A 576,716-nucleotide genomic window follows, 5' to 3' on the forward strand; every position below is an offset into this window, starting at 1 on the left:
TACTGTGGAATGTGTGCTGGCTCTCAGAAGTTGAGATGGCAACTGTATATGTCCTTCTTTATGTCCGAAAAGGCAGCGGAAAACATTCCGTACCAAATCCCCCGAACAAGACGGCATTGTGGGAACACAATCCCACTCTTTGTGACCGTTCGTTCTGTCAAGTTCACTTCTCAGGACTTAAAAACATGAGCAGGATTAAGACCTGCAACCTCTAGGTGCACAAACTTTCATTTGAAGGAGCTGCTTTTCCACGTAGGAAGCATACTTCCTTCTCTGTTGCCAATATACATGGGAACTGTCTGAAATCTAACTTGACAGAGATCATAACTATTGCAAAGCGCACTCGGTTGTGAATACGCAGGGACGGGATCGCCCTGCGATGATTTTGATTCATAATTCATAATACTGACCTAGGTCTTCTGCAGGAAAGATTCTGTCTTTGGCATACTTCAAAGCCTTTCTGCATGATTACTGTAGACTGACACCAAGATGTCGAGCTAAGTGAGAATAAAATGGAAAAAACATAATAAAAACTGACTTGGCTTGGGTATGTACACGTTAGCGGCCTAAAACACAGCAAGGTCGTGCCCCCCTCCTGCATTTCAAGTCACATTTTTACAACACTACACACACCAGAGTTAGGATGGGAATGTTTTAACCTGATGTGCATTACTTGTATTTCACTAGTCCTGCAAGACCTACCGTACATTGGCTCCCAGTACGATTCCAAGCACAATTCAAAGTGTTGGTGCTGACCTTTAAAGCCCTAAATAGCCTCGGCCCAGTATGCCAGAAGGAGCATTGTTATGTATTGAAGTTCTCACCCTGGCCAAAAGGAGTATTGTGTATGTAGTTTTCACTCAGGTCCACATCAGTTACTTTGGGCGGGAAACCCTGGGTTATTGTCGCTACAATGTTGACAGCCGGCTGCCTATAAAAGCAGGCCGGCTGAGCTGTTTGCTGTTCAGTTCTCTTCTGGCCTGTGAATAAACAAGAGCTGTTTGAAGAATCGCTATGTCGTCTGATATGTTCACCCACAACTTAACAAGCGTCTCCATCCACATTGTTCAGCCTGGACATTGAGGTCCAGCGCCAAAGGCCTTCTGGCAGTTCCCTCACTGCGAGAAATGAGATTACAGGGAACCAGGCAGAGGGCCTTCTCGGTAGTGGCGCCAGCCCTGTGGAACGCCCTCAGATGTCAAAGAAATAAACAACTATCTGATGTTTAAAAGACATCTGAAGGCAGCCCTGTTTAGGGAAGTTTTTAATGTTTGATATTTTATCCCATTATTATTATTATTATTATTCTGTTGGGGGCTTCCCAGAGTGGCTGGGAAAACCTAGCGAGATGGGCGGGGTATAAATAAATAGATGATGATGATGATGATGATGATGATGATGATGTATAGCTTCTATGCCCCTGCGACTGGTCCCAAACTCCAATTCACAAAGCTGTCAATCATGGAAGCACAATGGCTGCTTCAAACGTACACACCTGTGAAACAAATATGGCTTAGGTTTTCCTCTCAGTTGAAGCAGGCTTGATGGAAAACACATCAAACCACAGTATTTCTCAAGAAACTACAGGATAGCTCTCCATCACTCTGTGTAATCAGATAAAAAGGCAGCAGTGGGAACATGCTGGACCCAGAGTAAATGTTAATATGTATACAGCCTTAAAACCACCAAGAAGAGAATTAATGCATTGAACTTTCTACATACATGTCTTTATATTTTTGCCTCCCTTTATGTGTTAAAAATATAGCTATTACAAACTGACCATTAATGGCATTATAAGGACCAGAAATATGTTAACAGCTTTTGATGATATAGCATTAACTTGCAAGGTTAACCAGGAAAAAAAACACCTGTGGGTTTGGACATTGAAAGCCAAATGTAACATCGGGTTTACCTCAAATATCTATGTGGCTTTAGAATTTCTGGTGCACAATGGCAAATTCAGTGTGTAAGGAATTGACAACTTAATATTGGTTTGATTCCATTCTCGATCAATATCCGTAAGGTTTGTTTCAGTTTGGCTCTTTAGTAACCCAGATTCATTATCTCCTTTCTCAGATAGAGATATTTATATAAACTTTTCTCACATTACATTTTTTTACATGGAAGTGGCCTGTTTCCTCAGGAACATGAGAAGTAATCTAAAATTCACAGTGAATCTAAGGCCTGTAATATTTTAATCCTTCCAGTTCCACAGAGAAGCACAACTGTGCTAGAAAACAAATAGTTCCTATAGCCATTTATAGTGATATAGCCGGCGTAGAAGCCTGTTTGAGGCCTGCAGCCTCCGTCCAAAAGACAACAACATCACTCATTTTGTCCACCTACCAGAGCTATTTATGTTTTTCTTCCTTTTAAAAAACAGCTTCTGCCTTTATGCATACCACACAACCAGCTGTGACTGAAGCTAGGGCAATTTCAATTTAGGAGGCGCTGTCTGAAGAGAAAATGTGGAAACTCCCACATGATAAAAGGGCCTTGCGGGGAGGGTGCAGGTCAGCTAGAGCCTCCTGTCTTCCTCTGCCTTCTGAAATCCTTTCCACGGGGCAGTTTGTTGAGGCAAGATGTACTGGAGCAAGTTTTGGGTCTTCTTTGCCTGGCTTTCTTTGCCTGTCCCCCTCTTTTTCTCTCCACCCATCCTAAGATCTTTCTCATGCTGCAATTTGTTGCCGATTGCCTTGACGGAGAGGCCAAACTCACCTGGAGAAGGTGATCTTCACCTGCCAGGTTTGCCTGAAAATGGTCAGAGAGTCATGGACATGTTGTTGTTGTTTAGTCATTTAGTCGTGTCTGACTCTTTGTGACCCCATGGACCAGAGCACGCCAGGCACTCCTGTCTTCCACTACCTCCCACAGTTTGGCTAAACTCATGTTGGTAGCTTCGAGAACACTGTCCAACCATCTCATCCTCTGTTGTCCCCTTCTCCTTGTGCCCTCCATCTTTCCCAACATCAGGGTCTTTTCCAGGGAGTCTTACCTTCTCATGAGGTGGCCAAAGTATTGGAGCCTCAGCTTCAGGATCTGTCCTTCCAGTGAGCACTCACGGCTGATTTCCTTAAGAATAGATAGGTTTGATCTTCTTACAGTCCATGGGACTCTCAAGAGTCTCCTCCAGCACCAAGTCATGGACATAGCCAGGATTTTTGTTGGGTGGGGGGTGGCAGCCCAAGAGCCAAAGTTGTTGTTGAGCTTTTTTTTAGGAGATCACCCCCCTAAAGTTGTTGAGAGAATCATCTGTGGACCCACCCCAATCACTCCTTATGTTGTGATTCATCAAATGTGACTGCTCCACCATAATTTTTTTTAGTCGAGAGTGATGGAGACAATCCACACGATTATACGGAACAATCTTAAATTTGCAAAGGAAAATATCCTTTCGGATTATATACCCAACACATGGAATCTAACAAAGGGACAATACAGTATGAATGGACTCTCCAAGCCCTTACTATGGCAGAAAGACTGGTATGGAAGAACTGGAAAAATAAAAAATGCAGCGCCCTTAAACGAATGGATAGAAGATATGTACAAACTTAGTTGGTCTCTTAGGTGCTACTGGAAGGAATCTTTTTTTATTATGCACAAACTTGTTACACATGAACAAGTTGTGTACAAACGTCCACTTGCCATGGAGAAATTTAACGATATTTGAAATTCATTTGTAGGTTAAGATCTGGTGAACTACAATAACAATCCCTCCCTTTGTAATTTACACTATCTGTTGTTGTTGTTGTTGTTGTTGTTGTTGTTGTTGTTGTTGTTTTTCTACGTGGGTACTATTTCTTGTTTCTTCTTATTTCTTGTGTCTTCTTTTACTCTGTACACTTGTAATTTTTTTTATCAATAAAGAATATACTTCAAAAAGTGTAGCTGCTCCAATATCATAATGCAGATGTACCCTGCTTGACCAGAGATTTCTTACCCATACATCCCATGGCTGTGTAAGCCTTTTCTTGTAGACACTGCATGCTATTTAGTCTACTTCTTTACTTCAGTGACTCTGCAGTGGATCGGACTTTGCCTTGCATTAAATCATCCGCTCACTAGGTTTATCTTATGCTGCGATTATTATTTTTTTCCAACAGGAGAAGATTAGTCACAGTGGAGGAATAGAATTTTTAAGCACAAAAGTGCTGAATAACGCAACATCTGTTCCATTTTAGTGTATTGCCAATAAAATCATTTCTCGGTTTTTCTTTGCTACGTTTTCTACTAATCTCCATTAGGTTCTTCCTTTGGGTCATTTGTTGTACATTCCAGCGGTTTGGGTAGCTTACTTGGCCAGTGGAAGACTAGAATACCACATTCTGTGCTGAACCAAGGCAGCTGTGGCCCTTCAGAAGATATTCCAGTGCTTCAGCAGATCTGTCACCTTGGGCAAAATGTTTTATGACATTAAGAATTACAGGGATGAGTACTCTCGAAACAGAAAAAAGGATCAAAGAGCGCAAGTCGCTGATTTATCTGGTTAGTTCTGGTAAGCGCCTTTCCAAAACCTTGCTTACCGTTTGGTAGGAACTGCAGCTGATCAGAATAAACATATACTGTTCCATTCATTTGGAAGGGTGAATGCTGCATTGATATCCATTAAGAGAAGGAGGTTACTGAAAATATGTACTCCTACCGTCTCCCACCCCCCTGGTCATGCCATACTTGAGGCTGGAAGAAGCAAATTAAATAAAGATTTAAAATAATCATATTCAGGGACTCATGTCAGTGTGGTGTGGCAGAGAGACCATTGGATTAGGATGTGGGATCTTTTACTTACTGGGTGGCCTTGGGTATATCCTGCTCAAGCTAACTCACTTTCCAGGGCTGTGTTTCTTTGTCTTCTCATTCTGTCCCAAATGTTTTAGTTTTTTATTTATTTTAAAAACCCTATAAAATGCTTGGTAATACATCAGCCAATGGTTTGCATCAGATAATCAGGAGAACAAAGAAATAGAACAATTAAGACAAAATGAAGAACATGCCCTCCCCAAAAAAGGAACCAAAATTAGCTTTGGGTTTCCGAGATCAAATGGTACTAGGTTCCAGTGAGTCAGTGCTCTGATTCAGTTGTAATGAGAATAAGCAACTATGAGCTCATGCATTTCACCTCCTTTTCATCCTGTTTTTCATGTGAGAGGGAGAAATGTAAAGCTTCCGATCATGGTTAGAAACAAACCACAGTCTCTCATTTCATCTGAAAATAGGAAACTGTGGTTTGCACACACTGGTTAGTTGGCAAACCAGAATTTCAAGCCAGAATAATAGTTTCATGTTGTCTGAATCAAACAGATGTTGCAAAACATCTGTTAAGTCCGCTTACCTTCTTTTAGGTACAGTAGCATTGCGGGGTGGCCGTCGACTTCCCTGGCACTGGTCTGACGTGGGCTTGGTGGTGGACGTTTGAATCCAAGTCTGCTGCTGAATTGGCCAATGGCGAGCAGGCTTGGGGACAGGTGCTTGGCCAGGGGCAGATCCAACTGGGGTGCAGGCTTCACTTGGGTCCACTCCTGGAGTTTAGCCAGGATAGGTTTGGGAATTATTGGCGGATAGATAATTAGGTCTCTGCAGCTTATTGGAACAATGCGTTCCTCAATAATATTGCCATCGTGAGGAAATCAGACATGAGGACACCTGTAAGACAGCAGACACAATGTGGTCCATATTTTAACATTCCACTTACATCAGTTTATCAGTCAACAGGCAAGCACTTTTGCACTGGTTTGATGGGATTCTGTTTGGACTACTAGAGCAATGCTTCACCCTCCCAGAAGTGATATCATTTTTAATGTATCTTCTTTACCTGAATCAAAGAGATGTTGAATGAAGTCAGAAATAGGGGGCCTCAGTGAAGCTGAGAAGCTACCTCCAATTTTGTGACTGTGTGAGAGAGAGACTGAAAGAGAGAAAGGTGGAATCTAGACACATATAAAAAACGCTGTGAAAATGCTTAAAAAATTTTTTTTGAAAAATATATTGAATTTTCCATAGCTCATCATCGCCATCTTGTGTCACATTTGTGTAATGCACTTTACAACACAATTAAAGTGTTTTATTTGCAACTGTATTTGCAACTTGGGAAAAGTCTGAAGCAGATTTGTATGTGAAAGGACTTGTGACTTGGCTTGTGTCCCTTCTCTCCCCCAACCCCACTCATTTATCTCACACACTCAAGCCAGAAGATGTCAAAAGGTAGCTTTCTGCAGGACTATGGTTCTCCTCCATGGTCTTCTTTGGGTAGAACAGGCATAGCCAACATGTGTATTTTAAAACACACACACACACACACACACACACACACACACACACACACATATTTTTGTTAAAGATTTATTAGTTTACAAAAATATGTGCATTGTCTTTTTCAAGCTGCGTTTTCTACAGATCAGTTTCATTTGTTGTGAGACATTAGTGTTACATACAGCGTTAGGTTAGGAAGAAAAGAGGGAGAAAGAGGGGAAGGGGGAATGGTGAGTGGGGTGGGGTGACAATGCTTCTATTTTTCTGTTTAGCGTATGTGTGGGGTTTTGTGTCAGCGTCACTTGTGTGGGTTCTCTTACTATTCACTTGTTGTATTTCCTTGGTGGTGAGAGAGGTTGGGGGTGGCCTAGAGTGTGGTTGGTTGTCTTTAGGTGGCTGTAAGGAGATTTGTTTTTGTGTGTGAGCGGGGCATGTGTGTGTGTGGTTTTGGATCAGGTTAGCCAAATTGATTCGTATGCTGTCAACAGATTCTTGTTGTTATCTTTTTGAGCTGTGTATATGATAAAGGGGAACCAAACTGGGATGAAGGTGTCTTCTTCTATTTGTCCCCGTGTCAGTTTCAGTTTATTGGTTAGTTTTTTCTAATAAGGCTGTTTCCCATACTATTTGATACCATTGGTAGCCAACATTCAAGACTCCCAGAGGTTTAGTTTGTTATTTTATTGGTCCTTAAAGCTGCCAAGATTCTATCTAGGAATTTTTAGTCCACAAAACTTGACGTAGTAAAATCTATTATCCTTTAAACAGTTGTTTTTTGTGGCAACAGCCCTCTGGAATTCGTCTCAGGAGTCAAATTGTAATTCTAGGGGACTTTTCTCCTACTTTCAGATGCTTCTAAAATGCTCCTGTCTGTTTAACAAATACACAAATAGTTCTAACATATACAGTGGTACCTCGGGTTACATATGCTTCAGGTTACACACTCTGCTAACCCAGAAATAGTGCTTCAGGTTAAGAACTTTGCTTCAGGATGAGAACAGAAATCATGCGGCGGCAGCGCGGCGGCAGCAGGAGGCCCCATTAGCTAAAGTGGTGCTTCAGGTTAAGAACAGTTTCAGGTTAAGAACGGACCTCCGGAACGAATTAAGTACTTAACCCGAGGTACCACTGTATTCTGTGAATCTCGTGAGGGGAACCTGCAGCCCACATGCAGCCCATGAAGCTCATTTCACAGAGCCCTTGGCATCATCCACCTCTCTGGGCAATGTGAGTTTTGCTTTTCTGGTGGGTTTTGCTTCCATTGCCTCTGTGTGTGTGCAGAGGTATAAAAGCGGAGTAGAGATGAGGTGGCCCAAAGACAGAAAGAGCCATGCAGTCCTGCAGTGCCCACGTTTGGCTCAGGATGTAAAGGTAAAGGACCCCTGGACGGTTCAGCCCGGTCAAAGGCAACTATGGGGTTGTGGTGCTCATCTCGCTTTCAGGCCAAGGGAGCCGGCGTTTGTCCACAGACAGCTTTCCGGGTCATGCAACCCGCATGACTAAACTGCTTCTGGCGCAACGCGACACCATGACAGAAGCCAGAGCATACAGAAATGGCATTTATCTTCCCGTTGCAGTGGTACCTATTTATCTACTTGCACTGGCATGCTTTCAAACTGCTAGGTTGGCAGGAGCTGGGACAGAGCAACGGGAGCTCACTCCGTTGCGGGGATTCGAACCGCCGACCTTCCGATCAGCAAGCCCAAGAAGCTCAGTGGTTGCCGCCCCTGGTGGATTTTCATAAGGAGTCAGTAAACCCTTCATAGCAAAATATTCCCTTCCCCTGCTGGAAAGAGAGAGAGAGAGAGAAAGAGCCCTTTCCTACATCCGATTTGTATGTTGGTTAACTCTATATTTTTAAGTCTCCTGCTGCAAATATTGTTAAAGATATAATTTAGCTCTTATCATCCTCAATATGCATCAATGTAAATATACATAGAGAAAGAACACTGGGATGAATGACCTTGACACTGTTCACAACAATAGTTTTCTGCTGGTGGTATTTACACACACACACACACACACACACACACACACACACACACACACACACACCAAAGCCAGTTCTGAAGAGGAGAGTTTGCTCTGGTGTGATATATTATCTTACCACATGAGGGCAGCTTCAAACAATATTTTGGTTTTTACAGACTTGAGGTTGTTCCCTTAACAATGGAAAAAACGGCGGCGCAAAGCACCCTATTCTATGAGTGTTGCAATTGCAGATCAGATCCACCAGCAAAATCAGCAAAGTTACATAACCTGAGAACAAGCCCACGTTGTGTGCATCATGGAATTTACAGGGGAGAGAATCACCATGGAAACAAATGTGTTGCTCAGTTATGGCTGAAATGTTATCTGCAACACTGGATTGTGCCTGAGTTGCAGGATGTTGCCCACAATTGCCGCCACGAACAGAGGACTTGCTTTTGTTTACTAAAGAAGTCGTCAAGCAAATAACCTTAGAAATTCTTCATGTTTATCTTCCAGGGAAAAATAATAACCCAGTGGATCACTTGGCAGCTGAAAGTAGTGAGCATATAGGCATCAAAACCTTTTCTTTTTCTCTCCTACACTGCCATCTAGTGTGGTGTGTTCTCTGGTCCTAATTTTGTAAAAGGACCTGAAATTTTAACAAGATCTGTGCACTGAGTCTCAAGAAGCATGCAAACCCTGTTCCGGACTTTTTAGGTCAGAACATTTTTAGGGTACAATTGCCATTGTCAAAACCCAGGATTCCCTGAGTGCATCACTAAGAATGGCTGTGCATGAAATATTTTTGATATTCAACAAAGTCCTGGAGATTTCCCCTGTCCTGCTGAGTCAGCAGATACAAATAACCATTGTAGGAATACATGGGGAGTGCACTTAAACCTCCCTTGTCCAGTTTTCTATATTCCGTTTGACAGTAGAAAAATAGACACACATCTGAACTCTTTTGCAAACATGCATGCATACATATTTTTTGGTACTGTATGATTTATATCCCAATTATATCATGTTTTTGGTCAAAGAATGGAAACGTCATTCAACTGAAAAGGGAAGCAAATTTGATTTATGCTGCTAATATGTTTTTGATCGTATATTTGAAATTACAAATCTAAATCACACACCTTGTGGAAAAGACATTCACGTCTCCCTGAGGGAGGACTCAAAACTCCATATCCTGTTGTAAGATGGAATCTATGCATGAAGGATAGTGTCCAAAACACTTTATTTAGGACCAGCTCAAACATCAGGCATGAGAAAAGCCCACCAGAGATCTGTGTCCTCATTGGCCTCATGACCTGGTCTCCAGAGCCTTTTGTAAGACCTGGACCGGAATATCTCCAAGCCTCAGTGAATGGGAACACATGTTGCCATCCATCCATCTTGAGAGACAATGGAGTACGCCTCTGGAGGGTGAAGTCAAACGGCTGCGTTAGCAGCACCAGCTAACCACCCCAGGGCACTGTGCTGGTCCCGTGGGATAACCATGAGGCGAGGTCTGAGTCCAGTCCAAGGTTGAGAGTGCAGTATGGAGGCAGTCCGTCAAAGCTGAAGCTGGGTCCAAGGCAGGGAGTTGGGTGAGGTCAGGAGCTCCGGCAGGACAGGGTGCAGGCAGGAACTGGCTACCAATAATGTTGCTCCCGCAGCTTGGGACTGGGGCTGGCCGGCTTTTATCTGCCCCGAGGCATAGGGCGGCCCCGGTCCACGGGTGACTCGCCTCTCCTGGCCTGGAGGCGAGCACTCCTCCTGCAGGAACTTAGTTCCCTCCACCTCTCTGCCCTGAGCCTCTGCAGCTCAAGAGAGGATGGAGGGTTACCAGACCCAGAGGCAACCTCTTCTTCCCCTGACGGGGCTGGGAGTGGAGCACCTGCAGGCAATGGGTCCTCCATCACCTCAGGGGCCAGAGCAGACTCAGCTGGTGCCTGCACCTGAGGATCCAGCACAGGTGAGGACCCTTCAGGCTCAAGCCCCAGCCCCGGCTCAGCTGGTTCTGGAGGCGGGGAATCCTGTGCAGACTGGGATTCCTCAGGTTCAGCCTCTGAGTCCGAATCCCATGCTATCACAGTCACAAGCCTGGGCTGCCCAGAGGACAAGACCCCCTTCTTGGCAGAGCAATTCAATTGGCACCAGCTTGGCTGCAGGAGTTGCTGGAAGGAGGTGTACAAGGCGCCATCCACCATCTTAGAGACTCTGCTTCAGATTTGTGTAGGGTGTAGTCCTTAGCCTTTTCTTCTCCCTATCCTGCAAGGCAGCGGAGGTTTAGGATCAGAGTTTTGCTTCACCTAGATGGGCTACCTTCCCAGGTTGACAAGCCCCATCTGCGCCTCACTTCCCTCTACAGCATGTGAAGAAACCGCCTTCTTGACTGTTGGGCCCACTACTGGTCTTGTCCACACAATCTGCCAGAGCCTGTCTTCACATGCAAGGGAAGTCCCTAAATCACCAAGGGTTTGAGACCCATCGGTTCCCATCGCACGCTGGCAGCTTCTTGGAGCCACAGTCGAGAGCTGAGTGCCGAGAAAGGCAGGCGTGCATTTTCTAAACAAACCGGAACTATTTTAATGCAGCCAGACTTGCCAAATGACCTGCACTGCTTCAGTCGAAAAGGTAAGTGAGTCCACAATATTGAAAGGGAGCGGTTGACCTGGGTTGGTTCCGGATTGCTGAGCTGCAATGCATTCTAGGCGGCAGCTCTCGTCAGAATTTGAAGGCTAATGTGTGCCTAACACCCCTGGGATTTCATGGATCAGGGTTATGCTCCAAGTCTGTTTGATCCAGGCTGAGCCAGGCAGTCAGTAAAGCGCTCTAAGTTGCTAATTGGCATATTGTGCTTAACAATATATGTTTCCCCTTGCTATCCAATTAGCTCCTCTAGTGTCAAATGCATATGAGGTTTTCCAAAGAAAATGGCCAGTCATTCCCCAAGTTAAGTATTCGGTGTACTTTGAAACATGCCAGGAATGGTTACATAACAGAGTTAATAGCTGGTTTAATTCTAGGGGCTGTCTCCAAAGGAGCAGTTCTGTCATTCTGAATATTATCATCAGTGTAGCGTGATCCTCCCGCTTCATAGAAAAGGCTATGCAGACTATGGGGAGAGATGCTCCTGGATTAATTGGGGTTAGCAGCCCAGCACCACCAGTTCTTAGAATATTATAAGGACACGCCCCAAGTATAAATAGCACAAATGGGTAGCAATTCAGCTAGCGCTGTCAATGTGCCTCTCTCATTCAAACCCATGCAAGCCATGAGATAGGAAGCTACCCACAACCAACGCTTTCTGAATTTTAGCCAAGCTTAGGTTTAGGCTTGCCAACTGACCTTATAAATGGCCTATTTATTTATTGGCATTATTTATATCCTGCCTCTCTGTCCAACAACAGGCCATCAAGGGAGCAGGCAATAAGCAAAAACTGAGTCGTAATAACACACTCATGTAATATTTCTAAAAGGCAGTGGTGACTTATAAAAGATCAGGGAGATGATGGCAGCAAATGTCCTCTCCATAGGACTTGGATGTTGTTGCTGCCACTGGTGTGGCTGTATCAAATGCTACTCTGCAACACATTGGGCAAAAGATTCCTGCATTGTAGGGGGTTGGACTCGATGATTCTTTGATGTTCTGTGGAGACCATAAGGTACACACTGACTTTTGCAATTAAAAGTTTGTTTTGTTCACTTTCAGCATTTGTGTGTGTCCCCGTAGTACAAAAACGATGTGAATGCAAAATAACGTGTAATTTAAAAAAATAATAATAATCAAAATTCAACAAATACAACTAAAACAGAGCACAGAGCACCCCCAAGATTAAAAACATGGAGGTAAAAACCAAGAGGCTCAGTTTAGAAGGTCTGGGTGAACAGGTGTTATCTGTGCTTTGCATATTTACAAAGACTTTTTGTAACGTTAGTATTATGAAAAAGAGGTGCTTCCCCAATAAGCATCAGTCACAGTGCAATTCTATGCATGCTCTTCAGAAAGAAGTCCCAGGGAACTTGGTGAAATTTACTTCTTAGCAAGTGCGCATAGGAGGATACTCGTTGTATGAATACAATTAGTGTGTCTCATTTCTCTAGTGTAAAATAGCATCCGTGAGCAGGAGAAGCTGGGTTAGGACAGGTTCTCTCTTAAGGAACCAGTTCTGCAAGGAGGCATTTTCCCTCCTCATCCCTCCAGTCATCTTATAAATATCAGGTTGATGCAATTCACACGGCATCTACCTTCAGCTCACCCCGGTCCTGTGGCCATCTGCACTGCACGGATGACAGGGCAACTGCAGTACTCTCTTTAGGCACAGCTTGCAAGCCAACAGCTGGTGAGGTTGGCATCAGCTTCTTCCTTGCCAAATTGTCTTTCGCTTTACAGGTGGAGATTTTCAGGCTCCTGCATCTTCTCATGAAAGCAAAGGTTCAACCAGCAAAATTTGATTTCTCTGTCATTGTTTCCTATTAACATATAGGTATGAAAAGGTGGGGAAAGATTAATGGCAAATGACTGTGTGGTTGCAGCTCAGAAATGACTTACCTGTTGTATTTGCAAATACTGTTAAAACTAATCAAGAAAAAAATCAATTATTATTTTTTGCTGGTTTTCTTTCTTTTAATTTTGCTTGTAAACTAAAATGCGTACACTGACCATGGAAAATGTGATGGTAAACCTAATGTGTTACACCTTGTCATGTATGAATATACAAACAAGACTGTTATGGTCTGGTTGGTTTATTTGTATTACCCGTCCTAGCTGTAGTTTCTCTATAAAATCCAATAGAAATAAACAATGATGATGATGATGATGATGATGATGATGATGATGATAGAAACCACTGAAATCACATACTTGTAGAGTAGTCCTATTGATGTTACTGTCGTTGTTCCAGAATAAGTAGCTTTGCAGACTACCATTAAGCCATTATTATTATTATTATTATTATTATTATTATTATTATTATACCCTGAACATCTGACTGGGTTGCCCCAGCAACTTTGGGCAGCTTCCAACACATATAAAAACATAATAAATGCTTTTGTTTCATAGACTCATTGAACTGTAGAATTGGAAGGGACCCAGGGGGTCATGTAGTCCAACCCCCTGCAATGCAGGAATCTCAGTATGTGGCCCCCAATCCAATCTGAAACCACACCAGTCGCTGCTTAGCTTTGCAGATGTATTACCAGTTTTATTGCTGCACCACCATTTAATTTACTTTTGGGTTGCAGTCTGCTCTCAGCCCCATCCAAACTGTCAAATGATGGGGGGAAACCACACATACACACAGAGAGAGAGTGCTCGTAAACAATTTGCATACAGTGCATACATAATAACTATGCTTGGGGTTATTTTCATCATCATCATAGACTTCTATTGCGCCAGCCATAGGCCATGGCATCATTCAGAAAAATAACAAAAGGAAAAACAGCAATAACCATAAAAATCTTCAGGCACCACACATACAATATAAACCACCGTCACAACTACTAAGGTTGTTTGTTGCATAAAATAGAATAGCAGAAGATTCTCTAGTAAAATGTGCCAAATTAAATATCCAAATCCCCTTTGCAGTTGACCGCTATTTTATCTAGTTCTTTCCTCCTGTTCTTCTTAGCTGCCAAAGTACAGAGTGCTACTTTATAAGTTACAAAGACTTGGGGTTGTTGGAACAGCAGCAACTAAGGTTATGTTGTGTTAGCGTATTTCACAAAAGCATGTCAGAGGACTATTTCCTAAAACAGTTGCTGATCAGCGTAATCAGTTCTCATAGGAAATAAGGGTGTTCGTGAGAGATTAGTTTATTAGATTGCGGTCCCTTTGACATCCTGAAGCTGCCAAGCTTCATTTACAATAAGCTTTCACAAAGAACAGCTCAAACACTGGTCACGGTTTGTGTAAGTCGGGGAGGGGAGGGCCAGTTATTTTACAGGTTGCATCATTTGGCTGAAATAGTTAGCAACAATTTTTTTTCATTACCCACTTGAGCTGCAATTCCATGCATGTATTTGTGAGTAAGCCCCACTGAATCAACATGCCTCGAATCACTCTCCATATAAGTAAGGGACGCGGGTGGCGCTGTGGGTTAAACCACAGAGCCTAAGACTTGCCGATCAGAAGGTCGGCGGTTCGAATCCCCGTGATGGGGTGAGCTCCCGTTGTTCAATCCCAGCTCCTGCCAACCTAGCAGTTCGAAAGCACGTCAAAGTGCAAGTAGATAAATAGGTACCGCTCCAGTGGGAAGGTAAACACCGTTTCTGTGTGCCTGCTCTGGTTCGCCAGAAGCGGCTTAGTCATGCTGGCCACATGACCCGGAAGCTGTCTGCGGACAAACGCCAGCTCCCTCGGCCAGTAAAGCGAGATGAGCGCCGCAACCCCAGAGTCGGCCACGACTGGACCTAATGGTCAGGGGTCCCTTTACCTTTAAGTACTGAGAGCCAGTGTTGAGCAAAGTTGAGAGTATCAAACTAGGAAGCACTAGGTTTAAACTCCCATTGTACCAGTGGTTCCCAACCTTTTTTTGGCCATGCCCCACCTAAGCATCTCTAAAATCCTGACACCGCCCCCTCCGCCGGTGACATATAATTCTTATTATTCAAATAGTGAACTCCTATTCATGCGGAGGAAGCCCAAAAGGCCATTCATTGTTAATAACTCATTCTCAAATTGCCTCCCTTAAAAATCAAATTGCCCCCCTGTGAGGTGTGTGCCCCACATTGGGAACCATGGCATTAAACTGTGAATTGACTTGATGACAGTAGTAGAAATAGCACAGAGCCTTGTGGCACCTTAAGAACTAGCCACTTCATTATGACATAAGCTTTTGTGGAAAGAATTGATTTCACTGGATGCCTGTTATCAGTTGGCAGTTGTGTGTGTGTACACACACACAGACATGGGTGTAAAGAAGAAAAATGAAAATGTTGGTAGTGAAATGCAATAGTTGGAGCTAATTTCTCAGCCCAATTAGCCTACCTTGCAGGGTTGTTAGGCGGATAAAAGGGAGGTGGGTTTGGAGAACCATGTTTATTTCCTTGAGTTTTTGGAGGAAGTACAGTGGTACCTCGGGTTAAGTACTTAATTCGTTCCGGAGGTCCGTTCTTAACCTGAAACTGTTCTTAACCTGAAGCACCACTTTAGCTAATGGGGCCTCCCGCTGCTGCCACGCCGCCAGAGCACGATTTCTGTTCTCATCCTGAAGCAAAGTTCTTAACCCGAGGTACAATTTCTGGGTTAGCGGAGTCTGTAACCTGAAGCGTATGTAACCTGAAGCGTATGTAACCCGAGGTACCACTGTATATAGATGCAAGAAGTGAAATCTATTTTGCGACAAAGCTGATTATAGGCTGGGTGTTTTGTTGTGTTTGTTAATCATGTGGTTCCGTGCAAGAGCTCAAACCTTTTAATGAAAGATGCGCAGGTGTGTGTTAGATGTTGGTGCTATCAAATCTGGCTTTGCCACTGGGTGTGTGGAATGCAGAAACAATTGAAAATCTGACAGGTGTGCTGAGATGAAGCATATTCCAATCTCTAAGAGGCATGCTGATACAACAGGCTTTGGCTTGGAGCCAGAAGCTGCAAGCTGGACGAAGCTGGAACACACAGTATCAAAGCATCACGTGAATATTTGTCCCTTTGCTCCCTAATGGAAGCTAAATTGCAAAGCATTTCAGCCAAGCAGCTGAAGTTCTAAATTAAGCGGAATAAACCCTCTTTGGGATTTCACATTTATTTATATTTTATTCCAGTGCAAACAAATTAAAATTAGACTAGGCAAGTCTCTGGACACACGCCCATAACACAGCTTATGTGTCTTTAAATACTGCAGCAAGACATAAGGCAGGGTTCTTGTTTGGGGTTTGTTTATTTTTTTCATCTCCAGGATGCCTCTCCCAGACAAAAAAAAAAACACAACCCAAACAAACCACAAACAAAAACACAACTCCATCTGTTCAGTTTTAAAAGGAACTGATGACTTGAATTTGACCCTACTTAGTCCTATGGAAGGACTTAGATATAATTATTTGGGCTTAACTAGTTTGTGGATTTCAGCCCAGAGCAGATTCTGGGATGTAGCCAAAAGGAGATGCTCAGCTGACTCCCGCTCTGCTTTTTACACTTCTAGGTAAACAGACAAAGAGGGAAAGTGGGCTGCTTCCCTAGAGATAGGTGTGCAAGTCCTAAACAGAAGCCAGTATGTGGCAAGAGCTAGAGAAGCTGAACTTACTGGGGAAATCTCTTCCTCCTCCGGTTCTGCTTAACCGTGTGAGGATAAAATATAGGTGGAGGAGGTACAGGATCCTGAGCTCCTCAGAGGAGGTACAAAATAAAAACACTGCATGTTTACTTGCTCATCTCATCACAGAAGAGATGCACAGTCTTATCACTGTATTTTACCTCAGGTGGGCATCACACATCAACTGCTTGATGGATCAACAATGCTGGAGCTGGCTTATTACCTACAGCTATTCTGATCCAGAGATAATCCGCTGCATGTGGAATAGGTGCCATGTAGACGAAGAACAGCTGTGTAGTGAATCCCAGTAAGTGGGATAAAAGGTCTGATCCAGTTATGCTGGGATTGCACATGTGGAAAGGTAGATGGGCTGCATGAATAGGGAAGAGGGTCTACTGGACATACCCACATGGCCATGGCCATAATGTAAGCAGAAGACACGGGTGGCGCTATGGTCTAAACCACTGAGCCTCCTGGGCTTGCTGATCAGAAGGTCGGCGGTTCGAATCCTGCGACGGAGTGAGCTCCCGTTGCTCTGTCCCAGTTCCTGCCAACCTAGCAGTTCGAAAGCACGCCAGTGCAAGTAGATAAATAGGTACTGTTCGGCAGGAAAGTAAATGGCGTTTCTGTGCGCTCTGGCTTCCATCACGGTGTTCCTTTGCGCCAGAAGCAGTTTAGTCATGCTGGCCGCATGACCCAGAAAGCTGTCTGTGGTCAAACGCCGCAACCCCATAGTCTCCTTTTACTAGACTTAACCATCCAGGGGTCCTTTACCTTTACCTACATGGCCATAGCCATAATGTAAGCAGAAATGTTTACCCAGTGTCTGCTTTTTCAACTTACGTCTCTGTACAGATGCAAATGGGTTTGCATAAATAATGTCTGCGCTTCCAGAATTTGTAATAAGTCACAATAAATGTTTCCATTTGCCTTTCTCCATTCTCCCCCACCCACATCATTTGTCCACAAGACCACCCCTGGCTGGATCATGACCAATGGGGAATGCTTTCTTCCAGGTAGTGACAGGTGTGAATGACAGTGCCATTAATGCAAGTATTCCAACCCATTCCCCCTTCATTAGCAACATCAAAGATGCATCCAGTTTAGAAACTGTTCTTGATTTGTCTCAGTCTGGAGAAATCCTGCTAAGGCAGTATGGGTGAAGCTACTACTGTCTGCTGGAGGACGACAGAAGACTTGACACTGTGTAAAGACTTCTGCATAATCAAATAGCTTGAGTTATAGCAAGCTGTTTATAAAGGAATAAAACACATGCAGACAAGTTTAGCCCACAGGCCTCAGTAAACTCAAAGACATAGGTTTAAAAAAGAGCCTTGCAACCAGACAATTGGGGTTGTGCAAACTGCTACAGCCTCTGAAAATCAACACAATCACAGCACAGTGAGAAATGTAGTGAGCATTCAGCCTACATGGCAAAGGAAGGCTTGTTTTCAGCTCCCGTACAAGTATAGATTGATTTCTTTCTCTCATTCACATATTGTGTACACACTCCCATTTACTCTGCACCCAGTGCCTTTCCATCACTACGCAGGTGGTGCCGGGGTCTAAACCACTGAGCCTCTTGGGCTTGCCGATCAGAAGGTCGGCGGTTTGAATCATGCGACGGGGTGAGCTCCCGTTGCTCTGTCCCAGCTCCTGCCAACCTATCAGTTCGAAAGCACGACAAAGTGCAAGTAGATAAATAGGTACCGCTCCCGCGGGAAGGTAAACAGCATTTCTGTGTGCTCTGGTTTCCGTCACGGTGTTCCGTTGCACCAGAAGAGGTTTAGTCATGCTGGCCACAGGACCTGGAATGGTGCTGTGGACAAATGCCGGCTCCCTCGGCCTGAAAGCAAGATGAGTGCCGCAACCCCATAGTCAAGTTTGACTGGACTTAACCATCCAGGGGCCTTTACCTTTTACCACTAGTTTAGGAAGTAGTGCACACAGGACATTAGCCACAATCCATATCTATCCTATTGTTTCTTATGAAATAAGAACCTTGGTTTACAAATGTAATCTGTTCCAGAAGTCCGTTCTTAAACTGAAACCGTTCTTAAACTGAGGCGCGCTTTCCCTAATGAGGCCTCCCGCTGCCGGTGCCCTTCCACCGTTCGGCTTCTTAGACTGAGGTAAAATTTCTTAGACTGAGGTAAAATTTGTAAACCGGGACACTACTTCCGGTTTTGCGGAGTTCGTAAATCGAATAGTTCGTAAACAGGGCTGTTCTTAAGCCGAGGTACCACTGTACTGTGTTTTGATGCGTTTCCCCCCAAACTAGCCTGGGTGTGAATTGGAAAAAAAGAACCAGCTAGCCTGTAATGTGTACACAGCTACACTGAACTTCCTTCCATCACAGAGTAAGTTCATTTGCTGGGAGTAATGTTCTCTGTCCCACCTCATCTTTCCAGGCTTCATGTAGAACTGTGGAGTTGGAAGGGACCCTGAGGGTCATCTAGCCCAACCCCAAGCAGTGTAAGAATATTTAGCCTAATGTGGGGCTAGAACCCAATAACCCTGAGATTAAGGGTCTAATGCTTAGTTCACAACATTTCCAGCTTTCACATTGTGTTTAAGGTGGTACTGGGCTGAAGCAGTCGACCCAGACCTTTTTCTTTTTCTTTTTGTTACTCTGTGGCTGGGAGAAGGAAGACTTACCTCAGAGATGAAATGTCCAAGAGTTTTTGATGATCCAAAAGAAGAAGAAGCTTTGCTCTCACTTCAAGCAGCTCAGCTTCCCTCAGTAACCTGCCAGCATTCCCTTTGCAATTTGGGATCGAGTGCCCCATGGGAAAAACATGAAGTCACGGGGCTGTGTTTTCCTCCAATGATGCCCCTGAGAACTGTGTTATGTCCCCATGGGGCATTCTGTCCCAAAGTACCAAGCAGCCAGTCTCCGCATGAAGTGAGGGCAAAGCTTTTTGATTCTTGACAAAAGGCAAACCCACAACCACTTCACCTTATGGTGAATTTACATCCAACCTGAAAGCTTTTCATACTTGCCTAGAAGTCACCAATACCTGCCCTTCCCCATTGCTGGGGAAACATATACAGTGGTACCTCGGGTTACATAGGCTTCAGGTTACATACGCTTCAGGTTACAGACTCCGCTAACCCAGAAATAGTGCTTCAAGTTAAGAACTTTGTTTCAGGATGAGAACAGAAATCGTGCTCCGGCGGCACGGCGGCAGCAGGAGGCCCCATTAGCTAAAGTGGTGCTTCAGGTTAAGAACAGTTTCAGGTTAAGAACGGACCTCCGGAACGAATTAAGTACTTAACCCGAGGTACCACTGTATTTAGCTCAGCATTCGCTTTAAGAAGCTTAACCCTTCCAGTGTGGCCTGTGAAAGCTCACTTTCTTCCCCGCATTATTTTCACATTACTGTCCCCATTTTGGGGGTATCCCCCCCCCCTTATGGTGATAACTACATGGGTGAACTCAAGCAGCCAGGAATCACGTGGTGAACATGACGACATCATGTGATACTACAGAGCCAACAAGACAGGGCTAGATGGCAATGCTATGAAGCCAGTTAAGAACGAGGGCAATCTTTTCTGGAGCAGCACTGCCCTCATTCTGAATGTGTGAACACATTTCCCCACCCCCTTCAGAGCAACCTTCCCCCCCACCCCCAAAAAAGAATCAGGTAGAGTAGGAACATTTTTGCTGTTGCTCCAGTAATTTATCAGACAGATTTATTTGAACATGAACATGTTATGCATTGTTAGGGCTATGAGAAAAGGACTGTAAAATGTCTCTTAAAATAAAACACACGAATACATGTTAAAGATTAAATGCTTTGTTTAGCCCTCAAAAGAGAGTGTGTTTTGGAAAAAAGAAAAAGAAAAAAGGACTTTGCTGTTTGATACATTGAGCAGAAGTATCATGGAATTATCTGGTGCTGAAACACTTATCACCAGAAGATGGCAGCTGCAATATATGCTATAGAACTGATTAAACATCTCAACTCTACTTCCATACAAGGAACACAGGAAGCTTGAAAAAACAAAAACTTAAACCAATGAGTCTCTCCCCTTAACTTCCTTTACATAGGGTGCAGTTCTAAGGGAGTAAACCATATAGAAGACAGTGGGACTTTTTTCTGAGTAAACATGGACTGTACTGTGCTGCATAACCTCAACACATGTCAAAACTATGCTACAAGTTTACAAGGCTCCTGCTAATCTCTGGAAAAATAAAATATTCCTGTTTAGTCCCAAAGCAGAGAAGGGGCAGCCACATTTCCTTGTTACAATGGACATACAATAAATGTTTATCTTTTACTCTTCTGTTGAAACCCCCCCAATAATGCTGGAAAAGTCTAATATTTCTAAAATGTCTAATTCTCATTATTATTCTTAGTAAAGTCTTCCAGCCAGAACTAATCATAGGCACTATGCAATACAGGTGATTGCAAGGTTTTAACTTCCCATTCCCTGCTATTCAACTCCCTGTGAATCAGACAAAAATATTAATTATGTAATTTTAAAAAGGTAAGGGTTCCCCTAGCCACTCTGGGTGGCTTCAAACAAATATAAAAAATTATAAACCATTAAACCTTTTTTTAAAAAAACAAAAAACAAAAAAACCCTACGCAGCGCTCCCTTCAAATGTCGTCTAAAGGTTGTATACAGTGGTACCTAGGGTTATAAACACTTCGGGTTACAAACTCCACTAACCCAGAAGTAGTACCTCGGGTTAAGAACTTTACCTCAGGATGAGAACAGAAATTGCGTGCCAGCGGCATAGCAGCAGCAGGAGACCCCATTAGGTAAAGTGGTACCTCAGGTTAAGAACGGTTTCAGGTTAAGAACAGTCCTCCGGAACGAATTAAGTTCTTAACCAGAGGTACCACTGTAGTTCCTTATCTCCTTGGCTCGGGGGTTGCATAACACCATACCCTCCAACATTTCTTTGATGAAAATAGGGACGTCCTAAGGAAAATCAGGACATTCCGGGATCAAATCAGAAATGGGGACAGCTTCTGTAAGTCCGTGACTGTCCCTGGAAAATAGGGACACTTGGAGGGTCTGTAGCTGTGGAGCTATCCCCAGGCAAAAATGTGGTCCCTATAGCTGTACATCATCCACACCCTTGGCATATGCTAGTACAGTCGTACCTTGGTTTTCTAACAGCTTAGTTCTCGAACATTTTGGCTCCTGAACGCTGCAAACACGGAAGTGATTGTTCCGGTTTGCAAATATTTTTGAAAGCCAAACGTCCGATGGGGCGTCCGCGGCTTCCGATTGGCTCCAGGAGCTTCCTGCAGCCAATCAGAAGCCACGCTTTGATTTCCGAACGTTTTGGAAGTCGAACGGACTTCTGGAATGGATTCTGTTTGACTTCCAAGGTATAACTGTATATACCTAGTATATACCTGCCATATACTAACTCCCCCTCACCCCCCGCAAGCCAGCAGATTCTGAGTGAATTTAGTTTCTGTGGACTAGGTCTAGATCAGCTTAAAACTAGGTTGTAGATCAGGCTGGTAAAATAAAACTCCCATGTCCAGGTATTATTTACTTTCTATGGACATGTAACTGAAAGATTAATATAATATAATATATTTACAGTAACTTCTTTATTACTTTCCCTTCAAAAGGCATTGGTTTTCTCACATTCAGCTGTCAATCACAACACTTTATAGTGCCTGACATGGGGAATGCCTTGGGCCTTTTATCTAAGCAGACAAAGCTGTGAGCTCATGGTCAGTCACAATGCTTTTCTTTCTGAATCCATTTATTGAAAACCCATTAGGCTAAAAGGTTCAAAATACTGAGCAGAGAGGGCATGACAAGCCTCTAGAAAAGAAAACCAGTGCAGATATTGCATTGATCTAAAAGGCAATTGAACATGAAGAAAAATAATAGGCATTTAAATTTAAACAATATGCTGGACATAAATCAGGTCAAACTTTCAGTTCAGTATAAATACATTAAATCTGAAGGGTTATTTATAGCCTTCTTATGAACCTTCTTTAAGAAGGCGGCGTGTATTCTATACCTACCTTCAAAAAGAATGCATGACGTTATAAGCACACAAATACATAAATAAATGGCCTTAGTAGAACAGTCAAAATGTTACACACAACTCCAAAAATGCCCCCCAAAAACATTATTATTTAGAGACAAGGTTCCATTTAAAAGTGGACCCATGTTTACCAAAACATATCATTCCCCATTTAGAAACCGAAACAGAGGATATGCTGAGCTCCCAGCTGTTGCTATGATGTCCTTCCTCTCCACACTTACTGATCAGCTAGTAAAAAAAGTCCTTGAGAGAAATTAAAGAGAATGCAACAAGCTGTTTCCGTTGCTTGTCAGCAGCAACGGTGAAAACAAAGTCCACTGGGTAGTCTAGGACGGCTGGAAACAAAGAATAACTGGCTCCTGTACCAATGGACACAATCAATGACACCTACAAAATTCCCATTTCTGCACAGTTATTAAGATACATAAGATCTTTCTTCCTTTGCATCTGTCCCCTCCGGCTCAGGACAGCAATACCTCAAGACCGCCTCCTTCCATATGAACCTACCGGGTCCCTAAGATAATCTTCTGAGGCCCTCCTTCATGTGCCGCCTCCTCAAGAGGTCCAGGGGGTGGCAACACGAGAAGGGGCCTTCTCTGCAGTGGCTCCCTGTCTGTGGAATGCTCTCCCCAGGGAAGTTCACCTGGCGCCTTCATTATACACCTTTAGGGGCCAGGCGAAAAGGTTCCTTTTTAACCAGGCCTTTGGTTGATCTGATTTACATCCTGTGCCCTTTAAAAATGTGGCTCTTTTTTGGGGGGGGGGGTATTACAGTGGTACCTCAGGTTAAGAACTTAATTCGTTTTGGAGGTCCGTTCTTAACCTGAAACTGTTCTTAACCTGAAGCACCACTTTAGCTAATGGGGCCTCCTGCTGCCGCCACGCTGCTGGAGCACAATTTCTGTTCTCATCCTGAAGCAAAGTTCTTAACCTGAGGTACTATTTCTGGGTTAGTTGAGTCTGTAACCTGAAGCTTCTGTAACCTGAAGCGTATGTAACCCAAGGTACCACTGTATTAGGTTATTGTTTTTATTCTTATTATGTAATTTGTAGCTTTATATCTTGATTTTATTCTGTGAACCGCCCTGAAACCCCAGAGTATAGGACAGTATATAACAACAAACAACAACAATTCTGTAGTCTACTTGGAGGAGGTCTTCTTTGGGAGTGTGCAGCCACATTCACTATTTACCAGGGTTTTTTCAGCTGGAACTCACCGGAACTCAGTTCCAGCACCTCTCAGGTGGGCACCATTGTCATGATAAGAGAGGTGTTGTGATAAGTGAGGTGTTCATGGTGAGCTCTGGCAACCTCTTTTTCTAGAAAAATAGTACTGCTCTTTACTCAATCACTCTTATATTTTTTGAAGGGGCACTGCTGCAGAGACAGCTTTTCCTCAGCACTTGAAGGCAGGAAAGAGCAATGCGATGGTCACTTGCACCCGAGGGGGTCTACCTGAAGAGCTCACTTGGTGGATGGAGTCAATTTGCTTAGATCAGGGATGCGGTTGGTTGCTGGCATCCATCTGTCTTGGGAGAAAATGGAAGAGTGTGCCTTAGGGGTTGAAGTCACACCACTGGTGAGCTCCAGTGCCTGCTGTGGTTGTAGAGACTGATACAGGAGAGAGAGGGTTTGTTACAGGTGGAGCAAATGAAGGCGTTTGGTTTTGCTGCTACAGGTACACCATGACGTTTCTTCTCTCTGAGTTCCTCCCAGCAGTCATTCTTCCTCTGGTCACTGATGTGGCTACACAATGGGACTTTCTGTCTGTCCCCAGGTATTGCGATCATCTGCAAGGGATTCCTATATGGCAGAGTTAATGTTGGAATTGTGGGAATGTTCAGGGAGGCAGGAGAGGATATATTGTTTATTAATATCCTTCCTAACTTGTGGTAGCAAGTTCTGTAACTTAGCAGAGTTTTAACATTCCCCTTTAAACGCAGAGCTGGTAGCTGGTTGCAAGCTTGTTTAAGCTTCTCAATATAGATTCCTGGTAAGATCCCTTATTTCCCTCTTAAAATAATAAACATGCCACAATCTTATTTAAGATATATAAAAGTAGTTTACTCACATCATCAGTTCACATCCCTGAAGTTGGATCCCTGAAGGCAGACTTAGTAACAGATATATATATACATGTGAGTCTATCCCATATGGAGATTGTCCCTTTGTCCTTCGTTGGCTGAAACCCAATAGACCATCTCTAGCTAAAAAGCTGCTCCAATGACATAGTCAAAGAGAGAGAGAGAAAGAGAGAGAGAGAGAGAGAAAGAAAGAAAGAGAGATGGCTGCGTGCCTTGTGCTTTTGTTACCTGCACACCCACCTCTAGTCACATGCAAGGAGGAAACAGGAAGTTTTCGACTGGCTGGTCCAAACATCCCCCTGCATGTCCACTCTAGGAAAACAAGGGATGTTGTACTTGACTGCTACTTATGTATCACATCCCACAGGAATGGGGAAGCTATGATCATCCAAATAATCATTCTTGACTATTAACTATCCTGATTAGGGATATTATTATTATTATTATTATTATTATTATTATTATTATTATTATTATATTCATCAAAAACTCAGGGTGGTTCACAAGATAAAAACACAAGATAAAAGCACAAATAAATAGTCAAAACTTGGTTTATCCCACCTTTCAACATTTAATGAAATCTTACAAATCAAACTTCACCAAAAACCTTACATCTTTGCTGCTATATATATTTTTAAAGTTATCAGGTTTCCCCATCCCATTTCTCTTTGGTCTGCTGGAGTCTTTCTGGGGACAGTGATACTGGAGAAAATGGAGAGGGGTCTTGTCACTCATGTTTGCCCTTTTTAAGGCAGATTCAGCATCCATAGATTGTGATCTGGCTGCATTTGGTGTTGTTGGCAGCAGTCTGAGTTCACATCTTCAATTGGCTTCTAGAGATCCTGATCGTCAATGATATCTAATTTTCTAGTGGATAGTTATCTTCCAGTTATATGCTAATCAAGTTACTTAAATGTTAATTGATAATTAAAAATGTGATTACATCTTTATTGTAGGTGTAGTTTGGTTTCATTCTTTACCAACTCCACTCCCAATCTGCATATTCATAAGCCTCAGTGGGTGCTCTTTGAAAAGTCAAGTGAGTTTAATAAACATGACAAAAACTGGCTTATTAAATCCAAATGAAAGCTTTAGGCACATAATTTAAACTCTTTTAAACTCTTGGGTTATACTCTAGCATAGATAGATTATTTTTAGAACCAAGCTCCACTGAAAGGCTCAAACGAAGATCACAGCATGAAACATAGAGTATTGCTAAGAGCAGTAATCCACCATTGTCAATTAATGTTAATGCTTAGTGAAACACTAATTTGCAGATGTAATAGGACAAAAATCTTCTCTCCAATACACTAGTTTTATTATGGCCATATTATAGGACCCCCAAAGTGTTTATTGGTCAAGACAGTGTTTCTATCATTCCATAAGCTTTATTTGCTTGGCTGAAGTAACACTGGAAACAGTTATGGGTAAAAAACTATGAAGACTATCAATATAAACCACTACTTTAGGGTTTGTTTTTGTTTTATTTTTTTAAAAAAACAACCTGATTCTGAAATACTATACAACAGTATGTTTCCCAGCATAATTCAAAGTGTTGGTGCTGACCTTTAAAGCCCTAAACGGCCTCGGCCCAGGATACCTGAAGGAGTGTCTCCAACCCCATCATTCAGCCCAGACACTGAGGTCCAGCTCCGAGGGCCTTCTGTTGGTTCCCTCACTGTGAGAAGTGAGGTGACAGGGAACCAGGCAGAGGGCCTTCTCGGTAGTGGCACCCGCCCTGTGGAACGCCCTCCCATCAGATGTCAAGGAAATAAACAACTATCTGACTTTTAGACGACATCTGAAAGCAGCCCTGTTTAGGGAAGTTTTTAATGTTTGATCTTTTATCGTGCTTTTAATATTCTGTTGGGAGCCACCCAGAGTGGCTGGGAAGACCCAGCCAGATGAATGGAGTATAAATAAATTATTATTATTATTATTATTATTATTATTATTATTATTATTATTATTATTATGCCATGCCCTTATCAGTTCCAGAGTCTATCCTGCAGAATCCATGTGGATTTTTCATCCTAGCATATTCTGGGGCTAGTGAATGTTACCACTTTGGCGTAAGGACCAGTTTTATGCTGGCTGGGAAATAAGAGGTCTGGAGGGAGAATATGTCAAGCTGAGACTGCACATTTGCCATCAAGAATCTTCATACCGCATAATCATGCCCTGTCCCCAAACCCCTTGGCCTGCCTCATGCTGTGGTATTTGCCTAGGCTGCTGTTGACAAACCTATAAGTACAGTACTGTAGATGTCTCTCAGGTTCACCAGGATAAACATTTGGCAGACTTCCTGGTGTTAGGATAAAGCTCATAATGTTCCTGGCTGCCTTCATCTCAGCAAAATGTGCCAACTCTTTGTGATCTCATTGCCCAAAGTTCTTCATTTCGTTTCTCACCTCTCTTTTCCGAATTCTGATAAACTTTTCTGCCGCAGAAGAATACATCTCAGAGAACTCATGTCAGGATGAAAAATCTATGTTGATTCTACAGAGCACACCAAGGACTTGGCAGTAATGTTGTCTAGGTGTGATATTTCTTGCAGAATCCATATGGTGCTTATTGCTCAGTGTAACATTGTCCACATGTATCCCCCATGGGGGGAAAGAACAACTCCTAACTTTTTGTTGCATGTTATTTTTAGTTGTCTAGGAAATGTTCCTTGACAAAGGCTGTGGGCATACTATACATTTAAAGCACATTCAAAGCACATTTCCCCCCTCAGAGAATTCTGGGCACTGCAGTTTACCCCTCCCAGAGTTATAGTTCCCAGCAACCTTTAACAAACTACAGTGCCCAGAATCCTTTGAGGGAAATAATGTGTTTTGAATGTGCTTTAAATGTATAAAAGTAAAGGTAAAGGGACCCCTGACCATTAGGTCCAGTCGTGGCCGACTCTGGGGTTGCGGCACTCATCTTGCTTTACTGGCCGAGGGAGCCGGCATACAGCTTCCGGGTCATGTGGCCAGCATGACTAAGCCGCTTCTGGCGAACCAGAGCAGCGCAAGGAAACGCCGTTTACCTTCCCGCCGGAGCGGTACCTATTTATCTACTTGCACTTTGATGTGCTTTCGAACTGCTAGGTTGGCAGGAGCAGGGACTGAGCAACGGGAGCTCACCCCGTCGCGGGGATTCAAACCGCCGACCTTCTGATTGGAAAGTCCTAGGCTCTGTGGTTTAACCTACAGTGCCACCCGTATCCCCTGCTTTAAATGTATAGTGTGTATATAAAGATTCTATATGCCAGGAGTGGAGAATCTCTGATACTCCAGATTGTTTGTTTCTATTTGATTTTTATTTGAGCTTCTTCAAGAACTAATGGTGACATACACCATTCTCCATCTCCCCATTTTATTCTCACAACAACCCTCTGAGGTAGGTTAGACTGAGAGAGAATAACAGGCTCAAGGTCACCCAGTGAGTATATTTTTCAAGTGTGGATCTGAAACCTGGTTTTCCAGGTCCTAGTTCAAGACCTACCATTACAGAGACTGTTCACGCGTTCATCTGACGGATGTGTCGCTTAGCCTTCATATCTGTCTCTCAAATTTCAGAAGTTTGCAGTAACATCAACCTCTCCCCTGCTCTTAGGATTCTAAAATGGGTTTCTGTTCCTTCAATAATGTGACTAGGATTTCATTGAAAGTGTTTATAGTTCTTTTAAATTGCAAACACGTCCATCATCAGACCGTTCCTGCAAGGTGGATAGTATCCCAGAAAATAACAGAAAACCGAGACCAGCCTTAGGAAACCCACAATGAATGTACCTATGAGCTGCTTGATGAACAAACCAAGATTCATATGCCAGACTCCAAATTCCTTATAGGAACATGCTGACTTTATCCTTTGGTTAGGTTTAATCAGATTTTTATAGCTCTCCAAAGGTAAATCAAATCCTATCAAATCTCATCAAATTTTTAAAAGAGTAGACAATCCCAATGTCTCCATTCTTAATAGGTTTGTTTGTCTCAAGGCACTTTGAGAGTTGGTGAGCACATGATGGGTGCTATATTCATCTACACAATCACTGAACAACCCATTACTTTTTAAATAGCTTTGGGATTCCATGAGTGTGAAAGGCGCTACATAAAACCAAGTTCTATTATAGTCAATTTACTTGTTGTCTGTAAGTCACAACCAGTGAAATGGGGAAAATTGTAAGTTAAAGGGACATAAAAACCATGAAGGTCTCTATTCATCAGGATTAGTGCAGCATTTCTCAAGTGTTTGTCAGGGGAATTCATGTAGACGCCTCAGGAGGGCTGGTTTAGCATTCCTCTTCACAGCAATTTTTGGGGGGCAGAATTGCTTTATATTCTACACAAGGAAGGTGCTAATAGAGCATTAAGATTATATGGGGAAAACAGTGGAGAAGTTCTTTAAAACACCAGCAAACCACAGTTAAAGAACAAAGTAGAGAACAGGGGCTCAGAAACTAAAACTCCTAACAGCCTCCTGTTCCAAACCACTGAAAATAATTTGAGGGCATTCCATTGTATGGCATGTTGTTAATTATAGTGTTCTTCAGGGTTGAGTGTCCTATCGCAGTGCCTTGAATCCATTTGTTTCCCTGGCTGATAATAAATGTTAACGATTAGCATACTGTCTAGCATTTTGCTTCAAACACTGGCAGATACATGAGGCAGGCCACACTGAGGGGTGGCAGTAGATCTGGAAGCTTTATAGCAGCCAGTGGGGTGGGATTGGCTCTATGATATCACCTTATTCCCTAGTCCAGGTTTATGGGATATTCCAGTTTGAACTACCTAGTAGTGGTGCAAAAAGCAGGAGACCAGTGCTTGACCTGTATGATTTCCATTTCAAGTGCTAGTAAGAATTCTTCTTTGGCAATTACTCGTAGCCGAGTAAGATTGTCTTCTGTAAACACAGTTTTAACAGTGGGTCCGTAAGTGACTGTGGAGGCCAATTCTACACGTCCTTCCACAGTGGGGACATAGGTTTCTGGGCAGGAGTTGATCACAGCGTGGATTTGCCAAGCATGCCTTCCACTTAGCACTTTTCTCCCTTGCATCCTGAGTTTGAGTGTCTTCAAAGTCCATGACACCTTTGATAAAGGCTGTTACCCAACTGGAGTGATCTCAGGCCATTGTTTCTCAGTTGTTTATACTACATTTTTAAAGATTTTCCTAGAGAGAGTCTTTAAACCTCTTTTGTTGACCACCAGCATTATGCATTGCATTTTAAAGTTCGGAATGGAGTACAGTAGTACCTCGGGTTAAGAACTTAATTCGTTCTGGAGGTCCATTCTTAACCTGAAACTGTTCTTAACCTGAGGTATCACTTTAGCTAATGGGGCCTCCCGCTGCCGCTGCACCGCCACTGTTCAATTTCTGTTCTCATCTTTAAGCAAAGTTCTTAACCCGAGGTACTATTTCTGGGTTAGCGGAGTCTATAACCTGAAGCATCTGTAACCCGAGGTACCACTGTAGTTGCTTTGGAAGACAATAATCAGGCATCCACACAACATGACCAGTCCAACAAAGTTGATGTTGAAGAATCATCGCTTCGGCACTGGTGATCTTTGCCTCTTCCAGTACAGTGGCATTAGTTCATCTGTCTTCCCAAGTGATGTCTAAAAAATTTTCGGAGACACCATTGATGGAATCAGTAAGAATTACACCCAGGCTATGTACACACTATGCCTTTCAAGCACATTCAAAGCACATTCTTCCACGCAAAGAGTTCTGGGCACCGTAGTCACAGAGTTACAATCTCCAGCAACCCCTAACAAACTACAGCACCCATAATTCTTTAAGAGAAATAATTTACTTCAAATATGCTTTAAAGGTATGATGTGTACACAGTCCCGGTATGTTACATGGCTGACTTGAAAAGTGCACTCGGGTATTCTGTTAGAGCTATATTCTGTGGGATGAGGTATGGTTCCTAAAGAGACCATTTGGCTCCTTGAAGCCAAAACCCCCCTGTACTTCCAGGTGTCAGCAAAAACCATCCTTGCCAAATCCATTTCAGTTCTGCACTGTAAATGCCTATGGTTTCCTTGGCAAACTGTTTTTGCTCCATCATCTCTGTTAGCCTGGTTCACATCTACCCAAAGAGGTAAACCTTATTCCTGCTGTTAGAGCCAGCAACAAGGGTTGATATGGTTGGTGTCAGGAGCTCAAGCCAGAAGCAGGTCAGCAATAAAACCCTGTGGTGTTAGTGAAGTTAACTCTTTATTCAAAGAAACCAAAACAGCTCAGTCCTAGTGGTCACAGCAATCTTCTCAGTAGGTCTTGCCCCAGTGAGGCAGTTGCTAGGACTGAAGGTCCCTGTCTTCCCACTGCTCTCTAAGATTCCTTCCTCAGGTCTTTCTCCAGCACCCTGAGCCTCCTTCATCTTGTCTCTCTTTGCTCCACCCTCTTCATTCTTCTCTGTATTCTAGGAGACTAGGGGGAAGGGGAGCTGGTCAGGAGGGGAAGACTCTGCTGTGGCTTCTTCAGCAGCCTTCCCCCATTCCTCTCCAGCCTCTGCTTCTGCCACTGTTTCTGGACTGCCTTCTGCCACAGCCTCTTCCTGCTCACTAAACCCTGTTACCTCGTCAGCTTCCTACACCTCCTCCTCCCAATCTCCTCCCTCTTCTCTCTCTGACCAATCATTGGCATCCCATTGCCAATCCCCTGGCTCTGAGCCTTCTTCTCCTGGGGGTTCCCCAGCTGGTGCCACCTACCACATCTCTGCATCCAGCCAATCCACAAAAGATGGACATTTACTGAAGTCTCACTCCTCAACAGATGTTCCACTGGTAATAGCCTCCTGCACTTGCTGCAGAGAGTAGGTAAACCTACTGCAGGAGGAAGGCTCATGGAGGATGTCTTGCCCAAAGGCCCTCCAAAATCTGGAGCTAACACTGACTGTTCTCTTGAGTGTTCTGGCAGGAAGAGAGGACTGGTTGACTGGGGCAAATGGGCTACTGCCCCACTAACCTCAATCTGCCCCCACCTGCCTGTCTTCTTACTTATAACTAATCCTGGCTCTCAGCTTCTTTCTCCATAGTGTCTCCTTCAGAGGAGGATGAGCACGAAACTAGAATTAGTCGGTTCTGACAGGTCAAGTTGGTTATGATACACTGGGCAAAGGATTTGGGACATAATATTCAGGTGACAGATTGGGAAAGGCTATGGAAATCAGATCTGAAATTTACGGCATGTTGTACATTGAAATAAAATTACGTATTATGAAAATGATGTACCCATGGTATTTGACTCCCACTAAATTAGCAAAAATGTATAAGACAAGTTCAAATATCTGCTGCAAAGGTAAAGAAAAAGAAGGTACCTTTTATTATATGTGGTGGACTTGTAAGGTACTAAAAGCTTTTTGGGAGATGATATATAAAGAAATGGGGGGGAAATGCTGAAGTAACTTTTGTTAAGAAACCAGAAGCCTTTTTATTAGGAATTATAGGTGCCAACATACCAAAGGAGCAGAAAATACTTTTCGTGTATGGAACAGTAGCCACTCGGATGTTATTAGTCCAGAGTTGGAAAGAAGACAAAGTTCCTACCAGAGAAGAATGACCAACCAAGCTGATAGACTATGCCGAGTTGGCAAAGCTGACTGCAAAACTCAGAAACCAAGAGGATAAAAACTTTAACTAAAAGAATGGGGAAAATATGTAAGCTACTTAGGAGACCACTGTAAGCGGATGGAAACAAGAGCAGGATTTTGATTCACTTGTAGTGTAAAAATTATTGTGGACAATATGGTTTGATATAAAAATAGTACGGATGAATATGCAGTTGCAGGTGTTTATAATTAAACTCCAAGGGGGGCGGGGAAGTCCCAAGATTTGGAGAATCTCTATATATAGATATGTATTATTAGTTTGTGTTTATTTGTACTTTGTATTTGTAAAACAAAACAAAAAAATATCACAAAAATAAGTAAATAATAGAATTAGTTGGTTCTGCCTGTCGGTGGCTCTAGCTCAGGCTACCATTGGTTTTGGCCCCACCTACTGCTGGGCTCGGGACGCGGGTGGCGCTGTGGGTAAAAGCCTCAGTGCCTAGGGCTTGCCGATCGAAAGGTCGGCGGTTCGAATCCCCGCGGCGGGGTGCGCTCCCGTTGCTCGGTCCCAGCGCCTGCCAACCTAGCAGTTCGAAAGCACCCCCGGGTGCAAGTAGATAAATAGGGACCGCTTACTAGCGGGAAGGTAAACGGCGTTTCCGTGTGCGGCTCTGGCTCACCAGATGCAGCTTGTCACGCTGGCCACGTGACCCGGAAGTGTCTCCGGACAGTGCTGGCCCCTGGCCTCTTGAGTGAGATGGGCGCACAACCCTAGAGTCTGGCAAGACTGGCCCGTACGGGCAGGGGTACCTTTACCTTTACCTTACTGCTGGGCTCCTTGCTTTCAGAGCCCCCAGTCCCAATGGGCACCACTGATAAGAGAAGGAAAGGCCTTACTTTTCTGAGTCTTCTGTAAGCTACAGAACAGACCACGGAAGAATACTGGTCCTCTCTGACCAACTTATGAGAAGGGTCTAAAGAAGATCTATGTGATATATTAAGATTGAATTTCTCTCTCCTCCCACCCTTTTCATTCCTTGACATACTAACACAGAATGCTATTCCCAACTCTGCCACATAGAAAGCTTTCACGTCATGCAGACTTATTCAGCCAGATGGCCTGTGGGGTTCTCTTAATGCAGGAGCCCTGAGTGAGCTTGGAATGTGACACTCACAATAAGAAGGCTATAATTTTCATATTGTATCTCCTTGCCAATTGTAAATCAGTCATTTTAAAGATGCTTTCCATTCTTGTTTCCCTTCAGGCACCTATTTCTCCCTGGGAAAAAGAAAGGAAAATATGTGGTTTATGGCTAACGGCAGGGCTGAAATGACATGTGTAATAGCATCAGCAGGCAACAAATGGGTCCCTAAAGTGGCAATATGGTGCCTTTTGTTTTGTTTTAAGACTTCACAATGAAGGGCCATTTGTCTTTTCAACCCTCCATTTGAATAGTTATAGCAAATTCAGGAAATAATATTAGGTGTGTTCAGTAAGCGGGACTGCACATTATATGATCCAGGGAGTATGGCGAGATAGGCAATAGAGTGGGAATGTGCAGAATACTAAAGGACAGATGAATGTTGCCTTGTTATGCAATGTTTGCTGCTGTAAATGTGAACGTCCTATAACAATAATTTAGCGCTGAGAGCTAGAAATGAGATTTGTATTTCCTGCTGGATGTTTCCTTTGAAAGCCTCGCTGGTTCTGGCTATCAGATTTCCTTAGGAGGAGATGGAATATTAAAACTGTTTGGAAATAAAACTGGAATAAGCCAAGATCATATTCTCTGTTTGTTGAAACAGGCTGAGTTTCAACAGCACAGATATGGAAGCGTACAGAGAAAGGGCAGTGCTAGCTGATGAGATACGTTCTTTGTTCTTTTGCAAAAAGGTCCTAATGTACTTATCAAATTAGTTCCTCCTGCTCTAAAACCTGTCAACCTGACTTCATCCTGGAACAGAGTCTATGAACTGTCATTTTGTGGAATGCACTCATTCAGCAGAACGATGCCATGTCTTGTCATATCCATACCAAATTTGGTTGTTTATGTCTCATTTTCACTTTTGGTGCTGCAAGAAGGAAGAGTTTTAGGTCTTCTAACTGAAGTCCTGTTCAAATTAAAAGTCAAAATGGTAGTAGAAGACTGCCAGTGATGGGCTGGATGAGAGTCAATATACTGAATATGAATCCAAATAAGACAAAGGTGTCATGGAAAGATGGTTGCCAGGTCTAGGACTTACCTATTTTCATGAACTACAACGGTATTGTTGCAGGAAATGTAGAGCTTCTTATTAGCACAATCAATTATCTGAGAACTACTCTATCATTTACTACAAAAACTGTTTCGGGTTCATAATTTACTTCCATTTCAGCTTGTGCTAAGTAGCTACACGACTTCACATTTCCCTCTCTCTCTCTGTCTCTCTCTTTCCTTTGGGAAACCGCAACAGTTTAATGAAACCCCTCGTCAAAAGAAGCAATCTTCCTTATCCTGTCATCCTTCAAACTGGCTACGTTTACCTTTTGCAGACAGCCTAGTCTATCTCTGTTTGAAAGTTTTGCAGTGGGAAGTGAAGAACAGAAGAGGACGGAGCTTCCTTGCTGGATAGGGGGAAAGAGTCTTCTCTTCTTCCCTCTCAGCGTGGAAATGGGGTCAGCTGCAGAAGATGGAAGAGAACTCTATGTTCCTCCTCTAGCAGCTCACTTGCTTTCCCTTACGAATGAGGAGAAAGGGATCTCTCTTCCCTGAAGAAGAAGAAGAAGAAGAAGAAGAAGAAGAAGAAGAAGAAGAAGAGGAGGAGGAGGAGGAGGAGGAGGAGGAGGAGGAGGAGTTTGGATTTAATATCCCACTTTATCACTACCCGAAGGAGTCTCAAAGCGGCTAACATTCTCCTTTCCCTTCCTCTCCCACAACAAACACTCTGTGAGGACGCGAACCTGGTTCACCAGATTATGAGTCTACCGCTCTTAACCACTACACCACACTGGCTCTCTTTCAATTTTCCCACAATGCCCTGGAAAACCTGACATGGTGTCCCCTGGAGAGAGAGCCAGTGTGGTGTAGTGGTTAAGAGCGGTAGTCTCGTAATCTGGGTAAGCGGGTTCGCTTCCCCGCTCCTCCACATGCAGCTGCTGGGTGACCTTGGGCTAGTCACACTTCTCTGAAGTCTCTCAGCCCCACTCACCTCACAGAGTGTTTGTTGTGGGGGAGGAAGGGAAAGGAGAATGTTAGCCGCTTTGTGACTCCTTCGGCTAGTGACAAAGAGGGATATCAAATCCAAACCCTTCTTCTTCTTCTGGAAGCATTGTACCCACCATTTTAAATTTCCCTACAATGTTTCAGGGGGGCACCATGTCACAGGTGCCTGGGGCGTGCTGACATCACTGCAGCATGCGCGTGTGCGGTTGGCATGCCCCATGGCGTGCGCATGCGGGCGTGTAGAACTTTGGAGAGCCCGGCCTCTGCATTAAAAATTTCTGGGTACCCGGGCCCACATGGCCCCCCCATAGATGGTGCCTATGCCATGCCAGGTTTTCCAGGGCATTGTGGGAAAATTAAAATGCTAGTCAGGTGGACAAGGATTCTGGGTACTGCCCCTGGCCCTTATCCATTGCTGTATTCCTCCTAAAATCTAATCTGAAGAATTGTATTTCTTATTTTGTTACCATGGTTTGGTGTCTGAAAGGAGTAACTGGGAACTTTGTGATTTCCTGTTTTCCTTGGAATCAATATTAATTATTATTATTATTATTATTATTATTATTATTATTATTATTATTATTATTTCATTATGTTCACCTGATTCCACATCTTGTGTTTTTAAGGGACTTCCTATGCAACCTATTGCTGGGCTATATAATTTCACCCACATTGTTCTTGTTTGTGTTGCACACCAATGAATATTTTAATTGGTTGTTATGGCATTGTTCTGTATTCACAGATCTAGTTAGTATCCTGGTTGGTTTTCACCAATACCCAAATACTGCCTCTTGTGTAAGAAATCACAGAAACATTCATGTAAAACTAGGTCTGAGTCTATTAGTGTGTTATCAACACATTACCAAGCTTTCAACAGCCAATCTATCCTGTGTTCCTTAGACAACCTTGACCTTTACTTCCTTGCAATGTGAATAATATTACATCACATCTAAAAAGAACAATGTAATCATCTTTTCTATTTGCGGCACTAAGACAGTCAACAGTATTTGATACAATCAGCATGTGTCTTGATACCGAAGGCACATGGTGACATGTCTAACTGAATGTAGTTATTCGGCTGTCATGAAATGCACCTTATAGTGATAAACTTCAGCCATAAAATTGGAAGACTATCACATAAACATGTTTCATGAAGAAATACACTAAGAGAATTCACTGCTAGTTTATTGTTAGAAAACTGCATTCTATTTATTATGGCGCAATTTTTACAGTAAGCCAGTACTCGAAAACTCATTACATTTTACAGTGAAGTAATTACTGGGCTCTGATTCCTTTATTTCAACCAACAATGGTATCTAATTATTGCACAATAAATTGAAATGCTGAGATTGTGGAACTGTGAAAAGGCACAGCACAGCAGGCACAGCCTTTAGCTCATATAGAATGCTTAGCCTATTTAACCATAATCTTACTTGGTTGTTACACATACAGATGCTCACAAAAGGTTTTCTCTCCTTCTGTTTCTAGCTTGCCTGGGGGCAAGGGTAGCAACCCTTTTGCTAATGAGATCCACCTTTCCTTTGGGTGAAAGTGGTCAGGGGCCTCGTACCAGCATGGCAAAAACTCAAAGTGGGCTGGCCAAAATATACATGCACAGCCCATACGTATGCGCACACACCTACATAACATGTTCACACACAGGCACACCCAGAATGTGTTGCCTTTTACCGTGTCTAGTTAACTTCTACTATAGAGGTGGTAATAATAATAATAATAATAATAATAATAATAATAATAATAATAATAATATATGCCCCACCCATCTGGCTGGGTTTCCCCAGCCCCTCTGAGCGGCTTCCAGAACATATGTTGTTGTTGTTGTTTAGTCGTTTAGTCATGTCCGACTCTTCGTGACCCCATGGACCAGAGCACGCCAGGCACTTCTGTCCTCCACTGCCTCCCACAGTTTGATCAAATTCATGCTGGTAGCTTCAAGAACACCATCCAACCATCTCATCCTCTGTCGTCCCCTTCTCCTTGTGCCCTCCATCTTTCCCAACATCAGGGTCTTTTCCAGGGAGTCTTCTCTTCTCATGAGGTGGCCAAAGTATTGGAGCCTCAGCTTCAGGATCTGTCCTTCCAGTGAGCACTCAGGGCTGATTTCCTTAAGAATGGATAGGTTTGATCTTCTTGAGGTCCATGGGACTCTCAAGAGTCTCCTCCAGCACCATAATTCAAAAGCATCAATTCTTCGGCGATCAGCCTTCTTTATGGTCCATCCAGAACATATAAAAACATAATAAAACGTCAAACATCAAAACCTTCCCAATACATGACTGCCTTCAGATGTCTTCTAAAAGTTGTGACATTCTTTATCTCCTTGACATCTGATGGGAGGGCGTTCCACAGGGAGGGTGCCACTGCCAAGAAGCCCCTCTGCCTGGTTCCCTGTAGCTTCACTTATCACAGTGAGGGAACCACCAGAAGGTCCTCAGAGGTGTCCAGGCTGAACAATGGGGGTGGTGATGTTCCTTCAGATCATCAGTGGGACAGATGAGCAGTACATGGAAATGATGAGGGAGAATGGGGTGTGGCCTAGTGTATGACTTACAGAGGACATCAGAGTCCATTTGACCTATGGACCAGAGGTACTCCATTTCTGTCTTAGCTCCTGATGATTCTTGAGTAACTCCAACTCATTTAATTCAAGGGATGAACTAGAATTTGAACAGAATTCTTCTCCTTGGGGTTTTACTTCTGTTTCTGGATGTAATGTGATCACAGCGTTCTTATCTTAGGGGGCAGTAGCAGACATGGCAACAGAAACATTTCCATTGGGGCAGAGACACTCCACAGTGACCTGCAGTAAGTCAAAGTATGCACCAGCTCAACAGAAAATGGCAATCCATTTGGGGGGAGGGGGTCTTGCATGGTTTCATATGGATGGAGCTGTTCCATGAACCCATATGGCCTCTGACAATTTGGAAGCAGGTTGCAGCCGATCTGGGTGTTGCCAGGAAGTTCAGCTGGTGGGAAGATGTGGAGAAAGCCTTGTGCTACTTCCCAGTGGCCACCCCACATACAGCGGTTCTCGCAGGCTGTCACAATCCAGGGTGTGGGTGGCAAGAGTCCTGGACCAACACGTTGAGACCTGGTTATGAGCGGTGGTGCTGGTAGCAGTCCAACTGGTGGGTTCACTGTCAGGAACAAGTCAAATGGAGGTCAGGGACCAGAGAAGGCCAGGATGCAAGATAACTGGAACTCTGGAACTGGAACTGGCTACAGCATGGCATGAAACCACATTGCTGTGGCAAGTCAAAGCTGACATGCAGCCTTATATAGTCCTCCTGAGCTTGCCTCTAGGTGCAGCGCATCACCTCATCTGACCATGCCTGCCAGCCAACACTTAATTCCCCCAAGGCAAGCCTGGCCAGGGCCTGGTCCCTGCAAATCCTCACAGTGCTCAGGGCCTGGCTCCTGCAAATACTCATGGTGCGCATTACACAAGCCAAGGCATTCTAAGACATGCGACCAGCAGGAAATTGTGGAGCCAGCCTTGGATAACTGCGCATTTTTTTAAAAAAGTGAATAAAACAAGAGAAAGAAAAGGAAAACCCTTGGTCACCTCAAAATGTGAATTAAAGTGAACTGTAACCTGCTCCCGAACATTTCAGAGATATCTCTGGCCCTTCCCATGAATTTCCAGGAAGGTTTCATTTTCCTCCCACTTGCCCAATTCATATGCAAAAGACAATGGCAGTGTGGTGAGTTGGAGGCATGGAGCCATCCATTCGACACTGGCATCACTGCAGCTCCCCAAATGGGCCTAGGCAGGGGTAGCAAGGTAGGGGGCTGTCTGGACACTGGCAGAGCCAATCTAGCAATCCCAAGGTGCAGCCAACCTCAGCACTATGCTGCCCTGTCCAGGTAAACTGCAGGATGGTGGCTCTATGAGTTTGACGCTGTTCCACCCTCTCCCTCCCTCCAGTTGCTCTACCAATCTGTGCACCCGTTATAGCTGCACAGAGTCTAGTTGCACAAGGATTTATAGCCCAGTAATAAGAAGCCAGGCTACTGTCCCTTCCACCGCCTCCTGCTTACAGCATTTTGTAAAAATTTAAGACATTTTCTCTAAGGTCTTTTCAGCAAATCAAATAGCTTGAAAGGACAAAATTTGAAACAGCTCAAGGTCTTAAGGAGTTGCTTTCAGGACGCTAATTGCCATATCTGGATTCGACATCTTAATACATGTGGATTCCAATGACCAAATTCTCCAAGAAGTGAGCAAGATTTTATCTGGAAGATTCACTGAACCTTGGCACTGAAGATTAATATTACTGAAGCGGGATTTCTCCCATCCAAGGCTTGACATTAATAAAATAATTAAACTACAAGCCCCACTGGAAGGGGGGCGGGTAGGAATCATTTTTTAAATTTATCTGATGGCTGGCGATTTTTGCTCTTTCAGCTACCGAAATTGAAATCTGATGCTGCCGATGAACTGGAAAGTTTCATGAATCCCAATAAAGCCCACGACTAAGCTCAGTCACTCTCGGTTCCTAGAAAGGGTATCTTGTTTGATATGCCTTCATTTCTTTATTGGTGATCCATGCACCCTTATTACTGGGCCAAGGCTGGCTCCTGCATTAAGCTTCTGTGACTATCCAACCCCACTATGTTGGTTTTCTTGAATCTTAGGGATAGAAAATGGGAATGCATGTGCTAAACTGCGTGCGCTAGAATTTGCACAGCCCTGAAAATATGGATGTTCCTTCTACTGGTCCCTTGTCTTTACTGGATCTCACTTCAATTGGCTCACCTGCAGAGGGTCACCAATTTTTCGACCTTTCCGGCTTCTGTAATTGCGCCTTCAACAGCGGTGTGATATGCAGAAATTAGTAGGTGACAATTTTCGTAGCATGGGGACACTTTATTACTTCCTAATTGCTGCATACCAAGTTCCTGTCAAATGCAACACAAGCTGATCAAGCAGTTAGACTACAGCAGGGGTAGGCAACCTAAGGCCCGGGGGCCGGATGTGGCCCAATCACCTTCTCAATTTGGCCCGCAGATGGTCTGGGAATCAGTGTGTTTTTACATGAGTAGAATGTGTCCTTTTATTTAAAATGCATCTCTGGGTTATTTGTGGGGACTATATTTCTTCAAAATATAGTCCGGCCCACCACATGGTCTGAGGGACGGTGGAACGGCCCACGGTTGAAAAAGGTTGCTGACCCCTGGACTACAGTCTAAGTTTAGGAATAGGGGGAAAATAGGGTGTCCTCTCCATATTGTTGAAACAGCACACTCAATCTGCTCATGTTTTCACGGAGCGGCTTCCCAAACACATTTGACCGAGGTGGCAATAGAAAAGAACATTCTAGAAGGACAGGGATAGGAAACATTCCCCCCGCCCCCATGATGGGGGGATAACATGTAGGGGCCAAGGCTGTAGTGGGGTGGACCAGAGCCAGCAATAGGCAAGGCCAGAGACAAAAATGTGGCCGGGGCAACCCAGCCAGAAGGGAGGGGTATAAATGACAAAAATATTATTATTATTTAAAATGGTAGGCCAAACCCCTTATGCTACACACACACACAGAGAGAGAGAGAGAGAGAGAGAGAGAGAGAGAGAGAGAGAGCGCTCCCTTCTCTCTATTGCGACCCATCTGCCAGCATAGGAAGCTGACTTGCACTAAGTCTGAACATTGGTCAAAAAATCATAGTGTTGGGACCCCAGCGGTCATCTCGTCTAACCCCCAGCAATACAGGAATCTCAGCTAAAGTATCCATGAAAGTTGGCCACCCAACCTCTGCTTAAAAGCCTCCAAGGAAGGAGAGCCCACAACCTCCCCAGGAAGACCGTTCTACTGTCAAACAGCTCTTACTGTCAGAAACTTTTTTCCTGATGTTTAGTAGGAATCTCCTTTCTTGTTCCTTGAACTTGGTCCATCTAGTTCAGTATTGTCTACACGGAGTGGCAGCAGCTCCTGTGGTCTCAGGCCACAGTCCCTCTCAGTCCTACCTTGAGGTGCCAGGAATGATCCTGGGATCTTATGCAAATGTTTATCCATGAAGCTTTTTCTATCCAAGCAGGTTGCCAAGGCAGATCAGTCTTGCTAGAGCACTTGCTTTCTTACAGAGGGTTTGTTCCCTCTTCTTTCTATTGCTCCATCTGTTTTGGCACACACACCACGTTCCCCCCCCCCCCCCCGCCCTATGAAATTAGGCTAAGGGACGTATTAAATTAAGCCGAAAGCTTCGGTTACCCATCCCTGCTGTAAGGTCCTGAATGGCCATTTGGACTTCTCTAAGAGGTATGGAAATTTAAGGCTGATTGGATATCAACCTTTCGTGTCTTTGGACAAATAGAAACACTTTTCAGCTGTTGTAAAACCTCTTATATTGCTGAATTCTCTTTCACGTCCTTTTCATTTGTTCAGAGCTGCTTAAAAAAATAATGTCCTATTTTTAGAGAACAAAGCAGGAGGAAAATAGACCATGTGCTTGTATGACTCCTAAACAATTAAAGGCTCATAGATGAATGCATTCGTTTACAAATCTAGTGAAATTTAATCAGGATCCACACAGTGATGTCTTAGTAAAAAAAAAAAAGTGACTTAGTTCATTGATAAATCACATGCTTTGAATGTAGGAGGGGAGGAGGTTAAGTCTATAGCATTTCACATCAAAGGATGTTATGGAAATACCAATGATAAATACAAAAGAACTTATATCGATTTGCAGGAACATTGTCTTGATTAGCAGGAATATTTGCCTTTTAAGAAATAAATAGAGAGAGAGGCATTCAATGAATATTGGAGTAAACTAGGAAAAGGTTTCAGTCTTCTGAGACTGAAAGCAGCTTCGAACATGCTGCAAACCGATAGTACATACACCATAGGTTTGTGGTTTGTTTCATTTAGATTGTCCTTCACATGCCCTCCTTGTCCCACTCACATGTGGAAAACTGGCATACTAGGAATAGCACATCTGGTTTTCCCGACATGCTAGCTTTCCCTCTATAGCAGGATTTTGACACAGGGAACTATTTAAACATGTGATCACCCAGCCCATGAAGGAAGTGCACCACTTGCATGTTCTGCAAGTCTAAATTGGACCGGAGCCTCGCGGGTGCCAGGTATTAAATTGGGCTACAATGCTGTCAAGTGCCAGAGAAATGTACCCCAAGAATGTCAGTCGTTTCCTGTATCACCATTTACAGCACAGCGTCTGGAAAACTAAACAACAGCAAAGACCACATTCCATTTGCCAATGTTGAAAATAAATTTCCTGTGAACATCAGATAATGACAAGCGATCAGAGTTAGGATGGGGGAGAGCAATGCTTCCTCAATAGCATCCTTTGATACTTTTGACACGATCACCTCTTTAAGCTGCACCAACATGTCAGGATTCTGGAAATGTCTTTCGTTCACTACCCTATAAAAGACGTATGGCAAAAATCAAGGAATGCCTGCGTAAGTAATTTTATTTTTTATGATTCGCGTCCCAAAAGGTCCTGAACTGTCAGATTTATTGTCTATCCAGTTTTATGACTTCAAGTTGTATTTATTCTTTGATGTTTACCATCAGCCCTGTCTACATGAGCTCTTGCTCAGTAGGCTCCCATATTGCTAAATCATTCTTTAAGCTTTAGCAGTGTTGCTTCTGTTCGGCATCAATCCCTCGAGACGTGCCATTAACATGAATCATTTTTGAAAGTACATAGTGCAATATGAACTTCTTGTTGAGTCCATCACTCATTGTGATGGAAGGAAGTGATGACCTTCACAGAAGTACCACATTACGACTAAATATCCCAGGACACTACCATCATTGGCCTGAGCTTCTACAGACAACCACATAGTGCAAATATCCTCTGGAACAAGGGTAGGCAAACTAAGGCCCGGGGGCCGGATCTAGCCCAATCGCCTTCTAAATCCGGCCTGCAGACGGTCCGGGAATCAGTGTGTTTTTACATGAGCAGAATGTGTGCTTTTGTTTAAAATGCATCTGTGGGTTATTTGTGGGGCATAGGAATTCGTTCTCCCCCCCCCTTCAAAATATAGTCCGGCCCCCCACAAGGTCTGAGGGGGACCAGCCCCCTGCTGAAAAAGATGGCTGACTGGAAGATTCCTCTTTTCTCATGAGTCTCTGCAGCAAACATAGCAGAGAAAATGTAATGGTAATAGTAATTTGAAGCCTCAGAAAGTCCATAGTATTTCATTTTAAAAATATATTTATTGAGTTTTATTAAAGATGCAGGACAAGAATTAGAGTTAACACAAGGTGTGTGGGGATTAATGGACCAACCAATCCCCCAATTAAAACACGAACAACTCAGGTGGATAACCCAGCTTCAATAAAACTAAGTTCAGTAACATTACTTCCCCAGTCATCCAGGTCACACCCACAACATACCTTTAAAGAATGTTGCGGTGTGGATGTGACCCAATACATGATGTGTAGCACATCAGTAAAACATTAATTTCACTAAAACAGCAGCACTTACTACCCCTAGCTTCCTCAGCTTATGAATCTTTATCAAGAAAGTATTGTGTACTTATATTGCCTTGTGGCATTTTCTGTTTCTTCAGGGAACTTCACATGGTGGCAGGAGACGAGGATCATAGGATGGTTGACGCTTTTCTACCCTGGTCTCCCGAATCTAACACATGAGCTTATTACTTCCTACATTTTAGCAATGGGGAAAGATTTGGGGCTCAGCTTTCACATAAACCTTTATACGATCACGCTCAAGATGCAGATAACGAGAAGGTGGTATCTAACACCTACAAAACTACATGAAATGCAACCACGAAGCAGTCTGTCTTGCCCAATGCAGGGTGCTTATTTTGAAATGAGATTCAAGCAATACAAAAAACAAGTGAGTGAGCAGATTAAAGATTTTATTCTAAACAGCAAGCAATATATACATACCAAGCAAGCACTTCAATCTGCCACTTGGAAGCCCTCAAGAAGAGGCGAAGTGACTCCCCCAGGTAGCCTCAGTTTGCACGGCCCCACGGCCGATCAGCCCATGCACAAGCTTCTCAAAAACTCTGCCTAAAACCATCCGATATAGCTAGCCTGTGTGGCTTGCCCGACTGGCTACATGCAGATCATTCATTACTGGCTATGTGCAGATTATTCATTAGCCACCCCCTCCCAATGCACCATTTTCAAAAAACAATGTCCAACATCACAGAAGGTACCTAGCACTATCACTTCCTTTCAACTGATTAGGGCGTTAAAGGCTGTTCGTCATGCCATCAAAGAACCTAAGGAACAGAGGCAGGAAAGGTAACCATGTCAGATCACTAACTCCTCGAAATACAATTTATCTTCCAGATATATTGCCCATAGATTGTCCAAAGTTTTGGAGCAGTGTGGGGAGGTGGGTACATTATTTCTGACATAGTGGGAGTGCCCAGCACCCAAAACTTCTGAGACCCGATGTTGGCAAAATGTGTGAAAGTTTTGAAGCATACAATCAATAAAGACCCCCCTCCCTCAAACCTGTGCTATTGCACAGTATTGACAGTGGCCATCTGCTGTATTTGCATGGAATTCTAATGTATTTGCTTTTCCTGGTGGCTAAAATAGCTTGGGCAGGTTAGAGAGGGGAGTGGCATATCATGGGTTGCCAGTGCCTGGGGCCACATGGTTGGGGGGAGGAAAACAGACGCATGTGCATTCAACTGCTGCTGCACATCACACATGCAACGTAATTAAATATGAACTAATCTTGTAGTGAAACTATTGCTTGTTCTACATCCCTACTCCATCCTCCTGTATGAGGCATGCTTCGGTTATTTATTTTGCCTGATCCTGGAGCTAAGGATGAAAAAAAGTAATGAAACACGCAATTATAGAATATGGCACTTTATCAGGGATCTTTTCACTTTCAGCATCATTCTTTCAATGACAGGCAGATCTGTCTTGCCATCCTATCATAATGAATAAAGGACACAATGACTATATCATATAGGACTGGACAAAGATTTGGATTTGACATGTTGAAGGTATTTTACCAGAGTGGGGGGCTGACGTGTGAACATTTCAAAATCAACCAGGACACGGAGGGCATTCTGCAATGTATCCCTAGATAAATTATTCAAATCTGCATCTATGAATAAGCTTGGGAGATGTTCTGGCACCCCAGGACTGCCCTGGAATTAACTCTTTCGCTTCTGTTTGTAAATTTCCATGGCAAATTACTGAGTGGTTTCTGACACCACAAAAACGGGTTTTTGTTTGTTTATTTGTAATGTGATTACGGTGTTATACAGAGGCTACTGCTTCCAAACAACTTCTTAGTACATTAGCTACTATGGCAACTAATCACCTTATTCTTTAGTTATGCAAAGGCACATTCTGCCAATAAAAGAGAATGTGGCAGGCTATCTCCTTAACCATTTTTGCAATCCTCTTCTAAGGACTTGGGTAAGAAATCCAAATCATACTGATGGTGATGATGATAATAATGTAATAGATGCATTTTTTAAAAGGCATCCATGAGTCTCAACAGGCTCAGGCTCACTGTGGCTCCTTACCCATAATTACATTTTCCCCCACACAGTATCCGTAATCATCCATACACGTACAGTTGCCTTGTTTGTAAGGGTTCATGGGTTCTCAACAGGATCCTCCTCCTTATACATTATGCTGGCATTACTGCTTCAAATGACATTTATAACCATTGACTACAATGGCAACAAAGCACCTATACTTGGTCAACTTTTTAGTTATGAAAAGGCCCGTTCTCCTAACAGAAGGGAATATTCCAGGCTAGCTACTTAACAGAAGAAACCCAATGCTGATTCCTTGCATAATGAAAGTTTATTTAAGATGTTTAAGTGTAAGTACAAAAACAATGTATGATTCACCCCACAAACAGGAAGGAAAATCCTACATTTGCAAGCTGGATAGGACAAAGGAAGGGAATATTGGTTAAATACAGGGTGTCAAAGTAGAAATTTGCAAATCCCTACCCAGAAGCATTTTGATTTATTCAAAATGCTTACCAATATGAGAAATATTTTTTCTACCTGATCACTTGGGAATGTGGCATTTAAAGGTCACAAATAATAATAATAATAAACCTTTCATGACACCTACTGTCAACGGCAGTATTGACTGATAATGATTATATATTGTTAAAAGCATCACATCAAAAGAAAATAAAAAGTGTTTTGTCACCAATGTTTGCTGCACCTTGTATAAAGAACAAAGATAACATTTCCAGTATTTATTCTACTGTCTGCTCAGGTATGTGAACAGCCGTATCAAAGCTTCAATCTTTCCAGCAATGTTTTCTTTATAGATATTACAGCCTTGAGTTGAGATTTTAACTAGAAGGTACAGTAAATTTTAGTGCTTACTTCTGAAGATGGTATTATCCCTAAGGCAATGTGGTGAGAAAGGGAAATGAGAGAGAAATGTGCCAAATGTTATCCTAGGTATCTACTTTTTACAGTTTTGAGCCTCTGTCATCAACTATTTTTAGATTAGCCACAGGCGATGACAATAGAAGACATACATACAAATGGATATGCTGAATAAACTTTCTGATAAAAAGAGCATTCTAAAATCCAACAAGACATATCTTGTTTGAACATGTTATCTTAAAATAACATATCTCATTTTTTAGGGATACAGTGTTCCATCAATAGGTTAATTGATTTGAAACCTTTTCGTCACATAAATAGGACTGTCTTAATCCCTCCTCCTTTGACCAAACTGCGGGAGGCAGTGGAAGACAGGAGTGCCTGGCGTGCTCTGGTCCATGGGGTCACGAAGAGTCGGACACGACTAAACAACTAAACAACAACAACAATCCCTCCTCCCCTATTTCTTGCAAAGGAAGGCCTCTTTAAACATGGTGCCTTCTTGCGAGAAAAGTATGCTTTTCTTTCTGAAATACTGCTTCCCTAAGATGCAAATTTAATACACTAATTACTTGATTAAAGCTGCAATCCTAAGGTGGAAGGAAGAACTGACCGAAGCTGCCTCATCCAATTCTCTGCTCAACACATGAGGGCATTCCTCTATACTATTTTTGTGTGTGTTTCATCTTCTTTCGATATATAAAACTGCAGGTTCTTACAATAATCCTGACGTTTTTACCTGTTTATGATTTATCTGCAAATATTCAAGAAACCATTTCCATTCTTTTATTTTATTTTTTTAAATTGTTATCTTGATTTCTTATTCTTCCGGTAAGTTTCGCCATTTCTGTATATTCCCTAACTTTTTGCACCCATTCTTCCTTTACTGGGACTTCTGCTTCTTTCCATTTTGGGGCAAGTAACATTCTTGCCGCTGTAGTAGCATACATGAATAAGTTTCTATACGTTTTAGGTAGTTCTGTCCCCATAATTCCCAAAAGAAAAGCTTCTGGGATTTTGTTTTTACAAAGGTTATAATAACCTGCAAGCAGGATTTGAGCACAAAAGCAGTCTACTCCTCTTTTAAAACCATCTAGGCTGGTGGCTACCACTGTCCCCAGTGGGAGCGAGTTCCACAGTTTCACAATGCCCTGAGTGAAGAAGTACTTCCTTTCATGTCTCCGAAATATTTCAATGTTCAGCTTCACTGGAAGTCAACAAGTTCCAACGTTCTGAGAAAGGGAGAGAAGTTTTTCCTCTATCCATTTTATCCACGCCACGCATAATTTTTTTACAAAATTCTCTCATGTCAACCTTTACTTGCCTTTTTTCTCTGAACTAAAAAGGTTGATAGAATTACCATATTTTTCGCTCCATAAGACACACTTTTTTCCTCCTAAAAAGTAAGGAGAAATGTCTGTGCGTCTTATGGAGCGAATGCATGGTCCCTGGAGCTGAATTGCCCAGGGGAGAAAATCAGATCGTGCTTTTCTTTTTAGAAAGAGGGAAGGGGGTGTTGAAACGAAGCTGCTGAGCAGCTGATTGGCAAGTGATATATAAAGAGAGGGAGATAAGGGACGCTAGTGATAAAGGAGGCTGCCTGGGAGTGGGGACGTAAAAGCACATGGATCCTCAGGATTTTTGCATTAGGTCACCCCAAATTCACTATCAGATCACATAGCATGCCCATGGCTACAGCCTGTACCAAAAAAACCCCCACATCCACTGTTTTGTGGGGCTGCAATGGCGCAAAAACGTGGTTACAAAGCACGGATCCACATGGATCCTTGGGATTTTTGCATTGGGCTACCCCAAACTCGTGGCTATCATGTCTGTGGCCACAGCATGAACCACAAAAATCATACATCCACTGTTTTTGTTCAGAATATTTTTTTCTTGTTTTCCTCCTCTAAAAACTAGGTGCAGCTTATGGTCAGGTGCATCTTATGGAGCAAAAAATACGGTAAACAACCACATGGACTAACAACCCTGTTTTGCAGGAAGCACCCACTGAAAACCGGTTCTGGACAGTTGCAGAACTTTCAAAGTCATGGCGGAGGGTGACATCAGGGGCGGGGGCTGCAGGAGGACAAATCAGCAAAAAAATAAGAATGCCTCCCCATTTTTTCTACTAGCACAGGCATCCACTGGCTCGAAAGCCCTTCGGCAAGTGCTGGAGCCCCAGTTGGATTCCACCCAATTACTTTTAGCTGCTGTTTTAAAATCTTCTGGCCCTGCTATTTATATCCCTGTAAACTTAATTGCTGTTTGTGGTTGCTTGAATTTTTGTGACTGTAAGCTGTGTTTGGTTTTTTTTGGGGGGGGTGGGGGTGGGGGATGGGATAGCAGCAGTACAATCCAATAAATAAAATACATTTAACTAAAACAACATATGGAAATAGGAAAGTTACACAGGTGCAAGGTTCCTTTGGGAGAGGAAACAACATCTCTGTATATTTCTTCTCTGTGTGCCTCTATATCTTGCCTACGTTAGCCTTGCAAAGGCACAATTCCTATACCACTCACCTGTAGCAGAACTGCCATGATAGCCCTCTAGAGCACTCTAAACATGGAATAAGTGCCCAATCAGGTCTCATATGTTCAGCAATATATGTCCCCTTTTCTCCCTCTCTTTATATACTGTATATGAAAGTGTGATCAGAGAAGATGCATTAAACTTAGGAATGCATTAATTTCCTCTTAATTCAGACAATGGTGGACCATTATTATTATTATTTTGTTAAAGTGGAAGAGGAGTCTTTCTTGCTCAAGATTTGTAAGGTGTAATTACATTGATACATGAACCATGTCAGCAAGAGCAGTGGAATTCAGTGTATTTTTATGTGAAATGCACTGTTTTATTGCATTAATTCACATTTAATGTGTACACAGTAATAACCATAAAATATGATGATCACAATGTTATATATTTTCCTCAGGACCTTCATTTAGAAACCTTCCAAAAGAATCCATGTAAATTAAAATATCAGCCAATTGACCTGGAGGATGTACAGTTAAAGGAGAAAGCTGTATAATATCTTTTACAAGCAGCACACTCTTCCTCATACAATGTCCCTGTTTCTGGCTGGTAAAATATTACATTTCCCCCTTTTTGTACAACATACAGTTATGGAGAATTTTGGGATTTTGAGAAAAACGTACCTCTGTGGAACGCAACTGTTTTAATCATGAGCTGTCAGCAGCAGGAACTGTCAAAATTCCAAACTGGCTTGATTATAATGTAAAAGTTGATTACAGAAATAAAATAGGGAGATGGGGAAAGGATGGATTGGGAATAAAAAAACACAAAACAAAGACATTCCACGTTCCATTCATTTCATTGGAATTTACTTCCAATAAGCCTTGCTTAGGGTTAGGACCTCAGTTACGAGCTGCTTTTGCACATCATGCCAAGAATGCAATTTTGCACAAAACTTGTTTATATTTGTTGCTTTCCCCACTTAGGAGACTCAAGAAGAGGTCACCCTGGTGGCGGAGCATCTGTTTGCATTCAGAATTCCAGGTTCAATCTCTGGTATTGCAGGTACAGCTGGGAGCAAACCCTGTCTTAAACCCTGGAGAGCTCATGCCATTCAGCATAGAAAATGCTGAGCTAGTTGGATCAATGGTTTGACTCGGTATAAGGAAACTTTATGTCTTCCTAGGCATCTTCCCTAGAGATGCTGTGAGCTCTCACCTGATGACAGCAAGGGAATTCATTTTTCTGGACCCATCCTGTTCCACAATGGCTTTTGGACACTGCTCAAAGGTATCCAACATGCCCTTCAGATGTTGCTAGACTACAACTCCCATCACATTGACCATTGGCCATACTAGCTAGGACTGTAGTCCAACAATATTGATTACCCCATATCCAATGAAGACAAAATGGACATAGACACATCAAAGAAGAGTCGTAAATTTAAACAGGGAAAACAGGTAGAGAGAAAAATGGGACTCCACATCGCCACCTGGTGGCAAAATGTTATATTGCATATACAACGCCTATAAATTGCTTTTCCTTACGAGTCCTAGGTTTCAAAGAAAATGTTGTATCATTGCATCCTTAATCATGGCATACAGCTGAATCTAAAACCATCTGAAAGAACAGTCGTGGTTTGTAAATACTATTAAAGCCATGCTTTTACATGGAGCTAGCTGAAGAGACAGTTCTCTTGATGCTCATTGTTAGTTAAAGTGGCTCAACATGATAACCTTTATCTAAAGCCCATTGCAACGGGCTTCCCTCTTGTCCTACAGATATTTTGAACTACATTTTGACTGTTGTTCACACTGGGTGGGACTGATGAAAGCTGTACAGTGGTACCTTGGTTCTCAAACTTAATCCGTTCTGGAAATCCGTTCGACTTCCGAAACTGTTCAAAAACCAAGGTGCGGCTTCCGATTGGCTGCAAGAGCTTCCTGCACTCAAACGGAAGCCACGTTGGATGCTCAGCTTCCGAAAAACGTTTGCAAACCGGAACACTTACTTCTGGGTTTGCGGCATTCAGAAGCCGATTTGTTCGGCAACTAAGTCGTTTGAGAACCAAGGTACCACTGTAGTCCAAAACAGCTGAAGGGCACTGTGTCGGGGAAGATTCTCCTCTCACCCTTAAATTATACTGCCAAAATGAAGAAAGCTTAGGAAAAGCCTGAAGTCAATTTTTCTGCAGAAAGACTTGGGGTGTGCGTGTGTCAGATAAATTCTCATACGGGATACAAATGTGAAGTGTGAAACAGGGTAGGCTCTGACTGGTGGATCTGAAGGTTTTAGTAAACAACAACAACAACACATAAGTAGATCCCACAAGCCTGAAGTCTGCCTACCCTTATAGTAGGTGATATTCTCTGGCAATAAAATAAAATCTGATTTAACTCTTCCAGCAGCTTATCACACATGTAAACAACATACACACAGCAAATTTTTATGTATCTATCTGATCTAGTCACTTCTCTATGTAATGTTTCCACCAAATCAAACATCAAAAAATAAATATTGATTTAATGGCAATAACCATGATATTCCACAGGGGGCCCCTCACTGCTTCACTCTGTAATCACTCACTTTTTGTTCTTTTGTAGAATCTGATATTCAGGTATCTGACCTGAAACTTAGATAAAGTAATATTTATTAATTGTGCATAGCTTGAACACCCATTCATTTAGTGCACAGCCCTCTGCTTCAATGTATTATTTGGATAGATACCTGGAACAATTGTGAAGCAAAACATTATGCACATGAATAAGACTGCAGGGCAACAGCATGGCATTCTCCAAAGCAAAGCAGTATTCATTGTCTCTTCTTCTAAATTCTGTTTCATTGAAGTTTATGACTTGCTCTTGTTTTCAGCTGATTAAATATATTCTTGGAAATCTGAGAGATTATATTGACAAATAGCCCTGTATGCAGGCTAAGTGGCAAGATCGAGAAGAGAATGAGCTGACATGAGATGACAAATAAAAAAATTAAGTGCACCACTGTGTGCAACTCTTAGCCACCACTTGCCACTGGGTGTGTGTCTGTGTGCCTGAAAATAGGACTACATTTGCTTTGGCTAAGGTGTTCTTTGTGATTTATGGCCACATTCTTCACAAGTACACAAATTAACAGGGAAGATGAAAGTCCGTTGGCAGGAGATTTGTAGAGCTGCTGATTCTCAATGTTAAGTCCATTGGGAAGTACATCATGGAAGCCATAAATTTAAAGTAACCATAAAAGAGGAAAGCAGCTGGAATAATAGACTGTTTCAAAATGACCACATTACAGATTTGACTGTGCAGGAAATAAAATGCAGTGGCTCTTCACATCTTTTCTGGGGATTCAACTCAGATATGCCTACTGACATTTGCAGACGTTCCTTCAAAGTGATGTGGGAACTGAATCAGAATGTTAAATATTATCACTCCTTAAACAGGAAATGTAGTTAGTAACCAAAACTCAGATTTTTCAGAGTTTCAGATTTTAATTTATTTGGTATGGTGTGTAATGTACAACGTTCAGTAGTTTAACAAGGTTTCCAGCACTGCTTCACTGAATTTTCAGCAGTCCCCATAGCCTAGTAGCCCACCACTCAATGCATAAAAAAGAACTGTGTGAATTGACTTACAAGTGAGAGCCCTGAACTCCAATATTTCTTGTTCTAATTAAGGCTGCAATTCTATACAGTTACTTGGGAGTAAGTCCCAAGTCTCATGTGGCTTACTTCTGTATAGGCTTACTTATAAAAGAACTACATTGTCAACATTCTGACTGCTTCCTAGTCAGGTAAAGGTAAAGGTAAAATACCCCTGGACGGTTAAGTCCAATCAAAAGCAACTATGGAGTTGTGGAGCTCATCTTACTTTTAGGCCAAGGGAGCCAGTGTTTGTCAACAGACAGATTTCTGGGTCTTGTGGCCAGCATGACCAAACCACTTCTGGCGCAATGGAACACCGTGATGGAAACCAGAGGGCAAGGAAATGCCATTTACCTTCCTGCTACAGTGGTATCTATTTATCTACTTGCACTGGTGTGCTTTCAAACTGCTAGGTTGGCAGGAGCTGGGACAGAGCAATGGGAGCTCACTCTGTTGCAGGGATTCAAATTGCTAACCTTCTGATCAGCAAGTCCAAGAGGCTCAGTGGTTTAGACCACAGCACCACCTGCATCCCACTGGGATCCTACTGAACTGGGATGTTATACAGTGTCACACATGCATTACTATACTTTCTTGTTGATTATTGTACTGAAGTGCACTGTACAGGGAGCTACTGTTGAAGAGTGTCTAGAGTTACAGTTAGTGCAGCCTATCTGTTGGTTGAAAGCTCACAAAGACCAGTTCTTTGGATTTGGACTGGTTTACTATGCTTTCCTGTGCATATTTTAAGGTGTTAGTTATCAGCTGCAAAACTTTACAACAGAAGCAATAAAGCTGCTAGCACATTTGCAAAGCTAAGCGGCGTCCGGCACGGTTTCAAATTGGATGGGGGACCTTCGTGTTGAGATTCCTGCATTGCTGTGGGTTGGACTTTGGGGTCCCTTTCAATTCTACAAGCCTTTGATTCTGATTGTCTAGTGTTTCTCCAGGAATGCCTTCACCCATATAAGCTCCACCATTTATTAAGACTTACAGAGAGGCTGGGCCTGGGAAAATGAAACAAATATTACAAAGACCCCAAAAGTCTGGTAGCATTGCCCTGGGAGCTTATCACCTTGAGTAGTTGCCTGGCAATACAATCGATAAAATTTAAAATGAACATCGCAAACAATGTATGTGGAAGTAGTAAATTTATAATTTTTCCATAGTCTGTGGCCCTATATGTTATTACATTTTGCTGATATTGTTTAGTTTGTTCAAAACTTTAGAATTCATTTATTGCAGTAGATGGATGTGAATTATTTTACTGTCCTTTGCTGATATTATACTAGCTCATATTACATGAGAAAAAGATTCCTAAGTTTTGTTGATTGCTTATTTTTATTTTGAATTGTTATTGCACGATGACATACTTTTGTTGCATATTTTGTCATTTATGTGGGTCATTTTTGGGGTGTATGGGGTCTTAGGGGAGGGGTAGTACTTCTGTTGGGGGACCTGTCATGCTCCTTCTGGGGTAGTTTGCCTAAAGTTGCTCCCCACCCTGTACTCAGCTCCTAGAAGCTGTCAGCCACACCCCGGGAATGGCTTTGACCGGCCAGCTAAACCTGGTGAGGGTAGCCAATGGGTCTCAGACTCTCTGTGAATTAGGGACTTCTCCTGCATGCGAAGACAGGCTCTGGCAGATTAGGCAGACGAGACCAGCAGTAGGTCTAATGGTCAAGAAGGCAGTTTCTGCACATGTTGTAGAGAGAAGTGAGGGGCAGGTGGGGCTCGTCAACCTGAGATGGTTGGATGGCTCCTTGTACACCTCCTTTCGGTAACTCCTGCAGCCAGCCTGATGCCAGACGTATTGCTCTGCTTTCCTTTGGACCACATCAGTGAGGCTGAGAGCAGGGTCTTGTTCTTGGGGCAACCCAGGACCTCCATGCACAATGCCCAGGCTTGTGCCCTGAGGTCACTTCGGTGTTGCTAACCAGCAGACTTCACCCCTGGAGGTGCACTCCATTGACTCTTGAGACTGACAGATGCCAATAGCAACAACAAAATGTGGGTTTTAGACTACTTTGAGTACAGTAATGTTGAAAGGCAGCATACAAATTAAAAATGGAAAGAAAACCAACAATAACTGTAATGGTAGTTCACTAACGTAACAGATAGCAAGTCTGCATAGATACTATTGTCTTCATTAACCCAGCGCCCTCCAGATTTTCTGGACTACAGCTCCCATCAGCGCTAGTCCACTGTGCACCAGGTTGGCAAAGGTTGCCTTATCCCTTCCGCAACCCTCATAGCCCACAGATAGCCAAGTGAGCTTTTATAACTATTTTGTCCTAACGAAAACACTAGCACATTATTCCTCCTGTATTACTTCATGACAAAAGAATTGACCTGCATTACTCAAAGCACAGGCCATTAAAAGATTACATGCCAGCCACTAGCATCTTACCAGTCAAAAGTGATTTACCATTAATGAATGTGTGCCTTGATGAATACTTCTGTAAGACTCACAGCTGTTGTTTATTAAGTATCATTTATAAAGCATTACATGACAGTAAGCTATAAGGGATCTATATACACATGCTTGTAATACCAAAAGTAATGGTTGATCACTTAAAAACAAGCATTCGTTGTAGCTTTAATTTTTGGTAAGACACTCAGTTTTTAAGCAGCACAAGTGGGTACTTCATGCTGTACCATACATTTGGATATTTATACATTTAGAGAATTTCTGCTTGCCCTTCATCACAAGCAACTTCAAGCCAAGCCACAATAAATCAGTTTTAAAATAGGCTGAAGAACGCCCCTTCTGGAACCTTGGAAAAATACAAAATCTTTAGCTGGTTAAAAGAAGGGCTGTCTACTACACGTGACTTCAATCACATATAAGATTTCAATCCGTCAAGTTTCGTTTAAGGATAAACCTTTAAGAAGTGGGAAGGAGAGACATAAAGATGTATCGATGGTTAGCAGCTATATAGCAGATTGGACAACAAAACAGGTCACAGTCATGATGAGATGTATCACATTTCCCTTGAAAGTACAGTAATTACTTATAAATGTACATGTGTACATACTAATTACCATATGTAGATTATATGCAAATCTGGGCCATCTGCTTTGGTGATGCATTTCCTCTTTTTAAATTATGTTCCTTAGCCAGCTGTGGGGTATCACTGTGTTACATCGCCAGTGCCTTAACCCTCAGTCTCATTGCCTTCATTCTTTCTACACTTATATCTGCCTTTTTATAAAGGCTGTGATTATGCAATAAGCTCTTTTGCTCAAAGCTATGCCTGCAAGAATAGACACCTCCGCACCTCCGGTCTTTGTTGCTTGAGTTATATGTTGCCTTGAAGCAGGCTAGAGATTTCAGGCTTTTAGGTAGGCTACGGTTGATAGTTCAGTTGTTGCGCAATGAGCTTTTTGTCTTGGACCACTTTCAATGTGCCTTTGATGGTAGATACACATACCTTTCACACATGAAAAGATGAAACTCTAGCTCCGTCCCTGAAAATTCTCCTCAAAAGGAAACTGAATAGGTAGGACCTCACTGAGTAAGTTGACCCTGTTTGTTTGTCTTGACCTGTTCCTGTATGTAGCGGTTGAGCATTTTCAATGTTTTCATCTCCACCAGCAACAGATTCTGTCGAAAAAAACAGTCAAATCCCCAAGGTTAAAATTGCATGCTGAATTGGTTTTGACGTGTGTGCATTAGAAACACATATTTCTCACGAATTGAGGCCATCTGGCAAGTGTCTCTTATTGTACGGCAATTCTGTCAGGGAGCTGGATTGTTGCAAATTTTATGTAACCGTCCAGGAAAATGAAGAAATGTCTGGAAAGAACTTCCATTTTGGTTATCAAATGCAGCAGCCACCCGGAAACCCACAGAAAACTATTAAGGAATTCTATGTAGGATACACAAGAGTAGCCGCCCAGAGTGGCTGGGGAAACCCGGCCAGATGGGCGGGGTATAAATAAATATTTATTTTTATTAATATTATTATTATTGATTATTGTTATCTGCGAAGGTGAAAACAAGATGGTAGATACATTTGCCCTGCACAGTTCCTTCAGGCTATTTTGAAATCTTCATTAAAAAAAAACCCTACACAAATGACATGCAAATGTTTTATTATGTATTTTCTCTCTTCATTGTTTTTGAAAGCTAAGATAATAACCCGGGCGAATATTTTTACCTTATCAACCACGTGCCTAAATCTATGAAGCCAGCATGGAGCAGAGCAATACGAAAGAAACATTTAGCAGCTAGTTGCAATATAAACATTTAGCAGTTAGTCTCAAACGGGGTTACCTTAGTGCAGACAGAATAGGGGTGAACTCGGTTACAAACAACCACAAAAGCTTATTAATCAAACCCTCTCCTCTCCAGGTTTTTCCCTCCCTTTTTTATCCACATCAGACTGAATGGAAGTCAGAGGCACATCTTCTCCCTGAATGACAGGCCTCTCTTGTTTCTTTTATTGTTTGATACCAAGGTGCAAGTAGAGCACTTTTTGCTCTGGGCCTGAGGTGAATGAAGCCTTTTATTAGTATTGGAGAGCTTCATCCACGTCCCTTCGTCCTCGCTTCTCTTGTTTGTTTTCCCCATGAGACACACTCTCTCTCATTTTATTTTAAGACATCCCTTCCCTCCATGTCCCCTATTCAAATACACACACGCACACGACAACTCAGCAAAACCCGATCCGTTTTCAAAATTATGACCAGGCCATCACTTTTTGTGACCAGGCCATTTTGCTGGTATTCTAGGAAGATATTACAACAGCCCAGCCATGGCTGGAAAGATGGTTCTCAGAGGCAATACAATACAATACAATACAATACAATACAATACAATACAATACAATACAATACAATACAATACAATACAATACAATACAAATCCCTTTATTGGCATTACAAGTTAAGACATTTCAAATCCATGGGATAAATTTAAAAGGGACAGGTGTGAGGCTGTTGAAGGTCACAAGGCACTTGATTGTTCTGCTTCACCCTGTCGGCAATAGAATATAGATCGGCAACAGGTGGTTTTTATTGTATAACGTATACATATTTGTCTGTTCCGAAGTACATTTATATGTACAGAAGCTTTGTGCATAAAGCAGGCCATACATTTAAATCAACTGGCGCATCCATATCTGGTTGTTCAATAGTCATAGAGTTCTGGTCACAATATCTCAGAAACAAGCAAATCCATACGATGCTAGTCATATTCAGAATACACCCATTTATCCAGCTTACTAAAATATACTCCATTGAAACAGAAAAAGATGGGGGGGGGGGGGGAGTCAGCACAGCTTATCAAAGTAAATAGTTTGTGGTGTATTGGTTCAAATGTTGGACTAAGACCTGAGAGAGCAAGGTTCAAATCTATGAAGCTCAATGGATGACCTTAGGCCAGTCACATCCTCTCAGCTTAGTTTACCTCACAGGATTGTTGTGGGGATTAAATGAGTCCAGGAGGAGACCATGTATGCCACCTTGAGCTCTTTGGAGAAAAAAAAAAGGTAGGATATTAATGCAATGAATGAATGATTACATGCCCTGCAAGTGTCCTGGAAAAACTGGGACATCCGGTGTTTTTTAACGTGAGGGAACAGCGGCCATTTTGGTCATCGCAATCTCACACAAATTCGCAGTGTGATTCCTCTCCCTGCCCCCCCAAAATGCCTTTTTTGAGGCTGCGATCTTGTGCGGTGCCCTGAAATGTGTGTTTTGGGGGGCCATGCCCCCCAAAAGTCCTTCTTGGGGGCAGGGTAGGTGTGTGAAATCATGCGAGATTGTGGTAACCAAAATGGCTGCCATGCTCCCACAAGAAATGGTAAGATGGTGACTCAGATTTTGGCTTCAAAGTGTTGGAGGGTGTGAGTATTATATATCTGAAGTTTTACAAAAGAGAGGAATACAAAGTGGACACCCCCAAAATAAAATAGAATCTATATCAGTATTTCAGATCCAAAATGAACTATGGGCAAATATATAGAAAAATGTTGTGGTGGGTGCTTTCCCACTGAGTCAAGGGAGCTAAATTTATCCAGGATGTTTGGGAGAGACTAAAAAACCACAATCACAGAAGCTAAGCTGAAAGGTACACTGCAGATCAGGAAAAGTACCACCAAGGCCAACAGGATACTTGCATGGTTAGCAAGCAGAGGAAAGATATTAGAGGAAGGAAGCCTTCCTTCAGAAAATTGAAGTCTTATCCAAATGAGAAAATAAGTTTATATTTGAGTTTATTTACAAATATGTAAGCTGAACAACTGAACACTCAAAAATAACCCTATCATGAGTTGGGGCTCTGACGTTTAAGAACCAACAGCCCATTCTGTGACCTTATAGTGGACATCTGAAAGCTATAGCTCTGTAAGGGATGTCCTAACAACTCTGGGCACTCTTAACAAACCATAGTTCCCAGAATTATTTGAGGGGGGGAATTAAAGCATAAATGTGCTTAAATGTATGCTGTGGATGTAATGGCTTTAAAGACTATCCTATGCATCAGTAATACTCTCTTCCTTGCTTATATGCTATGCTGAGGAATTTCAAGCTGAATATTCTATTGTATTATATTATATTCTGTTCTGTTCTGTTCTATTCTGTTCTGTTCTTTCTTCTATCTGGTCACTACAAAAATTTCATAACTTAAGAAACAGTGCCTGAGCTAGCTTTTCAGTTCCTCCCTACCAGTCCCTTTTCCTTTTGTGTTATGCATACACACACACACACACACACACACACACACACACACACAGTAAACCTGAGGGTAGGTATTGCATTATCACTTCCATTCACTTTTTGTGGCTGAAGAGTAGGATAGAATCCATCAACATCATTGTCTTGTTAGATCAAACCAATGTTTCCTCTAGTCGGTATTCTATTTTCTGACAGCAGCTAGCCAAATACCAATAAAAACAGTCTGCAAATGTCCCAGATTTGGGCGGGGGAGAGATTAAAAGTTATTGCTTCTGTCCTGCCTGCCATTCATTTGTTTGTTTGAACCCAGGGCATTTACAGAATATGGGTTGCACCCAAGTGGTTCAGTTCAGATCCCTTTGAGGAATGGCAGTTCTCATCAAACATAAACATTTTCATTTTAATACCAGAAATTAAATGATTAGGCAGCTCAATTAACTTCTATTGTTACAACTAGAACATAGGGATAATAACAATAATTTAGCTTATTTGAGGCATGGGCCAGGGCCCATTGCAGACTAACCTGGGATCACCAAATTAATTTCACTTCAGACATTTGCTCGTAGAGATGAGAAGCGCAAGTAAGTGATTTCACCATTATGAATCCCTGTAGTGCTCTTATCTTTGTAAAAGCCCCTTTTATTCGCAGCTCTACACTAAGAACTTGAGTGTGACATCCAAAAGTATAGCAAAAGAAGTTAAACAAGAAATAATTGATCAAAGGAGCTTTTGCCAAGGATGTTAGAAAGTGGCGTAATCACTTGTTTCCACAGAATCAGATATTAGCATATTCATTTGCAGGCTAGTTTTTAAATCACCACAATAGGTATATATTAAAATAATTGTTAATCTTGCAGGAATACAGTGAAATTGCCCTTAAATACACACTTCGGGAGCAAATTTCCTTTGAGGGCACTACACAGCAATATTTTGACAACTTAATTGATTCACAGATCCACACTGGCGTCAATTCCATTGGCAATTTTTACTTTAATTATTCACAAGGCGCCAATTGCCTTAAGAAGTTGGTAGTTTAATTCCATGTTTCTATATAATCTTAATTACAGTTTTTAAATAATCACAGAACCCAGACTGGGAAAGAAGCGAGATAGGAATCTTCCCCATACCAACCAAATTTTTTAGATCAGCAGCTGGGGGAGAGACCAGGGTTAGGAAATCTGGTTTGGCATGACTGGAAGTGTGATGGAAAACGAAGAAAGAAGAAAACACATTACATCATATCAAATATTGGCCATTAGTCTCAGCTAGCAAAGGGGTCATCAAATTTGGCACTGTGCACATGTGTCAGGGGGAGAGAGAGCATAGAGAATTTACTTCTGTCCCGCTTTTATTTATGTGTGTGTGTAGAAAGGGTTTAAGCTGGAGTGGGGGTCCTTTCTTAGCCCAGGGGCCACATTCCTTTCTGCAGAACCTTCTGAGGGCCATCTATCAATGAAGGGTGAAGCCAGAGGCAAAGTGGGTGGAGCAACAAACGAAAATGGAACCTTTGCACAGTATTTTAGCCCCACCCATTCCTCTGTGTCCACCATCCAGACGAGTAGTAGGCATTGTCAGTACTTAGGAACACAGTCTATCTGGGCAAAAACACTCAGGGAGGGTGCAGAGCAGAGCCGGGGAGTGGTATGACCTGGAGAGAGAGATCCAAGGGCCAGGGGGAGAGGTTGAGAGGGCCGCTATTAGTCTTTGGGCTTGAGATTCTCCACTATGGGGGTTGAGTGTTGATCCCAAAGCCCACTCACCTATCAGCTGCACTGCCCTAATTTCTCCACTCTGTCTCCACCCCCTCCTGTCAATCATTATCAAGGGGTGGGGCCAGACTGCTGATTCAAATCTGGCCTTGTCACTAAAACACCTGATCTTGAGAAGGGAGCATTTAAAACACCCCCAACCTGTGTTTGTGATGGAGGTGTGGAAGAAATAGAAAAACGAACAGGAGTAATAATAATAATAATAATAAATATTCAATTTATTATTAATTTATTATAAATATTCAATTTATTATAAATATTCAATTTATATACCACCCTTTATCCAAAGATCCCAGGGTGTTGTACAACATTAAAAACACATTACAGTACATCAATGTTAAAAACATAATAAAAAGCCAACTGACAGACAACATAATAAAATGCTGTCGACTACTTACATTTTCCTTTTGGAGCATTTTGCGTGGAAGGACTGAAATTTGCAAGATGCAGCACAAGAGTAGACCAGTCCCTAGCTTCATCTGGAAGACTAAGTGTTAACTTGTGGAACTTCCCGCTGTTGGAGTAGCAGAAAATGGCTAGTGCAAGAGGGGAAAGTGAAGCGCCTCAAGTAGAAGGCTGTAAACTTTCTTAGGGTGCCTAGGAGAGGGGTGGGGAACCTGTGTGGCACTCCAGAAATTGTTGGAACTCCCAACTTACATCAGCCTCAGATAGTCTGGTCAGTGGCCAGAGATGATGGGAGCTGGTGTACAACATCATCTAGAGCAGAGGTCAGCAAACTTTTTCAGCAGGGGGCCGGTCCACTGTCCCTCAGACCTTGTGGGGGGCTGGACTATATTTTGGAGAGAAAAAAATGAACGAATTTGTATGCCCCACAAATAACCCAGAGATGCATTTTAAATAAAATCATTTAATAAAATTTAAATAAAATATATTTTCTTCAAAATACAGTCCGGCCCCCCACAAGGTCTGAGGGACTGTGGACTGGCCCCCTGCTGGAAAAGTTTGCTGACCCCTGATTCCAATTCTTGGTTGTCCACCATGGGAAGGATCGGATTCCCTGAACCTTGACATTTATTCTCCCTCTTCTTACTTGTGTAAGAATGCAAAAACACCTATTTCAGCAGAGTTAAAAATCACCATTCAGGAGACAGTTCTACATTTCACGTTAAAACTCACACACCGCACCTGTTTTCCAGATGGGCGGGAGCAAACAGGGCCTCTAAAACACTGCTCTACTAGTAATTACACTGCAAAAAGCTGGTGGCCGGCCTCCCTGTCAGTCCGACAAATGCGCAGCATCTATATGAATGAAAGCGTACAGTCTCCCAGTGGCACTCTTTCAGACCTGGCCTATCTATTACAGGGTAAAGATTTCCCGTCAAGGCTGCAGCACCGCTTGAACCGCTATTATACTATCTACATAAAGTTAGAAAGACATTATGACTGAGAAGTTCACGGTAACTCTTACTGGCACATCCACACAAGTGTCTAATGCTGACATGTGTTTATTGCACTTAATAATGTTTACATAATGCTACCTTGAACCCATTATGGCTGTCAAAGATCTGATTCATCTGTTTTTCCTCTGTTGTGTTTATCTGTAGAGACTCTGCAGCCACCAAACCAAGATAAACTGCATCGAGATGATGAACGAGTCCTGGATAGGGTGGAAGGCTATGAACCTGTTTTATGTACTGGGAGACATGCAGTACGATCCTATGCATGTAAGTACCACTGAGTTCAATGAGGCTTACTCCTAGGTAAGTAGTTATAGGATTGCTGCCTAAATATCAAACTACATTTGCTGGAAGTTACAAACGTCCCTTAGACCCGTGTAGTAGTGTGAATAACATGCTCTGGAAGGTAGGAAATATAGTCGTAGCTTGGTTCTCGAACATAATCTGTTCCGGAAGTCCGTTCGACTTCCAAAAACGTTTGCAACCAAGGCACAGCTTCCAATTGGCTGCAGGAGCTTCCTGCAGTCAAGCAGCAGAAGCCGTGTCAGACGTTCGGGTTCCAAAGAACGTTCAGAAACTGAAACACTTCCGGGTTTTCGGCATTCGGGAGCCAAAATGTACGAGTACCAAGGCATTCAAGAACCAAGTTATGACTGTATCCAGATATAGTTCTGCACTATGGTGTTCAAATACAATTGCAAAACTAGGAAACCTGTCAAAACCAGGGCAATGCTTGCACCTACTGTGCTTTTTTTTTTGCTTTGCTATACTATTTAAAAATACAAAATACATAGGAATAATGGTCTGGTGCAGCAACCAGCAGGGACTGGCCCAGTCAAACCTAGGGAGATGGCAAAGCCTGTAATCTAAAGGTGGTCAAAGTTGTGCTTTCTGAAATTGTTAACTCAAACTCCCATCATCCCTGACTAATAGCAACGCTAGCTGGAGCTGATGGGAGAAGTAGTCCATGATATTTTGATTGCACCATGTAGGCGACTCCTGCTTTAATGATTCCTGTGTGTAAGAGTTCCAGTCAAGAGGTTTTGCTGGGCTAGAACAAATTAGTTCAATCCAATGCAAAAGAAATAGCCAAAGTAACACCAATTTTTTTTTTTAAAGGATGTGGAGGTTCTAGGAAATGATAGAGCTGTTACCGTAGCTTATAATTGGTTCTGAGAAAACTGGTGGAACGCACAATTAAAAACTGAATTACCAAGCATACAGAAGAACAATTATTGCTGAAGAATAATCAGCATGGCTTCTGCAGGGATAAGTGCTGTCTACTTAACTGTTTAGCATTATTTGACAGTGTCAGTAAGCATGAGAGATCCAGTAGACATTGTGACTTTCAAGAAGTTTTCAATAGTCTCTTATAAAAGACTCCTGAGTAAGCTTAGGAGTCATGGGATAAGAGGACAGGTCAGTAACTAGTAACTAAAGGAAGCTGAGAGTAGAACTAAACAGAGTTCTCCCAATGGATGGATGTGACAAGGGTATTGGCTTTGGTACTTTTTAAGTTGTTCATAAATAACCTAGAGTAGGAGTGAGCAGTGAAATGGTTAAGTTGTTCAGGGTGGGAAGAAAAAAAATATATTGTGTGGAGCTCCCAAAGGACTTCTGCATTATGGGACTTCAAGTAACAAATGCTATTCACTGGTGATTGATCAGAAAAGGGATTTGAGTTTGTGACCAGGCTTCATTTGTCCGATCGGGATGAAGGTAAATGTCAACTCAGTATGCAGCGGCTGTGAAAAAGGAAAATTCCATGTTGGGGATAATTAGGAGAGTGACTGAAAATAAAACTGCAAATATCATGCCACTGTACAAATCCATAGTTTGGCCAGGCTAGGAATACTGTGTACAATTCTGTTTGCTGCACCTCAGAAAGAACATTGTAGAGCTGGAAGATTCAGAAAAAGGCCAACCAAAACAATCATGAATCTAGGATAACATCCCTATGAGGAAAGGTTGAAACATTTTGAGTTTTTTAGTTTAGAAAAAAGGCAAGTGAAGGGGAACATGGAAAAAGGTGAAGAAAACATTTCATGGTCTAGAGAAAGTGAACAGAAATACATGTTCCCCTCATTTTCATACTGGAACCCAGGGTCATCCAATGAAATGAAATGCTGGAAGATTTGGGAAGATTTAGCGCACATTTTTTAAACTATGGAATTCACTCTCACAAGATGTAGTGATGTAACCTGCATGGCTACAAATGAGGATTTGACAAATTCATGGACGATAAGGCTCTCTATTAGCCATGATGTCTGTGTACTATCTCCAGTATCAGAGTTAGTACACCGGGGAGCACAAATGAGGAAAGTGCTGTTGAGCTCAGAACCTGCCTGTGGGCTTCTCAAAGGCATCCTTTGATGGGATACAAGAATAACTTTTCTTATGTGCTTAATACTCTCTGCCCGGAAATCACAAAATCAAAGTGTTGGAAGGGGCCCTGAGGGTCATCTAGTCCAACCCCCTGTGATTCAGGAATCTCAGCTATGTCATACATGACAGGTGCTAGCAGTGTTGATGATGCAGAGCTGCAGCAGCTGGTGATAACAGCAGTGAAGAGACTGTAGTGCCCTTGGGGCTGGACTTTGGGCATTAAGTGCAGGAGCACAGGCCCCCAAACTCCGGAGTTGGCTTATTACATCTCAAACAGGGCTAGATTAACCATTAAGCAAAATGAGCATGTGCTTAGGGCATCAAGGGAAAGGGGGGCACCACATAAATTTTCCTTTTCCACATTTACCATGGGCAGCCATGGTGCAGCTAAACAAAAATAAAATTATTGTTACAAATATACAAAAATAAACATGATTTTCCATCCAATTGTAGGTTTCAGATCAAAAAATGAAATTTTATTTTGCCATTTATTCTTGTTTATATTTTGAACTAGATATACACGGGGTGCACCCAAATCTCTTAAGTGCTTAGGGGTTCTAAATGTCTTAATCCGGCCCTTGATTTTGAAGCGAAATAATATGCATCACCATGGTTGGAGTGACTGAAAAGCCATTGGCTCCAGTCTAAGATTACCTGACCGCACCACTGTGGGGCCTTGGAGAGTGTCTTGTCTAAATCTGGGGCATTTTCGAAATTCCGGTGCAGTAATTAACCAAGCAACCTGCTCTTCGGTGTTCGCAAATCTTATTGCTAAGTGTTTTCTTTTGGAACGATGCATGACTTTTGAAACGCGAAGTTACAGCATCTGTATTTTTGGGGTCCGCTGAAATGAAAGGCGGGTTCTGAATAACAAACCTGGAGCGGGCACTGCCTCCTACCTTCCCTTTCCCACCGCCCCAGCCCAGCCCATGTTTCCTTCTTCAACGTGGGCAGGGCAGAAGCCGAGAGAGAGACGCCGCTCTGCGTCGCGCGGGCCAGCCTGCAAATGCGTTGCCCAAGCGTTGCAAGGCAGCAGCTCCGACAGCACCACGGCGGCGGCGGCGGGAGAGGCAAATCGGGAGCTGGGAGAGCGCGCCGGTGGGCGTGGCGGAGCGGCACGTGGACCGGCGCGGGCAGCGGCGCGGGGATACCGGGCGCTGCTATTCCTCCGGGTCGGGAAGAAGCGCCGAGCGCTGCTTTGACAGGAGGCGATCGCCGCGGCGCCCGGCAGCAGAAGCGCGCGCGCATACAAACACACACACACACCCCTCGCCAAGGTAAAGGCCGTGCTCATGCCGTCTCCATTGTAGTCGCGTGTGCTCCTACCTCTCCATCCCTCTGCATGGCATACTAGTATGCACGGGTAAGCAAGGCGCTGGGCGAAGCAGCCGAGGAGCCGGCGGAGGGGGCTGCTCCTGCCATCAGGTGCATCATCCTTCGCGCTCATGCTCAAAATCCCGGCTCTCGAGGACTTTCTCCTGCAAATCGCACATCCTTCAGGGGAGATGCGCGCAGTCGGCGGGGTTCGCACTCATCCATACGGCTGCTTTTGCCGCGGCCGCTGTTTCGGCTTTAAAGCATCCCTCCCCCTTTTGTTGGTTTGTTTGCTTGCTTTCCAGTCTCTTCTGCAGTCGAGCGTGCCGCGGGGGGGGGGCAGCGGAGGGGTGCGATCTTGCAAGCCACCCAACTCATGTGAAAAGTCACTCCGAGGAGTTGGTCGACTTTAGCCACGGGGCTGGAGTTGCGCTGGGGGGGGGGGGGCTGCTGGCATTGCTTTTGTGAGGAGCTGTGGCTTGCAAGGGCGAGCGGCTTTGCTTGCAAGCCTGGCGTGGTAGGGCCGGTTCGTAGCGCTACTGTTGCTGCTGCTGCTGCTTTTCCCCGGGGCAGAGGGAGCCTCGCTCTTTCCCCGCCCCCTTTCTGTGCCAGCAGCGCAAGGGTCTAGCTAGAATAAAGTTTGCATCGGGTTCAGGTGGCAGTGCCCTGCCAGGCTCCGGCGACTTTTGGACAGCAGGCAGGTTGTGCATCTGGAATGAATCTCGATAACCTTTCAAAGTGTTTCGAAAGTGGAGAGGTGCTGCAGGAGCGAGTCCATTCGCGCGTAAAAGTCTTTCCAGGTTTCTAAGTCCTCGTGCTTTTTGGTAGCCGTTAGTGCGTTTAAAATTTGGGACGAGTTCAGAAGCGGTGCTGTTCAGAAGTTTGGCTGTTGGCTCAAGAGCAGGTGGCTCCTTTTCACCATGATAGCAGATTGCTGCTGCTGCTGTTATTTTTATTATTATATCTCTCCCTAAATAACGATGACGGTGATCCATTTTTGCATTGGTGCATCTCTTTGTGCGCGCCCCAAATGTGGGTTTGCAAATGGCCAGGGGTGCTTAATGGGCAGTGAAGCAGCCGGAATCCATCAAAATGATAAAAGAGTTAACCCGAGAGGGAAGGGTCACGGGCTGAGAAGAACTGTGGCGAGTGGCATTTTTAGCTGCCATCAGCAAAACCAGTTTTGTGTGCATGTGAGCTCACTTTTGGCAGCTTACGGGGGGAAAGTTGCAATTTCTGCTTAAGGGCGAGGGGGAGTAGAGGTAATAAAAATGCAACCGGATGAAGCTGTTGCCCTGCCTTGTGGGCACTGGAGCTCAAACTATATGCTGTGCTGGTGGAAGCGGTAGTGTGATCGATTTATTATTATTATTATTATTATTTGCAGCAGAGCTACATCCGAGAACAGGCTAAAAGGAGATTTGGAGACTTTAGCTCTTTTGCTGGGTTTTAGATAATCTTGTGTGACAAATGTCTCTGTTTCCCCCAGTGCCTGTGCTATGCTTCTGAGCATCAGGACAGAAGTGAAAAGCGTGGCCCCTGCAGTTAAGAAGTATCCGAGAGGAAGTTTTTAAATGAAGCTTTAAACAGGATTAAATGGCTTGTGTAAGTGCTGAATGCTGCTAAAGTGCCTGGGAAGCCATAAAATAGCCAGCCAAAAACAAAGTAAAAATAATTGTTAACAAGAAAGCGAAAGCTTTGCAAGGACTTAGGTAATGAACACATAACAATTGATGATACGATGCAGTAATTATTTTCGTATTTACACCATTAACGATTGTAATTTAACGTTAATGCCTTGGTATTTTATTCCTTCTCATTTGCAGACAAAAGCACATCTGAGACATCATCAGGGAGTAATTTGATATTCTAAAGTCATGAATAGAAAACACTAAACTATGCTCAGAAGTCTGACAACATAAAGCGGGAAACAAAATAACCTCATTTGCTCTTTATTATCCGTCTTTTATAATTCTGTTTACTATCGTTTGCATAAATGAATAGCTAAATTGTATGCTAACCCCATTTCTGTGGATAAAAGAATCCTTGATGCACACAGATTTGTTGGAGAACTAATAGGCTCTTCCTTGGAAAGTCAAGCAAAAAGCCCCAGTTTTAGATTAGGTTGAACGTTTTATGGAATGAAATTCAGCCAGAATGCAAATTTGATCTACCCTGCAGCAGCTATGTGTCCAATTTTGATCAGCTTCTGATTGAAATTAAATCAGGAACTTCACATCCTTCTGGCCTTTATCTGTTCACTTTGCAAAAGGAAAATGGAGTTTTATTGCCAAAGCTTGTATTTAACATCATTATCTACCTTTTGATATTGGTCTTGAATGCGTTGCTTTAGAATGATAATGGTTTTTGTGTGTGTGAGGGGTGAGAGGGATGAAATACTACTGTTTTAAACTCCTGGCTGCTATTTAATAAATTAAAAGTAAGGAAAGTGGGTACGATGTTCGTTTTATGTGCTGAAGAGTTATGGGGGAAAGAAAAAGGGAAACCACTCCACAATCTTTAATGCAATCAGATTGAAACATACCTTTGCATTTATTGATTATGGTGGACGGCAAATCTACAAAAACTGTACACAATTTTTCGGGTTTATCTCCTCACATCTCTTTGACCTCCCCCATAACATTTAAAGTTGGCAGTAGTACCTTTTCTAAGAACATTATCTGCTGATGCAAAGATGTAAGCTTTTCACTTCCACAGAGCTATGTTTGAAGAAGAATGCTTGTGACCGTGTTTAGATAAATTCCCAGGGACCAATTTTTGTTGTTCATGATACAGGATGCAGTCTGTTAAACAGCTAAAGAGGTCGAACAAAAGTTGGATAAGGTCTGCACCTGTGTTCCTGTGCATAACACCTGTGTCCATCTGTAGAGATAAGTGGTCCCATTGGTGGTGTCAGGACAGGACTTTGAGGCAGAAATCCAGGGCCCCAGTCAGCAGCAGTTCAGTAAGGCCCCCCCCCCCCATGCAGTATGTTGCCCCTAAAGAGGAGTATGTCACCAGAAGGCCTTAAGTCCAGAGCCTAAAATTGCATTATAGCAGCATTGGTGGTCCCACATTTGCGCACTTTGCTGCAATTGGAAACTCTTCTGTCACATCCTGGGCTAGTTAGTTGTTTCAGGGCTCCAGCTCATTCCCCACTGTGTCCACTACTGTCTCTGTCTGTCTCTCTCTCAGTTTCTCTCTGGACTCAGCTATAGAGCTACAAATAAAACGTTTTAAGTGTGCTGTAAAGTGCAGTATGCAAATGTGACACCAGATGGTGATGGTGAGCTATGGCAAATTCAATATATTTTTCAAAACGTTTTTTTTAAAAACGCATTTTCACAGCGTTTTTATATGTGTGTTGATTCCACCTCTCTCCCTCTGTGTGTGTGTGTGTGTGTGTGTGCGCGCGCGCATGTGTACGTGGTACGGCTCAGTGATACCTGGTTTTCAACACTGCGATATATCACCAGCTAAACATCACAATATATCAGTTTATCACAATGTCTGAAATAAGGCTGGAACTATGTAGAAGCGAACAGTAGGGCTGGGTTAGAAAATCAATGTACCACCTTCAGGATCCACAACAGTGATGGGTCTATCCTAAGTAGTACAAGGACTGGCTGAAAAGTTCTCTGCCTAAAAGTTTGATCATTTTTCTGGGACAGTGTGAGGTTCTCATCCGTGATCTGTATTGGTGCCATCAGAGGAGTAGCTTGGGGGGGGGGGACGACGACACTGGGCACCACACTGAGGGGGGTGGCACTTACCATGCCTGAGCCAGGTGTCTCTTCTGGGAGTGATGTGGTGACTTGGGCACCTGCAGTTGCAGGTCCTGGTGTGAATGTGATTGCATTGATAATGGCAAGGAAGGCAGCAGTGTTTCTTGATACCAGTTGCTGGAAGCTACAGGAGGGGGGAGTCTTGTGCTTGAATCCTGCTTATGTGTTTTTCACCAGCCGTTTGGTTGGCTACTGTGAGAACAGGAGGCTCTCCTTGCATTCTTAAGGGAAGATGATGGCTTTGTTTTCACTGCAAGGGGCTGGTGAAGAAGGAAAGGCACCCCATTTCCCAAAGCAACCAGGCCCACCAACTACATTTCCCATGGTGCTCTTGATTTTGGTTTGGTTCTAATGGTGCTCTTGCCTTTGTTCTTATATCACTTGTTACTTGACTCTCAGGCGCTCTGACATAAGTGACAGCATAGAACCTTGATATGTCTTTAAATGTACTAGTCCAAATTTAAAAACCCCTCTTTGGCAAATGATTCCATAAGTCTGTTGTAAGAGCCAAAGTAAGGAGTGTACTTTGCTGTAACATTAAAATCCATTAGAGTATGAATGCACTTTATAAAAGAGGCATAAACAAGAATCATTGTTTTTCTTGTTTTCCAGAAAAGATCAATTGAAACTGGGCATTAGCTACAGATCATACATCTTTTATTCTTAATGGGTTAAATACATGAAGTTGCATTTATTCTGTATTTGGACTTGATGTCCTTTTTCATAGAATCATAGAATTGTAGTTGGAAGGGACCCCAAGGGTCATCTAGTCCAACCCCCTGCAATTCAGGAATCTAAACTGGATCATACATGACAGATGGCCATCCAACCTCTGCTTAAAACCCTCCAAGGAAGGAGAGGCCACTACCTCTCATGGGAATCTATCCCCCTGTCGAACATCACTTACTGGCATAAAGTTCTTCCTGATGTTTTTGCTGATTAAGGCTGAGATCCTGGACACACAAGAAAATCAGCTCAGTTGGACTTACTTCAGAGTAAATATGCATAGGACTGCACTGTGAAAATACTATCCATGCAGCATCCTAAAGAGATGTGTATAGAAAATCATTGCACTGTCTTCAGGATCCATGACAGTGATGGGTCTATGCTAAGCAGTACAAGGACTGACTGAACCTTATTTACATTAACGACACATCTCGACTCTAAGACAAAAATGGGGCAGGTCCTTATATGAGAGATGTTGTCTGCAGACGCAGCCTTGACAGCACACTCTGAGGAAGTGCTACAGAGATTAATCAACCATTTTGCCCAAGCCTTCAGGGCGTAGAGTCTTACCATCAGCCTGGCAGGGATCGACTTCCTAGGTCAAGACATCGCCAGCATTCCACACATTGGCATTGGTGATCATACACTTGAGGTGGTAAGACAATTTTGTCTACCTGAGTTCCACCATAACCGGCAGCCTCTCCATTGATGCTGAGCTGGACAAACATATTGGCAAGGCAGCTATGGCAATGACTCACCTCTCCAAAAGAGTATGGGAGAATGTGATGCTAATGTCCAATACCAAGATGAAGTTCTACCAGGCTTGAGCATGCTGCTTTATGGTAGTGGGCAACTTAGACCAGCCAGGAGCGACGCCTCAACGCCTTCTGCGTGTGCTGTGTCAGAAAGACTTTGGGCATCACATGGCAGGACAGAGTCTGAAACAAAGATGTGCTCTCTCTTGCCCACATTCCCAGCATGTTCACACTCCTGCCTCAGCGATGTCTTGCTTGGTCATGTACACAGAATGGAGGAAGGTGGGATCTCCAAGGACATGCTCTACGGGGAGCTGGCTTCAGGCACCAGGTCTGTTGGCAGACCAACTCTGTGTTACAAAGATGTCTTCAAACATGACGTGAAGGCTGGCAACCCCAACCCCACTGTGTTGAGTCAGGCTGTGCATCCATAGCAGTGACCAGAGGATGAATAACTGGTGGGAGGAGCACAGAGAGAAGAAACACCATGGTGCATCTGCAGCAGCACAACTGGACGTGCTCATTTGGCCCAGCTGCAACAAAACGTGTCTCTCCTGTATTGGTCTTTACAGCCATGGAGGAGCTGTAACCTTCCAACAGTTTGACTACTTCACCCACGAAGGCGTACTATTGTCTCCCAAGACAGACAGATGCCAACAGCAACAACATATCCATCCAACTGTAAAGGAAAGGATGGTTGTATTTGCATTAATTTCAGAAGTTTCAACGTTACCTTTTCTTGCTGGTAAGCTACCCCTATATTATTATCTAATATCATGACATTGGAAGCAATAATACAGGGCTGAACCATATTTGCATCAAGGACACAAGTAAAGGCTCTTAAATAATAGGAAACAGTTTTGTGGCAGTTTTGGATCTTCTGAAGAAGTTTCCATAGAAACAACAAGGCACATGAGAAGCTGCCATTGATCCAGCATTGGCTACAGTGAGTGGCAGCAACTCTCCTGGGCTTCGTACACAGTCCTTTTTTCAAGCTGTATGGTTGGAAGAGATTGAAGATGCAGGGACTGTGCCTGGCACCTGTTGCATACGGGTCTGTAAAGGAATCACACTTTTAATTAAATCTTACATTTAATATTTTTGGAAATGAAGTGTTTCAAGGTGGTGTGCTTCTGTTCGGCCCTGCCCTCTGTTAGGATACTCCATGCCATTTCCCCTCCCCTGTGGTTTTTCCTCTCTCTCCCACCAAGCAGTCAGTTAGTGGTCTGTGTCTACTGGCATGCTAAGTGTAGGTTTGGGTGATATATCAATATATCATCCCAAACCAGCTTAAAGTCCATATCTTTATAACGGTTTCATAATTTTTGACCTGGCAATATAATGAATTGTGTGTGTGTGTGTGTGTGTGTGTGTGTGTGTGTGTGTTATCCAAAAATCATGACATCGGAAAAATTTGAAGCCAGCCAATGCCTCTACATAGCTCCATCCTTATTTCAGATATTGTGGTAAATCGGTATATTGAGATGATTAGCTGGTGATATATCATGACGTTGAAAACCAGATATTGCCCAGCCCTAATGCTGAGTCCTCATTGGACTGTTTTGGAAGGGGTTTCCCTTGTGAATCCACCTGCCTCTGAATATTTCGTTGGCATTTCCACGAAATACCATTTGAGTTCCCCCAAGCCTGCCAGTATTTTCCACTTGCATGTAGATGGGGTGCTGTTTTGGATACACAAAGGCCAGCACTTGAAAACTGAGTTCACATTTAGTATATATGATGATTGCCAGATAATGAAATTATACTCAAATATTTTGTCATAATTTTTGCTTTACCTAATGGCCATGTATCCGCAAAAAAACTGCTTCATTTGGAGCCAGGATTAGTAGGAGTACATTATGTATGTGGTTGCGTTCCTTGCCTATACAGCTTAACGGACGTCTGCACAGGTGCAGGATCAGTGCTAATATATACACAAGTGTCTCAATACGTTCGGCTTTTATACTTGTATTTCCCCACAACTTTTGCAGCCCAGGATACTTTTAAATTAAAGAGCATTTTCTAAATCTGAAATTTCAAAAGGCAGTAAATAAGTTTTCACAAGACAGAAAGGGCAAGAGACAAAGTGATTTATAGTACTTTGGTGATTGACTGTGTAATTTTACTGCCAAGCATCAAGGTCACACAAACAAGAGAGGAACAAGAAATTCACAGTAATTCTATGGTTGCCTTCACTCAGGTTACTGTTGCTGATACTACAGTACTTCCACTTCTGAAAATAAGCACTGGCAGGGGCAGTCAGGGGTCCCAAAGCAGAGGTATTTCATACTATCTCGTACCTGATCCTTTTGACTGGAATGAACTTGGAACCTTTTCCACAGAAAGCATGCATTCCTTCTGATACTGGCTTGCATTTTTTTCCACTGTCAGGAGAATTTCACTGGACTTCTTGCTTGTGATACGTGTCCCATCGACATGATTTGTTCAGAGCTAATTACTTTGAAAACATGGTGCATCTCCTATCTCAGGCTTGTTTTGCCTTAAGTGATCTCTCTAGGGATGGTGATCCAGGATAGCATTGCAAATCAGAGTGCAAGACACTCAGCCACAGCATAGGCTAACAAACACCTTTCCTTGGATGCAGGGCTTAGGGAAGAAAATTGGGATCAAAAGACTATATGTGCATTCTGTACATTTTAATCAAACATAGTACCAATAAAAAACAAACAATGGGCATCATTATTTGTATCCAAAGCAAATAATAATAGTAATAATCCAAAATTGAATAGTATAAATAAACCTAATACAGTATCAACAAACTGAACAAATGCAGCTCATGAAATATCGCAGAGCACATAAAAATGCTGATAAACTGAACAGTCAAAATAACAAGCTATAACAAAACCCAAACAGGTTTTGACTGTGGTCTTCCTCAGCGGTCTCATGAAAGCTGCTTGGCAAAGCAAGTTATAACTCAACAGATAATAAACCAAATGTTATCATGAGCAAATCGCAAAGTAGCATCACCAGTTAGAGCTATAAATGATAACACTCAGTGGGCCTTTGAGTGCACCATATAAGTGAATAATACAGTGTTTGATCTAATGGGTACACATGGTATAACCTGGCTACTGAGCCTTCATATTGTGCGGCCTTGAACTGTCATGAGAGGTAAGAACAGTCCAAGGCCTCATGATCTGAAGGCTCACTAGCCAGATTATTTTTAAAAACCTGCCTTGGTCAGAACACCAACATTTAATGTTTGTTGTTGTTCCAACAATCATGGTCATATCAACCACCAAGAAAGAATGTACATCCTAGACTATATACATAAATACAAAATGAAAACACAATATCAATATATTTATACCTGTATCTGTATCTGTTCATCTAGCTATCTAATCTAGCTATATTAAAATACAAACATACAAGTAGGTTTTTATATTTCATTCCCAGTTAAATCTTTACAGTCCACTCTATTATCCTCAATGAACATTTTCAGTTTTTGGACAGAAGCTGCAGATCTTTCAACTTTGTCACAAATTTGTCAAAACCACACAGCAAATACGTGATTTTCACTTGATCATCCCCACCAGGTATGTTACATACAACATTTATACCTTGTGTACCAGTGGTACCTCTGGTTATGAATGCTTCTAGTTACAAACTCCGCTAACCCGGAAGTAGCTGCTCCTGGTTGCAAACTTTGCCCCAGGATGTGAATAGATATCATGTGCTGGAGGTGTGTGCGCAGTTGGAGGCCCCATTAGCAAAAATGCGCCTCAGGATAAGAATGGTTTCAGCTTAAGAACGGACCTCCGGAACAAATTAAGTCCACTGTACATATGTGTATGGATTTTTGTATCTTATATGTATTTCATAAACACACACACACATTTCATTACATCTTTTCTTTGTCAAAATTTATTTCCATTTTACATTACAGTACTTGGATTCAGGATGTGTCATTGGGTCACCTGTAGTGACTAGAAATGGTCAGAGCCACTGGCAGGGGCAGAGGAGTGTTGAGGGAGCGCACGGCCCCCAGCAGCATGATCCTGGTGGGGTGCCATCACGGCTGCCCCCCCGGCCCGTACTGAGCGCCACACCCCCAGGACATGCACACACTCTTGTGGGTGGGGCGGCGCACCCCCAGGACCCACGCCACGGCCCTGTGGGTGGTGCGCCATGCCCCCGGGACGTGCGCCAGCCACGCCCCCACCTGCTCTCCACCCCCCGGTGCCGGAGCATGAAGCGCCGCCACTGGTCAGAGCCTCTGATATTGAGGCATTTCTCCCTAACTTGAGTAAAAAATGACATCTGTTGTCTATGATCAGTTCAAACTGACTTCTGCCAGTTATTGAACCAATGTTTTCATACCAAAACCCTCTGTTGTTCGTAACCTACTTGTGCTGTTCAAGACTAACAATGACCCAGAGTCAGAGGATTGTCTTTGCTCTGGACATAGTCTTTTGAAGGAACTCCTATTCTCTTCTGTTGCCCTGAGGTTGTCATAGGAAGCCAATTCTTAACTAGTTGTTTGCATTTGCTGCCTTTTGCAAAATAGCTTGAAATCTGCTTTTGCTAGAGTTTGTTTGAGGGTACGTGTCTGACTGTATGTGATCTGTTGGTGAGTAATTTTTTTAAAAGGACAATGTGTTAATGTTCAAATTCAACTTAATGTTTTGCATGTTTCTGTACAGCAAAAAATAAAATAAAAATTTGACCTGCGTGCTAGCAAGCCCTGATCAAATTAAAGGCCAGGCAGTAGAAGTGTGAAAAGAGAGAGGATGCAGATATTCAGAACAACTTCCAACCTTCAGGAACCCTACACTTAAAATTGCTTCACTATTTGTGACTATGCACTGCTGTGAGCAGTTCTTCCAAATGCTGTCTCTGGCAAAACAACAACAACTCACCTTTCTGCAAGACCAGCAGACCAGAATGTAGAAAGCCAGCTGCAAGCAGTGTTTTTGTACTTTGCAACTTATGCACCTTTAACTCATGTGCTTTCAAAAGCTTTACATACTTAGCAAAAAGATTTTAAACAATAGGAAAGGGAGCGGATGTCCAGGGGGAAAAAAATCTTTAGCAATTTCACCTGCCGTTGAACCTGGTGGGTTTTGACTACATGTGACTTTGGCTTTAGGCGCTATCTCTGGAATGTAACCCTAGCATAAGTTCGAGAGTTGCAAGTTGTACTGTACTCAGATAGTACTCAGCCATCATGACTAGTAACTACTGATAGCCTTATTTGCCATAAATTGGCTTAATTTCCTTAAAATAGTCTTAGGTTTGTGGCCATTACTACAAAATGAAGCATCTCAGGGATAGAGAAGGACAGAGGCAGCCTGGGGTCTGGATGCTGAGCCACCTGGCCAGTTGTTGCTTGATGGCATTGGGCCAAGGCCAGCCTCATCACTGTGCCACCTCCAGACTGGTGCCTGCTCCCCGCCTTCTGCCCTGCCCATCGTTAGTGGCAGGTCTGCAGATTCAAGAGTGGCTATACCATTCTGTCACCCACCACTGCTTACTTGTGGTTAGGATTGTGCCTTCACCTTCTTTCTAAACTAAAAATGTCAAGAGTTGTAACTTTTCCCCCATAGGGTAGTTCCTCCAGCCCCTTCAAGACCTTCTGCCGCTGAAGCCACCCTGGTTACTCTTCAGCAATTCTGGTTCTTCTTGGCAATCCTCACAGAATTCTAGCCCAATGGTTGCCATTAATCTGATTTGAACTGATTTTATAATGAACTGATTTTAGAATGTTGTACCATTTCACTGTTGTTAGCCGCTCTGAGCCCGGCTTCGGGTGGGGAGGGCGGGATATAAATAAAATTTTATTTTTATTTTTTATTATTCTTCCGCGAGACTCCTATTTCTATATCCTTTCTAATTTTACATTTAATAGCGCCTTCTACCAGTTTTCCTAAAATAGTTTGCTGAGCTCATTGTCCTGCTTTCAATGTATGATACGTTCATAAAATAGATTTTATTATAAAATGAAACACACACTGGTTAATTAGAGTTTTTCCCCTCCCCCCATATACCCAGTTGTTGAATTCATACTGTCATCCTTACATTTCCAGGACATAATTACTGTACAAAGAAAGGGAACATGTTACAAATTAACTCATTCAAACTCAGTGCCTCCTTTAGCCATTTTCATGGGACAGGAGGTGATTACTAGGAGTTTGTTTTTACTATGATTCTGTATGATGATGGAGGCTGGGAATGTCAACCACATTGTTGTTTTCTTTAACTTCCTTCCTCTTTTTCTAGGTGGAAGTCATGTCAAGTGCCATCTTCCCAGCTCCTTTCCCTCTCTTTTTCAGTTGCTATGGTGCAATGAGAGGTAAGCTAAGCTTTAAAATATTTCTAAAAGAAGAATCAAGTTATGGACCTGGTGGACATGTAACATTCTGGCTTATGTTGCCATGGTTAAGCAATCAGGAGCTGGCCTTGCATGCTGACTCCTCTTCTTTTGGAGCCTATATGGTCCCCACTCTCTCTAAAGAGGGCATTTGGCACTGTCATTAAACATAATTAAGGCCAACCAAGGTTCCTCCTTAAGAAGGTACCAGAATTGGATGCTAATTTGTATCCAGGGCTTTTTTCCAGGGGGTACTCAAGAGTATGCAATAATGGCACCTCTCTTTTTTTGTTAAAAAGTGTGACACTTACTGTAACAACTTCATGGTGAGTACTGGCACCTATTTTTCTAAACAAAAGCACTGTTTGTGTCTATGTAGACTTAACCATGGCTAAAGTTTTATGTTGGTGTAACGGTTAACACAATTAAGGAGTAGGGTGGCGGTGGAATTAATGCTATGGAAGGGAGGTTTGGAAGTATGTAATTTCATGGCTTTCTCCGACTTGCTTAACCATGGTTAGGTTATGTGAACCAGCCCAGTACTCTGCTGTATGCAACACTGCTTGAGCTATTTTAGCTATGTTAATCAGCAGTAAAGGGATGTTCTTCAAGTGAGCAATTGTAAGGGTATTCTCAGCAATTGAACCGAGACGTACAATTGTCAGTGCCACGAAATTCTGCTTTCTGTTGCACGAGGGAAGGAGGATTTGCCTAGGAACAATTCATTGGCTATGACAGTGGTGCGCATTAAGCATTTCTTAATATTGAGCTGTGCCTGGCTTCATGTCAAAGGTGAGAAGAAGCACAAGGGCTCAAATTTCCCTCGAAGTCATTTTGTCTAAGAATCAAGGTACACACTCAAGTAATTGTGTGAAAATAATGAACATGCTTATTTTTTTTTAAAAAAATCAGAACTGGATTATGCTGGTGGGGGAGGACACCTAAGTAGGATCGGGATGAATATCATTGCCCAAAACTATCAGCCGTGGGAGGGAAGGTCCTATATGTGTGCAGTTTGACCTTAAGAAGCCCTTTCCTAACGTGTTGGAGCTTGGTTCGAATATGCAGGAGTGGCGGAAAATATAAACTGATGTACTTGGCCACTATTGCGGGGGGGGGGGGGATCTGTGGCTCTTTGGCTGTTGTTGGAGTTTGACCACAACAGTCTTAACAAGCATGGCCAGTAGTTAAGAATGACCCCTTTGCTACTGTTTTAAAATTCAGATAAGTCCTGGTTTTGTCCACAGTTATGCTTGAGAGTGAGTCTTTTGGAGATGGAAGGACTATATACCGTATTTTTTGCTCTATAAGACTCACTTTTTCCCTCCTAAAAAGTAAGGGGAAATGTGTGTGCGTCTTTTGGAGCGAGTGCTGGCTGCGCAGCTATCCCAGAAGCCAGAACAGCAAGAGGGATCGCTGCTTACGCTGCGCAGCGATCCCTCTTGCTGTTCTGGCTTCTGGGATTCATAATATTTTTTTCCTTGTTTTCCTTCTCCAAAAACTAGGTGCGTCTTATGGTCTGGTGCGTCTTATAGAGCGAAAAATACGGTAATTTTTATTTGATTGGCTGCATTCTCAGATCCACATTGCACTGCCCTAATTCTTTTTCTTGTGGCGTACAAAGATACGCAGACCGCCAGATGTATCCCTTTCTCTCTCACCTTGTCTCATCTTGTGTGTTTTCCTTCCACCAGCTTCTTGACAAGCTTACATGGAAAGATCTGTATTTGGTCTCTTGCAATATAGCACAGGGAACCTGAGTTTTCCCTCTCAGAGATAGGATTCCTAAGTGTGAATTCATACATTACATTATTCACACGATCACTTTGATAACTCGAATGTGTGGAAGTGCTGTCAACAGTGTGTCAGGTGAGAAGTCATTAGTCACAATTACCTCTTATCACTCCCAGGCCTTTATCTGTTCTGCATGTCAGGCATCATGCAACATGTGATGACAGTCGCAAACTGAACTTTTGAACTCGCCTCCAGTTTGCCGCTGTGGCATGTCCAGCATCCCCAAAGCACTTAGCCTTCCTGCTGCATCTGTCGTTGTGTCCTAAAAATTACTGTAACAACTAGCTGAAGAAGTTTATCTCATGTCCATTAGGTCCCTCCCTCAAAGTGTGACTTGGAAAATGCAAAAGAGTGCCTTTGGCCACAAACTTTTCAGCTTATTCAATAAGCCTATGACTATTTAGTCAAAAGAAAACAGTAGATTTTTGAGGTGGGTAAAATGGCTGAGAAACTGCCCTTGTTGATTTTGTAGATGTAGATTTCTTAGTATAAAAAAGTTGGCTTCAGTTCTAAACTATTTAAATATTGTGAACCCTTTATTTCTTTAATTATTTTTAAAATCATGGTTGGCAAACCTTATTTGGAAATGGCAGTCAGTCAACCTTTTGGAATTTCCAGCTCTCCCCAAACTGATAAATTGTGTGACCTGGGGAAATTTCAAGATTAGATTAGAGGTACATTTATTGGAGAAAATGTAACTGATCTCACACACGATCAATTACAATTAAGATAATTCCACTGGGTATATTTATAAATGTACATAAATGTACCATTGTGAGTATATCAGGCTGGATTATATTAACTGTCACTTAGAACCAAATTCTGAGGAATCCTGAGTGGCAGGAATTCTTTATATAGATTGTGTCCTTTCTCTAGCCAACAGGTGTAGAAATAAGGACACTTTAAAAAAAAGAAAGCTAAAATTATATACCAACTGAAATCCACAGAAACACGTAATCAAGGAGCTGGCAGCATGGTTGGAAAAATGTGCCTTAGCACCGTTGCAGGTGCCTTAACACCACATCAGCTACCTGACTAATTCAGAAATAGACATTTTGTCCAGTGAAAAGTTAACATCAAGTGCAGGAACACATAATTCAGTTAATATGCTCTTCAATGTTTATGTGAGGTTGACAGAGGGAGAGTGTGTATTTGTGCAACTAGTATCCCAAATAAACATATTTTAAGCACTGGTGGGAGATTGTGATTAGACTCTCCCATGGTTTTTATTTTGCTCATTAGGAGACCCCTAGGGCATCTTTGAGGTTTGCGGATCTGATGCTCTAGGAGAGAACGTTTAATCCATTACTCCCATGCTTTCCCCTTGATATAAATCCTGCCTTCTGCAGCTGCTATTTTCTGGTCAGGCCGAAAAAACAAGGGCAGATTACCCTGTAAAGCTACTAACAACTGCTGGGCAGGGGGAGTGATTTGCATCTGAGAAAGGGTTAAATACTCTTCTGCATAGTACCATATCCTAAAACTACTTGTGGCTGCTAATGAACAAAAATGAAATAAAAATGTGGGGAATCTTAAATCTGGATCTTTCACATCACATCTGGCTTGGCCTGAAGAATAAGTAAGCAAATTTTGTTGGGGATTTGCCACTCTTTGAGAATATTTGGCTAGGAGAAATCTGAATGTCTCCTGTTCTCATCACACAGAATCAATTATAAGGAATCATTTTTAATGTATTTTTAATAACCTACGACTAGTAGCTCTCTAGGAGGGACGCGGGTGGCGCTGTGGGTAAAACCTCAGCGCCTAGGACTTGCTGATCGCATGGTCGGCGGTTCGAATCCCCGCGGCGGGGTGCGCTCCTGTCGTTCTGTCCCAGCGCCTGCCAACCTAGCAGTTCGAAAGCACCCCCGGGTGCAAGTAGATAAATAGGGACCGCTTACCAGCGGGAAGGTAAACGGCGTTCCGTGTGCTGCGCTGGCTCGCCAGAGCAGCTTCGTCACGCTGGCCACGTGACCCGGAAGTGTCTGCGGACAGCTCTGGCTCCCGGCCTATAGAGTGAGATGAGCGCACAACCCTAGAGTCTGGCAAGACTGGCCCGTACGGGCAAGGGTACCTTTACCTTTTAGTAGCTCTCTAGTCTTTTTTCTTAAGACTATCAAGGCTGATGCCACTGTCTGTCAACTGGAAATGCGTAGAACTTCAGCTATATGAAATTAAGATGAAATTCTCTTGCCTAATTTATGAATCAAAAGAACGTATGTGTTTTATGTAGATTTTGGGTTAGGCTGGGAGTGGTCTTGCAGGTTTTCTTTTCTCTGGCAGCAAACTTGAATAGGCGCAAAACTGTTGTTTATGTTTCCTGACATCTGGATTTTTATCATTCAGTTAAAAATATTTGGCGGTCTTACTTAAATACCATATGCCCTTTTATAATGAAAGAAGTATATGCTTGAATGCTGAAGTAACTTTGTCTCCACATTTTGAGATGAATTGGTAGGAAACTGTAAAACCAAGGAAGGGAAAGAGACATTCAGTTCCAGCTCTCTCTAGTTTTCCTGTTCTCTTCTTCACTTTTGGTTTGGGAAGGGGACCCAGAGGCTAGTTTGGGTTGTGTCACTTCTGTAATTATAACTATGCTGGCTTCAGTGGGAGTAACATCAAACAATAGTCTTGATGATGGTTCAGTTAATTCACTTTCAGAAGTTCAATAATTCATCTTCGAAGTGTCAGCAGCTGGCTCTTGTTAATGGCAAGCCTTTCATTTCTGTTAAATCAATTGTGAATAATAGAAGCTTTCAGAGAAAAAATGATGAAGTAAGCATTGATTTCCAAATTGGGTGTCTGATCTGGAACATTAATAAAACACAGGGCAGGCAGACAACAAGTACCTAATACACTCTGATCACCTAAGCAGTAATCAAAGAAAAATCAATGATTTTTGTGTATGGTGCTAGGTCTTCTAACACTTCACCTTCTTCCATTCATCATTGTGTCTATAGCATCAATTTTATAATTGTTCTGACTTGTTTTTTATTATATAAAAAAAAGTTTTATAGTTTGCATCATAGCAAGCCATTTATCACAATGGATCTGGCAAATCCTGGTCATCCCGCCTCATAACACTACTGGAAAACTCCATTTCTTGTTTATATGCATTAGGACTCTACATAAAGGCCTTAATTGGTATCAAAATGCTTCCAAGTGAAATTAAATGCTCTTTAAAATATCCTTAATGGATTTTATGGCTTTTTGAATTGCCAGCCTCCGGGTACCATTTTGTATGTTCTATGTATATGTTTCTATTACCCTCTTCCCCCAGGCTTTAAGGAGATTTTGAATTGCTCAAGGTATCCGTAATGTATGTATGATGCGATTATAAATATCTGTAACCTTTGAAGTGCAGGTGTAGTTGAGAATTGTTTGAAAAGGCTGTAGGAAAGCATAGTTGCTATGAAATGTTGAGACTGGGCAATGCAGAAAATTAGCAGGAGTACCCCACATCCACTGGCCTGCAAAACTGATGTGGGCCAAGACTGATCTCAAAAAAGTACACCACACTTTGTTCATATTGCACAAAAGACCCACAAGCACTTTATTACAGGGGCCAGAAAACTGAGGGGGGGGGGAGAGAGAGAGAAGGCCCCCTCTTCCAATTTCCCAGCTATTCCTTGTAGATTTCAATCTGTAGTCAAGGATTTAAAAAATAGTGTGCAAACATTTTTCATGGGACAAGCATGTACAAAGTGCTCAGCATAATATCCGCAGGCCAAAAACTTCCAGTACACCTTTTAACTTTTTGACTCTGGCTAGAGCTATTGCTTTTGTCACACATCCTTTCATGTTTCTTGCACAGTCCTGTTTGCCCCCCCCCATCTCGTCTGCCTTCTGAGGGGTAAGATGGAAAACCCCACTTGCTTTAGCTAGCAGAGGAGTGACTTGTGACAACATGTGGATTTTTTTTTTTTAAAGATAGAAGAACATGACTTGACGCTTAAAGCATTGGTCTTTCTAATCAACATTGCATAAAACAGAAGCGGAAAACATGTGGATCTCTGTATATTATTGGATTCTAGGTCCCCTAAACCCCAGTCAACATGGCCAGTAGTCAGAGGTGAGTTGAACAACTTGGGTATCTGAAGGAACATCTCTCTCCGCACCCAGGGGCATAGGAAGGGGGGTGCGGCCTGGCCCGGGTGTCAACCTTGAGAGGGCCGACAAAATGGCACACTGCGAGGCCTGGCCTGCAGCTTGCCCAAGCCACGCATCTCTCCTGGGAGTGGCTCGGGGCCCTGTGCTGCATGGGGTAGCATGGGGCTTACATCCGCCAGGTGGACTCCGTGGGCAGCTCACTGCGCCGCCTCCCTGGGCAGATTGCCGTGGTGCCCTTGTGTGTGGATCGCCCCGCTCCCGCCGCTCCCGGTACCGGAGCAACTGGCTACGCCCCTCCCACACCCCAAGTCCTACCCAGATTCTGAGGTCAACTGCAGAGGCTCTTCAGAGTGCTATCATTGGCAGAGTTCCAGAACTCAAAGACTTCCAGAGATTGCTCCTACTCTGTACATTTTCTGGCACCAACAGAATGCCTTGCTCTTTCAGCAGGCATTTGGATGACAGTATGTTCAGACAGAAGGATTTGAAAGTTTGTGGTTCAAAATCGTATTTGTGGTATAAAAGGTGGTGTAAAATTTAAAAGTGAAATGAAATGGAAAAAAAAAAACAAAATGAAAAAGCAGCCGGTCCCTGGTGGACCCCCTGGCCAGCTTAGCCATCAGAAGCCCGGGGCAAGTGTACTGGGTTGCCCCCCTCCCTGTATGGGCCTGTTGTGGTGGGATATAAACAGTAGCGGACAGTGGGGTGGGGCGGTGATGCTCACCTGAGCTCATGATGGTTGAGTCGCTGCAACTTACAGGCCAGGAGAGGGAGAGTGGCAAGGTGGTGGGGAGGCTGGCACAGTGCAAACATGGTGACAACCCTACCAAGCCATCCACTATTGGATGTAAATAGAATGAATGAATGAATGAATGAATGAATGAATGAATGAATAAAAATCTAGAAGGTTGTGAGTTGTCTGCCCTCATTGCATATAGTATTCAGTTTTGAAGATTCTGAGCTTTAATTGGCGAGCGCATGGTTTCGCCAAACCAAACAATTCTGCTGTTGTTTTAATACAAATCCTCAAGCGGGTATTTATAAATGCATTTTACATCCATTAAGAAAGTTAAATGTTAGCACACCGTTACTTTAGGAACTACAAAGGAGACTCTGAAGGGCATAACTGCTTGTTATATATGCAGTGCAATACTACTGGAAGCGTCGTAGCACAGTTACTATTAGACTGAAATATGGCTGAGTTTGGGGATTCTGCTGAAGTTTTCGTTTTGGAAAAGGAATAGTTTTCATAGAAATATCAAAGAATAAAGCCATATGCTGGGTAAAAAGTGGAAGCGTTTTATTTATCAGTGTGTGCAGTTTTTGCAGAAGTATTCAAAGTATATTACAGACATCTGCTAGCAACCCGCACTAACAATAAATTCAAGAGTAAGGCAACATTCGTGGAGGATAATAAAAGATGGAAATAAAGTTTTATCTTTGGAATAAGCTGATTTCACCTTCCATCCCAATCTTAACCTTCCAGAGCTTCTCCACATAACCTTAAAGAAGAAATGTGCTGAGAATAACGTGTATTTATGAGCAATCAGGCTGATTTGTTGGAATGTGGTCCTTTTTTTGGCAGGAGGGAAGGAACCTAGGATGTTGGAAGCTTTTGCTGTAGATTCTGGATGTAGTGTTTAATTTCATGCCTTGAGTCCTTTATTTACTCTTGAAGTTTCATTTTTCTGTAGCCTGACTCTTTCTCCTGGAGAAACGTCTCATCTTCATTAGAGCAGAGGGCAAACGGGCAAGTTCATAATTGCCTTTCCTAAACTCTTCATTTTTTTGTTTGGTATCCATCAACTTGGGTGTCCTAGTGCAGAATTCACTGACAAAGCGGGTGTCCTGCTGGTGTTGTTTTATTTTCATTTTTGCAGCGAATTTCCATGCTCCCTTTCCACACCAAAGTCTTGACTTAAAATCAGTTGGACAGAACAACTCTTCACTATATAGCATAGTTGGTGACGAGTAAGGTTGTTTCTTAATAATATATATATTTTATACTGGATGAAATTAATCAAAGCATAGCCATTTCTGGACTTGAGAGCCTCCTTGGCATTGCATGTGCTGACCACTTCTTCCAGCGGGCTTGATTATGCCACGATGGCGACAGGCTTCGCTAACATTAGGTGTCGGGAGCTTTCCCCCCACAGTTAAAGGTAAAGGTAAAGGGACCCCTGACCATTAGGTCCATCCTTGACCGACGGGTTGCGGCGCTCATCTTGCTTTATTGGCCGAGGGAGCTGGCGTACAGCTTCCGGGTCATGTGGCCAGCATGACTAAGCCACTTCTGGCGAACCAGAGTAGTGCACAAAAACACCATTTACCTTCCTGCCGGAGTGGTACCTATTTATCTACTTGCACTTTGACGTGCTTTCGAACTGCTAGGTTGGCAGGAGCAGGGACCGAGCAACGGGAGCTTACCCCGTCACGGGGATTCGAACCGCCGACCTTCTGATCAGCAAGTCCTAGGCTCTGTGGTTTAACCCACAGTGCCACCTGGGTCCCCCCCCCCAGTTAATCCTAGACAATTTCTAGAGCAGGGGTGGCTAACATTTTTTTTCCTACATCCCATCTTGGCCAACACTTCAAGGGCCACATGCAAGTATTTGGTGTAGTCACCACACACTCTTGCTTTTCTAGGCCTAGAGCGCACCAACATACAAAGACCACACCTCTCTTCCTCAGCTGATTCAATCAAATCAGCTGGACAAGGGTTATCACTCTCTCCATTCATTGTATGATCAAACTGATGACTTTGGGTGATAAGTCTTGTAAGATAGTATTTCCCAAACATTAAAAAAATGTGGTTATAGTTATACTTGACTTTCCTTATGTAGACTAGATTTCTGTTCATCTTGACCAGGGGTCAGCAAACTTTTTCAGCAGGGGGCCGGTCCACTGTCCCTTAGACCTTGTGGGGGGCCGGACTGTTTTTTTTTTGGGGGGGGATGAACGAATTCCTATGCCCCACAAATAACCCAGAGATGCATTTTAAATAAAAGCACACATTCTACTCATGTAAAAGGATTTAGAAGGTGATTGGGACGGATCCAGCCCCCAGGCCTTAGTTTGCCTACCCATGATCTTGACAATACACTTTCAGCTAAAAATGGCTGATTCTTAATAAATGTACTGATGTCTTTTATTGATAAGCAGATTACACACAAGACGGATTTTAGGTATCCACAGCAAAAAAAGAAAGGAAGGAAAGAAATTAAATCCAAGTTATTTACATTTCTATCTCACGAAGGGCCCAGGTAGCTACGGAGTATGAAACAAGTAAAGTTGTTGTTTGTTTGGTTTATTTGATAAATTCACGTCCTGCCTTTTAGAAAATTTCCCAGAAGGTGACAAACAACTATATGAAGTTAAACAAACTTCTAAGAATGATTTATAAAACATTCCAGTGAAATGCAAAAAATACGCAAAAATACTCATTGGTAAAATGTGAAAAAACTGGCAACTGTCAAGATGACCAAAATATAGCTAACAACACCTAAAACCTCTAAGAAAAGGTATGTCTCCAGGTGTTTCCTGAAAGCTGCAGTGTTGTGACTTGATAGATCTTGGTGGGCAATGAATGCCAGAATTTTGGAGCTTCTGCAGCAAAGGTCTTCACTGCTGACCTCAGAGTGTGGGCAGGTTGATATAGGTGTGAAGAACTGACCCACAACATTTAAAATTATAGTGGTTGCAACCAACACTGCTTGACCGTGCGGCACCCAGAGTATTCGTGCAGCTGCATTCTGGCCCTGCTGGATTTCTTACGGATTTTTAGAAGCGGTGTGCGAATTTCCCCTATTTCTTTAAATACATCAATCCTTGTAGTTGCATCTCTTAATAGCTTTATTAAATCTCGGGGAAAGCAATAGCCAACCCAATATCCTCTTAGTAACAGTGCGGATTTCCTTCTTTAATTGTTTGATGAAATTAGTGTCACTATGGAGCAATAAAGTTGGATAGTCAGTTGAAGTGGAATTTGATTAGCTTGGTTTTTTGCAGCTTGCAAACGCAAGCTCCTGATAAATGTTTAACTAGTGGTCAAAAGTTCTGTCTGGAGGCTGTTCTATTAAGCCCAGATCCATATATATTCCAGCCCCCCCCCCCCCTTCTCCACACACTTACCTTCCTAACCACAAAATCAGTATGGTAGTCTGCACTTTATTAATTTGGCTGCAGGCAACTATTGCAAACAAGGCGCTATCATTTTCTGTTGCTCAGCATGTGCAAACAAAGCGTTATCTCCTTGTCAGTCAGCAGGGAGCAAATAGGAGTATTTCTATAAGTATGAAACAGTTACAGAAGCATCAGATACTGCAGGGGTAACTAACACGGTGCCTTCCATATGTTATTGAATTCAAAGTCCTATGTCCCAGCCAGCAAGGTCCGGAATGATGGAAGCACTATGCTGAAGGAGACCCTGTTGCCTACCAAGCAGCACTACTAAATTATCATCTATTTACTGAATTGTTAAAACTCTGTTTTGTGTACAAATTTGACTGAGGTTTGTAGGCATTGGGTTTTTAAAATAAATTTTAATTAATTGTCCTTGTGTGTGTAGAATATATATATAATGCAGGACGGTCCAACATGTGGCCTGAGGACCACGTGTGGCCCTCAAGGCCTTTCTCAGTGGCCCTCATCCACATTTGGCCCCCTCCCTTGCAGGCCTTGCATTGCCTTCCCAAAGCTGGGGGGGGGGGGGGGCGGAGCTATGAGAAGGAGGCATGAGGCTCCAACAGGGTCCTAGAGCCCTCCTACCTCCTTTCCAGAGCCTAGTTAGCACTTTCCCAGCTTTGAGAAGGAGGTAGGAGGGCTGTAGGACCCTGCCAGAGCCTCATGCCTCCGTCCCAAAGCCTGCACTTAATCCGGCTTTGGGAAGGCAGCACAACAGTTGTGGGGGGCATCACATTTTGGCCTTGCTCTCTCCCTGCCCCCCCCCCAGCATGACAAGGTTGTGTGCGGTCCATGTCTAAGAGCTCTTGCGATGCATTTGGTATGAAAACTTGGACCGCCCTGATATAGAATATTCAGTTCTACAAGGATGAGACCTTTAGGTAAACACCAGTAATATTTCTGGTGCTATTGATTTTCATACGTGACTTGTAAGAGTGTAAACAGCATCCTATGGAATTTGATTGTAAATGGACAAACCGGTAGCGTTCCTGGTTTTCTTAGCTTTTAATATGCAGTCTTATGACTTCATTTAAGGAATCGTTTCAAGGATTAGTAAATTAAGGTACTACTTTGTGTATTAGATTTTCTAGCAGTTCTTAATGTATCAGGCAGGAGGGAGCGGGCTGATTACAAAGGGGAAAGCTCTTATTTAAAGATTAAGACCCCTCTAGCAAGCCGTGAAACAAATGGACAGGTAGGAAAGAAGGTTAAAGCTAGTGAGGTGTGTTGCTTATTTATTTATCACCACATTTTTATACTGCTTCCTGCAGCAGCCTCGAGTTCGTGTTCAAAGTCAAAAGTACATCAATAACAATATTGCATTAATAATAAAAGGGTAAAGGGACCCCTGACAATTAAGTCCAGTCGCGAATGACTCTGGGGTTGCAGCGCTCATCTCGCTTTACTGGCTGAGGGAGCTGGCGTTTGTCCGCTTCCGCAGACAGCTTCCGGGTCATGTGGCCAGCATGACTAAGTTGCTTCTGGCAAAACCAGAGCAGTGCACGGAAATGCCATTTACCTTCCTGCTGGAGAGGTACCAATTTATCTACTTGCACTTTGACGTGCTTTCGAACTGCTAGGATGGCAGAAGCAGGGACTGAACAATGGGAGCTCACCCCACCGCGGGGATTCGAACTGCCGACCTTTCGATCGGCAAGCCCAAGTGGTTTAACCCACAGCGCCACCCATGTCCCTCCATTAATAATCATAATAATAAAAACATGATCCAATATAAAACAAAGATAGCTGAAGGCAGGCTGGGAGAAATTAGTATCTCCTATTGGAAATGAGCACTAGCAAAGGCACTAGATACATCAATTGCACTCAGTTAGGGATCTGGGTTTTAAAAAGCTCCCTAACAAATAATTTGCTTAGTGACATCTTCTTTTGCACCCATCGCTTTGGGTAAAACTGAATTTGAAAGGGCTTTGTCTTCACAACACCTTATTATAAGTGTCTTTGTCTTACAGGGCTAGGTCAAGCCACACATCATAGATAGAGTAAAGAAATCAGCATTGCCCAGTGACTTGGAAGGTGCGAAACCTCCAGTGGGCTAGTATGCAGAGTCTTTACCAAGGAATTTCTGTAAGAAGACAGCTTGATGAGTCTGTTTTCGCCTGGCAATTGCTTAGGTTAGGACACAGGGGACTCTGATTAATGACCATCTTCCCCCCCTTCCTTTCTTTTTTTTTTAAGGAGGCACATGTGTCCTAAATGAAAGAAAGATTAAAGTAATTTATTATGAATTATTCAGATATATATCAGTTCTGCCATTCTGAAAGAGTGAAGTGTAATAAATCTGCCTTATAAGAATAAGAGCTCTCAAATATAAGAACGCTAAATAATACCATAAAAACTGCTTACCACCCTTGTTTTGATTTGGAGGTTTTTTTGTTTTCACCCTGACTGTAGCTTTGGCAGTCTTAATTAAATGGCAAACTGGAAATACTTTTTAATCCAAATAAGGATTTTTTCTCCTGAAACCTTGTGCCGTTAGTGCATTTACAGTGCAGGGCATTTTTTAGCAGTGTAAGCTGTTTCCCCCCTCCCCCCCCCCCCCCCCCCGTCCAGTCAGACAGCAACCATAATAAATTGAAATAAAATTCACTATTGATTAATGTTCCATATGTCACGTACAGGGCAAGTCTCATCTATTAAGTGCAGTTTGCCAAGGCAGCAATATTAGTAGCATTTGAATGTTTTTCTTATTAAGGAGAAAAATGGTCAGCAGCATCACTACAGTGTCTGCACCAAAGGCCATGCTAAATGCAAACTGCCTGCAGCACATTTGAAATCCTCACTCTTCTCAGGAAGGGGGATACAATAAAAGAGGCAAAATTATCCATTTTCTGAATTAGAATAACCCATTGTAGCTTGCAGGATGAAAGGGAGAAACTGATTACAACATAATGGAATGTACCGTATTAATCTCTTTGAAATATGACCTCACTCGGCCTTTTCCATTTTACAATTGATTCTCTCACTCCCTTAATGAACTTATGTGTTCATGAGTCTTTCTTGGAAGTATGCACATGAAGTATTACGATAGCGAAGAAAAGAAGAAGAAGAAGAAGAAGAAGAAGAAGAAGAAGAAGAAGAAGAAGAAGAAGAGGAAATTAGCCCAGAAGCTGTGAAGAGACTATCATTCATAGTTTTAGAGAATGTTAATGTGGCAGCCCTGTTTTTGGGTTTCGGCTACAATGCCATGAAAACTTTTATTGCACGTGATATAGCTTCTATTCAGATATCTGAAGGTAACAATTATAAATGAGATTTACAAAAAATGTTCATTGCTAAACATACCAGGGAAGGGGGAAAATGGCTGGGCAAAAGCGTTTGCAGACTGGATATATGTGTAACATCTAACCTCTCAGCATACTTAAAAGTGCTAAAAAATGGAAATTAGAAAAAAAGAATGGTTGCAAAAGATACTTTCAGTATTTAACTCGAAAAGATGGGCTGTGTATTCCTGGTTTAAATATTTTACTGTAGCCCTTTATAGGTAAGGTAAAGGTAAAGGACCCCTGGACGGTTCAGTCCAGTCAAAGGCGGCTATGGGGTTGCGGCGCTCATCTCGCTTTCAGGCCAAGGGAGCCGGTGTTTGTCCACAGAGCTGCCATTTGTCCACAGACAGCTTTCCAGGTCATGTGGCCAGCATGACTAAACCACTTCTGGCGCAACGGAACACCATGATGGAAACCAGAGCGCATGGAAACGCCGTTTACCTTCCTGCCACAGTGGTACCTACTTCTCTACTTGCACTGGAGTGCTTTTTGAACTGCTAGGTTGGCAGGAGCTAGGACAGAGCAACAGGAGCTCACCCTGTTGCGGGGATTCAAACCGCCAACCTTCTGATCAGCAAGCCCAAGAGGTTCAGTGGTTTAGACCACAGCGCCACCTGCATCCCCACTGTAGCCCTTTATAACCTCATGTTAAATGGCATAGTCTAGACTAGAGCAGTGCAAGGGAACCTTTTGCTTGTGAGACTGTTTTCTCCAAACCACGCCCTCCCTGTCCCACCTGACATACGTGATATCAGTGAGGATGCAGGTAAAGGTGTAGACTTCACATTGAAGTGCATTTCCAAGCAGTTTCAAAATATGGTTATAATAAGTTTCAATAAGGTGGTTACCAAACTTATTAGGAAGCTTTCATCTTTGTGATTTTCATTTATCAGGTGTAAACCAAAGCTAATACTTCAGTCTCATTCCTCGATGAAGCTGTCTAGTCTTGAGCAAATAGATTGCTTTTTTAAAAAAACTAACTGTATTTATTGAGATTTTGGAAGTGATAAGTGTCAACGCAGAAGCATAAGGGAGAATGTAAGACAAAAAGGCTATGGAACTGCAGGAAATAATGTTGTGAGAACAAACACATACTTGTCTCTGTAGCTTTTATGTTTAAAGTTCAGTCTGCTGGCAAAAGTGCTGGGTGGGGGGTGGGAGAGAAGGAATTAATTTCCTTTCCCTTCCTGAACTTTTCTATTTGTTTCTGTCTGTCCTATTCTTTTGTGATATAATTTATTTATTTGTTTTGCTTTTAAGTAGTTCAGGACAGAAATGATCATTTTTTTATCCAGGACTTAGAAAAACGTTCCCACAGGAGTTTGTTCCGAAGCCCTAAGCCTGATTATTTTAGAATGGCTAAAGAAAGTAAGGGCAAACCAATGCAGAAGGGAAAAGGGAGGGGGAAGCGAGAGAAATCCCGTGGAAAAACCATCAAGAAAAGAGAATGGAATGTAAATGCAGTGTTCTAATAAAGGATATTTCTGAGCTACTGGAGCGGATTCTCAGTAAGGAATGAATTCAGTTTGGTGCACAAAAGAATGTTCCAAATGGACGAGAATGAACTTGTGTCGAGTGCATTCGATAGCTGCAATTTGAAAGAAGTCGTGTGTTGTTTGAAGCAGCCTGTTTCTTGCCTCTTGGGTCAATTGGAGCAGATAGAACCAGAGGATCTTATTTTAAGAAGTGATCTTAATCCAATGATTTGCTGGGGTTCTCTGGTGCATATTGGCCTCTGTCATCTGCCTGGGCAGTTTTTAGTTAGCATCTTTCGTTGCTGAGGACCAGAGAAAGGAGATCAGTCTAAATGAGTGTGGCAGGAGCAAGGACCACCAGTTGAGGGAGAGTGGGGTCCCTTCTTTGCTGGGTGCTGGTTTAGGGTTGCAACTTTGAATGATGTACACTGAGGAGAGGTCCTTGCTGCCACTTAGCAGTGAGAAGGATGGGTAGAACTCCTTGTTGGCTGGCTGAAGCCATATGTTACAGAGAGACACAGGTTTGGTGCTTTAGGATGCCTCTATCCAATGCTGTGCTGCTAGGAAGGACAAGCCCTGCTTAGGATATGGATGCTTTCCAGTCCCTCCATCTAGGTTCAGGTTGTATATATGTGTAAATAAACCACATATCATGAAGACACTACAGTCTCTGTTGTGCCTCATTATCCCAAAAGGGAATACAGACACTAGTAAGCGTGCCCGATACCTCTGGAATCTTGCACCACGTGGCGGAGATTGGGGTGACGTGTAACAATATAATTGAAGATTTGTAGCGATAAGCTCTTTCTGTATTTTATCAATCACATTGAAAACATGTTAAATCATTCAATTGTTGCCCATACAGTATATGGAAACAGCCGCCAAATGTTAAAATATATTGCTTTTTTAAAAAAATTAATACATTTTCAGGTTTTTACTGTTAGTGAACTTAGCAGCAATAGACAAGAATCTGTTTTATTGAACAGTATCTTTTTACAGTATTTTTTCTTGTCTACTGCTTGGCTTGGCGAGCCAATATTCTGCAGGCTCACTTTTCCCATAAAAAGAACAGAATCTGAACGAGTGTGTATAAGCCATCCTTTGGGGCAAAACACCCCTTTTCTGTGGCTGTTTGTGGCCATAGTTTCTCCCCTCTGCTCCTTTTTGTTTCTGCTTGAATGATCCCAGCCAAGCAGGGGTCATTAATTGGATGTGACGATGTTTCAGTGCTGTGAAGAACATCAGAGTCTGCTGTGTACTGACTCCTCTAAGGGTAAAGAAACCTCATTTAGAATGAGGGCAGCATTTTTTATTGGGAACATGGGTGATTCTAGCCAATTAGGAGTCGCTAACAATCAGACACTTTCATTGTCCTTTCCAGCAGCTCCTGAAAAAATTACTGACAAAAGTGTTTTGTATCAGGGTTAACCTAATACAGGTACTTCACTTTCATATTAAAAGATAAAAATTCTTTGGAATGGGATATTTATTTTATTCGAGCAAAATATATGTTATTTTGGTAGGCGGAGTATTAAGTGGTACCCATTCACTTAAATGGACCAAAGTAAAGGGTTATGGAGGGCAGACAGCTTGGCTGTAGCTGATGTTTGCCGGGACTGACCTCAAGCTCGTGGGCAATGGCCAGCCGTGAGCAGGGGCTGCACCAGAACCAGAAGTAACAGGGCTGCCTAGGAGACAGAGGGATGGTTTGGGGCTTATTGACTGTGCAGGGTGCCCCTGGCCCCATAGAAAGTAAAATCCATTGGGAGGTAAAGAAGAAAGAAGAAGTGGGGAGCCTGTAGCCTTCCAGAGGTTGCTGCGATCCAACTAGACTGCAGGCTAGCCTGTGTCAGGCATGATGGGTGTTGTAGTCCAGCCATATCTGGAGTCTCCCAAACACCCTGCCCCTGACTCTGGGGCTGCTGTGGCAGAGCAGCAGCCAGGAAATAGGGTCCGCCATTGTATCTCCTTTCAACAAGAAAACAAAGCACTAACTAAACCTGAGTCTTTCCAGGATACTGGCGTAACTGCATGGATTCTTTTGATGTGGCTCCATGAGGAACCAACATTCTGTTTTCATGTAGCTTGGTTTTAGCAAGGGACGCCCATGGCATGAGCATTACAAGGTAGCCCATTTTCCTCCAGAGGTCTGTGTGCAAAACCGATCAAAGCTTCTGAGGATCTCTGTGCTAGACCAGTGTTTCCCAACCGGTGTTCCGCGGCACACTAGTGTGCCGCGAGACGTTGCCTCGTGTGCCGTGGGAGGGAGGCGGGCGCTTTCTCGTTCGCGCCCTGCAGCGAGAAGGGCAGTGCAGCGCCGCAGAAGAGGCCCAGGAGGCAGCAGGCGCCCAGCGCGCGCCCGAGTCCCGCCCAGCTCGCCATGTCCGCCCGCAGCATTGGCGACCCGAGCCAGGCTCCGCGCGCGACGCCCGTCTTATGGCACGCGCCTCTGCCGAACGCTCAGCCCCGGCGCGAGCGGCTTAGCAACGCCGTCCAATCAGGGCGCATCTCGGCTGGGCGGCCGCGGCATTCTGGGAAATGTAGTCCTCGGGCAGCAGCGGCATTCTGAGAAGGCGCGCTTCTTCGCCGCTGCGCCTTTTCTTCCTCATTCCTTCTTTGCTGGCAACGCAAAAAGAGGCGGAGGAGGAAGAGCTGCTGGAAATGCCTGCGTGGGCATCGGTGCGCGCAGGAGATTTAGGCCGGGTGGGGTTGTTAGAGTCAAGATTTTATTTTGTTTATGTCCATCTTGCTGTTCGTGATACTAAACTACTCTTTATAGATCTCGTTATAACTTGTGTGGGGATTGCTTAATTTCGTTGTGGGCGCTTTGATACGGTTTCTTATGAGTGCATTTGGGTAATTATGTAAATATTGCCATGTCGTAAGCCGCCTCGAGCATGGTTTTTAACTATGGAAACAGCATGCAAATGACGATGATATCTAGGGAGGTTTCAAAGGCTTTGTAAACAGAGTGAAGGAAAGAAATCCAGATGTGATTGTTACGCATTGTTTTTTGCACCGTGAGGCCCTCGTAGCCAAGACTTTACCAGCAGACCTAGTTCATGTGTTGGATGATGTTGTGCGCATGGTAAACAGGCCCAGGTTGCGCACTGAATAAAGTATTTTATAATTTTTCATATTTCTGTTTACTTACTATTTCATAATAAAGTAATTATAAAATACTATCTTTGTGTTTATTTGATTCCTATTAAAGAGAGTTACTTTATATATAGTCAATATAGGCACAGAGTTAATTTTTTAAACATTTTCTAATGGTGGTGTGCCTCGAGATTTTTTTCATGAAACAAGTGTGCCTTTGCCCAAAAAAGGTTGGGAAACACTGTGCTAGACAATATTCTGACCACACTGCCAATTTAGCTCGCATCATCCTTTCCTCTGTGCCTCCTTTTCCTCCCTTTTTCTGATGCCTGAGGCTGCTCTGTGCTGAAAGGTAATAGCGTGTAACAGTTTTCCCTGACACTAACTAACATGTTCCATTTCTTTTCACAACTGTCAGGTTTCCAGATTCATTAAACTCGTACAGCAGGCACATGTTGCTCATTTGGGGGTTGCTACAAGACTCCCGTTATGTTGCTTGCTTATTCCAATGCTCACAGATTTTAAACAAGTGGGTGTCCTCTTTGTTTACAAATGGTGAAAGATGCTTAACTGAGAATGATCCAAAAGACTGATTCAAATAACTATGGGGTGACTTTTGGCTTCTTTTTAAAAAATGAATATTAGATGCAGGGACTTCTGATACCTGTACTGATTTTAGAGTTGCTGAAGTTACCACAAGGAGTTATTCATTTGGATTTATATACCCAGTTGTTTTGTTAATGGTAATGTGATTTCTTGGAGTTATCTTGTGGCAATGACTCTGTGGCAACTGATACTGTCTCACCGCATCCCCAGCGCGGCTGATCTTTCTGGGCACATGATGGCTAGGCAGCCAGCCATGCTATAAACTCAGTCACAGATATGGCCAGAACCTCTCCCTGAAGTTACTTTATAACTTTAGGAAAGGCAGCATCGTAGTTTTGGAATTTGCTTTAACTGAAGATATAGTAGACTGGATCCAGTCTTTTGATGGAAGATCTTCCTTCATTGGAGGGAGTATTTGGAGCTCAGATTTGGTATGCAGTCATAAAACATTCTGGGAGAAATTAACGTAATGCCATGGCAATAATTCGGTTAGCAGAAGCATTTCATCTTGCTGAAGTGAAGGATTCCCCCTCCCCCTGGGTGTGCTGATTTGAGGGTTCTGTTCACCTGACTCCTACTCAGAGTAGATCCATTGAAACCAATGGACTCAATTTAGTCATGACTGACTTACATCCATTGATTTCAGTGCATGTAATCTGCATATGACTTAATTGGATACAACCCCAATGTATTCATAATCCCCCTGGTGGTGGTGTTTTGCTTGTACTTTCCTGTTTCGTGTAATGACAACTTTGGGGCAAATTTTCATTATTGTGTCCCCGTTTCCTTAGTTAATTCCCTTTTCTGCGGCATTTTGAAACAATATCCCTTTAGGTCTGACATCTTGCCAAAAATTATCCTAGATTTCCCACACTGATGGTGAGCCATATGTTAGTACTAATTATATAAATGAGATATTGTGTAAAATGGAACTCGCTTAAACACTTAGCATTCATTTGTATAATTCCTTAAAGCGCTATCTCAGATAAGAGCTGGAGGTGGAAAAGGAGAAGTACAGATTTTGAGCAGATGCGAATAGCTTTTCACGGCTATCCATTGTCTTTATTTGTCTAAGTATGTGAAGTGCTGATTCTTCAAATGCTTTCTTTCAGACAACAAAACTACCAGCATAAGAATTGCTGTTTGTGCCCAGAGAAATACTGAAGACTCATTAAAGCCTTTCCAATTGATTAAAAAAAAAGAGCATCCCTTAGCATTGTAGCTGGTGTAGATACTATGGCAATCGTGTACTGTCTTGTCTTTTACATAATGAAAGAAGCAATTGCTTTGCCCTGTGTGTGCATTTGGAGGGGTGGGCATGTGGAATAGCCATACTATTAATAATAGCAACCACTAAATAAGAAAACTAAAATAGAGAGCTATTCTCTCCTTATTTATATTACCTTTCTTATTTAAAACTGGAGCAGAGATGGGGAGCTCACAACCTCCAGAAGAAGTACATTTAATTTAAGCAAAAGAAAAGAAAATTATGCTCTTAATTACACTTACAGTCATACCTCAGGTTACAGACGCTTCAGGTTGCACGTTTTCGGGTTGCGCACTGTGCTGAACCCGGAAGTACTGGAACGGGTTACTTCCGGGTTTCAGCGCTCGCGCATGCGCAGAAGCACTAAATTATGCTTTGCGCATGCGCAGAAGTGCCGAATCGCGACCCGCATGGATCACGTTCACAACCCGAGCGTCCACTGTATAAGCTCTGTGCGGGTAGGATGAAGTGGGGTATAAATAGATTCCCAAAGCAGAAGGACTAACTAGATGGTGGAGTATTGCTTTAGTGGAGTGTGGGTGATAACTTCTCTTAAAAGCTAGATGATTGCTTTTCTGCTAGAGTGGTAGTTGTGTGGGCAGCCCTGTGTTTAAAGATTAAGGACTCTGATTAAAAATAGTCTTTAAAAGTTCACAAAATGATAAAAGCATGTGGGCCTGAAAGTTGTGCTGCTGATTATTGGTTCACGTCCCAGGTACTATCCAATACGCACTTGTGAAATTTTTTTCCCAGCCATATTCTGCAGCAGCTGGAGAAAGCATTTGCTAGAGAAAGGGTATTATTTTCCAAGAGGTAATCTATTGTGGCTTGAAAATTATCGCCAGGGAAAATGATGTTCCAGGATAAATTTGCTGCTACTCTGCAGTAAAATATTACCACTGGCAACCAGAAATAATGGGGGCTACCAAACACAGCCATAATTGGTGCCCCCTCCCGCTGCTGTCCAAAGATGGATTATTTGAACTAGGCGTATTATTTGAACTAGCTAAACATAGTTCACCTGTCATGTACGGTAGCCACAAGCACTCAGTAAATCTCTTTATTTTGCTATCGGCCCAGGACAGCACAGCAAAAACAAGGGCAGCCTGTCATGCTGTATTCACCTTCATGGGTTAATAGGACATGCAGGCCTGGCTAAGTGCCCACCAGTTATTCTAGGCAGTGAAATCCAGGCTTGTAACTTAGGTTCTAGGGGTGGGCGTTTATCTTTCTTTATTACTGGAATGCTTATTTATTGTGTGAGTCCCACAATATGGCTCTCCTTTTCTTTTTAATGAAGAGAACTGCTGTGAAGAATCACGTTCCTGTGTGGCTTCTGGTTAAGAATCTGTTCTCTGCAAGTCATTCGCTACCTCTGTCTTGTCACATGTGGATTATTTTCTTTTTATTACTCTGCCCTTTGGTGGGTGTTTTGTTTTTTAGCCTCGCCTCCCCGTGCACTTCAGAAGTAGTTTGTGTAGACAGTGAAATTAGCCATGCCTTCATCAAGATCAATTTATAATATCCTGTTATATAATGGCACATGTTGAGCCATTAGTGCTGTTGAAGGTTGAAGGACATGCTGTAATGAGTCATTGGTTAAAAGCAATGATGTAAATGGAATCTTCAAGGAACTTCAAGAAATTCATATTTAATTACATCTGACAGGATGCTCTATTGCTTTACATTGGTGTAAATCCCATAAATGTCAGTTGAACTTATTTCCAGGGCGTGTGTTTACCATCGCAAAGGTAAGGGAGTAGGGATCTGGGGTGATATAATTTAAAATGTGGTCTCAGTATCCTTCAGCAAGCACCTTACCTCTCTGTTTAAAAATGTGCTTTTCTGAAGTCTGAGGGAATCTTCCAACCAACTAAGTACCACTGGGGGTGTAAATGACAGATTAGACAAGCTGAAATTATTTTAAAGTTTTATTAAAATACAACTATAACATACAATGAATAAGCAACATACCCATAGATACTGGTTCTTACATGGTCTAGAACCAGGTCTATGTTCTCCCTGTTGGCTTTTTTCTTTTTGCATTCCTGGATCATTCATACCATAACTTTTTATCACTTTTGATTTTCTCCATTCAGAGTAGAGTAATAATGATATGCCTCTTGTCTTTGTCCATGGAGTTTTCTTGGCAGGGATACTGGAGTGGTTTGCTGGTTCCTGCTCCAGGTGGATCACGTTTGGTCAAAACTCTCCACTATGACCTGCCCATCTTGGGTGCCCTGCTCGGCATAGTTATTCAACTGAGTTATTCAAGCCCCTTCGCCATGGCAAGGCAGTGATCCATGAAGGGGAGTGATCCATGAAGAGGATGATTATCAATAATGATAATTTATTCTTTATACCCCCACCATCTGGGGTATAAACTTCCCTAAACAGGGCTGCCTTCAGATGTCTTCTAAAAGTCAGATAGTTCTTTATCTCTTTGACATCTGAGGGGAGGGCGTTCCACAGGGTGGGTGCCACTACCGAGAAGGCCCTCCTGCTGGCTCCCTGTAACCTCACGTCTCGCATTGAGGGAACCGCCAGAAGGCCCTCGGAGCTGGACCTCAGTGAACAATGGGGGTGGAGATGCTCCTTCAGGTAGACTGGGCCGAGGCCGTTTAGGGCTTTAAAGGTCAGCACCATCACTTTGAATTGTGCTCAGAAACCTACTGGGAGCCAATGTAGGTCTTTCAGGACCAGTGTTATGTGGTCTCGGTGGCCACTCCCATTCACCAGTCTAGCTGCCGCATTCTGAATTAGTTGTAGTTTCCGGGTCATCTTCAACTGTAGCCCCACGTAGAGTGCAGAGAGTAGAGAGTCTCTTTTGTGATAGTCTCCATCTGCACTATATATTTAAAGTAGTATCATGCCACTTTAAACAGTCATGGTTTCCCCCAGAGAATCATGGGAATTGTAGTTTGTTAACTCAGTGTTGTTAGGGGGGTCTCTGTTCCCCCCACAGACCTACAGTTCTCAGAGTGGTTTAACAATGAATATACAGAGGCAAGGGAAAACAGTGTAGTTGGACATGCACTCTGGAATTTAAGAAGGCTGATTTCAAAAAGTTTAAGGAACTATTAGGTAAGATCCCATTATCTCAAATACTCAAAAAGAAGGGAGTGCAAGGTGGATGGGGGTTTCTTAAAGGTGAAATATTGCAGATACAAAGGCAGACAATTCCAACAAGAAAGAAAAAATGGGAGGCAGTGACTACACTATTATAGCTTTTGCTATTTTTATCTTTTTATTTATTTGTGATTTGTATTTTGTTTTATTAATTGTAAGTTTCCTTGATAATATTCTGTGTTGGGAGGTTATTAATTATTAAATTGTTTTTAAAAAATTCTAAGCATTTGAGGAGGGAAATGTCATTTAAGGATGATAATCTTTATTTGCTTCCACTGCAGTTGCCATGGAGTGATTCTTAGTTGGCTTTGTAAGCATGGCATGGAGAACCTTTGGCCCTCCAGATATTACTGAACCACAACACCCATAATCCCTGACGATTGACCATGCTTGCTGGGGCTGATGGGAGTTGTATTTCAGTCAATGGATCCTCACACCTGCTGCAAGCAATTAACAGCAGTTTGAATTTGTCCATTATCTTTTATCTTTATTAATTCTGATTCCTTTGTCTGCTGTAGCATTAAATCTATATCAGGGGTAGGAAACTGGAAGCCTGCCAGATGGTGTTAGACTCCAGCTCCTATCAGCTCTAGCTAATACTCAGTTGACTGAATCATGCCCCAAATATGTTGAAAGCACATACTCGGCTTTCAAATGTTAAAACAAAGAATAGCAGAAGGAGCTCAAAATTACAACATTTACCAGCTTCTTTTTTAGGCAAATCCAGTTGTCTTGCAAAATTCACACTAGGGTGCTATCATTGGTGATCATGCCCAGCATGGCCTCTTCTGACTTCTAGTGGATATCCAAAGGCTTTTCCTGCCCTGCTTCCAGAAATCCTTTTAACAGCAGGTGCCAGAGACTGAACCCTGGGGCTCTGCACATGCAAAGTAGCATACTTTTCCGTGTATGAGACATATGTTTTTTTATTCCAAAATCATGTTCAAAATCAGGGGTCGTCTTATACATGGGTGGTGCATTGTGGGGCAGCGGGGCAGGTTGCTGCTGTGAGTTGTAGATTGTTATTGGTGGCAGCTGCAAGGACTGTTGTTGATTGGCTGTCACTGCGGCAATAGGGCGGTCAATTTGCTGTTTTTTTGGTGATGGGACAGAGGATAGCAACACATGTGAGCGGCCTTGTCGGTTTGGCTCAACAACTCTTGTTCCCCCCAAAAAGCTCAAGAACTGTGGGCAATCCTCCCCCCAAAAGCTCAACAACTTTGGGGAATCTCTCCCCCCAGTTTCTTAATTTTGAGTCCCCAAAAATAGGAGCGTGTTATACGTGGGGGTGTGTTATACACAGAAAAGTACGGTATATGTTTTCTGACTGAGTTTTTCCACCTGTCTCCTGACTGTGGTTGGCGCGGTGAAAAGTGAGATTTGAACCCACCACCCAGTCAGTGCCACAACAGCAAAGTCTTGTGACCAAGCTACACCTGCTGAAAAAGCACAGCCTCTCATTCTCTTCTGGCAGAGGAAACACAGCTGGTGCTTGAAGCAGTGGCTGCAAAAGCAGCATACGGTGTTCAGCTGTTGACTATCTCTCAGAAAAGATTGTCCGTTGTTTCAACCAAAGCGGAACACAGATTGTAAAGGATCCAGGTAAATCAGCTTCAGCAGCTGAACTTCTAGCACGTTCTCGAGAATCTTGTCCAAGGATGGAGAACCAGAGGCTCCTGGAAAATGCTGTCTCTCTGCGTGTGTCTTACAAGTTCCCCTTTTAATGGCATAGGAATTTATACCCGCCATGCAAAGTAGCATCAATCACTTCAGACCAAGTCAGTCTTTCTGAATTAGCCCTGATTGGTTAGGATGGATAACATCAAGCCAGCTTGTCATTGGTTGAACCTTTCCTGGAAGCTTTAATCTGCCATCCTTCATTGCCTCATGCAAAATGGATTAGGCAAAGTGCAAAGCATAGACTGGTTACAAGGAAACTTGGGAGGGTCGTGGTGAAAGTGAAATCACGGTGAGTTCTTTTTCGAGTTTCTAATCTAGCATTTGAAGGAGGTGTTGTGTGTACATGGTGTATCAACAGCTTGCACACTTCACCACTGATAAGATGCGCAGGTTTCTCCATTGCAAGTTACGTTACGTTGCAGAGAGAGAGAAAAGGGAATTATTTCCCTCTTCCTTTCCCTCTGTTTGCTCACCCTTACAGAGAAGTCGGAGCATCTAATTCCTACAACATAATAAATCACATCTGAGTTTGGCTTGAGCTCTTCTAAACTTGCTTTGTAAAAATCCTTGACCAGCAGAGGGCTTCTTTCCCTGGAAATGATCTTTCCTGATGGAGAGTCTGAGGAAAAGGTGTACATGCATGGTAACATTTCTCTCCCTATCTCTTTTTGGTTTTCATGCCCTTTGATCACTGGTTATCATTTCTCAATATGAAGGGCAGGGAACCTGTGGCCCTCCAAATGTTGGATTCCCATCTCCCACCAACACCCAGTCAGCATGGCCAGTTATCAAGGATTATGAGATTTGTAGTCCTGCAACCTCATGGAGGCTACAGCTTCCCCATCCCTGCTCAAAGCTATGGGATTAGGCCTAATGGAGCACAAAAATCAGAATATTGTGATGCAATGTTCAGTGTTGCTGATGTACCTTCATTTGCCATGACCTTTCTGTATGGCCTATGAACTATGGATAATTCTGTTCCTAACAAGGTGATGTTTGATCTATCATACTTTAGAGCTTTCAAAGATCAGCACAGAATACATGAAAACTTTTCACAGTTGGCCCTAAGCTTTGTCTAATAGGATAAAAACCCTAGAGTTGTTACCCTGCACATTCAAGTTGTAAGGAGTCAGTGTGTTCTAGCAGGTTTAAGTATGATGTTTGGGAGACTGGGATTCAAATAATGGTTGCCTTCTTTGAGTGACCTGGGAAAAGCCTTCTCTTTTGTCTGCAAAATGGGATTCTGAATTGCCAACTTCACAAGATCATTATGAGGGCAAATGTGCAGCAGTAATATAAAAGTTCTGCACGCTACATAAATGTTCCATCATCATGCAGCAGTAGAATGTGTAAGTTTTTAATTAATACTTTTAATTAGTTTTGGAGAACATTTTTCTTTGCAATTATAGTAACAATGAGCTCCTTCTTTGTGTATTCCTTTATATCGGGTGCCACTTATCCGCAGGGCGAGCTTGCAGTCATGTAAATGCATCAGGGCAGCTACGCTGCAGTGCATATTCATGTCATTTTCAAGAACAAGCAATTTGTACTTCTGCCACTCTGCCGGTGAATAACATCGGACATTCTCACAGTATGTGACAGAGATGGAGAGCAGTTTCCTAATGGCACATCACAAGACGGCCTGGTTATAGATGTGCTGGCTTTATTGATTTGGCACATGGGTGGACTCCAGCATTGCTATGGACCCCTACTGACTTCTAGAGTACTCCAGTTGGGCACAGCAGTTTGCCAGTATTATTAGTTTCCAGCTCAAAGGCTGAGAGTGCACTTCCATCATGTTCATGAAGCTGCAAACATAGGGTTAAGATCGCTCATCTATTTAGTCCATCTGGTGTAGCATTCCATCTCTGGGGTCTACACTAACTCTACGTCATTGGTGCTTTGGTTGTAAAAATACCTTTGTAAGGTACAGACAGAGTCCTTGTTTCTGTGCATTTGATGCATACACATGCACATTGCAGTAAGCAAGCATAGGGCAGACTTCAAACCGGAGGTTCAAAAAGCTGTTTGAAAGCCCTTTTGCAGACAGCCCTGAGGTTTATGGAGCAGTGTGAGGCTGTTTGCAAAAGAGCTTTCAAACAGCCCTGCGCTTTGAAGCCCCAACAGTTGGGGTTTCAAAGTGCAACATCGCCTGACATCATAGCCTTTCCATGTGGCTTTCCAGGGTTGAAAATAAGGATAAGGATCTGGCCACTGGTCAGGAAACTTTCCCCACCCCTGGGTGGTAAAGCATGGCTATAGCCACCCGTAGCGTTCAGGTAGACTGTTAGTTTCCTTATAGGCACACAGTTTGCAGCTGGAAAAAACATACACACAATGCTATTTAATTTTTTGCATCTGAGTTAGAGTGTCACATGTGAAAACCAGTTCTAACCTTTATTGACCTGATCAAAACCAAACAAGCTATAACCACAACCAAAGCGGAGGCTTGGGAAGGACTCTTCTGGAACTTTTACTTTTAACCTGTTTACTTGTATCTGCCCCCCCCCCCCAATGATCGCAAGGTGAGTAGGTGATCCTATTTTGATGCATTTTTTAAAAGCACACCTACTCCTCTATATTTGTCTCATCAATTCTGAGCAATTGCTATTTTCTTAGGGCAACTTTTTTAAAGAAAGCATTTTTATCTCACCTAATCTCTGAAGAGGACAGGGTGGTGGACACTTAACTATCAAAGCCAAATGTACATTTGGGCTAGTGAGGCGGTGGGTAGAACAATAGGTTTGGTGAAAAGGCCTGTTTATTGTAATTTTCCTTCCAGTTTGAAATTGATTTAACAACAACAACAACAACAACAATTTATTCTTTATACCTCGCCCATCTGGCTGGGCCTCCCCAGCCACTCTGGGCGGCTTCCACAGAAAGCAAAAATACACTAAAATATCACACATTAAAAACTTCCCTGAACAGGGCTGCCTTAAGATGTCTTCTGAATGTCAGGTAGTTGTTGTTCTCTTTGATATCTGGTGGGAGGGCGTTCCACAGGGCGGGCGCCACTACCGAGAAGGCCCTCTGCTTGGTTCCCTGTAGCTTTGCTTCTTGCAATGAGGGAACCGCCAGAAGGCCCTCGGCGCTGGACCTCAGTGTCCGGGTAGAACGATGGGTGTGGAGACGCTCCTTCAGGTATACTGGGCCGAGGCCGTTTAGGGCTTTAAAGGTCAGCACCAACACTTTGAATTGTGCTCGGAAACGTACTGGGAGCCAATGTAGGTCTTTCAAGACCGGTGTTATATGGTCTCGGTGGCCGCCCCCAGTCACCAGTCTAGCTGCCACATTCTAGATTAGTTGTAGTTTCCGAGTCACCTTCAAAGGTAGCCCCACGTAGGGCGCATTGCAGTAGTCCAAGCGGGAGATAACCAGAGCATGCACCACTCTGGCAAGACACATGGCAGATAGGGTCTCAGCCTACGTACCAGATGGAGCTGGTAAACAGCTGCCCTGGACACAGATTTGACCTGTGCCTCCATGGACAGCTGTGAGTCCAAAATGACTCCCAGGCTGCGCACCTGGTCCTTCAGGGGCACAGTTACCCCATTCAGAACCAGGGAATCCTCCACACCTGCCCGCCTCCTGTCCCCCCAAAACAGTACTTCTGTCTTGTCAGGATTCAACCTCAATCTGTTAGCCGCCATCCATCCTCCAACCGCCTCCAGACACTCACACAGGACCTTCACTGCCTTCACTGGTTCTGATTTAAAAGAGAGGTAGAGCTGGGTATCATCTGCATACTGATGAACACCCAGCTCTTTTATCAACTTCCTAGATCTTAAATTCCACATGTGTTTGGAATAATTTATTCCTTTGGAATATATGAAATAATTTTCAAATGAATCATGCCACTGGCTGAGTAAATAAGGAACAACAATAGCATATGTATTAACGATGGTGTTGTCAAAGTTCAGCCAATAGCTAACACCCTAAGGAGTCAGTTCCAAGTTTATAAAACTAACTTACATTTTTAAAACAGACAAATGAATGTTAGCATGTTGGTGAGCTTTCCCCACTTGAGATGAAAGTGTTAAAAACTCAAGCTACCCCCAAGGAGAGAGCGACAAACGGTAGCAGCTAACATGTCATAGCCCGAGGAAGCCAGAGGAGCAGTCAGAATGTTTTGTAATAAAAGTGTAAAGCCGTTAAAATAGCTTCAGAAAGCTTTCTGTGATGTCCAAGGATGCAAAAGGATTGCCAGTTAGACGGAGCACCATGGATCTTGTGAATTACCATCTTCTTTTAGTGGAGTGTGGAGGGCAGGGTGGGGGAAAGATGGATAACAAAGTCGACAAGTAAATACATGCTACATAAATATGCATAAATCCATTACCATCTGCCATGTTGTCCAATTTGAGAAGGTTGTCTTTCAGTGTCTGCCACATAAATCAGTTTAAATCAGGTTTGTCTGGGGTGGTGGCTGAAGTGCTAGTAAATAATACACAGAGTACTGTTGTTTACTCCCCCCCCCCGCAAACATGTATTTAGTCAAGATTTACTTTGTTGTTTACTCACGAAAATGGAATCTGCGGGTTTCGATCATGAAAGTACGTTACCATGAATTGTTGTTGGCTAGCCATTTTGCTAAACAATCTAATATAATTTATACGGCATGTAGAAAATTATGATTGTAAATAATTGGCTTTTAAAGTGCTGCTTCTATGATTTGCATACCTGTTCTGTTCGATTCCCCCATTGCCATAATATTTTATAGCAGCCCATTAATACGTTAAGGAGCGTGTCTGGGCAGAATCCAAATAAATGAGTCATCTCCCTTGATACGTTGCTTTATATGTGTCGTAAGGAGAGCGGAAGAAGCACACATTTCTAAGTTCCAGTCCCAAACATTGTGGATACAGTCCAAAAGCCTGAATTTTCAGTTCAGTCCTTCAACAGCTTTCAGGACTGTGTATGTTGTGATTTTCTCAATTGGCTTAGACCATGGGTAGGCAAACTAAGGCCCAGGGGCCAGATCTGGCCCAACTGCCTTCTAAATCCGGCCTGCGGATGGTCTGGGAATCAGCTTTTTTTTACATGAGTAGAATGTGTCCTTTTAGTAGAATGCATCTCTGGGTTATTTGAGGGGCATATAAATTCGTTCACCCCCCCCCCAAATATAGTCCATCCCCACCCCCACCCCAGGTCTGAGGGACAGTGGACTGGCCCCCAGCTGAAAAAGTTTGCTGGCCCCTGCCTTAGATTTAGCTGATCACTTAATAATCACTGCTTCCCAGGCAATCTGAATTGGAAAATAAAAAGAGCCTGTTAGAGCATGTCTGTGGCCTGTCTAGTCCAACATCCTGTTTTCACAGTTGCCATCCAGATGCCTGTGGGATGCCCACAAGGAGGAGGACCCAAGCGCAAGAGCCCTCTCCTCTCCTGAAGTTTCCAGCAACTGTATTCAGAAACATACTGCCTCTAAAGCACAGTCATTATGGCTAATAGCCAGTGATAACCTTCCCCGCCTCTCAGCTATGCAAGCTCTGCTGCCCCTTTGCATCATGTGAGCCAGAGTGACAGCGGGGCTTGGTTGACCAGGTGCTCCCCATTTCTGGGTACCTGGCACTATGCACGTGCGTGGTTGCATGCAAATAGAACACACATAAGTGGGGAGTTGCCTATACAGTGGTACCTCGGGTTAGGAACTTAATTCGTTCTGGAGGTCCGTTCTTAACCTGAAACTGTTCTTAACCTGAGGTACCACTTTAGCTAATGGGGCCTCCTGCTGCTGCTGCGCCTTCGCCACACGATTTCTGTTCTCATCCTGAAGCAAAGTTCTTAACCTGAGGTACTATTTCTGGGTTAGCAGAGTCTGTAACCTAAAGCGTCTTTAACCCGAGGTACCACTGTACTCCAAAGCTCCACATGACACCACTCAGCAGTCACATGTAGATGTTAAACAGCATGGGAGATAGAATCAAGCCCACATTGAAGGCTCCATGGGGCCGAAGAGCACTCCTGAAGCATCACCCTATGGAAATGACCATCCAAGTTGGACTGGAACCACTGCAAAGCGGTGCCGCCAACACTGCTAACTCAGGACCGCCACTACATAAGGATGCCATGGTTGACAGTACTGAAAGCCACTGAGAGGTTGAGAATTAACAGGGACACAGACATAAGTCATCATAGGGTGACCAAAGCAAAACTGAGCATAAACCCTGACCGACATAGATCTAGAAAATAGTGTTTCCTCTGGGGAGAGCATTTCACAAGCATTTCCCTGTTGGACCACAAGGTGCCTACTCCTTATTTTAATGAAGCATAACTAGGTAACATGATGCACATTTTAAGGGAACAGCATGATTTAAATTCACTAGGCTATATCTGACTTCCCAGTATGCCATTTCCTGGGTTGGTATGAAAGATGTTCAGTTATATTTGTACAGTTATTGAATACTTTCTGATGTATTTAAAAACCTGGATTTTATTTCTACTACTGTTGAAGACTTTTCTCTGTGATTTATTGCCTTATCTAGCATGCATTTGTTCCCTTGCGTAAGATCACCATTTGGAATACAGATTATAAAGTTAAGAGCTTTAATTTTCTGCCCCTCGATTTCTACAGATATAAAATAAAGGCTTCTGATTTTTAGCATAGCTCATAGTGATGTTGTAGATTATCATACGTACAGCACATTGAGAAGCCTAAGTAGATGGTGCTAGATGAGTGTGGAAATAATTGTCCATACTATGAATTTAATTTAGCAGAACTCAAGGGCATCTGAAGATGTTTCCTTGAGCTAATATCTGAAAAGAAAAAAGCCCCCCTTATAAATTAGGTCATTTGTTATTATTTTATAGCTTGAATGGCAGGGAACAGGAACAAAAAAATTGCCCTTAAACCAATTTGAATGTTACTCAAGATAAATAAAAGGCTGAGGCAGTTGCTGACCGGCTCTTGACAAACAACTGAAGCCAAAAATGGCCATTGAGTTGTCGCTTAAGGACTTAATGGAGGAGATCGTTCAAATCAAAGAAACAGTAAACAAGGTAGATGGAATTTTACCCACGTTCAAATTAAGATAGCCCAGATGAAAGTCAGTGTAAATGAAATTAAAGGGAAAGGGGAATGAAGTTGAAAGATCAGCTGTTATATGTGAAAGGATGAATTGCTTATTGAATCACGTTTCTAGAACAATCCTTGGAAGGCAAAGGGAACAGGAGTGGTGCAGAATTGAGTGAAAAATGTGGCCATCTGAATTCATTGAAAAGTGGAGTATAAACATAGGGATAAAGTAAAATATGCTACCCCTAAATAAGCTCAAAATGATAGGGTTGGTTCTCCATGAAAATGAACAGGAAATAGCTGATTTTGAAAGAGACAGTGCACAGAGCACATGCAGATCTTTATTACCTACAGATGGAAAGCAGCCCTGTGCCTAGTTATGCTTAAGCAGGTTCACTGAAATAAGTGGTAAGAGAATGTTTATATTGAAGACTGCAGACGAGAACCCCAGACTAAAGTCAAATGTATAAGGCTGCAGTCCCATAGACACACACCTGGGGAATAAATCCCACTAAACTCAATGGGACTTCCTTCTAAGTAGATGTGTATAGGATTGCGCTCTAATTTTGTTGAAATGCCAACAACTGGAATAGAGATCTTGGGTAAACTGGTTTTGCAAGGATTCCGATTCACCATATGTATATGGATCTCTTGAAATTGCCCCTGCATGGACATAGCATAGGCCAACGTGAACTGAAGTTCAGAAGTTAGGCCAGGGACTGGGAATCTTTTTCAGCCTGAGGACCAAATGCCAGTGGTGGATAGGGCCAAAGGCAAAAAGTAAGTGGAGCAACAGAAGTGACATTGTACAGTAATCTACATTGCAGCCACACGAAAGCCCGAGGTTCAGCTAAGTGCATGAATGGACATCTCTCCATCTTCCATTCAGGCAAGCAAGGACACATTCCAACTCTGCAAAATCATTTGAGGAATGTGTGGGACATGGCGTGGCCTTCAGAGAGTCCCGAGGTTCAGACAGAGACCTGGAGGGTTACAGGTGAGTTTCCCCACCCCAGAGTTGCACCATAGCATTCTGCATTTCTTTCAAAAATGGTTTTGGATTTATCCCAAATTCTGTTTTACACCAGATTGATGTTGATCAGACATGATGCTCAACATGACTAGAGGCAAGAAAAGGAAATAAGGATTTCTTTTTAACTCCTCAGTGTGGCAAACTGTTTTCTGTATGCAAGCTCACCATGCAGATCGACCTTTAGTGCAAAAATTTGTTTCCCTGCTGCTGCCAAGATAAAATGGTTTTTCATTAAATATATATCCCATGTTAACTTTTTCTTGGCTGCGCCATGAGAGCTTGTTGAAAAAGCAGGGTATAAATCCCTCAGATAATTAACTAAATGGATAGCCATAATTAAGCTATTGCGGTTCCTGATATTGTTTCTGGTTGGCTACTTGATTTTGAGTGCATGTTGATGGAGGGTCTGTGTTTATTGAAGAGTGTCAGGCAATAGCTTCCCTTCTTCCTGATATGGTACATTGATTTGTATATGATTGTATACTTATCCGTGGTCCAAAACATACAATGATAGGCTTTTCTGTTTTTAAAGCGAACTTGGCCAGTGTTTTAATCTTAAAAAAAATAAATACCTCCCTCTCTCTGTGTTCAGTTTATGACGTGTGGCTGTTCCAGCTCTGCTACTTTGCTTTGTGCTTCGCACAGTAGCTACAGTGGCTGCGTTAATTAAATAGATATGTCAAAGCAATGAAGCTAGTGCCTGCTGCTATTGGATATAGGCAGTGAGAGTTACAGCAAATGGATCCATACAGATCTATTAGCCATATAACACCAGTGCAGTGTAAAGGGAAAGAAGAAAGGGCAGAAACTGGATGGTGGTTCTCGAAGCTAATCAGTTTTAATGCAAAGCAAAAAGAAAAGGGGTGTGGGAGTGTTTCTCTGGCTGTGGTCATGTAGAAGGGTGAATGGATAGTAATAGCCTAAGATGAGGAAATGAGTAGAATATAAATGTTAGGGCTGAGCACAATGCCTCATTTGAGTGCCTTGTTCATAAGCAATAAATTCTGGGAGGCTATTTTGAATTATGGGTAGGGTCAAAATTTGAACATGAGGCTCAAAGCTGCCCTCACATTGCAGTGGCTGGTGACAGATGCTATTACCCCCTTAAAGCTTCTTGAGGGGCTTTTGAAGAAAATAATGGTGGCCTTCAGCCAGCTGCTACAGGGAGGTACTTTGGGGGGCAAAGAAAGAGCCCAAACTTTGGTCCTCTAACCCTTGGGATTTTCTGGGAGGGGCGATTGTTACCTTTCCATGTGCCTCCCTCCCAAATTTGAGCTGATTTTGACTCAGTAGCAATTTTATGGCTCTGAAGAGGGTAATTTGCATTGGGGAATGTTCAGATGCTCTTCAGAGCGATCTAATTTAGCATGTTTATCCTACTTATATATGATAAAAGGTAAAGGACCCCTAACAGTCAAGTCCAGTCGCGTAATACTCTGGGGTTGCGGCACTCGCTTTACAGGTCGAGGGAGCCGGTGTTTGTCCGCAGACAGTTTTTCCGGGTCATGTGGCCAGCATGACTAAGCCGCTTCTGGCAAGCCAGAGCAGCGCATGGAAACGCCGTTTACCTTCCCGCCAGAGCGGTACCTATTTATCTACTTGCACTTGACGTGCTTTCGAACTGGTAGGTTGGCAGGAGCAGGGACCAAGCGACGGGAGCTCACCCCGTCATCGCGGGGATTCAAACCGCCGACCTTCTGATCGGCAAGTCCTAGGCTCTGTGGTTTAACCCACAGTGCCACCCGCGTCCCTTATATATGGTAAAAACAGCTAAAAAGTTTGAAATCCAGTGTACAGCAGCTGTGCAAAAACCATGCTAGGGAATTATTAGGGGTGGAAATTTAAATTGTCAGTGTCATAATGCTTCCATTGGGTTGGTTGCACTTTGAATACTGTGTACAGTTGTCATTGCCACACCTGAAAAATAATAACGTAGAGCTAGAAATGCTGCAGAAAAGGTCAATCAAAATAGTGGGGTGGAGAAAGTGGACGGAGAGAAGGTTTCCTCCTTTTCTCCTAACCCCCTCAGTGAGTTGGGGACCTGCAGGCGAAGACAAGCTCTGACAGATTGAGCAGACGAGACGAACTGTGGGTCCAGTGGTCAAGAAGGCAGTTTCTGCATGTGCTGTAGAGGGAAGTGAGGGGCAGAAGGGGCTCATCAACTTGGGAAGGTAGCCCATCTAGGAGAAGGAAAACTCTGATCCTAAAGTTCTGCTGCCTTACAGGATATCTTTGGGAGAAGAAAAGGTTAAGGAGTAATCCAGAGTAGAGTCCCTAAGGCGGTTGGGTGGGCCTCCTTCTGGCAACTCCTGCAGTCCAACTAGTGCCAAACATATTGCTCTGCTTTCCTTTGGACCACATCAGTGATGCTGAGAGAGGCTCTTGTCGTTTGGGGAGCTCAGGACCTCCATATACACTGGGACGTCACTTGACTGCTGCAAACAGTGCACTGTTTGCACTGACTTCAGTCCGGAGGTGCATTCCATTGTCTCTCAAGACAGACAGAATTTGATCCTTGCAGAGGCAGAAGCTCTCAGTATGCTCATACTTCCAACACTGATGTCCTGTTCTGCATAGGTTTCTGTGCATGTTGTGTAACAACTTGAGTTTGTTTAAAGGAGGTGCTGGGCCAAGACGTCTGTTGGTTGTTTCCATTGTCTGCGACACATTCTTTAAAAATGTATACTCTTATAGATACTATTTATTTGAACAGAGTTTGTGTAGGAACATTCCCCATGGGTTGTATCCACTGCTTGCATTCTTGAGGCGCTAAAATAAATAATGAAAACTGCCATCGGGCCAGGATTTGTTATTGATTCTTTTTTTAAAAAAAAAAAAAAAAGCTAAAGATATCTGGTACTTTTAGAGATCACTGTCTTCACTGTGTCATGCACACTTATGCCTGCTTTTGCAATAAATAAACAACCAAAGCTTTCTTTAAGGCCCAGAGGATGAAAATGATGTAACATTCATTGGCCATAACATTTTGAATACGGAGCTGCTGTCCTCAGACTTTGCGGCCTAATAAAATAGTAAATGAGGAATCAAAATGAGAGAGTGTGGTGTGTCAGATATTCTTTAGGAACCTCCATACCACGTGTTAATTCACTTCTGATTTTGAATGGACATTTATTTTTCTTTAATAACAGGTAATGAATTAAAAAATAGCTGCATTTTTTAAAAAAAATATATGATTATTTGTCTTCCCAATGATTTTGTACTGTATTTTGCGAGTTTAAGTAAGAGACCCATCATGCTCCTAACCTCTCAATATTGGAATCCACTTCAAAGTCCATAAAAGTTTAGCTACCAGTGAATTCTAAAATAATGCTCCAGTTATAGGATGATTTTTTTTAAAAAAATAGCAGCAGGGTGCTATAAGGCAGAGTTTGTGACTGTTTTACTTATGGAGCTGAATCTCTTCCAGCCGTTGGCAAGTTTACCTGCTGATTCGCAGCCTAAGCCAATCCCGCCAGATGCCGCTGTGCTGCAGTGCTGGTTCAGAGATGTGAACACGAACTGGAAGGGTTGTACCGTCCGAAACCCTGCTGATTAATTCTTATAAAAAGCTGAAGGAAATTGCAGCGTGTGCCCTGTGACCCGACCCAAGTCAGTGTGAGTCACCAAGGGAGCCCTGATTAATCAGAGTGATCTGCTCAATATGAGAGGCAATACTCCAGTGCAGAATATTGTACTCGCTGCTATGCACGCTATGTCATTTGTACAGCGTGACAGTATCGCAGCAGTGAGGAGAGAGGGGGGGGGAAAGCAATTGAAAGGTGAGGCCATAGGAAGAGATCAGAGACTATGATGATGATGGTGGAGATGGCAATGATGGTGGTGATGCACAAAGGAGCGGGCATTTTAATGCTTCCGTGTGTAAAAAAACACACGTGAATTTATACATGAATAACAGCATTCACATTCTCAGCTCTTGGAAAACAAAGGCAGGCTAGTCTCCATATAGTGGTACCTTGGTTTAAGAACAGCTTAGTTTATGAATAACTTGGATTAAGAACGCTGCAAACCCGGAAATAGGTGTTTTGGTTTGTGAACTGTGCTTTGGAAGCAGAACATGTTCCGCTTTCTGTTGAGTGTGTTCCATTTGTAAATTGAGTCCCCCGCTGCTACGAGAAAGCACGCCTTGGTTTAATAATGCTTTGGTTTAAAAATGAACTTCTGGAACGGATTAAGTTTGTAAACCTGTACATGAAATGAAGTTATTGAGGGCAGAGCTATTTTTTTAGAGAAAGAGGTGCCAGAACTTCCTCGCTCACATGGCATGGCAGTGGTGTCTGAGAGGTGTCAGAACTGAGTTCCGGCGAGTTCCAGCTGAATAAAATCCCTGAGCGAGTGAGGGTTGTGCAAACAAGCTCCATGTGTAAAATGGCATGATAAATAATCAAAATTGGGCGCAATCTGCCGTATAGTGCTTGATTTGTTCAAAACCATAGTGACATCCCATAAGTCTCTGGAGATCTTGATCAAATTCATATAAAGCAGATCCTGACATATTTTTATCAACAGTACAGTGGTACCTCTGGATGCGAACAGGATCCGTTCCAGAGCCCTGTTCGCATCCTGAGTAGAATGTAATGCGGGTCGCGTTTTGCCGCTTCTGTGCATGCATGTGACATCATTTTGAGCGTCTGCGCATGTGCTAGTGGCGAAACCCAGAAGTAACACGCTCCATTACTTCCGGGTTGCCACGGAGCGTAACCTGAAAACGCTCAACCTGAAGCATATTTAACCCCAGGTATGACTGTATTACTGAGTTTTAATGCTTCAGCCAATATGTGGAATGTTCTAAGGCATCTAGTAAGTTCAGTCGTACCTTGGTTTTTGAATAGCTTAGTTTACGAACAACTTGGAACTCGAACGTCGCAAACCCAGAAGTAGGTGTTCTGGTTTGCGAACTTTGCCTCAGAAGCCAAACATCCGGCGTGACTTCTGCAGCTTCTGATTGGCTGCAGGACTCTCCTGCAGCCAATCAGAAGCTGCACCTTGGTTTCAGAAGTCAAACGGACTTCCAGAATGCATTCTGTTTGAAAACCAAGGTGTGAGTGTAAAAGGTTAAACAGACAAGATAAAAGAAAAAGTTACTGAGTATTCCAGTTGGTGAATGACAGAATGGATACTATGACAGTACTTACGGTAAGTAATTAATACCAGGATATTAGCTACCGTGCTTTACACAGAAATGTATCAAAAATGTCCTACTGCTGGACTAGAAATTTACTGGTCAGTCTTATACATATAAGCAGGAAACTGTTGTAAAGATTGTGGAGCATAAGAAGCATTAAAATAGGCTTCTTCTCTTTAATTTGTGACTACGAAACTTTACATGGGGATTGGTTGCAGTTCAAGTGTGTTTGCTCAGTCATGATCAGAGATGATGAGTAGTGGTCAGTTTTCTGGATTTGTAATGAATACATTTTCAAGTATGGTTTTTCTCAAGTATTTCCAATCCCCTACCTTTTGGTAACTGTCTTTTTGGGGGGCTGGGTGGGTGGCAGTTAACAAAAGTGATAGAAGACCTACCCAGCCCTTTTTCTTTCTGCACATGGAAGTTTGGAGATTCAAAAGTGATGTGATAGCTAATCAATTCTAATTCTTCAGCCAATGATTTGGTTACAACATTAAGTCTTGAGTGGCTTCTCTTTCTCACACTGCTTTTTCAGCTTTGGTAGAGCTGCATAATAGTAGTATGTTCTCCATCCTTCACGTGTGCCAGACAGTTGTGTGTGATGCCATTTAATTGTTTGTTGCATCTCCTTTGCCAAATTATATGTGAATAATAAATGGCAAGCAATCTTCTGTACAACAAGCTGTCTGCTTCTGGGAGACACAATTCCGGGAAAGTCAGGTTCTAATACGCAGTACTTCAGTTTTGAAATCCGCACTCTGCTTATTGCAGCGCTTCAAACCGTTCTGATTTCAGTATGGACTGTTTGCATTGTGAAATACTTACATGACGAGTATATAGTAATCATATTAGAATTTCCTAAACATAGGCAGTATGAAGATAACTGCATCAATGGTACATTGTTGGCCTTACATAAGAATGTAAGAAATGATAGGATAGCTGGCAGGATAGCTCAGTTGGTTAGAGTGTGGGGCTGATAATAGTAGGCTCAGGTTGTATATATGTGTAAATAAACCATATCTCATAAAGACACCACAGTCTCTGCTGTGCCTCATTTCCAAAGGAAACATGGATTCTCATTAAGTGCCTGTATCCTTGGAATCTTGCACTGCTCAGAGATTGGGGTGTCTTGATATAATAGATGGTTTATTTACGCATCTGTTTAAGTTATATATATGAAGGGGGAATGTAAGTTGAGTGGCTGATGTGCACAACAACCTGCCTTTGTGCACATTTACCAGGCCTCTTCCCTAAAGAGGGAATTGTGCACATTTCCTTGGGAAATGTGGCATATGTCGACTGAATTTTGTACATTCTCTGGTTATTATGCATAATCCCCAACAGGTCTTGGGGAATGTGCATATTGTGACTGCATTTTGTGCAGCTATGCAGCTGTCATTTATGCACCATGCAAACAACACTTGGTTATCTTGGGCTTCAGTTTGATTGTGCTCATTGCTTTCTTAAAAAATTATTTGTTTCTTTTAATACTGCTGCTTTTATTATTTGTTGTTGAATCACTATTTATTGCTTGCCCTTTCTTTTTACGACCATTTAAACGAATGCCAGTTTAGTCATTATTAATAGAAAAGTGAGGTAGAAATATTTAAAAATAAAGTCAGTACCCTTTGGATGATAAATTTCCTAATAAAACTGGCTAAGAGACTATTAGCAAGTATATAGATCTTGAATTGCCTCAGCATTTAAGTTTAGAATACTGCTCTGATGCTTTCACTGTTTGCTGCTTAACCCCCATAGCCAGCAATGACACACTTTCATTTACATATGTGTATGTTTACACTCACAAGTAAAATGGATGAATAGATTCTGTAGATGGAATGAAAGAACCCTGCTAGTTTAGATTGAAATGGCTGTCACTGACATTAATTTAGATGTAGTATTGGGAAGACTCTTAAAGGTCAGGTTTCCCCTGGAGCGTTAGTTTACCCAGGACATTTTTACAGATGATGTGCTAAAGATGTAATGCATCTAATAACTATGTCTTGGGCTTCGTCTGCTTGATTCATCAAATGTTCCTCTTCAAAACTGAACAATGTACGATTGTGCCACATGTGAAATGCAGAACCAAAGCTTTCTACAGCCAACTTGGTACTTCGTTATAGACACACATTTAAATAAAAAGATTTTGAGAAATCATTAAGATAAAAAATGATTTAGTGGCGGACGTGTTCTTTAAAAATAGGGTTAACTTGTTGCTCGAGGAAGCGGAAGTTGTTGATGGCTGGTGTTTGCTCACAGTGGACATAAGTGAAGGGTTTTTTGTTGAACAAACAAGCAAAATGGCTACAGGCACAGGATGTGGCCTGCAGCCAAAGCCTGGTTTGTTTGTTTTCATGTAGAATCATAGCGCCTAAGTGCTCTGTTGTTTCAAGAAAGAAAAAGAGAAGACAGAGATTTGTTTATGACTTCATGCCAAAAAAAATGCCGAACATATTTTTAAAAATCTCAATTCATTAAGTGACTAAAGAATACTGTGGAAACTTGATGGCTCTGGTCAGCAGTTAGTTTTAGAGGAGGACCACCCATGGGATTAGTCCCACGCCTGAAAGCGGGAGAATAGAATGGTGGGCTAGATGGGACTTTGGCCTGATTCAACATGACTCTTCTGATATTCTTAGTGCATTGCCAGCAAGTCATATTGCTAGAACTACCAAGCAGTCTATGTGCATTACTTGATTTTAGGATGGCAGCTGAGGTCAGGGTGAGGAGACAGCACTTCCTGGATTAATGACTTAGCCCAAGAGTGCCAGTTCCTTATCCCTTCTATGTGTTCTTAAGAGTATTATTATTATTATTATTATTATTATTATTATTATTATTATTATTATTATTTTCACAGGATGGTTCTGCAAATGCCACTATGGTGAAATTGTATGCACCCTTGTGCTTTCCAGTAGGAAGCTTGGTACATAGTAGGCATATCCTGAGTTCAGCCTGTTGCTCTCTTGTACTCAATATATTACCAGTTCTGGCATCCCAACCAGATCTATTGAATTCATCTCTGATGATCTCTGATTTGATGTGCCATTCATTATTTGAATGGTTTCCATTGTATTGCAGATTGTTAGGTCAGATACATACCAAAGTGTGTCAACCCATGTCTTCCAAGCCCTGAAGGATGAAGATGGCAATAATTCTTCTTCTAATAAGACAGTGTGCTAGAATTTGCTGTCTGGAAGTTTTGAACGGGACCATGCAGTTCACACCAATCCATGGTTTAGTGTGAAGCAGCAACAGGACTGGGAGAGAAGCGATTGAGCGTGATATTTTCCTTCAAGTACCTGCATGCTCTCTCTTTCCTGCTCAGTCATGGTTTGGCTTAGCATGATGTGTGAACCAGGCCACTGTGCTGAAAGCCAGAGTTGGAGCTGGGCTGAGTTTGCACAGATACTGCTAGCTGCCTCCCGCCATTCATCCTATTCCCATGGAGGAGGTACAAGCTTCAATTACTACAAAAGAATTGCAACCCTTGGGCTGATTTCATTCCCTGTGAAGCATTCTTTGTGCACAGCCCATTCTGAGAAATGTGAAGTAAAATACAAACTGGCCTTTGTGTTTGATCCTAGAATTACTTTCTGTGTGTGTTGGCAGTAAAACAACATCCCTTTCAGAAGACCTCAAGGCAGTTGTTCAGCCATGACCCGTGATTCAAAAACTCTTTTAAATATTGAGATTGTTTCAAAATAAAAGGCATTTGAATTTATGATTGATTTCGGAGTAGGCACATTTAAACACCAAGCAAGAGTAAAAGCCTGCCTTGTTCAAATATTGAACTGGTGTTGAAGTTAAATTACTTGAACGCAGAGCTGCCTCATGGGAAATTGTATTCTCATTTCAGCCTCTTGTGTTCTCTTACATATTGAATGATACTTTAGTTGACAAAAGAACCCTGCCGTGTTATCTCTGTATGAGAAGGAGTTTGGCCTGTAATAAAATTAAATAATAAAAGGGACAACTTTAGTGAGTTGAAATGATTAAATCAAATCCAATATTTTGAAAGCCAAAAATTGCCTTACAAGGGTGCAATTTGGGTGCAGGAAACCACAGTAAAAGTTGTCTTATGTTGAAAGAGCTGTGTTTGGGGGAAGTGATTTAAATAATAATTGTTTTGAATTTGTTGTTTTTTTAAACTGAAATTTCTATCTTAGGTTCCCATTCTGTACAATTATAGAATGCAATACGATAGGGTGAATGAGAATTGTCTTTCATAATGTGCGTGTTTGTATGTGTGGTGGGGTGGAGGAAGTAGCTCACACCATTTATCAAACTCTAATAAACCAGAAACTGATTGTGGATATTTAGAAGTCTTATCAGTGGATACCTAAATCATGAATATTTCCCTTTAATATTTGTTTTATTGGTTTTTCTTTCTTTTTTTAAAAAAAATACATATATTGGAGTTTGTGAGTGGTATGGGATAGCAAGAAGCATATATAAATATTGTTCCATTGGGTCTGTATAAAAATGTCTTGTGTTTGGAATCAAGCAAGCAAAATCTGGCTGAAGGCTAAAATCACAGTGTTTATGTTTTATGGACAGGTTTATTTTCCATTTTCCTGTCACTCAAGAACATATTTATTTAATTGTCTATAGTTTAACAGTGATTTCTGTATGTGATCAGCTTACATTTTTTCCATCTCAAGAAGGACAGGTGACAAACTCAACACTTTGTTATTCAGCCTGATACTGTACCATGTGTGATGATGCATTTTAGCCTGAATTTTTGTTAAATGAAAACAAAATATCCCAATAAGGGGAGCTGCTTCAAACTTCATTTTAATTGAAACTACTAATATTCAGCTAAACAAAATAAAGGGCCAGGTGGCTACTTGCTCTTGTAGGGAAGTCTTGCTGTTTGTATTTTTAAGGATGATGTTCAGTGTCGTGGTGCTTGTTTTCCCCTCTCTGAAGATTTGCTAAAAGGTGTATGCTTTAAAGTTTATGGGTTGCTTATATACAGCTGACCCTTGGAAGCACTGCTGTTTTTAAAACAAAAGATGGGGATGTGTAACATTAACTTACTCGTCAAAAGAGCTTTATTCATAATTATTTTCTTGAACTGGTTGGAACTCACAAATAAACTGCTTGATGGTTATATGTGCTTTCTTGAAAACACCATGACTCTTTTTGATGTGCAGAACCATTTTGAAACTTGTAATATTGTACTGAAACCTTTGTACCGAATTACTGTGAATCTAGCGTCATTTTTCCAAGTAGTAACTATCTCTGCGTAGTTGACAAAACTTCTAGGATGGAGTTCCCAGACATCCTTTGCTAGGTATTGGGGTGGGGGAGACTTTCCCTTTGCTGCCTCCCCTCCAGACCCTGGAAGCTTCTCAAGTAAAGGTACTAATATGGTGAGCATCTGTTGCTTCCCTGTACTGATGTTAATTTTCGTCCCAGGTGTGCTATGTGTGTGTTCAGTCTAGGAAGAGGGCATGGGAATCCTGCCAAGCACTTTAGTTTTTCTTGGCATTTTGCCTAAGTGATGCATTTTTCCAGTTCATGAAATGAATTTCAACTTGTAACCTGTGGCACTTGGGGGTTTGAAGGTGTCAGGTGTGCCTTAAGAATAGCTCAACAAACCTGGGATCTATATGTTAAGAGTATCTCTCCTTTCTTTTCTTTTAATTATTCCCTGGCTAACAAACAGCCTAGAAAGCCAACTAGCGTGAACTCTTCAACACCTCTCCAGATTCAACAAAACTGACATTTATAGCTTTATTGTAGCGGAGACATGGCATTTCGATTGAGATTGTTTGGACTGTAGAGTGTCAGTATAAATAGCTATGATTGACTTTTGTATGGAGCACATCTGGAAGCAATTTCTGGCATTCCAGCTAGATTAAAGCATGTTTAAAAGAATTTCATCAGACCTTTTTTTTCTTCCTGGTTGTGGTGAATAAAGTTTCAAAGAAGTTTTAGCTGCTGTTCCTATTAATGCAGACCATAGTGGAGTCAAATTCAGGGCAAATGAAAAAAGCAACTCCCCGCCGTAGCAGCAAACTGCATATTAGAGGACCATGTTTAAGGAAAGTAAAATAAAACATCTGGTACAAAGAAACTGTTATTCACTATAAGTACCAATGAAATAGACCAAGATTAAGAAGCTAGGGGGACCTATTTAAAAGAGAGAGAGAGAGAGACATATTGATTACAACTTACAAGTGGTTAGTGGCTGAGGATGGGAGTGGAGGAAGGGATAAACATCAATTAAAAAAAGGGAAATAGTTTTTTTTTAGGTGTCAGCGTAACATTAGAGTAAATTGAATAAACTAATCCAAAGTTAGTTGAAAATTAAAGCAGAATTTCACCATTATTGTATTCAATCTGCTTCCCAATGAAGTGAATGACAAAATCTGGATTGATCCCATTGTAGGCAGTTTCCCAGAGATTTTCTGTTCCTTCAGTTGTACTGAATTTTTCACAAACGGATATTAATACTGTCATTGGTAGGAACCTAAAGAATTAGTTTAAGCACAATCAAGGGCTTTGGATATGACCATTTCTGTGAACTGTGGTCTCCCATGTCATGTCACCACAATACTTTTGAAAGCTCCCTCATATTTGAAAGCAGTTTGCCATGTGGTTTGTGGGAAGATGTGTAGAGGTTGCAGATACATAAATCCATGGCTTCCTGAAGGTTTGGGAACTGGTCACCTAAGAGGTTTTTTTTAAAGTCACCAGCCAACATGTGGTTATACGCATCCCATTTCAGATGCTATAAATTACGCTAGAAAAGAAAGTTCAGTGTTTATAAGATTCTGTGCATATCAGAAAATAATTAGTTTGCAAATTGTACTGGAATGCTAGGATTCCTAGCAGAGCAATCTATATGCTAACCAGAACACTTATTTCTCATACTGAGGCTGCAAACCACAGCACATGTATTATGATGTAAGTTCTATTGGGCTCAGTGGGTCTTGCAGATTAAACTAGGGATGTGTAAAACTAGAAAAGCCTCCAGAGCCCAAGTGAGTGCTCCGCTTGCACTGTCTGAATTGTTTTCTGTGCCCTTACACACCCACACACCCACCAGCCACCCCTACCACCCCCCAGTGTTAAACATACACTGCCTCTGCATGCCCACCCTCCCACTTCTCAAGAGCAAAGCGGCAACAGTGGCCATGAGAGGCAAAGGGAGTCTTTGTTTTCACTCCATCTGCCTCTTTCACCCCATGACCACACTGAGCGTGTTGGATTCTGGGAGGGTAGTTTGTTTAGAGTCCAGTTTCTGCAGTGCTTAAACTACAGCTCCCAGAATCTCCTGCCTTTTGCATCTCATTGCTGCCGCAATCACCGCCACAGGACAGGGGAACAGGAGGTAGTGTATGATGCACAATGCAAGGTGACAGAAATTACTTGCCTGGTGGTGAGAGGGCTCTGGGCTTCTTCTTCTGAATGTTTGGGTGTTGACTGCTGCGGAGAAGATGTTCAGGGGTATGAAGGCTTGCATCCCATTTAGAATCAGTTTGTCCAAACTCCCCATGGTTTTTTTATTCTGACTGGCAGGGGTGGCACATCCCATTTGACTGCTTGAGGTGAAACAGGAAATCTTGCCACCTGCCCTCCCTGCCCTGCTGCCTCCGCTTCTGATTTTGGGTGAGATATTGCCCTCTGCCCGTGCTACTTCTCCCAACACAAGTGCCAGTGCCAGAGGCAGCAGGGTAGGTGGGGCACCCATCACAGCTGTCAACCTTCCCTTTTTTTGGTGGGAAATTCCCTTATTCCAGCGCCGTTTCCCGCTGCTTCCCGCTGCTATCTTGGATTGTTAGATATCCTATAGACTGTCCCCAGGACAGGTGAGACTGCTGATCCCTTATTTTCAAATCTGAAAGTTGACAGCTATGGCACCCATGGGGGTCTCGGGGGCTTCCACCACCTTTTTCTTCTGGCCTGCTAATATATTTCTTGCAAATAATCTATTTTAAATAAATCAGTCAGCAGCATATATCTATTTACTGTGTTGAGCCTCGGCATTCTGAAAGTGTGCTTCACGCTTACCTAGGAAAGCTTACTATTTCCTTTTGTGTTAGAAAAATCATGATGGATTGGAACATGGCAAACAGCCATGATTCACAGCAGAGAACAGGTTCCAGCTAATTCTGAATTATGTTGGCTCTGCAGTGATAACGGGAATTGGAAGAAAAAACAACAACAAGGCCTTGTTTTCTTACTGTAAGCTGGCCTCAATTACTATCTCGAGCCATATTGGTGTTAAAAATGTGTAAGACTTTTGGACAATTGCACTGCAGAGGAATTCACAACTCACAATGGTTTGTATGGTGAGTGTGAATTCAGAAGCCTTGAACAGTTGCTTCCTTCCACCTTCTCAGGTTTTCTGCTGCTGCAGGCATCCCTCTCAAAGGTACAGATCTAAGCCAAGAAGGCAAGGAAAAGCAGGCTTCCAGACCCTCTCCCACCCCAACCAGAAGCTGCTAATGGACGATCTCCAGTTATACAAATGGGAGATAGCCCTTTGGGAAATATCCAAATAAACGCACTAAAGTATCAGTAACAACAATTCTTCGCATGAACCAAAGATTCATGCTTTCCCTACACAGATAGAAAACACAGCAATAATTTGGTCTTAGTAACATCACTAACAGAAGGAAAATATTATCACTGTGATGAGTCATTAATATTGTCAAATCTCATTCCAGACGCTCCTGTTCTCTACTCAGCCTTCAGCCTACTTGCAGTATCTTCTTGCATAGGTGCCAACTCTATGGGGCTGAGGACGCCTCAGCACCACCACCCCCACACCCACAGTAGCCAATCAAAGTATCAGCCCCAGTCTTGAGTGGCAGGGCCTTGCTGGGCTTCCCTGTGGCAGTGGCGGGCCTCGCGGGCTCCTCCCAACATGTGTGTCGTGTGCTGAGCGCGTGTGTGACATCACGCTCACGTGATTAGCCCCCGCCCCCCCAAAAAGTTGGATGGAACTTTACGCTTCTGCTTTCTTGGTTTCTGACCTGCCTCAATTCTTTTGATCCCTTTGGTGGTCTGCTCTGATATCATGCAGTGGTTGCAATGACAGGGATTTTGGACCCCTCACTATGGGCTTCACTGACTTTGAAGTCATATGGGGCTGAGTAGCCTGAAACCAGGCAGCAAGAGCGTCAGATTCCTTAGAAACGGACATGGAATTGCAGGCTCCATTTCACAGACATTTGAAAGCTACCTTGTTAATTTAGGACTAGGACCAAATTGCCCAATTGGCTAGCTTGGGCAAATGTTTCTTTGATTTTTGAAGTTGAGGGGAACTCCAGAAGTCACAAGCAGTGGAAAACAGATTGTAGCCCCCCCCCCTCCCCAAGCCACCACTACTTCCTGGTATGAGAACAAAATTTGGCACACTCCCTTTTTAGGGTGGGAAGTGAATTAAGGGGCTTTGTTTGCTCCCTCTGAATTGAAATAACATGCAATTTCATGAAGCGTTCCGTATTTTTCAAGAGATGTAAAACAGGGCATGAAGCAAACCCACAGGTGCAAGAAGCAAACCAATTTAACTTCAACAATTCAAATTGTGTATGTTTCCAGCTGATCTCTTCATGGGCCCTTGTATAGCTCTGTATACAAATTTATTGCTTGTTTTGCAACTGCTTTGACAAATGCGGCTTTGAATTGCTGTCTTAATTCGTTGTTTTAATATGGTATAATGAATTTGTTTCATAAGCTGCTTTGAGTATTCATTTGAATTGAAGGGCTGGATAGATGTATTGATAATAACAATGACGATAAGAAGGAGTTTAGGAGAATTTCTCTGGAAATTGCTAGACTATGCGTCTAAGGTTATATGCAATACATTATTTTGGAGAGTTTATTGAATGTAGATTTTTCTATCGTTCATTAAGGGCCACTTACCCGAGGGATTGTGGGGCTCTATATCTGCCTTCTTGTAGCTTAAGGCCTTCAGAGACCCTTTTCTGGGTGTTCTTGTCATCTGAGCTGAGGTGGGAAGCAGCAAGAGAATCTTCTCTGAGGAAGTGTTTGGTTATGGAATAGTTTCCTGCAGAAGGTTCACATAATTCTCACATTGACTTCTGAGCCCCAAGCAAACCCTTATTTATTTCTGGGGTCCAAGACTGACCTGAAATATATTACTGCCTGAGACAAAAAAACAAGATTTCCTTCCCCACCGTCATTCTATTTGCAGAAGCCAACCTGTTGAGTTGTTCTTAAAACACTGGTGACAGGCCTGTTAGCATATTTTCTCAAATAACACAGTTGGAGTCCAGAGAGAAAAGAAACCTGATAACACTAAGGAAAAGTTAGAAGAAATGGTGTATAATTTGAGAAGAAACTGAGAGGTTTTGTTTTGCTTACTTCAGGCCTTGTACAGAGTAGGAAGACATGCAACCATACATACACTGGAAAGCACCCTCAGAATTACATAGCCAGTCAGAATAGATATCAGCAAATATCATGCAATGCTGCCTGGTTGCTAAACAACATTTCCACTTCTTCCTGCCCTTGACTAGTTGACTTTAACACTAACATAAAAAGGTAAAGGGACCCCTGGCCATTAGGTCCAGTCGTAGCCGACTCTGGGGTTGCGGCACTCATCTCGCTTTATTGGCTGAGGGAGCCGGCATACAGCTTCCGGGTCATGTGGCCAGCATGACTAAGCCGCTTCTGGCGAACCAGAGCAGCGCACGGAAACGCCATTTACCTTCCCGCCAGAGTGGTACCTATTTATCTACTTGCACTTTGACGTGCTTTCGAACTGCTAGGTTGGCAGGAGCAGGGACCGAGCAACGGGAGCTCACCCCGTCACGGGGATTCGAACTGCCGACCTTCTGATCGTCAAGTCCTAGGCTCTGTGGTTTAACCCACAGTGCCACCTGCGTCCCTAACACTAACATAATTAACCCTTAAATTGCATATGGATTTAACTCTGCTGTTGCACTTGCAACAAGGCACCTGAGGGCAGCAGACTGGTTTGATGATGAGGACAGGCTGTGAACAGCACTCATAGCTCTAGCCTCCAACATCTTGCCACCAATCCCTGCTCCCAGTGCCTGCCCCCTCAGGCAGTTGCCTAAGGGTAGGGCTTAGTTTTACTATACTTTATATGCTGTTTACATTTTAATTATTTTGATATTGTTGCTCTTTATTGCTCCTGTTTTACATATTAATAATTGTATAGTGGCCCCGGGAAAGAGGCAGTTTTCTCCACTGTGGAGGTCTGTCTCTGTGTTATCGCCAGATGAAATTCCACAGGTACAGATGAACAAGCCATTCTCTGAAGATGAGGTGTCATAAATATCCCTTTTGGAAACTGCAGGTTTAGGGGCTGGCTTTAATGAATTAAATAAGTAAGTCTGGTTCTTTCAGAACGCCAAGCCTGATTTGAATCCTGCCATTTCTGCATCCCCAGCTCCCACTCCCCCACTTTCAGGCAGCTCTGGGATGCTCTGACAACCTTCCAAATTTTTATGATTAAAAATGCAAAGAGTTTTCACAGCATTGGCCTGGTCTGTGGCCATTAGGAGGCTGCAAAGTCTTGAAAGTGTATCTGGCACTCTGCCTGGCATATTTATTGCTACTTATAAATTAGACGCTTGTGTAGGAATGCAATTTTTATGTAGGCTTTGTCTAAATGAGCCTAATAATAGATGACCAAATAGGGTTGTTATGGGCCTGCTAAATAATTATACTGCACCAAGGCTGCTTGTGAAACTAACAACAGGGGGGAGGAGAGCTATTACAAATCATGCTGAAAAGAGCACCTTGTCAAAACTTTCCACAAACAAAAGTGTATAAAAATGACAAATGCGAAATTGTGGAACGCTAATTGATGACACACCATTGCAAGACTAAAAATATCTTGACTCTTTTTGTTTAGTGCTACGTTAAACAGCAAATGTTGGTGTTGTGTGCACAAGTTAAAAAATTGTTCTAGGAACAACGGCGGCAATCATTAAAGTTTTCCCTGTCTTATTCAGAAATTGCTGATTGTGCCATATATAATGAAAAATGGAGCATGCTTCTTCCATAAAGGGAAGATAGGTACATACTTTCTACTGGCTCACAGTATAATCTGAGTGCCTAGCTCCACTTTGCAGCTTTTAACATTACTAGTGAAATACAATCAGATATTAGTTATAGCATTTGACTCTTAAATTGCAGGGTTGTGGGTTTGAGCCCCACGCTGGGCAAAAAGATTCCTGCATTGCAGGGGGTTGGACTAGATGACCCACGTCCCTTCGAGCTCTACAATTCTATGATTACCAAGTCATTGTGGCTGATTTAAAACTTCTGTTTCATAGAGTTGTAACAAGGAACTTTGTAACTGTTACACAATGAAAATCAATTCTGATCTAGTGAAATCTAGTATTTATCACACATGGCATTGTATAAATATACATATATGTGAATGATAACAAGAGACTGAAGATAGCAATGCATGTGCTGGCTCTTGCAGTGTATGTGTGGATGATACAGATCAGAAGTAATTTTCAATTAATTTAATACAAACCATATGTACAAAGTGCAGTTGAAGATTATTGATGCTCTACAGTCTTTATAGACTTCCTAATTTCTTTTTAAATTAAAGTTTGAGTGCAATGAAATACTTTAAAGCAAATTAATATTAATCAAGAGAAGATGAAGCTTTTTTGTGGAGAGCATCAAATAGGTCAAAACTGCTTTTCATATTGTGCAAAGATTGATCTTTCGGTCAATATTAATTGATTAATTTGTAAATGTCCCAGGTAAACTATTTGTGAAATTTAAAGAATAAGTCAGATGTGAACCTTATTATTAGGGCAACAGTTATTCTATCATGGGGTTGAATCAATAGGAGCTTATGCAATCATAATAATATTTATATCCAGCTACGCGATACAAAATTCTTTGCTGCAAAATATACATTTCAGTGCTGTATCTCTCATTGTATTTCTTCCATTATGATATGCAGTGCTTAACAAACAGATGCTTGCTATGGACATGCTAAATAATTGCTGCAAGATGTACATTTCAGTGCATGGCAACACATGTAGGATCAGGAGAGACGTGAGGAACTTTCTGCAAAGAAATTACTGCAAGTTGAAACCCCCCTTCATAGAAGAAGCCAACAGCTTCATAAAAAGACATTGACCCTTTTACTGGTCAGATGTCATACGTGTGTCATACGTGTGGAGGAAAACTCTGTGTTGCAGAGTTCAGCAGAGTTCCAAAAAAAAAAAAAAAGACCAGAGGCAATAGTACTTCATCCTGCAGAGCTTTCACTTGTGCTGAAGGCAGACATGGCGTAATGGTTATCAAATCCAATACAATCAGGATTGACTCAGTCCATACAGAGCTGCAGCACTTACAAAACTTACAACAAGCCTAAACCTTAACACTATACAGAAACAGAAGCACCACACCAGAAGGGAGGCTAATAGAGAAAAGAACCAGGCTCCTTCTGGCCTATATTTATAATCAGATTCTGCAGAATAGATAAGAGAACTACTTCAATGCAGCTTCCCAGAAGGTATAACCCAAACAATCATGATTCCTTCTTTCCCTGCTTCTCTCATACAAAGAAGCCTCTAGTAGCTTCTAGAATGCTCCTGTATTAATCCAAATAGAGAATAATCTTTACACAAAAGATCAATACTTTCTGCACTAAGAAGGTGTCCACCACCAAGGGGAAGTGATGGCTGTAGCAAGGTAGAGACCAGTAGACTTGGGATTCTGGAACAGCCATCACTTCCCCTTGGTGGTGGACATTCCAATGGTTTAGGACACAGTGCCCCCTTTTAGCAAAATGTTCCTTTTAGCAAGTATGGGCCCGTGCTGGGACACTGCTGCATTTTGGGAGGTTGTGTCCTGCACTCCTGACTGTGTGCTTAATGGAGCTCCTAGGAGCATTGGCAGCTTCCCTTTGCTTGTACTCTTCACTGCTTGAGCGTGTAGGAGAAGATGAAACCTCGGCTATTCATTTGTTTAAGTATGAGTGTAATGCTCCGTCTCCAGGGTTTATATCCAACTGAACTTGGAGTAGACCCATTCAAAGGAATAGACCTAGGTTAGTCATGACCATTCATTTCAGTGGGTCTGCTGATATTGGATGCAATCCCAGGTGTGCAGGAGATGGAAAACGCAGTGTTTACTAATAAAAATAGGATATGATAGAAGACCAGCTAATACCAAGGAGACAAATAACATTCCCCCCCCCCTTTAAAGTGGAAGGCCATGTTGAGCTTGTTGTTGTTTAGTTGTTTAGTCGTGTCCAACTCTTCATCAACCCCTGGACCAGAGCACGCCAGGCACTCCTGTCTTCCACTGCCTCCCGCAGTTTGGCTAAACTCATGCTGGTAGCTTCGAGAACACTATCCAACCATCTCGTCCTCTGTCGTCCCCTTCTCCTTGCCAAATAAATAATAATAACAATAAAATGGTTGTAATGAGGGTGGGAAGGAAATAGCTGAAATTATTTAGGTGGGTGTTTAGCCTGAAGGCCCTTCTTTAAGAAAAAACACACTGAAAAGTGACAGATTTTATTGGATGTACTGTAATTGAGTTGGATGCAAACATGTCCTAAACGTTGAGCCCATACTTCAGTACTTTGTGGAACGCCAGTTTAAGGCTAACCCTTGTTCAATAGCTGTTTGAGACCACTTCAATAGCTGTTAAAAGAAATTCAGCCCGAAACTGTGTGGCTGTAGACATCTTTTCTTAAAGGAGGTAAATGGCAAGGTGGGACTGCATTCTTCTGAGTAAGCCTCAATTTCCCCCGCTTTGTCTTCAGTGCAACTGCTCCCTGGGAATGTTGTCTTTTTTCTCTGTTCCATGCACCTGGAGGGGTTACGTTCAGGTTGAAGATATTGAGCACTGTAGGGTTTCAGGTTTTGTGTTAATGGGAAATGTATAATCTGCACGTCTTTGAAAACCTGAAGGGCATTCCTAGGGCACGTGAACAAGTGACTTAGGGCAGAAGTGCTTTTAAATGATGCAAAATTAATAAAATAATCTTGTACTTGGTTCAGGCAACCATTTACTGAGCAGAAAGAACAATTAAATAGGAAATAAAATTGAATGGCCTTTTAAGTAATCAATGTGAACTTCTGCACTAAATTACTGAAGAGTGAAAATATACTGTGTCATCAGTCTTTAAATATTCTGCCCATTAAAAGGTTATGCACTAACCTCTGCTCCATAATCCTTTGGATTATTACTATTAATTTCTTTTTCTGCTAGGATCACTGGACATATGACTCTACTAAACTGATGTGTGATTTTAATAAAACAAGGTTTCGATACCATGCATGCTTGCTTGGTGTTATGTCCCATACCATTGATTAGGCTGTAATCCTGCTCTCAATTAATGTGTGCTCAAAACCATTTAATTCACTGGGATTAAGCATGTATAAGAGGATATAGAATTGCTGTTTTAGGTGCCAGTCCAGAAGAACATCTCTAGAGCTTCTCAGTTTATCTTCTCAAACAAGCTCTATGCCATATTATGAGTGGTTATTTATATGTGCATTTCTGTGTTTGAGTGTTATATAGGAAAGTATAATAAAGTTTGGCCCCTGGTACATAGATTCCTTAGTAAAAAGAAAGCGCTGCATGCATGTAGTTTGTATGCAGTGGTAAAAGAGTTCTATTGGAGTTTAACCCATTGAAGTGGATTCAGATATAACCTTTCATTTTACGATTAAATGAGAAAACCTGTTTGGAGGAACCAAAGGACACAGTGCTGCCATTATCACCATCAGCCCAGTTGCAAAATGTTGTGCAGCTAGAAGTAGATATGAAGATCCACTCAATATAGAAAGCAGAAGAGTGATACGCAACAGGTTTGGGATGTGTATGTGTATGTGTACATAGTTTTTGAAGAATAAGTGTCCTTTGAACAGAGAAAGATTCCTGGCTTGTTGCTCTAGGCCAGGGGTCTGCAACCTTTAAGACAAAAAGAGCCACTTGGACCCGTTTCCAAAGGGGGGGGGGGAAACTGGGAGCCGCAAAACCATTGCGACATTTAAAACAAATATATCTCCGGAGCCGCGATCTGACAGCGGGCGGGAAGGTGACATCGCACGCACCGCCCCCATGCGACGTCACAGCCAGTACAGCGCCTGCCACAGTGGGGAGTGTCGGGGCGCACAATGCGCCTCCTCCCCTCGCTAGTATCTGCCCCGGAGCCGCGGGCAAAGGTGTAAAAGAGCCACATGCGGCTCCGGAGCCGCGGGTTGCAGACCCCTGCTCTAGGCTGTGATTACAATTAGCTGAATCAGCTGTCCTTAGAATGCATTTAATTCGGTATTCTTTCATCTTGTTAGTTTCCATTATAACAATTGGCAGCAAGCTTTTTGTGTGAGGGTTCTGTTCCTGACCCCCGGACGCATTGACAGAGCACGCATAAGCCCGTTTACGCCGCTCCCTTCACCCTGTTTTGGGGCCACTTCCGGGTCGGCAGCAACGAGTATGTGTGATCGCGTGTCAGTCGGATGCATGTAAAATGGTTGCTGCCTGTATTCACATTTCACCAAATCTTGGTATTAGTTTATTATTTCTTTTCAGCCTTTCCAGGATACATAGCATGCCACGATGGCTTACCAGTCACATCAAAATTCATTTTTGAAAAACGCAGGAAATAGTATCAACATATCAGAAGTCGTTTCCACAGGGCAGCTGACGGTAGATGGCTTCATGAGAGGAAAGGGAGAGTCCAGGTGGAACAGGAGGAGGTTATTTGCTTCCATTGCTCCCCTGGAATCCTTCTCACAGGGCACTTGGTGGCTGGTGCCCTCTTGTTGCGTAAGGGGTCAGTCCCACCAGAGCAGACTTTTCATGGGGGGGGGGGGGATGTGTTCCTTTATTTGAAAACTTGTGAGATGTTCCAGGGATGGAATTTCCTTTGGAAAGTGAGCTCACTCGATTATGTTTTATAGTGTTTCAGTTTTTTAAATTTTATTTCAAGTTTATTTACATACAAGTTTAGCATAAATGGTGGTCAGACGTTTAAGCGCTTCTGCAAGCAATAAATCCACTTGTCATATGTCTGGATCCCCAGAGGGGGAACCCCTCACCCACAAAAGTGCCCTTTCCCCTCCAGCTCTTGATTCAGGCCTTGCTTCTTGTCTCTTTTTCATTCTAACCCCCCCCCCCCCCAATGGTTCTGCTTTTTCTTGACATGAACACACTCTGAACTTGACCCGTCCAACTTGGGAGTCACTTTCAGCATTATTTAGAGAAGCTGCATTAAAATAAACTTGGTGAAGATGAAACACATTCTTCAAAGTGCTTCTTATATTGCGAAGGAGTTGCCAACAATTTCCTAACAATTACGGACCATTTACATGTTACCTCCTTGACAAAATATGTGACTGATAATCTTGACCCTTAAGAATTTAAGTAGTCACTGGCTTGGTTCACATGGCATGGCAAGTCATGACTTACCACATGTAGATTTCAACATGCAGGCTCCTAAAGAGAAACTCTTTTCTTCTTCTTCTTCTTCTTCTTCTTCTTCTTCTTCTTCTTCTCCTCCTCCTCCTCCTCCTCCTCCTCCTCCTCCTCCTCCTCCCCTCCCCATTACCTGATTCCTCCCCAGTCTTTTTTATTCCCATGCTGTGCTAAACTAAGGTTTGACCTAGCACAATGTCTAAAACTGGACTCATTATTAACCTTACTCTCCTTACTATTGCTGAGCTGTAGACAACCTTCCTGAACCTCTGAAGGTCCAACTCCTTCACAGTATGTAATCACATGTTTTTGGGCCTGAGGACTTACAATAAGCCCCCTTTTCTGTGTTCAATCACCATATTTCCTACAATCACACCATCTTATTCCATATGACTCTTTTCTTTGTACTACTTGGCTTGTTGCACCATTCATATATTACACTGAATGATCTCCTATACCACTATTCTATTGTTGTGTATGGGCAAAGGATTGCTACTGAAAATGCATAAACATATAACATATTCTAGTGAGAAGATGTGAACATGTTGTATCAAGGAGGAGGAATGTATCATATGGAAGGACAAAAGAAACTCGTATGTGGTCTTGGTGGGTGTCACAGTCTAATATAGAAAAGATAACCACTCATTCCGTTTCTTCATTTTTTCTTTGGCAGAGAAATGCACTGAAAACTATTTCTAATGACTGTTAATTATGACAAATCAGTTTTACGTCTATTTAATGTTAAGCTTGATTTAGCATTAAATCCTTCCAGACCTCTGTCGGTCCACCTCACAATGTCTCATGAAGCTCCTGTAGAAAAAAGGAGTTTGTGTATTTCCCCTTTTCTCCATACACTGATGTTTTCCCATTTGTATGGCTATAAATCTTCTCTATGAGGGGCTATACAATTGATTACACCCCAGGGGTTAAATTGGGTCTCCTGTGATTGCAAAAAGGCAAGACTAACTGGCTTGTGACCATTGCATTTATCAGCAAGGCTTAAAAATCTGTGGCAAGTGGGGGGACCTTCTGCTCACCCTGTTATTGATGTGTTGCAAGGCATGTCTCCTCATTCCTCTTTTGCTGCGGGGTTCTTTCTCTCCATCCTCCCCATGTTGCATGGAGACTACCTCATCAATCACTATTCTGCTTTTGGGACTTTCACATCAATCACTGGTCTGCTACAGGGTGCTCCTCAGCTCTGTACTTCCCTGATGGGCAGGTCCTAATTACCAATACTTTTTTTGATGTGCTTCTGAAAGGCCGGGTGGCTTGTAATTTAAAATATCCTTTCTGTGGTTTAGCATAATTGCTATCGACTTCTTTCAGGGTTTCCCCCTCCTTACTTTCCCAAATCAACAAGAAAACTGTTAGGATCCTGAGAAATTGGCTTCTCTGTGTTATTATGAGAAAAAGGCCCTGCCCCGAGGCTCGTGGAAAATATTACCAGCCCTCTCAAAAGTCAAAGTTCAAGACGCTAAAATTATTTATGATGGTTAAATAAAAAAGGTTGCCTTTTCTATTTTTCTATACGTAAATAACGTAACAGAGAATCATAACACATTTAAAACAATGGAAATACAGAGTGTGATGATGTTTGATTATGAATTCCAAAACATCAAGGACAAAGCCCATCTCATCCAATTTATTCCTCACATACTTTTACATAATAGATTAATTTGACCATTGCACTAATGTCTCCAACTTTAGGTGATCAATCCATTATTGATGACAGTTTGTTTCTCAATCACCATTTCTAAGAATCATTCCAGCTGCAGTCAAAAGATTGGGTTTAAATCTGGCATGGGCAGACTTCAGGCTTGTGGGATCTACAAGGAAAGATTCCATTTGTCACTATTGATAAAAGTTTAGAATAAAGATGCTTAAATGAGTGGGAACACAATAGGAGTTGAGAAAGTGGATAGAGAGTAGATATTATTCTGTGAACCACCCTGAGATCTCCGGGTATAGGGCGGTGGTATAATAATAATAATAATAATAATAATAATAATAATAATAATAATAATAATAATTTTTTACCTCTACTAGAAGCCAGAGTCATTCCATGAACCTCAATGGTAGAGGATTCAGGAAAAAGAAGAGGACGTACCCCTTAACCCAGAAAATCTTTAAACCTCTGCAAATTGTGGTGATGGCCACTAGATTGGATGGCTTTAAGGGGGGAGTGGACCAATTCATTGAGAACAAGGCTATCAAGGGCTACTAGTCATGATAGCTGTATGTTACCTTCAGAATCAGAAGACCCCTCTGAACAGCAGTCCCTGCTGAACAGTGACAGAGGGCTATTCCCCCAGATCCTGTTTGTGCACCCCACGATGCCAATTTAGTAGGCTACTGTGGGAAGCACCATGCTCAGCTAGGTAGGCATTTGGTTTGATCCAGGTGAGCTCATCTTTCGTTTTTCGCTAAAGGGCTCATTAACCAGAGCCAGGTGCAAAATGATGGCTCAAGAAGTGAAGCTAATTGCGTGAGGGCTATGACAGGATTCTAGAGTTCTTCCGCCTCCTCCCCAAAGTCCTGTAAGTGCTTACCTGGTTTTGAGGAGGAGCTGAGAGGGCTCCAGGACCCTCTTTCCCAAAGTCTGGTGCCTCGCTTACCTGGCTGTGGGAAGGCTGGAGGTAAGGGAGTCAAATTTTGGCCTCACACAGGGCACTATATTACCAAGTTCCGCCCTGGCCAAGTACACCCATAAGCTTATATATTAAAGTGACTTGCATATAAGTACAAATATACACATATATTCTTACAGAACAGGGATTATAATAGCCTGGTTTTTGGGGTGGGGTGGGGAGCCTTTTTATTGTAATTGTAAAATTGTTGCGAGTCAGAAGCCCTTGCTGATCTATTGCAGATCATTCAGTCATATAGCTCTAGATCCTGATCTGCCCTATTCCTGACCCTGGGCTAGATTACTTCTAAATATTTGACTTCTGCTACTTTATTTAAGTATGGCTCATGTAGGAGCTCTGCTGGAAACTTTCCCTTTGTTTTTATTGAATTTCCTTTATGGGGTTTTGCTTATTTAGAATATGGGATGTTGCTGCCACTAAAATTCCAGGTGGAAAACGTGCCTCGAAGATGTGTTCCATAGCAATCGCTGGAAAGAGTTTATCGCTTCCATCTTGGGTGCTGCAAGCACTCTGGAAAATAGTTCTACAACTTGTAAAGTATCTAATATTGGGTGAAAAGTTGAAGGTCAAGTGCTACACTCAGAAAAATGGGAGGCTAACGGCAGAACGCATTACGAATCAGCTATAGTAAGCACTCATTGGCCATGAATCCAAAACCTTGTTCATCACTTCAGACAATGAGATGTTGTCAATTCATAAGGGAATCTGCTTATGTGACTAAATAATTAATTAGGATTTACTGCTATTTTTATTCAAGCAATAAGAAGGGCTTTTCGACTACTGTAGCACCAACATCCTGTGTTGCAAACTTAGGAAATGTCCACGGTCCGCTTGTATAACCTAACGATGATCAATGGCCTCCCACTGACGGAAGCACTGTTTGCACATTTTAACAAGGTATGAGACATGGGAACGCAAGTCTCTCAACGGTATGATACGATATTTGAAAATTTTCCATGCCTGATTATCTAGACTGGGAAAGTGAGGTTTTCTTTTTCATCACAGGATGACAGAGATTTATAGCCACCTCTGATATTATTTGAGTTGTCAGGAGACATCAGTTACTCAAATACCAAACATTTGCTGGTCCTTTTTCTCTCTCCTAAGGAAGGATTGCTAGGGGCTGAGCCATCTATGCAGATCCTTTAGGTTTATTACCAAGAATGCTTACACAGCCATGATTCATACTCCTAGATTGACTTTTTAATGAGATCAAGTGCAAATGTTATGGGGGTTTTGGGCTTCCCATGTACTTTCTCCAGAGGCAAGATGCATTTTAAAGCAGCTATGAGGAACATGTGGCCTTCCAGATATTGTTTTATTCCATCAGGCTCACCCAGCATGGCCAATGGTCAGGGATGATGGCAATAGAAGTCCACAAAGACCTTGAGGGTGCCAAGTTCTCCATTCCTGGTTTGAAGCTTTTTGTGTTTGGTGTCAAGTCTGAATCTGAAATCAAGGTACTGGCTTGCCATGAAGCAGGAAGAAGAATCTATTATCACGGGAACCGTTCTCCTCTTGCATGGTATTAGTCAACATGTATCTTAAGAAATGTGGACGCGTTGCCTTCCCTGTCTCCTCTGGCTATCTGGAATAAGCCCATCATTCAGTTACATGAATTCAGTAAGGAACAAAAAGGCCCATAAACTCTAGGAGGGAAAAACAAAGGCCAGAGATGACATTAAGCATATTGAAGGCACGGTTACTCCTATATCACCTCAGGGCAGGACAACCAAGCATGTTGTGGCAATTTTTTCCACAAAATCCTGACACTTCAATGATGGGTTACGGAGTAAGGCTTGTCATCCATAATGGCGCAGGGAAAATATTCTTGCCTTAGGGTGAAATAAACTTCTTTGCCTGACAGATTCAGTTTATAGCTGCAGATGCGGAGGTTAACAAATTCTGTCCTTCGCGCCCTTGGTATGCGGCTCTGGGCCTCTCTTTGGGCGTGTGATACCTTTTAAACGACGCACCCTTTAATATGAAGAACTTTCATAATACAGAAGGAAAATGTATCAACGGGATGCGAAAGGACAAAAGGTTGCTGGTTTTTTCTGGTATAAAACTTGGATTCTCTCAATAGCGCTCACATTTCCTGTTGACCCTTTTGCTCGAGGCAAAAGGGTTTAATTAATAACTTTCAATAAGCGTTTTATATGAGCTGATAGTTTTAAAAACCCAGTATTTGACTTCCTCTCTCCTGTTCTAATCATACCGTTGCCTGTTAATCACATAGGGGAGACTGATCCATTAGGGCAATTGGGGGCACTGCCCCACCGACCTCGGCCAACCATCTCCCCTGTATGCCTTCATTTCAGTTCTTTCTTACAAACAGGGACATAGTGTGGAGGGTGCCAGCGGGGCCGGGGCCCTGGGCGCACAATTTCTGAGGGGGGTGCAAACCAGGTGCCCCCAGCCCTGCCCAGCCCAATGCTCCTCTCTGCCCGCCAGCTGGGCTCCCCCCTGGGCTCAACGCTGCTAGTAAGCAGTCTAGGTTTATGGCATGGCCCATCAGCTTCCTTCTCAGTGCTGCTGCCTTTGTAGAATTCAGCAGGCCCTACTACCAGTCTCAATGGGCACTAGCCATCTAATAACATTCAATACAATGATCAAAACAAAGGTCCAGCACAGCCAATGCTACACCATGTTTTAGACTCGCGAGAACAAGCTTTGGTGATCCTCAGGTTCTCACACTGCCCCCTGTTCTGCTCCTTCACGTTAGGAAAGGACATCAAAAGTTTCACATTCAGCTAACGGGCAGCTTCTCAGTTATGTTTGATGTTGGAAAATCATGTGGTGTTGTAAGTATAATTAGTGAACACATTAGGATCTGAAAGCATGGCTTGATGTCTTTTCATTGGATTTTTCTGAGGAGCAATTTAAATGGGAGGTTCTCAGTCTTTCTAGAATCATGTTCCACTGGCAGCCATGTAGCTCCCATAACGTTAGATCACAGATTCCCAAAGTGATCAATATTGACCCCTTGGGGTTGATGGGACTGTGTAGGGGTGAATAAAAGACTTAGGGGCCAATGGGGAATTGAAAAGGACATGGGGTGCACAAAAAATTAATTAGCCTCAGAAATAAAGGGCTTGAGGGGAGAGACTCCATCAGGCAAGGCCTCTTTCCACCTGCCTTGCCCCACCCTCCAGTCTCTGCTTCTCAATTTGTATTGTATTATTTTATGTACTGTGGCTTGCAGTTGTTTTACTGATTATAGTTTAGAAATTATTTATTGTAACTGTTGAGTGGATTTCTGTTTAACTTTTATATGTTATTATTATTTAATACTATTCTAATGATTGTTGAATATTACTTTTTGATGTAGGTTGCATATTTTAAAGTTATGTTTTATTATCACATTTTTGTATTGCATTAGATTGTTGTAATACGTACATTTTTTGATTCTTCAGCTTGTAAACCGCCTTGAGTATTGTAAGATGGAAAGACGGTATACAAATTAAAAATGATGATGATGATGATATATAGAGTGCACCTCTCTTGCCAGTTAGGAACCTCTGTATTTAGTAAGAAAATTCCATTCCAATTATAGTGCATCATGCTTATCCATTGCATTAGAGAATATTACAAAAGTATGGTGTCATTATTATTTTCACTTGTTTTACTTCTCTATTTTTATGTGGGGATGGTGATGAATGAATGTTGAATATATATACTGGTATTTCTTGACTTTATTTCATTTATGTTTCTAAGAATTTGAGTTGAGCCGATGACAACTTTATAAGCTCATCTGAGGGGTCAATGAACTTAAAAGTTTGGGAAACCCTGGTTCAGTGGCAGCTGAATGTTCAATCCACCCATATATCGGATTGTCATTCCTTCACGGAGAAACTCCTGTCATATTTCTGTTCCTTGCTTTATTTTACACATCACACAGATGTTATAGCATTGTTTGTAGAAAATCTGCACTAAATTGTGTTCAGTGTCACTGACAGAATCATCTAGGCATGAAAATTGGTATACAGTTTGAGGAAGCTAAACTCAATAGCGCCATACAACCATAAATCGAAACTATCTGTTCCTTGGTTGTCAAGCAACAAGTGACATGTTTTCTTTTCCCTGAAACTGTACAGCTACATTTTCCTTCTGGAACGCCATGATTAGCTCTGGTTGTCAGTATTATACTTGCCCCTAAAAAAAGAAGTAAGGAGTGGAATAAGATCACTGTCTGTGCATTTAAAATGGAAGCAGTGACTCCATTGATACAAGTTGGTGGCTTTTCACCTGTTTTTGCTACCCCTTAGCTGAATATCCCGTTGGATATTTTTGAGAGCAATGTATTGTGTCTGAATATTTTCCTGTTTTATAATACACATCTCCTTCCTTTAAAACGGCAAGGATTTGTTTTTTTAAAGTATGCTTAATGCTTTTGGGATTCTCAATATCTTTTTCATGCAAAATCCCTACTTACACTGCAGTTAGTTAACATTTTGCATCCAATAACATCCCCCCCCCCCACTGCCCTGGTTGTAACTCTTCCGCTTATTACAGAAGCTGGAATTTTGTACCTGTTTCCGAATCATAGTTGTTTATAGTGCCACCAAAAAAGAGCTGACCTTTGACGTCATTGGGAAGTTGACATAGTCACATTCTTAAAATATGGTCTCCTGTTTACTGCTGTGTTCATCAGAGAAAACTGGAGCGAAGGATACAATGAAACCAATACGAAAAAGCCCAGCGTGCAAATGCTTTACAGTATTTAAGGGACATGTGGCTTTACAATTTATCACATCCCTAATAGCATTTCAATAACTTCTCATCAGTTATTCAACAATAACAGCATTTTGGGCAGCATGCTGGTGTCCAGCTTCATGCACTTCCCTACTATACCAAAAGGCCAGTTATTTTAAGTTACATGAAACATTTCTCTGCACCCCCAGATATTGTATTTATCAACCATTTCAGGCCCTCTGTTTCCTGATTGATGCTGACCTGATACAGGGTCTACTCAGTGTTTTTCTTTACTTTTAAAAAGTACTGTTTTTTAAAAATAAAAAACACATTTATTTACATTTTATACAATTTTTTTTACAAAGTAATAATCATAAATAAATAAGAATAAAAATGTGCACCCCACCACCGAGACCATTCCATTGTAAATATTCAACCTGCCAAAATTTCAACACCTCTTACGATGGTTTGACCACTTTCCGTTTTAACAGTACAAATTCTAAAAACACTCTCCATATCTCCTCAAAATCATTTCTCCTGCATATTCCCTGTCTTACCTTAATGACACATGTTAATTTATCATTAATAGTTATATCCCACACCTCTTTATACAATTCTTCTATTTTATATCCTGCTTGCCCCTTCCACTTCCTAGCTATAATAATTTGTGCAGCTGTCAATAAATTTGTGAGCAAGTCCTTCATAGCCTGTGAACCTTCCACACCATCATAAATTGATTCTAATGCTACCTCTGGACTTTTTTGGTCCGCTTTAACCCAGCGATTTCTGTTATCTCATTAAACACCTTTTGCCATTTTTAATTTTTTTTTATATAGTACTGTTTTAACATTTTGATGTTTGAAGCCCTGGGCTTCTCTGGGAGGAAGGGCAAGATAAAAAAATGTCCTGAGTAAATATTACTCAACAGGATTAGCAATCATTGTATATATACATTCTGTTCAGGTGTTACTTGCCCTCACAAGATCAGGGAGAATGGGGAAGGTGTTTGCTGCTATGTGCTGAAGGACCAGTATCTGCATCAGAGAGCTCCTATTGTGTTGAAATAGGCAGGGTTCAAATGGTGTGGAGAACCTTTGTGAGTGCAGCAGAAACTTTGTTTCAAATATTTGCTCTTCAACTCATGGAGGGTGGTAGGGTTGGACAAGGTGATGCACAGTGGCGGGACTTGGAGTCTTAAATTTCAGTGGCACCCTGTGCGACGCCAAAATCCTGCGCCCCCTGCCTCTCGCCTTTTAAAATATGATGCACAGATATCCATACAGTCGTATCTCAGCTCCTGAATGCTTTGGGAGTTGAACGTTCAAGCTCCTGAATGGTCGAAAACCGGAAGTGACTGTTCTGGTTTTCAAACGTACTTTTGGAAGCTGAACGTCCGACGAGGCTTCTGCGGCTTCCAATTTCCTTCAGCCAATCAAAAGCCGCACTTTGGAAGTCGAACGGACTTCCGGAACAGATTCTGTTCGACTTAAGAGGTACGGCTGTATATTACCTTTGTTTTATTGATTTTAACTGTGCAAATACTTACAAATTGCCTCAGAGGCCCAAAGGTGCTGTGAATGTGTGTGTTTGTGCGTATACTATTTATAACCAGGGCTTTTTTCAGCCGGAACTCACCAGAATTCAGTCCTGGCACCTGTCAGGTGGCTGCCATTGCCATTATCAGAGAACAGGGGAGGCATTAATAGTGAGTCTGGCACCTCTTTTTCTAGAAAAATAGCACTGCCTATAACTAAAATATCAAGGTGGGGTAGGTAATAAAGTTCTATGTTATATCTTGACTTCAGTGCCTCATCTTTCATGGTATCCTCATATGTAAGTTTTAGAAATTCGAAGGGCTTTCGAATATGGAGTAAAGACCACACTCAAAGATAATAATGACTGGAATATGAATTGCTGAATAGGGTTCCTCGGAGGTCAGCCCTCTGTTCAGCTCATTGTGTATTTTGGATGAAAGAGTTGACAAATACACAATGAGCTGATAGGCTGCAAAATTATCTCAATAAAGTGGAAAGGATGAGGAATCATTTTAATAACCACCATGGCCTACAGGTCATATACCCTTAACAAAGATCGGCAGGCCCTCTTGGTCTTGCTACTTAATTGGGAAGGGTACTTTTCCCTGTAGATGTTAGTGTCAGAATGGTCTCTCTTCCTCAAAAAGGAGAACTTGACGTACCCTCATCTAATGTTGTATATAATGACAAAGACCAGATCTTTCAAAACCTTTCTAGTCTGTTTCCCCCCCTGTAATTAGATAAGTAAGTTGCCAACTGCAGTTTTGTAAAAAGGTAAAGGTACCCCTTCCCGTACGGGCCAGTCTTGCCAGACTCTAGGGTTGTGCGCCCATCTCACTCAAGAGGCCGGGGGCCAGCGCTGTCCGGAGACACTTCCGGGTCACGTGGCCAGCGTGACAAAGCTGCATCTGGCGAGCCAGCGCAGCACACGGAACGCCGTTTACCTTCCCGCTGGTAAGCGGTCCCTATTTATCTACTTGCACCCGAAGGTGCTTTCGAACTGCTAGGTTGGCAGGCGCTGGGACCGAACGACGGGAGCGCACCCCGTCGCGGGGATTCGAACCGCCGACCTTTCGATCGGCAAGTCCTAGGCGCTGATGCTTTAATCCACAGCGCCACCCGTGTCCCCGTGCAGTTTTGTAGAAGTGGCTAAAAGTGACAATGAGGAAAAAATTAATCTCACTGAAGCTAAAAGTGGACCCCTATGCACACTTTGTTGGGAATCATTCTCATTGAACACTGGGATTTACTTTCAAGTAAACATGCATAGAAGCAGGCAGCACATATCCCTTTATAAAGACTTGCTGAATAGAGAATATACTACTTTTATTCTCTAAAAACATGCAAAACATTCTGTCATTCTATTATGGTCAGTTCATGGCTGTATTATGGGATGAGTACTTAACAATCTGCAGGATTAAAGCATAACGTTATATTAGCAGGCAAGTGAACTGAAGTTGTACAGTAAGTATACTCAGTGCAAAAATCTGTGCTAGGAATGTTATTCGGCTTTCAGCAAATGATTTAAATGACAGCTAAAAAATGGTAGCAGTTCCAACCTATTTTATCATGCTTACTAAGAACTCGTTATTATGATTAAAGATGTGCTAGGCACAACATGCCAACTGCTTGCTGGTAGCAGAAAATACCTGCTGTTCCTGGGTTATTATCAGCCTTCTTTGGGGGCGGGGGGATCACATCCTTCTTTTGCAGCGCAGTGAAACCTCTGGCATTTCTTTGCATCTTTAATTCAACATCTCCCCCACCCCCGTCCGAGTGTATTCCAGTTTCAGCACGTTGCAAAACGGCAGCCTGTAGGTAAACGGGCATTGCAAGCATCCTCCATGAAGGAACAAGCTTGGGGTGCTCCTTGATCTAATTCTGTCGCTGGAGGTGATGGCCTGGGGTGCCTTTGCCAACGGTGGTTGGCAAGGCAGCTCTGACTGTTACTGGATTGGGATAGTTTGACCAAAGTTGTCCTTGCATTGGTAAACTCACAGTTGGGTTGCTACTATGCGCTCTACGTGGGACTAGCTTTTTTATAAATCAAGTGGTATCTTACGCATTCGTAGATATAAGATTACTACTGTCAACAATGATAAAAGTTCAAAGGTGTGCTCTTTGTGAACTAGCTCATAGCCTCTTTAAAAATTGCTCCTTTTAAAACAATATTTAAAGGAAAAGTCCACTTTCCTTAACTGTTCCCTAACTAAACTGTTTCACCAGGAATTTAAAGCACATTTTAAGAAACAATTTCGGATTTTGGGTTAAGGGGAACCTTATTAGAAGAAATATGTTCCAATTTCTTAACCATGATCCAGGAGGGAACCACCAGTGTGTGTGTGTGTGTGTGTAATTATTTTTTCTGTTTTACAATTTCAAATAAACATTTTACATACTTAAAATATCAATGACTTGCCTTCTTCTCTTTCCTTGGTTCATTTTGCATATCTTTTATCCCTGCATATTTTACAGAAACAATTCCAATTGGTTTTCCATTATTACATCCATCAAAGATGATTTACACTGTTGAATTTATCTTAACTCATTTTCAGCTGTACACAGTTATTTCCCATATATTCAATAAATGTTTTCCAATCTTTTTTAAACGTATGTTCTTCTTGCTCTCTTATTCTATGTTATGTCTGCAAGTTGTGCATATTCTGTCAACTTAAGCTGCCAATCTTTTTTAGTTGGGACCTCACTCACTTTCCAAGGAACCACCATTAATCGTCCTGCCCAGATCAGCATCCCAATAGTTTGGTTCATGTTTGCCACTTAACCAATTAAATTGCAATTATATATTTCTATTTCTATTTGCTTTTCCTTGTAGGTCTTTTTTGTATCTGTGTGCCATTCTTCACCTAAGGGTGGGCGGCACCTTCCATCGCCAGTTATTCCTTGGGCTTTCTGAGTACAATGTACTTTATGTGCCAGGTACCCCCCCCCCTACAGGAGGTTTTTCCATGGGCTAATTTAGTTGTCACTCCAAACCTGGTAAAAGGATAGCAAGATGGATCATTAGCCAGTAGCATGTCTTGGCCGGCTGTGTGGTGTATTCTTATCTTGTAGGAGTTTTTGAATAATAGTCTTCCACATCTTAATAGAAGTATTTTTACAGTGAAACTGGCTGGTTCTTTTGGAGTTCTCATTTTCCGAGAGGATGAAAGTTGTCTGTGGATACCAGATCAATATAAAAACAAATAGACTATTACATTCCCTGGTAGATCCCTTTGGGAGAAGAGATGGATGCTCTCGAAATTTAATATTCTTGTACACAAAGTTCATCAACGTGGTGGCTCTCTGCAGCTGAAATGAGCTGCTGTGGGTATTAACGTAGTGAAAACAGATTTTAAAAGTAAGGATGCTTTTGTTCAATGCAGTCTCTGGATGAGATGTAAAAAATACTTGCTGTTGCAAAAGGGATTTATCTTAGATTTAAGATTTATTTATTTACTCACTTTTCTTTCTTTCTTTCTTTCTTTCTTTCTTTCTTTCTTTCTTTCTTTCTTTCTTTCCTTCCTTCCTTCCTGGATTTCAAAGTGTTCTAAATGTAGGTTTCCACGCAGTCTCCCATCCAAGCACTGACCAGGCCAGCACCTGCATAGCTTCACTAAGGTGCCTTTAGATCACATTATGAAATTTATTGGTTCAGAGGAACATGTCTCAGACGACGACAATCTGACGCAACGAAATTAATTAGGTATTGCTTTTAAAAATAAATCAATCACTGGCTACCAATTAGTTTCCAGGCCCAATTCAAAGTGCTGGTTTCGACCTATAATCCCTAAAACGACTCAAGGACTGCGTCTCCTCGTATGAACCAACTCAGATCCTGCAAACATATTCTGAGATCCTTCTTAGTGTGCCTTCTTCACGTGAGGTCCGGAGGGTAGCAACATGAGAACAGGCCTTTTCTGCAATGGCTCCCCATTTGTGGAATGCTCTCCCCAAGCAGGCTTGTCTGACGCTTTTGTTACATATATTCAGGTGCCACGCAAAAATATTACTCTTCTCCCAGGCCTTTGGCTTATTAAACAATCCATGGGAAATCACTGTATAAGGCGCGACAGATATGTGCACAATTGTGCATATGCGCAAAGCACCAAACCCAAAATTAACCCAGAAACGTCATAAAAGACATCACTAAAATGGCGGGGTGGGGGGTTTGCAGGCTATTTCAATTGCACATGATTTCATGCAAGCACGCAATGACCCGAAACACAACCCCACACAAATCGGGGCTTGCCTTTATGGTTTTTAAACTGTGTGTGTGGAGGGGGTGTTGTTGTTTTTCTTTGTTATTATGGTATTTGTTTTTGTGCTTTTCTATTGCAAAGTACCCTGTGATTTTCAGACTAAAGCTGGTCTAGAAATTTAATAATAATAACAATGTTGATGATGTTGATAAATGAGGTAAGGGGATTTTACTCACACTCAGAATACACTAATTGAAATCAGTTAATTTAAACAGCGTAAGTCCAGTGAGTTCACTGGGTTTACTCTGATTTAGCTGGCTATCACTCTAGGATTTCACCCATCCCTACTCCAATATGACATTTATAAATAAATCAATCTCATTATTTTAAGAACCATATAATGCATACAGCAGTCCAGAAGTACTTCATAGAATGAAGAATGGGAACATGGTTAAACAGGATATGCTGGCTGATAGGAGTATGAGCCACAATGGAGATTCAATTGTGATATGCCCGTTTACTAGAAGACAGAACTATCTATTCTCAGTATTAAAAGCATTTGGAATTAGTTTCTTGAAATATGTACTAGCACTGGAGAAAAAGAATGATTTATGGGGCCACACTGAAAATATACCTTTCTGTGGGGTTAAATGTGCTCTCAAAATGCTTCGTATTCACATTTTTTTAAAAAAAGCATGTAGGAAGGAAAGCTCATTTGCACAGGCAAGTCATATACCCCGATCTCTTTGAAACATCTTGCCTGTAAAAGCTCATTTCATTTAATAAAAATGGTTTAAACTGCATTTAATGGTCTCTAGTGCGCTTGTGTTAATAGTGTGTCACACTTTGATTATCTGAAAGCCACTAATTATGAATCTGAGTTATGTTTTCACCCTTTTTAGTTTCAGACTGCTGTACAGAAAAATTGCAATGAGCAGTTAAACAGCGATAATTATTATATAATTTCCCGAAAGTGACTGCAACTGCAGCACTATGGCCATGGAACCCGGTTGGACAGCATTGTTCTGTTAGGGGGACCCTAATGTTCCGAGGCGGTTTTACTTATGATAGAGTCAAATGCAAGCCTGTGATTCTAACTACACTTAAGCCATGCTCTGCTATGAATACACAATGTTTAAAAATGAGAATTGGGACAGGCCTGTGCAAGCCCTTTCCTCAGTGTCTCCATATGCATTGGCTCTACCAGCTCAGTCTCCAGTCATCTCATGTTGAACAGTGAAGGCCTGCAGGGGGCTTTTGCTCGCATTCGCTTGAACCTCTAGTATACGTCTTGGTCCGATCAGGGACCATGATAATGCAGGTCTCCTGGTCGTGGGCAGGGTTCCATTCCCATTGAAGCGATCATGACCAAAAGCCCCCTGCAGGTCTTTCCTGGTCAATATGGAAAGGTCATTGTGGGTTGGATTTGAACGCATGCCGTGTCCATGTACCTATTTTTAAATGAGTGTTCAGGCAAATTCAGCTTTATTCATGAGTAACATCATTATCATCACCACCATCATTCATTATCCATCCCTAAGGTCCCAGGACAGGTTACAACATAAAAACACAGTATTAAAAACAGTTTAGAACAACTTACAAATGGTTTGTTTGCCTTATTTAAAAAGGATATTGTACTTCTGGAAAGGTGCATAAAAAGGGAACCAAACATATCAGATATTCAGGGGTGGAAAGGCACCTAAAGAGCAGCGCATGGTTTATAAAATTGAGCATGGTGTGGAGAAAGTGAATGGAAAAGCTTTCCTCTTTCTCCCATAGTACTAAATCCCATGGTCATACAATAAACTGATTGGCAGGAAACTCAGCCCACACATTCCCCCCTTCTCCCTTTACATAATGCCTGTTTAATAAGTTACTACTTCTTTCACAGAAACCACAGAGACCACAGAAATAGGTGGTCTCTACAATATATAAAAAATACTTCTCCAAGACACTGCAGACTCTCACTACGATTAAAAACCAATGGGAATATGGCATTGGATATGAATTAAACCCTACCAAGTTGTCTATGGACTATGGTCTAAACCACCATTTAAATCCAAAAGAAGAGAACTCATTTTACAACTTAGGTATAGATGGTACCTAACACTACAGAAGGTGGCTCTGATTCACTCAGAAATCTCATGTAAATGCTGGAGAGGCTGCACTAACCTCCACATGAGGTGGGAATGCCCCAGAGTTCAATCTTTTTGGATATCGCTGCTGCAAGAAATTTCCAAAATAATAGAAGCAACTCCAGAACTAGCCCTATTAAATATCTTCCCAGACAACAACAACACCACACACACATTTGACAGGGAACTCTTAAGTCACTTACTCTCAGCAGCTAGAAATATTGTAACTAGACACTGGAAGGACCTTTCAGGAGTGAACATAAACTACTGGTGCCAAAATGTATGGGAAACTGCCCTATTAGAGAAGTTAACCAACAAACTCAAACTAGCACGGGGACAAGCAAAGGAGGACACCTTCACCCCAATATGGTTCCTCTTTATCACATTAACAGCACAAGCCCTTGCAATAGAACAAAATAAAAATACCTCCTATCTCTCTTCCCCACTCTCCCACTCCCTTTTCCCCAAAACCACAATATGTCTATGACATAAGTGTCTCTCACTAAATGTAAACAAACTGTGAAAAGGATTCTATGAATTGAAGTGGAGACGGTAGATGTACCCTTCCCTGTTTATCGGTTTGTTTTGTAACACAAAAACTCTTTAATAAAAACTCATTTTTTAAAGAAAAGAAACCATAACCCCTGTTCAGGCATTATTTCTCATTCAAGTGTTAGTGAAAGCAGGTACACTTTAAATCCATATTTAGAGTACTAAATAATTGGCCCTATTTTCAGAAGTGCTGAGCTCTTGCAGTTTCTATTGATTTGAAACGGATGTGGAGTTCTTAAAGTTTGACATTTTGTCTTTAAGTGACAGCTCGTCCCTGGAAAAGATTAAAAATAAAGACTTCCCGGCTGAGCTTTGTGCTCAGTTGACCTTTGCCAGGAGGGAAAAACCCCAGAATGACACTGTGCTGATTTAATAATAACACTAGCACTAATTTTAACATGAAGTACCTGAACAACTTGTTGATGTTCATGCTTTATAGATTTCTGTAAAGGACAACAACATTAGTTAGAATAACAAATTGCTTATTTGTTTATAACAATTTTTATTAAAGATTTCCCTCGTTCACAAAAGCACATGCATTGTCTCTTTAGGTTGCGTTTTCTACATAGCAGTTACATCATCATCATCATCATTTATTATTTATACCCCACCCATCTTGCTGGGTTTCCCACATTTCACATTTGTTGTGAGACATTGGTGTTATATGCAGTATAGGGTTGGGAAGAAAAGAGGGGTGGGGTGGGAGAGGGGGTGGGGTGGTAAAGCTTATGTGTGGGGTTTTTGTGTTAGGTTCTCTTTTTATTTGCTTGTTGTGTTTCCTTGGTGGTGAGAGAGGTTGGGGTGGCGTAGGGTGTGGTTGATTGTCTTTGGTTGGTTGCAATGGGATTTGTTTGTGCGTGTGTGAGGAGGGGGGTTGTTGGGTTAAGTTAGCCATATTGAATTGTATGCTGTCGGGGGGTTCATGTTGTTGTCTTGTTGGGCTGTGTATGTAATAAAGGGGAGCCATACTGGGGTGAAGGCGTCTTCTTCTATTTGTCCCTGTGTCAGTTTCAGTTTATTGGTTAATTTTTCTAGTAAGGCTGTTTCCCATACTATTTGGTACCATTGGTCCATGCTTACTCCTGACAGGTCTCTCCAGTGTCTGGTTATGATGTTTCTGGCTGCTGAAAGTAGGTGAGTTATGAGTTCTTTGTGGTGTAAGTGGGCATTATTGTCTTGGAAGATATTTGTTAGGCTAATTCTGGGGTGATTTCTAATACTTGCTTGGTTATTTTACATATTTCTCGTATGGTTGTTGTCCAGAATAGTTGGATTTTGGGGCACTCCCACCACATGTGGAGGTATGTGCCTGTGAAGGTGCACCCTCTTCAACATTTTGATGAGGTTCCTGGGCGTATTAGCACTAGTTTTCTTGGTGTTAGGTACCACCTGTAGGTGAGTTTCAGACTGAGTTTTTTTTCTTTTCGTTGATATGGATTTAAAGGGGGGTTTAGACCACATTCTGGTCCATTGAGTGGGGTAAATCTCATAGCCTATGTCATCCTCCCATTGTTTTTTGATTGTGTCTAGGGAGTTCGTGGGATTTTGGAGTAGTATTTTGTATATTGTGGATACCATCCCTCATCCCTTTGTTGTTAGGAGAAGGTTTTCGAAGGTTGTCAGGGGCCTAGTTGCTGTTGATTTTACTACTGGATTGTTTAAGAGAGCATGTAATTGGTGATGTGTTAACCAGGGCATTTGGGTGTCTTCTAGTTTGTCTTGTATTTCTTGTGTTGATAAAGGTTTGTTATTTTTGTAGAAGTCTATTAGGTGATATAAGCCTTTGGTTTTAATCTGGAGGTTTTGGGCTGCGTGGTGGAATAATGGGTGGTACACCAGGGGAATTAGTGGGGATGGGGTTGGGGATAGTTTGCCTATTACTGTTATCCATGCTTTGAGCTTGGTCTGTGTGTACCTGTTAAGTGTTGTGGGAATTTTCCTTAGTTTGTTTAGGAGGAGAGGGTATGCTGTGGTGCAGGCATTTTCAATTGTGTCCCTCTCTAGGTGCATCCATTGTTTTGTTTCATCTTCTAGTATATATGGGATTATATGGCGTATTTGGTTGGCAAATCAACAAAACAATGATCAGCATTCTATACTCTAAACAACGCATCTATGAATATGGAGGGGAAAACTCCATACTATTAGCAAACAGATGTAGGAAAAAAGCACTCAAAACAAGAATATACTGCATCACCAAAAAAGATGGCAGCATAACATTCTCCCCCAAAGAAATAACATCAGAATTTGCAGAATTTTACTCCAACCTATGCACCTCCCATAGCCCATCTGAGAATGAAACCAGAAAATTCCTAGCAAGACTGACCATGCCTAGCTTAACTGATGAGGAACAGGGATTCATGGACATTTCCCAGAGGAAATAGATACGGTCCTCAAAAACTTGAAACCACACAAAGCCCCAAGCCCAGATGGCTTCACAGCAGAATTCTATAGGAAATTCAAAGAACCCCTGATGCCCTACATGACCCGCCTATTCAATGGCATCATGAAAGGGGGGTCCATCCCCAAAATGTGGTCTGGGATTTTGATGTTACCTATGTTTGTTGACTCAACCAAGGGAGTCAGGCCTTGTGTGAGCGGAATGCTATCTAGTCTGGGCATTGTGGCATGGTGCCCAGACTAGAATGTGTGGCCGGTGTGTCCCAGGTTTCTCCTCGCCCCATATGTCATAAATGCCGCTGCTTGTTAGTATTTTTAGCAGTTTGTAAGAGTGTCTAATTGTTTGGGGTTTCCCTCAGAGGAAGGTTGTTCCTGGGGGTTGTGGGGTGGATGTCTTTCAGAGAGTTGCCTCTCATGTTTAGGTTGAGGTCACCTCCCAGGATTGCTTCCCCTTCAGAAAAGGAGAGGAATTTGTTTAGTGTTTTCTGCATGAACTCTAGTTGTTTTGAGTTTGGGGCATATATGGAGCCAATTGTCAGTTTAGTTTTGCCTTCTAATATCCCTTTGGTGAAGATGAATCTGCCTCTTTTGTCTTTAAGCACTGTAGTGGCTTTAAAATTCAGGTCTCAGTACTGAGTATTATGGCTACTGTGTGAGCCTTTCCTGAGCTAGGTGCAACCCATTGTTGGTTGAAGCGGGGTTTGCTTAGGAGTTTGCTTCCTTTGGGTGGATTATGTATTTCCTGTAGGAAGACTATGCGTAGTTTCATGGTGTTTACATGCAAGGTTCTCTTTCGATAGGGTTTCCCAACCCCCTCACGTTGAGTGTGATTGTCTTTAAACTAGCCATTCTGCATGCCTACTTTATAGAAAGATTCCCTGTCTACCTGTCTGGGTTGTCCTGTCTCTCACCTTTATATTGTCTATTGAACCTAGTTTGTTGCGATGACCTAAAGTGTGATGGGCAGGGAAAGAGGGAGATTGGAGTTAGAGTTGGGCTGGGGAGGGGGGTAGATTACAGAAAGTAGCCTATAAGTAGTTATATAGGTGTTTGTTTGGGGGTTTTGGACCGTTTGACTTCTAACTGGTTGGTCCTATGTCTTGGCTGGTGTGGAAGGCCTTGATTAGGAATGGGCTTTTTACCCCTTTCGCTTGCGATGGGTGTGTGTGTGTGTGTGTGTGTCCGTGACACACCGTTGTGCTTGTATTGGGTGCAAGGTTTATAAACAATGTTGTCCATATAGTTACCAAAATTTTTGGCTTGTTGGGATATTAGGATAGGGGTATGGGTATTGGCATTCTCTGGCGCCACCATTATATTAGTTGTGTGTCAGATTGTAGCCTGTTTATTGGTTGTTCTTTTTTTTTTTTTTTTTTAGATTGGGGGGTATTGTTTTTGTTTTTTTGTTTTTCTTTTACCTGCGTGTGTTGTTTGTTGCATTTGTGTGCTGAAAATACTTCTCTTTTTATTTGTGTGCTTAATTTTTTGTGCTATGAGTAGAGTCAGTGGGGCGGTGGTGTGGGTGTGGCGGGATCATAGCAAGTGAGCTTATGAGTATACTTGTGAGATTATGAGTTAGAGCATGCATTCTTAGTTGTAAAGGGGTTTGTGCGGTTCAAGTGTGTTTTTCCTTATTTGCTTTGCTATATAACATTTCCATAGTTGGAGACAGGAGTGTGTGTAGGTGTGTGCAGCTGGGGGTGGGACGCAGGGTGGAACTGAACATTAGAATCCCCAATATCAGTCCAGCAAAGTTTGGGGGTTACATTTATTGGTAATCAGAGGGGCTAGTTGTTTCACATATATTTTTTTACTTTCCTCTCAGGCAAGGATTGTTATCTTACTGTTGTGAATGTGTTGTTTTTGTTGTTAAGTGCATTTTTAGTTGCTTTTTCACAAATTGCCCCTCAGTTGTTGAACGTTTTGGAAGTCGAACGGTCTTCTGGAATGGATTACGTTCAACAACCGAGGTTCCACTGTATCTAACTATCCAGTTAATGCCATATGGAAGGTATGGAGTTGGTGCAACTTACTCCAGTGATTTTGTTTGGACAACCCATAGCCCAGAGTCCAGTTGTGTGGACTCAGCCCCCCAAAGAGGGGGAGTTTCAAGCCACTGAGTTTCAGTGTGCTTCAGATAGCTATTTCTTAGGCTGTGCTCACATAAACAGAGACTAGGCTGTGTACACATAAATGGTGACAAACTCTAACTGCGCTATGACACACTTTTACTCATTCATTGCTTTCCACAACTTGGTTTATGCATTGGAAAAGGCAGTTGTCTGTGGTCCCGAACCATGATCATGCCTTATTCTGACATCTTGAAACAGCCCTCTGGCCACTGCCAGTAGTGTATGGTTGGTCTTTAATTCCATATGTTCTTTCCATCACCAACATTGCCACAGGCATTAAAAGGAGTTCTGGTTTCAGGATGAAAGCAGAGTAGGGGCAGTTTCTTGTGTGATTCAAGCCAGATTTATTCTTCCAGTTTTCAGGCACATTAAATCCACTTGCAGTTTTGCAAAATTGGCAAAGAATAATTGACCTGTTCTTAAAATAGGATAAAAGCTATCACACTCATTCTCTTTATTTTGCATTTCATATCCCTGGAGTTTTCTCCACTACCATTTTTAAAATATATATATAGTAGTAAATTCTAAACAAGTCTTAAAATCATCATATGGTCACACAAACAAATTGGGAGTGTGAACCACGAGGCATGTTTCATTTTTTTGGAAGAATATGAGTCTATTGCATAAATTCTTCTTGGAAAACAGACAGTGATCAGGAAAGTTGTGTGCACATATGAAAGAATTCCTTTGGAAATTTTCTTAATGCTCCTAATAAAACTTCATAGCATCTAAGAATTTAAGGAAAGATAAATCTTTTCAGTTGCTTTCTTTCAACAGTGTGGAAAGGAGGCGTGTTGGGAAAGAGAAGCGACAAGGCCCTGATTTTCTTTTTTGCTGATTTCTGTTTCAGTTAATTCTGCAGTAATTGGATGCATTGTGTCTAATTCTTCATAAATCAACAGCACATTATCACAATATTGACAGTGGCTTTCCTAGCCCCATTGTCTCTATCAAGAGTTATATTCTGCTTCAAAACAATTTGCTGTGAACACCCTTGTTTGTTTGCCACACAAGTCTTTGTTCTGGCTGAAAACTTTGATTTATCACTGTATATAATTGATGGCTGTGGGGTAGGTGGACTATAGCTATCGCTCCTCCTCTTTTAATCTAGCTTTGCCTAGAAATCCATGTCATGGAGCATTCTCAAGGGAACCAGGCTGGGAAATTTTCTGTATGTCCAATGGGAGCCCATTAATCATAGTGAAGAGTCTCTTACTGGCTGTATCCATGTTTGTGAAAGGAAAGTAGAGACCACCTCAGAAGGACTTATCAGGAGAATAGATGTTAAAGCTAATGTATTCATTGTGAAATCACAAAAAAACCTTTTATGCATCCCTAACGTATCACAACATATTTTTGGAATGGATTTCAGTCTTCTTAAAGGCTTTGAACTCAGTAAAAGACTATAATATCTGAGATCAGAACCCAAAGGGATGGAAAATACTATTATTGATTAAGAAGAAGAAACTAAACCACTACTGCTTTCTGTTGTGGAGAAAATAAAATATATAATAATGAAAACAGCACAGGTACTCAATTCTGATAAACTAGCGATATATCAATGCAAACAAGTAAAATTATTTAGATTATTGTGAAGACATTTGATTACATGGTTAATTTGAAATTGATAATATGATCAGTTAGTAATCAGAATAAACTCCAGAAACTAGATTGGGATGTTGGGTAATGAATAAATTAATATTTCTCCTTATTATATTTCTGGTCCTTCATCCTCATTCCGTTTCCCCCTGCAATAATCCTGGCTGTGATCCAGACAGTTGCATGATTAATGTGTATTGGGCCATTGGACTATTTCACAGCAATCCCCTGCTCCCCACTTGGCAAGCTAGATTTGAAGCTTGAAGTACTGAGGCAGCTGTGAAACACACAAGCAAGAATCTAAAGCTTCTGCATGTGTGGCAGTGTTCGTCGCACTTAAATAGATGTTCAGTATCTTCATTCATTCCACATCTTACAAATGGGACGCTAAGACTGAGAGAGCATGATTTGCCCAGGACTACACCTTAAGATTTTGCATGAGCAATGGTGTCAATGTTAGAGAGAAGTCTAACACTGCTGTCTTGTGCTCTTCAACATTTCTCTGCTGAAAATAGGGACGTCAATAATAATAATAATAATAATAATAATAATAATAATAATAAGGTGGTACCTCGGGTTACAACCTAGCAGTTAGAAAGCACGTCAAAGTGCAAGTAAATAAATAGGTACTGCTCCAGCGGGAAGGTAAACGGCGTTTCCGTGCACTGCTCTGGTTCGCCAGAAGCAGCTTAATCATGCTGGCCACATGACCTGGAAGCTGTACGCCAGTTCCCTCGGCCAATAAAGCGAGATGAGCGCTGCAACCCCAGAGTTGGCTACGACTGGACCTAATGGTCAGGGGTCCCTTTACCTTTACCTTACCTCGGGTTACATACGCTTCAGGTTGCAGATGCTTCAGGTTACAAACACTTCAGGTTACAGACTCCGCTAACCCAGAAATAGTACCTCGGGTTAAAATCTTTGCTTCAGGATGAGAACAGAAATCATGCAGTGGTGGTGCGGCAGCAGCAGTGGGAGGCCCCATTAGCTAAGGTGGTGCTTCAGGTTAAGAACAGTTTCAGGTTAAGAACAGACCTCCAGAACGAATTAAGTTCTTAACCCGAGGTACCACTGTAATAGTAATAAAAATACCCAACCCATTTTATTGGGTTGCCTCATCCACTCTGGGCAGCTTCCAACATATATAAAAACATAATAGAACAATAAACATTAAAAAAATTCCCTATACAGTTCCACCTTCAGATGGCTTCTAAAGGTTGTATAGTAACTTATCTCTTTAGCTTAGGGGTCACATAACTCCATACCCTTCCAACATTTCTCCAGTGAAAATAAAAGCAGGATGTTCTAGGATCAAATCAGAATCTGAGACAGCTTCTGTAAATCTGGGACTGTCCCTGGAAAATAGGGACACTTGGAGGGCCTGCTACCTAGGCCCCATTCCTATATTCATCTTATATTGTGGTAAAGTTGCCACAAGGCAGTTTTTCACCAGCAGTGGATGTTTCTTCAGAATCTGCTGCCCCTCAAAGGTGAGAGCCAATAAGTTGCATGTCTCAGAAGTAATCAGCAGCAACGTTATCCAGAATGTGGAAAAATGTGGGAATCAAGCCTTCCTATTGCTAATTAAGCGCTAAGTCTGGCCATCCATTTTAACAGCAAATAAATGATTTCTTGGCTCCGCAGAGCTTTTCAGTGGGCTTAAGTCTTTACCCTAGTACTGCCAGGTTGGCTGACAACCTCGGTATAACGTGCTGATTTATCTGAATTCATTTCCATCAATGACCTCACCATAATGCTAAGTAATGTCATACGTTTGTGACATTGCAACAGCTGTGCTCCACCTTAAGCATTTTTACGCTTGCTCTGTAAATCTTAGAATCGGCCTGCAGTTGCCTTGCATTTAAAGTGGACTTGTAAGGAATATTTTATAAGAAAAATTTGCCCACCGGGGAGAAGTAAAAGAAGCGAATAGACGCTCATATACAGCTTAGTCACTGGCAGTCCGGTTCCTATCCCATATAAATAACCATGAACCATGGGAAGGAAGAGCAATCATAATACAGCATAACAACGACAATTTTGTTTACTAAACAAACAGCTTTAGTAGCTAAATTTAGTGCAGAGCTAAAGAAGAACCAGGGCTTATTTTCTCATGAATCACCAATGCAGAAGTATACTAAATACGTTTGTTTTACAGTGAATTACTTTGCTTCATAAAACCTTGTTAACAAAGGCTGAGTACATGGAACACTAACAAAGAATAATTCTACTTTGCCATTTTTGCAGCTGGGTCCTCGAAAGCTTTTGCAAGGATTGCTCAGGTGAACTACCTATAATACCCCCAAGGTGGTTGTAGGGCCTCACGAGAGTGGTGTTTTATGGTGAGTGTATTCCGCAACATGTCCTTCACACAATAATAGTGCATTAGTGATAGATTTATTCTGCTTTAACTATTCTGCAATGCTTTCCTCATGGTGCCACATTTCTGGTATTAAAAGTTACGGTGGGCGGACTGTGTGAACTACAGGATTTCTTCACACAGTTGAAACCACTCTGAAGAGACTTGCAGAGAACCCAGCTCAGAGAGTTAGGTGTCCCATTGTGAGTGTTACCAAACAGGAAGGTAAAGGTAAGGTAAAGGACCCCTGGATGGTTAAGTTCGGTCAAAGGGGTGGTCTTGTGGACAAATGATGTGGGTGGGGGAGAATGGAGAAAGGCAAACGGAAACATTTATTGCGACTTATTACAACTTCTGGAAGCGCAGACATTAGTTACGCAAACCCATTTGCATCTGTACAGAGACGTAAGTTGAAAAAGCAGATACTGGTAGATAGTTCTGCTTACATTATGGACATTGCCATGTAGGTAAAGGTAAAGGACCCCTGGACGGTTAAGTCCAGTAAAAGGAGACTATGGGGTTGCGGCGTTTGTCCACAGACAGCTTTCCAGGTCACGTGGCCAGCATGACTAAACCACTTCTGGTGCAACGGAACACCGTGACGGAAACCAGAGCACACGGAAACGCCGTTTACCTTCCTGCTGCAGCAGTACCTATTTATCTACTTGCACTGGCATGCATTTGATCTGCTAGGTTGGCAAGAGCTGGGACAGAGCAACGGGAGCTCACTCCGTTGCGTGGATGTGAACCGCCAACCTTCTGATTGGCAGGTCCAAGGGGCTCAGTGGTTTAGACCGCAGTGCCACCCACAATCTCTGAAGGAACTTACTCCTTTAGAAAGATTTTTAGCAGCAGCAACATGGATGGAGCATGGTCTGGTTGGTGGAGAGCGGCATAGCCAATGGGCTGTGGCTCATGTAGGAGTCAGGCTAGCAAGCGTAGATGTAGCCGATTAGATTGCTACTTGGGAAAAAATTCCCTTCAAATCGGTTTCGGCCTCTCTGAAGGAAATTGCTTTTTAAATTCTGCAAATGCGGTACTTAACACTAGCCAGACTGGCTCGTATCAACTTCACTCACACTCAGATTTATTGGAGCATGGCTATCGGGTCACACCAGCACATTGGGGGGCGGGAGCTAAAAAAAGGGGCCACATTTTGGGAGTCAGTATTTGGGGACGTTCCTGCCATAACAGGACAAAACATTGTTAAATCTTTGGAGCTAGCTTTTATGCAACCTATCCTTGGGCGATAAGCCAAACCTTCATTTCAAACATCTTATAGGTCATCTCTTGTAGGCAGCTAGGTTTGTAGTTGCAGTCTATTGTTGGAAACTTCTCAAAGGAGTCTATAGTATAAGAAAGCATGGCAGTTAGCTGTGATAGAAAAAATAGCTAGCAAATGGAAGCTTGCGTGGGGTTTGAAATCAAAGGACACATTCACAACGGATTGGGATGCCTTTATTATGTATAGAGAAGACACAGCGGAACCTCACTCAACACTACAATATTTTCTGGCTAGTGTAATTTTAAACTAGGATTGGTTTATTCATTTGGATAAGTGACTGGAATTGTGTTGTTCTAAGGGTGCTGGCCTCACCGTAATCTGTAATCTCATCTCCTGGGGAGGAGTGGGGTGGTGGTTTTTGTTTGTTTTTACTGGTCTTTGATAATCTGTAACACTGAAAACGATATAAATATTATTTTTTAAGAATAAGAAGTTGTGGCGTTTCAGTAGGAGGTTGTGGGGCATGCACTGATTGAAAACAAACTTTTGAGGGCAGAAATAGCATAAAAAGTGGAGTTGTGTTATGAGCATAAATAATCACAAATTCACAATAAAAATCTGGGGTCTGGAAGGGCCCCTAGATCTTCTGCATCAGCGATACTGATGTTCTTCAAAGGAAGTCCTCTAGGAGAGGGGTAGAGTTTGAAAAAAACAGAAAGTGTGGCCTTACGTCCTAGTTTACAGAGGGCGATCCTCTGTTTTAATGAGTTGAAGTCTGGTTTAAAGGTTTAAAGAAACCTAAGGAGAGAGAGCAGAGACCTTGATGTTCCCCACCAACACTTAACACTTGGACAGCAGATGTCTCATGGATAGCTCAGTTGGTGGAGCGTAGTGATGATAGCGCCAAGGTTCTAGGTACAGTCCCTGTACAGGACAGCTGCATATTCCTGCACTGCAGGTGGTTGGACTAGATGATCCTCAGGGTCCCTTCTAACTCTACAATTCTATGATCACATGGATCACCTGGTTATAGTATTCTCCATTATGGTGAGATATGTTATATTCTTATTTAAATTATAGCGATCATTTCCAAATCTGCATCTATATGTATAATTCAGCTTGTGCTAACTTTATGCAAAACTCTGTGCACATTTGCCTTTTTTGTGATTTATAAGTGGCAGTCCTAGAATCAAATAAGGGCACTGGGTTATAGTGTTGCTTCAGGAGGCAGCTCCATTCCACTACATTTTCTTTGCAGATCAAATGAATCCTATTCCCCCACCCCTAGAAAAGTCAGCTCAGTGGGCTGTGATGGTTACTTTTTAATAAGACAGAAACAAAAAATGAACAGCATTTTCTTTGTGATAAGCTCTGGATATTATAAAGTTCTGTGAAATGAGGGTAATTAATTTCTTTAGAATTGGCACATTAATACTACAGCTCCCCGAGGTAACAAAAAAATAAAACCCAATTAACCTGGGCTAACAATGCTTTTAAGCTGACATGTCACAGGGTACAGGTCCAGCCTTGTTGCTGGCATGGAGCACTGAAAAAGCCTCTCTAAAGAGAGTTGCTGCAAAAAGTAATTAAATTCTATAAGGGCAGCCTTATCGATTGCACAAAATATGAACACATGCGTAGCAACAGAATATGAATGCATACTTCAGCACATTAAGAATCTTTGACAGTTATTGGAGAAGAATAAAAAAATGAGAAAATAACATGGTTTGACATTTATGTGGATCATTCAAGAAGATCAAAGTAAACGATCTTATAATGGCAAAGAATATATATATATATATATATATATATATATATATATTTGCTTTCGTAGATTTTCACGGGTACAGGAATGCAGGTTTTGGTGTCCTCGGGTATCTTCCCGTGTAAAAGTTGGGGTGTCTAGGCGACGTTTCGACGAGGTCTCACTCGTCATCTTCAGGCTGGTGCTTTCGGCTTCTTGTTACTGGAACAGAGCAGGATCTCAGTGTTTGAGTTCCTATAAATACTGTTGAGGAGGTATGGTGTATAGCCTCCAATGTTCTGGGCAGAGAGGAAGTTCCCAGGCTAGTGTGCCTTTTCTTCTTTTGTTCCTTAATTGCTTGAGGGATATCTTGAGTGATTTCTTGAGTGATATCCTGAGTACCACTTAGGTGGGTCATTAGGTGTGGATTAGTTGCTAAAGCCTTTGTGTCTTGACCTCTTGAACTTTGTGAAGAGTTTTTCTGAGAAGATGGGTGTACTACATTTAGTTGTGCTCTGGCTTGGCTTCGTGTATAGGGGCGAGCTGTGGTTTTGTGGCCTGTGCCAGCCAGATCTGTGTAGGGATTGCAGGGGGGTGCAGCATCCGGAGGTGCCACCATGGTTTGGCTACTGGATGGTGTCTGTAATTTATCTGTGGAGAGGGTCTGGGTTTGGGTCTGGTGTGGTTGATTGGTGATGGCGTTCTGTGTGCCTCTGGATCTGGTGTCAGTTTTTGTGGGGAGGGCTAATTTCCAGATGTCTGGCAAGCGGGATGTGTCGTCACGCTTGTTCATGTTGTGAGGGTGTTTCTCTATCTCGATGGCTTCCATGATTATTCTCTTGTGGTGATGTTCCATGTTAGAGAGCAATTTGGAATCTGCAAAATTAATTTCGTGTCCTGTTTCTTTCATGTGTTGGAAGAGAGAGGAAGTTTTTTCTTCTTTTTTGACGGCATTCTTGTGTTCTGCGATACGTGCATTTATTCGTCTGTTTGTTTGTCCAATGTACGTGGCTGGGCAGACTTTGCAGGGTATTTCATAGACCCCTTGGTTTTCCAACTGGATTTTATCCTTGGGGTTTCTGAGGATATTGGCTATTTTTTGGTTGGCGCAAAAGGCCAAGACTCTCATCTCCAGAACCAAACGCCTGGCTGACAAAGACCACTTGACAACTGAGTTACAGAATCTCTCAAATGTGTTAATTGCCAATGGATACCAGCAAAACAGGGTTACGAAGCTAATCCAAAAAGAAACACCCCCCAAAAACCAAGACACAGAAGAAAACAATGGCATGGCCCTCCTTCCTTATATCAAGGGCACTACAGATAAAATTAGCAAAATCCTCCACAAACACAATATCAAAACAGCCTTTTGCGCCAACCAAAAAATAGCCAATATCCTCAGAAACCCCAAGGATAAAATCCAGTTGGAAAACCAAGGGGTCTATGAAATACCCTGCAAAGTCTGCCCAGCCACGTACATTGGACAAACAAACAGACGAATAAATGCACGTATCGCAGAACACAAGAATGCCGTCAAAAAAGAAGAAAAAACTTCCTCTCTCTTCCAACACATGAAAGAAACAGGACACGAAATTAATTTTGCAGATTCCAAATTGCTCTCTAACATGGAACATCACCACAAGAGAATAATCATGGAAGCCATCGAGATAGAGAAACACCCTCACAACATGAACAAGCGTGACGACACATCCCGCTTGCCAGACATCTGGAAATTAGCCCTCCCCACAAAAACTGACACCAGATCCAGAGGCACACAGAACGCCATCACCAATCAACCACACCAGACCCAAACCCAGACCCTCTCCACAGATAAATTACAGACACCATCCAGTAGCCAAACCATGGTGGCACCTCCGGATGCTGCACCCCCCTGCAATCCCTACACAGATCTGGCTGGCACAGGCCACAAAACCACAGCTCGCCCCTATACACGAAGCCAAGCCAGAGCACAACTAAATGTAGTACACCCATCTTCTCAGAAAAACTCTTCACAAAGTTCAAGAGGTCAAGACACAAAGGCTTTAGCAACTAATCCACACCTAATGACCCACCTAAGTGGTACTCAGGATATCACTCAAGAAATCACTCAAGATATCCCTCAAGCAATTAAGGAACAAAAGAAGAAAAGGCACACTAGCCTGGGAACTTCCTCTCTGCCCAGAACATTGGAGGCTATACACCATACCTCCTCAACAGTATTTATAGGAACTCAAACACTGAGATCCTGCTCTGTTCCAGTAACAAGAAGCCGAAAGCACCAGCCTGAAGATGACGAGTGAGACCTCGTCGAAACGTCGCCTAGACACCCCAACTTTTACACGGGAAGATACCCGAGGACACCAAAACCTGCATTCCTGTACCCGTGAAAATCTACGAAAGCAAATATATATATATATATATATATATATGAAATATGGTTGCTGTTGCATACACAATATAATAGCTGAATATAAAAAATCAATTATTATACAATTTTTGTTGATGGGCTTCCATATTATTCTCTAGGTGGTTGGTTAGGATGGGGAAAACATTTGGCAACTAGGAGCATTAGACTTTGAGGAGTTCCCCTAATGTTACCCATCTTGTCCCCAGAGAAGTCTGCAGTTTTGTGAACATTGCCCGTGGAACATCCTTAAAGAACATTGGAAGATGCTTGCTTGGCGCTTGAACTTACTGATCCATTTCAGCCCCCTGATATGCTTAATTCACTGTGCTTTAAAAACCTTTTAATCTCAAATGGATTTGCTTCTGCCCCGACCCCCAGTCCTGAAACTGCTTGCTATAGAGTAGTTCGAATGAATCCTACAGATAAGCAGGCAAAGAGTTATTCTGTGTTTTAGAATTAGCACAGCCATTTTGCTAGATAAGAGGCGGCAGAATGAAAAGTTGCTTAATTTTGTGTACAGGTGCTATCTTGCAAGACTCGAAAGCATGGATGGCCTCCAACTATAGATTTGCTGGCCTCTTAACTGCCCAGGCAGAATGCCCAATTAGTCACGGATGATAATAGTTGCAGTTAAGTGACACCTAGAAAACCAAAGAATGAATCCTCGTTCTTGATCTATTCTAAAAAGCTCTACTACTGTACTGTATGGATCGCAATGGAAGTGGAATCTTTCTGTGTGAATATATTTGTTATGTACTGAGCTTGGATCCTAGAACAATAGGCAGGGAGGATCCTAGAATGGAACAACCTGATTGGCCTGCAGGAGCAGCCCAATCAGGCTCCAGGGGGGAAGCAGAATCAGCCAATCACACTGGACCTGTTGCGTAAATAATGTATATAAAGCCAGAGGGTTGGGGGGAAATTCATTCGCTGTCCTTATGAGCTGCAATAAAGAGCATGAAATCACTACACAACTCCAAGTATATTTCAATATTATTTTCCCAACTTTGAACTGAATGCTAAATCTCCTCTAGGGAGTTCCATATGCATATTGGACTACCCAAATGTTTTTCCCAAATTGAGGCAAGTGGCAACAAGTTGTTGAGTTAGCTTGCACATGAGCAAGTGATAGCGTATGCATCGTTGTTTATTAGATCATTCCTTCTCCATGCTGAATTTTTAAAAAAGAATCTGGCTTTTCTGGCAGCTATAGAAGATGGTTTGTGTGCATCTAGATCTGGATTGTGGGTGATTACCCTTTGACTAACGGTGGGTATCAGCCATTGAAAGAATGGGCTCAAGGAAGCTACTATGATTTCAGTGGGTCTATGGACTCAGTCTGATTTCATCCTGTCTGTAGGAAATAGTATGCGATAGATAAACATCAACAAATTGCAGTATTGTTAAATAGCATTTTGTCTCCAGATTTTCTTGCTTAAATTATAAAATGCAAGCAATGCTGATTAGCACACCCCCCCCAACATATTCAATATAAATTGCATTGAATTATCTTTAATGTTGTAAAATATCTAGTTTCTTGGATACATTCCAGGGCAGCCAAACTGCATTAAGAGATATAATATACAGGATGGTTTTGAATGTCATTATTTAATTGGCAAATAGATTTTTCTCTTGCCATCAATGGCAAAAGAAGACATTTGATACCAGGGGCTGGATTAAATGTTTTATCAATTTCTCGTGTTTAGGGATCTTTATGGAACAACAAGTTTGTCCCTTGGGCAAGCCCTTGTCAACTGCAATAAAGAGATCCTCACAAGTGAGCGAGATGCATTTTTGCAGGATTTACTGTGAGACTGAGATTCTCTGCATTGGCTGGGTGCTTTCAGCAGCTGCTCTCTTGGGTGTTTTGCATCCAAAGGATTTTTTTAAAATATAATTTTCTTGCCACCGTGGATTTACAAGCAGCTTTCCTTTTCATGGAAGGAGGTGAGTATCTGATGAATACAGATGCTATAGCAGCGACATAGGGGTTTTTATTTTACAATAAATACTCTGCAGCCTTGAACTCATAATCAAGTACTTCCTAGTTTGATTCAAGATGCGGTCTCTGCTGTAGCGTAGAGAAAATGTAATGCTTACAGATAGCAAGACTGCTCGACTTTATTTAGCTCACTTTCTGTATTCCCTGTGCACCCAACAGGAATCAGGGCATGCAGTTAAATCCTACTGAGGTGTTTTTCTTAAGGAGTTTATCTGTTGCATCTTTAAAAAGGCCAGGTGAATTTAGTTAGGATGTGTAGTATTAGATTAAGGTGTATAGGAAGCATAGCTCTTATTCGTAGCTAACTTTGATTGGTATTATTATTAGTTTTAAGTCTTTCTTTTCTTAAATAGTCTTCCTCCTCCAGTTGTATGTATGGAATTAATCACATTCAGAGGTCATTAAACTTGTGTATTTCATGAGCTGGGATTACATTTGGGAATTATACCAGAAATATATGCTTTCGAGTTTAAAGGAAATATCACTACTGGGAACTGGGAGCATTATTGAAGTTGTAAAAACAGGCATACTTGGCGTGTGGAATTCACTGCCACAATATGTGCTTATAACCACTGATAGGCTGAAAAGGAGAAAATTCATGGAGGGTAGGTCTAGCATTGGCTGTTAGCTATTATAGCTGTTTGCATCCTCCATTGCCAAAGGCAATGCATCTTTTTGAACATGAGGACAAATTGCTGTCATTGTGCTGTCAGCGGCTCTCGGCTGGTTGCCCAGGAAATTATAAGGCCAAGGAAAAGTTTCTTGCTGTCCTTTTTCTTTTTGATCTTTACAGAGAGAGGCTATAGACGCCAGCCTCTTGGATAATGGCGTTATCCCGAGTGAATCTCCACCACCCTGGCCTCTTCCACTTTTTCATTTTATGGGTTCTGCTACGAGCCCTCTGTCTTCGAGCTCTTTGCTCTCCTACTTTTAAGGATCGCCGGGTTCTGGGAGATGGTGGGTCTGGAGTGCTTTCTAGTGACAATGTGTCCAGCTCTGCCTGCTCTTCCTTTCCCATTATTTCCCAACTTTTCCCCTCAACTACCTCTGAGCTGTGACCTCCCGCAAACCACTCTTGTAAATCTTCTTTTTCCTCCTTCCCAGCCCCTGAAAATAGTGAAGGCAGGAAAGGCTTCAAAGCTTCAAAGGAACCACCTCCTAGGTTCCTTTGGCCCTCCCAATAAAATATTTGAGCAACGGGACAGAGCAACAGGAGCTCACCCCATCGCGGGGATTCGAACCGCCGACCTTCTGATCGGCAAGCCCTAGGCTCAGTGGTTTAGACCACAGCACCACTTGCATCCCTGAGGAGAAACTAGCCCACTGCAAAAAGTACATTCAACATTTGTTATTTGACCCATTTTGCCTCTGGCCCCCCCTGCCCCTGGTGTGTGGCCCCTGGAAAGTTGCTAAGAAGGGAAGGGTTGCCTTTGGCTGGAAAATGCCCACCTATAGTATAAAGTCTATTCTGCGAGCTGGGCATCTCCTTATGCTCTTCTTTTTAAGCTGTGACCCTATATTCTTGACAATAAATGTCATGGAGCATAATAGGGCATTCAATCATGAGCACATGCCTTTATGCCATGTGTGTTCCTGCTATGTTCCCTGTAATGTGTGAGAACTATTTTTGAACATGTTTGTGCATAAACCCACACAGCATGCTCACTCAGTATTCCTTTTGTATAACAAAAAGTTTTTGACAGTGTATTGAAGCATCTGTAAAGAAGGGGGCTAATAACTAAAAGGCCCCACTAAACTTTATCTTCTTCATCATAATACAGACGGTGATATCTCAGTTTAAAAAACCGAGATATGAACAGCATGATGGCCAGTCCCAATTGTTTTGCTTCTCCCTTCACCTGAGCCGACATACAAATCAGGAAGTTTTTCATTAACTTTAGTTTCCTGTTTCATCCAAATTGAGAAACTGTGGTTATGAACTTTGGAACAAACCACTCTATATAATAAACCAACTTCAAACCATGTCTTAATATCCTGCTTTCTTCTGTACTTTCCCTGCTTAATATCCTGTTTTCTTCCGTAGTTTCTATATTGTACAGACAATATAGGCAACTATAGTTAATGGAAGACTTCTGGTTCAATTGCTTGTTTGCATGAAGGAAAGATCAAACTGGCTGTGAGCCTTATTAACTTCTTGCCTTATTTAGCTGAAATATATTTGTCTGAACATCCAGTCACACTCGAGTTCCCTAGGACTGCTGTAGAGATTTTTAAAAAAATAACTTTTTGTAATATTTCTTCATCAAACTGGATAGTCTGTACTCATTATTCTAGTAGGCATACACTGGGGAGGGGGAAGCAAAATAGAATCATAGAATCCTAGAGTTGGAAGGGACCCAAGAGTCATTTAGTCCAATCCCCTGCAATGCAGGAATCTCTGCTATAGCATCCATGACAGATGGCCATCCAACCTCTGCTTAAAAACCTCCAAGGAAGGAGACTCCGCCACTTTTCGTGGGAGTCTGTTCCACTGCCGAACAGCTCTTACTGTCAGAAAGTTTTTCCTGAATGTTTAGTTAGAATCTACTTTTCTTGTGACCTGAAGCCCTTGGTTCGAATCCTGCCCTACAGAGCAGGAGAAAACAAGTGTGTTCCCTCTTCCATGTGACAGCCCTTAAGATATTGTGAGACTGCAGTCAAGTGCAGAGCTACTGGAGTTTGAGGAAATTATTGGGTGTTGGAGAAGTGTTCTGTAAGTTCAGGGAAGGGGTACTGGGTTTTGTATGAGAACCAAGCTGGTAAGAAGTAGCGTGGGCGAAGATGGATTGATGAACGGAACAGAAGTGCAGGGCAAGGCTGTTTTATCGAAAGGTTATCACTGCCACGTTAGCGAGTGGATGGATATGGATTTCGCTTATATTGTTAACCACCCACACAGTACAGTTCAATATCCCTCTCTGTTCTTGTTAGCATTTGCTGGGGTCACCGCTGAACACACTTTTGAGCAGTTCCTCCTCTGTGCGAGCTGGAAACATATTTCTTTTCAGGGTTATTCAAGCATGCATCCTTATATTCTTTCCCGTGAACATATTTATTGTGACTACTGAAAAGTTATCGTTCTCTAAAATGTGTTAAGCCTTCCCCGCTGCCTCTCTCAGGGACATACAGGTATAGAAACTGTTGCTTCAAAAAGACGTTGCTTGGAAATATGGTTGCTGTTGCTTTTCTCTCCCCCTGGAAACCTTGTACTGTTCTCATTCTTTCCCAACGTTTTGTTCCCCCCCCCCCTTTTTCTTTTTTGAAGATTCGACACTGCAACTTTTGTCCTTGGCGAGGCCGAAAAAACAAAACAAATGGTGGAGGGCCTTGAAATGTTTACCCTCGTTCCTTTTAAAATGCTTTTTAAAAAAATCAAATATAAACAACAAATTATAGACTGCATTGTTTTTGTACACCTGCGGAGATTTTTGTTTTAAAAATGAGTCCATTCTTACAAAAACGATGGTTTGCCCATTTCCCACACCGGTGCTTTAATCATTTTTTGAGTATTGTAAGATGGCATGGGGAAGAAAATGCAAATAGGCTGTAGAAATGGAAAACGACAACAGCCCTATGATCTTAAATAGCAAATTTGTGCTATTAGTAGTAATTAGTATTACAACCAATTGATTCTAAATTCTTATTAATTAAGTTGAACAACACTTTATATTCATTTACAAATTACGTTCATGTAATACAGGGTGTATTGTTGCTATAATTGAGGTCAGGTCACCTGAATTTAGTGCAGTTAAAGTATCACTAGCTCTTTGTATTAGTTTTATATCCAGGTGCTTTAGTACTGCCTGATTCTTTGATTCAGTAAATCACTCTGAATAAACAACCATTTTTTAATGGGAGAACATAACAAAATTGCATTGTGTACATGGCTGCGGTGCTTCTCATCAGAATGAGCCCCCAGTTCTGTTTATTATTGTAGAATTCTGTTTGTTTCTATTCTTGTTAAAGGCGAATGGCTCTGTCCAGAATTTCCATGTTGTAGAATATCCCTATGGAGATGGTGTACACCATGTGCCTCATTTTTTTATATATATACAGCTAATAAGATCCTAAATGTGCATTCTGGCTTCTTGGAGACATATTGTAAAAATAAACCATCCAAATGAGTGCTTTGCCGACTGCTTGTGTAGAAGTGTGGAAACAAAGTAATAAATTCCATTTCCACCCCTGAAAATTAATATTGACAGACAGCATTACAAAGGTAAATGGCAAATATCAAAACAAACAAACAATTGCATAGCAGGATTGCTATTTCTTTCCTTTTTCTGTTCAGTATACCATTTCCTTGCAAATTACACTAAAGCTGAACATTTGCAAAATCACCTTGGTACAGGATTTGTCCTTTCAACCTATTCCCATAGCTGCACCTTCCAGCCCCAATTGCTGCCTTGCTTCTTAGTTCTTGCTGTCTTTTTATACTTTCTTTGGTATATTTGGTTCATAAAATCACAGCCAGAAGTGCAAGCGTTATTATAATAAAACAAGTCATGCCTACCTTACATTTTGTGTCATCACCTAGGATATTGTGTGCTCAGTATTATCACTTGTACCATAAGAAGGAAATTAGAGCATGTATTTTCCACATGGAGAAATCAAATGTAATCTAAATGCAAACCACGAGTTTTATTGCATGGCAGCCTTTGATAGCCGTGCTGCTATTACTAATTCCACTATGACAAGAGTACATTGTAGTCCAGAAGTTTCCAACACTTTTTTGTTTTTGTTTTTTATTGCTTGGTTTTGGTGGTTTTTGTGTGTGTGTTTTTGCCTTTTAGCTTTGCAAAATCAACAGAATTTGGTCCTAATAAGTGAAAGAGTATTTGGCAATCATTTGCTCAAAAAGCATCAGCGTTGTGGCCCAACGCTGTGAAAAGTAGGCAGGAAGACTACCGTAAATTATTTGGTACCATACTAGCTGACCAAAAGGCATGAGAGCTTTTATGTCAATTAAGGTCTGGTGTCCTGCCAACATGAGATGATATTCTTAAATAGATTACTTACTTCATTTCCAAGTTTTCCTCCACACTGTGGCTCAATTAAACTAAATATATCAGTGTGGCGTAATGACCAATTAATGTATTGTCATGTGTTTGCGAGATACACACAGAGAAAGAGCTTTTATGGATGTCTTCTTTTATGCAAAAACAGAAGATAATTGTTGTTGTAAATTACTGCTGAATAATTAACATAAGAGGTCTCTGGTATTGCTTCCCCTGTCCTGTTTTAGAAGAGGTAGCTAATCAATGTTAGTGTGTTTCGTAAGGTTGTACAATTTTTGGTGAGCATTATCTCAAAATACGAAACACCTGTAGACTACCTCTTGACAAATTCATTAGTCTGATGCAATTCATTGGTATAGTTTTTTTTCCTGTAGATGCTTGCTTTTATTTACTTATTCATAAAAATCTTTATAGGCTTCCTTTTTCGGGCATGGCTGGCTCACCGAAGTGTCTTGCACATTATAAAAACACAGTGCAGATTAAAATGATCAAGTTAGCAGTATTAACAATAATTTAAAAACATTGTTAAATAGATAAGACAATATAAATCTCAGCAGTTAAAAAAAAAATCACCAAAGAAGGAAATAAATCATGTCACAAATGAGGCTCTTTTGGGTGGGAGTATTGTAGCCTCTGATCCTGGGACAGCAGGACCCAGAAAGAATGGATCTCCAAGAATTTCGGACCATCATTCTTTTCTATTTGCTTCTTTCCCATCCTCCCTCTGTGACTGGCAGTTTCATTCCACCTCTCTTTTTAGCTTTGTAGATTCCTCTGACTCCACTGCAGCTACTTCATGCACAAAAGGGAACAAAAATGCTCCAAATAATTAGGGCCTTTCTTCAGTTCAGATCCAGCATCAGCACCTATTATCTTGCAGAAGATTCTGGAGCCTCATGGCTCAAGAAAGGTCCATAGCTTACGTCTGCTCTGGGATCACTTAAAAACAACAACAACAACAAAAACAACAACCCAAAGTGTGGGGCACACCAGCGTTGTGCAATTTCTGGTTGCCATCTTGGTTTTCCTTCCTCTTTTATGACAATTTATTAATTTTCCAAAAAAATACATTAAAAATAAACATAAAAACAACAATATATAAAGAAAAAGAAAAAGAGAGGAAAAAGATGGGAAAAAACAGAACAAAAAAAATCATAATCAAAGATTTTAAACCATAATTTTTGCTTGATTTCCTCCCCCTCTTGGTTTCATTGTTTAATTTTTTGTTCACACACATCCTTATAACCTTAATAATCAATTTTTTTAGACCCTGTTCATCTTAATACAAGTGAGTTTTTAAAAGTTATACTGACGTAAAAGTCTATACACAAAGCTTAAAAAATGGGCATTAAACCTTTACCCCTTTTTTATTATTCAAAGTCCTCTTTCTGTCTTGCACTGTATGTTAACTAGTTTATCCTGTATATTTCAGTAGTTTAGTTTGCCAGCCATCTTGGTTTTCCTTCCAGTGGTCTAGAAGTTTAGTTCTTCCAAAGCCCTGTTCGTACTTACTGGCATACCCTCCTTCACTGCGCTTTGGGAGAAAATTGTTAGGCCCAGTTTTGGCAGAAAAACTGCTTTGGTCAGCCTTTATGATGACCTCTGTCAGACCCACAAGCCCTGAAGCTGGCCTCATTTAAACATATATATAACATTATTACCTGGGCTGCCAAGTGAAGTGTCATGTCAGGTGATTGTCACCACTATCATCCTTCTAAGTGCTTCTGAACTCTGCCCCTGCGGTACACTACATCACTGGGTGGGAGCCAGAGGCACTGGGATAATGAATATGGCGACTGAAGCTGCTAGGCCTAGTGGGTTTTTTCACCATTCAAGTGAAGGATCATGCCTCAGTTGTAGAGCACAAGCTTTGCTTGCAAAAGGTGCCAGACTCAATCGCTGATATCTCCAGGTAGGACTGGGAGAGACTTGGTGTTTAAAACCCTACATACAGTGGTGCCTCGCAAGACGAAATTAATTCGTTCCGCAAGTTTTTTCTTCTTGCGAGTTTTTCGTCTTGCGAAGCACGGTTTCCCATAGGAATGCATTGAAAATCAATCAATGCGTTCCTATGGAAACCGACTTCAGACCAGGTCTGGGGACAGTCTGTCCCCCGACCTCTTCTGAAGGCTGGGGGGGGACGACAAGGGCTTTTCTTCCCACCCCCAGCATTTAAAAAAACCCCGGGACAGCAGAGGACTTCTCCGCTGTCCGGGGCGATCTTAAAATGCTGGCGGGCGGCAGCGAAGCCTCCGGGGCGATTTAAAATCCCCGGGAAGGCAGGCAGGGGGGAGCAAAGACTTTCGCCCCCCGTCGGCCTTCAGAAGAGGTCCTGGACCTCTTCTGAAGGCCGGCGGGGGGCGAAAGTCTTTGCTCCCCCCCGCCTGCCTTCAAAAGCCGTCCGGGATAGCGGAGAAACGAAGGCTGGCGGCGGGAGGAGGTCTCTCTGCCCCGCCGCCAGCCTTCGGAGGAGGTCCGAGGACAGTGGGGAAGACGCGCTGCGCTTCCCCGCTGTCCCGGAGATTTCCCTATGGGCTTTCGTCTTGTGAAGGAAGCCCATAGGGAAATTCGTTTTGCGAAGCGCCTCCAAAACGGACAACCCTTTCGTCTAGCGGGTTTTCCGTCTTGCGAGGCGTTCGTCTTGCGGGGCACCACTGTAATACGAACATAAGATTACCCACTGGATCAGATCAATGGCCCATTTAGTCTAGCATCCTACTCTCACAGTAGCCACCCAGAGGCTTGTGGGAAACTCTTAAGCAGGACCCAAACACAAGAGGACTCTCCCCCTCCTGTGGTTTCTAGCAACTGGTGTTCAGAAACATTGCAATAAACCTTGGAGAGTTGCTGCTCATCAATGTGGATAATATTGAGATAAGTGGGTCAGTGGTCGGATTCAGTATAAGACAGCTTCCTGCGTTCCTGCTCCCCATGCCCTTTAACCCCTTGGGGCCCAGTACAGTGTGCCCCTGAGTAGTTGGCTTATTCTCATGTGTATATGTAGTTCATGTAAATAAGAGGTAATGAGATTTGGTAATACAGGGTGAGTTCTTTAAAAGAGGACCTGTGGATACAGAGTACACATGTTCCATGGGGCCTCTTTTAAAAGACTCACCCTGTATATTTACAGTGGTATAATAATAATAATAATAATAATAATAATAATAATAATAATAATAATAATAATAATTTATTATTTGTACCCCGCCCATCTGGCTGGGCTTCCCCAGCCACTCTGGGTGGCTTCCAAAAAATATATTAAAATCCTCTAATACATCAAACATTAAAAGCTTCCCTAAACAGGGCTTCCTTCAGATGTCTTCTAAAAGTCTGGTAGTTGTTGTTCTCTTTGACATCTGGTGGAAGGGCATTCCACAGGGAGGGCGCCATTACCAAGAAGGCCCTCCAGTTAGCAGCTTAATTCGTTCCAGAGGTCCGTTCTTAAGCCGAAACTGTTCTTAACATGAGGCGCGTTTTCGCTAATGGGGCCTTCCTCTGCTGCCACGCCGCTGGCGCGCGACTTCCACTCGCATCCTGGGGCAAAGTTCGCAACAAGGGGCATCTACTTCCAGGTTAGCAGAGCTTGTTACCCGAAGCATTCGCAAGGAGGACAGTACGTAACCCAAGGTTCCATTGTATGTAGGGTTGGCTTTTATGAAATTGAAAGCACTGTTATAAATATCTCAAATCTTAAGCATAAATTAGATCAGTTGCCAAGGCTATCTAAATAATAGGCCATTCAAAATATCACACTGTTCGCTTACTCTTGCATTTTACAAATTGAAGCATATGGAGCTATTTTCATGCAAACAAATGTGTGTTGCATCCAGATTGCCATAGAGATAATGGATTGACTCCCCCCCCCCCCCAACGACGATCTAAGAATCAATGCAATTATATTTAGCCAACTTATTGGTTTATTTGTACATGTTTATACTGCTTAATATAATAAATATATATATAAGGAGTTAGCATAAAGCGTTAATATTTATTGTACAAAAAAATCCTTAAAAATGAGATAAAGCCACAACAGAACTGTGTTTCAGAAATAAAACTGAGCAGTGTGCAAAACAAAACGAAAGATTAAGGGAAGCCTGGATAAACATACAGTGGTTTTGTTTTGTTTTTTTTAATAGAAATTTAAAGGTCATTACTGTCTCCATGAATTATCCGAGAGAGGGCATTCCAGAGGGTGGGTGCTTTTGTTGAGAAGGCATGATCACCAAGTGATAGTCTACACTGGTCATGTAAAATCTTTAATATGTGAATGGTCAGCAGAGTCTCCTCAGAAGACCTTGAAGATGGGCTGGGTCCATACCACAAGGGAGGCAGACTCCTAGGTTATCCTGATCCCCACATGGTTTACAGCTTCAAATGCCAATAAAACCTTCAACTTGGCTCTTTAGTAATAGGTAGCCAGGAATGGAGAAATATGTGTAAAGCACGGTTAGCCCCACATACAGTGAATTACAGTAGTCTACTTTCTCCAACGGAAAAGTTAGAGGAACCAGCTAAACACCCCAAGCAAAAGCAATTTCCGTCTCTGTGACTGTGATTGTACATTTTCCATTATTTTGGGGAAAGAATTCAAGCCAAACCAGTAATTGGTTGCTATTTACATTAGTGTTGATGTGGAAACATACAACTCTTTCCCACACTACCTCCTTTCATGCATTTATGTCTTGGCTCCCTGAAGTACGTGTTTTTGGTTCTATTTTTTTCTTAGCTATTGTTTTAAAAATGTATAGTGGGCTTCTGAAGAAAGCTAGTACTTCAAATTATATATATATATAAAACAAATTCCTATGTACTTATATTAGAATCATAGAGTTGGAAGGGACCTTGAGTATAATCTAGTCCAACCTCTGCAATGCAGGACTGTGCAACTGTCCCTTATGGGAATCAAATCTGTAACCTTGGTGGTATCAGCACCACGTTCTAGTCAACTGAGCGGTCTTAATTTCTTCAGTACTTGCTGGTCCAACATGTTGGATTTGCTCAGGCTGAAATCTAATATACTCATAAACTAGGCTGACAGCCTTCAAAGAATGTATTTCTAATAATAGGCAAGGCAATGTGGTGCATTCCAGATGTTTTGTGCTGCAACTCTATGAGCCCCATTTGGCTTTGTCAGGAACATTGGGAATTGTACTCCAAAACAACTAGAGGGCACCATGCTTGTATCCTCTCTCTCTCTCTCTCTCTCTCTCTCTCTCTCTCTCTGTGTGTGTGTGTGTGTTTGTGTGTGTGTGTGAGAGAGAGAGAGAGAGAGAGAGAGAGTTTTACAAGTTTAAATGAGTCCTCACCCCTTTCTAGGATTGGTTGAATTTCCTCACTTCCATTTTGTGAGTTCCGTTGATTTGTTGGAGGTTTCAACGCTTCCTGTCTTCCGATGGTTCATAGAAAATTGCCCTTAGTGTGTTCACAGTTCAATTTGTAGGTTTTTCCACGTGTTGTTAATCTTTCCCCTTTCAGATAAGCCACATGCACAAACCATTGTGCTCAGTAAAGTATCCGACATTTTGCTGTTCTCGATGTCATCATCGTTCCTTTAATAGCAGCTTCTGTTTCTTCCTAGTACTCATCTAGTTCCCCGTTGAAAAATATTTCTGACTTACTTGTCACCATTGCCATATTTTAGCATTTAGCATTGCACATTTTTTCCACTTTGGGGCATGCAATTGCACTTCCTTTACAGGTTCTCTTTCAGTTGATTAACTTGCAGGTATTTCTCTAGGTAGTTGCCTTTTCATGGACCCTTTCCTCGGTGATGTCAGGTGACCACAGCAGCACTCCACATAGTGCCAGGATGCTGGGCATAGCTTGCCCTTCTAATTTCCTATAATGCTGATGTAGCATTTTCTTCAACTGATTCGGCAAATAAAATGGCCGCTGGACTTAGCGAACCAGCAGCACTTGGAGCACGAGGCCATGTCTAGAGTGGTGAAGCCTTAGCAGATTCCCAAATCTGCCAGGTGCTGTTGACCCCAGCCATTATCTAGATGACATTTAGGCCTGCTTAATACATCATGCTGTAGAAATGGGATTTTGAAACCCGTGCTTAGTGCATTTTTGTCTTTATAGCCAAACTGATAGGATTTTGCAATGGTTGTAGATGATTCAGAACTACTACATTTTCCTAGTGTATTATTTGCATGTTGCAATTGTTTTATTGGCTCCCTGTTAGGCAAATTATTGATTGTTAAATGGCTGTTTTACTTGCCATAATTTTCTCTCCTTGCAGTTAATGGTTGTTCTCTCCTAACATTACTTCCTTATTGCTCCTTCAATGAGAAACAAGAGAGGTGTGTGTATGGAGAGAGAGAACGGGTTTTATAATAAATTCTCATACTCACTACTAACCCACTGATATCTCCAGCTCACCCTGCAGAATGATTACATTGATGGAAATGCCCAAGAGCAAATAAATGAAGGTCCTGGAACTGGAAATTGAAAAATGTATAGGATTGCACTGTTAATTTTTAATATGATAAATACATTAGAACATAACAAAAAAAATTCCTTCCAGTAGCACCTTAAAGACCAACTAAGTTAGTTCTTGGTATGAGCTTTCGTGTGCATGCACACTTCTTCAGATACACACATTAGAACATATTAAGGATGAAAACAACTGTCTACTAAAGTTTTTGTTACAAAATATTTTTTCTATAAATAAAAACTGGAAATATTAAAATAACTGCTGGGGGAGGTGAGATGAAGGCTAATGCTAAAAAGTAACCTAGGAAATGGGCAAGAAGGTAGGGTAGAAAAAATGAAAACGAGGAAAATGGGAAAATTTGGACCCTTCACTATTGGCTAAACTCTGCCCTTGACCTTAAATTCAGGGTTCAGATCTTAGCAGATAGTCAATAACATATTTTGAATTTGGTTTCTCAGCCTTTTATTACATAGATATGGTAATTTCTGCCTTTGAGGGGAGCTATGAACTGAGCCGAGCCACTGTGTCTAATGGGAAATATTATTTTGGTACTCTAACCACACAGTTAACTGGATTTTAGAGTTTACACATACATGGAATTCAGCTGTAAAGACTCTCCTCCCTGGAAGAGAGGGGCGTGGTTGTGGGCGGGAGCCCGAGCTCCGCCCCTAGCAGGGGGCATTAGCCCCCTGCCTCCTCCTCTCACCTGGCTGGCGCCCACGCCCCTCGGCAGGCACCCAACCAGGTGCCTCCGAGGGGGCGTGTACAGCAGCCTTTTGCTGCAGCGCCAGCCTCTCCTCGGCTTCATTCTTCTCCGTCGTTTCGTCGCGAGTCACCCACCCTCCACTCCCTTTGAGCTCAGGGTCTTAGTTCATTGGCCTTGCTATGGACCTTAGGTTGGTCGCCCTGGTTGTCCAGGGGGCCTGGTAGGAATTTTTCCATTTAGCATTAGGCTTTTTGGTTTTTTCGCCTACCTCATAGCAATCGTCACAACTTTTGTGGTATTGGTGGGTAGGTTAGGCATTGGAATAATGTGTTGTGGTGTGTCGAAGGGCTAGGTGTGGCCATCGCCTATGCCTTCAATTTTTGGGTATTCCGTTAAAGGAATCTGGTGGTCATGTACTCTGTCCGATGCCTGCTTGGCGGGAGGCCATGGCACAACCCTCGGTGACATCAGGGGAGAGCCTATAGTTGGATTAGCATCAACAGGCTCCACCTACTGGTGAATAAACCCCCTTGTTTTAGACATCCAATGCCTAAGCCAATACCTTTTCACTGCTGTAATCAATAAAGTTGTGGCCTTTTCTTGCCCATTAACCTTACATCACGTGTCCTTGCGTATTCATTTCACATGGCGGGGGTCGGGTCCTCGAACCACAAATTCCACTTACGATCCACACATTTTGTGATGATCTTTGATCCATGTTGCACAGGAGTAATGAGTAGTTGGAAAATGATGCAATGCATTGGTGTGGCACAGGACAAGGAACCCGCTATGGGGCAACCTGCGTGCATGCCAGGGCAACCTTCAGAGATCTGCTTGGCATTTAGATCTATTGTACTCCTGTGGACTCCACTAGCAGCCTGAGTATGTGGCTGGGGCTAATGACATAAAACCACACCCTTAGAATCCCTTATGAGCCTTCTCCCTAAGTAGGCTATGGAGCCTGCCAAATATTTTCCTGCCAAACTTAATATAGCTGCAACCAATTCAGCCAACTAGATGTTGTCTGGCTGTAAGAAGTAGACTCCATCTGCCTGAATGCTGGTGACAGATCGCCATCACCCATACACCTCCAGGAAGCATCATACAACTGTATTCACATTCTGCCTGGCTTCATCTACCTTAGCTGGGTCAATTGCCCATAGCCATTCTCTCCATTCCAGGAGACTAGACCACCAGACACTCATCTCTTGAAAGGGTTTCAATCTAGGCTTGACAGCACTGTGCTTTGAGGTTTAGACCTTTCTTCTCTCTCAGATTATCCTTGCCTCCTTTCTGTGTGAGTGGCGCCCCCAGCATGTAGCAGAAAAGAATGGGGCCCATGCTCATTAGGGACTAAACCAAAACTTTGAGAGATACCTACAAAGAACCCTGGAGAACCGCCTAAATGTATAATATAAAGGCACAGGTAGATGGTCCATGTAGGCCTCCAGGTCTTTTAAGGGACAAGACTGCCACCCTGGCTCCACCCTGGGGCATACCTCTTCTTTGCTTGTCTGTCTTTGAGCACTTGATGCACAAGGATATTCCTACCTAGATGGCTATATCTCACCCATCAATTCTGTCAGTTTTGATAAACCAAGTTTTCTGCTCAATTTTACAGATCCCACTCTCACCCCCAAGATGTAATGTGTGAGCTCTGTCAATCCTGACCCTCCTCTATAGCCCACTATTGGATATACATAACTATTGGCAGTTATATGTGCCAACCTTTCCTAGCAAACCAAAGCCAACTTGCACAATCGATCGGACACATTAAGCACATGGGATTAGCAGATATGTGCAAAGACCTGCATATGGTTTCATTTACTATGTACTCGGCTCACAACTTGGCCCTGATTTTGTGTACCAGTGCGGTGAAGTGGAAAGTGTTTTTCAGAACATTGCTTTCCTAGCATAGCTTGTGGTTAGGGATGATGGGAATTATAGTTCAACAACTTCTGGGGGACTTCAGGTTCTCCACTCCTGGAGCAATGTAATTCAGAAAACAAGATTGACTTGTCTGTGTGTGTTACAGTTTACGTAATTGCAGCCATACAGTAAAATCACAGTCTTGTATGTTAGAAGGAGATAGCCTGGTCTCTGTTGAGGTCATTATAGTGCATTCCCTTGCAGGGTGTTTTTTGGAAGTGACTGCACAGGAAATCCACCACTTATCCGTTACGTAAACACAATCTAGCTCTGCTGTATCTGACTTCTTGGGGCTCTGCAAACAGTAAAATTGTTAACCCATCGCTTGACCTGTACATTTATCTTTTCTTTCCAGACTATGCTGGGCCATGGATGACTAATCCAAGAAATATGGAATGCAAACAGAAAGAGCTAGGGGCAGTGTAAGATGCACAGACATTTCTTAGTAGATAGTGATTGCATAGTAGAGTTTCCCTTGCAAAGCAAAGGACGAAATACTTCCCATAAAACTCTTTTATGAAGTTCTTAATGTGGGAAAGTTTATTGTTTCCTTTAAGTAGGATGCAAAATGTCCAGGATGACTTTGTTTTGTTTTAATCCAATTAAATGTGGTGAAGTCTCCAGTCTGGTGCATCCTGCAAACATGGCTAGGGCTTGAAGTACTCACATGACTGTCTTGCAGGTTTTGCGTACTTTAGGAAACCAATTCATCTCTCCCCTTCTGTGGCAATGCAGTAAAGGGGCAGGGCTGGCACCAGCTGTTGACATGGTGAGGTGCCTGCTGGAATGAGGAAGGAGAGTTAGGTGAACTGTAGTAAGCCTTGCAAAGAAATCCACAACAGTTACCAGCATGCACAATTATATGCTAGCCTTGTAGGAAGGTGGTCCACCATATACACTCCAACATTCCTTGGATGAAAATAGGGACATTCTCACTCCCCCCAACTGACCTCCCCTGCCCCGTTTTTTGTTTCCCCTTCCCCCCTCCACAGAGCTTTTCCTATTAGAAGATAGGCGAGTGCCACCAACACTTCACCAACGGGACACAGCACACACATCCTCCATTGTCCTGAGAAAACCCCTTAATCCCGATGCTATGCTGCGCTGCGCTATGCTATGCTATGGTAGATTTACAAAAAAACCCACCAATAAATAAATTTTAGCAAGGGGCAAGATTAGATACGAACAGACATACAAAGCTTTATCTTAAACAGGCAGACAGACAGACAGACCCCTTGTATTCTGCTCCCCCTTTCTTCCCACCCAAAGCAGCCCTGTTCTCTGCCTGCCCTTCGGAGCTGGTGTATTACATGGAGCTGGGCCATGGCGGTGGCAGCCTCTCCTCCTCCTTGCCCTCTCTTCAGCAGCTGCAATGAGCTGCCCAAGGGAGGAGGCCAGCAGCAGTGGCCATGGAAAGGCAATGGGATGCTCCCTTTGCAGCCACAGCCATCATTGCTGCCAGTCAGGACAAGCACCGATTCATCCTCCTCCCTGAGCTGGCAACAGAATAGGGACATCCCGGTATAAAATCAGAAGGCTTTTGTAATTCCTGGACTGACCCTGGGAAATTGGGACACTTGGAGGGTATGCCACCACCAACTGGCAGGAACAGTGCTTGGCACAACTATGACACATTTCTCGGTCAGTTGCAAAGGTCCATGCTGTCCCCACACCCCTGAATACTTGCCATATATGCCCTGTTTTGAAAGAAGGCCGGGGGGGGGGGTGAGTAAGCATCTACTGAAGCTCCTTCTGCTTGTCTGCTGCCTAAGGAAAGAGGCAGGTTAGAAGAAAAGCTGCCATCATGTGGCCTGAGGGAGACCCACTAGGGACTCTTTCCCTGGAGACTCCCCAAACCCACAAGCCAGCATTGTGATGGGGAAACGTGCAAGTTCTCAACTTTCTCATCTCTCCTTTCATTGCTCACAAAACAGGGGGGGAAAGGGATGCACAAGCTGCTTGTGCATCTGTTTGGTGTGTGTGTGTGCTTCCTGCAAAGTTACTTACCGAAAGACTGTTGAATGGAAAAGCATTTTGTCTTTAATACACACTTATTACAATTTAGAAGCAACGCATATACAAAAGCAAATTTGAGCTAGGGAGCTTCAAGACCCACCCCCCTTGCCTTCAGTTTTGCTTGCACGCTTCACTCTTCTGCCGCCTGTGCAATGAGAAAAAGCTTACTTTGGGGGGTAGGATGGGGTATACAGGGTTGCTCTTTAGAACTAATTCCTCTCCTTTTCCCTCAAGAATTTGTAATGTGACAAAGATGTAGCGAGACAGGCAGCTTCTTTTTCTGCAGGGTATAAAGGGGATTAAGCTTCAAATTTCTGCTGGGCTTCATGGCAGTTGTGGTTCAGTCTGGCAGGAAAAGATGCTCACAACATCAGTATGCTGGTGGTGCCTTCTTCAGTTTACAGGCATAGGGAAAGGAAAAGACATCTTTGAAGAAGGTTCTGTCTGCTCCTCCACCTTGGCCTCTGAGGAAACTGAGTCCTTTGCATGCTTCTTGAGGGTTTATGAAAAGTAAAACAGAACAGTTGATTGGTTGGGGGGCAAGCAGAGGGTTATTCCTACCTCCCCAGTACTTCTATAAGCACATAAATACTTTGATTTTTAATTTTTAGATCTACTTCTGATTATTGTCTATTGGCATCTGAAAGATGGCTGAAATATAGTCCCAGTAAAGGTAAAGGACACCTGGATGGTTACGTCCAGTCAAAGGCGACTATGGGGTTGTGGCACTCATCTCGCTTTCAGGCCGAGGGAGCCGGCGTTTGTCCACAGACAGCTTTCCGTATCATGTGGCCAGCATGACTAAACCGCTTCTGGCACATCGAGACACTGTGACGGAAACAAGTGCTCGTGGAAATGCCGTTTACCTTCCCGCTGCAGCGGTGCCTATTTATCTACTTGCACTGGTGTGCTTTCGAACTGCTAGGTTGGCAGGAGCTGGGACAGAGCAACAGGAGCTCACTCCATCGTGGTGGGGATTCGAACCGCTAACCTTCTGATCGGCAAGCCCAAGGGGCTCAGTGGTTTAGACCACAGTGCCATCTGCGTCCCATTTCAGCAAGTAGTTTTGCTTGAGCTAGGGAACTTCTTCTATCCTATCTTACCCTGTCTTCATGTGCCCCACCTCCCCAAAATCTGCTTTGGGGGACTTGGGGGAACTCCAGAGCAGTTTTGGATGTTGGGGAGGGGGCAGAGGGAAAGTTCTATTACATAAGTGGAAGCCCTTGCATAAATGGGACAACTTCATTGGATAAAACTATCAGACTCATTGTGCTGTTTGTGGAATCTTATATGTCGGACCATTATTGAGTACATTACGTCTTAGCTTTACTCGAATGGCTTGGCTCCCGAACAAATCGGCTCCCGAATGCCACAAACCCGGAAGTGAGTGTTCCGGTTTGCAGACCTTTTTCAGAAGCTGAACATCCGTGACTTCCAGTTGAGTGCAGGAAGCTCCTGCAGCTATTCGGAGGCCACACCTTGGTTTTCGAACGCTTTTGGGAGTTCAACAGACTTCTGGAATAGATTAAGTTTGAGAACCACTTTATGAGATTTAGCACATCTTTACATCTCAGTCTTCTGTCTTTTCAAATTATTTTAAAATACAAATTAAATCTATGTATAAAAACCGTTTTGATTAGCAGTCATTAAATCCTTGATCAGCATCTGCGTGTGCCTTCATCATTGCATTTTTGCAGCTTAAGTATAGCCTCATGTTTTGTGTCTGGATGTCACATGGTTAAGTATGTATTTTTCTGGCACAGCATATCTCAGGGCTAAGGAGCAAACTCAGATAAATTAGTGTCATTTTGCCTGTCATTTTTCATGTTAGGTTTGCTGATTTTTTAGTATGCCGTTTTCTGTGATGCAATCAATTTGAAGCATAAGCACTTTGGAAAGATTTTAATCTTAGGCAAGCAAATTTAAAAAAACAACAACCACCCACCTTAGCAAGTGTCAATAATTTTGACAAAAAATAAATTTCTTAGTACTTGCAAAGATGCTTCATGGTTCACAAATGCCAAACTGCTGTAACCATGTCAGAGTGCCAGAATCAGAACTGCTGGCCCAACCATTAGGTAGAGTGGGGCAGCTGCCTAATGCAGCTGGGTTTGGTTGTCATGAATGGGAAGCAAAGGGTTGTTTATTATTGTTGTTACTGTTATTGCTACTATTATATTTTTGTGAAGCAGTTATTAGAGTTTCTGTCCTGCCTTGAGATTGGGACAGAATTTGCTCTTGTGCCTTACGCAGCAGAATGTATTGGATCAGTCTTGATTATATAAGTGTACTTAAAATATTTAGCACATGCTCCTCTGCTTTGGTAATTTATCCATTTGGAGTCTATGTGAACTGCAGGCTTGCCTTCTGTAAAATAATTCATGATATTGCCTCCCTTTTAATTCGTATAATCCAGGCACATCCAACAGGTAGATCGTGATCTACCGATAGATCACTGGACATCTGTAGTAGATCACTGATAGATCACTGGCTCCCCTCAAAGAAGCTCAACAACTTTGGCTCCTCTAAAAAAACCCCACATTTTTGCCCTGCACCCCCCAAAAGGGGGCATCACTGCCAGTTTTTAACTCTGCGAGTAGATCGCAGTCTCTTGGGAGTTGGCCACCCCTGTTGCATTAGGGTGGAGAAGGGAGGTTTTTAGCATATTTAAAACCAGCTATTGTTCTGATTTTATGGGACGCGGGTGGCGCTGTGGGTAAAAGCCTCAGCGCCTAGGGCTTGCCGATCGAAAGGTCGGCGGTTCGAATCCCCGCGGCGGGGTGCGCTCCCGTTGCTCGGTCCCAGCGCCTGCCAACCTAGCAGTTCGAAAGCACCCCTGGGTGCAAGTAGATAAATAGGGACCGCTTACTAGAGGGAAGGTAAACGGCGTTTCCGTGTGCGGCTCTGGCTCGCCAGAGCAGCGATGTCACGCTGGCCACGTGACCTGGAAGTGTCTTCGGACAGCGCTGGCCCCCGGCCTCTTGAGTGAGATGGGCGCACAACCCCAGAGTCTGACAAGACTGGCCCGTACGGGCAGGGGTACCTTTACCTTTATTGTTCTGATTTGTAATAGGGCTTATTACAAATGATTTTGACATCTTAAAAAAATGAAACCATCACTTTTCTTATTTAAAAAAATGTTAAGTACTTGTATAAGTACTAACTTTCAGGCTAGTTAGTACATATTTGATCCTTGTAGTCTTAGTTCAAATGCACATTCTCTCCTTTTAGCCTGAGATTTTGTTTTGGTTATTTATAGTAGCTTTTATTTGAGAATGAGAAAAATACCCACTTGTTATTTTTTCTTCAAGAAGCACATATCTCCTTCCAGATGCCTGCATCTCTTTGAGACAAAAGGGTATGTTAAGTTCCATCTATAAACAGAATCTGCTAATTAAGAGTTATTACTTAGGAGATTGGTACAGACCTTTCAGAATTAGATGTGTGTTCCTCTCAGATATCCATTAGCCGCTAATAAGATAATGCAGATGGACCATTCAGTTTCCTGTTTCCTTCTATTGTACCTTTTGAGCCATATATGGACCAATGGGATGGGCTGAACAATAACTGGATGTCCTTCTCCTCCCTTAACAGCCCTCAAAGAATGTTTGTTATTAGATTGCTCTTTCTGTTTAGTTTCATTGAGCTATGCTAATAAAGGAAACATAACACTCTGAAGGACAATATCCAACCCCCGTTCCTTTTTTTACCCTTTCCCACCATAATTAGCTTATCCAGTTACTTCATTTCGAACAATAAAAACAGTATGCAATCTCACAGAATCAAATATGATTTGTGGAGAAACTGACAACGTAATTTCTTCATCACATGGAACATTAAATACAACGTAAATATTGTTTGGTTTATTGTTTATCCACAAAAGGCACATCTGTTTCCATAAAGTTGATTGTGAACTATCATAGCCATGGTTGTTGGGGATAAATTGTGGCCACTGGAGAAAAAGTGATAAGCTCTACACCCGGAATGGGGAAGCTTTTTTTACCTTCAGGATCTGTCTTGTGGACCAAATTTGACAGGAGAGCAGGGGCACCCATTTGTCAAAATCCCTTGCACTCTATTCTCTGAAGCTTAAAAGGGAAGCAAGAAGTAGACTTGCAAAACCTTTCCCAAGTCTTCCTGCACTTCCCTTTTAAGTCTTCAAGTCTGGGGACTTAAAGGTGGAGGGGGGGTGGACTGTCAAGGCATTGCGAGTCTCCCCCATTCCCTTTGAGTCTTCAATCTTGAAGACTTGATGTGGGATGGTGATGTGGGAGGAGACTTGCAAAGCCTTTTCTGAGTCTCCCTATGCTTCTCTTTTAAAACTTAAAAGGGACTTAAAGGAGGAGGGGGAAGACTTGCCCCCGCTCTCCCAACTGAGCAAGCAGCACTGGGAGTGCCTTAAAGCATTTCCAAAAGCCTCTTTGAAGTGATTCTCTTGCATGTGAGCTGCTTCAAATAGCACTTTTGCACAGGGATGGAGATGATGAATGGATTAAATCCTGCTGCCTTGGCTGTGTGGTCTTATTCCCTACTGGGAACAGGATCACACAGCCAATCCAAGATTAAACACTGCCCTCTTGTCCATCAGCTGATGGGCCAGTTTGGGGGAAATGGCCCTCTGGTGGGCCTAGGTTGGTCCATGGGTCAGAGGTTCCCCATCCCTGCTCTACATTATCTTTCTTTCATGGTATCTGAAGAAGTGTGCATGCACACGAAAGCTCATACCAGTAACAAACTTAGTTGGTCCCTAAGGTGGAAGGAATTTTTAAATATTGTCTTTCTAGTTAAGGCTTCAAATTACTCGTGTGAGAATAGTCCTGCAAGGAGTGGTTCATTACCATTCTCCTATTTATAGCCTTCTGTGTCTTTGAGTGCAAAGATCTGAAATGTAGACTGTTTTTGAGTACCAGGTAGCAAGGTCAATAGTCCAGTTAATCCACAGGATACCAACTAGGAATGCAATGTCTTCTGCACTAACTGACTTGTGCCAGTTGACACAGCACCAACCTTCTGCAGAGGCCCAGGCTGTATTCAAGCCTCATTTTCCTCACAGACACCATACCCTCTTTTCCTTATAGTGTCTGTACTTACTTTCCGTTGAATCAGCCTCTTGCAGTAAGGCACTGCATCGGAGAGAATGGGAATGAGGGAAGAGATTACCAGCTTCAGAACACGGTAGAAACATTTACCAAGTGAAATAGCGTATTGCACGCCCTTTGTCTATGTTTCTCTGGTTTTATGGAAATACTGAAGAAGAGTACTAATATTTTGCTGTTTCTTGTTGGCGAAAAATATATACGAGTCACTAGTGTCGTCCCCCCCCCCCTTTTGCTTTTGGGTTTTTATTTCGTTGTTGTTTCTCTGTTACTACACTTTTTTTATAAATTATGCATAAAATCTCCTGGAAAATAACATTACATTCAGAACCATCTTTGGTGCAGTGGTGTGGAAAAGAACAGCTCATTTGCTGCTGCTCAAGGAGTTTATTAATTTAATTTATAGTCATTTGCTGCCGTCTCTGCTGCCCGTCTTTATTTTCAGAGATATCTGTGTAGGCACGGTATCATTTAAATTCCGTCCACATCCACCTACAATTCCCCAGAATTGGAATCTGTAACTCCCCAGGATCATAGCAATACTGATGGAAGGGAACATTAGGCCGTTCCCCTTGCTCCAGAGAAGTGGGCTGTATACTTAACTTTATGGCAGACACTTAGCCATGCCTGTCATTTTAAACCTCCAGAGAAATAGACCTCACAGCTTCCATGAGTAATTTATGTTCTTGAGCAATTGTTCTTACGCCGCTATTACAATCCTTGTAAAAAGCCCCATTTAATTCAATATAATGTTCTTTGGCGGAAGTGTGCTTACAACTGTAGGAAGTTTATTCAGTTACGCAATCCACTTTTTATGTCCCCAAAGAGTAATCATCGCCTCTTGACCTAAGTGAGATGTCACTTGCGACTTTGTCTTTTGACAGTGCTGAAGTATGTCTAGTCCGAAACAACCCTTGAGAAGTACAAATAGAGCATCATGCCAAACTGGACCAGAAAGCAGCAGATGTTAATAAGTAACCCAGGATCTATTAGTCATCAGAGTCTAGCAAGGTTGTAAAAGTGCTGACTCAGTGCTTGGATCTGGTTATAATAGGTTGGATGAGGGCCAATAAGCTTAAACTCAATTTCAGTAACATGAAGGTCCAATATGTAGGATGGATGTCTGGTTGAGGGAGATGGTGTGGAGGAGTATAGAGAGAGGAGCTGTTCAGCCTTTCCCATAACTTGGGGCCAGTCAGGTCTGTGTCCCAAGGTTTCTGCATCATTATGGCATTCTGGATACTTTACTGTTCCAGCCCAAACACAATGATTCATGTCATCAGAGATGCAAGTCTTCTTTAAACTGATCTGGTTTACCCTTTTTTTTTACCTTGTAGAGCAGGCTGAAGAATCGACTTGTTGGGTGGAGCAAGCCTCTTTTGAAATTTGAACCACTCAGACTCTGGAGATACTGGTGTCACCAGGTGAGAGGGGAAGACATTTGCTACTTAATTACTTTTTAAAAATATATAATTGTTTTTTCTATGCTATGCATACTGTATAAAGTCACAAAATTGAAACTTAATATAACAAGACATACAGAAACGAACAACCCTCCCCTCTATGCCAGAACCCTGGTAAGTAATCTTATGTATAGTCACAGTTGCCTCTTTCATTCTCACTTCCTTACTTATCACAGAATGAAATGATGTCTTAATTCTGAATTGAAGAGGCAGGCCTATTCATTCTGCACCTAGAAAACAAGTCAGTCTGTGAATGTTGCCCTCCAGCATTTGTGATTGGTGTGGAAAGAGTTACAGAGAAGAGCTTGTACATTTGGTAAAAACTGGTTGCACCCAAAGTCAGCACCAGGTTTGAGGTGACCCTAAGAATGGTGACCCCTGGGACCACCCAGTCCCCTATTCCAGGAAACTTACCAGGTGCAATAAGCAGGAGTCCTTTCTTTTATATTTTTACTTGGGTGGTAGCTGATTGCCACCTTCTTTCCCCCAGAATAAATCTGGGCTCTGACGTAGCAGAATCCAGAGGCATTCTGGGGCGATGAAAATGGTGGGTAGCTGCAGGCACAGTAAAGAGTTAAAAAGAAAGAAAAGGGAATGTTGGTGTCTGATGTCATTCTCATTGGACTTCCTGGGACCTGGCATCTGCCCATCCATGCTAGGTCCTGAATCTAAGCCTTCTTGCACTTTCTATTTTCGAGACTGTAAGGGGAGGGGGTCTGGAAACATTCTCTTTAGTATGGTTTTCTTCCACTTTAAGACTTGATTGTGTATCCAATACTGACAAAGGGTAAGTACAAAAGTCTACTCATAGTCTGACTTCCATTTCCCTCATTCCACATAGTGCAGAAGTTGGAAGCATTCGCATACTGACTGCTGAACATAAGCAACTGCTGGGCCAGACTGCTGTTAATCATGCCGTGTTAGCGCTTGCTTTCAAGAGGGGTCCTCCAATTAGTTGTAAATTTGAGAAGCCTTTTTTGAATTATATCTTAACACAGGTAAGAATTTGAGATCATCTCTTTTGATCTCTTATTTGTGCTTTGACAGCACAAGTTTAAAACATGCTACCTTGGTGCTTTGTACTGAATGTGGAGAAAAGGAAAGAGAGACAATATTTTTAAAATTCAGATGTGCAGGAGGTGCTGCCTGCATAGATCATAACCCAGGGACATTTCTCCTCCCTCTGAAGTAGCTGAAAAAGCCACTGGCTATGCACATTTTGATAATTTGTGCTTAGCTCTGCATGTTTGTGGCTAACAGAAATGCAGTTGGAAATATGATTGTTTCACAAGCAGCATTTTTTATTTATTTCAGGACTTCTTGATCATTCAGAATAGGTGACCTTGATGTAAATTTCATTGATTAAATGCCACAAGCCACATTTCTTACTCGGGCAACTGCACTGAATGTAGAGATGACTTTGTTTGGTATGCTATCTTTCCACCACATACCTGCTTTGCTTTTTAGGTACCAAGGTGTGGTGAAATTATGGTTAGAGCATGGCCTTCTCCTATGCCAAGTTAGCAAGGATCATTTCATTTCTATTATCAAGTGAAATTGCTTTATATGTAGATTTACTCCACTCTCTTCATTTGTTTTGAATGTGTGTAGGTTGTCATCTCAGTCTCATTGATTTAATGAGGCTACCAATCAACATTTTAAAATGTTAAGTCTCCTACTACTCTTTAGTTGCCAGGAAGATCCATTAATAGTTTTCCCATCTGCTCCTCAAAGGTAGACAACAAGCATCTTTTTAGAATTCTGTTATTTAGCTGGACCTCTCCGGCCTTGTTTTAGTGAACAGGCTCAACCCCACATGTTTTCACTGACCAGCTGCTAGGATTGCAGACCCTCCAATTGTCCCTATTTTCCAGGGACAATCCTGGATTTATAGAAGCTGTCCTCGTTTCTGATTTGATCCCAGAATGTCCTGCTTTTCCTTGTTGTTTAGTCTTTTAGATGTGCCCGACTCTTCATGACCCCATAGACCAGAGCACGCCAGGCACTCCTGTCTTCCACTGCCTCCCGCACTTTGGTCAAACTCATGCTGGTAGCTTCAAGAACACTGTCCAACCATCTCGTCCTCTGTCGTCCCCTTCTCCTTGTGCCCTCCATCTTTCCCAACATCAGGGTCTTTTCCAGGGAGTCTTCTCTTCTCATGAGGTGGCCAAAGTATTGGAGCCTCAGTTTCAGAACCTGTCCTTCCAGTGAGCACTCAGGGCTGATTTCCTTAAGAATGGATAGGTTTGATCTTCTTGCAGTCCATGGGACTCTCAAGAGTCTCATCCAGCACCGTAATTCAAAAGCTTTTCCTTAGGACGTCTCTGTATTTTCATCGGAGAAATGTTGGAGGGTATGGTTATGTGACACCACACCCACTGAGTGAAGGAGAGAAGTAACTATACAACTTTTAGAAGACATCTGAAGGCAGCCCTGTGTGGGGAATTATTTTTTTTTTAATTATGTTTTCATATATGCTGGAATCTGCCCAGAGTGGCTGGAGCAACCCAGTCAAATAGGCAGGGTATAAATAATAAATGTATTCTTATTCTTGTGGAATAGGGCATCCCTATTTTCATTGGAGAAACGCTGGTGGGTATGGAACTGTTTAATATACATCCTAGGTAATCCAGGCAAGTTCAAGTTCTTCAGGTAGCGGGTGCTGCTGGTTTAATCCTCCAGCTAATCTTTGGTTTGCGTTTCCTTCCGATTCCTCTTGGCACCTGGCCTGCTTGTCTTCCTAGAACTGTGCCTGCTTACCTGGCTGATCAACCTGGTTAACCTGCCTATCTTTGCTCTCACATTGCTTGCTGTTTGGAAGTCTGGCTTGGAAGTCTGCTGGAGTCCCTGGGATCTCACCACACATTCTGCCCCAGAGTGTGGACAATGGGGAGGCAAGGCTAGTGAAGACCCAACAGTGAGGCATGGCCTCTCGCTCTCTCTTCCCCTCATATTAGCATTAATTGTATGAGCAAGTAACAACTGAATAGGGCTAGTGAGCTTCCTTGAGCATCTGTTGGGCCTCCATTAATCCTAAAGATACGCCTGCATCATTACATGATTACTGGGCTCTAGAATCTGTAGAAGATAATTGTATACTTCAGCTGTATCTATAAATGTGAAGAGCTCCACAGACAGCATTACTGGACTTAATGCAGCTAATAACCTTTGGTACTTTTCCCGACTGAGGAACACTCTGCATCTATGTAACTTGGCAGGCAGGGAGGCAGATTCACATTAATTTGTTATTACTGCTCATTTGAGTTCCTGTTGCTATCTAATCTATTTCTCATTTCCAGGGTGGTCCTTGCTGATGTTTTAGAGGGGGGACAAATTGACAATCTTAGGAGAAAAAATTAGGTTTCGATCCTAACAGGCCCCTCTTTTTAAGCAGCATAGATTAAAAACACACACAGTACATTCATCACACTTCAGTTTGATGAAAAGGAAAAGTGAAACAAAATGCAGAATTTTTACATACGGATGTTTGCCCGTCATCACCTAATTTCTCATTTGGTTTTATTGTTGCAGAGCTGATTTGCTGCTGTTTTTGTTTCACTGAAACTTCTATCCCTGAACCTTCTATCCCTAAATAGACCTCATCTGCACCATACATTTAAAGTGATATCATAACTCTTTTAACCATCATGGCTTCCCCTAATATTGGGAGTTATAGTCAAAACAAAAAAATTCCTTCCAGTAGCACCTTAAAGACCAACTAAGTTAGTTCTTGGTATGAGCTTTCGTGTGCATGCACACTTCTTCAGATGGGAGTTATAGTTTGTTAAAGGTGCTGAGAGTTGTTAGGAGATCCCTGCTCCCCTCATAAAGCTACAATTATCAGAGATCCTTGGAAGAGGGATTGGCTGTCAAATGACTCTGAGAATTGGTTCACAGCTTTCATGTTTGAAATAATATCCCAAGTGGGGTGTGATCAGTGCCTTATGTTATCGTATGCTCTTTTTACTGATGTTCAGAGACGAGTGTCATTGCTTATGTAGTCAAAATCGCACCAGTGGGGAGGCATCAGCAGACTCAGGGGAACCCCAAGATTTGCAAGATAGTTTTGGTCTGTCATTAGTCAAGAAAACCCTACAGTGTTTTTATAATTTATTTATTGACTCAGAAGCAGACCAAGGAGGAATGACCATGCTCGGAGGCCATGGAATGCTACCTGACTGTTGTGGGGAGAAGAACGAAAAAAAAAACAGGGAGGGGAAACAGAATGAAGTATCATTGCTAATAGTGGTTGTTGATGATACAACTAACAATAACAACAACAACAATTATTATTATTTATACCCCACCCATCTGGCTGGGTTTCCCCAGCAACTCTGGTTGGATCTCAACAGAATATCAAAAATACAATAAAACATCAGACATTAAAAGCTTCCCTAAACAGGGCTGCCTTCAGATGTCCTCTAAAAGTCAGGAAGTTGTTTATTTTCTTGACATCTGAGGGGAGGGCCTTCCACAGGGAGGGTGCCACTGTCAAGAAGGCCCTCTGCCTGATTCCCTGTAACCTCACTTCTTGCAGGGAGGGAACCGCCAGAAGGCCCTCGGAGCTGGACCTCAGTGTCCAGGCAGAACGATGGGGGTGGAGATGCTCCTTCAGGTGTACTGGGCTGAGGCCAGTATATGTGTGACCTCTTTGTGGGGTAGGATCTGTCTTTTATTTGTGCAGATTTTTTCTTTTAGGTTTACATTGGTCCCACTATGCCAAGAGGAAAATATGACATACAGTGGTACCTCAGGTTACATACGCTTCAGGTTACATACGCTTCAGATTACAGACTCTGCTAACCCAGAAATAGTGCTTCAGGTTAAGAACTTTGCTTCAGGATGAGAACAGAGCAGCAGGACGCCCCATTAGCTAAAGTAGTGCTTCAGGTTAAGAACAGTTTCAGGTTAAGTACGGACCTCCAGAACGAATTAAGTACTTAACCTGAGGTACCACTGTAGTGGTGTTTTAGTGTGGTGTCTTTTTGGTAGAAATATCAATACTTTTGAGGGGAGAATTCTAGAGGGGACACCAACAGCCTAAGGAGAACTGGATGTGCTCAGCGGTCATGAAACGCTGAGTGACTTGAGTAACATTTTACACATCTCAGTTCATAGAATCATGGAATCACCTGTGTGGAGAATGTTTTTTCTCCTTCCCTTTCACTCAAGGGTCTGCTGGATCCTGGCTTAATTCAGCAGCTCATGGAAACGGATTAATCAAGGGATTAATTTGCAAAGTTGCTAGGCTTTCTTATTTATTTCTGGTTGCTTCCTCCTTCCTCTTGCTACAGGATACTTCAGCAACCGCCTATAGAGTGAAACTTCCACTCCAGGAAGAAGAAAAAGGGTGTGATACTGGAACTGAACAGTCTCCTATATGTGATCACATTATTTTTTTTCAAAAGAAGAAGCTCGAGAGAGATTTGCCATCACAGCAGGAATGTACCAGGAAGATGACTGGAAGAATTCAGCAGTGAGGAAAAAAAGAGCATCATCTGATGAGTTACTTTCTCACACTGCATCGCCGGACTTGATACCCTCCTTCCTTTCTTCTGCGGAGTAATGGTCCTGAGCATTCCACTGTTTTGAGGCATCACCATGTCTACCAGCAGCCGTACGTGTCCTGTACCAACAGTCAATGGACACATGACTCATTACCCAGCTCCGCCGTACCCATTACTTTTCCCTCCTGTCATTGGTGGACTCTCCCTTTCGACTCTGCATGGCATTCAAGGCAACCCGCCAACCAGCGGCTGCAGCACCCCATCACCAGCAAGTAAGTTCTGATTCTTCTTTCATGCTTCCTGCATTGAAGGTTGTGCAAGTTGGCTTGTTGTTAATCTTATTTTTTTAAAAAAACAATTTACAGAAAGCAGCCATGTGTATCTATTTGAAATTTTATGTTTCATTTCTCAAAACACGTGCAATAGATGCTTTGGCCTAGGAATCCATCAAAAAGCAAAACAATAGGGTATGTTGTTCTGTAGGTGTGATGATGTCTGCTTCTTCAGATAACCCTTGCTTAGCCTGCAGATTTATTCTGATATATTTATTACTTTTCTGCTTGTTGGCCTTCCATGATAGCATGAAGTCCTTCTTATTTCCAAAACCACTTTGAAGCTGTTTTTATTAAAAAAAATCTTGCCACTCATAATCATGCGGCGCCCTTCTGAATTTTTTACGTTGCATTTTTATGATGTTTGGTGCCTCCGCAGCTGCTTTGAAATTGTTATCGCCAGCTTTAGTTGTTGTTTTTCTTGTTCCTTTAATATATTGCTGTTTTTATTTGTGCTGTTTTTTTCTTTTTGTTTTTACTATTTCTGTAAACCACCTGGAAACCATGAGGAAAGACGGGCTACAACTATTTAAAAATAAATAAATAATATGAACCTCACAACAAACCTGTGAGGCAAAGTAAACTGAAGGATACTGACGGGTCTAAATACATTGAATGAAGTTCATGGATGAATGGAATTCGAACTGGGATCTCCTGGTCCTAGTCTAAGATTCCCAACCACATTGGGCACAAAGCATCAAGTCCAGTAGTCCTAGTAGCATTAATTCTGTAAAAGTTAATTAATGCTGCTTTTCAAAAGAACAATGCCCCGTTTCCAGTAAATATATATAATCCAGTAGACCGAGACAGCACAGTGTCATGACATTTTATATTGCTTGAAAGGAGGCTCCCTACTAGCTAGTTTTGGAGGGGATGGACTTAAAGAAGAAGCTCTTACAAGGGCACCAGTGTTGTGCCCTACAAATGTTGCTGAACTGTTAACTCCCACCATTCCTGAACATCAGCCATGCTGGCTGGGCCTAATGTGAGGTGTAGTTCAACAATAGTGGGATGGCGCCAAATTACCTACCGCATAACGATATGCAGCAGTCCATTGCTTAGGCTTTGAGCAGCTCCGCCTGAAAAGCCACATCTTTGTTTATTAGTAAAAGTGACTCCAGGGCACTAGAATCTGAGCCTATAATATATCCTTTTGTTAATCCTGAAGCAATTTTGCTGGTAGAAACGATTTAGGGGGACAGGTTCTCCCCTTCCCCTCCTTCATTGCCTTGGCAAGTGCCAGGAAGAAAAAGAAAGGCAGTTTGGCTCTGTTTGCATTCCCAGGTTCCCTGGCATCTTCAGGTAGAGCTGAGTCTGAAATCCTGGAAAGCTACTGCCAGTCAGTGTTTACAATACTGAGCGGGATGATAAGGCAGCCTGCTGTGTTCCTAAATAACCAGATCAGAGGATTAAACAGGGAAATTAGCATCAATGAGTTTGAATGGGTTGTATGGTTGCCTGCATTACTTGTGACCTTGTTATTCCTTGCCCCATGATGTATTGTCTTTGGGGAAAGGTTATCAGTGGGCTTTGGTCTTACGAAGGCTGACATGGTCCCACCATGATTTCTCCATGGTTATCTTAGACCACGATTTCTCCACAAGCAGATACACCAGGCATAGGCAAACTCGGCCCTCCAGATGTTGGGACTACAACTCCCACCATCCCTGACCACTGGTCTTGAAAGCTAGGGATGATGGGAGTTGTAGTCCCAAAACATATGGAGGGCCGAGTTTGCCTATGCCTGAGATATAAAGTCGATTGTGGGAGTACATTCATGTTACTAGTTTGTTCTCTTAATTAATTTCTATAAATTTATATGCCTGCTGTATAAGTTTAGAGTGAAGCTTCCTCTTTTTCTGATGCGATGTCTGGCTATAGAAAGGGCAGCCTGCTGATATCTCAGCCCATTGATCATTCAGACAAATAATAGAAGCCTTATCACAAGTCACCTCCAAGCGCTTTTGAGTAGATTAATTTTAGAAGCATAAGTGGCCTACAGAAACAGATCTGTGGTGGAGATTTAGTTCCACCGATTATACTAATGGGTTTGACTTCTTAACCTCAACCTTTATGACTTAACTTCTGTTTTTATCTCATGTTAACATTAGAAAAATACTTAATAATTATGAGGTTGGTCAAAATGTTACAAAGGTCGATAGGAGGAAAAATATTACCTTTTCATAAAGGTGAGCTATCAATTAATGTTAAAGTAATAAAAGAAACACTGTGGTCAGATTGAACATTAGTATTCCAGAATGATTAGTTGGCCAAGAAGAGCACTAACAAAGCAAAGGCTGGTATCTATCAACCTCCTGGTTTATTCAATAGTATGCATGATGGGACACTGTGCTTCTTCTGGAATAAAACTCTTTCTAACCAAAGCAGGTTTGAAAATAAGTATTCAGGGGGCCTGAATCCTACCCGTCACATTTTTAGAATCATATAAATCCATGTTTTGTTTTAAAAATTGAAATGGTAGTTTTCTGAGTAAGATGCAAGCAAAGGGGAAGATGATGTAGGAGGGGACTTGAAGAATTAGGCCTCTTGTGATCAGTAGGGCATGGGTCATATTGGGAAAGTCGGAGGTCTGTTGCCTCAGTCTATGAAAATGGTGCTGCTGCTTAAAAAAAAATCATACTCTAGTCATATCTTATATCTGGGTCTGTGGAAAATTGAGAAACAGGCAGAGTTTATGCAAACACAGCATTTAGAAAATAAAAATAAGCCTGCATATGATACCCAATGATTTTGGAGGAGGTATTTGTTTGAATATGGCACCTACAATCTTCACCTTGCCCACCATCATTGAAGTAATGTTGACTTCCTCTCTTTATCAACTGAACACCCTTTGGACTGAGTTTCAGGTAGGTTCAATATATACAGCTGAGGAAGGGTATACAGCTGGGTCCTGGTGATATTCCATCCTCACTCTCCTTTTCTGGTCCACTGACTCTCTAGGGATGCCACATTTCTGTTCCCAATGGGAGCTTCCTTTTAGATTGGTTATTATTAAGACTGTTGAGGAAGGTCAGATATTGTTGGATCGGTACTGTCTGTTGAGTGCTAATTTTTGTTTAAATGGTGATTTATGATGTGTTTTGAAGTTATTAATGCTTTCCTTATCATATCTGGATCTGGTGATGTTTATTTCTTGTAAGATATTAAAATTTTACCTTCTGTTTTAAAATGCTATATTCAAAAACATATCCTTGCAATGACGGATACTTGCCCATCACTGTATCTCAGTTTTCATCTTGTAGGTATGAATGAAACCACCAATAGGCAGCCGTCTGTTGTAGCTAAAAAATAGTCTCAGTATCTTTCCACCCTTCAAATCCCCAGTCCAGTGATCTGTTCTGAGTCAGACTTTCATGGATGCTTGGTGGCCCTCATTTTAGAACGACTTTCTCATTCATTTTAATAGAAAGAGATGATTCACACACACTTCGTAGTACATTCATTAGCTCCCTGTGTGTGTGACAGACCCATGCAAACATCTGAGGAATTACAAATCTCTCCACTGAAGTGTAGGCAATATTTCTTAATAGTTTGAACACAAAGCTCCCTTTTTGGGAGTGAAAGTGAATATTATAGATTACACAGATCCCTTTGGGTAAAGGCTTTCGGTCATAATTAATTTTAATGATATGTTTTCCTGTTGTATGTTCAGGTGTGCTTTACAGTGAGAATTCAATGTGGCACTTTAAAGCGAAGTTTTACTTAAGATATGCCACAGGGAAAGGGGATGCCTGCCACCTGCTTTGTCTATCAATTATGTGTCCTTGTTGCATATTTTAGGGCATAACGAAAACTAGTCTTGAGTTGCATCCACTTATTTTCAACTGCTTATTAAGCACCTCAGACTTTAAAGGATGAGCCGGTTACACAGTCAGTTGAGCCCCGAAGACAAAGGGAAATCATTGTCATCCTCTTTGTCCTTGAGTCACTGTTTCTACACGCAGAATAGGCTTACATCGGTAATATTCATAAATGATTTACAAAAGTAATTCCTGTGTAATAGCTTAGGATTTCAAGTTTTTATGATGCTGCCAGATGTGCTATCAAACATAATTATCTGGTTCAAAAAACTTGTGATAAATCCTGTCACTGTAAACTCCCTGAAGCAAACACATGCTTCATTCCTCCCTATAGGAAAGTTGTATTATTACTGTGTGTGTGTGTGTGTGTGTGTGTGTGTGTGTGTGTGTGTGTGTGTGTGTGTAATCTTCTACCATTTACTTAAAATTAAATAACATTAGACCTTTAGGATTATGCAAGCAAGGCAGGCAAAAGCAGCCAAAAGCTAGACCTTAGTCTAACATTAAAAAAACCCCACCACCTATTCCTACATGTACTGCTTGTCAACAAAATTAACATCACTGGGATTTGAAAGTGAATATAATGCAAATGGTTTGATAAGTGTTATGAATCCTATGGCTTCTTGTACTGAAGTCTAATGCCTGCAACTGAGTGCCAAAAAACTAATGGAAAAAGAAAACACACACTACTTTTGATGTCAGAGTTAATAAGACCATTATTTTCTCCTATTATATGAATGGACGTTGTGGGAATTCCATAAACATCTCCCTGATTTCCATCCTGCTATTGGGATGGATATATTGTGTAAGTGATTGTCACTGGGTGTTTCAGTGACTATGGTGCCTACACACACAAATGAAAGCTGATTTTGCCCTTAAGGGGGCTCCTTTCAAATATTTTTTTAGCACGTGAAACTGATATAAATAAGAGTTGTGCATACTTTGTAGTTCAGATCAGTCTAGTGAAGGACAAATGATTTATTCAGGGTCACTTACCCCGTTGTGATTTTTAGCCACGAGAGTGCAAATCACTCCTGTGAGGAAAATGGTTTTGCAAACGCTACATGCTTACTTCCATCACCAGCAGCACTCTTTAGCCCAGGCATAGGCAAACTCAACCCTCCAGATGTTTTGGGACTACAACTCCCATCATCCCTAGCTAACAGGACCAGTGGTCAGGGATGATGGGAGTTGTAGTCCCAAAACTTCTGGAGGGCCAAGTTTGCCTATGCTTGCTTTAGCCAGTCAAAGACTACAACTCTGTTGCAGCCCAACTGGGCATAGTGGCGTGCTGGATGAGGGCCAATAAGCTGAGGCTGAATTCTGCTAAGGCAGTATAAATTGCAGGAGAGTAAGGTGAGCCACTCATGAGTCACAGTGGCCAAGCTTTTGTTGTCTAGGAAAGGACACAGTGGACTTACCTGCTGAGGTTGGTTGTAGGTACCCTTTGCCATAGAGACCACCTGGGACTCCACAAACAATGACAGTTCCAGGAGTGCTCCTAAGCTCTTGGGAGGGGGGAGTGCCACCTAATACAGAACAGAAAAAGTTTCCCAATTGTTAGCCTGCTCTGAATCAGGCTGTGTGGGTGCAGAGGGCAGCCCCTGCTGCTTCCTCCTTATGGGTGGGAGGAGATGATCAGTGCCTTCTATTTGTTGAGAGCCCATTGTGGAGGCGGCACTGGGGAGTGACTGTCGAAGGGGCAGCGCATCCGGCCTCCAAGGAGTGCGCCGCAGCTGCCGATGTATTTCTTGGAGGCCAGATCTGCTGCCCCTGTGGATTCTGCCGCCCGAGGAGGTTACCTCACCTTGTCTCATGGGTGGGCCGGCCCTTGGGGGATTATAACTATTATTATAACTGTGTGTGAAATTTGTACAATTTGTGTGTGTGTGTTTTCTGATGGTGAAGTGCTTCCCATGTAGAAAGCACTTGCGTGAGGCCACTTCAACAAAGACTGTGACTTCTTACAAGTTAGGCTCACACTACACATCATGTTACATACCTAGTGTGTGCACCTCTCTATAATTTTGTTTTTAACTCAAAACTAAGTACTGGGTGATCTGAATCAGAACCCCATAGTACACGAGGAGGAAAGTTTAATTCTTCCCTCCCAAGCTGCAACTCCTCTAAAACTCCATGTGTGCTTTGGTCGTGATCTGGATCTGCTCTCCTGCGTTTAATTTTGAGTTGCACACACACACAGAGCTGCACATGGCATATTAAATACACACAAACAGATGTATCAAAATTCAAGGAATGTGTTTGAATCCAGAAACCTCGGGGTCAGGATTTGTTGCATGTAAAATTAAAGCATTTTGCTTGAATAGTCACTTATGTGGCATGAGTGCTATAATTGCCCGGTAAGCTATGCAAAAATATCAGTTCATCAAGGAAATATAAACGGTAATGCATTGTACATCTGTTACTCTATTCAAGACCATAAGCACGTGTGGTATCTGCAGACCAATTGACACAAACATCTGTTACAAGTACTTGAAAAGGCAACATGAGAGAGCTATATGCCTGTGCTAAACAGATTTTGTTGTGGTAGCATCATTGATTAAATTGTATATACTTACAAAATTTAATATGAATTCCCTTTCAAGGCACGGATGATTGTGTTGTTATTGGCTAAGTAGCCACAGTGCAAGAAACTGTGGAAAGAAAACATGAGGATTTCACATCCTTTGAGCCTTCATTTGTCTCTGTTGATCAAGTTCCATCTGTTCATTTCCACTAACACAGGGGCAAAGGAAGCCTTATGCAAACTCAGACCAGTGGTCCATCTAGCCAGAGCTTTTTTTCTGGTGGTACACAATGGTATGCAGTGCTGCCACCTTTCTCGGTGGGAGGTGGAAGAGCTCTTGGACCACGTCAGAGCATCACACCTCCTTCTCTAAGCTGAGCAAAGGCTTTCTTGGGGAAGGAGGTGTGAGCCCGCGTCCTGGCAGAACATTGGATGGTATGACCCTGTGATGAAAACAGGCATGCACTGTCAGGTACTGAGAGTACAGAAAAAATGTATGGTGTTGCAAGCATGGTGTTATTATCATGCATCATAGAATAACTATATACCAAGATTTTAATGAAGTTCCATGTAATTGTTCTTCCTGGCCCGAATGAAATTTTGCGCCCAGAGTACTGGCACCTTTTTTTATTATCAACCAGCTCATTATTATCAACCAGAAATTGCTTCAAATGTCTTGTAAATACTTATCTTTTTGCCTAGGCTTTCACCGACCCATAGCATTGAACCCTGATTTATGTGTATGAATATCCAGAATCTTTTTTTAATTATTTTTTATATGTTTTTATGCTGTTTTATTGGTTTAAGGTTAGAATCATAGAATCTTAGAGTTGGAAGGGACCCAAGGGTCATCTAGTCCAACCCCCTGCAATGCAGGAATCTCAGCTAAATCTCAGATTCTCAGGAATCTCAGTTGTATTTTTGTTTTAATGAATATCTACTGTGCATAGACATAGTGTACAGCACTTTTAGGACATTGAGTATTAAATACATTTTAAAAATAGAAAAAATATACAGTGATATCTCGGGTTAAGTACTTAATTTGTTCTGGACGTCCGTTCTTAACCTGAAACTGTTTTAAACCTGAGGTACCACTTTAGCTAATGGGGCCTCCCACTGCTGCCGCTCCACCAGAGCATGATTTCTGTTCTCATCCTGAAGCAAAATTCTTAACCCGAGGTACTATTTCTGGGTTAGCAGAGTCTGTAACCTGAAGCGTCTGTAACCCGAGGTACCACTGTACCATCTCTCTCTCTCTCTCTCTCTCTCTCTCTCTCTCTCTCTCTCTCTCTCTCTCTCACACACACACACACACACACACACACACTACAAAACAGTGCAGTTCTTGCTCTTGTCTTTTATATCTAGAAACAGATAGCCAAAGATATCTATATCTAAGTGTGTTTGCACCATAGAGTTCTTTACTGGGAGGTACCGGAGGAGAAAAGTAACCCATACCCTTTTATTTCTCCTTCTCCGATAAAGTTCTACCATGTTTTGCAGGTCTGACTTACATTGGAGAAAGTTAAGGAGATGTATTATTATTTGGATGCAAAGTTCAGGTTTTGTTTCTTCCAACAGTCTTGTCCATTAACTGTCTTATTGTAGAATGTACGCACAGTAACTACGAAAATTTGGCTTGCTATATATGTATTGCCTTGGGTCTCTGTCTGAAAAAGGAGGTTGGTCACTTAGTCACACCAGACCACGGCTGGGTGACCTGTGGTTGTCTAGGTGTTTACGTCCATCAGCTCCAGTCTGAATGGCCAAGGGTCACAAATGACGTAGTCCTGCGTCCGCAGGGTCACAGGTTCCCACTTCTGCCCATGACGATCGGATGCTAGACTGTGACGATGACACGAAATCTTAACTTCTACGTTGACTTTTCCCGGACTTGACTGCCCTTCAACAGCACTGAATCCACTAATAAATTCCTATGAGAGTATGGGCACCTTAAATTAGTCAAATGCACTTCTCCTCGAAAGAACTTGGCATCGTGTAGGATTTGGCATCGCATGAGCTATTGCTCTAATAATGTTTCACAATAGTGCACCGCTGATGTGACATGCCATTCTAATGATACATTAGAGTAATGTATCATCCAGAAGCCAAACTAGTAATGCATTTCTCCATCTAATGAAGAAAGCTTCTAGCAATTGATGTGCTACACTTGAAGGATAACATCAGGCAGAGTACAAGATAATAGAAAAGATGGATACAGTTTGTCAGTTCCTTAAATGCACCCCTGAGTGCCACTCCACCCAGTGACTTTGCTCTTGCATTCCCCGAGATATTCTCTTCTTTCTCGCGAAGCAAACAAAAATGCAGACAAAGATGTATGGGGAAAGACTTTCTTCACCTACCCAAATGACGAAAAAAATAGGGCAAATGCAATGTCCCCTCCCACCTTTAGTGACGCTCTTTCTCACAAATTGTGGGGGTGGGAGAAGAATTTTGAGCACTTTGTGGATGGAATGCATCTCAACTGCTTTTATGGTATGTGAATTCTACTTACAAGTACCAGGTAGAGTGGGCTCTGTTTTCCCCACCTCGCTTTTAGACTTTTAAAAAGCCAAGGCAGAGCTTGGCTCTGCACCCGGTAGCCTGGCTTCCTCCCACCTTGTAAACCTAGTTGCGAATGCAACCAGGATTTCTGTGTCATTGTTTTCCCCCCCTACAACTTAAATTTTTATTAGTTTTCATCAAACATACATTCCAATACATTCATTGTATTAATACATCTCATACATAACATTAGCTCTATTGAGCTTTGAACTTCCTTCCTCCCCTTCGGTAAGTATCATATATTTTCATTATGTCACATATTTTATACATTGTTAGGGATGGGGGAGCAATTCAGACCAGTTTTCTTTGACAGGGGAGTCTACGTAGCATGGACTTTCTGAAGCAACGTGCAAAGTGAAACACAAGCATCCTTTAAATGTATTTTGAAGGCAGAGGGCCTTCTCGGTAGTGGCACCCTCCCTGTGGAACGCCCTCCCATCACATGTCAAGGAAGCAAACAACTATCTGACTTTTAGAAGACAACTGAAGGCAGCCCTGTTTAGGGAAGTTTTTAATGTCTGATGTTTTATTGTGTTTTTAATATTCTGTTGGGAAGCGCCCAGAGTGGCTAGGGAAACCCAGCCAGATGGGCAGGGTATAAATAATAATATATAATAATAATTTATTGTTATTATATGTTATTATATTATATTATAATTTCTCTGAATTTTGCGGTGCAGTTCTCCATCTAAAATGCATACAGTATACTAGTGTAAAGTGTGCATATAAATGTATATATTACTGAAAGTAACATACAAAATGCATAAAATTAGGGAAAATAGCTTTCTAAAAATGCATGTATTAGGCAAAATTGCATACAGAAATGTCTGTTAGGAGAAATTTGTACCAAAATACTGTAGAATTTTCATTAGGACTTAAAAAAAATACAAACAAACTGATGTGGATAACTAAACACAAGAGTAGAAAAATAAGAAATTGAGAGATACCCATCCTTTGTCACTATGTCATCAGACAGGGGCATTTGCAGCCACATATCTAGCCAAGCTATTGTTTCACTTTCTAAATGTCTTTTTAAGAAGGGGGGCGGGGAGTCCACACCATCTCATAATTAGAAGTAAAACCCCCTTCCGAAAGTCACCTCCTGCTCATATGTTTGTGCTCCCTTCTCAGACTCCAGGGATATTTTCAAGCCCGAGCCCAACCCCCACCCCCCCATAGCAAACATGTGTTATGAGAATCAGTTTGAGTAAACACATTCAGTTTTTTCCTGCAGGTTTTCTTGTTTAAGTTTAGAAGGGGATTGACAGCCTGTCATACCAGCCTCTGCAAAAGTGCTACTGTTCTGTGTTTGGGCTCCCCCGCTGTTGATAGACCCAGCCCTTCCACTGAAACACCAGCAGCTGATTTTGCAGTGATTTTGTTCTCAGCACTGCAGCCAAGGAGGCAGGACTTTCCTAGTGTCAGGATTAGTCCTTTTGTAAGTCTGTAACCGCCCATTAATAGGAAAGATGGCTAGAAAACACACCAGAGTTTCGTATGACGGCGAGCGAGAGTATATTTGGTATATCCTGTTTACAAGAAATTGTAAACGTCCGCTTTTTGCTATGCTATAACATAGTGTGGACTAGCTGGCTGGAAGGAAACAAGATTTGCGTCTGACTTTATGAAGATGGTAAATCACTGAGTGTAGCCCAGGTTTTCCAAATGCATGTTATATAAATAATGACATTGGTTTGTGGCAGGGACTAATTATGCAGACTCCTGAGAACTGGAAGCTTGTGACAAGAAGTCTGGCACTTTGCCAAATCCTTTGATTCATATCCATGTTCTGAGCTCGCCAGTGACTTTGCCTGTGACTTTGAATCACAGCAGTTTGGGTGTATGCAAGGAATTGGTGTGTCTTTTGGGGTGCGTTTCCCCGGTTCATAACCTTGAGCAGCAGAATTTTGGTATTATCTGGATCACAGTATTACCTGGATCACATAGTACTACAAGGATTTAAAGATACTATGTAAAATTTCAGTCAGGATGGAAGAAGGTCTCAAAAGAAGGTATCAGTTTGCTTAAACATGTTCAAGTCCTTCTGTAGCTTTTCTAGGAGCAGATTGACCCAGTTCAGTTTAATTGCCTTTTACCCAAGCTGAACTAAGAACTGCTTTCTGTGTTACATTTTAGTTGCATTAGGAGTACTTATGCCTTTCACATCTCTGCATAAATTTAGTCTTATCATCTTATGTTGGCGGTTTCTATCCATGATGGCAATATTGGAGGCAGTATGCCTTTGAATACGTGTTGCTGGGAATCGCAAGTGGGCAGACCGCACTCAGATCCTGCTTTCAGGCTTCACGGATGCATCTAGCTGGCCACTGTGAGAACAAGAGACTGAACTACATGAGCCTTTGGCCTGAGGGGAGTTAGAAAGAGCAAGGCCTTCCACACATTGGCTCCCAGTACGTTTCTGAGCACAAATCAAAGTGTTGGTGTTGACCTTTAAAGCCCTAAACGGCCTCCGCCCAGTATACCTGAAGGAGCATCTCCACACTGAGGTCCAGCTCTGAGGGCCTTCTGGCAGTTCCCTCACTACAAGAAGTGAAGTTACAGGCAGAGGGCCTTCTCGGTAGTGGCACCCACCCTGTGGAATGTCCTCCCATCAGATGCCAAAGAGATAAACAACTATCTGACTTTTAGAAGTCACCTGAAGGCAACCCTGTATCAGGAAGTTTTTAATGTCTGATGTTTCACTGTGTTTTTATACTCTGTTGAAGCCGCCCAGAGTGGCTGGGGCAACCCAGTCAGAAATTACACACACTACTGAATAGATATGAAGAGTGACACCTACTCCAATGCATCACCTGAATTTAAAATAGAAAACAATCCTGTGATTGCTATCGATTTCTGTAGAACTGTGCCCAATTACATATATTTGGTTTGGTGAGAATCACACACACAATTAACAGCACTGTCTCACCATATTTAAGTGTCTTTTAGCCTATTTATCTCTTGTAAACAAAGCAGCCACAATATGTTTCAGCACCGAGGAAAGCACAAACATGCAGGTAAACCACGCCATTTCGAAAGTTCAGATGCATCTCTGCCAGCTCTGTAAATGTCTTGGGAACAAAACTTCTTTCTCGGAGGAGGAGCATACAGGCAGCTGAGCAGCTCATTGGTTAAATGATACGTTCTGCTATGGGATGTGATCAAAAGTTTATGATCTCCATTAGTTATTACTGCTGGACCTTCATTTTATCCTGGCAACAACCCTATGAGGTAGCTTAGGCTGGGAGATGTTGGCTGGTTCCATGAAACCTTCATATTTGCGTTGGAATTTCAACCTTCATTTCCCTGGTTGGAGTCTAATTTGACTTCACTACATCACATTAGCTCTACCACCTGAGTAGACACATAGACACAGTTAGGGAAAGAATTAATGGCATGATAGACATTAAAAGTGCAAATGAGAAAATATCACAGTCAGCCATGAACTACGTTGCGTTATGTTGTCAACAACAGAAGAGAGACAAGCGTTTCATACTGGCTAGGGCTGTCGGAGGAAAACTTGGAGTGCCCCCTTATATTTTTAGTTTACAAGTTGTGATCTTGGGGTAGGGATGGGCGAGAAATTTGGATTAACTTGCATTTTAAAGCAAGTGTACCTGATTTGCACTTCCTGAAGCAATGTGCAAGCCAAAATGCACCTGTCCTTTCAAATTCACACTTCTCTGAGTTTTGCAATGCAGTTCTCCAACCCAAAAATGTGTATATTAGAGGAAAGTGTGCGTAATGAGGCATATATTAGTTAAAGTAATATAAAAATTTATAATATATGTGTATGGGAAAATTGATTGCAAAAATGTGGATATTGGGGAAAATGTGTACAAAAATGCTGATGATTTTTTGTGAGGACTTTAGAAAAAAATGCAAGCTGATGCGAAAATGTGGGGGTGGGGAGGAACAGGGAAGCCAAGTTGACAGATTTGTCTGTAGCTAACTGGCTGTATCACATGGAAGCTCATTATGCTTACACATTGAGAAGCTCAAGAATGACAGACAAGTTTGCCTGAAAAACACCTTGAAGGCTACTTCCAAACTTTTTCTGAAGTGCAGAGCGCAAGAGAATGTGAAATATGTTTTAGGGTGGACTCTCTCAGTGCACACAAAGGAACAAGAAGTCCCAATAGGCCTGGCCAGATGATTTTTGTTTTCTAAGAGCCATTCCCATTTGCATATATCTGGAAAGGTACTAATTACTAATGTACAGTGGTACCTCGGGTTACATACGCTTCAGGTTACAGACTCCGCTAACCCAGAAATAGTACCTCGGGTTAAGAACTTTGCTTCAGGATGAGAACAGAAATCGTGCAGCGGCAGCAGGAGGTCCCATTAGCTAAAGTGGTGCTTCAGGTTAAGAACAGTTTCAGGTTAAGAACGGACCTCCGGAACGAATTAAGTACTTAACCCGAGGTACCACTGTAAAGGTACATTTTTGCAACAAGGTCAACATCTTCTGACAAGAATAGTCTTCAGCGTAGAAGGGTTTTTGTGAAAGACATCCATAGTTCTTCTGGATGACAAAAGAATATGAAAAAGTTTTCTTGAAGCTGGGAGGGGAAGGGACACACACACACACACACACACACACACACACACAACCCACTGAACTGTGTGAACATTCAAACAATCTACTTATTGTATTTTTATTTCAGAAGGATAAGCAATCGCTGAAATCTTAGCAGGAGTCAATCAAAGCCAGTATCATCGTTTTTATCATATCCCCGATACACTCCTGTGCCTTGTGCCCTTCTGCATCATGTTCCACTCTGACTCAGTCACAGCATGACTTGCTAGAAATGTAATTTGATGTGACATGTCCAATAACAGTGCTACTAAAAGCAGATAGTTTAAGGTTCTGCGAATAGCTTCCATTCATGGATAATTCACTCTCCATTCTTCTGTGCTTCGTATATGCATACACCCCTATGTGGCATAATCTTTATGTTGTTTCTATGCATTGTCTCAATTGCCTCTAATGATGTCTTCATTCAGTCTGGCTGGTGGTATTTGGAACTGGCAGATGATTAAAAAAAGGGCAAGGTTATGTTTGTGTAGTTTTGTTTTTGCCAGCACTGTAGAAGCATTGCCTCTGGGGAAGGATGATATTTGGGCAGACATATTATTATGATTTTTATGGGCATGTGAATTAACGGAGTCGTTCTTAGTAGTGGCAAGAGTTGAAGAAAACACAGAGCAGTCCTTGTTTTCAGGAGGTCCGTAAACCAGAGCTTCTGAATGCAGGTGAAAACATGCCAAGCAAATTAATTGGCATATATTGAAAATAGTTTTTTTTTCCAATTCAAAAAACAGAGGTTGAGGACAAATCAATGCCTGTTTTGAATCTTTGAATAGCATGGAATCGGTGTACATTCACAATCATTTTCTGATGTATGTTTGCTCTTGACAGAAAATAGACCTTTATCAAAATGGCTAAAAATTATAAAACTTTTTGATAATCGAACTAAGAGCAGAATTCCAGTGTGTGTGTGTGTGTGTGTGTGTGTGTGTGTGTGTTGGTCTACATAGTCATTTTAAAAGGTTAAGTGCAGTCTATCTAATTGTTATTAGCTTTTTGCTTGTGTTAGGTTAACAGAAAACAAAATCAGCTTCCAGTTCATTTTTCTGTTTTATGGGATTATAGAGAGAGAAGAGAGGGACACACACACATGTCGTGCTTCCAGTTTTGACTATAGGAAGGAGACCAGCAGGGAGCCAAGCATGTTCAATATGCAAAGACAGGCCCTGATGGTAGAATTTGGACATAGCAAGTTTATTCCTTTCCTGTCTCCAAATTTTCTCTTCTCTGGCTGAATTCTGGCACCTAGTCCATTTTTTCTGTGTTGGAAATAGGGAAAGTAATAGAAAAAGCCAATTTCTGGCTTTTTGAAAATTCTGTTGTATTTAGAAATTGGAAGGGTAATGTAATAGAATTGTGAGTTGAGAAGCTCAATTTCATATCATTTCCTCTTTCTGAAATTCTTCCCAGTGTCCAGAAATCCTGCCTTTGGGGTTGGTGGGTTGGAGAAGCCAATGGAAGTTCAAGGGCCTGGATGGAAGAAGGCTTTGACTTTGGCAAGCCTGTTGGTTTTTTGAAGTCTCCAGTTAAAAGCCTGGATGGAGGAAGTTTTAAACTTATATCTAGGTTGGTTTGCTACCTTTTTTTGAAATCACCATGGCTTAGGGGCCCATTGGGGAACGAAGTCTGGCCACTATACTAAACTGACAATATCAGAGCAGATTAAGAAATAGATCAGATAACTTCTGTTTCCCTGTATTTAGGTTCTCATAAACAATGTGTTGCCCTCTAGTATGGTGTTAACCTAGAGCATGTGGTTTCCTGTTTGCAACCCCATTAACCTGGAAAATTGTGGGAGTTTTATGCTGATAGATCATATTGTGCGCTGAAATTTGGGAAGGTATTCCAGCATACAGTTCTTCCTCACTATTTTCATGGGGGAATTATGGGGGGAAAGAAGCACACATGTGCATAGAATGGGCTGACTTGCCAGATGAAGCCCACTGTTGTGCCGCACCATGCCCGCTTGTGTGAGTGAAATTTAGCACATCATGGTGGCGCTTTGATCAAAAAGCCATATTTCCATAATGCAACAGGTAATGTGGTATAAAAAGAAAGTAAGAAACTAGGACAGAAGCACTAGCATTATAACCAAGAAAACTAATGAATTAATCCCCAGGCCTAAGTGCACCCTAAGTTGTGGAAATAAATAGTAATAATAATTTATAATAATGTTATTATTTATGCCCTACCCATCTAGCTGGTTTTTTAATACACAGGCAGGCCTACCCAAATAGGCATTTTTGCATTAAATACTTAATATACAAACTATATGATCATGGCAGCACCTCCACTTTATCCTTTTTTTTACATACAATGAAGAAAACCCCCCACTTCTGTAATGATCTTAGGTGCATTAGTAAATATGTATTACTTTCCATTGGCAAAATATTCACAGAATATGTGAACTGTTCATTCAACACAGTATTAACTAAAAATGAGCTGCCTTTGTATTAGCTTTATTTCCAGTTGTTTCTTTTTTATGGTGTGCAAATATAACGCCTGTTATAAACCTTGAATGGCTGGAATTCTATGTTTTTGACACACACACACACACCCCAATATATTTGGGGGAAAATTGGGTGGAGAAAGAAGTTGGCTGCACAAATCTCCATCATTCAAAAGCTTTCTGTTTCAACTACTGCTCCCTGCAACTGACTGTCTTCTACAGTGGGCCTTTGTTCAAACCATTAAATGGGAAGTTTAAGATTAATTCCCTAGGAGGTCAAGAGGAGAAGGATAAATAACCAGCCCTGCTCAGTGTTCTTTCTTAATGGCTTCAGCACAGTGTGAAAGAGTAAACAGTTTTGACAAAAGATGTAACTGATTGCTTAGGTGTGAATGATCAGTCAAAAATGTAGCTTGTCCTCTTCACTCAGAAGATGCTCCTTAATGAAGTGAGCTATGGTTTGTTAGACAAAGAGAAAACAGCTTGCTAATAGAGAGCTAAGGCAACAGTTACAGAGTTTTCGAGGGAAGAAGCTGAGGCTGATGGTATTTATAAATGCGAGAGAGAAAGTAACAACTCCATGCAAAAATTTGAGAGGGTGTTTCTGCCCCCGCCTTCAGCTTTAAAGGCTTCCCAGCATGTTAAGTAAGAGAGCTTCAATGGTAAATTACACAAAATGTTGAACTTGGGTTATGAAGCTCTGATTTCAATCCTTGCTCCGTCACAAAGCTTAATGAGTAACCTAGGGTCCAATTACTATATCTCTAATATACATTATTATAGATATATACGTGTCCAAAACCCACTTTTCTGTGTCCAGGAAATAAGCCCCCCCAGAACACAAATGACTGCAGAATAGTTTACGACACAGAGACCTTCTTCAATTTGTGGTGGCCCTAGCTATATTCTGTTGGAGGATGTAAAGGTAAAGAGACCCCTGACCATTAGGTCCAGTTGTGACTGACTCTGGGGTTGTGGCGCTCATCTCGCATTATTGGCTGAGGGAGCCGGCGTACAGCTTTCGGGTCATACGGTCAGCATGACTAAGCTGCTTCTGGCGAACCAGAGCAGCACAGGGAAACGCCGTTTACCTTCCTGCCGGAGCGGTACCTATTTATCTACTTGCACTTTGACGTGCTTTCGAACTGCTAGGTTGGCAGGAGCAGGGACCGAGCAACGGGAGCTCACCCCGTTGCGGGGATTCGAACCACCGACCTTCTGATTGGCAAGCCCTAGGCTCTGTGATTTAACCCACAGCGCCACCCGCGTCCCTTGGAGGATGTAGGCTGCAGTTAATTTGGTGGAAGTGGCTGTGGAACCATATCACGTTTACCAGATTAAAGCGGGAAATAATGTGTATGTCTTTAAGACTCTTCAGCTTGATAATGGAGATCCCTGGGATTAAGCACCTGACTGCTGATTATTCCAAATCAGCGGTAACAAGCAGGTTCTCCTGGGGAAGGTAGAACGACAACAACAACAACAATGCTTGGACATGGTCCTAGAAACCCTCGACCTGCACCCAGAGAGTGTGGCAGAAAAGCAAATGTGGGTAAGCCCTTAGACTCTGGTCCTGAAATCACACTATATGTAAGCTCTCTCCCAGAGTTTTTTGGAATCTCACTAAGTTCAGATCAGTTATAGTCTTAGAATAGGAGGGAGCGACTTCTTTTTCCCCTGTTGAGGGTCACATCCCTTTGGGGGTAATCTGTCAGGGGTCACGTGCCTACTGGGGCCAGATAATGGGTGGGGTCACTCCTCCTTTCTGCCATACTCTTTCTGGGAGTGGAGGGGCCCCTTTGCCTATCCTTTGGACCCTGTGGGAAACTCAACAAACCTGCTGTACCTGGAACTGGGCTTGGAGAATGCAGCTGAATGGGACAGGCCCATGGGCAGTCTGAGTACAATCCACCTTGGACTGGTCCATTAAAAAAAACACCATATAGAGTGAGAGATTAGGGTGATGTCTGTTGTGTTCTGGAGCTCTTCTTGTTGTGAGACTTGTGCATGAGCTGAGAATTTGTTTGGATTCCGGGTGAGAACCTGGAGACTGAGAGGGAGGAAGGAAAATGAATTGATACTGATTTTTTATTTATTTATATATAATATTTTTTAATGCAGCATTTTTATATGTAGCTGTGTATTTTTGTAATGCTTTGTTTAGGTTTCTGTTGTTGTTTCTGTTTTGTACATCACTTGGAAATGTTTTCACTATATTAAGAGGTATACAAACTAAATAATCAAATCAAACACCCCCCCCCCCGTCATCTCCTACTCTGTTTTAACTGATTTTAATATTGCATTTTTATATTGTTGTAACCTGCCCTGGGACCGTGATGAATAGTGAGTCAGAAATCCAATCACGGCAGTACCTTGGTTTTTGAACGCAATCCATTCTGGAAGTCCATTCGACTTCCGAAACGTTCAAAAATGTTTCGAATCGTGCAGCCGCCCCGGAAACAATAGCCAACAGCCTCTGAGGACGTTCAGCTTCCGAAAAACGTTTGAAAACTGGAACATTTACTTCCGGGTTTTCAGGGTTCGGGAGCCAACTTGTTCGTCAACTAAGCCGTTCGAGAACCAAGGTTTCACTGTAAGTAGTAGTAGTAGTAGCAGCAGCAGCAGTAGCAGCAGCAGTAGAAGTAACAACCTAAAAATAGAGTAAAAATCTAATAATAATCATAGAACCTTTTTCTAAGACAGTCTAGGTTTCCACATGCAGTGAGCTTTTGACATCAGGAGAACATCTGAACATGAAGTTTCTCATCTGCATGCTCTAGTTGTATGGTATTGGGAGGAGCTAACAACAACCAAATTTCTTCCTGTGTTGATCACATGAGAGCTGTCTCACATGTGAGGAAGAAATCCAAAGTCCTATTTTTATGTATTCCCTTTGTTTAATCATGTAAGATCATCCATCATTTTAGAAAAGATTTCCGATACACACTCTATTTATGTATTCGGTTTGTGTCACGTTATCCATGTAGTACCACCATTGCTTTTAGCATTTTCATTGCTTTCCGTATCATTTTTCATAGTCTTGCAAACATCCGCTACCAAACCAACAGGAGCTGAAGATGCAAATAAAGAAAAAAGAAAGCTAAGGGTAATGTTTTATCCCTAGCTGATTGTGTTGCATAAGTGTGCTGAATTCTCTGTGGGATGGTGGCCATTATGTGTTAAATTGAATTTTATAATGTACTAAACTGAAGGCTAGTCTGGATTGTGAGTTGTTCTACTTGTCCCTGCTCCTGGAAGGGCAGCTACATTTGCAGACATTAGTCATCAGTATTGCTTATTTCCTTGCTGATGTTTACAGATTACGTTCCTGCAAAAAAAACGAGCACACCAGAGTTCCCCCCCTGATGACTGTAGCCATTTCTTGTATCTCACACAAATATTAACACACAGGGGAAAGACCATAAGTCAGCGGCGGAGCACATGCAGGTCCTAACAAAGCCAGGAAACTCTTGGATCGGGCTGTGACACGGAAGGTGTCGGCACTGGGTGGCCAGGTGATTTGCCACCCAGGAATATCTTACAGCAATGGGCCCCTTTTCTGTGCTGATGGCGGTCATCTTTCCGACAAGGGAAATGATGTTTGGTTGGCCGATACTATTAAAGGCATAAGAGCTTGGTTGCAGGTGTAAGGGTATTGGCAGCGAGCTTTGGGCGCGTGTGGTGGTTAGACATTGGAGTAGCAATGTGTGGGGGAGGGGAGGTGCGGCCATCAACTGCCCTTCCATGATGAAGGGTATTCCTTTAAAGGAATCTGGAGGTGTGGATCTCGTCCAAAGCCCGGGGCGGGGCTAGGGTAGGCTTCCTCAACCTCGGCCCTCCAGATGTTTTTGGCCTACAACTCCCATGATCCCCAGCTAGCAGGACCAGTGGTCAGGGATGCTGGGAATTATAGTCTCAAAACATCTGGAGGGCGGAGGTTGAGGAAAACTGGGCTAGGGCCATGCCACAACCCAGGGGGTGCTCGAGTCGATCCGCATCAGCGGGGCTCCCCCTACGGGAGGTTTACCCTTACCAGACTTCCTGCAAGGTGGGCAGGAGTCAGATATAGTCTGTTGATGCCAATGCCTAAACCAGTACCGGTACATTCTGTAACCAATAAAGTTGTGGCCTAAATTTTGCCCATTAACATTAACCTAAAATTCTGTGTCCTTGTGTCTTTATTCTCCTGGGGGTGGCTTGGGGATCTTGGCACGCAACCCAAGAATCACTGCCAGGGATAGGCATCCTGCACCCCTCTAGATCAGCCTTTCTCAACCTGTGGGTCCCCAGATGTTGTTGAACTACAACTCCCATCACCCCTAGCTACAAGGCCAGAGCTCAGGGATGATGGGAGTTGTAGTCAAACAACATCTGGGGACCCACAGGTTGAGAACCGCTGCTCTAGATGTTGCAGGACTCCCATCTAGGCGGTGGTCAGTGGTCACAGACAGTGAGAGTTGTAGTTCAGCACGTCTGGAGGGCTCCAGATTCCCCATTTCTACTGGTCTGGCAGTTATAGGGTAATTCTTTGTAATAATTTGTAATCCCGGTAATAATTTGTGTAAGAACGTTATAATATTTTTATCCGGTCTAACTCCAGATGAAGACAACATGACCTTCGGACTAGTTTTTGGTCGTCTTTTTTCATTTTTCATTTTGTCTTACAAAGAGATATATGGCCAGTGGTCCTCATGCAGCGAAAATGCTGAGATTTAAGCTGGCTCATGAGCATTCTTCATTTTCAGATGGGCAGCCCTTTGAATGATGCTTTAGCCGATAGATTTGTCAGAGCCACTGAATGCGCCTCTGATATTTTCCTTTGTTCAAAACGCAGCACAACATTTATCCTTCAAGAAATATCCTGGGGTTTGTTTGTTTTTGTGGAGTTGTGTAAGTTTGCTTCCAAATCTCTCCTAATCTGATCTGAGTTATTCTCTTGGCATGGTTGGCATCCTCGTACGAAGGAGAAAGCAGTGAGAGAGATCTGCAAAACCCTTGTCTGTCAGTCTCAAGAGATTACTGATCTCTTCTTCCCAGTCAATAGTTTACCTTTTCACTGCAGTTTTGGTGGGAGAGCCTTTTCATTTTGTATTGACATTTTCCTTTGCATATGCTGTAGCATTTAAAGAGAAGCTGTCATAGGAATAAGATACTAAAAGCTTGTCTTTTCTCGCCTCGCCATTGCATGAATTCATAGATGTCTGGGATTTTCTGTACAACAAAGAGAAACAGTGTCCCGAGTAAAATCCTTCCACGAGTTTTCCTTATTTCAATAAACTTCTACCTAAAATACACATGGTCATGATCAGATCCTATTGGAGACAGTGAGGATGACTGGGTGCTGATGATGGTTCAGTAACATCTATATTAAAACATAACGCTGAACACCAGTGCCGTGCACTAACTTTTTTCATAGAGGAACAGTTAGGGTCAGAGGCTCCAGCTTGTATGGGGGGCAGGCATTTCACATGTGTGACGTCATGATGTCCTGACAGCACATGCATGATCAATGTGTCTCCCTCCCCAAGCCAGGCAGAAGCTTCCTGGGCTTTGGGAAGGAGAGGCCAGGAGAACATTTAGGGGACTAGCCTAGTCCCCCTAGTCTACTGACTGCACCCCACTGCTGAACACCCTGAACTCAGAGCAGTAAATGACAGTGACTTGTGGTGACTCCTGTAACTAATTTGGCTCTTGCAGTGAGTTGAACTGGTGGATTTTAGCAATATGTCTAAAAAACCACAAACTTGCCATGCAGCTTTCTTGCCATTTGTGTCCTTTTGGTTCAAGTTTTAAAAGGAAACCACCAATGAACTTTCTAGGCTTTGATGGGAATGGGGTAGGTATATCTGTGAACCTAGGAGATAAGTCCAAGGTTCATATCTCCTACTCTTAAGCTTCTGCCTGACATATTTTCAGTTGCCATTAGCTAACCCTGCTTGTCTTTTAGCTGCACTAGTTTTGTGTTTTTTTAAAGGGCCAAGACAGCGGTGATGGGAGTTGAAATGGCTTGGGCAGGGAGAAAGGAACCTGCTGTGTTTGCATTTTAGATACCTTTTTATCCTCAATCTGAATCTTAAATTGGTCTGTTGTTTTCTCCCTCGCGTGGAGGATCTTGGAGCTCATGTGCCAGAGAATGGCCTTAAAGCTTAGAAAGGGGAAGCATGGATGCAATTGTGCAATCCAATCCCAGCTTCGTGTTTTCGTGTTGGACTTCCCCCTGCTTGCTACTGGCTAGATAGCTGTGTATATATATATATATATATATATATGAGAGAGGTGCATGAGTTCAGAGGCGCCGAGTTCAGCCTGACATGGGCTTGTCGCATGTGTGTGACGTCACACTCACACACATTGGGAGAAGGCCACATGGCCCGCTGCTGCAGGGAGACCTGATGACACCTTCTGCTGTGGGGAGGCCCAGCGGGGCCTGGCCTCTCAAGATGGGGAGGGCTCAGCCACATCCCCACATATTTCAAAGTTTGCTGGGGTATTTTCAGCCCCATGGAGTTGGTGCCTATGTGCTGAAAGAATCAGAGTCCCCCACCCTGTTTTCCTACCCCAGACACTCTTTGCCTCACTTGCACAAGTGGGAGACACAAGTGATGCAGTCAGCATGGCAAATGGGAGAAGGCTTGGCGGTCTCTGTATTCTTCAGGAATGTTGTTGATGGACGTGACATGGGTCAGGCCCAAACTCACCTGGTAAACCAACAAGCTGGTGCTTACTTTCTGCAACTCTCCTGACACGTTGGCAAGAACCACAAACAAAAAGAAAGGTTGGCCAACTCTCCTCCCATTATGTGTAGAGAGGCAAACAGGAATAGCAAACATGGCTGGGGGTTTTCTTACTAAGCAAATAAATCTAGTAGTGACTGATATGCAGTCTGTGATATCTTGGATGTGGTCTAACAAACTGAAATTTTATCCAGACAAAGGAGAGGTGATGTTGGTCAGCAGATCTGGTTAACTAGGGTCAGGCTGCTGTGGGTTAGGTTGCATCCCCTCCCTTAAATTTTCATCTTGGGGGTGTTCCTGGATCCAGCATATCTCTTGGAGGACTAAGTAGTCACTGTGGCCAAGAACTTCTTTTGTCTGGGTTAGGCTAGTGCACCAGCTGCACTCATTCCTGGAGAAGATGGGTCCAGCTATATTGACACAGGCCTCAGTCACATGCCCCTATTAAATAACTGCAGTGTGTTCTGAAAAGTGTTTGGGAGGTTCTGTTGGTTCAGAAAACAGCAGCTAGAGTCTTGACAGGACCATTTCTTAGATTGTACCATCATCCTTGCTTGTTTCTGAGTCTAAATCATAGTCCCAGTTTTGACCTTAAAGCCTTAAATAATATGGTTTGAGACCAGTAGATCTAAAGAACTTTTCCCACATGAAACTACCGACAAGTCGAGATCCTTGGGTGACGTTTGGTAATACATTGCTTGGGAGGAGATCATGTGTTATTTAAGAGTTGTGAGACACAGTTTAGCTTTGTCATAAGGGCTTTTGTTATGAACAAGATACAATATCTGCTGGTCTATGACCATAATAAACTGATTGACTGATTTTATAATTCTAGTAATCTTTACAACCAGCCTTTTAAGGCAGGAGTGGGAAACCCCCTTTTCAACACTTACATAAAATTTGAAGGAACTATCCATGTATCTTAGATGGATGGCTGAGACTAAGCATGAGCACGCTTACTGAGGAGTGACTCCCTTCTTAAATAAACACACTGCATGAGACAATGGATGGCCCAAGGCTAGTGAGAAAATCTGTTGCCAAACTGACATTTGAACAGGATATTCCTAGCATATAGCTTGTATTCTCTATCACTTCAATACACCGCTTCTTTCTTCGGGAGTTGTTTAGATTGCGCCGTCTCCCCATTAGATGTTAGGTTCGATATTCTGGCAGTTCTGATGTGCTAATTTCATAATGATGCTTTTATTGATGGCTGCTTTATTGAAGATAATGAAAAATCTATATAAGGTGCTGCAGAGTGCTTTGTTTGTTAGTTAAACAATAAAGAGTAATCTATGGCTCGTGAAGTTTTTATTTCAAGGTAGATGGGAGCGGTAATGCAGGTGAGTGCATTCATCTCCATAACTATTAAGAAATGAAGAATTGGACACATTAGCCTATGATGTATATTCTTCTTCAAAGATTTCTCCTACATAAGAAATGCTACTAAAATTAAAATATAGGCACTTTTAACCCTAGTTTAGAAGAGTCCGTGCCACTGCTGTCAGCAGCTAGAATATGAACAGCAAAACCCAACAAATGTACAGTGGTACCTCAGGTTAAGTACTTAATTCGTTCCGGAGGTCCGTATTTAACCTGAAACTGTACTTAACCTGAAGCACCACTTTAGCCAATGGGGCCTCCTGCTGCTGCCACACTGCCAGAGCACGATTTCTGTTCTCATCCTGAAGCAAAGTTCTTAACCTGAAGCACTATTTCTGGGTTAGCAGAGTCTGTAACCTGAAGCGTATGTAACCTGAAGCGTATGTAACCCGAGGTACCACTGTATTGCCAATGCTGTTTCCTACTGTGTGTGTCCAGTCATTAGAATATACAGTATCTGATGTATAAAAATATAAAAAGGAGCTTACAGGGCTGTCAGTGATCTAAAAGCAAACTGTGAGTTGAAGGAAAATGTAAAGATTTTCCTGATAGCTAAACAGGATGAAGGAGACACAATTCCTGTAAGTAAAAGCACCGCTGAAACTAATACGCAGCAGCAATGAATAATGCTTCAAATATATTTAATCATTTTGGAGGAAATAGATTGTTTCTTTCCTGTGATTTGCCAAAGATTCGTGAGTTTGTTCTTACTATGGAAATTGCTAGGGGCATTTTATAGCCTAGCTGAGCAAAGCCGTGTGACGATTTTCTGTGCCTCACATTTTGCGCCGTATTCTGCAGACAAAGAATATTAGCCATTGACAGAATTTGGGTCACATGTCACTAACCAACCAAGCAAATAAACTGGAGCTACAAGTCAGTCGATCTCTTGATTATGCAACATATTACGGACAGGAAATTCGTTTCTTCTGAATTCCTGTCGCTCCTCCTCTGTAATCCAACCTTTGTAGGCTTGGTTTGCTGCTCTTTTGAGTGACATAGATAGAAGGTCCTCTTGCCCCTGATATACCCCAATCATATGATTAGCTGCATAAAGTGTACACCATAAGGTGCTACAAATACCCTTTGTTGGTTTTGCTGCGGCAGGCTAACACAGCTACCCCTCTGGAAGTGGACCAAAATTGTTCTTCCATGGCACCGTCATCACATCAGAGACAGGGAGGAAATTTTTGTGGTTGTTCCTGTTGAGGACTGTATTCCCTTGGGGTAGTCTGTCAGAGTCAGATGCCGGGGTAAGCGGAGTGAAAGGACAGAGTGTCCTGAATTAAATAAATCTGGATTCAGGAACACCCCACTTCAATTTTTACCACGGGTTCCTCAGATTAGAATTCCAAATCCTATACAGATTTGCTCAGAAGTAAGCCTCACTGGGTTTGATGGAATTACCTTCAAATAAGTATACAGGTAAAGGTTTTTTTTTTATTTGGTATTGTAGCTAGTGGTCTACAAAGCAAGGGAAAGTAATTCCTTTTTTACTTTAATGTGCCATACACGCATGAGCCAAACAGTCAAGAAAGAAAGGAATGAATGAATGAATGAATGGGGGAAATTCCGATAGGATGCAAGAATGGGACAGTTTCAGAGGCATCCAGAACTACCTAAAATTAGGTTGGAATCTGCAGCTTGCCCACCTGTGTCTTATCAGTATCTGATTCTAGATATGACCCTAGAATGATTTTTCATTTGGCATCGTTTAGGAATACAAATGAATTTGTGTTTGTTTTTAATGTGAACTACAGTATTCTTTCTTCAAAGGTCATACCAAAGTGATGTCTAATGAGAATTGTAATATGGGATGAGGGGGTTCATGACACTTAAGCATAATGTTTTATTTAATATTTTAATTGAATTCATATTGAGGATTTAGAATGTTCTTAGCTGTTGTTTTCTTTCACTGGGGAATAGAATTCTCCCCTTGAGCATCTTTGGATAGCTTATGGTTGGGTTGCAAATGGTCTATTCTAGTTAAACGTTGCTCAGTTTACTGGCATATACGTATATATTTAAACAGAAGGCTCAAGAAGGGACAAGTCTTTCTGGCTAATGTAGCAGGATACCAAAGTAGCATTAAGTACCGTTACTGGATTATGTTTCAGTAGTGAAACTCTTCACTGTGTAGCCTCACCTATGAGTCAGCTGGCAAGGATACTGGAAAAATTAACACAGCTGACATCTTGCCTATTACCTGTAACTGAATATTTTCACCTCTGCAGCACACTTTGACTGATACCAAGGGACAAATAGCAGTAGCTTCAGAGTCTCTCTAATGTCTGTGTTTATGCACAGGAAGCCCAGGCCTAATCCAATCCTTTTTGAACTCAGTAAATTATCTCCAGTGATTCTATTGGGCTGCCATTTATCCTGGACATTTCACAGAGATTTTCTTTCTTTCTTTCTTTCTTTCTTTCTTTCTTTCTTTCTTTGCTGGCTTGTTTGCAGCAACCTCCATGCATCAGAAAAAAAACACATTATCCTCCCTATACCTCACTCTAATCTTCCTTTATCCACACATTTCAAACAACATGACAATTATTAAGCCACAGAATATGTGTGCATTTATTTTTATTTATCAATTTTATATGCCAGCATTCAAAGCAAAATGTCTTACTCATGCAACATAATTTATAGTGGTTTTATTTTATTTAAGATACTGTTATAAAAGCAGTGATAAAATATTAAATATTTTAGATTCAGTTCAATCAGCCAACACTTATCGGAAAACAGAGGCACTACTCATTATACCCTGTCACTAAATACACACATGTTTAGGGCCCACCTGAATAATACCAGGGAGAAAACCAATTATATCTCTCAAGAAAAAGAGTTCTGCAGCTTTGGAATATCCAGCACTGTTGAGGTTTCACCATATTCTATTCACTATCAGAGATTCTCAAACTCTGTCTATTTACTACTGATAGTCTGCAAACGTTATTCAGGGTAATCTGTGGAAAGAGTAAAAATATATATGTACTTGGCCCAGCACTTGGTTTATTGGCTTTTCTGATAACAAAGATTTCCGCTGTTTTGACCAGGGCTTGATTATCAAACAGCCCAAGGACCTATGGTTATCATGTTACGGCACTGGTGTAGTCTGCTATTTTTTCCTTCAAAATTTATCAGTTAAAGAGACCTTTCTACGTAGCTTGGCTTTGGGACCACGATTTTCACAACACGCTCATACTAAGTTTCTGATTTATGGTGCTGGCACTGAAGGAAAATGTTACTGTTAAATGTTATCTTCACTGCAATTTTGAAAGCAAGTCTGTGGCTTTTAAAAAGAATTAGTTATATATTAGATCAGCAGAGCAAATAAAAACAGTTTATTAAGTGGTTTCCTGAGATCCCAAAAATTGTGTTCTGCGTGAGCAGGGACCAGAAAAAGGAGAGAATTCCCGCCCGCAGGCTGTTTAAATAGAGCACGCCACACCCCCTGGCCGACCGGATTGGTCAGCCTGTGATGTGATGCGGAGGGGACTCCCTATGAGGTGGGGGCTAGCCACACCCCCGTGCATGGGGTGGGCTTGTTTCCAGCCCGCAACTCCATTTCCCTGGGGAAGGGAAATGGCTTTCCACAAAAAAGAAAGGGTTGAGAACTGCTGTGTTAGCTTACAGCAAATTCTACCTCCTTTTTGTTGTTTTGAGTTTTTCATAGGAGGGGCTAATTGACTGTTGTTGTTTTATTACTTATACCCCACCCACCTGACTGCAGTGAGCCATAGCGTGCATTGGCACACATGGGCTCAAAAATAATATTAAATCCACAATTTTAAAGCTGGACATGTATGCACATTGCAGCAGAGAGATTGAGTTCAGGCAGTGTCCACTGAAGTTAATTTTTAAGTGCTGAAGCAGCAGCAGAGCAAGGGAACAATAGCCATAAACAGGCAAAAAAGAAATCGACAAACTGTGAAAGCTAAAGCGTTTTGTGACTGTTTTTTCACCTTTCAAAACTGCAGATTTTGCATCTTGAAAATCCAGTGTAGCAATACTTTCAACCACATTATTGAACTTAACAATCCAATTTATTTTTCCACCACCGTTAATGCATGTTAACGGACAAAGTTGGAACTCTAATCTGCATTAGTTATTATGAGTACAAAACCCTTAGGTCCCCCCCCCCCCCTTGCAAATAACAAAAGGGTGCGTGTAACTCTTAAGAATGCAGTATAAGATTTTCACTGTCTAAGCATTCATGATAGAAGATTCCTAAAGTTCTTGGAATAAATAAATCTGAGTAATTTTCCATGTGGAGGGGATAATTTTGCAGGAAAGTAGTAATATTGTTTAAATATAAATTGAAGACTGAAAAACCAGGCATGAATTCTAACTGTTCACAGTTTGGTGAGCAGGTGTTCCTTCCGACTTCAGATCCCCTTGTATTTTCAGTTATTCCCCACCCACCCACCCATTTCCAATTATTAACATGTTGAATATGTTTGAGTACGCGGTGTCTGACAGTTGTTACTGCCAGCCCATTTTTTGTCAACAGAGAGTTGGCAGAAAGAGCAGCTGCTGGTTAGTTTTGCAAATACTCTGTCATATGCATTTGCCTGCTAAAAATAGACATCTTTGCACAGGTGGCAGCCTTGTCTGGGATTGTGATTTGGCTCAGTTTGCAGTGTTTCCCAAAGTATGTGAACCTAAATCAGAGATATTTGGCAAGGTAGGTCACAGGGCGTCACATACTCTGGTCCTCCAAAGCATTGTTTGAAAGGTCACGAGTGAGCCATGTATTGTCACATGTTTGCTGTGATATCTGCATCGGCAAACTGGCTTGAGGAATACCACAAAACCAGAACTGCAGATCACAGTTTGATCTTAGTTTTCAATCCTGGTTTGGATGATCAGAGGGCATAATACAATGATAAAATCTGAATTGAAATTTAACCACAGCAATGATAGCAATAATGGTAAGGGGCTATGAGGCTTAGGTAGTGTCAGGGAACTGCCATCAGTGCCGGAGGGAGAGAGCAAGCTCCAGAGGGATACCAGAGAGCGTCCCGGGATTGGGAGAGGCAGCCCATCTTCTGGGGAAGGGAATCAGCTTAGCTCCAGTGGAGAAGGGGGGCAGATGGGGGAATCAGAGAGGCGGTCCCAGGACTCCTTGCCGGGGACCAGCGGGGAGAGGAAGGGTCCTCCGCTGCCTACGCCCTCCTTGCGCAGAAGGCTTCCGCGCAGGGAGAGTAGGAGGAGACTGGGCGTCAAAGAACTTCCTTGCTGGAAGAAGTTTAAGAAACGCCCACTGACGGATTCTGCCAGCGATTGAGACAGCCACGGGTGAGTGGCTGTCCGGACAGAAAAGGTTCACTCAGGCAACCCAGCCAGGTGTTAGCATAGGCTTACGAACGAGCAACCCCTAGAACCATTACAGGTAGGGACGCGGGTGGCGCTGTGGTCTAAACCACTGAGCCTAGGGCTTGCCGATCAGAAGGTCAGATCCCCGCGACGGAGTGAGCTCCCATTGCTCGGTCCCAGCTCCTGCCAACCTAGCAGTTTGAAAGCACGTCAAAGTGCAAGTAGCTAAATAGGTACCGCTGTGGCGGGAAGGTAAACGGCATTTCCGTGCACTGCTCTGGTTTTGCCAGAAGCGGCTTAGTCATGCTGGCCACATGACCCGGAAAAACTGTCTGTGGACAAATGCTGGCTCCCTCAGCCAGTAAAGCGAGATGAGCGCCGCAACCCAGAGTCGTTCGCGACTGGACTTAACTGTCAGGGGTCCTTTAGCTTTTTTATGAGGCTTAGAGGCTTTCTGAAATACCATATTTCCTCAAGTGAACCTGTCAGGGTTTTGAGATCTTTGGGGCAGGCTTGGTGGGGACGCAAGAGAGGGCCTTCTTGGTGGCTGCTCCCAGACTTTGCAATGCGCTCCCTTGAGAAGCTAGACTAGCTCTCTCTTTGCTGTCCTTCCTATTTGCTGTCCTTCCAACAGGCTTTTGGGAAATAACTGCTTCTAATTAAAGGACTGGTGCAGTGCTGTTTTTATTGTAATTATTGGTACATTTTAAATGTGTGTGTGTTTAATTGTATTTTAATGACTGGATCTTCTATGTTTTTATTTGTTCTTGTTTTTATCTTTTCATGCCATCTTGAGTCCCATCAGGTGAAAAGGTGGGAAATAAATAAGGGATTGTCCCTCAGTGACATGAGGTCAAAGCAAAGGTATTGACCGTTTTAATACTGTTCTAACTACTTCATTGCTGTGTTTCTTGACTCTGGGTTAATATAGATAGTTTTGTATACATTCATAACATTCGTCAGCTGGAATAGCTAAGCCCAGTTCCTTATTATTGTGGGAATGTTAAGGAAGGTAGGACATGATATATTGTTTTGATATTATCCCTCCTCACTCAAACTAGTGATTAAACAGCAGAGCACATTCCCTTTGCAACTTATTGGAAGCAAGTTGATGATTCATTGGAATCCTTTCATTAAGCAACCCAGTCTGGTTTGTCCAGTCTGAATTGTTCCTGGTAAGTTTCCCCTTTTATTCCCCTCTTAAAAGAATAATAACACAACACAGTCGTCTTTAAAAGTAAGAGTAAAGTTTTACTCACATTCAGTTCACAACAGTAATCTGAAGACAGGCTTTATCTTGTGGTTACAGTGAAAAGAAGTCTGAGCTACATCTCAGACTTTCTGCTTGTGGGCTCCATCCTGCGTGGGCTCCATCCTCCTGGCTAAGAGCCAGAAGAATGAGAGTCCAAGAGTTAGAGTAAGGGAGTAAGAGTCCAAGAGAGAGATGGTTGCATGGCCAGCCCTTTTATCTGGTCAGCTAGGGTCATGCCCATCTACCTGGTCACACTCAGAGGGAGGAAGCTCCAGAACAGGTATGACAGGAAGTCCTCCCTGTCTGGAGCCACATTCCCCTGTTTGCCCATTTTGGGCAACAGGAAAATGTTGTACTTGACTGCCCTAGTAGTAATACATCCCACAATTCTGTGCTTTAAGAAAAATGCTCTCTGATAAATTAGAATGTATCACTAAAGGTTATTGAGAAGAATTAATAATTTAGAGTCCAATAGGTTAGAGAGGTAGCATGCCCAGCATATGTAAAAGCTGAAAGTAAACAGCTGAAATGCAATTCCCTACAGAAATTTTGCCTCTCGTTTGTTTTTTTTAAAAAACAGGAAATTCAATTAACTCACTCACATTTCACCTAAAATCATATTTGTTTTCTTTCTGTGAAATGTAAAAGTAAGTACTATTATTGTAAATAATTGCTCAGATAATAAATTTGAGGAGGCACCGTACCCCAGTGGTAGATCACATTTTCTGTGCCCAAAACCCTGGAGAACCTCTGACAGTGAGTATTCTGCCAGTACTGGAATTGGAGGGACAAATATTCTGATGTGGTATATTGATGTTCACTATGGCTAAATGAAACTAGCACAGGATCTGTGTTCTGCACTGAAGATAGTATGTTGAATTCATTTGAATTTGATTAACCATCCAAGATGCAATACACATTTTAAAAACCCTTGTGTTGAATGTAATGGTTGATTCCAGGAGGTCTCCTCCTTCCTTATGGTTGGAATACCATTATTAAAAAATACCACCCAGCTGTTGCCATCTATTAAATATTCAGTTCTTTTGCTGAACAATTTGTATTTAGTTATCTTTTCCCTCTAGAGATTTACTACTGAATAACTACTAATGTCATTGTCAGGGTTGCTTCAAGATCCTAGCTCACAGAGGATCACGCTAGCCAACGGTCATTAAGTAAAAGTCTTTATTGAGTTACAGTTTCCATTCTCAAGCTGCTGCGTGCAACCCTACGTCTAGTAGCTAGATCGGCGAAGCTCCGTCTGAATCTCCGCCCCTCGTACACCAACTTAATATCCTAGCCCTGCTCCACCTTTTCCGCCTGACTGTTCTTCTCTGGGTCCCTCTGCCCCCCTGGGTCTCTTCCTTCCGGGATTCTTCGGACGCTGACCCCCCGGACTCTCCTGTCTCCTTGCGCCGGGCTTTAGGACCCGGCTCTCTTTCCGGGCTGCCTACTGCGCCTCCTTCCTGTGCATTTGAACTTGGCGCGCGCGCCCAACCTTCCACCTTCCGTCTAACCGTTTCTTCGCTCCCAGATGGAGGTGTGGCCACCCCTGACTCGTGCCCTCCCTCCTGCTGTGAGCTGCCAGCGCTTGCCCCCTGGCTCCTTTCCTCTTCCCTGCTCTCTGGCGGTGACGCTGGACCCGATCTCCAACTGCTCTCCTCTGATTCCCCTCTGGCTCTATCTCCCTGGGGTGCCTCCCTAAACTCCCCCCTTGCCTTGGCCACTGGTGCTCCTTTCTGTGAATCCTCCGACTCACTGGAGAGACTCGGAGATCTCGGGTCGTCGTCATCGCTCATCCTTTCTTCTGCCTCCTCCCCTTCGCTCTCTGTTTCCTCCCTTGCCCTTGCCTCTGCTCCTGAACCCCTGACATCCATCCCCCCCTCGAAGCCCCCCACTCCCCCTTCCCCTCCTTCCGGTGCTGGAGCTGGGTGCTGCTGCGTCAAGGAGACGAATGTCGGGTACCGTTCGGTTCCCGTAGCGGGCCTCCCTCCGAAGTCTTCCGGTTCTTCCTCCCTTCTCTCGTCGACGACGGTCACCTCTGCTTCCATCTCTGTGCCGCCGTGCTCGAAACCTGGATCGTCCCCGAAAATGTCCATGTCCGTCTCTCCCTCGCTTCCTCCAGGCGGCGTTGCTCGGCCTGGACCTTCTTGCCACTTCCTGCGCCACTGTTCCTCTGGTTTGTCGTCCCACCAATACAAGGGTTCTGAGGCAGATCCCGAGGGCGACCCCTCCGGGGAACGGACGTCTCGTATCGGGTCCTCGTCAGAGTCGAACCCCCGGAACGTGCTGCCCGAAAGCGTGGGTGTGAAAAGCCAGTCGTCGAAAAAGTCTGCTGGCATCGGTCTATGTGGGAAGAGGGCATGAAACTCGTCTTTGAGCAGAGGTTCGTCCAAGGCGTAGTCCGGCACCCAACTGTTCGCACTGGCCGGGGTGCCCTCCCTGGCGAGAAAGTATTCTACCCCTTCTTCCCCCCATCTGGAATCCAAAATCTCTGTGACTTCGTTGATGCGCTCCTTCTGTGCCACTCCTGCGTGCCCTGTTCTGTCTCTGGCCGGACTCTGCGCCGTTCCGGGTTCCTGAAACCTGTGCGGTGCCTTGTAGGGAGTGAGCACCGATCTGTGGAATACCGGATGCATTCTGGAACCCTCCGGAAGCGCCAGCCTGAAGGCTACCGGGTTGACCTGCTCTTCGACTTGATAGGGCCCCAGTTGCTTATGCCCTAGTTTCTTCTTGGCCAACGACCTGGCCGGCACTGCGTGGGCTGCTAACCAGACCCAGTCCCCCACGTGTAGCTCTTCGCCAACCCTTCTGCGTTTGTCCGCTTGTACCTTGTATGCGTGCTTGGCCAGCTCCAGGTGGCGCCTCAGCTGATCGTGGACTTCCTGCAGTTCCGACGCGAACGCATCTGCCGTCTGCGGCTCCCCTTCCCCCAGCCTTTCCAGTCCCGGGAAGGTTCTGGGGTGCCTCCCGTTGTTGGCGAAGAACGGTGTGACCCCCGTGGACACGTGCTTCGTGTTGTTGTAAGCGAACTCGGCGAGCGGCAGGTAATCCACCCACGTCACAGGCTGTTGATTTGCATAGCACCTCAAGTACTGCTGCATGATGGCATTGACCCGTTCTGCTTGCCCGTTGGTTTGCGGGTGTCTCGCCGACGCCAGGTTGATCTTGACGTTCAGGAAGCCCATCAGCCGCTGCCAGAAATTTGAGATGAACTGCCGCCCCCGGTCGGACAGAATAGACCGTGGCAGACCGTGAACCTTGAACACGTGGTCTATGAACAGTTTGGCGGTTTGTTCCGCCGTGGCCACCTTCGCACACGGAATGAAATGTGCCATCTTGGAGAACAAGTCCACCACCACCAGCACTGCCGTCTTGCCCCTCGAGCTGGGCAGATCCGTGACAAAGTCCAGGGCCACCCTCTCCCAAGGTTCGGCCGGAGTTTGCAGCGGTTCCAACAGTCCGGCCGGCGGTCTAAGCACTGGCTTCGCCCTCTGGCAGGTGTCACACCTCGCCACGTAGTCCGCGACCTCCCTTCTCATTCCAGGCCACCAGAAATCCCTGGCTACTAGTTCCACCGTCTTCTCCTTGCCGAAGTGCCCTGCAGTGGGCGCGTCGTGCAGCTGCTGCAGCACCTTGGCGCGAAGTTCGTCTCCCGGCACGTAGATGGCCCCTTTACGGATGAGCAATCCATCTCTTAGCTGGAAACCGTCGGCCGCTGCTTTGCCCCTTTGCACCTCTGAGATCTTTGCTTGCGCGAAGGAGTCCCCTTGCAACGCTCGTCGCACCGCCTCCAGATCCACGGTTGCTGCGGCGCACGCCCACACTGTTGGTGCGAAGATGTGCATGGCGGCCGCTGGCGTTGCTTCCTCCAGATACTGTGGCTTGCGGGAGAGAGCGTCCGCCATGATGTTGGTGTCCCCCGGGACATACTCTATTCGGAAGTCGAAGTTCGCGAAGAACTCAGCCCAACGTATCTGCCTCTGGTTCAGGAACTGTGCCGTGCGCCAGTGCTCTAGGTTCTTGTGGTCCGTGCAAACCTGCACCGTGTGCTTGGCGCCGATCAGAAAGTGCCTCCACGCCTTGAACGCTGCATGAATGGCCAGCAACTCCCTGTCCCATATGGTGTAGTTCTGCTCGGACTTGCTGAGCTTCCTGGAGTAAAACGCTCCCGGTCGCCACACCCCCTGCGGGTCTTTCTGCAGCAGGACCGCCCCCACGGCTCTGTCCGAGGCGTCAGTCTCCACCCTCATCGGCTTGCTGGGGTTGACATGAAGCAGCTGCTCTTCCGACGCGAAGAGACGCTTGAGTGCCTGAAAGGACTGTTCCGCCTGCTCTGTCCAAATGAACTTCTTTTTCTTGGAGCTAAGCGTGTCAGTGATGGCCGCCGTCTGCATAGCGAAGCCCTTGATAAACTTGCGATAGAAGTTCGCAAAGCCGACAAACCGTTGGACCTCCTTCCGGTTGCGCGGGCTCTTCCAATCCAACACCGCTCGAACCTTGGCGCTGTCCATGGCGAGCCCCTTGTCAGACAGCTTGTAGCCCAGAAAATCCACCTCCGTCACGTCAAATTGGCACTTCTCCAGCTTGGCGTAGAGCCTATGGTGCTTCAGCCTGTTCAGTACTTCCTTGACGTGTTTGTCATGCTCCTGTTGCGACTCCGAAAAGATCAGGATGTCATCTAAGAAACAGACGCACGTCTTGTAGAGAAGTCCCGCCAACACGTGATGCATGAATGCTTGAAAAACGTGGGAGCCATTTTGCAATCCAAAAGGCATAACTCTATATTCGTAGGTCCCCAGTGGCGTGAACATGGCTGTTTTCCACTCGTCTCCCTCCCGCATGCGAATGAGGTTGTACGCACCTCGCAGATCCAATTTGGTGAACACTCTGCCCTTCCGCACCTTTGCGAGGAGGTCGTCAATTCGGGGCATGGGGAAGTCCGACGGCTTAGTCACACTGTTCAAGATCCTGTAATCCACTACGAGCCTCTTTTGGGGCGTATCCCGCTTCTTAACGAAGAACACCGGGCTGCCTCCCACCGCCTTGGACTCTCGGATGAAACCGCGCTCCAAATTATGATCTATGAACTCCTTGAGTTCTTGCAGCTCGTCCTCTGACATGGAATACAGTCTCCCCTTAGGCAGCGCCGCCCCTGGCAGCAGGTCAATCTTGCAGTCATATGGCCTGTGAGGGGGTAGCCTGTCTGCCTCCTTCTCGCAGAAAACTTCCAAAAATTCTGCGTACTTGTGGGGAATCGCTTGCAGCGTGCCTAGCAGTAGCTGTGACTCCTCTTCCTCTCCTTCCTGCCTGGGCACGATGCAGTGTTCAGCACAAAAGGAAGAGCCGAAGGTCAGCTGCCTCTGGTACCAAGCCAGCGTTGGGCTGTGTTTGTCCAGCCAACTCATGCCCAACACAATGGGCGTGTCCGACAATTGAGTGACGTTGAAGCTGATGACTTCTTGGTGATTCCCAAGTCGCATCACCATCGGTGGCGTCTGCTGCACCACTTGCCCTCCTAGCAGCTCCCTGCCATCCACCGTGACCACCTGCAGGGGCAGTGTGGCCGGCAGCAACTGTATAGCATGCTGGTTGACGAAGTCCTGCCCCATAAAGTCCGCATTGCTGCCTGAGTCAATGGTGATTGGCACGTCCATGGTGATGCCATTGGGCAGCTGGAGCGACGCGGTGAGCCTCACCACTGGTTTGGGCGGGAGGGGGTTCACGGGCTGTAAAATCTCTGGGGACTGCATCATTAATACGTCTGGCTGGGCCCCAGTGCCTCTTCCTCCAGCCAGACAGCGTCGTTTCCCTGCTGTGGTTCTCCTTGCTGCGTTGCTGCAGTCGCCATTGCTGAGGCTGCAGTGAGCTTGTGGAGCCTCTGGGGACACTCTTTCGCCATATGCCCTGGCTCCTCACAGACGTAACACTTCCTGTTCCCTCTAGGAGGCTTCGCTTTCACTGCTGCTGGTGCTAGGGCTCTGGTTGCTGACTGAGCCCTGGCACCTCCAACCTCCATCGGTTCAGCTCCTCCCCCTGGCGGAGGCGTGGATTGCGTACGTGCTGCTTCTCTGGGAAAGAAGGAGGAGCCCCTGGCTGGTTCGCGCCCTCCACGCCCTTCGTCCCTGCTCCACGGACGTCCTTCCAGCCGTACCCCCACTGCCAGCGCCCTCTGCACGACCTCCTGGGTGGTCCGGGGTCTCTCCCCCCTCGCAATCTCATCTTTTACAGAGCTGTTTAGTCCCTCCCAGAAAAGGTCTCTTACAGGGGTCGCATCTCTGTCCCATTCTAGGGCACTGGCCAAGGCGAAAAAGCGGGCATGGTACTGCCGTACGCTGGCCCTTCCCTGCTTCAGTCCATGAATCTGTTGCCGAGCAAGATCCACGTCAATGCTTGATAAAAAACACGCATCCATCGCTTTAATAAAGGCATTCGCATTTTGGAGCGCCGGATCGTTATCCCTCCATAAATTGCGCAGCCATGCTCTGGCATCCCCATGCAAATAAGACATGATGAACCCCACTTTCTCTTGCTCATCTCTAAAATCTTTACTCAGCAGTTGCAGTGCACACAGTACGTCTGCTTTAAAATTGGGATACTGTTGCAGGTTCCCATCGAAGTGAGAGACCAGACCGCCTGTGCGTCTCCCCAACCCAATCCCCTCTGGTTTGGGTGTCTGTTGCCCTTGCTTCGTAAGCACTTCCAACCTGACCTGGAGATCCCTGTAGGCGGCAGCTGCGTCCTCCTCTCTCTTCCTGGATGCGAGAGCCTCGGCATTCAGCTGTGACACTGTTTCTCTGAGTTCCGCTATCTGCTGTTCAGCCGTCATGTCGGCTGCCGTTCGTGAGCTCACTAGTAGGCACCTGCTTCTCTCCTCTCCTCGAGGCTGTAGATGCCCACAATACAGGAGACGGAGCTTACTGTCAGGGTTGCTTCAAGATCCTAGCTCACAGAGGATCACGCTAGCCAACGGTCATTAAGTAAAAGTCTTTATTGAGTTACAGTTTCCATTCTCAAGCTGCTGCGTGCAACCCTACGTCTAGTAGCTAGATCGGCGAAGCTCCGTCTGAATCTCCGCCCCTCGTACACCAACTTAATATCCTAGCCCTGCTCCACCTTTTCCGCCTGACTGTTCTTCTCTGGGTCCCTCTGCCCCCCTGGGTCTCTTCCTTCCGGGATTCTTCGGACGCTGACCCCCCGGACTCTCCTGTCTCCTTGCGCCGGGCTTTAGGACCCGGCTCTCTTTCCGGGCTGCCTACTGCGCCTCCTTCCTGTGCATTTGAACTTGGCGCGCGCGCCCAACCTTCCACCTTCCGTCTAACCGTTTCTTCGCTCCCAGATGGAGGTGTGGCCACCCCTGACTCGTGCCCTCCCTCCTGCTGTGAGCTGCCAGCGCTTGCCCCCTGGCTCCTTTCCTCTTCCCTGCTCTCTGGCGGTGACGCTGGACCCGATCTCCAACTGCTCTCCTCTGATTCCCCTCTGGCTCTATCTCCCTGGGGTGCCTCCCTAAACTCCCCCCTTGCCTTGGCCACTGGTGCTCCTTTCTGTGAATCCTCCGACTCACTGGAGAGACTCGGAGATCTCGGGTCGTCGTCATCGCTCATCCTTTCTTCTGCCTCCTCCCCTTCGCTCTCTGTTTCCTCCCTTGCCCTTGCCTCTGCTCCTGAACCCCTGACAGTCATTTTCAGTGTTTTGGTGCGTAGTTCATAGAAACAAAATTTCCTTTGAGGTTGCACTTGTTAAAACAACACGGATCGTACAGTTTGTTTAGCACTTCATAAACCTGCATGGATAGTTATTTGCCATTATCGGGCTCTACATTGATTGAGTTGTTCCTATCAGGTTTAATTGACCTAACGATGAGGGCACCCATATGGCATATGCCAGCGCATTATAATTACCCAAGTCAGCTGATACCTTATTCTATTAGCACTTGTTCAGTAGTTATGTCGCCAGAAATGTATTTACAGTATCATTTCAACTGCACTGTGGAATGGTTTTCTCAAATGCGTACCGTAGAGAGTTTAGATATAACCAAATAGATATTTGACAGCTTCCATTAAACAGGTTTCTTTTAGTTATGATAATCTGTCAGTGTTGGCAGTGCTACTAGATAACTTAAACACAAACTTAACACACACTGATTGAGCCTGTGGCCGAATTCAGATACAGTGGTACCTCTGGTTACGTACTTAATTCGTTCCGGAGGTCCGTTCTTAACCTGAAACTGTTCTTAACCTGAAACTGTTCTTAACCTGAAGACCACTTTAGCTAATGGGACCTCCCGCTGCTGCTGCTGCGCCGCCGCTGTGCGATTTCTGTTCTCATCCTGAAGCAAAGTTCTTAACCCAAGGTACTATTTCTGGGTTAGCGGAGTCTGTAACCTGAAGCGTATGTAACCCGAGGTACCACTGTACTTCTTGGCCTTCACAAGTCACCCACAATAGCATGTGGAGTTGTTGAAGGGTTTGTGATGCAACCAAGTTCGCATGGAGACATCCCCTGTAGTTACCAGTTGGAATAGCCGCAACACAATAGGAAACAACATCCAAGGCTTGGACAATACATTGAATTTCTTTTTTTGCATTAAAACATTGTGCGTGTAATACAAATAATGCAGTAGAGTCAGAATAGAACAAGACAGGTAAACCTCAAACCAATTTAATGGAGATAACAGGGAGTTCAGAAAGAAAAACCACGAGTCAATTTCATATTTGACAAGAACCCTAAAGTAAAGTTGGGGGGAAAGGAGATCAGGCGGAGGATCATGCAACAGTTCGAGTTTAGATAATGGAAGTAGTCCCACTACGGAGTCATTGCTGAAGGAGAAGCAAGTTATAGCAAAAGCATATGGTTTGCAACAGTCCAGAGGAAGCATATGGTGTGGATCAGCTTCTCAGACAAACCTATGCACCAAATATGCCTATACCAGCCCTCAGGGATAAAGTCTGGGGACATTTTCCATCCTCCTATACAGACTCCCCACAAGGAGAAATGCCATCGGATCCTTATGGAGCACCTTAAGTCCAGGAAACAATGATAACAACAAGTAAAGGACAGTTTGCTTAGCTATCAACAATCACTAATTAAATAACTTATCCCAGAATAGCTCAGCATAGGGGCAAAGGCACCCGTAAGCAGGTAAGAGCCTCAATCCTAGCACCACTCCAAAACTTCGTGAACACTGAGGGATTCATATAGCTTCATTTCAGTGAAGAGAAGCACCAGGGGTGAGTTAGCCTAAGAGAAGTGTCTCTTATTGCTCCAGGAATAGCCCTAAAAGGGGTGTGAAGCAACAAGGCTAACTTAAGAGGCCTCAGGGCTTTCATTTGCCAATGTCATTTTCCCGAACCAGTAGAAAACCATTATGGTTCCCAAACAGAGAATCAACCAAAAGGACCATAAAGAGCTGGAATGAGACCCACTTTGCAGACAGAATACTGCAAGCATTTGTTCTCAAAGGGATTCAGGGAAATGGGAACATCAGGGACTTTCGAAGAGCAGAAGTCAGACTAGCCATGCACATCATCATCAGCAACATCTAAGGCTTGCTGAGTGACATTTCCCATGATTTCTATCAATTTGCTCCCCACACCCAGGACAGTAATAGCCCAATTCAGAAGAAAAGACATTGCCTTTTGTGACATCACAGCTTATTTTTCAACAGTTGAATGTAATGTCTAATTAGGAACGCAGGATTCTGGAGTACTTGAGAAGGTCTGTCAGTTGTTGAAAACTAGCCTTTTGTGATCACTAAAAGATAGAAACTTTTGCTCTAAAAATAGGGAAGGGCTGGGTGTGATACCACGGAAAATCTCTTCGTTTCTTCTGAGAAAGCCGAAACAATTTCCTCTGTTTCCTGCTGTCTCCCCCCTCTGTATGAGCCCACGGCCTTTTTTATTTCTCCTTTTTCCTCCTCAATGCTTCACAAATAATTGGGCCTGGCATTGTTCTTGCTGCAAAAATAAAATGAACACCTATGCAAAATGTTTGAAGCTAGCCTGATTCATATACTCACTTTGTTTTACTTACATACATAGGTAATTTTATTTGTATGCCACATTTCCACAATTCAAACCATGATTAATATGAAAGTTATGTATTCACATAACTACAATATAACGAAAGTCATAATTAACAATAAATACATCATTTTAAAAAATACACAACCAAACTAAATAATTGCCATATAAATCGCAAGATATAAAATGAAGATATAAAAAATCTGACAGCAACAAACACTGCCCCGCCCCCCAAAAACCACAACACCCCAACCCCAGAGTCTTTTGCAGATTGTATGTGTTTTGGCTTTCATGGTTGCAGAATTTGAGACTATAATTATTATTACTATTTAGCACCAAATTGAAAGGGCCGGGCATTAGCACATTGCTCTAGTGTGACTTAGGATATACTTTGCCTTGTTTCTTCTCTTATGATTTTGTTGACTCGGGTTCCTCTTTAAATACTTTGCCAGAGTCCTGCCAAAATGCATCTTTCTACATGCATTTTGAGATGGAAGGTACCCCAGGCGACAAGAGCTCTGAATCAGCACACCTGCCTGCCACACAAGAATTGTTGCAAACTGTGTGCAGATTGGTGCTAATCCAAACAGACTAGTAGGATTCGTGCAAAAGGCATGGGGGTTTGTGCTGAATATGCTAGATAATACTTCCATCTACCAGGAAAGAAGCAACAGGCAATGCTAACTTAACTGAAAAGCTTGGTGTGCAAAACCAAAAAAACTGGTCAAAGGCACATGTCAAAGTCTGAGATACCCCATCTCCCTGCAACTACAAGGAACAATGCCTGACCAGAACCTTGACAGTGTGGTTTTAGTTCAGAAGACTACACTAAGATCAGCATATGCTTAATCAATTGATGTTACAGGACTATCCTCTCTCTGACCATGTGCTGACAGCCTGTGTCAAGATTAAAAGGAGTTTAAAAGAAGGAAGTTTGAGGAACTGGTCACCTTGATAGCTGGGGGAAAGTATATAAGAGCATTGGTGGAAGACAACATATTTTGCGCAAGAACTCTATCTCAAACAGCATAACACATCTGATGTTGCATCCTCATTCTGTCCTCCTGCTTCTCCTCATTGTGAACTTCTAGACAGGTCATCTAGCAGTGAGGGCACCTATTCCTGGTAACTTTGTCCCTGCAAAGGGTGTGTGTGTATGGGTAATCCTCTTCAAGGACATATTTGTTTGATTGACAAAGGAGCTCCAAGGAGCTCAAAGTTACAAAAATGATTTCCCCCTTCCCATTTTATCCTGGTAACAACCCTGTGAGGTAGGTTAGGCTAAGGAACTGGCCCAAGGTCGCCCAATGAGCTTCATGGCTGAGTGAAGATTTGAACCCTGGTCACCCAGGTCCTGTTCCAACATTGTAACCACTACATTACACTGGCAGGGATCAGTGGAGCTGCTGAGTCCTTTGCCTCACCCCTGGTGTTCTGCAAAGGTGCCTCCAATCTTCTTGGGAAGCAGATCAATGATGGTGTCTCAATCCTTCAGGAAGCACAAAAGGGCAAGCCCCCCTCTTGTCTTCTCCCCCATTCAACTGAATCCAAACATTGATGCTCCTAGCCACTGAAGTCACCTGAGCTTCAAGTGACTGTGATGATTCTCCAAACTACAAACATGCTCTTTCAATGGGATTGCAACCCCATCCAGAATAGGGCGATCCACCAAATCGTGGACCTGGGAACCACCTGTCCACAGTACCTCCATCTCGCCTTGATTCAATTTCAGTTTATTATTCCACACCCACCCACTGCCTCTTCTGGGTACCAATTCTGGACCTGCAGTGCTTCTCCTGATAGAACAGAAATATAAGAACCTGGGTGTCAGCAGCATATTGCTCCAAATTCCCTGGTGACTGCTCCCATAGTTTGATATACATATCCAATATTATTGGCTTCAAAATTATTTCCAGCGGGATGCCACAAAACAACTGCCTTGGGGCCAAAATCAGCCAGTGCTACTTTTGGGGACCACCCTTGGAAATATGAGTGGAATATGCCTCCCAACTCCTGAATCCCAAAGGCAGTTCAGAAGGATACAGTGATCAGTGGTATCAAAAGCTGCTGAGAGGTTAAAGAAAATCCACAGAGTTGTACATCCCCTATCTCCCCCCCCCCCCCGAACAAATCAGGGCAGCCAAGGCAGTTTTGGCTCCCAAACCATGCCTGAAGCTCCTATGAAATGGTCCACTTTCATCCAAGCACACCTGAAGCTGTTCCACCCCTACTCTCTCAAGCACCTTGAGAGAGCAGCCAGGCAATAGCTGTCCAGTACTTTTGGGTCCAGGAATGTTCTCTTAAGGAGGGACTGAGTTGCCACCTCCTTCAACAGCAGCAGCAGCATGGTAACAAGGTAAGAAAGAAGTCCATGTTTGCTTATTTGGGCCAGAGGTGGGTTCTGGTACTGCCCTAGATGCTGCTGTCTCTCCCTGCTGTTTCTTCCTTTGTTTCTCGGGTCCCTTTGCACTCTTGTCATTGAAGGGAAATGACCCCTGGTCTTAATGCAGCTCACATTCTTAAATCCGCTGCCTGACTGATCAGCCAAGGACAGACACGGCCAAAACACTAGTCATGTAGCTCTTTTGGCAGCCGACTTACTCCGGAACACTTTAGGGAAAGGGGAGGGAGGGGAGAAGGACGACAAAGCTTGTTTACTGTCAACGTTTTCACTCCGTCAGCAAAAGCTGTAGTGACTCTGAACCCGAATTTGCATTTATAGTACAAATATGAAAAATGAAGCCTACCCTGAGCATGTCCTCAAAGAGATTATAAATCTGCTTGCTCGACTTGAGCTCCGCAATGGTTTTTGATTGCTCTGCCCAGATACAAGGGTGTTAACTTTGGGAAGCCAGGTACGTTACTTGGTTGGGCTGGTGCCAGTTGTGACAACCCTCCGGGGCGGGAATATCTCCGCAATGGCCAGGTCTGTAATAAGGACATGCCCGGTTGCATTGATTACCCCCTGTGTATTAAGTTTGGCACTCGGTGGGTTAATACTTAGATACTCTTTTGTGTATGGTTCAAGTGAAGGCCACTAGCAATGACTTCACTTTGGCTGGGGTTTCCCTGTAATCCATTTAGCAAATTAAAGAGATTACTTTGATTGCTGCCATTATCTCCTATTCTCTTGCGGTTGAACCACTTAACCTGTGCTTAATTGAAAGAGATAGAAAGGGTACAGTAACAAATACAATCAAATGAAAGGGGCAATAGGATCCGTAGGCCAAACAAATGATCAGCACTGGGCTAACAATAGCAGATTAGAGGTGAGATCAATTAATTAGAAGCTATTGTAGGCGTTGGGTGGCTGCCAAGCTTTCTAAAAGCCGAAGCCATCACGCTGCTCTGTTTAGGAGGGTTTTAATGACTGGGAGTTGATGTGGTTATTTCAATAATTAGTAATTTTAATAATTAGTTCATTGGAATACGAAATGCATTGTTCAGCAGGTTCTCTGAGGAGAATGTATTCCCCCCACAGCCCACCTGGAGAAGGAGATTCTGGAGGCCTCTGGAAGAAACAATCTGTGATCAGGCAGTTTTTTAATATTAAATAGTTCTGTATTTCCATAATAATTCATGTTTCTCCCTAAGGACCTGTATATTTAGGTATAAATAAGCATTCTCCGTGTCTAAGGGAAGTCCTCTCTTTTTTTCATATGACTAAGTAATCATTTGATGTGGCGAGTCCTCATGATCATCCCCCCCCCCCCCAAAAGCAAGAGGTCGAACTCTTTCTTTGTATGAAGTTTGCTTACCTTGCCATATTCAATTCCCATGAATACCCGAGCTACATATTTATAACTGCATAAAACAGTTTAGCTGTAAAGTAAATGGTTCTTGGCTCCAAGCTACTCAGTGTTGCTGGAGACAATCCAGCCAGGAATGTCTCTTGTAGTTCCCTAGGGCACATCCCAGCCACGCCAGCAGATCTCCTGCAAGAGAAGCTGCTGGTGAATTATGCCCCTCGCCTTTCATCCCTGACAGACTCCTGACACTCGACAACTTGCAGGGCTCATTGAAAGCTGGCCATTGAAAACAGCTTTGTTTTCTGGAAGCAGAGGCTGCGATAGAGAGGCTTTGGCAGAAGTTACTGCAGCTAGTCGGTGTGAGCGCTGAATTTTTGCAATAACTTTACTGCTAACCTTGTAAAATTGTTCTAAGTCTTGTTAGGTGTAACGGGAAAGCACAGACTCTCTCTTTTGCCACCACGTGTTTGGCAGCATCTGTAGCTAGTAAAAAAGGTGATCATTTTCAAGTTTGCTCTCTGTGTTTTAAATACCTTTTGGCTGCCTTGAACTATGCACCCTGTGTGCTTTCAAACGTTCTTCCACAACCATGAGGGCTAGAAACACTGGACAACAATTCAGGGTGCTGCTGATTCCTGTGAAGCACTCCGCTTCTCCTGCGAACTTCCCTCTGCTCTCAGCCTCCGTTTCTGCACATCAAGAATTGTGTGAGTTGAAGAGCAATGCCTGGCTAATGGCATGTGTAGATCATGGACTGGATCACACCCTTCATGTTGTATATAGGTGAAACCTTCATTTTCTTAGGAATAAAGAAGCTGGTTTATAAATATATGTAGTTAAAGAATCATGTTTAAAAACATAATTCCGGGCAACGCAGCCTCTGGGGCTTAAATACCTTCCCCTCTACTCTTATGTTCCCTGTGGGCGCAATTTGGCAAGTAGTACTACTACTATGGTGCTTCCAATTTGGGTTTGACTAGAGCTGCTGTCAAAAGGATAAAATAATAAGCTGTGCTTGGTGGATTGCGTCCTAAGAAGGGGAGGAATGTCCATATGGAATCTTTCACTGCTCCCCATTCTGTGCCTTTGCACACAATCAGAGATGCAGGAAACAGTACCAGGATGCCATTGTGGTTCTAGAATTAGCTTTCCCCCTTACATGTGGGTCACTCAGTATTGGGTGAGACTGAGTGCACTGCTTGTTTACAGGCTTCAGCTATGTTACCAAAGGAGCACAGGGTTACATCCAGGAAAACTGTATCCCAACAGCATGCAGTCTATCAAAACAGTTAGGAGCCCATGCCATCACTGTCTTCCTGCTGTAAGGAAGAATGAGGCACAGTATATTTTGAATATTTTCCAGGTGCATTGGGCTGCACCTGCTTTGTGTTTCTGTTGTTGTTTTTAATTAATTTATTAAATTTGTCAGTTGCTTTGGGACAACCCAAAGCAACTTATAACTTATAACCAGTGAACCCCACATAGATGCAGTACATTAAAACTAAGGGAAAGAGAAATACCATTTAAAAATTCCCACCCTTTTCTACAAGGACACAGATAGTTGAGGGCCAAAGCTTTTGCCTGGTGCTTAAAACATATAGCAAGAGCGCCGTATGTGCCTACCTGGGGAGAGAATTTAACAAGCTTTCCCCTGCAACCAGGAGATCTAGGAACAACCCAGTACTCTGATGTTTCCTATGATACTATGCACTCCCCTTCTGCTTTCAGAATCTGGGAATAATTTTGAATAAATAATGCAGTCAGCATGCTGTGAGTTATAGATCTGTGTGGAAATTAACATCAGTTTGATACTGTTCATAGTTTGATCACCTATGATTTAAATGAACACCAAGTGAGCGAGTAACTGTGCCTACTTTTATCGCTATTACGTCTAAGGCTAGAATGTATTCCACCCCCCACAAAAATTACTAGGCACCAGTGCAAACTTGGTTTAGTGATCACGCAACCCTCCTTCCATCCCCTGTATGAGAACACACACACACACACACACACACTGTTCCCTGCCTTTATTATGAGTTCTCTTTTCAGAGGGCAAAGCCTCATTCAGCGGAGTTTCTGTGTCTATGTTTAGGTTTTCTTTTGGAGAAGAGGCAAGAGATCTGGCAATTTCTTCGAAAGGCGTCCCCAGGTTGAACTAGCATCAAAGTTAAATATCCGCTGACTCCAAGGGATACTAGTCCCTCCAGGCCTGGATGGAGGTCATAAGCAGGTCAGCCTAGGAAAGCATGTACTGCTGCTGCCTCCATCTCTCCTGGCCTGAAGATAAACATAAGACTTCAGTTTCTATTGTTACCAGACCAGTAACCTTCACAAGCGGTAATAGCTGTTTAACGAATGTCAGAAATATTATTTTTCTTCCAAGTTGAAAAGCTTTGACTCCTCTCTCCCTTCTCCAGCCCTTCCCCGCCAGTTATATTGCATTTTTACTAATATTTTTTCATGGTTTTCTAAGTCAGGAAGAAACCAATGAAAAGATATTGACCCAGTTGAATTAGTACACGTCTGATAGCTATATCACACCTATTGTGATGTGTGTTATGTTTAGACTGTTGTGTATTTGGACATATAGTACATGCTGCTGTGGGATATTAGAAAAAGCTTGTGTGTGTGTGTGTGTTTTAATTATAATGTGACTATGGCACCCTACTAATGGGAAGGTAATATAACAGCACCAAATGGCTGTTAATAACATTACTGTTCCACAGGTTGTAGCAAAAGTTATTCAGCAACATTTCAAAGTTTTAACAATACAGTGGAATAGTACACCTCTTTGCATCCATTTGCTGGGTAGCCGGGTTACCTTGAGTTTTACTGCTCTGTGGGCAGTGTGAGGAATCACATAGTTTTTGGTGGAAGGTGAACTGCAGCAGAGCAGAAACAGGGCTGCATGTGACAGAAGCAGACTGGAATGGAAGACTATGCCTTCTGATATCCTTAACAACTAAAAGTTTCAACTCTGCAAGAAATAAACGCTGACTGCCTTTGAGCCATGACCTAAAAACCTGGAATTCATGTTCAGCGTCCCATGCACACATTTTCTTTCCTTGGAACACTTCTCCTGTACACTTGAGCAAAGTCTTACCTGACTGCTATAGGCTTGTGTTGAAGGGTGGCAGTATCCTTTGTCATCACAGTGGTACCTTGGTTCTCGAGTGGCTTAGTTGTCAAACAAATCGGCTCCTGAATGCCGCAAACCGGGAAGTAAGTGTTCCGGTTTTCAACAGTTTTCGGAAGCTGAACATCTGACGCGTCTTCCACTTGAGTGGAGGAAGCTCCTGTACCCAATCGGAGGCCGTGCCTTGGATTTCGAATGGTTTTGGGAGTCGAACGGACTCCCGGAACGGATTAAGTTCAAGAACCAAGGTATCACCAGTGTATAGCAAAGTATACCAGGAAAACTGCTCTTGAGAAAACTCTTTTCGTTCATCTGAGTTTTTCCTCTATTAATGGGATATGAGCTAAGGTTGTATGTGGTGTCTAATATTTTTGATTTTGGCTCCTTGCATTTATATTTTCTATTTTCTTTTTGAAATTTACATGTAGGTCCTCTGTGTTGGCTTCAAGAGCCATTCTATTGAAACTTGACTGCTCAAATTACTTTTCTAGCCTTCCTGAAGTATAGTGCTGATGTGGTAGGCTCATGAACTTTGAGTTCAACACCTAGAGGGAGAAAATACCTTTTTGAGCTAGGCTGATGCAGAGGCTCTAAAGCTCCAAAATGTCATTAGGAAGCAGTGACAGTCTTTCTCATCTGTGATCTGTAGCTGTCAGGGGAGCAGGTTCATCAACAGTTCAGAAGGGAGACTTGGGGACTTGAAGTAAAGTCAGCTTTTTTAGTTAGGAAATTAGTATACAACAGAGATCACTCTGCCATGGCTGCCTCTGTGAAGATGTTGCCAAGATGTTGGCTTTCGGCACCTCCTCTTCCTCCTAACCCTCCTCTTCCTGTCTTCTTCCAAGCAGACGCAAATTCCAGTGGGCCAGGGAGGCTGTACCTTAGGTTTTTCTAGCTTTCTGTTCAGCTACTTGTACAGCTGTGTGTGATCTTGGAGTCACAGCGGGAGGAGAGCTCAGAGAAGAGGGACCAGGGGTCTGCTGTGACGCTGTTGCTGCATCTGGCCCTTCCCTGTCCTCTCCTTCAGATCCTGAGCTCAAAGTATGTCCATCCATCTTGTCCTTGGAGGACTCCCTGCCTCTAGTTCTTCTTGTTCACTCAAGCCTCCTGTGTCCTCCACCTCCCAGTTTCCTCTCTCCTGTGATCTGTCTTCTGTGTCCCACCACCACTCTCCTGGGTCTGAGCCTTCTTCCTCTGTGGCTTTCCTAGGAGGTTCTTCAACTGGAGCCTTCCACCACTCTTCATCATCCTGCCAGTCTCTAGCAATATTCTGGTGTTGCTTTGGCTGCCTTAGGGCTAATTCTCTGGGGTTCAGGAGTGTGCATACCTCCTTTACTAGACAGTTTAATCTACTGTTTAAGTCAGTCTTCCCCAAATTGGTCCTATCTTGGACTGCAGCTGCTGTCAGCCTTAGCCAACATGACCAGTGGTCAGGGATGATGGGGGTATGCAGTCCAACAGATCTGGAGGGACACCAGGCTGCTTTAAGTCGTGGTCTTATACACAGTATGGGGGTGTCAGTTTAGCAAAGCAGACCCGCTCTCATGCTCAGCATTATGTTTTTTATACACCAAACCACTACCTGCACCCATTGAACTGAAGGCTAATGTTGACATGCTGAAGTATAATAAAGCTGTTACTGGTTGTGCATTGGTCTTCCTGTCTGTTTCATTGATATATTGAAGCTGCACAGAAGGTTAGGATCCTCAAATTAGGCCTAGAGGGATGAGCCAGAGTAATAGGCAGCGGTTATGAAAAATGATCAGGCATTCTTAATCAATCATTTAGTGCACGAAATATCGTTTTTTCTACAGGATGATCACTACCCCATTATGCTTATATGTTTACTTACCACAAGTACATGCCATGGTTTCAGCTAGAAAACATTGCTGCTGTTTTATATGCAAAGCAGGAGAAAGACAATTGCTGTCCTTCAACTTATTAGCTGTACTTCTCCATGTGTACACATTTCCTACTGTAGTACAGAAGCATGAAGCAATCTTTCCATAGTCTGTGGAAGTAGCTCACTTTTCTACTGATCTGGGAAGAAAACAGAAATAAATCTGCATTTCTTCTACACTTACTTTGTGATGGAAGCTTTTGTTGGCTCATGCATGGATGGATAGGGGCTGCTTGGGTACTGTAATGTTTACTGAAGTGATGGCGGCTACAACAGCACCACACCTTTACAGCACATCCCCATAAATAATCATGGGAATGGAAGTTTATCCCTCATCGATCCACAATCCCCAGCACCCTGTGTGTGTGTGTGTGTCCTTTAAATAAATGGTGAGTACGCAGCCAGCATCTCATGCTTTAGACTTGTACCACATTTACTGCAAGCATCAATTTGGACATTTGCAGCCTCGTATTTGAACACTCCCACTGAATGATAAGGAACTGCATGCAAGCAAGTGAGCATGCTGGCAGAGAAGGGATGGAGTTGCCTCCCCTGCAATCCACTATAGAAACCTGCCCAGGAACTTCACCAAAATGCTGGAGAGAATGTACCTCCACAGGCACATACCTCCTGTGGATGCCCCCAAATCCAACTCTTTTGGACAGCAATCATACAAGAAATATGCAAAATAACTAAACAAGTATTAGAAGTCACCCCAGAACTAAACATCTTCCAAGATAATGATGCTTACTCACACCCTAGCCAGCTCATAACCCACCTACTCTTAAGCAGCCAGAAACATCATAGCCAGACACTGGAGAGACCTGTCAGGAGTAAGCATGGACCAATAGTATGGGAAACAACCTTATTATTGAGGTTGAATCCAGATTGATTGAGGTTGAATCCTGACAAGACAGAAGTACTGTTTTTGGGGGACAGGAGGCGGGCAGGTGTGGAGGATTCCCTGGTTCTGAATGGGGTAACTGTGCCCCTGAAGGATCAGGTGCGCAGCCTGGGAGTCATTTTGGACTCACAGCTGTCCATGGAGGCACAGGTCAAATCTGTGTCCAGGGCAGCTGTTTACTCTATCTGCCGGCGGACTGCTTCGCCAGAGTGGTGCATGCTCTGGTTATCTCCCGCTTGGACTACTGCAATGCGCTCTACGTGGGGCTACCTTTGAAGGTGACCTGGAAACTACAACTAATCCAGAACGCGGCAGCTAAACTGGTGACTGGGAGCGGCCGCCGAGACCATATAACACCGGTCTTGAAAGACCTACATTGGCTCCCAATACGTTTCCGAGCACAATTCAAAGTGTTGGTGCTGACCTTTAAAGCCCTAAACGGCCTCGGTCCAGTATGTCTGAAGGAGCGTCTCCACCCCCATCGTTCTACCCGGACACTAAGGTCCAGCACCGAGGGCCTTCTGGCGGTTCCCTCACTGCGAGAAGCCAAGTTACAGGGAACCAGGCAGAGGGCCTTCTCGGTAGCGGCGCCCTCCCTGTGGAACGCCCTCCCACCAGATGTCAAGGAGAACAACAACTACCAGACTTTTAGAAGACATCTGAAGACATCTTCCTGTTTAGGGAGGCTTTTAATGTTTGATGTAGTACAGTATTTTAATATTTTTTTTGGAAGCCGCCCAGAGTGGCTGGGGAAGCCCAGCCAGATGGGCGGGGTATAAATAATAAATTATTATCATTATTATTATTATTAGAGAAACTAACCAATAAACTGAAACTGACACGGGGACAAATAGAAGAAGATGCCTTCACCCTAGTATGGTTCCCCTTTATCACGTACACAGCCCAACAGGACCGCAACAGGAATCCGCTGACAGCATACGAATCAATCTGGCTAACCTGATTCAAAAATACACACTCACACCCTGCTCTCACACAAAAACAAATCTCACTACAGCCAACCAAAGACAACCAACCACACCCTAAGCCACCCCAACCTCTCTCACCACCAAGGAAATACAAGTGAATAGCAAGAGAACCCATACAGGTAACTCTGACACAACCCATCTCCCTAAGTAGAATAATAGCATAATCACCCAACCCTATCCCACCTGCCATTTCCCCTCCCCTCTTCCCCCTTTTTTCTTACCCTTCTTCTTCTTCCTCCTAATTGTTTAAACCAATTCATGAAATAAGAACTTATACATTGACCACTAATAATGAAACATATGTTGTAGATATTTTTCCACACTTATTATGCTATTTTTGTGATATACAAATGACATGAGAAAACGCGGTATACTTATTTGTATAACCTTATTCTTGTTTATAAAACTCAATAAAAGAAAGAAACCCAACAGGCTGCCAGAAGAGAGGAGCTCTCTCTTTCACACTAGAAGTCAACTCCAGAAATGCTACAACAAATCAGCAGTATACAGACTATGTTTTTATTTATTAAAGAGTGACCACATATATTAAGGTCATTTCCAAACATAGTTTTCTTTGGTTATGTTCTAAAACACATGTACACGCACAGCCAGAAACGATTGCAGGCCTGTTTCTTTGTCACATGCAAATAGGAGGCCTCTGAATGCCCTTGTACTTAACATCTATCCATTCAAGAGAAGAGCATTTGTATTCATGGATCCATTGCTAACCCGTATGAGTATTCTCATAAATGCAAACCAATTAGTTTTAAGTTACTCAGTGATTCTGCATTAATCCTTTTTATGGCTATTACTGCCCACACTACTACTGCTATGTATTATTTGTATTTTATTTTTTTTAAAAAGGGATATACACCACTGCTCAGAACAATAGTCTCACAAAGCCATTTACAGTGACTTAAATATATCAGTAACAATCAATAAAATAGAACAATAAAACCCCATTGCAATCAGACAAATAAACACGAGCAAGACTTTTTCCTCTTTCACTTCTGATGGCAGTTGCCTTTTTGCTTTCTTGCTTTTGTTACCTATACCAAAGCATTCTTCAGTGGCTAGCTTTACCGCAGCCCATCTTCATGCTGACAATCATAGGAGCCAACTCCTGGGGGCCGAGGTCCCTTCACCCCCACCCCAACATTTTCTTCAGGTTGGCACCTGTGCTGACAATGAAGGGACAAGAAATTACACCAACTGCCCCCTCCTTTGGGTTAATTATTTGGCTTTGATGTTCTGTATTCTGACTCTTTAGTACCAAATATACATATTTGCTTGGCCCACTTCCACCCACCCCAAAAAACACCCCACTGACAATTCCTTTACAGTGGTACCTTGGGTTAAGTACTTAATTCGTTCCGGAGGTCCATTCTTACCCTGAAACTGTTCTTAACCAGCACCATTTTAACTAATTGGGCCTCCTGCTGCTGTCGCGCTGCCGGAGCACGATTTCTGTTCTCATCCTGAAGCAAAGTTCTTAACCCAAGGTAGTATTTCTGGGTTAGCGGAGTGTGGAACCTGAAGCCTATGTAACCTGAAGGGTATGTAACCTGAGGTACCACTGTATAAGAAATTCTTATATAAGAAATTTCATATTCATCCATCAGCGGAAAATGCACGTATGTGGGAAATGGTATGTATGTATTCCATTTCTATCCTCATTGGGGAATCTTTGGCTGTGGGAAATGGTTATGCTAGCATTCCCCATTGATGTCCCTGGGGTAGGAGAGGGCATCCCATCCCATGACAGGCATACAGAGTGCATTGTATGACATATCCCATGCTGGATGCCAGTTATATTAGACTTGGACTACTGCAATGCGCTCTACGGGGGGCTACCTTTGAAGGTGACCTGGAAACTACAATTAATCCAGAATGCAGCAGCTAGACTAGTGACTGGGAGTGGCCACTGAGACCACATAACACCGGTCTTGAAAGACCTACATTGGGTCCCAGTACGTTTCCAAGCACAATTCAAAGTGTTGGTGCTGACCTTTAAAGCCCTAAACGGCCTCGGCCCAGTATACCTGAAGGAGTTTCTCCACCCCAATCATTCTACCCAGACACTGAGGTCCAGCACCGAGGGCCTTCTGGCGGTTCCCTCACTGCAAGAAGTGAAGTTACAGGGAACCAGGCAGAGGGCCTTCTCGGTAGTGGCACCCAACCTGTGGAACACCCTCCCATTAGATGTCAAAGAAATAAACAACTATCTGACGTTTAGATGATATCTGAAGGCAGCCCTGTTTAGGGAAGTTTTTAATGACTGATGTCTTAATGTATTTTTAATTTTTTGTTGGAAGCCGCCGAGAGTGGCTGGGGCAACCCAGCCAGATGGGTGGGGTATGTATGTATGTATGTATGTATGTATGAATGAATAAATAAATAAATAAATATTAACTACTCCCTTGCATGCTTCAAGGACTATGAATGCAGAGACAGTGCTATAACAACATCACTCTGTCGCAGCATGGCAAGAATAAGAAGTTGCCACAATCTGGTCAGACCTCATTCCTTTTTAGAAATGCTTCAGCCCCACCCTGCGCATGAGGTTCTCTTCCAGAATCAGATGGGGCTAGAAATCAATGAAATACTTAACTCTGCTCATGAAGAAAGCATTACTCTTCCCCAGGGTTCTTTCATTATAGAAGCCCTCTCTCCACACCCATCCTTCTCATAAATGATCGGCATTTTGCTAGTATGAAGTAATTGAACAAATACATAATCATGCTACTTTGTCACATTAATATTTAATTGATCAAACTTCTAACAAACGGTTGCTGCTAATGATGACAATTAGAGTTAATGAGAAAATTTCGAGACATGTTTTTGTGCAAGTTGATACACAGCTTTCCCCATGCATTAGTGACCTTTTGGAAATTAGAATACAGTGAAAAATCCACCTGCCTAAATTCTTGGGCTGGCACACATAGCAGGTGGCCCTTTGTGGCCTCAGACATGTGGCTTGGATCTTAAAGTCCTGGCTTCAAATGTTGGCTTTTGCAGGAAGCCTCACTGGATTGCATGGGCAAATCATTGCCTCATTTCTTTATTGCTAGCATTGGGATAATAGTAGCCTTCATTGCAGCAAAAAAGGTTAAATTGTAAAAGTACTATAGAAATAATAATAACAACAATAACAACAACAACAACAACAACAATAATAACAATAATGTCATTAATACAAGTCTATGATTGGTCAGCTATGCTATTTTGATAGCATTATATTAACATTGGGCTATAGAAGGGGGCAAAATTAAAGACTGTGTTAATATAGGATAACCTATCCCAACATTTATCAGGGCTAACCTTTCTGGTGTTCTTTTACTCACTTGCATTCTTCTCGAATAAGTCAGAAGGTTTGATTGCATCTTTAAAGCATACAGATATTGATTTGGTAGGTTAAATATGAACATCCTAATATAATAGGTAAAAAACACCTGCCATGACTATATGTGGTGACTTGTCGATTCCTGCCACTGTGTTGTTTTGGTTTTGCCAAATTTCCTTTAGAAGTGCACAGCCCACAGCACACTTTCTACTCTGGTATTGTGTCTTCTGTTCATATGCTTTCAGTCAGGCTTGTGGTGCACTGTGAGAACCTACAACTGTGGTGAGGAACCTATGGCCCTCCATGGGTTGTTGTTGTTGTTTAGTCGTTCAGTCATGTCCGACTCGGTGACCCCATGGACCAGAGCACACCAGGCACTCCTGTCTTCTACTGCCTCCCACATTTTGGTCAAACTCCCCTTCTCCTTGTGCCCTCCATCTTTCTCAACATCAGGGTCTTTTCCAGGGAGTCTTCTCTTCTCATGAGCTGGCCAAAGTATTGGAGCCTCAGCTTCAGGATCTGTTCTTCCAGTGAGCACTCAGGGCTGATTTCCTTCAGAATGGATAGGTTTGATCTTCTTGCAGTCCATGGGACTCTCAAGAGTCTCCTCCAGCACCATAATTCAAAAGCATCAATTATTCGGCGATCAGCCTTCTTTATGGTCCAGCTCTCACTTCCATACATCACTACTGGGAAAACCATAGGTTTTCTCCATGGGTAGCGGATGATAACTGCCTTCATCCCTGGCTATGTTGGCTGGGTGCTGATGATGGAAGATGGAGTCTAACAACCTCTGGAAGGTTACAGGCCTACAACAACTCCCAAGCTGTCTCCAGCTTTTGCAACTCTCATCCTCAGGCTACATAACCTCTAGAAAATTCATAACTGAAGATACCATTTTGTGCTGTTTGTTGCCCAATAGTGAAGATTAGACAGACATTCTTGCAGATAGGAGGAAGAAGATAAAAAGAGTAAAAGGCCCCCAAACTCTTTCCTGTGATTTTGTTGCTAAGTGTGGCAAAGTCTGGGAGTACAAAGACCTGAATTAATTCCACTTTATTCACAGCAAATTCTCAGGAGTGATTAAAGCTGAACTGGGATTCCTGATAGACGTGGCATGTTTGTGGAGCGAATTTTACCTACTGTAGCTGCATGTCCTCCAAATGCAGGCTAGTGAAAGCCTGTGGGACTGTTAAGTGGAAGCTTCACCTGCCTGTCTGTATTGCAAGATCGCTATAGCAACCAGAGATAAATCAAGAAAATAGCCTCTTTTGTAAGTTGGTTAATAGGCACAACATGCTTCTTTAGAAAATCCAACTATTCTTTCAATAGACTTTGATTGAAAGTCAGCCTTTTCTACAGACACATTCACATTCACATCTAGTAGCAGCTTGTATGGCTGTCCAAGGCCTAATTTATTACCCTTTAAAGATCGCGCAAAGAAAAAATGGTTCTCAGAAAATGTTTACATTCAGAGGTATAAGCACAGTGCCACAATAGCACATCCTTTTGTTCTCTATGCAGAATATTAATCTTTGAGCTGCTGCTCATTTCATCCACTCCCATCCTCCCCATCTCTCCTTTTATTTGGCTAGCTATATTCCTGCCTTGTTATTGAATTCTTGGCCATTCTAAGAGTTTGTTAGTGATGGCAGGCAAGCAGATTTCTCTTGTCTTGGATTTTCCCCCTTCTCAGAAAGCTTGGCAAGTTGATTCAGTTCTCGAGCTTTTAAAACTTGTTTGAGGTAAGGGTCGCCTGGCATTCCACTAGTGTGGGGTTTTGCTTAGGGGCAAACCAGAGGTGTTGGCAGCTGGACAGTGAATTTACACATTTGCGGTTGGGATTTATCTCTGGGTGCTTTCCTATAAAACAAGTGTACTCATGGCATCAGAGTTTGACTTGGGAGATAGCTGCCTCTGTGGGACAGGGGTGGGAATAGCCTGTGGGGGAGGGGTCTGAATGGACCCTTTTTGCTGTTCAAAGCAGCTCCCCGTCCCCCTCTTTCTGAGACTGGGATGGATTGGTGCTTAAACACCCATAACGGCTGCCATCAAACCCAGCTTATGGCACCCGCAGACCGTCAGCATTTTAGGGGAATGATTTAAGGGCACACTCGGAAATTTAGTCTTGTGCCATTAAAGTGCTGTGCTGCCCCACCGCAACAAATCTACTTTAAAAAGGAAGCAGACTTTTGCAGTTAGAAAAGCTGCAGGTAAATGCATTGTAAAATATGGAATGAACTAACGATTAAGGGGAAGACATAGTCATTGTCATATAATCTCCCTGCAAAAAAATTCAGAATGAATGCTCCAACAAAGACCAGATATAATCCATTAGTACTTTTTTTATCAGAAAATTCATTTTTTAAAAAAAGCACCCCAACTTACAACTTCTTTCGATTACAGTCAAGAGCAAGGATATTTGTGATTGACATGCAATTTTCAGTTCCTTTCAAACCTCCAATGGGGGAACATGTTCCTTCATTTTATCGAATCATCAAAAAAGCCAAAATTTGAAGGGAGTGAGGGGGTGCGCGCGCGTAGGAATGTAATGAAGCCAGCCCCAGGCCCTTTGATGTAAGGATGAGAGTTAGAGATCATTGATTGAAAGAGAAGATTTCCCTCAAAGGCACTGGGAAACACTCAGCATCTCTGTTGCTTTCTCACATGGGACAGAGGTGAGGTCAAAAAAGAAAAAAATATTGAACGTTTGTTATTACAACAACTATCAACCTTTGCTGGTTGAGATCAGAAGTTAAAGTAAAGTAGAAACTGTATTACTACAGAGAAAGCCAAACATACAGCAAACTGCAAGAAAAAAATATTAAGCTCTGCCCAGATAAGAAGACCATTTGCACAGGAGGCCATAAAGAGCCCATCTACTCCGTCACCCTCTTTCAAAGAGTAGTGAGTTGTATGCTTCTGGGAAACCCACAAGCAGGGCATGGGAAAGGATTGTAGCTTAGTGGCAGCTGTTGGTGACTTGTGGAAGTTGGTGGTTCATCACAACTCGACTAGTGATGTATCTGCAGAGTATGAAGAGCTGCAGTAGAGCCTTCAGAAATTTCCTGCTCTTAGCACAACAGCTTCTTCCAGAGTCCCCAGTTAAAGGAAAAACTCTTCTCCCACACAGTTCAAAGTAACAAAGTGCTTATTGTCTCCAAAGCTAAACACTACTATCTACTATATACAGTTATTTGGGTTGTAGAAGTAAAGATACATATGCAAAGAGAGATTCGTTAACACTATCACCATGCTAGCTAATGCTGCTGTGTTAAACCCACAGCTTCTTCCCTTGGCTCTCACGGATTCAGAATCAGGCCCTGACAGCAAACAGGTCAGCATCAGGACATAGACATGAACATAATGTTACACCCGTCTCGACATGTAGGCATATATCCCGAACCAATAGAATAGGGAATGAGTTAGCAGGTCGTACACTTGATCGTGCTGGTGTTGCTATGGTAACCCCAGTGCTCCTGGCACCCTTATCTCAGAACATCCAGGCATGGGGGATGTGCTCCTCAAGACATGTGACCGAGCACTGTGGAATTTGACCCATTGTTCCCATTACACGGTTCTACCCCATCATCTCTAGGTAGGTCTGAGGAGCGGGGGGGAGGGGGAGGCCAACTCCTGCCTGAAACCCTGGAGAGCCACTGCCAGTATTGAGCCAGATGGACCAGTTGTCTGACTCAGTATATAAGGTAGCTTCCTAGTTTCTCCACTGTTTGTCCAACAGGCATTCAGAGTATGGCAAGATGAATCAGTCTCTTTTTGTTCCCTGCTGGTTTCACATATCTTCCATCATAAGTCTGCTTTTCCCCATTTTGTTGGGGGTGGGCATGGAGACAGCAGAAAAACCAATATTTAAATTGTGTGCATTTCCCTCTAAAGTATGCATTTTCATGATAGATAGATGCACTCTGATCTGTGCATTAGTTGGTAACGGGCAAATCTGGTTGATTCTCTTAAACATGAGGATTGAACCCGTATATCGAAGAAACACTCTCACACAAATCTTCACGAAATACCAGTTTTATTACAAAAAAAAGACAGAGAGACTGCATGTGCATTAACTAATGTGAATTTAACCATATAGGAGATATTAAAATCATAGAGTTGTAGAGCTGGAAGGGATCATGAGGATCATCTAGTCCAACCACTTGTAGTGCAGGAATCTTTTTGCCCATTGTGGGGCTCAAACCCATAACCCTGAGATTAAGAGTCTTATGCTCTACCGACTGAGCTATCCCATATGCAGGGTTGCACTTAGAGCTAATGCATTCACATACACTTAACTCTTAAAGAAGGAGAAGCCCTACTCTACAAGCAGAGAGAATGTGGTTTGAGCATAACCTTTTGCCATGAAAACCCAGTAAGAGACCAATAGGAGCAAAGTTTTACCTGTCTTAACTCTTGATGGAGCAATGGAAGACAAATACAGGACTGGTCTTTGACAGTAACATGGGGGGCCAAGGAAATTGTTGGGTGGGGGATTGTGGGAGAGTATAACTCCATTTCCCCCCTGCCCCCCCCCCCCACTTTTACTGCTGAACAAACCGTTGCTAGCTGGATTCAACATCACACATGCAACGAGAAAGAGATCTTAAGGCACCTCTTTTTCATTTGTACATTTATTGCATCAAAAGAGTGATTCTCGCTACTCCCCCGCCCCCTTATCCATTCTGGTCTCACATATGGGATTAATTATACAAGACAAATGGTTCCATGAAAATTCGCTCCTTTCCGTGAGATTGTTTTCTTATTATTTCCACTTTTCAGTTGCTTGTTTGAATGACTGATGAACTTGATTGCTTCCAATGTTTGATAGGCAAATAATCCACTCGGGTCTGTGTGTGTGTGTGTGTGTGCGCGTGTGCGTGTGTGCCTATGTGTGTAAGAGAGGGAACATTCATTTTTAATTTACTCTGTTTACTTTGAGAGATTGCCAAGTAGTGATTCACATATTCCAGTACAGAGGGTTTTACTTTTGTGCTGTGGGACAAAAGATTGTTGCACATATACTGTTACCTAAAAGGAAGCTGAATGTTATTTATTTGTGGCGATACAAGAACACTATCCATGTTGTATAACCACTTGTGTTCTACTTTAAAGATCAACCACATCTTTTATTCTCTAGTTACCTAAGAGCAAGCTGAATATTGCTTATTTGTGTGGATAGAAGAGCACTGTCCTTGTTATGCAACCAACTTTGTTCTATTCTACCAAATTGTTCCTAGATAGCTTGCAAAGAGGAGGGCAAACGTTTTGCTATTTAATGGCAATGAATCATCGCACAGCATCCTTATGCCACTTCCATGTATCCATTGTTCAGCATTGTATAATATAGTTTTAATCTATCTTCTGCTGGTGACATTTTCCCTTTTAGATAAATAATTTCCTCAGGGACAGATACATGAAACCTTCTTATGCGGCCCCACTCAGTCTCAGAGGCACTTGTAGCTTGATCCATAACCTAATTAAACTCAAATAATTGGAGGCAAACTTTTCTAGTGGGAACATGCCAGGGCTCATGTATACTTTGTGCTACGGAATAAGTAAATGCATAAAAAAAATACAAATCCTATCGCCCCATATTCTGTGCTGAGCAAGGCTGAATTCTGCAATACGTTGTGTTTATATATTGGCTTATTGTGTATAATTATTATTTTGCTTTAGCTGGTTTTGGAGAAGCGCAAAGGGGCATCAAACAAAGCTTAGCCTTTTGACAGCTGGAATCCTGTTCAGCTCCAGCTTTGGTTTCTTTGATTCAGGTATAGCCCACACACTGATTGCATTTAGATATAATGATAAACTGATTGCACTTAGATATAATGATAAACTCTGTTTTATCACTGGAGGCAGAAATGCTTCCAGTTGCTGGAAATCATTGGAGGAAACTGACCTCTGTTGCTCACACCCTGCTTGCAGGTTTCCCACAGGTATCTGGTTGGCCACAGTGAGAACATGGTGCTTTTGTTTTAACCACAGTTTAGCATTATACCCAAATCCCCATTGATGGCTAATCTTAACTGTGGTTTATTGAAACAAGCCAATTTCATACAGCATTGTTTAACATTGGCTTTTTTTCAACAAGGCACAGTTTGTCTGGTATTAGGCATAACACTAAATTGTGGTTTGTTACAAACAGAAGCAAAAACTCACAATCTCCTCCTTGCAGCCACATCAGAGTACAGAGTGGGGTGCATGCATGAGCTTGAGGTTTGCCCATTAACATAACATTAATAGTGCAAAAAAATTCAAGGAGCATGATAGTTGAATGACAAGGGAGTACAATATGGCAGAGGAGGAAAAGCTGATTGAATTGTTGTTGTTTTTTATAAAAAAATTTTTTTTATAAAATTTGAATTGTTTGTCTTTTAATGCCAGAAGATGTTGGGCAGTTCCCTAAACTAGCTTTCTCAGGAAGGGGGAGCCAAGTTAAGAGACGAAGTCTTAGGCCTTATTAACAAATTAAAATGAACAAATCACTAGGTCCAGATGGCATCCCTCCAAGTGTCCTTACAGAATGCAAATGTGAAAGTGCTTATCTTTTAACAAAAAAATTGAGATCAGCCCCAATACATGAGGACCTATTTCCAAAAATAGGTATCTAGATGTATTCTGGGAAATGACAGGCCAGTTAGTTTAACATCTGTTGCAGGAAAAGTGGCCAAAACATTATTAAATGTAGACTTACCAAGCATACAGAAGAACTTACCATATCAAAGAGCAAATCGTGGTGAAACAGAACAGGTGTGGCTTTCAATAGCATTAGTCTTATCCACTAGCCTTTTAGAGTTCTGTGAGAGTGTCAACAAGGAAAAGGATGGCTGTGGTCCAGTTAACACGTATAGGTTTGCACTGTAGATGAGCACTGAAATAACAGGCTTCAGATATCATTATATTCTGCTTTTGAGGTAAGGTTCTTGTAGGTCAGGGGTTGAGAACCTGTAGCCCTCCAGATGTTGCTGAACCCTAACTCTCACTATCCTGGTCATGCTGCTTAGGACTAATGGGAGTTCAACAACATCTGGAAGGCCACAGTTCCCCACCCACTGCTGTTAGTTATTCCTCCAGACAAATCCATATTCTGCACTTTGTGATTTCAATATTTCAGTTGCTCCAGGACTCCCTCCCTCACGATAATGTTGTAGCTTCTTGTCAAATAATTATCGTAGTCATATATTTAGATTAGAAGAAAATGTAAACATGTATTATTGTTATGAACAAATGTGTGAAAACTGGGACATTGCTTATTTTAGCTGAATTACATCATATGCTTTGTGTTGGGTTGGATAGGTATGTTTGTTATCCCCCCTCCCCAATAGCTACATAAGACAGCTGGAGCCATTCAAAATGTTTGTACTTGGGAAGTGGACAAATTTGCGATTGATGCAGTCCTATTCATTTCAGTTTATTTGACTGATATTGTGTATATTTAATGAAGTATTGTTGCCATTTCTTGAACATTTTGAAAACAAGTAAGTCTAGGAAATATGAGAAGTAGAAGAAATAATAATTTCTAATATATTCCTTTAAATAAAATGACTACAGTGAGGGTAGTTGAGTGTAGGACCAGGTAGTGCCCTCCAGATGTTTTGTATTAGAACTTCTATCGTATCTGATAATTGACCATGATGAAAATTGAAGTCTAAAATATCTGAAGAACCCTACATCAGCTACCCTTGCAATGGAAAATGGAAACTAGAGGTTGTAGCCAACAAAACCCTACTTAGAGTAGACCCATTGAAATTTAAGGGCCTAACTGAACCATGCCCATTAATTTCAGTGGGTCAAGAACTAGCATTAGGTAGGAATAGAGGAGGGTGGGCCAAAAGCTCTGTGTAAAATATTTGTTAGCAATGTTTTAAGTCCGTGTATTTTAATTTCTTGCCATATACAGTCGTACCTTGGAAGTCGAACGGAATCCGTTCTGGAAGTCCGTTCGACTTCCAAAAGTTTGGAACCCAAAGCATGACTTCCAAAAGTTTGGAAACCAAAGCATGGCTTCTGATTGGCTGCAGGAAGCTCCTGCAGCCAATCAGAAGCTGCGGAAGCCCCGGTGGACTTTTGGCTTCCTAAAATAGTTCTGATAGCAGAGGTGCTGAATTTTATCCATCAAGAAATTTAAGAAATCTGCATAGCTTGGGCATTAAGACCCTTTGATAACCCCAGTCATAAAGACTTCACTTTGGATCCTTACGCACATCTGGTGGCCAAGCTGTTTGGCTGCTTTGCATTAACACCCTGGGCAAAGCAGTTAGGAAGAGTCAATCTGTGTTCTCTGTGCCCTCATGTCACACTTAAACAGCATTTCACTTCGAAAATAAACCTCCCCCCCCCCCGTCCAAGTGTTGTGCGAGTAGTTTATGTTAGAAAAAGGAATGCTAACTGGCCCAAGAGGCCAGAATAGAGGAATCTAAGCAACAACCTGACAGCTAAGCAGCCTTGCAGGACAGGATCCCTGGAGCTTGGGCTGCAGGACTCATGTTTCCACTGTTGTCGTAGTGTCTGGATTTGCCCTGGGTGAGAAACGGGCTTGTTGACTCTGCAGCATGGGAAAGCGCCTATCACCGATTGACTGCAGAGATGGCTTAGCCAGCCGTTCCCCGTCTCCAGCCTTCCCAAGTGTTATGAAAAGAGTTTTTAAAAAATGTTTGGCTTGGCCCCTCTGCCACACAATAAATTGTTATCTGAAACAATAGAGAACAAAGGAGGGGGGGAAAGTCATAAATACATATCAGGAAATGCAAAGCCCCATTTTGGTGCGTGGAGCCGCAAGGGCATTGGGTTTCATTGACTCGAGTCTCTGTGGAAAGCAGTCTGCCCCACAGGAAGGCCCTGCATTCCTGTCCTTTCCGTGAACTTGCCTGAAAGGAATACAGGAGTTATTGGGTAATCAAGGCTTGTCAGCACCTTGGTTATGCAGCATGGTTCAATCCGATAATGTGAATGGAACCAGTAATAGCGCTGATGAAAAGCACGCTGGTTTGAAAAGGGCCTTGAATGATTTTTTTGTTCATTTTCTGTTTACATGTAATGTGTTATTGATGTCATTACCTTTATAACACAGCTGCTTGTTTCATAGAAAAACTGGGAATTAGTCACTATTTTTTAAAAAAGAGAGAGGGAGAGGAAAGAGAGAGAGAGAGAGAGGGAATGAGAAGCGGGATGGGGCGGGGGTGGGAGAAAGAAAGAAAGAAAGAAAGAAAGAAAGAAAGAAAGAAAGAAAGAAAGAAAGAAACCCTGTTACGTGAAGAAAATTGCATTCGAATGCCGCAACTGAAACATATTGATTTTCTGGCACAGACTTTTTAGATTAAAAATGCCAATGCTAAATCCTTTCATGACCTATGGTTCATATGAAGTTCACGTGTCATTTACTATTATTCTGGAAAAAAGCAGAATCTTTAATGAAAACATGGTTGGGAGGAAAGTCTTGACTTGCTAGCATTTGCATGCCATTGTCATAATGCAGGGCTGAGGGCTGAACGAGCTGCTGCTGCTGCGTCTCAAAATACTTTGTTTTAAAATGCAGCCCATTCGTCTTTTTTTTAATTGCTTGTGTGTCTTTCTTTTATTTCCCGCTTGATCTTTAGACCTCTTAATTTTTCTCACTTCATTCAGCTCTTGTTCATTGATTGCGTTAAACAGGGAGGAACACACTGCCCCCCTTTGCTTGCACCAAGCTGGTAACTCTTGATTTTATTTTATGTATAATTTTGATCTGTGGCACAGAAGAAGATCTCACATTTGTAGAGATGCTTGGTGTCATATTAGACGCTTTATCATTATTTTCGGCAACTTACATACCAGTTCGTTATTTCTTTTTAAAGCCCACTAGAATGTTTGGTGTGTACATGTTTGAGAGCAAATTCTGTTTTTGTAAAAGCCTAGGAAAGCCAATTGGATGTTTACTATCTTCAGATGGTCCATATGTGTGTGTATGTGCACATAGGTCTTCAACTCATATGAAAAGCGTTCTGTAGTCCTGGGGTATTCCAGTATGCATAAAGATCTCTGTACAAGCAAATACAGTGGTACATTGGTTCTCAAACAACTTGGAACCCAAACACTGCAAACCCGGAAGTAAGTGTTCCGGTTTGCGAACTTTTTTTGGAAGCTGAACGTGCTCCGTTTTGAGTGCCACACTTCTGTTTTGAGTGTTACGCTAACGATTTGAGTGTTATGCTTCCGATTTGAGTGCCACACTTCCGTTTTGAGTGTTACACTGAGGTCTGTCTGTTTTTGCTATTTATTTTGCGTTTTTGTTTTTGCGTCTCTGTTTTTGTGGCTGTGTGGAACCGATTGATGGATTGATTGTGTGACTGCAGTACAGTACATGGTTTATTGCTTTCGTTTTATGGATCAGTGGTCTCGTTAGATAGTAAAATTCATGTTAAATTGCTGTTTTAGGGGTTGTTTTTAAAAGTCTGGAATGGATTAATCTATTTTGCATTACTTTCTTTCTTTTTTTTTAAAAAAAATATTTTATTAAATTTTCTTTCCAACAGTTAGAAATTTACAGAATAAAGAATAAAGAATGAAGATAAAAAAAGAAAGAGATACATAGAAACCAACTTTCCAAAATACTTTTGCCATTCCAACTGGACTTCCCCACATCTTCCGAACCCTGCGTTCTTTGCAATTAAAACATCAGCAATTTGTTACTATTTTGCATTACTTTCTATGGGAAAGCACGCCTTGGTTTTGGAATGCTTTGGTTTTAGAATGGACTTCCGGAACAGACTGTATGCATATATTCTATCTTCTATGATTAGGGGATCACCTGCATGTGTGCATTGGGACCCTCATCTGCACACTCATTGTGGAAGTTTGTCTTCAGTTAAAGCTTTAGTGGCTAAGATCAACTGCTTGCTTCATATTATGTCTCCCAGGAGTGACCTGTATCAGATTTTGCTGTGTTATCATAGTCATACACAGTGACTCTGAAATCATTTATCTAAAAGTTGGTTATCCAAATATCCCGATTAGCCTAATTAACAGCGTATGTAATTGCATAGCTTCAGAACAGAGTAACACATCTGAAAACAGTAATGCTCAAGTATCTGAACTTTTGCTTATGCAAATAAAACATAAATTTGCCTTCTAGTTTTGGATTACAGCTATCAGAAAATTTTGTAAGTGTTTGGACCATTTTAGCTAAAAGTTGGTGATATTTAAATGTAGGTTTTGTCCCAGAGCACGTACTTTAAAGAGAGACATAGTTTGATACATATATCCAAACTGTCTAGAACAGTTATACCAAATATTTTAATGAGCAGTCAACTAGTTTGCAAGGGGTTATTATTTTGTTGTTGTTTCAACATTCTAAACATTTTTCCTCTTTTGACAGGGGTTTTATGAATGCTCTTGCCCTCCAGTCAAATATTGGTTTCTGGTTTTTGAGCATTCTTCCAGTGCTCACATTTCTGAAGTTAAGCCTAGGAATTCTATATTGATAAGACTGCAGCCTGGAGTCGATAAAATGAATGTGATGTCAAACATGCTACATTATCTTCCCAATATAAGTGGGTAATATGCCAATAAGGAAAGATAGGATGATGAGGCAATGCCTTTTTAAACAGAGAGAGGAAAATTTCTAGCATAATCCTTTTACTTTCTTTTAAGTCGGATCAATTTTCACTTTGCTCAGATTGCTAATTGCTCTTTAAACCAAATGGATGACGTTTTGCTCCATTACCATAAAATAAATATGGAGATCTTCCAAACTGAATTTAATTTGTTATTTTACCTTCACCCTGGCCCGATGCTGAAAAGTCACTGACAATACTCCCATAGGATATAGGCCAGGGACAAGTAAAATGAGTCAGGAAGTCAAATAAATACTTGTAAATATGGATGGAGACTGTTTTCAGAAAGTCTCTTACCCAGCTCATACGCTGTTTACTTCAACATCTTACGTCCTATTGAAATGTAGACAAGAGAATTGATGTGGATGATACTCCTGAGTGATACTGACCAATGATCAATGGCCTATGTCAGCTGTTTTCGTTGTTCGGAGATCTGACTCCTCCTTACTTCCCACCCACCTGTTCTCTTGTTCCACAACAGAGAGACAGCATGGCATAGTAACCAAATGTGCCATGAATATGGAAGTAGAGGGCGGGATTTAATAGAGACCTCCCGAAACCTGGAACAGGCACTGGCCAATGGTTTTCAAAGTGTGAAACAGGTTTCCCTAAAGCAGTGTGAGCAGTTGTTAGGACAGCCCAAGTTCCTTTCCAAGCTCCATTCCATGGACAGGTTTTGATGCAGCTTTAATGTACTATTTGCATGATTTTAGATCAGGAGATAGGTGCAGGCTACTGGTTTGTCGAGCCCAGCGTTGCTTACTCTGACTTGGCAGCAGCTATCCAGGATTTTTCCTTTCATCTGTTTCCAAAGGATTGAACCTGCTCCCCACTATGGAACCTTTATCCACTCCATTAACTATATGCTGTTGTTTTGACTGACAGCAATGAGACCAAGAACTTTATTCAGGTGTTGTTCTTCTCCTTAGTGGTTGCATAAACAAGGTTGCAAATCACTTGGGGAACCTCAGCTAGCACACCAGGTTCCCTTCATTTGCCCTTCAGTGCATGGAGGGTGGCAGGGCAGGGCTGCTTCCAACAAATTAAAAAACAGTAAGATACCAGACATTAAGAACTTCCTTATACAGGGCTGACTTCATATGTCTTCTAAATGTTATATAGTTACTCATCTCCTTGACATCTGATGGGAGGGCGTTCCACAGGGCGGGTGCCACTACCAAGAAGGCCCTCTGCCTGGTTCCCTATAGCTTTACTTCTCGTAGTGAGGAAACCGCCAGAAGGCCCTCAGAGCTGGATCCCAGTGTCCGGGCTGAACAATGGGGATGGAGATGCTCCTTCAGGTATGCAGGGCCAAAGCCGTTTAGGGCTCTAAAGGTGAGTACAAAGACTTTGAATTATACTCGGAAACATACTGGAAATCAGTATAGATCCTTTAGGGCCAGTGTTATATTGTCCCAGTGGCCATTCCCAGGATGCAGTGGAGTAGACCTAAATAGTGTATCCTTGCTCTCCCCATGCTTTTCTAATTGTGTGATGAAAAGAATGCCTGAATAGATACAATGGTTAGTGAAATCTCCTGCAATTTGCCTCTTTTTAACATTATTGGCAGCCTTTTCTTTTCAGTCCAGTCCATGCATATCAAAGTTTCCCATTTTTGCTTTCCTTTCTTACCATGGGAAAGTTTAAGCAGTTTTGTTTTTTCGATTATTTTATCCATTTCAGTGTGTGTGTGTGTGTGTGTGTGTGTGTGAGAGAGAGAGAGAGAGAGAGAGAGAGAGAGAGAGCGCAAATCCTTCTTAGGACACTTCTGTGAAATTGATAAATTGCTGATGTGTTGGTAGTAGAAGAGAATAAGCTAAATTCATAGGGATTAAAAATGGTCTCAGTGTGGAAAGTAAGTGTAGATAAAACATTAGCAACACATCACTGGGTTGTGTTCCAATGGAAAATTTCTTCTGAAATGTTTGGGTTTAACACTAATTAGGAGTCCCTCCCCTTCTTTCCATCTAGCTGTGTTTAAGTCTAACTGTTGAGGATATTGGACACAGGAGAGATAAATATTACAAGTTTGTTTCCCTGTAAATCTCTGCTATGATTTCAAACTTTTGTACTGTATGATTTGACAAGGAAAGAGGAAGAAACTATATTCCTTTGGGAAGGAGCGTTTCTGCATTTTCAGCTAAACTAAAGCTTGCCCTTCTCACCTGGAAATGCGATTGAATTTGAATTGAGAGCAGCTGGTTCCAGGTCATGAGTCAGAGCAAACATGATCAGGAAGGACCTAGATTTGGAGAAAGTACCAACTGCTTAGAAGTTTGGATGGTGATTTGTTTATGTAGAAGAAATGGGTTCATGGTCAGAGTGCAGGGCAAGGTGTTGCACCACGCATGAGGGAATAAATTTGTCATGTGGTTCTACGGTTCACAACACAGGACAAAATACAGAAGCTCTTGTGGAGTCAAGAAGGGAGGGTGGAATTTTCACCATTTTAGCTCTGGGCATTCTACACCCTTGTGCAAATTAATTGAAACAAACAATGTAGTTTATTGTACAAAACTCACATATACATGTACAAAACTCACATATACATGTACAAAACTCACCTATACGTACATTAGTAATGGATATGACCTCTGCTATTTTTAAGCAGCATTTGAACACAGTTTGGCATGGAGTCTACTAGTTTCAAACAGTCACTGTTGATTTTCGGATCCCTGTACCACACTTGAATCAGCGCCTGAATGAGCTTCTCCATAGTTGTACACTCTACAGCACAGAGGCGACTTTTGCATATAGCCCACAAATTCTCAATGGGATTTACATCTGGGGAATTCCCTGGCCAATCAAGTACTTGTATTTGCTGCTCTGTCATGAATTTCTTCACCACTTTAGACAGGGGGCTAGGTCCTGCTGCAATATCCCAGTAGTGTCAGGATATCTCTTTTCCAGCTCTGGAATAAACTCTCTTTCGTAGAACCTCAATATATTGTGGTGAGCGCATCATTCCTTCTATTGGCTGCAGGCTTCCAGCACCCTAATGGTCAACTGACTTTCCCTGTTTGTTTTGAGTACAGGATTACAAGTAAGATAGAAAACATGCTTTGTTTCAATTAATTTGCACAAGGGTGTAGATTTAGCCTGTGGTTTTCTTATCAGTGTATGTGTGTCAGAATGTTTTTTTAGGAAAGAAAAGGTGAAATGCGAACTAGGTACTGGTTTAAATATCCAGCAGAAATTTGGCAGGCATCCTTGCTTTTGACTTTCAGGCATCTTTTGGAAGATCTTTTTATGCTGAGGGACCTTTGCAGCTGTTTTAATAGCCAGCCACTTTTAGAATTATTAGCATTGTTTATAATGGTGTTTTATAGTCATACACCATTCCGATATTTTATGATACGATGGTACAGAAATACTTTTATAAACAAACAAACTCTGAAGAAGAGTTTGATTAACATCAGGAGGTGAAGATTGTATTTGATAAGTTTTTCTTGAAAACCTGCCAATGGTGTGCAGTTTTTCTTTCAAGGACATCTCCATGATAACTAGTCAGTTTCTTGCACGGTGCTCCTCCAACTAGCACCCAGTTGTTGTTGCTTTGTAAAAGCTTTTTATTATTAAATCATATTATAATGTATACAAAACAGAGCGAACAATTATAACAGATAAAAATTAAAAGGTTTTTTATAGGTTTTTTAACAAACCTATAAAACGGGCATGTAGAGTTAAAATCACAAAGTCCAAGTAAACACTCAACAATATCAGATTATTAAGTAATTGCAGATTTGCCAGGGTTGTAACGAAGGTTGTCTTGAAAAGGATGGTTCCGCTGTATATGTCATAAAAGGTAAAGAACCCCTGGGCGGTTAAGTCCAGTCAAAGGCGACTATGGGCTCATCTTGCTTTTAGGCCGAGGGAGCTGGTGTTTGTCCACAGACAGCTTTCCGGGTCATGTGGCCAGCATGACTAAACCACTTCTGGGGCAACAGAACACTGTGACGGAAACCAGAGCACACAGAAATGCTGTTCACCTTCCTGCCACAGCAGTACCTATTCATCTATTTGCACTGGTGTGCTTTCAAATTGCTAGGTTGGCAGGAGCTGGGACAGAGCAACGGAGCACACTCCATTGCGGGGATTCAAACCGCCGACCTTCTGATCGGCAAGCCCAGGAGGCTCAGTGGTTTAGACCACAGCCCCACCCTCTGTATATGTCATAAAAGAATGCCAGATCATATAAAAAGTGTCTGGATGTTCTAGTCCTTCGCGGAATCTCAAAATGTGCATAATTTTATCCCTTATAACTATATTCCAGTGTGTGGAACCAAGTGTCCAGTGTTAGATTTTGGGCTGTTTTCCATTGAGTTGCAATTACTAGTTGTGCTGCTAAGATCATTTATAGGACCAATTCTTTTGACAATATATTATCAGCATCATAAAAAATATCTAGTGACATTAATTTTGGACAAACTAGCACCCAGTTAGATTCCACAGAGGTTGATAAAATTTCCTGGTGCCTGAACTGCCACATGAAAAATCTCTCATAGCTAGGGTGGCCATGTGTCCTACTTTGTAGAGGACAGTTCTCCAGTGAATGAGGTCATCTGTTTGAAGGGCTGTCCTGTCCAATCCTGGTTTAAAAATGAAGAACCAAAAGAAGAGGGATTAAGGGCTGGGAAGTTGATAGTCAACAGTGAGCAACATGAAAGCGACTGAGAGTCTTCTTCACCACAATGGTGAGATGTATTGTATTTCTACTCAAAGTAATTCTTTTAAAATTTGCAGCTAGGCATGTAAATTGGCATCTACACATTTTTGTGAATCAATTCTCTGTTGCCCTTTTTTGGGGGTGATGCATAAGCAGCAACCCTACTTGTAGCTGCAACAGAGAATATGGCAGCGAGAGGAAATGCTGTATCTTCTCTGCGAATAAGAAAACCTACCTAATTTGTATTTAAGGTCTTGAGGGAAATGATCTAATAAACTTAACCTATCAGTTGCAGTTGCTATTTGAAGACTCATCAAGAGCAAGAAGATTGATAGTAATGAAAAGTGGTACTTCCTGTGTCTCCAAAAAGGAAATGAGCAATTCTGGCAATTGCCAGTCAGCCCTAAGCCTAATATCCGTGACTTGCAAAATAATGAGACTTGTAGGGAGAGAAGAATAGGCTAATGGCTCCATAACTTATGTTCAGCGTGGCTTTGCAGCAAACAAATCACGCTAGATAAACTTGATTGTTTGGATTATCTAATTAGTGGTGAAGGACAAAATGGTGGAAATACTGCATCTGGACTGTTAAGAAACCATTTGTGATAGCGGTTCGTAAGGAGAGGAAACATAAACGAAAGAGGATGGTCTTTTAAGGGTAGGCAAGTAAGGTTTGTGCTATTTAATTTATTTGATGCTTTAAAAGTGAAAGCCATAAGATGCTGGGTGGAGATTTCTATCCATATTTCACAGATCAGCTGGTTTGTGTCCAGGATAGGACCACAATAATATAGATCTCTGACAAATTGACTGATCAGGGCTTACAAAAGCAAGTACTGTTTTCATCTGCATTCACTCAGCAGCTGGTTCCATTGTCCCGACATTTCCCTAACTGTTCATTTCTGCATTATATTTAACCATTCACATGATGTAAAATTCACTTCCAAGAATACAGCGCAAGTTTAGCATGCGTTACTGTGTTACTTGCAAACAGAATATTTTCCTGGAAGCAAATAACATGGAAATGAGCACTAAAGTTGCCACATATTCTGCTGTTTTTCTGGGAGTGGCTTTTACATTATGTGAAAGCTCAAATATAATGTAGAAATTAACAGTTAGGGATACACCTGGGGGAACTGTTTTGTGGATTCAGCCTTAGATGATAAAGAATTGCCAAAACTTTCCACTTTCATTACTAGTATTGTTCCACTAGCCAAGTAGTGATGCCCACCAATTTGTATAGCTTTAAAAGAGGATTAGAAAAATTCATGGAGGATAAAGTTGCATACCGTCCAACGTTTCTATGATGAAAATAGGGCTCTCCTATTTGATGATGATGCAGGAGGCAGTGGAAGACAGGAGTGCCTGGCGTGCTCTGGCCCATGGGGTCACGAAGAGTTGGACACGACTAAACAACAACAATTTGATGATGAGGATGATGATGATGATACCCCACCCATCTGACTGGGTTGCCCCATCCACTCTGGATGGCTTCCAACATATATAAAAACACAATAAAACATTACATATTGAAAAACTTCCCTATACAGAGCTGCTTTCAGAGGTCTTCCCAAGGTTGTGTTACTGATCTCCTTGGCTTGGCCAATGAAAATAGGGATGTCCTAAGGAAAAGCGGGACATTCCAGGATCAAATCAGAAACCAGGACGGCTTCTGTAAATCTGAAACTGTTCCTGGAAAATAGGGACACTTAGAAGGTCTGAAACTGCCATTGGCTCCTCGCCATCTTGGCTACATTCTGCCTCCACTGTCAGAGGCATGCTGTCTTATCAGTTGCTGGGAGCTGCAGGTAGGAAGAGTGCTGTTGTACTCGAGGGTCAGCTTGCAAACTTCCTGTAGGCATCTGGTTGGCCTCTGGGACTAGATACTGTTCTAGATGGGCCTTTGGCTTGATCCTGCAGGCTCTTCTTAATAATGTCAGAACCAATATAACATTATTGCTTAGCCCTATCTCGTGTGCCACCTTGCTTCTGTTCTTAGCACAGGTGACCTAGTCTCTAAACAATTTGACGGGCAATTTTAGCTTCCCACTTAACATAAGCATTCCTGCTTGTGGCTTTCAGCGCTAAGCAAGCGTCATAGAAATGAGAATACAACAATTGCCTTTGGCTGTTCCATGCGCATGGCAAGCAATTCTAGCTTTCAGTTGATGTTCTAGGCTCTCTGTCGTGTATAACTGCTTGCCTGCTGTCCCTCATATTAAATGTATCTACTCATGTGGTTGTGTTGTGTGAAGGTAGGTGTTGCCTTCAAAGCTCACTGAAATGACCAACCCAGTTTCTTTAATTATACACAAGTCTACATAACTCAGTTGTACTAAGGGAGTAATCCATGAGATTTTGTCTTTGTGCAAGGATCCACAGTTCCAGACTTTGGCGTAGAAAAAAAAATCATTGGCTTAAGACTGTTGTGTTGCTTTGTCTGATGTGACATTTATATGGTATCGTGGTTCACCAGGACACAGACTATAAGATGTAATTGGAATAAGAATCATTTGCACTCACTGATGACTTATTTCTGCATTGCTGGTATACTAGGCTCACATTGAGTGGCATAAAGTATGTGTTTTTTATGGGCACACTTTACAATACATTTATCACAAAGTTTGCTGTTGACTACAAGATCTTCCTTTTACGAATATCATGTACACTGCAAACCGAATGAAGACCCTGCTGTGGTGGTTAAGGATGCTGTAATTTGTAGTCCTCACTGTGGTCTCAGTTCTGTTCATGGCAGGGTGTGACTACTATTTGCATAAGAGGAAAGCTCTTCTGGGCTTTTCAGCAATACAAATTGAGGGGCAGACTCCCTTTCCAGATAAAAACTGTTGCAAGGAGCAAAGGGTTAACTCCCCTGTCTGCCACGTATCAGGGTCCCGATTTGGGGCCACCACCAAACTGGCTACTGGTGGAAAGAGAAATCCTGTACTTAAAGGCAAACCATGAGATGAACTTAATGTGTTGTTTTGGCCCCTGGAGCACTTTGGGAATGATATTTTGAAACGCCAAGAAGTTGAGATAAGAGGAAATTATGTTCTTCCTTTCTGTCTGTTCCCTTCACTCATCAGCTTCCTGTTTTCTGAATGCAGAGGTACTGGATCATGGCCAAAAGGTGCAATCCGGCTCCATTAAAGCCAGCTGGGACTTTGCCACCAAGCACATGGATTTTAAAAAATGGTTAAAAATAAAAGGTAAGCTGCTAGGAAGAGCAAATGTGCAGCTTGAAGAAACTAGAGCTTCTGTAAGATAACCAGTTATATACAAAGCAGAAGGAAATAGTAAATCCAGAGCAGAAGGGGTATTTGGTGGTTGTCCTTCAAAGATGTTTTTAATCACAGTTTCCTTTTTAAAGCGGGATTCATTTTGTCTACATACATTAAATAGTTCTTGCAAAATCTAAGTGAATAATTTAGATATATTTTAAGCAAATTTCCTAGGAAAGGTTGCACTGCTTCTCTGCTGTTTGTTTATTGGATTCAGATTATAGCACATTCTGAATTTCATTTTAAAATTCACCACTGTCCATTCTGCCAGTGCAATTTTAGGTTAACTATATTTTATCCGCAGTTGCTATATTTGGTTCTCGAGTTATTATTGCAGTTCCTTGGGGTATATTTAAATCCACCTTATTGTAATAGATTATGGAATAGAGTGTCTAATATGTCTAATGTAGAATAAATGACTATAATGATTTATGATGCAGCACTTCACTTTTATTGAACATAAGGATCATTGTACTAAAATGGATGGTGTATTGCTGCTTTAGCATAAAATACTGAATAACATATTCAAGAAAATGAATGGATTGGCCAGTTCATAATACTCTGCCCCTTCAGCTGAGAGGTCTTTAATAAGCAAGAGTGTCATTACACTTGAAAATGTATGTGTCGGTGATTCATAATCTAGAACAATGACAGTGATCGGCTGAAGCACATATTAAAGTCTGGGCTTAAAAGGAAATGCACTGTGCTTTGATCTCTGCGCAATGGCTGCTTTTGTTCCACTTTACAATTTTGCGTCAGTAGCTGTAGCAGGAATAAGTATGTTGGAATTTGGAAATATATACGTATCTTTAGATTGTCTCTTGGTGATAAGGCTTTTGAAGATGGAGAGCATTTTTCTTTCTGCTAACACTTTGCATATGATGATACAGAAGTGCGTTCTCCTTACAGACTTTCATTACCCCTGTACATGCACCTTTGATGGAAACGTATTTGCACCTCATTTTTTAATCAGCGGAAGCTCTGTCAGAGCACATTCTTGCTCCTGTTCATTTCCAGGCTTAGCTTCTGGAGATTGTTGAGAGGTGCAGAGTAAAAATTTTTTTTGGCCTTTTTGTTTACAAATGGATTCTTTGTTTACTTATTTAAAAGGCTGGCATTTTGCATTACAGTGGTACCTCGGGTTAAGTACTTAATTCGTTCCGGAGGTCCATACTTAACCTGAAACTGTTCTTAACCTGAAGCACCACTTTAGCTAATGGGGCCTCCTGCTGCTGCTGCGCCGCCAGAGCACAATTTCTGTTCTTATCCTGAAGCAAAGTTCTTAACCTGAAGCACTATTTCTGGGTTAGTGGAGTCTGTAACCTGAAGTGTATGTAACCTGAAGCATATGTAACCTGAGGTACCACTGTATATCCCACTTGGGGACTCTCAAAGTGGCTTACGAAAGTTGGAATGCACCATGCAGTGTCGGATTTACGTGTAAGCTAAGCAAGCTACAGCTTTGGGGCCCTCTCTTGGGGGCCCCAAAAAAAATTAAAGGAAAAAAAACTGGATGTACATTTCCAAAATATAAGATAAAAAACAAATAAAATAAAACCTACTTACAGCAACAATGTTTTGTGTTGTGTAGGCTCCTATGATGTAAGTCATGGGCCCTGCCTGCTAGCCTGCTCCCTAAAATATCACTAGTTTTCTCATTTCTATATATATAGGGTGCCTACATTCTGCATATGCAAATGGCTTTAGATACCTATTAGGTCCATAAATAACCATAAAAAGCATATATTATTCAACACAAAAAAACAGCGACAATTTGTTGTTGACAAAGGACAGCTGGACGTATAAAGGGCCCCATTACCTTCAGGAGCTTAGGGCCTCATCAGACCTAAATCCGGCCCTGACCATGCAATCACATTCAAAAAGATTTGTGCATATTAATCGGGATTGGTATGGTTCTAGGTTTATCCAGGCAACTTTCTTCTTCTTCTTATCCTTTGTCTACCTTGGTGCCCCCCACTGAGGAACCCTGGAGCTAGTGGGGCTTAGCAGCTGAATCCCATGATGGAACCATGGCCATGCAATACAGTTAAAGCACTCTTATACAACTTTAACAGTCATCCTGGGAGATGTAGTTTGTTTTGAGTGCCAGGAACTGTAGCTATGTGAGGGGTGTCCCAATAACTCTGTAGTTCTCAGGATTCTTTCAGGGAAGGTCATTCTGTTCTGCTTCCAGAATATAGTACAAGTTTAGCACCATGATATTTGCTTCCAGGAAAAAAATCTGTTTGCAAGTACCACAGAAATGAATGCTAAGCTTGCACTATATTCTTCTATATTCCTGGAAGTGAATTTTACATCATGTGAAAGTTTCCATATCAACCTGAAATTTAAAACACACACACACATTATTTCAACACATTTTATCACAAATTTTACTTACTTTTAAGTTTTACTCTAAAATACACATTTTTTAGCATGCATTTTTGTTTGAAATACACATTGTGGTGCATTTCCGTGCCAAGAATTGTACAGTGGACGCTCCCGCACAGATCACGTTTCCAAACCGCAGCACGCGTGGGTCGAGATTCGGTGCTTCTGCGCATGTGCAAAGCATGATTTAGTGCTTCTGCGCATGCATGAGCGCTGAAACCCGGAAGTAACCCATTCCGGTACTTCCGGGTTTGGCGCAGTGCGCAACCCGAAAACACGCAACCTGAAGCGTCTGTAACCCAAGGTATGACTATATTATGGAATTCAGAGAAGTGTGGAAACTGAGGATCGCCTGTGTCTTTAGAGCCATGTCAAGTCATTTCACTTAAATGCCGACTGAATGCCTTGAGCATCCCTGCCTGCCAGTCAGAGTAGACAATGCTGAGTGAGATGGACCAAGGCAGCTTTGCATGTTCCATATATGGCTCTAGCAGGAAGGAAAGCTAATTGTTTTGTCCTGTAAAGTCTGATTTAGGAAAGCTGCAATTATGAGAAAAAGGAAGGTCGTGTATATACCATTTGTCTTTCCAGTCATGGATTTCATTAGGTCCAGCAGTCCAGACCTATTAATACGTTATATATATAATCTAGGCAAACTAATGCCATTACTATCCTTCAATGACAGAGATCCTCTGCTTTTTCTCAACTGGGTTGCTTTGATCACAAACAAGAGGGCCTTAAAAACTTTCTGCTCCAGCCATGATACTAAGTTTCTTGGATGCCTGGGGCATAGTTTTATTCTTTTCCCAACAAATTACCTCTCTGGGTGGTAGCGTAGCATTGCAGCACCTGTTGCCGGATTTCTTTTGTTTGCTTTTCGACTTCAGCACCTCATCTCTTTTTCTGCCCGTCATCTGTTCGCTTACTCTTTTGATTGTCAACCAATCTCAGCAAAACAAATTAGATTATCGTAATGACTGCAGTTTGGCTGTATCTGATTAGGTTTCAATGTCAGCCGAATTTAATCCTGGTGAATTTAATTTTGATGTTTGATTAGCCTCATCCTGAAGCTCATCCTTGTTTTGAAAACATGTAATGTGCTTTAAGAGTCGAGCTGTTACAGAGATAGTTTCCTGCATTACTTCTGATCCTCTGGCATACTGGAGATGTTTGTGTCTACCCCCCCCCCTTTGATTTTTTACTTTCCTAGTCTTATCACTTCTCTGGTCATTGTAGACATAGTGCACCAAAATTAAGGCCTTTTAAATTTAGGGCACAGTGAAACACATACTTAATCTCTTGCTCTTAAATAAACAGGACTTGATTCTGCTTAATTTTAGACCATGTCTTTTTATATTCACATTTTGTTGATTGCATTTAGTAAATTTGAAAAGTTTGGTGTGCATATTTCTCTCTGACAGAAGTATTTAATAGAGGGAACCTCTGGCTTAGGGATCTATCAATTTGGCAAAAGTTGTGCCTTCTTTGTGGCCTTTTTGGTGCAAAAAAAGGTCATTTTTACTCAACCAGGCTTTTAAAATCCATGATCTTGAAACCGTTTCATGTTTTTAGTTACATTTGGGTTTAGATCACTCTGTTGGAAATTTTTAATGCTGCAGCTGTTTTTTTTATGATATTTTAAATATTGTATTTTTTTATCTGTGAGCCAACCAAGAAATTACATTATTGGGGGACAATTTATAAATGCTCTAGTCTAGATAAATAAAATATGAGGTGGCTACAGCTGACTGTTTAACCAATGGCTGTTTCAGTACTCATGAAACTGCACAAAGAAGCTGGCCATCTGTTGTGACTGTCCACGCAATGAGAAATATTTTACCACCCTTCTGCCTCCCTGCATTGCTGATTTGTTGCAGGGGCGTGGTATATTTTTTTTCCTCAATATATGGCTGGATGTCACAGAGAACTGGCTTCCTGTGTGGTTACATGCACACTGTCTTTAACAGGCATAGGTTACGTGGTAATCCTCAGCCATCCACCGTCTCCTTCAAATCTGTGCCAAGGCCACAAGCCAAATCTTAGGGGCATTTTGTGTGATGGTCTAAAAATTGCCCCAGTCATGAAATTATCCAGACGATTTTGCATAGTAATTACTGTATTGAAAGCAAGCAATAGATTTTTAAAAACCCAAAACAAGCAAAGAAACAAACCGAAGTTGCAGTCATGTGTAATGCCCACACTTTACTGAGTTTCAGTTATTCCATAATCCAACGTCTGTCATTTCCCCCAATTATCTTCATTTCACAGTTTCTGTAATGGAGCATTCTAGCAGACAATTGAGAAGACCAGCACTTCTAAAAGCATGTTTAGCTTTGTGGGTAATGTTGTTGTGAAAATGGCTTTTCCTTTTAATTATACATTTTGCCATCTGAGTTGGCTCATTGGGACCATGTTTGTACACTGAAGAAGTTTTATGAATAATATTGTTACAGTGGTTTTCATGCTTGGTCACAATATTTGGTTTCATTAACCTTTTTGTTTTTTTTTTAATACTTTGGAGTGTTTGTAGATAACTTGATTTCTGTCCTGGCCTACTGATGCAAGGAGGCTTCCATTGCTGGAGCTCCCTGCAGTTCATTCTTTAACTGATACCCGCCTGACATCCCTTAGACTGCCTGTTTGAGATGATCTGTGGACTCAAGTCCTGAAATCTGAGCCTGCGGCTTAGTGGTTATGCACCATACCCTGGGACTTACTCTGGAAATCTGTCTACTGGGCCCTAAGCAAGCATAGCTTTCACCTAATCCAGAGTGAGTCCACATTTATTACAGGAGCAACTATAAAAATAGTGTAATCTGAATATCCACATAGTCCTTTGCAAAGTACCATTTTAGCTGATAGTCAATTGAACTTCTTGTTTCCTGTATTAAATTGTCAACACAACACATTTTTTATTTGGTGGCTAATTATCAGCTATCTGTGTTCTCATGCGGAATATCTTCCAATTCAGCAAGTTGAGTTTGGAATTTCAATACTTGAGCCCTATTCAGGTACAGTGGTACCTTGGTTCTCAAACGCCTTGGTACTCAAACAACTTGGAACCCAAACACTTCAAACCCAGAAGTAAGTGTTCCGGTTTGCAAACTTCTTTCGGAAGCTGAACGTGCTCCGTTTTGAATGTTACGCTTCCAGTTTGAGTGCCACATTTTCATTTTGAGTATTACGCTGAGGTCTGTCTGTTTTTGCTATTTATTTTGTGGTTTTGTGGCTTTTTTTTTGTTTTTGTGACTGTGGAACTCAGTTCAGCTACTGATTGATTGATTGATTGATTGATTGATAGTGTGTGTGACTGCAGTACATTGTTTTTTGCTTTCATTTTATGGATCAATGGTCTCGTTAGATAGTAAAATTCATGTTAAATTGCTGTTTTAGGGGTTGTTTTTAAAAGTATGGAATGGATTAATTCATTTTGCATTACTTTCTATGGGAAAATGTGCCTTGGTTTTGGAATGCTTTGGTTTTGGAACGGACTTCCAGAACGGATTAAGTTTGAGAACCAAGATATCACTGTATTCAAAAGAATCCCTTTTAGCTTAAACTGGTGAGGGGGCACCCATGTGCTGGGCATACCCACCAAACCACAACCTTTCCATATTAACCAGAGAGATGGGAAGGATTCCCAGTGTTGCACCACAGAAGAATCCAACACAGTAGTTGAGCCAGCAGAAACTTGTTGTGCAACAGAATGCACAATCTATTGTGCAACCAAGTTGCCAGCAACCTGCTTTTGCATTCTCTTGCACAACAACGTTTCCCTGGCATGAAACATTTTGCCAGTGGTACAAGTATACTGTTAAGTGACTTTAATTTAATGCTACATTGGCTACGAGCCAAAGTGTGTTATTTAAAACTTCTGATTTATTGGAGTATGGTTTTGTCAAATTTCACAATAAAGCACTTGCACGTATTCATTGCTTTTTTAAAATTAAAAATGGGGGTTTAGTAGACTTGCATGCCACATTAGAACAGTTCTATACTTGAAGGATCTTGGAACACTTAGAAGGTAACAAATGTACAATGTTTACCCTGTTTCAGTTGTACAGTGTGCTAGATCACCTCAGGACCTGTTCAGATACAACTAGTACCATGTCCTCTGACAAAGGGCCCATCTGCACTATGTAGCAGTATCATTCCACTTTAAACAGTCATGGCTTCCCTTAAAGAATCCTGGGAATTGTAATTTGTTAAGGGAGCTGAGAATTGCTAGGAGACCCCTGTTTCCCTTGCTGAGCTATAATTCACAGATTGTTTTAATAATTAATCCCTCTTCCCAGAGAGCTCCAGGAATTGTAGCTGTGTGAAGGGAATAGGGCTTGCCAAACAACTCTCAGCACCCCTAATCACGACTCTTTAAAGTGGTATGGTACTACTTTAAACATATAGTGCAGATGAGACCTTACATGCTTCCACCTTGCCTCCCCTCGCCTTTATTTGTAAAAGGCAACTTCTGAGCCAGGAAATTGCAAAATGGCACTGTTACTTGAATACAGGATTCCCCTTATCCCAAATATTTAATCCACAAGACAGTGTGTTCAATACTCGGCATAAAGAAGGTTTCATATTCAAATAACCATGGGATCTCCTAGGTCAGATATTGCTACTGTTGTTTAGGAGAGCAAAGAGGAATTCTGCAAAAGCCCAGTTTCATTGCCTCTACCAACATACCAGGAGAATAATTCCGAGATAGGCTCCCAAATGCTGCTAATGCTTTTTTTCAGGTGCAAGAATAACTTTTTTGAAAATAAGGTTTTGCTGATTGTAAGTACCGTCTATTGAAAGTTGATAAATCAGAGCAGTTACTGTCATGGCTCTTCTTTTTAATACCTTCTTCTTTTCCCTTTTATCCACCTTGACAGTTTCCTTTGATGGTAGTTCTATTTTCCCAGTTTCCAAAGCTCATAATCTCCCAGTCTTCTTTGAGTCTGAGCCTCCTTTAGAAACCTATGTTAATCAGATTATTTATGAAACAGTCTTAGTATCATCTTGGTAATCTTGCCTGGTTTTACGTGACCTATTCTATCATGTTAGGGAGCTGGGTGTTGTGTGGTGTGTGTGTGTGTGTGTGTGTAGCTAGACAAATAGATAAAACACATCACATATATTCTGGTAACCATAACTTATAGCTCATATCTCATCTATAGTTTATATTTGACTTTTCTTGCCTGAATTCTCCTCATAACCAGAACCTCTAAACACCTTTGCTCCTATGCTGAGAGAATTCAGTGGTGTGAAATAAGAGATTTTCAGAACCTGTCACATTCGACTTTCATCCTTTCATTAGAATGACACTCAAGATTATAGCTTCAGTCCAAAGAACCACATATTCTGCTGAATCCCATTGTTGACTGTGGAAAGCAAAGATGCTCCCCGCCCTCCAAAAAAACCCCAGCCTATTCCAAGAAGAAAGTCCTGGGGGCTGGCTTTGTGATACCCATTCTATAGATATTGGCTTATCCAAAAAAGAAAGGAAGAAAAAGCTTCGCTTTCCATCCAGAGACGATGACAAACAGGCCCCTGCTTGATAGATGGATTCGTTATCACCTCCTAATTACAAGCAGATTTCCAGGTGTGCTCTCTACATTATAAATGAAAGCTGCCTAGTGTTATACAATACTGGCCTGAGGGTCAACCATAAGGGATCTGTTCCTTCTCTTCTGTCATTGGACCATATTATTTAGCTGAGGTTTCAACAGATAACCTTTGAAGGCCTGCCTGACTAATCGCCTGGTAAATGCTGACTGTTATGAGGTTTTTTTGTCTCCTAATATAGAAAGGAACTCGGGGGGGGGGGGGGGAGACCCGCAGTGTGTTAGGCACTTCACTGTCGGGTTTTTCAGAATACCTAGCTCCGTCCTTCGGAAGGGAAAAACCAGCTTTATGGAGGTCAGCTATACTGCTGCAGCCTGGAAGTCCGTTTTTGCCGAAAATCATTCATGTGCACAACCCCTGATATAAACTAAAAGAGCTATTATGTCATACATCCCAGAAGACAAGCGTGTTGTATCGCAGACCACTGTTCTGGTTTGAAATCCGGAAAACCCTGATGGGTCATGCCAGTAGCTCATTTAGTCCATCATCCTGTTCTCACAGTGGCCAATCAGATGCTCATGGAAGGCTGCAAACAAGACCCGAGTGCAACAGTATATTCTCCCTTCCTATGGTTTCCAGCATCTGGTATTTGAAGCATACTTCTTTGGACCATGGAGGCAGAGTTTTTAAGGTTTGGTGTGAAGATGTCGGCTGCCAAAACATGTCCTTTTATGGACTGGTCCAGGCTGGGGGTATATGGAGATGTCCAGGGTGCTATTGAAGCTTTGCCTCTCACCTCTGTACGGCTGAGGCAGTTGCTCAAATAAGAACACCTAGAAGCTGTTTTGGAAGGGATGAGGGCAAGTAAATTTTCTATTATTATTATTATTATTTGAATTTATATACTGCCAGGCCATAGCACCAACTATTTAGCACCCTGAAAGTATGTGAGGATGGGGCTAAGCCCCCCCCCCTCAATTTTGAGGGCCCAGGCCACACTGGGCCTCCCTGCAGTGGCGACAGGTCTCTTCTGGCCTCACAGCCTCTTCCTAATGCACGTGACATCACACGTTTGTGTTGAACGTGTGATGTCAGAAACATGTGACGAGCCCCATGTCGGGCGAAACTTGGCACCTCTGGGCCATGCTACTTAAGGAGCCATCTTCATCCACACCAGCCTGCTCACATTGTGAGATCACCAATGGAGACCCTGCTCACCTGCTGACCTCCTGAGAACAATCAGATTGATGGGCACCTTTTTTGCAACACCCCTCCATCCCAGGATTGCACTCAAACTTGGGATCTATTGGCCCTTGTCTTCACAGGACTTTAGGAAACCATTAAAGCCTCTGTTTGTCTCTTTAACTTTATTTTCACCTGTTGTTCTTGTGGTTTTTTTAATGGCTTGTGACTTTTAGCTGTATTTTTGTATTGCATTTTAGTATTTATAGGCTGGATGGTTGTTTTATTGAAATCATCAGCTTTTATTCATCAGTAGTGTGGGTTTTTGTATGTTACTTTTACTCTGTTACCTGCCTCGATGCTATCCTTAAAGGCAGCCTGAAATAATAATGCTTAAATATTTAAAATTCCCTGTCCATTTCTAGAGAGGAGTTGCTGTGTGGCTAGTCGTGTGTCCTCTTGAGTATACAGCTATGTATATTGAAATTACTGAAATAAGCTGTTCTTAACTTCAGTGAACCAGATAGGATCCCACGCACCCCCTCAGTAGTTTAATATTACTGAGATTCATGTTAATTATTCCTCGTTTTCTTTTATAACCTGCTATGGCAGTTATTTACTTTATGTCACAGAGGAAGTTGCAAGCAGGTGATTAATAACCTGCCTAAGTATTACTTTTCCTCTTGCTGCCTTGTCAAGAAATAATGTGACCTGCAGATGTTTAGAGAAACCCATACATTTTATTAATGACAGCTGCTGTTGCAACATGCTCAATGAAAGCCAGCTTATCAACCATCGCAGAAACAAGAACATTTTGTGGTTTTGTTTTGCTTTTGTATTTGGGTGCTTGTCTTTGTTTTGAGTCAAGTGTACTGAAAGCTCCAGAGGAGCAGCAGTAGTGCAGATGCTTTTTAGAGAGCCTGGAAGGCAAGTAAAGAATCAGGTTTGATGAAGTAAGAAACTAAGAACGCAAAAGTTGAACTTTGATTTGGCTTTACATATACAGAATAGTTTGGCCATGTTTACATGTCACACTAAGCTAAAGCATGGTTTAGTGCCAAAGTGCTAGTTTTGCAACAGATTTGCTCTTCCCTAGACTTGTTTTAAGGACACAGGTGGCACTGTGGTCTAAACCACTGAGCCTCTTGGGCTTGCCGATCAGAAGGTCGGCGGTTCAAATCCCCGTGACGGGGTGAGCTCCCGTTGCTCGGTCCCTGCTCCTGCCCACCTAGCAGTTCGAAAGCACGTCAAGTGCAAGTAGATAAATAGGTACCACTCCGGCGGGAAGGTCAACAGCGTTTCCGTGCGCTGCTCTGGTTTGCCAGAAGCAGTTTAGTCATGCTGGCTACATGACCCGGAAGCTGTCTGCAGACAAACGCTAGCTCCCTAGGCCAGTAAAGTGAGATGAGTGCTGCAACCCCAGAGTCGTCCGCGACTGGACTTAACGGTCGGGGTCCCCTTACCTTAGACTTGTTTTAGGTCACTGCACAAAGTCCAAGCCCACGATTATGGCTAAGGTATCTTCTCCTTAACCCCAATCTGTAGCCAAGATTTGTCTTATACTTACAGGTTTGTGGTTAAGGAGGAGAGACTTTAACCATGACCCCAGGTTTCGGTGACACCCTAAACCAAACTTTGACTTAGCTGCCATCCCACACTGACTTTAAAAGCCCAGGAAGGAGGAAGAGGCTGTAGCTTTCTCTCTGGTAGCCAGCAGGTTCACACGGTTGCTGCAAACCATACTCTGGGTTACCATGGCATGCAAACCAAGCCATTGTATCAGCATGCATGCCATCTCTTATTTCCGCTTTAAAAAGATTTAGATGCTGCCCCACATATAGTGGTTGTATACAGTGGCGTGCAGTCAGTGGACTAAGGGGAAGGAGGGCAGGAGGGGTCCAGCATTCTGTCAGAGCCCTGGCGCCTCCTTCTGGCTTAGGAAGTGATGTGTGATACTCATGAGTGTGACATCAGGATGTTGTGATGTCATGCATGTGACATCACCCCAGAGGTGCAAGCTGGCCTTAACTGCTCCCCTACAAAAAATTTCATGCCACACTGCCGGATATATATGTACATTTTAGCCTTGGGATTTTTTTAAGAGGTTTCCCCCCCCTGAATGGTGATGTAGAAATCAATTAATCAAATAGAAATGGATATTGCTGAGGGGAAAAACATGGCTGCCCTCTTGTCTCCAACTCCACTCAATCTAAGCCTGTTTTCAAGTCTGATTGGGGTGGGAAGGGGAGATTTGGGGGGTGGGGGGTTTTCACAGCTGGGGAGAGAAGGTCTGTCTCACCCGTTGTGACCCCCGCACACATACTGGTCCTCACCTGTTGTATTTTAGGCTTGGGGGAAATCCTTCTATTAACTACAAGAGAAAGCTTCTTTCAAACCTAATTGCAGTGTGGGGCATTTTGTGGAAGAGTTCAAAGGTGGGAACGCTGCAGTCGCCTCCATAATTAGACTTAAATAAGTCTATTGGCTACAACAGAAAGCTTCTTCCAAACCTATTTTTTTGTGGGGGAGGGAGGTCTAGGGCTGTGCATACAACACAGGAACCTTCTGCATCTGTTTGTGCACCTGTAGCTGCTGTACTGGCAGCCCACAATTGAATGTATGGCGCAATATGGTCTACATGCTGCTTTACACATATAATCCGTCTACCGGCCTACCCTTTGTGCCACGTGCTAGGGCTGTTTCGTGACTTTCAATGGAATCCAAAGATACATACAGTGGTACCTCGGGTTAAGTACTTAATTCGTTCCGGAGGTCCGTTCTTAACCTGAAACTGTTCTTAACCTTGTTAGTACAAATTAAAGCACCGCTTTAGCTAATGGGGCCTCCTGCTGCCGCCGCACCGCCAGAGCACAATTTCTGTTCTCATCCTGAAGCAAAGTTCTTAACCTGAAGCACTATTTCTGGGTTAGCGGAGTCTGTAACCTGTAGCGTATGTAACCTGAAACGTATGTAACCAGAGGTACCACTGTATCTGTGTTGTGTTCCAGTGCAGCTGTAGACACAAGCTACCATGGACAAGCAACATGGTTTGTGTGTCCCACCAATGAAACAACCACCAAGGGGCCAGAACTTCCATGCTGTGTCCAGCTCCTCATGCTTGTGTATCTCGTGTACAAAATTGCAACCCTCCGCCCAGCTGCAGGCACACTGTAAAGTTTCCCACCTGTGGTGCTCGATTTCAGAGCTGGGCAAAAGCGCTCCTTTTCCTGAACCTAACCGTGCTTTCCTTGCCTCCCCCTTAGTCACTCCTGAGCTAGCCACCTACACTGTCCAAATACGTCTTTATTTGTACTAACAAGAAATACCCGTGAACAATGGCTGGAAGCAAGAGGCAAGATGTTTTGTAAAGGCCTTTTAAAAACATACTGATGAGAGGTTTCTCTCTGGTGCGCCTGTGATTGAAACGGTGACGGTGGAAAAGGAACTCAAGGGCTCTTTGCTGGAAATTGCAAATGCGCGTCATGGTATTGGCCGCCCAAGGATTCGCAGACGAAGAGCCGCTTTGGATGGTTTGCACTGGCATGGTTTATGCAGATGCTTTGGGAACAGATGGCATCATGGATCCCCATGGCAAATGTGAATTTATACTTATACACACACACTGTACTAAAGTATTTTGCTTGTAGGCACAAAGCAACAAAATTATTTGGGAACTCTACTCCATAAATCAGCCAGGCTACTGCTGCTAAGCCAACATGGAAATGAAATAAGATTGATTTTAGCATTCACTCTCCTATTTGCATCTTTGGGGGTTCAGGTTATCTCTTAGCGTTTGCTGGTAGAGCTACACATTCTTGTATAATTAACAGTCTGGTATGACAAGGAAGGGTCAGAAGGTTAAGAGATCAGCCAACCTTTATCCCGAAAGTCCTAACGTTGACGTAAAATTGGAAGTGGCTCGTTTGAAAATTTCTATGCATATTTATATATTTCCCAGTGGCATTTGATTTATCCTGTGTATTGGGGAGTTGCAGATGTCTCTGAAGAAGCTAACATATAATACCTTATATTCAGAATGGGGTTATTCTGCCTGTATTTTTATACCTTGATGGGTTGTGTTTTTTTGCCAGTGTATTAATCAGCTTATTAAGCAATAGTGGCTACTTACTTAGCCAAAACGAAAAACTAATACACAGCCTATGAAGGCATAATTTCTCATTATTAATAGATAGGGACACAGAATACAGAAATTTAGGTGAATTAGTTTATGACAAGCTATTAAATTGAACTCTAAATATCATTATTATCATCGAGGGGTGCTCCTAATTATTTAGGTGCTTGTAAAAATTGATTTTGTGTATGTTCTAAAGCTGCCAGCTCTTTGCAGTGAACATAGGTTGCATAAAATTTATTGACCTGTCGTTCACATGTGTTACTTTACTAGCACTTAATGGCCTGTTTAGATAGTCTTGGTGGGTATGAACTCCCAGTGCACTACTCCAGCTACCATATGTTGACAGGTAGCTGCCATGTAGATAAAACAGGGGAGGGGGACTCCAAATCATACTGGGATGCGCAATCATTACTTATTTTCTAATCTGAAGCAAGGATTTCTTAAGCAGCTGAAGGAAGACGAAGGAAATGGGTTTTTTGCATTGCTTTGTCTCTACTCTTCTTTGCTCAGTCAACAGAGCAGTAGATGTAACTGTTCTGAATTTGGGGTGCGTGGTCTTGAGCGGGAGTTATAGCAGAGCCTGAACAGCTGAGAAATGTTTCGTAGAGATGAAAAATACACTTCTAATAGGCCCCTTTATCTTTCCATCTTGTGTGTGTGTGTGGGGGGGGTGTATGTGGGTGTGGGTGTATACAGTGGTACCTCGGGTTACATACGCTTCAGGTTACAGACTCTGCTAAACCGGAAATATTACCTCGGGTTAAGAACTTTGCTTCAGAATGAGAACTGAAATCATGCTCTGGCTGCGTCGCAGCAGCAGGAGGCCCCATTAGCTAAAGTGGTGCTTCAGGTTAAGAACAGATTCAGGTTAAGAACAGACCTCCGGAACGAATTAAGTACTTAAACAGAGGTACCACTCTGTGTGTGTGTGTGTGTGTGTGTGTGTGTGTGTGTGTGTAATTATAAAATTTTCTGTTTTGCAATTTAAAATACTCATTTATACATCCTTAAGATACCAATAATGAGATGTGTCCATAATGAGATGTGTCATGCCCCAACAAATTTACAGTGGTACCTTGGTTCTTGAACTTAATCCGTCCCAGGAGTCCGTTCAACTCCCAAAACCATTCAAAAACCAAGGCGCAGCTTCTGATTGGCTACAGGAGCTTCCTGCACTCAAGCGGAAGCCGTGGAAGCTGTGTCAGGTGTTCGGCTTCCGAAAAAGGTTTGCAAACCGGAACACTTACTTCCGGGTTTGCGCCGTTCGGGAGCCGATTTGTTTGACAGCCATGCCATTTGAGAACCAAGGTGCCATTGTATAGGCATGAGTCTTTGTAGGCGAGCACTTCAATGCAAATTCTGAATGTTACTGACATTATTGCTCAATCAACTCACGTAATGTACAGGTCTGCAAAATTATCTAACTATCCTATAGGGCACAGCCAGGGTGAAAGAATATGTGGACTTCCATAACAGCTGCAGCACATCATTTGCAATATATATGGGTGTGTACTTATTAAGAAATCTGACATGGTTACATGCCAGGAGAATTCTGGACGTGATTAATTGTAGTTAGGTTTATCTGGTGCCCTGTGTCAGGAGGACATAGGGTCAAGTTTTCCCTTGCTACTCCAGTAGTAATCCATTGTCTTCAGTGGATTTATACCTCTGCAATTTGCATCCAAGTCTTTGGCAGGAATGGGAAAAATCTGCTTCGTAGTTCAGCTCTTCTGGCAGTAAAACTCTCACTCGCTCTACTGATAGCATAGACGGTCAAAAATACAGGATCTCAAACTTGTCTGGAAATTCTAAAGTTATTAAATCATTCAATGTTTGTCCTGCAATGCACTCAGCTTTTGCAGTGTGCCTCGGCATAACGTACAAAAACTACCCTTTTCAGTTTAACTGGGAGCAGATGTGGGGGCGACATTCCCAGGAAACAAATATGTTAAATCACATATATAAACTAGCAGCGGTTCAGTTTGCAATTGAAGTTAGCAATAATCATCCCACCAACAACACAATATAGTGCTTCAAACAACCAGGAGCTTTTAGCTTTTCCTTTCAGTTGTTATCCTTCATTTTCAAATGCTTTACAATGCCAAGATCGGTTGCCAACAATATAACATAATATCATCATGTATTAGAAATGGTGAAGTTTGAGGAGTAGCACTGTTTTTGCATTAGAAGTACCCATGGTGCTTGCAATACAATGTGGGCTCTCTAAAGAGGTACAGGTTTGTCCCTAAGGCAATTGGACCAGGATATGGAAATGATTAATTTTCATGCTTCCCAGAACGGTCGCTGTGATTGGTGCAAAAGTGCATTCCAGTTCAGTCCATCCATTCAATAAACCATGGGTAAACCTGAAATTCAGGTGATTGATCCATTCAGTCTCCTATAGTTGTATTAATTTAGCCCTGCAGTTTTCATGCCATTACTTAATACCATCCAGTAGTTGCTCATTTTAAATAGTGCAGTGCTTAGTTTTCATGATCTGTTTTTGATGCGCAAACCCCTCTTTCAACAGGGCTCAATATTTATCTATACTGAATGACCAGTGTTCCTTTCTGAATAATCTTATTTTCTTGTTCCAAATTGTGGGTGGCTGTTGTTGATTTTTGCTTTACATTTTACACAATATTTTGGGTTCTTCAGAAGCGTCTCGGTGTCTTCTGCTTTCACAAAATTGCTTTCTAAATATATGCTTGATTTAATCTTCACAACACACCCAACCACTTCAGAAGAGAGTCTGTCTTCAATCTTCGCACTAGTGTTTTGGGGAAATGATGTTGCTTCAAGGTCCCAGTGGCTACTAATGTCATGTAATATTAATTCGTCAGTATGGTTTTGTATTAGAAATATGGTTGAGGATGTGTCATTGGCATGTGGAAAACAAAGGCTTTTGGGTTAGCACAGTGAACGCACATGTGGTGTGATTATGGGTTGTAGCCAATGCTGATCCTACACAGAGTAGACCCATTGGCAAAATTAAGTTAAGTTCATTAATTTCAGTGGGTGTATTCTGAGTAGAACTTAATTGGGCATAACCTTTTGCCATTATGATCCCCATACTTTTATAGCTGGGTTTTATGTAACAATTGGAAACAAAAAAACAACAGATGTTTCAAGACAGAACATGTCATGATTTTTTTGCAAATACAGTGGTACCTTGGTCCTCAAACTTAATCCGTTCCAGGAGCCCGTTCAACTCCCGAAACTGTTCGAAAACCAAGGTGCGGCTTCTGATTGGCTGCAGGAGCTTTCTGCACTCAAGTGAAAGCCGCGTCGGACGTTTGGCTTCTGAAAAACATTCGAAAACCACAACACTTACTCCCGGGTTTGCGGCATTTGGGAGTCAAGCCGTTTGAGTACCAAGGTACCACTGTAGTGGAGACAAACTCACCCCCACCCCAGCTGTAGGACACAGATGTGTAGAACACATCAGCCCAAAGGCTATACTATCTGGTCCAATGACAGGATTATGTAATATGTACTATTATGATGAAATTACCCAGTCTGTAGCAGCAGAAATGGTTATCGATATCGATATATTTGTGGCCGCCCATTACTAAACTTGCTGCAGTTTTAAGTTTTTATTAAGAAAATACATCCCACAAAGTAGGTCTCCCCCCCCCCCCATTGCTAGGCACCACCTTATTAGTCGTATTTGTCATCGATAGCATATAACCGATAAACCCCCAATGGATACTTCCAGAGATCACTCCTTCATTTTCCAAAGGGGGAAAGTGTCAAGTAGGCAGTCAAGAGAATGATTTCTTAGATCATCCACTTTTACCGCCGTTATTGCACTAAGGACTGAGGTAGGGATGGGGAGTTAGCAAAGAATATTATTTTCCATGCAGTTCCTTTCATAGTAAATTAAAATACATGGGATTGCATAACTTGGAGGATTATTTGTAATTAAGACTTCCATCTCTGAGTGACCTGTTTGAAACTCTCCCAGATCAGTAATGGACATTAATTCCACTTTGGGACAGTCTACTTACAGGGTGGCAAAGTCTTTCTTGATGTCATTTGTAATTATACAGCTGATTTTTTAAATAGCCTCATGATTGGGGTGGATGTCTAAATAGTCATAGTTTTGAGTAATTACCAATGCTTTTTAAACTGAAGCTTTTTCCAGAAGCTGTTGCTTCTGCTTCTCCATAAATTCAGTTAACTTACCAGGGAGTGGGGGAAGAGAAGGTCTCCGCCCCCAATCTCCATGTATTAATTGAATGAGTGCATAATGCACAGGGTATATTTGGACATTGAATGAGCACGTGGAGATCAGAGGCGGAGCCAGCTGGGCCCCCAGTGTGTGTTCATTGAATGCCCAGAAAAGCAGTACCAATAATGTCTGAGAGGGGTTGTTTGTTAACTCCTAAACAGAAAATATTTGTTGTATATTATGTACAGTAACAATTAGATAACAAAGTATGCTTTTTCTAACAGAATCATAATGATCAAGCTCTTGATTACAAGGGGAATGCTACTATATTTAGGATGGTAAACATTAAATGAATGTTAAATGGTTTGGGCAGCAGTTGCTGCCAGAGAAGTGAAATTGTGTATGGCAAAGTCCTCTAATTTGAAGACTGCATTTGGTGTTTGCGCAGAACAGCAGACCTTGACGTAAAGTGACATAGCCATTTTATGTGGTAGATTCCAGAGGCAGCCGTTTTCCTGCCTATGAGCTCTCTTTTTGTGATTGTTATCAGCCAGTTAGGATCAGTTTGACTTCTGCTTTAGGTGCAAACATTTTTTAGATTGGCACAGGATGTCTTGCTTTCGCCCAAGTAGGCTTCCTCAGGTAGTAAACCTGTAGATGCTCAGTCCTTGTTCTAGGAAACTTGCAGTGAACCTGTGCCTGGACCACACTACAGTGGTGCCCCACAAGACGAATGCCTCGCAATACGAAAAACTCGCTAGACGAAAGGGTTTTCCGTTTTTTGAGTCGTTCCGCAAGATGAATTTCCCTATGGGCTTGCTTCGCAAGACGAAACGTCTTGCGAGTTCTTGCGAGTTTGTTTCCTTTTTCTTAAAGCCGCTAAGCCGTTAATAGCCGCTAAGCCGTTAATAGCCGCTAAGCCACTAATAGCCGTGCTTCGCAAGACGAAAAAACCGCAAGACGAAGAGACTCCCGGAACGGATTAATTTCGTCTTGTGAGGCACCACTGTATTTCAGAATAGAGGTGAATTTTCTTTCTGAAACATTCACTCCACATAGAAACCAAGTATACCGGGGAAAATGTCATGTTTCTAGTCTAGCCTTCTCCCTGACAGGCTTCTCTTCTTTGTGGAGGGTTTTGGTTTTGCAAGGAGAAACCCCTACCTAAAGTTTGAAGACACAAACTAGGTAAGAAGATACCATGTGCCTAAGTGTCCAAATATCAACTTCATCACACCATCTCACCATTAGTGATACATATTGCATTGCATTTCAGTTTGGAGGTGTGTAGAAACGGCCATCCAGTTGAGACATTTGGGGCTGGAAATAATTTATTTTTATTTTTATGTGGAATATCTGCATCCCACCCAGCTTTCAAGATGGTGAACAACCAAATAGAATTATTTAAGCATTCCATTGCTAACAATAACTTAAAATCAGTTTCTGATAATAAAAGCTCTAGCATAATACAGCAATGATAGAAATAAGGATGGGGGGGAAATATAACATCTATTAAATATGTAGGAGAATAAAATGTTCGTTTCTTCCTTCATCAGCTACATCAGTCTTGAAAATTGTCCCCCTGGTGTGTCTACACAAGTTAGCAGCAAATAAACAGAATGTTCCCATTGCCACTAGTGGTAACTTCTTACTAATCTTTGTAGCCAACCCAGGGGTTTGTGGGTATTTTGGAGGGGAGTCACATTTGGAGATGGAAGTGATAAACCTCTGCTCCTTATGCACTGCAGTTCCTATCACAATGGGGAGGGCCGCCCGAAAGAAAGTAGAAAAAAAGCAAGTTTACTGCATTGAGCACAACTAGTAGTTTGGCCATTCCATATGAGCAATTCCTCCAAATGAGTAGCCACACAGAATTTCTCTCCTTCCTTGTTTACTTGAGTCAGACCTGACCACCACACAGAGCATCTTCCGGGTCTGATCCTTTAGTCTTTGGTCTAGCTGCACCAGAACTGGACCTCCCAACTACAGCCTGACTCAGAACTTGGAGAAGGCATGACAGCTGCCATCATTCTCTCTGGCAAAATAATAGTTAAAGGAAGAAACACACACACACATTTTGGTTTGGGTTTTTGCGATGTGAGCAATGAAAGCAAAACAAAACACATACTAGCTGCTCAAAATGGGGGACTGATGAAGCAAATATGATTTTAGCAAACATTACAAAACAGAGGAGGGTGGGGTAGTAAAATGGAGGAGAATTGCACAGCCCTAGTTTGATACTCTCAATCGCAGCAAGAACTTCTTTGGGGTACATCTTTGGTAAGGAGGTTGCACCTATATTCTACCAACACACACATGGTTCATGGAGACTACATAAGCCACCCTTCTGCAATGCTAAATAAGGCACAGGAGATTTTTAGTTGCCAGGAATAGCTCTGTAATGAGGCAGGGAGTGCATCAGCTCATACTTCAAATTTCTCCGCACCCTTGCTGTTGTGTAATAATAGAGCTGTAAGTGGTAGACATTCTTTCTGCTCTGTGAATGTGGCTTGCTTTGTGAGGTTTGGCACCATAACAGTAGGTGGGTTGATATACTGTACATTCAACATTGTAGAGGCACAGTCATTGTCGTCATGTAGATGCCGCTTAGCAAGGAATAATTGTTGGAAATAATGCTGTTTCCTGCCATAAAGGCAGAGCGCACAGTATAGTGGGAAACAGTGGCGTAGGTATTGCTGGAAGATACAGGGATATACTCAGACTTATGAAGGAAACAATATTCATACAGAAGTAAGAGACACTCTCTTGAATTAAACTGCACAGCAACAGCAACAATGGCGGTTGTATATTCATGCAAATTAGCCATAAATAAGATAAATAAGATGGGACGTGGGTGGCGCTGTGGTCTAAACCACTGAGCCTAGGGCTTGCCGATCAGAAGGAATGAGCTCCCGTTTCTCAGTCCCTGCTCCTGCCAACCTAGCAGTTCGAAAGCACGTCAAAGTGCAAGTAGATAAATAGGTACCGCTCTGGCGGGAAGGTAAATGGCGTTTCCGTGCGCTGCTCTGGTTTGCCATAAGTGGCTTAGTCATGCTGGCCACATGACCTGGAAAAACTGTCTATAGAGCCTATAGAGCGAGATGAGCGCTGCAACCCCAGAGTCGTCTGCGACTGGACTTAATGGCCAGGGGTCCCTTTACCTTTAAGCTTTTAATCCCTGTTACTTTGTCCTTGTTCTCTATTTGTGTTTCTTTTCATTTCAAGGACTGACTCAGTACTGCATGTGCACTTGTCCTAAAGTGCATATATCTCTTTTTAGATCTGTTTTTATATTTAAGTGCAGGATTACTTTCTCTGAGATGGCAGAGCATAAGCTATTCAGGACTGTTTTATTGAGGCTTTTTGCTTCATGCTTACTGAGAGCCATTCTAGACGTAATGGCAGCAACTGCATTCATTGTTTATGCCTCTCCTGCATCCAGGTATGAATTGAGGCTCCTGGTTCTAAGTTTAACATCAAAAACGGGGAGAGAAGTTGAATACCTCCCTGCAGTCTATCGCTTGAAATGGCAGCAATATGAGACGTGACCCATGCTGGGAGAATAGGCCTGGGGCAAAAGGTTGTGGGGACCTGCTAAGCTCCCCTTATCTGCACACTTCTTTTGATCTTAACATTAGACTTCCAGATCCAGCTTTATATATGATTGGGGCAGGCATGTGAACAAAGTTGAAATTCCTCCATCCAGCCTTTTTGGAGATCAAGGTCCTGTTTCTATGCCATGGGAGCTGGGCGTAAGGATGGGGAAATCTGTCAATATCAGATTCTCCCAGCTACTCACTTTTCCTATCTTCCGTTTCCTCACATTTCCACATCAGTTTGATATTTTTAAAAGAGTCCTCATTAAAATTCACCAGCCTTTTAGTGTGAATTTCCTTAAATATACACATTTTTGTATGTAATTTTGCCCACTGTACACATTTTTGCAAAGCTGTTTTCTTTGATGCAATGCATAATGCTATTTTGTCTGCTATTTTCAGTAGTAGTTGCATCTCTGTGCACATGTCACCTCAATACATGTACATGTACACATTACCTGGCTGGAGAACTGAATTGCAAAATTCAGAGAAGTGTGAATTTCAGAGGCTGGCTGTGTTTCGGTTTGCATATTGCTTTGGAAAGTGCAAATTCACCTTTTACATGTCAACTGAATCAAATTCATTCCCCATCCCTAGGAGTAGATGGAACGAGTGGGCAGTAAGTCAAATATCAAATACTTACAGAAAAGGCAAATCCAGCTAGAAACATTGGTTATCACGTGAAGAGGCTTTAAGTAACTTTACAATGCTTTTGGACCCCTCCCCTTTATGGTGCTAGGGAAATTGCTGCGTTTTACATAATGTAGTTTCAGAAATACCTCCTGCATCAGAAGTAATTAATTTTGTATCATCTGAGCCAACAGCCAATGGAACTTAAGCTCTGTTATAAGGAAGCTCAGATCATTTTGAGCTGCCATACTTCCTTTACCCCAGATTCTTCTGGGACCTTTTTTTTAGCTGGAACTTACCATAACTCAGTTCCGGCACGTCTCGGGAGGGCTGCATTGTGCATTCATGGCACCCCTTTTTCTAGAAAAATAGCACTGAGTTTATCCTTAGTCTTAACATCATACATTGACCTTTTTTTAAAAAAAAATCATTCGTTTTATACCTTTATGGTTAATTTCTCTTTTTTTGAAATCTTTTTAAATATTGGCATGAAAGTGCAGGAGAGGAGTTCAGGTTATCAGGACTCTGCCAAACTTCATACATTACTTGAACAAGCTGTTCGATATTGGTCACCTACTAAACAGGCAGCAGTGGAACAGCATCTCCCAGGTGCTGATCGTTTTCAAGTTGCTTTGGGGAGCTCTGACCACAGCCACTTCGGCCCAAACTCAGGCGCAAAAAGCAGTGAAAAAGTTGAAAAAAACCCTACTGGTTGATACTTTGTATGTGATTGGAAATTACAAAGAAAAGCCATTTCCTGACAGCTACAGCTGTCAGTCACAGAACGACCCCACCTGCTCTCTCCTCTGCTACAATTTCCCATATATAGAGAGCAAATGCAAAAATGTAGCAAAATGGGTCAAAAACCACCTTCAGACGCGCCAAGGCAGGTCTTAAGCTTCAGAATGACTCTGCTTCACATGTGAATTTACTCACCTTTCAAAGCTGCCCAAATGCCTCTGAAGTGGGACTGCTCACATTGGATTTTTGTCTCATTCAAGGATTTTGGTCAGTCCTAGTTGATACCAAAAAAGGTCCTGCTGTTCTTATAGTGGCCAGCGTCTCGTTGGCTTATGAGAAGCACACAGCAGGACATGCCATGAGCTCAATAGCACTCTTCTCATTTGTTTTGTTTGAGCAACCAGTATCCAGAGGCACACCAGCTCTAATACTGCATCCAGTATTAATATAGCTATCAAGACTAATAGCCACTCATGGTTCTCCTCCATGAATTTGTAGAATCCCCTTATAAAGCCATCCTGGTTGGTGGCCTAGCTTTCTCATATTGGTGCTGACGTTTAAAGCCCCAAATGGCCTCGGCCCAGTATACCTGAAGGAGCATCTCCGCCCCCAACGTTCAGCCCGGACACTGAGATCCAGCTCCAAGGGCCTCCTGGAGGTTCCCTCACTGCAAGAAGTGAAGTTATGGGGAACCAGGCAGAGGGCCTTCTCGGTTGTGGCACCCAGCCTGTGGAATGCCCTCCCATCAGATGTCAAGGAGATAAGAACTATAAAACCTTTAGAAGACATCTGAAGGCAGCTCTGTATAGGGAGTTAATTAATGTTTTATTATGTTTTTGTATATGCTGGAAGCTGCAGCAACCCAGTCAGATAGGCGGCATACAAATAATAAAGTTTTTGTCGTTGTTATTTTGATATTATCTCACTTTACCTAGACCCTACATTCTTGGAGCTTAGCTTATGGATGCAGAACTCAACACCCCTGTGGGAGTTCACTATTTCTTCATTGCTATTGATTCTATATTGTCTCATGAGCGCACTTCAAAACCACCATACTCAAGAGGCTTCCTCTTCCCTTAACTCCTGTCACTTTTCCTAAGCCCAAACAAGGCTGCCTTCTTAACAGCACCATCTGGACTCCATATCTGTACCCAAGGAAGCAAGGCATTCCCCCCCCCCCCTTTATTTATTTGGCTTGTGTGAAAAACAGCAAGTAATGAAGGTTTTTCTTTTAAAATCTTCATAAGACTCATTAATTTTAAGTGATCTTAACACCTTGCACATTTCTAACATTTATTTTTAATTATATATAAAGTTCTATTTTAGTAGCTTCATATTATATCCTAACTTCTTGTTTTTGGTCCTTTGAGACTTTGAGGCAAAGCATAGGTAGAAGTTTAAATAAATATATAACAGACCACTTTGAAAGAGCAGTTACAGTGTAACATTCAAGCCACAGCACTGACCTTGCTGTAGAAACTACAGAAAAAAGGCAAAAGTTTTACAGAGATATAAATCAGAGAATGTGTACTCCAAAAATGGTTTAATTAGGTCTTTTTGCTCATTGATTTTGTATTTGGCTAATGATTCCAGCTCTGAGATCATAACACTATATAAGATGTAAGATATCTTTTAACCCATGTGTTGATTTTGACATTGACATAGTAATGTGACCCAATAATGTTTTCCAATATTTTAATTTTTGCTGATGCTCAAAAATACTATAGAAGAGCTGATTCGTAATTATAACATACAGCATTGCATAAATTTCTACTTAATTAAAAAGCTTCTAAATTCTGACTAATCAATTTGCAAAGGTTTTTGACAAATTGCACATTTAATTTCAGGAGATTTATTAATAGTTTGACCTATAGCTAGCTAATTACAGTTATAGTACTGATGCAGTAATACTGAAGACCTACAGAATGATACAGTTACACATTTATTTTGGTATGTCTACCTTAATTCCAGAACATTACAATACACTTACATTTTTAGCTGTTTCTGCATAATGCCTGGAAGCTGCGATATAATGCGTGATGGAAGGATCTTCTAAGTACACACTACATTTATATGAAAGCATAGTTTCAATATGAGTGTAATTTATTGGATCCCAGTGTTTCTCTTTATAGAGAATCTTAACACCATTTGCTCTCAGAAACTGCCTTGAAGCCAGTGGTATTAACTTGCCTGATAACAGAAGTTTAATTCCGAATCTGTGGGTGACAGTAATTCATTCAGTTTATCCCAATGGTTAGAACCCATCTTCTGCCCAACAGCCATTCCCACAGTTCTAATTTGATGCATTCTGATTAAAGGCATTTTAATATAATATTGCATGTGGTTATCTCTATCCTTTAAAAATCAACTAAAGATGCTATCCAGCTACTTTGATTCAGGTCTCATTGATTTCAACAGTTCAACCTCCCATTAAAATCAATAGGACTTAAAAGTGCTTGGGTTGAACCATGCCACTATGTTTCTCAAGATGGAAAGTAATGAAGAAGTTTCCAATAGGTTGGTTGGGGACCAGGATCTGGCCGGATGGCCAAACCTAGGGCTCCTCCCCCTTTGGGCCAGATCCTAATCTCCCTCACCACCTGTGGGACACTTTGACCCAGCTTCAAAGGAAAGAATCGAGCACTCAAAACTACACTCTCAATTTTTTCCTTCCTTTGCAGGGACGACTTTAATAAAAGCTACTTCTGCAAAAGAACATTTCCGCACCCACCCCCTTTGCAGTCCAGCTTTAGCTCCAGCCAGGCTGCAAAGGAAGATTCCTGCCAAAAGCCAAGGCATCCAGCACCATCTTCAGGCCCAACTTGTAGCATTTGGGGTCAGATGCACATGGAAAATCCAGACCCAGGTACTTCGAAGTGCAGCTGATCCCATTGGGGCTTGCAAATGGTGCCGATTTTAAAAGGTGCCAGATGTGAGCCCGGTTTGCAAAGGAACAGTTCATTTGCAGCTGCATCTTTACCTGCTCCAAAGCTGATGTTCCTGTGATGTCAGTTGTTGGGCAGGTAGCTATGGCTTGGTGGTGGTGGTGGGGAGTCTTGTGAGCCAAATTAGAACTGTAGCTGCACCACCTAATGTGATCCACAAGCCTAATTCGTTCCCTGTGCCTGTTTTAGCTGGTGTAACCCAGGGGTCAGCGAACTTTCCACAGGGGGCCGGTCCACTGTCCTTCAGACCTTGTGGCGGGCTGTACTATTTTTTTTTAAAAAAATGAATTCCTATGCACACTGCGAGGGGGGCAAGTAGACCTCCACCCCAGCCCCAGCTGCCTTCTCGGTTTGCCGCCTGCCTCATTCACCGAGCGGCTGGCGGCAGTGGTGCGAAAGGGCTTTCTCCCCGCCTAGAGAAAGAAGGTGCTGTGCTTACCTTCCCAGGTGCTGCCACCGCCGCCCCTGCTGCTTCTCGTGAAGCGGGTAGGCAGAGCGAGCTTGTCCACTCCGCTCTCTGGCCCACAGGAGCACCAGGGCGGCGGGGGCGGGAGGAAGAGGCCGAGTGGCGGCGGCTCTGCCAATCAAACGCCACACCTGGTTTACCTCAGCAGCATTTGATTGGCAGAGACGTCCCCACGCCGCGCTGAGGTAAACCAGGCACGGCATTTGATTGGCAGAAATGTCCCCGTGCCACGCTGAGGTAAACCAGGCATTTGATTGGCAGAGCCGCTGCTGCTTGGCATCTTCCTCCTGTTGCTATAGCCAGGAGTCTCGGCTTCATGGTGGGTTCCAGCTTTGTAGCGCAGGCCAGATTTAGGACCCAGGTGGGCCTGATCCAGCCCAGGGGCCTTAGTTTGCTTACCCCTAGTGTAATCCCTGTATACCCTTGGTCTTTTCTATTGAGTGCTTTCCTAATGCTGATAGCTTATACAGAACGTAAGCCGGACTGATTATTAATATTCTGAATATAGTTGTTAATGTTCCATGAGATCACAGGACTTTAGCTAATAGCTAGAGGTGCAGATGGGGTATCGGATAGAAGTTGTCTGTCCTCACCACAATCCCTGGCTATATTTTTGCTGACAACTTTGTGTTACAGAGTTCTGGAGTATATCACTGCATCATAAGATCAGCGAAGCTGTGCTGACATGTGCTTTTACATCAGGTTTCACAGGATCAACATATGCCAAAGGATTAGCTATAAACTATCGGTTCACTACTGAAATTGTACAAAGCCATCACCAGCAAGAAGCCTCTGTTATGGGAGACTATTTGAAGGGCTGCTGTATCCCAGACAAACACAAAAGGACAACCTAGCTTTTGCCTTACTAAACAGCTCATAACAAACAGGTTTTGGATTTGGAGAATCAGACAGAGGCAATGCTACTACAGGAAATACAGTTGTATAAAAAACATGCTGTCTGTCCATGCAGTGGACTCTTCTGAATTAACTTTGCATTATAATTCTGTTATGCTAATTGAAACTTTTAAAATGGTATCTCAGACAACTTGGCAGGGATATACATCGATTCTACTTAAGCACAATAAAACGACAAGTCTGTACCACATTCTGTATGGCGGGGATAGTCAACATGGGGATCTCCACGTGTTGATAAACTACAAATCTCATCATAGATATAGGTAGAAAGGTAAAGGACCCTGATATCAGAACAGCCAACTTGAGATGGCAAGGAGACACAGAGAAAGGCTCCAGGTGATGACCACAAAGCCTGGGCATGTTTATGTGGTCGAAGGTGGTCCTTTAGGCATTCTGGAACCATTCAAGGTTCTGCAGGTGATCACTAGCACTTTGAATTGTGCCAGGAAATGGATTGGCAGCCAGTGTAGTTGTTTTACAATAAGGGAGAGATCCATATGTTTTCATTTAGGCAGCTTAGAAAATAATAGGAAATGTGATTTGGTGTTCTGTCTCTGGGAGGTTTGCTATAAGGTCTGCAGACTCCTGTTCTTTTGCATAAGGCGGTCAGGACAAGTATATTTTATTTGCAGTGTGATTGATGGTCCTCAATGGCCATTGCTGAACAAAAACCAGAAATACAGATATAGAACGAAAACTTTGGTTGCAAATTGTTGTTTTATGAACATGGACTTCAAAAGTACTGTGTCACCCAGAGAAATACATATAGTAATACCAAAGGAAATAGAATTTTGAGCATTACTTTAGCTTTTATTACATTTATGGCTAAGAATATGTTTATTGTACAGTTTTTGCCAGTGAAGATTGAAAGGAAACAGATCACATAGGTGACACAAAATAAGAAAACTCTTTTCATATGGGCTTCAAGAAGAATTTCATAGCATTTTCCTGCCACCCCTTTACCATCTTTCAAGAACTACGGATAAGAGTGTAAAATATTCACACCTCATTACGTTTAAATTAACTAAGGAATTAATTACTGCTTCAGTGTATATTCTTGCTAATTATAATGAATAGTAAGCTGTATCTTTTAAATGACTATTAGTTTCATTTGAAAAATTTTCCCATTTCCCCAAGAATGTAAGGTTTACAGACACACACACAAACCCAAATATAATTTTAAAAGCTAATGTGAGCTAATTAATTTATTACAAAAATGGGAAGAAATAGTAAGAATAGGCATCTAGATAATCCAAAGAATTAATGTTACTTAATTACACAGGGACTCGATAATAACCAAGCATTACCATAGGCATAATTCATTATGAAACATCCAGAACTACCCAGCTAATTTAGATATATTATGAAAAAAGCTATCTTAATTCAATTCCGAGGCAATTTGGCATAAATTACTAAATTTATTTTTATAAAACATAAAAATCTGTGTGACTTTTAAAATACATCATATAAGCATGTTAATCCTTTAGGGACAAAATACGAAATAAGCATACTGATATTTGTTTTCAGCCTTATTTTATCTCCTCTATTATTACCCTCAGGAAGAAATCATCTCCCAATTTTTTATTGCTTCCATCCAGTGGATCAAAGAATATGGCCTGTAGCTAGGGATGGAGAAGAAATTCATTTGGTTTGCATTTTAAAGCCAGTTGGCTTACTTTGCCAACCCCAAACTTACATGCAGATTTGAATGCAGTCAGCAATGAGGCTTGTATTCTTTTAATTTTCAAGTGCAGTTTAAGCTTTACAAATGCACAGAGAATGTGTATGTCCCTGGAAAATGTATACAAAAATGTGTTGCATTAGGAGGAATTGCATTGAAAAGCATACAAAAGTCGCATTGTGGGAGAATGCATATAAAATGCCTGTCCAATGCGTGTCAAATCTGTACAATTGAAATGCAGGTTTTTTTTGTTGCATTTTTATAAACTACAAAAATAATAATGTGAGGATAAAATAGGGTGGGGGCAAGGACCATGTGTACAATTGAGTTCCTTGGAGTAAAACATGGAACTGTAAGTAGGTGTGTGTTTCTGAACGTAATTAAATCTGCTGGTACTTACCTGTAATGGCCAAAACAATTAGGCACCAGGATATTTTGAAAGACCACTGCCTCCTGTGTCAGCCTGCCTGAAATTTGCAATATTCATCAGAGACTGTGTGGCAGAGAGGGGGCTGACATCGCGTCTGTGACATCACACGTGTGGCATTGCATCACTTTTTGGGAGGAGCCAGTGGGTGGAGCCAAACAAGGCACACATCACTTGGTCTCAGCCTCCCCCCTTAAAGGTGAGATGTTTTTTGTTTCTACTTAATTATTTCAAAACGTGCATCTCAGCTGTCTTCATGTTTCAGTTACAGTGGTACCTCGGGTTAAGAACTTAATTCGTTCCGGAGGTCCATCCTTAACCTGAAACTGTTCTTAACCTGAGGTACCACTTTAGCTAATGGGGCTTCCCGCTGCCACCGCGCCGCAGCCACACGATTTCTGTTCTCACCCTGAAGCAAAGTTCTTAACCCGAGGTACTATTTCTGGGTTGGTGGAGTCTGTAACCTGAAGCGTCTGTAACCTGAAGCGTTTGTAATCCGAGGTACCACTGTAAGTGCTATTGCGACTTCAGAATGGGGTCTCGCAGCCTCCTTTGAAACTGTTTAAATTGGCCAAGTTATGCACAGGATGGTCTTAAGATAGCAAACTATAAGAAGCAAAAGTTTTATCTAGTCTAGCATATCCTTTCTATGACTATACATTATAAGGTAAAAGGGTAAGAGACCCCTGGACAGTTAAGTCCAGTCAAAGACGACTATGGGGTTGCGGTGCTCATCTCGCTTTCAGGTCGAGAGAGCCGGCGTTTGTCCACAGACAGCTTTCTGGGTCATGTGGCCAGCATGACTAAACGGGACACCATGACGAAAACCAGAGCACACAGAAACACAATTTACCTTCTCACTGCAGCAGTACCTATTTATCTACGGTACTTGCACTGCTAGGTTGGCAGAAGCTGGCACAAAGCAAGGGGAGCTCACCCGGTCGTGGGGATTCAAACCGCTGACCTTCTGATTGGCAAGCCCAAGAGGCTTAGTGGTTTAGACCACAGTGCCACCCACTCCTTGAATCGTTTGGTCCATTGGTCCATATGTTATACTATTGGTCAGCTTGCTCAGCAATGTCTGCAGCAGGATTCAGAAACCTGTGGTCTTCAAAATGCTGCTAGACTACAGCTCCCAAAATCCCCTTCCAAAGTTCTTTCAGCCGCCAGCTAATCCAGTTTTATACAATCCCCATGTCAACAGCGCCCTGGGATCTTGGTTGCGGATCTGTCACAAAGAAAATCTGTCACCATGAATCCTCTTGGCCCCGATAAATATTAATTATAGGCTGAGTTACACAAGGACAGTAATGTTAATATGAGTTGAATTCTTTAGAATTTTTGTGAGTTCTCATACTGGCCTTTGAATATTAGTTTTATATTTTTGTGAGTTGTCATACAGGCATTTGAATATTTGTTGTTTAGTCATGTCTGACTCTTCATGACCCCATGGACCAGAGCACGCCAGGCACTCCTGTCTTCCACTGCCTCCCGCAGTTTGGTCAAACTCATGTTGGTAGCTTCGAGAACACTGTCCAACCATCACGTCCTCTGTCGTCCCCTTCTCCTTGTGCCCTCAACCTCTCCCAACATCAGGGTCTTTTCCAGGGAGTCTTCTCTTCTCATGAGTATTGGAGTCTCAGTATTGGAGCCTCAGCTTCATGATCTGTCCTTCCAGTGAGCACTCAGGGCTGATTTCCTTAAGAATGGATAGGTTTGATCTTCTTGCAGTCCATAGGACTCTCAAGAGTCTCCTCCAGCACCATAATTCAAAAGCATCAATTCTTCAGTGATCAGCCTTCTTTATGGTCCAGCTCTCACTTTGAATATTAGTTTATATCAAATGCTGCTTTCCTCTCTGCTAAGATGAAAGCAAAACTTTTCCTGCACGGTGGCTATTTCAGCTCAAAGAGTTGAATATTCTCACATGAACACATGGTTCCATCTCCCACCGCCTAAGAGGCCTGCTATTCATTAAAAGCTCAGTGACACTGCTTGCTGACTGGGTTAACAAAACTTGAATATGAGAAGATTCAAAGAACACATATAAAAAACGTTCTTTTGAAATTGATATATCTAAATTGAAAACAAACCGTATTCAACACACACACACAAACACAATACACACACAAACCAGATGTAATCTGAAAGGGCATAAAACAATCTAAAGAAGTCTTATTATTCTACTTGCAAGTCGTCTCAGAAAGATTGGTATCCTTAAACGTAGGATTATTTTTTTAAAAAAAGAGTAGAATGAATGAATGGTTTCCTAGCCAATCAATTAAATTGAGCCTCCATATCTAAAAGCAGCATACTGCTGAGAAAACAGGTGATGGGTGGCAACAGAAACGGAACACCCATTCTATTTATGCTCTGTTTGTTAACCTTCTAGAAGAATCTGGCTAAGTAATTGCAGGAAAAGCCAGTAGCTCAGAGCCGGAGTATATGCTTTGTATACAAAAGGTTCCAGGTTCAATGACCCAACAGTTCCAGGTAGGGCTGTAGAGACCCCTGTGTGAAATCCTGGCAACCTGATGCCAGTCGCTGTAGACCAAGTGTGTAGAACCCGTGGTCCTTCCTAATGTTGTTGGACTCTCAGCTCCCATTGACCTTGGACAACATAGCCAATGGTTCATAGAATCCTAGAATTGCAGAGTTGGAAGGGACCACGAGGGTCATCTAGTCCAACCCCACCCCCACCCCACTATTCCAACAAGGGGCTCGAATAATCCATCAACCTCTGGATTGATCGCAGGTTCTCCATCCCTGTCATAGACAGGGATCTGTGTGAACAGATAAAAAGCAGGTGGAGTGTTGCTTTAGAATTATTATAAGCTGCATTTGGCTTCTGTGCTTTCATGGCCGTCGAATAGCTTTGCACTATCACAGTTACGGGGGGGGGGGCACGTCGTTTTGAAAGCAGGGACAGAGCGATTTTGCTGTGCACTGGACTTAAAAAAATTTAAATACTGGCAACTGAACCGCTGAAGGATTTGAGGGCTGTTTCACGCATGATTCCCACCCACCCCCATATGTTGAGATACAATAACTTTTATGAAGGGGGGAAAGCATGCACTTATGCATGCAAAAATTGTGCTAGTGTGTACTTTGCTATGTGCTGCAGCTTCTGAGCGCAACCTAACCATGGCAGTGAATATGGGGGAACTGGAAGCATAGACGTAGAACCCTGTCCAAGGCATGAGGGAATTCCACTGCGCTCTCTCTCTCTCTCTCTCTCTGTGTGTGTGTGTGTGTGTGTGTTTGTGTATATGTATCCTGTCTAGGGCTCTAACACTGGTCTGGAAAATCATTGTGAGCTGTGTATGTATAAGACATTCCCCCATTAAGTCTGTTTTTATATATAATAGAGTGAATGCAATATGTCACCCTTGTCTTTCCTGAACAATGCCAGGAGAGAATTGGGATGTGTTTATGCGTAGAATCGAGCGTGTATGTTTGCTTCACTCGAAGGAAGGAAGGAAATCTTTGTAGAAAAGAAGCTTTGGAGAAGAATTAAGCAGCGGAGGGAGGATAAAGAGAGAGATTTTGTTAACTTTAAGGCATGTCTCTCTCTGTGTGTGTGTTTGTGTGCAGCACTGCTGCTTAGAATCCTGAGGCAACTCTTATTTCTATTTTATATCTTTTTTTAAAAGTGTTTGTCTTCCTTTCTAAAGGGACGTTATTATAGGAACGGCAGCTACTGGCTGCCTGCTTCTGTGCCTGCCTGCATTATTTTGCAAGGCTGCTGGGAGTTTTTAAGCTGTGTGAGAATCCTGGGAGTTGGTGATGTCAGACTGGTTGGGTCATTTGAAGGTTAGCAGCCTGGGAAGGGTTCATGGAAAGTTCACTCGCATATATTAAGCAATTCAATCTTTCATTCTGTGTGACACAAGTAGTAGGAAGTGAGCTGTTCGCAGGCAGAAGGATCTATTCGCCGGCAAGGGGGGATCCAGAGCTCTCACCGAAGCCTGTTTTCTCTGCAAAACTTGGACGCTGCACAGGATATTTTTTAAAACACCTATTCGGTGGAAGCCTGAGAAGCAAGAAGGCTCCTTCGAGGTTTTGAGGAAGAGATGGAGGAAAACTGAAACTTGGAAAGCTCCCTGCTTCCCCCCTCCTATTCTGCCGGATTGGCTGAACAGGCTGGAAAATGGTAAATGATCATTTGGATCAATTACAGGCTTTTAGCTGTGTTGTCTGTCATAATTCATGATTCTGGTCTGGGAAAAAGACCAACAGCCTACGTGCCAAAAAGGGGGCAGAGTTTGATGGAGTTGGAGGTACTTTCCTATGCCATTTTCCTCCACACCTAGCGGAAGGCACTTTTCCAGACCTACTGTGGAGGGGGAATCATGTTTGACTGCATGGATGTCCTAGCAGTAAGCCCTGGTCAAATGCTGGATTTCTACACTGCAAGTCCGTCTTCCTGCATGCTCCAGGAGAAGGCTCTCAAAGCATGCTTCAGTGGATTGGCACAAACAGAGTGGCGGCACCGGCACAGTGCGCAATGTAGGTCCCGCGGTTATTTTGCTCCACTTTCCCCCCTCTGCTTTATTTATTTGCATGATGTAATAATAATAATAATAATAATAATAATAATAATAATAGCCACTCCACACACAAACAGGTGAACGAGGCATCCTTTCTAAACCACAGCTATTCAGATATGTGATTGTGCATACAAATTCTTCAAACATTTTGAAAGAACACCAGCCTAGGTGTGCTTCACTTTTCCCGCTTGCAGTGTTGCTTCTCTAATGTGATCTTTGCATCTTGTAAATAGTTCATGGGGGAAACGGATTATTATTATTATTATTATTATTATTATTATTTTATCATTAAGTGTAGGTTGTGTGTAAATTTTCCTGATCAGTACAGGCTCTTTGCTCTTCTAATACCCTGTTTTGAATTTAGTCTATATCTTTTCCCCCAGGTGTCTTTTAACACCTAAGCAACCAGTTCATTTGGCAGTGTGCTGCCCTGTGACTTTAGCATCAATAGGGTGGCCAGAATTGGGAGTTGTAAACTCCCATAAATGTTTTCTTTTTTTTTTCTGGGCGTGGGTGGGGTGGGGAGAAGAAGAGGCAATATTTCTTTGCATTGACCTTGCTGCCACCTTTCTCCTTTTTACTTTGTTGCTCTAAGAAGTCCCTGTTTTTGCTAGAAAACTAACTGTGAACACCCCTTGTGTTTCCCCATCAATTATCTCAGCGCTTTCCGAATCTGTTCAGAGCCTAGGACTTTCAGGAAAAGGGAGCTGCTTCTTCGCCGGCGCAGGTTTTTTTAAAAAATTGCTGTTTTGTTATCAGATCTTGACATAGTGCTGGAGAACATAGGTGGCAAACAGCGGCAATCCTTAATCTTATGTTTCGAGTCTGAGAAACAGCAAGAAATAGCAAAGTCCCAGCACCACTTTCTCTGCATTAAAAGAAGGAAAAAACAGCCTTGAAGGATGCTTCATTGCTCTGACACTGATTTAGATAAATGATGGCTATCTATCATTTTTTTTAACATACTCTTTGACACCTCAATGAGGCATTGACTATAGAAGTATGTTTGATATCATTGTGATTCCTAGGTATCCCAGTTGCTTTGAAATAGGTGGAGCTTTTTTAAAAAAAATTCAGAGTGTTTAATCCACAAGGGAAGAAAAAGAAATGAGAATTTTGTTCAGATGTGTGGTACGAGCATGAGAGCTAATGCTACAGTCCACATATTTTCATCACAATTCGGTCTCTGTTAGCATTGGACATGCAAACAAAACTTAGAAGCTCGTCCCTGAAGAATTTAACATTTTTGCCTCTTTAGGAAAGTAGAGGCAAAGTCAAAAACAAACCCCAAACAAGCAAATCAGAAAATGTAGCCCAAATATTTTCTAGGCGTTTCCACGCTTGCAGGTTGAAAGACTGTGTTAATTCTGTATAGCTAACCGAGAAAGAACTTTGCTTAAGTTTGTAAATATGTTCTGGAAAGTTTTGTTTTCTTAGCAAGTTTTCTATAACAGCATACTTTAGGTATTTTTTTTATAATATCAAACTTCTAGAAAAATAGTTTAGAGAATTTACTGCTGGCGATCTGTTTGAAGTCAAAACATTACAAGTCTTTCACAATGCCATTAATTAGAACCAGCTTTTAAAATATGTATATATGCTGCCTTTTCTCCTGAGCAAGTTAAACGGTGTCTGTGTGTGTTTCACCATTACCAGCAGGCAGCAAGTGTTAAATGTGTCATTTGCCTAGAGCTGGAGATAAGGAAAGAGGCTGGATTAGAAGAAGGGAAGCCAATCAAAGGAACTATTAACCAGAAAAAGGGGGGGGGGGGAGGTTTAGCAAAGTGCTTTCAGGAATTCACAATTTTGTAAGGACCACAGCTTAAACTGCAAACTTCTAAACTTTCAGATTAGCATTTATCAAAGCAAGCCGGGAATGGTACTTTGGAACTCTTAAATTGTAAGCAGAGTTTTAAATATTTCATCTTTCAAGTTTATTCCCCCCCCCTTTCAAGTTTAGTGGTTAAATGTATTACTTGGAATTCTAAAAGTGTGAAGTCCACATAGTATGTTCTGCAGCTGCAGGGAGAAATAACGTGTAGCTCCAACGACAAGTATTTCCTTCTTGTGCTAAGTCCTATGTTGTTAGTATGAACAGTCAGTTCATATGATAAGAGTGAGTCAAGCTTATTTGGGTTTGGCTGTATAAATAAGCCTTTCTGCAATAGTTGATTTACACCTCGGTTGCCATGCATCTTCAATAGAGATGAAATTTTAGGATGCCAGGTAGAGCATAACAGCTGCATTAATCTCAGGAAAAAAGCAGTAGAATAGCACCAACATTTCTCTCCAGAAGCAATTCAGTCAATAAAATGCTTCATCCAGAATATGTAATGCCTTAACTACATCCTCTTAACTCTTGTGTGTTTAAGGTTTTGGGGTAGAAATTTTGTAATCATCTAATTTTCTCTCTCCCCCCCCCCAATAGTGTGTGACTTAAAACTATGCAAAAGTCTTTGTCTATAGAAAACAGTGTTCTTAAAGAAACAGAGCAGAACCGTGATTGATTGCAGTTTAAAGTATTACCAATAAGCTCTTCCCTTTAACGGTTAAGAAATCGGGGTCAGTGCACCATAATCAAAGGGATCGACTTGAATTAGTGAATGAAGTCTAAAGCTAAGATTACACAAATACTCTATTTTATCTTAAGGTAAAATATGGATTTCTGTTTCACTGGCAGCCAAGTATGAAGGGGTTAACTTGGAACTTTGGAAAATTTCATATACTTGATTATTAAGATGAAGAGATGATTTTATTTCATGTTGCCTGCTCAGAAATAAAGCAGTATGTATGCAACTAATGGACATACTATTTCTGACTTTTGATGGTCTTGTAAAGAAGGATGTAGTTAATCCGATAATAAGAAAAGCTTTTCTGCAGATATTACACATTTTAAAAATAAAGCACTTGAAGCAGTCAGTGGATGATAGCCAATATTAGTTTTTCTCAGAGCAGAACCACAAAAAGTTAATTGACTTATGTCAGTGGTTCTCTTCCTAGTATGACTTTGTTGATTTCAGTGAGAAAGTGAGGCACAATGCTATGCATGTCTATTCAGAAGTAGGTCCCACTGTGTTATTACCCAGTAAGCCCCATTCTGCAAGTGTGTTTAGTGTTACGGCCTGAATTGCTCCGTTGGAATGAATGGGGCTTAATAGTGCTTAATTTGGAATAACAAAGCTTCCCAGTAAGATTTTATGTTAAATGAAGATGATAGACTGCAATTCTGTATAAAACCTGCTGTGAACAAAACCTGCAATCCATAAAAATTCATTGCTAAACTTCTGGCGGCTTGTAATGTTTAGGACTTTGTGAATTCTTATGCTATCCCGGTTTTAAAAAAAAGAAAAGCCCAGAAACATCTGTCCTAACATACAACTCAATGCTTTATTATCTTTCATATCTCCAGTCAGAATGTAAAAACAAACACATTGAAGTGCATGCCTGGAAATCTACATTCCTAAGTATTGAATTGCAGCAGGTGCTGTTGGCAAGTTCTGCATTTCAGCTGCAGAAGGCAAGGTTTATTTTTATGCACCTTTCCTTTATTTAAAGTTTCAATGCAAGCTCCTAATGCAGAGATTAAAAGGAATCTTTTATTTGCTGCAAATTTTCTTAAAAGACACTTGATCCCTGGTACTTTAATTGGATCCAAACTAATTTAATGCACTTTTGAAAAGCAATGAAATCTGAGTGTCTTGAATTTCTCTCTGTGTCACAGTATAACTTGTTTGTTTTCCTCCAGACTATCAAACTTTTTTCTGTTTAAAACACACACACACAGGTGCACATGCATGTGAAACATTGGTGCTGAAGTTAGTTTTTAAAAAATGTAAAGGAATGCTAACAGTTTATGTCAGCTTTTTCCTATAGTATAAAGAAACAACATTTTCATCACAAACTGCTCCCCTCTCCCAACACACACAGATCTTACCCTTTCCCCGCATCTCCTTCTGTGCCCATTCACAAAGTGGACATGTTACGGAATCACTTTACCTGCATCCATTGTACATATAGAATGTACAAAACAGGCCCATAGGACATATTAACATACCAAATCATGCAAATGAACTAATAATACACTAAGGGGGTGGGGTGGGGTGGGGAAAGCCACATTTTTTTCTTAACCCTGCACTGAGCTTAATTCTTACACCCATACGTTAGCTTGGCTGTGTGCAACCAACTTAAAACGCCTGCCAAATATCTTGAAAATTACCTCCTTTATGAAGTTTGGAATAGGACCACCTGTTCATACTCAGCAAAGTCCAAGCAGATCTCGTGTTTGATATGGCAGGCCCAATTCATTGTTCATTTTAAAACTGTGACCAAAGCAAAGCACCCTCTAGTTTTGTACAAGGCACTCCTGAATTTGAGCATCTTTTTATCTGACACACAGCATAATGTTCACGCTAATAAAGCAAGGAAAAGTAGTGTACTCTTTACATTCACCACCCAAGTGTGTGTTCCCCAAGCTGCTGCTCTACATATGACTTTGGTTGCCTGCTTATTCTAATCACAAAGTGCATCAGTGTTAGAATTCAACTGCTGTGTCTCTTACGTTTCCCATGTTGCTGTTTTATACAGCTGGCAGATTGAGTTCGTGTTAATAACAGTGCGTTTGAACCCGTGGCAAAATGTTTTGATGCCTATCTCTGAATTCCTAGCTGGGCAACCTGCCCTTTCCCCCAACAAGCTGGGCTCCAAAATCAATGTGGGGTTCGACAAGCGTAGTCAGTGAACAGGATACAGATTTGCGACTGCTAAATGCCCCCCCCCAAAAAAAAATTTTCCTACAAAGAGGAACTTTCCAGTGGCTTATGTAGGCATGTTGTCGTAGTAGGTGTGTCTATGGCAAACCTGTTCTGTGTCTGCCTTCCAGCATGGAAACTGCTTTAAAGCAGGCTGCTAGATACAGACCCCCACACAGATTGAGAAAAGTTGCTAGGCAAAACATTTTTTTTAATTTTATTTATTTATTGAATTTATATACCACCCTATACCCAGAGGTCTCAGGGCGGTTCACAGAAAAGATTACAATATAAAAAAATCAAAATAAGAATAACACCCCCCCCCCCAAAAAAAAAGAGCCGCATTTTAAAAGGGCATAGGATGTCCATCAGGTCAACTAACATTTCCAACAGGAGTCCATTTAAATGTTATCTAAAAACAAAGCTAAAAGAATACTGCCAAGAGAAGTTGAAACCCAGTCAATTAGAATAAAACTAAAGCTTTCACATGCTGCTTTTGTGCCTTTGCAGCCTCATTTTCCCAGTGCATCCTAAAGGCTACATAAAAGATGTGTCCGAGCTGAAAAGAAAGCTGTTTTCAAAGTGGACCTATTGTACACAGTTGTCTGTAAAGAAAGCCAAACCCACACAGCTGAACTCCATATGATCAGGGAGCCTGGCTGTGTGGGTGTCCTGCTTGCATATAGAATTGTGGAGTTGGAAGGGACCCCAAGAGTCATCTAGTCCAACCCTCTGCAATGCAGAAATCTCAGCTAAAGCATTCATGACACATGGCCATCCGGCCTCTGCTTAAAAACTTCCCATGAAGGAGAGTTCCACCTCTGTTCCACTGTTAAACAGCTCTTACAGTCGGAAATTTATTCCTCATGTTTAGTTGGACTCTCCTTTCTTGTAACTTGAAGCTATTGGTTCGAGTCCTACCCTCCAGAGCAGGAAAAAACAAGCTTGTTCCGTCTTCCATGTGACAGCCCTTGAGATATTTGAAGATGGATATCATACCTGCTCTCAGTCTCCTCTTTTCCAGGCTAAACATAACCATCTTCTTTAACTGTTCCTTATAAGGCTTGGTTTCCAGACCTTTGATCATCTTGGTTACTCTGCACATGTCTCAGTTTGTCAGCATCATTCTTAAATTGTGGTGCCCAGAATTGGGCATCCTATTCCAAGGCAGAATAGAGTGGTCCTCTTCCTTCCCTTGTCAGGGACAAGGCTAAAAGTTCTGCCTACTCTACACATAAGTAACATGTAAATAGGTCTGCAGATACTTCCTTTTGCCTTCGTTTTATTGTTCTGTGTGAATTTTGGTGTTCAATGCTTGGGCTTTATCAATAAGTCAGTCTGCATCATTGTGGAATTTCCCTTCAGATTTCCCTTCAATGAAATACATCTGTCTTGTTTCCTATCCTTTGTTTAACAAATAAAAGGGCTGTAGAGTAAAATCAAAGGGCGCCAATCATATTGTTGCAACTCCAACATGCATAGCTTTAAGTGGCAGCTGAGTGCCCACTTTTAAGTATCTAGAACATAATATTTATTCATGAATATGGGTGTTATTTTTAGACGGGAGCCTTTTTACAACCAGTGAATACACCCCTTTCCTTCAATCCCACACATCATAATAGTCTTTAGAGCATAATTGCCTTTGAAGACAAGGATTTAACAGCCCAGACCTTTGTACGTTTACTTAGAACTAAATCTCCCTAAATCTCAAGAGAGCAGAGAAGACTGCAGTTGTGCAATAGAAGGCTCACAACACTGATTTTAAACAAAAAGTTGCGATCCACCTAAGATTGAAGACTTGCAAAGAGGTGGAATTCAAAGGTTTCTATGACTTGTTTGGTTGGAGTCCTGGTATGCTGACTGTTTTATGCAACAGAAATAGCTGTTTTTATGGATGCATAAGCTGCCTTGACTTTAGTGGTACTTGAGCTTGTGTAAATAAGCCCAGGATTACATCTGAGACGTGTCATTTCCCCAGAAATTCTGGAAGTATAATAGTGCAGGAAAATGTAAAGAAAGTGTGCTGTTTGTAGCAGATGGGAGTTTAGTCTCTTCAGCTAAACAATACTGAGTTACTGGATCAAAAATTCTTATTTGCAGCGGGGTGGGGGGCATGGTTTTTAGTTACACAGAAAAATAGTTATTCCCGTTGCATGGGGTGATGTAAGCAGCCAGGACTAAGGGAACCCTGTTTGCCTGTAGACAAACATTTTTAGCTATACTTTCAGTTTAGGGCAGCTCAAGCTCTGGGAAGTGTAATGGACCCAACATAGCTTCACATAGCCTTCTGTTTCACAAAGTCAACTTCCTTTGGTTTCAAATACATTCTCAGGGAGATGAGATTAGTATTTGCTTTCATCGCCATTTCAGTAGTGTGTCTCGTTTGTTTTGGTCTTATTTCCGTTGTTTTTACTCAAGCTGTCAATTTAGCCTGTTTTCAAATATTTTAACAGATGCACCTCTTTAAAGCTGTCTTGATTTGTGACAGAGTGCCAGCTCATTTCCGTAATCTTCATTAGTGTGAGGAAAAGAAACGTTTTAGCCCATTTCATACAATAAACTTTTGATGGCCAAGAAGGAAGCAGCAGCAGCAGTGGTGTATTTGTTGCTCAAAGTAAGCATCTTCAATAGTTCACGTCTTCAATAATTTCACCTTGTGTCAATAATTCTTTTTGAATTAAAAAGGAAATTAATTCTATTCCCAGAACTTAATTGATAATGGAAAGTGTGCTGTGCACACACACTGGCGACACCTGAGATGGCTGCTGCTTTAACCACTGGTATTTGGGCATATAAAAGTTTAATTTGAGGGTTGGAAGTATTTGCATAACCTCCTTTATCCCAGATTAGAATAATTGTTCATTATCGCAGTTCTGACTGGCAGCAGAGCTATAGTACTCCAGAGGGTGTGGACTCCACATTAGCTATTCCTATTAATAAAAACTGGTGTGGCAGACAAATTCTGGCGGTAATAGAGTTATCTTCTTGTTTTGTTCCAGTTCCAAAACATAACTGTTGCCTTAAGATGAAGAATAACATTTGGATCTGTTTGAATAGGATTCCAACTGGCTGATAGAATCCTTATCGCTTGGCTTTGACTTGTTAATTTGCTAGGCATACTCAACACTACATTAGTTACAGGTGATTCATTTCCACACCATACTGTTGAATACACAGACTCAGGGGGCTAAATGAGTCGGCTTTTTCCCATTCTTGCAAAGCATGTCTGTGAATGGAGCATGACTCAATTGAGCTTCGTGATACAGAGCAGTAATATTACAGCTGCAATTAATATAGAGTAGATGATGTATTATTATTTTTAGCTTTACAAAATACTCCAAAATGTGCTGCTCCTCTCTACATATAATTACTTGGGACGAGGCTTCCTCCCTGGGCATCGTACTGTTTTCAGATGGGCTGCTTGGGCCATATGTGCTGTGCATCACAACACAGAATAATAGAACTGTAGAGTTGGAAGGGAACCCTGAGGATCATTTAGTCCAGCCCCCTGCAATGCAGGAATATTTTGCCCATTGTGGGGCTCAAACCCATGACCCTGAGATTAAGAGTCTCATGCACTACTAACTGAGCTATCCCATCAGTGCCTTAACACAACGTGCTTCTAGCTGGGAGGTTTAGTGCATGGATTTGGCTGGTTTGATTGCTAGCAGGTTTTTTAACAATCCTTCTATATTACCTGACCAATGTCCTGCACCTTTCTGCTTTTTTTCTTCTAACTAGTGGAGCGGGACAGGAACAGGGCAGAACATGTGCATGACTTGGGCTTCAGCCTTTCCCATTCCCTGAGAAACCCTTCACAAAAAAGTGCAAGTTTTTATAAATGGGGGAGAGGGGTGACATTCTCCTCCTTCCCATCCTACAACAAAAATGCCACGATTTCCAGAGTGAACATGCCTGAGCAGAGAAGCCAAACACAGTGTGTCTGGGGGCAGCGGAGTACTCATGCGTTTATTAGATGTGGGTGGCGCTGTGGTCCAAACCACTGAGCCTCTTGGGCTTGTCGATCAGAAGGTTGGCGGTTCGAATCCCCGCAACGGAGTGAGCTCTCGTTCCTCTGTCCCAGCTCCTGCCAACCTAGCAGTTCAAAAGCATGTCAAAGTGCAAGTAGATAAATAGGTACAGCTCTGGCGGGAAGGTAAACGGTGCTTCCGTGCGCTCAGGTTTCCGTTACGGTGTCCTGTTGTGCCAGAAGCAGTTTAGTCATATTGGCCGCATGACCCAGGAAACTGTGGACAAACGCCGGCTCCCTCAGCCTGAAAGCAAGATGAGCGCCGCAATCGTCCTTTACCTTTACTCATGTGTTTGTGTTTGATGTTTGAAACCTCAAACAATTTGCATCTGGAAAGTCACGCAATGGTTGCACTAACTGAGACTGAAAATGAATTTCCATTCGTGAAGACTGAACACAATGATTGCTGAATTTGTATTAAAAATCCTAGAGCTGGAGCTGCAGTTTTCAGAGTACGTAGCTAAACAATTGATCCTCCTTTCAAGGGAACTGTGGGAATTGTAGCACTGTGGGGGGAGCGGGACTGTTCCAGCAGCTCTCAGCACCTTTGAAAAAAACCCCGCTACGGTTCCCCAGATTCTTTGAGGGAAGCCATGACTGTTTTTAAAGCGGCATGATGCTGCTTTAAATGTATCGTTCAGACAAGGGTTTCAAACAGAGGTATTTGCATGCCCAGGTGCCGTGATCCCCCATCCTGCAATATGTATTGAAGAGACAACTTTCTTTGGGTTTCCAAGTAGGTCATTAACTCTTCCCTAATGCTATAACATTAGCCCAAGTCTCTGCATCTTGGGCTCTGCCAGTCCAAAGGCAGCCTACCCAACCACATAGTCAACTTCCTGATTTTCTTGTCCACTTGTGGTGCATAAAGATGGAGCTTTTCAAGCAGCTGTCATGTTGGCTGGTAGCCTACTATCAAACTGGGAGTTATTGTAAGTTGTGAAGGCCTGAACTGGTTCAAAATTGCTTCATGGTGGCTGAAATGGTTACAAAATCTTTAAAAAAAAAAAATCTAACATCTTGAGCATAATTAAACTGAAGAGCTGAAAAGTATTCATGAACCCAACTAGGTACTGAACCCATTTTTTAGTGGTTCTTCTGTGGTAGGAAGGCATTAATTTGTTCGGGGGGAATGCAGAAGTGGCAAATATAGATGGAGCCAGAATCTCAACGTGCACATTTAAACAACTAAGCTTGAATACTTAAATAATTCCCTGAATTTTGCCCAACTTTCTTCCTGAATATATATTTTATTTCCTTGAAATATTTAGGCATCTGAGGCTGAATCGCCTTTGTTTTTTCATCAAAGCTCTTAACTATAAAAGTATTTTTCTTAGGGCCATTTCAACTTCAAAAGATTTTTAGGGCCTAGTTTGTTGGACAGCTTGGGGATATAATTAGCTCAAATGGAAATAGATGCAAGTGAAATTTAGTTCCTAATGTTTTAATTTAGTGCTGCATTGCTGTACATTATTGAAGAGGAGAATACTTGAAAGCAAATGTAATTATTTCATTATGGTCCTCAAAATGCTTCCATTGGCCTTAATGATGAGAAACTGCATATGGAATCATACATTTTAATCAGCCTTTCATATTGTTGCATCAGATAAATAACAAATAATTGATGAAAAAGAAATCTTTCTGAATGGTTTGTTTCATACAGAGCTCTTGTTGCAGTTTAATAATGAAATCACATTTTAATTATCTAGAATTATTACAGTAGCGAAACAGCTAGGATACCGCTGTTTTCTTAAATTTGCATTATGTGCACCAGAACCAATGAAGAGTACTGGTTATAGATCAATATCTCACATACAGCAGCTCTGCTAGTCCCTTTAATTGGAATGGGTGTCCTTGTTAGAGGATGGATTTTTTCATTGCTGTATCAGTGGCAACATTCCCGTTCATTTTCAAAGGAGAAAAATTAACATTGCCCATACAGTGAATCCCTTGTTATTTCTGGCAAGAAAAAACGGCTTTCAGTGCATGTCTCTAGTGGAGTGACAGTTTCATTTGCCAGAAGAGCGGAGAAAGGTACACGGCTGCCAGTATTAGCTGTAAAGAACTGGAGACCAGCACAAGCAACCCCTTACCAAATGCACGGTATCACGAAGAGTCTAACCAAACAAACTTTCCACTTCCAGAACTGGAGGCAAACCATTGGGCATGTTTACTTTGGGTCAGGGCTGAATCGAAATTGGTTTAACAAGCTTTTGACTGGCAGTGTTGTATTAAAACACATGAGAACGAACAAAGTTGCATTGCACAGATCAAGGTGCACTAATTTGAAGGTAGATAATTGTGTCTGCAAATTCTTTATTGTTGGTCATAATTGCTTTGGCAGACTGGATTGCCTTCGTACTTCTGTCTCCCATACTGCTGCTGTTTCTTCTCTTCCTCCTCCTCCTCCTTCAAAATGATGGCGTCAATGTCACTGCTGTCATCTTGGTGCCTACATAACTCCCAAGTTAGTCACATCCTGGCAAAGCTGTTTTCTTCTTGATTTGGTCTGATACGTTTTTGACTTTTTATCCATGTTGTACTAATATTCTTCCAGAAACTTGCCCTGCCCTTGTATGTTTAGGTGGTCGGTTGTGTTTGATTTTTGCCCAAACCAAAACATAACTTACCCTATTCCTTTCTTTTAAATGTGCAAGAACACTAATTATTATTGATTTTAAATCTCACTACAATTACAAGTAACTGTGATGGGTGGCAGATAAAAAGTAATAATCCATGGAGTTCTGGAAGTGTTTCATGTTTGTGTGTAGTGCTTTGCATGATCAATATTAACTGCCCCATTGAAACTAACTGCTGTATCAAATAACAGTAAATCAAATGAATGTGCTTACAGATTATTTATTGAAAGCTTTAATTGTTCACCGGGGTCCCGCTTATCTGAGGAAACAATAGAATGTAGTGATTGGACAAACTGGTTTGTAAATATTGAAACTGCCATAAAACACCCTGCTATCTCTAACCAGCTTAAGTGCTGGTTCACAGGCTTAGAAAGCAGAAGATCCTGGGTTCAGTTGCCAGTGTCTCCAGGTAGAGCTGGAAATATACCTTTCTGAAACCTTGAATAGTTGCCATCTGCCCAGTGTAGACATTACTGAGCCACACAGGCCAATAATGCAAGGGAGCTTCAGATGGACTGTCCCAGTATAATGTAGCTTCATCTGTTTATGACCACTTAGTGAAACAAAACAACCAAATAAATCAACTTGGAAATCTAGGCTTGGTAGTGGGAATGACTCATTTCCAAATGAACTCTTTTTGTCCTTGGTAAGGCTATAAATTTTCTAAGCCACCATATGAAATCTACATGGTTGTTCTTAGCCCTCTATCCTTATTGCTAAGAGGGACGTTGGTGGTGCTGTGGTCTAAACCACTGAGGCTCTTGGGCTTGCCGATCGGAAGGTCGGTGGTTCAAATCCCCGTGACGGGGTGAGCTCCCGTTGCTCGGTCCCAGCTCCTGCCAACCTAGCAGTTCGAAAGCACGTCAAAGTGCAAGTAGATAAATAGGTACCACTGCGGCGGGAAGGTAAACGGCATTTCCATGCGCTCTGGTTTCCGTCACGGTATTCCGTTGCACCAAAAGCAGTTTAGTCATGCTGACCACATGACCCAGAAAGCTGTCTGTGGACAAATGCCGGCTCCCTCGGCCTGAAAGCGAGATGAGCGCTGCAACCGTATAGTTGTCTTTGACTGGACTTAACTGTCCAGGGGTCCTTTACCTTTTTGCTAAGAGTAAAATCGAATAGAATCTTAGCTATAATTCTGTTCTTGTTCGCTAAGTATTTCACTCATCCTCACAATGGTACTCATTAGTTTGTCTGCTCTACCAGCTTAAAGGTTTCCCATAAGAGGAATTTTCTCTAAGTGTCAGGTTCCAGAACAGGCAGAGAATAACCTGAGGGGCTGAAGGCACATGATGTGGTCCCAATAGGTTCTGGTCAGGTTTCATAGGAGGAAGTTGAGGTGGGTCTTCAAGACAAAAGGAGCTGGAGACCTTGCTAAAGTCTCTGCTGCGGTGCCAACCACTGAAGATGCCTGGAATATGCCCACTACAGAACTGAACTGGCAACATTTTGTCATGATCATATGGCTTTTTGCACTCTAAATGCTGGGGGAGACAAGTAGAACTTATTCATCACCCTTCTCTTCTTTCCTGGCATATCATAGCGAAATATTGCTTATGAAAATTCTATTAAATCAATACAAGTGTAAATAAAGCATTTGGGAAGCACTCTGTGTCTGTTGCCTTTTGGTACTGATACTAGAGGTGACTGGCAATCAGATGAACATCCCATTTTAGTAGTCCGGCACTTCAGCCATAAAAACTATGAAAAACATAAAAATCAATATAATCAATTATTGGTAATCGATACCCTGATTGGCAAACACTGGCACCCAGGTTACCATTGACAGTGATGGTGGAGGGTCATTGCCTGATAAATTGGAGCACTAAGTTTAATTGAAACCCCCTCCCAATTGTAATTGATGAATCAAATTGACTAATCCATTAAAGTTGCGTGTCTGGTTTTGTTACCCATTGATTTTGAGAACAGCCCCCATGAGTAAGCTAGAAGGAATGGTTATTCTTTATTTATTACCCAATTTTGTCAAGCACATCAAGACTTTATATCTGCCCATGTTCTTATATGTCTGTAGTCAATACACATGGAGAACGGTAGCCGGGCAGTGAGACATGAACAGCAAGGCAGACAGCAGGGATGGTGAATGCAGCACCACGGACAGTTCATAGTGAGCCACTTGCTTCCACAGGGCCGCTTCACCCAGCCCTTGCTCCGCCCTCTTGCCTGAAGAAAGTAGATCCTTAAAGGGCCAACCGCCTGGACTGGCGCTTCTCCTCTCTGGAGCATCCCACTTACTATCCTCTGGATAGGAGCAGTTGTACAGGAGTTCCGGGATCACAGAACTCCCAGCCACCAGCCTAAGGCTCTATGTCAGGAGACTGGGCCAGTTAACCAGCAAGCAACACGGCAGCTTTAGACCGGCTCATCCTCTGACTCTGAGCTCAAGGCCATTGCCTTCAGAGATCTGGTTGTGTGCTTCTTTGCTGAATTTTAGTCATGGTTTAAAGACATGTCTTTGAGACAGAGTGAGCTGTTTATTTTTAATAGACAGTTGATTGCTACGGCCACTGTTTTATTGTGGTTTTTGGTGGCGATTGTGGGGTAAATATTTTTTTAACGATGAACTTTGTAATCATGTAATGGATTTTTATTTATTGTTATTTATCGTGATATTTATCACGATGTTGAAAACCAGATACCACCCAGTCTTAGTGTAAACCCCCCTTTACATTTTTTTTAAAAACTGAATATGAACCTCCAGAGAATTTGTGGAGGGAGCAGCAGAAATTTTGATAAGGAACTGTTAAAAAGAACTTTGTCCTGCTGCATAGATCACCCTGTGCACCTGTACAAATTGGCTGACCCTAAGATGAGACATGGCCAATTAGTTAAGCAATTGCCTAGTGATTTCTGGTTTGTTTTGTTTTGAGTACTTACAAAACATAAATCCTGCAGAGAACAGCTCAGCAACTTGCTCCGAACAATGGGGCTATTACCGGCTTTGTGATGCCCTTTGCTTTGTAAACGGAAAATTATTTTTCGCTGAATACAGTCTGCTGAGTTAAAGCCCTTCACACCTTAGAGAAATGAGTAAATAAGACCTTAGAAATAGTTATGATACTACTAATAATTGTAATAGAAAGCAAAACAGCTATGGGGGAGAACACTTCTAAATGTGACATATCAATATAATTCAGCATTGTGAGTACACTGTTATGTGATTTAATCAAAGGAGAAAGATACAGTTTGAACAATTGAAATATTACTCAGTTAAACATCTCTGCTGGGTTTTTAAACAACCCTTTCCAATGGACATGAAAAGGAAGGTATGTAGGAAATCAAAGTTTCACATCACTGCATCTGGCATCCCAATTAATTGGGATGATCTGTAATTTTCAAAGAATGTGGCACTAACCTTGAAATATCTCTGATCATTAAGTCAGTGCATTAATTTCGGGATTGAACTATGCTGTGGAGTTTTACATTTCTATAATTAAGCAGTCACAGAAATTGAGAAGTGCAATGCCACATGAAATATCACTTGACAGGTGAGTTTTACTGCATGCGATTAGAACACTGACATTTTTGTCTGTCTGTGTGATATTTGACAACTGAAAAATGTATTAAAGGTATTAAACCTCCCATATTTTCTCTGGCTCTAAACCAGGATGCAAAGTGTGATAAATAATGTTGTAGGAAGAGTTCCTCTGAAAGAATTTAAAAGACATTTATGGCAAATGTGTTAGCAATCAAAACTAATAAAAAATTATGGACAGAGCTTGTTTAAAAGAGGAATATAATCTCTTTATATTGCTCTTTAGAGCAGCATGCTATGATTTTTTGGTTTACCTCAAATGTGAGATATTCCCTCCTCGGGGAAAAGCCCCGAAGAGCTGCACACACGCTCCACGCTGCTCTTTAAAGGGAGCGCTGAGCAGAGCCTCCCACCTGCATTCGCTCCGTAAGACGCACACACATTTCCCCTTACTTTTTAGGAGGGGAAAAGTGTGTCTTATAGAGCGAAAAATACTGTAGAATCTTAGCTATACACTGGTACCTCTGGTTAAGTACTTAATTCGTTCCGGAGGTCCGTTCTTAACCTGAAACTGTTCTTAACCTGAAGCACCACTTTAGCTAATGGGGCCTGCTGCTGCTGCTGCCGCACTGCACCGCGCTGCCGGAGCACGATTTCTGTTCTCATCCTGAAGCAAAGTTCTTAACCTGAAGCACTATTTCTGGGTTAGCGGAGTGTGTAACCTGAAGCGTGTGTAACCTGAAGCGTATGTAACCCGAGGTACCACTGTAATTCTGTTCTTGTTCACTAAGTATTTCCCTCATCCGCACAATGGTACCCATTAGTTTACCTGCTCTACCAGCTCAAAGGTTTCCCTATACCTAGGTAGGTCTTCCATCTTGATTCTGAATGGTGCTTTGGCATCCAAACGTATCCAAAGACTCCACTCTGCACCTTCGGAACCCTTGCACTAAGTTTAGTGACAATATCTCAGGAGGTGCCAAATTGGGGCAGGTTGGAAGTGTCCCACCAACTTGGGCCAAGGTTCAGAGGCCCATTATGCAGAAAAAAGGGGGGCGAACCCACATTTCAGTCCGCCATCTTGATTCCAAATGGCACCAACAGAATCCGCCTCCTTCGCCTTGGGAGTCCTCACTCTGAGTTTGGCGACAATATTTCAAGTGGCCTCCGAACCCATAGCGAACAAACATGAACCCCATTCCAAAATAGGTAGCAGATTTCTAAAGAGCGAGCATGTCTCAGCTATCAATTAACTACATTCAACAGTACTCCCTGGGGCATATGCAATTGTACACACACTCATTAGTAGCAAAAACGGGTTGACGGGAACTTTTTCTAGCAGTGCATTCTGGCAGACAAGCCAAAAATTCTGATCAGGTCATTAGCGTGCAATCCTAAACCTGTGCTTGTGCCTGTTGCCTCTTCAGGTTTCCTTCCCGAACTTAGCATCCCAGCTATTACAGACTGCAGAAGAAACTGCACCGTGCAGCTTAATTGGAGCAGAAGGACCAGGGATTTGCAGGGTAGGAAGGGCTCAGCGAGGTTGTGGGTAGCCCTGACTTCTGCAAATCTGGAAAGCAAAACTGCATTATGCTTTCAGCTGTCATTGACATCAGATGAAAGCATAATGCAGTTTTTAAAAAGTATGGCAAGGGCAAAGAAAGAAAAAAAGAAAATTATGCTGGGAAGCAGCATCCATGGGGATGAAGGGCTACAGAACAGCCCCGAAATGGCAGATATATTAACTTGGCAAGCGGAGTAACTGCTTTGGAAGCAGAGACCAAAATTGGGGCATATACCGTGTGAGTCGCACTCGCAGGCCTCCTTGGATCTTTTTTTGTCAACAAAGATATTTAAAATAAGCAAGTCAGCTGAAATGCGTTGCTAAAGAATGCGCAAGCCTTTAAATGCGGGAAGGTAAACAAATGTCAGGGTTTCGATGAGTTTGCATCCACATTTATTACAGGAAGCAGGCACACATCTCCAGCAGATTGGCATGTTGATAAGGCACTCCTCTTTATTTTCTGACTCAGAGAGGCTGATGTGGACCAGCATTACAAAAAGATACACTCCTGTCACAGGGCCAGGGTCAATATTCACATTAACTCCAGTAGCTGCTGATACATGATTCCAATGGATAATGTTACGCTACTGCAATGGGAAAGTAGCAATTTCTAGATGAAAGGCAGTAGGGAAGAGGATCTTACTCATACTCTTACAGCTTCCTAAGCTTTGCAGGAACAAATAGGGAATGGAGAATACGGCGCTAACGTAATTTTAAAGGGGTGCCATGTCGATTGGAAAACGCAATGGCACACATTTTGAGAAAGAAGCTCTCGTTTAAAAGTGTCATGTGCTGCAATTGCGCATAAGGAAACGGAGCAAGTTGCAATTGTCACCTCTTGGTGTACTGTCTATAGACGTCTGGGCCCTTTTAAACTTTTCCCCCCCAAATTAAATTAGGAAATTATTGGACTGTTTTAGAGGTTCCGTTTTCCCCATCCTGCAAACTTGTTGTTGTTTAGTCATTTCCGGTTCTTCGTGACGAAATGGACCAGAGCACATGTTGGTAGCTTCGAGAACACTGTCCAACCATCTTGTCCTCTGTCGTCCCCTTCTCCTTCTGCCCTCCATCTTTCCCAACATCAGGGTCTTTTCCAGGAAATCTTCTCTTCTCATGAGGTGGCCAAAGTATTGGAGCCTCAGCTTCAGGATCTGTCCTTCCAGTGAGCACTCAGAGCTGATTTCCTTCAGAATGGATAGGTTTGATCTTCTTGCAGTCCATGGAACTCAAGAGTCTCCTCCAGCACCATAATTCAAAAGCATCAATTCTTTGGTGATCAGCCTTCTTTATGGTCCAGCTCTCACTTCCATACATCACTACTGGGAAAACCATAGCTTTAACTATACAGACCTTTGTCCTGCAAACTAGGTCGCAGGAACTGAGGCGACCAAACGCAAGCTCCTGAGGGGTACTCTCCACCCTGAAACTGAGGTTGCCCTGAAATCACATCTCTCCTTGCAGTTCATCTTGAAAGAAGCTAATCTATTCAAGCCAATAGGAGGCTTCTTTCAAACATAATTGTGGTGCAGGTGGATGTTTTCAGTCAGGAAAGTCACACCTGGGGATGGAAGGGGTTGGCTCAGTTGTCTCCACTATAAGGCTTTTTGCAAGCCTGGTTGTTGCAGGTGCTGGAGATTGCAGCCAGGGTGAGTATTAGCCATCCCTACCTCACCTGTACTCTTCAGGAAGTGCATTCACACACGGCACTTTCTTCAAGCCTACTTGCTGGTAAAAAGGTGAGGAGAGTGTGTGTTATGTATGGTTGCTAGGGTGTGTATAGCTGTTGTGCGAGTCTTGTTGTGCTTACGATCCTCAAAGGGTTGGTGATCCCAGTGTAGCAGCATTTATTGCAGAGTGTTTAAAAATGCCTGAGCGTTGTGATGTAGCATGAGAGATAAATGTGTGTGTGTGTGTGTGCGCGCGCGAAATGTTAAACTGAAACAAACCCAATTGTTGGAGCCTGTTGTTAAGTATTTAATGATGTGTTTATGTTTGGTAATCTTGACAAGTACAGTACTTGGAAGCATATTGCAAGAACTCAGCATGCTATATAACAAATTCCAGAGGGATCGGCCATCTTAATCTGTGGCAGCAAAAACAACAGAGAGCCTTGTGACACTTTCAAGGCTAATAGTTTTACAGCACAATCCTATTCAGAAGTAAGTCTCTGTGCTATATTACATTGGTCTCAAGGATGGTGTTAACCCCCCCCACTCCCCCTCCCCCCCCCCGGATAAAATGAAGAAGAAAATTGGATGAGCTTAACCAAAGAAAAATCAATGTAGTATTTAATTTTCCAGAGCTGGTTTTACAACTACAGTGTAAGTTGCCATATTAGAAGTCAGACTACACACACACGGGCACACACTTTTTGGCTTTTGGCCCATCATATAAATATAGTATATAGAGCAATTAGCTGATTCTGATCTTTTTTTAAAAAAAAAAACCACACACACACACACTAACCTGTCTGGAGGAACCAAACTGCAGCTTAAATCGATCCTCAGAAAATTATGAGCCAAAATTAAAATGATGTGTTTCACAGAATAATAGTTTTAGAGACAAAGATGAGTGTAATAGCTGAAAAAGCACGAACCTATTACAGCTGACAAATGGGAGATAATGAAGGGGTGTGTCCTTCCAACATGCTGAGTTTTAATCGCCAGATGTAGTCTAATTGCCATCACAGATACTCTTCGGATTAGCAATACAGGAGCTCTCAGAACTTTAAATTGGGATGGGAAGGTAGTATAAATTAAGGAGCCGATATAAATTAAGAAGTTACGTACATAAAAAACGCTAACTGCTTTCTGATAGTTCAAGCTTTGTGCCTGTGTAGAAGCTACACCAGGGATGGTGGAAACTATGGCCCTACAGATACTACAACTCCCATCATCCCTGACCATTGGTTATGCTGACTGGGGCTGATGGGAGATGGAATTCAGTAGCTTCTGGCAGTTCAAAGGTTCTAGTCTACACGGTTGCAAGGCTTTTGGGGTGCATATCTTGGGCCATGCCACGCTCCAGAATGTCTTGTGTAAGCCTTGTACATTCGTACCTTGGTTGTCAAATGCCTTGTTACTCTGATGTTTTGGCTCCCGAACGCCACAAACCTGGAAGTGAGTGTTCCAATATGTGAACGTTTTTTGGAAGTCGGACGCGGCTTCCGATTGAGTGCAGGAAGCTCTTGCAGCCAATCGGAAGCCGCGCCTTGGTTTTCGAACCGTTTCAGGAGTCGTACGGACTCCCTAAATGGATTAAGCTCAACAGCCAAGGTATGGCTGTATAGTTCTTGCACATTTGCAAATACTTTATGCTGATATGCTAAGGACGGAGATAGAGGTTCCGGCTCTAGAATTCATTCGTACAGTATTTTTTGCTGAAGAAGAAATCTTTTCCAAAAAAGAGAAAAGGAATCAAAGCCTTTACCTGTCACGGCCTTTGTTTTGTCGTCACTCCTGGCTGCGATCTGCACCTGTTGTAGGTGGGTGGCAAGAATAGCAGGGAGTCACCATAAACCGGCAACAGGACTCAGCCAGAGCCCTTCTATGACCGGGTCAAACACACACTCCGTCCAGGGTCATGGCCAGGTTACCAAGTCAAGGCTGGCAATTCTCTGTGCTAATGTTTTGTTTCTCCTCTATTCACCCCGCTTAAGTGGTTGCATTCCCAATGTCACCTTCCCTCCAGAACAGTAGCATAAAATTAGCAGAAATAGGCAAAACATTTTATTTATTTTTGAAGCCGCAGAAGGGGAAAATCATACGTTGCTTTGGAACCTGCGTTTATATTAGAGTTTTGAAGCGTGCATTTTTTAAAAAGTGCAATAAAATAAGTAAGCTCTGTGTTTCCGATGCATAGACTTTTCTTCTCCTCCTGGAAGATTATAAAACAGATTTATTTTCTCTCTTTTTTGCTCCAGACATGAAAATTAAATGATATTGGGGTGTTTTTTTCCTGTTTGGAGCTTATAAATAACTTCTACAATGAAGCACACATACAAGCTGCACAGAATCTGGTTCTAATTACTTGTACTCTAGTTGAACTTTGGCGTTTCCTTTGACTTTCTGTCGAATGTATGTGAGCCGTGTGCTTTGCACTTCTGGAGTGAATTTGTGTGCGCGCACACCACACACCCAGATCCAGACTGACTCTTTATTTGGTGCCAGTAAAAATGAGGGTTAACAGAATGTTTTGACCAAATGCAACACTTTGCCATTCACCCTAATTAGCTGAAATTGCTCCATCCCACCAGGGACTCAGAGCTGAATGTTCCAACTTCCCTTGGGGCTATCCAGGAAATGCCATTTGCTTTACAACTTCTTATTCTTTTAAGGTTCAGCTGTCTGAAGAGACCACATTAAAACCCTGCATTTAATAATCCGCGTTTGTTGTAATATATATATATAATGAAAGAGATTTCATAAATGCTTGCCCTGTTTTTAATCAGCCACAACATTAAAACCCTTCTATCTGTCAGCAGGGTTCCACTAACAGTAAATTAGCTCTTGTAAAGCACACTTCACTTACTTAAAGATCTTATCTACAGCTTTAGCTAAACTTTATAAAAACAATCAAACGTGAAGACTTGTGACTTAAAGCTATTGTTTAAGGAATTCTTAAGTGGGTCTCAGGTGCCCCCTTGGTGCATGAAGGTTGTAGAGCGCAGCAGCAACATAAACTTAATTTACTCATTTTGAGGAAATCTGTTTCTAGAATTGTATTATTTCTTTAGCTGGATGTTGTTTGGCAACCTTGCTTCATCTGTGCGCACACCTAGAACTGCCTTCTTTTTTTCTTTCTGCTTTGTTCAGACTTGTACTTTGTTTCTGTACAAAGCACCGTTCTTTTGGATTTAAGCCTCTTACCCTGCAAGTAGGACCTGGTTTTATAATGTGTTAGTAATTGAATTCATTTGAACCAGTGTTGCAACGCCTTTAGATACTTATCAAATATTTTTTTACTGTGCAAAATGCTTTAATCATCTTTATTTCTTTTTCCTTCGGAGAAACGTTGTGAAGTAGGTAGGTCACGGTTCCCATTTTACAGGCAGGGAATTGGAATGGCAACCTGTCAAATGAGTTAGACTTCATAGGGAAACCAGCCTCCTTTTAAAAAAAGTTTCTATTTATACTTTTCAAGTTTATACATTTTATTAGTTTTACAATCAATTTAACATTTCAAAATTTGACTTCCTCTTCTTTCTGTGATTCCTTAAATTTATTTTTTTAATATCTTAATATCTTAATATCTTAATATCTTAATATTTAATTTTCTCATTTAATTACCTACTTTAAATATATACTCTTGTGAAACTGCAGGTTATTTAAATAATCCTGCTAAAGTTTTTATCTGTTTGCAATTTATCTGCAAATATTCAATAAACCATTTCCATTCTTTTATAAAAAGTTTGTTATCTTGATTTCTTATTCTTCTGGTAAGTTTCGCCATTTCTGCATATTCCATAAGTTTTTGTATCCATTCTTCCTTTGCTGGGACTTCTGCTTCTTTCCACTTTGGGGCAAGTAGCATTCTTGCTGCTGTAGTAACATACATAAATAAATTTCTGTACAATTTAGGTAGTTTTGTCCCTATAATTCCCAAAATAAAAGCTTCTGGTTTTTTTTAATAAAAGGTTATTTTGAACATCCTTTTCAATTCATTGTACAGTATAGCATTTCCCATTTTACAGGCAGGAAACTGGACTCTAGGGAAACCAGCCTCCTGGTCCTCCATTACTGCACATAGGTGTACTGGGATGCTCATCAAAGACATTTTGCCGCCTGAGGCGGACAAGAGGATTGCCTCCCTCCATTCCATGTATATAAATTGAATGGGCTGGCCATTGACTCTTACTAAAGCACTTGCCCTGGAAGGCAGCAGGCTAACCTAGAGGCACGCAGCACTCCATGTGCGACACACAACTCTCCGACAAAGAGGAATGGGGCTCAGGAAGAAAGCTGCCACTCATCCTGAAGCGATTGCCTCACACTGCCTAACGGCAGGGATGGTCTTTTACTTAGCGCCAGCCCTTTTATTCTCCTCTTAGCAATGGCTGTTCATGCAGTAATTCACTGGCGGACTACCAACTTCTACCACTCAATGGGGGAAGGGAGAACCAGCACCCTTATCAGAGGTCCCACATGGGTAGACAAACTAAGGCCCAGGATCTGGCCCAATCGCCTTCTAAATCTGGCCCGCGGACAGTCCAGAAATCAGCATGTTTTTACATGTGTAGAAGAAGAAGAGTTTGGATTTGATATCCCGCTTTATCACTACCCGAAGGAGTCTCAAAGCAGCTAACGTTCTCCTTTCCCTTCCTCCCCCACAACAAACACTCTGTGAGGTGAGTGAGGCTGAGAGACTTCAGAGAAGTGTGACTAGCCCAAGGTCACCCAGCAGTTGCATGTGAAGGAGCAGGGACGCTAACCCAGTTCACCAGATTACGAGTCCACCGCTCTTAACCACTACACCATGTGTTTTTTTATTTAAAATGCATCTCTGGGTTATTTGTGGGGCCTGCCTGGTGTTTTTCCATGAGCAGAATGTGTGCTTTTATTTAAAATGCATCTCTGGGTTATTTGTGGGGCATAGGAATTCGTTCACACCCCCCCCATATAGTCCGGCCCCCCACAAGGTCTGAGCGAAAAAAGTTTGAAAAGGTTTCAAACTGAAAAAGTTTGCTGACTTCTGTCAGGACATCACGTGACAGTTGCAGAGGCACCAGGGCTGCTGCTTTAGCACAGCCAAGGTGCACAACTACCGAGTGGAGAGGAGCACCCCATATCAGCTACTAATGTTGCTTAATGTACATTACAGTGCGGAGTAGTTTTTAAAGTTTCAGACTAGGACCTGAGGGTTCAAATTCCCACTTGACCATGAAGCTCACTTGGTGACTTAGGCCAGTCACTGCCTCTCATCCTAACCTTACCTTACAAGGTTGTTGTGGGATTAATTGAAGACGGTGGGGAGAATCATGTACTCTTTGAGCTCCTTGGAGAAAAAGGTGGGATGTAAATGCGATGATCAGATCCTGTTGTTGAATGCCACTGAATGGGGAAGCAGAAGATGACAGTCCACTTGCAAACTGCTGCGTGCCTTAATGTGCTGCAAAGGTTATGTATAAATAAGTATTAAGTTTTAAGCTTTAAGGTATTTTATGGTATAATAAGGTTAAAATAAATTAAGGCAAATTGAATGACAGAATATAGTGAAAGATGGAAAGGATTTGCTGAGTTAATTAATAGGTTAGACTGTTAAGATAAATTACCTAACAAAAATTGAGAAAGATGGAAATAATTTGCTGAAACAATTAATTAAACTAGAACACAAAAAGGGAGGTGTGAGGAGGTCGATGAAACAAGCAAATGAAAGATAAAGATATGGAATATTGGGTGTGGTTCCCCCCCCGTATTGTTGTATTGGTTTTTATGTACTCCCCCCCCCCTTTTTTATGCATTGTAATGTATGTTTTGTTAAATCTTTTTGTTTTCTTTTTTCTGTAATCTTTAAATTTCTAATAAATATCATTTAAAAAAAAAAGAATTAACATGCTGCAAAGTTAAGAGAGAGAGAGAAAGAGAGAACCCTAAAACATAACAATTACTTGCCACATTCTGCGCCCCTTTTGCTTACTTGACTGCTCAAAGCCCCATCTTTCTCCAGGGGGTTGGACTCGATGGCCCTTGTGGTCTATTCCAACTCTATGATTCTATGAACTTGCCCACCATTACCTATTTCTTTCTGCTTGATAGGAGTGGGCAAAAACTCAACATCTGCTTAGATGTTGACACCATAGAGAAAGCTGGCTTCCTTCACTGAGCAATACACCCAGATCGTTGCTGCCCTTCCTGTGAGGTCAGGCTGCAAAGCAGTATTTGTAGTCCATTCATAAGAAATCCATTGCAGAGCCAGGAATATTCCAGGCCCCTCTGGTTCAATAACTCTGGAGATAAGTGATGTGGATTTCTATTGGCAGCTGAAAATTTCTGGTTGTATAAATACTTCGCCGCGATGGATAGAACTCAGTAGCAGTTAATTATTTCCTGTGTAAAACCAATACTTGGATTACTGTTTTAGAGCTTTTAGATAGACATTTCCCCAGATTTATCAGCTTCAAGACTATTTTGCCAGAGAGCTCAGTGGTAGCTTTTTCTGCGTGTAGTTGGCTCTGAATTGTGCATCTGCAAAGCTGTCTTGATATCTCGAGTAACCCAAATTCCAATAGGTCGATTAGCATCAGCCTGAATTTTGTTCACGCATAGTCAGCAGTTTGACTACTGAAGGTGGTGGATGTTGGTCGTATTGTTTGCTCTGGGACCATAAAAAACAGGGAGCGCAGTTGTTTTTATGTATCCCAACTACCTCAAAGCCTAAAAAAACATCATTGTAGCCTGATAGAGCTGAATGTTTTGAGTTTTATGACAGGAATTTTATCCTCTCCTAGACTATTTGGGAACTGCATGCTTGGAATAAGGAGAGCAGATTGTTTGAGACCTCTCAAGGGCATTTGATGAACCTAATTTTAATTTAAAAGGACTAATAGATTATTGATTTAAGCAGCAAGACTGTGCACCAATCGATTCCCAGAGCACTGTATGCCTATTCTAAATAGCAACAAAAACTATCATTGAGAAAATTGTGCTTCTGCCTTCCTTTAGAAACTATTTGCAAAGCTGGATCTGTACTTGTGTATTTTGAACTGGCTGGTTGGCACACGCTTTTCTGTGTCGCACTTGGGAAGCCTTACAGAAATTAAGCAACCTGTCCCTCTGGGCTACACTATCAGTGTGGAAAGAGTATTGCAGTTGTCTGGTCCCGGGGGTATCTCCTCTGACTCCACTCTTAGATAATCTTTTGATTTCTGTCATAGTAATAAGTACCTTCAATTTAAAGATCTGTGATCCATGGGCTTCTTCAGAATCTCAGGGCACCCCATTTCAGAAATTGTTTTGAAGGAAAATGTGAGGGCCCAATTTGAACTAGTTCCAGGTCCTCCAAATTAATTTCTTCACAGATAGATTAACTGGCAAAGCAGAAGGAAGGACTTCACTTGCTGACGGTATTTAAGGCTTCCTGCACTTGTCCTAACCAATACTTGAAGCGGTTGCTTCTGAGCATGGGCGTAGCCAGGATTTTTGTTGGGGGGGGCAGGCCTTTTGTTGGGGGAGCAGAACCTCAGTTTGCTATGTATTTTTGTCGATTTAGGGGGGGAGCTTCCCCTCTGCACCCCCTGGCTGCATCCATTCTTCTTGAGATTTACAAATTGCTTATTGATGTGTCCATGTGTGACTTAAAGAGCCTCAAAGATATATGGAAGGGGGGATTTAGGAATTCAGATGGATTACCATGCCTGTGGAAACCTGTGCCCTCAATCCCTACTTATAACCACCTCAGATAAGATTTAGGAAGCAGGGCTCAAAAGTCTCTTGTGTTGGCACTGGATCCCCCAAGAGATGATCTCAAATCCACAAGTCTGCCTCATCTCCATGGTGGAGGGGGTGTGTGTTTGTAAAGAGATTTTCTTACATAGGTGGTGGGGGCTCTTTTGACTTTAAACATTGACTTTAGACTAAGGAAACCACCTCCAGTCTGCTTTTGGTGCATGAAGAATGAATCTCCTTATTGCTGGCAGCAGCTAGAATTGAGATCTCTAGGTGCTGGAAATCAACAAAGAAACCTTCTAAGGTGGGGTTAGCTGAATAGTGCATGGGGTATGAGCATCTTACACAGCACCATAAAGTGGCAGAGGGTAAATCAGAGTGGGACCAATTCAAAAATACTTGGGTTTCCACTTCTTAGTTTTATGCTGGCATAGCCACCAACATCAACCTGTGTGTGGAGACACTTTGTGCTTACGGACTGAACTTTGTAACTGTTGTACAGTTGTAGTGTTTGTTGAAGTTTTTTTAAAAAAAGAAAAAAAGCTGTAAAAAAAGAACTCCCTGACATTCTGGAATTCTAATCAACAGTAGCCAATGATGAAATGTGGGGTCAATGAAAAGACAGAATTTGAGAAATGTGGCAGATATAATATACTGCAAATCTGAATTGGTATTTGTTTTTCAATAGAAGAATGTCCCATGAGGCCAATACTTGAGTCTCTGTAGAGGTTTTGCTCTTGTCTTTTTGCTACATAAAAAGCTTTGCCATTTCTCTGAATCATCAGACAAACCTAGCTAGTTTGCCTAAGGTTGGGGGTTTTTTTATGCTTAAGGTTTACATCTATTTATGCTTAATTCAGTTTCTAGTGCGAATATAAAACACGTCGCAGCTAGAAGGCAAGTTGAGTTTTGTCTTCCACACTTAAATCATTCTCTTTTGGCAAAATAACTCCAGAGAGCCTCAGCACTACCTTTTAGTGTCAAAATGCCCCAAGAAACAGCAAAATAAGAACATATATTGCATATCCATGGGGAATTGAAATAATTATGGATTTTAGGCACCAAAATCCTAAATATGTGTATAGTTTTATGGTGCCCCTATAATATAATAATATGGCAGTGTCATATAGTGGTCTGTGACATTTTTTATGGTTGGTGCAGATGTTGGCACTTTGCCTCATGAGAACGTATGCCATTCTTCAGCATGTTGTAGGAATGGAGTGCATTGACGTTTACATCCTGGAAAACCTTTTACGTAATTGTGAAGATAATACTTTGGTTTTCGGGAAGCAGGACCAAGACCCAGTTTACACAGACATACATGGTGGACAGGAAGAGACCAGTGGTATCTTCCCAGACCAAGAGATAGCCCAAATACTGCTTTCCATATGGTTTGCTCCACAACTCCCATAATCACCTGATGGTTGACCATGCTGGATGGAGCTAGTGGGAGTTGTAGAAGGCACCACTTTGGCAATTTCTGTCTTAAAAGACAGTACCATGGTGTAGGTGGGTGCAGAATAAAATGAGTCAGTGCCTTTCCTGCTCATAGAAAAGAAGATTAAATAATCCAGTTTAGTCTTCTCATGCTTCATATTCTATGTTTGGGAGGTGTTCTTTGCGTGTTCAGAGGATTGTTCAAATGTGCAACTCTTCCCACCCTCCACTGTGGTTTTAAGTGGTGCAGCCCAGAAAAACACAGTACAGTGGTACTTCGGTTTTCAAACGTCTCCATTGACAAACATTTCGGTTTTCGAACGCCGTAAACCCGGAAGTAAATGCTTCAGTTTTCGAACACGCCTCAGAAGTCGAACATGCCACGCGGCTTCCGCTGAGTGCAAGATCCTGAGGCCTAGCTGCCGGCTATTGAGTTTTCAGTTTTCAAACATTTTGGAACTCGAACAGTCTTCCAGAACGGATTAAGTTCAAAAACTGAGGTACCACTGTGCTTCTAAATACATGAGAACCAGAGATAAACTTCTTTCATAATACCATCAGCATTGTTGCAGATTTGTTACTGTTCTTTCATTTGCCATGAAACAAGTGCATCCCTTTTATCTGTATTGACCTGAGATGAGTGGGCAGGTTTTACACGACAGGGTTAAAAGGTATGGGGGTTCTGTGAATATTTCGCTATTACTGTATTTATTAGTTGTGCATAGTTCTCTTGGTTTCTGCTGGCTCTAGCCTACAGTAGCTTTGGCTCATTTAGCCAAAGGTTTCTGTGATCTTCTCTAGAGATGGGGAACCTGTGGCCCTCCAGATGTTGTTAAACTCCAACTCATATCATCCCTAAGCACTGGTCGTGCTGGTTGGGGCTGATGGGTGTTGGAATCCAACAACATCTAGAAGGCCACAGGCTCCCTACCCATCTTCTAGTCTGTTTGCTGCTGGAGTGGAGATAGGTGTGTGTGCATGCATGCCACCTTAAAATAAAATATATTAAAATAACATATATAAAGATATTAAGCGGAGCTTGCACATAGTTTCCAATTTAGCCAGCCTATCAGAAAAAATGGAAAGTATGGTCTTATGTTATGTTATGTTACTTGATGTAGACTGTTGGCAGCGATGGATTTAGGGCTGTGCAGGGCGGTTCTCCTGCACAGGGCGCCAAGCCGAGGGGGTGCAAAATTGAAAAGATTCATTTGGGGTGCCAAATGTTGACCTTGCACAGGACACCATATTATGAAAGATCACCAGATTCCGCCCTTGCAGTGGTTAGCCCAAGACTTTCCAGAGTAGACTTTGTGTAGGAGAAAGATTCAAATCATATTCTTTGTGTGTGTGTGTGTGTGTGTGTGTGTGTGTGTGTGTGTATATATATATATATGCAGGTTTTGGTGTCCTCGGGTATCTTCCCGTGTAAAAGTTGGGGTGTCTAGGCGACGTTTCGACGAGGTCTCACTCGTCATCTTCAGGCTGGTGCTTTCGGCTTCTTGTTACTGTGACTAAAACGTGGGTTCCAGTAACAAGAAGCCGAAAGCACCAGCCTGAAGATGACGAGTGAGACCTCGTCGAAACGTCGCCTAGACACCCCAACTTTTACACGGGAAGATACCCGAGGACACCAAAACCTGCATTCCTGTACCCGTGAAAATCTACGAAAGCAAATATATATATATATACATATATACATATATACAGAGGCACTCTTCATGGAAGGTGTCTTTAATGTCTTTTTTTTTTTTGTATTCTAATTTGTCACGTTAATTTCTCAGTTAAGGCTCTAGGCCATAAAGTGTTTAAGTTTTTGACTAAAACGTGGGTTGCATTTTATTATCCCCTTGTTTACTGATATTGTTTATGCATTCTGAATTTATAATTGAATTAATGTGTTTTCAGTATTGATTTCAAAGTTCATTTGCAGCTTGGCTGTTGCATTTTTTAATCTGATATTTTGTTCACATTGATTGCCTTTTGAAATGATTATATTAATTACAGTATGATGTTGTTAGCCACCTTGGCCTATTTCTGGGGGGACAAACAGGGTGCAAATAAATTAAATGAATGAAGCACTTGCTGGTTTTCGCAACACTCTACAAAGCAGGTGTGCAAAGCTTACCCCACAGGCATCTCCGGGGATTTATTATGCTCTGCACATTAATGCTTCCTGGAAGGACAGAGTGGGCACATTAATAGAGATGTTTTTGAATGTCTGAACTGGCCCAATCTGTCTTAAATGTTGCAGCTCCCAGAAAAAGTTACATTTGAAATGGGAGATCTGTTGCGTGGATCAGCTGGTGGCATATGACAAAGCCAGTATCTGAAAGCACTAAAAACGTCCTTCTCTCGTTTTCTTTGTAGCAATTGAAACTCAGAGCACCAGTTCTGAAGAACTTGTTCCCAGCCCGCCTTCCCCGCTTCCTCCTCCTCGTGTTTACAAACCCTGCTTCGTTTGTCAGGACAAATCTTCTGGATATCACTATGGCGTCAGTGCTTGTGAGGGATGTAAGGTGAGTCTCCAGGCCCCCCTGCTATACTTTGCTGGTAAAGTGAGTTGGACAGGTTGGGGGGAAAACCTGGATCAAGTGGTCTTTTCCTTCCATGGCCTCTGTTGTCCTGTCTGAGGGCTATTTCATTGTCTCCCTTCCGTTTCTTTTGTATCGTGAGCAAAACTTCAAAAGCCCTTATCTTCCCCCATCATTTAGTTCACACCAGCTCTCGTCTGTTTTCAACTTTTGCATCGTCCCTGAAGGCTTGGTACTTCCATGCTGCTTATTATGGATCACTTGGTTGAAGCCGTGTTGAATTGTTGCAGACCCAGGGTTGCCGTTATGTAAACTTACAGGCTCCTTTCAGTTGCTGCTGCTGTTGTTTATATAATTTGCGCTACGCACAGACCTTGACATGGCGCATCAATAAAAGCACAACTTCAAGCGTTGTGCCAGCAGGAGAAGAAACACTTAGGTGCAATAATGGCAAACTCAGTGGCTCGACGCAGCTAAAGTAAAATTCTGTTCTGAAGGCCACATATCACAGTGGAAGCTAAACATTAAACCTTCGTAGGAAACAATGTTTGCTTTTTGGTTTTCAAACTTGATTAAGGATACCACACTTTCATCTTTGGGTGTTGTCTGTAGGAAAACTGGGTTAACACTGCAGTCCTATATCAATCCCATTCAACTCCATGGGACTTCCTTTGGAGTAGACATGGATAGGATTGTGCTGTAAGGATCAGGTCTTCTAACCAATGCTGCTGATTCCATATAGCAGCTGTGAGTGTTACATGGCATCAGAAGCATTAGCTAGAATATATTGCATGAGTGTGTCTGTCTGTGTGTGAATACGCATGAACCTTTTGAAGTTTACATTGATTTGCTGTTGTCCTTGATGCCCAGTTGGTCTGGGTTAAAAAGTCAATATCTTACTGTCTCTTCAATCAACAGGTAGTTGTAATCTCACAGAGATCACTTGGGTGTGGGTAGGTGTCTAGGTAAATATATTTGGACTGAAACAACCAATTTTTCATCAGTTTATGACACCTGATGTGTCCAACAGTACCATCCTATGCATTGTAAGCTTTGTTGAGTTAAGGAGAATTCACTTCCAACTAAATAGGCATAGGATAGCAGCCTGGAACATACAATCTTATAGCATCAAAAAATAGCATGTATTTTTTATCCTTTATTTTCCTGCCCACACATCCCAAATGCCTGCAACAACTGAACCTTGCAGAGATTCCTTTTACCTCTTGCCTGATGCATGTCCATTTTGCATAATTCTTCGTGTTCTTCTACCTATGATTTGCATCCATTTCTTGTTTTGCTCCTTCTTCGCCAACACTGTATGTAGATGGATAATTCTTGGAGCCTGCAGGTTGCTCTGCGCTTAGTGTATTCCTGCCATACCTCTTTCTTCCAAATTGAATTTTATCAAATCCTATGCTTCTGTGATGCTTTTGCAGACCGTGAGCTGTAGTAATCCCATCTCCAGTCAAGTAAACTCCCTTAAAAGCTGAAAATGCAGAGACTCTTCCTTGGTTTTGATTTCCGCAAGCAGTTCTATTACCTCCTTGGCAGCCTTGCTGTTTCATTGACATGCACCTGTAATCATTCTCAGGAGCTAGTCCAACGCCTGGCGAAGTCAATTGAAACACTCTCATTGACTTCAGATAAGGATATGAGCAGCTTCTTCCGCTTTATCACGACCCAAATACTCCATAGCTCAGGCTCTTCGCAAAAGCACTTGTCAGCAAATTGGTCTTCTCTCATCTTGATTAACTCAACCTCTTCTGTATCATTTCCCCCCACCCCCTCGCCCTGAGATCTTGTCGTAAGTCGCTTTGTCTTGCAGTAATCCCTCCGAACTGAGAATTTCCTTCTTTTGCTCCACCAAACACTTTCCCCTTTGGCCTTCCTTAACCCCATCTTCATCGACAATAATTCTTCTTCAGCTGTTCCCTACAGCCTATTCTCATCTGATTTTGTGCAACTCTATCTTCCGAGCATGGAATATTTTAAAACCTGCAATAAAACGCCATATGGTGTTAATGAGGCTGTGTGAATAATGGCTAGGAATAAATTGTATTATTTTTCAATCCCTGACATTAATATGCCCGCAGTTTACCAGGATGTATTGAAAATGTTGGACACCAGATTGCTTAAATATCCAAATTAGATCATTGGGAAGAAGTGAATTGGTGAGTTATTAGTACATCTTCAAGGTTAAAAACTGTCTTTTAAGTTAGGATTCCCAAGAGCACGGCAGATTTTTGAAAACTGCAGCTTCATGTTCGTTTCTAGGGAATCAGCAGAACTGTGCTTTCTTGTGGGCCCTGTTTATTTGCTATTTTTCTATTATGTTTATTTCCTGCCTTTCCTCCAAAGAGCTAAAGGTGGCACACATTATTCTCACAACAACCCTCTGAGGTAGATGAAACTGAAGAAAACAAGTACTTCCTCAAGGTCATTGCTCCCCAAATAGCTTAATGCCTGAGTCAGAATTTGAACCCTGGTCTCCCAGATGCTAGCCCAACACTCTATCCACTACCTCACCCATTATCAGGGTTAGTACAGAAGGTAATTTGTAGGAAGGGATGAAGGAGTGTGCTTCTGAGAAAAGTCATTCGGAAAACAGGAAGTCAGACCATTGGTCCAACCAGCTCTCTAGGGTTTCAGACAGGAAGCAGTCACAGCCCTCACTGGAGATGCCAGAGATTGAACCTTGGGCATTCTGCATGCAAAGCAAATGCTCTACCACTGAGCTATGACTTTTGCATTTAGGTCCATTGTTTGCATATGCATGTAAGGTAAAAGGTAAAGGACTCCTGGATGGCTAAGTCCAGTCAAAGGCAACTATGGGGTTGTGGCACTCATCTTGCTTTCAGGCAGAGGGGGCCAGCGTTTGTCCACAGACAGCTTTCAGGGTCATGTGGCTAACAGGACTATGCTTCTGGCGCAACAGGACACCGTGGTGGAAGCCAGAGCACACAGAAACACCGTTTACCTTCCCGTCACAGCGGTACCTATTTATCTACTTGCACTGGCATACTTTTGAACTGCTAGCTTGTCAGGAGCTGGGACAGAGCAACGGGAGCTCACTCTGTCGTGGGGATTCAAACCGCCAACCTTCTGATTGGCAGGCCCAAGAGGCTCAGTGGTTTAGACCACAGTGCCATCCGTGTCCCTATATGCATGTAACATCGTTCATGAATCCCTACCATTCATGATCTGGGTGCTGATGCATGCAACCCAAGTGCTCCTGCTTGGCACATGCCAATCAATCAATCAATCAATCAATCAATAGCTGCCCATCCGACTAGGTTGCCCCAGCCACTCTGGGCGGCTCCTATTCTGTAAGCACAAGCATATCCATTTAGCGTTGGAAAGAATATTACCATATTCTAATATGCTAAGGAGATTCTGACTAAACATTAGGAAGAACTTTCAGATGGTAAGTGCCGTTCGACAGTGGAGTGAACTCGGCTGGAGGTGGTGAACTCTCCTTCCTTAGTGGTTTTTAGGCAGAGGTTGGACGGCCGTCTCATAGGATGCTCCAGTTGAGATTCCTGTATTGCAGGGGGTTGGACTAGATGCCCTGTAGGATCCCTTCCAACTCTGTGATTCGGTGTCAAGCTAATATCCAAAACAGAGACAGCGTGTTCCAGAGGCTGTTTTATTCTGGTCCACTTTTTGACCTTCAGCTTGTAGGGGGGGGGGGATTAAAACGCTGGTCTCAGCAGTTGTAAAGCTCTTCCTGAAAGCCCCACTCTTTGCTACTGACTTTACTCTTCATTGTAGCAGCCTGCAAAAGACTGTGGCGGGGGGTGGCTTTGGGTGTAGTGGGTCTGCTTTCCCAAATAATGCCAGCATTGTGCTGGTGAATAGGAGCAACCAATGCTCTGGCAGATTCAGCTGTCTGTTAGAGCCTTGTCCCTTGTTCTAAGCAGTTAGAAGGCGACATTCCTTTGGTCCCAACACACGGCCTGGATTTCTGGCACAAGCTGTGTATGTAGCAAAGTTGCCTAGAGCAATTTAAGACAAAAAAAGGAGGGAGAAAACTGCAGGAAGCACAAAGGATGCTCACATTTTTATAGTGGGAGCCGGCAAATTTGTTTTCACAGCAGAGGTGCCTCTCTGTCTCTTGTAGATGGTTAGGGGACAAAACGCCCATAAATTCAAAACGCAGTTGTTTCCCACACCAGTGTCAATCTTAAACAAAAAAGCGGGATCCCCAATTAAATATTTTGTTAATGAAGCTTCACCTAGGACAGATGTCAAAAGCAACCATGTTGCCGCATTCTGAGCAAAAGGGCTGTGCAAATTTACGTGTCTGTCTGTGTTTGATGCCTCTCTATGCAGCCAAATAAGTACTTTTTTCTTGGTAAGTGTATACTATATGGAAATGATAGGAATTAAAAGTAATCAGAAGAGGACCGATTGGTTGGGTCACCTGATCATGCTGCAACCAGTCACTGTCAGGAAAAGCCCAGAAGAGTAAGGCTCAGAGCCTGGGGATTGGTGGTGTGACATTGAGGAGAGGTCACAGGGACAAGCTTGGGAGAAGGTGCTGAAGGGATAACAGGTGTTAGTGAACAGGAGAAACCTGCGACAGGGAGCAGTTCAGAGGAGGAGGATCAACAGATTGTTGAAGAATCCAGGGGGTCTCCCTCTCCTGCTGTGAGAAGCTCCTCTCCCCCCTGGTCTCGAAGAACATGCAAGATTTGGAGAGCAGGACACAGAGGCCAGAGGTGGGCAGACACAGTTTGAGACTGCTCAGAAAGCATCCAAGAGAGGAGGAGTCTTAGAAAGGGCTGAGGGCAGGACCTTCAGTCCTGGAAACTGCTCTATAGGGGCAGGACCTGATGGGAAGGTCTTCCTTATCTGTGAAGATGTTTTCCTAGAAGTCTAAAGTTTTGAACTCTAAACCAAATTCTGTCCCATCAACTATCCCTCATCCATGCCAGAAAATTAAGAAAAATCAAAATTCTGAACTAGAATACCACCTAATGTCCTTGTGATGTCTACAGACCAGTCATTTTGCCTCTGGCCACGGTTCCCTTCCAAGCCAACAAAATTGAATTCCATATTGGACTACTAAATATTCCAAGGGCATTCTCCCTGGCTTGAAATATGACCTCAGGCTTTCCGTTTGTAGGGAAGAGCCATCAGTTTCCATAAGCAGTCCTGACAGATTAGGAAAGGGTACAGCATAGAATGAGCATAATATTCTGTTGTTTGCCTTATCATTGCACATTTCCAATTGCTAGGCTTGTACGTCCTGATATCACTGTTTAAGAATAGCTTTCACCCTACTTTGACAGCATTTGGCCTGGTGTTTCAGGCTGAAGCATTCTGTTTACAAAGCTGCAAATAAATACTGCATGCTGTAATTCTTGGTGCAGTTCAAAGACAGTGGCAGGCTGTGTTGTTGTTGTTGTTTTATAGCCTGCCCGTCTGGCTGGGTTTCCTCAGCCACTCTGGGTGGCTCCCAACAGAATATTAAAGACATGATAAAGCATCGAACATTAAAAACTTCCCTAAACAGGGCTGCTTTCAGATGTCTTCTAAAAGTCAGATAGTTGCTTATTTCCTTGAAATCTGATGGGAGGGCGTTCCACAGGGCGGGTGCCACTACCGAGAAGGCTCTGTGCCTGGTTCCCTGTAACCTCACTTCTTGCAGGGAGGGAACTGCCAGAAATCATCATAGTGCTTTAAAATCATCAGACCTGACTTCGTCTTCCTTGTTTCTAGAAACAGGTCTCATGGAGAAAATTTGTCATTTCTTTGAGAAAAGTTCTTTCATGTCAAGGCTGGTGATACCTTGAAAAGAAAAGGGAAAAATGAAGTTTATGACATGGGTCTCGTGATGTCAGCTATAATTTACCCAGTCCTCTAAAGAAGAAGAAGAGGAAGAAGAAGAAGAGGAGGAAGAGGAAGAAGAAGAGGAAGAAGAAGAAGAAGAAGAAGAAGAAGAAGAAGAAGAAGAAGAAGAAGAAGAAGAAGAAGAAGAAGTTTTATTTATACTCCGCCCTCCCCAGCCAAAACCGGGCTCAGGGCGGCTAACAACCAATAGTAAAAACATGTTGATTAAAATACAGCATTAGAACATTAAAATGCAGCCTCATCACAGGAGGAGAAAAGAAAAAGAAAAAAGAAAGAGGGGGAGTCAATCAAATTGGCTCCAAGGCAAAGGCAAGGAAAGAAATCAGATCCTGCAGGGCCCTGGTCTCATGAGACAGAGCGTTCCATGAGGCCGGAGCCAGTGTTGAAAAGGCCCTAGCTCTGGTTGAGGCTAATCTGACTTCCTTAGGGCCCGGGACCTCTAGGGTGTTGCTATTTATGGACCTTAAGGTCCTCCGTGGGCCATACCGGGAGAGGTGGTCCCGTAGGTACCTGTGTTCCCACTTGCTCAGTTCTTCATGATTACTTACTGACCAGAGGTCTGTCATTTCATTTCTCTCTTTCTTACACATCTTTAAACAAATTCCCGTTCTCCCTTGTTTGTTTAAATCAGGGGTGGAGAACATGGGTGTCTGCAAGAATTTCTCCAGAGAGGTGAGGATTTTTCCGGGGGTGGGTGGATGCAAAGTAAAAAAAATATTGACTTAATTTCTTCCCTAAATAGAAGGATCGTATCTGTACATTTTGTCTTATGATCAGGTTCTACAGATACTAGAAACTTTTCAGAAATCAATGTATTCCACGTTTCACTGTGGGCCCAGGAGCTCAAGATTTGCAAAGCAACATTCTTTGCAGCCACGTTTATTTTTTTCTTCTGATAATTAAAGATGGACTCCTTTGCCCCCTGAATCTAAATCATGTTGGGGCAGATGTACATTTATAGCTTACTTTCCCTGGCAGTGAAGAGGACCCTTAAAGTAGGAGTGGATGTCATTTGCTGTCATTTCCCACTGCCCGATTAGTTTAGAAAAAGCCATAGGCTGCAATTCTCAAGTCACTGTGATAGTGCAAGCCCCATTAGTTTTAATGGGGCTTGTGACAGAACAGCACTTTGAGGAGTGAGGCTGTTAACATAAATAGCTTCCCTCATGAACAGGCATGGCAAATTTGTTTGGGTTTGAAATCCATCTTAAATGGCCACAAATCTAAATGTGGGAAATGTATTTGGTAGCTTTCTACTGAATAAATGAGACTGAATTTACATTAGGGAGTAAGTGACCATCATTGTGTATGCATCAGCTCACACAAAAATTTCCGCCTTAAAAAATATATAAGTACCAGAGAAGCATAAGTGATAAAGCTGCTTTTTCTTCCATTTTCACACACTTGGATCCCATTCTACCTCCAGAGAAGTCTGAACGCATGAGGCTCCTGTGTGGTCTCCCATTCTGGGACTACTGGAAAGACCCAAACCAGAAGTGGAATTACCTATAAGTGCCTTTAGACCAGGGTTCCCCAAACCTGGGTCTCCAGGTACTTTTGGACTGCAATTCCCATCATCCCTGACCACTGGTCCTGCTAGCTATGGATGATGGGAGTTGTAGTCTAGAACAGGCATAGGCAAACTCGGCCCTCCAAGTATTTTGGGACTACAACTCCCATGATCCCTAGCTAACAGGACCAGTGGTCAGGGATGATGGGAGTTGTAGTCCCAAAACATCTGGAGGGCCGAGTTTGCCTATGCCTGGTCTAGAAACAGCTGGAGGCCCAAGTTTGGGAAACCCTGCTTTAGACCATTTCCCCAGACTGCAGTCCTATGCACATTTACTTGAGTGAACTCGAGTCCGTACAATGAGACTTAAGAGTAAATATGCATCAGATAGCACTCTCAGGCCTTTATTCTAAGTAGTGAGAGAAGTAGCCGACATAGTGCTATGAGCAGCCAACATAGTGCCGTCCAACTTTTGCTGGTTGTCTGGTTCTGCTGGTAGGTGGAGGCAATATCTGGAGGGAACACTCCACAAGGGAGGGTGTTTGAAAAAGGGTGAGAGGATGCCTGCTCTGCAGGCAAGGGGAGCTATAACTGGGCTCCCGAGTCCCACAGGGGTGCCTCAGAAAAAAATGTAGTTGTTCAAGGGAGCTGTGGAGCCAAACAGGTTGAAAACCTCTGACATAAAGTATTCAGACTAGGCTGTCAGAAAAATATAGACGTCTCTGTGGACTACGTATAAACTCAAAACATGGTAGAAAGAATTATGCCATATGAGGACAAAAACACACATTATTTTTGTTACATACAGTCATGGGGGAAAGAATGTGCACTCTCTTTGAATTCAGTGGTTTTACATGTGAAGACGTAATAACAATCATCTGTTCCTTAGCAGATCTTAAAAATAGGTAAGTACAACCTCAGATGAACAACAGCACATGACATATTACACCATGTCATAATTTATTTAACAGAAATAAAGCCAAAATGGAGAAAACGTGTGGAAAACTAAGTACACGCTTACTGCTTCCATAGGAAATAAAGGGGGCAAGTAGCAGACTGGTGCTGCTAATCAAATGTGCTTGCTTAATTGATTATCAGTAAGTGTGCCAACCTCTATAAAAGCTGAAGTTTTAGCAGTTTGCTGGTCCGGAGCATTCAGGTGTGTTTTAACACAATGCCAACCAATTTTAAGTCTATCATTCTAAATGAGAAAGATTATTCAAAAGTGGAAAACATTTGAGACAGTTGCCAATCTTCCCAGGAGTGGACGTCTCAGCAAATTCATCCCAAGGTCAGACCGTTCAATGCTCAGAGAAATTGCAAAAACCCCCAATAGTTACATCTCAGGCCCTAGAGGCTTCAGTTAGCATGTTAAATGTTAAAGTTCATGAAAATACGATTAGAAATGGACGGAATAAGTATGGTTTGTTTCAAAGGGTTGCCAGGAGAAAGCCTCTCTAAAAAGAACATGGCGGCAGCACGGATTAGGTTTGCAAAGTTGCATCTGAACAAACCACAAGATTTCTGGAGCAGTGTCCTTTGGAGAGACAAGACCAAAGTGGAGATGTTTGGCCATAACGCACAGCACCACATTTGGCGAAACCCAAACACAGCATATCAGCACAAGCACCTCATACCAACTGTCAAGCACGGTGGTGGAAGGGTGATGATTTGGGTTTGTTTTGCAGCTGCAGGACTTGGGAACCTTGCAGTCATTGCGTCAACCATGAACTCCTCTGTATACCAAAGTATTCTGCAGTCAAATGCCAGGCCGTCTGCCCCACAGCTGAAGTGTGGCTGAAATTGGGTCATGCAACAGGACAAGGATCCCAAGCGCACCAGCAAATCTATAACAGAATGGCTGAAAAAGAAAAGAATCAAGGTGTTGCAATGGCCCAGTCAAAGTCCAGACCTCAACACAGTTGAAATGCTGTGCAAGACCTTAAGAGAGCTGTGCGTAAACAAATGCCAGCAAACCTCAATGAACGGAAGTAACGTTGTAAAGAAGAGTTCCTCCACAGTGATGTGAGAGATTGTCCTACAGAAAATGATTACTTCAAGTTATTGCTGCTAAAGGTGGTTCTACAAGCAATTGAATCATAAGGTACAGTGGTACCTCGGGTTACATACACTTCAGGTTACATACGCTTCAGGTTACAGACTCCGCTAAGCCAGAAATATTACCTCAGGTTAATAACTTTGCTTCAGGATGAGAACAGAAATTGTGCTCTGTCGGCGCGGCAGCAGCAGGAGGCCCCATTAGCTAAAGTGGTGCTTCAGGTTAAGAACAGTTTCAGGTTAAGAATGAACCTCCGGAATGAATTAAGTACTTAACCCGAGGTACCACTGTACTTAGTTTCTGGCTTTTCCATTTTGGTTTTATTTCGGTTAAATAAATGATGACACAGTGTTATACGTCATGTGTTATTATTCATCTGAGGTTATATTTACATAATTTTAAGACCTGCTAAGGAACACATGTTTGTTTATTATATCTTCATATGTAAGACCACAGAATTCAAAGAGGGTTCACTTTCTTTTCCCCATGACCTGTTTGTTTGCACAAAATGCCAATGTGGATCAGGACTCCAGGATGGGAGTGACATGTAGGAGGATTTAACTCTTTAGCTCCCGCTGTAGTCCTGGTCTCGTTTGGGCTCCCCCACACTACAGTGGGCATTTTGGGTTTTTTTGGGGGGGAGCTTCAGTTGAAGTTTTCCCATCCCACACAAATTGCAGGAGTGGAGAGCCTGATGCAGATCAAACCCACAACAAAGGTCACAAAGTTAGGATCCCAATTCAGGAGAGGCCCCTAGCATTGGAAGTTTGTGTAAAAATTCCCTGCACTTTTTAAAGGCACAAATATGTAGGCAAAGTAACATGTAGTTTGGACCTGAGGTCCTTAAGACAATGAGGTGATTGTTTACACATGTAGCATACAGGAGCTCTTTAATTGTTTGATTACATTATTTTGAAGAAACCCTCTAACTTGCTTCTTTGCCTATTGATCTTGCATATATATCTCATTAGTTCCTTTACAATCGATGAGTGCTGCAGGCTCTGCAGCGTGCATGACCAGAACATCGAGTTTGCTTGGCTGGTAGTCTCTGTGTTGTGTGTGTAAATACTGACTGGTAAAAAGGCAGGCACTTTCTGTTGCAAATTTGAGGAAGCTTCCTAAAAAAACAGCAGCTAATGGGGTTGAAGCAGCTTCTTCATTAAATGGATCCCAGAAATGACCCAGTTTGCTGATTTGACTTCATAGTCTGTCTGTCGTCAGCCTGTAGGGCACAGTTTACTGAACTAATACAGAAAAACTGTTATAAGCCATACTTCTGCAAAAGACAAGGCAGCCATTGGTATGTTTATGTGATAATGAACAGCAGCACCTCCATGCCACAATAGCAGACCCTATTTTCCAGGGACAGTCTCAGATTTACAGAAGCTGTTCTGGTTTCTGATTTGGTCCTGGAATGTCCCGCTTTTTCCTCTGGACATCCCTATTTTCATTGGAGAAATGTTGAGGGTAAGCTATCCACCCCACCGTTTTATTACTTCTCTACTTCTTAAATAGTTCTAAAAACAAAATGTTGTGTGGCTTACAAAGGGGTAATAAACTTAAGCATTTTAATCCCTCTTTTCTATAAGAGTCCAGTAGTGCCAGTATAGTTTGATTAGAGTGCAGTGATTTTCCCCCCTGAAGAAGCAAGAATTCATCGCTGCATTTGGTACTGAGGAGTATAAGGAAGTCAAAAGTTTTTTTCAGATAAGTTGCTTCTTTACTCTGCTTTTTGTTACAGGGTGAGATATTCTTTGGGACAATGCTCTGAAGACTGAGGTTGTTCTGAGAATATTGGGCTGTTACTTCAATAATGCCTGCCCTGAGAAATAGTGAACAAAATTATATTGAAGTGAAGGTGGGAGAGGTCCAAGTCTTTAACAAATGTACACATTTAAACCTGTCTTTTCCTTAGCAGCCTTTAGCCTAAAATGATTGAAGGGGGGACGACGACACCAAAGACAGGTTTCAAAAAAGCAACAGAAGGCGTCATGAGTTTCAAATAACTCCACAAATGCTCAGCGGCTTGAGGGCTTAAACAAGTTACATTGAGAAAAGACCCTGGATCATAACGTAATTTGTTCATCTATACTTAAACATCTGCTTACCAAATTTTGCTTTACACTCCTTTAAAAAAAACCAGGTGCTTTTGGAAGTATACTTAAATTCATTTTAAGCGTTCTTGAACCCAAAAGATGTAAAACTTTACAATGTGCTGGGAAAATGTGCACTGAAGAAACGTTGCACTAGTTTGGAGATAATAATTTGGGAGTATGGAATGGGAATGCAATAATATCTGGGTGGGTGGGTGGGTGGGTGGGTGGGGGAGAGCAGCTACATAAATGGTTTGGGAAAGTGTCATTCTTTAGTAAGAAATACTGTGCTTAATTAATTCTTACTCCTGGGAGGTCAGCCTGGGGCACTCATTATTGTCTTAATTGGTGGTATAAATCCTGAGGCCCTGGAGGAAGAAAAACGAAGAGCAGTTAAGAGTGGATAGTCTACAGGAAAAGTGCTAGCTGGTGGTTGGGGCACAATTGCAGATTGTGACAGTTTACGAGTTCAGTGGGTTAGAGGTCTAGCCCTACCTAAATTAGGTTAGAGTGCCTTGAATATATTTTTTTAAAAGAAAAGATGATTCATCGCTGTATTTGGCATGCAGAGGTCTAGGGGTCTTCCTTCTTTCTTAGATCAGAGCTTCTTTCAGATCTCTCCTACTGATATTAAGTTAGTGAAGTTTCCCATCTGGTGTTTCCAAAGAGTTTCAAGTATTTTAGCAGATTTTGCAAAGAGAGAAGTGTGTTCTTCTTGTTGTTTTACTCCTTTTATCAATACTTATTTGAAAGTTTTTTTGGAAAATTGAAGAACCAGTATGTTCATGAACTCATATTTTCTCCCCCCAAATATTCTTATTATTGTAGACAAGTGTCTCAAAATTCAGATGGATTTTGATTTAACTCAGAGTAGTTCACATCTATGTGAATGTTTCAGAGTAATCAATCCGTGATTGTATTTTGCCTTTATCTATCTGGTCAGTTAGGGACACGGGTGGTGCTGAGGGTTAAACCAGAAGGTCAGCGGTTTGAATCCCCACAACCGGGTGAGCTCCCGTTGTTCGGTCCCTGCTCCTGCCAACCTAGCAGTTTGAAAGCACGTCAAAGTGCAAGTAGATAAATAGGTACCGCTCCGGTGGGAAGGTAAACAGCATTTCCATGCGCTGCTCTGGTTCGCCAGAAGCGGCTTAGTCATGCTAGCCACATGACCCGGAAGCTGTACTCCGACTCCCTCGGCCAATAAAGTGAGATGAGCGCCGCAACCTCAGAGTCAGCCACGACTGGACCTAATGGTCAGGGGTCCCTTTACCTTTACCTAGTTCACGTCTTACTCTTGGCAATTGTTTGCCACTGCATTTATGTTTGGTCCTTGTTAGACATAGCTGTGCTACAGCCACACGATGCTCTCCTGCTATTGTGCATCACAGGGGAGGAATGGTAATGTGGAGAAAGTGACCTTTCTGTGGGAAGCGTCTGCCTTCCCTTTTAATCTCTGCACAGTGCTTAGAAAATTGTAGGTGTTATAACTGATGATAAATTACTGTTACTCTGACTGTGGACTTAGAAGTGAGGTGGAATTGGCTCAAGGAGGGTGAAATATGCTTCGTTTGACCATAAAGTTGTGAATTTTATACTTTGGAGTGAGAGAAGATTTCTAGGTTGGCAGCACACTCCCATTTCTAGTTAGATTCAGACGGGGGATTTCATTTTACATTACGTGAGAGAGTAGTTCATTCATGCCAGCATAGCATGTTTTACTCCTGAAGTGAAATGAGCAAGTTTGGGTGGCCCACTAAGGTTTAACTTTACAAACTTTACAAACTTTACAAATGTGTATACAGTCATACCTCGGAAGTCAAACGAAATCCGCTCCGGAAATCCATTTGACTTCCAAAACGTTTAGAAACTAAGGCGCAGCTTCTGATTGGCTGCATGAAGCTCCTGCAGCCAATCGGAAGCCGCATCGGACGTTCGGGTTCCAAAGAACGTCCGCAAACTGGAACTCTCACTTCCTGGTTTGCGGCGTTCGGGAGCCAAAACGTTTGACTCGCAAGGCGTTCGGGATCCAAGGTACGACTGTACTTAGGGCTGCTGTAAATGTACCACTTTTGAATCTGGAGTAGCCCATAGCATCCTGTGCTCCTCCCTCTACCTCTGGAGTGAAAATTCCTGCCACTTGTCTTGTGGTTACATACTGTGTTGCGAGAAACAGGTGATGTTGGCATTAAGGATCTGGTTAACCGGAATTTCAGATGAGAGGAAGAAACTCTGCTTACCTACTTTAACTATGGTTAGCATCGCTGGCTGCTTAGCCATCCATGGCAAACACAAGCAGGGAACAGGAAGGTTAAATCTGTGCAGCAGAAAGAAAGAGGTGAGGGCAGGGAAGGAGAGCAGGATCTTGAGATCTGCTTCCTGTTGCTTAACTGTGGATTCTATATCTACCCAGCACCCAAGATACCACACATTGCTTCACCTTTGGATGCCACAAATATGCTGCTTTTTCAAGGGCTGTAAAATGTTGGATAGATGATGCTGGATTTTAAGTGAATCGCTACCTGGTTTTGATTTTAGAGGCTCTTGTGCACTATATATTATCATCAGCTGCCTTATCAGCCTATCATGGAATAGTTGACAAGGTAGAAATTTGCACTTAAGAGAAATCTAGCTCCTGAATCACTTAATTTATCCTTTTGGTGTTATATATCCTTCCCTAGCAAGGAGGAGAGGGGACGCGGGTGGCGCTGTGGGTAAAAGCCTCAGCGCCTAGGGCTTGCCGATCGAAAGGTCGGCGGTTCGAATCCCCGCGGCGGGGTGCGCTCCCGTTGCTCGGTCCCAGCGCCTGCCAACCTAGCAGTTCGAAAGCACCCCCAGGTGCAAGTAGATAAATAGGGACCGCTTACCAGCGGGAAGGTAAACGGTGTTCCGTGTGCTGCGCTGGCTCGCCATATGCAGCTTTGTCACGCTGGCCGTGTGACCCGGAAGTGTCTGCGGACAGCGCTGGCCCCTGGCCTCTTAAGTGAGATGGGCGCACAACCCCAGAGTCTGTCAAGACTGGCCCGTACGGGCAGGGGTACCTTTACCTTTACCTTTTTAGCAAGGAGGAGAAGGAGGCAGCAGCAGCAGCGCACTAGATTTAATGTGGTGCAATTTCAGTGCAGACTCAATGTGGTAAAACACAGTGCATATCTTCTTCCCATGTGACTGTTCCTAATCTGTACTGAACTTAACACCACTGCTTAAATTAAATACAGTCAGAAGGAATGCCATAGGCAAAGGCAATGTGCATTTCTCCGGAAGTTGTTTGCTACAAATATAGTATTGACAGTTCACAGTCAAACCTTGTCGATGTCTATGATGCAATTCAGTTTTATTCCCTGTTGCAGAGCTGGTTAATGCACTTGTAATTGTCTTTCTGCCAGCTGGCCAAGAGAGACACGGGAGCTTGTTTCTTCTATCATTTGTAAAAAGAAATAAAAATTGACTCATATTTGTAGTACGACTGTGTTGGAGCATTTCTCCTGCATCATACCAAATTAGGGGGTGAATGTTATTCCAAATGCCTTCCGAAGAATATGTTAGCAGTGCGTGGCCTCAGGCCTGGGAAGTCACAGCAAATAGAGTCAAAAGATGGGAACTGATTTCATTGGGACTGACTTTGGAGTACGTAAGACTGCTTTGGAAAAGAGAGAGAAAAGCAGAATTTTTTGGTGCTTTAAAAAGGAGGAAGGAAAACTACCTTGTTATTTGTTCATAACAAAATGTTCTATTCCAACGGTGGCCAACTCCCAAGAGACTGTGATCTACTCAAAGAGTTAAAAACTGGCAGTGATCTACCCCCTTTGGGGGGTGGGGTTCAGGTCAAAGTTGTTGAGCGTTTTTTTGGGAGAAAGAAAGCCCTGTTTTTTAGGGGTTCAGGTCAAAGTTGTTTTTTTAGGGAGAAGAAAAACCCCATTTTTAGGGGTGATGGGGAAAGTTGCTGAGCTTTTTTTAGGGGAGCCAAAGTTAATGAGCTTCTTTGGGGGAGCCAGTGATCTACTGGTGATCTACCACAGACATCCAGTGATCTACTGGTAGATCATGATCTACCTGTTGGACATTCCTGTTCTATGCTGTTTGTTGAGTGCCGCAGATAATAAACTTGCCAATCGGAAGGTCGGCAGTTCGAATCCCCGTGACAGGGTGAGCTCCCGTTGCTCGGTCCCTGCTCCTGCCAACCTAGCAGTTTGAAAGCATGTCAACGTGCAAATAGATAAATAGGTACCGCTCCGGCAGGAAGGTAAACGGCGTTTCCGTGCGCTGCTCTGGTTTGCCAGAAGTGGCTTAGTCATGCTGGCCACATGACATGGAACCTGCACGCCCGCTCCCTCGGCCAGTAAAGCGAGATGAGCGCCGCAACCCCAGAGTCAGTCACGACTGGACCTAATGGTCAGGGGTCCCTTTACCTTTTTAGTGACAACACAACACCATCTCAGTCTTATCAAACGCCTGGAAAGAAAGGTCAGTGCTTACCTAGCACAGAAAAGATGTCATCAAAAGCTCTAAGCATTCCACGGACATGGAGCCACAACTGAAAAGACCCTGTCCCATGTCACCGTCCTTTGAATCTTCCTTAGAGTGGGAACTTGGAGAAGGGCCTGCAGTGAAGATCTAAGGCTCTGGTGTGGTTTCTCCTAAGGTTTTAACCTTAGGATTTGTTTTGAAATCGTGGTCCTATAGCAACTTTTACGTAGTAAATGCCTTCATCGCGATTCACAGCGAGCACCGTCAGGTTCGTAAAAGCATGTCTGATGTGGAAACATACCACCGGAACACACCCTTCAGTTTCCACTCCTTTACCACAGGTAAGTTGCTGTTTGTCTCGGGTGTCCTTCCCTGCATTCAAGTGTACTCTGAAAGACAACTTATGGGGTTCCCACTGCTCTAGTTCTCTCCCCACTCTCCCTCGAGCATAGAATCAACTAGCCTGTTCTGGGAGCATCATTACATTAAAGGCAAAATTCCTCCCAAGTTTGTGCGGAGAGAGGCCACACCAAGAGGAATTCTGCTTTCTGTGCAACTCTCCAAGATACAGGGGCCATTTCAAGATCCGGACCTGGCAACCCTAATCTGTCTAAAGAGATGGATGGAGAATTTCCTTGAGCGAGTATTAACCGGTCTGAATTTAGACAAAGCTTTTTCCTAATCTCCCTTTTGGCTCAGATTGTGTAACTGTCCCATTGAGCAGGCAGGCCACGTTGATCTAAATGAGTCTTACATAAGCACTTGGAAAATGAGTGTATGTGTAGATTTGTATGGGTATTTTAGGCTAATATTCTAATATGGCATGTTACATGACATTAAAGCATGTCTATTCTTTGTAAATGCAGAAAAGCTGTATTTGTCTGTAGTCATGGGAGCCAAGTATGGAGGGCCATAGGGGCCAAGCCCGCCCCCCATTCCAAATCATAGGGCACTCACCCTGTGGTGTGTCCACACAACATGTCAGCATGTCCCACATCGTGTGTGTGTGACATTAGCATGCTGCGGGGTGTTCGCACATGCCGTGCTGACGTCATGTGGCCCCGGGGCCCCTCGATCACGGGGACAAGGTGGCGCAAGTGCAATAGTCTATCTAGAAGGGTGGATAGGTAAAGGTAAAGAGACCCCTGACCATTAGGTCCAGTCGCGACCGACTTTGGGGTTGCGGCGCTCATCTCGCTTTATTGGCCGAGGGAGCCGGCGTACAGCTTCCGGGTCATGTGGCCAGCATGACTAAACCGCTTCTGGCGAACCAGAGCAGCGCACGGAACCGCCGTTTGCCTTCCCACCGGAGCGGTACCTATTTATCTACTTGCACTTTGACGTGCTTTCGAACTGCTAGGTTGGCAGGAGCAGGGACCGAGCAACAGGAGCTCACCCCGTCACGGGGATTCGAACCGCCGACCTTCTGATCGGCAAATCTTAGGCTCTGTGGTTTAACCCACAACGCCACCTGCGTCCCTGAAGGGTGGATACTTGCCGTCAACAGAAGCTTGCTGAGTGAGCTTCTCACCTGCAGACGCTTGCTTTTTCACCAACCTACTTTTCTCCTTAAGTCACATAGCAACAGCTAACTCGCAAGTCAAAAATCTCAGCTTGAATTTGTTTATCTGCCATCGTCAATAAGATGAGGCATGCCTCAATAAGATGAGACATTCCTGTGATTTTAAAACAAAAGAAATCAAGCTCCTATCAGGCCATATTTCCTTTTGAGACACAGCATGAGAATAACTGAGGGTTTTAAATCATAGGAGTTGCCATGTAGAAAATAGAAGCAGTGGTGTGATTTGGCATAGATGCACAGAATTGTTTTAATAGCGTTTGCTATTAAGGTAATGCATTCCATAGGATTTGAAATCCTTTAAAACGCCCTTGAATTCTGAGCAAAGGGGCATTTGGCTTAGCGTCACAGAGGAAGTGATACACACAATGACTTCCTTTGTACCCAGATGGCATTCTGAAGTCCTTTGTGACACTGGTTATTAAATCTGTTCAGATCTTCTTTAAGCAACCTATCCCTGAACTAAACTCTTTCATGTTTGACATAGCAATAGACAAGCATTACAAAAGTAAATAGCAACAAGGTTGGCCTCTTTTTTTTTTTGGCATTGTGTTAAAGTAACATTGTCTAAATGGGTTACTTTGGCTTTAAATAATAGACCTAGTAACTGGCTTTATTTGCTTGCCGGGTACATGTGGTTTCACATACCATTCTCCACTTTCAATGGGGCAGATAAGGTATCAACACAATTAAAAGTGAAAAATAATCTGTCTGCTTTGCCAGTGGTGAATGCTCAGAGAACACACACTGATACAATAGATTTTGAATAATTTATACGAGCCGTCTTTTTTTTCTTCCTCTTTCCTTCTCGCAATCTGTAAATGAGGACACCTAATGCGACATGGCCAGGGTGATACTCTATCCATCTTCCGTTAAGATAAGAAGATGTTTGGGGTGGGGAGGGGGAGGCAGGGGAGAGGGAGGAGCTTTTCAGTCAAGTCTGGTTTTGTGCTGAGCAAGGGGTGGGGTTGGGGGGGAAACCGACAGTCAAAAAATAATAATAAACAAGCTTCTGTTCATCAGGATTTGCATTTGCAAACTGATAAAAAAAGCAGCAAATTGAAAATTTCAAAACGCCAAATTAATTTGGCTCCTAGCACTGCTCCTTCATTCAGTAAATTAAATACGAAGCGCTGGCACTCTCCCGATGAAATGTTTGGTGGGTGGCATGCTAGAAGGAACCACTGCTATTTTCTTCTATTTTCTTCTTCTTCTTCTTCTCTCCACCCCCCCTCCTGGTAGCCCAATGAGTTAGTGTGTCTGGCTGTTAACCAGAAGGTTGGTAGTTCGAGTCCACCCAGGGAAAGCTGTGGACAGGATTCCTGCATTGCAGGGGGTTGGACTAGATGAGCCTGGGTACCCTTACAGTTCTAGGTTTCTGGTCAGGCCATAGTAAAACAACAAATTTTTGCTTGCTGAGTGTATTTGATTTTGCATGGCAAGGATAATAGCCTTGCAGTGTGTGTGTGTGTGTGTGTGTGCGCGCGCGCAGCTCCAGTGCTCCTATCAAAGAGGATTTATACGGGTGCTATAGCGCCCATTAACACTAATGAGAATTGTTCATGTAAATTCCTTATGCCTCACAGGCATAATCTATCCCTCGTAAGAGTGCTCAACACTAATAAATAGAGCAAAATGTGGGCAAATGGGTCCTTTAAAAAAAAGTAACATATGAGACTTCATACCCTGATGGCTATTAATTTAAAGGCATTATATCATTACAATTATTGTTATTATAGATAATAAATTATGTGTTCCCTCTTGGCATGGGCAGTTTTCCTGGAAGAGAATTTCAAATATACAAACCAATATTGTGGCCCCACCATGGGTTGCAAAAGTGGGTTTGGAGAAATTTGGGATTGGATGCTGCAAGGCAGAGTGAGCTGGGACCCCACCAGGTATGTGGAGGTACAATTTCTGGGAAGAATTGGCAGGCGGGAGAATAGTTCCGTAACACCTCTCTCTGCTTGCAGATTCTCTTGAGCAACTGGTGCCTTTTTAGTCCATTCCCACCCACCTTGCTTTTTTAGCCCATCCGCTCCCAGCTAATCTCTGAAACCAGAAAAATGTCCTGGGAAATAGCTGAGGGGAGGGATTTGCAGGGGAGAATCAGCAGACATAGGAAGAGTTAAACACTCCCTTTTCCCACCTGTCAGCTTTTCACCTGCAAATATTTCTTCAGTGCAGTACATCAGGAAATACAAGCTTGAGAATACATGTTTGCCATGATCTCTTTAATAGGCCTGCCTTAATTAATTAATTAATTAATTAATTAATAATACCCACCACCTCACCCTAAGGTCCCAGGGCAGGTTTCAGCTATTTAAAATACACCTTTTTTAAAAAAACACACACTTAAATTACAAACAAACAAAAAAAAATCAAAGTCACGAAAAATATCTTCTAATCTCAATAACATCTAATAAAAAGTAACCATTAATACAATTTGAAATTTATTATTTTGGTCACAGACCAGTTCCAGCCCACATACAATATCAAGGAAGTCATAAAACACAATAGGGATACATTTGAATTTGCAATTAGGTATAACAGGGACAATACAGATATAGCAACAGTTTAAAAAATATCTAAATTAAAACTTGGTCACAGACATATAACCTAAAATTATCATTTAAGGCCTTAATCATTATGATAGCACAGCTTGCTCCCTAAGTTTTATGGCAATCGCAAAGAATTTGGCTACCCTTAATGTGACCCCGGGAGGGGAGGTGGCGCTGTGGGTAAAACCTCAGTGCCTAGGACTTGCTGATCGTAAGGTCGGCGGTTCGAATCCCCGCGGCGAGGTGAGCTCCCGTCGTTTGTTTCCAGCTCCTGCCCACCTAGCAGTTCGAAAGCACCCCTAAGTGCAAGTAGATAAATAGGTACCGCTTTATAGCGGGAAGGTAAACGGCGTTTCCGTGTGCGGCACTGGTGCTGGCTCGCCAGTTGCAGCTTCATCATGCTGGCCACGTGTCTTCGGATGGCGCCGGCTCCCGGCCTCTTGAGCGAGATGGGCGCGCAACCCTAGAGTCGGTCATGACTGGCCCGTACGGGCAGGGGTACCTTTACCTTTAATGTGATCCCATTCATACAATTGCTTATCTTGTATTCAGATTTCCAATCGTTATGCATTATAAACCTCAAAGGTCATTTTCTAAAAAGAGCTTGCTTTTCCCATGTCGTGGGATGCTTTAATGAGATACTACTATTTTGAAAGCCCACTGTTGATGAGAGGGTATTTGAAGTGGCTGGCCTAACCCACTTCAGAGGGTTATTGTGGGGATTAAATGAGGAGGGTAAATACCATGTATGCCTCCTTGAGCTCCTGGGGGGCAGAGGAAGTAGGATATAAATTCAAAAAATAAAATAAATAAGGGCTGTCACATTCCCTTGCTTGGAATTAAGCCAAGGGGAACTGAGCAGCAGAGGCCAAGCGAAATTCTTCTACGCATTTTTACTTCTGCTTAGTTGTATGGTGTTTCCCCACCATTCCATTCCTTTCTCCTGGCACCTTTCCCTTGTTTGTGTACTTTTCCTTCCTGCTTGCCGGCTGGCCACTTCAGATCATAGCATCATAGAGTTGGAAGGGAATCCGAGGGTCATCTAGTCCAACCCCCCTGCAATTTAGGAATCTAAACTTGCAGCATTCATGAGAGGTGTTCATCCAACCTCTGCTTAAAAAACCTCGAGGGAAGGAGAGTCCACCAGCTCGCGAAGGAGTCTGCTCTACCGTCTAATACCTCTGTCAGAAAATCCTTCCTGGTGTTAATGTTGTGATAAGCATGGCATATTCACTGCCGACAGTCAAGTGAGATGCCTAGGCTGTATCTCACTCCATATAGAGGAGAGGTGAGTGAGAGATCTAAAGGGTTCTATTCAATATTAGTCATACTCTCAGTAAGGTAAAGGGACCCCTGACCATTAGGTCCAGTCGTGGCCGACTCTGGGGTTGCGGTGCTCATCTCGCTTTATTGGCCGAGGGAGCCGGCGTACAGCTTCTGAGTCATGTAGCCAGCATGACTAAGCCGCTTCTGGTGAACCAGAGCAGCGCACGGAAACGCCGTTTATAGCGGGAAGGTAAACGGCATTTCCGTGTGCGGCACTGGTGCTGGCTCGCCAGTTGCAGCTTCATCATGCTGGCGCCATGTCTTCGGACGGCGCCGGCTCCCGGCCTCTTGAGCTGGAGCGGTACCTATTTATCTACTTGCACTCTGACGAGCTTTAGAACTGCTAGGTGGGCAGGAGCTGGGACTGAACAACGGGAGCTCACGCCATCGCAGGGATTCGAACCGCCGACCTTCTGATCGGCAAGTCCTAGGCTCTGTGGATTAACCCACAGCGCCACCTGCGTCCCCCATACTCTCAGTAGACCCACTGAAATTAATGGACAGGACTAACTCACTTGCCTTACTCACATCCTGTCCAGGAGGCGGTTCTGCCTGTCAGCTTCCTCCATCTCAGTGTTGCCCTTATAGGGAAGAAGATGGGGGCAAATTAGCTCTGCCTGACGTTGAGTTGTGTCAAATACTAGTCCTACCCATTGAAAGTTACTGAACCTGGCTTACATCCATTAATTTCAATGGATTTGCTCTGAGGAGGACTGGCATTAGGTTAAGCTATTGGCTCTGGCTCCATCTACTATTGGCCTCCCTGCTTTCTGCCCTCCAAGGCCCACCAAGGGCAGGGCCGGCCCAAGACATTTGGCACCTGATGGCAAGTCACAAAATGACGGCCCTGCACCCCACCAGGAAAGAAGGAGTGAGTGAAGAACTACATGAAGAACAAAGGAGGAACAAAGATCTACTTCGGGATCTCCTGCCCCCGTGGATCCTGCCTCTTGAGGGAGTTGCCTCAGCTTGCCTCATGCATGAGCCAGCCCTCACTATGGGATGAGACCTTAATTCTTTTGTGCTAAACTATAAGTTTGATTTTGCTTGTTACAATTTATCTTATAAAAGGGAATCATTTATTATTTTCAATACATAAGATATAAATACAAACAAAAGCAAATTTTAAAATATCAGAAATGACAGAGGGGGGCCATATATCCATTTTCTTGTCAACAAAATCAGAAGCTGTGAGGAGCCGCCCATTAGTGGAAACATTTAAAAAGTCCATGTTTCCCACACTGTTTTCTCCAGAAGGCGCTAGAGGTTTGTTGTATTCATAAAAACGATAAAAGTTGCCAGTTCCGTACACAGGAATATTTGCAAGGAAGTAATTTTGTTGATTTAAAGCAAAGGGACAAATTTATGTCTCCCTCTGTTGTTCATGAATTTGCAACCACGGGGAACAGGAAGACATCAGCACTCGCCTATCCAACCTCTTCCTGTAAGTGAGAGGGGCCTTCTCATTTTCCTTCTTGAGCAATTGTAATTGAGCAATTGTAATTAAATTAAATTAAAAGGGTTGCCTGGGTCTCGTAGCCTAAGAGGACAACTGTTGAACAGGTGACCTATAAATGCAAGTCAAATGGGTCGAGTATCCCTTCTTGTAATGATTATATAGTGGGTTTTGTTCCCCGTGTTCTGTGGATAGGGTGGCTCATTTCTTTTTTAAATGTTTTCTTGCCCGACTTCCCTATAATATCAGCAACAGCACGGACTTAGTTCCAAATATCCCCTTTGCACAAGCTGGAGGCTCTTCCATTCATGCAATTTGCGTGTCTCCGATTACCATTAATTATCTACCCCCACCCACAGCTGCAGCCCCCATATTTGAACTGCACACCTTTCTGGAGGGTCCTCCAGCTCTCAGCAGCATCTTTTATAGGGCTTCAGTGGGAAGGAGGAGACGAAAACCTCAAATGGTTCGTGGAATTCAAGCCATGGTATTTGTTCAGAAGGACTGAATCCTCAGTTCAAACACAGATGAGCAAGAATAAATTATTTTATCAGATAACTGAAATATACTCGGAGTCGAGAGTGGATTTCATGCTCTTTATTCAGCTCATAGTGGTGAGAAGGAATGGACGTACCCCCAGAATGTCTTCTTTATATACATTATTTACACAATGGGCTCCATGTGATTGGCTAATTCCGGGATTCTCCTGTAGGCCAATCAGGTTGCTTATTCACTTCCACCTGGAAGCTGGATTGGGTGGCTCCTGTGGACCAATCAGACTGCTGCAGTCTGAATCCTATTGTTTTAGGACCAATCAGACTGCTGCAAATTGGATCCTATTCAACTCAGTACATAACAATAACCTTTCAGAATTAAGAAAGACCTGAGAAGTCACATTTAATTTTATTTGATACCTTGCTATAGTTTTATTGTGCATGGGTTGAATCTTGCTTAGTTGTGAAGCCCTGAAAACAATCATTTTGGGATCCTTAAATGGCCAAACTAATCCCTAAAATTAGGAAGGTGCCAGCACTGAGATGATGTTGTATTGTTTATGTGATCTCTTCTCCCTGCCTCCACTGCTTTGCACAACAGGTATTTCACTCTGAAATTTTTGCTGTGGGTTCAGACCTGTCACATGGCTTCCATTCCTTAGTCCATCGCACTTCGGTTGAACTAACTGTCAGCTGCCTCTTCATCTTTGCTGTGATCAAATAGTTCCCCTTTCTGGTTTTAAAAATTACGTGGCATTATGAGAAGTAAAAGGCCACAGTGTGGCTCCATAATTTAAATACATGCAGGCATACTATTGCAGTTAACTGTCTTGCTTCGTTTGCCAGTCGAGAGAATGCATTGTTTACAAAGTTTATTGCTGAATTCAGAACTGGGTCTTTCTATTTCTTAAAACAATAAAATAAACTAACTAGGGTGTTATAACGTTAATGTTCTGCGATTGACATATAAATCCTTGCAACCAGATTATCTCTGGGAATGTCTTTCCTTGTATACCTCTGCCTGGTCGCTTTGATCCTCAGGAGAGATGCTCTTAATAGAGTTGTACACTTTGAGGCTTCGTTTTATGTCCACTCAGACATGAGTGTATTGGCACCTTCCCTTTGGGATTTGCTCCCAATGAACATAAGGCAGGCACTTAAAGTATTAGCATTTCAGCACCCGGTTAAAACTCACCAAGTTCATCCAGGCTTTCTTTCAGGAGTGATTTGTTTTGGGCTTTGTACTTATGTATTTTGTACTTATTTATGAGTGTGACTTTATTGTTTGTTTTCTGCTGTTCACCACCATATGTTTTTTTCTTCTTCCTCTTTATGTTGCTGGTATCCAAATGTCTGCAAGCAAACAAACAAGATTTGCCCTGGTTCATACATTCAGCCAGGTGGCATTGAAATAGCCTTAGGGGATGCTGCCACCATGTGAATCAATGACTGGTCACCTGGAGGCGTCAACAAAATGGAAATTCATGCAATGTACTTTTAGTTTAGCACTAATGCAGAGGTCCCGGGTTGTGCCACAAGCTATCTTCCTGATGGAGGGGGCGATTTTTGTTGTTCCTCTACTAAGCTCTTGCAGAATCCCCCCCCCCCCCCGCAACACAGTATATGAACCTTTCTTTTTTTCTTCTATTTTCTGAATCCTTGCTCTGTGTACTGGGCTGCATTCCCTCTACTGGTAAATAGCATTGTTTATTTTTGATTAAACGTTATTTACCATGTTGTGAAGTCATCATATTAGATGCTGAATATTTCATAAAGCCTTGAAGGTTATCAAACCTAGTCATAGTGTTGCATGCATTTCAGTCACTTCACAGAGTAACTTTCAACATGATGAGAGGTTTCATTTCATTCCTTTCTTCCCTTCTGCTTGATTGCAGGGTTTTTTCCGCAGGAGCATTCAGAAGAACATGGTTTATACATGTCACCGAGATAAGAACTGTGTTATTAATAAAGTCACTAGGAACCGCTGCCAGTACTGCAGACTACAGAAGTGCTTTGAAGTGGGAATGTCCAAAGAATGTGAGTTGCTTGTAGAAATTGTCTCATTTTACTTATCTATATCTATATATTTGGATTACAGTGGTGGTCATGGGGGTGTGGCTTCCTAATCAGACATATTGGGGTCAGAAGTTAGTGTGGATGCTACTTTGAATATCTCTTCCTTTAAAAAATGGGGGGGAAGGGCCTTTTTATATAGCACATGTCTACATGGGGATTTGTCTAAACCACTGAGTCTCTTGGGCTTGCCGATCAGAAGTTGGCGGTTTGAATCCCCGCGACGGGGTGAGCTCCCGTTGCTCTGTCCCAGCTCCTTGCCAACTTAGCAGTTCAAAAGCACGCCAGTGCAAGTAGATAAATAGGTACTGCTGTGGCGGGAAGGTAAACGGCATTTCTGTGCGCTCTGGTTTCCGTCACAGTGTTCCGTTGCGCCAGAAGCGGCCACATGACCTGGAAAGCTGTCTGTGGACAAACGCTGGCTCCCTCGGCCTGAAAGCGAGATGAGCGCCACAACCCCATAGTCGCCTTTAACCGTCTAGGGGTCCTTTACCATTTTTTTACCTTGTCGGAGCCCATAAATGGTTGTGTCGAAACCCTGCAAAACTACACAGCAACTCTGTTCCCAATCCAAACAGCAAGATCATAGTAGGGCTCCCATGTGTTGTGCAGCCCGCATGAATGTGCAAGTCTCACACACCTCACTGTTTGTGGAGACTGCTTCCTGTACATCTAGCTTAGCACTTGCATTATGACCAAGCAGCCTGGTATATGTTTTTTTTTCTGTAGATGAGCTTGTAAGAAAAACATATTTCTTTGTGTGCACACACACACACACACACACAATCCGGAAGCTGAATGTTACAAGTTCATCTGTGAGAGAGAAATATGTTGATAATAAACATGCAGATTGAAGAGAAGCTTAAAAAAAAGAGCTCTCAAATTATGAAATAACTGAGCCCATGCAAAATAAGAATAGAAGGAGATGCCTGTTAGCAAAGACCAGCGAGCAAGCAGACATATGAAGAGTCAGAAGTAAAAATAAATACTGATGTACAAGTGTCAGGACAAAAGGTGGGATGGAGAGAGTCAGCGGTGCCAACTTAAATAAAATATTGCGGGGGGGGGCAGGTAAGCCCTTTCCTGCATAATCAATCACATGATGCTGTGTGCATACACCATTTGAATGGGAATGCCTGGCCCCCTCAAATATTTTATTGTGGGGACTGAAGCCCCCACGGCCCCTAGGAGTTGGCTCCTATGAAGAGAGTCATGAAATGTTTGTCCAAATAACCTTTGACGGTGCCATGGAATAAAGTTGAGAGAATACAGTGAGATGGCCTTTTCTTAATTCCAACTGAATTAGAGTCAGAAAAGGGCCTCTGAGGTGGGAGGGGAGGAAAAGAGGGGAGATATCAGCATTCTTGTATGATTTCCAAGATATGCAGAAGTGCCAAAGTCGTCCCCCCCCCAAAAAAAAAGCTTAAAAATTGTGGTAGGCTCCTCTGCCCAATGAAGATTGAGTATATACAATAACTTCTAAGAGCCATGAAATGCTGCACGTCAGATGGAAAAGAAAAACAGTGAATTGACGGACAGTGTGGAGCGACTTAAACATCCTGGCATTGTCTAGCTGCAACCCTGAAAAGGAGCAGTCCTATTAGGGGCTGAGGACATGTTGCACAGCCTTCCACAGCTTTGCTTGTGAATGCCAGAAAATGCCATCGGAACATAAGAAAATCTCAGCTGGATCAAACCAAAGCCCCATCTAGCCAGGCGTTCTGTTCTGAAAGCAGTCAGCCAGTCGCCCATCAGAAGCCCACAGGCAGGAGGACATGAGTGCAATAGCCCTTCAAGCCAGGCTTTTACCTTTTATATACCTCACCAGTGGCACCCTGTACGACACTAAAATTCAGCGCCCCACTTCTCATGCCACATTCTACAGCTTTGTTTTGGCGCCCCCTGCAGCTCGGCACCCAGTGTGACCGCACCAATCGCACCCTACTAAAGCCACCTCTGACCTCATAGTGGGTTAGATACAGAACATTTTGATTGTAAGGTGCATTTCAAGGTGCATATTGCTAAGTTTATATTTTTTCTGTGCTTGAGTCTTAAGAGGTGAGATTTCTAACCGGGCTGTAATGTACACCGCTAAACTAATCTTAAGCATCTGTGTTTCTTCAATTGCCTGAAACTCCTCAGTTAGAATACAGCGCTGCAAACTTAGATGCGAAAGCAAAGCAGGTCTTAAACTCTTGTCCTGTGTTTACAAGCGCCAGAATCAGAAGGAATCTGAAAAGAAAGATGCCCAGAGTGTGTAACAAGATATTCCGTGCACCTGCATTGAAAAACAATGCTGTAGTAGAGGGAGGAAGACAGTCGTTGCCTGTATAAATTACTTTTTGAACTCTAGCTGTCTCGTAGCAGAATTTTGGAGGGTGGGTGTCAACTTGGAGTCCACATAAAATATTTAGTTGATAATTTTTCAGTTACAAGAGTTGGCAGGAAGCAGAGTAATAAAAGTGCAGCCATTGATATCTTCTGGGTGCAAATAAGGGTAATGCAACATTAGTATGAAACACAGTACGAGGTTACTGTGATGTTATTTTTGTTTATTCGTTTTTTATTTACTAAATTTAATTGGCTGCTTTTTTTACCAAGGCAACTAAAATATATTAATAATTTTTGTTACACCTACGCAAAAGAAAAACAAATATCTAAAAGACAATCTTATTTTTAAAAGGCAGGATTAAAACATCCCACCCACTGAAGGAGTCCACAGATAAGATATTAAAAACATGAAAGTAATGAGAAATTAGACATTCACAAAGTGTTCCTAACTAGCAGTTTTATAAAACTAGCATTTCTGAATGAATTGAGTGGTTTCAAACTTAAGTTTTACTCATAATAGACCCATTGAAATCAATGAACGTGACTTCGCTTCGGCCCATGAATTTCAGTAGGCCTACTCTGTGTAAAACCTAGTTAAATACTGCCCACTGTTTTTGGTTATTCCCTTAGGAAAGCGTTTCTACCAAAGCCACTTCAGCTGTGTGTGTGTGTGTGTGTGTGCGCGCATGACGTCTCCCTCCCCTTCCTGCCATTCTGTTCACAAAGTGCTTGATTGGCTGCAAGCGCATTTCCCCGTACAACATGAGTGCCACAAACAAAGGACAAGAAGACGTTCCCAAGGCTCTGCAGGGAAACAAGCCTATGTTGCTGAACCAGCCCCCAATGGGCAAGTTAATCATGGTGGACAATGTTAATAGCAACCCAAATCCCTGCTCCTAAGGGCAGAGAATGAATGAACGCCCAACCAGAGCTGTGCGGAGTTGTCTGCGTATCCATTACTGTTTGGGTTCTCTGCATTACAGAGAGGATAACTGGCAGCCTTGCGGCCAGAGGCTGCCCTTTTAGTCTGTTTCAGTGGAAAGCAGCTGCGTCCGTAAAGCCTGTGCCCGCCTCCTCCCGCAGTCCCTGCCGTGGATAGGAATTTAAAGGCATCCATGAGTATAATGTGGTTGTGAAGAGCAGCAAACCCTGTTTCTTTCACTAACTAGCGGTTTACTTTCAAATAGGTAAATGATGAGCTGCAATTAATTCAGAGATTTGTAGCAGGATAATTATTCTCTTTGAACGTATCCAGGGATTTTATGGCCCTTTTTACTGTAGGGGTTTCCCCCCCCCCCCAATGCTCTGCAGAGCTAATGAGCCAAGACTGATGGCAGATGCAGATTTGAATTTTTCTCTTTGGATTAGTGTCTAGTCCTCAAGTCCAGATTGAGGCAGGAGAAAAGGCAACCACATTGCACCAGGACTGTACTTGTGTGCCTTCAGGTGGGATTGCCATTTTCTTTCCTTTTACCTTTTCTAGATACACTCCTGATGGAAGTTACAGATCAAAGCACCAGGTTAGGGACGCTTGTCCTATATAATTCGAAGGTAGTAATAATAATAATAATAATAATAATAATAATAATAATAATAATAATGTACGCGGGTGACGCTGTGGGTAAAACCTCAGCGCCTAGGACTTGCCGATCGCATGGTCGGCGGTTCGAATCCCCGCGGCGGGGTGCGCTCCCGTCGTTCGGTCCCAGCGCCTGCCAACCTAGCAGTTCGAAAGCACCCCCGGGTGCAAGTAGATAAATAGGGACCGCTTACCAGTGGGAAGGTAAACGGCGTTCCATGTGCTGCGCTGGCTCGCCAGATGCAGCTTGTCACGCTGGCCACGTGACCCGGAAGTGTCTGCGGACAGCGCTGGCCCCCGGCCTCTTGAGTGAGATGGGCACACAACCCTAGAGTCTGTCAAGACTGGCCCGTACGGGCAGGGGTACCTTTACCTTTACCTTTACTATTATTTATACCCCGCCCATTTGGCTGAGTTTCCCCAGCCACTCTGGGCGGCTCCCAATCAAGTGTTAAAAACAATACAGCATTAAATATTAAAAACTTCCCTGAACCTTCAGATGTCTTTTGAAGATAGGATAGCTTCTTATTTCCTTCACATCTGAAGGGAGGGTGTTCCACAGGGAGGGTGCCACTACCGAGAAGGCCCTCTGTCTGGTTCCCCATAACCTCACTTCTCGCAATGAGGGAACCGCCAGAAGGCCCTCGGCGCTGGATCTCAATGTCTGGGCTGAATGATGGGGTTGGAGACGCTCCTTCAGGTATACAGGACCGAGGCTGTTTAGGGCTTTAAAGGTCAGCACCAACACTTTGAATTGTGCTTGGAAACGTACTGGGAGCCAATGCAGATCTCTCAGGACCAGTGTTATGTGGTCCTGGCGGCCACTCCCAGTCACCAGTCTAGCTGCCACATTCTGGATTAATTGCAGTTTCCGCGTCACCTTCAAAGGTAACCCCACGTAGAGTGCAATGCAGTAGTCCAAGCGGGAGATAACCAGAGCATGCACCACTCTGGTGAGACAGTCTGCGGGCAGGTAGGTTCTTAGCCTGCGTACCAGGTGGAGCTGATAGACAGCCGCCCTGGACACAGAATTAACCTGCACCTCCATGGACAGCTGTGAGTCCAAAATGACTCCCAGGCTGTGCACCTGGTCCTTCAGGGGCACGGTTACCCCATTCAGGACCAAGGAGTCCCCCACATCCGCCCGCCCCCTGTCTCCCCAAAACAGTACAGGTTGATAGATAAAAGCATGGTTTAAGCTAGGGCTTGGGGAGATCAACTTTTCAACATCTCGATGTTATGACCAGCCAAACATCGCAATGTTGAAAAGTGGAGGGAGGAACAAGCTGCATTGGCCTCAGCCCCCCAGGGTGAAACCACCACTCCTACCAGTGCCCGGCAAAGGGAGGAAGGAGGCAGCGGAGAAAGTAAGGCGCAGGCAAACCCCACCTGCGATGTACAGCTGGTTGAAGGCACCATTGCATTCTGGCCCTCAAATTGGTCCTGGATGTTGTATTGATACGTCAGCCAGGCCTAGTTTAGACCAAATTGAAATATATCTGTGTATTCCCCCCCTCTGAGGATAGAGTTTAATAACTCTCTGTAAGCAGTTAGCTTTATTTCTCTTACCTGCAAGACACTCTCTCTCTCTTTCTCTGTGTGTCTCTCTCTCATCTTCCTAGTTTCACTTTGCCTTCCATCTGCCAGTTTTAAGGTTTCAAAGCAACGACGCCAGTAAATTATTAATACCAAAATGAAACCCATGTTCTGCTGAGATGGTTATGTAATAGCAACAACGGCACCAAACTCATCTAATGATCTTTCCCTCCCGTGCCATGTACAGCGAACTAGTAGCTTGCAAGTTCATTTGCAAATCATTTAGTTTCAGAAAAGCATTGTAGACAATTGAATAATCCTGCCAAAAGAAACAACCAAAGGGGTTTGAGCATCTTGCTCAGTTGCAGGGGTAGCTGCACCCCATGTGGTTTATTTATTTATTTTCTTGTGTTTATATTCCACCTTTCCCCACATCGTAATGGGGCTCAATGTGGCATGCACACAATTTCCCAGGGACTGAGTGTACCCGGACCTGTTGAAGGGAAAGGTCATCACATGCCTTCAGATCGTACTCTGGGAAGGAAAACGCAACTCTGCTGTCCTCCACCTGATCACCCCATGCAGAAGAAGGCCTGTAGATGTAGAAGAGGACCTTCTTCCACTGTGAATGGCTAGAAGTGTTGCAGTGCACTTGAAGCCATAGGAGCACTGTAGGAGGGGCTTGTCAAGGGGCAAGAGGGCATTGCATACATCTGATGGGGTACCACTCTGATACATCTCTCTGCATACATATATATATATTGGGGGGTGGGAATGGTGGGAGATTGAGCCCATTATGACAGCAACATAAACCCCACATTAAGGCTGCAATCCTGAACATGCTAAATAATAATAATAATAATAATAATAATAATAATAATAATAATAATAATTTATTATTTATACCCCGCCCATCTGGCTGGGCTTCCCTAGCCATTCTGGGCGGCTTCCAAAAAAATAATAAAATACTGTAATACATCAAAAATTAAAAGCTTCCCTAGGCAGGGTTGCCTTCAGGTGCCTTCGAAAAGTCAGATAGTTGTTTATTTCCTTGACATCTGATGGGAGGGCCTTCCACAGGGCAGGTGCCACTACCGAGAAGGCCCTCTGCCTGGTTCCCAGTAACCCCACTTCTCACATTGAGGGAACCTCCAGAAGGCCCTCGGCGCAGGACCTCAGTGTCCGGGCAGAACGATGGGGGTGGAGACGCTCCTTCAGATGGTACTGCTTACCAACAGTAAATCCTATTGAACTCAATGGCGATATGTTCAGAAGTAGGCAAGTGTAGAAAATGGTAATTTCCCCCTCCTGCCAAGCCTTGTGACTAGCATCTTTTCAGAATTGCTAAAGAATAAAGTTGGGGAAAGGGTGGGGGGAGGAAACCCAGAGACAAATCTTAACGCTCAGGGGAAAAGGATAGCAGATAGCAGAATCAAGAAGGGAGGAGCGATGTTTCTGAATTACTGCTGCACAGGCCAGAGTGTGGGGAGCAGGGTGTTTGTCCTAGTGGAACATGGATCCACTCAAGTACTCTAGTGGAGGGAGTATTTGAGGATTCTGAAAGAGGATGAAAAATATATGATTGCTACTGAGAGAAGGGGGTTAGGTTAGTTCTGGAATAGCTCCTTTCAGTTTTCTAGGCTTTGTGGGGCAGGGGAATGGAATTATTTTTAGTTTCTGACATTGATTTTTCATTTCCAGCACACAACCGTGAGACCCATCGTAGCAGAAACATGAGCTTTAGCGCTTTTTAGTTGAATCATCCTACTGATGCCTCCCATTTTGTGTGTGCCTTTTCGTTTTCTTTGTTGGGGTAGAGTAACATAAGGGAGATGCAACTAATAAGCTCGTACAAAGATTGATTACATGTCCTCAGCTGGAAGTTGCGCTAAGCCTTATTCTCTGAGGTATAACATCTGTGGTGAGCCTTTCACTGATCTTCTGCTGCAGCATCCATTTTTGACAAAAATTATGCCCACTTCTTGTCTGGTTTGCTTTTCATTTGGAAATCCTTCTTTTCCTGCCAGCCCTCCTGCATTTTGGTTAAGCTATATATTTTTAAGGAGCGGGCTAGTGCTGTGTGCTTTTATTGTTGTTTTAATCTGTATTTTTAGTAGATCTTTTTATATATTGTAAGTGTTTAATTACTTTTTAAGGACTGTCTTTTTTGTTTTTAGCTTCCCCCCCTATTTTGCCTGTGTTTTTCTATTTTTATCTGTAAGCCATCTTGAGTTCTGGTCTGGGGGAAATGGGATATCAATAAATATAACCATCATCTTCAGTTCCACCTCTGTTACTATTAAATTCCAAGAATGGTCACACTACCATCCCAGCTTTCGTTTTCTTCCAGGACATATGTTGTTGCTTCAGTTTGACTAAGCAATAGGAAGGTCCACGTTTAATATTTTTTAGAGAAAGAGGTGCAGCTCAGTGCTTTGCATGCAGACTTTTTCAGTGACACGTGTTCTGGTTTCATTCAGAATGCGCTGGGTTACTGCAATGCACTCTACATGGGTCTGCCTTTGGAGACTGTCTGGAAACATCAAGAACACTTGTGGGTTCCTGATGACAGGACCACATTGCACAGATTCTGTACTGGTTACACGGGCTGCCAGTTTGTTTCTGGATGCAATTTAAAGGTTTGGTTTTGGTGTTTATAGCCCTAACTGGTTTGGGACCAGATTATCTGAAGGCCTACCTGTGGCAATATGACCTGTTTTGAGGACCTGCTTTCTAGCTTATCAATGAGAAATGCCAGGAACAATTTTCACGGTGGTGGCCTTGTGTTCATGAAATTCCTTTCCTCTTAAGAAATGTGTATAGCTCCATAATTGTTGATTTTAGAGAACTGTTTAAGGCATTCTGGCTACACTACAGTGGTACCTCAGGTTAAGTACTTAATTTGTTCCAGAGGTCCGTTCTTAACCTGAAACTGTTCTTAACCTGAAGCACCACTTTAGCTAATGGAGCCTCCTGCTGCTGCCGCGCTGCCAGAGCACGATTTCTGTTCTCATCCTGAAGCAAAGTTCTTAACCCGAGGTACAATTTCTGGGTTAGCGGAGTCTGTAACCTGAAGCGTATGTAACCTGAAGCGTATGTAACCCGAGGCACCACTGTATTATTGATAGCTATGTATTGATTGCTACTGATAATTTTGAGGTATAATTTTAAATCTGATGGTTGGGGGGTTTTCTACAGAATTTTGAACACCACCTTTTGAGGGCAGTGTGCATTTATACATCTTAAATAAGTAAGTGATTGTGCTTATTTCAATAACAGTACGGCGTGCATATTTTTGTGCAGCGGATTATCGAAAGCTGCGATCTTGACAAGCCAGCTTACTGCGGTGGCTCTCTGCCATGTTTCAGCTCCTTTGGCTTCATGCCCTGATGCTAACCTTACGGCTTGGCTCTAAAAATAACATCCGATTGAAGTGTCTTCACTCTCTTGAACTGCGTTTTTTTAGATCTTGTTTGGCAGTTCTTTCCTCTGAAATGTTCCATATTCAATACAAAACCTAGGTATGTGTTGCTTAGGTGAAAACAAACAAAACAGGAAGTAGAATGCGAGCAGTGGAAAGGCAGCTCTTAAAAATATCTGTTATAAGTGAATTATAATCCCTATATTTAGGATTTTAGAAGATTGGTCTATGTGTGTATATCCATGGCAAGACCCACTGAGTTCAGTGGGCCTTACTCCCAGGTACGTATGTATAGGATTGCAGTTTAAGCGCTGCAGGTAACAGGAGAAAACTTACAGCGATCTCTGCAGTGAAATGTTTCGGTCCCATTAACTAGAGGATCCCAAATTTTTGGGTTAAGTACGAACCCCGTGTTTGATCTCGTTTGGCAGTGTTTGATGTATCAATTATCCGGTTTGTGGGGCACTGCAAAATGCTGGTTTTCGCTGCAAAAATACCTGCAAAACTTTGGCACGGATTTAGAGGAGATTCCAGATTACGGGGTTCAAACTGTTAGCTTATTTCTCCACTTATCCCACCCCTTTCCAGTGGAATCATTTGTGTGTGTTGCAGAAAAATAGCATAGGTTTGTTTTTTTAAAAGGTATTTTCTTCCTAGTTCTAGTGAAAAGTCTATTAGTGATGATTCTGAAACTGACTTTTAAAAGCTGTACTGTTCGGTCCTACAGGCAGTGCCAAAGGCTGGGGAAATGTTTCATTATCTCTAGGATTCTAGATGTCCCAAATCTGTAACGGGTTGCCTGTTGCAGGCACATTGCAGACTTGGCTTGGATATATCCACAGTGAAGAGATTCTTTGCGTTTTCGAGACACATGCCTAAATTTGGGAGTTGGAGCTAAATGGGATTCCGCGTGTCCCCTGGCAGAAAGTGCAGCTGAATGCAAACATGCTTTTACTGTGGATTACAGGCTTGGCTAGTCATCTGACAGGCACTTTTAATGGCGTCAGGAAGACATGCAAAGAGAAGCACACTGACCTACTTTCCCCCTCTTTACTTCATTTCTTAACCACTGCTCCAAGCAAATAAAATGTTAATAGAAAAACTCGTTGGAAAACTCAATACAACTTCAAGGAGCTTCTCTGTACTGCACGCTTCTTTTAAGAATTTGAGGTTTTCTCAGGGTAGTTCTGGAGTTCAAAGATAATCTGAAAGCTTATATACTCTCTGGGGAAGTGAGCTGCTTGCAGGACCACCCCCCCCCCTTCAACTGCTTCAACAGCTTTAATGAGTGGAGTGATCTGCTTCAAGTTTTGCTAAATGATTTAGAGTGACTCTTCCTCAGGGATACCCTTTAGGAACCAATGATATATTAAGTGATCTAAATGTGTTTTTGTGGCGCTTTCAGTAAGTTGGGTATTACTTTTCTCTCTATCCGCATTTGGTCTCCTATTTACCGGGGGGGGGGGGGGAAATGAGGCGGAGGGTTTTTCTGTTAGTCCTACCCAGAGTAGACCTATTAAAGTTAATTAACCAGGATTCCCTGTTCATTCCTGAATGGATTCGGACTTTTTAGCTGAGCCTGTCGCCAAAGGAGCAGGGCAGGTAAAATAAGAAACATATGAACTCTGTTTAGTATATAAAGGATCTAAAATGCTTTTTTAAAAAATAAAAAATTATTAGTTTTCAATTGCAGTCAAACATTAACCTCATTATAACAATATCAATTTATAATACATTAATACCAGTCATTCAAGTACCAGATTATATAATTTAGCTAAAGTGGGGCCCCGCATGCTAGATTTGATTATTTTCTTTATTTCTGTGTTCCAAAATCTTATTAGTTTCAATTACATTCTGCTCATAATCATAGTTCCTCATACAACAACTGCAATATTAATAACTTCTATTCGCGTTGACACATTAAATGATTTATAAAACTTCAAGTGAGGAACTCAAACTGTGTCCTTGTTCTTCCTGTGTGTGGCAAATATTCTGTCCGTGGTGTTTCTTCCTATAAGATGTTATGTAAGTTGTAAGATCCTGTAAGATGTTCCTCCTTGTAAGATGTTATGCCTTTCTTTCCTTGGTTGTTGCTGTTGTCCGTCATGCTTTGGGTGGAGTTGATATCCCATTGTTGTTCCTGAAATTTCTCCATCGCTCTGCCCCACGCTTCATTGTTTTGCACCAATAACTTTTAACAACAGCTGCAAAAGTCACTCTGTCCCAGGAGATATTACCTGTTGTCACCATTTTACCTCTCAGCCTGGGAAGAGGAGCGGTCTGTTGAACTGCAGATGACTCAGTAAGGAACCTTATCAGTTCCTTGGCAGTTCACAGACTTCTTTCATCCTTCCTTCCAACTGAAGATATATTAGGAATTATCCTTCCAATTAAATTAAAATCCATGTTCTCTTAGTGTTATTCAGTTCACTTAGCGTTATTCAGTTCACTTTGTAAACAATAAGGGATGGGGAAGAGTCAACTCTAAGTTTCCATCGTAAATCTTTTGCAAAATTGAGCTTCCCTCCCCTTTTCCTTTTTTTTTTCTACACACACAGTTTCATTTGATGTTATATTCCATATTTAGAATCCAATTTCTTCCATCTTCACTTGTACAAATATAATTTGAACTAACATTCAGAGGAGGGTTACCGAATCATAAATGTAGAGAAGAAAACTTTAAATAAAGAAACCGTAGGCTCCCCCCCCCGCCCACTGTGTTTTGCACCAAATGAAGTCTCATCTCAAATTCCAAACCTTAAAGTCCTTGCAACTGGCTTGTTCCAGTTTGTGATCTCATCTCTTCTAGCACGTGCCTGTACTTTATTCCAATTACGCTCTAATTAACAGCAGAATCTCTGCTTCTTAATGGCGGCGTTGGAGGGTTTTCACCAGGTGAAGTGCTTTTGTACTCAGCGCCTCCCCCCCCCCCCCACAATCCATGCTGGAGCGAGAGCCAGGTATCAAGACAAACTGCAAGTGAAGCCCGTTCCCCCCATCCCTGGGAGGAATTTGCAAGGATGATTAACCCTCAGTCATCCTTGTTTTTTCTTGGCCTACAATCTCCCACTGTTGTGGGGGTTGCCTCCATTAAGGTGGAGCAGAACCGGAAGCTCCTAAAATACTTTTTTGAAGCCAGCGGACTGACAGCTGGGCTAGCTCAATTGATAAGAGCATAAGACTCTTGATCTCAGGATCATAGATTCAAGCCCCATGTTGGGCAAAATAATCCCTCATTGCAGGGGGTTGGACTAGATGACCCCAGTGGTCTGTTCCAACTCTACAAATTCTAGGATTCTAAGTACTCCTCATCCCCAGCTCAGTCCAACCTACAAAACATTTGCTTCTTCCCACAAATGTTACTGTGCATCTAACTTCAAAGTTTTTACAACCTCTGGATGGAAGTGAATTCCAAAAGTTGGGTAATGTTCACTGGAAATTTCTCCCTGAATGTTGTCTTGATCCAGGTTTTGCATAGGACATAGAATAGAAAGGGCACTGCCAAGATGCTTCTTTCTTTCATAAATTTCTGCTTCAGACTTAGATATTTATTTTCGTCCCATTTCTCTATTACAAAACTACTAAATTACATTCATTTCTTCTTAATCACACAGATCCATTTAGAATTCTTATTGTAAATCTTCATTAAATATAATGATCCTTACTTCCTGCAACTATTTAATTTGAAAAACTTTGCATCAAATTAACTCACAATAAAAACTTCAATTCTAATTAGTCATTACTTTTGTCTAATTCATTGCTCTTAGAACAGGGTCTTTACTGTAATATTTTAAGAATTTATCTGAGCTATGCTTCTTTACAGCCTTCCTCTTCCCCCTCCCCCCATTCATCCAGTGAGTTAGCTTAACAAATGTAATTAAGGTCCAACATGCATATTTTTAATTCGTAATTTTGGATTACTAATTTTTTTAGTAATGGGCTATCAATATTTTTTCATGAGACCAGTAAATCTAGAAAGTAGATCTGAATAATTATTAAGCCAATGAAACCAGTAATTAATGATTTCTAAAATACATGGATACAAACTAAGACTGCCAAGAGACTTAGCTTTGCTGGCTGTAGAGATCATGCGCACATCACTTGCAACCCGCAACCTGTTTACAATTGTTATTCATTCTTTTGGTAACCTTGCAGGGTAGGTTCCTACTATTTCCATTTTGCAGACGGAAAATTGAACTTGAGAAAAGTCCACAACCACTTACAGGGCAATACTAGCTAGGCTTATTCAAGTCCTATTGAATTAAATGGGGGCATACTGCCAGGTAAGTGGGGTTAAAATTGCAGCCTTAATTGGCCAAGCCCAGCACTTTAGCTAGTAGTTTCATTGGTGTGCAGAACTGTAGCATAACTGTGTGGGGTGGGGGACGCCAAGGGTGCCAAAAAATCATTTACTTGAGTTTTCTCACTGCTCTTTTAAAGCCAAATCTGTATTTATTTGTTATACAGTAAAAGTAAATAATTTAGATACTGAACTCTGCACAGATGGGGAAGTCTTAAGGATGGAATTACAAGTGTTCCTGTTGTGTTTGCATATCCAAGTTCAAAGCAGAGGGAGGAATAATCATTAGGGTTGTATTAAAATGACAGCCTGGACAAATAATGCATATTGACTAGGTAAGTGCTTCATAGGACTCCAAAACATGTGGAATGGTGTGCAAAAGCAAGAGTTGCACCATTTGCCTCCGTACTGAGCATGCTAACTATGCAGTGAATGTCAGGCAATTGCACAAATAGTCTATTCTCCAGCACTGAAGTTAGAATGAAGACAACCATATTCTATTTTTCCCCCTTCCCCTTCTACTGTTCCACTTATAAGGTCTAAAAATAAACAAAAGCATTATCATGGAATCCCAGAAATCAGAGAGCGGGACTGCAAAAGGAAAACCAGATGTCAGATGACTGTGTGGAGACTGAAAAATGTTAAACACTGCTAAGGCAATTGGTATGACTTTTTTGTGCTCTGAGTTCATAGTAGTTGCCTCCCATTCTATCCCAACAACACAGTGAGGTAGTTTAGGGTGAGATTTGGTAATTGGCCCAATATCATTCAGTATGCCTGATGATTCAGTGGGGATTTGAACCTAGTTTTGCTCACGTCTAGTCTGACAGTCTACTCTACACCTCACCCCACAGCTCTCTGAAGACCCAGACTAGTTTATATGTTTATAGTGAGCAATCCTCATCATGCCTGCTCAGGTGTAAGTTGTATTGGACTCAGTGAGATCCGAATTGCAGCCTTAAATGTAGTGTCATATTTCTGTATCTTTACATTTCATAAAAAAAATCGTAGCCCCCACATCCATATTTTTAAAACAAATAATGGTACACAAATGTGATAGTGCATATCTCATTTGTGCATCAGCTGGTGTGCGCAGTGAACAGTAGGCACACTTTCACATTAAAACAACAAACTGACTTCAATTCAAGGCAAATGACCTTTCTTTATTAACTGTGATAAAGTTATGTTCAGTAGCAATACGGAATACTCATTTGAAATTGAGCTGAAGTTATAGTTACTCTGCAGTACATAACATGGAGTGAATAATATGGTCTCTCTCTTTTAGAAATGAAAAATTACAGAAAAGGGCGTTGCTTCACTTCTTTCAGTGACAGTACTATTATTAGTTGTTGTTATGGTTAGACTTTATATTCATCATAAATGAATAAACGACGTGTAACAACAGTGTAAAGGCACGAAATACAATGCTATTAAAACAAGCGGAATAATCAGTTATCCTTAAATGCAGACACTGATCTCTATAACATTTTGCAGGCCATATACCGTATTTTTTGCTCTATAAGACTCACTTTTTCCCTCCTAAAAAGTAAGGGGAAATGTGTGTGCATCTTACGGAGCAAATGCAGGCTGTGCAGCTATCCCAGAAGCCAGAACAGCAAGAGGGATTGCTGCTTTCACTGCACAGTGACCCCTCTTGCTGTTCTGGCTTCTGAGATTCAGAATTTATTTTCTCTTGTTTTCCTCCTCCAAAAACTAGGTGCGTCTTGTAGTCTGGTGCGTCTTATAGAGCGGAAAATACAGTACATGCATACCTGGAATGCATGGAGGAAGAGGAAGGTCTTTAGCTGCTGGTGAAAGATGAGTCACCTTTGTGCCAGTCAGTGCTATTTTTTCTAGAAAAAGAGGTGCAGGAACTCACCACGAACACCTCCATCGTTCTCTTAGAATGGCAATGATGCCCATCCGAAAGGTGCTGGAACTGAGTTCTAGCTGGGGGGGGGGAGCCCTGGTGCCAGCTAAATCTCAAGGGGGAGGGCCTTCTGAAACTGGGGTATTATTCCTGTGAAAGTGTTCTGAAGAAGTTAGGTATGCTTGCGTTCTGGAGAACAGAAAGATCTGCCAAATTCCACGGCCTGTTTCTGAACTCTTTAATTCTGATTAAAAGTTCCTTTTTATGAAGTATGGACCAGCTGCATCCCCAAGACTTCCCTGGTGAAACTTGTACTATCAGCTTGAGTGGTTTTGCCCCGAGAGAGCAGGATCATCAGCCATGCATTCTTCTTTCCTGGGAGTAGAGATCAGCAGCTCTGCCAAATTATACCATACCATGTGCAGTCGTTTGTGATGTAAATTACAACCAGCTCAGGCCTCCTTGTGGGCCACCACCATCATCTAATGAGTGGCCACTTGTTGAAACCAGACAACAGGCTCGAGGGGAAAGGGTCTGCCTTCAGTGAGCTGGAACACCCTGTCCTTTGCTTTCCATTCTGTATAATACCCAAGTTTCATCTTTTGTTTTCCATGCAGGAGTCTGGAAACTGGGTCAGTTAATCCAAGTAGAAAGCATCGTTTTATTGAGTTAACTCTGTGGTGGACTGCTGCTTCTTTGCCTTATCGAAACAAGCTTCCTGGTTTGCAATAAGTCCCCCCCATTGAAATTATCCAGGATCTTCTGTAATCATGTTGAATTTAAATCAACAACAACCAAAAATACCACTCTCCTTTTGAAAAATGCATTGTTTCCAGAAACAACTGTCCCCCACCCGTCTCCTTTGCCACTTGTTTTGATCAGCCTTTGTAACTCTTAAAACTCTTTCGCTTAAAACAGTATAGTAGAAAGTGAAAAGTGAGAAGATTATCAGTAGATCAAATGAGAATTTTGGAGAGTCTGGACCATATGTTGCAAACTGCAGCTTTTAAACCAGTCTGATAATGACTAGCTTGAGATATTCCTTAGGATCACAGCTGAATCAGCTGGGGGGTGGAAGCACATTTGAACAGATTGTAAATGATAAACCATTGGCGTAGAGCAATTTTGGTATCTGGTTGCTAAGATTTTCATCTAGAATGCATGTTCCTGCAGATATTTGCAGGCATTAATTGAACCCATTGATGGGATGTAGATGGGATGGGGGAAGAATTATTATAAAAGATCACTGTAGCACAATAGATTGGAGACTGCATGTTGGATAGGACAAAGTAGGAAAATCTTTTTCTTTCTATTGAACCAAGTTAAATTGGTGTAGGAGTGTTGAAGTTATCAAGTTCTACAAACGTTGATGTCAAGAAAGGGTGTTTCTAGAGCAGCTGGTTTACAAGTGCAAGAAATAAAATGTGCTGTATTGATAAAGGTGGTCAAATCTTCATTATTCACAGCACACTATTTGCAAAGTTAGTGTTGGGACAACTGAAAACATCTAGGCTTTGTATACACCATACACATGGGAGCTGTAGCTTTCTTAGGGGTAAACTGCAGTTCTCAAGGTTTTTTTTGGGGGGGGGGAACCATGTACAGTGGTACCTCGGGTTATGAACTTAATTCGTTCTGGAAGTCCGTACTTAACCCGAAGCATTCTTAACCTGAAGCGCGCATTCCCTACATAGGCCTCCCGCGGCCCCGGAAGCAGATTGCGTTCGTATCCTGGGGCAAAGTTTGCAACCCAGGACACCTTCCGGGTTTGTAGAGTTCGTAACCCAAAGCGTTCATAAGCAGAACTATTCGTAACCTGAGGTACCACTGTACTTTAAATATATGGTGTGTACACAGCTTCAGATTGCTAAAAATTGGATTTCTAATAAACATTCCACCTTTGGAAAGATGGACTTCCTAGCGGTTGTAGTGATCTATAATGCACAATCCCAACTGAAACTATTGTTTTACACTATTGTTTATTTAAAATTGGGACATGTGTGGCGCTGTGGGTTAAACCACAGAGCCTAGGACTTGCCGATCAGAAGGTCGGCGGTTCAAATCCCTGCGACGGGGTGAGCTCCTGTTGTTCGGTCCCTGCTCCTGCCAACCTAGCAGTTCGAAAGTACGTCAAAGTGCAAGTGGATAAATAGGTACCGCTCCGGCGGGAAGGTATATGGTGTTTCCGTGTGCTGCTCTGGTTTGCCAGAAGCGGCTTAGTCATGCTGGCCACATGAACCGGAAGCTGTACGCTGGATCCCTCGGCCAATAAAGCAAGATGAGCACCGCAACCCCAGAGTCGGTCACGAGTGGACCTAATGGTCAGGGGTCCCTTCACCTTTACCTTTTATGTTTAAAATGAACAATGTCATTTTCATTTCCCTTGACTCTTTTGTCTGTCAAACCATTCAGTTGTCTTAGACTTGGGGTGGTAACTGTGGTCCTTCAGTTATTGTTGCACTACAAGTCCCATCAGCCACATCCACCATGGTCAATCACAGGAGCCAGCTTCTAGGGGCTGAGGTCCCAAATAAAATATTTGAGAGGATTGGCCTTCCCCAAAAGTTGATGGGCATTGCCATTCAAATGGTGTTTGTGTACTGTGTCTTGTGAGTGATTATTGAATACTTTATTCAAGTTGGCACCCCTGTGGATGACGATCAGGGATAATAGGAACCATAGTCCAACATTTGGAAGACCACAGGTTCCATTCATCCTAGACTATGAGTCCTTAGGGAACCAAACTATTAACATCTAGAAAAACACATCAGCCCAAATCAAATCAGTAAGTGAATCTCTGCAAAATGTTCAGTATTCTCATGCTTACAGTGACAATTATTCTGCATTCTTGTGATCATTTTGAAATGCATACCCCCTACGTATGCACTACAATAATTAAGTTAATTATAAACAGAAAACTGAGTGATTGTGGCTATCATAAGAGCATCCCCTGAATCGTAGTATGAAATTTGAACCAGCAACTTCCTTGTTTAAAGCTCACAGTCTAAGCCATTACATTGCATCATTTCATAAGAACAACTTGAGTGGAGATGACATGTTCTTTATTGCATGGACATCACAAACAGCACATTGCTTCAGAGCGTGTTATATGTCACCCCAACTCCAAGTGCACAGCAAAAGTTCAAGGACAAAGCGATTGGTTATTGAATGCAATGGGCCTCCTTTTCATGAAGGCAAGGTATGTCTGATATTCTCAGAAGCAACACTTCTGTAAGTTCAAGGAATGAGAGTAATTCTCCACTTTCTATTATTTGACTGTTTGCATCAGTTGTTTGAAATAAGAATGATGTGTTTGAAATAAGAACATTCAGTGCGTTTGAAATAAGAACATCTGTTTAATATTTTTTATTTCCTTTTTTTTAAAGAATTGTAGGTTGCGTTAGGAATGCTTGAGGAATGTGATTTCTGTGAATTCTGATTTGAAGTAACTGATCTACACCTAATGAATGGGTTGGAACATAATTTTTCTTTGGAGCATGCATTTCTCTAAGTTTTGAAATCCTGTACTTGCTCAAACAGGGACAAAGGTGGCACTGTGGTCTAAACCTAGGGCTTGCCAATTGGAAGGTCAGCGGTTCAAATCCCCGCACCGGGGTTAGCTCCCGTTGTAAATAGGTACTGCTCTGGCGGGAAGGTAAATGGCGTTTCCGTGCGCTGCTCTGGTTTCGCCAGAAGTGGCTCAGTCATGCTGGCCACATGACCCGGAAAAACTGTCTGCGGACAAACATCAGCTCCCTTGGCCAGTAAAGTGAGATGAGCGCTGCAACCCCAGAGTCGTTCGCAACTGGACTTAACTGTCAGGGGTCCTTTACCTTTTTACTTGCTCAAACAACATTTCTGTGGGGGGTTTTTTAAAGAAAAAAATTAAAATGCAAATTAATGTGGAAATGGGACAGAACAGCCTTTTGAATGAAACTGATATAGAGCATAAACAGGCTGTTCCATCCAATCCAGTGCTAAATGTTATGAAGTACAGTCGTACCTTGGAAATCAAATGGAATCCGTTCCAGAAGTCCGTTCAACTTCAAAAACATTAAAAAACCAAAGTGCGGCTTCTGATTGGCTGCAGGAAGCTCCTGCAGCCAATCGGAAGCTGTGGAAGCCCCGTCGGATGTTCTGTTTCCAAAAATAGTTTGCAAAATGGAACAGTCACTTCCGGGTTTGCCAAAACGTTCAAGAACTAAGCTGTTTGACTTTCAAGGTATGACTGTACTTTATCCAAGCCTACCTAAACAAGGCTGTGCACGTAAAATTCAGCTAATTGCTATCAACAGAGGGTTGATATCAGGCAGTGCACTCAGTTACTATCAATGTTTTCTTATTTCAAAAATCCAATAAACTGATCTGCTGATCTCTGGAAACCTTCATTTCTCCAAATTAGGAGGCTTTCTCCTGACTTTTAGGGAGCATTAATGTAATATTCATACATTCTTAGATGACCAACCTTTGAGTGATGTATGCTAGGAAGGTCAAATTTGGCTATTTATTCCTGTAATCCACTGTCCATGGAAATTGCTGTTCCAGATTTCAAAACCATAAGTCCAAAGGGCATTGGCTTCAAGAAGGTAGCTCCAAAGGGCATTTGAGCAACTGGAATCGGATGAGACAACTTACTAACGACATTCTCGCGGCCTCTGTCTCAGGGTTTAAATACTTGGGATTTTTCAGATTTCTCAATGGAAACATTAACAGCCAGAGCCTATACATGTCTACTCAGATGTAAGCATCGTGGAGTTTAAAGGGACTTAACGCCCAGGTAAACTTGCAGGTGTAGGATTGCAGCCCAAATGGTTGTTGTTGTTGCTTCAAGGCAACTGTTGTTCTTTTTGTAGAAAAGATCATGCATGTATATATTCTAACGTGTGTGAGCACTTCCCATCAAAATGATATCAGAGCTCATCCCACATTAAGGGATTGTGTCATAACCAAGCAGCTCCAAAAGATAGGCAGAGTTTTGGATCTGCAGAGGTTTCCATGTTCTCACCTGTGAGGTGGGCAAAACTGGGAATCTCTATGCATCAGGAATATTGACTTTAATAAAAGAGAGCCCAAGCCTTTGCTGGGACTATGCCAGGCATAGGCAAACTCTGGCCCTCCAGATGTTTTGGGACTACAACTCCCACCATTCCTAGCTAACAGGACCAGTGGTCAGGGATGATGGGACTTGTAGTCCCAAAACATCTGGAGGGTCGAGTTTGCCTATGCCTGGACTATTCGTTGGGACTTTGCTCTTAGATTACAATTTTGAATTTGGGTACTCTTAGCAATGATAGTATTGCAGACTATTTTAGGCAGAATTGCATACAAACCTATATGCAGTTAACACTGGTGAATTTTCATGAGGACTTAAAAAACACCCAACTAACTAACTAACTAACTAACTAACTAACTAACTAACTCACAAACTGATGTGGAAATAAGAAGAACTGAATTTTTGATTTGACAAATGAGAAACTGAAATGGAAAACTTCATGTATCCCTAATTATGGGTGTGTCTTCTACCTAATAGCAGCCTAATAATGGCAATTCATTGTTCACTTTAAGTTAATTATTCCACTCCTTGCTTAAAAATCCACATAAGCTTTTATTTTGAATGACTGCCTCTATTCCTCTAGGAGAAAACCTACACTGTGATGCATTAATCTGTTGTCTATAAAAATACACAGAATGTTGACAGTGAAAATGACCAGGATGTATTTTCACCACTTGTACCTGATAATTTAGCATCTAGCAATTAGTACTAATATCTCTTTGCTTAAGGAAAATGTAGTGCTCACCATTATTTTTTTTATATTTAGGGGGTAAATATCTGTTCCACAGAGTAGATGAAACTGCTCGTGTTCACGGGCTGTCCCTGGGGATAGAATCAATCATTGTAGTAGAAAAGGGTGACATTTAAAGAAAGAAACTTGGAGGGAAATGTCATGCTTAAAAAATTAGATTTAAATGCACTAGCTCCTGATTGATTTTTATTGCACTCGGATGGATACAGTGATTGATTATGAGGCTTACAGATGTTTAGTACCTTTTTCACTTCTCTAATAATCAGAATAATCTAATTTTCAATGTCATTTAATGTACAGTACTGAAGGTTATAATAGATCAAGTTTATAGCAATATAGCAAGAATTATGTAATGAATGAAAAGTACATGGAAACCAGACAGAATTCAGTCTCTGTGTTGTTGGAAGGGTCTAGAAATTGTGATGTACACATGGCTCATGCGTTGTCCAAGTCCTTTAAAGCATTTTGGTTTCCTCCAAAGCTTACTGCCTCCTTTCCTACGGTGAGAGGATGCTAAAAGTTAGCAAGGAAAAATCTACTAAAGAAATGTCTTTAAGTGTGAAAGCATTGAGGGCTTTGCTTCATATCTGCACCTAGAGAAAACCAACAGTATACCAGTTTCCAGTACCTTAATTTTGATTTGCAGATGTAGAATAACTCAATGCATAACTGGAAAAGGTGTCTGTTCACTAGTGGAACAGATTTCAAGGGCCGCAGGAGGCTTGGGGTGAGGGGAAAGAGAAAAAAAGAAAGCTCTCCTTACATTTTCGGAAACTGGTTCAGATAGTGCTGGAGACTACACCATATATTTTATTATATTGTATTTTTTGCAATGTGCTTTACTTTAATACATGTCTGCATGTACTGAATATTTATACAGTACTCTATAACATCTCATTTCAAACATCGTTGAAATTGTGATGTAGGAAGCCTCCGATATATCTGAATGTATCAAGCCCCTAGATATATTCAGTGTATATTAAATTCTAAATGTATCAGTCTGAAAATTCAGTTAGGATGTTTGTGTTTTAAAACTGTGCATATTAGCCTTATCTTTGTGGGTGCCTTGTGTATGTATCGGTTAGTGTCATCTGGTTTTCCTTGATGATGATGATGATGATGATGATGATGATGATAATAATAATAATCCCAATAGTTTTTGTCAGGCATCTTACACCCTTCATTAAATCTGTGGTACTAGGATAGGTTCTGAGGTTGCCACCCTCCTTTCCCTTCCAGTGCCGCCATTTTGGCACCAAGAGTGAAAGCATAAACTTGTTTCTTAAGAAGAACCCGGGAGAAGGAAGGATGTTTCTTCTGCCTGCTCTCGCATTCTATAAACTCCTGCTTGGAAGTTTCCTTTCCAGTAGTGAGGGTAGTCTGTAAATCATAAATGAAATGCACAGCTATTACCAGATTCTGGCACTAAGCCCAAGGTGATCATCTTAATCTCCCCCCCCCCTTAGGGCAAATTCAGCATATTTTAAGAGGAAGTGATGAAAAAGAACATAATAGGGGGGAAATGTAGGAAACAGCAAGGTGGCAGACTTCAAGAAGTTAATAATAATAATAATAATAATAATAATAATAATAATAATAATAATAATTTATTACTTATACCCCGCCCATCTGGCCAGGCCTACCCAGCCACTCTGGGCAGCTGCCAACAGAATATTAAAAACATAATAAAACATAAACCAATAAAAACTTCCCTAAACAGGGCTGCCTTCAGATGTCTTATGGAAGTCAGAGAGTTGTTTATTTCCTTGACATCTGATGGGAGGGCATTCCTTTGATTCTCGGTTTTCGAACATTTCGGAAATCGAACGTTCTTCCAGAACGAATTACATTTGAAAACTGAGGTTCCTCTGTAGTATGATAAATGGCTTGGACCAAGGATACTTAAAGGACCATCTCCCATATGAGCCTGCCTGCTCAATAAGGCCTGTGGCTTATTCTTCACATCCCACCAGTGGAGAAGGTGCAACTGGTTGGGATGCAAGAGTAGTCCTTCTCTCTGGCAGTGCCGTAAGTGGTGGAATTCCCTGCCAGATGAGGTCTCTTCAGCCACCTCTTTTGGAATTCTGCTGCCGCCTGGTTGAGATATTTTTGTTCCAGCAGGCATTTGACCTGCGAAGCAATGGAACTTTGCTCAACTAAACCCTGGTTTTATGGCTATATTATATGCTAATCTAATCCTGTGGAAAAAAATTATTGATACATAATTTGCTTGGGTATGGAGCTGTAGGAATGTACATGTGGGTGAACAACATGTTGTGGATGCTGGCTGGTGATGAAAAGGTGGGCCTGTTTGTTTATTAACTAATCATTTAATAATAAATTTTCTTAGTCACTTGTTTCTGAGTGTTAATTTTAGGGAGATGTGGGTGAATTGGGGACATTGACTGATGCTGGTTCTCTGTATTAAGAAAACTAATATGCTTTTTAAAAAATTGTTCAACTGCTTGGCTTTTTCAGTATACAGTAAACCACCCTGAGCATGGCTTTTACAATGGAAGAGTGGGATAAAAGTACGCTCAGTGAGTGAGTGAATGAATGAATGAATGAATGAATGAATGATTGAATGAGTGATGCTTGCTTTGAATGCAAAACCAAGTACAGTGGTACCTCTACTTACATTCACTTCCGGTTACGTATCCTTCAGGATATGTACACGGCAAACCTGGAAGTATTTTTCCAGGTTTCGCCACATGCGCAGAAGCAGTCCCTCCAGTTGCAGAAAACTCGGGATCCGACCACAGCTCTGGAATGGACCCCATCTGCAACTGGAGGTACCACTGTATGTGATGACCCTACTATTCTATTTTTAGATAGATTTAGGCACTGCCTGCCATTAGGCAGTGCCGACCAACCCGTGAGGCAAGGTGTGGCAACTGCCTCAGGTGTCAGGATCTACAGGGGCAGCAAAGATCCAGCCCCCAAGCAACTCATCACCTACTGTTTCTGTGGCAGTGGCAGTAACAGCTGCAGCACACTCCTTGGAGAACAGATTTGCCCCTGCCCCTGCAGCATTGCGTGGACAGGCGGAGTCCCCCCAACCCCAGGCAACCCCCGAGTGGAATAGTGACTCAAGACAACGTGATACGGGATTAAAATTGGCCACAACTTTATTGAGTTTCAGATGTAGGGAGACCTTGGCTCAGGCATTGGGCGTTTATCCTTCCCAGTCCCCAGCCGGGGATCTGGGAGACATCAGAGTTATCCAGAATGTGTGGGGATAGGGCTGGCTCTGGGGAACATATGTTCAAGCAGAGAGCCTGCCCCCCGTTTCGCCGCCGTCACAGGGGAGAACAATGACAACCTCTCGGCGTATGGCCAATGCCTCCCCTCAAGACCCCTTTAACGGGGAACCCTGGCAGCGCGTACCTGTGAAGAAGAGGTTAATCTGCAAAAGAAGGCTTAACTGAGGGAGGGCAGGGTGGGAGAAGCTCTGGAGCGAACTCACGCTTTGCAGGTAAGATTGACCTGTTGTGTGGGCAGGGCGGTCCCTCCCCCTACCTGGCCAATCCCCTGGCAACGCCTCCCCAGGCGGGATTGGATGAGACCTCCAGGTATCCAGCCTGGGGAGGGCGAAGCCAGCCCGTACTACTGGGAGCCGCACTGGGATCTGGGGGGCTGCGCTTGACCACGCAAAGGGCACCCCCCATTTGATGTGGGGAGCCGTCATTACCCCCATGCCAACTCTACAGAAGTCTCTTGGTGAATAGGAGGCATTGCTGGACTCCTCCCAGGGAGGAAATGGTGTGGACTGTTGTCTTGTGTTGTCTTGTACCCTAGGGTATACACCCATCTGGTGGGATTCAGAGCAACCCCCTTTCCCCCTGGTGGCAGCCTTTGGTTCCCACTTCAACCATTGGGTAAAGTTGATTTGTTTCTTCCTGCTGTTCTTCACTCACTCCTCTTTCCCTGACAGGGGGACACGGTTTTGTGGTTTGCCTCAGGTGCCAAAATGTCTTGAGCTGGCCCTGCATGTAGGTATAGATATGTTATAAAACGTAAACATGTGTGAGTGCTGCTATATACACCCGGTGTGTAAATATGTGCCAATGTTTCCCCTTTAATAGCCTGGCTCTCCAAAGCATTCTGCCTCCCATTCAACACACTCAGTGGAACGATGAAATACTGCAGCACTTGAGTCCTAAGTATTTAATGGCTATAACGAATTCTTATATCAACATTACTCCAGGCATGTTAAATACAATAGTTAGATTCATAGTTGGTGTGACTTCATTAAAGCCCATGATCTTGCACTTGGGATTTGTGCAGAGATAACTAGCTTTGGGAAGATATAACTTATATAAAATACAATATACAGCATAATCACATATTCTGTATTTGCACAGCACGGCAGTTACAGTCACTCTGGGAACACTAGCTTGGAATTTACTGATTTTTGTATGTTTATTTAATTCCCTGGCCTGTAGAAGAGTCTTGCCATTGACTTTTACGTTGAATTAGCAATATCACTGAGTATGTGTATTGCTTTGTTCGTCCAGAAGTTCTTTACACCCTTCAAAATTGCACCTCACCATTTTCAATAAATTGTGCAAGGTGCTAAATTATCACTTCATCTGACTGACTTTCTTACAGTGCAGATTTTATGCATTTCTACTCAAACGTATGCCCCATTTAGAGCAGCGGGGCTTACTCCCAAGTAAGTGTTTGCAGGATAGCAGCTTTAAGTGTGCCTGACATTAAAGGGTAGGGCTTTTTTTGATAGCATAATTACATTAAAAGGCATGACTTAAAGGGTGTTTTAGCTCATACCCTCCAACATTTCTCTGATGACAATAAGGGCATCTATCATCATCATTATCATCATCATCATCATCATCCTATTTTTACCCCACCCACCTGACTTTGTTGCCTCAACCGCTCTAGGCAACTTCCAACATATATAAAAACATAATAAAGGATTAAACGTTAAAAACGTTCCCTATACAGGGCTGCCTTCAGATGGCTGGAGGGTCAAATAACTCCATACCCTCCAACATTTCTCGGATGAAAATAGGGACATCCTAAGGAAAAGCGGGACATACTGGGATCACATCAGAAACTGGGATGGCTTCTGCAAATCCGGGACTGTCCCTGGAAAACAGGGACACCTGGAGGGATGTGTTAGCTGTCAGTGTAATATTTCACCTCCCTTCCCATCAACTCAGGTTCCCTATACTGCTTCAGAACACAAATCTAACTCACGCCACCCAAAAATGATGTTGCCCACCTGTGACTTCAGACACACAGGACATATGTTTGACCCCCCAAACCAGCAGCAGTGGCCTATGGGGTTGCCACCTTTGTTCTAACGCGGCTCCTGTGCCTTTCCAGAGTGCATGATGGACAACAGCTAGCTAGCTGCTGATGGTTAAGCGTAGCAAACGCAGCGTTGCGCCAAGGCAGTAGAATTGCCCTGCTTCCTTGTTATGTAAACTCCTCTCCCACTGCAAGGAGCAGCAGGCCTCTTGCCATAGAGCTCCATTTGCATATATTTCTGTGTGCTGATTGACACATTTGCTAAACATAAGGTCTCAGCAGCTACTTAGCTCAATAGCTTGGAACAGCTTGTAGAACACAAACACCTTATTTAGGGCAATCTTGCGAGCTGCTGCCAAGAACTCCCAGGGACCAGATGATTCAGATGGGAATTGCTTTGTGTGTGTGTGTTTCTTTTCTGCTATTGGGTGATGGGCTTGGCTGCAGTCCTGGCTTTATTTTGCCATACGGTTCACGTCCCTCTGAGGAAGGTCTTTTCAGATGGTGTGGGCTGGAATCTCTCTGTGGGTGAACTGGTTACCTATTCCTAGAGGGAGAAAAGGGGACAGGTGGATTTGAGCCTGTCTCTGTACTTCGCAGTCCATAAAATGAGTTCCAAAGGATTCACAGAAAACAATTTTAAGGGCAGCAGGAGAATCGCCATTAACAAAGTGGGGCAGCCAAATACCAGTGAAGTCCTGGTCCAACATTTTCACCACCCTTGGTTCTTAATTTTCCATTTACACTCCTCTCATTGACTATACAAGCAAACCAAGTTTGTAGTTTAGCCTTGTTGTCACTGTTTAAGATGGCCTAGGTAACTTATTGCAAGACAGTCATGATTTGGCCCAGTGCTCATTCAATGACATCACATTTTGGGCTTCTTGTGGATTATGGGTAGCTGACTCCGTATACTAATTCCATTGGAGCCTGCATTGTATTAACAGTAGTCTTAGTGCTCCATCAGAGTGTAGATGTAGTGCTATTCCCTTTAGAGCTCACCTGGTTAATTTAGTTTATCCCCCCAGAGTGCCTCAGCCCATGCATATATTACCCTAACCACAATTTCAATCCACTCCATACTTAGAATGTTTTTGTCCCTGTGGTACTACTAAGTTTGGTATCTCGGTGTTAATCTAGTGATAATTGGTCACCAAGCGGCATGATCCTATATAGAAATGGAAATTGCAGCAAAACATATTGAAATGCAGTTTCCAAGAGGAGACGACTCAGAGGTACAAACACTTTTGTTTATAGCACAAAGTGATTCCATGGGCAGTGCCAATGATGAATATTGTAATATCACGTGTCGTTGCACGCAGTTTGCCTATAAATAACTGAAGAGAGATCCTTGCACTGTATTAGGAACAGCCTTACCGTAAAATGTCAGTCTGGGTTAATTTACTATGAAGGGTATTATTATTATTATTATTATTATTATTATTATTATTATTATTATTATTATTGGGGGTTGTGGGGTAGGATGCGTCAGCTCAATGGTAGAACTCATACTTTGTGTGCAAACGATCCCAGATCAAATCTCCAGCATCTCTAGGTAGGCCTGGGTAAAGACTCCTGCCTGCAATCCTGTTGAGCCATGGCCGGTTTGCATAGACTGAGAGTGGCTCACCTGTGGTTCTCTAGACCTTAGAATCATACAATGTTATGGTTGGAAGGAACCCCAAGGGTCATCTAGTCAACCCCCTACAATGCAGGAATCTTACCTAAAGCATCCATGGCAGATGGCCATCCAACCTCTGCTTAAAAACCTCCAAGGAAGGAGAGTCCACAGCCTCCCGAGCGAGACCGTCCCGCTGTCGAACAGCTCTTACTGTCAGAAAGCTTTTCCTGATGTGTAGTCGGAATCTCCTTTGGTCCTTTGAAGCCACTGGTTCGAGTGCTACCCTCCAGAGCAGGAGAAAACAAGCTTGCTCCCTCTTCCACGTGACAGCCCTTGAGATATTAGAAGATGGCTATCATATCTCCTCTTTTCCAGGCTAAACATACCCAGCTCCTTCAACTGCTCCTCATAAGGCTTGGCCTTGTGAGACTCCAGTTCCCATCAGCCCTCACCATTGGCCATGCTGCCTGGGGGCTGATGGGAGTTGTAGTCCAACAACACCTGGATGGGCGCAGGTTAGCCACCCTGGTTTAGGTGATCCTGAGCTAGAAGGACCAGTGATCTTACTCAGTAGAAGACAGCTTCCTATACCCCCCGTTGTATTTTATTGCTCCTTCGTGGTGTTTTGGTGCATTCAGTATGTTTTGCTTGTTTAACGTTTGCTGCTGTATCCAAGAGCTGTTGGACTTTGGTTAGTGTGCCATACTTGAACTGCCTCCCTTCTTGCCCCCCTCCCAGCTGTCAGAAATGACAGGAACAAAAAGAAGAAGGAGCCTTTAAAGCAAGAGTTTATGGAGAATTACGAAATGACGGCAGAGTTGGATGACCTCACAGAGAAAATCCGAAAATCTCACCAGGAAACCTTCCCTTCTCTCTGCCAGCTGGGCAAATACACTACGGTAAGAGACGTGTGTAATGAAGACTGGAGGGGTCTGGTGGGCTGTCAGAATCACAGAAGTTAATTGATCTGGAAGGGACCAGGAAGTATTTAATGCAGCCCCATGCAGTGAAGCAGAAGCCTTCTCATACCAAAAGCCTTTCTTTTTTTGTTGGTATGACCCAGGTTGTGTAGGAGCCACATACCAGGTGATGGGACAAAAAATATCCATTTAATAAAACAAAAATCTAAAGATTTTGAAATAATCAATAATAGCATAGAGGGAATCATTAAAACAGAGGCCTACCGAGAGTAGAACAACCACAAGGTTCTTAGAGGACTTGCAAGAGGAAAGTGAAGAGTGAGTTATAAATCTCTGCCGTGTAGAAAAAAGTCTGCTTATTCCTGCTAGGACTATCAAGAGAAATGAACACATTTCCCCTGATGGTGTTTGCTTTGTATTCCAAGACCAGTCTTCATATTATATTGGATAATATAGTAGCACCATACCATATTGATAACTTATTTTTGTTTTAACCTAGATTCTGCACACCACATAGATTTTAATATGAATTCGAAATAATAATGATGATAATAATTAATTGGACAGTTCCCTCATTTTAAATTTCTGAGGTATTTTCATGAGGAAAGATGGTATGTTTCATAAGCTTTATCTGGCATAGAAATCTGCACGGAATGTTTTGCTCCCTGTTGAACAAAAAATAGTGTGCTGTTGCTTTTGATAAGGTAGTCACCTCCCAAATTCGTGAGCTGCCCGTTTAATCGGGCCCATCTGCTTTGTGCTTGCAAACTGTCGTTTTGTACTCCAAAGCGGTCAAGAACAAATCAGGGTTTGCTGAGACCCCCCCCCCCCCGATAGGCTGACTAGAGGAGGTCTGCATTCATTTCAGTGGCTCAGGCCCCTCCCAACCAAACCAAAACAGAAATTGTGTTCAGTAGGTTAAAAAGAATTGAGGAACAAAAATGTGTGGGTCCTCACCCCTCTGCAACTATATCAGTCTCTCCACAAATGTCTTGTTCTATATTCTTAGCTGGAGATGCAGCAGATTGCTGCAAAAAAACCCCACCAAAGGGGATCAATTTGGATGAAAAATAAAAATAAATAAAATTTAAAAATGGCCATGTGTTTGGATTTTACAGCATGGCTGGGCTTTTCTGCTGATAAAAGTGTCACTAGGGGGGCCTTACAGTATTATTCCACCATATGTCCTCTGTTGCAGCACTATGGGAAATGTGGTCCTTAAGCTGCATGCATGAACACTCTTGGAAAAGAACAACACTCGGAAATCATGCTGTTGTAAAACATTCAGCAAAACTCCACCGGTTTGATACTTCTCAGAACCCATGGAGAGCGAATCCTGGAATTTCCGCTTCTAACCTTCTTTTATATTAATTCCATATTTTATCTTTTGGCCTGCATATCAATGCTGACTCAGTTTTATATTTCCATATTGAGGGGAACGACTACAAATGTGCTTGTTTTTCCAAGTGGTGCTTTTTAGCAGCTCTGATTATTGTATAAAATGTTGTTGCAGCGCTTTCTGGTTTCAGCGTTCGTAAGATGAGGCACAGCCATTTTGGGTCCCTCTTGAACACGGCAAAGCAGTGCAATAAAACAGCAAGTGAACTTGGCGCTTTATCGACTAACCTCTTCTCTTCAGCTTGCATAATCGCCAAATCAGATTTGCATTTTGTTAAGGCTGCCGGGCATCCGCTCAAAAGCATCTCTGTCAAAACTTCCCTGGCTCAGGGATGGTGGGCGGAGGAGCATGATAAACCGAGCTCATAAGATCCCGGTCAAGATTTTGTTCACACTAGCTGATTTCATGCAACGTCTTCTTTCCAGATGGATACCCTATTGTAAAATGATTTCCTGCTCTAGGCTCTGCTCTTCGCTGCCATTTCCCTCCCCATGGAAGTGGATAAACTGCCTATTAAATTTAATTACAACCTGAATGGCTGCACATCTTGATATTATTCCCCACCCCCACCTACAGTATTTCACCGAGGTCCTTGAGGATGATCCAAAATAAATCTTAAGGATGCAGACTCACTGGTAGGAGGAGGAAATGTTTCCATGAGCAAAGCGGTGACTGTTAACCCCTTTATGCCGCAGAATGTCCTAGGGCAAGGCTCAGCATCAAAATTCATCTCTGCACAACATGCGTGGGAAAGGTTCCTGTTGGATCGTGCCTCCTAAAGGAAATGTTTTGTGGGGACATTTCCTTCTGCCTCCTGTTATTATCCTGCCCAAGCAAAAGCATTTCCTTCGCATGGTTACAGAGTGCCTTGTTTCTGTCAGCAAATGAGTCTAGGCTCAGCTGCTGGGAAGATGGTTGTGTGATCCTCTTCCTGTTTGTCTGACTCCTCCAGGACCTGGAATTTACCTATACCGTTCATCAAAACTTTTTGAGTTTCTCTGCCTCATTTTCAAGTTATCCCATTCATCACGTTGGTACCAGTCTTTCTCCTTCAGGCCTTTGCACTCTCCTGTGCCAGTTCTTGTCGGAGAATGCCCAGATTCTAAACCCGTTTTAAATAGCCTCAGATGTGGATCTAGCAGCAACAAGTCTCGTGACCTTCCTAGCCTTTCAGTAGCCCCATTCAAGCCTTCGAAAGACGGCACAAAGGCTTTAAATGGGGAGGAGGAGGTACTTAACATGTCAACCCCTGTTCCGGTGTTCCCATGTTTCCTGGGTGTGTCTGTCCACCCAACTTTCCCGGAAGGTCAGCACACTTGTCAACACATTACTTGGCTGGAGAAGCGCATTGCAAATTTCAGAGCAGTGTGAATTTTGAAGGAAGATAGGGCTTCCGTTGCATATTGTTTCACAAACTGCAGATTAGGCAGAATCTCCTAGAAATGCAAACTGAACTGACCCTCTCCCCAATCCCTTCTTCTTGCAACCAGGAACCCTCAGCTGCTGGGCTCTCTTGCAGACATTCCTCTTTGTCCCACTTTCTTAGCAGCACTGTGCATGTGAAGGGTCATTTCCTGTTCTAAAACAATGTCATTTTCTTTTATGTCCTCAGTGCTTAGGACAGGCCATTGATTGATTGATTGATTGATTGATTGATTGATGATTGATAAAACACAAGAAGGGTTTCTTCCAGTAGCAGGGGCACACTTGGGATATGTTTGATTCTACATTTTACAGGTGCAGGCAGCTTGAAGAGTCCAGGTGCATTGCAAATCTGTTCTTTATTTGAGGCTGGAAGAGCCTGAATCATTTTGAGATGCTCTAAAGCTAAACCAGGTGAAATCCGCTACATGGAATAGTGTTGCACGCATTAAGTAAACATCAAAACTTTCATTTTCTTGATAGGCAAATGTTTCACAACTGTTGAACTTGGTGCGCTGAGATAAAGAGATCACTCTCCAATACCATATGTGTTGGGTGTTTTTAATCCAGAGTTTTATAATTGTGTAAAAGATGGCTCATTAGTTTTTCATAACAGATGGCTCATCTGTTCATAACACTGATTTTTGACAGAGCGCTGAAACTCTTCCCGTGTATAGACAAGATAAACTATTTTGAACTAATTTGCTAAAACAATAGCATGTGAAAAGATCTCACATTGACTGCGTTTTGCATGTCATAGCAAGCCATGGTTTACCAGTTTGCTCCTGATTTGCCCCTCCCTGCTAGTGAGCAGGACCAACAAGCCGTGGCTGAGTGTTATGTCCAAGCTGATAGCTGTGGTTTGTTTTGCTCCAAATCTATGTATGTTCTTGGCTTACCAGTCGTGGTTTGTTTGATACCCAGTTTGAACCTAACACTGAGCCAAGTTTTCTTGCTTCTGCTCGCTAGCACAGGGTCAGGAAGCTGGTGTGCTCTGCGTATTCACAGCAGACTATTAACTATGACTTTTCATGACGCACGAGCACAGCCATGGTGCTGAAATTATGTGCCACCAGACATAGTCCTTTTCCTAGATATGGAAACCAGTGTCAGCGGCGTAGCGTGGGTTATCAGCACCCGGGGCAAGGCAAGTAATTTGCGCCCCCTAACCCGGGGCAAGGCAAGTAATTTGCGCCCCCTAACCCGGGGCAAGGCAAGTACAGTTATTTACTCTCCCAAGCTGCAGCAGCGAGGCTTCTCTTTCCCCCGCGCTCTCCTGGAGCTGCCTCTTTTCTTTCCTTTTTTCCCTTTCTCCAAGGCTTTTCGCTTTCTCTCCTAAGTTGATTCCTCCTCCACACAGCGTTTCCTGGCTGCTCCCCCCCCCTCTCTCCTCCTCGCTCTGCTTGCCTTTCCCTGCCCTGCCTGAGGGCGCCCTGAGGAGACTCCGCTCTCCTTTTTGACCAGGCGAGGTGGAAAAAAGGGGGGAAAGTCTCTTCCCGCCCCCTCGCCAGACTCCCTGCTCGGCTCGGCTCACTACCCAGGCAGCCAGTGGAGAGAGTCTTGAGCCGCTTAATTCCCAGCAAGGAATTAGCAGGCTCGCTCCACCTCCTCCTCCTCCCGACTTTGCTGCTGCTGCTGCTGCGCGGCTTTTTCCCTCTACCGACGGCACGCTGTGCCTTGGAGAGGTTCCCGCTTCCTCGAGGGGGGCCGGCCAAACGCGCCCCCCAAAATGTTGTGCCCGGTGCGGCCGGCACCCCTGGCACCCCCCACGCTACGCCACTGACCAGTGTTCCAGTTCCACTTATTCAAATCCCTGGTTATAAACATTGTATAATTAAAGGGAAAGAAAAATGGCAATGGTATTTGGAAAGGCTGAAAATTATTTTGCCTTATTGACAGATGGCAGCTTTCATTTTTGAATGATTACACCAAGAGCATTCCCAGCAGCAAATTTCACTGCAATTCCGATTGCTAATAGAAATTGCTTGTAGCAGGATCTCCCCACCCTTCATTATTTATATGGATTCAGCTACGCTGCACAGAAATTGGCTGATCTTATGATTCCTTCTGTTCTTTCTAGAACTCTAGCGCTGACCATCGAGTTCGGCTGGACCTTGGGCTCTGGGACAAATTCAGCGAACTTGCGACCAAGTGCATTATTAAGATAGTGGAATTTGCAAAACGGCTGCCTGGTTTTACAAGTTTGACAATTGCAGACCAGATCACACTACTTAAAGCTGCATGCTTGGACATCTTGGTACGTATCTTCGCTTTTTGTGTGATTCACTTACATTTTGCTGTCATTTAGTGGTGGCTTAAACAACAACACCCAGCCAATGGCCCAACCCACTGCTAAGCAACTCTTTCAGTTGTGATTTAGTTCAAAGGGACTTATATTGTGTATCCTTTGTAGGCTCCACTGAAATGACTTGAGAAGCAGCAATGTTTCCTTCCGAATTCTGTAATCCTTCACTTGACTGCAGCCCAACTATAGTGAGAAACTTGAATGACTGAAACCAGATTTTTCATGTTGCTGAAAGCAAACATGGGCACAAACAGTAGCCTTAACCTATGTGGTTTCTACTAAACTTAGGCTTGCAATATGTTTGTGGAGAGTTTAAGTGTTTGGGCAATAGATAGTTTAACCCTCAAAGCTGGATGGGTCTCAGGAAGATTTTCGTTTTTCAGGCGATGATCCTCACCTCTTCTAAGAATTAAACTTTGCCAATATCTTCAAATTTGCTGTTTTTTTGTGCTTTATGCGGGTCACAGAACTTTTCTTACCAGAATTTGCATTAAGCTATTACAAAATTGTGGGACGCGGGTGGCGCTGTGGGTAAAAGCCTCAGCGCCTAGGGCTTGCCAATCGAAAGGTTGGCGGTTCGAATCCCCGCGGCGGGGTGCGCTCCTGCTGCTCGGTCCCAGCGCCTGCCAACCTAGCAGTTCGAAAGCACCCCCGGGTGCAAGTAGATAAATAGGGACCGCTTACTGGCGGGAAGGTAAACGGCGTTTCCGTGTGCTGCGCTGGCTCGCCAGATGCAGCTTGTCACGCTGGTCACGTGACCCGGAAGTGTCTCCGGACAGCGCTGGCCCCCGGCCTCTTGAGTGAGATGGGCGCACAACCCCAGTGTCTGTCAAGACTGGCCCGTACGGGCAGGGGTACCTTTACCTTTAATTGTGATGTATTTTCTTGAAGTGTAAGAGCACACACACAGCCTTGATATTAAATCTGGCTTTGTTATCCTCAAAGAAGTGCTATGAGGAAGACTTCAGAAGAGTGGCGGTCTACAAATGTCAATTTCTTTAAGATAACATCATGCAAAGAGAATAAACAATAGTTTTCTAACTAGTCTATTTGTTTATTTATTTAGGCATGAATATGCCACCCATTAATCCATTATTTTTTAAATAAATAAACTTAGTAGAACTATCCATATAAAACCAACACAAGTAGGATAAAAACTGTACTAAAATCCAGTTTAAAATAATGTGTGCTGAGTACAAAAATACACTGAAACATAATTGTAAAAGACCTGGGAGATTAAAAAGGTAATCGCTTGGCCCTAAACCTGTGTGCAGAGCGTTCCACAAGGAATGTACCACAACGGAAAACACTCTTTTTGTACTGGGTACTTGCCTCACCTCTTTAGACAGGGAAACCTGGTGACGGGCCTCTGATGAATATCTTAAGGTCTGGGTCGGTCTTCAGAAAGAGATTGGTAACCTGCGCCAAAGCCATTTAGGACTAGCACATTGAACTGGGCCTGGAGATAGACAGGAAGCTAGCACAGATGACAAAGCGCTGGTGTTGTATGTTCATATCTTCCAGTCCCCATTAATGATCTTGCTGCCCTTTTCAGGGGCCACCTGGAGCTTACAAAGCATTTCCAAGGGTAACTCCTCACAGTAATCTATCCAGGAGCTTACCTGGACAACTGTGACAAGGTTATCTCTGCCCAGATAGGGTTGAAGCCTGAATTTTGGAACACACACCCACACCCTGACTACATGCATTTTCCTTTAGGATCAGTCCAGCTCCACAAAAGTCTGGGCTTGCAATATATGGGTGTCAGATCATTCCGCCCCTTGTTGGGTGGCTCTGCCCTCTGCTGTGCATATTGTGTTTGGCTCAGCCTACAGTTTGTTCAGGAAAGTTTCCCATCCCAGTAATGGGGCTCCCATAATCCCTTGAAGTTTCACACAAGATCCCCGGGGAGGAGAATATTAGCTGCTCTGACCATTTTTCTTCTCGTTGCTTTGTCACAAGCTGTTGCAAACAGTCCTTCCTGTAGGACACTGATGTATATGGGTGAAGAGAGCACAGTGGAAAAGGAGAGGGAAAGTATCGTAGGAGCTGGCCTTGCAGTTCCCAAGAGCTCCGTCTCAGAGTCCCTTCTTCTTCCCGGCGTCCATTCATACTGGCCTGCTGCCGTCGCCTCCTTCTTGTGTGTGGTCTCACCACAAGACAGAGCCATTTATTACGAACTGCATGCCTGCCTTGGTGAGCGCTGTTATGATAAGGCATAGTTAACTTCTTCTTTACCCCCCAGGAAAGTGTACTGATAATTTATAAAATATGACACAGTTCTCGGGCGTATTCCTTTGCAGTGATATGAGAAGGGGGCTGAACGGAGGTTGAGAGTGCAAATGGTTTTTAAAAAATGGTTAATATATTGTTGTTGCTGTTGTTTTGTTTTAAAGTTGAGCGAGAGTTTACATAGCTTAACTCCCTCTCCAGCCCTTCGCTCTTAAGATGCCTGCCATCTATTTTCAGCCTGTCAGTTCCAGGAATGCTTGTCAGCTGCCAGACACAATCACTTGTAATTTTGGTTGCTTAAGAACACCCTCCTTATCCTTGTAAATATTTGCTTAGCATGGTGGATTGGGCCCTGGCAGCCAGTTGTGGTGCAGTTGGGTCATTATAAATTCCAGACTTGCAAAGATCGAGTTTTTCCTTCCTTTCATTTAGTTCTGGGTTGTAGTAGTAGTAGTAGTAGTAGTAGTAGTAGTAGTAGTAATGTACCCCATCCATCTGGCTGGGTTTCCCCAACCACTCTGGGCAGCTTCCAACACATGTAAAAAGGTAATAAAACATCAAACATTAAAACTTTCCCAATACAGGGCTTCCTTCGGATGTCTTCTAAAACTCAGATAGTCGTTTATTTCCTTGGCATCTGATGGGAGGGAGTTCCACAGGGAGGGTGCCACTGCCGAGAAGGCCCTCTGCCTGGTTCTCTGCAACCTCACTTCTTGCAGTGAGGGAACCACCAGAAGGCCCTCGGCGCTGGACCTCAGTGTCCCGGCTGAATGATGGGGGTGGAGATATACAGGGCCAAAGCTGGTTAGGACTTTAAAGGTCAGCACCAACACTTTGAATTGTGCTCTGAAATATAAAGGTAAAGGTAAAGGTACCCCTGCCCGTACGGGCCAGTCTTGACAGACTCTAGGGTTGTGCGCCCATCTCACTCAAGAGGCCGGGGGCCAGTGCTGTCCGGAGACACTTCCGGGTCACGTGGCCAGCGTGACATCGCTGCTCTGGCAAGCCGTTTACCTTCCCGCTAGTAAGCGGTCCCTATTTATCTACTTGCACCCGGGGGTGCTTTCGAACTGCTAGGTTGGCAGGCGCTGGGACTGAGCAGCGGGAGCGCACCCCGCCGCGGGGATTCGAACCGCCGACCTTTCGATCGGCAAGCCCTAGGCGCTGAGGCTTTTACCCACAGCGCCACCCGTGTCCCTATCTGAAATATACTGGGAACCAATGTAGATCTTTTAGGACTGGTGTTATGTGGTCTCATCGGCCACTCCCAGTCAGCAGCGGGAGATAAGCAGAGCATGCACCACTCAGGTAGGTAGGTAGGTAGGTAGGTAAGGTCTCAGCTGGCGTACCAGATGGAGCTGGTAGGCAGCCGTCCTGGACACAGGTCGTGGTCTCAAATCTGCATTTCTGTCTGAGTGTATGTACAACTCTTGATTCAGAATTTTGTGGGCACTTTAGAACTTTTGCATCTGCAAGTGAGCAGTGGATTGGGCAAATACATTGAAAGGCCAGTAATGAGCACATCACTGGATTTGTGTATTTCCCAACATTTCTATCCTGCCTTTCTCCTGTCATGGAACCCAAGGCAGCATACATGTGTTTCCCATGTGGTCTCTCATCCAGCCCATGACCAGACCCATATCTGCTTAGCCCCAGCATGGCGGAGACCTCATGTTCAGGCAGACCATATCCTGGGATCATATGTGCTTTTCTTCAGCTGTTGCCAGCTGTTTTGTTAATTGTGAGATGTTAACATTAATCTCATGTTATGAGAACTTTTAGTATAGAAACTAGATTGAAGCTGCATTTGTATAAACCACATTGTGGCGTTTGCCCTCCTAGGTGTGTGACATCATACTGGGTTCATAAGGAACGGGTTAACTAAGTGTAAAATGACTAACCAATAGGAACCCAAGGGGAGGAGTTAGAGTTGTTAAGAAGTCAGTCTGGAGTTAGAGAAGAGAGAGAGAGGATAAGTCTGTGGGTTGAGTTAGTCTGATGTGAGAGAGGGAGAGAATCTGTTAAGAGGAGTCAGTCAAACAGTTGAGATAATCAGTCAGAAGGTATTAGGAAGGTTTAGGCCGGTAAAGAAACTAAAGTTAAGAAACTGACAATAATTTTATCTGAGAAACCATAAACTTGTTAACGCTTATAAACTAAACTTGTTTATTTGGTTCAATTTTAATAACTGTCTGGACTCAGTGTGTACCCGAGAGTAACGGGTTGGTGGCACCGGGGAAGTGAGCACAGTGGTGGAACAGGGATCAATAGACCGTCAATGTCCGGGGACCCTGTGTGATCGCCACACACATTTCCTTTGCTTGCTGTGGCACCTTGAAAGGAAACACAGCTGCTTTTACCCCAAATCAGCCCTGATGGAGAACCGTTTGCAGAGCAGAGAATGTAGTTGCAACCTCGGCCTGCTAATCATCATGTTGAGCTTGTGTCTGTGTGTGTTTTAATGTGAGAAACAGAGAGTGGGAAGTTTCCAAACTGTATCTCGCCCTCATCAGCGAGTATTATGGGGTGTGTTTCTCTGGCGTTGTGTTTCCCATGCTCCTGCCATTCATAAATAATTTCTCATGAAACCCTCCTGTTTACCCTGCTCGATAAAACCAGATTATGGTCAACGGCTACAGAGACCGTGAAATAAGAGAAAGGGCCTCGCATCGGAATATGCCGCCGCATTTGTCACTGGCAGTATTATATGTAACCCAAAGAGACCACATTCTTCTCCCCAAGTAGCACTGAGAGGCAGCTCAGGTTCCCTGAATGTCAGCCGCTCTCGGCGACTGTGGGAAGGGTCCCTTTCACTCACACTGCCCATTGTTTTTCCTCCTCTCTGAAGAAAACCTGCTCAGATGTGCTGTTTTATTTCTTGGCGAGACTCTTGAGGGGGAAAGGAAGATCCTACAACCCTGGTTCTTTCCTTTGGCCATATCTCTGGAAAACCGGCGTAGGGCTGAACCGAGAATACTGCCAAAGGAGCCACAGCACAGGGTTCATACCCTACCAGTATATCTTATTGTGGCCAGGGTAGCAGGGTGGAAGAGGAAGTTGTCATAGTTAGATTTTGTACATTAAAGAAAATAGACTAGAGAATTGGAAGAGCTCTTCTGGCTTCGAAGGCCTGTCTAGTCTGCCATTCTGTTCTGTACTCAGAGACATGGAGAGAGGATGTAGTCATCAAAGCTAGTAACCACTGAAAGTCTTATGAAGCCCATGGATTTGTCTAATCCTCTTTTAAAGTAATCCATGTCGATAGCCATCCCTCTATCCTGTAGTAGCAAATTCCATTGTTTTTCAGAGCGCAAAGACGTTATTTCATGTGGATAAGGCAGGGCATCCATTTATAAATAAACATAATAAATACAAATTAGAGAGAGAGAGAGAGAGAGAGAGAGAGAGAGAGAGAGCGCGCAGAGTTGGCCTCCTCCCACCAAACTCTGAATTCGTCTGTCAAAAGTCTGGGATGTGCCACTTTATTTCTCAAATCTGTTGGCATAGCATGAGCCACTGTTTCTCCTGTTCTCCTGGGGAGAGAGAGAGAAGAGTGAGGGGATAGATCCAGTTGGCTTCTTCCTGCATGCGAAGCTGGAAGAACCCATCATGCGACTTCTGCGTATGTTATATGCTTTGTGGATACCTTTGCAAATCATGTGATAAGAGTGGTGTGGACATTTGAGGTGGGTTCTTGGGAAAGGAAACCACTGTTGCTTGAATAGCTTGGCAGCCCATGCTTGCCCCAGTCCTAGGAGCTGCTGTTACCATCTTCCTCTCGCCCACGGCTAAGAAGCTTTCCTTGGGCATGAGAAATGGAGGTGGTGGTGTTAGTATTCCTCAGTTACTTTTCTTGATAGAGACTTAAGACTGCAAATGCTTATCCTTCCCACTGGCAATTCTCAGACCTTTATGTTCTTCTTCTTTCTAAAAGTTGCTGTTAATAAGGATCTATGGGTCAAAGGGGATCTGAGAAAACAGCAGAAACCAAACCCATGTGCAGGGTGAATGCAGGACACAATCTAGCCAAGATTAAGCTCTCCTAAGTCCCCATTGGGACCTTCCCAGTGGGAGAGACTGTGGCTGCAGATTCTGTGCAAGCTTCGCTTTCTGAGCAGCTCCTGTTGAACTCACTGAGTCTCACCTAAGCATGTGTAGGATTGGCTGCACACACTGCACTTAAGCATCAGACTAAAATCAGGGATGTAGGAAGCACTGAACTTCAGCTAGATTTGGTTGGCATCCGTCTGTCTCAGGAGACAACCAAGGAATGTGCCTTTGGGGTTGAAGTCAAACTGTTGGGAGTTACAATGCCTGCTGTATCTGTAGAGACTGATACGGGAGAGACATGTTTTGTTGCAGCTGGGGAAGACGAAGGCATCTAGTGGTGCTGATGGAGGTGTACCATGGCTTTCCTTCTTCCTATGCTCCTCTCAGTGGTTGTTCCTTCTCTGGTCCTGTAATTGTAGAGTTCTCAAGAAGGCCATAACCTGATGTGGTCCTTTCCCAATGACTGGGGCATTCATCTGCCTTTGAAGAACACATCCAGACACCTGGACTCTATAAATTCCATAATTGCAATGTCCATAAACAAAATGACTTTTCTCTCCCCGACCCCCAGATCCTTAGAATTTGCACAAGATACACGCCCGAACAAGACACGATGACGTTTTCCGACGGCCTTACACTGAACCGAACTCAGATGCATAACGCTGGATTTGGTCCCTTGACGGATCTTGTGTTCACATTTGCCAATCAGCTCCTGCCCTTGGAAATGGACGACACGGAAACTGGCCTGCTCAGTGCCATCTGCTTAATCTGTGGCGGTATGTCTTGCTTTGTCATTTGATATGCTGGAATGAGCACAGGACAGAGAAGAAGTTGGGTTCGACAAGTGCTAGTATCTTCAGGGTTTACTAGAATTCATGGAAATGAAAAGTTGTTTCCAAGGAGACGCTTCTACTGAACTTGCCTAGGTCAGTGTTCTTCAACCTTGGGCCCCAGATGTCGCTACACTACAACTTCCATCATCCCTGACCATTGGCTAACCTGGCTTGGATGATGGGTGTTGTAGTCCAGTATCTGGGGACCCAAGGTTGAGGAACACGGCTTTTTGAGGGGAAATAGTGGTGTGGGGAGGGGGGAATGACACTATATGGTGTCATGGTGTATCACCAGGACAAATGAGAATGCAGACCATATGACAAAATGGGAGCCGACATAGTCAGAAATTGCCCTGTTGTCTCAGCTGCAGTCATGACAAAACAGGCTGCAGAAAAAGGGATGAAATCGCCCCTTCCCTATGAACTCCATGTGGATCTTTATTCCTCATATCACTGGTTATCTGTAATGATTAAAGTTTTGAAGAAATATTCTAACATGGAACTAGTTGGAAGTCATTCCCCCCCCTTTTTCCTCTTCTTTTTTGGTATTATTTTTCGTTCTTTCCCCTTTTTTAGGAGAATATAATGCATTATATTTTTGATTGCAGTTTATGTTATGTTTACATCCTTGTAATTTTGTTTTTGTATTTTATTCCGTTTTTGTATTATTTGTTCATTTTATTTTATGCTTGTTGTATGATGTATAAATAAATATTATTATTATTTTTTAAATAGCCCCTTCCCTGGATTTGGGGCTGCTGAGAAGGCAGACGTTTGAACTTTTCTTTCAGTCTTCCATTTCTGGATTACACCTCTGCCAAGGGATTTTGAAGCTATTCCTAATGTATAGATATCACGTGCAAATATCTATGCAGCAGTGTCTCAGCATCAAATCCTATGTACATTACAGATAAACCATTGTAGGGTTGAGTGAACCACAATTTTTTTCACAAATCCTGTATTTTTTAATCGCTCGAGACTCTTACAGATGTTTCATCTAAACAGGACAGTCCAAATTCACCTCACAGGTTCCTTTAGGCAAAATCTGGAGGCAAATGTATTAAACAGGAAGCACTAGTGACATGCCTCAGATTTATTTATTTTTAACTCAATGGCTCTTAGTTAACTCAGTGTTGTGCTGACACCTACTGGCACACAGGGGTAATAGCATTGCACTCCGATTGAGAGGTGAAATGGCCAGAAAGTATCCCGTAGAAAACTAAAACTTTTTGAGTTGGATTTCATTTTACAAATTCAAAATGAGTATAGTTATACCTTATTATTGGTCTCTTAAGTAAACACAAATATATAGTTAGTTATGGCAGTGCAATTGTCTTTGCTTAGAGCCTTAGAGAGGAACAGGAACTGTTTTTCCAGACTTGTTAAATACCGTAATTTTCGCTCCATAACACGCACTTTTTTGCTCCTAGAAAGTAAGGGAAAATGCCTGTGTGTGTTATGGGGTGAATGCACTGGACCGGAGCCATGGCTGCCGTCAGTTAAGCAAAGCGGGAGCCGCTTGCAGGGCTTCTGTCTCGCTTTGCAAGGCTCTAGCTTTGCCTGCTTTACAGCCAGGAGGAGGGGCTCTCTGAAAGTAAGCAAAGCGAGAGCCGCTTACACGCTCTACGAGGCTCTCGCTTTACTTGCTTTAAAGCGACCTACGGAGGAGCCGGGGAGGAGGGAGGGAAGGAGAGGCATGGCAGCAAAGTGGACAGCAGCTGCTTACACGGGAGGAGGGACAGACGGGAGCCATAGCAAGCCGGAAGGAGGCAGGCAATTCAAAGCCAGCAGGCGCTTTTAACAGCTGCTGCAGCCTCAGCTAGCAAAGGTCTGCGCTCTCTCTAAATGGAGCAATGAGGCTGCGCGCCGGGGACAGGAGGGCATGGGATGAGGGGGAGGGGGAAATGACGCGTCCCCAGCGTCTCAGCTGATCCGCTGGCTCCTTGAGTGCGCCGGGACAGGAGGGCACGGGATGAGGGAGAGGGGGAAATGCATGTCTCCCAGCGTCTCCCCTGATCTGCTGGCTGCTTGAGCGCGCTGGGGACAGGAGGGCACGGGATGAGGGAGAGGGGGAAATGCATGTCTCCCAGCGTCTCCCCTGATCCGCTGGCTGCTTGAGCGCGCTGGGGACAGGAGGGCACGGGATGAGGGAGAGGGGAAAATGCATGTCTCCCAGCGTCTCCCCTGATCCGCTGGCTGCTTGAGCACGCTGGGGACAGGAGGGCACGGGATGAGGGAGAGGGGAAAATGCATGTCTCCCAGCGTCTCCCCTGATCCGCTGGCTGCTTGAGCGCGCTGGGGACAGGAGGGCACGGGATGAGGGAGAGGGGAAAATGCATGTCTCCCAGCATCTCCCCTGATCCGCTGGCTGCTTGAGCGCGCTGGGGACAGGAGGGCACGGGATGAGGGAGAGGGGAAAATGCATGTCTCCCAGCGTCTCCCCTGATCCGCTGGCTGCTTGAGCGCGCTGGGGACAGGAGGGCATAGGATGAGGGAGAGGGGGAAATTACGCAGGATAGACAGGATAGGTTTGAGCACATGAGCAGGACTTGGATTGCAGGGGATTCGCCATTAGCTGTGTAAAGCAGCAAAGAGGGAGAGAAGGAGCAAAACGGGAGAGAAGGAGCTGCTTACACTGCTGTAAGCGGCTGCTGTCTGGTTGGCTCCTTTAAAGCAACAGTGCTCTTTCCCTCCCTCCCCGCTCAGCTCACGGAAAAGCTCCTTCTCCACACACCCCACACATGTTCCTTCTCCCCTTAAACCCCTCTCCTGCATTATTAGAAGCACCCTTCTCCACACACCCCACACGTGTTCCTTCTCCCCTTAAACCCATCGCCTGCATTATTAGCAGCATCCTTCTCCACACACCCCATGCGTGTTCCTTGTCCCTTGAGTGCTTTTCCTTCCCTCCCCACTTAAAACGTGGTTACAAAGTATGGATCCACATGGATCCTCAGGATTTTTGAATTGGGCCACCCCAAACTCACCGTCAGATCACATGTCTGTGGCCACAGCATGAAGCACAAAAATCATACATCCACTGTTTCGTTTAGAATTTTTTTTTTCTTGTTTTCCTCCTCTAAAAACTACATGCGTGTTATCGTCTGGTGCGTGTAATAGAGCGAAAAATACGGTAGATTGCCAGTTTGCTCAGGAAAAGTCCAGAAGTGTCATCATGCTAGCTTGGAACTGGGCCATGGAAAGCAAAGAATTTGCAACAGGCAGAATTTGGTCATGTTAATTTGAATGCCGACACTAAAGTTTTGCTGGTCGCTGTTTTTCACCACTTGTAATATTTGTGTTTTCTCCAGACCGCCAGGACCTCGAAGAACCAGCTAAGATAGATGAACTACAGGAGCCATTGTTGGAGGCTCTCAAAATATACATCAGAAAAAGAAGACCCAACAAGCCTCATATGTTTCCAAAGATCTTAATGAAAATCACAGATCTACGCAGTATCAGTGCAAAAGGTAAGCTAGATTCCTATGGAATAATGACTCTTGCTTGGTAGGGAAACATTTATGCTCTGATCCCCAAATGGAATTTATCTAGAGTCCTGTGCCCAGCTATTGAGTCATGTGACCAAACCATGGACGAACTTGATTTGCCATGCCGTTCGAGCAGTGATGGGCTTGACCCATGGCTGCTTTCAGTGCAGAGGGGCGTACGCAAACCCCAGCACTATGCACATGCATACCTATCCCCAAGAACAGCCCCTCTAAATGTAGAAGCACCTTCTTGAAGAAAACCTTCCAAGTGATTCTAGCGCACCATTATTTCTGATTATTTTTTTCACTGCAGTCATGCCCTGATTTGCCAAAGTGCAGCTAAATAAACTCACAGTTCAGCACATATTTATGTGGACCAGAAGCGGTGCATGACTGATTGACACATTTTCCTGGCAACAAAGCTCTGATGCGTGGGATCAAGGAAGCAGACCTACAAAGTTTCTAAAATCTATTCATTCAGAGTTGTCCTTTGACTTTTGTGGCTTCCATGCCGTTGAACTGTATATACTCATGCAATCATCCTATTTGATAGAGGCTACAATGGTTTATTATACCGAATTATTACAGAGAGCTTTATGCTAGCAGTATATATATATTTAGCACTGTATTAAGCTAAGAAAGTTTTCCATGAATTTCTAACAGTCATTTTATATTATTATACTTTATTGCAGGGGAATGAATTCCTAACACCTGGCAGCTGCCTGTGTGTGTTTGTTTTCCAGGCAAACCCTGCCTGTTCCTCTCTGGTTTTACAAGAAATGGGCCCCCTTTGATATGAAAGCTGCCTTGAGTGCCTAAATGTCAGAGAAATAAATGCAACATAGTTTATTCACCAAAGAGATCATGGCTGTTTAATGTGTCCGCAGTGTTACGGCCTCCTTTCTTTGGAGTTTTCCTCCTTCCGCAGCAGTTCCTTGAAGATGCCTTAAGTGTATAAACTCGGATAACCTTGTATATAAGGACAGTCTCTAGACAGCATGGTTACATCCAAATTCATTATGTCCATGATGAAACATCCCTTCTGCTAAATTGCAGTATTCACCATTTCCCAAAAATCCGTATATGTTAATCACCAATAATAATTATTTTGCCATTACGACTTAACCAATTTTCCCGTTTTGCTTAGCCTCAGGTGAGCAGCCCTCCCATTTATCAATGCATTATAGCCACAACCCAACAGTGTTTGTCAATTAGTATAGACAACTCTAACTTTTCATAAGGTTGTGGTTAGAAATTATTTGCTCTGAACTTGGTGTCCTCACATGCTTATCAAATTGAAAATGGTAACGTGTTTAAAGGTCTTAGCTTACTTGTAAATGTTTCCAGTTATGTTTCAGCTTTGGAACCTGCTGAGACATATGTGAAAACATAACCCACCAATTGCAGAGAGAGGCTGTTTTCACTCTCTCTATGACACTATAATTCCACTTTCAAGTTAGGCAGAATTGATTAAAAGCAGCCTACTGATTCATTAGTTTTGTTAGTAAACCAATTTATAAGAGGAAGTTGGGGATGGTTATTTTATTTCTGGCAGATAATTGATCTTTCAGCCTCCTCCAGTACTCTCCACTACTGTTTGTCCTGAAGCATTGAAGATACAGAAATCGGAGATAAATCGAATGAGTTTTGACTTTCCTTCCTGCCATTCTATAGCTGTTGCTCACATCTTCCATGCAGAGAAGTGCATGGAGAAAAATAGGAGCAATTGCTTTGAAATGTCTAGGGATGGGAAGGCCTGGAAAAAAGGGTGGGGGGACAGGTTTTTTGCAGGGGTTTTCCGTAAAAATTGAAAAAAAGTTTGATATCATTTGAATATTCCACACACACTCCTCCCCCCCCCCCCATTTTTCGGGGGGGGGGGGAATGGCTTTGGGGGGAAACAGGGAGTGAGGGACTGGTTTTTTCCTAGGCCTTCACATCTCTATTTGCACCTATGGCTTTTAACACATTTAGGGTGGAATACTAGGACTACTTACTGTATGATTACCACTTGAAGCAGCCCTGTGTTCCTTTGTAACCTGTCCATGCAGTCAGCCAAGTATTATTGTGCTTCTGAATCTTTGGTTAAACGTTTAAGTCTTAACCTAGACTCTTTGTTGCTGCTGCAGTGGACTAACAAATTTATTTTGGCTCGACACTGTCATGGACTCATACCTGATTCATCAGACGCACAAAATGAAATCTTAGCTGGCAGATATTTAAAGGTGAAAATTCTAAGGGGGTAGTTGAATGGAAATAAAATGCAAAAATTAGGCAATAGTGACAAGAGCTTAAGTATTTTAAACGTGCACCCCTTTATAGTAGCAGATTGGTTATAATTGCTGATGTATTAATATATTTAATGGGGGAGGGAACCATTCACAAGAATCAGTCATAGATAGCACTGCTATAATAACCTGGCACTGGTAAGCTGAATAACTCATGTAGCATGATAAAAAATATTTGGGCACCCAAGAAGCAGAGGCCTACAGTAGCCTGCTGCGCTATGGGGCTGGTGATTACAAAATTGGGGTTCCCCTGACATGTAAGAGTTTTTTGTTTTTAAAGTGACCCCTGAAGTAAGTGACCTGTGACTCCACTCTTAGTATAGTCTATTATGGCATGAAAAGGATGTGTTCTTCAGCAGCTTTGAACATGAAGCAGGTGCTTCTACCTGGGCAAACGTTGCTTCTGAGCACTTTCTTGTGCATACACAGAACTGGCTCTTGGTGCTCTCAAGCCTCTCTTCCGCCTTAAAGAGAGGCTAATCCTAGTCTCTGGGTTTCCTGTCCCCTGAAAGCTGTGCATTTTACTTTAAAGAAACCTGACTTGATAAATTTAAATCTTGTTTTTCGTCTTTTTTTAAAAGGTGCTGAGCGTGTTATTACATTGAAAATGGAAATCCCTGGCTCTATGCCGCCTCTCATCCAAGAAATGTTGGAAAACTCAGAAGGACACGAACCACTGACCCCAAGCTCAACCGGGACCACAGCAGAGCACAGTCCTAGCATCTCCCCAAGTTCCGTGGACAACAGCAGTGTGAGTCAATCCCCACTGGTGCAATAAGACGTTCTCCAGCGACATTCCTAACATTTTATAGACAGGGATGAGACGCAAGAATAGTCTTTGCTGCTGCTCATTTTCTGGACTTATATATAAACACACTAAAACCCAACAAGGACCAAGAACTTTTCATGTGTACCCGTATTATATGTACACACACACACACACACACACACACACACACACACACACACATACCCAAACAGATGCCTTGCAGCTTAACTTGAAACCATAAACTTTTGAAATGCTAAATGAACTAGTTCATGAAATAATAAACTAGTTAAGCTTCAATTGTTTCTGCTGGAAATCCAAGATTGTACGGTGACAAGACAGATCTCAAACAAGAGGTTAAAATTATGGTTTTTACCCATTTCTGATGACTTTGTACATAAACAAAATATATGGGCCTGTACTTTCTCGACTGGATGTTTGGTGCTTTCCTTTTCTCTTGCGTACATGAAATGACCCAGACATCATGCTTACGAAATGGACCGCTTACATGTCCAGGTGAAAAAAAGTTCTAAGAGAGACATTCTAATTTAGTTAGGATGGAAACTTGTCTTTGCTCTTTTTTTAAAATGGCCTCAGTTTGTATTTCTTTCTTTCCCAGTAAAAGGAGACAAAGAAATTTGCTGCACTACCAGAAGGAACTTCTGTATACATGTAACTGCCAGACCAGTTATTTGGATGTAATTTGTTTTACTGTTAATGTCACTTTAAAATTTACAAGGGGGTTTGTTACTTGGCTGACTTCTCTGCATTTAAAAATAAATACTAAATTTTTAACTTCAGTTATAGCCTTCAAGGCAGAAACACTTTCCAGTGTTAATGTTTTTTTTGTTTTGTTTTCTTGTTCACAAGCTGTTAGGGGGAAATTTGTGGGCTAATAATGACCAGGCATACTCACTACCTCTGAATTGGTGACACTAGTGAAAACAAATATGGAGAAACTGTCCCCCCCCCCCCCACCAGCCCCACAGTCCTCCTCTGGTAACAAGGGGCTGTCACTAGAATACCCAAAAGCAGAGATGAGAATCTGCCTCTTTGACTTTGTTAATCACCATAAAACAGAGTGGAAAATGTGGTAGCGTGGTTACAATTTTTAAGTGTCAGTTTCTTAGGTTTCATTTTAAAGCACTAGTGAATTTTTTTTATATATTCTAGCAAGTCTGTGATGTACTTTCACTGGCTCTGTTTGTACATTGAGATTGTTTAACAATGCTTTCTATGTTCATATACTGTTTACCTTTTTCCATGGAATCTCCTGGCAAAGAATAAAATATATTTATTTTATACCTGTGGTCAAAAGCAGTGTCTTTTTAGTCCAAACTCTCAAACGCAAGGAAATGGTTTTTATAATTTTTTTTTTTAATGTTTAAACTTCATTTCAAAAAGCAGGTTTGCAGTTTGCAACCATGACAGTTAAAATGTGTGCTTTTGCACAGCTCCCTAGAGCATTTCTACAAGCCGGTCAGACAAATACATGACATTTCAATGAGTAAAAAAGAGCATAAAACTGTCGGTGTAAGAACAAAATGTTAAAATGCCTACGCACAATAAGAAAAAACCATCAATTACATCATCACATAAAATAAGTCAAATGTACAAAAAGTCTGCGACAAAAAGGGACAAAAGGACAACATAAGATATTTGTTGGAAGTTTGTGTGCTCTTTGGGCACTTAATTAAACATCGCAAAATCATCATCTTCATCAGACTCTGCAAAATATTTCACTTCTTTTCTCGCCCGTCCAGTCCGCGGCCTGGAGGCTGCTTCAGAGGCAAACTCTGAGGGGAAGATGTCTACATCTGAGTCCTGATCAAAGGAGGCTTTCTTCGGTTTCTGTTTGATAAGGATTTTTTTTTATTTTTTTACAGTTAGTGAAGACCACACGTGAAGTGTTCTTTTAACATTGATTTGATACTTTAACTGTTATCTAAAATCCCTGCTTAAGCAACCAAAATCTTCAACATACATGTGCTTGTAATCTAGGAGTACTCCTGGTTTCTCAAAGCGGTTTCTGTGACTTAGCTCAGTTTGCCAGCTACAGCAATTCCTGCACTGCAATAGTCTGGCCTAGTTGTCTATGCTCCTGCCTGGACTACTGTAATGGACTCTACATAGACATTATCTCGAAAACCGCATGTTGCAGCTACTGCAGAATAATAATAATAATTTATTACATATCCCGCCCATCTGGCTGGGTTTCCCCAACAAGAGATTAAAAATATATTAAAACATCAGTCATTAAAAACTTCCCTAAACAGGGCTGCCTTCAGATGTCTTCTAAAAGTCAGATAGTTGTTTATTTCCTTGACATCTGATGGGAGGGCCTTCCATTGGGCAGGTGCCACTACCGAGAAGGCCCTCTGCCTGGCTCCCTGTAACCTCACTTCTTGCAGTGAGGGAACCGCCAGAAGGCACTCAGAGCTGGACCTCAGTGTCTGGGCTGAACGGTGGGGGTGAAGACGCTCCTTCAAGTATACTGGGCCAGGCCGTTTAGGGCTTTAAAGGTCAGCACCAACACTTTGAATTGTGCTTCGAAATCTACTGGGAGCCAATGTAGGTATTTCAAGAATATGTCCACTGGGCTGGTAAATGGAGCAGCTTGATGAGACACATGTGTCTCCACTGTCTGTGAGCTACCAGGCCCAATTCAAGGTGTTAGTACTAGCATATGAAGTCATAAACAGCTTGGGACACAAGCACCTAAGAGCACATCCCATATCTCCAGCTCTACAACCGGCAAGGGAGACCCTGTTGAGGGTGACAATGTCGGGACTGATCCATGAAAGGGTGTTCTCAGTGATAGTTCCCCATTTGTGGAATTGCCCTCCCTGCATCCGTCTTTCTCTTTAGTAATGTTTAGGAAGAACTTTAAACATTCCTGTTGACTCAGGAATTTGATGGCTGAAAGATACTGTCCCTGGAAACCTTAAGGTTATTAGCTGTTAGGGTTTGTAATTGTTTTTAAATGTTTTGTATTCATGTGTTGGTGTTTGCCGGCAGAAATTTTAAATTATTATTATTAACCTTCAAACTGACTATTGTATTCCCCAGGAAGAGAATGTTTATGTTGTTGGAATAGAAATAATACAAGTCAGAGTAACTTGTAGGTGCTGAATTTACCTTGCTTGGCGTAGACTTGGGTGTTTTCTTCCCTGGGTTATATTCACCTTCATTTTCAGAACCAGATGCTTTCCTTTTCTTTGCTCCTCTGCCTTTTCCTACTAAAACATTAAAGAAAATATATATGCATAAGTTATTTATATGTTTCAGAATAGCAAACTGGATTATCTCAAAGTTATTTGACAGTTTTAGTAGAATAGATTGAATCAAACAAAAAATTTTGACCTATGATTCTCTACAGGAATTTGTTTATGTGTATTAATAAAACACAGTAGAACTGAAATTTCTCTACAATAATAAAGGTATTAAAAAAAACCTTCCCAATATATGCCCCATACCCGAGCATCAAAAGAAATGCAGCACATTCTTTTGCCTCTTCCAGAAACGTCAGACCCAAATTTCCACAACCCAGACCTTTGTACTAGTGCAAAATGAAAGCTAATGCTACCAATTTAGCAGCTCAGTATCTTCTATCATCATCAAACAAGACATTAATTATGGAACTCAAATTCTATTTCATTTCACAGGAGTCTCATTTTTGGGACTAAAGAACTGCGGAAGAAGTAATCCTTTGATTGCTAAGACAACCAATAGTTACATGAAACTTCCCTTTCTTTTTGCTGACTGATTAAAATTACAATTACTATTGTAAGAGCCAGGACATGCTGCCTTTTCATCAAAAAACACTTGCCATTGTTAAATGTTCATTCACCATTTGTGGACTGATTTAATTATTACAATTCACCCCTTAGCACAAGAGTTGGGAACCTTTCAGGTGCCAGATGTTGGTGAACTACAACACCCATCATCCCTAGCCGCTATCCATGTTTGCTAGGGCTGATGGGAGTTGTAGTTCAGCAACATCTGGAAACAAAGGTTCCTCACTCTAGCTTTAGCATAACTTCATGGGCTTTCATGCTCAGTAAGGGCTACGGCCACAGCTGCATTCACAGAAAGAAAGGCATTGTGTCCACTATAAAGTTTATAGTAACAGCACAGTGTGCCTTGCAGTTCACAAACTCTTCCATTTTAAAAAATACTTTCTCTTTAAAGGGTATTTTTGTTCTCTCGGCGACAACAGTTGAACACAAGATTTAAGATCCGGGAGGTGGGTGGCGCTGTGGGTTAAACCACTGAGCCTCTTGGGCTTGCCGATTGGAAGGTCGGCGGTTCGAATCCCTGCGACGGGGTGAGCTCCCGTTGCTCGGTCCCTGCTCCTGCCAACCTAGCAGTTCAAAAGCACGTCAAAGTGCAAGTAAATAAATAGGTACTGCTCCTTCGGGAAAGTAAACAGCGTTTCCGTGCACTGCTCTGGTTTGCCAGAAGCAGCTTAGTCATGCTGGCCACATGACCCGGAAGCTGTATGCCAGCTCCCTCGGCCAATAAAGCAAGATGAGCGCCACAACCCCAGAGTTGGCCACGACTGGACCTAATGGTCAGGGGTCCCTTTACCTTTAAGGGTTTGTGATATTACATAACAGTTTGTGTGAATGTGACTCTCCAGCTAGGCTATCATAAGCCCTGAATCTGATTCCACACCCTGAGTATATTCCGTCCCATCCTCAAAGCAGCTTCGTGCATCCTCTCTTTTCACTGCCAGTGTGAAGAAGAAATGCAAGCCTCCACAAGGGCATGATACGTATGTGTGACCTGCATCCACAGCCAGATAATATACATCTTGCTAAAAGGTCAGTTTCCCTTTCACGTACTAACAGCCAAAACGGGAAAGAAGTGCACCAGCTCATTTGTACTCCACCCCTGCTTCATTCCAATTAAACGGTCTTCATTCCAAGATGAAGAAAAAAAGAATTGTTCTTCCCTACACTCACATTGCTACATCAAGTGAAAATAGGCAACGTCCAAACTGTTACCTTTGGGAGTTGCAGCCTTCTTTGGGATGCCGAATTCAGGTTCTGAATCAGAGTTTATTATTTCCATCTTCTTGGGCTTAGGAGGTCTTTTCGGTTTAGAGGGCACATCCGCCGGCAGTTTTGCTGCTAATTATATTAAGAAATACTACATTACCATGAGTACAACAGATTCTCCCTACAAGTATGCAGAGCCTCTACAAAGAAATGCTCTGTTTCTTCCCTATGCTTTCTTTTGCACTTTTAAAGGCTCAAGAATGACTTGTGATTTTCTGCATGTGTGGGTTCAGATACCCTTTGTGTTCATTGCAGTCCCAGCCACCCACAAACTTACTTGCATTGTTCAACAAGGAGGAAAGGATTAGAAATCTGACTTTGTTAAAGAAGATGGGATGCAGAATCATGTGGGTGGGAAAGAATTACACAGGACTATGTTATCTGGAATATTCCAAAAGTTAATAAAAATGCCCATCTTTCTATGGATCTGTCTTGCTGATTATTTGATATTCTTTCCTGATAACGTCAGTTCAGTCCCATAACTTCTGCAACTGTTCTTTCCAAATCTGAGCAACATATAACTCTGCCCCTATTAGCAATTGACTGTACATCAGTATTTTCTGCTTCTGATTTTAATATATACAGAAGAGTAATTGCAGTGCTTCTTGAAGTGTTATATTGTGTGTTAAAAACTAAATTCCAGATTTGATTTTTTTTTTACACAACTCATATGTAGATGAATTTTGGAAAACAGATGTAGGTATGCTTGATTTATTATAGGAAATATTAGTGAAATTCAGAAATGGGATGCAATACCCTTCTGGTAATATAGACTATCCTTTTAGTCATATACATTATAAGTGTTAATTTGAGTGCCTGGGGTTTTGTTGTGTATTTTGTTATGATTAGCATTACCCCTCTGTGATACTATGGATTTATCTTTTTAAAAAAAATATTAGGGCACTACGGAAGAATTGTGCTAATATTAACAACAACAACAAGAAAAGATGTAGACAAGTTTCTCCTTGATCTTCTTTCTCTTCCCCTTAGCACAGGCAAAGATTACGTAGAATAGGCAGTGGGCGTCTGACTCCCATATCTTGCTTCAGTCTTTCAGTTTCCCATAATCTTAGTTTAGACTGAAGTGGGAGAAGGTAACAGTGAAGCAGGGCTTTGCGGAGGCAATATATGTGACTCTCTCCACGTACAACTGCTGTACTTTCATAGAGTGAAGGTTCATAGTCCGTAAATCTAGATAGCAGACAGTTATCCTTTCATGCTGGAACTGCATTTCACTCCTTCTCCAGAAAGAAGGTAAGAAGAAAAACTTGCTATATCCAAAGAAGTGAAATCATGGATATCTCTACTAAGCAGTTTTAAATACCTTGGTGATTTATTTTTTTTCCAGACTGAAAGGTATGTGTTTTCTTAGCTGTCTACTAAAAAAACATATTAACAATAATACTATGAACATTAAAGGACTTGGCAGCCAGAAAATCCTATTCCATTGATAGGCAAACTAAGGCCCGGGGGCCGGATCTGGCCTTCTAAATTTGGCCCACGGACGGTCCGGTAATCAGCGTGTTTTTACATGAGTAGAATGCATCCTTTATTTCAAATGTATGTCTGGGTTATTTGTGGGGCATAGGAATTGGTTCATTTTTCCCCTTCAAAATATAGGTCTGAGGGACAGTGGACTGGCCCCTGCTGAAAAAGTTTGCTGACCCCTGTCTATTTAGTCTCTGCCACCTGCAGTCTGAAGGGTAGCAAAACAGGGGAAGACCCTCGGTTTGAGACAGTAGACAGCCATTACCAGTCAGGGTAGACAGTTTGAAGCTAAGTGGACCAAAGGTATCCCCCAAAAAAGAACCCCCCAATATATTTAGAGGTGGATTATGGAACTAAAAGGCTTTGGCACTGATGCTTAAAGAATACAGTGGTACCTCTGGATGCGAACGGGATCGTTCCGGAGCCCCATTCACATCCAGAAGCAAACGCAACCCGCGTCCGCGTGTGTCATGATTTGCCGCTTCCATGCATGTGCGTGCTGTCATTTTTACCATCTGCACATGTGCGAGCGGCGAAACCCGGAAGTAACACGGTCCGTTACTTCCGGGTCACCGCAGCGCACAACCCGAAAATACTTATCCCGAAGCTACTTCAACCCAAGGTATGACTGTAGTATTCAGGTCATGGCTTGACATGATATTAATTTGGTTCTAGTTAATGCTACTACTTCTTTTGCTGCAACACAATAGAGCATATTTTAAATGAGCAAGCTAACCAGCAAATCCAAATACTTGCCTTTTTTAGCAACTACCACTTTACTTGGAGATTTCTCTGTCTGTTTCTGAGTAAAAGAGGAGGAGAAGACTGGTGTTGAATCTTCGTCATCACTGTCAAACTTGGATGTATCTAAATAAAAGGTTTTAACATGTCATGTCATCACCCTTTTCACAGTAAGGCTAAATATAGGAATGCTTTCTACTTCCTCACATTAAAATTAAACTTTACCCCCCCCCACACACACATAAGATCTTAATGTTTGAAATATGCTACCTCCCATTCAAGCTTAACAGCATTCACTTAATTCTAAGATTACAGAGTTTGTGCCTTTGTATGGGTGACTCCTTCCTGACCCCCACAGTGGCAGATAATGGATGGGTACTTAATGGGGAGAAGTGGTTGGCTTGCTCAGCACTGGATTGCACACCAAGTTGCCCACCCCTTGAGAAACCAGTGCAAGTTATTTATTATTATTATTTATTGAATTTATATACCACCCAATATCCCAGAGGTTTCAGGGCGGTTCACAGAACAAGCTGAAGCATTGCGTACTTCATACACCACTGTCCTGGTCTTCTTATAATCTAGCAACCCTTTTATAGCTTGTCACATCTCAGAGATGGACCACAACAGGGCAGACCTACCATTTTCCGGGACATGGGTTCTGTGAGGGGGTTGGCATCTGGCATGAGCACAGTGGCAGAGCTTTTTCAGACAGCTTCTAAGCTTTTTGGGAACAAGACTAGCACATTGCATACTAAACATCTTTTGCTTCCTTCATGCTCGTACAATTCAAAGTTTTGAAATCTTGGCGGCTGACTGCCTGACTAGAAAATGATCGCTCCTTGAGGTATGCAATTTGAGGCAGATCTAAGGAATTCATATCTTCCAAGCACATTGCTATCTTCGTAGATATATCAGAAATACTATATTAACATATATACATATATACCTACCAATATTGGCTTTCCGGGAATAAGAAGGAAAGGTGAAGAGGTTGCCGAAGTCTTGATTGGTCTTCTCTGGGGAAATCTTCCTGTTGTAAAAATGAAAACTTAAGTATCTGTTGCACCATGCACTTGAAACCATTGGTTACTTTGACAAGGGCAGAAGCTCTGCACAATTTGCAAACACATAAGCCCAATGCAGGTCACCAATCATGGACCCTGATTCACCACTTCATAAAGAGTCCAACTTGACTTGCACCAATTCGTAAGCGCTGTCTGATTCAGCTTGGGGCCTGAAGTTACCCAACTCCTGCCCACCCCATTCAGTAAGGGGAAAACCAAACTAGATCCAAAGACTTGGGTGCTGTACACACCTGAATTGTATCTCTCTCTCTCCCTGCTCCCCCACCATTACAACCAAAGAAAGAATCCTTTTTTATTTTTGGCCAGAATTATATTAAATTTTCAGGCAAGGTTTCTCTCCTTCTGATGGCTTGAATCTTGCTAAAATTTCAGGATAGCTACAGTTGTTGCTTTTTCTCAAGAGCAATGGTCACAGTTCTGGGGTGTGAATCACTTAATCTCTCCTACCATTTGGGGGGCAGCTGGCCTGAAAATTGCAGCCATGAGAGAGGTGGCATTTGGGATTCATCAAAATCCAAGGCACACTTTTTTTAAGACATGCCTAAGTGGGGACAGGAGTTGTCAAGCACCTGACAAGCCACAGTAGTTGGCTGTTGGGTATTATTAGTGCAATACTGGGCTAGTCTACAGAAAACGCATATTAATAGGTACAGATGAGAATCCAAGTTTTTAAAGCAAAGTGGGCCGTCCACATGTTGTGGACTACAACTCCCATAATCTGTGATCACTGGCCGTGGTAAGTGGGATTGATGGAGGTTGTAGCCTAAAACATCTGAACAGCACCAAGGTGGCTTGTGCCTGGTCTAAGGATTTTTATCAAAGAGTGCCTCAATGGCATGTATCTTAACATTTCAAAGGGCAATAAGGCTAAGGTAAACACACCAGAGAGGACTGGCCACTTGTTCAAACAAGTAGATTTGTTCTCGCATATTTCTCAGACACACTTTCCTGAAGTTTCTGCACTTACTCTGGAGAAGGTTTCGATTTGACTGGGGAGAAGTCATATTCATCCTTTTCTAGACCATCCGAGGGCTCAAATTCATCTTCTCTGTCATTGATGATGGGAGATGTTTTTATTTTCAGTTCATCTAGATCATTATTATTGTTAGCATCTTCATCACCCTCACCCTCACCATCATCTTCCTCTTCTGAGAAATCAAAGGTGTACTTAGGCCTTTCAGCTGTGAAGACAGATAATGGAATCGATATTTATTTGTGAATTTCTACACTGCACATTCTAGGAAATGTCAACCCTAAAGAGTTTGACGCAAGATACCGTGCATACCTTATGAAAACGACAAACGTGGAGGGTATGGCAACTTAGAGAAAGATGAACAAGTAACTTTTCCCATAAGGGATAAAGACTAGCAGCCCATCCATGGGGAGACACTAATGATCTGTAAACAACAAAGAAATGAACTACACTGCAATCTCCTCTAAAGGAAAGCTACCAGAAAGCTCTCTGGTAAACGCACATACAAAACTAAGCAAACATTCCTTGATGGAACTGTGTCTCCATCTTGACAAAAAGGACCGTCTCTCCTCATACGAACTGACCCAGACCCTGCGCTTGTCATCTGAGGCCCTTCTCTATGCTCCCAGATTGTGGAATGGTCTCCCCAGAGAGGTTCCCCTGGCGCCATCACCACATGTCTTTAGACACCAGACAGAAACATTCCTCTTTACCAAGACCTACGGCTATTAAATAATCTATGGCTTGTGAAAGGGGGGGGGGGGCGGAACTGTTATTCTTATTATTTTAGTATTAGGCCGTCCGTCAATATGCTTTTTACTGTTTTTATCATGGGTGTTTTGTAATGTGTTTCTAATGTACAACACACTGCAATCTTTTGATAAATGGCTGCATATAAAATGAAATAGTAATATTTCATAATTGTTGCATCAGTTTGCAAAGGACTGTAAGGGGTCGCGGGCTTGAGGGTTGTGTATCTAACTCTGTCAGCACCACTTCTGTTTCTTGTGCTTCCTCTCCTAGCATTGGCTTATTTGTTTCTTTATTCCTTTGGGTTAATTGATCTAGCTGGGTGTTGCTTCAACTGCTCTGGACAGCGCTCTAAACCAATGGTGTGCTTTAACTGCTGGCCAATTGTCACTGAGATGATTTTCTGACTGTCCAATCAGGTTTCAGTCTAGGCCAATTTACAATAAAGGGACAGAGACCACTCCCTCAAATCACTTCCACCTTCAATAAGCTTGATATTTGGGTTAATAAAATGTGATTTGCCTCTTTAAAACGGGTTTTGCTACTTGCCAGGGTGAGCTAGGCATTTTCTGCCCAGGGCACCAGAATGCATGTGAAGAAAAATAAAACTCAGACAAACAATAAGTAGTTTTGTGCTGAAGGCAGCCCTGTTTAGGGAAGTTTTTAATGACCAGTGTTTTAATGTATTTTTAATCTTTGTTGGAAGCCACCCAGCCAGATGGGCAGGGTACGAAGAAGAAGAAGAAAAAGAGGAAGAAGAAGAAAAAGAAAAAGAACAACAACAACAACTTGCCATTCATTTTGTTGCACCTGGTGGCAAGAAAGCACCTTCATAATGGCCCCCTGAAAAACCACTTCTGTTTTTAGACACTGGTTAAAACCACTGTAATCTATAAAGGCTTTTAGTGGGGTTTTGAATCCCATGAGTAAATTTTCCGTTAGTGGTTTTAAATGTAATTTAATGCTGTTGATGACTATTTTGTTTTCTGCTCTTGCTTTCTTTTGGGTTTTGACACTTTTTTGTGTGAGTTGCTTCTGCAATTTAATCAAATTGTAAGCCATCTTGAAAATCAAGCTTAAGAGCACACACACACACTCACACACACACCCTGTATTGGCTGTGAGTCCTGGAAGACCTGATCCCTGCCTTGCAGGCATTTTTCCACCTGGCTGGGAGGGTGTGGCTGATTCCACCTACGAAAGCAAGTTGCTGCTGAACAGACTCTTAGGCTGGGGTGTTGCAGAGGTGGGGGTGGTTTGTTGCTGTTATTGATATTTTTTGCATCTTTATTTTAGATCTTATGATTTATGTGGAAACTGTTCAATTTGTTTGTGTGCTTTTTGATATTTTATTTATTGTTTATGACTACTTTTGTTATGCTTTGTTATGCTTTTAGTTATGTATTTTTCTCATGTTGTAAGCCGCCTTAAACATCATTTTAACTATGGCAGCATATAAATAAAATTATGGATTCTGTATATACATATATGTGTGTACACACTTATAACCAGGGAGGTAATAAGATTCACTCAAAATCATAGCCTTGCCAAGAGCCAGGATGAGGAAGTGTCAGCATCTTGTCCACTGAGCATCTATTATCAAAGATAATTGTCTCTATGGGATGAGTGATATTCACTTTGGTTCTTGGCATCTGAAGTTTTAACCAGCTTGCATCACACCTATTTTCTCTTAATCCTGCCAGTGAAAGCATGTTTCCCAGGGGGGGGGGGAACTTGTTTCTGCATGTTTGGCTTGAATTCCCTGGCTAATTTTCTCCAATTAATCATTCAGTGGGTCACCTACGTTTAAACATCTGTTTTAAAAAGTCCGTAGTTTGTATCCTGAGACCAAAGCTATACAAAATATAGGGTACATTTTGATGTTGTGATAAACCACAGGTAATCATGGAAATAATACACCACAGCAAGCTTTAGGCTTGCACACTTTTCTCCTGAAGCATAAGCTGCGAAGATGAATTTGGAAGCTTTTACTTCTGGCAACCACCCAATAAACTGTGGTTGATTTTAACTGTGGTGTGTTTGAAACCATGGTTCATGAAGCTGGCTTTTGAGAGGGAGAAGGCTGTGGCTCATTCCCCATGGTTTGCATGATGCCCAAACACAGTCATCTGTTGTGCAATACCGTACATTTCAAGAAGAAAATTATGGTGAGCCTTTATTAAGGTATATCCAGTGGAAACCCTGTGCACGCAAGCAGGTACAGTGGGCAAGTATCCCCTGAATGGAGCAGTGCCCCTCTTTTAGCTAAATAGCTCTAGAAGGCTCTCATTGCATTCTGCACATAAACTGAAAAACACACTTTCATTATTACCTGCGGCTCTTCTAAGTAACGAGTCTCTTGGAATAATCACAGGTTCGTTCTCTTCCAAGTCACTTTCAGATTTAGATTCATCATCTGACCACGGGTTCCGTTTCTTCACTTTCTTTGCACTGGACTTTGTGGCGGAAGACGGTGTTCTTCTGACCCTAGGGCCTAGAATAAAATTTAATTCTCAGTACAGTAAAGAATCTTTTATTATACATACTCCCTACACAAAGTTTTTTTAATAACCTGCATTAAAGCATTTTCATTTTCCAGGTTAATTATGTCGAAACACATTACCTCATTAAGCACTCCAAATACAAGATGCAGGTGGGGATGCCAGTTTTGAAAATCATGTCATATAAAATGCTAAGGTATCTACTTGTCTCCTCTGCTCTTCACTGAATCCAAAAGAACTATTGCATTTGGCAAAAAACCTGGCCAATTCACACCTTTCACGAGTCTATTAACCAAAAGGCAGGACAACAAATAAGGCACACTAATCAGTATCAATGCTTCCCCGAGAACCATGGAGGCCACTTAACATGGGTCCCTTGATTTGACTTGAGCACATAGTTCCAACCAATCTAAACCATGCGCTTGTTCAAGTTCTTTCAGAGAAGACTGCCAAAATACAGAGCTGCTTCTTATACCCAAAGTCTTTGGCAGCCATGAAGAGAGGAAAACTCTGGGTATCCAGAAAGTAGCTGCACACCCAGATGTGCAGTTCCTTTTTAAAAAAAACAATCATATATATGTCCATATCTATATCTGCAGCATATCTATGTGCTATTGCTTCAGGCATTACAGAGCAGTTCTGCACACTGAGTATTTGGCTGATGATGATTCTTGGAACAAGGCACTGTGAATCTGGGCCCCACTCAATTTATCCACATGAGCTTTCCTTCTGATATACATGAATTCAGCTAGCGATGCTTCTTTGTGACATCCAAAGTCACTCTCTGTTTACTTACTGGGCTCTTTCTTCTCTCTCTTGGGCTTAGGTGTTTTGGCCACGGGGCTGGCCACTGGGCTAGCCACTGGGGCAGAGGTATTCAGCGAATCTTCACCAGCACCTTCGACTGGTATGCCACCAAACTCTTCATCAAATTCCAGTTTTATTGCTAGAGTATCCAGTTCTCCCTGGAAATTTAACCAAACGAATTAGGTCAATGCAATGGCTGGGTGTAATAATGTTTGCTGAGCTGATACAATATTTCAGAGTGCTTCTAGGAACTTCAATTCCTGCAGGGCTCTCTATCTGGTCCTTAGGACTCCACCCCAGGTCACAACCTTCACCAGTCTTACTCTCGCTGAACATTTCTGCCTGGCTGGAATGTCCTTCAACCTGATAATGCATCTTGGTTGCCCAGATGGAGGCATGTGTGTGGGTGTGTGTAGAAACTAGCCTATTGTTGTTTCTCTCACTTTAGCCTATGCCCTCCCAAAGGTTGCCCAGATGAGAATGATGCCCTCAGTCTGGGGGGTGAGGGGAACCCTTAGTCATTCACACTCAGTCCAGATACTTCCAGGTTGGATTACTGTAGTGCACATTCCACAGGGCTGCCCTTGAAGCCTGCAAACTTCAATTGGACAAGGCAGCTGCCCGTGTTTTGCCTGAGGTTACCAGACTGGTTCATTTTATGTTAATCATCTACCAGCTTCAGTGATTGAATGGAATCCAGAAACAGATTGGCAAAGTTCTGGTTTGATCTTTATATCCTGATCCCAGGCCATTCAGGTCTTTATCAAGAATTGCCTCCTCCCATATGAACCTGTCCAAGTCACTTAATTCAGTCTTCAAGACCTTTTCTCTGTGTCCCCTTTAGCCAATGTGAATGGACCAACATGAGACATAGGGTGGTTTTGGTTGTAGTGCCCAAAATTTGGAACAGCTCCCCTTGACAGGGATGTCTGGCTCCTTAGTTGCTAAGTTGTCCACTTCTAGATGGGCACTGGAGATAGGCACTATGGGCATTTTAAATTATTTCCTCTTAATTGACTTTTGTTTTACCAATGCTTTTAAATCATATTACATTTACTGTCTTTGGTGTTTTAAATTGATGTCTTTATTTAGCATTTCTGTAATTTTCTTTAAGCTGCCTTCAGTATATTTGATATAAAAAGGAGGGTATAAATTGTACAAAAAATAAATAATATATAAGAATCAGGAACAAGACATATTGACTTGCCTTCTTCTTTTTTAGCAGTTTCTTACTGGCATCAGCTTTCATAGCAGATGTAATCTGTGGAACTATTCTCCTACCAAATGGCGATGGCATCGTCTCTTCTAGGTGAAGTTTCTTCATCTTGGGCTTACCAACTTTGCCTTTAATAGGTTTTGCTGTCATGCCAGACAGGACATCTTCTCTTTCCTGTGCTTCTACTTTCTAAAAATAAACGCAAATGAAAGAAAAATATAAACATCTCCAAAGAGGAACTATTACTACTACATACAGAAAATCTATGTCTGCTTAAAAAAAAAGGGGAGTATAAAAAACAGGTTAAAATAATGCTATAACTGCATTATGTCATCCAAGACAGGCAATACTAGCTACTAATCCTAAGGAATGTTTGAGTAAAACATCTGAGTAATTTTGGACAAAGCCTTATGTAAAGCAGATGAAAGATTATTATTTGTCAGTCTTTGCGGAGATCTATGTAATTCCTGCCACGTCTTCAATTTGAGAACCAGTCAAAAGCTTTTAAAAGAGAAGTATTATGCATGTAATGTCTTTGTCAAGAAACATGGGTAGACCACGTTACGGAACAAGTATGTAGGAAAATTGGGCAATAAGTAAACAACTATAGACACTCAAAGCTAAACATGCTGAACTCAAATGCAAAACCTACAGACTGGTGAAACCCCCTGGATTCTGGGTTTTCTGCCACAGTAACACTTGCAGCAAATATGTGTCTGAGAACATAGCTCTGAAGTGTGAAATTACACAGATCCTCATTCCACCTCTTCTGCCAACAGACTTTGATATATTAAAAAACAACAGTTTTGCTAGACTACTTGCTGAAACAAAAACTATGTTGACAAACTGAAACTGAAACATTAATCCTTGATGCTGTACATACATCAAGCTCTTCTACAAAGGCTGCTAAATCTTCTTTCCAAAGGTCTGAAGGAGATTTTCTCTTGAGGTCAGCGAGATCCTTTCCCTTCAAGGTGACAAATACAGAAAGGATTTTTGTACAAACATATTCTGAACATCCAAGATAAGCAAATGTTAATGAAACAAAACTGGGACAGCGACTATACAGTCATCCTCATGCAAAGATCTGTACATAGTACCTTTTATATACATATTTTTGATCAATAGCATTGTAATGGTGAAACCAATGAGCAAATTCTGAGACGCAAGTTTGGGTTTGGGGGAATAAATTTTAGAATTTAGAATGCAGCTGCACATACATCAGACTAGGAAGTACTTTCCGGTCAGGAACTCTGAAAGATACCTACTTTTGTGTCCCGCTGCTTAATGATTTCTTCTACTTTCTCTTTAGTAAGACACCACAAAGACATATTTAAGATGTAGTTGAAATCTGGGCCTGAGGTAGATCCGGAAGAGTCGGAACTGTCATCATTGAGGTTCTGCATTTCTTCCTCTTCTGCTGCCTATAATAATAATAATAATAATAATAATAATAATAATAATAATAATAATAATAGTTATGCTGCTATTCATATATCCTACGGCTACAAAGGGTTATACTTAAAGACTTTGTATTTTATTTAGGTTAAATTTCTACAATACTGGTGATCTACAGAGGGGAAGCTCAAGGAATCCTGGTAGGAGCAAAATAAATAAATAAAATGGGGGAAAAATCATAGCGTAGTACCCAGGACACAAAGTTCCACAGCTGCTATAATGTGCAGCTAGAAACACACAAATCTCTCTACAATACAGCAGTGGGTTCTCAAACAAACTAACTTGAAATGTCTTAAAATTACTGTGGCCTACCAGTTACACAATGCCCCTGTTTTAGGGGCAGAGTTACTCATGTAATTGTGGCAGATGGAGGCAGAGTTTGGCATAATCAGAAGAGAATTATTTACATGATTTTCTACAGACATCTCATTCATCTTTGGAAACTGCTAATTTCTTTGCCAGAGCATTTTCATTGGGAGAAGGAGTTCTGCCACTCAGCTTGAGGTACTGATAGGATAATCTCCAGCTGTAGTCATACTACATCTCTCATTTTCCCCAGCCATCATGGTCAATGACCAGGGATGATGGGACATGTAGTCAAGGAAATAGTTTATGGAGCTGTACAGAAATAGCAAACAGCTATGTGGCAAAGACCAAAGTCAACAATGTAATTTCTCTAAGATAATAAACATCCAGCCAAAGCTGTATGTACAGCTTGCATTGTTATAAATTAGTTAACTACTCATAATTTGGGACTAATTTAAGCTGCAACCCTAAACATCCTCTCATACAGAAGGAAAGGGCCAAGATTAATATTTTCCTTAAAAAATCTATTAGAGGGAATTGCTCATCACCTAAATAGTTTACCTTTTCTTGTGCTTCTTTCCAGGCTTTCACCGGGTCAGATTCATAGCCTCTCTGGACTAACATTTGAATCAAATCTCTCTTTGATTTATTCTCTATGTGAAACAAAAGAAAACAAATTACAATTTTTAAAAAATGTTATGTTTCTATTTTCCTTCACTTACATCTTTATCAATTTCATAATGCACTTTAAATTTCACATGTTTCTTACCTATGGTAATTTTCCCTTGTATTTTCTCTAGAATAAAGCGAGCCTGATTGTTAAGCTTGGTAGATTCTGCCCCCAACATCCCTACAAGCCACTCCTTGCGCAAGCTGTAGTAGTTTAATCGCAAGTCAAAGAATTCCTTCAGAATATCTTGCACAGTTTCATACTTCTTCAGACACCCCATGTGATCAAATAGCACCTGCACAAATATAAAATGTTTATTTTCTTTCTTTCTTTCTTTCTTTCTTTTTTAAAAAAGGTTTTATTTAAGCTTATTTTGTAATATAATAAAAGAAAGTAATCTAAATAAAAACAAAAACAGAGAGAGAAAGAGAAATGAAAACTCAGGGTCCTCTCTCAAAAGTAACTCTTTACCCTTGCCTAACATGAAAAGTTGTGGACTATCCCAATTCTCACCTGGGAGTTTTCCTTTCTTCTTTCAGTCTCTAACCCTGGAAGGTCTTCCCTTCCCAGCCAATGTTTGATTATTTCAACACTGCATATAGTTAAGTACGTACAAGGTATGTGAATATTTTATATGACTGCACATGCAACTAACATGAAGGTAGTACAGCAAGGCTTTAAAGAATCTCAATTCAGATTCAATTTTAATTATTTGAAATAAGTTTTAACTAAGCTGGTGCTGATAGTTTTTCTGGGCATTTAACAGCCTTTATTGCCAAGTATATATGAATTATTAATTTTTGTCAAATTCAAGTATTTCATATTAAAATCATTATCCAAGTATAGGAGGACTTTGGCTTGACTTGCAATTCAGCATTCATGCTGTTGAAAACAATGAGGTGATCAGAATGCAATTAGGTACACGTGTTGCGGATACAATTCTTTTTTCAAATTCAAATGGCAACTGAACTCCTGTCCCATACCCACTTTCAAAGGGAGATAATGAAAGAGTTAAGAGCCCCCAATTTTGCCTGGAGTTTGGAATTCTCAAATCTTGAGTAATCTCTTTAAAATTATAGACAAATCACCAGCTGAGTGAGTCAAAGTGTTTTTATTCTAAGATCACCTGAATAGGCATTGTGCAGGTTGTACAATATTTTTAATGACCAGATATCAGACCCATCTGTACTTAATGTCAGATGTCAAGGAAATTAACAACTATCTGATGTTTAGAAGACATCTGAAGGCAGCCCTGTTTAGGGAAGTTTTTAATGACTGATATTTTAATGTATTTTTAATCTTTTGTTGGAAGCTGCCCAGAGTGGCTATGGAAACCCAGCCAGATGGGGGGGGGGGTATAAATAAATTATTATTCTTATTATTGTTAGGGGGGAAATTACACTTTTTACACCAGATTTGTCTGATAAAGTTTTGAAGTTAAGGTTTACCACCTCAAATTACTATTAGCCCCCTTTTGCTTTTTGTATCGAAGGAAATATGAAGGGAGGCATTTTAATCACATGGTATACAGAATATATTGCTGCCACGGCAACAGAAAAATGATTAAAGTGTTATTAGTGCTGGTAGTCAAACATATAGAAAAGTTACCATAGAATTACAAGTTAAACTTGTCTGAAGCTTAAAGACTTTGTGAAGTCCAGCAGCCTCGGCCTGAGCAAGCTTTTCTTCGGTCATTTTCACAACAAATTTCACAGTTGTATCAGTGTGATACTCCTTGTAATCTGAAATTAATGCTGGTGTTTTTTCCGTTCCATTCAGCATCGGCTCTAACACCTGTTCTTTGTAAACCTATACAGACATTTAAAAAGGAGGGAAAATAGTTATTTAAAAGGGGGGGATTACAAATGTTCAAAACAGAAAATCATCTTAAAAGTACTTACCTGAGTCCATGTTCGAACTGGAAGCTCTGTGATTTCCACTGTGTTCCTGTCAACCACAAATATTTCCCCACTCACTACATATTGGTTCTGACCAAGTTCCTGGATCATTCCTTTGAAATTTTTGTAGTTTGGAAGCTGTAATGTTAAAGATTGACATATTAGCAACATGCCCCCTAGTAAGCCTTGGTAAAGTTTTCTTTATTCCTAAGAAACTAATGGCAGCCATCGTGGCTACACCTTTTTCTAGCAGCCACAACTGTGGAAACTGCAGAGGTGCTCCTTTGCGTATCGCCCTTCCACTCTGAAAGTTACTCTAGATAAAACCTAGTGAAAAGTTGCTAGCTTTCCTATATGTGAGGAGATCTTTGCTAAACATGGATCATAGCCAATTATTGAATCATTTGGTGACTAAAGAACTTCCATTTTAGTTCTGCAAATTTTCAAGTTTCTTTGAGAAAACACGTTCAACCACAATAATACCATATTTTGTCAAGACGGAATAAAATAATGCCATATGAGAGGGGTCACGAGTTTGTCTTCTTTATGAAAGCATTATAATATATTGGTCTGCCGTGAACATTGCATTACCATAGGATGTGGGTCCAACCCGTCCAGCATTCTTCTGACGTTGTTCACAATCTCTCTGGTATCGTAGTTTGGAATTTTACATGCCCATCCGGTTCCGATGCCCTCGGCACCATTTACTAAGACCATGGGAATTATGGGAATGTACCATTCAGGCTCCACACGCAAGTTATCATCATAAAGGAATTTAAGCAGATTATCATCCACTGTAGGAAAAAGCAGCCTTGCTAAAGGGCTTTAAAGAGAAAGGAAATAAAGGGATTTTTTAAGTTAATAAGTTATAAACTGTTCTTTTTATTGCACCAGCTGAGAGCATCATGGTTCCTCTAACATACTGCACAGCATTCTCAGTAAACAATAATGCACTCAACAGGATGCCTGTGCATGTATAAGAAGCCTCTGAAACAGACTTTGAGGTACAGCCTTGTGCATAGTAAAGAATGTTTTTCGTCTCTTTGAAATCCGTTAGTATTAAGTGCACTTAAACTGGAATTTGCTTAACACCAAATCAGGCCACTGGCCTATCTAGTTCCGTACTGTCTACCTTCACTGGAAGCAGCTCATGAAGACACCAAAGATTTCTGTCTGCTTATCATCTGAGTTGTCATTGTTATATTTGTTTTAGCATTCAGGATATATTTTTAGCTCAATATTTTCACAGCAGAACACTACTTTGATACCATAGCTCACTGTCACTGCACCTACTAAACATATACCAGAGATATTATGCAAGCAGCCTGTGACAGAAAAAAACGTAATCTTTAATTCCAAATCCTACAGTTCTGGGAAATGTTATTCAAAGTGAAATCAGTATCATTTTACTGGTGCTCGTTCCTATAACATTTCATCTTTTTCTCTCTTCATTCGTTGGTCTGGTTTGCCTGTAATACTTAACTAGGATTTCCTTAGCCTAATTATGGTTTGTAGGAAAACCCAGCAGACAAACATAATTTGTGTTCCACCAACAAACCACAACGTGAAGCCATTGTATATTTTAACTATAGTTTGATGTTAAGTCCAAACCCAACCCCAGTCTTGCTTTACCATGGTTTGTTCCAGCACCTGGTCCCAAACCCTAGCAAGTTATAAAGGCACAGGAAAGAGCAGTTGGGAAAGAAATCACACTTTAGAGAAGTAAGCCATTTGTTGCTAGCTCATCTGTGAGCCAACCTGTGAGCACACCAGAATTAAAACAAATGGCTTAGTGTTTAGGCTTGAAATCCCAGTGTGTCACCAGGAGCTAAAGATATTAACAAGTAAATGCTGGGGGGAGGGGGGACTGGGAAAACTGCTGCAGCATGTATGTATGTATGTATGTATGTATGTTATGTCTAACTTCAAGGGCACAATCTGGCAAAAGAAAAGTCAGACTGCAAAATGGGATTTAGTTGCGAAAAACTTTTGGTGCCTTATGCCCAGTGGATATATAAGCAGTGCTCTGCTACAATGTGTGAATGCCAAAACATGTTTCACCCATTGAAGTCAGAGTTTAAGCATTAAACAGCAGAAAGTCAAGAGTTCCAGAGTTATTAAATGCAGGTCTCTTCTTTGGGAAAACAGGAGGCCTTTGTCTCAAACAAAATGCAGTGAACAAACTATTCACTTTTCCTAACCACTGCATATTAGGAAATGGAAGGAATGGAAATGTAATTAGCTAAAAAGAAATCGAGCCACTTTTACTATTAGGCTCACATAGTTTTGTCAACAATCCATGAAAAGTTGCAAGTGCCTTGAAATACTCATTTAATGATCTGTAGCTACAGTGGTGCCTTGCAAGACGAAAAGAATCCGTTCCGCGAGTCTCTTCGTCTTGCGGTTTTCGTCTTGCGAAGCAAGCCCATTAGCGGCTTAGCGCTATTAGCGGCTTAGCGGATCAGCTGATAAGTGGCTTAGCGGATCAGCTGATAAGCGGCTTAGCGGATCAGCTGATAAGCGGCTTAGCGATCAGCTGTTAAGCGGCTTAGCGGATCAGCTGATAAGCGGCTTAGCGATCAGCTGTTAAGCGGCTTAGCGGATCAGCTGATAAGCGGCTTAGCGATCAGCTGTTAAGCGGCTTAGCGGATCAGCTGATAAGCGGCTTGGCGGCTTGGGAAAAAGGGGGGGGGGGAGGAAAAAAACCCTGCAGGAACTCGCAAGACATTTTCGTCTTGCAAAGCAAGCCCATAGGAAATTCGTTTTGCGAAGCACCTCCAAAACGGAAAACCCTTTCGTCTAGCGGGTTTTCCGTCTTGCGAGGCATTCGTCTTGCGGGGCACCACTGTATCTCCCTCAATCACCAATATACACTGACAATCTGTACCACTTAAATAAGACTAGTTCCACTTGTGCGTTGAACAAAATTTTACCTTAGCATAGTGAAAATGTAACGAGGACTTGCGGCATCCTTGCCACCGTGAAGCCTAGTACCAAACTGACCAATAGGCTGCAGTAAACTGACATTGTTACTTCCAACGAAGTTCTGAGCCAAGTTGACAACGGTCATCATCAAAGCTTGCTGGAAGAAAATGTTTAGAGCACTGTTACTACTGCAACACATTTTCCTCACCAAAAGCTAACCTGCAAACGAGTGCAGAATAAATTACTGACCTAACTAGCAAATGGCCCATCAAGTTGGGGAAGGGAGCACCATATCTAAGGACCGTCACTGTTTTAGGAACTTTTTTCCCTAACACATTCACCATCCCAGTGTCAGCACAAATAAAAAATGCTAATCTGAGTCCTGAATGCTCACTGGAAGGACAGATGGTGAAGCTGAGGCTCCAATACTTTGGCCACCTCATGAGAAGAGAAGGCTCCCTGGAAAAGACCCTGATGTTGGGAAAGATGGAGGGCCCAAGGAGAAGGGGACGACAGAGGACGAGATGGTTAGACAGTGTTCTCGAAGCTACCAGCATGATTTTGACCAAACTGCGGGAGGCAGTGGAAGACAAGAGTGCCTGGCATGCTCTGGTCCATGGGGTCATGAAGAGTCGGACACGACTAAACGACTAAACAACAACAACAATTCTGAGTCCTGCATGATCTGCAACAAATCTATAGCTTCAGTGATGAAAAGAGTGATGAGAAGTTGGGAGCTGAGCTGAGAGTCTTCTATACTCACTCATCACTGAAACCATCAGAGATGAAGCAAGGAGTGAGGCAGGCCTACTTTTGAGAACTTGCCTTGCCCTGCCACCCCAAAGCAACCATTCTGCAAAACTAAATAAGTGACAGGCAAGGCACAGAGAATTTCCCTCCTCTTCTTCTTCTTTTCATACTCACCTCTCCATGATGGTACGCTGACATCTCAGCAATAGAACCAGCCAGCTGAGCAACTTTAACTTCACGCTTATCGTTTCTTTTAAAACAAGTGAACAAAACCTTGCGTTGTCCTGGTTTAAAACCTGTGTTGAAAAATCAAGTTTAAAAAAACATTTTTGGAATTTGTACTCTTTACCAATAGAATAAAAATACCCCGTTCGATAATTACATGCTTGAGAAACAAAGTTTAAAGGATTTCCACTCCTCTTCTTTCTTCAAAATAATAGCATCTTCAAAATAAATAAAAGAAGATGCTATATTCCATGAAGGTTCACTTACCATCAACAAGGGATGGAATGGATCGCTCATTGTCTGAGTTGGAGAAAAGAATCAACTCCTTGTTGATGAAGTCATTGTAAGTGAGATGTTTTGTTGCTGTACCATATAGAAATTGCTAAAATAAAGAGAAGCTATTATTACTTTAACATCGACAGAAATAACATTTGCAACTCCATCTTAGTTCTGTACTGAAACATTACCTCTGGTAATCCATGTAATCGACGCTGTCGTCTATCTTCCATGAAATTTGTCAGCCACTCTTTTCGGTCATCAATTTTTTTCTTACTGAAGGCCTACAAACATTTCACACGCTATAATTAGATAAAGCACAACTGGGGGGGGGGGGATGCTGCAAGCTATAAAAGAGAGACAATTGTGCACATGGCCAGAAGGTGGTGAATATGGTTTCCATGTTAGCTTGGCAGACCTGCATTTCTGATCCAGACCTGATCCAGCCTTCTTTTGAAGTAATACTTTTAGAGGGGAATCTTCTACTGTCTGGCTGAGTTAAATTCAGTCCAGCAATAACCTCAGACCAGCAATATCATGAAACATAAGGAGTGCAAGAGTCTGCTTTTTAAACAATGCAACATGATTGAAACAACCTCCAAGATGTCAGAGTATCTTAAATATTGGGCTGACTGAACTTGACTGTTGCAGTCTCTCTATGAGCTATTTTATCAATTTTTAATGCCTGTGTGCACTAATTTTCTGCAGTTTTTTCCTGCATGTCTTGCACGCTCTATCAAGGTGATAAAACAGAAATAAGGAGGCAATGAAGGATAAATGATTCCAGTACTAACAAAACAGGTAAGAGCCATGTAACAAACATAGTAACGTGGAAAATGTTTGTCAACTCTGTGTCTACAGTTTTTCCTCCACCCAACATTACTAGACCTGTATCCTAAACAATTATTGTTTATGTATTTGAAATTAAATACTTTACAAGTAGGAACCAACAGGAGAGGAGAATAGTGAACTAGAAGACTGCCTCCTTCCAGGGGCGTGCCGAGGCCACGCCCCTGGGATGCGTGCCATAGCCTCCTTCCCAAATTATTCTGCATGGTGGCTCCTTACATTGGCTGAGCATGAAGTGAGCTGCATTTGCAAGCCATATAGCCAACCCAATGTCCTCCCCCCACCCCCAGCTTCACTTGTTTTCTACTCAGCAGGTACAACTTATCGGCACACTTACACGCATCTCCTACTGTGGGAACCTTGAAGTCAAAGTAGATAGATCAATCGAAGAGTCAACTCAATGTGGTAGAGTATTTTATTTTAAAAAACTGTATGAATTCAGCATTAATAGCAAACTAACTAAAGCAACAGGACGCAGGTGGCGCTGTGGGTTAAAGCACAGAGCCTAGCACTTGCCGATCAGAAGGTCGGCGGTTCGAATCCCCGTGACGGGGTGAGCTCCCGTTGCTCGGTCCCTGCTCCTGCCAACCTAGCAGTTTGAAAGCACCTCAAAGTGCAAGTAGATAAATAGGTACCGCTCCAGCGGGAAGGTAAACAGCATTTCTGTGCACTGCTCTGGTTCGCCAGAAGTGGCTTAGTCATGCTGGCCACATGACCCAGAAGCTGTACGCCGGATCCCTCTGCCAATAAAGCAAGATGAGCGCCGCAACCCCAGAGTCGGTCACGACTGGACCTAATGGTCAGGGGTCCCTTTACCTTTACCTTAACTAAAGCAACAAGTGTCCTTATGATACTATATATAAATTATATGAATGATATTATATAAATTATATCCAGAGTACAGTTCTGGTTGGTTTCAGAAGAGTTAGGAAAGATACAAAAACAGAAATCTAAAATGATCAAAGGGCTGGAATGCCATCCAACATGGGGAAAAATGTTTGGGGCTTTTAATGGAAAGAAGTTCACTAGACAGAGTTCTATATAATTACAAATGGCAAGGAGATAACAGACAGCAAGAGGTTATTTACCAATGTAATGGCGGCATCATCTTCAGGACCAGCATATCGAAATAAAATTCGATGTCTCTCCATATCTGCAAAATATTCTTTTGCTTCTTTAGAAGTGCTGGTGCCCAAACCTACCCCAGAGACAAAGAAAGAAAAAATGCCAATTTAGTCCATCTTCCATCTCAACCTTTTAAGAAATTAATTTTAAAGCTACTTGAGGACATCCTAAGAGGCAAAAGATAAAACAGCTTGCCACCAGTCAATAATAACACTTGAAGAAATCCAAAGGTCAATTTAGCTGAAGTTAGTAACGACTAAGTCTCACTGAGAGTAGCTATGTCTCAACTAACTATTCCATTGGTTTTGAGTTGAGGCTATGATCCTATACCTGCTTACCTGAGAGTAAGCCCTACTAAACTCAGTTGAACTTACTTATGAGAAAACATGTAAAGACCGGGCTGTTAGTTATTAATAAGTTTAACTGGACTGGATCTCAAAGGATTTGGCACTTGGCTGTTGGGGAAGGAAGTTAAAACACAAACCTTTGTAGTACTTTATTTTCCACGCTTTATGGTTCTCCATATGTTTTTTCCATTCATCAAATTCAGGAATACTATAGAAGGCAAGTTCCTGTTTATTTTTGCTTGCCTTAAAAACAAAAGATATACAAGTTAGATCCTGCAACTATTTTTTTATTCAAGTTTATGAAAATAACATTCAAAATAGATTGCTGTGGGTGCAGCAGTTCCCCCGCCATCTCTCTCACACATTACAGCTAATGATCAGTACACAGCTCCCATGCCCCCATTAATCCTTCTCTCTTCATGCACCACAAGTTATTTGAGGTCCAGATCTTCAGGAATTGGATTGGGGAAGAGAAGAGGCCTAGATGGAAATATGGGAGATGTGTTCAGACTCTTCCCAATAATGTCCAGGCAAAATACTTCTTCCAGTGCTTGTGATTTTATTCTCATGCAGCGAATGCCTGTGCCAATGCTAAATAAATCACAGTTCTGAACATATTACAGCATTTGTACAAAGCCTCAATTTGATAAACAAATGGAACTCTCTAACCCAGAGTTCTCTTTCCAAATTCCCCAAAGTCAGAAGGAAAAATAAAAGGCAAGTTAGTTCTACCACTTCTTTCTATTTCAACTTTTCACGTTTTTCTTTTGTTGGTATATTTCAAGAAAGGGTTTGTATGTATCTGACTTTATTCTCTTTCCTTTTGTCACTTTTTGCTTTAGGATATCACTCAACTCAGTAAGGTATCTATTCCCTGAATATATATTTTTTACTACATAGAAGGATGTTGTTTTGAAAATGTTTGACATCAGAAAAGAACATGAATTTTTTGTCCCTGTATGCTTATAATTAGTGTCAGAAGAATGTGTACTTACCTTTACAATTGGAGTGATGAATTCTTCAAGAAATCCATGTTTCAGAAGGGAAGGCCAATTATGATGAATAAAATTGATCAGCAAGCCTTTAATGTGAGATCCATCCTGATCCTAAATATAAAAAATAAATGAAATGTCAAGGCTGAACAAAGGCACAAGTATTTTTAATTTTTATTTTATTTTAAACTCATTTATACCCCACCTTTCCCCCTGACAGGACTCAAGGGGGCTAAACAAATATGAATGTCCGAATCACTAAGGAGCAAAGAGGGGGTGTTGCCAAGGTGGTGTGAAATAAAGGCTGAGAGGCAGCCAGACAAGTGATATGAAAAGTAATACAGAGATGATAAGGAGAACAGAATTATCTTCAAAGCAACGTGGCAAAGTGGGATGGGTTGTTTGAATTCTAAATCTTTCACTGACCTGATCAGTCATGATCATTATTTTGCCATATCTTAATGTTTTCAGAGACTCTGGGTCTTCATAACTTTTCTTGTATTGTAGACCTACAATTTTTATGATGTTGTTAATTTCTGCATTTTCCATAATCTGTGTAGAAAGCAGAAATGGAGGCAAGCAACAGTTTAGCATGCATATTATTACACAGAGACATACATATGTGTGTTATATGTGTATTATGTATACACTCATCAGCCACCTTCTTAAATGGCTTTTCCTTACCTGTTTGTGAGATGCTTCTCGAACGTTGAGAATTTTACCCCTGAGTGGAAACACGCCATATCTATCTCTTCCAATGACACCTAAGCCAGAGACAGCTAAAGATTTGGCAGAGTCTCCCTCAGTTAAAATCAATGTACAATCCAAGGAATGTTTGCCACCTTCAAATTGGGAGGGGGGGCGGGGGGAGAGAGAGAGACAAAAAAATTAAGTTGATGAAATCTTCAGCCAAGACTATATGCAAGAAAGCAACACACAGTTAACTCAATTTTTAAAAAGCAACTGATTGAATGAAAAGGCAGAGATGCATATTTGACATGATTTGCTTCTTTTAATCAACAATTATATAAGAAAGTGTTTTAAACCCTTTGTCCAGAATTAATCTTTCAGTGGCAAACAATATAAAGAGGAAAAGAGAAGCTTGCTTTAACATAATTGTGCACAGCATGAAGACATTAATGCTGAAAAGGGTCATTTTTACAATGCATGAGGAAAACGTATTTGCTCAAAGGGAAAATATATTTGTTCAAAATTTTGAATATGTGTGTTGGTCATTTAGTCTTTTTATGAAAAAATAAAATGCATATTTTATACAGGTAACTATGCTAGAAGACAGTTTGCTCTTACCAGCGTCATTAGCATCATCGAGTTTTGGAATGCCCTTAATTTTGCTGTGTTTCACTGATGAACATTTTTTGTTCAGCTGTGTTTGTGCCTTGAATTTCACCCAATTCAGGATGCTTTCTACAATACCACAATTAGAGGCCTATAATACAAAACAAAAAAAATCACAGTCATTCTTAGGAATACAAAAAAAGGTTCACACTGATAGAAATAAAATATACTGAAGTGTCAGGATCGATTTCTCTCCAAAAATGATATACTGCATTACAAAAGCAGTGTCAAAATTTATCATGCGCAAAATAACCTTAATATTTCATTTATTAAAAAGGGTATTTTACAAGCAAAACCAGGAGGGCTCTGGTAATTAATTATTTTCTATTCAGCCACATTAACAGTCATTTCTGGACAGTCAACACTGTCATACTAAAAAACCACATAAATCTGAATGTCATAGTTCCCTTCCTTCATGCAAAGAGGATTACATTTCCCATATTTCCCATAAAAATATCAAATAAATAAGCAATACTTACTGCTTTGAAAAACTTCTCTGATAACTGGCATTTGGACCCAAAACTTTTAGGCTGAAGTGTCATGTTCTCTTTCGTTTGAGAATCAAAAGACGGGTTCTCAATGAGGCAATTAATAAAAACCCATATGTGGTTCTTTACCTGTTCAAAAAGCAAACACACTCACAAACAAAGGAATCAAAGATACCGAAATGATAAACCTTTTTATCTGAAACGAGGACAGACCAATATTTTTCTCCGAAGCGAGGATCAACTTGCCTGGAATGGTTTCACTGAAACGCCAGCTTTGTTCTTTTTCTTCACCACCTCTATCAATTTTCCAACAATTTGATCTACAACATAATCAACGTGCCTACCACCCTTAAAATTAAAAATAAAAGGAAGTCAGTAAAGAGAGAGAATTAAACTTTAGAATTACTAATTACTAATTTATCTGTAGTTTCCACAGGAGGGACAAATAAATAAGATACCCAGAAATGTTTGCGCTCTCTCTCTCTCATATTCTAACATCTCTAAACTAGTAAAGGTGCATGTGTACACATACACCACAAGCATTCTTTATTTTATATATAAATTATATATCAATTCCATGAACTGCATAAGAGAGCCTAAGACAGGCATCCCCAAACTCGGCCCTCCAGCTGTTTTGGGACTACAATTCCCATCATCCCTGACCACTGGTCCTGTTAGCTACGGATGATGGGAGTTGTAGTCCCAAAACAGCTGGAGGGCTGAGTTTGGGGGTGCCTGGCCTAAGATATGTGAGAGCACAGGATGTTACAAATTACCAAACCTGGAATGCATACCACTGGCATAGTTCTGTCTTCCCAAACTTGGTGCCTTTCAGATATTTTGGATTCAATATCCATCAGCCTCAGCCAATGGTATGGGATAATAAGAACTGTCATCCAAAACACCTGGACGGCATCAGGTTAGGGAAGGTTGGCATTGTTAAAAAGTGTGAATGTTGCAATAAACTCAAAATAACCTGGATGCATCTATTCATGCCTTATGCCAGTCTCTCACCTTTTTTGTCTACTAAGGAAATTTATTGCAAAATATTTAAACTGAATGTCTTCTTTAAAAAATGGAACTTACGTAGTGCTTGGGAATTAAATGTTGGACATTTTAACCACAGTAACATGACATTCATGAGTAGCTTAATGCCACATTTCCCTTTATGCTGTTTACCAGTTCAACCACTGTAAATTATGTAAAACAACTCACCTTTGTGGTAGCAATACTGTTCACAAAGCTAATTTGCTGAAATCCTTTCTCACTTAAAGTGAGACATACATCCCAGCGTTCATTTGCAAGTTCATGGATAACTTTCAGAGCAACTCCAGTTTCATCCAACTTGTCTTTTACGTAAAGATCAACGTAACTACGAAAACCATTCACCTGTGATTTTACAAAATTAATTACTTACTGTTTTAAAGCACACAAATACAATTATGGAAATAATTTACTAAGCCTCTTACAGGTAGTTTCTTTCCATTAAACATAACTTTGACCCCTTTACATGCTCCTGCCAAATCATAAGCTCTTCTTGTCATTAGGGCCACAGTATCTTTGTCAAGTTTTTCCATCTTAAATTTAGCAAGATCTGGTTGGAATGTGACACATGTGTAGTCATCGCCTTCAAAATGTTTTATTTTGGCATCAGAAGTCTTCATCATATTGTTCATCCAAGTCTTTGTTTAAAAATGAGAGAAAGAGAGAGGGAGTACATGTCAGTAGCAATCTTTATATATTCTACCAAAAAAGGTGCATAGAAGAATGTTGATTCTTGCAATTTGCAGGTATGTTAAATCTGTATTCAAGGGCAGTACGAAGAGTTCAAACTTTGTCCTTAAAAAATAAAATAAATACCACCCCAACATGATGATAAGCAAAAACATGGCAAGTATAACGTATAACTATTTCCCATGTCATAACTGATACTGCAACCAAATAACTTGATTGTGGGCCACTGCATCATTGATTCAGAACGATTATGGAGTGACTCCAAAATTAAATAAATCACAAAATTATTTTAAAAGTTTGCTAACCCTACAGGAATACTAGCAGCGGAAGTCAGACATAATTTCAGAACAATTTTTGTTTTTAAATTTTCCTGGAAAATTTCCTAGTGTGAATACATAAAAAAGGTAAAGGACCCCTGACAGTTAAGTCCAGTCGTGAACGACTCTGGGGTTGCGGCGCTCATCTCGCTTTACTGGCCAAGGGAGCCGAAATTTGTCCGCAGACAGTTTTTCCTGGTCATGTGGACAGCACGGCTAAGCCGCTTCTGGTGAACCAGAGCAGTGCAGGGAAACGCCATTTACCTTCCCGCCGGAGCAGTACCTATTTATCTACTTGCACTTTGACGTGCTTTCGAACTGCTAGGTTGGCAGGAGCTGGGACCAAACTCACCCCGTTGTGGGGATTCGAACTGCCAACCTTCCGATCGGCAAGCCCAAGGCTCAGTGGTTTACACCACAGTGCCACCTGCAAGCGCCACCCACAATGTGAATACATAGAAGTTCATAAATTACAAAATAGATATCAATCAATCAATAGACTTTATTTGCGTAGCCGACAGGCCATAGCATCAAAGGACAAACACCGACAAAAATACATTACAAATATAGTTACTATAAAATCTTATGACCTATTAAAACCCTAGGTAGAAGCTGGATTATCATTCATCAGTGACCCTGATAGATAGTTCAGTTAAACATTTTCATCCTATGCTGCAACATATTTGTAACAGCAGCTTTTAGGTGAAAAAACTATACATGCTGATGCCATATTGAGAAGGCTAGAAATGAGGCTCCATTTTATCTCAAAAGATATGGTAACAACAGCCATAGCTGTCAACTTTTTCCTTTTTTTTAAGGGAAATTCCCTTATTCTGCATAGGATTCCTCACAAGAAAAGGGAAAAGTTGACAGCTATGAACAACAGCAGTGAAGAATATTTTCCTAAACCAGGCCAACCACCTTCTTATGAGAAGATAAATCAATTTACACGCACACTGACCAGAAACTGAATGCACTGAAAAAGACACAATAGTAGTTTTTGTTAGTTCTCCACTAGGGTTAAGACAATTAAGGAGAATCATACATGTTTCTATAGTTATATGTTAGGACTTTTTCAAACAAGACAAATATCCTTAAGATGCAAATGGACCAAACATCTCATTGAGCTAATTGGTATTTTCAAAAGAATTACAAATGGATATATTTTGTGCAATATAAAGCTTTTAAAAGGGGGATTTTTTTCAACCAAAGAGGGTAAGTCCAAAGAATTAAAGGGAAACCAGCATACCTGTTTAAAGCTGTGTTTGTACTCCTTGCAAGCAGTTTCAACTGTAAACTTTGTACTGAATATATTACAAAGTTTTGCACCATAGCCGTTACGACCACCTGAAAAAATAAGGGGAAAACATTTAGAAAACAATTTATCCCAAAATTTTGTTTGTCCTACTAAACATTTCCTAATGCTACTAAGTGTGCACAAGGGATTCCAGTAAGTATACACATTATGTATTAATAAAGGACTAGGAACTGTCAGCTAGAGGAATGTCAAATTAAATCTTGGATATACTTTATTGCCAGCCAAAGCATTTCCCTTCTATCAAAAATAAGCCAAGCATTACAAAATGATGACAACAAATTAGTATTAGTCCTCTAATAGGTCCTGAACAAAATGTTTACCTGTAACTTTTTTCTCATCATCATCATAATTGCTGGAAGTTAACAGCTGTCCAAAGATTAAGGCAGGAACATACATCTTTTCTACCTTGTGTTCCACGACTGGAATGCCTTTTCCATTATTCCAGATACTTATAATATTTGATTCACTGGAGATGTAAATAAATATTTTGTCAAAAAATATTTTGTCACACAATGTTGAATTTGCATACGCTTACACACACACACTGTTGCTGTCTAATAGCAACAGGGAGAATTCCTCTGTACCAGGAAAAGTGAGTACTGATCACACTGTACTCAATCTCTTTTCACAGAAAAGGTATCTACACATTTCCCCCCATAACCTTACTTTAAAAAAGAAAAGAAAAAAAGAAAGCTCAGGTTTCAGGGCACCTTTCAGGCAAAAGATAGAAGTGTAACTCATGGATTTCACAAATACAAAGCCATCCTTAACCCAACCTTACTCAGTTTTCACATTGACTGTAGTCTCAAAATACTTTACAGTCATACCTTCGATCTTGAATGCCTTGGCTCCTGAATAAATCGGCTCCCGAACGATAAAAACCCGTAAGTGAGTGTTCCGGTTTTCAAACATTCTTTTGGAAACCGAACGTCTGATGGGGGTTCCGATTGACTGCAGGAGCTTCCTGCAGCCAATCAGAAGCTGTGCTTTGGTTTTTGGATTGCCAAGGGGTGGAAAGGAGTGGCATCAAAAGAGCAGTGGCAAGTTAAACTACTTGAATATATGGAACTAGCGAATATGACGGAAAAGATCAGGGATAGAATGACCCAAAAATTTAAAAAGGAATGGGAGATCTATTGGCAATATTTAAAAGAACATTTCCCCATATTAAAACTTTAGAATGCTTTGAATAACTCTTGGAATTGCATAAGGTATAAAGAATACAAATAAGATATAATACAGGTTAAATTTATTGAAAAATAGAGGTAGGTAACAAGGAAACAAAGAACCCACACCAAGAAGGTCGGAAGTCGATGGCTGAAATGTGTTTGTGTTTTCACAATGTACTCTTTTCTTTTCTTTCTTTTTTACGAGTTATGTGCTATGTTTGTCCCCCCTCCCCCACTGTGTGTTTGTTTCGATTATAAACCAATAAACGTTTGAACGTTTTGGAAGTTGAACAGACTTCCGGAATGGATTCCGTTCAACTTCCAAGGTACAACTGTATATACATACTGTAAGATGGAAACAAAGAACTATGAGCAGAAAGAAACAATGTATTTGGGCTAAAGCACAAATTCTGAAAGCGCAGTGCCAAAGTAACCAGGGTTGTCTTAAGATTTGCACTATATAAAAATGAATTAAGGAAAACACAGGCTGTAGGCTATAAACTGTAGCAAGCAATGAACAGACCCGAGAATAAGCTTGTGAAAAGTCTTACACAAGAACTGTTCTCAACTGTTCTGAACTTATTATGTATTGCTATTCCACCAAGTGAAGACCCCTTCCATGAAAAAATGCTTTCTGCTAGTGGAAATGCACCTTTAGTGTCCCATGAATGTTTTTGGCTTTAAAAAAACAAAACTGTTTGTACAAATGAAAATCTGCATATGTTGAGTACTCAATGAAGTAATCTCTTAAAAATGTACTCAGTTTTATATCACATCCATAAAAACAGGGGCAATTGCCTACTGCAGACTTAACACTTAAAATGCCTTCCTGTTAACTGTCTTTTCTATGCATATGCATTTTAACATTCCTTCGCTCTAAGTACTCTAAATAATGCAAGCCAAATTTTACTTAAACATGTCAACTACAAAAAAATGAATGCCCTTTTCTCAGGTAAATTAGAAAAAGAAGTTTACTTACGGATCAATTGATATTTTAATACATGTCATATTCTTATCCCTCTGTTTATTGTCTGCTGCATTTACTAAAAAAGAATAAACATTTCTTAGTGGCAGTAAAAAAAACTTTACCTAGGTAAATATCCAACCAACTTCAACTAGCTAAATATTTTTGTATTCACATGCAACACATGATATACCTCTGAGAAACTTTAACACATCATATGATCTTCCTGAAACAGTCCACTGAGTTCATTCAGACCTTTCTAGTATGCTACTTATCACTGTACTCTTACTTATTTCATTCTGATGTCAATGGCCCCAACTTTATTCTTTTAGTTTTTCTACTTTTTCAATATCAAACATAATACCAATGGATAGTTCACACATTATACCAGTACCAGTTTTTCAAGATAAGCCTGTCTCCCCAATGTGATGTGATCCCTGGCAGCTGAAATGTTGGGAGCTCACAAATCTAGAAGAGAAATCTGTGACTCCCGAATTCATGGATGATGTTCCCAGGCAGAAGAGTAAATCAGTAAAAGGCTACTCAAATGTACCAGTTAATTCACCTTAAGAAATATTAGTCACAAAATATACTACGACGCACTTCTAGTTAGTTTAACCAGTTCTTAATGGCATTATGACGTGAAGAATGCCATTGTGACACATACATTTTGTTTTAATTTTCTGCTGTTGCTGTTTCCACTATTTTTCATTGTGATTTAATGCTGCATTTCTTAATTGCTTCTCCCTTTCACCTCCCCTCAACACCAAACACATGGCTATTAGCCACCTCTGACAGCAAAGAGGATATAAGCTGAAAGTGTTTGTTTATACAGTGGTACCTCTGGTTACGTACTTAATTCGTTCCGGAGGTCCGTTCTTAACCTGAAACTGTTCTTAACCTGAAACTGTTCTTAACCTGAAGCACCACTTTAGCTAATGGGGCCTCCCGGTGCTGCCACGCCACCGCGGCGCTATTTCTGTTCTCATCCTGAAGCAAAGTTCTTAACCCGAGGTACTATTTCTGGGTTAGCAGAATCTGTAACCTGAAGCGTATGTAACCCAAGGTACCACTGTACAGGATTCGGAAGGCAAGAGTACTACTGCTATCCTGTTCAGTACTACCCCATACACATCTATTCAGAAGTAAGCTCCATTGATTTCAAGGAGGCATACTCCTAACTAAGTGGTTATAGTATTGGAATCTCAGTAGTCTGACACGTAGTTTTAGTTACATGATTACAATGTTTTCCATGTGACAGGACATCATACACACATATATAATCCTTTCCTGCCTCTATTAGATCTGGCAATATTAAATTTTAATTTAATTACCCGAAATCATTAAAACAGTACTCTGGCCCTCTAAAACAAAATCCCTTTACTGAACTAAATATTATGAATTTTGCCTAAATGTGGACAAATCATGTTTTAAAAACTAGACTAAGGGGAAATTCTCAGCCAATTTGACAGAGCTCCTGTGTTTTTAACAGCTGCACAACAGTCTAATTCAATTTGCGAAACTTATTCTAATAATGCATCTTTATGCTAGGAAATTCCTGTTGAAATTCTGTCTGCAAAAGACCTATGAAACATGTAAGATGTGGTAACTCTACTTGCAATTTAGTAAATTGTGTGGAATACCATGATTAATGGACCAGCCATACTTTGGCTACTGAATACTTCTGTGCCAGTAAACTTCATAGAAAATTTATTTTAACAGAAAAAGTTGTCAGACATCTCAGTCCTCTTTAGTTATACTACAGAGGTGGTGGTGGGGAATAATATAGGCTTTCAGATGAATAAAATGGTCTAAAATCAAGTATTATGATTCAGAGTGAGGATCAGGATGACAATTTCCCAGCTTTTTGGTATGCTTGAATATTTTAGCAAGCATGTGCCAATAGCTAATATGAAATGACAACAAATAAATAAAATTGTACATGGTATTGGTGATGGTACAGTAGTACTTTCGCTGAAGTTACCATTGAGCTAGATTCCCGATGTAAAATTATTGCAAGCTTGTAAATATCCACTCACTAGTCACCTGTGACAAGTAATATTTATCTTCAGATGACCAGGGTAAGGAATCTTTACAAAAGTTGGCATTTTTATCTTCTTAGGTTCACAGACAATCAACCTGAACATGGGCGAATAGGAGGCTGGTAAAATACTTTATGAGCTAATAACTTGTGTTGATTTATTTGTGAGCCTCAGTTATGGTGTTCCCAATGCCGCCATAATCCTTGATCATACAAAATGTAAAGCTGAAAACCTCACCAATGCATAGTTCTAGTGTTCCACATAAAATTAAAGGAATTTTAGGTTGCTGTGATGGTACATGGCCATTATAATTATGATTATGAGACAGGGAATAAGCTGTAGGATTGTTTGCTGGTTTCCCATTCCCCTCCACCCTTAACAATGGTACGGTGTTATGCAGTAGTGAGTTTCTTGAATCAGCAAGAGGTTATACTAGATAACCCTAGAGGTCCCTTACAATGCTGAGTTCCTCAAAAACTACTATGGTTAACTGTGAACAGATTGCACTCCTTATTTACCATTTGGATCTTTGCAAATTCTGGACTGGAAATACACACTGAACATTAATCAGTTCAAAATTAGTATAAGCCCAAGTCATAGTTAAGAGCAGCAGGGGTTGAATGGAGGGAATTTGTAAGCGTATGACCCTGAAAGAAGGGAGCATGCAATCCCACAATCTATTTTTACTCTTTATCATGGTTGATTACTAACATGTTTTTGCCAGTTCTAAACTCTCCTAAATTATTCCATTGTAAGCACTTTGAAAATGCTGAGGATGGCAGAATATCAAAATTATAAACACTTACCAAGAATTTCATCAAAGATCTTGTATAAGCCAGGTACATAGGTAATCTCTCTACAATTCATTCCTATATCTTCATCAAACACCCACATCAGCTACACACAAACACACAAAAACAAGAGTTTACTTTACTGAACTTTAAAATAAATATTTATTGCTATTACTTTAAATATTCACAGAACATATGTATTTTTAATTCTCAGCACTGTTTTTTCTCTGTATCCCTCCCATATATTTGGACTGACATAGAGGGGGAAACCACACAGAAACATTGCTTGAAACCTTCAGCTACAGTATAAATACTTGTTTTAAATAAAGAGAAAAATAAAAATTACCTGAGTTACAGGTTCCACTGAACCAATGTATGTATCAGGACGGAGGAGAATATGCTCAAGCTGAGTCTTTTTCTGATAAACTCTCTCAACAGACATCTTCTTTGAATCATTCTTATTCATGTGTTCAGGTTCTTCCTTTTTTGAAGCATTATTCTGATTATCAAAAAGTGTCTGAAATAAAAGGAGGAAAGGTAACCAAACTATACGGATTCATCCCATTCTACAACTGCAAGTAAGAACCTTTTCCATGAATAAAATAACTACAGCTTTCTAATTCTTCATTGTGCAAAGACTTTGGGCTAGTAGCAATGTTTGTTGCCACTAGGGGAAAAGATACAAACCAAGAGGGAACTTTCTTGATGCATAGAGGACATGCCTCCATATTGTTGGCTTTGGTAGAAGAGGGTTTTTTTAATAATATGGGAATTTATCTGACCTATTACCTTCTGCACTTTCTACTAGGTCATGTTAAAGATTTCTCTCCACCCCTCTATACAGGAAACATCATCACACCATAATACAAAACGTTAAACGTGCCCTCACTTTTAAAAGGGAGGAAGAGTGCCATATAGGGTTGGTTCAAAGGTTAACACCAAACCATGGTTTGGCACTAGGTGAATGAGCCTTCAGCTCACATACTCCATACTCCACAGGTTCCCAGTTGGTAGCAAAATGTATATTTTGATATTTAACCCAAAGCAGCACCTGGTTGTCACAGACTAGGGAGAGAACAACAGAGAGGAGGGAACATGTAGGCCTGTGACACCTAAAAGGCTCAGGGCAAAATTGCGGTTTAGCTTTATCTCTGAAGCAGTGTTTGAAATTAGCCATGCTCAAAGCGCATTTTGCAACTGGTGCAGGTCCGATTGCAGGTTGGCAACTGACATCTCCACCTGGCTTTCTTAAGCAGGTAAGCCGAAGAGCTTATTTATTGCATTTAAATCCCACTTTTTTTTTTTTTTGCAAGGAGTACATGGTTCATCCCCCACACCCAGTTTATTTGATGTTTCAATGTATTGTAAACAGCTTTAGATTTTTTTCTTTAAAATATAAAGTGGTATATACGTGACATGAATAACAACAGCAACCCCACTGAAAAAGTAGCACTGGAACCTAATTCAAAGTGCCAGCTACCTTCAGAACTGGGGTTGGGGGACTGTGGCTCTTCAGATGCCAACATTACCAAACATCAGAGATAACATGAGTTGCATTTCAGCAACATATGGTAGACCACAGGTTTCTCATACCTGCTTTAGAGCACTCCATGGCCTATATATGCTAAGAAGTTGTTCTCCCCACATGATCCCCAGCACACACATATGGCTACTATACCATCTTGGCTGTGAGTCCTGGAAGGCCTGCTCCCTGCCTTGCAGGCCTTTTTCCTCCTTGGGTGAACAGGGCCCTGACTAACTCCAGCTACAAAAGCTGAGGCTGCTGAGCAGACTCTTTGTGGCTGAGGTATGTTTCAGGGAAGGGTTTTTTGGGGGGTGGGGTGTTGCTGTTTTATATCTTCATTTCAGATCTTATTATGATTTATGTGGAAATCATTTAATCTGGTTGGGTACTTTAAAAAAAAAAATTAAAACTTTTTTTTAAAACATTCTTTATGTCTTCTATGATTGTAATTAAGGTTTTTTCCCCCCATATTGTAAGCCGCCTTTGAGCAATGTGTTAACATACAAATGTAGGGGACATACAAATGAAATGATGTATGCATGAATGATATATGTACAGAGAATAGCACATCTGAAGATTTAAAAATGTGGCAGGACCAGAAACTCTGGCATAGGTAACATCTCACTTTAAACTAGAGTAAGGTAAAGGTAAAGGGACCCCGACAGTTAATTCCAGTCGCAAACAACTCTGGGGTTGCGACGCTCATCTCACTTTACAGGCCGAGGGAGCCGGCTTTTATCCACTTCGCAGACAGCTCTTCTGGGTCATGTGGCCAGCATGACTAAGTCGCTTCTGGCGCAATGGAACACCGACACCAGGGCAGCGCAGTACTGCTTAACTATAGTTTAAAGGTGAACCACACAAAGAATCATGGTCGCTTCACTCCTCCCCTATTCCTGCTGCTCCATTCGTAAGAGCTAAGACATGGTTTGCCTTAGTGTAGTCTGAACTCAGAAGTGTGATTTGTCTCTATCTCGAAGCACAAGCTGTAACCAAGCTCATAGTTCATGGGTTACGGGGAGGGTGGGGGAGAGAGAAACCACAAGCCCAGCTTCAGACAGAACTCCAATACAAACCATGGTTAGGCTCCCATAATGCTGCAGCACCACAGAAGGAGTGAAGCGGCTGTGATTTTCTCCCTGCGCACCAGCATGCTGCATTTTAAGATACAGTTAAGCTTAACCAGAATTCCATGTGGTATGTGAATACGGCCAGTCTTATTGCTGTTCCAAGGTTGTAAAACACTTTGTAATGGCAAACTCTTATTATGTTTTAGACAGATATGCAACGTATTATTTCAGCAGTCTTGTGAGATTCCAGATCAGACAAAGCTCTTATGCCTTTAAAGCATTGTGCCTTTTTCAACTATTTATTAGTGGTGTGGTCAAAGGTATATTTTAAACTGCACTGAAGTCTCTACTATGAGGTTTATTATTTTTTTTAATGAACTACAGCTGCTGCCTCACTTTTCCTACTTCTCATTGTCCGAGAACACCAAAATAGCACTTTAAAAAACACACACCAAACCAATGAGTACAGTACTAATGGTAATGTTGGGTTTTAATTCACAAAGGCTAAGGTTGCAATCCTATGACTTGGGACTTACTCCTAAGTCAGCATACATAGATCCAAGATGTAAATGTGTTAACTTGGCTTGAGGACAGGAAAGGCTTCTACTCATAAGTTGACAGAATAGTTGGTTTGTTCCCAAATTATGAGACACTTATCATTACCTTTAAAGAAACCACCTTTTATTAAAGGTAAAGGTAAAGGTACCCCTGCCCGTACGGGCCAGTCTTGCCAGACTCTAGGGTTGTGCGCCCATCTCACTCTATAGGCCGGGGGCCAGCGCTGTCCGCAGACACTTCCGGGTCACGTGGCCAGCATGACAAGCTGCATCTGGCGAGCCAGCGCAGCACACGGAATGCCGTTTACCTTCCCGCTGGTAAGCGGTCCCTATTTATCTACTTGCACCCGGGGGTGCTTTCGAACTGCTAGGTTGGCAGGCGCTGGGACCGAGCAACGGGAGCGCACCCCGCCGCGGGGATTCTAACCGCCGACCTTTCGATCGGCAAGTCCTAGGCGCTGAGGCTTTAACCCACAGCGCCACCCGCGTCCCACCTTTTATTAGTTCCCAGTAAAATGAGATTTCTTTAAGGTCATAAGTACATAGGGTATAAAATATTCTGATGTTCATGATTCAAACACTTTACAACTCCATCAGAAGAGAAGCTGTCTTGTAATATCTTAAAGTGATGTTCCTTAACGTACACACGAACCACATTATTTTACAAAACTATGGAACAGATGGTCCAGATCAGGTTCTCAGCTTTAACAGTTACACATTCTCTGTATCCTTGATCAACAACTAATCACAGATGGACACATTTAAATATTTGCAGCCCTATACATCTCTTTGGGCACAGACGTCACCTGTTATATATGCTTGCAAGAAGAAAGTATTAGACCATCTTCAGCTGCCAGTAGCTATGGGAATTAAGGCTGCATTTGTTCCACCACTTCATAAATTAAATGCAGTTTTGATCTTGGTCTGCATGTCAGCTGTATTGTTTGTATGTGTCACTTGAGCATAGTAATAGATACAAGCTTTTCGAATGTCAGTGTGATTTCAAGCAAGCAAATGTATGGCCAGCAAAAGATGGATAGATGGATAGTACACATGTAACACTAACCCATGGTTTAGTGCTATGTGCATGAGCTGGAAAAAGCCTGAAGACACATGCACACCCCATGAGATTTTTACAGTGTTTACTTTAAGTTTCCATGCAACCTGGCTTTTAGGTATCTGAACTAAGTATCATGGTTTAAAATAAATACTGATAGGTTTCTAAACAAAACAATTTCAAACCAGTCATGAAGCTGGCTTGATAAACCAAAATTTGTTTTAAATCATTTCCTATTTGCCTGCTACATTAACAAGCCAGGATTTGTGGAAAGTAAAACTTATATAGAATTCTATCAGGCCATGTGGGAGGGGAGCGGAGGGGAGCATACAAGTCAAGGCTCAGACATAGAACTAAGCCAAGTTTTAGTGCTACATACATACATACATACATACAAGCCAATTATTTCATTCTTTTAAACTCTGAGCAAAAATGGATGAAGTCTTAGTATTTCATTTACATTTCTTTTTTTCCTTTCCCTTCTATAAGAAGCCGCATGGATCAAATCTACCATGACTATATGTGTATTTGCTCTGGTTCTGTATTCTAGGAATGTGCCATTCCAAGATGTATTACTGGCATGATGTACAGAAACATTCAACGTGAGAGGGCAGAAAATGAGGTCTTGCACAGGAAGCACAATAAAAGCTCATCTCCTTGCTTAAGGGGTTTTTGTTATGACAAAGTTTGGCTAGAAAAGCTAATGTTTATGTATGTAAAGTTAATGTACTTAAGGTCTGTATATTCCTTTTACAGACATAGTCTCCCCAACTTCTTTAATACACTGTAAATTGTAACCCCCTTGGCAAAGATACAAAATAGATTAGAGCAGATACCTCCCCTTGGAGATATAGATCATTACATCCATTACTCACAATGGGGAAAATCACTGTGAATCATTTCCAGTTTTAACTTTAATATTTATTGAAAAGAAACCGTTTACTCAACTTCCACAATTTATTTAGAAAAGTTTTGAGGGTATAACTTATTTTTTTTAAAAAAATGTAATTAAATATGTTTTGATATTAGTGTAATAACTTAACGGGTATACACAACTGGGGGGGGGGGGGAGTTCCATTTAAGGATCCTAACTCCACTGTTTAATGGTGTTATCCATAAGAAATTCCAAAAGGCATATCTGCCAAGGACGCATGTACTAGTTTAACTCTGAAATGTAGTCACAATAAATAGTAATAATCTGTCAAAGACACCTTTGAACATGAATTCTTCCTTTAGCAGAGAGCTCACTATGTCTAGTGTTTGAGGCCTTGACAATTTTTATCTACGCAGAATCACAATTTTAATACAAATATTGTATAGCAATGAAAGATCACTTTGAAAGCAGAAAGAACAAGGACTATGGAAGTAGCAGACAATTACAACTATACACACAATACACACAAATAGCAATACTTTTTAGGAAAATGATTTAGTGCTCATGCATCACAAATGAAATAATCCCAGCCCTCAACTACTAAATTCAAAGTGCAAGTTCAAAGATAGTTGGGACTTTAGCTGGAACACTAATGCCATTGTGTCCATACTAAATGTTTTGCTCAATTTGCATTTCTGGACATATTTTTTAAAAAGCTAGTGGAGTTAATACATCATCCCAAATAGTGACCCTTATTACAGCTCCACTTTCAAAGTTAATTTATTAAAGAAGCAAGACTAGAAAGCACTTAAGAATGACATTCCCTCAAAACTTTCCACTGGCTGGATACATGCACCTGCAAGTGCATCTGATAGATCTATGAGATCGACTAACTGTTTCAAATGGCAAGTAGGCATATCTATCATCAAGTCAATCTGCTCATCAGAAGGTGTGTACCACTGCTATATGAAGCAGCAAGGTGAAGACCATCCCTGCTCACAAATCCACTCATACAGTCCAGTCTACTGCTTGACAAAGTAAACTGGGACATTTACATTAATATCAGTTCTGCTCTTTGCACATGTCAACTGTTCCTCCAGCAAGTACAACAGAAGAACAAGGAATAGTTTGCCCTCCTGGTTATAGAAACATAGGCTACTTGTCAGCAAGGATTGCAATATTCCACGAGTTGCCTGGTGCTTTATTTTTAAAGCATGGCTGCTACTATGTACCTAAAAATAGGCATTCTGGGACACACATAGAATTTGCCACTTTTCAATTTTTAAAGAATAGCAACATTGTCTTTCCTTTACAGGACACCTGACTTAAAAGTGGAATGGAAATATTTTTGTTTTCAAAGCAACAGTCCTAATGAAGTTAGGGTAGTAACATTGCATTACTACATGAAGCTCTAGAGTAGCAGCAAGCCCGTCTTGAAGAAAACTGCTCCTTTACACCATTGTGCTGTGTTGCCTTTTCTTGCCAGTTACATTAAGGAAGTGACCCTGGTTTGAACTCTCTGCTGAACAAGAGAAATAGAAGTAAATGACTGATTGGGGAACTGTATCCATTCAGCTATCTGCTCCCTCCTGGGGTCTTTCCAAATGGGATTTCTTTCAACTGGGCCAGAAACAGCATATCACAACCTTTAATCTTAAAACCCATCGTATGGCTTCATCACCACTTAACTCTCCCTTTCCCACTAAATTTTCCCCACCAGAATGCTCACTGTATTTTATTATCAAGATCCAAAAGCCTATCCTCTCATAATTTACCTATTTTGTGTAGGGATGGAGCTAAAGGTACTTCCACATAAGGACCCCAGTTTTCAGAAAACTGATAAATCCCAAATCCTTATTACTAGTTCAGGTGTGAATTCTGCAGTGGCCCAACTGGAGAGATGGCTCACTTTCAGCCTGCTAGTTCAATGCTTTGGCTAGACGCGAAAGAAATCTAAGAGGCCTTAAAAACTGTTTCAACCTTTCCACTCTGCAGGAATTGCAGGAATTCTCATCAACTGATCAACAGAAACAAAATAGCCATGTGTACTCAAGAAGCACACTGAGTAAGAGTCAGTAACACAAGTGGGTGCCACATACCCCCCTTTAACTCTGCGAACCCCTGGCAGGCCACACACCCGCCCCCCCCCCAAAAGCCAGCAAGTGAAGGTCCCATAGCAGCAAAGCCAAGGGCTCCCATTCCCTCGCCAGAATCAGCAAACACCCAACCCTGTACTTTCCACCCTGGAAGCAGCCTAGTCCTCCCCCTTCTCCCTTTCTCTCTGCATCCCCATTCTCCATCCCTGCAAGCATCTTCGCCGCTCCTCCATTATTTTCCCCGAGGCCTTCCGCCTCCCATTTCAAGCCAAGCCTGTTAAAAGAAAGCAACACCGCCGAGAAGGGAAGAGAAATCGAAAGAAAATGCCAAGGCAACTTACCACCCAGGTTAAACCCCCGCTGCCGCCGCCGCCGCCTCCTCCTCCTCCACCGCCGCCGCCTCCACCTCCTCCTCCACCTCCTCCTCCTGATTTTGCCATTTTTTGGCCCTCACCTCAGTATAAATAATTATAAATATATATATATCTACAAAAGCCTTTTTCCCCAAAAAAGAAAAGTGGGGGGAGGGGAAAGAGAAGCCACCCGCGGCCGGCACAGGGCTGCAGGCGCGCGCGCGCACACACACGCTTCTCTCATGCACCGCAGGTTTGGGGGGGGGGCAGCGGCGGCGTGTGTGTATGGGGGGGGTGGGGGGGTGTTCCTTCCCACACAGAGAAAGATCCTTTTCCCACCCAGCGCGCGCGCCCGCGCGCCCTCACACACACACACACACACACACACACACACGCGCAGTCCGACGGGCCCCCAAGTTTGCCCTCACGCTAATGCGCGCGCGCGCATCCACACAACGAACAACCCCCCCTTCCCCCCCCCCTCTCTCTCACACACACTCTCTTTCGCTTTGTGGGCCGCGCGCCCGCCCGGCCGCGCGAACACTCACACCGCAGGCTCTCCTCCCTTGTCCCTCCTCCCTTCAAAGGTCCAGCACGCAGGCGCGCGCCCACGGCCACGCGCGTAGTACCTTCCCCCCCGCCCTTTCCTGTCTCTATAGCTGGAGCTGAGGGCCACGGACGTTTTATTTCACGTTTGAGCTTTTCACCTCAGCCTAAAACAGATAGATAAATAACGGCCGGCCGTCTGAAGGACGGAGTGTGTGTGTAGAAGGATGACCAAAAAAAAAAACCACCTCTCTCTCTCTCTCTCTCTCACACACACACACACCCGGCCCGTGAGGGACCAGAATATGTCTTTTTTAAAAAAGAGCTCCTTTTCCGGCGCTGTTCTCGGCGGAAATGTTGGGCGGCGGCAGCGTAGACGAGACCCGGCTTGAGGACCTCGTCCACACGGGCAGCTGAGGAACCCGCTTGGCTCCGAATTGGGAAGGAAGGACCCGCGGAGGAGGGCTCGGGGCGGAATTAAAAGGTCGCCCGGCCTAACCGCCAGCGGCTCCCTGCAAGCGCCGAGGCCCCAAAGCCTCAGACAATAACTGCGCTGCCCCTCCCCCCCGCCCCACCGCCGTCCAGCATAAACCACCGCAGCCACCGAGCGCTCCCGGTTCCGCCCTTCCCTTCCCTGTCAACCAATTAGTGCCGCGCAAGTCTCATTTTCGGCCAATCGTTTAAAAAGAAAAAGCCCCCGTCAAACGGGCGTGCCTACGTCACCGCGTGCGGCAAGAAGACGCCTGCAATCGCTTGTACTTCCCCAATTGTGGTGAGGCGAGCCGCAAGGCCATGGCGCTGAGGTAAAAAAAAAAGTACGGGAGAGCCACTGGTGCCTGGTAGCTGCTCCCTTCAGCTCCGGGCGTCCCGGTCCAGGTCAGGAACAAAGCCTAACCGCCCGCCTAGACCAACTGAACTAAGCTAAGCGATTTAAGTACTACTTTACCCAATGGGATCCGCGTAAACACGCATAAGGAAACACGTGTATAGCGATTCCTGTTCCTACATGGGTTTGTGCACTTGGGAACAGCTCTTCAAAACAGGCCCGTGAGAAAGGACTGTTCCCAAACACAATGAATCATAGAATTGTAGAGTTGGAAAGGGACCACGAGGGTCATCTAGTCTACCCCCCCCTGCCCCGCAGTGCAGGAATCTCAGCTAAAGCATCTATGACAGATGACCTCTGCTTAAAAACCTCCAAGGAAGAAGCCATTGGTTCAAGTCTCATATCCTCCCTCCAGAGCAGGAGAAAACAAGCATGCTACCTCTTCCATGTGGCAGCCCTAAAGATATTTGAAGATGGTTATCACATCTCCTCTCAGTCTTCTCTTTTCCAGGCTAAACATGCCCAGCTCCTTCAAGCGCTGCTTGTAAGGCTTAGTTTCCAGACCCTTGATCATCTTGGTAACTGCACACGTTCTAGCTTGTCAACATCCTTCTTAAATTGTGGTGCCCAGAATTGGACACAGTATTCCAGGAGTGGTCTGACTAAGGCAGAAGAGAGTGGCCCTATTACCGTATTTTTCGCTCCATAAGACACACTTTTTTCCTCTTAAAATCTAAGGGGAAATGTTTATGAGTCTTATGGAGCAAATGTGTGGTCCCTGGGGTTGGGGGAGGGAACCCGGGCTTCTCCCAACAGCCCCGACCTGCTCTTTGGGGCTGGTGGTGGGGCAAAGCCGGGCTTCCCCCACCCCCAGCCCCCACAAGCTCCTGAGCAGCTCTGGGGTAGCCCCCGGAGCCTTCATCCTGCTGCTCTGGGGAGGCTTCGTGCGGCTATCCCTGGCTTTTGCAGGAGGTGGGGGAAGGGACAGAGAGAGGCTCTCTCACTTCCCCCACCTCCCGCAAAAGCCCCCAAGAGCCGCATTTTTTTCCCTTGAATTCCCCCCCCCCCAAAAAAAAAGTAGGTGCGCCTTATGGTCAAGTGCGCCTTATGGAGCGAAAAATGCGATACTTCCCTTGGACACTATACTTCTCTTGATGCAGCCCAGAATTGCATTAGCTTTCTTTGGTGCTTCATCACACTGTTGTCACATGCTAAGCCTGTGGTCCACCAAGACCCCTAGATCCTTTTCACATGTACTGCTAGTAACCCAGGTGTCCCCCATCCTATATTTGTGCAGCTGGTTCTTCCTGCATAAGTGCAGAACCTTAAATTTGTCCATATTGAAATTCATTTTGTTTGCTTGCGCCCAGTTCTCCAATCTGTTAAGTTCATTTTGAATTCTGATCCTGTCTTCTGCAGCATTAGCTACCCCTCCCAGTTTGGTACCGTCAGCAAATTTGATGAGCATCCTGTCAATTTCTTCATCCAAGTCATTTATAAAGATGTTGAATAACAACGGGCCCAGGACAGAACCTCCGACACCCCACTTCTCGCTTTCCCCCCAAGATGATGAGGAACCATTAATGAGTACTTTTTGGGTTCGGTCAGTCAACCAGCTATGAATCCACCTAACAGTTACCTTGTTCAACCCACATTTTATCAGCTTCCTCACAAGAATAAATGGGGGACTTTGTCAAATGCCTTACTGAAATCAAGATACACTATGTCCACAGCATTTCCCTGATCCACCAAGTTTGTAATTCCATAAAAAAAAGAAATCAGATTGGTCTGGCATGACTTGGTTTTGAGAACCATGGTGGCTTAGTAATCACAGCATCCTTTTCCTAATGCTCACAGACCAACTGTTGAATTATGTGTTCTAGGATTAATGGTATCAATGTCAAGCTCACCGGTTGATAGTTACCTGGGTCTTCCTTTCCCCCCTTTTTGAAGATGGGGACATTTGTCCGCCTCCAGTCTGTAGGGACCTCACTTGTTCTCTCTCCAACAATTCTCAAAGGCTCTGAAATTACACCCAGAAGCTCCTTTAGTACCCTTGGATGCAGCTCATCAGGCTCTGGAAATTTAAAGTAGCTAGGTGTTCCCTTACTACCTCTTTTCCTATCTTGGGCTGCAGCTCCCTCCTTACATCATTTATCTATGACCCTGAGATTAAGAATCTCATGCTCTACTAACTGAGCTATCCCATACGAATCTGAGATAAATATTTCATCAAACACCTTCAGTTTATCCTTTTCTCCCCCCTGCCCTTTCAGTGGTACTTTCCTGGGTTTGTGCCATTTTTCTCAAGGGCAGTCTGCTGAATCTTAAACTAAGTCAGGATGTTACAAGAACATGGATAACTGTGGCACAACTATGTTTTGTCTAGGAGGAGCTGCATCTGTTACAGAAAGGCCTTTTGTGCACAAATACATCCCAAGCAAACCAAAGGCCTTCCCAGAACCAGCTAACAGCAGCTCCATGTTCTGTGGATTAAGCTTCAGTTTATTATTTCTCATCTAGCCATTACTGATTCCAAGCTGTCATGCCTGATTCAGGTATAAAGAAAATATAGTTGGGAGTCATTAGCATATTGTTCACATCTCATTCCCATTCTCCAGACAATTTCATACAGAAGTTTCGTGTAAATGTTTATGTAAGATAAAAACTTGAGGTTTCAAAGCACAAGTGCCATAGCACCAAACCACAATTCCCTCAGTCTTCTGGAATGTGCACACCAGGAAGAAGCAGAACCACTGCAAAACAGTACCTCCTATCTCCATCCTAGAAAGATCATCCGCAAGGATTGCATTTTTAGAAGAATCGAAACAAGCTAAAGAGAGGTCTATGAGAAGCCATAAGACCACACTCCTCTGTTTTATGTATTTATTTATTTTACTTATTAAATACATACACTTCCTTTCAACCAAGGATCACAGGGCAGTTTACAGTTTAAAAACACATAAATACAGAACATAATAACAAACAAAACAATACTCTCTGCCACCAGTTTTAAAGGGCCATAGATTGTTTAATTAGCCAAAGGCCTGGGAGAAAAGGGATTTGTTCGCCTGGCATCTTTCATCCATTGCAGATTATTTGTGAAGTGCCAAAGTCACACCTTAATACAGACTGAAATCAGATAATCAACTTCATCCAAGAGCACCCAGACATATGCAGACATAACTCATTCAAGCACGTTTCTCCCAAGAAAGATTGGCAACTAGCCAGTATTTATTAAAATTCCCTGTTATACACATATATAACCTTTCAAAATCCCCGTACTCTGAAATTACTACAAATAAGGATCTGCATAAGGCACTACAAATGTTTATGTGTTGGAAACATAAACATATATAGAAACATTTTATATCCTGCTCTTCTATGAAGAAGTAACTTGGGAGCCATTGCCTCTGGTTCAGAAGGTCTGGTTGAGAAAATGTGATACCATTGTTAAAACACAGCTGTACTGCCTGCCCTACCTTGCCCAAGCCAGGTTCAAAGTTCTTGTATTCATTTGTAAAGCAAGTTAGATGTAGGGTACCTCAGGGATTACCTGAACACTTATATCCCAGCTTGATCACTGAGCTTATCTACAGGAGAATCACTGGCTGTTTAGAGTTGGCAAGCCTCCTTTGACAAGAAGAAACTGAGCCTTTGATGTCATCAGCCCAGTCCTGTGGAATACTCAACAAATAGAAATTTAGCAAGTGCCTTCTGTGCCAACTTTTACATGCCTGCTGAAAACTTTTCTATTCAGCCAGGCCTATGCAGGAAATTAAGAGTGCATTCCCCCCAAATGGGTTACTGACCTTTGTTTTTAACTTTTAGCTTGCTATGCATTTATTGTATGGTTTTATCTTATTTTCCAGATCATCATCAGAGGCTGCAGAAAATGCAGAAATAATGGTCTATCACCCTGCAGGACTAGACAGCCATGCATGTCAGGTCATGGGAAGAATGTGATAAGACATGCTTATGCATTCACGAGACTCTCAATTCAGGCTTTGGCAATACTGTGTTTCCCAAGACACACAATTATGTTCCACCATTGTCAAACCAGTATTACAGCTTTCAGGCATACGTTCCTGCTGTGCTCAATTCATATAATAAACCTTTATTTAGTGCACCCTAACTTTTATGCACAACACCATTCATTTATTTACTGAAAGTATTTTTATGCTATACCTCAGCCAAAGAGGCTCCCAGAGCAGGCTTAAAATCTACAACACAAGACACACACGGCAAAAGCAAACCCAGGTACCAGCTCTGAATGTTGCAAAGTTCTTAAAGAGATCAGCTGGGTCTCAAAAGTTCAGGGAGAAAAGTAGCAAAAAATGAGCTAATCTCTCAGCAGAGTGGATGGAATAGCTCTGCTTCCCATCTGATGGAAAAGAAAAGCCACATCTCTTATATAAATGGAATATAGGACATTAAATGTGCAGCAGAACGAGCTACTAGTTTTAGCCTAAGCTTTTATGAGTCTAGGTAGTTTCCTAGTCTATGGAAACTGATATCATCAATGGAGGCTGGGGGCCTTCCTATAGATAAGCTAAGGAAGTGTTTTACAATGGAGGTGGCTAGTTGATGGACTACAATTCCCATCATCCTTTACCAGCGGCCATGCTGGCTGGAGCTGATGGGAGTAGGAGTCCAACAACATTTTGAGGGCACCATGTTGGCTATCCCTCAGTGGCTGAACATTCCAGTCTCCAAGAATTAACATACTTTGACAAATATTGTTCAGAGTAGTTTAGACTACAGTACTAAGTTGCTGAATAAGAGTTCACTTGATTTGCATGGCTGACACTTTGGAAAAGAAACCACCCCATATATAGCATTAAAGCATTGATTTTATCTCATACAGTATTAGGTGCAATTTTGAAATGCTTTGGCCCGGCTGGCACTATTCACCTTGATTTTAGGACTGGGTCTGAGGACAAAACTCTCTTATTTTGGCTGCAACAGACTAACATGGCAATCCTCTCAGAAACTTTAGCATATTACCGATATTTTTTTTTACAATCCTGCTCCTTCACTGAACCTAACTATAACCAAGTTTACTGGTCATTTTATTCATCTGATAATCTATAACCTGCACAAACTCATGCCACAATAAATGTGTTTGTCTGCAAGGTACCAAAGCCAGAGGGTTGTTATTCTTCACTATATGACAACTTCTTATGGAATGATCTTTTCCGTTTTGTGCACAGTAGGTTCAAACCCATGGCGAGAATACCTGCAATTGAATTGTTATCGGATTGCGGATCCCTTCTAGGTTTCCTAATATACAGGATGCTTGGACTGTACTGTTTTGAATTTATGAACTGTAAAGGCCCAAATAACATTCAAAACACAAAGAATTATTTTCCTTCAAAAAGTGCACATTTCTCCCAGTGCCCATCTCTTCATATTTTGTTTTAACTTAGCCTCTTTACTAAGCTATGTTGCCTGTATGTAGACTTCTGCTCACATAAAAATCTTCTGTTAAATGGAGAACGCAAGTCCAGTTGTGTATGCCAAACTGAGTTCAAAATTGCTTACGCTCTGGTATGTGTATAGGATTGCAGCATAATGACCATAGTAAAATGTAGGGTTTAAAATTTGAATAGTGGATCTATTTCTAATCTTTTTATTAAGAGGTTTTTAGTGATTTAAGCATGATTGCATTTGCAAAGCTTCAGTGTTCCTTTAGAAAGTCAATATAATAGGCAAAACATGTTTAGACCCTTATGATCACTTGTGCAATATGGAGGATCATTTTTAACTTTCTGTCCGTCCTTTTGAATGCCAAGACACTGGGTTGTATCCAATGTTAGTAATACTCAGAGTAGACCCATCAAAACAAATGGACATGACTTAGATCTATTAATTTCAATGGGTCTACTCGGAGTAGAACTTAGTTGGCTACATCCCTATAAACATGTCTATAATCGACTTTAGTTTCACACTGGTTTTATAGAATCATAGTAGAGCTGAAAGGAATCACAAGCATCAACTAGTCCAACTCCCTGCAATGCAGGAATCTTTCCCTCCAATGTGGGACTCAAACCCATGACTCTGAATTTTTTGTTGTTGTTTAGTTGTTTAGTCATGTCCCACTCTTCGTGACCCCATGGGCCAGAGCATGCCAGGCACTCCTGTCTTCCACTGCCTCCCGCAGTGTGGTCAAACTCACTTTGGTAGCTTCGAGAATACTGTCCAACCATCTCGTCCTCTGTCGCCCCCTTCTCCTTGTGCCCTCCATCTTTCCCAACATCAGGCTCTTTTCCAGGGAGTCTTCTCTTCTCATGAGGTGGCCAAAGTATTGGAGCCTCAGCTTCACGATCTGTCCTTCCAGTGAGCACTCGGGGCTGATTTCCTTCAGAATGGATAGGTTGGATCTTCTTGCAGTCCATGGGACTCTCAAGAGTCTCCTCCAGCACCATAATTCAAAAGCATCAATTCTTTGGCGATCAGCCTTCTTTATAGTCCAGCTCTCACTTCCATACATCACTACTGGGAAAACCATAGCTTTAACTATACAGACCTTTGTTGGCAAGGTGATGTCTCTGCCTAGATAGCATCTTAAAAAGCAGAGACTCTGAATTTAGCCATGCTTAAGTCTCTTTGAAATCAACGGATAAATGAGTCACAAGTCCAATGAGACTTGGACCAGGGCCATTTCATTACAGCAGCAAGTGTGCAAGAACAAAGCTTTCTGCAGCAACTTAAGCTAGCTAATAGTAAAATAGTGAGTTCAGCAATCTTAGTGCACCTTGCACCAAACCCTGCTCTGATGCAACCCCCATTCATTTCTGTTGGATTGGCATTAAAACAAAAGCCAGTTAATATTGTGGCATAACACTTTTTTTAAAGCCAGTATAAGCATCCAGTGATCTGTGGCAGGCATGGAGCCCTCCCCAAAGTTTTTGCAATAACTTCAGTGGAGAGCCAGACATATGTGAATTCCTAGATTTGCTTGGAACATCTTCATCTATTGACATGAAGTGCTTCTGCACGCAATTAATTTTATAGGCATTTTGGTACATACATACATGGGGGCCTAGATTGTCAAAGGTCTGTTCTGCATGCATCAAGCTGACCCAAGACAGCATTTCTTGAGTGATTACAAGCAACGTAACAGAAGTAGCAGCTTTAAAAAAACTGGGTAAATCCAAATTTATACAGTACAAGATATGCAAAAAGATGTTTTTTATTTATCACAATAAAAGCCAGAACAGGATTTCAGGGACACAATACCTTTATTTTTTCCAACCAAGCTCCAAAATATTTAGTTCTAGTATATCTATATATATAAAATTTCATCTGGGGAGATTTAAGGAGGACTTAACAGTCATCAAAATTAGCTCTTTGTCTACAAAGTTTCAATTCCGAAAGCCTAATAAATTCAAGCAAAAATTATATCAGGAGCTAGTAATCATTCTGCAGTTCCATAATCTTACTTCAATATTAGGAATGCAATAAATTGTCTATTATAAAATTATGAGCAAACAGATGACATAAAACATAACATGAGGCATTTTTAACAAATTCCAAAATCCAGAGTTGAAAGAAGCTAAAATCTTCATTCAGTTGTAATAAAAAAACACCTTTCAGTATAGATTGAACATAAGAAAATATTAATTTTCAATTATATGCAACCTAAGAGTATGCATGTTTACTCAGAGGTAACTCCTACTTTGTTCAATGGAATTTACTTTCAAGTAAATGTGCATAGAATTGCAGACTTAAATTACTCTTGCCTTTTAAATGCAAAGTGATGCATCTTTTCCCTTTGATATGTAACTATTTGGTGCTAGTTTTCAAGGATTTATTTTTTACATTAACAAAATTTGTTTCTTCTCAACAGTCATAAGAAAGATACAATGTTTTAGACAAGACGTTTTCACGTAGTTCATATATTTCTCTTCTATTTTGTGCCAGAAGTCCTTGCTTGATACAGATGTCTTCTGTAAATATCTATCTAGATATTCAAAGATCACTGAATTTTAAAATGATCTCAAAACAATCCTCAGCCTCATTTAAACTTTGCCTAAACAGCTGTGTGTGTTGCCATGCAATATCACCATCCCCTCCACTTAGTTCAGCTTCCAAGATTACATCTGTTACGTTGGAAATACCAGGATAAGAATGAAGACTTTTATCTACAAAGAAAGGAAAGACAAAAATTTTTTTTGTTTAAAAAGCAGTATGTATTAAATACCAATATAAAACAATAATTTTAGAAGGATAGTGTTAAAGAAACACTGCAAATTAATTTTTGTTTAATGACAATTGTATGGACCATTGTCAAAATTAATTTATTATTCATAGTTTTTTATGCTTTATCTGCTTCAGGAAAAATCCTAGATATACTAAAATCAAGTAGGGATTTGTGATGCCTGTTCCAATGTATAGCCCAAGACACAAGCTTATTGAATGTTAGTATGTAAACTGACTTAGGACTTCTCTTCTTTGGACACCCCCCCCCAGGTCACGGTCATACGTAATGTACATCTGATCTGCATTGTAAACATCTGGAAATTGGTGTCTGTGTTGTTGTTTTTATCATGCCAAAAATTATTCCAGATTGGTGGAGATGGGTTAGATGGGCCTACACTGTCTCCAGGACAGAAAGCAATTTAGAAAATGCAAAACAAGCACATTTAAAGGAATACGGTCATGCCGCTTTAATGTGCAATCATGCAAAGAATTTAAGGGGGGGGGGGGATGAAGAGAATTATGAAACCAAACAATGCCCATATACCCTTGGAGGGTAAGCAGAGAGCAGAAGAAAAAGGGTTCTGAAGGGGGAATCTCATTTGTTCATTCAGTTGCTGCAGTTCCAGCTAGGGCTGTTTTAACATTGTGATTAATCAGCAGCTACATATTGTGATGTACTGATACATCATGATGCCTGAAATTGCCCAGTCCCACTCATGCCCACTCCTCCCTCTACAAGGCCCAGCCACTGCGAGGGGCGATCGATGGGAAGACGGTGATGCTTTAAAATCGCTGGGAAGGAACTGCCTGCCTAGCTGCCAGGGGCGATAATACTAGGCGAAAAATACCCACCAGCCACAGATTCAGAGCAATCAGTGCATGTCTTCTGGTCCTCACCCAGCCACATCATCATCTCTGCCACTCCCACCATCATCAGGCCCCTTCCTGCTTCTTTCTCATTGAATACCGCACACAAACCTCAATAACACCCCCATGCCCCTGCAAGAACCCAGAGAAATTTTCAGGCGAGAAGAAAAATCTTTTCCCCCAACAAATGCTGGAGAAGGATGCTCCAGGAGCAAGTCAGGAATCTGAGCCTGTGGGACTCCACCAGGTTTCACAGACATGCTTCTTTGGAGAGTGAGGAGGCGAAAGAGTGTTGGGTGTGGTGTTTGTGTCGTCCAGGCAGCTGCTAGAAGGACTGATTGCCTCTGCTATTATTATTTCATTGTTCTTTTGCAATATGCCCCCCCCCCCGAAAGGAAGGAGTTTTGGGAAGCAACAGACCTAGCGATCTGAGCTGGGCAAGATAAGAGGAGCTGTTGCCAGACTACTGCTTAAGTCAGCTGGTCATAACACAGAAAAGCGTATTTCTAAGTGGCCTGGGAACTTTGCCCCCCTCCCTCTTTCTCCCTCTCGCTCCTTCCCTCCCTCAGTTGCTATCGTATCTCTTCCTGGGTTCCTCCTTCAGCCTCCTTTGTAGTTTTCACTTGCAAAGAAAACAAACCCTGAACAGATGTTTCTCTGAGTGTGGGTTCCTGGCATTGCATGCTCCTTCCCAGTTGTCGCCCCTTGCAGTGGCTGGGCTGCAGAGGATGGGGATGGGCAGGAGTAGTGACCAGGAGGAAGGGAGGAAGAAGGAAGGATGCAGCCCGTTTGGGAAGGAAGCAAGGCACAAGCAGGCAGGCTCCCCTGGCTATACATTGCAGGCTCAAAAATGTTATCGCAATGTGCACTGGTTCCAACCACAGCTTTCAATGATGCTTTGCCAATGGCAGGAGACCAAAAGTTCTCCTGCCTCAGAATAATCCAATGTTTGCAGCCAAATGCCAGATTCATGTCTAATAAAGACCCAAAACAAGCAACCCTATGGGCCAAAACCACAGGAGAGATGAACAAGACAGTCTATAACGGGTGCCTTATCTAAGTCCCGTTTGCAGATAACGAGATGAAATCAGCGTAAGAGCTTCTATGGAACGGGTAGCAAATTATATTGATTGTCAGGTCTGTCATCTATGTAAGCAAGGAAGGGGAACCTTTGGCCAGCGGATGTGGATCTCAGGTTTTCCGTTTGGCCCATGAGGCCTTTTTCTTGGCTTCTGAGCTAGCTGCGACAAGAGGGTTGTCTCTTCTTCACAACCAGAACAGAAGTGCAGCAAATTGGCTGGCAGGGACCCCGTCTAGATTGGGAACCCAGGAGATGGAAAAGGGGCTTTAAATGGTTTGGCCCTTGCTGTGGGGTCCAGGTCCCGATTGTGCTCCTGCACCTGTAACTTGCATTGAGGGGGAAACTAAAGCAAATACTATGCAAACGACAGAAGTGTGTCTGGGGAGATGGATCTGAGGTGATATGGCCATGAGCACATTGAGGGAATGCAGCCCTTGATGGGTGGGTGGAGCAAGAGAGGCTCACCGCCCCAATAGGCAACAAAGAGCAGCTCAGCATTGTATATGTTCCTTTTTTCAATCCACAAAATCTAGAAAAAACAGTAGCATCCTAGAGATGCTTGATGGAACTTGGCTCCCACTGCATCCAATGGTGCTTACTCCCAAGTAAGTGGGTTTAGGATTACAGTGGTACCTCGGGTTAGATACACTTCAGGTTACAGACTCCGCTAACCCAGAAATAGTACCTCGGGTTAAGAACTTTGCTTCAGGATGAGAACAGAAATCGTGCTCCGGCAGCGCAGCAGCAGTGGGAGGCCCCATTAGCTAAAGTGGTGCTTCAGGTTAAGAACAGTTTCAGGTTAAGAACGGACTTCTGGAACAAATTAAGTACTTAACCCGAGGTACCACTGTACTACTTTGAGATGCAATATTACCCACACTTGCCTAAGAGTAAGCCCCACTGAAAACAGTAGGGTTTACTTCTGAGGAAAGATGGGCATGATTGTACTGTAAGTAAGAAACACCCGAAGTTCGATTTCAGCCACTGACTTTTCTAGTGACCTTGGGCCAGCTAGTATCACTCAGTCTCACGTCTGTAAAATGGAACTGATGGCTTACTTTGCATGGCTGTTGTGATGATGAATAAGCATTATTAACAGTATAAGATAATGCATAGTTAAAAGAATAGACATAAATGAATCGTAATTGCTCTTGCTTTGCTTGCAAGTGCACTTTCAAAAAATGAGGAATTTCACACTTGCCTCCGTTTACGTCAACTACGGTGTTGCCAGATCGCAGCATCCACCTTACTTTTCCACTCTGAAATGTCTGGCTGCTCGTTTTGACTGAAATGCTGTCAATTTTTAGCCCAACTGAGCCACACTCAAACTTCCAGCAGATGTAACCAGATAATGATCCTTCTTTTCGAGCTAAATAAACCTATTTAGAAACAAAATGCATACATGAAACACTAAAAAAACTTATATTTGTTAAAGCTACAATCTTGTAGAGCAAAACCTAAGGAGTCTATGTATGCACCTGATGACAATTCTATGTCTGTTAATTCAACGAACATCCCGCTGAACTCAATGAGAGTTACTCCATAGCTAGCAAGTGTGTTTAGGCAAAATGGGACTTATTCTGGAGCAAACATACATTATTGGAAATTTGTAACAGCAATTATGAATAGCTCAATTCATTACTGAAACATACATAATAATACTTTGCAGAATTCTCATACATCATTTTGATTTTATTGTAGACTTGATTTGCTATTTATGCCCAATGCTAAAAATGTTTTCATCTTCATATTGTAATCTGCCAGTCTCCTTTCCTTGGGTTTGTGAGCTTATGTTCCAATTGTTATTTAGATTCTTTAGAAATGAAAATGAGTTTGGCAGGACCTTCATTAATGCAAGGTGACTGACATACTTTGGTGCTTTGCAGATGGGGAAGTAACTCTTTGGATTAGGAAATTCTACCTACTCGTGTGCAATGAAGAAAAAAGATATAATGTAAAGACCCTTTTGTGAAGCTGAAAAATTAATTTTCTGGAAAGGCAGGATTTCTTTTTTTACAGGCAAGCTCTTGTATCAGTCCACCTTTGAATGGGAAATGTCAGACTTAAGGTTTAATATCTGAACAGATATTTGTTATCTTCAGCCAACTCTACCTTCCTGCTTTGAAAGACACACTGCTTTTTATTCCCAGCTACTCTGGTCACCCGGCAATCCTAACTGAAGCTGGACATTAATATTTACCAACTCAAGCTGAACACACAAAAATCCACAGAAGCAAAAAAACAAAACAAAAAACCTTGCCGCTTCAAGATGATTACACTTAGAACGAATAAGTTTTATAAAATAACTTTCCTTGGTACAATACTCACCATTTTCCAGTCTGATTCAACCTTTCTCCACATAGAGTCCATCCTCCATACTCCTTTTTCCCATCCACTAATCTTTTCATTATTATTGGATATCCGTGTGTAACAATCTTCTACTATATTGTACCTGAGGTGGAGAAGCTTAGAGGCCTTCTCTTTTCCAGTTGGAATAAAAATTCTTTCTTTGCTCTATTATGACCAAAGGTACAAATTAGGTTTTCATTAGATATTTATTAGCCCCCTAATTACTTATAACAAATATCTGCCACAGACACATGCACACATATATATGTAAGTATATTCTAGGGGTGAATTCAGAGATACAGTGGTACCTCGTGTTACGGACGGGATCCTTTCCAGAGGCCCGTCCATAACCCATCCATAACGTGAAAAGCCCGCAACTCGAAGTGCCATGTTTGTGCAGGTGTGCAGCGTCATTTAGTGTTTCTGCACATGTGTGAGTGACAAAACCCGAAAGTAACCCATTCCGGTACTTCCAGGTTGCCGTGGGACACAAGATGAAATCACGCAACTTGAAGCGGACGTAACATGAGGTATGACTGTATCTCTGAAAACTGATCACCTGAGTTGACCCATTATCATATTTCCTGTTATTCAGTGTACTTTCCCCTTAACCTCATCCTGATCAATCTAACGGCGAGGGCCAAAATAACCAGCAAAGTGATGCCAGGGTCAAAGAAACAATCACATGAGAAATGACTTGTTGCCAGGCGAATTCCTGACACAATTTGAGTTCTTGCCCGGAGAAGAATAAGAAGATTGTGAAAGCAATCTTCTTGCCTGATTTACCATCTTCAGAAACCAACAAGGCGGTTTGGCTTAATAATGGAGCAAACCTAGTTTATCTTCCCCCAGAACTGTCACATGTTAGCAGCTGTTCATGTGGGCCACCTCAGTGAGGGAGAAGAGGAAGCAATGACTTCTCCATTGCTTCAGTTGGGCATTGGGCTCCTTTCCAGAACTGCCCCCTCTGTACAGTGGTGCCCCGCAAGACGAATGCCTCGCAAGACGAAAAACCCGCTAGACGAAAGGGTTTTCCGTTTTTCGATGCGCTTCGCAAGACGAATTTCCCTATGGGCTTGCTTCACAAGACGAAAACGTCTTGCGAGTCTTGCGATTTTTTTCGCTTTCCCCCCCTTTTTCTAAGCCGCTAAGCCGCTAATAGCCTTTTAGTCGCTAAGATGCTAAGCCTTTAATAGCCGCTAAACCGCTAATAGCACTAATCCGCTAAGCCGCTAATAGGGTTGCTTCACAAGACGAAAAAACCGCTAGACGAAGAGACTCGCGGAACGGATTATTTTCGTCTTGCGAGGCACCACTGTACATGAGATCATTATGTAACAACATGACAAAATTGATACCACCATTTTCCATTATACCCCTCTTTCCTTCCCATTCCTTTCTTTCGCTTGAATCGTATACCTTAGATGGTACACCACTGTTTTAAACTGCAAGAGGGTTCGGTCAGTAAAACTGTATACAAAGTGTATGTAGTGAAAATAAATTAACAGACCCAAAACCCTCTGAGTAATACAGTGGAACCTTGGTTCTCAAACTTAATCCGTTCCGGGAGTCCGTTCGACTCCTGAAATGGTTCGAAAACAAAGGCGCGGCTTCCGATTGGCTGCAGGAGCTTCCTGCACTCAAGCGGAAGCCACACCAGACGTTCGGCTTCCAAAAAACGTTCGAAAACCAAAACATTTCCTTCCTGGTTTCCGGCGTTCGGGAGCCAAAACGGACGAGTACAAAGGCGTTTGAGAACCAAAGTATGACTGTAACTGTATCACTTCTATATCCTATGCGGCAGTCAACACTAAATGTTAAATAGGAGGAGGGAGAACGCAACATTTGCAGGGTAAATTGTCTTGTCTGGGATAGTTTTGCTATGCCTAAATTGTGAAAGGGAGGCTCTGGAGATACCAGGGGGCATACGAAGGAATCAGAGACATACATATACCTTGGTATCTAATCTTCAGAAAGTCAGTGACATTAAGGTGGAAGAGAAACATGCCAAGGGCCATTGGGAGACCGCGCCTCTGCCTCTCAGAAATGGCATGATGGCAAGGAGGAGATGGACCTGCCCCCATCCATCAGCCAGGATGGACAGACAAGTTGCCCTGGGACTGCAGAGCTGAAGGGCAGATTGCTCAGGCCCCATCCCTCAGGCAAGTGACTAACAGCTGTGGGCTCTATGCGTTTGGGCTCTATGAGTGCAATTATTACCTCTTGTAAGTTGCCTTGGGGACAATTCAAAAAGCGGGATAGAACTCTTGTAGAAGGTCCACCTTAGAGGGCCTTCTGGCGGTTCCCTCACTGCAAGAAGTGAGGTCACAGGGAACCAGGCAGAGGGCCTTCTTGGTAGTGGCGCCCGCCCTGTGGAACACCCTCCCATCAGATGCCAAGGAAATAAACAACTATCTGACTTTTAGAAGACATGTGAAGGCAGCCCTGTTTAGGGAAGTTTTTAATGTTTGATGTTTTATCATGTTTTTAATATTCTGTTGGGAGCCACCCAGAGTGGCTGGGAAACCCAGCCAGATGGATGGGGTAAAAATAATAAATTATAATTAGTAGTAGTAGTAGGGCAATACCCTGCTATACAACAATAAAATGCCACCATTAATCCTTCAGTCAACGGATAAAACCAAAAACCAAGAACCTAGCACTTTTGCTTTGATGTCCACAAAACAAATCTATTTTGATTGCCCGGAGCAGATGTAATTGGGACAGCTGACAACAAATTTTGGAGTGAGTTATTACTTTTATCCTAACAAGTTACCTGCTTTACTTTCGATTGCTTCCATCTATATATAGATCAGTGGGCGTTCGGGTTCTTCTTGTTCTCAATAATGGCTAAAACAAATATTACTATCACTACGTTGAAATCAATAGGACAAGTAACTCATGACTAATTACAGCATGATTAAATTTCTCTGGACTGGGGCCCTAAAGTCAATAAACTGCAACTGGACCATAAACTAAGAATTCTAAAATGATCACCAATTGATGCATTAAATACCTCCAAAGCAATTTCACCTCTGGCGACTCTCCAAGCCACTGATCCCGATACCCTTCCGCCAAGTTCTCCCGGCTTAGGGGTTTTAGGAGAAATGAACTCAACAAGCTCCACAATTATTCTTTCTAAGAGCTCCCTTCTCCTTCCTTCCGTCAAAGACTGCTGTCTCTGTGAATTCAGAACGCAATAATAAAAAAATAAAATTAATTTCAACTGTATTACCACTCTCCTGGGTGTAACAATTTTTTAAAAATGCAAATCATTTATTTCAATACAATCTCTTTGAATGTCAGAAACCATTGCAGATGAGCCAGATAACCGTGGTACACGTAAAATTGTATTAATGCACCGTTTGAACATAAAGGCAACAGGAAAGTAGGTTGAAACCTTTTTCACATTGCTTTGGACCAGTATCAAATCTTTATAATTTACTTGGAAATTAACTTCTGGATTTACAGGGTTTGTATATCTTATTCCAACTCACTGCGTTCTGCTGAGCTCTAACATTTTATTACGTAAGAGAGAAAATTCGAGGAAGGATAATGCCTGGATCAATTATTTTGTTCCACATAATTTACTGTCCTGATAGCATTGGTCTTGATACGGTGATTAACCTAATGCGTAAGTGGAAAGGTGATAGATTCCCAAATGAAGGACACTTTTCCCCTGCAGAGCCTCACACGTTAAAATGAAAGTCCTAATTCAAGCCACAGTACACCAGTCACAATTAATGTAAGCCTCGAACAATTCTACTCATATATGGCAAAGATGGTCCCTTCAATGTACAATTCAGAAAGAGTTGAAAGCAATAGTATAAAAACAACAAAATATTTGGAAGGTGTGTTCGCTTTTGCTGTTGTTGCTGATAATCCTACAAAACAAAACATCCATTTCTTTTATGGGCAGAGTCAGGACCTGCAACCTCCCTGTGGAACGCCCTCCCATCAGATGTCAAGGAGATAAAGAACTAGACAACTTTTAGAAGACATCTGAAAGCAGCCCATTCACCTCTGCCCCTCGGAAGGTTTCCTGAGCAGCATCAGGAAGTTTGGAAATGCCGTTCTCAAATTGTTGCAATTTCCCAGAGTGACATGACATTGTGGGGCACTGTGAGAATGTTAAAATACCAAGTGGTTCATAGGCACCTGCCACAGACTGCAGTGATGAGGCAGGCACAGCTAGTAAGGTAAGGTAAAGGGCCCCTGGACAGTTAAGTCCAGTCAAAGGCGACTATGGGGTTGCGGTGCTCATCTTGCTTTCAGGCCAAAGGAGCTAGCATTTGTCCACAGACAGCTTTCCAGGTCATGTGGCCAGCAGGACTAAACCACTTCTGGTGCAACGGAACACTGTGACGGAAACCAGAGTGCACGGAAATGCCATTTACCTTCCTGCCACAGCAGTACCTATTTATCTACTTGCACTGGAGTGCTTTTGAACTGCTAGGTTGGCAGGAGCTGGGACAGAGCAACAGGAGTTCACCCCGTCGCGGGGATTCAAACTGTCATTCCAACCACATAAAAAGTCATTCCCCCCAAAAATGATAATAAAAAAAGCAGGAACAAAATTTCACAACACGTTGCTCTATTAACAACTTTGAACTGCAACACGGGGGACACTGTAGATTTGTCTTGGTCTGGTGCATGTAACATCTTTCGTTCTGTAGTCGTGAGATTTGTGCTTATATTGTATTGTGATGGCCGTTGGCTATAAACAACAAAAATCTATTGATTGACTGAGTCCCCGATTCAAGGGCAGCTTACGTTGCAATACTTGTGCAATTTTAACCAGCCTGCTAAAATAAAGCGACCCACCACTTTATTAAGGTTATTGATGGTTTCTCGTAGGACTGCTTCTTTGACCTGGGTCCTCCGTGGGAGCAGGTCTTCATGTTTACAAGAGTAGCGCCAGGTGACATCAACAACCTGAAAAACATGAGTTGAAAAAGAAGGGGGGGAATTACGCAGTATTACATACAGGATTTGATTTTTTTATTATAGGCATATCTCATCTCCCCTCTCCCTGCTCCAAGGAAGTCAAGATGGAGGCATACAGGGCTCTCTGCATCTGCATATTATAAAAAAAACCTGCGAAGTAGGTTCCTGAGAGCTGGTGAGGGCCGCAAGCAAGCTTCATGGCTGAATGGGGATTTCAACCCGTCTTCCAGGGCCTGGTCTGACCTTCCTCTGATTTGAGGGGAGAATATAGCCCCTGATAGTAGGGACGCGGGGTGGCGCTGTGGTCTAAACTACTGAGCCTCTTGGGCTTGCTGATTGGAAGGTTGGCAGTTTGAATCCCCATGATGGGGTGAGCTGCTGTTGCTCTGTCCCAGCTCCTGCCAACCTAGCAGTTCGAAAGCATGCCAGTGCAAGTAGATAAATAGGTACCGCTGTGGCGGGCAGGTAAACAGAGTTTCCGTGTGCCCTGGTTTCTGTCACGGTGTCCCATTGCAGCAGAAGCAGTTTAGTCATGCTGGCCACATGACCCGGAATGCTGTCTTCGGACAAACACCGGCTCCCTCGGCCTGAAAGCGAGATGAGCGCCGCAACCCCATAGTTGCCTTTGACTGGACTGAACCGTCCAGAGGTCGCTTTACCTTTTAGTCTGACCTTCCAACCAGCACACCACACTGGCTATAAGTAGCTCAAAGTTTCATGTGCTGCAATATCAGAACTACTCCAGGAAAGAGCTCCTCTTTCCTTTGTCAAGGAATGATTGAACTGCTTTTAAAATGCTTAAAGGGAAAACTTTCCCTTGCGAGCATTGCCTTTATTTCAAACCCACACCGCCTCCCCTACCTCGTCTTTAGAGAATGCAATAATGTAGGAGAGCTTTTTCCCCCAGCCCATCTCATAGAGGAGGGGTTTGTCGCAGACGTTTTCACAAGGGTCACAGTGAAGCCATCTTTGCTGGGATGAGGAATAAACTTCGGTCCACACATGATCTGCAGGAGAGAAAAACCAAAGGAAAGTAACCAACATTGTAAAGGCACTTCCTCCATCTCAGGAAACTGTAAGAAGAGTTTGGATTTAACATCCCGCTTTATCACTACCCGAAGGAGTCTCAAAGTGGCTAACAATCTCCTTTCCCTTCCTCCCCCACAACCAACACTCTATGAGGTGAGTGGGGCTGAGAGACTTCAAAGAAGTGTGACTAGCCCAAGGTCACCCAGCAGCTGCATGTGGAGGAGCGGGGAAGCGAACCCGGTTCACCAGATTACGAGTCCACCGCTCTTAACCACTACACCACACTGGCTCACTACACAGAGAGAAAGAGTTGTAACGATACCTGTTGCATCCCAAATATATCTTGCTTCAAAGCCCACAGCTCTGCAGAAGAGGGTGAAGCAGTTGGACCATTCTCCGCAACGGCCACGCCTAGTTTCCAGAAGTTTCTCGGGATTGTTGTACCTGTGCACATTTTTTATTTTAAAAAAAGGGGGGTTGCTGTCATTGCCACGAATACCTAAAACCATTATCATAAGCTGCCAACATTTTGAAATGCTACATTATTAAAATGCGCTAGTTAGATAATTCCCTCCCAAGAACTCCCTCACACAGTGGTAATGGGTCTTGAATTTGTCCCACCCCCCCCCACTTCCCTCCCTATCGTTTTTGCATCAAAAATGTAAACCATCATTTTAATTTGTGGAACTACCTAGAGTGCAGTGACGTTGAAGCAATATACAAATGTAATAAATAAAGAGGTAATATATAGGCTTCTTCCATGATCTAGCCCCTGCTTTAAATCCCCCAATCCCTACCTGGTATCAGACTGAGTACTGTATTTTTCCGTGTATAGCACGCCCCCCATGTATAAGACACCTCCTATTTTGGGGGACTCAAAATTAAGAAAATGGGGGGGGGGAGAATGCCCCCATGTATAAGACTACCCCCCCCTTTTAAACATTTTTTTTAGTAAAAAATACCCTAGTCTTATACCCGGAAAAGTACGGTAACTGCTGAACAAGGACATCCCATCTTACAACCTCTGCTGAAAGCACAGCCGCAAAACTAACTTTGGTATGTTGATATTTTGCATTTATTCAGACTACAGGGGGTTTAATCTCAACTGCCGCCTGCAAATTTCTGAAACATGGGATATCTGAATGATGACAGTGCTTCTGAACCTATCTTGTAATGGGTGGTTGAACCTCTGGTCAGCCCTGTTTCTGATCTACAGCTCCCATCATTCCTGGACATTAGCCAGGCTTGCTGGGGATCATGGGAGTTGTAGTACAGCAACATCTAGCAGGGCCAAAGGTTCTACAACTACCATCACTCATGACCATTGGTTAAGCTGGCTGGGCTTCAAGGGAGTTGAGTGACTAATCCATTCTTCTATGCTACCTGTCAGCAAAACAGAAAGTAGGACTACGAGTATCTTCATGGTACCGCTTCAAAGGGCACTATCGTTCTCACATGCTATATAAGGGATTTGCCAATAAATAAGTGAAAAAGTGGCTTCCAAAAACATACAATGGAAACTTGGTTCTCGAACTTAATCCGTTCTGGGAGGCCGTTCGACTCCTGAAACCATTTGAAAAACCAAGGCGCGGCTTCCGATTGGCTGCAGGAGCTTTCTACACTCAATCAGAAGCTGCGTTTGGCTTCTGAAAAGCATTCGAAAACTGGAACACTAACTTCCGGGTTTTCGGCGTTCGGGAGTCAAAGCGTTCCGAGTACCAAGGCGTTCGGGAATCAAGATACGACTATACTGAGCGTACAGTTTCAAACACAGATTGAATTGTTAACCCACCTACGTCCTATACAAACCTTGGAAACCGGTTGCTGAATTGGCAATGGTTACAGAAGTGATTTTCAACCCTACTCGCGTCCCATCTCAGATCGTCTTCGCTAGGCGACAAATTTTCTTTAGATTCTGTCTGGCCCCCACACTTGCTGCACGGAAGGTTATTTACCCACTGGAAAAAATCACATTTAAACCAGTTCAGGAGTTCCAGCAACAGGATGTCCTGTTCGTTCAATGCATGTCCTGTAAAAATTAAAATAAAAGCAATTACAACGGAGCATGTGAATATCTAATTCACAGAATCACAGAATTGTAGAATTGGGAGGGACCCTGTGGATCATCTAGTCCAATCCCCTGCAATGCTGGAACATGTCATTGTCCCATACGGGGATCAAACCTGCAACCTTGGCATTATCAGCACCACACTCCAACCAACTGAGCTATCCAGGCTTGCTATAATAGTGCAATCCCAGGAATGTTCACTAAGAAGCAAATCACTGGTGTTTACTCCCAGGAAAGCATGCACAGGACTGCAGCCTAAGCAGACCAGAAATCGGGAGCAATTTCCCAGTGAGGACAGGGAAATAATCATGGCAAATCATTTGACAACAAACCTGGTAGAGAACTTGAAAGTACAGGTGAAACTCGAAAAATTAGAATATCGTGGAAAAGTTCACTTATTTCAGTAATTCAACTTAAAAGGTGAAACTAATATATGAGATAGACTCATGACATGCAAAGCGAGATATGTCAAGCCTTTATTTGTTATAATTGTGGTGACCACGATATTCTAATTTTTCGCGTTTCACCTGTATTACTGGTTTTCCAAAGACACAAATTAGGTACCTGAAGTGGAGATGCACCTGAGGAGAGAAAGGGCTGTAGCTCAATAGCAGAGCCCATGTTTTGACATGCTAAGACAAACCTGACTTAGCATAGCAGCAAAAAGAACTGGGGAAGAGCGAAGGGTTTATTAGAAGCTCTCTGGGAGGCCACACCGTTTGTGCCAAGCCAACATTTGGCTAGGCATAACATGTGAACCAGGCCAATGACAAAAAGGGAGCTGCTTAAAGAGGATCAAGTCAACGGTGATGGAATCAACATCAAATCAACTCTTTGTTTTCGGTCTACACAGATGCTAAACAGTAATTCTTAGCTGCATATGAATTTGAGGGATTGGGGCAGTATTTATTTTAGATGTAAAATACAGTGGTACCTTGGGTTACAAACACCCCGGGTTACAGACTCTGCTAACCCGGAAGTAGTACTTTGGGTTAAGAACTTTACCTCAGGATGAGAACAGAAACCGTGCGGCGGCAGCAGGAGGCCCCATTAGCTAAAGTGGTACCTCAGGTTAAGAACGGTTTCAGGTAAAGAACGGACCTCCGGAACGAATTATGTACGTAACCAGAGGTACCACTGTAATATTCTTAAAGAAAAACCTCACCAGTGCCCCATACTTGGCAGCTTCTAATTCTGAAATGCTTCCCCTTCTGTCTGTTTTGTACATTGATAGAAATACGCCTACTTGTACACAAATGCTCTAGTTAATATCGTCACGTTTCCAAATCATTTCTAACTTATTACCTCTGTCCATTTTCCTTGCTTGGATCAGCTTTTCGTGAGCATTCCTGCTCAGTTCTTGGATCGGGATGCAAGCCAAGGCTTTCTTTTGTAAACTAGGGTTCTCATATACCATTACATGCAGAAAGTTTGATTGAAGTGTCTTCAAGAAGATTGATTCAAATGTCTGAAATGGGGGGTGGAAATGACTCGTTTCAGTTGCCTCAAACAGATTTTCTAACAAGTTCTGGTCATTTGTTCTTCTAAATGGTCTAAAGAGGAATATTCGCATGGGAATGAAGAGAACAATCTACTGGCAACTGGAATCTAGAGAAGCACCAAAAGGAGGTAAGTAGAACATGACTTTCCTAACCTCTCCTCTGCTGGCAGCACCCCCAAACACCATTCTTGACATTCAGGGGGTCCCCTGAATAGGATGTGCTGTGTTTTGGGGGGGGGTCTGAGGGGGAGAACTGATAGCCAAAAGCAGTAAAGCAGTTTTTGCCCAATTTTTCGCAATCCACACTCCTACTACCCCACAGCCCATCCCATTCAGGAGTTCCAACACTTGGGAGAGGCTTATTGAGCACTCCGGGAAGCAGGCTGGGGGCAGGAAAGACCTGCCACCCCTTTCCTCTGGCTTCTGCAAAAGCATAACTTTTTTTAAAAAAATGGAGACAAACCAGGTTCCTTTATTCCTGAAATGGGCCTTCTGTTAAGGCAGGAGAAATGCCAAGTGGTTCTGCTGGGTCTCCTTGATCACGGTCTATATGTGTATGAAGAAGACTGGTGTGGAGAATGAGAGGTTAAAAACAGGAATGGGGAAAGCTTCCACCTGCTGTTGGACTCCCAACTCTCACCAGTCCCAGTCAGGATGGCCCATGGTCATGGAAGAGAGGAACTGCAGACCAACATTGGGTGGGCCTCAGGTTCCCCATCCCTGGATTAAAGGTTGAATGCGCACAAAAGCCGACCCACGTACAGGCAGTGACAAATATTACTGCTCGAAGTGTGGCTCTAATATAGTCCAAGCAGCAGGCCCAGATAATAATAATATAATATGATAATAATTTATTATTTATACCCCGCCCATCTGGCTGGGCTTCCCCAGCCACTCTGGGCGGCTTCCAACCAAATATTAAAATACAGTAATGCATCAAACATTAAAAGCTTCCCTACACAGGGCTGCCTTCAGATGTCTTCTAAAAGTTTGGTAGTTGTTGTTCTCTTTGACATCTGGTGGGAGGGCATTCCACAGAGCGGGCGCCACTACCAAGAAGGCCCTCTGCCTTGTTCCCTGTAACTTGGCCTCTCGCAGTGAGGGAACCGCCAGAAGGCCCTCGGAGCTGGACCTCAATGTCCGGGCAGAACGATGGGGTTGGAGACGCTCCTTCTGGTATACTGGACCGAGGCCATTTAGGGCTTTAAAGGTCAGCACCAACACTTTGAATTGTGCTCGGAAACATACCGGGAGCCAATTTAGGTCTTTCAAGTCTTTCTGAGCCAAGTGAAACACAGGGACATTTACTGGATTACTGGAACCGTCAATCACGGTCAAATATAAGGCAAACAAGACACAGCCTTCTTGATGTCTGTTCCTTTGGGAAGCACAACTTGATGCCAGTCAGGGCTCTCTGATTAAGAGCCTCAGAGTACTCAAGAGTGGGGAATCATCAGAGACCGTGCCTGGCCCCTCAATATCTGGAAGTGAATCACCCCATGGTATGAGTCGAGGCCTCTTTCAGTTGGAAGAGAAAGCAAAACAAAGCAGCTTCATTTGTAACTCCAAACCAGGTATGCTTTGGTTTCAGCGACAGACTTTCTGAATCTGGACTTTACAACATATGGGAAGAATCACGAAATGCCCCATGTTCTCCGGCCTGAGTGTGACTTTATTTCATTACATATTAAATCAAAACTTGTTGTATTTCTCTCTCTCTTTTCCCTCCCGGTGAAACTTAATAGAACTCAGCGACCCTTGTCTTAGTTTTCTTCCGTGTGAGGTCAGAAAGCTGGAGACTCCCCATTTATCTAGAGTAGATATGGGTAACTTTTGGCCCACCAGATGCTGCTGAACGACAGTTCTCGTGAGCCCCAGCGAGTATGGCCAGGAATGATGGGAATTGTAGTTTTGTGACATCCAGAGTACACTTAGCAACACGCACCAAGGTACAATCATGCAACAAAATTATCTGTGCACGCAGGCTTCATGCTTTCTCCCACAAGGAAATTATTTCAGTGTGTGTCTACATCAGGAGTGAAGAACCTCTGGGCTACAGGCCAAATTAAGGGGTCACAATTTGGCTCACAAAGTGGTTTCCCCCCAATCTCAATGTCCGCCGCAATATATAACTATCAGCATTTCACAGACGGAGAGGCGAAAACTGTTCCCAAGAAGAAGAAGAAAATGAGGAGTTTGGATTTGATATCCCGCTTTATCACTACCCAAAGGAGTCTCAAAGCGGCTAACATTCTCCTTTCCCTTCCTCCCCCACAACAAACACTCTGTGAGGTGAGTGAGGCTGAGAGACCTCAGAGAAGTGTGAGTAGCCCAAGGTCACCCAGCAGCTGCATGTGGAGGAGCGGAGACGCAAACCCGGTTCACCAGATTATGAGTCTACCGCTCTTAACCACTACACCACACTGGCTCCCAAGAGTTGCTACCTGAATTAAAGAACTCAGCTCGAGGGTGAAACTTAAATTTACACATACTATTTCCTTGTTCGACATAACAGAGTTCGGAAGTGGTTACCATGACAGCAGGCTGAGCAGTTGAGTCCTGATTGGAATCAAGAGTTCTCGACGGCTGGTGTGCAACAGGCTGCATGTCTGTTACTCTTCTAGAGGATCCTGACATTTCGGTTGTATTCAACCCATTCAATCAACTATTTCTCTCCCCAGCAACTAGGTCTCGGATTTTGTGCAACTGCTCAATCGATGTGTCGTCCTTAGGAAAAACGAGACGGGTTTCCCCCCTGAAATGGTAGTTACAAAAGTCAAGTCTTCTGTATTGAGATAGTAATATAATAATAATAATAATAATAATAATAATAATAATAATAATAATAATTTATTATTTATACCCCGCCCATCTGGCTGGGTCCCCCCAGCCACTCTGAGCGGCTTCCAACAAAACCCTAAAATACAATGGTCTGTTAAACATTAAAAGCTTCCCTAAACAGGGCTGCCTTTAGATGTCTTCTAAAAGTCTGGTAGTTGTTTTTCTCTTTGACATCTGGTGGGAGGGCATTCCACAGGGCGGGTGCCACTACCAAGAAGGCCCTCTGCCTGGTTCCCTGTAACTTGGCTTCTCGCAGCGAGGGAACCACCAGAAGGCCCTCGGCGCTGGACCTCAGCGTCCGGGCAGAACACTGAGATGCAACACCCCCCCCCCCAGCACTAGCACCTCCACTTGGCTTTGCCCCTGGACTGAATTATCTACAGCACAATCCTAGGCATATCTACTCATACAAGTTCCACGGACTTTAGTGGGGATTACTCCTAGGATGAAGGATATGGTATTGCAGTCCTTGGTGCTTTATCATCCTTGAAGAAACAACCCACGGCCCTGTTTGAGTGTTAGTGGCCACATGGTTCAGATATACGTAACTTTCAAGTTATGAACGTGTATTCTTCCAGGTTTCGCCATGCGCGCATGCGCAGAAGTGCTTTGCATGCTGCGTGCATGCGCAGAAGCACTATCATGCCGTGTGTGTGTGCAGAAGCGGCACCTCTGGTTAAGGATTTTTTGGGGTGTGCGCGGACCCCCGGAATGAATTAAATCCGTAACCAGAGGGTACCATGTAATATCCTGCTCTGGCCCTGCTCCCACACTGTTCATACATCAGGGTAAAGTCTGAAGGGGGAAAGAGTGCCAAATGTGTAATGATCATGATAATATTAATAATAATACCACCTCACCCATCGGGCTGGGTTGCTGCCACTCAGGGCAGCTTCCAACACATACAAAAACGTAACAAAACATCAAATGTCTTCTAAAAGTTGCTAACGGTAGTTTTTTGTTTCCTTGACATCTGATGGGAGGGCATTCCACAGAGCCGGTGCCGCTGTCGAAAAGGCCCTCTGCCTGGTTCCCTGTAATCTCATTTCTCTCAGTAAGGGACCCGTCAGAAGGATTCAAAACAACTGGAGGGTACCAGGTTGGGAAAGGCGGTTTTATATGAAAATGTCCCATCTGAAGGTACTCACCTCTTCAAACCCCATTTCAAAAGGACATTCAACAGCTCCTCTGACAGGCAACAATCTAGTGAAAAAGCCTTGGTTTTCAATCCGAATAGACCGATATTTTTCTTCATTTGGGTGTCTGATAGATTTAAAAGAAAAATGTAAGGATTGCTTTCAAGTTACTTACAAAACAGTGTTTTAATTCGATTAAGCAACCTAGAACACTGCTTTCGCATTTCAGCTATGGCTTCCTGCAGCACACTGGTCTTATCCCAAAAGGACTTTTTGGTGTCTACAGTGTTGTCAGGCAGATTCACAATTCGCATGTGCTACCGTTAGTTGTTTATGTAGCAAATTAAGTTTCAGAAGAATGGTTATGTAAGCTTTCAGAATATTTAGAATTAGCCAAACTGACAGATATAATAAGACAAAAACCAAAAAGTGAAGTGAAAAAGAAATGGGAGTGCCTAAACAAATACCTTAAAAGCCAAGGTTCGAGGACAGAAATCTGGCTGAGTCTGGAATTACCTTGTGAAGTGAAAGGATAAGAAAGAGGGATTTATATCTAGATGCTAGGACTGAGAAGATAAGCAAAACAGGACGATACATTGAGAGGTAAAGGAGGTGCTGTGGGATTGGTGGAAGTCAATGTTTGTTTTCCTTTTTAGTTTTTATATTATTAATTTGTAAGATTTGGATTTGTTTTTCATATGCTTGTTTTTGTGAATTGTTATTTTTCATTTTGTTGCTGTGTGGAAAATACTAATAAAATTTACTATTTTTTTTTTAAAGAAAAGTTTCAAAAGGTCTTTTCAGGTCTTTTATTGCTTATGCTCTCAGTAACTCTGCACGGCAAGCCACTGTTACGATTTTGCACAATGGAAACGGAGGGTCAAAGCCTGAAAACCTGAGATCTTGCTGACAATCAATGTAGGCCATACTGAGCCAGAGGAACCAGTGGTGTGACTTAGAATCATAGAATTGTAGAGCTGGAAGGGATCCTGATGATCTAGTCCAGGCACAGGCAAACTCATCCCTCCAGATGTTTTGGGACTACAACTCCCATCATCCCTAGCTAACAGAACCAGCGGTCAGGGGTGATGGGAATTGTAGTCTCAAAACATCGGGAGGGCCGAGTTTGCCTATGCCTGATCTAGTCCAACCTCCTGCAATGCAGCTATCCCATATGGGGATCAAACCTGCAACCTTGGCGTTATCAGCACCGTGATCTAACCTAGGGGTGTCATCTACAGTGGTACCACAGTTTAAGAACAGTCTGTTTTAAGAACGATTTGGTTTACAAACTCTGCAAAACTGGAAATAGTGTCCTGGTTTGAGAACTTTACCTCGGTCTAAGAATGGAAGGGCAGGAGGCCTCATTAGGGAAAGTGCGCCTTGGTTTAAGAATGGTTCGGTTTAAGAACGGACTGCCGGAATGGCTTAAGTTCGTAAACCGAGATACCACTGTACATTGCCCCTGGCTACTGTATTCAGGGTATGTTCAGGAAATTCCAGGTACAGTGGTAGCTCAGGTTACATACGCTTCAGGTTACATACGCTTCAGGTTACAGACTCCGCTAACCCAGAAATAGTACCCTGGGTTAAGAACTTTGCTTCAGGATGAGAACAGAAATCGTGCTCCGGCAGCGTGGCGGCAGCAGGAGGCCCCATTAGCTAAAGCGGTGCTTCAGGTTAAGAACAGTTTCAGGTTAAGAACGGACCTCTGGAACAAATTAAGTACTTAACCCGAGCTACCACTGTACCTGGAATTTCCTGAACATAAACAGAATACAGTAGCCAGGAGCAATGTGGCAGAAATCGTCAAAATGTCTGGGAAAATCTGGACGTATGGCAACCCATGTCAGCAGTATCGTTTCTGCCGATTTCCCTCAAAAGCAGCTCTACAACTATGGCAAAGAGAGAGAGAGCAGCTCAACAACTTTTGTGTCCAGGCTGGTACAAGCTTTCTATGTTCCTATGGTTAGAACATGACCAATGTCGCTTCGAGTCTCAGGCTGAAACTCAGGTGTGACACACACCTGTGTGCATTCATGCTATCATTATCATAATCACCACCATTATTATCATCACCGCCACCACTGTTTTTAAAGCAGCTTCAGGAAGCTGCAATCTTGAGTGGAGGACTAGTACTGCTGCTAAAACTCTCTTCCCTGGCTGTTGTACCACTCAAAATTCTCTTTTTCCCCAGCTGCTTTTTTCCCCCCAGCACAAGAAAAAACAGAAAAAGACCTTTTTTGGGATAAGGTAAAGACCAAAAAAGACCTTCTTGGGATAGAAATTCAAGAAACGAATTATAAATATAAATTTTCTCCAGGGGAGGAAGTAGATAAGGAAAGCGATCTTAAGCGAGGAAACAGCTGGAGGAAAAAACACTGAGTGGCACACCTCAGCTGGAGGAAAAAACACTGAGTGGCACACCTCAAAACATTCTGTTTTGGCACCCACTACCCAAGTCCCATGGGACGTGGGTGGCACTGTGGGTTTACCCACAGAGCCTAGGGCTTGCCGATCAGAAGGTTGGCGGTTCGAATCCCCACGACGGGGTGAGCTGCCGTTGCTCAGTCCCTGCTCCTGCCAACCTAGCAGTTCGAAAGCACGTCAAAGTGCAAGTAGATAAATAGGTACTGCTCCGGGGGGAAGGTAAACGGCATTTCCGTGCACTGCTCTGGTTCGCCAGAAGCAGCTAAGTCATGGCTGGCCACATGACCCGGAAGCTGTACGCCGGCTCCCTCGGCCAATAAAGCGAGATGAGCGCTGCAACCCAAGTCGGCCACGACTGGACCTAATGGTCAGGGGTCCCTTTACCTTTACCTTACCCAAGTCCCAGAAGCCATTTGGCTCCTAGCTTTTCTCTCCCAGTTTCTAACACTGCTTACTGCCAAATGTTATGTTCTGTCAGCATCAAGCAAAGCTTCTCTCTTTATTTTTGGTGCCTATAACAGCCTTTAACAACCTGGTGCCCTCCAGATGTTTTGGACTACAACTCCCATCAGCCCAAGCCAGTTAGCCTAGATCTCCCAGCACATAATCTAAACTGATCAATATGCATGGGTTTTATTGATCTGTATTGATTTTTCCAACTAGCAGGAAAGGATTCTTACTTCTGTGAATCCTCACTTCTAAGGACAGACCCCATGTGATTGTTCTCTTTTCCTCTTTGAAGTGTCTGTCCCTGGGCTCAGAAAAAAAATGACAACCAGTTGTTGAACCAGCTGTCATTGCCACATAAAGAGGCTTGAAGAGCTATTTTCCCAGCTTAGGGAAGTTTCGGGCATCAAACTGGTAACAGCAATCTGTTGTATTAAATGCAGCAACCCCACTGCCCTTTCATTATACAAGTCTTTAATCTTTCTTCACAGAAATCTAACTGAAATATATGGAATTGACAGCACAATCCTGTATATGTCTACTCAGAAACTGGTAAACATAAGAAGAAAAAATTGATATAGGTTGTACAAAAGGAGCCTCACTAGCTATCACACATGTCTTTAATGCCAAAACCCTTCCCATTCAGACACGTAAGAACCTTATTTAGTAATGAGACCCGATACCCTTGTAAAATTATTATGATTATTAATTCTGACATCTGTACCCGGAGATCTTAACTCTCTGGCCTGAAAGCACCATAACAAATTCAGTGGAGAAGGAAATGCACTCTGCATATCCACAGAGGTTTTCTAATTTATTATCACTCCCGGGGTCTCTAATCTGCATGTGGAAACATAATCTGCATGTGGAAACTCTAATCTGCCTGCCAACACAAACAGGTTCTTCAAAATTAAGATCTACCAGGAATGCAGATGGGAAGGCTTCCTATCACAGTAGGCCAGAAGCATGTGTCTCATAGTTCAATAGGAGCACTGAGATGCAACTTCATATTATATTATATTATATATACACCTTGATGCAACGAATGGGCACAATGGTAAGGCCACACAGCAGAAGCAATTGCAAGACGGGCTTCACGACTGCTATTTTTAAGCAACTGGCCCCACAGGAGGGAGAGATCTGGTTGCAGCCGACCCAACGCAACATGGCCAAACCGATACTCTGAGTAAACAGGGCAACGTCAAGGCAATCACTGCCTTGCCCGCCCGCGGCACTACACACAGCTCTTCCATCCATGGTCCAAAAGCTTTTATTTACCAAGACGCGCCGTGGTGTCCCGGCGGTCTCCGCGAGACGACGACACAGGCGCAAACCGTCTCACCACCCTCGGCACTGTTGTTTGCCGGGCCCGTCCGCACCCCCTCACCTGATGCTATTTATCCGCATAGGTAAGCAGCAAACGGGAGGCCTCTAAAAACATCTCTGTAGGATTCAGGGACGAGCGCGCCGCTGCGGAGGGTCCCACGGCGGCCGCCATCCTCCCACAGCGGCACTTGACCACCCCGGGTGTCTTTGCCAGCGAGCAAGGAAGTTGGACTTTGCTGTGCGCCCGCCCGCACTCAATTCGGGATAAAGCTGCCTCAAGCGGCGGCGGCGACTCCAGAAAGTGAGGCGAGCGGGCGGAATCCTCCCTCCCCTTTCAGAAACTTCTGTGAACGCAGCGACGTTTTCGCTCCGCCCCGCGCGTTGGTTTATTTATTTATTTTTAGGGCTGTCGAGCATGCGCAGTAGCGAGAATGACGCCACTGCCATCACATTCGAAACTCTAGTCTAGACCTTTATAAAGCTCAAGAACCAGCTTCTTTCTGGTTGTTATTTTCACCTGAAATGCGAGTGGCCAGACTGTTAGGCACTCCCTTTGGGTTAGAAAGAAATCAGGCTCCCTATAACAATAGGGATTTCCCAGGTTCTGCATTTGCCAGGTTGATTTGTTGAAGGATATCTTGATCTGGTTTATGCTGTGATCTCATGGTTTTGTTTTTGCAAAATAACATGTTTAGTATTTTAGCCCCGCCCCCTAAAATGTGACCCATTTATTTGGGTCAGTCATGTCAGGTTTTGTCATTTGTGTGTGCCCAAGGTAATCCAGTGAGTTTCATGACTGAGAAGAGATCTGAACCCTCGTCTCCCAGGTCCTAGTCTGACCACTACACCACACTGGGTCCTTGTCAGAGAAAAGACAGAAAGGGAAACAAGTATATGAACTAATTTGTCCAAGCTTTAGAATACTCTACAGTGCAAACTGAGTTGCTGATGATATAGTTAGTTATTGTATCAATTATTTTGATTATTTGTCTCATCTGCCAACTATATCATAGCAATGTCTCCTAGCAAACTGTGACCTAATAAGTTATTGTAAGCAATTTCAGTTCAAGCCCTGCAAAGGCTGTATATTGGGACTGAAATATACAGCCTTTGCAGGGTTCCAGCTGAAATTGCTTTACCTCTTAATTGATTCCCATCTTCACAAGAGAGCTGAGCAAGGTCGAGTTCCAATTTCAGAGAGTTTCTTGAGCAGGTAGCATAAGAGCAGATGGGCCTTTCTAAAAAATATTGACTTAGAAGCTGCCATGTACATTTTAATTCTTGTGTATTGACCCATTCATTATTTCGGCATGTAGCCCAAAGGACAATTTCAGCATTGTTCTGTGTTAGAATAATTCAGAAGTACAGTGGTACCTCAGGTTACATACGCTTCAGGTTACATACGCTTCAGGTTACAGACTCCGCTAACCCAGAAATAGTGCTTCAGGTTAAGAACTTTGCTTCAGGATGAGAACAGAAATTGTGCTCTGGCGGCGCGGCTTCAGCAGGAGGCCCCATTAGCTAAAGTGGTGCTTCAGGTTAAGAACAGTTTCAGGTTAAGAACGGACCTCCGGAACGAATTAAGTACTTAACCCGAGGTACCACTGTATGGGCACCAGACCTTAAAAAGTCCCATATCCCTGGTATCCAAGGCTTTTTTTAGCCATAACTCACCAGAACTCAGTTCCAGCACCACTCCATTGGGTGCCATTACTATTATAAGAGAACAAGGGAGGCATTCATGGTGAGTTCTGGCACCTCTTTTTCTAGAAAAATAGCACTGCTCGTATCAAATTGCAACCAAAAAATTCTTTAAATGAAAAACAGGCATGGATTAGAAAGAACATCTTTGTTTCTTTTAAATGTAGTGCACCCACAGTTTTCCCCCACAACTGATTCCATAACAGTTAAGAATAATAGAGTTGCCTTTTTGTCCTACAGGAATTCATTTCTGAAAACTGCCGCCATGCTTCTCCACTTCTCAAGAGATGTCTTAAAAACGGCATGCCGCAATCTTCAAGGTTCCCAAGTACATCGGCGTTTGAGAATTGTGAGAAAGCCTTTGAGCACTGGCGCAACTCCTCGCAGCCGAAGGAGAGTGGTTGTCACAGGCATTGGGTTGGTGTCGCCCCTGGGCGTCGGAACGCAACTTGTGTGGAACAACCTTCTCCAAGGAAATTGTGGGATCGTTGCTCTTGAAGGGGAGGAATATTCAGCCGTCCCATGTAAAATAGCCGCCTGTGTGCCGAAGGGAGTTAGCGAGGGCCAGTTTCACAGAGAAAGCTTTGTGTCAAAATCAGAGAGCAAGGCCATGTCATCTGCCACCATCATGGCCATAGCTGCTGCCGACTTAGCAATAAAAGACTCTGGGTGGCATCCACAATCTGACCTGGACCATTTGAATGCTGGTGTGGCAATAGGGATGGGAATGGTTCCGCTGGAAGACATTTCTGACATGGCCTCCATGTTCACAACAAAGGGTTACAACAAAGTCAGCCCGTTCTTTGTTCCAAAGATCTTGGTCAATATGGCGGCAGGTCATATTAGCATCAGATACCAGCTGAAGGGACCCAACCATGCCGTATCCACGGCCTGTACCACAGGAACACATGCTGTCGGAGACGCCTTTCGATTTGTAGCCTACGGTGATGCTGATGTGATGCTGGCTGGGGGGACAGAGGCTTGCATTAGCCCCTTGTCTCTAGCAGGGTTTGCCAGAGCTCGGGCTCTGGCCACTAGCTTTAACTCAAGCCCCCAGCTGGCTTGCCGGCCATTCCACTCGCTGAGGGAGGGATTTGTCATGGGAGAAGGTGCCGCCATTTTGGTTTTGGAAGAATATGAGCACGCTGCACGGAGAGGAGCTAAACTGTACGCAGAAATTTTGGGCTACGGACTCTCAGGTGACGCTTGCCACATAACAGCCCCTAATCCAAATGGGGATGGTGCCCTCAGGTAAAAACCACATTTAAATAATTGTAAAGTTGTTTTCTATATTGGGAATCAATCCATACATTAGAAATTCCCTAATGTTTAATACTTATTTTTGAACTTCCCAGCCCAGTCTGGAAGCTGTCATATACTGAGTCAGACTGGCTTATCGAGCTCCACATTCACTGGTATTGACTGCTGTCCAGGGTTTCAGGCAGCAGTCTCTCCTAGCCCTACATTGAAATGTTGGAAATTGAACATAGGACTGTTTGTACACAAAGCTTGTGCTCTAGCACTCAGCCATGGCTCTGCAGTGTGCTCTGAATTCTGTGACATGTTAACAACAACAACAATTCATTATTTATACCCCGCCCATCTGGCTGAGTTTCTCCAGCCACTCTGGGCGGCTCCCAACAGAATATTAAAAATACAATAAAGGATCAAAGATTTAAAACTTCCCTATACAGGGCTGCCTTCAGATGTCTTCTAAAAGTCAGATAGTTGTTTATTTCATTGACATCTGATGGGAGGGCGTTCCACAAGGCGGGCGCCACTACCGAGAAGGCCCTCTGCCTGGTTCCTTGTAACCTCAATTCTCGCAGTGAAGGCCTCAGTGTCTGGGCAGAACGATGGTGATGGAGACGCTCCTTCAGGTATCCTGGGTTGAGGCCCTTTGGGCTTTTGAATTGTGCTCGGAAACGTACTGGGAGCCAATGTAGGTCTTTCAGGACCAGTGTTATATGGTCTTGGCAGCCACTCCCAATCACCAGTCTAACTGCCGCATTCTGCATTAGTTGTAGTTTCTGGGTCACCTTCAAAGGTAGCCCCACGTAGAGCGTGTTGCAGTAGTCCAAGCAGGAGATAACTCTGCCATCAGATGTCTTCTAAAAGTCAGATAGTTGTTTATTTCCTTGACACCTGGTGGGAGGGTGTTCCACAGGATGGGCGCCACTACTGAGAAGGCCCTCTGCCTGATTCCCTGTAACCTCACTTCTTGCAGTTAGGGAACCACCAGTTATGGGGAAACCGTGATATTTTGTCTGTCAGACATATTATTACTTGTTTGGGACCCTCAATTTATTTTTGGGCGCTCCTCTGCCCCACCTGCAAAAGAGTGTACAAAGTTTTATGTGGCATAAAGTGTATGCAAGTTTTATGCAAATTTCTGTCTTCTCTTTTGAGTGCAGCAAGGGCCTCAATCTATATACAATATAGCAGACACAGAAAATCTTGTTGGCACACCTGGCCCAAACCATGATCTCTCATTCAATCCTGCCTTGAAGGCAATTTTGAGAATTAAGTTAGAAAAGAATTGTGAAGCACTTTGTATCTGTTCAGTAGTCTTCTAGAAATGATTCATAATATTGCAGAAGTAAAATCAATCTCTCTTACCCATTTTGAATGGCAAAGAACATAGGACAATGTTTACCTACATTAATTAGATATGCTTGTTCAGTTTCAAAGAGACATGGCTGCTACTAGTGTTTGTGGAAATATTATTTCCTTTTAAAGATGGCAAGTAACACAGCAGAACATTCAAGATAATTAATGCCTTCGGCTCATTAGGACTGAATTTTCCACTTTGGCATTAGCTTGGCCATAGGTTCTATGGAATATTTCAATTAACATGACCTAACATGCAAGACAAATGCATTTAGCCCTGCCTTAAGGATGTATACTAAGGAATTGATTCTTACTCATTTTCATCCGCTGAGGCTGCATGTTGTATACAGAATGGTGATCTTGTGAAGTTGCACGATGGATGAATGCATGGTGCTAGTATTGTAGTTTTAGGGTTTAATCGCTTTCGTGCACAGTGGCTGCATTCACGTGCAACACTAAACCGTGGTTTGGCGGCACATGGGTGAGCCTCCATGAATCTGAGCAGAGGGCTGAGGTTGTGCACTCCTCCTCCTGCGCAGTTGGGAGGAGGGCTTGCACCAAGTTTACTTTACTTTCAAAGAATCTTGCCTGAGTATTACGTGTGAACTGATTAAATCTGTGAGCCACCTTCCTTGCCCCACCCTCCAGCCCTGGGAGCCTTTCCCAGACCATGACTTTGAGGACAGCAGAAGCAGCTGGGAGGAGAGGAGTTCAGGGAGAGGCTTTTTTGTTTTTTAAAAAATAATTTTAGGTTGTGTGTCCTTGTTTATTAATTTAATCCTTTTGCATTGTTTTGTATGATTTGTGGTGTTTTATGTACAGTGGTGCCTCGGGTTATATACGCTTCAGGTTACAGACGCTTCAGGTTACAGACTCCGCTAACCCAGAAATAGTACCTCGGGTTAAGAACTTTGCTTCAGGATGAGAACAGAATCGCGTGGTGGCAGCACAGCGGCAGCAGGAGGCCCCATTAGCTAAAGTGGTGCTTCAGGTTAAGAACAGTTTCAGGTTAAGATCGGACCTCCGAAACGAATTAAGTACTTAACCCGAGGTACCACTGTATTGTGATTTGCTGCTTTTTTTATCGATTATGGATGAGTAATTCTTTATTGTAATTTATAAGTGTAAACTGTTTACTTGCTGATGTTTAATTTTAGTGTGTACTATTGGATTGTAATGTATTATTGCATACTGCTTTATTTGGTATAAGTTGTTTATTTTAAAGGTATTGTGACTTTTTAAATAGGATCTGATTGTTACTATTAATGTTTGATGTTTTATTATTATTTTGGTGTGTGTTGGAAGCTGCCCAGAGTGGCTGGGGCAACCCAGCCAGATGGGCGAGGTATAAATTAAGTTAATAATAATAATAATAATAATAATAATAATAATAATAATAGTTAGACAGTGGCTTATTTAGAAACAGACCAGTTTGCTGTAAACTGGGATCCCTGGTTGATAGGTAAGGTTTTTTGAAAGCAAAGCTAAACTTGACAGAAATGCTACTTCCAGCCACACTGGAAGAAGAGAGAAGGCAAAGAAATGTTTGAACTCGATGCTTGGTTAGGTTTGTGGAGACCCTTATGCGTGCTGCTAAACCATGGCTTAGTATTCCATCAGGCTATAAACTTAAGTATGAACTTAAGTGTCAGGGAACTGACATCAGAGCGAGAGGCGAAGGGGAGGCTCCCAGACGATGCTGGCGAAGGACCCAGCAGCAGGGGGAGAAGCAGCTCAGTAGAGGGGGAAGGAAATCAGCGCAACACCAGGGATAAAGGGGGGCAGATGGGGGAAGCGGAGAGAGGGCTCCAGGACTCTTCACTGGACATCAGTGAGGAGAGCACAGGTCCTCCGCTACCCACGCCCTCCCTGCGCAGAAGACTCCCGCGCAGTGAGAGGAGGAGGAGACTGGGAGTCAAACAGCTTTTATGCTGGAAGAGGTTTAAGAAACGCCCACTGACGGATTCTGCTAGCGTCTGAGGTAGCCACGTTGAGATGGGCTGTGCAGTCAGAACGGTTGAACAAGGCAATTTAGCCTAGAGAGGCGGCAGTTTACACACGAGTAACTCATACCCATTACATTAAGTAACACAAATCTCTTTCTTTTTCATTCTCCTCCCCTAGATGCATGTCAGCAGCAATGAAAGATGCTGGAATTTGCCCTGAAGATGTAACATACATCAACGCTCACGCCACCTCCACTCCACTAGGAGACACTGCAGAGAATCAGGCTATTAAAGGACTCTTCAAAGAACACGCATATTCTCTTGCAGTTTCCTCAACAAAGGGAGCAACAGGCCATCTTTTGGGTGCTGCAGGAGCTATTGAGGCGGCTTTCACTGCTTTGAGTTGTTACCATGGAATTTTACCACCTACTCTAAATCTAGATCAGACGGAAGCACCGTTTGACCTCAATTATGTTCCGCTAGTACCCCAAGAATGGAGAAGTGAAAAGCGGCGTATTGCTCTCAGTAATTCTTTTGGCTTTGGTGGAACTAATGCAACACTGTGTTTTGCTAATGTTTAGCTTTACTGTCCACGTATGCATTATTTTTTTAAAAAAGATGATCTGTTAATGGCCTGAAAAACGTGTAGCAATGCAAACCTCTGGTCTCTCCCCACTCGTCCCCACCCCAATTCATTCCTTTTCTCACTTTTACTCCTTTTAAAGTTTATACTCAAACAAACAGTAATGTGTATTTATAATGTTTAGGCTGAGGGCATTTTCCCATAAATATTTCAGAGTTTTGCTCCATATCTGCAAGCAGAAGGAAATCACAATTCGTAACAGCTTCCTGCCCCAGGAAATGGGGACGTCCGCATTTATCATATGGGAAGAAGAATGGGTTTGTTGCTCAGTTATAGTGCCAAACTATAATTTGGAATTATATTGACCCCAGACTAGCCTTCCCTCCCTTTCTAGGCTGATATTCCCTCTGGAACTTTCTTTGTAGCAAACCATAGCTTGCTGTTCAAAGAGGCAAGTTACACTTTGCACTCGCCTGCGAACTAGGATCACAAACCAGAACCAAACCCTGGTTTGGGACAAAGCCCAAGGCTTCTTGGGACTTTCTCATATAAATGCCAAGCTATGTTTTGCTGTTATTATTGGTATTTGTTGTTGTTATTATTCAATTTAAAAATACCCAAAGTTTCCTAGGCACTGTACAAACACTCCAAAATAATAAAGCCCTTCTCTGTGGGATTACAGTTTAAGCAGAGGCAACACAAAAGGTTTAAAAAAAAAAATGGGGAAGGAAGTGGAAAGCAGGCAAGAACCTTACACAATTGTCATTATGATGACTGGGGTAAATGGTGACAGCTCTGGGAGGTGGGGGGTCAAAATGGTAACTGGTTTCTCAGCCAAATTAATGGAGTGGGTTGTGCTGTAGCAAGGTGGAATGGCTCCTAATAGATGGCAGCTTAGGGAGATGAGAAGCCAAATGGCAGCAAGACTTTTACAATCTCCTCAGTCTTGAGGAGCTCTTAGTGAGAAGGTATAAGCCTTCTCTTCCAAAGTGACCTAGAAAGCCCACTCATTCCTGGACTTCACTATATGAAGGTGAGTAAAGGAGGAACACAAGACTATTCATGAGCATCGCCCCCCCCCCCCTGAGTTGTCCTCCAGCTCCTTGCACTGGTGTAAAACCTCTTAGTCGCAAACATTGCTTCAAGTTGAGTGGAGTGCTGCCCTGGATGGAAGGATGGTTTCTCCAAAGAGAGAGAGCCAGTGTGGTGGAGTGGTTAAGAGCGGTAGGCTCGTAATCTGGTGAACCGGGTTCGTGTCTCCGCTCCTCCACATGCAGCTGCTGGGTGACCTTGGGCCAGTCACACTTCTCCGAAGTCTCTCAGCCTCACTCACCTCACAGAGTGTTTGTTGTGGGGGAGGAAGGGAAAGGGGATTGTTAGCCGCTTTGAGACTCCTTCGGGTAGTGATAAAGCGGGATATCAAATCCAAACTCCTCCTCCTCCTCCTCTTCTCCTTCTCCTCCTCCTCCTTCTTCTTCTTCAAACAAGCAAGGGTCCTTTGAACCATTAAAATGTTTTCTTTTGCAAAACATTGAAGCTGGGAGCTCTCCACCATATACTGTCTACATAATTCGGCAGATGATTACACAGTACAGTTCAAAATGCATTCGCCGCTCTCATTTTGACAGCGACAGTAAAAGAATAATAAAGAAATCCTCAATAAATTTCATATTGAAAAACATTACAGTGGAAGCATGTCTCAGTGAAATGGGGGGGGGGGAATATTTGTTTCAACTATTTAGAGTTAGTGCATCTAAAGCGTAGACAATATTTACCCAAAAAGCTGTGTCTTTCATAACATCAAAGAAAAATATGTAGGTCATATGCTTTCTCCCAAAAACCTACCTTCACACTGAAAGCAGACGGTTTCTTTTAGGAAGAGTGCTGTTTATGTCCTACTCAAAGTTATGTAAAGAGTTCTTACATTTCTCCATCTTTGTAACCTTATTTGGAGCAGGGATGAACATGGAGGGCCACTGTGTAAAACGGGGGTTATAAAATGTGCAAGGAGCATTCACAACTAGAGATGCGCCCTCCCTTGAGTTGGGGAGCAATGCGGACCACGAGAGGGGATGGACCTAGCGTGCTGGTTCCTGGAGACACATGTCTGCAGAACGCTAAAAGGTAAGGCCTGAATAGGACTTACTTGCAGCTCAAATGTAGCTCATTGGAATTTGCTTTCAAGTAATGCATTAATATTTAGAGGTGGAGATGGTGGTCAGATTTGAGGCGAATAGATCGCTGCCAGGAATCCAATTATTAAAATACTCTCTTCTGTTGAATTAGATGCATGAAAGTGGGAAGCAAATTCAAAACGCACACCAAGACCGCTATTTCCTGTGCTCTAAGGTGAGTGGCGCTGTGGGTTAAACCAAAGAGCCTAGGACTTGCCGATCAGAAGGTTGGCAGTTTGAATCCCCGCGACGGGGTGAGCTGCCGTTGCTCGGTCCCTGCTCCTGCCAACCTAGCAGTTCGAAAGCACATCAAAGTGCAAGTAGATAAATGGGTACCGCTCTGGCGGGAAGGTAAACGGTGTTTCCGTGTGCTGCTCTGGTTCGCCAGAAGCGGGTTAGTCATGTTGGCCACATGACCCGGAAGCTGTACGCTGGTTCCCTCGGCCAGTAAAGCAAGATGAGCGCCGCAACCTCAGAGTCAGCCACGACTGGACCTAATGGTCAGGAGTCCCATTACCTTTACCTAAGGTGAGTTGAGGAGTGCTTCTCCAGAAGGGAAAGGACAATTGCGTGCCACAGGACTCAATGCATAAAGAAAAACCGTTGTCTTATGGAGTGGGAGGAAGATTTGAACATTATTATAGATTTGGGTGTGAGCTTGCCAAAGTCTGCAGGTAGTTCTTCCTGGTTTGGAGAAGTCAATCCCAACTCTCTGAAGTTCTTCCTGGGCAATTTTGTTCTAGGTGCAAGCATGCATCAGTGTCACCGTTGAGATCTGCCAATGGCAGTAATGCTTAGGGGCTTTTTACAAAGGCTTTAGAACTCCTGGTTCCCTCCCAACCCCACAGTGACTCCACACAAGCCGTCTAGATGGTTGGACCCTGGGCTACTTACAAGATGGAGCTTCTCTTCTTTTGATCTCTTGCAGTGGCGTAGCGTGGGGGGTGCAGGGGGTGCCGGCCGCACCAGGCGCAACATCTGGGGTTAGGGCAAATCCACGGGTTAGGGGGCGCAAATCCACAGGTTAGGGAGCGCAAATCCACGGGTTAGGGGGCGCAAATTACTTGCCTTGCCCCGGGTGCTGACAACCCACGCTACGCCGCTGATCTCTTGCGATGCTTTTTCAGACTTATTCCCTGAGGTCCAGCACCGAGGGCCTTCTGCGAGAAGTGATGTTACAGGGAACCAGGCAGAGGGCCTTCTTGGTAGTGGTGCCCACTCTGTGGAATGCCCTCCTATCAGATATCAAGGAAACAAACAACTATCTGACTTTTAGAAGACATATGAAGGCAACCCTGTACAGGGAAGTTTTTAATGTTTAATGTTTTATTGTGTTTTTAATATTCTGTTCGGAGCCACCCAGATGGGCATAGCTGTCAACTTTCCCCTTTTCTTGCGAGGAATCCTATTCGGAATAAGGGAATTTCCCTTAAAAAAAGGGAAAAGTTGACAGCTATGCAGATGGGTGGGGTATAAATAATAATAAATTATTATTATTATTACTGTAGTTCCATACTGGGACTTACTTTGTTTGCTATCTGCCTGCTGCATAGCTTTACAGCCACGAGAGCCAACCTTAATCTATGCAAAAAAAAAATTCTCAAATTCCAAGTGTTGAACATGAGTTATGGATACTGTAGGTCTCTTATCTGCTGATCTTAGGCTGGAAATATTACTTCCAGAGCAAGACCAGGCGTGGTATTCTAGATGGACGGGATGATTTACTTGAAGGCGTGTCTCCACCCCCCACATTATCCAGCCTGACATTGAGGTCCAGCTCTGAGGGCCTTCACTACAAGAAGTGAAGTTACAGGGAACCAGGCAAAAGGCCTTCTTGGCAGTGGTGCCTGACCCTTGGAAAGCCCTCCCATCAGATGTCAAGGAAACAAACAACTATCTGACTTTTAGGAGACATCTGAAGGCAACCCTGTACAGGGAAGTTTTAATGGTTGATGTTTTATTGTGTTTTCAATATTTTTCTGGGAGCCGCCCAGAGTGGCTGGGGCAACCCAGCCAGATGGGCGGGGTATAAATAATAAATTATTATTATTCCCTCCTGAATGTGACATATGGCCTTTTGGTCTAGTCAACATGATACCCTACAAATGTTGGGACTCCAACTCCAATTGTCCTCAAACATTAGCCATGCTGGTTGGAACTGTTTGTAGTACAACTTCTGGATGTTGGTTACCCCTGGAAAAGGCAGACATTGGGTGCATTCAGAAGAAGAGCTAAGATTATGAAGCCAAATGATTGGTATTTTTCTGAGATGTGACAAGATGAGCAATATTCGCCTCCCAGAATTCCTTGAAATGTGGGAGGTGATATTCCAGAAGTCATTGGGTGTGTGTGTTAAAGCTAAGAATTATTTTTGTTGCTACTGGAAATGATGACTAAGGCTAACCCCACTTACCAGGGAGTAAGACCCACTGAATGCAGTAGGAATTGCTTCTGAGTAGACAATGGTTATGACTGGGCTGTAGGTTTCCAACAAATACACAAACACACACACACACACTTCTGAAGGAACTCAGGTATACTGGATTTCAAAAGCAGACACAGCAATAATTGAGTTTTTCTTTAATTTTTATATTAAAGACTAGAATTGATTATGTATGGGATGCCATTACCTTGATTTCTCATCTTCTTTTTTGAGTGGCTTTAATTGCATAACTGAGCAACTAGCATTTCTTTCATGCTGCCTGCATAACAAATGGAATGGATGAGAAAACCATTTCTGTTATAGAAGGATTTAATCTGTTTCAACACCTCAGCTCGTTAAAGAAGTCTAAGCTAAAGACCCAAGAAAGGATGTATATGGATGGGTCAATTAAATCGCATACTAACCCACTTGGAACGTGGTGTTGGCTAACCTTTAGGAGCAACTTTGGAAAAGAGGCAGGGACTGCAGTAAGAAGGACACCAAATCTTTACTCCTTGCCAGTTCTGGTTTGCAGTTTCTATCAACAGCTTTCAAAAGAGCCAGCTTTCTAGACATATGTGCTTTTGGGACCTGCCTGCAATAAAATACTAAGAAAGAGGCGTCAAATTGACAGCTGTTTGCAAAATGATAGGAAGACACAACAAGGAAAAAGTAGCTGAGAATATGCACATTTAATGCACAGTTTATGAGCGTTTTAGAGCTCTATAAAGATAATTTGATGTTAAACAGCTGATCATTCAGAAATTCAGTGCTGTCACAGGCTTTTTTTTAATTTTTGAAGTGGAAAATCACTGATCTCAAATTGCCATTCTAGGGGAAAGCTCTAATTGTAAGGGATATTACCTACTATTAATAATTGTAGGCAGGGAAAGTTTTTGTTCTATTTTGCTTTCTGCTTTTCAGCACTGCAATTCTTTTTGGAACTGTAACCCCATTTGCGTTCCGGTACCGTCATGGGTCCTATGGAGATGCACAGTGTCCAGATCAAGGGAAGTAATAGTACTACTCTATTCTTCCTTACGTGACCTGGAAGTGTCTCCGGACAGCGCTGGCCCCCGGCCTCTTAAGTGAGATGGGCGCACAACCCTAGAGTCTGTCAAGACTGGCCCGTATGGGCAGGGGTACCTTTACCTTTACCTTATTCTTCCTTGGTCAGAACACACCTGGAATACTGTGCCCAGTCCTGGGCACCACAATTTAAGAAGGATGTTGACAAGCTGGAATGTGTGCAGAGGAGGCCAACCAAGATGATCAAGGGTCTGGAAACTAAGCCTTATGAGGAACAGTTGAAGGAACTCGGTATGTTTAGCCTGGAAAAGAGGAGACTGAGAGGAGATATGCTCTGGGTACCCAGGCTGCTGGCTTTAATCTCAGTCTACCAGCCTTTCTCAACCTGTGGGTCCCCAGATGTTGTTGAACTACAACTTCCATCGCCCCTAGGTAGCAGGGCCAGAGCTCAGGGACGATGGGAGTTGTAGTCCAACAACATCTGGGGGCCCACAGGTTGAGAACCTCTGGCAGGTTTGAGATTCTTGACCTAGTCTTGGTTCCCTGTGCTCTTCCTGTGCATTAGAAGGACAGAGTCTAGTTTGGTCTCATTTGCCTACCATTCCTAGTCTCTCTGCCTGATCACTGCAAACTTGCCTTGAATTTATTATGCTCATAGCTGCAAAAGGACATTTTTATTGGACACTGTTGGAAATCTGGATTTTTAAAAACAAACTTTTTTTTTTAAGGTGGTGAGATATTCTAAACCAGTTTCTAGAACAACACTATCTCTGTAGCCCAGCAGAACCCACTCATTTTGGAACATGCATCTTGCTAATTGAGGACCAGTTTGGGTTGCACATAATTTTTAAAAAGATAGATATTGAAAAGCCAGACCCTTATCAGACAAAATAAAAATGACCACACGAGGGCACCAAAAGCATACCAGTGTGGTGGTTTAGTATGATGGAGAAGCACTAAAAAATAATAATAATAAAAATCTTCCGAACCAAATTAAAACACGTTTCTTTTCTCTAGCAGAAAAAAATAATTATGAAACTGGTTATAGAGAAAGAAGGAGGGCGGGATGGAAGGAATTTTTAATTGGCTATATGCACACATAGTTTCCAACATACCACCTTCGTAGGTTTAGGCAAGCATTAGATACCCAATTTTGGGAGAAGCTTTACAAATCTACTGCTGATCTGCATCAGAATATCATATGAAACTCAGAGAGTATTGTCAGAGTATTAGAAATCTGACATCAGCACTAACAACAATTTAGAAACTAACATGATAACATTACAAACTCCAGTTCCAGGGTACTTTGTTGCTGGTGGCTGTTCTTGCAGAAAGAGAACTTCAAAGGGAAAATCCAGAGTGAAAATTCTCATTAACACTCAGAAAAACAAGGCGCAATATATATTGCTCACAGCTTATTTGTTTGAGGATGCAAAGCAAGGAACAGCAGCAGCAATAAAGCACCCCCAAAGTATTAATAAACTTTGGGATCAGTGCTGGGATCAGTATGGGACAATGCATATATTCCTGCTGTATTCCAGGGTGCTTTGGCCCGGTTAGGTAGGTGCCTGGGATGAGCAGTGATGGGACCAGGAAGTAACAGCGTCACCTGCAGTTCCTGTGTGAAGATAGAACTGGTATTGTGGTACCCGACCACATGGAAACGGAGACCATGCTGTCATGGCAACAAATGAATGCAGTTTGGCCCCAAAAGTGGAGTGTTCATGGCGTTCTCATGTGACTGGAATTATCACACAATAGCCTGATTGTCTGAAGTGTTCATCATACTGTGATTCACTCTTTTAATTTCCTTGCAGGAAGAGCACTTCCAGAAAATCCCTTCCTTTGATCCACATTCATGGCTAAAATGCAGAGAGAATGACAGATTTGCCTATTTTTATATTACTTTCAGGGATCAAATGGCGCCATAAATTTGTGCAGTGCTTTTTTTCTGGGGGGGCGCACGGGTATGCATATCCCTAAACATTTTGTGAATCTAAGTTTGGCCTCATGGAGGGGCAGCATTTCAATATGAGTAGGAAAATGAGAGTACCCCTAAACATTTTTTTAGGGGAGAAAAGCACTGCATTTGAGTATCTTCTTATACTGTGCATATTAGGGTGGGTGTGTTGCTGTATAGAAGCAAATATGGTTAATGTGCTACAAAATCTTGATCTTTCTTACAGTACAGTGGATATCAGGTAAATAATTCACTCTGACCCCACATGCATCCTCCTCTAAAACTGTTAACAGAATCTTCAAAGCCACAAATATTTGACCATAAAATTGTTGGCAGGTTGGTGCTTCCACACCCTCCAACTGTCCCAATTTTCAAGGGACAGTCCTGAAATTATGAACGCCATCCTGGCTTCTGATTTGATCCCGGAATGTCCCTATTTCCCCAGCCAGTGCAGCCCGAGCTAAGCTCAGGGAGGAGGATGTCCCAAGCAGCATCAACAGCTATGGCTACGGCAGTAAGGGAGCACCCTGTTGCTTCTCCATGACCACTGCCTGTCTCAAACCTTGGGCAGCATCGTAGTGACTGCTGGAGCGAGGAGGAGGAAGAGAGGCTGCAACTGCCGAGGCCCAGATTCAGGCTTGAGGAATCCTCTCCCTCCTCCCAATGGCACCAAGAAGCAGGGAGAAAACAGGAAAGTTCTTACTTATGATTTATTCAGCCATCACAGCGAAAGACAAAGAAATCCGGTCATTCCTCAATGATGGTGTTGCTCGCACTGAGCTCCTCCCCACCTTCCCTTCTAGCAACAACAACTGCTTCTACGGCCTCCGCCTGTGGTCTGATGAGGCTTCAGGCACGTTCCCATTCTGCAGAGTATACAACCAGCAGCAGAAGGACGAGAAATGTATGAGCTACATCGCTACGTTTTATTTCTAACTACGCAGGACAGAAAATAATATACATCTGCTCTCTGTGAAAGCAGAGAACCAACTGGACAAAGAAACAGGAAACCAGTAACATCAACATCCATCTCCCGTGAGACTTCCAACAGTCTGGAATGTAAACAGAGTCTTGTGACTCCAAAAACTGCACAGTGGCATAAACAGAAACCTAACATGGTCAACTGTTGCTGTGCCGACACTGGAGAGACCTGTCAGGAGTAAGCATGGACCAATGGTACCAAACAGTATGGGAAACAGCCTTATTAGAAAAACTAACCAATAAAGTGATACCCAGACGGGGACAAAGGGAAGAAGACGCCTTCACCCCAGTTTGGTTCCTCTTTATCACATACACAGCCCAACAAGACAATGACAAGAATCCGCCAACAGCATATGAATCAATCTGGCTTAAACCTGATTAAAAAATACCCACCCACCCCCTGCTCACACATGAAAACAAAGTTCACCACAGCCAGTCACAAACAAACAACCACACCCTAGGCCATGGGTAGGCAAACTAAGGCCTGGGGGCTGGATCCGGCCCAATCACCTTCTAAATCCGGCCCGCGGATGGTGTGGGAATCAGCGTGTTTTTACATCAGTAGAATGTGTGCTTTTATTTAAAATGCATCTCTGGGTTATTTGTGGGTCATAGGAATTCATTCATCCCCCCCCAAAAAAATATAGTCTGGCCCCCCACAAGGTTTGAGGGACAGTGGACCGGCCCCCTGCTGAAAAAGTTTGCTGACCCCTGCGCCTAGGTCAACCCCAACCTCTCTCACCACCAAGGGGATACAAGTGAATAGTAAAGAGAACCCTCACAAGCGGCGCTGACACAAAACCCCCCACACACACTAAGCAGAATAGAAGCGGCGTCACCCAACCCCACCCCACTCACCATTCCCCCATCAACCTCTTTCCCCCTTTTTCTTCCTAATGTAACACTAATGTCTCAACAAATGAAACTGATCTGTAGAAAATGTAACTTGAAAAAAGAGACATTGCACATACTTTCGTAAACCAAGAAATCTTTAATAAAAATATGTTTAGAAACAAAAAACTGTTGCCGTGTCCTTTGTTTGCGCCCTTAATGAAAGTCGCATTTTGGGAGAAGGGAAGTCGGTTATGCTGTCCAGTGATGTGTCAGCTAGCTGTTCTGCCTCCCCTCCTCTTTTCTCCTAACACCTCATAACTCTGCTGTTTGCCTCTCTCTGAGCTGTTATAGAATCATAGAATCATAGAGTTGGAAGAGACCACAAGGGCCATCGAGTCCAACCCCCTGCCAAGCAGGAAACACCATCAGAGCACTCCTGACATATGGTTGTCAAGCCTCTGCTTAAAGACCTCCAAAGAAGGAGACTCCACCACACTCCTTGGCAGAAAATTCCACTGTCGAACAGCTCTTACTGTCAGGAAGTTCTTCCTAATGTTTAGGTGGAATCTTCTTTCTTGTAGTTTGGATCCATTGCTCCGTGTCCGCTTCTCTGGAACAGCAGAAAACAACCTTTCTCCCTCCTCTATATGACATCCTTTTATATATTTGAACATGGCTATCATATCACCCCTTAACCTCCTCTTCTCCAGGCTAAACATGCCCAGCTCCCTTAGCCGTTCCTCATAAGGCATCGTTTCCAGGCCTTTGACCATTTTGGTTGCCCTCCTCTGGACACGTTCCAGTTTGTCAGTGTCCTTCTTGAACTGTGGTGCCCAGAACTGGACACAGTACTCCAGGTGAGGTCTGACCTGGAGAGGTTATCTTCCTCAAAGCCTTGCTGTAATTCGAGACTGCCTTCCTCTCCTCTGGAAGATACAGGAGAAGCGGGGGGGGGGGGGTGAGATCCACCACTCCTCCTCTTCAGTCCAGTCCCTGTCACCTAGCCCCACATGATGTGCTGGCTCTGAGCAGGGCCGGATTTAGGTTTGATGAGGCCCTAAGCTACTGAAGGTAATGGGGCCCTTTATATATCCAGCTACCCTTTGTCAACAACAAATTGTCACTCTTTTTTTGTGTTGAATATATGCTGTATGGTAATTTATGGACCTCATAGGTATCTAAAGCCATTTGCACATGTTGCCATGTGTCAGATGTCGGTGGTGGTTGCTTGTGAGGAACCAGTCAGGACTCAGACCTGTCTTTTACAGGTTTTGATTTTGATTTTTCCACTATTTACAGTGCAGTGCCACAAGTTCATGTCTGCCTCAATCACTAGCAGAATCCGGGAGTGGTTGTTTCCTGGACCTCCCCCAACATAAGAGTTTCGCCACCCCCAGCCTTTTCCTTCCTTCTTTGCGTTTTACACCTGTGCGCAGGGTGGGCGACGGAAAGGGCGTGCTTCCCTCCTGGCCGGCTTGGCCAGGAACGGTGCTGAGGCTCCCGGCAGCATCCTCTGGTCCTTTTCCCTCTTCCCCACTGGAGGTGGGGCTTTCCTCACCACCGGGAGAGGAACTGCTTCGCAAGATTTTCGGAGGCTCCCTGTAACCCAACTGCCCCTCTGCTTCCCGACCCTGTTCTGATGGCAGAACCCTGACACCATGCAACCAGTCCGTGCAGAATGTAGGCACCCTATATATAGAAATGAGCAAACCAGTGATATTTTAGGGAGCAGGCTAGCAGGCAGGGCCCATGACTTACACCATAGGAGCCTACACAACACAAAACACGGTTGCTGTATGTAGGTTTTATTCTATTTGTTTTTTATCTTATATCTTGGAAATGTACATCCCGTTTCTTTCCCTTTAAATTTTTTTGGGGCCCTCAAGAGAGTGGGGCCCTAGGCTATAGCCTGTTTAGCTTATACGTAAATCCAGCACTAGTTCTGAGGGGCAGGCAGAAGGCAGAGCTGCCCTAGGTGGGAACAAAGGAGAACAGAGTGGAGCACAAGGAGTCTTGTTTTTTTAAAAAAACAAACAAACCAATGCTTTATGCGTCTAAGTCTAATCTTGATGCGAGTAGTAGCCCCAAACTTCTGGGCGGCACAACATTGGCAAAGGCCGGCATCTACTCTAGTCCTATCACAGATTCTAGACTTCTTATTTTATCTCTTCTCTGGTTCATGCACTTTTTAAAAAAATGCTAATCTAAAGATCAGACTGTGGAGAAACGATGTGTTCACAGCTTTCACTTTCTCCTTCTTCGCTGATTATTTTCCTCTTTGTTCTATCCTCCTCCCTTCCTGCAGTTTGATTGTAGCCTTTCGTTATCAGCCGTGCCAGATTCTTTCTCTTAATAAGCCTCTGATTTCCCAACATCCCATGTTTCCTCCGTCTAAAGTTGTTAGAAGGCGCTTTTTCTGTTTTTCTGGGTTGTTGTTTTTAAAAAGAGCTTGACTTCTATAACAAAGGGGGGAAAGCTCACAAGAACGTGAGAAGCATTGGTTCTGCTGAAATAAAATTTAAAGCCTCTGGTGTGAGATAATGGGGCGTTTTTTTAATCCGTGGAACAATCTCTTGCTAAAAACTGAACCCGAGAATGATTTCTAATCAGGGCAATGGAGGACAAAGCAGAAAATATAATTCACACTAGAAACACTCAATACACCCCAACAACAACAACAACCCCACAAAGAAGTCAGCATAAGACACAGCAGCAAAAACAAATAAAACAAACCACCATGAAACTAGCATTAAACAAAGCAAGGGGGAACTTAGTTTGAAAATTGAAGCACCTGACACAATGTGATTAAAACATCTGGGAGAACCGGTAACGCAATATAACGCAATATAAGTCCCAGCTGAGCTTCTCTGAGGACAGCATTCCATAAATGGATTACTACCACCAAAAATGCTTTTCTGCCTGCCTGCCCACCACACTTCGTCAAGTGAGGGACCCTGGAGAAGACTCTCCATGGAAGATCTCCATTCTCATGGTAGGACAATGCTGATTGGTTTATTGTACACAAATGGCTGGAAGTTCAAGGCTGGGCTGTCAGTGGTCAACAGGAAGCATCCTGAATGGTCTTCCTTTTACTATACAGTGGTACCTCGGGTTACACACGCTTCAGATTACAGACTCCGCTAACCCAGAAATAGTACCTTGGGTTAAGAACTTTGCTTCAGGATGAGAACCAGAAACCATGCTCCAGTGGCATGGCGGCAGCGGGAGGCCCCATGAGCTGAAGTGGTGCTTCAGGTTAAGAACAGTTTCAGGTTAAGAATGGACCTCCGGAACGAATTAAGTACTTAACCCGAGGTACCACTGTACTATTAATGTAATATTCATTCTGTGCAACTGCATATCATACATGGTATGAATTTATATGTTATGAAATACATTTCCAATTCAGTGTGTTTTGCTCAGAGGAGATGGCTTTTTTTTTTTTAAAGGCACTTGTATCTTCTTACTTATCAGGCTAATACTAATAACTGGCCACTTAAGGAAACAGAAATTGTGTGCTAGGAAATGAAAGGAGAGGAGGAAAGCATCATCAAAACTTGCTTGTTTAGTCATCATGAAGTTCATATATTTATATATACTCCTTTATTACTTTTCTACTCAAGTAACCCATGTGACTTCATTGGAGGTTTTTAAGCAGAGGTTGGGTGGCCATCTGTCATGGATACTTTAGTTGAGATTCCTGCATTCCAACTCCACAATTCTATGTGTCACTTTTGTTGCAATGGTCATTACTACTACTTTCTGCATTGCTTTCCAGTGTACAAAAAGCTTTATCATCCTGATACATCCTCCCCCAAAATTATTTGAGATAAAATTGGTTGAGGAACAGAGGCTTCCCATTTTCTTTTATATGCACTATTAAAAGGATTTATTATTAGATCCCATCTCAAGATGAAATTATTCATCAGTTATAAGAATCACTATTCATTATCATTAATGGAGATTCCCCGCTGCATTATCGGAAGGGAATTAGTTTGGAGCTGGAATACTTGAACAACATATTCAGAGTCTAACTCTTCATTTATGAACTCCTCTTCAGACAGAGGAGTTAATTCCTTTCCTATTATGTGTTATATACATGACCCAGCTTATACATTCTATCCTATATACCAGGAGAGGAAAGCCTTAGGACTGGGAGCAGTGTGCAGCCCCCAGACCTCTCTGTCTGAACCTTGTGAGTCAGCCCAGGCTACATCCCTCACTGGCCATGCTTCATGTCCTCTTTGAGTGTTTTGGCCTAACTGGAATATGTCCTTGAACTCTCACGCCTTTTGTTTGCCTGGATGCTCCGCCCAGTTTTGCCTCTGGCCTTGCCCCATTGGAAGCTGTTGGATGAATAAAAACGGACTCTTGTATTGAAATAAAAATGTCCAGTCCAAAAATATGGTTCAAAAGCTTTACTTACAGAACTTAACTTCAAAACAACTTAAAACAATAAGTTTCATTCAGTTAGATGCATAGTTTCTTATACTAGTCCCATAATAAGGCATAATATCATAGATTATAAATATCTTGCATCCTGAGCTAAAATCACAGCTCCGTCTCTTCTCCATTAGCCCCAGGATGTTTGTTGGAGAGAGAGATTCACACGTCCATTCTCTTCAGTAGCTTAGAACAAAGAGAGACCCCTACCCAAGATGGATGCCTCCAGATTAGCATATTCTCAGGGCTGTAATCCAATCCTTTTCATATGACTGAGTTGAACACCTTGTGACTGAGCCACAGAGATACAGCCTCACTCAATGATTAACCTGTTGGACTCTTCTTCAGCTTCCAATGGGAATTTCCAGCCCGGCTTCACAGTACAATACAGGCACATTATTAAATTTTCCATTTCAATGTACATTAAAGAATTATACTTAACATGCCCACCACTGACATGTGTCCCTTGGAAGGTTGCCCAGAAAGGAATGTGTTCCTCAAGCAGAAAAATGTCTCCCCCCTTTTATATATATTTTTTTAAAGAAATATTTATTAAGGTTTTTTTGAAAATGTATATAAAATAGAAAAAACAGAAAAAACAAAAATACATACACACAAAATACATACTACAACAAGTATAATTTCCATTCCTTATATTCATAAAACCTATTTTCCCAACCTCCTCATACCTCCCCTTTCTATATTCTAATCTCTAATTAATTCAAATCAGCAAATCCCTCCCCTGTTTTCTATTTAATTTTTAACCTTTCTTTTCTTATTTATCTAATCGTTACAGCTGAAAACCACTTAATTTCTAAATCAACATCGTTCTAACATTCCATAATTTTACAATATTTCTTAAGATAGTCGTCTCCCCCCTTTTATATACTATGAGTGAACTGGTTCTCCAAGTACCATTCCGTATATTGCCATCAATGCACTTGAGGGAGATATCAGCTATGCTCAGGAGAAATCAAGATTTACAGAAGTACCCCCAAAAAAGTGTGTGGGGGGGAATATCCTGGAAGAGGGTGGAACCCTGAAAAGGAGCACCTCACATTTCAACATTTTGTTGCTTGCTGTCTGTAATTCCTCACATAGTCCTAGAGGATGAGGGACCATTTGGGGTGAAATTATGTGTATATCATGGTGTATCTTGCTTCCAAATTGCTTTGGGGGAGCAGGTAATCCCACCAGCTTGGTGGAAACATACATACATTAAACACGGTGTGGATTTATTCAAAAGCTCTGGATCAATCCTGTTTCCTGGGAAGTGTACCAATTATGCAGATGTAATATGCTTCAGGGTGCTTATTAAACCCGTTCCTATGCATTTCTAGAATAAAAATATATTTTAAAAATCTGCGCTTTGATACTAGATGAGCGCTGCCACAGAAAGCCACAAATAGAAATTTGTGTTCCATATCCTGTATCTCAAAGGATTTTCACAACTACCTCAAGGGCTATTCTGCAGCCAGATCTCCTGGTGCGGAATTGACTTCTGAAGCAGCCAGCTGTAGGCCCTGCTGGGCTTCTGCTGCCTCTCACAGACTCTGGCAGCAAATGCAGGAATTGATGAGGAAAGCACAAATGTTAGAGGCCTTCCCCCTGCCCCAGTCTTCAGATGTTCAGCTACGTAACCAGTGGGCCTCTTGGTTCCATGAAGGCTCCTGGCAATGATTCACTTGCTTGCTTGCTTACTGTACCTGCCAATCTCCCCTTGACAAACAGTTCTTTTTGTCCTTCTTCAGGCCAGGAGATAAGGTCAGATTTGGGCATTGGAGGGCATTCCAGGGAGGCCACCATAGGTCTCCAGCATGTGCACTGCACACTCTGGAGAGATGCACAGTCACCTTCTCAAAAGGGAAGGGAACCTGAGCTGGCTGCATAATCACTTCGCCGCAGAGAGGACCCAGAACATCTTTCCTGCTGCCTTTGAAACTGTAACTGTTATGTACTGAAGTTCTCACCCTGGGCCAGCAGGGGGATACTGTAGATAGTTTTCACTCAGGTCCACATATGCAAATAAGGAATTGAAAGTGACGTTCAGTGATTGGATAGTTACAGAAAGTTGTTTCTGTTGCTTTGTGGTTGAGCTCTATATAAGCAGGCTGGCTGAACCCTTCAGCCCAGTTCTGTTCTGGCCTGTGAATAAACAAGAGCTGTTTGAAGAATCGCTGTGTCGTCTGATATGTTCACCCACAACTTAACAGTAACAGTGACACGTCAGGTTCCTTTTCGAATCTGGAGGCCTATGGTTGTATGGCAGCCCTTCCCACTCCACCTTGGGGAGATGCAATCGCTCCTGGTTTTAATAGCATAAGCATACAAGTAAATGAGACAACAGGAGACCTGTGATTGTATCCCCTGAGCAGTAGGTTTGAGAGTGATCCTGGGGCAACATGCCCACTGGTAGGGCCTCTCCTCAGGTGGTGGCCTATTCTGGACTTATCTGGTGGTCATGGGTAACAACAACAACAACAACAACAACAACAGTAATAATAATTTATTTATATCCCGCCCATCTGGCTGGGTTGCCCCACCACTCTGGGCAACTTAACAGCATATTAAAAACTGCAATACATTATACATTAAAAACCCTAAACAGGGCTACCTTCAGATGTCTCCTAAAAGTCAGATAGTTGTTTATTTCCTTGACATCTGATGGGAGGGTGTTGCACAGGGCGGGCGCCACTACTGAGAAGGCCCTTGATTCTCTGTAACCTCACTTCTCACAGTGAGGGAACCTTTAGAAAGCCCTCGGAGCGGGACCTCAGTGTATGGGCTGAACGATGAGGGTGGAGACACTCCTTCAGGTATACAGGGCTGAGGCTGTTTAGGTAGGGCTTTAAAGATCAGCACAAACAGGGTAGCAGCAGCACTCTGGGCAACACCAGGCAGCTGTGTTTAGCCACCATTTTAGTTCCCCACAGTGTCTCTGAGATGTTACAAAGTTCTCATGAAAAATTTTGTATTAAATTTTACCTCAGATGCACATTGTTGAAAACCATTTCCCTGACAGAATTCATTTTTGTATATTATTTTTACTAGTATATGCTTTCTTATGCACACCCTACCTCAGTTTGTTTGGTTTTTTTTCATACATTTCCGTACATATTATTTGGTTGGAGACCTGCACTGCAACATGTCGAGAAGTGTGGATTTCAGAGGTTGGCTGTGTTTCTGCTTTGTGTATTGTATCAGGAAATGAGAGTTGGGTAGATTAACTGCAAATTGACTCAAATTCTTGGCCCATTCCAAGCCCTACACCTGGGGTGGGGAGCACAACCATATCCCAACACAGGCCTCTTCCAGGCCCCACATGCCTGTTGTGGGTGGGGCCAGAAGAAAAAGTGGGAAGGACAAATGGATGCTCCCCTTAATGGCCCATCACCCAGGCAATCGCCTCATCAGGCAGCTAACCTGACTTATATTTTAACACTTGCTTCATCCGGGGTTAGAAGGGTCTCAGCATACAGCCTACTTCCCCCTGCCCAAAGACATGCTTGAAAACATGAACCACAAGGGCTGAGTAGAAAGCCAGGGAGCAAACACCCTTGGTAGTTGAAAGCTGGTATATTATTGGCATTTTGAACACTGCACAACTCCCAAACACACAGAATTAACTATATACTATATATGCACTTTGAAGTACTGCCTAGACAATTTATTTCTGAAAGGTAAATGCCAGCCGTAGCTCTCGTCTAAGCCTGAGATAAAAACTTTGAGACTCAGAAAAGTTCAGTAAATGTTGCTAATGGTGCTTGTGAAATCCTTTGTGTTTATTCACCGGCATCACGCAGAATAATATTTGTGAATATGCAAATACCATTTCCAGTTATTTTAAACTGAGTTTTCAAGAGTTTTGGGCCACAGGATGTAGAGGGGAGCTTTTTTTTTGACAAAAACAAAAGAAGACGAAAACATATATAGCAATGAAAAATATTTTTCTGTGCTATTTCCTCACCACAGGCTGAAGAAATAGCATCAGGTCCTTGGCAATAATTTTCATTTACTTCTTCATTGCTAAGATACAGTACTTCCATTAAAGTGACATGCCATTCTTTCCTTTGTTCTCACATATTATGGGTAAATTAAAAAGATTTATTTATTACCCTTTTTACAGTCTTCCAGTCTTCCTGTTAGCTATTAAGACTTTTACAGTTGTGCTGAGACTCCAGAGCTGAAGGGCAGCACATGTTGGCCTCTGAAATCAAGCCGAGAGCTGAGGGCCAGTGTCATGGCAAGGAAGTGACCAACCTGTTCTGTCTGTCAGCCATAGAAAGAGCAGCTCCAAGGAGTTTGCTTGCCCCCTCCTTGACAGGAAGAGCACTGATAAGAACTTAGTACAGTGGTACCTTCAGGTTACATACGCTTCAGGTTACAGACTCTGCTAACCCAGAAATAGTACCTCGGGTTAAGAACTTTGCTTCAGGATGAGAACAGAAATTGTGCTCTGGCGGCGCGGCAACAGCGGGAGGCCCCATTAGCTAAAGTGGCGCTTCAGGTTAAGAACAGTTTCAGGTTAAGTACGGACCTCCGGAATGAATTAAGTACTTAACCCGAGGTACCACTGTAACTAAGAACTAGTGTCTGAGTCGTTTTTTTCTTCCTCCCTTCCAACCCCTTTTCTTTTTGTGTTGCCTCTTTTATATCGTAAGTCTTATTCTTGACCCTTGTCAGCTGCTCTGGGAGGCAGTTTTGGCTGAAGAGCAGAGTAAAAAAATACACCCAATAAATAAATACGACTTCAGGCCAACCTAGACATGATGCTGTATGTGTCCTTAAGTTTAACAGGCCTGCTTCGTAAAATGCAAATAGCACCTGCTTGGGGGATATTTATTGGGATTGCAAACGTGTTGGGAGGGGGAGTTAAACCCTTTCTTCTATGCTGTGGCCCTTATAAAAACTGTTCCCTTGAAGTTGCTTGAGGAAAATGTCTATTGGCACCCATGGGAGCTTTTCTCCCAATGGAAGCAGCACCTTCAGAGAAGCAATTTTTGTCAGGACCACAGCAGGGGAGGAGAGGGTTAACCCTCTTCCTGTTGTGATCCTGATCATTGCCAGCTACTCCCCACCCAACTGCTACTTGGTTTTTTAAAAAAATGTGCATACTCAGTGAAAATGCACATCGAATGACATAGCTAGATTGGCCCTTAATTTTCAGTGTATTTCTTCAAATACTTCTGATCGTCATAATAATAATAAAAATGTTCCAAGGCACTCCAAAGTGTAGCTAGTGAACGAGCGTCAGACTCTTTTGGATAGATACAGCAGCTCAGACATGGACCAGCTACTGACTTTCTTTTCATATTCATGTTCCCACTGAGATTCATGTTAAAATACTTATGTACATCTGTGAACAAGGTATGTTTTTGGACCTTCACCTTCAGATTATTCAAGGTGATTGCAATTGCATCAGAAATATTTCTTGTGTGAAAGCTGTCTTCTGAGTGATGTATAAGTTCCCTAGAAAAGTGCAACTCTCAGCACTGTTGATACAAATTGTCTATGCAAATGTTCATAATGTGATTATCAAATGGTCTCTACTATGTGACTCATACAGTGGTGCCCCGCAAGACGAAATTAATTCGTTCCGCAAGTTTTGCCGTCTAGCGAATTTTTCGTCTTGCGAATTATTATTTAGACAAAGGAAACAAAGTCGCGAGACGTTTTCGTCTTGCGAAGCAAGCCCATAGGGAAATTCGTCTTGCGCGGCAACTCGCAAACGGAAAAACCTTTCGTCTAGCGAGTTTTTTGTCTTGCAAGGCATTCGTCTTGCGAGGTACCACTGTAGTTGCTTTGGGTACTTTTCAAAGACTTGAGTGAGTGCTCTTCAGATTCAGAAATCTGACCACAGGAGCCAACAGAGGAAAATTTAAATCTGTTGGTGTGGGAAAAGCAATAGTGGTGGAAACTGATATGGGGTCCTACCAGACTGGTTTGTTTTTTGAGCGTATAGTCTGCAGCATGTCATAGATGCAATAACAGTGTATCAGCAGGGATGCAGGTGACACTGTGGTCTAAACCACTGAGCTTCTTGGCCTTGCCGATCAGAAGGTCGGTTGTTCAAATCCCTGCGATGGGGTGAGCTCCTGTTACTCTGTCCCAGCTCCTGCCAACCTAGCAGTTTGAAAGCACACCAGTGCAAGTTTATAAATAGGTACCACTGTGGCGGGAAGGTAAACAGTGTTTCCGTGTGCTCTGGCTTCCATCTTACTGGCAGTAAGAGCTATTCTACAGTGGAATGGACACCCTCAGGTAGTGTTAGATTCTCCTTCCTTGGAGGTTGTAAAGCAGAGGTTGGACTAGATGACTTTGTGTCCCTTCCAACTCTATGATTCTATGAAAGTAGAATATCCATCCAGACACAAACAGTATTGAAAGTGGGATTGTGCCCCAATACCATCCTGAGTGCAATCAGGAATGCACAATAAACTTGACACCTGGAGAGTCCCCGAAAGAAATCCAAGATTCTAACACAATAGATATTGTCTATTTAATTATTTGTTTAAAAAATTATACCCACCGGGGTCCACAACATTGAAGGCACCATTGCTTGATGACACGAGCCATGTTTCTGGTCCATGTGGGGATGCTAATAGTGCTCCCTCAGATGATCCCAGTGAGAAACTTGGGACATATAGGGTTGCCCTGAGCCTAAGTTGTTCAGGGCTTCATACACTAATACAAGGATGTTTAACTTGGCCTGGGGGAGCAGGAGTATGGAGGAGTTTGGATTTGATATCCCGCTTTATCACTACCCTAAGGAGTCTCAAAGCTGCTAACAATCTCCTTTCCCTTTCTCCCCCACAACAAACACTCTGTGAGGTGAGTGGGGCTGAGAGACTTCAGAGAAGTGTGACTAGTCTATGTTCAGCCAGAAGCTTCATGTGGAGGAGCGGAGATGTGAACCCGGTTCACCAGATTACGAGTCCACCGCTCTTAACCACTACACCACACTGGCTCTCCAGTGGTAGCTGATGGGAAACTAGTGCAGTTCTTTTAACACAGGTGTCATGTTTGGGCAACATAGAAACTGTTCCCAGTACAGTGGTACCTCGGGTTAAGTACTTAATTTGTTCCAGAGGTCCGTTCTTAACCTGAAACTGTTCTTAACCTGAAGCACCACTTTAGCTAATGGGGCCTCCCGCTGCCATGCCGCCTGAGCATGATTTGTGTTCTCATCCTGAAGCAAAGTTCTTAACCCGAGTTATTATTTCTGGGTTAGCAGAGTCTGTAACCTGAAGCATATGTAACCTGAAGCGTATGTAACCCGAGGTACCACTGTAGTCTGTTCCCATCATTAGTCTGACTCTGCAGCATTATGTACTAGCTGACACTAGCTGGACCAGACCCAAGGGCAGTCCCACATACAGCTTGTTGCAGTAATTCAGTCTTGATATAGTCATTAGGCAACACTGGATTTACAGATGGAATCAGGTGGTTCCTATGTTGCCTATTGACCAGCTTCCTGTCTTTTAAATCTTCCACGGCAATCTTATGGGCTTTCAACAATAAGAAAATGACACTTGTTGATGCAAACTGGTTGAGCAGTTTCTGTCAACATGGAAAGACATCGCTAGCTGCATGGAGGACCCTTTCATTTCTAAAACTGCAGTTGGCAATGATCTGTCATACTTCGCTTTCTTGACCTCGCTGTGCTATTCCTTCCAAATTGTTTTTTTATGGGCGTCACATAGATCAAACTGATGAAAAACTATCGTCTTCTTTGAGGTCTAACAATTGCCTTCAATAGCACTAGGCTTGACGTGATGTGAAATTCTTTGCAATTGTAGTCTTGACCCCGAGGTCATTTAATAATATGATCCGATCTTTCAAGAGTATTCAAATGGCTCTCGGATAGAAGGAGGAGGAAAGGGCCTGTCAAACAGCTCTTGGAATCCTAGATCGTTGTACAAGGTGCTCTGAGCAAGGAGTTTTGCCATTGAGAACTGGGACCAGATTCATATCTTAATGCAAATGAATTCTATAGCTATAGGAAAAGCAAAGAAAGTATCTACTTGAACTTCTTCCTGAGTGCTTGCTTATTATCTGATTTTAAGATGTAAATAATAATATTAAGTATTTCTTACTCTCAGCCCCAGTAATACCAATAATATCACCCCCCCTATTTTTCCACCACAACACCCCTAATTCTATTTAGGCAATCATTCGATTGTAAAAACATATACCATACTTTCCCATGTATAACATGCCCCTGTGTATAAGGCGCCCCCTATTTTTGGGGACTAAAAATTAAGAAAATGGAGGAGGGGAGATTGTTGTTGAGCTTTTTTTAGGGGGGGGATTGCCGAAAATCACTCACCCGCCTGGCCGACACTAACACTTGTGCGTGTCGCAACAGCCTCCTAACGGCTGTCCCATCGCTGGCAGAAGCAGCCTATTGCCTGCCTAATTGCCACAGCAACACCCAATCAACACCACCCCTTGCCATAGACACCAATAACATGCTGCAGACCATCTCTGGCTCATGGCATCAACCAATCCCACCTCCCCCCTAGGCACTACCCATGTATAAGATGACCCCCTATTTTAAACATAATTAACTCTCCTATTATTCCAACCTCGCCTTCCACAAAATGAGGTGAACAGTTTACCTGTGGTATATAGGTCATATCAAACAATGTCCTCACAAAACCCCCGTGATGTTGGATTACTTTTATTCCCATTTTGGAATAGACTGGAGTCGAAGCTTCTTGAGCAAACCACTTGGAAATGGCCACTCTTGAACTTTCATAGGGGACTTTGGCTGTTTAGAAAGGGTGTTCTCCCATGTTTTAAGGACTCAGCTATACAGCTACAAAGAAAACATTTTAAGTGTGTTTTAAGTGCAATATACAATGTGACGGGAAGGTAAACGGCGTTTCCGTGCGCTGCGCTGGTGCTGGCTTGCCAGAGCAGCTTCGTCACGCTGGCCACGTGACCCGGAAGTGTCTTCGGACAGCGCTGGCTCCCGGCCTCTTAAGCAAGATGAGCGCACAACCCTAGAGTTGGACACGACTGTCCCGTACGGGCAGGGGTACCTTTACCTTTATACAATGTGACACCAGATGGCAATGGTGAGCCTTATGGAAAATTCAATTTGTTAAAAAAGGCGCTTTAAAATAAAAAGCATTTTCAGAACGGTTTTTATATGTGTGTAGATTCCACCTAAGTCTCACGTGGTAGAGAGTGTTTCAGCCTGTTCTTAATGAGGTTGTACACACCCTTAAGGATCATGACTGCAGTGCGGGGTGCTATGAGATCCAGCCCAGCATATGGATGCCAGAATTATTGACTTCCACCAGTACTGGCTCCACCCCCTTCTGGAAAAAGATGCCACAATGATTCATGTCCTGGTAACTTCCAGACGACTCTGCATGAGACTGACTTTGAAAGAGATTGCTGTTGTGAATTGCTTTGGGAAAACGATTCATCAAAAATACTACTAATACAAACAATACTGCTCAAATCCCACCCCCTCCTGGTAGTGCATCTTTTAGCATCCCACCAACAAGATGAGTTAATGCAGTGTTTTTCAACCTTGGGTCCCCAGCTGATGTTGGACCTACATCTCCCATCACTTCTGACTACTGGTCTTGCTAGCTAGGGATGATGGGAATTGTAGTCCAGCAACAGCTGGGGACCCAAGGTTGAGAAACACTGAATTAATGGCTTTGCATTAAACTGCAAAATTCGTTCTAAACTTCCCTGGGGATTATTTTGATCAAAAGGCAGGGTATAAGTTTTAAAATTATTAAACCATAATAAATACATTTATTTCTGATCGTGGTTCCAAGTCCTGGTGTTGAACTATAAATCCCGAAATGGCCTGGGATCAGGAAATCTGGAAGACTGCTTTCTGCACAGGAAACTGCTTGCTTGATGAGGTCACCATCTGAGTGCCTCTGCTTCCAGAGCTTGAGTAGGCAGCAACCTGGAACGGGTTTTTCTGTAGTGACACCCGAGGTCTAGAACCCTGTCCTCCAATTTATTTGCTTGCCAGCTTCACTTGTTCCCTTTTTTTATACCAAATTATATCTGTTCAGATCCAACACATTTTTAATGGGAAATAGCACTGGGATTTCACCCCCAGGGGAAAAATCTGTTTACTTGTTTATCTGTGTATTTATTTTAGCTTTGCTGGATCTGTTTTATATTCTTGACTTGAATTTTTAAAAATCTTATGTTAGCTGCCTTGAAGACTATATACTGCAAAGGCAGGGAAGATTTTTTGTTTTTTAAAAAATACATTAAAAGTACATCTCATTAGTCGAACATACCACTCTAAAGGCAAGCCAAATGATTTTTTATATTTCAGTTTCAGTAATTTCCTTTTTAGATGGGAAGGATCCGAAGACAGGTAACAGAAGGTGGTTTATGACACACACTGTGGAAACTGTCAGGAGATTTTTAAGCAATGTGTGGATTCCCTGAATGGCCATATCAGCTTTTTCAAATCTAGTGAAATAGGTATTGATTACTTTCCTGAACAGACCTAATTGAATCTGATAACTCAGTACAGATATATTTAGAAGCCTTTTCTACAGACTGCCTTATTACACACAGGTAAGGTAGATGCAGCAGCTCAGATTATGAAGAATATGGTTAGACCAACAGATAAGATGTTGTCCGGTTGTACATTTCTGTTCCTCACACAAAACAAATGCATGAGGTTAATAAATGAGCTTGGGACAAATCTCTTCTATTGGCAGTTTGTATTACCAGTCTCCCTACCAATCTGCTTCTTAAGTAAAGAGATACTATCACTGATCTTTCTCTAGAGAAGCATTCCCCAACCATGTGCTCTCCAGATCTTTTGAATGACATGTCCCACCAGCTTCTACCAGCACAGCCAGTAGTCAGGGCTGATGGGAGTTGTAGTCCAAAAATCTAGAGGCCACCAGGCTGAAGAAGACCGCTCTAGATCAACAACTGCAAATGGATGAATGAACAAGGGGGAAATGGTTGCGTTGGCAGTTAACCAGCTTGGTGGGGCAGGCATTTTGGCAATAACAAAGATTCTGATTGTGCAGGACGTTTCGTGCTGGCAAATCAGTGTTGGATTTTGTTGTATTGACTGTGTGGCTTGGCTCTAACAAAGCCTTACTCCCAAATCTCAGCGTCCCCTGTGGAAGATCAAAGAAATGTGAAAACAGGCTCTTGTAAAGGGAGGGATAAAAAGAGCAAAAGTGTTCTACTTCCTTGTCCTCTTTGGCTTAAACCTATGTCGTTTCCCTTGTATTCATTTTCTCTGCTCCTTCCAACTGGTAGCTCCTTGGGTTGCCTTCTGATGATCATCATTACTTCCTACCTCCTCCTTTCTCCATTTCCCCTGCTGGTTTCCCACACAGTAATAGTGTTCATTCCCTTCCAATCTTAACAGGCAAATTGATCGTCTCAGTTCATCCATCTCTTACTCTGCATTGCCCTTCAGGACACCTACAAGACGGACTAGGCTAGCTACCTCACAGCCCTTGCAAATGAAACCTTCCTCCTTTGTTGCCTATTCAATATTTCAAAATAAGTATTATCCTGTTGTTACAATCAATAGATCCAGATTCTGTGGGTTGCTGTTAAATTTTGGAGGCTCTTTCAAATGCAGGAGCATAATTCGCTGCACAGCTCCGCTGGAAAAAATATGAGTGGTACGAGAGAAAAAAGGCTTTTAATAATTCTGGTGGGTCATGTATAGGGGAACTTCCCTGTGGTTTGTGCCCCCCTCCCTAACTTCAGTTAGAATCCCAATTCATCTACACATTCTGGACAAGGCTCTTCAATATTATATCCAAAACTGTTAAACAAACTCTCTTGCCAAATCCATCTTTAGCCCTGCTCTCATTAAATCTAGATACAGTGGTACCACAGTTTAAGAACAGTCCTGTTTAAGAACGACTCGGTTTACGAACTCCGTAAAATCGGAAGTAGTGTCCCGGTTTGCGAACTTTACCTCAGTCTAAGAACAGAATGCAAACGGTGGAAGGGCACCAGCGGAGGGAGGCCTTATTAGGGAAAGTGGGCCTCGGTTTAAGAACTGTTTCGGTTTAAGAACGGACTTCCAGAAAGGATTAAGTTCGTAAACCGAGGTACCACTGTAGTAATTTTACTATTCAACACAAAGATCTAAATTTCTTTTTACTAATTTACTTTTTTTTACTTTTACTTTTTACTAAGTTACTTAGTAAAAGGTCCAACAAAGGTCTGTATAGTTAAAGCCATGGTTTTCCCAGTAGTGATGTATGGAAGTGAGAGCTGGACCATCAAGAAGGCTGATCGCCGAAGAATTGATGCTTTTGAATTATGGTGCTGGAGGAGACTCTTGAGAGTCCCATGGACTGCAAGAAGATCAAACGCATCCATTCTTAAGGAAATTAGCCCTGAGTGCTCACTGGAAGGATAGATCCTGAAGCTGAGGCTCCAATACTTTGGCCACCTCATGAGAAGAGAAGACTCCCTGGAAAAGACCCTGATGTTGGGAAAGATGGAGGGCAGAAGGAGAAGGGGACAACAGAGGACGAGATGGTTGGACAGTGTTCTCGAAGCTACCAGCATGAGTCTGACCAAACTGCAGGAGGCAGTGGAAGACAGGAGTGCCTGGCGTGCTCTGGTCCATGGGGTCACGAAGAGTAGGAGATGACTAAATGACTAAACAACAACAAAGTTACTTTTTACTGCACATTTGGTGACAGCATATTTTTGGAAATCCCAGGCTGAGCTACCCCTTAAGGTATGGTTCAACAATATCTGGGATGTAGCTAAGAGCAACTAACTGGGCTTAGTAGGGTAGCAAAAGGTGCGAAAATGAGAAACAACTTTGATGAAACCCTGGTCCCTCTTTTTTTCATATGTAAGGGAAGTAGATAGCAAATTTCTCCCACCAATTTCGCAAACATGTCTGTGTAGAGTCTATATTGACCACTGATACCCTAAGATTATGTAAAATGATGTTATAATCTCAATGCTCTGTTTATTATTCTTTCTGTGGACATTATATTAAATTAGATATAATAATAGTAACAATAAATAGAATCCCATGAGTACATTCCAACAGCTACAAATTTTTGTATCCTATTCTTGTTAAATCTGTTATGTTTCCATCATAATGTTTCCATTGTTTCTGATTAAAAAGGGGGAAATATAGAATAGGAAATAAATCATATAGTGGCTTAATGTCCAAGGCACCATATTGAAGAGTTTCACTGGTGTCTGATTTGCTTAATAAAGCACTCCATTACCGTTCTGAGTAAATATTTGCTAATCATCATCTCCAAATGCCCTGTAGCATTAGCACGTATGAAAGTATAAAATGAAAGCAATGCATTTGCATTATAAATAGCACTTTCCTCCAGGTTTTATTTTGTTCCTATGAAGAACCACAACGGCTAGAGGAAGAAAAAAGTTATTTAGGCTGCCTAACTATACGACATGTAAAGCTTAAATCCTGCACCACTCATTTCCCTGCTTCTGAAAGGTACCTTTCTTTTTACAGTGTGTGAGAAGCATCGCTTTTCTGACTCTTAATTGATTTAGTGGCTCTGCTGCCATTTGAGCCATGGCTAAGACACAGAAAAGGATAAGAATAGGATTATAAATCACTATGAGGGGATTAGCATTTTATGAATTTAACAAATGGCCTCGTTGCCTCTCCAGAATCTAATTCGCTGGCCAATAAGCCACCCATGGATGGCCAAGCCTATTCATTTCAGCAAAGGAGCACCAGGGGAACATCCCTCCAAAAGCAAAGTACGGTAATTTGGCTAGTGCCACCTGAATTGTAATCAAAACAGGTCCTGAAAGAAACCTCTAGCTTCATGGCGGGAGGCACCTTGGAGGCAGAGGATCAAGACAGTGGGGGGCTTTATTGTGCTGCAAATGAACCAGGAGGACCTCTGGCCTCCCTGCTGCCTTGCCCCTCACTCTTTCAGTGAGCGACACTGACCCACCTGCTGGTGAGGTAGTGTAGCGGTTCTGTCCCATCTGGCAAGCTGCTTCTGAAAGCGAGGCTGCTAAAGCGGTCAAGTCACTCTCCTTGTCAAGTTCACGGCTCCAGCCAAGTCTGTTAAGTATCTCTTCTCATGACTAAAGAGTACAGGTATCATTATTAATAATAAATTTTATTTACACCCCGCCCTCCCCAGCCAAGACCGGGCTCAGGGCGGCTAACAACCAATCATAAAAACAAGTTGATTAAAATACAATTTAAAAAACAAGATTAAAATACAACATTAAAACATTAGGATGCAGCCTCTTCACAGGGGGAGAAAGGAAAAAGAAAGAGGGGGAGGGAATCAAACTGATTCCAAGCCAAAGGCCAGGAGGAACAACTCTGTCTTACAGGCCCTGCGGAAAGAAATCAGATCCCGCAGGGCCCTGGTCTCATGAGACAGAGCGTTCCACCAAGCCGGAGCCAGTGTTGAGAAGGCCCTGGCTCTGGCTGAGGCTAATCTAACTTCCTTAGGGCCCGGGACCTCTAGGGTGTTGCTATTTATGGACCTTAAGGTCCTCTGTGGGGCACACCAGGAGAGGCGGTCCTGTAGGTACGAGGGTCCTAGGCCGTGAAGGGCCATAGAAACTACTAGCTGGAGGTGCTTCCAGAAGGGGCCTAAAGTGGGCAGACCTTTATGCCCCTTCCCCCAGGTGGAGGTGTAAGAGAACAACAGGCATGGACCAGTCTCATCTGGAGCTGGGAAGACCTGCAGGTCTCACTTGCTGTCTGTGTCCATCTCAAAGCTACGGCTTTCTGAGCCCCCTTAATGGGGGAGCAACATCTGTTGGTGTGTTAATTCTGTGAGCTCTTCCATCTTATGCTCAGCCTGTGTGTATAAATAAAAATAATATTTTCTAGGGACAGTCCTGGAATTACGAAAGCCATCCTGCCTTCTGATTTAATCCTGGAATGTCCCAATTGTTGCAAGCAATAACTTGCTCCATCTCACAGACAGGCAAAAATCACATGAGGCAGTGAGTGAAAAAGAAGTCCTGAGTATTTTTATTCTCTTATCTGAACAGAGAGGACCAGGAGGGATTTCTCCCAAATTCTCTGGCCTCGTGCCAACGCATTCCATAGCATTTTGTACATCGATAAAGCACATTCTACAAATTCCATTAAGTTTAAATGCCCTACCCAATTCCTATCCAATCCAAATACTGAGATTCCCTCACCCCATTTTCCCTGATTGGTCCAAAGTTACAGACAGTGTACCATCATCTTGAACAGATAACATCATGAGTGTCATGGAGAGCGTCGTGTGATTGGCCAATACCAAATTAAGGGAGCGTTGTGCGATTGGTCACCTTTACCAAATTCTTTCTTGGGCTCCATGATCACTGCAGGTGGTGACAGCAGTCACGAAATTAAAAGACGCCTGCTCCTTGGGAGAAAGACGATGGCAAACCTAGACAGCATCTTAAAAAGCAGAGACATCACCTTACCAACAAAGGTCCGTATAGTTAAAGCCATGGTTTTTCCAGTAGTGATGTATGGAAGTGAGAGCTGGACCATCAAGAAGGCTGATCGCTGAAGAATTGATGCTTTTGAATTATGGTGCTGGAGGAGACTCTTGAGAGTCCCATGGACTGCAAGAAGATCAAACCTATCCATTCTTAAGGAAATCAGCCCTGAGTGCTCACTAGAAGGACAGATCGTGAAGCTGAGGCTCCAATACTTTGGCCACCTCATGAGAAGAGAAGACTCCCTGGAAAAGACCCTGATGTTGGGAAAGATGGAGGGCACAAGGAGAAGGGGACGACAGAGGACAAGATGGTTGGACAGTGTTCTCGAAGCTACCAACATGAGTCTGACCAAACTGCGGGAGGCAGTGGAAGACAGGAGTGCCTGGCGTGCTCTGGTCCATGGGGTCACGAAGAGTCGGACACGACTAAACCACAACAAAACCCAAATTCTTTGGGCATGCTCAGTAAGCCAGGATCTCACTTTGTAATTCCACTACACTATTTCTCCGGTCAGTGCCATTGCCCTCAAGCTTGGGGAGGAGAATGAGCTGGTGCTTGTCCTGAGCGACGGTGGCAGCAGCAGTGGTGGCTGTGAGAGAGCAACCCATTGCCTCTCCATGCTCTTTCTATACCTGCTGCTGCCAGTCTCCTCCCTTGGGCAGCTCCTAACAGCTGCTGGAGAGCTGGCAAGGAGGAGGAGACATGCCACTGATGCTGAGGCCCAGTGGCTCTGAGGTGCAGGCAGAGAACGGGGGGTGGGGGTGGAAATGCTTGGGGGGGGAAAACAAAAAATGGGGGGTGTCGAGGAGGGTAATGGGGTGTAGTGAGAAATCTCCCTATTTTCATCTGAGGAATGTTGGAGGGTATACAGGCACCTCACTCTCCCTTTGTTCTAAGGATGCCAAACTTGAGTTACAGTCGTACCTCGGGTTACAGACGCTTCAGGTTACAGACTCCGCTAACCCAGAAATGGTACCTCGGGTTAAGAACTTTGCTTCAGGATGAGAACAGAAATTGTGCAGCGGCGGCAGTGGGAGGCCCCATTAGCTAAAGTGGTACCTCAGGTTAAGAACAGTTTCAGGTTAAGAACGGACCTCTGGAACGAATTAAGTTCTTAACCCGAGGCACCACTGTATTTGCTGGGACCCTGATCTGTTTTGTATATGGTAGGTCCCACACAGGGTCATAGGAAGGGGGGTGCATGGGGTGCAGGCTGCCCTGGGTGTCATCCTGAAGGGGGGTGACATTCGGTGTGGCCCCCCCACCCGCGACTCTCCTAAGCTCAGCGAGCGACAAACGGCGAAGCAGCTCCTGTGTCTCTCCCCCTTCCCCCAGCTCGCTGTAAGCTTGGGAGTTGCGGGGGGGGGCATGCTGAATGTCACCCCCCTTCAGGCTGAAGGGGGGTGACATTCGGCCTTCCTGGGTGCTGAGATCGCCCCCTGGGGAGGATTGCACACCCGCACCAATTGTCCCCATGGGCGGGTTGTCCCGCCCCATGGGCGGATCAACCCCGGCCCCATGGACAGATTGCCCCGCCCCCAGGGCATTTGTGCCACTCTGGGTGCCAGAGGACCCAGCTCCACCACTGGTCCCACAAGCCCACTTGAAAGGCTGTCCAGTAGCAAGACTGTGAAGAATCTTTGGACAGTTACTGGACAGAACCTTTGGACAGTGAAACTAGACAGGCCAATAATCTGATTCAGTATCTGGCAGCATCATGGGTTGTAATCCATTGAAGTCTGGCTTGAGGATCTGAAGGGTTGAAGATGTGGGGCACCACTTCAATGTTCCTGCAGCCAACCCATGCTAAGGTTACCATATTTTTTTCAATGAATCCAGGGACACTTTAAACAAACAAACAAACAAACAAACAAACACACGTTCAGGACGATGCTGCAGCGATGGCGGTGGCAGAGGGGTGGCCACCGCCTTGACGTCAACCACCGCATTTCCCCTTCCTCTGAGGCTTCTATCTCCTTTCTCCATGAGCCTGGGCAGCCCCTGAGTTGTTGGTTCTTTGGTGGTGGGGAAGCGGTGCACAGTGGATCAGGCATGGAAGGCGAGCAGGGCACAGGGATCTCTCAGGCAGCGCGATGCCTCCCTTCCCATCAGAGCAGCCCCAATCCCGTTCCGTAACTGAGAGATCCCTGCCCCCTCCTGCTTGCACACAAGCTCCGATACGCAGTGTGAAGCCTCCCTTCACAGCTGAGAGATCCCCGCCCCGCTCCTGCTTGCACGCAAGTAGGAGCTGGGAGGCTGCTCTGATAGGCAGCATGAAGCCTCCCTTCACAGCTTAGATGCTGAGGTCTGGGAAGGTGGAGGCAGCCCGGAAGCTGCATCTTAGGGCCCCTGCACCACCATCATATGGGGACTTCTGAGCAGCTCCTGAAGCCAGCCAGAGCCTACTGCTCCGGGCTGCTGAGACTGCGCTGCTGTATTTCCCGGGGACATTAGATGAAATCCGGGGTCATTCCAGGGATGGAATTTGTCCGGGGACTTATTCGCAAATCTGTGGACTGTCCCCGGGAAACGGGGACGTCGGGTAACTCTATTCCAGAATGACTGTTATTGCTCTAAGTAGCTTTTTAAACAGAGGTTATAGTGGAAGGTATAAAGGTTTTAGAGAATAATCAGAACAATTGGCTACTGGTTTGTTTTAACATACCTAAGATCAATGGTGATAGCACAAAGGCCATACAGATCTTCAAGACAGTGGGTATTTGTCAAAAGGGGAAGCATTTTTCTTGCTTGAATTGTCGCAGCAATCTTCCGTTATTTTAGCACGGTATTGATCTTGTTAATTGGTTCCTGCTCATCTCATTATGCACTGAAGAATAAATAGAGCATAATAATAGCCCCATTCTGGCACGAGAAGTTGTCTTTTCATTTGCAAAGCCTGTATTGCAAAGCGTTCTGTTTTGTTTGTTTTGTTTTTATTATTTTTACTTGGTCTGAGTATGTCTGGCCGGGCAAGAAAGATTTACAGCAGGCAGGAACTTCTGAAGGTCGGGTTACAGTGTGAACAAGCTGTAAGAGCTGATTATTTTCGCCCAGATAACGTTCCTGTGGGAGTAGCCAGGTAAAGTCCAACTGGCAGTTAAAGTCCAACTGACAGTTCAGCTGCTGTAGGGCGCTGGCTTTGGGATGCCATTTGTCTACACGGGATTTGCACCTTCCTGATTGTGAAGAGGACCGAAAATTAATTCAGCCTTGAACAAGCAGATAAGGAAAGGAGTGGTTTAATGGGAATCCAATAGCCAGTAACCGGATACAAGATATACAAGATGGCAGCGCGCATAGACGCTGCGGCTTAGTGCTCTCCCTCAGCGTTTTGTTTTGTTTTTTATTATTTTTACTTGGTCTGAGTATGTCTGGCCGGGCAAGAAAGATTTACAGCAGGCAGGAACTTCTGAAGGTCGGGTTACAGTGTGAACAAGCTGTAAGAGCTGATTATTTTCGCCCAGATAACATTCCTGTGGGAGTAGCCAGGCCACCGGGCTCTCCATGGATTACTATGCCTCCAGGGAGGAGGCGAAGGCGGCGTAGAGACAGGAGGCAAAGGCGGGGTTGTCGGGCTGGCGTCCTGGTAAGATTGCAGAGGAGTCCATCTAAACCACCGCTCCCTAGCATATTTCTTGCTAATGTGAGATCTCTTGCCAACAAGATGGATGAATTGAGGCTGCAGGCAGCAAAGAACAGCCTTGTAAAAGATTGCTGCGTTTTATTTGTCATTGAGACATGGCTTCAACCGTCCATACCAGACACAGCTATTCAGTTGGAAGGCTGTGCGGTACATCGTCATGACCGAGGCATGGACTTCGGAAAAACCAAAGGAGGGGGGCTGTGTGTATATGTGAACAAATGCTGGTCCAATAATTCGAAGACTGTGGGCAGTCACTGTTCACCGGATTTGGAATATGTGGCTGTTAAATGTAGACCAGCCTATCTCCCTAGGGAGTTCACAGCTGTTATGTTAACTGGTGTGTACGTGCCACCAGATGCCAATGCCAACTTGGCTTTGGGATGCCTGCAGGACCTTATCAGCAGCCAGCAAGACAAGTATCCTGAAGCTGTGCACATCATTGCGGGAGACTTCAACCATGTTGAACTTAAAACAGTGCTCCCAACGCTCTATCAGCATGTGAAATGTCCCACAAGAGGGGACAAGACACTGGATAAAGTTTATTCGAATGTAAATCACGGCTATAGGGCTTTACAGCTGCCACACTTGGGCCAGTCCGACCATATGTCTCTGTTCCTGGTACCAGCATATATCCCACTCAGGAAACGGGCTCCCACAATATTAAAATCTGTTAAAATCTGGCCTGAAGGTGCTATTCACCAGCTGCAGGACTGTTTTGAGAGAACCAATTGGGATATTTTCGATAGTTCAGACCTGGAGGAGCACACGGCGGCAGTTCTGTGCTATATCAATCACTGCACAGACACTGTCACAGTAAATAAATCCATCCGGTTTTACCCCAATCAGAAACCCTGGATGAATAGAGAGGTCCAGTGCCTGTTGCGGGAAAGGAACAGGGCTTTCAGGTCAGGCGAGGTGCAGCTTTACAGTGTAGCAAGAGCAAACTTGAGGAGGGGTATTCGACGGGCAAAATTGGATTATAGGCTGAGGATTGAGGATAATTTAAGGAGCAACAACACAAGACAGATGTGGCAGGGGATTCAGCATATTACCAACTACAAACCTAACCTTGGTGCTGTCGACGGTGACCCTTTGCTGGCGGAGGAGCTTAACCTCTTCTTTGCTCGCTTCGAGAAGGAGCCACCTGAGACGCCGGTATTACAGCCACCAGCCCATAGGGGCCCCTCATTCACGGTAGAGGAACATGAGGTGAGACAGGTATTGAGGATGGCGAATCCGAGGAAGGCGGCTGGACCTGATGGCATCACTGGAAAGGTGTTGAAGGGCTGTGCGGATCAGCTGGCGAGGGTCTTTACTAAGATCTTCAATAAGTCCTTACACCAGTCTATTGTCCCACCCTGCCTGAAGTCGTCAACTATTGTCCCTCTGCCTAAAAAATCCACAATCAGTAGTTTGAATGACTATAGACCAGTTGCACTGACTCCAATCATCATGAAGTGTTTTGAGAAACTGGTGCGCCGTCACATTATTTCCTGTCTTCCATCAACTTTTGACAACTACCAGTTTGCATACAGGGCAAATAGATCCACAGAAGACGCTATCAACACCACTCTCCATGCTGCTCTGTCCCATCTGGAGCAGCCGGGGAGTTATGTGAGGCTGCTGTTTGTGGATTTTAGCTCTGCTTTTAACACTATCCTCCCCCATAGACTGGTGTCCAAGCTAGAGGCGATTGGACTCTCCAACTCCACCTGTCTCTGGGTTTTGGATTTTTTGTCAGAACGTTCTCAGAGGGTTAGAGTAGGGTCACATATGTCCACAGCCCTTAGCCTTAACACCGGCTCACCACAGGGTTGTGTGTTGAGTCCCCTGCTCTATGCTCTCTATACGTATGACTGTACAGCCATCTATTCCAGCAACAAAATCATCAAGTTTGCTGATGACACTACGGTGGTAGGGCTCATTTCAGGAGGGGATGAGTCCGCCTATCGGGACGAGGTGGAGCGGCTCTGTGTTTGGTGTGGAGAGAACAATCTGGCTCTTAATACGGCTAAGACCAAGGAATTGGTGGTGGATTACAGGAAAAAAAAGGCGGACATTCAGCCCTTGTATATCAACGGGGAACGGGTGGAGAGGGTGGCGGAATTCAGGTTTTTGGGAGTAACTATCGATCAGGGCATGACTTGGAGCGCAAATACCACTGCTCTGGTGAAGAAGGCCCAGCAGAGAATTTATTTCCTCAGACTTTTAAAGAAGAACAATCTGAGTGAGAGACTGCTGGTGTCCTTCTACCGAGGCTCCATAGAGAGCATTCTTACATACTGTATTTGTGCTTGGTTCTCCAGTTGTACAGCTAGGGAGAGGAAGGTGCTCCAGAAGGTCATAACCACAGCCCAAAGGATTATTGGTCATCCTCTCCCATCTTTGGAAGAACTGTACGGTTCCCGTTGTCTTAGGAAAGCAAATAACATCCTGCAGGATTCATCTCACCCGGGACACAGTCTGTTTGCACTACTGCCTTCTGGCAGGAGATATAGAAACATCAAGTCAAAGACAAATAGACTGAAAAACAGTTTCTATCCAAGAGCTGTGGCCTTTTTGAATGCTGTAACTCGATAGTGTGACCTGGGAGTTTGATGGGTGTTGGTGTGGGTGTGGCTGGAATGTGGTTTGTTTGGTTGTTGTTGTTGTTTTGCTTTTGTTGTTTTAAGGGATGGCATCCAATTTCGTTGCACTTGTGCAATGTTGCACTTGTGTAATGACAATAAAGAATCTATTCTATTCTATTCTATTCTATTCTCATTATGCACTGAAGAATAAATAGAGCATAATAATAGCCCCATTCTGGCACGAGAAGTTGTCTTTTCATTTGCAAAGCCTGTATTATCATATTTTTGGAGGGTACAGGAGGATTAAGCGCTGGCTTCAACAAAGTAGACTTCATATGAGGGAGCTGTCTCGCTCAGGCTAAAAGGGGGGGAAATCTTTATTGTAATTTGCAAAAGATTAAATGCATTAACATTATTCCTTGATTAATTCCCTTTAAAAATGTATCGAGCAGAATAAATAGAAAGGGATTAGTTCGGAAAAGCAGGGAGATCTGTAAGATTTGGAATGGAACCAAACTTGCGGAGGGGAAGGAGATGCCTGCATGTTATGGACTTCATAGATATGGAGAAATAAGTCAGACTCTCTAGAGTGAATTAGTTGCACTTGGTCCCTATTGATATTAATGAGGCAAGTTAGTCATGACTTCAGTTCAGTCCCATTGATTTCATTGGAAACCAAGTTCAAGTAGCTTAGTCAGTATTCAGTCAAATAATGGAATAGTCAGTACCCAGTCAAATAATGGAATTGCTTTTTCTCCAAGGTATCCTAGGCTTTTTAGATCAGATAGATTAAAAGTAAAGCAATCTGAGAACTCGCTGTGCTTTCTGTCTTGTAATATGGCAGGATGGGCAAACTAGTTTATTTATCCTGACTTCAGGTTGTATCCAATGCTTGTCCTATTAAGAGTACACTTTGAAATTAATGGACTTCACTAACTTAGCTTCATTAATTTCTGTGGGTGTCCTCTGAGTAGGATTGACCTTGGATATAACTCTTGTATGTAACCATTTGAAGTCTTCTGACTTCAAGAAACCGAACCTTTTGGAATGAATGCTGCCCATCTGTGAGGTATCACTGGCTCTCCAACTTTTCAAGAAACTAGATTTGGTTGTGGGAGTTGAGGTTTGGCTCTTCTCATTTCTACAGATGGTTGGATATTTAAGATTTTTAAATGAACAAACAATGGCTATATTCAAATTATAATAGTAAACACTGCTACAATTAGCCCACGTATCTGTTATGCTGTCCTCCCCTAAATTTATACACCAGCAAGCTGAACAAATTTAGACAGATTTAAAAAAAATACTACAGTATATTGAGGTATTCATTTCAAGATCAGAGGTTATGGTATGGGGGATTTTAATACCCAGATAGACAGAGATGAGGAACAAAAGAATAAACTGGTTCTTTTAGATAAGGATGGTGGAAATATCCCTACACAGACATTCATGTTGTTGTTGTTTAGTCGTTTAGTCGTGTCCGACTCTTCGTGACCCCATGGACCAGAGCACGCCAGGCACTCCTGTCTTCCACTGCCTCCCGCAGTTTGGTCAAACTCATGCTGGTAGCTTCGAGAACACTGTCCAACCATCTCGTCCTCTGTCACCCCCTTCTCCTTCTGCCCTCAATCTTTCCCAACATCAGGGTCTTTTCCAGGGAGTCTTCTCTTCTCATGAGGTGGCCAAAGTATTGGAGCCTCAGCTTCAGGATCTGTCTTTCCAACGAGCACTCAGGGCTGATTTCCTTCAAAATGGATAGGTTTGATCTTCTTGCAGTCCATGGGACTCTCAAGAGTCTCCTCCAGCACCATAATTCAAAAACACAGACATTCATAGGACAAGTTTATTAACAAAAATGAGCACATTTCAATTCTATCACAATGTATAGCTAGAGAAACCCTGGCCACAAACACCTGTGGGTATAGCTTTCACTTTGGCACCAGGACAGGAATAGCATGCCATGAACACAAGCAAATGCCAGTTTTTGGGGGGTTGGGTTTCATAAATCTTAAAATATAAATGGACTTGAAAATAAACATAGCATACTGCTTATAATCTGCATACAAATAAGATGCAAAAATAATAAAACTTAGTTAAACAGTCAAATGTATTATGTTAAACTGTTTCCCTCAAAATTGGGCAATTTATTATAGCAATGAACACTGTAACAGCTCTTAGGAAGTGGATGTTATTATTTTGATGAAGATCAGTCTCCATTGATTCTAGAATGCAATGTTATGTGTATGCAGGCAAAGAATAAAGAATGTATTTTTTCCTACCACTAATGATCTCCAAATACGTAGAGTAGGCTTCTATATCAGATTCTTGATTCTAAGCAAATCAAGCACAGTGAAGACAACCCTTTTCAATCAGAGTGTGATGGATGAAACTGATCAAGAATACCCTTGAAGCCACACCAGAACATTTGATGTACGGTTTGTGGTAGGCAAGATATTTTGAGAAGTGGAATGTGATGACCAACATCGCGTGAGTGCAGAGACACTCTACACAGGGGTAGGAAGCACCAGTCTCTTATCTTCAGCATAGCATCACATGAACATTATCCATTCCAGTACAGTGGTACCTCGGGTTAAGTACTTAATTCGTTCCGGAGGTCCGTACTTAACCTGAAACTGTTCTTAACCTGAAGCACCACTTTAGCTAATGGGGCCTCCTGCTGCTGCCGTGCCGACAGAGCATGATTTCTGTTCTCATCCTGAAGCAAAGTTCTTAACCCAAGGTAATATTTCTGGGTTAGCGGAGTCTGTAACCTGAAGCATATGTAACTTGAAGTGTATGTAACCCGAGGTACCACTGTATATATACTGGTATGATTCCTCACCACCCCAAGATGTAACAAATCCCAGTTCAAGGTCAGGAACATGATACTTAATTCACCTACCTTAAATCATATATAGATTATCTTGATTATTGATTATATTATTATCTCACTTTTCCCTAGAGGAACTGAAGGCAGCATACACATGTTGCCAAGCGATTGTCAGTCACTGTTTGATCTGGGTGCAGTGACCCCATATGATGAACCTTTGAACTATGTATAGGTGATAGCTTCTCAATAAAGACTCTGGATTCACCCCAGCCACTTAGGTTAGCCACTGAACTTTTCTGGACAGGAAGGAGTGTGCATGCATTTCCTGTTGCAGTTGAATCTTGCTTGAGCAAGTTTTTTTCTGAGCTTTGTTGGGTTGTTGTTGCTATTGTTGTTGTTTGGTGTGGTGTTGTTCCTCTGTTGCCTGGTTTGTTCTTCAGTCCTGACCTACTTTTTAGCTCAGACTTCTGTTTAGCCCTGCGGTTTTGATTTATTCTTTGAGTATTGTCTAATCTCATGTTTCCTGGCTCACAGCAGTCTCCTGCTTGGACCAAATGCCTTCAGACCATGGTCCAAGCACAGGCAGAAGAATACAGCCAGGCTTCTGAAGAAATGGTTTTTGTTTTCAGAAATATTGTTCATCTAACTTGCCCTTCACAGAAACACTATGCTCCAGCAATTTTCGTACCCGTGTACTCAGAACTGCTATTCTTTATGCAACACTCTACGGGTTCTTAGAATGCATGAAAAATGTGTAGACCTGAAACTCTGTCCTTCGTGACGTGGCACTGTGGGTTAAACCACAGAGCCTAGGGCTTGCCGATCAGAAGGTCGGTGGTTCGAATCCCCGCGACGGGGTGAGCTCCCGTTGCTCGGTCCCTGCTCCTGCCAACCTAGCAGTTCGAAAGCACGCAGTGCAAGTAGATAAATAGGCGGGAAGGTAAACGGTGTTTCCGTGTGCTGCTCTGGTTCGCCAGAAGCGACTTAGTCATGCTGGCCACATGACCCGGAAGCTGTACGACGGCTCCCTCGGCCAATAAAGCGAGGTGAGCGCCGCAACCCCAGAGTCGTCTGCAACTGGACCTAATGGTCAGGGGTCCCTTTGCGGGACCGCGTGCAGCACCCCTGAGCCTCGTGGGACTTACCAGCCGGTTGTGCTGGCCCACCGCTCTGATGCCGTTGTTGTCGGGGGTTCCCACCAAACCTCAATTTAAATTATGCAAAAATGCATCTCTGCATCCAGCTACCTTGCATGGTGGCTTTTTGCATGCCAGTAATTTTTTTTGGTAATTGGTTAGTTAACTTTCTGCAGTATAAGCCAATGTAGGTTTAATGTTGGAATTGCAGATGGGGAAAATGCAAACACTAATTGCCTGTTTTGCCAAGGTGACTTGGCACAGTTTTCCCCCTAAGAGGGAGAATTTCTTTCTACATGAGTATGTGATAGATGGCAAGTAACTACTTGAAAGTTTCTCACTTCTACTCCTGCACTGCTATGAAGGTTATCCTTATCTGTTGATACTGGCACAGTTAGATAATCACATTACACTGTGTGCATGGCACTCTCGACCTCTTACTGCTGGTATTGGGATTGCATGTATAGGATTTTCGATTTGCAAAAACAGGACAGCCTTTTCTGGGAAACATCGATATGGCTAAACCAAGGGGCATATTTCATGGAATGAAGAAGTTGATTCACATATAAGAAACGTCTTTTCTGAGTGACTGTGAAAGTGCTTCAGTTATAACGTTTTATAATTTAGCCACATCTCATAATAAAGGGAATGCTAGGAAAAGAGGCTGCAAAGAACATCTGGAGATAGCCTGGTCCAGTCTTGTGAAAAGGAGAACAGAAGGTGGTAAATTCAAGTACTTCAGCTGACCAACAAATTACAGGGAAATATGCATTCTCCCGTGTACTAAAGAGCCAGAATAAAAAATGACTAAGCATAAATAGCTCTTGTTTCCTGGGCAGATTTTCAGACTGGATAGAGCCTTTTGTTGTTGTTTAAATTTGGCCTAGTAAGACTTTTTGGATGAATAACACTCACTTTATTGAGCTCACTGGGATCTCTGACAGAGGTATTTCATAACCTGCCATCTGATCATTTTCGCTAGAGATCTGAACGCACCAAATCCACACTTTTCAAATTTCTCTGAACTTTGCAAAGCAGTTCTCCAGCCAGGTAGTTGTACAAAAATGCATACAGTAGGGCAAAGTGTATCTAAAATGTTTGTATTGGTGGAAGTCCCATATTAAAATGCATTATATTAGGGGGGAGGTTGCTTGCAAATTGTGTATATTTGTCAAAACTGCAAAAAAACAAACAAACATTTATTAAGTAGAAATTTGTAAAGCTGAGACATTTTCATGAGAAATCTTTTTTTTTTTTAGTTGAAAACTGTGTTGAAAATGTTTTACCTGACTTTAATCATAACTCTTTAAAGAGCCCTTGTCTTTGTTGCTGCTGTCACAGTGCCTCTTCAGTTAATTTCTTTCTGGAAGCTCATCACATGATCAGTGAGCTCAGTGGAAGTGGATGGAAGTGCCTTATTTTTTATTTGGGTTCCCCCCGCCTCACCAAGCAGGGAGAGAGTCATCCTGTTTGGCTGCTCTTTGCCCCATGTCACTTTTTAAGGGGAACCTTCCACCTGCTAGATGTTGCTGAACTGTAATTCCCATCAGCCCCAGCAAGCATGGTCAGGGATTATGGGACTTGTAGTTCAGTAACCTCTGGAAAGCCCTGTTTGAAATCTCAGGGCAGGGTGAACAATTTTCCAAATCTCTCTTGTCTGCTGGCTTTCAGAAGCTACTAAAAGGGGGGGCGGGGGCGGGAGGACCTGCCCAAAATCCTGGTTGTCCCACTTTCCTCTCTCCAATTTCTGCATGCCCCCTGTACCTGCTCTGCAGAATGCCCTCTGAGGGCTATGTTGTTCCGCTTAAGAACTGCTGCTCTAGCAAGATCTATTTTTAAAATACCAAATTAGAAAGAAAAAAACCCTAGCAAATTCTAAAGGATTTTTGCTTTGCATTCTGTGGTTAAAAATATGAAGTTGAAGAATGAGAGGTCAAGTTGCTGAGAGAGAGAGAGAGAGAGAGAGAGAGAGAGAGAGAGAGAGAGCGCAGATTATAGTACATTATTATTTCCTCCATTTGAACAGAAAATGTTTCCTATTAATTGCTAGGGTAGATGAATCACAACCTATATTTCTCTGTTCATTTACTACTTTTGGCTGGGACCTGGAAGAACTGGACTTGTTTGAGGAAAAAGAGCAAACGCTAATTTAACTGTTTGGGAGCCCCAAAGGGGGCAATTTAACTTTGGAGTGAAAGTTCAGGCAATTGAATTTGGAAGCTATATATCGAGGCTCATGTGTCTTTTAGAATATTGAGCTGAACTTTCCAACAGTTTGGTAACTTAGATTTATAAACCGTTTAGAGTAACGGCAGTAATGAAAAGGCTGACAGACTTTTGACACTGGCAGCAGAACTGGGCAACAGAGTGGATATGGATAAAATACAGCATACCATGGTTTGTAGCTTTCCAAGGAGGATGCGAAGCAGCCATTAATTTACTTGATGTGAAATACTTGTGCTGGTGGGGGATTTCCTCCCAATGGAAAAACCACTTCAAAGGAGTGTTTTTCCCCTCAGGACTGTGGCAGGGGAACAAAGGGTTAAATTCTTTCTCTCCTCACTTGCTGTAATCTCAGTAATCATCAGTGTGCGCCCCCTTTCACTGCTACTGACATTTAAAAAAACATATTCATTACATGCAAAAATGTTGGTTAAAGGCATGCCTAGTTTGGCCCTTAGATTATGTTTGAAATATATCTCATCGTAAAGAGGCAGGCAATGACCAGGTGATCTGAATGCCTCCTCAGTCTGTTGTCCAGGCACAAATGATGATGGGCATGTCAAGGCAGTGGTGTAGCGTGGTTTGCCAGCACCCGGGGCCACACAGAGGGAGGGAAATGGATGGAGTACACATGTACATTCAACTGCCTAATGGCCAAGAGATAAGAAAATAAGAGTCATTCCATTGTCTGGAGAGGTCACTTCCTGGTTCACGTGGAGAAGACTTTTTCAATGGAGTCCAGGAATGGAAGCATACAGCTGTATTGAGGCAGCAGTGGGTGTTGAAATTTGGTGCCCCTAACAATTTTATGCCTGGGGCAACCACCCCTGTGACTCCCCCAAATTATGCCACTGCTTCAAGGCCCCTCTTGCTTTCCTGTCATGTTTTTTGTTTTTAAAAAATAAATCTATAAGCCAGTTGAGCTAGACAGTCCTTTAAACAGAGGGTTGTCCTCTGAGAACTGTCCTCTGAAAGGTAGGACACATGGCCATCCTATTACTGTATCTGGACTAGTGGAAGGAAAGTATTAGATTCTTTTTAAAGTATCTGGAAATGCTTTAATGGCACTGAAGTAACAGTGCAAACACAGGATCAGCTAAACAAACGAGTATAAACTCTACTCCCTGACCTTATTTGCTGTGCAGAATGTGTGGTATTGCTGTGGGAATTCTGATATTGAAAAAGCATTCAGGCATCCACTTGTCAAACATTCAGACCTGAGGGCCGGGAAATGCCTTGGGGCAAGTGGGCAGGCAGGCTTAGAAACAATATTCTCAGAGCGTACACGATAGCCTGGTGCTCTCCTGCAAAGACCAGTTACCCAGATGGAGAAACTGCAGTGGATCTGGGAGTTATATATCAGGAAATGGCATAAAATGCCTCGTTCTCCAAGCCAGGAAGATTCTGCGCCTGTGCTGGTCCTGAGGGTTAACCATGAGGTGAGGTCCGAGTCCGGTCCGAGATCGAGGGTGCAGTAGGGAGACAGTCTGTCAAAGCTGAAGCTGGGTCCAAGGCAGGGAGTCAGGTGAGGTCAGGCGCTCTGGCAGAGAAGCAGGACAGGGTGCAGGCAGGAACAGGCTACCAACAACGTTGCTCCCGCAACTTGGGACTGGGGCTGGCCGGCTTTTATCTGCCCCGAGGCATAAGGCGGCCCTGCTCCTCTGGTGACTCGCCTCTCCTGGCCTGGAGGCGAGCACTCCTCCTGCAGGAACTTAGTTCCCTCTGCCTCTCTGCCCTGAGCCTCTTCAGCTCAGGAGAGGCTGGAGGGTTACTGGACCCAGAGGCAACCTCTTCTTCCCCTGATGGGGCTGGGAGTGGAGCACCTGCAGGCAATGGGTCCTCCATCACCTCAGGAGCCAGAGCAGACTCAGCTGGTGCCTGCACCTGAGGATCCAGCACAGGTGAGGGCCCTTCAGGCTCAAGTCCCAGCCCCGGCTCAGCTGGTTCTTGAGGCGGGGAATCCTGTGCAAGTTGGGATTCCTCAGGTTCAGCCTCTGAGTCTGAATCCCAGGCCATCACAGTGCCGTTGCTCAAGGACTGTAGCATGAAGTTCCTGCTGTTTTGTGTCTGAGGTGCAGGAAGAGGGGAACCAGTGCTAGATCCTTTCTTCATTGCTCCTTATTTGGAGGAATGGACAACGCCACTTGTCCAATGCCACAATGTTAGTTGGCACCCGCTCTGAGATTTATTTCCTCAGAGGTATTTCCTCCCCACCAACCCTTTCCTAGGAGGCTCCTTGTGTAATCTGCTGCCTCCAAGGTATCAGATATAATGCTGCCACTCCGATAAACTATGGTTTGTTAGAACGTGAACAAGTGAAGAGCTCCAGAGCTTGCTCCTCCCCTTCCTACTGTTTCTTGGCTGCCCAAATGTAGATGAGACTTACTGGTTTGCTAAATCACAATTCCTCATGCCATCTGTGTGTGGATCAATATTACAGACTGGTTTGATCCTGATTTCAAGGGAGCACTTAAACCACAGTTTCCCAGTTCAGACTGCATGGTAAACTGTGAATTAACAAACTGGCCAAAGGCATAGAATTGGAAGGAGTGGGAGGGAGCATGGAGCATATGATAGCACTGCTTGTTGTCACTCTAACGATGGTTTGTTGCACCATGTCTGAACTGGGCCATAAACTCCTGCGGGAGGTTTATTCCTAGCATTGATACTATTCCTGGGGGGTCTTCTGACAGGCATAAGGGTTCTCCAAGAGCTGCCTGCCAGGCAAAAGAGCAGCTAACACAACACAAAATAAAACAAAGAAAGCAAGATAATGACATTTTTAAAGCAGCGGATAAAATAGTCGATAAAACCTGGCAGCAATAAAAACCATCACAGCTTAACAAATTTTTTTAAAGAGTTATTTGCTTAGTGTTGAAAAGGTAGCAAAGTCGGTGACAGGTTAGCCTTGTAGGTAGAGAATTTCATGAATGAAGTACCATCAGTGACAAGGTCCTTTCCTCACCTCACTTCGAAAATGGGGCACCTGGAGAAGAGCCTCAGGTAAATGATGAGAAAAGTTTATCAAGAAATATGTCTGCCTAATAATGAACAATTGTTCACGTTCACCATTGTAAGGGACTCTCCAGACCGGTGGGTTTTATTGTGGGTGTATTACTGACCCCAAATCATACATTAGTGGTGGAATTATTCTACTTCCTTTTCTTCTGCAATGCTTCCCCAATGCTAGCAACTTTTTGCTGCCTCCAGAGCAACAAAAGCAGGACTAAATTAAACCAGAACATTTGTGAAAAGTTATGGGATGCGCCACCAATTGGACAGGAAGCAGTGTGGCCATCCCAAAACTCTTGCTGGGGCAAACAGTATCGAAAGCAGGGTGGCGGGTGGCTGCCCTGATAACATCATGAGCACAAATAATCAGGAATGTGCAATAAAAAGTATCTCTGTCATTATACTGGTGCAGCACCTGTTGTATGCAGAGGTATATTACAGGTTGTAATGGGACACTTTTTCCCTCTAACTCCTCCCCCCTCTCCAGATCCCATTTCAGGTGTTGAGCCTCAATGTGAGGGAGTAAACAATGCGCAAGGGGATGGCATGTACAATGGCTCCACCCCCAGCCAGTCTCCTCCATCCCTAATTGAAGGGAGATTCTAAGCACTATCAGCTGAAGGAGCTTAGAAACCTTGTGATTGGAAACACAGGATTCCTGATCGTAGGAAGCCTTCTAACCACTTTCAGCTGAAGGCCCCTTCAGACCCTCCTCCTGCTCAACACAGGAAGGTTAATCTGCAGGCAGAGCAGGCATTCCTGCCACATAGAGGGACACTGGAGGAGGCAAGACCAGGAAATGTCCTTTTTGCCCCAACGTGCTCAAGCTGAACACCTGAAGACAGCTCAGTTTGTGAAGAAAAATGGAAACCAATAGATTTATTTCCATGTGCAGTCATTTCAAAGCAACCTGAAACTACATGGGCCACAACCCTATTTAATTATGATGATGATGATGATGATGATGATGATGATGATGATGATGATGATTACTAATTCTATACTGCCCTTCATCCAAGGACTACAGGGTGGTCTACAATATAAAAATACTAAATGTAGTAACGGATGAACGAATACCACCACTACCACCCCAATACTAAAATCATAAATTCAGGAATAGTGTCTGTACTTTATTAGAATGACCTCAGATTATGCCGTGTCAGGACGGCGGCCATTTCCTCCTCCCCCTCCCCCTGCGCTCATTACCATATCAAAGGATGGAAGCCCAGCCACTTCAGAACTGCCAGGGCTCCCATCAGTCAGGGATTTCAAAGGAAGTGTATCTTCTTTTATGCCGTTCCCCAGAGGCAAAGAAAGAGATAAGTTAGTGTGGGCAGCTTCTAGCAACTTTGCCGCGAAATATTACATAAGGTAAAATTGATGAACTCTTACTATTTATACATTTATATCCCACCTTCCCTGCAAAAAGTGCAAGGTGGCATTCCAAAGAGTTCATACGTTATGGTCAAAAAAGGTAAAGGACCCCTGGACGGTTACATCCGGTGAAAGGCGGCTATGGGGTTGCGGCGCTCATCTCGCGTTCAGGTCGAAGGAGCCAGCGTTTGTCACCAGGTGAGGGTAGCCAATGGGTCTCAAACCTTGTGAGTTAGGGCTGCCCCCTGTATATGAAGACAGACGGATTGAACAGACAAGGCCAATGGGAGTCCAGTGGTCAAAAAGGGAGCCTCTGTGTGTACTGTAGAGGGAAGTGAGGGGCAGATGGGGATCACCAACTTGGGAAGGTATCCCATCTAGGAGAAGGTAAGCTGTGATACTAAACCTCTGCTGTCATGTGGGACATCCTGAGGAAAATAAAAGACTAGGGAATAAACCAGGGGTCTGCAAACTTTTTCAGCAGGGGGCTGGTCCACTGTCCCTCAGACCTTGTGGGGGGCCGGGCTGTATTTTGAAAGGAAAAAAAATGAACGAATTCCTATGCCCCACAAATAACTCAGAGATGCATTTTAAATAAAAGCATACATTCTACTCATGCGAAAACACCAGGCAGGCCCCACAAATAACCCAGAGATGTATTTTAAATAAAAGGACACATTCTACTCATGTTAAAACGTGATGATTCCTGGACTGTCCGTGGGCCGGATTTAGAAGACGATTGGGCTGGATCCGGCCCCTGGTCCTTAGTTTGCCTACCCGTGGAATAAATCATACACAAATCCGGAGTGGAGTCCTTAAGACTGTTGGATAGCACCTTGTACGTTTCCTTCCTGCAAACTCCTGCAGTCAGGCTGGTACCAATCATATTGCTCTGCTTTCCTTTGGACCACATTCCCAAGGCTGAGAGGGGGGTATTGTCACCTGGGCAGCCCAGGACCTCCCTACACACGACCCAGGGTGGCACCCAGGGAGGTCACTTCGATGCTGCTAATGCGTCAGTTTGACTTCATCCCTGGAGGTGCACTCCATTGTGTCTCAAGACAGATAGATGCCAACAACAACAACAACCACCTGATTTTTGTATCCTTTTAGATCCCACAAACTGTCTGAGCTAGCCTGCAGAAGTGATGATCTGCGCAATATTAAAAAGCTATCAATAAATGCTCCCAGATGAATCTAACAGGCTTCCTGATTCACGGGCTGGATAATCTAGTTTGGCTGCCGCCTTGAGCTCCACAGAGGCACTGTGTTCTGTCACCAGTGGTGATGAGAGTGACCTGTGCTTTTCATTGTCTTACGAATGATCAGAGGGTGAGCTTCCTATTGCGGGTGGGGAGGAGATAAGGAAGACAACATTTGTAATAAAGCTACAGTGATATACTGTCGCCGCCCTGTTTGCCGAGACAGAGCCAACTGAATTACGATATGCAGGTATTGCCAAGACAGGAGGGATGTATCAAGAGGCTTGAATTATATCGCCGCTTTTTAGAAGCCGTAAAACAGACAGGAATTCTCTGTCTTTGTTCCCGCGTAGCAAATGACGTCAGCAGCTGGCACTCCGCGGCAAAGCAGCAGTTATATAAGCAAGAATATATTTAAAATGGCTCAGGGTAGTTGCTGGTAAATAAAATAAAATGATATAGGGGTTGCTGTTTTTAAAGTTTCATTGATATGTTGACTCAGAAACCACCTGCCCCTTACAGCCTATCAGTTTAATGAGGTTTATTTTAACTGGAGGATGAGGGGAAGGAAGGAGGGAAGGGTATGGATGAACGATGTCTCAGCGATGGCCTCTCCAGTCCTAAATCCCTTCTTTGATTGCGATCAGATTGGAGTGTGCAAGGCCCTTGAATCAGCACTGTGTACCTGCTCCTAGCGATTCTGACACCAGGTTTCATTCATTACCGAGTTCTGAAATTCAACCCTAAGCAAGTTGCATGTGGGCTATGGGGGCGAGAGAAGACAGGCACAAAACCACACAACAATCCCTGGCCAGCCTTTCACGTAAGGCAGTGCCACCAGGCTGACATTGCAGATATGCTGAGATGGGTACCATTGTGGCAGGAAAGGGCAGCATTTTAGATTTCACATGGGGAGGTGTCAGAGAAAAGTCAGCAGTGGGGAAGTATGTAGTCCCGCTCTTGGATATAGTCAAAGGAAAATGGAAGAAAAGCAGGGCACTGTAAGAAATTCTTGCAGCACTGTTTTTCCTCTTACATCTCATCATGACAACTGCAGTCAGTGACGGTCTCAGGATAGGACTTTGGAGCAGATACCGAGGTCACTATTCGTCAGAATGAGCAGTAGGGTCTCCAACTGTGGCTTACCACATTTTGAAGTAAGTCTTACAAAACACCACCCGAAGTGCCCCCCGGCCCATAGAGGTGCCAAAACTCCTCCCTTGTTTTATTATAATAGCATTTCTGTCTCAATTTCTCATGTCACTGTAGTATCCTTTGGGCTATGGAACTGTGGCTTTTTGATCAATAGACCACCATGTTGCATTAGATTTCATTCACACCAGTGTGGTACAACAACAAGACGTCACTGGACATGTCGGCACCCCCACTGTTTCGGTGCATGCATGCTTAGGGAAGTTTTTAATGTTTGATGTTTTATTCTGTTTTTAATCTTTTGGGAGCTGCCCAGAGTGGCTGGGGAAACCCAGCCAGATGAGTGGGGTATAAATGATAAACTATTATTATTATTATTTTCTTCTGATTCCTCATGATTCATCACATGGTATACAAAAATACCGCCCAAAATTTCATTACGTAAATGGTGAGGGTCTGATCCATGTAAACCGCAGGAAACTTACGAACACGAAACTCGCATATTTCCAGTGTTGCAAATTGATTGATTGATTTTTAATGGAAACAGTTAGCACAGAAATGAGTACTGAAGTTCTGCTAGATTCTGCTAGATTTCCAGAAGTGGACTATGCATAGTGTGAAAGGTCAAGTGAAATGCAAGAATTAAGGCGTAAGTCAACATCAGGAAGATGGAACAAAGTGCCATCTGAATGCATCCTTCGAGAGTCTTGATGGCTGAAGAGAGAAGAACCAAGCAGACAATGGAATCAGAACACATGATGAATAGAGGGAGAAGAGAGAAGCAGAAGTGAGAGTAATGTTGTTGTTGTTGTTTAGTCGTGTCCGACTCTTCGTGACCCCATGGACCAGAGCACGCCAGGCACTCCTGTCTTCCACTGCCTCCCGCAGTTTGGACAGGCTCATGTTTGTAGCTTCAAGAACACTGTCCAACCATCTCGTCCTCTGTCGTCCCCTTCTCCTTGTGCCCTCCATCTTTCCCAGCATCAGGGTCTTTTCCAGGGTGTCTTCTCTTCCCATGAGGTGGTCAAAGTATTGGAGCCTCAGCTTCACGATCTGTCCTTCCAGTGAGCACTCAGGGCTGATTTCCTTCAGAATGGATACTGTCAGGGGCTCAGGGACTGAGCCACAGGGGAGAGAGGAAATGGAGAGCGAGGGGGAGGAATCTGAAGGTAGCGGAGGGCAGAATGACAGTGAATCGGGAGATTCCATAAGCCTCTCCAGTGAATCAGAAGACTCCCAGAGGGGGGCGCCGACGGCCAGGGAGAAGGGGGTCCCAGAGGGGACACACCAGAAGCAAGGGGCCAGCGGAGACTCCCAAAGTAGTAGCTGGAGATCAGGACCAGTTTCCCCACCGGAGCACAGTGGGGGGGAAGAGGAGTCAGGTCTGGCCACACCCCCGTCGGAGAGTGACGGAATGGAGGGGAAGTCAGAGCCAGGCAGCACCCCTGGGGAGGAGAGTAGCGACAGGAGCTGTGTAGCAGTGAGGAGGAAGGTGTCGGGCTGCGCGCGTGCGCCAAGTTCAAATGTACAGGCGCGCAGGACTGCTGACAGCCCGGAGTGGGAACCAGGTCCTAAAGCCCGCCGGAGGCTGGGGGAGGACTCGGGAGACTCAGCTTCTGAAGAGTCTAGGAAAGGCGAGTCCTCGACGGGCAAGAGGACCCAGAGGAGGAAAGAACAAAGGAAGAGGTGGAGCAAGGCTAGGGTCTTAAACTGGTGCCTGGGGGGAGGAGACTCAGACGGGGCTTCGGCGGTCTAAGGTTCGAGACGTAGAGGTGCACGCTGAGAATGTAAGAATGAAACAGAACTTAAATAAAGACTATTTCATATAACAATGACCTGGCGTTGGTCCTTTGTGAGCTGGGACCTAGGGCACCCTCTGACAGATACGTTTGATCTTCTTGCAGTCCATGGGACTCTCAAGAGTCTCCTCCAGCACCATAATTCAAAAGCATCAATTCTTCGGCGATCAGCCTTCTTGATGGTCCAGCTCTCACTTCCATACATTAGTGAGAGTCATAACAAGGAGCAAAGCAGGAGGGGGAAAAGGAACTACTTCAGAGTACAAGGGGAATTGTGCCGTTGGCAGGATGGGGGACCTGGAAAGTGGATGAGAAAGACCAAGAGATGATGGCAGAAAATGGAGATTCATTTTCCATTTTTTATTTGTCCTAACCAGCCAACTCTTTGTTATTTTGTGCTTACTAACACATCTTAAATTTATATTAGGAACTGATCTCTAAATCAGTCAGATTTATTTTGAGTTTGGCATTGTTCATATCTTGTGTTTTTGGCTCAATGTTTATGGCTTGAAACGGGGCCGAGAGCTATCCTCCCCCCGCACCCCGTGCTTCTGTTTGTGCTGATGATTTTTCAATTAATCATGATTTATAGCTCTTACAAGGTTTACTATGCTTGCCGATTCCACCCTGTTGCAATTTCCTTTTGAAATCCAGCAATCATAAAGCCAGAGACCAAGAAGAATTATAGCCTAATACTGCAAAATGAGTTTTTTCTCAAAGGCTTAAAAAGAACCTTAAAATTTTCAGACTCTCTGGGGCTATACTTAGCCTCTAGACAGCATATTGCCATTATTAGGCATAACCAACTATAATTTATGCAGCAATTTGTTACAGTTATTTGTGAAACTTTCCACAGAATGACTTGTCCATACAAAGAGAGAATCATACCAGGGCAATTATCCTAGTTCCCAGTTCTTGCTATTTTGAGACCCTGCCTGTGTTCTCTTGAGCCTCTAATAGGCATTCTTTACAACAGAGTTAAAGTAATAGCATCACCTGCCGTCTGTTAAAGAAATAATTGCTAAGTGCACTTTGGTGCTGGTTAATTATATCTAATGCACTCCTGAGTGAAGCCAAGCAGAGTGATGGATAATATGTTACAGCAATGTTAATGGCTTTGGAGTTTGTGTAAATGGCAAACTTTATGGCAGGTGAGAAGTCCCTGTCTCAGAGAATGTTTTATACCTGTTCCGTATCAGCTACATGGACTGGCTATTGATTTTTCAAATGTGGACCTGCCTTTGAAGACTGTTCAGAAACTGCAATTAGTGCAGGAATGCAGCACCTAGATTCCGCAGTGGATGTGGGTGTTAGGGTCATAGTGGACCTGTCAGGGACGTGGTTATATTGAACACCTGGGAAGAGTCTGACTCTGGAAGTGAGGGGTTGCAGCCACAGACGGAGCAGAAGTGGGTTAGCTCAGCCCCCTTTTACCAAGAGTTCCCAGACTCAGAAAGCTCACAGGCAGAGGGAGGGGAGGAGATAGATGGCATTGAGGGGGTTGCTATGCAACCAGGAGGTAGACAACATTTGGAGGGATCTTTGTTTGATAGAGGGGTGGGGGAGGGAAGTTCACCCACCTTCCCCCCAAACCGAAAGAGCTGAAAGGCTTAAAATGCAACGGAAGTACAAAAGAGGAAGGGCTGGATTTTGGTGCCCTTCATGCTGTGAAAGGGGCAGAGATTCAGAGTGACGAATCCCATAGCAAAGAGCTGCAGGCTCAGAGCCATGCTCAGGGTGTAAATTGTAAATAAATGTACCATAAAACTGCCAGAGAGTCATTAATTCTTATCAGGGTTTGCTTGCCTTCCTGAGATCATTACAGCACCTGTACAGTGCTCTGCTGGGCCCGAGTCTGATGGTTTTGACCGTCAGAGTGCTCCTTGGCTTTGGGCCAGGGTACTTGAAGTATTTCCCGTCTCTGTGAGTAAAGTGAGTAAGGTGAGGACCAGATAGAGGACTTTCCTGGGGGTAGAGCCCCCATAGTTGGACACTCTCCAGAGAGTTTGTCTGACACCTCTCCCTGATTGTATTTCTGACACCTGGCAAAGACCATTTTATTTTTCCAGCATTTTCAGAGACTCTTGAATTTTAATGCTGCTTTTTATTATTTTGGTGGCTTTATTGTATTTTTGCATTTACATTTTAATCATGTTGTTGGTTTTTATAAGCCGTCCTGGGAGTATGATTGAAGGGCAGTGTAAGGACACAATAATGCAATGCTAGTGTAAATCCATGGGACGCGGGTGGCGCTGTGGGTAAAAGCCTCAGCGCCTAGGGCTTGCCGATCGAAAGGTCGGCGGTTCGAATCCCCGCGGCGGGGTGCGCTCCCGTTGTTCGGTCCCAGCACCTGCCAACCTAGCAGTTCGAAAGCACCCCCGGGTGCAAGTAGATAAATAGGGACCGCTTACTGGCGGGAAGGTAAACGGTGTTTCCGTGTGCTGCGCTGGCTCGCCAGATGCAGCTTTGTCACGCTGGCCACGTGACCCAGAAAGTGTCTCTGGACAGCGCTGGCCCCCGGCCTCTTAAGTGAGATGGGCGCACAACCCTAGAGTCTGTCAAGACTGGCCCGTACGGGCAGGGGTACCTTTACCTTTACCTTTAGTGTAAATCCACTACTCTGGAATAACACGTCAGGTTGAAGATGCAAGAAGGCTTAGGAGCAATCCTATCTTGTCCAGTGATAATAATTCAAGGATGAAATTGTTCTGTGAATTTAGTAATTCCCTAACAGTGGAATCTCATTCATGTCTATTTAAGGTAGGTAAAGGTAAAGGACCCCTGGATGGTTAAATCCAGTCAAAGGCAACTATGGGGTTGCGGCGCCCATCTCGCTTTCAGGCTGAGGGAGCTGGCGTTTATTGACAGACAGCTTTCTGGGTTCTGTGGTCAGCATGACCAAACCGCTTCTGGCATAATGGAACACCGTGATGGAAGCCAGAGTGCATGGAAATGCCGTTTACCTTCCCGCCTCAGCGGTACCTATTTATCTACTTGCACTGGTGTGCTTTCAAACTGCTAGGTTGGCAGGAGCTGGGGCAGAGCAACGGGAGCTCACTCCATCTTGGGGATTCGAACCACCAACTGTCTGATCGGCAAGTCCAAGAGGCTCAGTGGTTTAGACCACAGTGCCACCTCCATCCTTTTTATATCTGTTTGGTAGTAACTCCCACTGAGTTCAGCTGTGCTTCATCTCAGGTAAGTGGGACTAGAATTGAAGTCTAATTTTCTTCAATAATGCCCGTTCAATAGGTTTTCATGTTGTGATCCATGGGATAGTTTGAATTCAGTTGGTGAACAAGAGATGCAACACTTTACAGAGCACCAGGTTTCCTGCCATGTCCAACAGCATGCCTAATATATTATTGAGTTTGGAAACTAGCAGTAAAATGGTATTGTAGGCAGTGCCACCAGGCAGCACAGAAGTCTATCTGCTTCACATGTTTACTGCCAGGAAATATAGGTTTGGAAGTTAATTATTCACGTGTCGTAAAATGGAAGTACCTATCTTCATCTGAGAAATATTTCAGCGTGTTGCTATTTCAGAGACCAATTTCCTTGGCTTAATGTTATTTATAATGATCATATAGATGTTTTATTTGCAAATTCTCCTTCACCATTTTACATGCAAAGTTTTATAGCTGAGAAACCTCGGGATGAATCTACACTAGGTAGTAATTTTGAAGCAAAATAAATAATGCAAAATGCTTTCAACATGCTGGATAAGAATCAAGCCATTGTACATTTAAGTTATTACCATAGTAGGGTGTTTTGAATTTTTCAACTTTCAGATTAGTTAAATTAATATAATTTAGTTTGGCTTGGTAAGTTAAATGTTTGTAAAGTTGCACAGAAATCATTAAAAATGATTGTCAAGCCCTAGCAGTTATAGATTAATGATATTTTATTTATTTATTTATTATTATTTAGCATTACCTGAAATTTTCAGAAGGTAAAATTACAATTCTTTTGTTTTCCAAAAGCAGTTTATGCCCTTCTTCATAGACTTACCAAGCTAAATGTTGTCCAATCACAAAAATAATAGCAGATTTGAATTCCTCACACCCAAAATGATATTTTTAAGACTCCTCACTGAGAAAGTTTGCAAAAGTTTTACCCCCTAAAATGACACTCCCTATTACTGCAGAGCAACTATGGTAGTAGCCTGCTACAAGGAATTTTCTGTTGCATTTACTGAGATATCTTCTCCATCTATATTTTTCAACCAGAGTGAACCTGTACTGCTCCCTCATATAGTTACAAGCCTAAAGTATTACCCAATTTGGATCAGGAAATGTTGGGTGGTTTCTCTACAGTTGTAGAATCTTCTCCCCCATGGAAATCTGCCAAGTCCTCCTTCCTTCCTGTTTTTGGAAGACCAGGCTCTTGAAGACCATTTTATCACAGAATACTAATACACACACACACACACACACACACACACACACACACACACACACACACTGATTGTCTTGTTTTAAGTGGTGTTCCTGTATTTTATATGGCTGTATTTTTTAAAAAACTGTTTTATGATCAGATTTGTTGTTTTTTAATTGTTTTGATATTGTTGCTTTGGGTTTTGCAAGCTTTTCTGTAAAGATTTTTAAACTTAAAACCTTTTAAGTAATAAATGTTTGAAATAAAAATGCCACAAATGATGCAGAGGCAGATCATCTTTGGGAAGCCAGTGTCAAATTACTTACCCGAGGCTGATGGTGCTTTGGGGCTGAGATTCTCTGATCAGGAAACCTTTCTGATCAAGCCTTTCCTGGATTCTGGATTTCCCAGTACAGAGAGCTTTGTAAATTGTCTCTCTCACGCTCTGAACTCCCATTTAACAATTCAAAAACATGTGTTTGGGGGGCTGACTCAGTTGTTTGTACAGCGTGAGCCAAGGACACCTCTGCCGTTTCAGAATAATGCTCTCAAGACATGGTGCCATGGCAATTGCAGTCGAAGAGCAATCACATTTTGAGTCCCAGGGAGAAAAACTTGCTTCTTTTAATTCAGCTTCCTTTTATGTCTTCAAATGATGTTGAGCATTTCAGATGATCATGGTGTCGCGACGGTGCCAGGTTCAATTCATTTTGCGCTTCACGAGGCAATCTGCAGAGTGAAGGTCTGCAACTGTTCCACTCTGCTTACTCAAGCTTTTAAACCCTATATTATTTGATTCCCAGTTCTAATAGTTGCAGTTTTGGGGAAGTGAGGGACTGCGTTATAAAAAGGGGTAGCAAAGCGAAACGATAAATGAAAAACCAGATTATTAGATGGGGGAGGGGAAAGGGACGTACAAAAATGCAACGGGTGAGATCCATTTTGATATTGGTGCAAAACCATGGGATAAAAAGAATGTCACCAAAGTGGGAGGAACAAGTGAAAGCACACTTTAAAAAAAATACAATTTATTAATTTTATAATAACAAAAAAAACTAAAAAACACACACACATCACAATCAAAATCATACATCTTAACTGACTTCCCTCCAACTCCCCCTCCTGGTTCCATTATTTTATACTTGTTTATATAAGTCCACAAAATCTTATATTCCTAACTATCCAATTTTAAAACCTTATGCATGTTATTACAAGTGACCTTTAAAAGTTCAACTAATGTAAAGCCCAATACACAAGCTTTGTGTAAGTGGAAGCACACTTTAAACTTTTATTGTTTCATGGTTTTTACTCCCTGGGGAGAGCATTCCACAAACAGAGAACCGTAGTTCATTGAGTGCTTAGGAGTTCCTGTGTGCACTAGGGCTCCCCTATTCACTTCCATGGAGGAGACAGAAGTTCCATGTTTTTGTCTTTGTGAGGGAGCTCCATGTTTATGGAGCTCCATGTGGGCACTAGAGAATCAATGGAAATCTGAAGCCAGGACAATACTTCTAGGAAGAAAAGAGTGTTGATTTCACTCCCCTAGAAATGGAAACTGCTATAATGTTGCGTCTAACAAACCACATATCTCTGCCCCCCCCCCCCAAATAGATGAAGTAGTTAATGAAACATTTTCATTAGTCACCCACACATTGTGCAGTCCCTTCTGCTGGCTCTCTGGGCGTACAAAACACAATGACTATGTGCCTACTGTTCAAATCTCATCAAATGCACATCTTCACGAAACAGATTGTGAAGCCTGGCATTAATTATTGAAAGGCATATCAAAAACACTTCAAAATGCTAAGTAAAAACATTTGTGCGACAGTCTAATCCAGAGCTGCTATACACTCTGTTACATAATACAAGAACAAAGGGCTGGTAAACTCATTTTAAATACATTTGCCCAAGAGTTTCTTTTTTAAAATATGCAGTTCATTTGCAAGTATATTAAAGCAAATGGAACGAATAATGCTAGATTGGATGAATGAATGGCATCTATATTTATCACACTGGATTCAAAAACTGTGAGGGGACACTGATAATTATGTTTCAGAGCCTGGTACATAATAAATTTTCTCTGTTGTCTGTATTGTGCTCAGGAGGTTTGAACAAACCTGTGACGAAAACATGAATGCAAAATAACGCAGAAGGCCCATTCTGTGCTGCTCCAGTTGTGAAGTGTAGAAAAGTCTGATAATACAGAACAAGCAATCTGATGCCTTTCTAAATGCTTAGATTTTGGCTTTTTTAGTCCCTTGTGATGCAGTGCTGGACGGACTGTGTCAGAATAGGGCATAAGAAAAGAAGGACAATAGCTCCGTGATAGAACACGTGTTTTACTTGCAGGAAACAGAATTTCCATTTGATAAGGTCTTTGTTAAAAAGGCTGGGAAAGAACCCCACATAAAACCCAGGAGAACTGCAGTCTGTCAAAGTAGACTGAACTTGATGGACCATTGGTCTGACTTAGGGTTAGGCAACTCTTTATAATTAAAAAAATAGCTTAGATAACTCTAATAGGGACTTAGACAATTTTATGGAAGCAAAATCTATAAATGGCTGCCTACCACCATACTCTAGCACCCTCCCATCTGGACTCCTGTGATGTCCTTTATGTGGGACTACCCTTAAAAAACTACCTGGAAACTACAATTAGTGAAGAACCTCCTGCCAGAGTGTGGCTGGGGCCGCTGCAAGGGATCATAGGACAAACTAAAATGTGTGTGCATGCGTGTAAAACAAATACATGCCCTCAAATTTCCCCCCAAATACCAGGATTGTCATGAAAAACCCTTAAACCATCACAGCTTCTCCCTTTTCCACACAAAGTCCCAAATTCACAAGGAGCCTTTCTGTTATGTACTGAAGTTCTCACCCTGGGCCAGTAGGGATACTGTAGATAGTTTTCACTCAGGTCCACATATACAAATAAGGAATTGAAAGTGACAGTCAGTGATTGGATAGTTACAGAAAGTTGTTACTGTTGCTTTGTAGTTGAGCTCTATATAAGCAGGTTGGCTCAACCCTTCAGCCCAGTTCTGTTCTGGCCTATGAATAAACAAGAGCTGTTTGAAGAATTGCTGTGTCGTCTGATATGTTCACCCACAACTTAACACTTTCCTTCAGTAAAGAACTTCAATGTGGTACTGGAAGTTCAAATCCATGTGTCCCTCCAACATATTTCTTAGACGGAATCCCCAGGCCCGCTCCCATCTCCCCCACTCAATATGGCGTCACTTCCTGTTTTTATGTAAGTGAGATCCTGGTTACTTGAATGCCCCTAAGAAAGTCTTTCACCATTTCCCAGTCGGTTGGTCTCCTGTAAAGAAAGCACTGAGTGGGGGAAAGGCCTGTGTACAAGGCTGGTGCCCTGGCTGCAAGGGGCGCCAAGTGGTTGTGGGTGCTGAAGAGCGGCCATTATGGTCACTTGGCTCTTGCTTGTTTGGTTTGGCTGCTGCATCTGCTTCCCATCTGCTCCTCTGAGGAGGAGGCGTGCGGTCTGTGGGAGACACACTGATGTAGAATATGTCTTTGTTTTCATCTGAGGAATGTTGCAGAGGGTACGCAAATATGCTGTGGTGGCTGGAGTGTGTTTGAGCAAAGGAGAGCGAGGAAACTCTTGGGAATACTTCAAGAGTTCTCAGTCGTGAGGGAACATCAGGCCGTTGGATGAATGGCTTGAGTTGCCTCAGAGCTGCTCCGCCAGCTATGGAGTTAAATGAGACATGAATTATACAGCATGTACACTGATATGCAGCACAGATTACTTATAATTAAATAAATGTATGCATGTCTAAAGTTCACAGCACGATAAATAAATGTACGCACGTCTAAAGTAAACAATGAAGGAGGTGAGCATGGATCTGCATATATATCAGGCGTAGGCAGCGAAAGGCCTGTTGACTGTACTGAACTTTTTTTCTGAAAAAAATCCCTCCCACTTCAACTGCAGCCACTGGCCCACTGCTGCCCTAAAACATCTTGGGACATGGGGCGGAATTCTTTCCCATCTTCTTATGGTATATGCCTTATTTTTGTGGTATAAGTTACACGGAGAACATTTCTGATGTGGGATGGCATTAAACTTTCAAAAACGAGACAGCCACGAGATCAGTCGGTTTGTCAGTGACAGTTATGCTTATTTTATTAAATTAGATTTTATTTAAAACTTTTATTAAGGTATTATTAAGTACATCTTTTGTCTCCTTTTTCAATTCATAGTCTTTTTCGCAGTTTGTTTACATGTAGTCAGAGACACTTTCGTCATGGACATCTTGCGATGGGGGAAAAGAGAGGGGAGAGAGAGAGGAAGGGAGACATAGCTGTCTGAAGGAGCGTCTCCACCCCCATCGTTCTTCCCGGACACTGAGGTCCAGCACCAAGGGCCTTCTGGCGGTTCCCTCACTGCGAGAAGCTAAGTTACAGGGAACCAGGCAGAGGGCCTTCTCGGTAGTGACGCCCTCCCTGTGGAACGCCCTCCCACCAGATGTCAAAGAGAAAAACAACTACCATATTTTTCGCTCTATAAGACGCATTTTCCCCCCTCCAAAAATTAAGGGGAAATGTGTGTGTGTGTCTTATGGAGTGAATGCAGGCTCCATGGCTTCAGCGAAAGCAACGTGAAACCTCTGAATCGCAGCGGGAGCGCTCCCACCGTGCTCCAGAGGCTTTGGGTTGCTTTCACTGAAGCCTGGAGAGCGAGAGGGGTCGGTGCGCACCGATCCCTCTTGCTCTCCTGGCTTTGCTTCGCTGGAGAGGTGCTGCACAGCTTTCCCTCTCTGTGCAGCGCCCGTTCAGCGAAGTGGGAGGAGAAATGGAACGGCTCCGTTTCTCCTGCTGCTTCACTGAAGGAGCGCTACGGAGAGAGGTAGAGAATTTTTTTTCTTGTTCTCCCCCCCTCTAAAGCTAGGTGCGTCCTATGCTCAGGTGCGTCCTATAGAGTGAAAAATACGGTACCAAACTTTTAGAAGACATCTGAAGGCAGCCCTGTTTAGGGGAGCTTTTAATATTTGATGTATTATGGTATTTTAATATTTTTTGGAAGCCACCTAGAGTGTCTGGGGAAGCCCAGCCAGATGGGTGGGGTATAAATAATAAATTATTATTATTATTATTATTATTATTATTATTATTATTATTATTATTATTATTATTTTATTATTATTATTTATAGCGGGTGTTTTTCTTTCATTCTGTTGCATACTGTTAGTTGTGTCAGCATCACGTGGATAGGTCATATATATATATATATATGATATATATCCCCCAAACAGCATACAAATCAATATGGCTAACCTGACCCAGCAACCAACTGAATGCAACCAACCAAGCTCTGCACCTCCTAACCTTTCGCAATGCAAGTAAAAAGACAGTTATATTTATTCAGAGCATAATTAAGAAAAAGGTATAAAAGGATCTCTACCAGGGTGGATATGAATAGTAGATGTAGTCTGGATAAGGGGAGGAACTTGTGGTGCTCAAGATTTTGCTGGATTACTGTTGCCATCATCCCTGGCCGTTGCCCATGCTGGCTGGACATGTTGGGAGTTGTAGTCTATAAGGCTATAAAAGGCATTTCTTTTTCTTTTCAGCTGTTGAAGAAAGCAAAATGATCTGACAGGGCTGGGGCGGGCAGGCAGCTAAAATGTGGTGACCCTTGACATGTGGAGATCTGCAACCATTTTGTGCTTATTTACTTATTCCTCTATCTTCAAAGACTTCATGAGGAACAAGCCTTGAATTACATCATTCAAGCATTCAAGTCACAAAGCTGGAGGGGGGGGGGGAGGAATAACTTCCACAAAACCCATAGTGAATAAATTACCAAAGTTATTGATTTACATCCACTTTACAACCCAGTGCTCATAAATTAAAAACAGCTGACTAATTCTAATTTTGCAAGACTTTGTACAATATGCATTCCTCAGTTTTTGCAGCTATCAATGACAGATATATTTAGTAGCAGAAAAGGCTTTCAACTTCTGCAGTATTTAAATAGTTGCTGTTCTTTCTAAATGACATGGTAGTCGCCTGGAAATTGCCACATTTGATCAATTCAAGAAAGCTTCCTTCTATAACAATGGGATATTTTTCTCTATCATTTTCGCGGTGTCAGTGTTGATTATAGTTAATTAGTGCAACATGGAATGCAAGACCCGGCCTCTGAGAACAAAAAAGAAGGAAGTATTTTGGTTATAAAAAAAACCCAATGCCATATTTCTATCATTCTCAAAAGCCAATTACACATTACTTGGCATTGTACTTTCTTACTGCTAAAACATTTTGGAGCATAAAATTCCTGGAGCATGTTATTGTCTGATAAGAGGACATAGTAATGACAAAGATCTCTGAGTGGTTCCAAAGCGTGGTGTGGATCTTACATCAAATTCTTAGAAACTGCAGTTGCTCTTTGGGAATCTGTTTCGTCTCTTAAATTGCTTGGCTGCTTGCCACATGCATGCATAAATAGATGGATAAACACTGTAAGGTTATGAATATGCATTCTGAGCTAGTCTATCAGACAAGATTTGAAGCGGGGGGGAATAATCAGCACAATTTTAGCCAATAAACATGATGGCAAGCCCCCAGGACTCACATCCGGACTGCAAGGTGAAGAGTGTTGTTTATGTACATGCAAAACTCAAGCTGCCCCCACCTGCATGCAAACTCCAGTGACTTAGCACATGGGGAGCCTACCCCTGATATGTTGTGGCCCAGGAAGGGAATGGGGCCAAGGGAGAGTCTTGAGTAAGGATGGACGACTGTCAATTTTGGATTTTCATTTTTCCAGTCTTAAGTTTAGATCTTCACATTTCCACATCAGCTTGCAATTTTTCCCCCCATAGAAAATTGTCAGTGATTTTTTTGTAGTTTCACTAATAGATACATGTATATAAAAAGGTAAAGGGACCCCTGATCATTAGGTCCAGTTGTGACCGACTCTGGGGTTGCGACGCTCATCTCACTTTATTGGCCGAGGGAGCCGGCGTACAGCTTCTGGGTCATGTGGCCAGCATGATTAAGCCGCTTCTGGCGAACCAGAGCAGCGCACGGGAACGCCGTTTACCTTCCCGCCAGAGCGATACCTACGGTATTTATCTACTTGCACTTTGCCGTGCTTTTGAACTGCTAGGTTGGCAGGAGCAGGGGCCGAGCAACGGGAGCTCACCCCGTCGTGGGGATTCGAACTGCCGACCTTCTGATCGGCAAGTCCTAGGCTCTGTGGTTTAATCCACAGCACCACCCGCGTCCCTTATACATGTATATGCAGCACACTTTATATGCATTTATATATGCACTTTATATATTCATTTTTCTACATGTTGCTTGGCTGGAGAGCTGAATTGCAAAATTCAGATAAGTGTGAGTGTGAAAGGATGGTTATGTTTTGGTTTCCTTGTTGTTTAAGGAAATGCAGATTTGGTAGCTTTGTTTTTAAATGTGAACTGAATCAAATTTGGCCCCTAAACCTCAGGTTCCTGACCCTTGGATTAGAATGGGGTCTGTCCCAGCAAATTTCAACCATATGTATTCTGAGGAGCTGAACACGGGGCTTATGCAAGAGTTGTTCATGCATATGTTCTATTGCACTGAAAATTTAAGTATGATGATTTTCATCTAGGATTGCTGCAAGTCAGAAATCAGGGGGCGCACTGATTACAAGGGTGCCTGATTACAAGGGTGTTAAGCTATGCCTTGATCTTGCATCAGATGTGATTAATGTGCAGTTGTGTAACAAAACAGACAAGCCCAAGGACAGAACATAAAGTGCTCCAGTGCTGACACCTCCTGAATGGGACATAGTGCTATGAGTTTGGGGGTGCCAGACCCCTCTTGAATCCCTGGGTCCAACAAGTGCTAGCTTCCTATAAGCCAGGCTAGCTTCCTGGGTGATCGCCTGGGTGATGTGCCATTAAGAAGCATAAAGGAAAGGTGATGGGCCATTAAGAGAGCAAAAGAGAGGGAGCTCTGTGCCAGACAGCAAATGGATGGGGCCCCTCCTCGAGCTCTTATATAGTTAGAAAGGAAAAGGTGGAGTTTGACAACAGAGTCTGCTGTGATGTGAACAGAAGAAAAAGCTGCAGACTGGAAAGGCAGAGAGAAAGCTATGGCTAGGAGAACTACCTGAAAATGATTTAGAGATTGTATCTAACTCTGAGTAGACTTGCTAAGATGTATAAGACCGAATCAGAGAGGTGTTGGAGATGTAATGCGATTGAAGGCACGGTCTATCATATGTGGTGGACCCGTAAAAGAGTATTGGGAAATAATTCATAATGAACTGAAAAAAATGTTTTAAAGTACTTTCCCCCAAAAAACCATAGTCCTTTTTGTTGGGGATAACTCAGATGGAAATTTTCAGGTGTTGAAAAAGGTCATTTATGTATGCCGCTACTGAGGCTCATGTTTTATTAGCCCCAAAATGGAAATCTAGCGAAGTCCCAACTAAAGAAGATTGGCAACTTAAACTGATGGAATCTGTGCAGCTTGCAGACCTAACATATAGAATAAGAGAACAAGAAGAACATACGTTTAAAGAAGGTTGGAAAATGTTTATTGAATACAGTGGTACCTCGGGTTAAGTACTTAATTCGTTCCGGAGGTCCGTACTTAACCTGAAACTGTTCTTAACCTGAAGCACCACTTTAGCTAATGGGGCCTCCTGCTGCTGCGCCGGAGCACGATTTCTGTTCTCATCCTGAAGCAAATTTCTTAACCTGAAGCACTATTTCTGGGTTAGCGGAGTCTGTAACCTGAAGCGTATGTAAGCTGAAGCATATGTAACCTGAGGTACCACTGTATATGGAGGAAAACTGTGTTTCTTTGAAAACATGGGCAGCATTAAGATAAATTCAAAAGTGTAAATAAGTTTTGATGGGTGTAATAATGGAATACGGAATGGTTTAATTTATATAAAATATGCAGGGATTTATGTTGTGCAAAATGAACCATGGAAAGAGAGGAAGGGAAGTCATTGATATTTTAAGGTTGCTTGAACGAATATTCTAAAATGTAAAACAGAAATGTAATTTTAAAAAAATTAAAAAGGAAAGAAAAAAGAGAGAAATCCATGGCTGCTTCCTGCTTGAATCCAAGGCTGCAACTACGTACCTTCTTGGGGTGTTAATAGCAGGCTTAGGTTTTATATATGTATAAATAAACCATATATCATAAAAACACCACAGTCTTCACTGTGCCTCGTTCCCAAAAGGAAACTCGAACTTTGTACTAGAAGGAAGGGAGGAAAATTAGTGCTAGACTACTGGTGCAAAACTAGCTCCCACACAGCACTGGGGAGCGATGTCCAACAGTTCATCAGCACCTACAGCAGTGGTGCTGGCCAATGCGCCTTACGTGCCATCTGCCAGCATAATATTTGAAGCTATTTTTAAGGAGATTGCTGCAGCGGCTTGCAAGTGAAACTGTTCACAACAGCCGTTCCCAGATGGTGACAATCTAACCATCTCGAAACAAGAAATGGTAAAGCATAAAGTGAGGGAGGCACCACAACACAAGTGTGTGTTCTTCTGTGCTGTGCTGGCTTTGTATTGGTATATAATGGTTCTCCATCTACATATATTGTTTAAGTAGAGTTCAACAGTGCTTTTTTCTAGCGGGGGTACGCATACCCCTAAACGTTTTGTGAATCTAAGTTTAGCCTCATTGAGGTGCAGTATTTCAATATGAGTAGGAAAATGAGAGTACCCCTTAACATGTTAATTTTTTTTTAAGAAAAAAGCACTGGAGTACAATATAAGTCAATAAATGCCTTTGCCTAGTCGAGTAATTAATCCTATATTATACTATTAATATAAATTAATGAAGATTTGGAAGGAACCAGTATTCATCTTCATCTTCTATTTATTTTTCTATTTTCTTATCTATGGCTTTTTAAAATAAACTACTAGGCTCCCTACTGAATCCAATATGCCCAGCTGCAAGAAAAACATATTTCACTCTGCACCTTTTTTTGGTTTTGATGCTGCCCAAAAATGTGACAAACTGCACATTAGAATAAACCTTGGTATGGTGTGTGTGTGTGTGTTTTAATGCCCTAATTTCACATTTCGCAAAGGGAGAAGTACTTACCAGTCCTATCAGACACCGTAATAATTTTGAACTATATTATAAAGTATGTATCCATTCAGAAGCTGTGGCTTCTATTCAACTTAATTATATTTCCCGTGGTTCTAACTCAAGGGTGGCTTTTCTTTAATTTAATTATTCCCCTTAGTGCTTAGCATGGTCAGATTGTGGCTGCGGAATGCAGTGGAGACAAAGGAAAGAAATACAGCGTTTAAGATATAAATGGATCTGGGGGTTCTTCAATCTTTGGAATTATGTTGACTTCCATTAGCGAGATAGAAATTATTTTTCTGTGCTTCTGGGAAGAACTAATTATATTTGTTGCTTGGGTTTTCCTTTTCTTTTTGGAGGGTGAGCGGCGTTCTTGTAACATGATTTAAAGATACACACAAGCACCAGCCAAATGCAGTACCGGCCAAGTCAATAGGCAGTTTTCTATCTTCTCTCTCTCTCTCTCTCTCTCTCTCTCTCTCTCTCTCTCTCTCTCTCTCTCTCTCTCTCTGAGTTGTACAAGACATTTGCTGAAAATCAGGGAATGAAAATGAGCGAGTGACCTTTCCTATGTCTTCTGTACTGCATGGAGGGAGATTGTAGATCTCATTTATGCCTAAGAAGAAGAAGAAGAAGAGTTTGGATTTGATATCCCGCCTTTCCCACCCTTTAAGGAGTCTCAAAGCGACTAACATTCTCCTTTCCCTTCCTCCCCCACAACAAACACTCTGTGAGGTGAGTGGGGCTGAGAGACTTCAAAGAAGTGTGACTGGTCCAAGGTCACCCAGCAGCTGCATGTGGAGGAGCGGAGACGCGAACCCGGTTCCCCAGATTAGGAGACTACCGCTCTTAACCACTACACCACACTGGCTCTCAGGTAAGGGAGTGTAGTAACTCTGGGATAACCATTAAGAGCAGGCATAGGCAAACTCTGGCCCTCCAGATGTTTGGGACTACAGTTCCCATCATCCCTAGCTAGCAGGACCAGTGGTCAGGGATGATGGGAATTGTAGTCCCAAACATCTAGAGGGCCGGAGTTTGCCTATGCCTGATTAAGAGCATAGGGTTGTAGCTAATTGAATTTTACAATGAGTTGACCCATTGAAATTAATGGGCTTATACCAGTCATGTTAATTGCAGAAGGTCTACCCTGAGTAGGACTAGCATTTGGTTACAACCCATCAAAAACACCACCTTCTTATGCGTTCTTGCCTTTGTGCTGTATGAATGGTAAAGAGTGGATTTGAGTTGACCTGATAGAGAGACTCCAAGGGAGTGGTGGGCATGTTGTGTGTCAGGGACCGTGATGAGGACGGCTACACAGGGGAGGAATGGTGGGAGCCACACACACCCCGATCCTGAATCTTCCCAGGAGCAGTATAGATTTGGAACAGTGGTTTGCAGAGGGGCCTAGTTCAGAAAGCAGAAGCTGAGAAATACTAGACAGGGGACCAGGCAGGCAGAGGACCTTCTCGGTAGTGGCGCCCACCCTGTGGCATGCCCTCCCATCAGATGTCAAGGAAAAAAACAACTATCTGACTTTTAGAAGACATCTGAAAGCAGCCCTGTTTAGGGAAGTTTTTAATGTTTGACCTTTTATTGTGTTTTTAATATCCTGTTGGAAGCCACCCAGAGTGGCTGGGGAAACCCAGCAAAATGGGTGGGGTATAAATAATAAAGTTGTTGTTGGAAGAAAAATACAAAACATGCTGGGCTGCCGACTACAATGCACAACTCTCGAGAAGAGCTGACCGAATGTTCTCATATTTCTCTTCTTTGCACTCATATCAATTGTGCTGCCAGTTCAAATAAGGACAAGGAGTGCAAATCTTGAATCCATTGTTGTATGAAAGGCAGTGGCTTCTCCTTCCAGTGTTGAAGCACCATGCATTTGGCTGACTCTAGTGTGACAATGACTCAAATAGTTCATGGCCTGGTGGTAAATTTGAAAGAACAGGGATGTTATTTAGCAAAGACGCATACATCCTTCAAATGCAGTAAGGTTTTCAGGACTAAAATAATGATTACCAAGACATTACCCCAAAAGGGGTGTATAACTCTGCTCCTCCTCTCCAAGGCGAAACTTTCCTCATCCTTGTCATGTCAGATCTTTAATTAATGTTGAGGAATTCATGAGTTTGATCACTGAAGGGGGTGGGTGGGTATGAGATAGTATGGGACCTACTGGAAGATCTTTGGGTGATTTGTAGTATATTGGGAAGTATTTCTGACTAGCAAAACAGAAAAAAGCTACAGTTGGCCTTGTGCTGATCACTTATCGCCTCTGCCTCATTGTTCACCACTTGTAAAATATATTAAATTGGTTGCATTTAAGGTCCTCATACAGCTATGCTGACAAGTTTTAACTGCTTATCTGTAGTAGCTCAGATATAGATTTGCAGGGCTGCCTTTAGCATATGCACCGCCGGGGTGCAAAGAACTGCCCAGCACCCCTAAATTTAGTTTAGCCGCCCACAAATTAACTTTTATTTTATTAACTTTTGGGGGGATGGGCGAGGTCAAAGTTGCTGACCTTTTTTTAGGGGGGCGAACATTTCACATTACGGAGCAACAGAGGAGGGGGTACAGACAGCCTTGTAGATTTGTATGTGCAGATTATCCCAGTGTATGACTAATAGACTGTACTAGGTAACTGACCCTACTCATTGAGCCACCATTTTACCTAAGACCCTGCCTTTCACTGAGCCCCTATTTTCTTCCTGGCTTTAGCTGGTATATCTTGAGGATCTTGCAATATAAAAGCAGATCCCTTAAGTCAGTCTACCCATGCTATAAAGTGAACGAATGAACAAATATTTATTTATGGCCTTTTACATCTATGTCTCAAGGCAATTTAACAGTCATATCATTAAAACAGCTAGAATTATGGAGGTAGAAGGCATCAAAATCTACTGTTTAACAGCCTAGGCATAATCTAAGGGGCAGATCATCCATTCAGTAGCTGTTCAACACCAGCCACAATTTAATCCAGAGTACAGGTTGTTACACTGTGAGCAGAGAGCAGATGTATTGCATAAATAGATTCTTCTGGCGAGTTAATATCACAGTCTCTCAAATCAGAGAGCTGCTGACACAACAGCTCCTTCCTTCATGTTTTGATGGTCTGCTATTACAAAGAACTGATCCCCACTTCTTTGACTCCTAATGCCCATGTAAACTTTGACAAAAAAGGGAGGAAGGGGACATTTAGGCAGAAAACGCTGGTGGAATCCAGGCCAGATTTCCTGACACAGATGGTGCTTGTCAGTTATAACAGCTGCATGTGAGAAATCTGATAGACAAGAAGGATAATGGATAAAAATATTTAGGCACTGCTGCCAGCCGTTACGCCAAAACAATATTGTCTCTTTTATAGATGAGGAAAAGGCTTTGTGTTCAGGCATTGTATCAAGCTGTTGTGTCTTTGATGCAAAAATGAGTAGCAAAAGATTCCCTCTTATCGGTCATAATTGCATATCCAAGTATTATGTGGTAACCTCCAGCTTTCTTTTTTAAGACTCAGCCAAAACTTGAGTTTAAATTTGGCTCATACTAAGTGGATATCAAACACCACATGGTTCAAAGGAGGAACCTATAAGTCAGTCACAGGTTTTTCCTTCCTAGGCATCAGATACTGATTTCATGGACTGCTGATGCGAGGAGGGAGCTGCAAGTCTCAAGTTGAGACAACCCAAAATTCTCCTTGTCTTGGGAATCGAGTGATTCCAGCAAGTGAGTCCCATGCCTCTCCTCATTACCAAACTCCCAAATCTGCTGCCTCTTCTCAGTTTGGGCAATTCACTGAGCAAGATCTTCAGGCTATCTCTATGTGCCACCATACTGATGGAGTGCCACATCCCTAACCATCCCATGGAAATGCCAACCCTGAATATGAGCATCTATCTATGAGGTCTTGTGGGTTTTGACCAAATTAGTGAAGGGTCTTCAACAGAAGGATAAAGCAAAAATTAAGTAGTCTCCTGCTTTTCATCTCTGGGGCACATCTTTGCACCTGATATTATTCACTGCATCCTATACATACCCATTCAGAGATAAAGTTCAGTGGATCTTACTGCTAGGTAAGCGTCAACAAGACTACAGCCCAAAGGTATGTGCAACTTTAACTCAATATTAAGACTGGATGTATCACAGACACTCCAAGCGTCCCTATTTTCCAGGGACAGTCCCAGATTTACAGAAGCTGTCCTAGTTTTCGATTTGATCCCAGAATGTTCTGCTGTACCTTAGGACATCCCTATTTTCATCAGAGAACTGTTGGAGGGTATGGAGTTATGCGACCCCTGAGCCAAGGAAGCAAATAGCTACACAACCTTTAGAAGACATCTTAAGACTTTACTATGAATCAGCAGCGTTTTGCTGGTTGAAAGATTGGCTGCTCCTCGAGAATACAGACATTTTGGATCTTGAAGGATTTGACAACAGATTTGGTTGGCATGCATATATATGGTATGACAAGGTAAAATTGCATAAAGGTTTTAAGAACCATATGGTGAGGAAAGCTCTGTATAATGTTTGGATTAAGTATAAAGACCTGTTTGAAAGTAGAACCCCCAGGTGGTTGTCACCAATGGAAGCAAAAGAGGTGAAAAAATTGAATATGGGTTCTAATTGGCCTAAATATTGTGAAATTATAGAACAAGATGGTGAAAATGTAAAATTGCAGAGTTTTGAGAAACTGAAGTTTAAGGTGAGAGATTGGTTACATTATCGACAGATAAATGAAGTATTCAAACAGGACAGAAAGAAAGGCTTCCAAGTGGAGAAGTCAAAATTAGAAACAGAACTATTAGAACCCAATACTAAAAATTTGTCAAGAATGTACAACTTGCTGTTGAAATGGAATACTCAAGATGAAATGGTGAAATCTAATATGATTAAATGGGCACAGGATATTGGGCATGACATTGAACTTGCTGACTGGGAGCAGTTATGGACCACTGGTGTTAAATTTACGGCATGCAATGCCTTAAAAGAAAACATTATGAAAATGATCTACAGGTGGTACATGACTCCTGCTAAGTTAGCAAAGATCTATCATTTGCCCAACAACAAGTGTTGGAAGTGTAGGGAAACGGAGGGAACCTTCTATCACCTTTGGTGGACCTGCCCGAAGATTAAGGCTTTCTGGGAAATGATCTATAATGAAATAAAAAAAGTTCTGAAGAGAACGTTTGTTAAAAAACCAGAGGCCTTTCTCTTGGGTATGGTGGGCCAAATGGTGCCAAAGAAGGATAGGACATTTTTTATGTATGCCACTACAGCAGCAAGAATTCTTCTAGCAAAGTATTGGAAGACGCAAGATTTACCCACGTTGGAAGAATGGCAGACGAAGGTGATCGACTATATGGGACTGGCAGAGATGACTGGCAGAATTCGAGACCGGGGGAAAGAGGCGGTGGATGAAGATTGGAACAAATTTAAAGTTTATCTTAAAAACTGTTGTAAATTGGAAAATTAGGGGCTCAGAGTTATAAGAGATAAAGAACTACAGTTGTATTAATAACTAACTGAAGTTAAATACATGAAATATATTTAAGTTATGTTCAGAGGGTTGCTGAAAAATCTTGAAACAAGAATGCAGAAAAGGGGTGGTATGGGGAAGTCGTGTTTTTGTTTGTTTATGTTTATGTTTTTGTTTTGTTTCTTCTTTATTCATGGAAAACTAATAAAAATTTATTATAAAAAAAAAATAGAAGACATCTGAAGGCACCCCTGTATAGGGAAGTTTTTTTTTAAATGTTTCATTATGCTTTTATATACATTGGAAGCTGCTCAGGGTGGCTGGGGCAACACAGTCAGATGGACGGGGTATAAATAATAAAATTGTTGTTGTTGTTGTTGAACAGGACACCCCTATTTTCATCAGAGAAATGTTGGAGAGTAGTATGGTATCACCAAAACAAACACACACACCCCATAGAACATAAGACTCCCAAAGTTAAAATGTGGCCCAAATTCTCATTGAAAAATTGTTTTGTATACAATGATAACTTTTCCCTGTCCCTGTGTGTCATTCTGTTTTCTCGCAATGTTTTCCGCACGTCCTTATCACATACATCCACATACAATTTTAGTTCCTCATTTCTCATCCAAACTGGGAGAAAATTTCACCTTCCTATAACGAAGAAAAAGAGATTAAGTCTCTGAGGATGGGTTTTCAAAATGACTAATAAAAATTGCATGTCTGGTGCGGCATCAAAAAGGAGGCCAGCTTTTCAGAACGTTTGTAAGGGGATCAGACATTTGTTCCATGTAGCTGTAATGTTAAGAAATGGCCCTTTGATACCGGCAACTATGGAATACGAGCTCTCTCTGTAAGCTTTGATTTCCAAGGAGGAAGCTTGGTTTTGGATAAGCGTTTCGCTGCATGCTTTGAACTCACTGGCAGCTTTTGGCTTTTGCAGTTCAGAAGATTTGAAGCTGCAATGCATGGTGTTCTCTTTCTGTGTGACACTGATCAGGGTCAGTCCCAGACTATGGGGGCCTTTGGCCCTGTGCTTACATTGGGCTTCCACTCTCCCAACTAGGGAAGAGCCCAGCCTTGCTTCTGGCAGCTGACACATGCGTCCTACTGTGTTGGCCACTAGATATGCTTCAGTGGCTGACAGGCTTTCGAATGGGAGTTAAATTTGGCTCCCACCTGTGGATGTTAAGCTACCCAAAATGCAATGCCCTGCCCTATCCATGCGTGAAATCTATAGTCCTGCCCGATTATCTGCCACTGAAAAACATTTGGCTTCTGGTGGACAGGGCAGTGAATGGTGGTGTGACCAGGTTGGAGGGGTGAGGAGCTGTTCCAAATTCCGGGGGCACTGCCTGACCTGTCCGACCATTGGTCCTGGCTCTCATACTGATGCCAGCAAATCACAGAATCATGGAGTTGGAAGGGAACATGAGGATCATCTAGTCCAACCCTCTGCGGTTCAGGAATCTTTTGTCCAATGTGGAGCAAGACCCTAAGGTTAAGAGTCTTATGCTCTACCGACAGAGCTATCCTAGTAGTGCAGTTTGATCCCATCCTATAAACTCCTTGGGACGAGGGTGGCACTGTGGGTTAAACCACAGAGCCTAGGATCAGAAGGTCGGAGGTTCGAATCCCCGCGGTGGGGTGAGCCACATGACCCGGAAGCTGTACGCCGGCTCCCTCGGCCAATAAAGCAAGATGAGCGCCCCAACCCCAGAGTCGGACACGACTGGACCTAATGGTCAGGGGTCCCTTTACCTTTACCTTATAAACTCCTTAGCAACTTGGGACTAGGATATCTGCAAGAGCACCTATTTCTCCACTTCACTTTCTCCCCCCTTTCTTTTTTGCATTTTTCATTTTACAATGAAAACAACAAAAGAGGCGGAAACCCCCCACCAAAATACAGATGTCAAATCCCCTTTGACTTCCCTCTCCCCCTTTTGTGGATCCATATGTTTACATTTTCCTTCTGAATCTTATCACTGACTCCAATTATTATAAATCCTTAGTCAGTCCATAGTTCAGATTTTCGCTACAAGTTTTCTGCCAAACCTACTAATGAGTGTAGTTGTTTACAATAATTTTTCAAATACATTATATACTTCCCCCATTCTTTGTTGAAGCTTGATTCTTCCTGGCTCCTGATTCTTCCTGTAAATTTTGCCAGTTCAGCATAGTTCATTTGTTTTAGCTGTCACTTCTCCTTGGTTGGAACTGTATTTTCTTTCCATCTCTGAGCCAGCAACATTCGGGCAGCTGCGGTTGCATACTTGAATAATTTCTTCTGGTCCTTCGGAATCTCCAGACCTAAAATTCCTAAAAGAAAAGCTTCTGGTTTCTTAGAAAATGTTATTTTCAACATTTTCCCCCAACTCATTAAAAGCTCCCAGAAAGCTTTTATCACATGACCACCACATATGACGAAAGGTGCCCTCTTTTTCTTTACATTTCTAGCACATATTAGAATTTGATGTATACGTTTTAGCTAATTTACTAGGAGTTCAGTACCAATGGTCCATCATGTTCATATAGTTTTATTTCAAAGTATAACATGCTGTAAATTTCAAATCTGTAATCCATAATCTCTCCCACGCTGCTAACTTAATATTATAACCAAAATCCCTCACCCAGTGTATCATCACTGATTTGACCTGTTCATCTTTCATTTTCTCCTCCTGCGATGAGGCTGCATTTTAATGTTGTATTTTAATCTTGTTTTTAAGTTGTATTTCAATCAACTTGTTTTTATTATTGGTTGTTAGCCGCCCTGAGCCTGGTCTTGGCTGGGGAGGGTGAGGTATTATTATTATTATTATTATTATTATTATTATTATTATTATTATTATCCAATCCAATAAAAGTTTATACATTTTGGAAATTAATTTGTTTTTATTTTTTCAACAACTCTTTTTTCAAATCAGGAAGTTTCATGTGAAAAACCATTATTTTTATCCATCTTAAACACTTCATTAAGCTGGTGATATTGCAGCCAATCGGTTATCAGTCCTCTTATTTCTTCATACCTCCTTAATTTTAAATCTTGACCTACCTCTCTTAAGTGACCCAATCGTTTCTCATATTTATTTTTTCTACTGATATTGCTTCAAGTGAAGAGAGCCACCACTGTGTCTTTTGTGCTAATAGGTTTTTATATTTATCCCGCACCTCATAGACCAATTTCCTTATAACACCCACTTCACCTTCTTAGTATTGCGTTCAGCTGTGATGGCCCTCTTGGTGATGCCTCAGTGGTGGCCTCCATCCTCAGAGCTCCGACAAATGTCAGTGATATTTCATGGCTTATTGAAAAACACACCTGTCACTCAACTGCCTTCTGGTGTTCAGTATTTGGAATCAGTTAATGCTGACCTTTGTTGTTTTTTTTAAAAAATGATATTTATTAAGATTTTACAGACAATAATGAGTTACAAAATTAAAAAGGAGCAAGTAAAAAAGTAACAAGAAAAAAAAATAAAAGGTATAAAAGTGCAACAGAAAAAATGCAAAATACATAGAAAGTAGAAAAAAAACAAAACAATTAAAAACAAATCAGTATCTTCATATCTTATATTTCATTTACTTGTTTCCTGACCTCCTCACATCTCCCTTTTTTGTATTCCAGTTCACATGGTTAATTCAGCAAATCCTTTCCCTCTTTGTTTTTATCTTAATTCTATATCTTAACATATTATAACTTCGTATTTTCATCTAATTATCAATCCATTTTTACATATTCTTTTTAACCTTATTGCTAAAGCCGTTTCATTTCAATCCAACATCATTTTAACATTCATTAATTTTACAATATTTCTGCAAATAGTCTTTAAATTTCTTCCAATCTTCTTCCACCAACTCTTCTCCCTGGTCTCGGATTCTTCCAGACATTTCCGCCAATTCATCTGCCATTCTTCCATGGTGGGTAAATCTTGTGTCTTCCAATACTTTGCGATAAGTATTCTTGCTGCTGTTGTAGCGTACATAAAGAAAGTTCTATCCTTCTTTAACACCAATTGGCCGACCACAGTTAATGCCGACCTTTGGATTATCAGTTGCAGTCAGCTCAGAGCTGGCTCGTGACTCGGGGCTGGGTCTCGGCGGCGGCAGCTTTCCCTCCTCCTCAACCACTCTCCAGCAGCTGCTGTGAGCTGCACAAGGCCATGGGGAGCAACGGGTTGCTCCCTCACAGCCACCACTGCTGGGGGAAACAGGGACATTCTGGGATCAACTCAGAAGCCTGGATGGGGCTGTCCCTGGAAAATAGGGACACTTGCAGGGTACGTGTGATTTTATGGTTGTTATCATTTCTGACTTGTTCACTTGCCTGGAGATGGATTGCCATAGGTGGTACATAAATACTTCTTTAAAAAGCAAGTACAGTGGTACCTCAGGTTAACAACTTAATTCGTTCCAGAGGTCCGTTCTTAACCTGAAACTGTTCTTAACCTGAAGCACCACTTTAGCTAATGGGGTCTCCCGCTGCTGCTGCGCCGCGCCGCTGCCGCACGATTTCTGTTCTCCTTCTGAGGTAAAGTTCTTAACCCGAGGTACTATTTCTGGGTTAGCGGAGTCTGTAACCTGAAGCGTCTGTAACCCGAGGTACCACTGTAAATAAAATGTTTATTCAGAAGGAAGTACCGCTGATTTCAGTACCTTTCCCCCAAGGAATGGAGTAGTTGTAAGCTCCTGGGATGGGGGGCAGAGAAGCTGTTGGACACTGTATACTTTCCTATCTCTGATCAGAGAGGGAAGTCTGTGGTCAGAGGGCCTCCCCAGTGGGCAGAGGCGGAGCTAAGGGGGCACCGCCCATGGTGAGCATACCAGGGGGGCAGGGCTGTGATACCACCCCCTCAGGGATGACACTCGGGGCGGACCACCCCCCCTTCCTCCGCCAGTGCCAGTGGGTCAGGAGAAAGCTGCATCACCCTTGCTAAACTGTCCTTGGTGATGGATGATGGGTCTGTGTGCCACATAAGACTTGTCTTGGAAAAGCTATTTTCTTTGCTGTTACTGAAGACATGCACACTTTTTACCCAGCACCGAATATTTGTGGGTTGCAATTAATTGCATCGACAATCTCTGTTCCACAGATGCAGAGGTTATCTTTTTTTATTTAGGGGGGGGGGGAGGGAAGAGACCAGATGCAGTGTTTATTATGTTTGAGTCAGCTGTATTACATTGAATTACCCCATGTCATTATTTGCGGCATGAAATGTGTCCTGCTATCTTCTTGAGGAAGAGCTGCACAATAAATTCAGCTCCTGCCATATACTTTTGATGGATACCAAGGTTCTTGGTGTGAGATTCAACTGTAAGTTAAAGTTTTAGCTCCCCCCCCCCTTCTCATCTGATTGTCACATTAAATCAAAGCTAGTTGGCTAAAAGAAAATAAGCTAAAATTCCACTATTTTGCAAACACAGCATCTATATTGAAAATCACTTCTTAGATACTTTTGTGTCCACAAATTATATAGCAATGGTGCACCGTATTTATGGGGTTTTGTGGGAATTTGCATCATTTGACCCAAACAGTTAAGAGATTTGCCACATCTTGCCTGCCATTTGATGGAACTGAGTATTTCAATAAATCAAGAAGAAGTATGGGGTATTCCTAAGAACGTAAAACGTTGGATAATATCCACAACCTCTTGCCAATATATACTTGACTAATCAGTCTTATAAACAAGTAATAAACATTTGCTATGCTATATTTCATTCTGTTGTAGTAGCTGATAGCTTCGGCATTTCACATGCCTTGCAATCCTATGCATGCCTACTCCAGAGTAAGACCTATTGAATGTCATGGGCCTTCTCCCAGGTAAATGCAGTGGGGTGGAATAGGTGACCCTTAGGGTGCCTAACAAAGTCAGGAGTCTTTCTTTGTTTAGCAGGACTATATGTTGAGGCCGCCTGTTCCTATGCCCCATGCATAAGAGTAAGGACTTTCAAAGGACTGCTGCAGACACTCCAAATTTTCAGTGCTCCAGACAGCTCCACCTAATGGTTACTGTTGTCCAATGACAGCATGTGTCAGGCGTGGAGAGTCCTAAACTTCACAGAAAGGAATTAAAGTGCAGTTGATATATTTATAGTCCTTTTATTACAGCATCATGTTACAAGCACAAATACACAGCTCTCCGCAAGGAGGGCAGTTGGCTACTCTAAATCCTCCTTCTGACTTCCACAGCATTTTAGGTGCCAACAGGAAGTCCCTCCCTCCCTCTGACTCCTTGCTCTCTGATAGGTTCGGACCTCCGAGTCCATGGTGAGGGGGGGGGATTCCCCCACACTTTCAAATGACGTCTCAACTAGCTGCCCCCTCCCTTCTGGTTCTCTTGTCATTATCTCATAACTGGTTAACTCCTCCCTAAGCTGTTCAGCTCCTGTCTTTCTCTCTGTTTCTGAACATGCTGTGGACAAGGGTGGAGTGACTCTTCCCCCTCCAGCTCTCCATTGGAAAGAAGCTGGTCTGCCACAGAATGCATTCCCCAGTCCTTGTCTTCAGACCATTCCCTGACAGCCTGTTTTATTCAGACCCTCAGTCTATAGCTGTCTTCCTGAACCAAGCCCCTCCCTCCCATGCCCTCGGAGACAGTGGGCCCCCACCTGCGATGGCTCTGGCCTTCCTGCAGTTCTCAGTCACCCCTCCTTCCCAGATAGATTCACTTTGCGTGGCATCTGTGCTGTTGGGATAGAAGCTGATGAGTGCTGAGAATCTGCAATGCTATATGATCCCAAGGAAAGCATAAGAACTGCAATACAGTGGTACCTTGGTTCTCAAACTTAATCCGTTCCGGAAGTCCGTTCCAAAACCAAAGCGTTCCAAAAGCAAGGCACGCTTTCCCATAGAAAGCAATGCAAAACGGATTAATCTGTTCCAGACTTTTAAAAACAACCCCTTAAACAGCAATTTAACATGAATTTTACTATATAACGCGACCATTGATCCATAAAATGAAAGCAATAATCACTGTACTATAAAATAAATAAGACGGCATTGTAGATGATAAAAATTTTAATTTTTTTCCCTTACCTGCACTGATGATAGTCATTGTTTGGATGGGGGGGGGGAGGCTTTTATCCATTTCTGCAGTCACATAATCAATCCACCAGTAGCTGAATTGGGTTCCACACAGTCACAAAAACAAATAAATTGAAAAAGCCTCAAAAAACAAAAAAGCAAAAACAAATAGCAAAAACAAAAGTGCCAAACTTAATCCATTCCAGAAGTCCGTTTGACTTCAAAACTGTTCGAAAACCAAGGCACAGCTTCTGATTGGTCCAGGCTCCCGGAAACAATAGCCAACAGCTGCATTGGATGTTCAGCTTCCCAAAAACATTTGAAAACCAGAACGCTTGCTTCCCAGGTTTTGGCGTTTGGGAACCAAGGCATTTGAGTACCAAGGCGTTTGAGAACCAAGGTACCACTGTATAAATCTCCCACAGTGCAGTAGCATCTGTTGCTCAGCTCCCAGCACTAGTCAGGCCGTTACCCATATTGTCAGGAGGCTCAAGCGGTGGCAGGTGCTATCAACAGCGCTGGGGGAGGGACCCAGCCTAGGTAGGTAGTCACTGTGGTGGATAGATAGATAATACTTTATTCGGCTATAAGCCCACAAGATAAAACCAATCAATAATTAAAATAGCATTTTACATTCTAAAATATCAACTAAAATATTTCAACGCATAATCTCCTTCGCGTTACATACAATGTCTAGATGTACCATATTGTGGCCTTGAATATAAAGATGGTGGATAGAGTTCACTAGATTTTTAATAGTCATGCAGCATTCCATGAAGTCTTTTGTATGAAAGAACTGAATTAAGGAATCTGGCAACCTGTAATGTTCTATAAGAGTCAATGTCCTGAAGTAGATAGGCTAGATGTAATTCAGGTGGTTTAGCAACAGTTTCCAAAATGATTGAACTCAGAATCCTTGATCGGGGAACAATATATAAGGGACAATTAAACAAGATATGATAAAGGTATTCTATTGATTTGTTGTCACATGCGCATAAAACAGAGGTTTTACCGTTAGAAAATCTATTGCTCAGCACATTTGAGGGGAACACTGTGATGGGTATTTGGCCTTGGCAGCTGTCCGCATATTCTGGGTGCTGACACGGGGTTTGTAAATAACAGGTTTGGGAGCTGTAAGCCCCACCCTGCACAATCAATCACAAGATGTCATGCATGTACACCACTTGAATGGCAGTGTCCCTCAGTTGGGGGGGCAGCCCCCCCCCAATATTTTATTGCGGGGGCCTGAAGGGACCTCAGCCCCTAGGAGTTGGCTCCTATGCACTGTACAATGGATAACTTATTCCATATTTCCTTGAGTGGTGGGACATTATGTAATTTCTTTAACTTCTCATTCATTAGTCTTAATGACATCAGCTAAATTACAGTAAACCAATTCAAAATAATTTTCGTGCCAGAACTTGAGAACAAAACTTAATTAAGATTCTGGGACAATCAATTCTCTCCCCCCCTCTTTGATTACATAAAGATGAAAAATATTTTTGCATTGCGAGCCATTGAGCTTTGTCATCATATTCAAAGCTTCATTATGTAGCTTGTACATACTGAATTACCAGGTTTTTTTAAAATAAAAAATAGTTACATAAAGTTGATTTTTAACTTAATTAGAAAGCAACATTTAAACCATTTGATACCATTAAACTTCTTTCAAAAGTAAACACTATCAAAATCATTCTGGATATTTTTTTAATTACGATTTGTTCATATGTTGGAAGATTCATCAAATCATGCATGGGTTGAAAAGAGGTCCATGTCATTTCCTAGGGTACCGTTGTGTCAGACTGCAAACTCTGTGACCAAGCCAAAGGATCCTCTTTTTTTTGTAGTCACATGGCACATTCTGAAGAGCAACCAGCATTTAAGAAGCATTCATAGCAGCTGCCCTAAGACTTGGAGAACATTTTGTTGTTGTTTAGTCGTTTAGTCGTGTCCGACTCTTCGTGACCCCATGGACCAGAGCACGCCAGGCACCTCTGTCCTCCACTACCTCCCGCAGTTTGGTCAAACTCATGCTGGTAACCTCGAAAACACTATCCAACCATCTCGTCCTCTGTCGCCCCCTTCTCCTTGTGCCCTCCATCTTTCCCAGCATCAGTGTCTTCTCCAGGGAGTCTTCTCTTCTCATGAGGTGGCCAAAGTACTGGAGCCTCAGCTTCACGATCTGTCCTTCCAGTGAGCACTCAGGTCTGATTTCCTTAAGAATGGATGCGTTTGATCTTCTTGCAGTCCATGGGACTCTCAAGAGTCTCCTCCAGCACCATAATTCAAAAGCATCAATTCTTCGGCGATCAGCCTTCTTTATGGTCCAGCTCTCACTTCCATACATCACTACTGGGAAAACCATGGCTTTAACTATACGGACCTTTGTTGGCAAGGTGACGTCTCTACTTCTCAAGATGCTGTCTAGGCCTGTCATTGCCCTTCTCCCAAGAAGCAGGCGTCTTTTAATTACGTGCCTGCTGTCACCATCTGCAGTGATCATGGAGCCCAAGAAAGTAAAATCTCTCACTGCCTCCATTTCTTCCCCTTCTATTTGCCAGGAGGTGATGGGACCAGTGGCCATGATCTTCGTTTTTTTGATGTTGAGCTTCAGACCATATTTTGCGCTCTCCTCTTTCACCCTCATTAAAAGGTTCTTTAATTCCTCCTCACTTTCTGCCATCAAGGTTGTGTCATCTGCATATCTGAGGTTGTTGATATTTCTTCCGGCAATCTTAATTCCAGTTTGGGATTCATCCAGCCCAGCCTTTCGCATGATGCATTCTGCATATAAATTAAATAAGCAGGGAGACAAAATACAGCCTTGTCGTACTCCTTTTCCAATTTTGAACCAATCTGTTGTTCCATATCCAGTTCTAACTGTAGCTTCTTGTCCCACATAGAGATTTCTCAGGAGACAGATGAGGTGATCAGGCACTCCCATTTCTTTAAGAACTTGCCATAGTTTGCTGTGGTTGACACAGTCAAAGGCTTTTGCATAGTCAATGAAGCAGAAGTAGATGTCTTTCTGGAACTCTCTAGCTTTCTCCATAATCCAGCGCATGTTTGCAATTTGGTCTCTGGTTCCTCTGCCTCTTCTAAATCCAGCTTGCACTTCTGGGAGTTCTCGATCCACATACTGCTTGAGCCTTCCTTGTAGAATTTTAAGCATAACCTTGCTAGCGTGTGAAATGAGTGCAATTGTGCGGTAGTTGGAGCATTCTTTGGCACTGCCCTTCTTTGGGATTGGGATGTAGACTGATCTTCTCCAATCTTCTGGCCACTGCTGAGTTTTCCAAATTTGCTGGCATATTGAGTGTAGCACCTTAACAGCATCATCTTTTAAAATTTTAAATAGTTCAGCTGGAATACCATCACTTCCACTGGCCTTGTTATTTGCAGTGCTTTCTAAGGCCCATTTGACTTCACTTTCCAGGATGTCTGGCTCAAGGTCAGCAACCACACTACCTGGGGTGTACGAGACATCCATATCTTTCTGGTATAATTCCTCTGTGTATCCTTGCCACCTCTTCTTGATGTCTTCTGCTTCTGTTAGGTCCTTACCACTTTTGTCCTTTATTATGGTAATCTTTGTACGAAATGTTCCTTTCATATCTCCAATTTTCTTGAACAGATCTCTGGTTCTTCCCATTCTGTTGTTTTCCTCTATTTGTTTGCATTGCTCGTTTAAGAAGGCCTTCTTGTCTCTCCTTGCTTTTCTTTGGAAATCTGCATTCAATTTCCTGTATCTTTCACTATCTCCCTCGCATTTTGCTTGCCTTCTCTCCTCCGCTATTTGTAAGGCCTCGTTGGCCAGCCACTTTGCTTTCTTGCATTTCCTTTTCATTGGGATGGTTTTCGTTGCTGCCTCCTGTACAATGTTACGAGCCTCCATCCATAGTTCTTCAGGCACTCTGTCCACCAAATCTAAATCCTTAAACCTGTTCGTCACTTCCACTGTGTATTCATAAGGGATTTGACTTAGATTGTATCTTACTGGCCCAGTGGTTTTCCCTACTTTCTTCAGTTTAAACTTGAATTTTGCTATAAGAAGCTGATGATCTGAGCCACAGTCAGCTCCAGGTCTTGTTTTTGCTGACTGTATAGAGCTTCTCCATCTTTGGCTGCAGAGAATATAATCAATCTGATTTCGATGCTGCCCATCTGGTGATGTCCATGTGTAGAGTCGTCTCTTGTGTTGTTGGAAAAGCGTGTTTGTGATGACCAGCTTGTTCTCTTGACAGAACTCTATTAGCCTTTGCCCTGCTTCGTTTTGATCTCCAAGGCCAAACTTGCCAGTTGTTCCTTTTATCTCTTGCCTCCCTACTTTAGCATTCCAATCCCCTATAATGAGAAGAACATCCTTCTTTGGTGTCACTCCTATAAGGTGGTGTAAGTCTTCATAGAATTGGTCAATTTCAGTTTCTTCAGCACCAGTAGTTGGTGCATAAACTTGGATTACTGTGATGTTAAAAGATCTGCCTTGGATTCGTATCGAGATCATTCTATCATTTTTGAGATTGCATCCCAGTACAGCTTTCGCCACTCTTTTGTTGACTATGAGGGCCACTCCATTTCTTTTACGGGTTTCTTGCCCACAGTAGTAGATGTGATGGTCATCCGAACTGAATTCGCCCATTCCCGTCCATTTTAGTTCACTGATGCCCAGGATGTCAATATTTATTCTTGCCACCTCATTTTTGACCACCTCCAACTTACCCAGGTTCATGGTTCTTACATTCCAGGTTCCTATGCAATATTTTTCTTTACAGCATTGGACTTTCCTTTCGCTTCCAGGCATATCCGCAACTGAGCGTCCTTTCGGCTTTGGCCCAGCCGCTTCATCAGCTCTGGATCTACTTGTACTTGCCCTCCGCTCTTCCCCAGTAGCATGTTGGACGCCTTCCGACCTGAGGGGCTCATCTTCCAGCGTCATAACTTTTATATGCCTGTTGTCTTTGTCCATGGAGTTTTCTTGGCAGGGATACTGGAGTGGCTTGCCGGTTCCTCCTCCAGGTGGATCACGTTTGGTCAAAACTCTCCACTATGACCTGTTCATCTTGTGTGCCCTGCTCGGCGTAGTTCATAGCTTCTCTGAGTTCTTCAAGCCCCTTTGCCATGGCAAGGCAGTGATCCATGAAGGGGTTGGAGAACATGATGATCCCTAACAGACCAGAGCAATGGCCTATCTTATTCAGCATTCTGTTCTCACAGTGACCAACCAGATGCCTATGGAATGGCCACAAGATTCTATGATTCTAAGTAGGACATGAGCTCAATAGCGTTTGCCTGCTTATGAGTCATGACTTCCAGCAACCGGTACTGAAGTCATGATATAGTCATATAGTCATGATGACTAGTAGCCATTGATCATAGACTCATAAAATCATAGAATTCTAGAGTTGGAAGGGATATTGAGGGCCATTTTGTCCAAGCCCCTGCAATGCAGGAATCTCAAAGCATCCATGACATATGGCCATCCAACCTCTGCTTGATTTGAGATTCCATTGAAATGAGGCTGTATTTTAATGTTTTAATGTTGTATTTTAATCTTGTTTTTAAGTTGTATTTCAATCAATTTGTTTTTATATCTGGTGTTAGCCACCCTGAGCCCAGTCTTGGCTGGGGAGGGCGGGGTATAAATAACATATTATTATTATTATTATTATTATTATTATTATTATTATTATTATTATTAACCTCCAAGGAAGGAGAGCCCACAACCTCCTGAGGGAGACTGTTCCACTAACAGCGTTCACTGCCAGAAAGTTCTTCCTGATGTTTAGTCAGAATCTCCTTTATTGTAATTTGAATCCATAGGTTCAAGTCCTAGCCTCCAGAGCAGGAGAAAACAAGCTTGCTCTATCTTCCATCTGTCAGCTCTTGAGATGCTTGAAGATGGCTAACGTATCTCCTCTCAGTCTCATCTTTTCCAGGCTAAACATACCAAACTCCCTCAACCATTCCTCATAAGGCTTGCTTTCCAGAGCCTTGGTCATCGCGGTCACCATAGGATCCAACTGCTAGGGGCCGAGGTGTCTTTGGTGCCCCTAATAAAATATTTGAGGGGGGCACCCCCCAGTTGATGGGCATGGCCTTTCAAATGGTGTGCACGCACCATGTTATGCAATCGTTTATGCAGGGTGGGGCTTAGCTGGGTCCCCCCCCCCATTTTATTCAAGTTGGCATAGCTGTCTACACATGTTCCACCTTGTCAATACAGTGGTACCTCGGGTTACATACGCTTCAGGTTACATACGCTTTAGGTTACAGACTCCGCTAACCCAGAAATAGTGCTTCAGGTTAAGAACTTTGCTTCAGGATGAGAACAGAAATCGGGCTCTGGCGGTGCGGCAGCAGCAGGAGGCCCCATTAGCTAAAGTGGTACTTCAGGTTAAGAACAGTTTCAGGTTCAGTACGGACCTCCGGAACGAATTAAGTACTTAACCTGAGGTACCACTGTAGATGATTAAATTGCCAGTTATAATCAAAGCCTAATTCTGAGTGTCTGCTGAAATTTATTCGAAGGAATTTATATACAGTGGTACCTCGGGTTACAGATGCTTTTGGTTACGTACGCTTCAGGTTACAGACTCCGCTAACCCAGAAATAGTACCTCGGATTAAGAACTTTGCTTCAGGATGAGAACAGAAATCATGCTCTGGTGGCATGGCAGCAGCAGCAGGCCCCATTAGCTGAAGTGGTGCTTCAGGTTAAGAACAGTTTCAGGTTAAGAACGGACCTCCAGAACAAATAAAGTACTTAGCCCAAGGTACCACTGTATAAGTTGTCATTTCTGGTGACTGGGTCTAAGTCAGGTTTTTTTAAAGCACATTCAGGCAGCAATCCTATGCAGTTGTAGCTAGGCGTAAGCACCACTGAATACCCGGTACATTGTGACTTATTTCAGAGAAAGCATGATTGTGATGCTAATGATCTTACCAATTTTAATACATCAATTTTATATTGATTCATTTAATGCTATTTTTGTCTACCCCAAGACTTTGGATAAGGGCAGGGTGAAACTTACACTTTTTAAAAATTAAAAAAAATATTAATTATGATGGTTCCATTTTCATTACTCCAGCATCATCAGTCCATCACCTGGGACAGGTTGCGGCATAGTAAGCTTAATACTAATATGCTTATTATGAGAGTGGATATACGGCGGGGTTTCATCCTTTCTCTTAATATTTCTGTGATAACATAGGTGATGATTCAGTCATGAAGCGAAGATTACCAGGCAGAATGTTTAGGTAGCAAGGATTTACAAAGTTCAATTTAAGCTAAGTGATAGGATTATGCGCTACTGAAGAGATTTCTGGGATCGCAATCACCACTCTGCAGAATAGAACTTCGGTGAAAATGGGGCTCCATTTGTTATGCGATTCATGTTGCTTTTTGTCTGTATTGAGCTTCTTTGAAATTCCCTACGTCCCAGAACATAATGGCTGTTATCACAAAAGCATGAGCGATGAGTGTTTCCAGGTGCAGTCAAATTTAAGGCACTGATAAATGGCCCAAAATAAGGATCGGGGTATCTTCTGACGTGTGGAAAATTTGGGACAGGACAAATATTGGAGCCCTCATCACTGCTTTTCCCACTATGAAAGTAAACAATGAGAAAACCATAGCTGTCAACTTACAGATTTGAAAATAAGGGACCAGCAGCCTCGAAAATAAGGGATCAGCAGCCAAAATAAGGGATTTTAGTCAACCAGCAGCCAAACGAAGCCTCAAGTGGTGGTTCCCATAGCGCAGCAACCCGGCAAAGGGGATGCAGCAAGGAAACTCACCCTCACCTCTCCACTGGGAAGCACTGAGCAAAGGCGAGTCCCCAGGCAAGGCGGTCGATTTGATCGGCACAAGGCATGCAAGCTCCACCCCCAGTTGTTCTTAGACTCCTTACTGGGTGAGCAACACAGCCAAGCAACACAGTTGGAGCCTCCCTCCTCCCTGGCCGGCAGGGAGGGAGGGAGAGGAACTGCTTCCTTTGAAACCTGGGAAATTTAAGGGACATCATCAATAAGGGACAGCAGCGGGACATGGCGCTGGGATAAGGGACTGTCCCGCCAAATAAGGGATGCTTGACAGCTATGGAGAAAGCCAGTGTGTATTTTTTAAACATTTGTAGTTATTTAGATCATATTGCTATATGTGAAAGGAAAATGGAAACACTTCATTGTGCTTTGCTTTAACTGTAGATTGTGCTGAACTGGAGACTGAAGCATTATTCTATTTTTCCCCCAATAAAAAAATCTAATTGAGGTATATTCTGCTTAGCAAACTGCCAGCATGGCTAATTAGGGAACCAGTTATGAGTTAATTATGATTATTTGCTAAATGGCCCATATCTAAAGTGTTGGAAAGCCTGTTTGCAGTGGGGACTTGTGGCTGCCTAGAAGTTGCTAGACTACAACTCCCATCATTCCTGACCATTGGCTGTGCTGGCTACAGTTCCAACAACACCTGGAAGGCCATGGGTTCTACATCCCTGCTTTAGATCTTAGGGAGCTATCATATGTAGTAAATTTACCTTAGACTAACTAGCAAAGCCCAAAGGAGAGCTACTCTAGTGCAGGCATAGGCAAACTTGGCCCTCCAGATGTTTTGGGACTACAACTCCCACCATCCCTAGCTAACAGGACCAGTGGTCAGGGATGATGGGAATTGTAGTCTCAAAACATCTGGAGGGCCAAGATTCAGGTAGGTAGCTGTGTTGGTCTCACGCAGTTGAAATATACAAAAAAATTTAGAAATTGTCTAGTAGCACCTTAGAGACCAACTAAGTTTGTTCTGGGTATGCATGCACACTTCTTCAGATACACTGAAACAGAAGTCCGAGAGGGCCGAGCTTGCCTATCCCTGCTCTAGTGCATACCTAGAACCTAGAACCCTCCTCTTCACAGTGCTTTCATTTGGTTTTGCCACTGGTATATCACCGGCATAGGCATGACTCTACGGTGTAAGCCACAGAGCCTAGGACTTGCCAATCAGAAGGTCGGTGGTTCAAATCCCCGCGACAGGGTGAGCTCCTGTTGCTCGGTCCCTGCTCCTGCCAACCTAGCAGTTCGAAAGCACGTCAAAGTGCAAGTAGATAAATAGGTACCACTCTGGCGGGAAAGTAAACGGCACTTCCGTGCGCTGCTCTGGTTCGCCAGAAGCGGCTTAGCCATGCTGGCCACATGACCCGGAAGCTGTACGCCGGCTCCTTCGGCCAATAAAGTGAGATGAGCGCCGCAACCCCAGAGTAGGTCACGACTGGTCAGGGGTCCCTTTACCTTTAAGAACATAAGACCTGCTGGCAAAGGTGAGAATCTATTTGTATTTGTTTGCAAGAAGCTGGGTGTAGCTGTGTATCTGAGTGGCTCGCCTGGTGGAGTCACAGCAATAGCCTGCTGGCAAGGGGGTCAACTACCGCTCACTGGGAAGGAGAGGGTCGAGGTGGCAGTGAGGTTGGGGCTGTGTGAGTGCACTGGCAGGAGTGCTGAACTGCTGGTGTGCTTGGAGTTGGAAGGGACCATGAGGATCATCTAGGCCAGCGGTTCTCAACCTGTGGGTCCCCAGATGTTGTTGGACTAAAACTCCCATCACCCCTGAGCTCTGGCCTTGCTAGCTAGGGGTGATGGGACTTGTAGTTCAACAACATCTGGGGACCCGCAGGTTGAGAAAGGCTGATCTAGGCCACCCCCCTGCAATGCATGAATATAGGCCCCTTAGGGGGATCAGACCTGTGACCTTGGTGATGGTGTTATCAGCGCCACACTCTAACCCAGGCTTCCTCAACCTTGACCCTCCAGATGTTTTTGGCTACAACTCCCATGTGCTCTAGCTAGCAGGTCAGGGATGAGGGGAACTGTAGTCTCAAAACATCTGGAGGGCCAAGGTTGAGGAAGTCTGCTCTAACCAAATGAGCTATCAAACTTCACTGCCTATCCTCAGTAAATGGCAGTAATGCCCCTGTCAAGAGGCTATTGCCTATGACTCTTCCCCACCTGGTGAGCCTCCTCTGCCTGTATATAATTTGTCACTGGATTTCCCTGTGCCTTCTATGGGCATGTACATATTCATGGTCCTTAGAGAATAAATAGCAGGTCTTTTTAGAGAGCTAGTGGAGTGTTGCAGCTAAGACATTGATATATGAAGCTAGAAGTCTCCACTTTGAATCTCATCTTCCATGAGCTCCGTAGCTGCCCATGCAGCACAATCCTGTGCAATGGAGTTTATTTCCTAGTAAGTCATCAAATGTTTATAATGGTCAACGGACCAGTAAACAAAGGACAACCTATAAATGCAGACTATCAGCCTTAGTAGAACCAATTGCAGCCATACTTCGGGTTAAAGATGCTTCAGGTTGCATTTTTTCGGGTTATGGACCTGCCGAAACCCAGAAGTGCAGGAATGGGTTACTTCCAGGTTTCAGCAATCGCGCATGCGCAGAAGTGCCAAATCGCAACTCACGTGTGCGCAGACATGCTGCTGCGGGTTGCAAGCGTGCATCCCGCACAGATCACGTTCGCAACCCGAGCGTCCGCTGTATTAATTATTAGCAGTGACAAACCAGGAACGAACCATCATGGCAGGTCTAGAAGATATAACAACATTCAGATATGTTGTCACCTCTTTGGTAATAGGTTTATTTGTCCTCTCAAGGAAGCTACTCAAAAGGGTCTCTTAAGAATAGACCAGGAAAATGCATAAGAGGATAAATTATGCATTTTCTAACCTCTTGATAGAATCTTCAGCAGAAGAATACACGAGAGACTCTTTCAATCTCGTTACAAGGACAGAACCTATCCTTTGGGAAATCTGTCTTCTAGGATCTTAGAGGGTAAAACATTAAAATGAGCTGACAAAACTATTGTTTTATGCCTGGGTGTAGTAAGAAAAATGAGATGTGTTGTGCATCTGTTACAGGCGGACCAAGGTAGGCCATGACAATATGGTACATTGCCACAAACAGCAATCCTACACATGTTGTTGTTGTTTAGTTGTTTAGTCGTGTCCGACTCTTCATGACCCCATGGACCAGAGCACGCCAGGCACTCCTGTCTTCCACTGCCTCCCGCAGTTTGGTCAAACTCATGCTGGTAGCTTTGAGAACACTGTCCAACCATCTCGTCCTCTGTCGTCCCCTTCTCCTTCTGCCCTCAATCTTTCACAACATCAGGGTCTTTTCCAGGGAGTCTTCTCTTCTCATGAGGTGGCCAAAGTATTGGAGCCTCAGCTTCAGGATCTGTCCTTCCAGTGAGCACTCAGGGCTGATTTCCTTAAGAATGGAGAGGTTTGATCTTCTTGCAGTCCATGGGACTCTCAAGAGTCTCCTCCAGCACCATAATTCAAAAGCATCAATTCTTTGGCGAAATCCTACACATACTTACACAGAAATAAGCCCCATTGTGTTTAATAGAGCTGATCCCTTTGCAGCCATAGTCAAGTCACTGTTTGTCACCCTCAGTCTTCCTGTCAAGTGGGAGGATAAACATCCTCACATATTTTGTAGTTTTGTTGCAAGGTTTGCAACTACAAAATGCGTGTTAAGAGCTTTGAACACTTGAAAGTGCTGCAGAATGTCTACTGACGGCAACAACAATAACAGCAGCAGCAACGATTATGTCTTCCTTCATTCCTTATTCTGCTCAGCAACTTGTACTTTTGACTTGAGAGATTCCTGGCATCAGCACATACTATGATACTGCAAATGATCAAGGTATCTGAGCATCTATGGTACATCATATTGACCAGTTTTAGGAGGAGTGTAATAGCACGTTGTGCAAGATACATAGCCTATTTCCTTGCTTTGTGGCTGGCTGCCCTCAGTTGACCCTGGATGCCATAAAATTACGCAAGTGGGTTGCTATGGACATTTTTGGAGCTGTAGGCTAAAGCAATCGCTGCTGAACTCGGGCGATGGCCAAGCACCATTCCAAGCCAGCTTAAGTGGATGACCCTGTTTCTGCCGGGAACAACTTTTATCCAATATCAATTAGAGTACTCTGATCACAGATGCTTTTTCAATGAAACAGAGTGTCTTGTTTGTTTCTTGTTGTTTAATTTCACAATCATGTAAGCAAGAGGATTTTTTTAAAAAAAGGATAAATCGCTTCGTAGCCATGATAATTGCATAGATGGGATAATCTATTTTTTACTTAGAGTTTACAAAATATAATACATTGTTCAATGAATCCAGTAAAGGGTTGTTGTGTTTTTGGTTCATTTTTGCTGTTGCTAAAATCCTAGTATATAATCCTTGTTGCTTGTTTTGTATTGTTGATCTTGTTGATGTTTAATGTTCTAGTCATGTTTTATGACTGTTCGGATTGGTACAAATATATATATATGTGCACACACAGATAAATTATAAACAGATAAACCGATAAAAACATTGGCAGGATTATTGTAGCAACCTGCAGTTTCATATGAGTATATATTTGAAGATGAACAAATGAGCAAATAAAGTTAATTTGGATATGCAGAAGATATTAAAAACAGATTTAAGGAACCGCAGAAAGGGGGAGAAGGAAGTCTAGTTTTGAAATGTCAAAATGATTGTAAAATTAGTGAAATATATAAAATTAGTGAAATGTATAAACTTGAAAAGTATATATATATATATATATATATATATATATATATATATATACACGCGCGCGCGCACACACACACACACACACACACATATAATACTGCCAAAAATATTTTTCTTGATTTGCATAACTGATTTGTCTACTTAAAGGACAGTATTCTTCATTAAGTATTCCCCTAAGAGAAAATCCAGATTTTGTGTCACTAAGGCTGCAGTCTTATACTTCCTTCCCTCTACGAAGTACCATGATTTTACATAACCGGGCTTAATTCTAAGTAGCCATGTATAGGACTGCACTGCACTTAAAAAGGGAGATAGAGGAAATGGGGAAAGAGTCAAATTACTCTTGACTTTCTGTCTCTTATTATACGTTCCCTTACTCACACATGGGCATTTTTGGAGAATGGAAGGCAAAAGTTGAAAAATATCACTAAAATCTTCATTAAAGCTCCGGTCTGGAAATAAATGACAAACATTATAGCACCACAGAAGTTTGTTCAAGTTCTTAAGCATTTGGGATGGGGAAGAAGGAAATAGGAAAAAGTTTTTTAAAAAATAATAAAAAAGAGCAAACTCACTAATAGGATCTTTTTTATTTTTTGAAATAATTTTCAATGGATTTTACAAGTGTGGCGTTACAACAATAGAAAA

At 42.7% G+C, this 576,716-nt stretch overlaps 4 protein-coding genes and 1 long non-coding RNA gene across 21 annotated transcripts; 3 read left to right on the forward strand and 2 right to left on the reverse strand.

The window, feature by feature from the left end:
• Positions 1-62,896: 62,896 nt before the first annotated feature.
• On the forward strand, positions 62,897-404,980 carry RARB (retinoic acid receptor beta). 9 transcript variants are annotated; one of them, XM_077916295.1, is made up of 12 exons: positions 62,897-62,918; positions 77,857-77,929; positions 187,368-187,454; positions 192,788-193,272; positions 267,360-267,482; positions 330,605-330,753; positions 356,062-356,203; positions 384,714-384,874; positions 389,797-389,973; positions 396,875-397,079; positions 400,448-400,606; positions 403,494-404,980. In XM_077916295.1, the coding sequence occupies exons 4-12, from the start codon at positions 193,095-193,097 to the stop codon at positions 403,688-403,690; spliced, it is 1,491 nt and encodes a 496-aa protein (XP_077772421.1). In that variant the 5' UTR covers positions 62,897-62,918; positions 77,857-77,929; positions 187,368-187,454; positions 192,788-193,094; the 3' UTR covers positions 403,691-404,980. The 9 variants fall into 9 exon arrangements, with proteins under 9 accessions (XP_077772421.1, XP_077772420.1, XP_077772419.1 ...); XM_077916294.1 differs by lacking the exon at positions 62,897-62,918 and adding an exon at positions 66,107-66,399; XM_077916293.1 differs by lacking the exon at positions 62,897-62,918 and adding an exon at positions 66,107-66,313.
• A 54-nt stretch (positions 404,981-405,034) lies between these two features.
• On the reverse strand, positions 405,035-448,101 carry TOP2B (DNA topoisomerase II beta). 6 transcript variants are annotated; one of them, XM_028750662.2, is made up of 36 exons: positions 447,826-448,101; positions 440,652-440,822; positions 440,321-440,411; positions 437,488-437,551; positions 435,660-435,805; positions 435,271-435,368; positions 433,440-433,652; positions 433,186-433,359; positions 432,217-432,318; positions 431,962-432,099; positions 431,435-431,573; positions 430,811-430,968; positions 430,553-430,678; positions 430,130-430,240; positions 429,272-429,377; positions 428,751-428,860; positions 427,005-427,097; positions 426,805-426,919; positions 426,487-426,608; positions 425,571-425,719; positions 423,229-423,460; positions 422,641-422,775; positions 422,348-422,548; positions 420,839-421,034; positions 420,631-420,722; positions 419,574-419,729; positions 419,189-419,272; positions 418,297-418,494; positions 417,079-417,247; positions 416,114-416,275; positions 413,026-413,239; positions 411,924-412,003; positions 410,986-411,096; positions 408,688-408,810; positions 406,817-406,914; positions 405,035-405,529 (listed from the first exon to the last, which is right to left on the reverse strand). In XM_028750662.2, the coding sequence occupies exons 1-36, from the start codon at positions 447,922-447,924 to the stop codon at positions 405,368-405,370; spliced, it is 4,938 nt and encodes a 1,645-aa protein (XP_028606495.2). In that variant the 5' UTR covers positions 447,925-448,101; the 3' UTR covers positions 405,035-405,367. The 6 variants fall into 6 exon arrangements, with proteins under 6 accessions (XP_028606495.2, XP_028606494.2, XP_077772415.1 ...); XM_028750661.2 differs by having other exon boundaries at positions 408,688-408,813; XM_077916289.1 differs by having other exon boundaries at positions 406,817-406,917; positions 417,079-417,243; positions 418,293-418,494.
• A 113-nt stretch (positions 448,102-448,214) lies between these two features.
• Positions 448,215-453,344, forward strand: LOC114607459 (uncharacterized). Its single transcript, XR_003709148.2, has 2 exons — positions 448,215-449,186; positions 453,082-453,344. It is a non-coding gene; the product is annotated as an uncharacterized LOC114607459 (long non-coding RNA).
• Positions 453,345-456,434: 3,090 nt separating this feature from the next.
• On the reverse strand, positions 456,435-479,791 carry NGLY1 (N-glycanase 1). 3 transcript variants are annotated; one of them, XM_028750110.2, is made up of 12 exons: positions 479,498-479,791; positions 475,246-475,360; positions 473,789-474,011; positions 471,061-471,223; positions 469,497-469,716; positions 468,010-468,131; positions 467,520-467,665; positions 466,536-466,646; positions 464,728-464,892; positions 461,691-461,876; positions 460,564-460,741; positions 456,435-457,356 (listed from the first exon to the last, which is right to left on the reverse strand). In XM_028750110.2, exons 3-12 carry the CDS (start codon positions 473,891-473,893, stop codon positions 457,184-457,186), a joined length of 1,569 nt encoding a protein of 522 aa, XP_028605943.2. In that variant the 5' UTR covers positions 473,894-474,011; positions 475,246-475,360; positions 479,498-479,791; the 3' UTR covers positions 456,435-457,183. The 3 variants fall into 3 exon arrangements, with proteins under 3 accessions (XP_028605943.2, XP_028605946.2, XP_077772417.1); XM_028750113.2 differs by lacking the exon at positions 475,246-475,360 and having other exon boundaries at positions 479,498-479,789; XM_077916291.1 differs by lacking the exons at positions 466,536-466,646; positions 479,498-479,791.
• On the forward strand, positions 479,379-486,963 carry OXSM (3-oxoacyl-ACP synthase, mitochondrial). Of its 2 annotated transcripts, XM_028750115.2 has the most exons (3): positions 479,379-479,519; positions 481,378-482,388; positions 485,872-486,963. In XM_028750115.2, exons 2-3 carry the CDS (start codon positions 481,403-481,405, stop codon positions 486,272-486,274), a joined length of 1,389 nt encoding a protein of 462 aa, XP_028605948.2. In that variant the 5' UTR covers positions 479,379-479,519; positions 481,378-481,402; the 3' UTR covers positions 486,275-486,963. The 2 variants fall into 2 exon arrangements, with proteins under 2 accessions (XP_028605948.2, XP_077772418.1); XM_077916292.1 differs by lacking the exon at positions 479,379-479,519 and having other exon boundaries at positions 481,238-482,388.
• The last annotated feature ends 89,753 nt before the right edge of the window (positions 486,964-576,716 follow it).

The sequence above is a fragment of the Podarcis muralis genome, chromosome 12 (assembly GCF_964188315.1).
Source record: "Podarcis muralis chromosome 12, rPodMur119.hap1.1, whole genome shotgun sequence".
NCBI lineage: Eukaryota > Metazoa > Chordata > Lepidosauria > Squamata > Lacertidae > Podarcis > Podarcis muralis.

Coding starts and splice junctions, on each gene's coding strand:
- RARB (XM_077916295.1), top strand. CDS start 193,095: ATGTCTACCAGCAGCCGTACGTGTCCTGTACCAACAGTCAATGGACAC. Junction 267,483..330,604: donor AAAATGGTTAAAAATAAAAG/GTAAGCTGCTAG, acceptor TTTTCTTTGTAG/CAATTGAAACTCAGAGCACC. Junction 389,974..396,874: donor CTGCATGCTTGGACATCTTG/GTACGTATCTTC, acceptor CCCGACCCCCAG/ATCCTTAGAATTTGCACAAG.
- TOP2B (XM_028750659.2), bottom strand. CDS start 447,924: ATGGCAAAATCAGGAGGAGGAGGTGGAGGAGGAGGTGGAGGCGGCGGC. Junction 421,035..422,347: donor GTTTAACTTGTAATTCTATG/GTAACTTTTCTA, acceptor ATATTTGTGCAG/GTGCTATTTGATCACATGGG. Junction 412,004..413,025: donor AAATCGAAACCTTCTCCAGA/GTAAGTGCAGAA, acceptor TTTTTACAACAG/GAAGATTTCCCCAGAGAAGA.
- NGLY1 (XM_028750110.2), bottom strand. CDS start 473,893: ATGTCAGGATCCTCTAGAAGAGTAACAGACATGCAGCCTGTTGCACAC. Junction 469,717..471,060: donor AGCAAGGAAAATGGACAGAG/GTAATAAGTTAG, acceptor TAATTTTTACAG/GACATGCATTGAACGAACAG. Junction 460,742..461,690: donor TTGAATCAGACTGGAAAATG/GTGAGTATTGTA, acceptor GTTTCTAAATAG/GTTTATTTAGCTCGAAAAGA.
- OXSM (XM_077916292.1), top strand. CDS start 481,253: ATGAAAAACAGGCATGGATTAGAAAGAACATCTTTGTTTCTTTTAAAT. Junction 482,389..485,871: donor AATGGGGATGGTGCCCTCAG/GTAAAAACCACA, acceptor CTCCTCCCCTAG/ATGCATGTCAGCAGCAATGA.